The sequence below is a fragment of the Pieris brassicae genome, chromosome 4 (assembly GCF_905147105.1).
Source record: "Pieris brassicae chromosome 4, ilPieBrab1.1, whole genome shotgun sequence".
Classification (NCBI taxonomy): Eukaryota; Metazoa; Arthropoda; class Insecta; order Lepidoptera; family Pieridae; genus Pieris; species Pieris brassicae.
This window is the reverse complement of record NC_059668.1, coordinates 11,901,955-12,397,447: the sequence shown is the minus strand read 5'-3', so window position 1 is coordinate 12,397,447 and position 495,493 is coordinate 11,901,955. Positions and strand designations below refer to the sequence as shown.

The following is a 495,493-nucleotide window of genomic DNA, read 5'->3' as shown; positions in this document are numbered from 1 at the left end:
TACCTTTTCTCCTGTTACCCTAATATATAAAACAGAGAACCAATTATATGTAATCATAGTCCCTGCCTTTGGAGTCATTGTTTTTATGTTTCAGGTCACAAAGTGTAAATGTTTACGCTTGTGCTACAAGTACAGAGAAACCTTTGACGTTGAGGAACTTAATAAAACTGATCACAATAAGTAGTAAAATAAATAAATTTAGTGAGTATTAAAAACCTACCTCATCCTTACTGAATTGAATCTGATACTTATGTTTCACCGGCTAAATACTTAACTAATAAGCCAGTTGTGTGGATAATGGTACGAGCAGTTAAACTCTATCGTTTATTTTGAATATATTTAACAGTCTAATTAAGTTTATTAGGATAATCACTAAAAGTATAAAGGTTTCTTTGTAACTCGAGATTCTATAAGCAGCATTAGCAGATTTATGTATTCATAGATTACTACGCAATTAGAAATGAAATAAATTTATTCGAAAGCCGTGTTTTGAGATAGTTTTTGTTTTGATAAACTGAAAATTCGTACAATTTTTGATTATGAGTGCCTACGTGGAAATCGCGCTCATACAACACGAAACATTAACGACGAGTACGCCCTAACATTTGCATATACACGGTCCATTATTGGTTCAATCGTTTTAAATCTGGAAATTTTAAGTTGAATAATGGCTTCTCGGTCGGCCGGTAACCATTGTCGACAAAGGTGATAGTGGAAGCAGATCCAACTCAATCTACTTCTCATCTTGCTACGGGCCTTGGAGTCACAATAAAGCACTTGCGTAAAATTGGAAAGATAAAAAAGCTAGATAAGTGTGTGCTACACGAACAGCGAGAGTAACGTGTCGAAGCGTGCTGCATTACTGAATCGGTAAGGAAACGAGGTAACTGTAAATTGAACGAGAAATGGATCCTGGACGACAACCGTCGCGTTCGTCTCGGTGGATCCTCACAGCACCCAGTGCGCTAAATGAAGATTACGCAAAGATGATCGGTCACCATCATAATAGTCACGACTAGTGCCGGATAACTACTGTGCTTCTTTCCGAATGGCACTACAGTGACTATCGGCAAGAATTAATAACAATGATGGAGACAAGAACAACTGGTCAATTGTTCTTCCCCATTGACATTCAAACAGACCATCGCAAAGCTACAGGAGTTACAGTTGGAAGACAGCGTACTCACCGGACCTTGCCCAACATATTTTTAAGTTTCGTCCGACAGACTTCTCAGTAGTAATATAATTTTGATGGGAGTTTGTTTATAATCGTATACATAATTTGGCTCAGTGCTTTGCAGAAATAATTTCCTGCCTTTTCAGATGAGCTACCATTTCCTGGAGCTTACTTTACAAACTCCAAATTGTTACTGGTTTTCTTATCGGCTATCCTACAAACTTCTCCTTTATCACTGGCTGACGCTTTGTTACGGATGACAGGAAAAGACCCTAAGTATGTTTTTTCTATCTATTTATTATAAACAAACATTAATTATTGTTAGTTAATGGCATAGATTATTTAGAATGAGATGTAAATAATTTAATTTTCGCACATACCGAAAAATGCTGCGCAGAATAGAACAAGTCCGCGATATATTAGAAATCTTCACGTCCAACTCTTGGAAGTTTAGCACGATGAATAAATACTGCCTCTACTCATCTCTGTCACCGAGTGATCAAAAAACTTTCCCATTTAGTCCATCATTAATAAATTGGTCAGAGTATATTCCTATATACGTCGACGGTTTCTTAAAATCAAAAATCTCTGCGTAGATTAAAGTATATTTCTATAAATGTCATTATATGTATAAGCATAACATTTTGTTAACTATATTTCAAGTAACGTGTATTTATACAATTATTTAATATTAATTTAATTTAAACTGCAATTTACAGTAATAGAGCGTGAATTATGAAGCCCGTTTATCAAATCAATTTAGGATCTGTCTTTCGAGGGGCATCAACATTCTCTAACATCAAAGCTATTTCAATCAGAAACATGTTCGAGTTTATTTTGTTAGTTTGGGCTACACTCCGCATATTGTCTCATGCGTGAGCGTATTCAGAATTTGACACGGTTTTTAGACTTTGTTACGCACGATAGAATTGGGGATATTCTTCTTTTTTGTGCTTCCTGCACAGATACTTCTACGAAGAGTGTTCGAAGGCGTTATTCGCAGCTGCATTTGAGTTTCATAATCGGACATACTTTCATAATAGGAAATTCCACCCGTACCACCTTGACGTCCGTCGTTCCACAACTGAACTTTTTAAGACAGTTTTTGATGCGGACCATCTCTATTTGGCTATCCATCGAAGTATTTCCAAACCAATTGGACTAAGGGTCCTTGAAGGAAAGAGTGTACTTATTTTTAAAAGGCTGACAACGCACTTTCGGCAGTGTGAGTGTCTATGGGCGGCGGTATCATTTAATACCAAATGAGCCTCCTGCCCAGTCCCTCTATTAAAGAAGCAAAAAGTACTGGTCCTTTCTATTCTTCAATTTACCCAACGTGGTTGTTAAAGCTTAGAATTAGTAGTGTCGTATTGGTGGTAAGAATACTTGTTAAGATAGATGCAATAAATAAATAAATCTTAAACAAGTAAAATATGTAAAAAATGTCATTATTTGTAATTGCTGTAATTATACCAAAAAAAATTGTATGTATATTTTTTTGTCGCTAAAACTTGAGTTATCGAAATTTCTTGGATGAGCGCGTGCGCGGAGCTGTCTCCCCAAGCAGAAGCCTTAACAAAATAAACTCTAATGTCGAAGTGAAGTGGCTGATGCCAACAAAATTTTTTTATACGCCAGCAACACTAATGTTATGATCTTTCTTTATCCCCCGGTTCTGTTCTTGTTAAAATTCAGTTCATGCTAACCTATTATTGTTGTAATTCTCCTTTCTTTTCCCTCTTTTTCTGTCAAGTATCTTTGTAATTTTGTAATCTTTTATCTAACTCACTCCGTCATATGTATTAATACATAAGTAGAATGTTAAAATGTTTGTTTCATACAAACTGCAGTTTTATAACATTTTCTAAATGAGAACCATAAGATGTTAACTTTAACAGTCCAAAACTCTATGTTGACTTGGTCGTTTCGATTCTGAAAAAATATTTAAAATATACATTGTTTGATATCTACAAACGGACTTACAGAAGTTATGTAGAATTTTGAGCGAGCTTTTCGACGCTATAGCAAAATAGTGCCTAATGTCTGTATAAAAATCTTAATTTTGCAGTGTACAGTTTATGGTATTGTATAGCATTTATGTACATTTCGTAAAAATGTTACATATTAATTACATTTGGTATACGTCACGAGGTTTTACGCTTCAAGAACAACACACAATAGTTGCAAATAGTATAAAAAAAGTTAATTTTATATCTTGCATACTTAACAAAACAAGATATTTAAAATAATTGTGAGTATGTCGTGTACGTCCGTACGTAAAAACTCTATTTTTAACATTGGCAACAAATTGTCAACAAAATGTTGTCTTGTTTGTGTACTCTTTTGTATAAATCCTAGTCAGCTAATATTTAGCTTAACATCCTTACAAATTCTTTCCTCACACATTCATTATAATTCGGTAATTATACGTTTTTTTATCAAAATATATTTATTGTAAATAGGTGTATATGCTATAGTTAGTTTAGTTGATAATTATGCAATTTAGACATTTTCTTTTTTGTTGAAAAGGGAAAGTCAAGATTTGAAAATAAAACAAAATTTTGGAGAAGGTATTTGAAAAATACACGATAGTTTATGCATTTATATTAATAACAGCATTATTTTGATTATATTCAAGTAAAAGATATATTTAGTGCATTTTTCTTATAAAACAATAAACCACACTTTAAATATGTTATTTTATAATTCCAGAATAATTATTATACATTGATGATTATCAATTTATAATTAATCTTTACGAGTTTATTTTTAGCAGATTTTATAATTACGAAAATATAAATATTATTTTTATAACTAAAAATTCACAATGACATCACGTAAACCTGTATAATAAATATATTATACAGGTTTACTTTTTTTTGTAAAAGACATCTTATGTCATGGGAATATTATAACAATGAAAATATATATCACTGGACAAAAAATAATATTGTATAAATTTTGTATCTTTCGTCTAATCTACTTACTTTTATATCAAGAAGCAAAGTGTAAAGACAAACATTTTACATAGACTCGCTATTGAATTTAATTGTTTAATTTCATAGTGTGAGATGTGTCAATCAATAGCAGAGTCTTATGCCGGTAAAAGCATTTTTATCACTGGTTGTACAGGATTCTTGGGAAAAGTACGTATATCTATATATCTAAGTGGGAATTGGGAATTAACTCTTTGCCAACAATTTTATTTTACACATCCCAAAAAAATATATTTTTATTTTGATTAAATTATTCTCTGCAATGAAATATCATAGTTTTAAAATAACTCTAGACTAAATTTATAAAGAACGTTTCCAATGTGTGAAGTTCCTTTGATTAACGCAGGGAAATAATAGCTAGAATAGACAAGACTAGTCTTATCTAAAATGGCACAAATAAGTGTAAGATTTTTTTTAATTTCCTTTACATATTAATTGTGCGTTTTGTCTGTTTACATAGAATGGCTTGATGGCCTAATGTAGTAAGTATGCATATCAAATATTGATTATGGCCTTACTAAATAAGATTCACTCGTATTTCTTACCTTGGATCTTCACATGTATTCACTCCTTAGATAGCTTTAATTGTGTTAAATAGTGTCTTCTGTGTACCATAATTTAGCGTTCCTTTACGCTCTTTTGCAGTTAAGTATTATTTATGATATTATATATTTTATTTAAAGGTACTCTTAGAGAAGATACTCTACAGTTGTTCCGATCTTAAAAAAGTCTACATACTTCTTAGAGGGAAGCGGGGATTGACGATTCAAGAGCGTCTTAAGACTTTGCTGGAGCTGCCAGTAAGATATATTGTATGTGTTTCAATGTGAAAAACTAGTGGTGTTGAACTAACTAACTAACCAAATCATTTTTAGGTATTTTCAAGAGTTTATAGGGAGAAAGCGAAATTTTGTGACAAAATAGAACCGATAGTCGGTGACGTAAGTCAGGACGGTCTTGGAATCTCCCCAGAAGACAGAGTAACGCTTATTAATGAGGTATGTATATGTTGTAGTCGACGTAATTTATAACTGTTTACTCCCGCATCGGTCTAGTGGCTAGTAGTTTTTTTATTGAAAAGTTGGCAGTGTAAACTCCTGTGCCGCGATGTGTGCAGTATTATTACATTTATTATTTAAGGCTCATTTAATATACATTCTTAGGTATCATATGTATTTCATTCGGCTGCATCGATCAAGTTTACCGAGCCGCTACACGATTTGCTCAACGTCAACGTCAAGGGTACTGAGAGGGTATTATCTTTATGTAAATGTATGAAGAAGCTTGAGGTAAGTCAATTGTCATAAAACTCTAAATTGAAATCACGTACGCATACGCTAAGTAGCAGGGAAAATTGGTTAATCGGATTTGGTTACTCTTATAAAATTTAAAATATCTGCGTAAATTTTTCTTTAAAGTATCGTTCTTACACACTTTTCTAAATTGTAAAGAATGTGTAGGGTAGATGGAATAAACACAATTTTTAACAATGATTACAAAATAATATATCAAAAATTAAGCATATGGGTATCCAACAATTAGTCACAAAGCCCATGACGCACGTACTGGGATTTTCTGGTTGGGGGCGAATGTCGAGTGTAAATATATAAGTATAACTACATCATGCTACATCATCCAGTTGAATTACGGTTAAGTGTGCCCTTTTAAGTTATATCTTTATTAGGTACCTAAATGTACGAATTGTGGTGCATATTTACATATAACGAATAAACACATTTTATGTTATATCTATATAAAACACAAGAGAATGTCCATAAGCGCGTAATGTATGCTCAGTCACACCGCCTCACTCCATCTTCTTCAGTAGGACATTAAGAGAATCAGTCTTGTACTTAAGAATAAGGGGATTATAATAAATGTTCAGTTCATGTTCATGGCCTAGTGACTTCAGCATGTGAGGTCGGATGTTCGAGCCACGGCTTTGTAACAATGGATTTTCTATCTCTGTGCGCATTAAACATTCGCTCGATCGGTGAAGGAAAACATCGTGAGAAAACCAACTTGATTTAGACCCAAAAAGTCGATGGCGTGTGTCAGGCACAGGAAGCTGAACACCGACTTGCTTATTATATTGACAAATGATCATGAAACCTAAAAATATTTTTTGTGTATCGAATAGGAAATATAATTAATTTAACTAAAACATTGCCATTGGTCCACTTAGGTCCTCGTTCACGTTTCAACAGCGTATTCCAATACACATAAAATATTTATCGAAGAAAAAGTTTACCCATCACCAATCCCTCTGAGCATGGTTGATCATTTGATTAAAGAACAGCCAGATGAAGAGAGAACTAAAATAATAATAAGTAAGTCAAGGCTTAATAGTTTTCTAATCTCGTAGAAATATTTTCAACTGATATTCAGAAAGCAGGTAGCCTCAGGCCCACATCTCAGCTTAAGTTTAGTGTATATCCTTACTTATGTTTTTATACGTTTGTTCCTTTCAAGTAACGATTATATAGCTAGGGGCAGAAACATATCTATTCTTTAGGTCACCTATTTGGGGTGATCAGCCTTCTAAGTCTGACATGATATAGATAATTAGGCCTATATCTATAGGTTCACAATATTTAAATCTATATATATATATATATATATATATATAAAAGTCGTGACAGTTACACTGTTCATAAGTCGAGAACGGCTGAATCTAACAATTAGATGCATATTTGTTTGTTTTTTGAGTTTAAAAATTTGTATTTAAGATGTGTGTACAGGACAACGTCTGACGTGTCCGGGTTTACTATAAAAATAAGTGTTAAGATTTGTTAGAATTAACAATTTAAGTAACAAGAAGATAATTTTCAATTTTGAAGCGTAACTCTTATTAACTGTGCGAAGAGAATATCGTTCTAATTCGTTTTACCTTTATAGAATTTTCTTTTACAATTTTTAACTTTTGGAATTTAAAGTTTTAACAAATGCTCCGTTTTTTTTGAAATTTTGTATATTTCGTTAATTTTTCAGGAGATGAGCCAAACGCATATACATTCTCTAAGAAACTTGGAGAAGCTTTGTTGGCGGAAAAACATGGTCATGTTCCCGTTATTATCATAAGGCCTTCAATTGGTGTGTGTTTGTTTTATAAGGTTATTTAATGTGCATAATGGTTATTTTTATTTTTTATTTATTCATACTTCATTTCAAAAATAAAAGAAACACAAATAACACAATATATAAAAATTACAAGGGATGAAGGGCGGCCTCATCACTAATAAGCGATCTCTTCCAGGAAACCCTTGTAAGAGAAAATCTTAAAAAAAGAAAAATGATAAGTGTAGCAAGTGCAAAACCAAAGCTTTTCATTCATATCAGAGCTTCTTGAGTCTATGTTATGGTTTTAGTGCGGATAGGAAGGAAATTAGAAACACGTCTCAGAGCATAAGAAGCGGCGTGTAGTTTACGGCTGATTTCCTTTACGAGATGACCCCATGATAACGTTTGGTCGAAGAAGACCCCAAGGTTTTTAACAGTCATATTGAGAGTCAAGGCCACACCGTCAAGGTAAATGCCAGGGAGCTGGGCCCATTTGACCCTTGAAATAAAGAAAGGGCTTCCGATGATAATGACTTGACTCTTGGCATGATTAATGTTAAGACCAAAGTATTCACTTCAGTTGACTATATTATGAAGATCATCATTCATCGTCTGTATCGCAAGAGAAAGTTCATCCAGTGTAGACTGAACGTAAATTTGGAGGTCATCAGCATAAAGGTGATAATTAGCCGATAATAGAAGAGGCGAAAGTAAGCCACCCTGCGAAACACCAGTACTTACATTATTCCACTGAGAGTGGGTATCATTTATTTTTTGACTGTTATGATAGCTATCAAACCAGTCAACAGTGGATGGAGGGATCTTTATAGAGCGAAGCAACCCAAGCAGAGTTTAAGAATCCACAGTATTAAAAGCATTGCTAATGTCAAGCAGTGGGAACAGTGAGCTTAACCAAAAACCTTAACCAATGCAGTAGTCATGCTATTCCCTGGGTGGAAACCAGATTGGAGAGGGTCAAGAATGGAGCTTTTGTTCAGAAATACGCTAAGCTGCTAGTGTATAAGGCGCTCTAGAGCTTTAGATAGGAATGGGCTGGAAGTCAGAAAAGTTGATGGTATTGGGCCGTTTGCGAATAGGAATAACTTAAATATTCTTCCAAGAAGTAGGAAATTTACCAGTAGTAACTGAATAATTGAATAATGTTGTGTTTTTTTCTAGTTACTGCAAGTCTATCAGAACCGATCCCAGGGTGGATAGATAATTGGAATGGGGCAACTGGTTTGATTGGAACCATCACCAAAGGCATCCTAAGAGTTGTGCGTGGGAACGGAGGCAACGTTTTGGATCTTATACCAGTCGACTATGTCGTTAATCTCATAATTGTAGCGGCTACAAAGAAAATACTGTAAGTTGTAAATTTTACATACAAATTATAAACGTAAACAAAGAAATATTATTATTAATCATCCGTAATATTGGTGTTGCATTTTTCATATATTACATAGTCCATTAGTTCAAAGTAGCGATTGGAAATCACAATTTCACCATCTGTTCACCTATAAAGGAGTGGCTTGATCGCGCCATTTACTTACTTTTTCTAGCTAGCGCAACTTATTTCCAAAATCATTTAAATACTACGCCTCAGCTAGATTAAAAATCATGCAATATAACTAAACAAACACACCTTTTCTCCTGTTACCCTAATATATAAAACAGAGAAACAATTACATGTAATCATAGTCCCTGCCTTTGGAGTCATCGTTTTTATGTTTCAGGTCACAAAGTGTAAATGTTTACGCTTGTGCTACAAGTACAGAGAAGCCTTTGACGTTAAGGCACTTATCACATTTGGCCTTAATAAGGTGTAAAAGAAATAAATTTAGTGAGTATTTAAAACCTTCTAACAGGATGAGGAATGTATTGAGTATAATATATAACATGGCTATGATTTTCCCAAAATTTTGTTTTTCTCGTAATATATGCAATATTATGAGAAAAACAAAGTTTTGGCTTTGGAAGTGTGTTTGTCCCTTGATTAGATTTTTTATTTATAGGCAAGTAGGTTATCCAGGATCTGTACACGTGCTTTATATTTTATACCTTCATTGATTAAAAAAGTGTTGTTGTATTTTGTAAAAAAAAAACAAATTTTTCTATTCATTAGAAACTAAACTTAAAACTTCTGGCATAGAAAAAGTTACTGGACTTATGTAACTGAGTTACTGAACTAAATCTGATACTAATGTTTTACAGGCCATTTAGCCTAACTTAACTTAACTAATAAGCCAGTTGAGTAAAAAAAATAGTACGCGCAGTTAAAATATCGTTTATTTCAAATATTTTTAACTTATGTGACTTTTTGTGTTTGTACGTGAAAATCGCGTTGCGCAATCAACACGAAATATTAACGACGAGTAAGCCCTAAAATTTGCATAATCACGGTGCCAATAGTTTTAAATTTTGAAAAATAAAAAAGCTAGATAAGTGGGTGCCACACGAACTAAGCGATGAACTGTGAGACTAACGCGTCGAAGCACGCTTCTCAATCGGTAAGGAAACGAGGTAACTCTAAATCAAATTGTTACCGTCGATGAAAATTGGATCCTGTACGACAACAGTAAGCATTCTTCTCAGTGGTTCTGGTCGTTTTTTTATGTGGGAGAAAATTTAACAGCCGAGAGCCAGACTTCATCGCCTTCCGTTTGCCAGACTACACAGTAAAGAGATAAACAAAAAGTTTTCAAATGGCATAATTATACAATTATATGTATACACATAGTTTGGTTCAGTGCTTTGTGGAAATAAATAATTTCCTGCTTTTTCAGATGAACTACCATTTCCTGGAGCTTACTTTACAAACTCCAAATTGTTACTGGTTTTCTTATCGGCTATCCTACAAACTTCTCCTTTATCACTGGCTGACGCTTTGTTACGGATGACAGGAAAAGACCCTAAGTATGTTTTTTATATGTATTTATTATAAGCAAACATTTATAATTATTGTTAGTGAATTAGAATGAGATGTAAATAATTTAATTTTCGCAGATACCGAAAAATACTGCGCAGAATAGAACAAGTCCGCGATGTATTAGAAATCTTCACGTCCAACTCTTGGAAGTTCAGTACGATGAATAATTACTGCCTCTACTCATCTCTGTCACCGAGTGATCAAAAAACTTTCCCATTTAGTCCATCATTAATAAATTGGTCAGAGTATATTCCTATATACTTCGACGGAATGATAAAATATTTATTTAAGGAAAACCCAGTCACATCTGCGTAGATTAAAGTATATTTCTATATTTGTCAATATAATTATCATCAAGTAATAACATTTTTTTTACTATATTTCAAGCAACGTATATTTGTACAATTATTTAATATTAACTGTCGATTTACAGTAAAATATCGAGCGTGAATTAAGCAAACCGTTTGTCAAATGAAATTAGGATCTGTTCTTCGAAGGGCATCAGTATTCATGAACACCTGAGGTTTTTCAATCAGAAACATGCTCGAGTTTATTTTGTCATTTTGGGCTACGCGCATATTGTCTCATGTTGGAGCGTATTCAAAATTTTACACGGTTTTATACCTTGTTGCAACTTAGCAACATTGTTCTGAGAATACTCTTTACACTGCCACTCAGAAAATTATCGATCCGTATCGGAAGAAACTTATGTCTGATGAAAATTTTGTTACGTGGAGTCGGACTGAAATTTCAATTTAACTCCACCCCAAGAACACACAACTTCCGGTGTTTTCCGCTAAACACCCTTTGTAACAAACAAAGGATACTCCTTAAAGTCCCAGCCAGCATCGGAATACTGAGTAAAAAAAATAGTACGCGCGCATTGACATAGTTAATCAGTTTCGCGACCATTTGGAAGGAAAGGGTAGATTAGCTTCTAGGAGGTTTGGTTTGCTCATTAAGGTGATACGGTACTTCACTCCGGGCCACCGCTTGCAACTCTATAAAGCGCATATTAGCCTCACATGAAATACTGTTCTCACCTCTTGGTTTCCAGCTCTCCAGAATTATATTTCTGGTTTTCAGGGGCAGAAATAATGTTTGGCACCAGGCCCCCTTTAACAATGACGTCGCGCGTGCTAAATACTGTCTCCGAAATGATCTACAGATTTATATCTTTACAGAGTGAATTTTTGTGACATTTAATGTTTTATGTTACGGTTCATTGGTTTTGTATATTTTTTAGAATATGCCTAATTATTACCTTTCTCTTGTTTTTTAAAATAATTTTAATGTAAACATCGCTTTGGTGGTAATAATACAACATGTATACAAGATAGATGTTTGTTTGGTAATTAATAAATAAATTGTAAACACGTTTGTTAAAATTTGATTATTTTTAATTTCTGTAATACAACAAAAAAATATAAGTAGAAACCACGGAAACAGCGCGAGGTTTCTTACCTTAATATTGAATATGATTTTAATCTGAAGACGATAAGTTTTATTTAACACGAATTCGTACGAGATACAATGATAATTTCCATACACAAAATAATGGTCGTACGTGCAACATAAAGTAGATCGACTCATTTGGTATATATTATAGGTTATGTTTTTATAACAAATTTTGAACAATGCACAAAATTATTTGATGTCTAGTTCCTAGCTTGTTGCGCCGAGCGCCGCTTCGAGCTTTACACATTACACCTAGAAATGTAACATCACACATTCATATAATGCATCGTTTAATAATTAAGATATCTTAATTTAATCAAACGTGAACCTATTGAATTTATTACAAAGATACATTGCTGGCACACATTGGATATAGTAAACAGTTATACGACTAGGATACTATATCAATCTAAATTTGTCATGATTTGAACACAAGTGAACTTAGCGGTAGTATTTATGTCCCTGTCGTAGATATTTTAATCGTTTATTTATTTATTACAGATATACATACACTATCCTTACAGACTATACAAATACGATGATGTCGAGAAACATTAAATAGATAAAATATAATAAAATCTTGGTCTATTACCGTATGTAATAGACGCAACTAAAACCACCAGGCGAACCATTGCAGGGATGGAGAGGTCATATCCCTGCAAGTTCATCGTCCAAAATAACAGGACGGTGGACAGTAAATGACCTCCCGCGTGTTTGTGCCGTGCGCGGGGACCCGTACGGGGGGATGAAGGAGTCCTGGTGGTTGAGTGTAGCAGTGCGCCGGTTAACAGTTGTGCGCTGCACACAACACACCTCTTTGGTCCGGATTTCTCCTCACACGGGAGGCCATGGGTTAGCTACCATTGGTCAACCGGCTGCGGTATCCCATAAGAGGGCTACCAAGCGAGAGTCGGGGTGTGGGGGGGGGGCGTCGGCGCAGCGCGGGACTCGGGGTGAGTTTGCGTCATCGTCTCGTGATGCGAACAGCTCCGTACTTCCTCGCAGTGTGCGGACGCGTCTGTCTGCCCACCCCCCTGGCTCTATACCGAAGGAGTAGCTCTGGCGTCTACCTGCTGAGTAGGAAACGTATCCGACTGAGGACTCCGTGGCGGGTGGAGAGCTCTGACGGTGAAATATTTCCTTTTACCTCATGGATAAAGAGGCTCAACAAAAGAATGAAAACAAGGCTGCACCTGAAAATGCGCCAACTAACAAAAAACTAAGGGCTGCGTCTCAGGACGGGTCACGGTGCAAGTCACCAGTGGCACGACACTATGATGCCCCTGCAACTCGCACAGATGCACCTATTCGGGCAGCGTCTAAGCTTCCAAAGGAGAGGGAAGCGACTAGGGTTACGCCAAGCCGGGCTGCGCCCAGGACCGTACCCTCTCCGACTGGATCAATAACACCACCGCACAGGGACGCGACCACCGTTGCGGCCGGGTCCACTGCGCCGGTTGAACCAAAGAAGGCCACTCCGTACGATGCTACAGAACTGTCTGCGTCCGAAGGTGAGGCATCTGCGGTAAGACCGATGCGGAAGACCGAGGCTTCAACGGAGGATACGTTCAGTGCACCATCCTCATCTATGGACATGACGGCCCTGAAATCCGCAATTCAGGAGCCAACCATGACCACAGTTATGAGTTCATCAAAGAGGCGACGGCTCAAGAAAGCCAGAAGAGCGGCGGATCAGCAGAAGCTGGCAACCAATGCTCAGAGGCTACTTGAGGCCCCAAAATCCACCCCTGGAGCCTTAAAAGCATCTGGGGGAAGGAAAGGGGCACCGAAGTCACTAGGGTCTAATGCCGCGCTAAAGCAAGACGGCTGCCGGGGTGCCGGGGTAAAGCGCATCACTCAGATGCGCTGGCTCACTGAGCTGGCTGACCGGAGTCTGTGATGTCATCACTAACCCCATACCAGACACCAAGCTGGTGGTTCGGCCTCAATCGGCCATCCCGAAAAAGGTTCCCTGTCTCCTACACGTACCAGAGTACACTGGCACTACGGAGAATCTGATGAGACTGATCACGAGGCAGAACCGCCACCTTAACGTAAGATCGTGGACCCTGACACATGCACGCAGAACACAGGACCCAACTGGCGTGTCCCTCTTCTTTCGTGTGCCGGAGTCTGAGATAATAACGATAAAAGCCCAGGAAATGCGCATATACTACCTACTGGGGAACATATATATCCGACTTCTAGATAAAGAGGAGTCCTCAGTGGTAGCTCCCGCCCAACCTCAAACAACAGCCTGTACATCGGGGATGGCGACATCGGGGCCGATGCCTCCCACGTCTGAGACGGGGAAGACCGCGGCCAACCGAGCAGTCGAGACCCCCATGGAGAAGGCACAACTAACCTCGGATGATGAGTTATTTCAGGAGACAGGGGGAGTGAACTCAGCGACAGCTGTCTGCGCTCCTCCCCTACGCCGGACTGACTTTGTCCAACCAAACCTCCTGCACTGCCAAACAGCGTCGGCTTCCCTGCGCAGACTGCTGGAGACCAACCCCAAGACCATTGCTGTGATCCAAGAGCCGTGGATCAGGAATGGCAAGATATGTGGACTGGGTAACACCGGCGGTAAAACCTTACTGGACACCTCCGTAAGTAACCCAAGATCCTGCATTATAATACCCAAACATGTACCAGCAATACTAATAACCGTACTATGTTCAAGGGACCTTACAGCTGTTATGTTACCCAGGAACGAGTATCCAGATATCGTCCTGGCGTCGGCCTACTTACCGGGCGACGAGGACGTGCCCCCTCCGGAACTAAGCCTCCTGGCCGAATACTGTGAGAGGGAAAAACTGGAGCTCATCATCGCGGCAGACACCAATGCACATCACTTGCTATGGGGTAATGCCAAAACCAACGCACGAGGTGAGGAAATGCTTAATTTTATACTCAGCAATAACCTTATCCTAGCCAACAGCGGTTCAGAACCAACATTTGTTAACGCGCGCGCACAAACCATAATAGATCTAACAATGGTATCAGCAGGTATGTCAGATCACATACATGACTGGCACGTGTCCAACGAGTTATCCTGCTCAGATCATAGGTGGATCCGCTTCGCAATCAAAGGGGATCTACCAAAACCACAACCAAGAAGAATACCTCGGAGAACTGACTCAGTAAAATTTTCCAGACTGTTCAGCTCAGAAGTAGCCAAACTAACAATACCAACAACCATAGATGTACAGGACATAGACACACATGTTAACAAACTTACGTCCCTACTCGTGGCAAGCTATGAGCAGTCGTGTCCGCTTACCATACCAAGACAGGGTGGCAAACAGAACTGGTGGTGCCCCGAATTGGAGAGACACCGTCGGAAAGTCAGGAGGCTGTTCAACAGAGCAGGGAACACACGGCTGCCAACCGACTGGGACAAATATACAATCGCGAGAAGGCGATTCAAAAAACTACTACGTATTAGGAAGCAGGAGTGCTGGAGACACTTCTGCAATAGTATCGAAAATAACAACCAGGCTAACAGAGTGAAATCATGTCTGTCTAAAGTGACAAACCACTCGATCGGATCCCTTAAAAAACCTGACAACACATTTACAAAAACAGATGAAGAAACTTGTGAAACCCACAACTTGTGTGCCCTTGTGTGTGGCAACCCACTTTCCAGGCTGTATAATTGCTAATGAGTAGTCATGGCAACCTTACTCGGAAAGAGCCACGGTCAGCTCGGACTGGCAAGTAGCAGACAGAATAATCACGAATGAAAAGGTAGCATGGGCAATCAACTCGTTCCTACCATTTAAAGCGGCCGGCTTGGACGGCATTTTCCCTGGTCTACTGAGATGGAGTGGGAACTTAATAGTAGACTATCTTGTCTCAGTCTTCCGAGCCTGCATAGCACATCGCTATATACCTCTGAAATGGAGGGAAGTAAAAATAATATTTATCCCGAAACCAGGAAGAGACGACTATACCCGGGCAAAATCCTTCAGACCCATTAGTCTCACCTCATTCCTTCTTAAAACGCTGGAGAGGTTGGGGGACCTGGAGATACGCAGTCGGGTAACCTTATCAGAATTCCTTTATCCAAATCAACATGCCTACAGTTCCGGCAAATCAACTGAATCATCACTACACAGCGTTGTATCTCGCATTGGCAACTCCCTGAAACTAAAGCAGTCAACCTTAGGCGCATTTATTGACATTGAGGGTGCTTTTGACAAAACCAATTTCACAAGCATTGCCAGAGCACTCGAGACATGTGGAGTACCATCGACCCTTACAGAATGGATCAACAACATATTAAGACAGCGAGCTATACAATTTACCGTGAATACCACCACACGCGGTATTGTCAGTAGAGGTTGCCCACAGGGTGGTGTCCTCTCGCCGCTCCTGTGGAATCTAGTGGTAAATGAGCTCATCATAAAACTCAACGCTATCAATCTCTACACTGTGGGGTATGCGAATGACATAGCAATCCTCGTATCGGGGAACTTTGAAAGTACCTTATGTGACCTCATGAGGAAGGCTTTCAGATTGATTGAGAGATGGTGCAGTCAACATGAGCTATCTGTCAACCCATCAAAAACAGAACTGATCCTTTTTACTAACCGAAGAGTCCTTGGACCGCATAGACTACCAAAACTCTTCGACACAGAATTAAAACTAAAGGAAAACACGAAGTACTTAGGTGTGATTCTAGACAGTAAACTGCTCTGGAATAAACACCTGGAATACAAGCTAAGCAAGGCAACGATTGCGCTTTACCAATGCAAAAAGTTGCTTGGCGTGAAATGGGGTCTATCGCCTTAGATTTCCTTATGGCTATACACTGCCGTAATCAGGCCAATGCTAGCTTACGGAGCCCTGGTTTGGTGGCCGAGAACAGAGCTCCAAACGGCAGTAATCAAACTTGGACGCTTCCAAAGGCTTGCGTTGTCCGCTGCAAGCGGCTGCATGAAAACAACGCCTACTGCAGCTTTGGAGATAGCCCTACAAGTTTTGCCTCTGGACCTGCACATACAGCAGGAGGCGGCACTGGCTGCCATCAGGCTGAAGGTGCTAGATCTATGGGGCAAAAATCACTACAGCACACACACAGCGATTCTTAACAGGGTGATAGAGTACCAACCTCTATTAGCCGCTCCATGTGATAGGATCGCAAATCAGAACATACTTAACAGAAGATACCATGTGCAAATGAGAGAAGAGGAATGTGATAGATCACCCCTGAATGAGCTGCGCATATACACCGATGGCTCAAAAACAGGCTGTGGCTCTGGAGCTGGCATATTCTCTCTTGATCTCAACATCAACATACACCTGCCCTTGGGCACATACAGCTCGAAATCTTTCAGTGCGAATGTGTCGCTATAACTGAAGCAGCCAGAGCCGTGCAGCGGTTAGGAATTAATAACTTTTGTATTAAGTTCGTATCTGACAGTGCGTCTGTGCTGATGGCGTTGGTAAGCAAAAAGACCAACAGTAGACTGATACTGGAGTGTCACGATGCACTGGAGGCAATAACCCTGACAAACAGAGTTACCCTGCAGTGGATCAGGGGACATAGTGGATCACTTGGCAACGATGCTGCCGATGAGCTTGCGAGAAGATGAGATGAGGCCTGCAGGTCCGTATCCGCTCCTTCCCTTATCCTTCTCGCAGGTGCGAGCCTGGGTATGCCAGAGATCCACAGAGCTCCAACATCAACGTTGGTCACAAGGTGCGGGCTGCAGACAGTCCAAAATGGCTCTGCCAGCAGTCAACCGACAGCTTACCAAACAACTTCTAAACTTGAATAGAATAAATCTGAAAACAATGATAGGGACAATTATGGGCCATTGTCTCCTTAATAAACATCTTTATGTCCTAGGCACGACAGACAGTCCCCTGTGCAGAGGCTGTTTCAGCGCAGAGGAATCAGTCACCCACGTAGTCCTGGAATGCGAGGCTGTGACTAAGCAACGTGTAGAAATCCTCGGAACAGTGAGGTCGCTCCGTGAAGCCTGCGAGGTGCCCAGGAGACTTCTGTGCTTATGGAAGGAGTTAGGCTGGCTTAGTTAGCCAGGACTTTACGCACAATGGACCTATTGAGCGTCTAAGTGCGGAAACAGAGTCCACACATACATACATAGTGTCGGAGACAGCATTCAATAGTCGCAACGTCCTGAATAAGGCAGATTTGTGCAACAGACTGGTTCTTGCCCTTGGTATCGCAAATAACCTATGCCTTCGCCATCGCACATATCCCAAAGGTACCAAGAAACCCAGTTCTTGGAGCACACTTGGGTTGCACACTACACCCCTCAAGACTTTCACTATGTAGTAGGCCAACTGTAAGTCCCTCTGGTTTCCAATTTTTTGTACCCCACCATCCCTAAGACATATAATATTGGGTACATTAAATGATAGTAACCGTTGTCCAGGCATAGATTGAACAAATACGTAAGGGGTATCAGCAGGTATAGATCGGCAGTCCCTCATAATATATTCTGGTATGCCGAGCGCTTCGGCTTTAGACGGACAAGTGCGTATCTTATTTGCGCTAATGTTAGTTCAGATACGTGCACGTATAAGCCGCTCCCGGTACCCGCTGCTATCGCATCCTCCACATTCAGCCGCGCGGTACTTCCGTACTGAAGACTGAGTAAAAATAAATTCAGCCGCACAATTAGATATTCTGTATCACACGTATTCGGGAGTAAATACACCGCACAACATAAGAATAAACATTTATCATTTAAGTGAACTGACGCGCAAACGAACACTGATCGACGTTGATATCATTCGGTTCTTTCACACGTCGCAATCGCAGTTCACGCGTGGCCACTAGAAACACGCCACCTTGTTTTCTTCCATCCGTCCGGTCGCATCTTAGGATTTGATACCTCGCGGCAACAATTTCCGCATATTTAATAGAATCATTACATCCCGTTTCTGTTATGGCCACTATATCGACGATAAGTCCTTCAATATCCCCTGTGACTTTATTTTATGTGTGTTATCTTCTTTTTGTTTTGTATTTATACCAACAGTTTTGGAAGCACAACACGCACAGCGATATCTCAGGTAGGTCACTCTCATGATGATACTGCGATGTTCTGCCCCCTTTTTTCTTGAAGCTCGAGATATTGTGTTTTGAGTTCCTTTAACTACGTTTGTGTAGACAAACATACTTTCTGCATATGCTTAAGTGCCAAAGGCACTTGGTTATCCAATTGTTTTAGATCTTCAAATCTAAAATCCCGGAACTCCAACAATAAAATAAAATCGTATTCTGGTCGCTCAAATGCCTCGTCTACTGCTTTTGGTGGGGCCCCTCTTCTTTTGTTTACAGTTTTTGAATCCGAAGATATTTGAAGATATATCCTCCCTTTCTTCACCACAACCGAAGCAACTACGTCTAGAAATTATGAAATTTAAACTGAGACAACACAAAAACGCGTGCGTACTGAATGGATGACAGTTGCCAATTTAAATAGAACTAACATGCCAATATGCGGCGTTGCCGTTTTGACCATCGTCTTGTATAAACCGAATTTACAAAAGTGTGACCTCAGTTTGTTTGTATGGTAAAATTAGTTTCTTAGTTATGTTTTTTTTCGTACATTTACGTTAATATGCATATTGGCACCGAAATCCGTTAAATAAAATGTTATAACGTATAAAACACGTTGTAAATGTTTAAAGTTATCTAAATTATTTTTTATCAACGACTTTTACTTAGATTCAAAAATAAACAAAAATAGGTGATCATCTTATTTCTGTGGTTAAAAAAATGGTTGTCATGGTAACTTTTTAAAATTCATAAAAATATTTTTAGACATTTTCTTTCATGACAATTATTTTTTATTAATACTACTATTTTATTAGATTTACTTGATATTTCTTGATGTTTGTTAGGACTACTGAAACTTTGAAGGTGTCGAAACTTCAAAGTTGAAGGAAAAGAAAATATTCTTACAAAATTTTATTAAACATAAAACCGACGTATATAACATACTTTAATCTATTCTCTAATATCACAATTTGGTAAACTGAATTAAAATTAATTAGTTCAAGCCTGGAATCTTCTGTACATACACATAATAATTTTAAATATAATTCAAACATCTGTTACATATAAAGGCAATGAAACGTATTAATAAAGAGTGGCGGATAGTTTATTTCCAGTTCTTGAGAACTGGCAGTAAACGTAAGAGTAAAAGCATTTATAATGTATATTTTTTTGACGTTCATAAGTATACATTGTGTTACCTATATGTATAAATGATTTTGACTTTGACTTTAAAACGTTTCCATGAAAGTAATAAAGTTTTAACCAAATAAAGCTTATATTTAATAAAGCTTATGAAAAAGCACGCATGAATAGGTATAAAGGGTATATAAGAGTCTATTTACCATCATATCAATATTTCTAATATTATTCAGTTTATAATATTTGATAGGGAAGGATCTTTTATAATATTGATTGAGGATTTATAATATTGATTGAGAGGCGAATAAAAACCTAAAAGTAACATACGTAAGAGCTTTTACTTAGCGCGTACTCAGTAAACTCCTCTTTTCTTGGCGAATCCTTTAAGGTTTCTGTAGTTAGGCTATGGAATTCACTTCACCCCTATTCGCTTAGCTCCTTCTCCATCTTCGTTTACATTTCTTCTGTACAAACATAACCTGTCCTCATCGTATCCCTCACTTTCGTACTAACTACTAACAGGCGTTAGACTGATCTAAAATTGTCGTTATTCATGTGCACTTTTTATTTTTCATGTATCCTTATTTTTAGTCTAGTCTAATATGAATTATGTATTTTTGCGCTATTTACTTACCTTAACTAATTTAATACATTTTTTTTCACAGCTCCCTGTAAGAGATCGCGACAGAGTAAGGGCGACATTTGCCCACCTTTTCATTAAATTCTGTTCTTTTTGTATTATGTTAATGGAAGTGTTAATAAATAAATGCTCGGCTCAGAGAACTATAACTGAACAAAGCATAAGAAAAGTACAAGTAATGTTCAGAGTCAAGAATTAGCGGTAAGTATAAATCCCGTAGGACAAATTGGATTTGACATACGTGAGTAATACTTAGCGCTTAGACCTAATTATGAATGACCTTGAGTCCTTTTTATAAACTTCAGTTGAAGGTCAATTATGAAAACCTGGAAATATTTATTAACAATAAATGCTTTCCATTATTAACAAAATAGCTTAGATATTTTAGTTATAGATAAATATTACCTTATAATAAATTAATCTATATTGTACAAACATTAAATTGTTAGATTTTTCTGAAATTTATTGTCTACTTCATTGCCTTTTCTTCTGTGCTGGTTCAGCCAGGAATTGTTTGACACCTCTAAAGTAGATAGGGATATACTGTTTCCAGTCTATAAGATTCGCATCACAGGGATAGAGCTTTTTATCAGCAGAATTAAGACTAGAGTAGAGACCTCTCGTCTTGTCGTTAGTGATATTCCATGACTGTGAGCTGAAGAAACGAATAGTATCCAGGTATGATGCTAGTTTGGTTTGGATTTTGACGTACCTACAGAAAGAAAAAAAAGTATTAAGGTATGGATATATGTGTGTAATGTGTATATATATATACTGCATCAAATATATATATATATATATATATATATATCTATATATATATATATATATCTATATATATATATATATATAATATAATATATATATATATATAGATATATATATTTGATGCAGTTAAAACATGAGTTCCAGCGATCAATTTAATATTTTCTGAGAGTCGTTTACATTCTTATTAATTTCTACTATGCATTCTGCAATTTACATTATTTACTGGGTCAAAAACGGTACTATAAAATTAAATAGCTAAATCTAAAAAATACTAACTTATACACATACTATGCCTTATGTTTACATAAGTTGCCTTACCTTGCTGGTTTTCCAATAACGTAAAGGAATAAGTCAGCCAAATATGATGGAATTACTTGAAAGATGAGCGTCATGAGGAATAAAATCCATGATGATTTTGAAAATATCATTCCTGGTAGTGGCAGTTCATCTGCAAAAAAACAATTAATTAATAAACCTTTATACATGTACTCGTACTGTACGAGCCAAGGCTGTTCATTTTACTCAGTCAAGCTTTTTTAGTGTAATAAGTGTGGCGATTTCCTAAATCGTCGGAGTTACGCCCCGAGAGTATAGCTAGACGTAGGCTCTCTCTTCAACTGTTACTTTGCATTCATTCATTACATAGCAATTCATTAGTTGTGTATGTCTTACGCTTTCTTTACATAGACTTGCTTGATAGTTATATAGTTGCACAAAGGTGTAAAGACATTATTTTGATAGCTTTCACTCCATATAATCAGTGAATTTAATATTTTTTGCATTTCTATATGAAGTTCTAGGTAGTAATGTAGGCAACAATACTAGAAATTGTTTTGTGTGCATGTTTGCAATTATGAACGGGGAAACAGTCATGGCGTTAGACATACCGATGCGACTGCTTTATGGTTTGGGGTTAATTGGGGCTCACTTTGGAGATAAATATAGCTTATGTTACGTAATGTTATATGTCTAATGATTAATGAAATTTTAGAATGAGTTCAGTAGTTTTCAAGTTTATATTATAAACACAAAAATACCAATTATGTATTTACAATGTTCATGTAGATTAGCAGCAAATATAATGTAGTAAATGAGAAAAACTTACTATATCCATGTTTCACGCTCTCCGCAGTGTATAAAATAGATGTTTCCTTCAATGTGATTGGGTTACTTCCACTGCTGCAGCAATGGTAGATGGGTACATCCTTTGATCTGAAAGAAAACAATTATTTTAAATAAGGAAATCTGAAAGCGTAAACCATTTCGTGTTATATTCATATTACTTACGATACTTTTAATAATGCGTCAAATTGACAAATTTATAACTAAATTAACTTCGTCGAATTTAGTTATTTTAATCATTTGTTTAAGTGTTTCTGAAAAACTTACTTCTTGCAATTTGCACCACTGATGATGGTGAGGTTCACAACGTAGTCTATGGGTATGATTTCAAAGTTGTTAATTTTTTCACCGTAGAGGCATCGCACCCACCCTTTCGCGATGAGGGAGAGGACTGGAGTTGCGCCTTGCCAATTGTCAATCCAGCCTTCGACGGGTTCTTTTAAGGCAGCAGTTACTACAAAAAGTAATCACATACAAAATTATATTTCGAAATTTAAACTCCAATTCTTATATCAATTCAATTGATATGAAAGTTCTAATTTCAAAGTGACAATTTAGGTAATGAGACAATAATTTGCATAATTTTCAATTTTCTACATCATGAATTTTATAGAACTTTTACAATATTGTTCTTTAAATATTTATGTTTCTATTAAAATAGTTGTCTCCGTTTTTTATTACATTTATTTTAGATTAGGATACAAATAAACAAGATACAGATACTAGTTCAACTGGATTTAAATTTTGAGTTTTCGTATATCACTTACCTACTGACGGTCGAACGATTACGCACGGTATGTCGCCGTGGTTATCAACAACAAAGTTTTCAGCAAGTGCCTTTGTGAATGTGTATGTGTTTGGGCGACCATCTGGAATAACCATAACATTATATACAAGAAATATACATATGGCATCTTTCACATCTTTTACAAAATAGAAGAAATTAATTCTACATTAATATATTAGATTTTACATTTAACGACGCGCTGGTACTCTATAATTATTTATTAGCGCGATTCAACGTTTATACGCAACTTCGATGTTGATCTCGCATTGACATCGCTATATTGCGATCGCGCCCTACATCATACTTAAATTGGGATTGCAATAGCTTTTGAGCAGTTTTCACGCTGTTTTTCACAATTTTCTTAGACTATAAAATTAATTTTGTAAATTTTGTACATACGTAAAGGTACGAAAAACATTAAAAATTAAGATTTGGTGATAAGAAGCCTTACCTAAAATTTCGGAATTAAAACATTCGTTGGGGTCGTTGCTTTTAATCATGTCGTAAACTTCGTCCATAGGCTTAGGTGGAGGGTACATTTTCTCTTCCACGTGGTATCTCTGCAGAGATGTGTTTGAAAAAGCCGTTGACATGTAGACGAAGGACTGAAATTTATATATACTATTATAAAATTAAATTGAATAATTATATATGCTACTACATAATTAAATTCAAAGCTGTATTTGTACGTTTTGTGGAATGTAGAAAATATTCGATCTTTTAATTTCACTAGGATTTAGTTTTTTTCATAACTATAATAAATTATGTTCAACAGTTTAAACGTGATAACTTAATGTGCGAAAACTTACTTCCAATTGCTTCATTTTTTGCGCCAATTTCAGAACTTCCTGCGTGCCTTCTACGTTAACTTTCATAGCAACGGATAACGGTTCGTTAAATTTAATTGTTGCTGCTAAGTGGAAAACAACGGACACCTGAAAGATACAAAATAATATTAATAGTAATCTGGAATAATAATAATAATAAGCCTTTTTATTTCCTGTTTTACAATAGTTGGTAGTTGCTATATTACAGTAAACAAAAAAAAAGTATTCTGTAGTTAATACCTAAAATATTATTTTACTTCCTTAATAAAAACTGTCGATTTCTTTTCTCATTTAAAATGTCTCAAAATTGATAATTATATCAACAATATTTATTATCAAAATATGTTTGTTTTTCCCATTCTCTAGACGCTCAAATATTTCTATTATTAATTATTATACAAACTTTTGACTTTTATAGTAGCTTGTATATATGCTTAATCTTTACACAAACATTTTAGAAAACCAAATTAAATGAAACCCTTTCTTTCTTATTAGTTTTATCATTACCTCTTCAAACAGCATTTCTTGATCCTCAGGGCTAATTCCGAGTGAATCAGCTACAAGATCACCATATACAGGAACAATCTTTTTGAAGTCTTGGGGCCTCTCGTTTCTAAGTCGTGCAAATGGCTAAAAGGGTAATAGTATCTTAATAAGAATGCTTGTACGACTTTAAAACCTCATACACAAATTTGAGATACGCTTATTTTGCTAATTATAATTAAATAGAAACTCAATTTCACTATACTTTAAAATTCATCAATGATATAGACAGATGGAAGGAATAAAACAATAGGGATATGAATCCACTGTGTTCTTAAAAGGGTACCTTGTTTATTTTTAATCATATTATTAGGGTTGTGTCTATTTTGTTTTTAAATTATGAAATTACTGAAACAATACAATGATGAATTTCATGCGTTGACAATAGATATTTTGAAAAGCTCACCTCAGTTTCAAGCATGCTTTTTATTCTGTCTTGAGCAGAAACACCTCTCTTCTCCCGTATCAGCATGAACACTTTGCCAATATCATTGCAACTGTATAGAAGCTTCTCTATAAGGGCCTAAAACATTGATTATATGATGGATGTAAAGAAAGCTTGTTTTAGTTTTGTAAACTTTCTATCAAAAATTATGTTGAATCTCAAGTTAAAAAGTATTGCTGTCTGATTAAGTTCGCAGAACATATAATACGCTATTTAATATGTACTGAAAGTTTTAAATTAATTTCATTTGTAATTTAATTTAATATATTTTCTAAATAACTTTATAATGTACGTACCTTCCCAAGAAAGCCAGTCCCACCCGTAATGAAAACATTTTTTCCGGCATAGTACTTGGACACTGATGAGACGTTCTTCGATTTCATATTCTGTTTTACCATTTTGAACCTAGAACAAAAATTTAAATATAAAAATAGTATTCTTCAGGCGTCAGTTCAGGCCCTTTATTTGATGAGGCATTTGTGCACAGATGATAGACATTAATAAATGCTGTAGCTTAATAACTTATCAAACATTATGCTGGCACTGTTTTAACTAAAGTATCCTTTCGTCTCTTTCTGTGAATATTTATTTATTTTATTTTATTTTATTAACACTTCGTTACATTACAATTAAAAAATTGGACATAATTAAATCAAAAAGAGGGCAACTGGCGGCCTTATCTCTTCCAGGCAACCACTGTGAGTATAGAAAAAAAAGTATTAAATTACATAAGGAAGGCAAGAAGTGCAAAAATACATATTACAGATAGTTATAAAGAAGAAACTAAACAGGAACAAAAAATAAACTAAACTGATACTGGATGACATGAAAAACAAAAAGTAAAAAGTGCACATGAATCACGATAATCCAATTCAAGATCAGTCTCACGTCAGTTCGTAGTTAGTACGAAAGTTAGGGATACGATGTGGACGGGTAATGTTTGTACAGAAGAAATTTAAACGAAGATAGAGAAGGAGCTAAGCGAATAGGGAAGTGAATTCCATAGCCTAACTGCAGAGATGTTAAAGGAATCGCCAAGAAGAAGAGTTATGAGACGGGATTTCAAGGGTATAGTTTTCGGAAGAGCGTAAGCTATAGTTATGGGCTCCCAAAAATTTGAAATTTGTATATGTGATGAAAAGACACGAAAAGATCTTTCTTTAGCAACGGTTCAGTTACTTATTTACTTACTACTTATTTTTTCGAACAATAATTTTAAATTTTTAAAGGGATTTGATCCCGTTATTGTGATCGTGATCATCACGATCTGTGAACATGCACCACCAGACGGAGCAGCTAAATTTACGATATATCAAAAACGATAATGAAAAATCAAACTTTGGTTCGAAATGACCTGATTATTTTTTAATTATATTTATCTAATAGATAATTATACTGAATGAAACACGCATTGAGGACATGATCAGTAATTAGGCAATGTATGATCGATTGATTTTATTTTTATTTTGACAAAATAGATTTAAAATATGGACTTGATATTGATAATGGGCCAACGTCTCTAGGTTGCGCATTATCTTATTATGAATGAAGCAATATTGGACATTTATATTTAAATATTCTCAAAATATAGGTTAATATATATATATTAAATAAACAATATACCTTTTTTATTTTATGTAATATAAATATTTATTATGAATTAGTTTAATTCTACTTTGGTAAATGTGATAAAATTTCGCCGTAGGACAATTACAACTTAACTGTAAAAATAGGAAATAAATAAATAAATAAACATTATTATGAACTAAAAACATGAGTGTTTTTCCTTTAAATCTATTAAATACGGGAATGAATTGTTTTGTTGTTTGACGGTAATCTATTATAGCAAACCCTCATAGTTTATTAAATCACTTTCATATAAAAATGGAAGGAAATTTAAAAATTTAATGACAATTCAAGTCTCAGTGGCGCATAGCGCATAGTTCACTAAAATCGATGCACTAATAACAACGTAAAATTTACAAAGTAGTAAGAAATGTTTAAAAAAAATTCACTAAATCACAAATCCATTATTTCATTTTCTAACTGGAAGTCACTAAAAATATGAAAATGCAATTCTTACCGATGCCACTACAATTTCACAATAAATTGTTTTTTTGTATGCTGTTCCCTATCTCCGGGTGGTAACTGCATATGTTATGTCTTTGCAGTTACTTATAAAGACTTCATTTGATTTAATCTCTGTATTAATACTGATTTTAATTAATTACAAGATAAGCCGATTTTCTTATCAGCATCTTATATGAAATGCTCGTACAACATTAACGAAACCTAAACAGTACCCAAAATCGTTCAACACTTAGATAAACATAGATCAGAAAGGCCAGTATTCCATGTAGGACTACAGTTCTATGGTAAGGGTAATCACGTCTGTCAATAGAGTTTTCTTCGTGTGGTCGCAAATGACATTTGGTCCTACAGTAACGGGTTGTAGCGCCACTGAATTATTATTTATTGTTAGACCGGAAGCTAAAAATGGCCTGGCCCTTAATTAGTCCTTCAATCTGGAATTATTTCATAGTACAGTTGTATCGTTCTTTTGGTGAGTAATTGATTTTATTGCTATTTTCGGACAATAACACATTCTTAAATATACCTAGAAAGTACATACATTATTTCTGACTGATTCAAGTCTGATTTTATATTTTTTTTTGGGTATTGTAATCAAATGCTTCAAATTCGATTCGAATTCTAATTATATTGTAATTGGTGTGTATTCAAAATAGCGGCCTGGTAAGAAAGTCATCAGGCCAAAAAGAAGGTGGACTATTGGCAAATATGTCTCTAACATCTTCAAAAGGAAAGAAAGTGGGTTTCACTTCCACGTGGGTACAAAGTTCCCATTACTCCTAACATATAAGGTATGTTAAATGGAAATAAAAAGGCTTTATTTTTATTATAAATGTCAAAATCTCAATCTCCGAGGGTACTTAGAGGTTGGAGCGGTCCAATCAATTTACGAATGCTTTTCTGTAGCTTTTTACACTCCAGACTAAATAGGTTAAGGTTAAAGAGGTTTAGCATAAATACGCTTATTTTTAATATTTCCAATCCTTCTACTATTATCTATTAGTATCCATGCTTGACGGAATTACATCCAATGGGTTTTCCCCTATACCATCAACTATTGCAATCGTTATCAATAGTTACAAAAATCTTATTGATTTATTTTAATCTCTTTGCGTTTCCGGTGATATGTTTAAAATCGATTAAATTGTAATTAATATTTTTAAGTAATGCTAAATTTATCCGTACTAAATGATTTAGCTTTTACAATATTAAAATCTTTACATAGTACATCTACGCGCGGTTATACCCGCATTATCAGTCGACTTGTAATATATAGGTTGCCTTATTTTATACCGAACACATAGTCTCAATCGAAATCTGCAGTTACCGAAAGTACCGCATTCAAGTAAACTCTTTAACAGTCCTTACGGAATCTTCAGTCAACGGGTTTTAATGACACGCAAGGAAATAAAACAATTTTTAAAACGATTTTCTTTGCATAAACAAAACATATATATATATATATATATATATATATATATATATATATATATATATAATATATCTATCTACACGCTTTTATCGATTGCTAGAATAAAACATTAAATTAGATTCTTGGGCCTGGCTTGCTGGATAACTTATATTTGACTAAGTTAAAGTAAAGATGAATTGAATGGTGATTTTTTGAAGAATTCAACATTTCCTGAATATTATTACAACCGTAAATACTACCAATTGTTGATATTGTATTTTCGTTGATCTAGAAAAATATCAACGATCCGTTTCACCATGGCATAGGGAGGATAACTCACTGACACATAACGCGAAGGAGAAGGCCGACCTTTTTAGTTGCCTATATGCGCAACGTCTTAATCGACTTTAGACTCGAAAGTTAAAAAAAACACGTTTGTTGCTACTCTTCCCTTCGAAAACTCTCTCCTTCAAGACTCAGTCAGTACTGTACTCACATAGCGAATCAAGTTCGCGGTCATTTGGGACGAAAAAATAAATAGGCTAAACTTCGCAACTACAGCTGAGTTTCATTATGGGACATGTACACAGATTACAAACACCTCGACGGCCATTATTTTTTAAGGTACTTTTACCGCCCTTAACCACTATGTAGAACTAGCTACCCCTCACGTATTGACAAAACAAATCGACTATCCTTCAAGAAAAGAGCGTACCAATTCTGGAAGTTCAATTCGCAAGTGCATTGCCAGCCTTCTGGCAGTCTTTGTATCATTAGTCATTTAATATTAAATTAGCCTTCAGCCCGTTCGCCCTCTGTTTTATAAAAAATACCCTCTAGACAGAGGTACAAATTTAATCATTACCTACACTTGATCGAATTGCATCAGTAAGTTTAATATCTGCAATATAATTTGTGACCTACCACCGTGAATGTTCATTTATGGCGTGTTTATTAGTATCCTTATAAACTCGCCTTTAAGTAATGATTATGATGGACTCACAGATGACTGCCCAATCAGACCCAAAAATAGAGTTTACATAAAGTTTACACAATAGACTAACCTTCTATTGTTTAATTAATAGATCAAATTAAAAATATACAAGCCTAATCATTACGAATTAACTTATTTCCAAATAAAGATGTTATAACCGTTCATTGCCATATGATAAAAAATCTACGAGACACTGATAAAACAATATGATTACGGGAATTAGAATACGAAAATTATCAAGTGATTAGCAATAGATACCAATGGCTATGTCTCGTCACCTAGTGTGTTTGTATCGATGGGTTTTTTCTATAAGTGCATTTAACACACGATTTTACAGTAAACCCCAATCAGTGGCGAGACTTAGACGCAGAACAAGTAGTATTAACTTGTTTGTACAATGATAAATTTTGCTTCGTAACATACTATTGAATGTTCTACCATCTACCAATAAAATATGGCATATTTTTTATTATAACTTACATTAATCTTAAAATGTATATTTAAACAATAAATAGGTTCTGCTTCAATTAGTCAAGGTGAGGATCATCCATATGGTCTGTGTCGTATTACAATAGCGAGTTTAGTCACGTGTATTTTTATATTACACTGAACAGATTACGAAACAAACTGAAAACATTGGCTTGGGCCAGTTAATGTTAGTTTTATAGCAGAAAAAACTAAGAGTTCTATAGAACATGTCCATAATATTATACACATGAAATATTCATACTGGGCATGAAAAAATGCCCAGTATCAAACGAGAATGAGAACTTCAAAATACTGTTTGGGTTCGTTACAACAATCTTGACTGACTTTTAACTCGATTCTAACAATAAACGAAGCTGGGCTGCACCATTATGACGCGGAAACGAAACAGTTCATTACCTGGATACGACCGTCATCGCCAATTCCGAAGAAAATGAAGACGATTTTGGCCGCTGGTAAGATCATGGGTTGTTTTTTTGGGTTGAGTTCTGAAACTATGGAGCCATGTGATAGAGGATCAGGGGGACTTTATTCGTAGGCCAAATAACAAAGTTCGTAGGCATGACAAACCTACGTGACAAGTCCAGAGTTGCGATGGCTTCAAGAAGCTAGCTACGAATTGTTGTAACGTCCTCTGGGAAATTATCGTCTATAACCGTGTATTGGTGACAATGTCGAAAATTAAAATGACATTTAATGAAATATAACTGCGTAACTAACTTGATACTCAGTATCACCTTTTATTGAACAACCTGTACCTGCACAACGAAGGTGTCGAACATAAAATTACACATTCTTTAAAAATAAATAATTATAATACACTGAATATACAACTCAACATCAACATACACCTGCCCTTGGGCACATACAGCTCGAAATCTTTCAGTGCGAATGTGTCGCTATAACTGAAGCAGCCAGAGCCGTGCAGCGGTTAGGAATTAATAACTTTTGTATTAAGTTCGTATCCGACAGTGCGTCTGTGCTGATGGCGTTGGTAAGCAAAAATACCAACAGTAGACTGATACTGGAGTGTCACGATGCACTGGAGGCAATAACCCTGACAAACAGAGTTACCCTGCAGTGGATCAGGGGACATAGTGGATCACTTGGCAACGATGCTGCCGATGAGCTTGCGAGAAGAGGCTCGGAGATGAGGCCTGCAGGTCCGTATCCGCTCCTTCCCTTATCCTTCTCGCAGGTGCGAGCCTGGGTATGCCAGAGATCCACAGAGCTCCAACATCAACGTTGGTCACAAGGTGCGGGCTGCAGACAGTCCAAAATGGCTCTGCCAGCAGTCAACCGACAGCTTACCAAACAACTTCTAAACTTGAATAGAATAAATCTGAAAACAATGATAGGATAATTACGGGCCATTGTCTCCTTAATAAACATCTTTATGTCCTAGGCGCGACAGACAGCCCCCTGTGCAGAGGCTGTTTCAGCGCAGAGGAATCAGTCACCCACGTAGTCCTGAAATGCGAGGCTGTGACTAAGCAACGTGTAGAAATCCTCGGAACAGTGAGGTCGCTCCGTGAAGCCTGCGAGGTGCCCAGGAGACTTCTGTGCTTCTGGAAGGAGTTAGGCTGGTTTAGTTAGCCAGGACTTTACGCACAATGGACCTATTGAGCGTCTAAGTGCGGAAACAGAGTCCACACATACATACATACACATACACTGAATATAATGTCGCTGAAAACTTGTTCTGTTATTTTGGTAAGAAAAAAAACATAACATAATTGTTCTGGCCCTTGGTTCGCATAGATACTTGGCGTGACCATCTGTTCCATGTATATGAGACCACTTGGGTTCTCCACTAAAGACATTCAGTAATTAGCAGGTTAACTGTGACTTCTGTTTTGTATATAGCTGATTGTACCACGCCATTACTAAGAAATAGACCCTCAAGGTAATAACAGTACTGAAACGCACAGTTAGATAAGTGCTGCCGTGACCCATGCCTATTTGCTTCTGCAGTAAGTAAGTATGGTAGACTGCGTAAAAATCGCCTCCAAAGTCTAAAAATCGCGAGTTTAATAACGATTTTATCAATATCAGTTTACTGCTCTAGTGACTGAGGTACAGCGACAATTATTCCAAGAACTTTGTTCTATTGCCACCGTCCCTATTGTAAAGAAATTTATATGTACTTATCATTTTAATTCAGTAATAATCTAGAGGCGCTTATACCTTTTATGGGTCATGGCCTCAGTTTGCGTGTTTCTTTGTTATTATTTTTATTAGACAGTTTTCTGACTTCTTTCTACATGTGATACATTTTTTAGTTAAGGATGTAGATTTTCACACTAAGTTAATCTTTTGCGAACAGGTGTTATTTTAGCACAAATAAGAAACACACAGAGAGCCTATTTATTAACTAAAAAAGTTATTTATTTATTTATTATTACGTAAACTAGTAAAGACTTTAAAGAAGAAGACTTTAAATAGTAAAATTAGGTATGTAACTGTATCTGAAAATATATACAGAAAAAAATGTGTAGCTGAGAGCAGAAATTTCTAGAACGTTACGAGATTTTTATTACAACTTTTTGTCCAATAAGATTCTCACTCTTAGAGTGATAGAATCATAAACGATATTGTATGCATTTTATTAGGTATAGTTTAACGCTCAGACTAAGACAATTATTATATTGTCTTTATAGAAAATTTTCATATCTATTCACAAAAGCTTGTCAGATGGCACGCGTGGGTTGCGTGGCGGTGGCTTGCGGCTAATTCGCAATCAATTGATTTTATCTATCACGTCATTGTGATATCTTTAGATTATTATTATATTTCCTGTGATTCCCAAACGCCTTTAAGCATGTTAATGAAGCTAATTATCATTAAGATAGTTAAAATACACATATATAAAACATGCAATGATACTACCCATATTATATCTGATAGCAAGTCTGCCATAGAGTAAAAAAGACTACATACAATATAATTTAACATTTTATTTTATTTTAATATAATTTTTTTTCATAAAAATTAACACTGATTTTATGGACGTTATTTTATAACAAATAATAATAAATTGAGTTACAAAATTCCATTCTGTTTTTCTATTGCATTAAAAGTATTTTTATGATCCTCATCCGTCTAATATACACTTTATGTAGCCTACTAGACAGAATTTATCACACAACTTTCTAAATAAAGAAACATTTTTACCAAATAATATTGTAAAAAAAAAGTTCACCTTAACAGCTCAGATATTGATGAATCTTTTTCCAAATATAAAAGCTTTAATACGATTGGCGGGTCGTGAAATCTCGGAACTATTAAGTAAAAGTAATAAATTAAAAAAAAAATTAAAAAAATACTATTACGGCTAAGTGCCTGGTAATAGACGCACGGTATTACGGTTACATTGGTACATTGGAGAGTGGGGCCCCTAAATTCACGAGGCCCGTAGCATTTGCTACTCCTGCTACATGGCTAATCCGGCACTGATGGATCACCTTTATTTTATTTTTTTGTAGCCAAGCTTACATTTCAAGGATCGACATGCTCACTTAAATGTCATTGTTTGTGACGGCATCCATGCGTCAGGTTGTCTGTCTCCCTGGTTATGGGGGGGCCGTTGGTTGGCCATGCGTGAACTATTCGTGAACGAACTACTTGTGGTGACTGGTCGTACTTGAATTCGTGTATGCGGTGATGTTAGTTATTTCGACTACGTATTTGCGTGTTGGTCCCACGAGAATGTTAGTGCATACTCCTATTTCACCATTCCTGCTGATAGAGGACCAATTTTGTTTTTAATTTATTTTATTATTATTAATTACTTAAGATGTGGCACATATATACCTTGCTGGGCAGGAAACTATAAACTAAGATATTAAAAAAAATTCAAATTGTTGGCTCTATGCATTATGTTAACTTATTAAAATTACAGCCGGAACTTGATAAAAAAACGATAAAATAAAATTACCTAAATATAATTAAATGATTTTCACGCATAATCGATTATTTGTGATCGTCACATGAAAACTTAGTACATAGACGTGTTCACGTATCGGTAAAAACGCTGAAATTTTAAAATAATAATACAATTATTATTTTTGTGCAGATATCAAAGGCTAGTGTTAAACGATTACTACCGATGGTTTGGCGACCACTCTCAAGTCTGAAGTTCTGCGTTCAAAACTTGACTGTTCACCAATAGTTTTTCTGTAAAAATAGCTGATCTGCCTTAATAACGCCGTTAATATTGGACCTTTTGTGTAGCACTTACGTATAGGATTTTTAGAAAAATAAATCTTAAAGGAAATTAAAACACTTAGATTTCTTTTATTTCTATAGATAAACAATTTCATTAAAAGGAAAACTCTACTACTACTACGACACGTAACAATACTTTTGACGCGCATCACCTCTTTGTGGAACCAGCTGCTCGTTGAAGTATTTAAATTAAGCTCGACTAAAGGCCTAACTAACTAAAGAAAGAGCGTACCGAATATTAAAAGGCCCGCATCACACTTACAACCCTTCTGGCAGTGGCGCCTATGTCCCACATGACATCCACTACATCATTATTATCATCATATCATCCACAGGCTCCATCTCGTTTGCCTCTTGTTCTCTAAAAAAATATTTTGAATGGTCAGATTTTGGAAGCTTTATTCACACATAAAAACAATTTTAAGTCATACGACCAAAGCTCTGTGTGGTTTAGAAAAATATAAACTGTTTGTACTTATTCTGGCTTAGTTTCAGTATTTATGGCAAGACTAGCTAAGAGCACGGATTACTAATGCTCCGCATCAAAATAGTGTTGGGTTAATAAAAAAAATGGTGAGGTACTCAGATATGTATTGTGTGGCTGAATTTGCGAATTTTTACTTAGTCTACAGTAGGAAGACCACGCGGCTGTATGTGGAGGAGGCGATGGCAGCGGGTCCCGGGAGCGGCTCATACGTGCACGAATCTGGTCTGACAAAAGCGCAGGTAAGAGATGCGCTTGTCCGTCTAAAGCGAAAGCTCTCGGCAGGCCCAGATGGCATACCAGCATATATAATGAGGGCATATATTTGTTCAATATATGCCTGCACAACGGTTACTTTCCAGATTGCTGGAAAATCACAAGAGTGATTTTGCTCCAATTAAATATTGATAAATGTGTCATGGTGACGTTTAGTCGCGCCAAATTGCCTCATCATCGTGAGTACAACGTGTCAGGGTTCTCAAGCGGAAAACGTCAGTAAGAGACATAGGAGTGCAAGAATGGGATTTTTGCTTCGAAGGGCAAGCTTGTACAGTGCTCTGGTTAGAAGTATATGTAGAGTGTAAGTCGTCTGTGTGGACACCGCTGTACCGCTGTCTTATGTTGGAGCGCATACAGAATAAAATTGCACGACACCTCTATAGCAGATTGTATGGTGTGTATCCCTTAATTTACCCAACATTGTATTGTCTTTGGTTAACATAGCTTTTACAGATTGAAAGAAAACAATTTTTTAATCGGATTAAAGCTATTTGTATTATTATAAACTTATAATTATTTTACATAATTTTTAATTTTAAGATTTTCTTACCCAACATTGTTTGTCTTAGGGATATTGGTGTACAATGAATTGGAAACCAAACGGGACTTACAGTTGGCCTACTACGTACTGAAGGTCTTGAGGGCTGTAGTTTGTAACCCAAGTGTACTCCAAGAATTGGGTATCTTTGTACTTATGAGATATGTGTGACGGCGAAGGGCTACGCTATTTGCGATACCAAAGGCAAGAGGATCTGTTGCACATATCCCCGTTATCCAAGACGTTGCGCCTACTGAATGCTGTCTCCGTCAATTTCGCCATATTTATATGTTTCCACAGTGTTCACAGTGTTGTATATTAAGTGTTTAATATCAAATACTTTATAATATTTTTTAACGTATTAGCATAGTTAAATAGTGTATGTATTTCTGTAATAAATAAATATGTTTTTCTTTCTCGTTAAAGGTTGAGAGAGTTTATTTTGACTGTATCAGGCAATTAAAGCAAAACGGTTAATGAATTAGATTCAGAAATTTGAAGAGAAGTTCAAATGTGTGTCACTGGTTTTTAATTATTTTTACGACCCATGTTTTATTCACGTGAGAAAATGTAACTCTTATTAAATAAGCAATCATTCACATTTATTATTACTACAATAGTAATCATAAATATATTAAAATAATGAGCAGTGTTCGCCTAGTGGCTTTAGCGTGCGACTCTCATCCCTGAGGTCGTAGGTTCGATCCTCGACTCTGAACCAATGGATTTTCTTTCTATGTGCGCATTTAACATTAGCTCGAACGGTGAAGGAAAACATGGAGAGAAAACCGGCTTGCCATAGACCCAAAAAATTCGAAGGCGTGTGACAGGCACAGAAGGCTGATCGATTCGATTAACAAATGATCATGAAACAGATACAGAAGTCTGAGGCCAAGATTTAAAAAGGTTGTAGCGCCATTGATTTATTTATTTTATACTAACTTAATAATTAAAATAATAAAAAAAATTGGATCTTATTAACAGTTTAAGTCCTAAATCGTGCAATTAATAATTATATTTATTTTGTAATGGTGATAATGAACATTTCGTGCGTGATTCTTTTTATCTCACTATGGATTTGTTATAATCTGATAATATTAATAAAGCATTTACCGACCTTTGGCTATTATACCTATTAGATTTAAAGCTAATTATCGTGTATCTATATTAATAATGTTGCCCGCAACATCGTCTGCAGGAAAATATTTATTTATTTAAGTTAACCAAATCATAAATAAGAATATATCTACGGTATATGGTACAAACTCTTTTATCAGAAATGTACGTCAGTTTAGGTAAACATAAATGTTACAGAAAAAAACAATTCAAATACATATATTATACTAGATAATTTTAAAATACCAGAACTTTTTGTTAAGAATTAATTTTTGTGCAGAAAAAATTTAAAACAGTGGATTAGGTACGAGATAAGCACTTAACAATGCTTTCTTTAAAATTTATCAGCCAACTACCGAATATATCCAGCTCCGAATAGGTAATGTTTAATCCGTTATAATCGCGAAGTATTCGAAAGAGGTGGTTGGTACTAGGACTTCAAGGTTGGTTTTTGCAGACAGAATTGTCTTATCGGCCGTTAATGAACATGTCACCATTTCATTGGCATTGAACGCGGATAAAATAAGTCTACCGTTCACAGCAGTTTTTATCTCTATAATAAAGGTCATCAATCTCGGTCCAACAGTCAAATTATTTACAGCATTTGACTAGTGATAAACAGTACGGCAGGTCATCAGATCTGGAATTAGAATTTGCTAAGGAAATCTGAATCGAAGACATTTTTATCTGACCGTAGATGATCAAAGTGTGAAATGATTTAGGTGAGGACAAAGAAATCTTAGAAATTTTATAATTAGATAGATAGTGTTCCGCATAATAACCTAAAAGGCTCATGAAAAATGTAACCTCGCGCCGCGTCGTGCTTTGTTGATGGTTAATGCCCATAACCTATTAACCTATATTGATAAATTAAACAGTTATATAATTAAGATAAATGAAGGTGTACACTATATAAAATGGTGGTCATAATCAGAAACACGTTTTAGGAAATATAACTTCATCGTACAAATGTTCATATAAATATACACATTTAATAATTAATAATCATGTAATAATATAGCCACTCAAATAAAAAAAACTCATTAAATGCATATATCTTACTTTTAATTACAAAATGGGTCTGCAAATGTAAGTATAAGCGATATATAACATAACTATATTAACATAATCATAACTATAACTAATTTAAATTCTTTATATATCAATGCTTATACTTTCTGATTACTAGATATAAATGTCTTAGTAAAGACAAATTAGAAAATATTATGAATAAGCTCTGAAATTATCCGAGTCCTAGTAACTACTTTATATAACTACAATCTATGAAACTTTAATTTTTGTTATTGTTTATAATTATTCTACCAAAAACTATTATAAAATAAATACAATTCAACTTTCCACAGTATTTAAAATTAATCATTATTATTATTTTCTTATACATCATATTTTGAATTAGTTATTTACACAATTACATAAATAAAATAATATCAAAATTGTTTATAGTCTATCTTTGTGAATAATTTTTATTCGTTTAATTACTTTAAACAGTTTGAATTGTAATGATAATTGGGGACATTTGTGAAATGTTTAGTGTTTTTTTTTTATCTTGTCTTGGTCTATATAGTGTAGTTTAGGTGTAACACAACTATAAATCTCAAAGTCTTGAGAAACAGATTTACCAAAAATTTCGTAGTACGATCTCAGTACCCTGTATTTTTTATCTACATAAATAAATTACAACAACTACAATTCAACGAAAAGTCAAACATTACGTTTCCTTAATTATTCCACATCTAATTTGATAATCAATTATTTAAACATCAGTACCGCGGGCAAATTGTCATGTGTCAAACAAAAGTTTTATAGTTGACACATACTATATACATACAGACTATACAAAAGGAAATAAACAAATATCGTTTCTTAACATACATTATTGTAAAATACATTTATTTTTAAGAGAATAAAACACAAAGATTATTTAATATTTATAATATAAATTTCATTCATATTCTTTTAATTACATTTCTTTATTTAAGCTAATAGATAAAGCACCGGATATATAGAAAACTATCATGATAACTTTGCTCAAACGACTGATACTGTTGTTTTCATTAACTAATCAAATCTTATTATGAATGAAAGATAAAATATGTGCTGGTAAATTTCCTTTCTATTTTTTATCTGATATAAAAATGGAGGTAAATAAGTATTGACACGAAGGGCGTGAATAGGAAGTGGTCGCTCATGTTTTAAAATGTTTTTAAGCTACGACATCCATTGACTCTGCGTGTGCGTTATGACAAAAAGTTTTACAGTTTAGGTATTTTTTTTAGAATTCAGAGTAGTAATTAGATAAACAGGTGCAGAGAATCCGTCATAATTTGTTTATGGTAAATATACTAAGTATTGCTTATACAATAATTTAAATCTTCTAATTCTTAAGATGTTGTTTTTCTAGTGAAAATTACGTTTTAGGGGAATCAAATTGCTTCCTTTTGTTTTTGTATAGCACAGAGGGCATACGGGTAGGATGCTCACCTGATGTTAAGTGATATGATGATATAAGCCCATGAGAGCTCGCGAGTGCGTTGCCGGCTTTTTAAAAATTGGTACGTTATTTTCGTGAAGGACCCTAACTCGAATTGATTTGGAAATTTTTGAGTGGGCAGCTGGTTCCACATTGTGGTGGTGCCTAGAAAAACGCTCAGTTGTGAAACAACGTCCAATGATGAAACTCAGCTGCAAGTATTAATGCGAATAACTCCTCTGAACACTCTCCATGGTATGGTATGCGGTAGAAAATACAGAGCGCTTCCACATCTCTACGCAACGGCAACGCCAGAGGATCTAACCGCTAGGCGAGGGATTGATCGTAACAATTCGAACCGCTCTTCGTTGAATACGGTTAAGAGGAAGGAGCTGGTACTGGGGAGCCCCCGCCCGAGGTGCAAGCAGTACTCCATGTGGAGCCGAATTTGGGCTTTATATAGTTCGCCTGGAGTGAAGTACCGTCTTGCCTTCCTGAGTACACCAAGCTTTTTGGAGGCTAATTTAGACTTTCCCTCCAAATGACCGCGAAACTGAATGTCAACGCCAAGTATTCCGATGCTGGCTATGGCTTTAAGAAGCGTGTCTTCGAAAAGATGAGTGGCGATAAAGGGTATTTTTTTGTGGAAAACGTGTCTTCTTGGGGTTAAATTGGAGATATATACTTAACGTTGTTAATAGTTTTGAAAATATCTGAAAAATTATGTATTTTTAAAACTATTTTGTCAGACTCAGCCAAGTTCGAACGTATATTTTACGGCAATCACAAATATAATCTTAATTTTTGTCAGATAATTGATTTTAATTAATGAACGGAAGTGATAATAATAATCAACAGGCGAAAGTTCCTGATAGTATCATTTTACAGCTGGTTATCAGTAATGAATCTACATATAATATGATCAGTGTGAATTTTGGTGACATTTGAAGCCTAGGAGTAAAGTATTTTTTTTATAAAATAGTAGGTGTTCTCCTGCTAAGTGATACTGCCATCCTTGGATACGACGCAAAGAAACGAAATTCTAGCTGTATCACCTAGAAAGGCCGCCGTTCTACAACTGAGCGTTTCTTACGACAGTTTTTGCCGCGGAACACCACTAGGTGGAACCAGCTTCCGAACCGAACCAATTTGACTATTAGGTTTCTTCAGTGTACCAATTCTTAAGAGGCCGGCAACGCACTCGTGAACCCTATGGTATTGAGTGTCCAAAGCCGGTATCACTCAACATCAGGTCATTGCCCCCTAATCTATATTTAAAAAAATACTGCCCAAAGGACTATATAAGACCCTTATATAATATAATTTTAACAATAATTATTAAACTTAATAAAAAACTCTTTCGCTTAATTGTCTCGCAAAGTATGCTAATATTTTACAAACAAAACGAATGACGCTTTTAAAATGTGCAAATCAAGTTAGCATTTTTGGTGTTTTGTTTCTTTAAATAAATTTAATACAAAAAGGTTTTATCACTGCAGATTGAATATATATCATAAGAAATGATGATTTAGGACTGTATAAAATGGGGTTTTAAAAGAAAATCCCGCCTTGATTTTATATTATTTTTATGTAAAATAGAGCTTGAATTCATTAAAAACATAGGTAACTTAATATTTAAATGAATAAAACTGTGTTGCATTTAATACAATTCATCAGAAGACACCCAAAATAAGAATAAAATTAATTGGCGTTTAATAACCTACGATCAGCCGTATTTTAAATTTACTTAAAGCGCCATTTACATGGAGTTAATTGAACGTTTAAAGCGAAATTCTGAGGCCAAAGGCGATACGGTAATCGCATTCGAATTTACTCAAAAACAAAAACTTTGCGTTAACCAATCTTTCAGTGACCAGGCGCTCAGCACTTTAAGTATAGAAATTCTCTACATAATGGTTAAATATTTTTTTATAGTCAAAGGACATGTTTGAAAAAATTTAAATAAATATTAATTTCCTTTCAATAAAAACTCCCGAACGCCCCTGCAGAATATGGCGCTGTACTCCTTCCAATCGATATTGTTAACGTCACACGGGAACAACTTCTTATCGTGGTCATCCAGAGTGGAGATTAATGCCAGGGTCTTTTTCGATTTAATTAGCCAGGATGTTGACGTAAATGGCCTAATAATATCTTTTAGGACAGATGCACGAAAACCTTCTCTTAAGTGTCTGAAAAATAAAAGTTACACTTTTGATTTTGTATGTCTTATGTCTTTGTATGCTTATGAAGGGAGTTTCTGGTGAGACAATTCTTGCTTGCCAAACTATATCATAAAATCAAATATTGATTGATTTCGTGAACAAAGCATGTCGTTGATATTTCTATATCAGATCCCGGGACCAGATTTTCTTGTGTCTCGAAAATGACACTCTAATCTCTTTGCAACCTAGAAAAGGACATGAAAGCAAAAACAGAACAACAGGTGACGTGACAACACATTTGTTTGGGATTTTGTGATCAAACGACAACTTGCAACTCCTTTAATTTAACGAACCACCAATTTTACGTGTCGCTTGTAGTTTATTGTTTTGTGCCTATCTTTATATTTTTATGTTTTAAACACGGAGTGAAACTTAAATACTTTGTACTAAAAATAACAGTGCTAATCTTAATAGCGATATAATTTTAATAGTACATACGTAAAAATTTCGTTATTTAATGCAATATTTACTGTATTATATAGATTAAGAAGTTACACATATGCATATAAAAATTAAATTCGACATTTATATTACCTTTGTCCCACGTTACTTAATCTTGTCATTATAATTATACATATAAAGTTAGGATATAAATACATCCGTGGAATTAATTTTATCAACCTGACACACTTGCCATTGATATCTTCTTTATTTTTTTTACTGTATAAGAAAGTATTCGAACCATTCTATATAGTATTAATTCGACCATTAAGATTCTAAAAGTGCACAACCGGGATATGAACAGACGACTTCAGAGTAAAGAGGTGCTTTGTCGGGATTAACTAGGCGATAAATATGATTCTTATTAATATGTAATTTCATTTGTAATTTAAAATAGTAAAATATAGTATTAATAAACTATAACCTTAATTGATATTACCGCCGATTATTTTGCGACAAAACGTGTGTGTTGGACGTTTACAGTTTGCGGTTGTGGTCAGTTGTTTGGTTATTTCTTTAACTAGATATTTGCTTCTGCTTTACTCGTTCTTAAAATATTACTTCGAAAATGGCGGGTTACAAAAGTTCCTTTATATAACAGGGGACAAACTAACAGGAGACACACCTGTTAAGTGATACTGCCGCCCATTGACACTCACATTACCACACGGACACTTAGGAGTGTGACACACCTGACGGGTGGTGTAATCCGTCAAATCCTTTAATTACAAATGTGAAATATTTTTGTAATAATACATACAAGTTATTTCCATTAAAGAATTAATCTTCATGACAGTAAGATTTTATTGTTTGTATTGAATTGGCGCCAAAACTACTGGACCTACTTGAAAAATTCTTGTACCATTAGAACCCATGGGCATGTTTCGGCAGGTATGTTTATAAAGAAAATTTAGACTTTCCTGTATGTGACATACTGTAGAGTTGAAACTAGTCCTGAGTGCGTTCTTTAGACTTAATATAAAAAAATACCTAGGTTTTTTGCCTCTTAAGACCAGGCCGACATCAGCAAAGAAGCAAGGTACAGTTTGCAGAATAAACGTCATTGTATTTACTACGAATGTTGATTTTGATACCTTCATTTCTCGCATGCTCTTATTACCTGAAAAAGTTATGATTTATTGAATAATAATTACCCAGTGGTGCTACACACCTATATGGGTACCTCAAAATGCATCCATTTCTGGGATCATTTTTATTTCAAAGAGAAGTAACTGATCCGCCTACTGTCTGGCACGTCATTGATTTTTGTATTTAAGACATGCCGGTTTCCTCACGATGTTTTATTTTACTGCACGCGCATGCGCACTAACACTCGCTCGCTCTATATAGACAAAAAAAAAGCTTGGTCAGCACAGGGGATCGAACCTACGGCTTGACCACTAGGACAAAGCTGCTTATGATAACATAATATATTATCAATAAAATTGAATCTTGTCTTCACGAGTAATTTATATTTAAATAATTATAATAAAATATAATATTACACAAGGTAATCGAATTAACTTGTTTATTTTATACATATACTTGATAATGACGTTTTTGAACCGTAAAAATTATGCAATTTCAGAGACGCAATTATTTATAAAAAATAACAATTGATAATAATTATTAGTGTTAGTTAAGGTTTTTATATAAGTATCTCAGGGTTGCTTGAAAGAAGATGTTTTGACTTAGTTAGTTGTTTTTGGTACAAAGCTCCTGATTCTATAACATTCCCGATATTTCAAAAGTACATATATGTTATTCTTTTGACGACATTTCCCTATTATCTGTGGTTATTAAAATTTAATAGTTTTTAGTTGAAACCTTATCTCCATATAATCCAACGGATCTTATACTATCACAGTCTTACTATCGCATTACGTATCATTTCATCCTTAGAAATCCTCATTCCAACAGAAACGAACAGCTATTTCACGAACGGAACTAAATTTATGTTCATAGTAATTTTCATGTACATAAATACTTATATTTGTTGAAATGCATTATATATGATGTGGTGTACTTTACTAAATATATAACACCGCAGATGCACCGAAAATATGTTAAACGTCTGATTCTGTTAAAATTACATGCATTTATTAGTATTACTTATTATTCCGACATTTGTGTATACAATTCCAATTTAGTTGACTTAATATCTGTAGCTGATGTTGCAATTTTGGATTCGCGCGATATAAACACTCAGCATTGAAGTTTCACTCACTATTGGGAGTTGCTAACTACTGGCCAGTTAAGATTTTACGCCTTGTGGTCAAAGTATATTAATTATACTTACAGTAGCCCAATCGTTTGCTTTGTTCTAAATATAAATCAGAACCACATTTCCAAGTAATCGGATTTTCCGAACTGGAGTTTATATTATACACGGAGACATCATCCGTTCTGAAATATAAAGTTTTAAATCATGATAAGATCTTAAAGCTATACTCGAAGACTAACTTTACCTATTAAGTTATGATTTTAATATCAAAACCAATTCAAAACCTATAACAACCAAATTACAAGTATTCTTTTGTTTCTTTCTGTCAAATAGTGTTTACATTGTGATGAAAAAATACAGGCAATGGTTAATAGTGGGGACAGACTGATTTATTCATTATGGATAATGCGGAAAGTATTTAAATTTTTTAATTAAGATAGTATATCAATGTTTATATAATTATGCATAATATTTTAATGGTGAACGCATATATATATATATTTATATATTTTAAGATATATATTAAGATACTGGCATATGCTATATAGAAAAATTGTTTATCGAAAATAAATATTAATTTATTTTATAATTTATTAATTTTTTACATGCACGCATGTCTTCAAATAGTATCTAAAGCAGTAAATAATTTTAATGGAATTTTGTGGTTTAAGTTTACTACTACTGGCTATATTCACATATAACATATAGCGCTGTTTTCAGTACCATACAGCCCTAGAAATACCGAATTTGGTTACATACATTGCTCCCTTAGCCCCGGCTATGATAATTAAATTTGCGACGTAATCAACGGGAATAAGGTCGCAAACGACGTCCTCAGAGCTATAAAGGTACGGATTGAGACCCCTGGACACGTTACTGAAGACGGCTGTAGCTGCCACCCAACTGTCCACCCAGCCCGGAAGCGGCTCGTGGTACATTGGAGTAACTGGAACATATAACCATGTTTGGTGAAACACCGCTTATATATTAAGCGTGCCTTGCAAGCTCACTTTCTTCTGGTATAAGTTTAAAAATTGTGAAAAGAATTTAAAACAATTAGACATTTACAGATGCAACAACCAAACTTTTTGTTTCATCTACTGATAACAAAAATGGAAGAGTTACTAAGAATATTATAACTCGGTTAGCAAATTAATATTTTTAGGCCGAGGTAATGGTAACACTGACTAAGTAAATCTGGTGTGTTGTAATAAAGTAAAATACTACTTATATAGTAAAAATAATAATACATAATATAAGCTCAAAGAGATAACCTGTACGGATTATTAAAAAAAAGTTCTTACCAATTGATGGTCGTACTATAATAGTCTGTAAGTAATCTTTGTTTTGCCTCACTAGTTCTTCACATAACCCCTTAGATAGGGTATATGTATTAGTAACATCCGCTGAAAATAAAAAAAAACAGATTATAATTATTACATTTGGTCGTTCACAAAGCCTTCTTTACACTTTGTTCAATATAACGGGGTTATTAAAATAGTAAAAGACACGCGGCGATTATACTATATGCATATCAGAAATGCATTTTTTTCATGAAATATTGCAATTTTAAACTTTGCGCCTGATTTCACAATACGCCAGCCGTCTTATTGGAGATTCCTGCATAGAAGGCCATTATCAAAAGACATTAAGTACTGCGACTGACTTGGTCCGCTTGATACAGTGTATACACATATACAAACATTTCATTGTCTACTACTCGTAACGCGTCCAATTAAAAAAAAAAACAATTTTAGGTGAAAACTTACCGACATATTCATTAACTGTCGTATCATCTGTCCCATGGTCGCGTATCATTTGCCTGACTGCGGATAATTCTTTCGTAGGAATATAAAGCTTCTCATCAATTAATTGGATATGTGAATTTGAATAGGCGGTCGAAATATAGACGAATTTCTGAAATAATCATTTTATAATATTTTATTAAATATACTGCATTATTCTACATTTTGTAATCTAAAATATGCTATTATCCGAATATTGTGGATATATCTTGTCTATTCGAAACCTTTATTCAAATACATTCTTTGAGGGAAGACTTGCCGTATCGACGGAAAGAAAATTAAATGATGGACAGTTAAGAAAACCAGGAACATTTTGTAACGAATTTTTTGACAATTTTTCAATATTTTTACCAGGTATTCTGTATAAAGTGGAGGCAAATAAAACAAACCAAAAACAATAAAATCTACGCAGCTGATCTCGTGTGTGTCCAAGATGCTACCCATTCATTCCATTGTAATAACGAGCAAGCAAAACTTTTGACCTTCGTTTTCTATTTGGCTATTTGGCATTTTGTGCGACATGCATGTACATTAATTCACCTATCTTCCTAACTAGTAACCATCCCACTATGAAACTTCTAGTATATTTAAAATATAATTTTAGCCATTTTTTGGTAATAAAATTTTAAAAAAAATTGGTAGATTTTTTTGTGAAAACATACATGATTTTTTTTTACTTCTGGTTTTGGAGGTCGAATATTTTTACTGTTCAAAATTTATTTACTATTGAAAAAGGGAAAGTAAGACCTAGATATGAATTGTAAAGCGTGATATTTAAAAAAAGACTTGACATGAAAAATTAACATCCAAAAAAAAAAGAATGTTACGTATTTGCGTTCATACCCGCTACAGGTTTAAACCGAATATAAATATCAATGTAACAATACTCACTTCTAAATTTTTTAAACTCCGAGACAAATCTATCACTCGTTGTGTTCCCTCTACATTGATGTTCATCATATCTTGAAATTTGTCGATGAATCTGACGGTAGCAGCCGAGTGAAATACTAATGAAACCTAAAAAAATATAATTATTTCTCTGAGATTTGATAAAATTTTAAGGTCTGCCAACAGGTATTACTATAAACCCCTTGTAATATGAAATATCTATTATTGTGTAAATTGTAATTCTTATATAACTTAATAAAACTGTTAGCATTTTGTAAAGATGTTAATTTTACCTACGGTCAGAGCGGAATTTTCAATATGATAGTTTAATTACTGTATATACTATAAATGATCGATCGAATGCATTTTCTAACGTACCTTATCAGCCAAAACCTTTTTGTCTTCTGGCGTTAAACCTAGCTGTGATGTTGTAATATCTCCTTCAATGGGAATTACTTTTTTCAGATCACCAGGCCTTGTTTGTTTTATTTTATCGAAAAGCTAAATAAAAAACAATATGTTTATGAAAATGTTGAATTTTAATTAACTGCATAGATCGATAGGATTCTGTCTATATGATACCCATACTTTAAAAGGTTTGTTATCTCTCATGTTATCCCTGTATTAATTGGAATATATACCAAAATCTTTGTAAGCCCGTGTTGCTTGGGACAAACACGGAATAATAATCAGATATATTCTGCTTTTGTTATGCAGGTGATCAGACATTTTGCCTACCATTCTAAAACAATTGGTACGCTGGGGTCGACCCAATATATTTTATTGCATTTGTTTACTTAAATTATAATATTATAAGCAAATTAATCTAAAACACTAACCGGAACATCAAATATTTTTTGTAAACGTTTTCCTGTATCTGCGCCGTGCTTTGGTCTAATCAGGACAAACACATTTTCAATATCCTTGCAATTGGAAAGCAATCTTTCGATAAATACCTGAAATTTAATAAAAAATCTTTAAATCTTATTATTTGAAAAATTTGATTGAAGTGGTCCCATCAAAAATATTTTTGTTCTGTCTAATTTACCTACTTATTTCAAAAAAATTAAATAGTTACGCAGTTTGAGTTGTTCACCTTGTGAAAATAGACACTAATGACTGAACTAGCCTCAGCGTACAACTCTTATGCCTGAGCTAGTTTCAATAGGCTTCTTTTCTACGTGTGCATTCAATATTCTCTTCGACGAACGGTGAAGGAAAACATCGCGAGGAAACCGGTTTTCGTTAGACCCAAAAAAGGCGTGTTACAGGCAAATCAAGCTTAGCATCTTACTTGCCTATTAGATTAACAAATGATCATGATACAAATACAGTAATCTGAGGCCCAGACCTAAAAGGGTTGTAGCGCCACCGATTTGTTAATTTTATTTTTAAAGTAATGGACATACTTTGGTAAAGCCAATGCCATCGGACTTGATTTTTTTGTTAGGTAAATGTTAACTAATTTACAAAAAACACATATACGTGGATAACACTGAAAATGTTTAGAACTGGCCAGTTAGAAACATTGCTAATGAAAACATTTTTTTTTAATTTCAATTTTAGAACTTTTTGGTAATCTTATGTAGTATATTGCATTCATTTGTCATTTGTTTTTGTGAATTGGCGACAAATCTAAAACTGTGTCACACGTGTAAATTAACCTAAGACGAGAAATTTTCATAGTGGTAATTTTCGGTCAATAATTTATTATTGACCGAAAATTACTTACTTACTTGATTACTTCGAAAAACAATAAAAGTATTGGCAACTTTCTACATTAAGCCGTTTTTCATTTTCTAAACATTTTCAGTGTTACCTAGGTACATATTACATATGAACTTCAAACGTAGTATTCAAAATTTTCATGTACTATTTCTCAAATAAAGGGCGTAGACGCGAAAAACCGGCAAGAAACTCCCACTATGTTAAATTGAAAGGTTTTTTACCTTGAAGGAGCAACAATTATTACAGCGTGGTGTATGAAAACCGTTATCCTCTAATAGTAGTGGTCAAATGTGACCAAGGATCAAGGATCTACGCAACTATGTTACAATGTATTTTGTAATTGATTTGAATTATACTGTTACATTTATTACATACCCCGTACTGGGTATTTTATAACGAATTCTAAGCAGGGCTCTACAAAGCCGTGTTTCAATTGATATCATTTTTCTGATATTGCACTTTCACAAAATGATGATTCTAATTGTTATGTCAAAAGAAATTCCGATATAGTTTTTTTTATATCCCTTATGACCATGCCACAAACTTGCACCTGGACTATTGAAATTACAGGATAAGCTTGCAAGTCATGCAAAGGATAAATGTTGATATATTTTTGTGTAAAATACATTGAAAGTACGTCATCTACGCACTCCATTGAACTATATATATTTCTATTAAAACAGATATTTGGTCAAATGATTTACTTCATTAAAAAACGTTTAGTTAATGATTTATTGTCTTTTGTGATACCAGTCCCATGTTGCGTAAGCAAGTCTCAGAATATTTTACCAGATTAACTTGGAAATAATATCTAATACTGGACTTAAGATAAATAAAAAGGAGCCTATATTCCTACCTTTCCAACAAACCCTGTTGCTCCAGTGACGAAAACCGATTTACCTGCGTAGTAATCTGCCACCCGTTGGTACTTTGTCTCCAGTGAGCCGGAGCTGTAAAAGTACTTTATGCAATGAGTCGGAGTCGGAGCGACGGAGCAATGCTACGCCGTAGCGATATGGCTATCACCGAAATTAAAAAAAATATTTTAGGGTAAATTCAGTATTAATTATCAAATATTAATTACAGTAAATATTTCTTTTAACTCACTGCTAAAGTTTACGTATAGATTCAAAAAAATATAGGCGCGAAAATGTGTTTGCATTCCTCATTGAATCATTAATTTTGAAACTACGAACGGGCTTTGCCACTAATTGCGATCAGGATGGAAATAGCTAATTTGGTAGAAGGTCTACAGAGCAGCGAATTTAAAATAATGGCATACAGGTATAATATATCTAAGAATATTTTATTTCTTTTTTACATAAGGATTTTACATCATGACTTTATCAGTAATAAAAATGTATGCGTCCTCTCGTATCTCTCCATTTTAATATGTGTTACTTAAAATATTAGTTTCAATTTGTTTTAAATACTCGTAGTATGCAGTATTTACTATGACCCCTAATAGTTATATATAATAAAATACTACTTGACTAATCCAAGACTATCGTACATCAGTATTTTCTTTATTTGAAATGCTTACACAGATCTCAAGGACTATGTAAATTACGTAAATTATTCAAACATTTATAAAAAAATAATTGCAATTCACATACAAAGTAAAATCACAAAGCAAATTCTATATATATTCATTTTTTATTATGTGTTAGCTATTAACATATACTTTTGTACTTTAAAGGAATATTCTTAGGTATGTTATAACTTCTATAAGCTGATCAACAAATAAATAAATACATTACCCCGTACAGTGTCGTGATCCAAGTCTTGTACTGTTAACAACACAGCGGATAGAGCGAAACATTGTTGTCAGTCTCGCGATCTATCGACAAATGTCTATTAGGTTTTTTATTCAATAAATTATTCAATACGGGAAATTCCATTCTTAATTTATTCTAATTGATCTTAATTTAACAATATAATTAGGGCTTTTAATCACGGTTTTGCTCATGCTCGTTGCCTTAAAAACAAGCCCTGTAAAATTATATAGTACCCTATATTTAAGTTTTCGGTTAAAAGTACGCATTTACTGCCAGATTTCTAATCATTAAAAACCAAATATTACAAACAAAACTTACGTTTTAATCCTTTAAAACAAATTATTATTCGTTCCTGTGTAGACGATGGTATTTTGTTTTTTTTAATAGACGCCCTAAAACGGGAAAATGCTTTAAAATCTTCCACACGTACTGAAAAACAAGGGAACACAATTAGTCAGCTTTCAATAAATAAAAAATTGCGAAGACTTTGCGGTAAAAATGGCGTTAAATATAATATATAATATAGTATATGTTATATGTGTACGAGCCAAGGCTGTACATTTTGCTCACTCAGGCTTTCTTAGTTTATAAGCGTGATGATCCCTATGTACGTGCCAAGGTTCGTACATTCTTGCTCATTTACAAGCTTGACAAATTCCTATGTTTGTACGTGCCATGGCTGTACATATCGATCACTTATAAGCGTGACGATTTCCCAAATCGTCGGAGCTACGTCCCGAGAGTATAGCCCGACGCAGGCACTCTCTTCTACATTCATTCATATCGAACTAAATCATGGGAGTTACACCCCGAGAGCATAGCCAGACGTAGGCACTCTCTTTGACTGTTAAATTGTATTCATTCGGTATATAGCAATTAGCACGTCATTATTTCGCTCATATTCTATTGTAACACGCGAGTGGTAAATATAGAGTAAATCAATAAATCTCTATTATTTGAAGCATCCCGTTGACCCAGGAACCGTACAATATGTAAGTAGATAAACTAATATTTTTTATTGGTATATTTTAATTAAATTCCTTAATGCAGAAAACTCAACTAGTTTTAATTTAGTTATAACGTAATCATTGGGATAATTAATACACATTAACAATGATTTATTATATATAGCTTCTAATAGGAAAAGATAATGTTAATGATGTAAAAACAATTCAATGCCATTATAGTTAACATAGAATCTATTATATTACCTGCATTTCCGGCAGGTACAGATAGTAATTTGCTTAAGAAATCGTTGTTGACCTCTTAACGAATAGTTTATCAATAATATAATATTTCTACGCAAGTTTGACATATTAAGAATTAAAATAATAATTACATTTTTATTAATTACATTGATAACTATATAATAAATTCAAGAAAGGTAGATACATTGCTACTGAAAACTTTTTTGAATTTCAATTTTATCACTCTTTGGTAACCCAATGTAGTATATTGCATTAAATTGTCATTTGTTTTTTGAATTGGTGGCAAATCTAAAACTCTTGTTAGGCGGCAAAATCAATCTAACTAGGTAACTTCGGATCGTTAACCATTTAACTAACTATTTTTGTTTCCCATGGACATAAATCGGGAGGTTTTCAAGTGCGTAAAATATTGAATAAATTATAACATATAAGATGGACCAACCAAGCATAACTTTTTCATAATTAATTATAAATTTACATTTATTTACAGCATTTACGCAAATTTCAATTGAAACTGTGTTTGACTCGAAAAATAATATGAACTTACTCTTATATTTTTCCTCTGAAATGTCTTGTCACAGCGTAAATGTAATAACGTTACCATAAGTATGCTATGTATACTCATGCGCAGATGAGCATGATGAGTACGTCTGCATTCGAGGCGACACAAACACGTATAACAGATCGAGGTAAGAGTTAAGCTGTTAAATGATATAACTACTATATAATTATTTAGAACCACAATTATATATTACTAGTACTTATATTAATGACTTTTACAACACCATCTATTGAAGAAAGTAGTAAACGTATTAAAATAATAATAATTTTTAAAAAAAACTTTATTTATTTCCTTATTTCCTATTTTTACAGTAACTTAATACTAATGCAATAGAAAACTAAACTAAAAACATAATATAAACATAACAAGTAAAAATTAAAATCTACACCATTTCATATATATAAAAGTAATTTAATAAACGGAAACGAATTAAATCTATTTTTTTTTTACATCCGTCGATCTGTCAACTTTACCTGAAAGTTTTATGGTGGGTCTGTAATCGGGAGTATTATTTAATCTAGTCTTCACCTGAAACAGATCCAGTATGGCCATAGCAATACAAATATTGCGTGCTTAACTCATTTGTAATGATCTGGGCGTCACCCATGTATTGACTATTTAGTGGACTGCATGGATAAAGAAAGATTCGGATAATTAAAATAATAAAGAAAATTTCTATCACTGCATGTAAATAATTTGAATCTTATACACTTACGTACCCCGCACTGTTTCTATCAGATATTACACGGCATTATATTGTCACGTAAGAGGTTTGACAATTACAATGTAACACATTTAAATATTCTGTAGTTATACTACTTATATTATTTGCTTGATGTGTAAATGATACGCGTTTACTTCTGTTGAATCAGTTGCCCACGTGTAATTACTTCCAATACGAAATTTATTTCGAACATTCTTCAGTTTTAATTCTACGATATTAATTAGTTTTTCTAACTAATATTTCGTATTCACGTCAATCTCTTTGTAATTTTTTTCTCAACTTCCATCTTCAAATATGGTTCCACCAACGCTCGTGATTTTCATGTTTGTAAGTCTAATTTGTATGGCTACATCAACCGACGCGATTAAACAAATATATATAAAAATGTATACTTATATGTTTTATATATCTATTTTTTTACGAAATAAAATATTATTGCTTTAATACAGTACTTATTTTATTTCGTAATCATAACATGAATTCAAAATGTGCGTAAGTTTAATGGTCTACCTAAACACAATCAAACGCAACGTCATCATTGAGTTTATATTTTCTTCCTTTTGAACTTGTTAATATGAAAAAACTATCCGAGTATATCAGGTTACCTTTAGTTTAGTAATATTGAAAGTTATTAACAATAGGCTTGTGTATTAATATAATATATAAGCCTAGTATTGAATATACGTCATTCCACAACTGTGCGTTTTTTCAGGCAGTGCTCGCCGTGATCCCCACTATGAAGAACCAGCTGCCCAAAGTCATTTAATCATTTAGGTAACACAACGTCTGTCAAGAATTTCATATTAAATGATTATAATTTTACATTTACTGCCAGTTCTCAAATCAAGGGCGTAAAACAGAAGAGAACTCTCCGCCACACTTTTTAATCGCCAAGTTTTTTGTTTTACACAATGTTTGTAAGTCTAATTTGTATGGCTACATCAACCGACGCGATTAAACAAATATATATAAAAATGTATACTTATATGTTCATAACAATAAATCATTTATGATATATGATATTTGCGAAAACCACTATTATTATGTGTATAAAAGACATTACAATATCCTTTTTAACGTTAATAAAAACTATTAAATCAAATTACTTTATACAATTATGTTCCTAATAAAGAACAGATAACTCCGGATTTATATTAATTGTCTCACGCGTCGAGTCGTGAAGAATTAAAACTGAATAGGTTTCAAACATTTAATATGGTAAGGTTTATACAGATGGCTGACATGTCAGACAAGTTATGTCTTTTTGCATCTGTTCAAATTTCCTGTGGGATCATTAAATAATGAAAACTGCATGGTTGTATTGATGTAAAATATTGTCAGAGAGCGTATGAACAGGATATGTCCTGTTCTTACGTTAATGCTTGCTTTCAAGACAGACGACAACTACTCGTAGTTATACTCTGTTGTTTTTGTGGTAAACGGTGTTTAGTTTTGCTGATGTTGTAACTATCCATAAGAAGACTCATTATGATAATGTATACGAAATTTATATTAAACAAAGCACATATAGAAGCCCGCACGTATTTAACCCCTTCGTCGTTGACGTAGAAAACAGCAAAGGAGTGGAAATCCTTGCCCACTTCCGTCTTCTTTTTAATATGGGTCTAATCTAGTTTAATATGGGGTTACTTAAGCATCGATTGGTGGGTAGTGCCCTCCAAAAGGCCACATCTCACTTAACATCAGGTGGGATTGTGGATAAACGTCTGTCCAGTTCTGTGTTTTGTTAGTTGCCGTTTATATAACGTTTAATGTTCAAATATTCTTTTACGTAATACGTGGAATATGTTATTTGTTTGAATATATTTTTACTTTGTTGAAGAAAACGTGTATATTGTTGTAATTTAATAATAATAAATAACGTTTAATATGGTACATATATATGTACAACACAAATTATTTATTTGGATTGACATGCATGTACTATAAAAACCAACATTTAAACTTCTGATTTTGCCTATATAGACTTCAAGAGAATAACCAACCTTATTAAAAATCTAAATGAAATTCTTGTCATATATCCAGTTTAATATATGTCGGAGCAATGGCGCTGGTATTAGTTGCCATTTTTAGTATATTAACGCAAATTAACGACGTCAAAGTGTAATCAGTTTGTAACGGTTTATACTTGCAGATATAGAAGTTAACGACTATTTGATAGTTTATAGTACCTAATAGTAATTTTGTAGTCATTATTATTTCTGACAGAGCAATATCGTTAGTGTTATCTGCCATTGTCATTATAATTTAATAATATCAAAGTCAAATTAGTTCAAAATAGTTACGGTGCCACAAACTTTTCTTGGCCGGCGGCTAAAATTGGTACTACTGTCGCCATTTTGAAATGTCAGACTGACATTTTTTATTTTCTGTAATTTCTTGGTGAGTACAATAAATAATTTTACTATCTAACTAGTCTGGCCATAAATACAATTACATAAAAACTTTTCCTATTTTCTACTTTTTAATTATTTTGAATTTGGAACATGTATATTATTTTTATTTATTTTTTTCAAATTTTTTTCGTGTTCATAATCAAATTATAATATGGAATGGGGTATTGAAGAAAATAGGATTACAGTGATCGCCTTGCACAAAGTGGGTATGGAGCCGTCGGTCCTATTCCAGATATTTCAAAAGCTTGGTATCAACCATATGTTCGTATATCGTACTATCAACGGATACAACAATACTTCGCCTGTCGAAGACCAGAACAGATCGGGGCGACATCGTGCCGTTAGAACTACAAAGGCTGTTAGAATGCTGCTAAAGCCAAAATTCGTCGAAAAAATCTTACTACGAGAAATGAAGATTCCCGCTAGGACTAGTCGCGTTTTATTCTGAAGCTCTGTGTATCGTCAATGTACAGGACATGCCCTACATCAATCTTTACAATTTAAGACAGTGGATCGATCATAACGCCTTCTGTCGCGATACGTAGGTGAAAAGCACAGAAATATCCTCTTTGAAATGAAAAAAATTGATGAACACTACAATAAGCAAAATGATAAAGTGTACGCCCACAGTTCTAAAGAAGCTGCTCAAGTGGTCGGAAGGGAACAACGTGGTCATCATCCTGCGTCAGTGATGGTTTGATTGGGCGTGTCTTATTAATATCATGTCCTACTACAAAGGACACGGTGAGTCTCTTAAAAAATCTTAGGAGCAAGCTGTGGCGAAATATCCCTTGGAAATAGCGCTTAAATCTATAGATTCGTGGCCAAACAGATTAATGGCCTGTATAAAAGCCAAAGGTTTTTTCGAATAGTATATCTTGTTATTTTTGCTTAGGCTTTAATAAATATGTAGGTGTTCGAAATACATAATTACATTAATACATAATATATTTTTTCTCGGCCGATCGTCACATTCATTAGTTGAGTCATTGTTGAATCTCAATCGGGTTACGTGAAACATATTTTTATTTTGATATATAGTTTTCATTAATTATAATTGATAATAGTTACGTCCACTATTTAGAATTTTATAGTGAGTGTTTAGTGCGTTTTTGAGAACTATCGTGAGGCAAGGTATTAGCATCAGTCTAACCTCTCTTTGTTCCCAAACTAATAGAATTTCCCCAAATCCTTACGGCTGATAATATTGTGTGCCTTTCTTCCTGGTAAGAAGATATTGTAATGAGGTATGTACTCAGAACGTATTATTCTAGTATAAGATTGTGTATTGACGGTCACCGAACCGTTCTTTGTGGTACAGTAGGTATATACATTTTAATTATATGACATTACTTCTTAAATACGCATTAGCATTTATAACAGAACATATGGCTGGACTAGGTATGTATATATATATATATATATAGATGTACTTTTTTATTGAGTATAATCACCGAATATGTTCATTGACGTCAACTAATCAATTATGATAAACCTAAATTTCCGGGTATCATTTTATTTTTAGTATCCGTATTTATACATATTCAAATGAATTTTTTTATCAAAGTTATTAATTATGAAACTTACTTTACGTAATTAATGAATAATATTCAAACATCTAATTTAATAATGCAGTTATCATAATTATTTAATCTAAACTATCTAACTATGCAGATTGATGACATTAAATGCCTTGTTACACAGATTCTATGGTTTGATTCAGAGTTGAGGTCTAGGGCAATATCCAGAAAACATACTTAACGCGAACTGTGACTTCCAAATTTCGAACTCAAGAAATTAGGAACAACCCTGCCTAAGCCCCGCCTGTACCTCAATATATTTGTAAATAACGCCCACGTGACTAACTTTACACGTGTAATTGTTGAAGATTCATTGGGTCGCTAATTTTAAGTGGAATATCGATTTCTTCCACTTGACCCTGTCAAAATTAAACAAATGCATGATACATTTCTCGTTGCCCTTCTGATGCTTTGAAAAATTATTCAGAGTGTGTTGATCTGGTCTACGAGTGTTTTTGAGTGCAGAAGGCTTCCCACCCCAACAACCAAGCCCAGACATTTATAACATAAGGCTATTTCTAACTTAACTATTTAGCCAATAGTTAAGATCAATTTTAAGTAATTTAAATATATTATACATTTTTGCTCCGTGTCTTAGTTTGTAAACTGCGTAAACTTTATATCCTGGTCTCCCGGAAAACAATATTGACTTTGATTTTGATGGCATAGGCGACTCATCAACAAACACACGCGATATCTTCCCTTAAGAATTAGTTACAAAAGTAATGCAAAAATGAGCACATAGGTTAAGGAACAGACTAAACTTTGTAATTAAACAACCTTTGCTTATAGTGACATCCAAAATAAAAAAATCGGGTTTCATAAATTAATGAAAAATTAAAACTTCTTAAAATATAAATTTACTATACAGTATCATTTTAAGAAACCAATCATTAATTTAATAAACGTTAACTTCATAATGTGACGTGTTGTGGACACACAAAGTGACGCTGTCGCCGCTACATGATCCTGACACAAGCTTGACGTTTACAGTGTCATCTGTTGTCACTGTCACACATCTCATGTCGGGGATTGACACACCGATCTGAAAGAATACGAAGTTAAGGTTAAAAAAGTCAATATCGCACAATTCTCGTGATAATTATTTTTTATTAGGTCCACTTATTAAATGTAGTTATCAAAATTATGTCAATTTTATATTTATATTGACATTATTTTTCTATTTACAAGAGTATAGATTTGTCACATTATTTAAGGCACTACAGTTATGTATTATACTACTCATCAAATATAAGTTCATAGTACATTTATTATATTGTATTCTACTAAGGTATGTTCAGAGAACCCGTATTGTTATTTGCATCATTTGAAACGCTGTTGCAATATCCGATATATTGCTACAGAATTCGTCCTGTTCGCTGTTCTGAGAAACTTATTCACAGAACGGAACATATCGGCTAAATAATTCAGCCAACAGCTATACCTACCTACAACTAACACTAACATTGTATTTAACTTATACTAACACTTTACTTTAAATTAAATAATTATTCATTATCTATAAATATAAAAAAATATCATTGTATGGCTAAATTTACTAATGTAAATAGGTTTTGTTTTTTAGTAATTTCGAGTTTTAGACGAAATTTTAAATTTAATACATAATTCTCATACTTCATACTTCAGATCCTCACAGAATATAAAATTAGCCGCTAGAGCATATGTAGATTTGGCGACACCGGCTACAAATTGTCGACGTCACATAATTAAATGCGCTAACAGATTTATTCCGTTCTTTAAAGATATACATATAAAACTTCTCGACCTCAGGATCTCTAAGATCTGACTCTGAAGAAGAAGAAGACTGATCGAGTTTCCTCCATTTAAGTCGGACGAAGAGCATTTCATTTTTTCTACACAATAGCAATAAATAAATGTGTCATAGACAAAACCTTGCCCTTGTAATGCTGTAACCTTGGCTGGTGCAGTTAAAGGTAAACTTCTTTATCCTTAAGTTTAAGTCATATTTTTATGGCTACCTTAAACAATTATATGAATGGTAGTGTGTTCTGTGGCTTTCTTTAGGTCGAATTAGTTAAAGTCGTATTTTGTTAGGCGCTAATCTAAAAATGAGCATAAACATAATTAAATTAGAATTATTTACTATTTAGATTTATTTTAGTGTCTCAATTTTTAATTATTATTATGTATGACGGATCTTACTTTTGTATTAAGAACAAAGTTTATAAATGTGCCGATAATTAATTGTTTTTCTTGGTATGTGAACACATATGTGCGCCAGTTTCCCCGTTTTTATAAAGTTTTTGTATTTTATTAAGGCAAAACATTGAAATGTAAATATATAAACAATTATATAACATATAAACGTGTTTTAGAGTTGTGGAATAAGGGTAATACAGCGTAAAATGAAGACAATCTCAATGGAAAATGAATATTGTTTCCCTGGAATAATCAGGCTTTTAACTTAAACCTAACGTGTAGCAAACTCTGCGAGTGCTCGGCGACTGAATTAATTAAACTGAGATGCTTCAACTTTTTGCTCCAACTAATTTAAGGATTCCTTTAATCAGAAACTGCGTTATGTGGCTTGTTGTTTGCCTGATTTGAACATTATTATTATGTTACAGGATCAGTTTTAAAACCATTTTTTTTCGTTTACAACATTTTTAATGTTACCATTTATAATGGTAATACATCCATCTTTCTCGGTGCTCATTTCGCCCTTCTCAACTGTTGATTTTCCTGGTGCGAAGTCCGAATAATCTTGGCCAAGACTTGGCTTCAATAGTATATTTTTTTGGCAAAAAGCAATGCTTTATTGAAACACAAAACTCTTTTTATCCATTTTTTTAAACAAACAAAAGTACCTTCACTGAAGATACTGTTTCTCACAAACGGATTGTTTGAAACTTAAAGCAAACTCATTTTTTTAATACTAGTAGCGCCATCTATGTGTTTTCCTACGAACTTGTCGTCCACCTAATTATGTAAAATCATCTTAATGATTTTTGGATGCAACCAAAATTATCAAAATGATTTGATCTATTACCGTGGATCATTAGTAAATCGTTATTAATAAGATAAGAAAAAATAACGACAAAAAGTGATTTAAACACTCCGAAACGAGTTAAAAGCTATGGCGTCTCTAGAGATTGTAAATTTCTAATCCGTATAGACCATGCCGTACAAACTATCTCCACGTTACCTGCCTGCCCATACCCACTAATCGGACAAGACCTTTCCGTAGTTAGAAAAAAGTTTCGACGAAAACATATAAAAAAAAAAGTTAATCAGTCAATGACACCAATTCAATTAAAATATTAATCAGTTATTTTTGCGACGTTGGACTATTTTAGTTAAGTTTGCAAATACTAATTATATTAAAAAAATTGTTTGTAAAAATATATTTATGTAAACCTATATATTAGGTTATATAGGTATTTTTTTCGTAACAGAAAAGTAAATTTATTCACAAGAAAAACAAAATAATTGATGCTGAGCAGCATGCCGTACAACATAAATGGAGATGAGCAGGGTACGTAGCCGACGTTATACAGATGACAGATGGTCTAAATACAGTAAACGAATGGACTGGTCCAAAAGGAAAAAAGGAACATGGGCGAACCAATAAAGCGATAGGCCGACGGTATCGAACATAGCACGAAATAAATTACGGTAGAAAAAGATGGAGGAGGCCTTCACCCGAACAGGGGCCGTATCGTATATTTGTATAAATTATGTTAATATCTATTTTTGTTAAATGTATGTCAGGAAGATGTGAATAAAATCTTTAAAAAAAGTTTTATTTATATAACCATGCTTACCTGTACTTCTGCATTGTCGCCATTAATTTCAATATCATACGATTCGTTATATTTAATGTTAGTCTCATTTAAATCAGTACATTTACCACATAGCCAGGTCCTGTTTGAAAATATTTGCTTGTCTGTGGTTTCTGGAATTAAAATGCATGATGTGTGTGATACAATTTTCAAACCTGAGAGCGTGGGTTTAAATCCCGGCGAATTAATTGTTTCATATTCCCATTTCACACTTGCTAATAGTGTATCAATCCTAATCTACAGTATCTGGCACAGAAGGCGGAATAAGTTAAATACTTGTCTATAAAAAGAATGTATACAAATACAATGTCAGACATCCGTTAGTTTATTTTTATTTAATATTGTAAGAATATTTATATAATAGTTCAGTACATATCTAAATATAATGTCTGTCTAATATGTAGTTACACATTTCATTGGCTCACTCACTCGTGCCCTCAGGCGTATTGAAAACTAATACGTATAATTTAATTTAATTTAATTAACTATTAATTTTCTTATGGAAGAGCTGGCACCCGTGACACAGGTATTTTTTACTTAAAAGGGTTCCCAAATCTTACACAAAATGATTTTTTGTCAAATGAATAAACACATTATTATTTTTATTTATCTAAATGGTCCGTACCGGTTTTTTAATGGCCAACAAAGCTTACTACATAATTTTGAACTATGATTCTAAAATTAGTTTAGTCTATTAACGAAACGCATTTTAGAAGAGGTTATTACATTACAACGTAGATCCAAGTATTCAATTTTATTATTAACGTTAAAATAACAAAGTTATGAGTTAAACTTATACCCACATATGCTGTATTTATATTTTAAAAAATGTACTTATTCCCATTGTATTATTATAATTAACATACCAATAATTGCAGAGTCGTAAACTCGTTCATTTTCCAAAAGATCAATGGAGTCAAAATCACTGTCAGATTTTACATATTTAAAATTAATTATTAATAAATTAACTAAGATATAAGTTAAAAACATAATCAGTCACAAAGTGCGTGTCATATCAACAATTGATAACTTTAAACTGATTTATCGCAAGGTTAATTTTTGACTTGAGATGTATGTTACACTTCAATTGCCCTACTTATTAATACTTTAAGTTCAGAATATGTTCGATATTTACGTTTCGGTACTATTTACGAAAATTACCATCAGAGACTTATAATAACGGCAGTGTGTGGTTGCAGTGTTGGCTTAGTGGCTTCAGCGTGCGACTCTCATCCCTGAGGTCGTAGGTAAGGTCCCAGCTGTGCACCAATGGACTATCTTTCTATGTGCGCATTTAATATTCGCTCGAATGGTGAAGGAAAACATCGTGAGGAAGCCAACTTGCCTTAGACTCATAAAGTCGACGGCCTGTATCAGGCATAGGAGCATCACCTACTTGCCGAAAATAGAAATCGTAAAAAGGTTTATTTATTTTAAATATTTTCTCTCGTCTTTAAAAAGATTTAAACAAATCTCAAAACTTACTTTTATCTATTGACAGACAAAATAGCGGATGTTTTAATCAAGTATCTAGTATTATGTATTTATTAAGTTGAGAATACTTTGATTCATTCATTACTTATCATCAAGTGGGTAGTGCAACGTGTATTGGTGTGTCTTGTGATTTGTACTAAAATAAAATAGTATTTGGGTTTAAACTTTGTTACTTACAGTTCCATTGATGAATTAATGTTCCACTACACATTAATCGCAATTTTTCCTTAATAATATCCTTTATTTAACTAAAATTAACTTAAAGTTTGATAATCACTTCTTCAAGTACCTTCATTTGAACTATTAATTTTTCACTTGCACCTTATTATGGAGGATCTTAAAAAGTCTTTAAGGGATGTATCCGAAATGGTGTCTACCAGAATGGAGGAGTTCCAGCAGCGCCTTATTGCAGCTCAGAATAGGTCCCCATCGCTGGAACAAACTCCACTTGCTAGGGAGTTTGAAACATTTAAAAGTTCTGTTCTATTCTGCCTAGAGAATCTCCAGTCTCAGATGGCGATTCTGTTTAGAGTGCAGGATGAGCAAGAGATGCGTAGTAGGCGAAAGTGTCTGTTGCTGCATGGAGTAAATGAAGCGAAGGATGAAAGCCCGGCCTCCATTGCAAATATGATATCCATCCTTTTAAAGTGTCCAAATGTCACGGAGCAGTGCCTTACCCGTTGCCATCGAGTAGGATTAAGATCCAATGAAAAGCCTAGGCCTATATTATTAAAGTTTCGTGAACATGCCGATAAGTTAAGGATCTGGGCTGCCAAGACTAGCCTTAAAGGCACTGGTATAACCTTGTCTGAGTTCCTAACAAAAACAAGGCACTCACTATTTATGGAGGCGAGAAAGCGGTTTGGTGTCTCAAAATGTTGGACCCAGGATGGACGTGTACAAGTGATTGGGGCTGATGGGAAACTTCGCCGCATCTCTTCGTTGAAGGAACTTGGTTCAGTCCCGGGCAGCATCCCGTCATCGTCCGCAGCTGATGATGCAAAGCGAACAAGAGACATGACCCGTAATAAGAAGGTTCCAAGAAAGGGTCATTAACTTCAGTGTCGGTGTTCCATGGTTCCGGGGTTATAATCAACTTTGTTGTCAACTGGTTTGATGTCATTAATTTTAAGTGTTAAACAGTTCTTTTTTGTTTTCCTTTTGTTTTAAAATATTATTATTTAGTATCTCATAACCTTAACTTTTGTTTACTTAATGTTTTTAAAGACCTCACTGACAGATTATAACTAATAACTAGCAAGTGATGTGACACTGTCAAAAGTTGTGATTGTCAATTAATGATAGATTGTATCTATTTCCACAGTTCATAAAATTATTCTCTTATAATAAGCTTTTACAGTAATTTATCACTGCAAACTATATATAAATTCCCTTGTTAAATTGTTTTTTTTTTTTTTTTTTGGAAATAGTTACAATTAGTTTATTGAACCCCTTTAAGTTAATTTGTTTTTGTTTTCTTAAAGTGTGTGACTATATTTTCTGTTCACTAATATTAGCGATTGAGTGTGAACACAGGATCATTTTTGTACATAAATTAAAAATTTATATACTTAGTAGACTTATACATAAATATTATTGGCTAACACATGAATCACGATAGTGAAGCTCTTGAATTTGAATCGGTCTCTTCGTCGGATTTCGAATCATTCCATAGCGCTGAGATATCTCCCCCTCCCTTGCATAGTATCCTCACAGCTTTATTTAAAGACCAATCGCGACACTTGAATGTCATCCATATTAATGCTCAAAGCGTTCCTGCTCACCATTTGGACTTGTTGACAACATTTGTATCCAACGAAATTCACGCTATCCTTATATCAGAATCTTGGCTGTGTCCAACCCTGTCCTCCCTCAGCTATTCTATCCCCGGCTTCAACCTAATAAGAAATGATCGAGTTGGAATGCGTGGAGGTGGCGTCGCTATTTACCTACGATCGCACATCCCTTACACTATTATCAGTATGTCTCCTCAACCACCACCACCTAATGAATGCGAGCATCTTCTGGTCGAGGTCATGCTCAGTAAGACTAAAATTCTCCTTGGAGTGTTTTACTCTCCTTCTCTTTTAGTCGATTATTTCGCAGGCTTTGATAACACTCTTGAAAAATTTTCGCCTCTCTATAAAAACATAATAGTTATGGGTGATTTCAATACCTGCTTAATCAAAGACGACTGCCGATCGAAAAAGTTGCTCTCCATCACCGAATCTTATAATCTTCATAACCTGCCACTTAATGCCACACACAAAGTCCCAGGCTCCACTCCTTCCTTATTGGACCTTATATTTACCTCTTCTCCTGACCTAGTTACCAACCATGGCCAACTTCCTGCTGTTGCTTTTTCTCATCACGACCTCATTTATTTGTCTCTCAATCTTAAACCTCCTAAACTAAAACCCACCGTAGTCCTTAGGCGTAATTTTGCTGCGATCGACACCGAGCGTCTGCTTATAGATGCGGCCAGAATTGACTTTAGCACGATTTACGAGTGTCCCACCCTCAATGGTAAAGTTGATTTACTAAATGCCTCCATCACTAATCTTTATGATATACATGCTCCTTTGAGGCCCGTTAAACTCAAGCATTTACCTGCTCCTTGGCTCAACGATGAAATCAAATCTTTGATTAAACAAAAAAACCGTGCTAAGGCCAAGATGAGAACAGCCAAAACGGATAAGGAACATGTATTTTACAAAACCTTGCGCAACCGTTGCAACACGCGTTGTCGCGATGCGCAGAGACGACACATTCACGACTCAGTGTCTAATGGGGATCCCTCAAAAATATGGAAATTTTTAAAATCTCTGGGTATCGGTAAGCCACCACGTACTGCCATGACTCCCGATATCGACGTAAACAGCCTAAACGCCCATTTTACCTCTCACTCCACTTCAAGTAATATCGATCTGGACTTAACACTTGAGTATATATCATCTCTCCCTCGTCCTAGTTTTCCATCTTTCTCTTTCGATGAATTCTCTAGTCAGAAAGTTGAATCGAGTATTTCTTCTATTCATTCCAACGCTGTTGGTTCTGACCTGATTAGTCGTGCTATGATCATACCTATTCTCTCTCTTCTACTTCCTGTAATCACACATATTTTTAATTTTTCCATTTCTATAGGTGAATTTCCTTCTTGCTGGAAGGATGGACTTATCATCCCTATCCCCAAAAAGGCTAATCCTAGTACTTTTTCTGATTTTCGACCCATCTCGATTCTGCCATTTCTATCCAAGGTACTTGAACGCCTCATACATGAGCAATTAAATAATTTCCTAAACAAAAATTCCATACTGAATCCACTTCAGTCTGGGTTTCGACCTGGACATAGCACTACTACTGCTCTGGTCAGAGTAGCCGATGATATTCGCGAAGGCATGGACCACAAACAACTCACAATTCTCACACTGCTAGATTTCAGCAACGCTTTTAATACTATTAATTTTAAAATTCTAATGGGGTTGCTTAGATCTATTAATATTTCTTCTCATGCTGTTAACTGGTTCTCTAACTATCTTAATGGGCGCCGCCAGTGTATTAAGACAAGCGATTGCATATCTCAGTGGAGTTTGATTGAATCTGGCGTTCCGCAAGGTGGCGTACTTTCTCCTCTTCTTTTTGCTATATATATTAACTCCTTAACTTTCCGACTTTCAACTAATTTTCATTTATACGCTGACGATCTTCAAATCTACGTACAATCAAGTCTCGATGATCTCCCGCAAGCCATACAATCTACCAACAATGAGCTGGCAAAGATAGTTGACTGGAGTAAAAAATTTGGTCTTCTAATCAATCCCAAAAAGAGTAAGGTATTAATTATTGGCAGCCCCTATTTCACGACGAGAATTGATTGGGCCAGGATATCCCCTATCCATATCGATGGTGTAATTTTAAATTTTAGCCGTACAGTAAAAAATTTGGGGGTTTTATTTGATCAAAATTTATCCTGGGAGCAGCATGTTAAAGAAGTTAGCCGAAAATTATACGGTGCCTCCAGTATCCTTCGACGTCTTAGTAATTTTCTTCCCTTTAGTACCAAAACCTCACTGGCGCAATCTCTCCTCCTGCCTTTACTGGACTACGCCGATTCCTGCTCCTCCGATCTTAACGAGGAATTGCTAAATAGACTGGATCGTCTCCAAAATTTCTGTATCAGATTTATATTCGGTCTAAGAAAGTACGATCATATCTCTGCGTTCCGTAAGCGGCTAGGCTGGTTGCCAATTCGTCAGCGACGCGATGCTCATGTTCTTCATCTCCTATATTCCATCCTGTTCAACCCTAAAACTCCTTCCTATCTCAAAAATGATTTCAATTTTTTGGGAGCCCATAACTATAGCTTACGCTCTTCCGAAAATTATACCCTTGAAATCCCATCTCATAACTCCTCCTTTCTTGGCGATTCCTTTAAGGTCTCCGCAGTTAGGCTATGGAATTCACTTCCCGTCCCTATTCGCTTAGCTCCTTCTTTATCTTCCTTTAAATTTCTTCTGTACAAACATTACCTGTCCACATCGTATCCCGAACTTTCTTACTAACTACTAACTGACGTGAGACTTATCTTAAATTATCGTGATTTATGTGTCTTTTTACTCTTTAATGTATCTTTAATATTTTATTCCTGTTTAGTTTTGTTTAATAACTGTGTATTACATGTATTTTGCACTACTTGCCTATCTTATTTAATACATTTATTTTTTTTCTTTACTCACAGTGGTTGCCTGGAAGAGATCGCTCGTAAGCGATAAGGCCGCCAGTTGCCCTCCTTTTGATTTAATTATGTTAATTTTTATTTTGTAGTGTAACGAAGTGTAAATAAATAAAAAATAAATAAAAATTACAAAATGGACGTGATGTAGAATTTTATGAATGTTTTTATAACTGAATTTCTGAGAACAGTATTAAACTTATCTTAGAGAACCCGAACAGCTGAATAAATGTGCTTTGAATTGAGAGGACCAAGACTTTAGCGATTATATTTTTTGTTAACGTTGCTAAGAGGTAAGTTGACTGTTTAAATCTAGTTAGACATTTTTATTACAAGGATATAGATCTAGAACATTCATCTATGTCATTCTATTTTATACAGAACTGGGCAGATGTTTGGCCGCATGGTGGTGTTAAATAAGACACGGCGTAGTGTGGTAAAAATAATTTTAATTTATAGAAAGTATTTATACTATCAAACTCTCTTTTACTATTCGATTAAAAATCTCTATGTTCACTCAATAAATTATGCATAATGAGTCAAGCTGACTTATCAAAGGAAACGAGATAACTTTTTTACTTATGAATGATAACAATTATATGGCGTTTGTCACTTAAAATATTTAACTTTTATTTTTTATTGTAACAATAAAGTTTTGTTTGGTGTTTTTTTGATGATGTTTATTTATTAGCAGATTCACAACTACTACAATTCAAACAGTTACAGCCTATAATGTGTACACAAATATTATTTTTTTACTTTTAATTTATTTATTATTTCAATAAAGAGATTTACAACTTATAACTAATTTACTTACCAAATGTAGTTCTAGTTCTCTTTACGCCATTAAACACATCTTTACATATAGTTAAGTCGTTCACAATTAAGTTGATTGCTAACAATAAAATCATTTTAATCCAACTATCTATATCTATCAAAGAAAGCAATAAACTAAAATCAGTTGAGTAACACTTAGGGTTATACCTCATACACTTATAAAAACTTATGAAACACTATGTGTTCTACTGAGGAATTTATATGTCAGAGCTTTCATTGCCATACTTTAGGCTATCAGATTTAATTCAATTCAATGTCAACAGTTAAATTTGTTTAAATTTTTAACCCGCCGCTCTTACCAAGCTATTCTCTCTAAAATAAAGCTGTGAAATAAATCAGAATGTTGAATTTAGGTGGATACAATAGGTGCCTATTTTTTGGGTCCTATTATACACACGGATACACCTTACTTAGTAACTCAGAACAGTCAACTTTACCTGTAGCTTAATTCATTAAAAATACCACATCTGCTATATCACGACTAACTGAGAGTGGAAGAATGTGGAAATGCTTGCATCTTGTTATGTCGTTAGGTAGGAAGGTTTTAGCTTTATACTGGAGATCTTAAGTTATTTACAAAATTGACAGTAAACCTGCTCTCCTCTAATCTTTTTCAAGTATATTTTTAAATCACAGTTTATTTCCCCCGTACGCTTCACAAATAGGTCGCTCTCCGGTGAAGAGTAGAGAAACCCATTAAGGAGAGAGTAACGGAGGAATGGCAGCTTGTTGACGCTGGACAGTGCGAGCCGAACGCACAGCAAAAAGGTTATGTTACAATATACATCCCATCTATTATACCCGTTAATACGGTTTTATCAGATAAATATCAGTGCGACACGTTGATTTTAGAATGAAGAAACGAAAGAAACCCTTTATGACACATAATAAAAAAAATTAACAGTTAAAAGAGAAAGTGAACTAGTGGACACTAGGATTTCCAGTGCCGTGGACTACGAGTCTCTTTAATTTGACATATAATTGATATTAGGTATTTAACGTAATAGATTCTACATAACACTGTCAATTTTATAATTAAACTACTACTGCACAAGAAACCTTTCGGTTTGAGTATAGGATAGGTTTAGAAGATGTTGCTAAAGCTTTTTCGATCGATAGTCAAATTTTTATTTTTGAAAACGAGGTTAAAGATGAAACAGCCCATGAAAGAGAAAAATCGTTGGGCGAAGGATGTTTGTTTTGAGTAGCTTATGTGTGTTTGCGTGAAGCGATGTTGTTTGTGTTTGTTTCACACATTATTAATTTAGAAATGAAGAAAAACATCTGAGAGAGTTGCACGCAAATGCTAATGGGTAACGCTCAATACGAGCGTGATTTGCATAACAATGAATCAGTAAATAAATTGATACTTTTTATATATACTCGTATAAATACGCATCACTATAGACAACATGTTTGCTATATTTGTACGTTGTATAACACAATACTATCTGACGTCAGGCTAACACAAATAGTAATTTGCTGTGGCATTAAAATTAATATAAATAATTGTAATTAATGCGAAAATGTCGAATTAATTACAATTATAGGTCATTAGGATCATTTATACAGAGGTTAATAACGATTTACGGCTAATCAATGATTTATAACTTTGTTATAAGTTTGGGAATATTCTAAAAAAACTGGAAGGTTCTTATTTCGGAGGCCAAGACACTTTTTGGGTCGCTGAGCCAGCGGTGTGAGTGGAGTGCAGAGAGAGGAATGTGGATTTACAGAGCCAAGCTCTTACAGAGTCAAGCAATCCAAACTTGTCAAGAGGGCAGAGAAAGAAGAGTACGCCCACCAGAACCTGGTAAGATGAAATATTATTTCATATTAAAAAAAATATTGGTGTATTGCGTCTTGCGTCTTGCGTCTTTGGTATAATTTTTAGTTTGTATAAGTATATACATGGTATAAGTTTAGGCAACCTTCCTAGGTTGCCTAAACTATGGATCCGGTGTATCATAATCCAATAAGTTTGACTTTGCTTATCGTATATCTTATTCTACTAATAATATTAAAAAGTAAACATGTTGTTCTTATCACATGCCTAATTAATATATTAACATATATGTGTTAAACACATAGATATAATATATACATATTTGGCATTGTCTGTATGCTCGAAGTAATTCAATTCAAACTAATTACATCATTAATCGTAAATAAATATAATTACAACTCAATTTTCTAATGTCATTTATGCAGTGTCAGTTTGACCAGTTTGTTTACAACCATGATAGAAACAACATGTTAACAAATCAGTAAAAATGTTTAAGTATTTGTTTTTGCTATTTGTGTGCGTAGAGTGTGTGTTTCACATTAAATCTGGTGTGACCTTCAAACCTTACCGGGATGATAATGAGCAACCTGCTGATTTTTTTGGATACAGTGTTGTTTTGAACAAATCAGAGTAAGTTATAATCTTTGTTCAAGCAAGGATCTCGCAATCGTTTAGGACCTTTAACACATATTGGCTTAAATATGTGTGCCTGTTATAGACTGTTTGCCGATGTCACAAAGAAACCGGTTCAGCTATGAGTTGAACCATGACTGAAATATTTACTAAATAATTTCTCTCCTTACAAATTCATAATATGTTGTGTGTTATCTGTCAATGTGAACTGGTCTCTAAGATAGCTTTACGACCCCACATACAATTTTTATACCTTGGAATAATTTTATCCTTTGTAAACATAAATAAAATTCAAAATAAATGACTTTAATGAGTCATTCATAATAAAGGATATGATTCATTGTTTTGTCTAATCATTATATATTGAAATTGTTTACCACAGTTTCTCGTTTGTAAATTACAGCCTCGAACAATGTATGTATGACTCTTTTGTGTATTTTTTTTTATTTTGACATGCAGGAGTCATACTTTGCGGTATGTCTCCCATGAATACCTAAAGAGTTTCGATGATCGGACACACTATATGTGCTATAATTTGGTTATTAGTACAAGAATAGTGTAGTCAGTTCTTTTGTTGAAACACTGATCTTATCTGGCCGAGCTACGGTCGCCAAAAAAGGTGGAGCTAAGTTGTCAAGGCTCTTCGACCCACAGCGAATTGACATATAGAAAAAAAACACTGATCATTATTATTATCATACTCCAAACCGAATTACAACCTGAATTTTTTGTCTATTATAGTGCTAAGCAATAAATGTAAAATTAAAAGTTATAAAGTGTGAGTGAAGTAAAAGTGAGTACTCGGTTCGAAGTGCAGTGCGTGGTCATATTTCTACAGTTGTTTCATTATTTTATAGAAGTTACCAGCCTTCTGAGTATACTCACCCACAATTAATATTTCATAAGGAACTGAAACTAGACCCTTAAAGGTTAGCTAGCCCACGGAGGTGGATATAAAGTTTCAATGAATTAAAAATAAACTAAATAATCTGATTAAATGTCAGTTACTTACTATTATAAGATACATTTTTTTTTTCAGAATTTTTATTGGAGCACCCAAAGCGTACAGTATTCATAATCCTACTAATTCAACTGGTCTAGTATATAAGTGTAAATTGCAGCTTAATGTGAAAAATGCCACGTGTAAGTCTTTTGGACTAGCCAATGAGGGTGAGTGATTCATTATTAAATCTGATTATTGACGCCCCGCCGCGTGTGCCGCGATTATAAATATATTTGGTGTAGTGAATATATTAAAACCTTCGTATACAACTAAAAAACATTAAAAATACAATAATCACTACCGATCAATTGTTACACTTTTTTATTGTTATAATTAACTATTTATGTGGTTATTTTATCTGCGATCTCCTTAATATTTCATTGCCTACCGTTCTGCTGTCATGTCTATATAAATATAATACTAATAGCTTTATATGTTATGTCTTCTTAATAAAATCATTTATAGATCTGTACGATTTGAACGTAATTTTGTTGTTCTTACAATTTTATTGCACTCATATCGCAAGCTCGGTACAAAATCTTGACATTGAATCAGGATTGCTACCTCTATTGGGAGTTACAAAGTACCGGCCCAGGTGTCACTCAAAAGACATTCAAAAATAACAATTTTTCAACTTTCATGATAAAAAATTCTTTTAAAGAGCAAGTTGAATAATAAGACAAATACTTTATGATATCATCAGGTTGCATATAATATATATTAATCGATTTTTTACTTTATTGTTTGAACGGGTAGGCTAGAAATGTCAATATAATAATAATATAATATGACTTACACAGACCAAACCTTTACTTGCCATTTTGTTCAAAGATTTGTTCCATAATATTATTTTGCTTATAAATGTAACTTTACAATTAATCGCTATTATTGTCTATTTGAACAAGTATTTTAATATCTTTTCCAGACCCAGACCTTATTTTCAGAAGATTCTCGGTCTACTCCGATTTCTTTAAAAATGATATGTGGTTCGGATCGACAATTGCTGTGGTACCTGGTGGAAAGTTTTTGGTAAATCTTTATTAATACTCCTTCAAAGGTTTTTTTACTTCAGAAATCAAATACATATGACATACCTACGTCCTACTTACACACGAGAGTGTCGAGTTGAGCTCGTGTCGAGCTATAAGCTTCTTAAAATGGAACTCACTTGCGAGCCAATACTCTCAGTATTGACTCATTGGTATTTGTCTATACTAAACATCAGGGAACTCAAGTGACATAGAAAATCTAAAATAAACCCAGTATTCATTTCAATTCTGGCAAAGAACGTCGATTTTATTATATAATAATAATTTATTTGCAAGAATATGGTTCAAAAATGTTATGGTGGTACAATCTAAAGTTCGCATATTCTACACATAATGGCGTGTAAATTTGTGTTAAAGGAATTTTATGTAGAAATTACATACATTATGATTCATATATATATAGTAAATTCTTATATTATTTTATCACTATATCTTCATATTATTGAAATATTTTACTAGTAATAAATATAATAATGTTACATGCAAATAATTTAAAATTAGAACAAGTACACTTATGAACGTCAGAAAAGAAGTTAAATTAATTATAAATTTACATTTACTACCAGTTTGCAAGTCAAGGGCGTAGAGCGAGCAAGAAACATTCCGCCACTCTTTTTAATCGAAGCATTTTAAACTTTGATTGCTATATTATAAGCCAATTTCTTCCCATGTCTACTTCGACAGTTGTACATTTCCTTTGACTTAAAAATTGTTATGTTTTTCTGAACGAATAAGAACATTTCTAAAATAAACATGATATTTTGAGCTTTTTAAACAAAGATTAATATCTAATAAGATACATTTTGATACATTTCCATCAGCGGTAGATATGTTGGTTTCTCCGTTCATTACATCATAGTATAACTGAAGCAAAGTATAACAACATATTTTAGTGAAACTTTTTTAAACATATGTATTATATTTTAGATGTGTGCACCGAGATATTCGACTCCTTACAAAAACACTCACTTGTTAATGAACGGTGGTTGTTACGTACAAGGACAGAAAAGAGGCAATACCCTTCTGCCTTTAAAAGAAATGAGTAAGTAAGATGTTTTATTACCTTTTTAATTCTACAGTGTTAACATGACATGGGTATATGACGTTTGTTCAACATAAATATAGAATACAAGCAATGCGGTTTCACTCTCGTAGATACCAATCTCGTGGCAGTGGAAAGTCTACTAAGTCGGACTATAGATATTTTTTTATTATCATAAAAGTTTCTTTTCTGCAAAACCCGTCAACTTTTAGTCAATACCAACACCAACCAACCAGCTGTGATACTTTTGACATTCAACACCTTTTGTATTCAGTCACCGTGACCACGCACGCTGTAAAGCACGCGAAACGTCGGAAAAATTATTTTTAAAACTATGTAAATAATTATAAGTTTATAATAATACAAATAGCTTTAATCCGGTTACAAAAAAATGTTTTCTTTCAATCATAAAAGTTTTATTTTACTTAGTTTTTGATTTCTTCTTTTCAGATTATTAGATTCATACTTACATTCATAATCCAATAAGTATACAGTTTTTACTTTCCAACGAATATATATCTAAATCATTTTTAAATTCGTAACATCATTTACGTAGAATGTCCGACATTAGTTAATGTAAAAATGCTCTAAAAAAAGTCATTAAAGATTTTTTTCAATCAATCCTGGGGAATTTTAGCTTAATTATTATTAATTGTTGACTAAAAAATAATAATTCAAAATGCAAAACTTTATTCTATAACATTAGCGAATGGATTTGTAGAATTTCGGTATCTTAGAACTTCCCTATACACATTTGTCGTAGTTCTGTTTAGCGGCAGCCAAATAATTTCATGTATTGGAGTTCCGACTTGGGGTAGGCCAACATACAATTGGGCCCATGAGCCATGCGTAAAACATTATTTTTGTAGATATTGATACGTTCTATAGTACTATACATTTTTTTCACACCTTGGGTTAAATTATTGCATTTTTGTTATGGATTCCTATTTTTGAAAATATAGTATATATGTCAGTCAGTTAAAATTCAGCTATTAAATTCAGAATAATTTTGTGTGAAAATATTAAATACATAAATTTAAAAACACAAATGTTTCCTGTTTTTAATATAAGTATAGACCGTATAGTAGCTGTGCTCTACGGTTCAACCAGCATTACTTCGATCTTTTAAATATTATAAAAAAAGATTTCAAGACTATTTACTAGTTATTGGAGTCTCTATCTCTGTAGTTAGTTAATTATCTAAATAGGAAACTTTTGTGGTTAATGTATAAAAATTATGTGAAATTAAAATGGAATGCTTAGATGGTTTGGCCATGTAGAACGCATGATTGAGAAACGGCTACAAGTGGAGTTCGGGAAAATGACGTGATTATAGAAATAATTACATTAACAAACATTAAATCATCCTGGGATGTTCCCCGCCTCGGGCAATGCTTTTTTATAGAAAATATTTTAAACTATTCGCTTAGTTTGTGATATGTAAATACGAATATTGGATTAAGACGAGGCTTTAGAAAGCATAGTGATTGAGTGAGAAAAAGGATTTGAAGGCGTGATCAACGACTAAGAGTAGAAAGAAGTAGTAAGGTAATCCAAAAGATTTGACAATAGCACTCTAAACACTACCAGACAGTTCGCCTTCACAAAAATAGTCTGTTTAAATAATGAAACTATACAAGATTCTTATGCAATTCGATGCGGCAAGAGTGCTGAAGGCTTGTGTGACTGAAAAGTTTTACCGTAATTAGTGTGGCGCTTTCAAAAGCCTTTGGAGGTAGTCACCTCAACGTTATTAAGAACGTAATTTATAAAGACAAAAATATTAAGCAAACGTACTTCCCGCATTTGTATTTTATAGGCGTTAACCTTACTAATAGAACGAAGACACATACATATTTACTTATTCATTTCGTAATTTTAAATCTAACATAAATTATATATAACAAAAAAGCCATAGTAAAGATGGAATACATAATACTGCAAGGCCCAGTTGAACTAGAAAATTAAACACTCCAATGATGACTTAATTCATTATAATTCACTTCACTGATTTTAAGAAAACTGTATAACTTCAAACTTGAACAAAGGAAATGCCCGTGCGCATGTGTCACATTCAAATGAATAACTATTGCACATGCGCACTTGTAGCAAGCTTCTTAAGGATATATTTCATAAAAATGTTTAGAATTTAATTAAATAAATATTAAAAGCTAACAATATTGACAAAATTCAATACATTTAACTAAGTAATACCTAGTATTGTCTTTGGTAAACATAGCATAGACATTGAAAGAAAACAATTTTTAACCGGATTAAAGCTATTTGTATTATTATAAACTTATAATTATTAAGTCGATACCAACTCCGGGGAAATAAATACATATAACACAACTTTCTCTACAGCTGTGATACTTTTTGACATTCAACACCTTTTGTCTTCAGTAACCGTGACCAACCACGCTGTAAAGCAAGCGAAACGTTGGAAAAATTTAAATTGAAAATAATGTAAATAATTATAAGTTAATAATAATACAAATAGCTTTAGTCCGGTTAAAATTTTTTTTTCTTTCAATAAGTAATACCTAATTCGGTTGTGTTGTGTCATGGTGTGAAAGAGAGTGCATACCCGTCAGGGTGTGTATGTGGTGGTGCTTTATGAGGCAGGTGATTTAGCGCTATGGATATTCTTTATACTCTTTTTGAGATTCCGCGGTTGCCTAATTAGTGGTCTTTGTATGTCCAGGCTGCACATTTTGAAATTGATTTTTTAGATAGTTGGTGTTGATGTGAGGAACGTGAAACGCAGCTCGATTACCGACTGGTAATAGACAGACGGACAGATAATAATCTGTTATTCTATAATTATTTTAGACAGACAAGCCTTTATGACTGACGGGTCCAGACAGGAGTTCGGAGAGTACGGCACTCACCTCAATTTCTACGCGTATGGTCAAGCAGGCATGTCCATCAAGGTAACCGAGAATAATACTGTCATTATTGGAGCACCCGGACTATTACAGTGGACAGGTTTGTATGAAGAAATCTTAAATATCTATGGTAATACACACGTTACAGAAATTTGAGGCCCAGACCCTAAAAGGTGGGCGACTGATTTTTTTTTAATATAATTTCTTTGATAGAAAATTTAGTTTAGACTACCTCTGAGTAAAATTGACTGTCGATGTAATTAATCGAAGAGAAATATATATTTTTAGCTTCTATAATATTTCATGCGAAGGGATTTCTTCTTAACATATTTTTTGTTTCACACTCAGCGTAAGTGTAACTTGCATAAAAATAAAAAATATATTGTTCAGCGATTGCAACGCAAAGTTTAAAATTGCACGCCTACATATTAACGCAATATTGTACTCATAGTGAGTGTACTATAAATATATTTATCAATTTTAGGAGGAATAATAGAATACAAGTTTTATCCGGACACTGTGCCAACCAGTAGTTTATTCTTCAGTAAACAACCCGTGACAAATCCATACTACACAAAGGAACTTGGACCAGATGATTACCTAGGTAAGACTAAAATCTTAACCATTTATTTATTACAGTTCTTCATATTAAATGCTATATCTACGGTGTATGTTACAAGCTATCTATTCTAAAATACATGAACTATAATAAACATAAAAAAGAAATAGGGATGTTGTCGTCGGTCAGACCGTTAGGACTGACTTTGCGAGACGCAATATGCAAGCAGACTACATCTATAATAAATTAAATAGGTTGCTTAACATCTACCCTCTTACCGTCTACAATCTAAAAATACGACTAAAGGACTGGCTCATGAACATACCCTACGCAGAGATGGAGCTTCTTCTGAGGCCTAGTATGTAGTACAGACTTTATTCATTCACTCACTGACTCACTCACTCACTCACTCACTCACACACTCACTTATGCACTCCAGTGTGTTGATAACAGTTAAAAATCAATAACAAAAAAAGAAAAAAAAAGTTAATAGAAGATGTAACTAAATTATATATAAATTAAATATTTTAAGGAATGTATAACTAAGTTTGTTATGAAAGAGCTGGAAACCCTGACACAGGTATATTTTTTTCTTAAAAGGGTTCCCAAATCTTACACATTGTAATGAAATTGAACTTAAAATGAATAAACATATTTGATTATTATTATAAATGTTAACAACATAAATGTTAAAAACTAAAAATATTACACATGCAATTTTAGATTTTTTTGTTTATAACAACAAATAGCGGATTAGGTATCAGATAGGCACTGAACAATATTTTTTCTTATTATTATTTTCTATTTCGAATAGATTAGATTCAATTGCCTTTAGCTGGCATAACATTAACGTAAAAGTACAATATTACTTGTAGGTAGGATAAAATATTAACAAATTCTAATATATATAATATATATACAGTAATATAATCACTATATCTTGATGGTTATACTAATAATAATATTAAAACAATAACCGGAGCCACATGTAATTAAAAGCCATTTCTACTCTCTGGTACTCTGCTATTACTAATAGCGATAGAAAATCCCGAATTCAATGTTGTGTGTTTGTACCGCGCCATTGTGTGACGTCATCAACATCCGAAATATTGATAAAACTACATAAAAACTGGACATAAAATTGTCACTATAGGAAGTTACATAGTACCGGCGCAGGTTCTTAGGTTTAATAAACGAAGAAATTATATTTACAATTATGTATTACCTTACAGGGTACAGTGTGGAATCTGGTGTTTTCGAAGCGAATGGGAAAACTTTGTACATTGCAGGTGCACCACGATCTAAATCAGGATTTGGACAAGTAATATTTTAAATTAAAAATGGTTATATTAAAATATTTAAACACATCAAGGCACGCTTTGATATGAATAATAAATCTGAGATCGTTTTCATTTTCGTTTACAGAACTTAAGTTAGAATTTATACCAAAATCGATTTTAAATATTACACGATTTTGAAGATCAAAGATAAGCCATAAACTTCTATTTCGTATTTTTCTTCCAAACGGTGCATGCAATGAGATAAAAAGAGACAGATGACGAGTACTCCAGTCTCCCAGCCAACCTTTGACTATGTGTAATTTGAATTTTCAATATACAGGTACTGATATTCGAGCCGTCTTTTAAAGAGCTAGATCCAATAGAGATCAAAGCGAAACTCGTTGGAGATCAACTGGGCTCGTACTTCGGAGCAACATTATGCTGCACAGATATCAATGGTGACGGGGTCACTGACCTTCTTGTCGGTGCACCAAACTATGTACATAAGAACGACACCATCACATATGACCAGGGCGCTGTTTTTGTTTACTTGACTCAACAACGGGTAATTTATTATTAACTAAAATTACTCGCGGTCTAAAAAAAATTTTTCTTGAGGTCTGCCTTTCTTATTATTTTTATATACCAGGAAATCGGACAGGACGCTAACGTGATCTTAAGTGATATCGCCGCTCTTGGATACACTGAATGCCAAGCTCGCGAGTGCGTGCGTGCCGGCCTATAATGAATACACTATTCATTATGTATGGCTTTATAAATCCAAAATGTTCTCAGTTAGGATAAAAACATGAATCGTTACTCGCTGATATATAAAACACATTAACTTACAATATGTTCATTTCATTTCTTATGTAAATTTGCCTTCTTCCTTAACACTTTATTGTACACGTATAATTTCAGATATACATAATATCAGTCCCTAGAAAACTAATGGTAACTCCAGTTTCAGGATAGCTTTACATTAAAAGCTGTCGGATTTGTCCGTGGTTCAAGTGAAAGTGGAGCACATTTTGGCCTTACAATTGCTGACCTTGGAGATGTAGACGGAGATGGCTATTCAGGTACTCGGCGAAAAGCGACGCTTTGTTACCATAAATAGGTTTATATTTTAGATCAATGACAATACTTTTTTTACTCTTAAATTCGCTTTAAAAAAATATTATAACTGTCATTGATGCTTCAGTAGCATTATTCAGCTTGATATGAGGCAAGAAAACTAATGTTAAAAGAACTTCAATTCTAATAACAAAAAAATATTTTATTTACATGAGAAACTTAATATATACGAACGAGATACAAGTCGTCATCAGCCTTCCGAATTTTAGTCTACTAGGCTAATTTTGATATTTAATGCCCTTTTGGACTGGTTAAAGACGCTAATATTATGAATTTTAGACGGTGATTAAATAATTGCACACCCTCATACTTAATAGAATTCTTCACATAATTTTTACGCCGCTTCGGCAAGTTGAGCAAACTCGCTCGACGAGTATTGCGCGTAGTGGGGTGTTTGATTTTTTTAAACGATAAGCTACTTTCAATTAAGATGCACGTTCTATAAACATATTATAGTTGCTTAATCGTCGTAATTTTGGTTTCTTGGTAGATTTAATTAGTCTGATTCAATATGATAACCAATTTTTATTGTATTATATTTCAGAATGTAATACATAATTAAATTTAGATATTATTTAATGACCTGGATAAGTTATTAGTAAGTACAAAGATCATAGTTTAAGTTACAAAGATCACATTTACGTCCCTTTAGGTGGATATCTTGCAGGGATATAGTGTCTATTTGACTATCCATGCTTATTTATAGGACTGTATATAGGGGTCGGAGCTTTCTGCGTCGAACCAAAACAAATATCATATTACCTCCATGATATACAACAGAAACGAAACATTGAAGATTTTATGCTACACAAGTGAGTTTTTTGTTGATTTTTTAATAACTTGCAGACGTGGCCATTGGCGCTCCGTGGGAAGACAATGGATCCGGTGCTGTGTACATTTATAGAGGAAGTAAAACTGGTTTAAATAGTAAATATATACAAAGAATCCAGGTTGCAGGCGCAAAAACCTTTGGAGGTTCGATTTCTAAGGGTGTAGATATTGATAATAATAATTGTAACGGTAAGATGTTAAATAAATTTTTATTATTATTATAGCCTCCTTATTACTATGAGCAGAGTTGGCCTAGTGGCTTCAGCGCGCGACTCTCATCCGTGAGGTCGTAGGTTCGAACCCCGGCTATGCACCAATGGATTTTCTTACTATGTGCGCATTTAACATTAGCTCGAACGGTGAAGGAAAACATCGTAAGGAAACCGGTTTGCCTTAGACCCAAAAAGTCGACGTGTATTAGGCACAGAAGGCTAATCATCTACTTGCCTATTCGATTAACAAATGATCATGAAACAGATACAAGCAAATCTGGGGCCCAGACCTGAAATGGTTGTAACGCCATTGTTGCTTCTTTCTTTCTTTATTTCTATAATAAATAATATATTTTAACGAGTATATAGTATGATTAATTGTTACATAATATGCATGCATTATAAATTAAAATATTACGATTTATAATCCTTAAATTTAATTTCCAATCATAATTAATAATTTTAATGTGTATGAATTTTAAATGATTAATGAATTAATAAGAACCAAAATCATTAATCATTATGGACCCCTCTAAAGGCCTTCTTCATTTTGCTCCAAATTTGTCTGTCATTTGCGTTGGTGATCCTGTTTTCAAAAGCTTAGTCTTCTATTTGTTGGTCGTAGGTAGTTTACTCTTTTAAAATCAAATAATATTTTATCTGATAGGAAACATTTTGCATTTTAAGTGGATATATAGAGAATTTGTAGTGGAGATGGAGGGTTGTAATCAGTAGTTCTTTTTCAGATTTAGCAGTAGGAGCATACAAATCCAATACAGCATATGTGTTCAGATGTATACCAACCGTGCATGTTGAAGTTAGTATAATTGTGCCAGACGCGATGAATCTTCAGCCAAATGCGACAAACTTCACGGCGCAGTTTTGCATTAAATCCACTGAAAAGATCATGTGGTCCCATGTCAAATTAGGTGAGATGAGAGAATACTGATTTGATTATACTATTAAAGGTGGCAGCTATCTGTGATATAGGTACATACTTTATAAATTGTTTCGTCTATAATACAAAAAAACAACATATGTGTGAACGTACACGCGTTCGAATCTTTTTATTTTTTTATTTTTCGCTTTATTCTCCGTTTGTGTAAAAAAAGGACACTGACGATAGAAAAAAGGTCACCCAATCCCAAAAAAATGTTTTCCAGATAATTTAAGAACTGGACAATTTTTATTTTAAAATGTTGACTATCCTAACTTCAGGGTGTGAAAAAGAAGTATGACTTCATATATTGAAAGAAGATGATATCGCATGCTCAGTGTATTTGAACAGTGTTAGTGCATTGCCGTTCTATTCCGAATTTTCACTTTTAACGTAAAATGATTAATAGATCTGAAAGCAACCGTGGAGGTAGACAGTGAAGGAAACCGCGCTATGCTTGACGGTGATCCTGTGTATAGCGTGTCTATTAAGCCTGGAAACGAGATGTGTGAAGAACAAATTGTGAAAGTACACGTAAGTTGATAATACTCCTGCTGACTCCTTAACTATACGGTTTCTGGTCGATGCGAATTTTGGAGAGGACCTGAAATTACCAATGCCTTTAATAGTTCCCTGGGCGAGAAATTCTATACGATCAGGCACGTCAGTTTACGGGCCAACTGCAAACTGACCAATGTTCTTACAACATTTGAAATTGCGTTCTAAAACTTTATTATTTGATTACGTATTATTCTATCCCACACGGGACTTCAATCCGAGACCTCATAACTTATAGTTGGACAATGTGTTGGACGTTATGTGAAAATTATATATCTGGTATAAAAATACTCCAGCAGTCTTGGCTTAGTGGCTTCAGCGCGCGACTCTCATCTCTGAGGTCGTAGGTTCGATCCCCGGCTGTGCACCGATGGATTTTCTTTCTATGTTCGCATTTAACATTAGCTCGAACGGTGAAGGAAAACTCAAAAAAGTCAACGACGTGTGTCAGGCCCAGAAGGCTAATCACTTACTTGCCTTTTCGATATACAAATGATCATGAAACATATAAAGAAATCTGAGGCCCAGACCTAAAAAGGTTGTATCACCTCATTGATTTATTTATTGTTTTTAAAAAAATACCAGCCTTTTCTCTTTGTAAAGGATATATTTTTAAAACAAGGTTTTGTTTATCAAATTTCTAAATTAAAATTGTATAAAATTTGTTGGCAGCCGACGGCCGATCTATCAAATCCCATTTCAATGAAATTCAATTTGGCGCCTAGCGAAACCTTTCAAGGTAAGGATAGAATTTTCATTTCTAATATTTTTAAGTTTTCCTGGAGATTTTTAATTAAAAACGGTTATAACAATTACTTTTATTAAAATGTAAGGCACGTTTATACACAATATAATTCTTGTAAAGTTTATTTCCAAGTCGTAACCATCTTGTATTTTATAATGGATGTATCAATTTGCAATAATTAGGCACAGTCCTGGTTTCGATTCCCGGAAAAACAATAATAATTTCGACATGGTCATATTGCTGTCAATAGATCAGTCACATTACGGGCTTTCAAACAATAATTCTAACAAGAAGAGTAGTTTTTAAAATATTGAATTCACAAATTTATCTAAAACAGATTACTTGACGATATATAATTTACTATGAAATCTTGTTCGCTATGAAGATAATTACGCCATTTATTTTGAATGCCATGTCACGTGTTATGTTATAAAAACATTAATCATAATGAATGTAAAACTCGATCAGTACATGTGGTTCACAGACAGTAAAAGCTTTCCCTCACACGCTGCCCGCCTGTCAGACGATTCGATATTAAGCACTTCATTTGATATCCAATTAACTAGGGACTGTGGAGACGACCTCATTTGTAGGCCTTTGTTACATATGACTCTAGAATCATTGGACAGGTAAGTTTTGTGTGAAGTTACCATTACATACAATTTCCTTCACATTTGAAGTTCCTATTAAAAAGACTTCTCTTTATCTAAATCTTCTTACATAAAGCATTTAATTAGCTATTTAATAAAAATGTATTAATAGTTTCTTTTCTTCTACTATCTTGATATATAACTTATCCTACTGAAAGTTAGTTAAATACAATTATTAAACTACATTTTGATAATCACTTTTGACAAAAAAATAATTTTATTTATAACACACAGTAACACAATGTACACTTATGAACGTCAAAAACAGAAATGTTTATAAAAAGCTTCTAATTTTACATTCACTGCCAGTTCTCAAATCAATGGCGTAAAACGGAAGAGAAGAACTGGCAATAAACTCTCCGCCACTATTTTTAATCACCAAGTTTTGGTTTAGTCTAGTTTGAGCGGGCCTGATATTACGCAAAGAGACACGGTTTGAAAGAAGTAAATATTATCTTATGTACTCTTCCTTTATGATTCCAGTCCTTACATACCGGGCACAAACCATCGTTTAGGCTTAAAAATTAACATCATGAACAAGGAGGAAGCCTCTTATGGTGCATCAATACACTTAACCGTTCCATCATCGCCAAAACGGCTGCCAAGCGTTTGCTCTCTCGACAACTATAATGTTACGTGTAGATTGCCCTCCCCCTTTTATAGGGGGGAGTCGGTTGAATGGGAAATAGAAGTGGAATACACTCAGACAGAAGATAATAATAAGGTATGCTTTTTGAAACTTGAACAATTTTCTTTTCTGATAAATTTAGTACGACGCTTTTGTAATATATGAAATAATAAGGAACATTTCATAAATACTGTATATATTATTATTTTAAGGACTGTTGACCATAAAGTTGTGTGTTTGTTGACCACAAAGGGTATTAAATTTTTCGCATTTGTTATATTATTTAATGACTTTTTTATTAATGTCAAAGTTAAAGTCAAAATCATTTATTCATATAGATAACACAATGTATACTTATGAACGTCAAAAAAAAGAAATGTACATTAAATGCTTCTAACTTTATATGTACTGCCAGTTCTCAAATCATGCAATGCAATATGCAATCATATTGAAAACACCGAGTTGTTTTTACCAATCATTACGTTAATTATTGGCTCATAAAACTTAAAACAGTTTCAGTTTTGAAAATACTTGTACTGCAATGTGTATATTTTCTCGCTAACAGCACTAAAAAGAAATAAAGTTATCGCTAAACAATATTTAATTTATTTTGTTTGCAGGAAATACCAATAGAAGTTGAGTTGCACGTACCCTTTTACCGAGGCACTGACATGGAAAAAGTTGTGAAGCAACTAACGATATTTGTAACTCCAAAAGCAAGTTTTTCTATCAGCGGGTAGGTCTTTGTGTTTACCTTTTACCGTGGTACTGTGAATATTTTTAAAGTACATACAAAATGTCTCGTAGTAGTGTCTTTTTAGTTCAAATGTCAGTGTCAAATGGCAAATAGTCTTCTGCATTTGCTTGCCTGATTGTTTTTCTTCTTCTGTGTATACCAATGAAAAATAGTTTTTATTGAAAAACACGGGATTTATGTCGTAAACGTATTGAAAAAAACTTAACACTTGATTTTACGGAACTGATTAGTTATTTTTGTGGGTGATTTTTTTTGTATGACAAAATTAGTTTACGTTATTATATTTCCGTGCATTGTAACTTACAATTAATAGTTAGTATATTCAATTACGTCGACGTCCGTAGTTTCACAACTAAGGGTTCTTTAAAGCATTTTTTGTCACGCATCACCACTATGTGGAAACCATTGAAGTGAGCCGGAAGGCCGGTAACGCACTCGCGAGCCCTCTGAGATTCACTTTACCACAGATGAGTATTTGGGGCCTGTTCTATAAAATACGAAACTTATTTTAAATTTCTTTTTAGGAAACCGTTGCCAAATGCGACGATCTCTGTATCAAGAGATAAGTTTAATGACCGTGACAGAATTCACTTCGTTCACAATTTTGAGGTATTCAATAACTTACATCAATTTATACCAAAAACATTTTTTCAGCCCACTAGCATTTTAATATAACCGACTAGCCACTTTAACAATAGCAGCACTTCAATTGATTTGCAAACACTTAACAAACGTTACATGAAAGTTTGTAAAAGCCCTTTAAAAAGCGCTATAACTTTAAAAATGATTTTTTGGTATCAATATCAAAAAGTGGCTACTAAAAAACTTAAATTACTAAGTATCCAGAAGAAGATATATTTTTTATTTGATTAAAGATTTAATAGAATGTAAAAAAAAAATTGATTACCATAAATACCATTTTTATTTATAAAAAACTTAGGGTAATTGATATTTTAAAGATTTTCTTTTTGTCAAATTATATATAAGGGATGAAAAAAGACAGAGTATTAATAATGGGGAATTTGTATGTTGCCTGTACAAGATCGCTTGTATTCTATACAATATTATCGATAAGAATATAGCTTTTTCCATAGGTTATAAATTTGGGCCCATCTGATTGTTTCAATTTGTCTGCGCAGCTTCTCATACCGGACAAGGTAAATAAAACAGCTATTAAAAAAATTATTTTCTAGAAACAGAATCCTCCATTGTATTACTAACATAAGCAATATATATGGAGTATAATTTTTTATCGAAAAGTAAGGTTTATAAACAAGTTCGGTGTGAAATCTTACCCTTATTAATATGTAAAATTAATTGGAGTAACTCATAATATCTTAACGCATTTCTTGGTAAAAAACACACACATGAATTATTTCGAACTAGCAATTAAGACATCCGCTTTCATCTAAATATAGTAAATGAGGTTTTATGTAATTGCAACCATTTTTATTCTATTAACGTGTTCTGTGTCTTTTGTACTCCAAATAAAAATAAGCCATAACTAAAGTTATTTACATACAACAATATGTACTTCACGCCTTTTAAAATATTAGTAGAGATCGGTGCAAAGTATCCCGTTAATAATCATCTAGCAACCAACTTTAACATATTAAGTTAAATGTTAAGGGAAATTTCTAACATTTAAAACCAATAATAGTACCTCCGAGCTTTGCTAATAGTACAATTATCGAGAATCGAACCTCTATTAGTTAAAACTTGGTAAATCGTTTGGGATTTAATGAGGCAATTAAACCTTTTTATAAACACTACTTAATGTAAAGAAGAAAAGTAGTATTTGGGTTCAATTTCTGGCGTTCAATTATAAAGTACGCTCTTTGGATAACTTTTGTCTATCTAAATTCAACACTTTTACAGGTGAACATATCCAATAAGATAAAAGGATGCTCTGAGGGGCCCGTGATCGAGTGCTCGTGGTCCATTCCCGCCAAAGTTTCTCTACCCGTCCTTGTACCCTTGTACATTGACTTGGACAGATTTGGTTAGTTCATGAAACTTTTATTGAGTAAGAATTTTAAAGGAAATTATTAAACATTGTCAAATACTGCCCATAACAATACTGCAAATATCTTCTAGTTTAATTATTCTTTTTTTGAGAAGACATTGAACTTGAGTATGACCTACTCTAATGCATGGAAATGAGAGCCAAATCATTATAATTGAAGCAGTGTTACCAAAACCCTGAAAAAGTAGGTATGGTACAAACAGAAAGAAGCTAATGTCAGCTATAGCCAGGCATATAACTAACAAAGGATTGGTTAAGTCGTAAGCCTCTGACGTGACCGTTAAATTAAAATTTGATCGTACCTACTAATTATAGTGATTGGCCAAAGCCCTCACAACCCACCAGAAGTGTAGAACTAGTCAGAAACTTTATTATTTCGAGTCCCAGGCTTCACCCGTAACCCTTTACGTACACGGCCTTGTGGGCAAGGTTTCGTACCAAGACCTAAGAAATAATGATTATTCTTTATAATCTAAAAATATTCTGGATAAAGATTTACATAAGCTAATACTGTTGTTTTAGGTAATTTTTTAGAAGAGAATCCTATTTATAATATAACGACAAGTCTTATGCTAGTGGATGAGATAAATAGGTGAGTTTAATACTGAATTATATCCTTAATAAGTTTAAATCGCTCTAATTGCACTCTTTTAATTAAAGTACTCTTTCCTCTCTTTCTGTATAACTACGTTTACGCTGCGATGAAAAGAGCCAGGTACGTACTTTAAATACGTTAGTGCAAATTGAGTTATTATGAATAAGGGAATTTGTACTCAACATGATTGTAATTAGCATGCGATTATTCGTAGCTATATGAATAATATCGTCATCTAGGGCATTGAAATTTAAGACATTATATTTTTGAAGTTAAACTTCTTTATCGGCGTTGTCAAAAAAAAATACCGTCACATTTTTCGGTTACGCGTCATAGTTTTTCGTTACGCGTCACATTTTACCGTTACGCGCCATATTTTTCATTGCAAAAAAGAAGAATTTTAGAATTTTTCCGTCCCTATCACGATATTTCGAAGAGTTTCGAAGCCATTCATAACAAAAATATATAATAATGACAGTAATCATTCTATTCTTCTGAAATTCTGTAATAATCTTAGTTACTACTAAGATTATTATATAATATATAACTAGATAATTATAAGATAAAATTAGATAATTGTATTATTTGTATTCATCTCTATGATAGTAAAAGCCTTTTGTTTAACTTTATTTAACCAATTTCTGTAAAGTTACATATAGAAGATCATTTTTCAAAAAAAAAATCATAAAGTAATTTCACTTCTTAGGTGTGTACACGTACACATTTTTTATATAGAAAGCTGATTAATTAATTAAAGGTCAGGTTAGATATTAATATTAATCTAAATTACCTTAGGAAAACGAAAAAACTAAGGAAAATGATTCACATTTAAATCAAGACAGATATTTATATTTGTTTTTATTACAGAATGTTAAATATAACGACAACTCTATCATTGGAGCCTTCACAGCCCATGTGGCCTGTGATAGTAGGTTGTATTGCAGGGATACTGCTGCTAGCTGTTATAGTATTCGTTATGTATAAGGTGAGACTATTTTTTTAAAATAAGTTCTAGATAAAGAGAAGTGTAACATTTAAATTATCCTTCAAGATAAATTAAATCTTTTCAATGTTAGAAACAAAGCTTTGTCTCTTTGATACACCAAGACACAATTTGATAGAATGAGACGAAACAAATGAGAAAAAAAGCAGTGTATTTGGACTGTATTTTTGTAATTAAGGGATTATTTTGGTATTAACAAATTCATCTTAGGGACCTTCAATAAAAGAGCGTATGAATTCTTAAAAGGTCGGCAACGCACTCGCGCCACCTCTGGCTTTGAATGTCCAAGGGCTGCAGTATCTATTAATTTTTTTATTGAAGTTCACCACATCATACATATATCTATAGTATATAGTACAAGCTTATAAAATATTCATGAATCGTGGAAACAATTACAAAAAATAGCATACAATAAAAATACATAAAATAGAATTAAAATATTAGTAACTTGTTATTGTTAAGTAAAAAAATAGGACTGGCAAAACAGCGGGTTAGATTAGAGATAGGCTAATGATGAAATGAGCCTTCTGCCCGTTTGCCCCCTAGAAAAGCGTAAAGTTATATCTCTTAAATAAAAATCCTATATTGAATCGTGTTTATTGATAAAAATGATTCGATCTCTTCCAACAGCTATAGATAACATAATTTCAAGACAGTTTTCAGAATGTTATGTTCAATTTAAGAGAAAAGGGTGACAAATAATTTTGACAAACCACTTACCGTTTAGATAGTTATTTCTGTATATCGGAGTTCGGATTATTTAAGGAGAAAACACAATTTGATTTTGCCAATTCGTTTTTTTCCACCTTGTAGCGACATCTAGAATCTGCGATTACAAATCACTGAGATGATGTCATACCCTGAAACATATGACGTCTTCTCAAAGTTAGTCCGTCCGCTAAGGATATATTAATATTTCGACCTTAGCCATTGAGGTCTTCGGGTCGGAAGTTAGATTAGTTGGATTTTAAATAGTTTTAAATAGTTACAAAACATTCTTTGTAAGCCGAACAAAAAAAAATAGAAATTTTGTTATTTTTCAGTATGGATTCTTTTCCCGCCAACGTCGCGAAGACTTAAAACGACTTCAAGAGCAATGTCAATCAGAAGCAAGCACTTCTATGCCCGATATCAACTTCGCTGCAGAAGAATCCACCGCGGAGCTATTGTCAGACTCAGAATAGCAAAATTAAGCCATAGATTAGAAACTAGTACAGTACCACCAAAGATAATACTGTAAAATGACCTTTGGTACCTCCGCAACTCTATTTAAAAATAGGCACTACGGTATATTTTGTCAATTTTCAAGAGTCATATTAATCCTTGATAATTATTACGCCTTCAAGTTGTAAACTAATACGAGATACGTGAGAAAATATTCTCACGTATCTCGTATGCATAACATTATATTTAATAAATATAATGTTATGCAATAGTCACGCTACATTGCTAATTGTTTTAATAAAATATAGTATTCGTCAGAATATTCAAGTTATTTAAAAGCTTTTCTATCGTTTTCATCTTATAACTTTCCAATTTTAGCTCTTTATGTATTTATTCGTCACTGTTAAGCTATACTAAGTGAAGCTGATATATATACTTCATACATAGGAACCTCTAGAACAGTGCTTCCCTAGGTAGGGCAATTTGATTCGTTAACATTTTCCTAGTAATTTCTTCCTTAAACCTATAATTTAAGTTACTTCAGTGAATAATTATTTTTCTAAATATTAAAAATTATGTATATTATATACTAAAATATTGGCTGGGAAACACTGCTCTAGAAGAAATAATCATCTCGATTTAAGAGTGTTTCATAAGACTGTACGATAATTCTAAGTGAAATCAATTTATGTCACGTTTCTTTTGAATATTTGGCAATAATATTATAAACTCAAATCTTTATTGCATTCCTTATGTTCATCATTTTACACGTTTATAATTTATTACAATAAAGACCTTTGTTAGGCACAGCAATGTTGTGAGAGAGCATGTTTTATTATAGTTAATTATATTCTTATTCAGTTTTATATGTATAAGATGTTGTATATTATTTGTAACATTGATATAAAAATATCAAATTTATGTGCATTTTTACACGTAAGCTGTATAATGATTTAAATAATATTGCAGTTAACATATTTTTACGTCTGTTTTATTGGTTGTTTGTCATATCAGCTATGCCAACCATTTATTTAAATCTTGCACAGATTTGGGATATGATAGCTAATGTTATTTTATAAAGTAGACATAGACCACTTAGAAATTATAAGTTTATTTTTAATCTCTTTAAACAATTTTTTTCTAGTCCAACTTTTATAGCATTTATTAAACATGAATTAATTTGAGCGAATTTTACAAATTTTATGTAGCGAAGACAAAATATTGTTTAAACGAGTGAAGTTTGTATAGATCATTACTAAGTTTACTTTTAAACTCCATGTATTACTTATATTATCAAAACAAATAATAAAAAAAATGATCACACATTTAGTTAGTTGTTTTATTCGTAGGTTCGAAGCCTGGGTGTACACAAACCAGCTTCCATTTTTAAGTAGCCTAAAAAGCGAGGACTGTGAGATGTGTGTACAAATTTATATGTAATAAATGTCAGGAGAAAATGTTTAGTAGATGTTTTAGAAATCTGCACCCATTCATATATTTAGAGAAATAAATAATTACTCTAATAATTATATAAGTACGGGATGCCTATACCAATAGGTATACCCCATAAGGTAACAGACGGACCCCTACGTTTAGCATCAGAGGTTCAACGTGGTGAAATTTACTTAAAGCTATAAGCTATTCACACCTATATAAAATTACTTTCGTGAGCTGTTGCTGTATCGCGCACCTTTAGCTATAAAAAATTGAAGAAATGTTCAATTGAAATCTGAACAAGTACCTACGTTTAAGGAACTTCCTCTATCATACGACTTAAGGAACATACATGATAGAGGAAAAACATCGGAAACCTGCAGACCTAAAAGCATGTGAAATAACCTGTGACAGAGGTTATTTCACCAGCGCAATCAGTCAATCCCTTCCTAGTGGGAGTGCCATGCTGTTGCCTCCTGGCTTCAGCCAAACGGGCAGGCACGACCGAGCGCAGAAAACCGGCGTAAAATGATACAAAAGGTTCGCCTTCTTGTACTCGCGTTTCGTGCGGTGAAAAAGATTCCCGGAGAGAGGAAACCGGCTTGCCTTAGACCCAAAAAGTCGACGTGTATTAGGCACAGAAGGCTAATCACCTACTTGACTATTCGATTAACAAATGATCATGAAACAGATACAGAAATCTGAGGGCCATACCTAAAAAGGTTGTAGCGCCATTGAATTTTTATATTTTTTATAAAGATATTATCCATATTTCGTATTTACGTATTTAATAATAGATTGTGACTGATTTGGTGAGAATGATCATGCGTAAATAGTATCTACCTAAATACATCTCTTTTTTTTCTAAAAAATATTTCACAGTTAACGTTTGTAATAGATTTATTATATTATTGTTTATGGTTGAATTCAATTGAATGTTGATTTTTCATTTTATTTTGATATTTTTATAAAGTTAATTTTTAAATAATTAATTATTACTTATGGATAAAATGGATAAAAGACCAAGATCACAGGCCGGTGAATATTGACCAAGCGATGATCCACGCAGTCTGTTTTAAGTCCCATATTATTATTGTATGCACGAATAAATTCGTATTTTTCTAAGATTCAATCATTATACGATTCAACGTTAAACCTTAATAGTTAGGAAGACGGACCATTTTTCCAAATTAAAACTTCTAATACAAGCACTTCGTAGTGAATTTAATGCGATAGTACCTCAATTAAATATTGAGCAAATGAAGCATAATCCTCAATTCACTCCTTCGCAACCTACCGCAACCATACAGGGTAAGCTACTGGAAATTAAAAGTACTACAGTTGAGGAGAAATTAGATCATCCAAAGTTAAAATTGCCTCCAATTAAATTACCACAATTTAATGGCGACCCAAATAATTGGACTTCATTCTACGAAGCCTATAACCATTTAGTGCACAACAATAGGTCAATTTCAAATTTCGAAAAGGTGTTCTATTTTTGTGGGCAACTAACAAGGACAACTTAGTGTGATCGCCAGCGTAAACCCAACGGCAAATAATTATGATTTAATTTATTCTACCTTAATTGACAGATATCTAGCTTGAATCTACCTTAAGACATACGGGCTTTTATTATTTGGATAATATTTTTAATTTTAAAACATTAACAAGTTCTTCTACTTTCTCATTCTTCTTCTTCTAGCTTTTGAAAAACTAGAAATACCTAATTAATTGTATGATTTGTTTTTATTTTTAGCAGTTAAGAAATTAGACGACGAAACAATTATTTTATTTGAGAATTCTTTTGGAAAAGAGAAAATACCTTGTTATACGCAATAAATTATTATTTTAAGGAAACAATGTAAAGTTTTGGGACGAACAAATTCTACTAGTATAAAACCGGCTAATATTAAGTATTCCAAAGTATTCAAAAATATTTTGTAACATCTAATTCTGATCAAACTAATTCAAAATGTCCTTTATATAATAGTAAAAATCATGATCACTTATACAGTTGACCTGATATTTAAAATTAACTAAATTATTGCGTGAAACATAAAAACCACAAATTGTAATTCTGTTATAACGTTTTATAAAACGTGCAATTCTAATACGCACAATACATTGCTGCATTTTTCATAAAATCCCAGTTTATTTGAAAAACAGGTTCGAACGAGTTATTGCGTTGCCCTATAGACAACGGCTTTCAAAATCATTTTATAACAACTGAGTTTTGTAAAAAGTTACTATTAAATTAGAAAACGTTTTCCGAACCTATGTTTGTGAACAGGTTTGGTGGCTGTTCGAATGGTATAAAAGGGCGAACCAATACAGTTATATTAGTTTCTCGTTTTGGCAAAAATATTAAGTATTCCATTAATTCTTTAATCGTGAAACGTATAACTGATTATTTACCCACTTCTAAGATTGAGAGACCGATGTTGGAACATTTGTTTACCGCTCGCCGATGATATGTTGATTGGTACGCAGCTGTTTTCGAAACTACTCAAGCAGGGTCGTATCTAGGGACCGTATGGTATGCCTGATGCTATTCAAACGACATTTGGTTTTATTTTAATAGGTGAAGCGCCTTTTTTATCTTCAAAGTTGAATATAAAAAGTTTGTCGGCTTTATACTCTAACTCGGGTCGGGTTCTAAAGAGATATTAGAAATATTTTGCGGCAATTCTGGGAGCTTGAAGAGCCACCATCTGTCTTTCGCTTCCGTTAGTGAGGAAGAGGAAGAGTGTCACGCTTATATAAAATTATAACGTGTCGTATCTCACTCCCATTCGAGAAAAGACCTCTTAATTTCAGTTCATCTCTGGCTAAATGGCGGTTTATGTCACTCGGACGTAAATACATATCATCAGTATACAGTCATCGCCTACTTATCGCGAGGCATATGACAAAATATTCATTGAATATCTGGAAAAGGATTATATTTCTCCTGTAGTAGATCGCTGCAACAATGTAGGATATATTATTTTACATCACGGCGTAATTCGTGAGTCACCTATGAGCAACAAAGTCAGAATGGTGCTCGATTCTACTGGGATACCGGTAGTAAATGTAAATTTACAATTAATTTGACTTCTTTTTGACGTTGATAAGTGTACTTGTTTACCTATACGAATAAAGTTATTTTGAGTTTGAGTTCCAGCGAGAAGACATAGAATTCTTTTGAGTCGTAACATATGCGTCGCATAATGTGGCCTCCATACAACTGTACCGTATTCTAGAATACCACTGGCCATTTTCTGGCATTTTTTACTTAGTAAAGTCAGTTCTAACCCGTAATTTATATATTTTTATAACGTAGTCTTATTTTATTCGTTTCTTTTAACGTTCGAATAAAGTTTCGATCAAACCATGGAGGATACCGATTTTTACTAGATTTGCTTAAAGAGACATAATTTTACAATGATGTACAGAGTATTCGAAAATTTTATTGCAATTTTTTTAACATGGAATAGTTGACGGGTGGAGGAAAGTAAACTACACAGAACGGCGGTTCCACTCGAACCCAGATGTCTTCAATATCGGATTCCCAACTAATAATTCTTTTGGATTCAATTTTCTTTAAGATCGCAATAATGGTACCACCTCCATCTTTTTTGTGAGAGTTTAAGGTCTCCGACTGGTCCCGCCTGCAAACCACATACTGTTCATCAAACAGCTCTGAACTACTGATTGAGTCTTTTAACTATGATTCAGTTAAAAATATAATATCACAATTGGTACAAACCAATTGAGTTTAAGAAGATTTAAGGATCCCGTGCTTGGAGTGGGTGACACAACCGTTGTTGGTAAGTGCTTGTCCTTAGTCTGATCGATTATTCGATTCCTTTTTTTATGTTACTCGACAGCCGCGACACGCGACAGCCGAACCCGCGCATAGTAATTTACCGAGGGAAGGGAGCATCCTGGATAGAGCTTCCGGATACCCAGGCCCACACACTCGTCATACATTCAGGCGGTTGTAATGCTCCTATAAACAAATATCTTGCTGAAGTAAACGACGCTTTGAGGACATGCACAACTGATCCATTTTATGACAATCTCCATGTCTTCAAGTCTAAGATACTACAGCCATTGTTCCGTCAATACACAATTTAATTTAAATTGTGTATTGTATTTCTGAATCTGTTTTTTATTCTCTTTTATCATTGTAATATTTTTTCCTTTAAACGTTGTGCACACTTGTTATTACGTACATGCATGTACTGTGGTTTTTTTTTATGTTGTGTATGCTAAGTATCTGTATGTGTTTCGTTAGTGAGCCTTACAATATTTTATTTTTATTTATTTATTTTATCAATGTATTCCTACAGCTACTCATTAAACAATATTCAAACAATTACATTTTACACAAAAACCAAAAACGGAAAACACATTCAAACATACACATAAAACACAGTTTTACCTATTTATACAAAAAATATAACAAAGTACACATGCATACTAAATTTTAAATTATAAGTTCTAGGATTCATTGATCCTTATAATAAATATTTAATATAAAGGAAGAATAACAAAGCCATTATTAAGTATGTAGTAACTAAAAGTATGACATTATAAAAACAATTCTAATACATATATCGTATTTAAAAAATACCGATAAATTTTGTAAATTTTTATTTTTTTGGTAATAGCTTTATTAGGGAGCTTTATTTCCGTAGGCGGCTTTATATATTATGTGTAATTGTCCCTTTTTTCATTCGTTATGTTACACCTTTTAATATATTTAAGGACAAATAGGTTAAAAGTAAACAAGCAAAGTCAAGTAGCTTTGAAGCTATTTCCACTTGCTTAGGAGTAATTTATTTGGAAGCAATCAAGACGTGTAATTTCCGAGTCGGAGTCAGTTTAAGTAAATAGCGGGTGAGATTGTCGAAATTCCAATAATAGTATCTTTAACGATCTTCTAAAGACAAATATCTATGTATACGTATAACAAAGAACAAAATTTATTTCACTAAAATTATAACTTTAGTGAAACTGTTGTTTAATATTTTCTTACATATATTTTCAAAGTGACAGACTAAGAGTACCATTATGAACTATCTCGCTATTCCGTGTACATTTAACAGATTTTTTAGCATCTAAACGAGTCCACGGAACTCCTAAACGGCATCGCAGCCCATGGACACCTATTTAAGTGGGTACCAGCCTTTGAGAAAGGATTATGCGCTACAATTCCATGATTGAAATTAACAATTTAAAATGAAAACAAAAATACTGTTTTCAATATAATTTCACGCAGTTACTGAGTTGTAAAGTCAATTCGTTAAAACCTTCGTATTTCGTAAGCAATTTTTCAATTTCTACTCGATACGTTTATTCTACTTTTGGGGACAATTGAAGTGATTTTTAAAGATTTAAAAGGAATTGAAAGAATCCAAATAAATCTTTGTAAGTATCCAAATAAATTTAAGGTAGGTTTATCGCAATATAAATCTGGGGTTTGAATTCACTTTTTAACCTGCCTTGAGAATCCTGCTACGAACTTTTGGATTTAAAAACCATGGCAGTTAAACAACGTAACGAATGATGAAATTGAAAGTAATATTATTTTTATTTGTCTATATTGCTTTCTATTGAGTCTACGTTTTACGAGACGAAAAATACGAGAAAAGAATGGATTTTGGTCTTAAATGTAACATAAACCATCTCATAAACAATCAACTTGAAGCTCCGCGTTTAGTAGAATTCATGCAAGTAAGTCTCCCTAAACAATAATTAATTATGTCTTATCTTCAAGTTACTAAATAAAATACTACGTATTTTTATCGGCTAAATGTTGTTTCTTGAAATTGATAGATTTATTGGAAATAAAAATATCCTTAAGAAAATGATAGTTTACTTGCAAGAGTTTTAACCAAACTTATAATACACTAAATAATTCACTGGCATATTATAAAAAAAAAATTACGTATTAAAATAGATACAGGATATAGAATGGGATAAAATCTTAAGGATATAAAAATATCATCCACAAAAAATCATAAAAGAATATTATGATATTTTAGAAATACGCCATCTTTAGACGTTGTAACGAAATACATTTTGGTGATTATTTAGGAGCGCTGTGATTTGAAATGTAATAAATAACACAAGTGTTAGATGTCGCTATAGAAAAAACTACACAGAATGTTTAAATTAAAAGCACCGAGGTGTCGCTATAGAAAAGACTACCCAGAATGTTTAAATTTAAAGTATCGATTATAAGATATAAAATTTGATATTGCGGGCTACTCGATTGCGAGGAAGCTCCACGATGTACTTAATGCGGCGCCCGATACGTAAGTTCATGCCATTTTCATACATGTATATCTTATTTTACGTGTGTGATCTTTGTGAGCATAAATTTAATACTGTATTGTTTCATTGCTTTATAATTTTAATTTTGTTTTATATTATATCCAAATGATTTTGTCATTGTTATTTGACAGTTAATCTGTTTTTGAGTCAGTGGCTTTACATAGTATAAAGATATAATGTTAAAAAATTATTATGACTCGCGTGAAAAAAAAAGATAAATTGTAATGCCAAATGAATGCTATGTAATGAAATTCTATGCTTATGGTGCCTCACTATTCTCTTGAGGCATAATTCCGTCGATTGAAGTCATCGTTACGCTTATAAAACACCGAATGAGAAAAATGTGCAGCTGTTGCCCGTACAAATCATCAATTGCTCTTCAAATTTATCAGGCGCAAAACTTTATAAAAAAATAATTTATTGATAAATTGTTATGTCTGTCCATGAGCTGTTCTTTAATTAGGTTTACAGCCCAGCTTTTAGGAGCCTATTATATACGTTTCATTCTACATCATTTCTCCGCATATTTAAGTTGTTTTCCGTTATTTAAATATACTCGTTACATGTATGTAATGTATATTTTCAGTAGCTATTGCTTATCTTTAACTTAGTCTAAATATAAAAGACTCATTGCGTCATGAACCGTTGTATGAAAGTTCAATAAGTTGTATTAACAGTGATGAAAATAGCCTTGCTTGCGTTCTTCAAGAGCAAGTACAGTGCAGTCACGTGCAGACCGCCAATAAATCTGCATCGCAAATTAGTTTGTGTTTATATGTGAAAAATCATAGTTTTAAATTTATTCCTCCTAGTGTTTTATGGGAAATGGACCAAGATGGTGTTTTTAGTGTGGTAAACGTGGAAGCAATATTGTTGGTATATTTTATATGTTACTGATTGGGTGAGTTTGAATTTAAAGTTAAATTAATGAATAAAATTCGAATATAATAAAAGTATAAATCAATTTAATTACCTATTAAATTCTATACATATTTTTGTTTTTATTTTTAAAATTGGAAAAAAAATATTTTTCCAGCTTTTGACGAAGAAAAACAAGTTTTTATAAGCGGTAATATTCTTTAGATTGGACAACAACTTTCTTTTATTTATTATCATTAAATTTTTCTACTTAAATATAACTTACTGTTAATGTAAAAATACTTCGACAGCTTATCTAATATATATCAATATCTATATATTAAATAAGATAAGGTTTAGTAGCAATTGAATACATAAAAAAAACTACAAGTAAAAAGTCAGTTTGCGCAATAGAACTATTATTAGGTGACAAAAGAATATTTTGTATTGTATCGTTACGTATCTAATACTGAAATTGTATTATTCATGCCTTGTTAATCTTCAACGATGTTATGTAGGAGGGGTTTAAATATAGCCAGTTTCAATTATAATAAATTTATGCAATTTGTATATACTTTTTTCCGAATTCTTTCCCAAGAAACGTTCTAAATCATTGTAACATTCCATTCATGTGTGTCGTTCAATTACAGTGCGTTGAAGTACTTTCTGTCACGCATCACTACTTATTTGTACCAATCGTATGTATAGGTTTCTAAACATATCATTTAGAATCTATTCTGGAACTAATATCGTCCCATTAAAACATGGACTTTAGCTGATTGTTACCTATGGTTTGTTAGCTACAAGGGGTGTTCAATAATTCACGATACATTGTCCTTGGATATAAAAAATACAGACGTGCCTAGACATAATATATAATAATAAAAGCAAAAACTTGATTTAGTTTTAAAAAAGGCGTTTGCGTCGTGTAAACGTGTTCTACATTTAAAAAAAAAATGTATAAAATTGAAGTTTGCGCTGTAATTAAATATCTCTGCCTTAAAAATTTAGTATGGAGCTGGTAGATCAAGACTTAAGACCAATATTAACTCCAAATACTACGGTTGTGCGTTGGTAAGTTGAGGCGAGGGAGAACTTCTATTATTGACGACCCTCGCATGGGTCGCCCTACAACGGTAGTTCAAATGATTACAATAGTTGAAAAGATTGTCTTTGCGGATTCGTCGTGTCACTGATTGCTTCATATCACGAGAAATAAATACTTTTATGATAGTAAGTGTCCATAATATTGCACACCATCATTTGGGTATGTAATAAGTGTCAGCGCGTCAGAATTCGGAAGAATTTCACAAATCTGTTTGGGTTTGTCCAATATTTACTGCGTCGAATACTCGTTAAAGTTTTTTTGTTTCATGAAAATAACCAAGAAGATTGGAGATAGCTGTTATTCAAAAAGCTGGCTTCGAATTAATGTTTGATCAATTCATCGTCACCGCTTCATAGCTTCTCGTAATTTCTACCTATTTCCGCAGGTTATGGAACATTACAGGGTCTATAAAGTGGAAGATGTTGATGCAATAGTCGCCGCGATACACGATTTTTTATGGGATCAGAAAGATTTAAAACAAAGGGATTTATTGCTTTATAAAGAAGCAAAAATGATATACTAATTGTACAAACATGGACTACCTTTTATTAGGTCAAAACATATAATAAACATTGAATAAAAGATAATTGTGTCACAAAAAACTGAATACACTGCAATCTGCAAGCATTTGCTTGCCCTGCCACCGACAGCAAAACGAGTATGTGGGGTTCGACCAACACCAGAGTCTGCTTTTCGGATAGTACCTACAAGGCCGCGTTACGTAGGCTTCAGGCTTGCTCTTAAATCTCCCGGAACCTCAACAGCAAAGCTATTACGCTGAAAAATCTACGGGGCTGCTTACACTGCAAAATAGCTCTCAGTGTCAATATTCTCAAATTTTTAACTTCCTCAACGGAAAGGTAAAAAATAAATTAGATAAGGATAAGAAACACCCTCAGCTCTCCTCTCCTTCCGGTAATATACGAAAGCTCGGACTCTAACTAAACACTAAAGTACGAACACCCTAGTACGAGTATATGGGCCTGAGAATGCTTGATTGCGAAGAAACAGTTCTTTCAACGTCTTCTGTGGTTGATCACCCTTCTGAGCCACAGAAATAAAATTTAATTGTTGCATTGACGGAATTCAACTCATGATCTGAGGGATCAGGTCTTGACTTGGTTTTCTCTTTTATGCATGTAAAAAGAGTGGTTACCATAGTAACAAATCGGTAATATTTTTGTTCAATAATTTATAACCAGGACCATACACTTCAAGGATAGAGTTTTCCTGGCAGTTTTCACGTATCTACCATTGTTATAATAAAAACATTGAAATTTTTAGATGTATTTCCATGATTATAACTTTTATACACTTGGATGTTGGATGATGCATTTTGTAAGGAAGCTTATTCCTGTAGGACGTAGTTCGTTTTTTATTTACAATATTATTTTCACAACTGACAAGTATACAGTATTTATAATTTTCATTTTAAGTACAAAGTAATAATAAAGATTATTAAAAAGAAAATCAAAACAAATATAAAAAGTTTGTATTTTCTTTTCACAGCTTGCAAATGAAACATTTGTTTTGTTTAAAGCAAGATTTGATAATTAGCACAATAGTCGGGTAGTTGAGCGTTCCTCTAACATAGCAGGAGGCCTATGTCACAGTGACTTCTGCCACTCTCTGCTTTTCTCATGTGGAAGTATAAATTCAGTGTCGTCTTCCTATCCCGTGGATATATCCTCTACTGCGTGTATCTCAGTGGTACGATATCCTATATACCTAGGTAACACAGACAATGTTTGTGACTGATGACAGCACAGAAAATAAAAATAAAACGGCTTAATCTAGAAAATTGCCAATATATCCGTTCCTCTCTATGTATAGACGATGCAACGATGTATCGTTGCATTTGATGGAACCACTGCTTTTCTCAGTGTTTCTTAGGGTCCTAAGGAAGAATGGCCCACTGAGGCATTTTCGTACGCTTTCACCGCATCTTCAGGGCTCGTAAAGCGAATACCTCAAACTTTATCTTTAGTTCTTGGGAATAAATGAAAGTCGAAGGGCGCCAGGTCACGACTGTATGGCGGATGACTCCTGTCCACAACAGTCCGTTTTGCGGAGTGCGCTGAAGTATTGTCGTAGTGAAGGAGGATCCTGCTTCGAGGGCGCTGCTGTCGAATTTGTTCCAAGACAACAGGCAAACAGGCATTGACATACCAGTTTGCAATAACTGTCCTTCCATCTTCTGGCACTACTGTCGCGACCGATGACCTTTCCGAACAAAGAATGAGGCAATCATGATTTTTCCTTTCCTTATCTTAGTTGGCCGATAGGCGAAAGGAAACACCCACTGAGCTGATTGTCTTTTAGTTTCGGGTTCATAGCAATATATCCAGCTTTTATCAGATGTGATGATGTCAAGTTACCGCCGTTGAACCTATCTAACATTTGGCGACACCAGTCCGTGCGAACATGTTTCTGGTCGTCGGTTAAAGTATTGGGAATCCATCTGGTACAAAGGCTCCTGACGCCTAAATATTCATGTAATATTTTTTGAACTTGACCAATACCAATGCCTAGGCTTGTCCGTACCTGCTATAGGTCACTCTCTTATCTTCCTCTATCATGCGTCGCACAGCAGTTATGTTATTTTCAGTAGTCACTGTCAAAGGACGTCCCTCACGCGGAACATCATTGAGATTCCTACGTCCACGCTGAAACTCGTTTAACCAATTGTAAATAGTGGCACGAGATGGGGCTTCATTTAGAAATGCTAATCGCAGCCTATCATAGCTTTGTTGTTGAGTAAGCCCCCAACGAAAGTCATAATACATCATTGACCCAAAATTTTCTCGCGTTGAGTTCATTTTCACGTATAAAAAGAGTTTTAAATTTGCCGCCAATTCACAAAAACAAATGACAGATGAATGCAATATACTACATTAGATTACCAAAGAGTTCTAAAATTGATATTGAAAAAAGTTTTAATTGGAAATGTTTTGAATTTATTACTGTGCAAAATTTTAACATAATGCGATATTTTACCGCGATAAGGTGTTAGTTGCAGTTCAGGTTTATAACAATGACTGCTATTTAGGTAAATATTATTTAGTTTACTTCGCCAGATGGTATAAAAATAGTCATTCACATTTTATTTATTTATTTAATTATTAAAGAAATACATACATTATCCTTTCAGTCTATGCCAATACGATAATCTCGAGAGAAATAAAATATAATAAGGTATATACTATTAAAGTATATAATTTAATATACACAATATCCCTACTGTGAATTCACCCTGCGAACATATAAATATGTCGATATTGTCGGAGACAGCATTCATTAGGCGCAATGTCTTTGATAACGGGGATCTGTGCAACAGACTGGTTCTGGCCCTTGGTATCGCAAATAACCTAGGCCTTCGCCGTCTCACACTTCCCATAGATACAAAGGAACCCAGTTCTTGGAGCACACTTGGGTTGAACACTAAGACTTTCATTACATAGTAAATAGTAGTAGATTGTTTTACTTCATCATTAGATTTAATAACCTCTAAGCACGTGTAGTTTTTGTTTTTGTGTTTATGTTTGTCCACAATTATGATTTAAATTCGTATATTGCAACGTAGAGAACGATCTAAAATCATTTTCATCGGTTCAGGAGTTATTGAGTTCGGGTATATATGTATGTTTGTATGGGTTTATATAATATAGGTAAATAATGTTAACAGGTATTTGAAGTCGTTTAAATATGTCCACATTGCTGAAACAACAGTGTGGGGCTGATAAATTTTACTACTACTACTTACTAACTGAATTTTTCACTTATTTTAACTGTATTTTCTTATAATATAAGGAATTTGATTAAAGACAATGTGTAATTTTGTTTATTCTTCATTCATGTGAATTTTCGTTCTTTTAACAAACGCTCATACGGCACTGATGCAAGTTATTCTGGCTTCAAGCGTTGTAAAGCTCATGCACTTATTGTTAGAGACAATTTATTATACATAGACAGGGATCATTAATTATTATACTATTTTTAAATTAATTTATTACATTAATAGATATGTAATAACCCGGCATTCACATCATACGTATTTATTATTACTAGACTTGCTTTATCTGTTAGGTCACTTTTGTAACGACTTAGACTTGACTTAAAAATATCGAAATGAAACCATAACCATAATGATTTGGCCGAGACTTAGATACCATTCAACACGACATAATTTAACGTTCGAGGCTTATACAATTCGTAAAACTAATAAACCGCGTCATATGTTCGATAATGACAAAAGCCTTTCTTAGGTAGACATCATGCGGCAGAAAACTACAAAAATAGCCTGCATTGGTGAAACGTTTTATCATCGGATGTCAAGGCAGAACACAAAATACTATCCGTATCACCACGACGACCGTCGTTCCACAACTGAGCATTTTTAAGGAAGTTCTTACCACGCACAACCATGTGGAACCAGCTGCCAACTGAAGTATTTTTTAACCAATTCTACTTAGGGTCTTTCAAATTAAGAGCGTACCGATTCCTAAAAGTCCGGCAATTCCCTTGCCTTCTGGCAATGTAAGTGTCCATGGGGGTATCATATAACATCATAGATATCGCTAAGTATCGACTCGAAATTTAACCCTAAGAGAGTTTATTGAATGATATTTATATTGCTCTGGACTTAAATTCTAACGTTACAACGTAACAATGGTCATCTAATTATACAGAGTTATTTTTACAATATTGGCAGTGGATCTGCGAGTGATATACGGACCGGACAGTATTAGCGAGTTATTACAACATTATTCTGGGATATACTCCAATAAAAATTTGTCGAGTCATGTTGAATGCAAATCTTTTATATATTTATAACAATTTCATACATTCAATAGAGGTTTGTTTATTATGCTATTCCCGTATAACATTAGGAAAGGCGAAGAAAAACATCGAGAGAAACTTGCCTTACATCCAAAAAGTCGACGTGTGTCAGGCAAGGATGCCGATCACCTACTTGCCTATTAGATTGACAAATGATCATGTAACATATTATCATACAGTAGTAGTAATAACGTACTTGTCATACTGTAATTCGAGGGCTAGATGTTAAAAGGTTGGAAAGCCACTGATTTATAACTAATCCCATATGAAAACTAGGTTTATTTTCTCCTTATCAAAAATCAAAGTCAAAAATCATTTATTCATATAGGTAACACAATGTACACTTATGAACGTCAATAAAAAAGAAATATACGTTAAATGCTTCTAATTTTACATATACTGCCAGTTCTTAGTTAATCGCCAAGTTTCTTTTTGTATTACACAACGTTTATAAGGAGTTGCAACCATAACACCATGTTCCACATGACATCAGCAGGAGGCATGGTGAAATAGGAGCACGCACTTACATTCTCGTGGGAACAACACGCAAATACATACTAATATAAGTATAAAGTAACTACTAAAACTTGGTATTTTTATATTTCAACAGTTTTTTAAAAGTACAATAGAAATTGCTGATTTAAAATGAATATATAAAATTATGATTAATATTAGCCAAAAATAATTATTTCCATTGAAAACTATTTCACACAGGCATCATCATTTTTTAAAACAATGATATAAATAATGTTTCTTTCTTAATAAACTAAAGCCAGAATATTTTTTCCAATTTATGAATTAATTTGCATACGATTAAAATGCATGAAGATGTGTTTTTAATTTGAAACTTACACGTTTTTTATAATGGTAGCCGATAACGTCATTTACAACATATAGATGTAGGAGTTATATGTAAGTGCTGTGTTTCTAGAAAAGCAAAAATGAATAGAGATAGATCTACAAGTAGGTGCACTCTATAAACATGCATCGGGAGTGGTATTATTATTCACTGTAGGTCCCGTTGATGCGTAGTAAGATTGCGCATGTCGCAATCAATTCTTTCAAGTACCCCGTCCAATGTACTTAAATCAGTTACGTCTTATAGTACGCCAAGAGGGAAACCGTATGCAATATAATTTAATATGTATTACTCAATGGTACATACAAAAAAACGGTGAATGCTGTTAACTCGACATGCGCGCGCAAGTACGGCTTCTTTGACACAAAAACACAAAAACCCTCGCATTTATTGGCTTACGTCGAACGGACACGACCGGAAAAATACGGTGAAAATTTCCGGAATCACTCGACGATTGTCTAAAATTAAACTCAGTAAAGGCGGCCTTATTAAAGGCTAGTCCAGTCCTCTGGACTATAAATTATCTTCACCTGTAATGGAGAAAGGTGATCGCGTTTCAGAATATTTATTCGCGAAGATGGGCCCAGGGGACCGGGGGCCGAAGACCACAGACCCCAGATCTGCTGCTGCTGCAGTGGAATATACCGGGGTCAGGAAGTGGTTTATAGATAATACACTTCTGGTTGTGACCTTGGCTGGCGTATTGAGCGGCATTGCAATAGGTTTGTGGTTAATTTAATTTATATTGTAATTTGTAACGTAGATCGTAAACGCACAGGAATGTTTAACATAATATGTTTGATGTCATCATGATTTTTTAATTGAAAATCCTTTTTTACTTTTTAATATAAAGCAAGTAATAGCTAATTTCAAAACTCTATTGTCCATTTACAATGCAGCCTAATTATAGTTCTTATTTTCGTATGAACTTATAGTTTTTATTTCAAAACATAGCCCATAACAGTGATTAATACAATATCCATCAACCCAAAGAAAGCCAATAAAAATAGATGAATGTTGAAACTAATTGGTCAGAGTGGTCAAGGGAAGCAGTTGAGCTGAGATGTACATACACAATTTTTATAATTAAGGGCATAGTTATTTGTTACACGAAGCAATTGATACATCGTTATTAGAACTATCAAACAGGTTTCGATAAAGATAATTTTAAATTTCTACAAGTTGAAATTTAAAATATATTTGTCGCAGGTTTTGGTCTCCGACCTTATCACCTGGGTGCCGATGCTCTCATGATAATTTCATATCCTGGAGAATTGTTCATGAGGCTCTTAAAACTCATGATTCTACCTCTAGTGATAGCCAGTCTCATAGCTGGTTCGGCTAGTCTCAATGCGAAGATGAGTGGTAAAATCGCTTTAAGAACCTTATCCTACTTTGTCTTAACATCAATGTTCAATGCTTTTCTGGGAGTGGTTTTGGCGGTGTTGATTCACCCAGGTGAATCTTATTTGAAAAATTATTCTGCGACTCCAGTTCAGAAGAGCGACCATAGTATATTAGACAGTCTTCTGGATATCGGTCGGTGAGTGGAAGTTTTACCTTAAATATTTCTATATCCCGCTCTAGTAGTGTTTAATCTAGATACACAAGATGCTAATGAAATGGTGGACCCGTACGTTCAGTGTGAAGTCCAGAACGGCAAGATTTAGTATAAAAAATGTCAAAATTTCCATATGCAACTTGACTAAACGGTGTGTATTATGAGTGGGGGAAAAGAGGCTTCAAAAAGTAAATAATCTGTGATATTTTCAGAAACATCTTCCCAGATAACATAGTACAGGCTGCATTTCAACAAGCACATACCGTTTATGTTCAGTCGTCGACAATGGTATCAAGTAATGGTACACAGAATGGCACACAACCAGCCTTGGTTAGAGTAGTTCAATATAGGTAAGTAGTGATATCCTTATAGACAGCTAAATGCTTTTGACTACAGTGAATGTAAGGCATATTGTTAATAATTTCATTTGAACGAGTCTTCGTAGAGTAAATATATTTGTGTTCTATATCTTATAATAATTTATTAGTATTTATACAAAACAATAACTATTCAAAATTAGAGAAAAATTACATATATGTTTATTTTCAGGTCGGGAACAAATACATTAGGTTTAGTATTTTTCTGCTTAGTATTTGGCAGTTTATTAGGCACACTCGGAGCAAAAGGGCAAGTTGTTGTGGATTTCTTCCAGGCGATATTTGAAGTGATCATGAAAATGGTGACAGGTGTAATGTGGTTCACACCTGTGGGTGTGAGCAGCGTTATTGCTGGAAAGATTCTTGGTGTCGATAATGTTGGTAAGTTCGACTTGTACTATATTTTTTACATAGCCTAATTAGGTGATCTGCATACAGCTTTACTTCTTGAAGGCGGTACAGCCATTTTTTTAGGTTTTGCGATATTTTACGGCCGTATTACTTTAGTTACAGAAACGAAAATTATTTCGTTTGCAATATAAACTTTTTATTTTATTTGTAGAAACTGGTGTATGTGATTTTAAATTTTATATCAATGTATTTTAAAGGCCAGTCTGATAACAGGTTAACCTTATGTTAATTCTCGCCCATGAACACTGACATTTTATAATACAATTTGATATTCAAAAGAACCACTTTTTTAATGCGACAGCAGGTACAAGTAATCTTAATTATAGTTTTTACTACAAGTCCCGGACGGATTTTAAAAATAGAATACGAAACTCCGGGATAACATTATTTGATGTCTTGCTTTACAAAAATACATACCCTTTATTCTTTTTAATATTTGGATAGATATTAACACGAGTAGTAAACTGTATATTACGCAAATGTTACCAACACTAATTGAATATCTAGTTTTATTAATACCAAGGAAAACCTTGCTTTTCCGACATCCGACCAAGTTCACCGTCTTCAGATTCTACGAGTACAATAATATTGACACAATTTATTTTGATTTACAGCGCAAGTGATGTCGCAACTAGCCTGGTTCATAACCACCGTTACAATTGGCGTATTCTTTTATCAGCTCATAGTGATGCAATTACTTTACTTTCTTTTTCTAAGAAGAAACCCATACAAGTTCTATTGGGGATTATCTCATGCTATGCTGACGGCTTCGGCCACCGCATCCACGTAAGTACATTACCTTATTATAAGCTTACAGAACATTGGTTTCGTCTAAGTTTATAAGCAGGTTTTGGAAACTGAATGCTATTTTTTTTAATCAATTTAAATTAGCCGTCTTGCCGTAGTGACTTGAGCGTGCAACTCCCTGAGGTCGTAGGCTCGAACCCCGGCCGTGCACCAATGGAAATTATTTCTATGTGCGCTCATTCGCTCGAACGGTGAAGGAAAGCATCGTGAAAAACCAGAATTAGACTCAAATACGGTCGATGGCAGCGTCAGGCATAAGAGGCTGATCACCTATTTGCCTTTAAGTTTAACAAATGATCATAAAACATATACATGTAGCGCCACTGTTTTTTTTTGAATGAATAACGGAAAACTATGATTAATAGTGAATAATTCAAAATAAATTTAAGAAAAACAAAACTTCTTTAACATAATGAATTAATATAATGGAAAGACCTAATTAAAATATTAGTAAATAAATTACATAACTTGATGCTTTACTGCAAATGAGGTCTGTGGGAGATGAATTGAGACAGTCTCAGAAGTATCATTATAGTCGTTTGTTTCCCGTTTATTTATTAAGATTTATCAAGGCCTGTTCACAGTAGCAATAAAATTAAAAGAGTACTAATTATTATCATTAAATACTCCAGCTTTAAATATATAATGCCTTATTGTGCCCAAAAGAAAAATATTGAGACATATTCGATTTCAGTGCAGCAGCATTGCCAATAACATTCCGTGCGATGGAAGGGCCGCTACATATCGACTCCCGTATTACCCGTTTCGTTCTGCCTATAGGCTGTAACATAAATATGGACGGCACAGCTCTGTTTCTAGCAGTTGCCAGTGTCTTTATATGCCAGATGAATAATATGCATATGGGATTTGCTCAACTGGCAACCATATTGTAAGTATGACTATTATTTTTATAATTATACAGTCAAACCCGTAAACGACGACATTGTTTAGAACAACATACCGGTTATTTTGACCAAAATCGAAGGTCCCGTCTGAATTCTATTGTAGGTACGTGAAACAACGTCATTGGCTGTTACAACCATCGGTTTTTACGCCCAAATATTAGTAGTCCCTTCGATGTCGTTATAACAGACTTTGGCTGTATTATTGAGTTCAAATCAAGGCTATGCATTATTCATTTAAAAAGGAATTAAAATAATGTTGTAGTTTTATAATAAAATTATAATATGTATTACCTACACTTATAATATTATGAGCCATAAAATCTCAACACCTCATTGCTCATTTCCAGCTTAACATCAACGGCGACTTCATTATCATCAGCGTCAGTACCGTCGGCAGCAATGGTACTGCTCCTCGTAGTGCTGGCTGCAGTGGATGCACCAACACAAGATGTTTCGTTATTATTCGCAGTCGACTGGCTGGTGTAAGATACACTTACGATGATTTTTTATTCAGTTTTTTCACCTAAAAGATATAGGATTTTTGTTTCTTTTAGTTTTTTGTCATATTAATGCTAACAAATTGTTAAATGCATTGATACATACATTATCCTCATATGTTAAGTTATGTTTACCTACGAGGTCTCAATCTTTGACGCGTACAAAAATTAAAATTTGTTTTAAAACGTCTCGTTTCATGTTTGATTTTAATGATAAATATTAATAACGCTTAGTGGTAAAGTGTACAATTACCAACCTCGTGGCATGCTTTCTACTTAGAAATTAGGACGACGTAGGACTGCCTATTCCACCAATTGATCTTTATATGATCGAAAATGGTGTCTCGGTGTAATATAAAGCTAAAGTACCCTTGACTCCATGATCTGGGTTTCCCGTAAGATGAAGCAAAACTATGTTTTCCTTATAGCACAGATGATGATGGTTTTGTAGCTTTGAAATGCTTTATTCTTGATCAAGTGATTGTAGTGAATATATGGTAAAATATTTCAGTGACAGGATACGGACTACAAACAATATGTTAGGAGATTGCTACACAGCGGCTATTGTGGAACACCTATCAAAACATGAGTTGATGGCTTGTGACGCTGCATCTATGGTGAGGGATTCTTTTATTTATCTGGCTTTAATCACGCAAAACAAGTTCCTATGAGTGATAACGCAGTCACTTTTAGGTAGTAGTGAATTTGTTACCAATAACGAGCAAGTAGAAGTCTCGGTTTTACACTTAAATTCAAATAATTATTTAATTTATTATAGGCACAAGAGTAATACTATACTCTACCCTATAGCAAATGCTTTATCCCTAAAACCAAGTGAAGAGGTATTGTTACGATTATTATAACAGGCGCAAATAATACCTTACAATTACTATTTTGAATCAAGTATTTTTTATTTATATATTCTGAAACGTGTATGCATAAAATTATATAAGAACGACATTACAAATTTACACATCAATTATATTAGAACATAAATGAACTATGCGAATTGTTAACTTTATCACACGTATTAACCTCCTTTAATAATTAATGTATAATATGTGCTTGTTTCAGGAACCAGTAGCTACGAATGGCACTTTGCCAACCACAACAACAGACTTAGATATCGTTTCATCGAAGAAGTCCTTAGAGTCCGATGATATTGTTATAGACATGCATTTAGATAATAATAAGAGTTAGTTATTGTTATGTAATCAGTTATTATGTATCTAAATCATCGCAATGTAATTTCGAGCTTGGAACGGGGGAAACTAGACTTAATCACTGGAATGAGGATCAAATGATGACAACTATAGTAGAGGCGATTGTTCACAAAATTTAAACCATTTAATTTTACTTCGTTATAGAGCATATACAATTTCTTTCGTTACCATCCGTTTAAATGAAAATCGTTAATCAACACATGCATTTTGTAGGTGGTCCAATTCCTTGTTTATAAGAATCCTGTGAATTTTTACTTAGTTTTACATTTAAAAGCTATTGCAGTTACAGTAGGATTAAATTATAGATGTAGTTATGTCAACGTTAAAACTGTAGGTGTTTCGTTATATTTGTGCAAATACGTTCAAAATATTACCTTTATTTCGTTATTTTATGCATTTAAAGACACTACTGTTGAATTACCCAAAATGTAATGTTTTTGTCTAACAGTGTTTCCCTTTTTTGTGCTATGCACCACCTTAACCAACCTAAGATTCTTTTGAATATTTAACTACATAATTCATACTCATAAAAATTAAATAGTTCAGTTAAGAAATTTTAATGATTGTTTTATGAAGAAATCACTAGGAAATTGTTAAAGAAACAATAAGTACATTTTCAAAACATAATGAAAACTGTAATTCAAATTCCAAATTTGAATTTTAGCTTCAGTCTCAGGTCTCCGTTGAGTTATATCCAGCCACCCTCTTAACAATCAAATTGCCCCTCTTTAGGTCGTGGGCCCCACGTTGGCAAACACTGGTCTAACAATTCCTTCAGATATAATGATTTGTCCTCGGAATATGAAGTTGGTTATATGAATATCATGTAACAATGATCTTTCTAATTACATAGGCGTAATATTTTGAGCGTAATTTGGGCATTCGTGCTCGAATACACAAAAGTCGTAAATACTTAAAGGTATTTTTGAAGAGCTCCTTAATCAGACAGACGTTTGTGTATTTGAACTTAAATGTAGGGTAAACAGATATTAATCTGCTCAAGCCCTTATTTAATTCGGGGCCTATTAAATTATGAAGTATTATCATATAGACTTTATACTTTGTGATAATGTAGGTATTGTAGTATAGCCCCAACTGTGATATGTATGTTCAATTTATATTAGGAATAAAGAGCTTTAATCGTGGTTTGTTGTCCTTTACAACCCAGCCTTACTAATCATATATAATATATTCCGGTAAAAACGCGACACTGATACTGATACTGGCGAATAATATATATATTTTTTAATACATGTGTCTACTAAGACATCGTTTAACATTACGGTTTAGCCTTACTTAAGACAAATAAGTAATTTAAGTCTATCCTAATTAAGACAGTGTCACACCACTTACATCCTCTATTAAAGGGACTCTGGTTACACAAATGATTTGCTGGATGAAATTTTTGTATTATTTGAATAGCTAGACCTCGAAATCTGGGATAGTCTTTTTATTTTAGTTAAGACTGGGATACATAACACCGTATAAATATTTAAATCCGGTCGATGTCATTATAAAGGAAGTATAAAATGAAAATCAAACATTAAATCTTACAATTTTATTTTTCTCCACGTCAACTCCTACAGTCATTGAAACTTATTTCGCATAATATTTACATTACTTATCTTATTCGTAATATTTAAACTTACAATTTAGATTTAAATATTGCAAATAAAATCTAAATTTAAGACGAAAATCACAGTATAATTTATCTAATTACATTTTTAATTTAAAGGTATACATTTTTTTTTCAAAAAGTCTAACTAGTTGGACATATGTGATTTACAAACTGTTTGAATAAGCTAACTATTAAATTGCGATATCTTATGTAAAGCTGTTTTTTATCTAATACGTATAACATGGCAGTCTTTATTTAAACTATACAATGCACATACAATCTAATATATACAATTAAAGTTAACACCCGAAGAGATATTACATTATAAGAGATATTTACATTTACCGCAAAATCGGTAATAAGCGCTTAACATCACTTTGAGCACATCTAATAAAATACAGTACATGCACAAAATGTGACTACGATTAACCAATCCGATCACATCGGTCAATAAATACACTAATACAATACTTATAAGGCAAACAGTCGAGGATTATTTACAAAGTTCACTGGTCTTTGATTATAGTCTCATAGTGGAATGATTAGGTTTTCTATTTCCTGGGACGGGAGGTAATCCGGGCCCCACTAAAGGTGACATCGACGGTGACCTCGTTGCTAGAGGGGACAAGGAAGGCGAAAACGAAGGAGACATGGCTGCAGCAGCTGAAAAGCCTCCTGGGATGTCGTGGCTTATGGGCGAACGAGGTAACAAATGTTGAGGCTGCCTACAAGATAACGAAGGCGCCGGGCAGCTTCTAGGCGCAACGGTAGTCAATAAAGGCGGGGGCACACTTTTGCCTCCAGACATTGATGTTCCTTTACTTTTAGCACTAGATGCTCCACTATTTCCACTTTGTAAAGAAACAGCGTCATCTTTTAACCTAGCTATTTCTGAGAACACGTGAGCTAGAGGCTGATATTGTGGACCCCAGTCCAATAAATAATCCCAATTGTAACTACCAGTCAACTCTTCTTCTGAATGTACTATAGAACTTAAACTTCCGGTCATTGAGGGCCCAGCCGTGGGTACTGCAGTATTTTCACCAGGAGCACTGGGAAATGCTCCTAAAGCCATTGCTCGATCCACGGCAGCACTTGCTTCATCCGCGTTGCTGCCTCTATCGCTGGCGGTTACTTCGTTTAATTTGGCGTAAATCAAATTCGTGATATCGTTCTCATGAGGCCCGTCCTCGTCAAAAATATTGTGCATTGGATCTATCGGCCCATGATGCAACATTGTTTCTTTATTTGCAACATTTTCAGAGCATCTACGTGATGATGTCGATGCACCTCCACCTGTGCCAGTATCAACAATACCGAGTCTAGCTAAATATTCTTGTGTGTTATGAACAGATACGTCCGATAAGTTATCATCGTCTACCCCATTCGTTTGCCTGTCACGTTGAAGTGGGCCTTCATTGATCATCCTTATTTCTTCATCTTCTCCGTCCTCTCCGTCTTCAGCAGATCCTCGTCCACTAGAACCCGATTGCTCGGAGCCCGACAGCTCTGAAGTGGTCGCAGCTCCAGAATTTGAACTAGCAGTATGAGCACCATACGGTGGGATCTCATCATATTTAGGAGGTGCAAATTGGTTCGCTGAATTAACAGCACCAGTATTGCGTATCGTTATGGAATCAAATGCACTGGGGTCTACATAACTATTTGTTGCTCCGACTCCCTCCGAACTTAATCCTGGTTTATTTTCTTTTTTGTGTCTTTTATTTTTCATATGTAAAAATAGAAATGCCGCGGCGAAGATGATAATAATAAATATAAAAGCTATCAGAAGCCCTAAAGCCCAATCTGACAATCCACTATTTTGAGCTAATGCTGGATCATTCAAGATATTAGTGCCATCTGATATGATTGCGGCAGGGTCTAACAATATTTCAACTGCAGTTTTATTGGTAAGAGATCCCTGTCGGCCTGAACTTGCAGTTATTACTAGGCTTATTGATTTATCTCCGCCAAATAAAGTTTGTATTGAATCCACTTTTTTCTTAAGAATAATCATACCCGTAGTCCTGTTTATCTTGAAGTAAGAGTGAGACGTAGATAGCTGGTAAACTATTCGACCGTCTATTCCTTTGTCTCTATCTGTTGCAGTAGTTTGACCTATAATGTACCCTGCCGGTAGAGATCCTGATTTTGGAACACCGAAATTATACGTTTTCTGAGTAAACTGAGGGTAAAATTCATCTCTACTTTCTATATCAATTCTGACTTTTACTGTGGAGCTTCTGCCACCTATATCTGAAGCTTTAATGGAAAACTCATATTTGTTTTTAAGTTCGTAATCAAAGACGGCATTAGTGTTTACTAAGCCACTTATTGAATCAATTTGGAACATTTTCCAAGCATCGTCATTTTTGTTGTAGTTAGAAGAAACAGGTCCAATAGAATAGTTCAATGTGCCAAATTTTCCTTTGTCCATATCTGTGGCCGTAGCAGTAAAAACAGACGTTCCAACTCTTTCATTTTCAGCGATACCCTCGAAATACTCATTAACCGGGAAAGCAGGTGTATTGTCGTTAACATCGAGGATCCCAATTTTAATATACGCAGCATTGCACAAACAGGGTACTCCTTGATCACAGGCAACGACCACCAAGTTATAATTAGTTTTCCCCGTATCATAGTCTAGAGTTTTATTGACGGTTAAAACGCCTGTCATTGAATGCACGTAAAATGACTTGTCATCATTTCCTGAAGTAATATTAAATATTATATCTGAATTTGCAGTTCCATATAAATCTGCATCCGTCACAGAAAATTGCGTTAGACTATGCCCTATTTTAACATCCTCACTTACTGTAAGATCGAATGTATTAATAGCAAATATGGGAGCATTATCATTTGCATCCGTCAGTGTCACAAATACAACTACAGACGTTTTATTTTGTTTATATGAAAGCATTTTTCCTTGCTCGACGGCAGCTAAACCTAGCACGTATGATTCTTGTCGTTCTCTATCAAGCCTTTTTACAAGTATTAATGCACCTTCAATTGTAATATCAAACATGTCGCCATCATTTCCGGTAATAATTTTGAAGTCAAGACTATATTTCTTTAAAATATCATTTATTCCACCGATTTGCAACAAGGATGTACCCTCTTCGGTATCTTCATTTACCGTTATTCTGAAAAAATACAAATATATTTGATAAATAAGTAAAAATAATTGTAATGAGGGGACTTTATTTTTACTTTACTTAAGTGCTTATGCACAAGTTGGTGACTTTACTTCCTCAAAAAGGGATTATCCAAATCACACTCAGTGTCGGAGCCTAGAGAATTAATGGAATGTAATGTAATATAAGAATTTAATTTACCTATAGGTGTCTTGACCAATAAAGGGTTTAATTTCTGATGAAGCACCACTGCTGACTCTGACCGATGTTATTGCCGATTTGTTAGGTTTTCCATGATCTGTGGCTACAACCGCCAGTTGTATATCTCGATGGTCATTTGGAAGGGAGCTGTAGTTGACAAACATTTCTCCAGTGACAGCGTCTATATAATATCCATCCTTTGATTCCAGAAATTGATATGAAATATTGCTATTTTCACCACTGTCTTTATCCGTAGCTTTTACAATAGCAATTTCGATAGGGCCTGACCCTTCTGAAATGAAATTGAAATATAATAAAATAACGTTTCCAAATACTAACAACTTTTCTCTGAATAAACTAAAAATTTACTGTTATTTTAAAGGAAATAAAGTTTATTATTTACCCGGTAAAACACTGCTGTATGAGACTTCTTCAAAAATTGGAGCATTGTCGTTTATATCCGTAACTTTGACAGTTAATGTTGTTGTAGCGACATGTTCGTTGTCCGATGCACTAACGTTAACGATATAAACTATATGACTTTCAAAATCGAGTGCTTTATTTAAAACCACTTTGCCACTGTATCTGTCAATTGAGAAGATATTTTCATCCTGAACTAAAGCATACTTCAGTGCAGGATAGGTGTCCACATCATTCGCAGTAACAGATGTTAGAATTGAGCCGACTTCTGCTCCTGTAAAAAATGAAAGAATAAATAAGATCGATCCGTACACTGAGTATCAATACACAAAATAAAATAAACAAAGTAAAACTTGTCCGAGAAACAATGAAACGAAATAAGATGAAAAGATTCATATACCGTTCCTTTCCAGTTCTACTTAAATATTCATGGCGAGGGCCAGATATTTATTTTTACTCTTTAGTCGATCATATTATGCATCAGTACATCATGTAGATATATAAATATGTAGATTACTGAATAAAAAATTCAAAAGGCAGTAGTTTTAATTATTTTGTGTTTATATTTAATATATACCTTCAGAAACAGATATGACGTTTGGTGGCGGAAATGTCGGCTGATTATCATTGACATCGACGACGTTTATCCTTAAAGTGGCTGTCCCGGTCATTTGTGGGTTTCCTTCATCGGTCGCTATAACGGTTAGCTTGTAAGATTCTCGTATTTCTCGGTCGAGAACAATATTTGTTTTAACGGAACCCGAAAACGCAGGTTCGATGATAAACGCGTTGTCATGGTTACCATCCACTATGTGATATAATATTCTCGCGTTAGCATCCCTGTCTTCATCCTTTGCAGCTAATTGAACGACGAATTCACCTTTCGTATTGCCTTCAAATACATTGGCAATGTATTGTTGTTGTGTAAACCGTGGGGAGTGATCGTTTTGGTCTATAAGATTTACCATAACTTCACAATAAGCGTACAGGGGCGACGATCCTTCAGTTCTTGCAACGATTACGAGTCTCCGTCTCGGTCCTGGGTAAGTTTCATAATCTAAGCTATCTGAAGTATTTACTCTTAGAACGCCACTGTTACTATCTATTTCAAAAGCATATTGGTCGTTTCCATTTCCGATTTCATATATAACTCTTTGTCTTCGCCCGTCACTTCGCAGTGCGGTGACTTGTAGGACCTCACGTCCATAGGGTACATTTTCTTCTATGGTAATGTTGTATGTTGAGTTTTGAAAATTTAATGTTGAAGTTTGGTCAGAAAAGTCACCTATATGAAGTTCTATGAGACCTTCTGAACTTTGTGGTGGATTTCCTTTATCCTTGGCTAAGACCTTTAGATGTATTAGTTTACCGTTTTCGCTTGCTAAACTTTGAGTTGCAGTTAGAACCCCAGTTGTGGGGTTAATTCGGAATTTGTGGTTTGAACTATCGAGAAGTTCAAAAATAATTTCAGCATTCGTCCCAATATCATTATCTGTTGCGAAAACTCTAAGCAAACTCTGTCCCGGCGGTATTAGTGTTGCGATTTGTTCTTTGAATGGATATTTTGTGAATATAGGTTTGTTGTCGTTAACGTCGTTGACGGTTACTTCTACAGAAACCCGGGTCGATCGCGCGATATAACGACCTTGATCTGTTGCTACGGCTTCAAAATGATAGACGTTAATTTTTTCCCGATCGAAATATCTGAAACAGAAACAGTAATTATAATCAATTATAAAAATCATTTAAAAATATTTTATTAAATCAATTAAAGCGTGAAAACTTTTTGCTTACCCAGTCGTATAGATAACGCCACTTTTATTATCGATACGAAACAACCCTTGACTTTCATTTGCGAGGGAATAAACTATTCGTTTATTGTATCCTAAATCGGCGTCAGTGGCTCTCACTTTAATGATAGAAGTGTCGGGGGATGCATCTTCTGCGATGGCGGCTGAGTAATGACCCGTATCGAAAACAGGATCATTGTCATTTTGGTCTTCCACCATTACCGTTATATTGCATGCGCCTTGTAGTGCTATAGGGGATCCATGATCATATGCTGTTATTGTCAATTCATATCTGGACTGTGTTTCACGATCTAGTGCTTTAGCTGTGAGTTTTCCTGTAGTGGGATCAATACTAAACTTGTTTCCATTATTTCCTGAAGTGATGCTGTATGTTATAATTCCATTAGCACCGATGTCTTTATCGGTGGCAGATACTGTGTGTATAATTTCAGGATCATTGTTCTCGGGTACTGTCAAAGTATAGCAGGATCCAGGTTTGAATGTTGGAGCATTGTCATTATCGTCTAAAATGCTTATATTTACTGTCGCTACATCAAAATTACTTGGAGATTGGAAGCTTTCCGAATCAGTGACATAAACTGGAAAAATATATTGTCCAGTTTCTTCTCGGTCAACTTTAGACTTGATAGTGATTGTTCCTGTCCGCTCATCGATGACGAACTTATCATCTGCTACGCTTGAGGGTATCATGTAGCTTAGCGTACCTGAAATAAATATACATTAGTTATTTTCCATAAAACGAGATTATTGGAAAAAATAGATCAACATAGCTCAGCTTAGATCAATATTCTGCATGCATTCAAAGTGGCACGTCAGAGTATTGCCCCAAAAGTGAAAAGAAATATTGCATATTAAAATCAGTCTTATCAGCTACTTGTAATTACTTTATGTATCTGTAAGCTTTAAATCTTGAGTGGATAAGTAAATTACCTGAAGTCCCTCTTGATGATTTGGCCGTAACTCTTGTTACGAAACTACCAGCACGGATATCTTCACTAATGTTCGCCTTGTACAGTGTTTCAGTAAACCGAGGTGGGGTGTTGGTTGATTCCAGCAAGTGTAAAGTTAATGTCATATGACTTTGTCTGGGAAATGGCATCCCATGATCGGAAGCTGTCAAATTGAGCTTATATTGCCCCGTCCTTATTTTCGAATATTCAGAAGTAAACTTTTTCGATAATGTTAACTTTCCTGTATCATAATCCATAGAGAAGTAAGAATGCTCGTTTCCATTATTTATATAATAGGATACTCTTCCATTATCTCCCGAGTCAGCGTCAATGGCTAAGGCTTGATACAGAACGCCGGTCAAAGCATTCAAAGTGGCAGATACTTTACGAGCAGAAACAAAAGTAGGAGTGTTATCATTTGCATCCACCACAGCTATGTGTACTGTGGCAGACGTAGAAATTCGTTCACTTGCAGTCACTGCTTGATCAACTGCTTCTACTACAAGCCAGTATTCTTTTAACACTTCAAAGTCTAGCAAAGCTGTCAGCGTTAAAGCGCCAGTGAGAGGATCTAGATTAAACATGTTTCTAGTAGAAGGCACAGTGGAAACTATGTGATAGTTCAGTTCACCATTGACACCTGCATCTATGTCCTTTGCAGTGAAGTTGTATACGTTTATACCAACTGCTGTAGTTTCTGGTACTTCTATATTGACAGGATCCTCCGGCCACTGCGGACCGTTATCGTTAACGTCGATGATTTCAATTCTGACGGTGACGGCACTGCTTTGGGGGTTGTTAGTAGCCGAAGTATCCAACGCTCTAACTTCAAGTCGATATTCATCTTGGACCTCTCTGTCTAACTGACGTGCCACCACCAAAGAGCCAGTTCGTCTATCGATTTCAAAGGTTCCAGGTACATGGTCAGACGTTAAAGACATCAAAAGATATGATATCTGTCGTTCTTCATCACCATTAACCAGATTTTCGTTTGTATCGCTGTCGCAACATGTAACAGTTCCAACAATATGCCCAATTTTGGAATCTTCTCGCACCTTAAAACGAAGACAACGATTTTAATTACAAACAGCTTTGTAAAATAATTATCTTAACTTTTATTCACTGTATCTACTTACATTAAAGTAACATCCTTTGCAAGCATAAAAAATATTAATTTTATTATTGTGAATTATTTAAAAATTACGGTTTGATAATATTAAAAGAATACGTACTTTATAGGATAAGCTGGAACTGGTAAAAGTAGGTCTATTATCGTTTAAATCTAGAACTTCTACTTTTAATTGCCTAACAGTTTGTCGTGGAGGTTGACCCGCATCAGTTGCAGCTACGGTCAATCGATATATTGACCTCTCTTCATGATCTAACACTGAAAATAAAATATAATACACATTAAAACTTACTTCCAGTGCTGACAAACATACGTTTCTGTTGTTAACCAGTAATTTATATATTTTTTAAATTAAAAGTAAGTTTATGTAATATTCAATTACCTGTGCTTGTTTTAATAACTCCTGTAGAAGAATCAATGACAAATATACCAAAGCCATCTGTATCACGATCATTCAGTATTGAGTATATGATAGATGCATTGGGGCCATTGTCTCTATCAATCGCTTTTACTTTCGCTACTTCAGCTCCAGGCTGTTGTTCCTCCCTTACGCTCACTACATCCTCTCTAGGATCAACTATTTCAGGAGAATTATCGTTGACATCAGTCACTTTTATTATAACTGGAACCCTGGTTGAGCGGGGCAACGAACCTTGATCTTTGGCTTCAGCAAAAAGGGAATAAGTATGTTTAAATTCCCTATCGAGCATTTCTTTGGTTGTTATAATTCCTGGAAAGCAACATACAATATAATTTCGAATCTTAAATACCACAAACAGGTTTCACGTATACGCATTTAATACTGGACAGTATCCCCTGTCTTGTAATAAAACATGAAATAGAAAAGCGAGACTTATATATTTTAATAATTTTAATGGCAGGTCACGGCGCTTGGGTATGCGAGGATGTTTATAACTCAAAGTGAACGCAGGTAATTCATCAACACTACGAGTGTTGAAGTTATTAAATAATGTTCTATGCAATTCTACGAAGCAGGTATTGTTTATCAACTTTTATATTGCCTTTTAGTTACGCGATTATAACACAAACTATAAATAAATATTTTGAAGTAACCAACAAAGGAAATCCCATTCGCAAATATTATACAAACACTTTGTTTAATAATTGGCAGAAAGGATTGATTGAATTCGGCGTCACCTCTTTGAATCGCCGACAAATAAAACGAGCAAGTCACGAACGATTATGGACATAAGAGGCAGTATCCGAAAAAGTATGTGAGGAAATCTGGATTCCCTATCAGCTCGGTAGTATACAGTTGTCATCGTCAATGATTTACGGTTTTACTTTGCATTTAAGATGCTAACTAGCTAAGGGGTGTCGATAAGTCGAATTGAGATAAAACGGTTATTCATCAGTCACTTATACTAACATTTCCTTTTTTTGCATAAAATCGTGAGCGATCTCATCGATTTAGTAACCATTCTTGAACATGTATAGCGATATCTTGCAACTGAAGCTAAATGTATTACCAAGATTTCAATAAAAATAATGAAATTTAGACTCCAAAGTCTTCTGGCATTCGAGCTTCCAACTAATGTTATTAAACTCTAATAAAAGAATTTTCTATATTGGTAAAACTACAAAATTATATTACGAGATGGTTGAAAAATCAGTTACACTTAAGATCGGATGATTTTATAAAAAAAAATTTGTCGAAAATTCTCTCGTCAATCACACAAGGAATGTCATTAAAAATATCATATTCTCGGGCGAGCAAACAAAGGTAAAACTGCTCCCTATTCCTTTAAATTGTTCGGGTATTAATGTGGTTTTGTTGACACAAACTATTTGGTCAGTCGATGAGTCTTAAGTCACAACATACTTTGGGTCTTAGTTTTCAAAGGGGCCGGCTGCGCAAACAATTGTGAGTGGCAGCTAGGACTTGGAGCTTGGCAAATATCAGGACGGCGCAGTTTGTATTAATCTGTATTGTTTTATGTACGCTATTAGCTTTACCCGCTGTTTATTTTTTGCACATACAATGTTGAGACAGGAAATCATTCAAAACTTATGACTATTATGCATAAATAAAAACGAGGGCTTATGAAGACTGACTCTTTATCATTATTAAACACCTGTACACTGTAGAAACACGATAATTGTTTCAATAAACAAAATACACACAACGGTTACTCTATCATTAACTATTTACAATTAGAACCGTATTGTTAAATTAAAATTTATAGAGCCTGTGATTTTGCTAAAGGCTCTCACGATTAGAAATTAAATTCCACTCACCAGTAACAGGGTTAACGACGAAGCTCGTATTAGTCGGAAATAGGCTGTATCTAACGGCCGCGTTATCTCCCAAGTCAGCATCAGTGGCCGCAATCTTCCCAACAAACGCTCCAGCCTTGCGGTTCTCCTCAACTTGGAATTCATAGTTGGCTTGTGAGAAAACTGGATCATTATCATTAGCATCTAATACGTTGACGATGAGGCTGACGGTCGCAGACAGCGGCGGAATCCCATTATCCGAGGCTATTATTGTCATGTTGTGTTGTGGGATCGATTCTCGATCGAGTTCTTTAGCGAGTTGCACCCATCCAGTACTGGACTGCACTTTGAAGTATGTGTTGTTGTGTATCCGGTAGGTTATTCGTGCATTGTTGCCTGTGTCTTTGTCTATCGCTTGGATTTCAAGAATCTGGAAATTATACCACAATGTAATGTATAAAAGAACACTCTACTCTATCTTACCATAGATTAGCTACTAGTTTAATGTTCATTTAATAATTTATCTTACTATCGAAGAAGTGTCAGTAAGACAATGAGTGAATAATTAACTTCTTACATAGTTTTACATTTACGTATATATTGGCGCAGATCCTGACTGGCCACGGGCTGGCTTTTGGACACTATTTACACAGACTCAAACTGAAGACGAGCCCCGTGTGTGACTGTGACGACAGAACCGACCAAACGGTGGTTCATTTACTTGTTGACTGTGCAACACTCGGAAGGGCCAGGTGGGATCTGGAGCTCGAGACTGGCATGAGGATAAGGATGTTGCTTAGGCACAGATCGCAGCTGGAAAAATTCTGCGGCAAGTTTGTCAAGCATGTCACTGACATTAATAGCACGAGAGGTAACGCGGGTGGCGCCGGTCAGCGGGCTCCGACTCGCCCATAAATATCATGACGATATTTCCGGAGTAGTTGTCGCCCGGTCCCGGCGTGAGACGCCAACCCTCTTAGTTAATAATGTCCCTTTTTAAGAAAGGGGAGACTTCGACACTCTCCTGCTACCTAGCTACTCTGTCACATATCTGACTGACTGCGTGCCCGATAGGCTAGTACGTAGGGGTCCTTAATTAAAAAAATATATATATGTATATATATTTAAGTAGCCTTACCTTTGTATTAATTGCGTCGGATTCTAACACGTTAGCGCTATATGTATCATGTTCGAATACAGGTGGGTTGTCGTTAACATCTTGTACATCCACCACCAGAGTGAGATTGTCTGCAAGCTGCGGTGAACCACTATCTTTGGCTGATATCACTAGAGTATGTCGGACAAGGTTTTCGTAGTCCAGCGGCCTAAAAATAAATATCCATAATGAAATTATACTATACAGTATTTTGAGTATTTAAATAACAAAAAAGCCAAGCAGAAAGCTTTTGAGATAATTTTAATCACATTACATCATTACTGCATTATCACATTAACAGGTTATACGTTTAATTAAGAACCTAATATTTTATTGACTACTGATAACAAATAACTGACTCTTATAATCAGACGATCATAGCTCTCTTTTGCCGAACAAATTCGACTTAGAGTTTATGGGCGGTATCATTTAGCATCACGTCAGATTCCCAAGCCGTTTGTCCAATTTTATAAAGAAACTGGCTTTGCGAAAGCAATATATCGATTTCCTTACCGCAATAAAGTAACCAGTCCATGTTGTGAATTCACTGCGAAAGTATTCATGGGTCCAGTAGCTGAAAGAAGAGTGTAGGTGACCAGCCCGTTCTTTCCCTCATCCTCGTCTATAGCTCTCGCAGCATAAACCACGGATCCAACCGCCGCTGATTCCGCCACAGATACCTTAACCGATGATGTACCGAAACCTGGTACGTTGTCGTTTACATCCTCTAAAGTGACTTGAACCTGAAATTTTGGTTTACTTCTAAACGCCAATTTTGTAATATTTTGACAGCTATACAATTTTCATCGGAAAACGATGCTTTTTTTTTGCTATGCACCACGTTATCTTTTCAAAAAAATTTATCCCCCAGCCCCTTGTAACATAAATCACTTTTAATATAGAAAAATTGAATTTTCCACTTAAGCAACAGGGAGAAAGTTGTTAAATTATTGGTTTATAGAACGCAGTAATTAATTTCTCAATAAAACTATCTCAACTAAACTCACCACCTTCCAGTAACTCCAACGGTTTTCACGCTACGACATTATTAAATAAAAAATGTAAAATAATTTTTCTATTCCCTTACCTGCGTCTGATCATAGCTGGCCGTATTTCCGTTCGCAGCTCTAACGTTAAGCAGATACGTTGCTACAGCCTCCCGGTCCAGCTGACCAGAAGTCCTTATGGTTCCCGTGTGAGGCTCTATTGTGAACTGGTGTCCTGGATCGCCTGATACTATGCTGTACCGCATCAGTTTACCTACAAAAACGTGAATTTATAGAAGTTTCTCTATTATATACCAATTGTATAAGTTTTTAAAGAAAACATTATTGCAACATAACTAGACCAAATCAGTCATGGAGACAATTATATTTAGGAGCATCTTATAGGTTTAAAATAATGTAATGCATAATTAATATGTGTGTACTTAAATAACGGATATTGTTTCAACCGTTGTATTAAATAATGTACAAAAGAGGCCGTAAAATAATTATCCTTCAGTAAAGTCTCTGTGAAACAGTACCGATATAAAATAATTCATCTGCGCTTTCATCTGGCTATTAATATCTCAACTATGATTAAACATACAGTCACCAAGAACAAACAATAAGAATTGCTTTTGAAGTGAAACTTCTTTATCGGCGTTGGAAAAAAATTTACGTCACATTTTCGGTTACGGTTCACATTTTTCCGTTACGCGCCATAATTTTCTTGTCCCTACCACGGTTGATTCGTAAAGATTCGAAGCCATTAATAATAAAAATATATAATAACGATAACAATGATAGTAAAAATTCTATTATAATTAATGAAATTCTGTTCTGTTGTGTCCTAAATTAATAATCTAAGTAGTAATATGGTAAAATGAAATAATTGTATTATTTCTATTCATATCCATGATAATAAAAGCCTTTTGTTAAACTTTATCTAATTTAACTTTATTTAACCAATTTCTGTAAAGTTGCATATAGTAGATCATTTTTCAAAAATAAGGTCATAAAGATTCTTTTTCATAAATGTGCCTTAGCTGAAAACACATCATGAACCCAGTGATGACAAAAGACTACATTAATAAACAGCTTATATGAATTAGGTTAAAAAGTTGTTGAAATTGACGTTTTTTTGTCCCATAAGATTCTGAGATTTTCTTGAGAAAAAATATACGTAAAATAAGCCTTACAGAAAAAATAAATTGGGTCAAGAATGTTAAAGATACCAAAGGTTACAATAAAGAATGAGTCAATTTTAAACTGTTTTCATACGAAGATCATTTATTTGTCATAATAATTTGTATGTATTTTTGCAATAAATTATGTTTGTTGAATTATCAATAAAGTTCCCTTAATATTTTTTACGTCAATAGCCACAATAAACTCTCGTCTGTGTGTAGTCAGTTCAACTCAATTTCCCTGGATTATAATATGCGGTAAAATTCACCAGCCGCTATTTACGGTGACCATAAATATTTATGTGTCCGTATCATTTTACTTTCGACATCTAATGGTATTTAATATAAGTTGAAGCTATGATGTCGGTGCATCGTTTGTATTTATATCATACCAAAAACTGGTATACTTTGATCAAATCTATATGTTTTTAACTTGCGTGACAGACAGATAATATTTATAACTACTTGCTAAATTTACAATTTAATAAGAACTCTATTATTTACTTATATTTTTTACTAGACTTTCAGTAAAAAATATAAGTAAATAATACACCTTATTTGAGAGAGCAGTAGTGGCTCCAGCGTTCAACTCACATCCCTGAGGACCAGACCTAAAAAGGTTGTAGTACCACAGAATTATTTTATCACATCCTAATACTGAGTTGTTTCACTCATTAAGTCGATATCCCTAAATAAATAAGGATCTGATAATGTTAATAATGTAATTAAATCAGTACCTAAATCAAGTCAAAACCGAAAAAACCGCTTTCTATCTATCAAAATTTAATTGGCACTTTTCACAGTAAGCGATTCAGTCGTATTTCTTTTTCTGTTCGTTTTTGCGGCCGAGTTTTTTCGCCGTACGTTTTGGGCAGGACAGTTGACGCAACAAGATTGATATACGGGCTTGACGATGTATCGGATACTCTTTGTTTCTGTAACTGGTCCGAGTCCGTCGGCACCCCGCTTATTCGTTGAGTCTGATGCTTTTATTTTGCAAGTTTTAGACTTAAATGTTTGTTTTTGAATTGCCAATTTCCCGGTATTTTGGGCTCCTTTGTGAGACATTCGCTTCGAGAGATTCCCTTATAATAATTATTCAATTTACAAGTACTTGAAGTATTTCTACAGTTAAGTTGTAATTGTTATATTACAAGGTGAAGTTTGTATATTTGAATATTTCGTATCTCTAAAATCTTTAGTTAATTGAACAATGAGCAAATGTTTTTAAAAATCTTGCCAACCACGATTTCTGTTAGGTTTGAAATCGTGAAAATATAATGCCTTTATCCTAATGAAATTTTACTACGATATAAATATATTCTTATACACTAATTATAGAATGAATTAGTAAATCAATCATGTAATCTGTCACATTTGCAACAGATAAAGAGATTTGCATTATCTAATCGACGATGACAGTCTAAAAACAGGGTTAGTTGCAAAATAGTTTATGGAAATGAGCCAGGTGTGTACCACTTTGTCTGGCTGATCAATCATTCATTAGCTAAGTACAAGGCCCGTGATTTACTCCGAAACATACTTGGAATGCCCTTCTAAATTGAAATCATTAATGGAACCGCGATTATCTTACTCACGAGCCACCATTTGACTTCAATTAAGAGTTGTAAAGATTTCCTATGCGAATTGTTCGATTCTCGATTTGAGTTTAATGAATTAATTATCTGTGAGTTCGATTATCTCTAAAGGGCGCAGGCGCTGAGAAAGGTCTGCCTTATTCTTATCTGCATATCAAAAAAGCAAGTTATCTATAATTTAAACTAGCTGATTGTCACGACCTCGTCTGTATATAAAATTAAAATCATCAACAAAGTTCTTATCATTTCCACAAAAAAGCATGAACTCCTTTCTTTCCTTATTTTAGACGGATTTTTTATTTATTTCTCTCCTGAGGGATTCGCAAGGTAAACAAGTTGTTCTCATCTAATTCCCCCGATGTCGTTAAGGCATCGCTATCATTAGTGGGAATTTTCGCACGTGATTGCACTTCGCACACAACACTTAACTAAACATTTTAACACATAAATCGTGTAAACAATTTCAGTTGCAAGCCGTCCAAATAACGTGGAGCAAAAACTTGGAAATAATTGAAGTGAAAAAGAGGCATAGAAAGTTGCCCGCAAAAACTGTCGTTTCGGGGCTGGGTTGGACGACCTCGCCTGCATTTATTCGTATCCTTGGACTTCTCTGGATTGAATTTCAAATTTCCAATCGTGTCGTCTTGCAAGAAAGCGTAAACCAAATCTTAATTTTCAAAATGTTCTCGACATAGTATTAGTGTCAATATCCGTAAAGAAACGCTAATAAAAACATGATGAATATTAATTTAAATCAACAAAATAAATTATAAACACTACAATTGCAACCGCTTTAAAAATAACTATACTATTTCCCAGAAGCAATGATATATTATCTCCAAAATTGTATTGTAAACATTAATACTAAAACGTCAACGTAAATATAAAAAAGCCAAGAAGTCGGAAATCTATCATAAAAACTTTTAATAGTCCCTTTCCCTGCTTAATTATGATATATCTCAAGAATGCAATATAAATAAAATTATAGAGTACCTTTACGCAATGTTCAACCACTTAATAAGTTGCGTGTGGTCCGGTGTAATTGAATTGATAATGCTGCCGTAGTGGTTTTATCATCTCTAGCTCGTATTATAATAGTGATAATACCTATATTATATTACTTTGTAATACTCGGCTTTCACAATAACATAACGTACGTTATTTATAAAGTTTATACAGAATCTTTGAGTAAGTTTAAATAATTTATACCTCAGTTCCAATGGTAGCAGAATATGTCAAACATCTACCGCGTGCAAAGATTCATATAAAAATTAGTAAGTATAGTGTTATTGTAGGTATAGAGAAGAGACGCTACAACTCTTGGTCTATCTGTATCTGTTACCAATGTTACAGGTCAACTAAATATTAACCAATAACCAGCCAAGACCTCATGTTTCACCACGGAGGTTTTCAGTGATTAAACAATTAATAATCTGTCATTTGCAATAGCTTGTAATATTTGTAATTTTGAAAACAAAACGAATGTTTGACACTTATTAACTTCAGCTTCAATAAATTAAATAAAAAACGTGTAAAACAAATTAGTTTACCGACACAGCCTCAAAACTCGATTCGGACTCATTAAATTATATTTTTTAATTAATGGACGTTCCTCTCCGGGCAACTGTGCTATAAATCTGATGGGGCGTGCGTTTAACATTGAACTGTTATGCTCTTTCTAATTAAAGTGAGCTCGTCCAAATTGAACCGACTCGGGTACGAGAGGAAGCGTGCATAGCAAAGATTTATAGTATCCGTACATAGTAGACTTTTTGAATCTTTTTTTTCTAAATTGAAATTAATTTGTATTCATAAATAAATAAATTATTTTTTCGGTAAATTTGTCGAATCACGGCTCCACTTTCAACAGCAGCAATGGTGTGCCATGCAAAGCGATGAAGCATGCTCTTTAACCCCATAGAAATTAATGAAAACATCATAATTTGTGAAATGAATAAAATAAGGTAGGTACAAATGTTTGGCTTTAACCTAAGCTGATTACAAACGCCACTAAAACCTAACCTAACCTAATATAATTAACTGGGGACTGAGACAATATGATTTCCCAGTGGATATATATACTGATAATACATGCATCATGGTAGTGTTATCAGTTTTTTAATTTTGTTTAAAGCCATGCGCCTGATTCATATTACTTGGGCTACTACATACTAGTGGTAAAGAACGATAGATAAGTTAGAGCTGTTTTAAGGTGGGGCCGTGGTTTGACAAATTTACCCTATTTTTCTTTAAATAGAAGCGACTCCAAAATCTGTTAAAAAGTTTCAATAGCAAAGCAAAAAGACAAATCAGGCACCAAACTTTGTTGCTGTGAAAAAGGTTTGTGGAGTATATTACATGATATGTACCTACTAACAACGCAGTGTGATTATATCTGAAGCTATGTAGAGTGAATTTAAAAGCACCCGTAGTAAGCGCACTTCCCTAAAAATATTTAAATATTTTTGAAGTGAAACTTCTTTATCGGCGTTGGAAAAATACCGACACATTTTTCGGTTACGCGTAATATTTATCCGTTTCGCGCCATCAAAAAATTGTATTGTTTGTATTCATGTCTATGATAATAAAAGCCTTTTGTTAAACTTTATCTAATTTAACTTTATTCACCAATTTCTGTAAAGTTGCTTATAGTAGATTATTTTTCAAAAAATAAGGTCATAAAGTTTAACTTCTAACGTATGTACACAAGTACACGCACACATTTTTTTAATGAAACGATTTAGACAGTTTCTATTCGAGCAAAAGTCGCTTTAAATTTCCTCTTTGCATTACTTAAGCCATACACCATCAATACAATATAGGATAATTTTTAAACGGTATCTTCTCAATCTACAGATGTGATTTGCAACCTTCCACCGCTGGGTTAATTGCCACTAAATTTATTAATATTGACCTAAACGTATGTCCGTTTGTTAGTGCCGCTTATAATAATTGGCAGACTTACCTTAACTCTTTAACTCTAAAAATCATCCAAATATGAACGGAGATTTTGATAAATGTCGTGTTTTCGATATTTTGAGATGTTACTAATTGAACTAAGTTCCATAGAGTAAGGTAAATAAAACAATTAAATCATACGGTACAGTACTAAACGGCCAATCTGCACGTACTAAATATGTGTAATCGTTAATTACTTTACTCAGGGTTTAAAATGATTTATTATAAGGGGAATTGAGGGCTTCTTGTAAGCTATTAACATATTATTACTAAGATTTTGATAACAAATACTAATATTTATAAAAAATCAGCCACGTAGCCACTTCCAGCTCGCTTTACTTTATCATCCCGACGCATAAAAATGTAACAATTAAAATAAACAGTTAATTCAGTTAAAGATTTGGAACACGAGATCTCAATGAGAAAGGGCTGGGCGGGTCCTATATACACCGACACACGCAAACTATGAATTTTAAATGCCGCTATCCGAACAACAATGAACGCGGTATTCTCATAGACAACGCTCGTAGTCTAACGGTTCCGTTCGCAATTCAGTGATTTACAGAGCTGCGACTTGCAACAGAATAAACGTGGATCCGACGAAACTCGCCTTTTGTTACACCGCAATGTAACGTTTTTTAGTCGAACATCACCTTTTTAATAGAACATTATTAAAACACTACATGGCCATGCATCGTGGCCGACTTGTTTCTTTGAGGTTTTTGCAATTTTTGGAAAAGCCTGTATTTGACGCATTTCCATTATGTCTTAGTCAGGCAGATACGATGAAAGATTCGCGTATAGTTTCAACTGCACGTTCTTAGAGTTAGCCGCAAGTTTAGCTACTGTTTAGTTATTCTTTCAATTTGTATAAAGGTATTTCAATCGTAAGTTATTATGCAATGGTGAGGGTCGAGAAAAGTTGATAAGGCGCATTCGTTACTATGCACAGTTAGATTCTAATTTGTTAGGTACGTGACCACAATAGATGTATCAATTTCGCCACAACTGTAATTGTAAATTGAGAAAAGGTTATAGGAACTTTTCCGGAATAAAATGACTAAAATACAAGCCAATATTAAGCACGTGAAGAGATTTTACTTAACACGAAAAAATCATGCCTTCCTTTGTATTAAGTACTAAATATATTGTCATAGCAAATCAACTATAAAACTATTAATTCTAGTAGAAATTGTATGAAAGTCTCTATCTATGCGATAGAATTCAATCAATATCTAGTTTTGAACTTTCTTACGTTCTTATTCTGTGTTATTAAAACCGTATAATATGTAAAAAAATTGAATCCCTGGAAGATTGCATTGATCTGGTTAGCGCTGCGCCTTCTGAAGTTGTCGTGTCATTTTCACAGGTGTATGGATATACACCTGTGAAAATGTCTATAACATATTTTCATAATTGGCCTCATTTTAAGATGTGTGGTGTTTGAGAGCAAAAATAATATAAATTAAAACCGTCCTATACACCTACAATGCCTTATCACAGATGCGATGCCGGCCTTGCCCTATTACACTTCTATGTAAATATAAATGTACTTGTATAAATATTAGTGAAACATAACGCATCGCCGCGAGATAGCCGGCATTGTTTATTGACATGGTATGATTTAGAAACTATGGCTCGGATTTAAGCTTATTAAACACTGGTTCTAGATGCACTTTGAAATAGAATTAAAAACATCATATGTACGTCTATTAATATATGTTGCAGCTATTGTTCCGTCCCCAATAATAGTTTCAAAGAAGTAATATAATTGGGAAAAAAGTTGTTTCGCATTTTTGAAGAAAATTCACAATATTTTTTAATATAGTTTATTTACATTTAACTAAAGTATGTAGGTACCATTTTGTTCGATAACTTTTTGCCATCTTGTAGGTAGGGACATGATTATATATTGTATTTAGAATTGTAATTGTAATGTTTCCCTATAAATGTTGCGTACACTTGCACATGTATTGTGTTTTTTAAGTCTGTATGTGGTATAATTAAAGGTATCAATGTATTTGTGAATAAAAATTTCTTAGAGCTTTTAAAAATTTTGAGATCCGAGAAAAAAAAGAGCAGTATATTTAAACAAAATCCTAACCGTTATGTTACTTATGCAGAGATTAGAAAGTCTAAGGAGTGTATGGAACCTGGAGATGGCTGCTCATCACAAAGTCGTGATCGTCGCCAGACAATGGTCGATTACATATTTTGTGCATAGATAGTGTTAGGGAAGATGGTATGGGCGAGAGCGGAAACACCTCTAAATAATAAAAAAATATTTTAATTAAAAAGTAGTGCCTTCATGGAGCGTATGTAAATTAATTTCCAGAATCGGTAGAGGTTTCAGTCGCGAAATCGTTTTTAGGCTAACGAACAAAGTCGTATTTAGAAATATAAAAATAAAACGTGTTTAGATTGCGACTTAGAAAACGGAAAACATATTTTAATATTTTATTTTAATAGACAAAATATAAAATTTTAGAAACGAATATCTAGGAATACAGTAACACTAGACGCCAATGCCTTTATTTTAAAACAAAACAAAGCTCGCACGATTTCTATAAATTTGTTTAATAAAATGAAGCTATAATGGCCCCATTCCCGGTAGTTTCGAGTTTTACATAAATATTTAATCTATCTCTAAGTGACTTCTTTTGTATGTAATCCCAAACGGCTGTTTACTGAACTGCTCTCTCGAGAATGTATTCCGGTTTATTTATAAAGAGTTTTAAGTAATTATAACATTTTCAATCGATGTTTCTTGCTTTATTACTTATTTATATATGTATTGTATAATATGTAATAATAATCTTATTATTAGGAATTAATTGTTTAGAAAAAGTGAGGTAATTATATGATTTATTTAACCACACTTCGTTGCAAGTATACATAAATATAGTACAATTAAAATAGTTAAATAAAAAGCAGGTTACGGCTTTATCGCTTTCGAACGATCTCTTCCAGGCAAATACTTTGACTGAGTTATAGTTAAGTATTTCTAATTTTTTTTGTAGAATTTGTTGGCTCTGGAGAATGTAGTGAAATGATTTATTAGTTTAATAAAAAGGCACAGACTTTTATACATTCTAACCTAAAACAATGATTGATCGGGATTCGAACCCACCGAAATACATAAAATAAGTTATATCAATAACTTCATTAATCGAAGATAGGTGTAATCAAATCAATCAAAAAGGCAAACTGATAATAATCATACAAATATGATTGCTTAAATAACCAAGATATTTTGAACAATGTCTTACCTCTGTCGCCGCCTGTCGCTTTGAGATTTCCAACAATCGTCCCACTCCTCGCATCTTCCCTTACGCGGAAATTGTATCTTGGTTTATCAAAGAGCGCCGCACCAACTCCAGCTGGCATCACATTCACGTGAACAACGGCACCTTGTGGAGCCGTCAAGCCACCGCCGTCTGTCGCCGATATTTCCAGATCAAACCTTCCATTCGCCTGAATAAGCGCTGGTTTTATCACAAATATCTCTCCAGTGCTCCGGTCTATTCGAAAGACATCATTGTCGTTCCCACCAACGATTCTATATGTGATTGTACCAAATCTGCCCGAATCAGCGTCACTCGCCGAAACAGCAACAATTGGCTCGCTGGTTGATACCCTTCCCTCTTTAAGAGAAACGTTGTAATCTTTCACGGTAAAAGCTGGTACGTTGTCGTTGATATCTAGCAGTTGAATCTTCACCATAGCCGTCGTGGAGAGGCCCCCTGCGAATATATAAATAATTGGTCTCTTGATTGTCTGTATATTGTTGTAATAGGATGTTTAATTGACAGCCGCTTGATTTATTCTGATGTCAACACGTTTTCGCTACAAGTTTCGTGATAATAAAATGATTGGTCGTCATGTACATGTAGTTTTTGTTTTGATAACTTTAACATTGTAGCGCATGCGTTGTATATCAAACAAATCGTAGATAAATCAAAGTATAAAGCCTTTATATTTTTTAATTATGGCTATACTAGTGGCTGAGAATGAGAATTTGGAATGATACAATTTTAAAGTTAAGTCCGATATATTAATTTTACTCAACGATAGTTATTTCAACAACACTGACTGAAAGTTTTAGACACAGTATTTCTATGTAAACTAACTAAAATGATTAATTTACATACAAAATACGTAAAACGTTATTATAAAAGATAGCAACTAAACAATTCATAACAAAATAAAAAATCTTGTGTGAATTTAGAACTAATCCGCGAAACACCAAAATTCTTTAACGACGCGTTGATATAAAAACGCGCAATAATAGTTCTGCCCCCTCGGCGCATAAATCAAGGAGGTTTGCAGGGACAAGAGCCGACGGACACTTTCGGAATTTATTCTCCTGCCATTTTGTTGGTGCTTTATTTTAAACCTTATACGCATACGTATAGCTGTCACAGGTGAACTTATTGCTTCCAATTGATAATGAATGGGTAGGGAGGATCTTTGTTCTCCTTAGCGCTATGCTACATTACGGTTAATTGTATTTTTCGTCGCTGATAACGATACTTGATGACCTTATGTTTCTAGGCTTTATTGGGATTGCATTGATACGCAGCTTACAATTACATTTTATATTACACTGTGAACTTTACTCGCATCAAGTACTTATAAGTATTTTCACTTTTAACTTTATATGTAATTATTATTAAGCCTTTATTGCTGACACCCAGTATAATATATATAAACATTTGTTTTAGTATACATCAGATGTACCGGTTTTGGTGATCAGCGTGTCCTGTGACTGATAGGCCTTTTCCAGCTTTCATTATTTTCTAATGCTAATTTCTTGACCAAGTAATATTTCTAGTCCAATAGTAAAATAATTATATCCAGCACTTTTTAAGCTTGGTAACAACATTTATTTATTTTGTATGAAATAAAGATTCCTTACCCTCTAGGATATATAATATAATATCATATACCCTATAGGATAATTAATCATATATTATTCGATATAAATGTCAACAAACCTCTATCGGTAGCGATAACAGGAAACTCAAAGTCAGCATTCGCTTCATGGTCCAAAGGGGCAGCAATGCAAAGGTCTCCAGAATCAGGCTTCACGACAAATTGGGGTCTAGCCAGACCTTCCCCTAGTGTATAGTTGACGACAGCATTTACACCACAATCAGGATCTATCGCTGACATCTGAAAATAAAAGGTTTAGAATATAAATAAAGTTATCTTTACACACCAAAAAGTATAACATGTATACACTACGTTGTGTATCAGACGTATTTAAAAATAAACGTAATATATTCAATCATAAGTTCGATTCTAGGTTAATAACTACTTCAATTACAAGGCAGATCACCTTGCTTTACAAATGGATCCACCCATGCCTGCTTACAGAAGTAAAGTCGTCGTTTCGTTTTGTTGACAAATATAAAAAAAAATATAACTGACAACAAAATGCACTAGAAAATGTAAAATAATTTTTTGACGTGGAATTCATAACCATTTTCTGGTTTCTGGAGTCGGTTAAAATGAAAATTATTACAGTTTTTCATAATATATAAAGCTCTATATGTACAATAACGGCTTATATGTGTTTTTAAGATGACTAAAACTAATAAAAATCGATCAAATACACAATTTCGATAAGGGCAATTCCGTGCTCATTCCTCATTCATTCTCCATTTCTAATTCAACATAATCAGAATCTAGAAAGCCAATTTGTCGGAGGGTACCATCCCATAGTACCGCGAACACATTACAAATAATTGTCTAGCGTCTTGGAGATAAGAATCGTAATTAATTAGTATTTAATTCTCCTTAATCCACGGACTGTGAGGTCCGGTCAGTGGTATGGCATCCTGCAGTGTTGCTTTTGCGATGAACACTTTAATAATTTATATTATACGAAGATCAAGAACTTCCTTATCTACCTTCAAAGAATGTTAAAGAGATGACTAACAAACGATGTCTTCTAGGCAGTAGCAAAGTCTTGGATATGTGGAAATTAAATAAAGAGAGACTTGAGTGTGGTCCTGAACCACTTACTGATACATTGCGTAAAATTTCCGATTAACATAAGTCAATTTGATGGTGGAAGATAAGGATATTCAGGTGCTGGCAATTCATATTCAGACTTAATCTCTAGTTAAACTTAAGTTATTGTTTAATATAACTAAGGATTTATAATAAAATTTAATTACTACAAAAATAAGTTTAACCCCGTTCGTGGTTATTAGACTGAACCGAAGGACTTCGACGACATTTTGAAAAATTGGCAACTATTCATAATAATTTTCATAATAGCGCTGCAGATATGAGACTCACAAACAGGTGCTTTTAAATTAATCGGCATTTTCAAAGCTTGCCGCCTTTAAACAGTCTCGATAACAGTCACGTTATCTCAATCAAAATAATATCACATTTCTAAATGTATTTCGATTGTATCTAAAATAAAACCAATTGACATTGGAGGTGTTAAGTGGCCAAAAAAGACGACTGCTACGCTACAACGCCGATAATTAGCACGAAATCATCCGTTTCCCCTTCGATAGCTCGCGAGAAATGTGTCAAAACATTCAGAAGAAATTGTCGCTTGCTGCTCAAGGAATTTGGTGTATAATTGCATGAAATAATTTGTCAAGCTCGTATTACCGATCGTGGTTTGCATGTGACAACGTCCCTTGATTAATTGCGTCCGTGTGTAAAAAGATAAATGGTTTTACAATTGTGTTTGGTCGATAATCGCCTTTGTTGTAAGGTAATAGGGAAACTGTTAGCTGATATCGAGATGTAATGTTAATATTAGTAATTTCACACGTTCCTGTTGTCTTTATGCGAGTGAATTATTTCCCAGTTTTGCTGTTGATTAGAATTATTGCTTACGCCTGCAATTTTACTTGGGCGTAAAGAAACGTGAACTCCACTAAACCCTATATATCACACGTTGATAGTTAAACACACAAAATTTGTCTCAATTTTATCTGTTTACAAAATTGGGTTGAATAAAATCGTTTTAGCTCTGAAGTTTAAACAATTGTTTCAATAAAACACATAATACAACCGTTGAATATTCAGTAAACGCAACAATGTCATAAAATCATGCCAAAAGCGTACTTAAGTTGTTTATATTTAAATTTTCAATCGTTGACACTCGTTATTACCGGCTACCTCTGTAAAAGATAAGAACAGCCACAATGAGATTTATTGCATACTCTCTTTAGTTTAAAACGTTTTTATAAAGGTGTTTCGCGATCGCTCCACGCGTCTCAATTAGGGCCTTTAATGGGGCCGCTAATATTTTCGCCTGAGACACTCAGAGATTAAAATCTACGCTTAGACTGTGCGGGGTTTATTGACTTCTGCCTTACCTATTTCTGTAGTTCCATGTTTAAAAAAAAAACGCGTTTGAAAAAAGTATTCTTTATTTAAAATTCACAAATGGACGAATGTTTAGATTTAAAGTCTAGACATTATTATTTTTTAAATAAATAATTTTGTTTAACATATTAAAATAAGATTCAATTTTGTGTTATCTGTATTAATGTCACTTATATTGTGCAACAGAAAATCACAATTTTTAATTTAATATAGATATATAGTTCCTACCAAATAACATAAAGTTGTTTTTCTTTTGTTAAAATAGCTTTTACGCATTAAGAAAAACACTTTTTGAACGGATTAAAGCTATGTATTATTTTTAAAACTTATAGTTATTTACATAATTCCGACGTATCGCGTACTTTTCAGTGTGCGTGGTCACGGTAATTTAGAATTATATAAATAACTATAAGTTTTAAAAATAATACATAGCTTTAATCCGTTCAAAAAGTGTTTTTCTTAACATAAAGTTGTTCTGAAATACCCTTTATGAATTGTCTTTAAAATCTTACTTTTGCGACTTGGATTTATGAAACATAAGTTGTTGTTCCAGCTTATTTTAAAGTCAGACTTGATGACGAAAAAAGGCCGAGGGACACAAGAGAAATTGGTAATCGTATCCAATCAACAGACCGATATATATTAAGCCTTGACATCGAGCGCAAATAACGTACTCCGGAAAAAATAATTGCTAAATGAATAATGTATAACACAATTGTTGCATTGTCCGCTAGTACGCGTCAAATTTCAAGTTATTTAAATTGTGACTACATTCGCATCTAAATACAAATGCCTTGTTTACTCAATGCAAAACGTATAATTTGTAACAAAAATAATAAAGATTCTTACCCACTTCGGTCGTCCGTAAAGGACATTGTAATTCAAGCTGATTGGCACACAATAATGGAATCAAACATAAGCCATTTAAAAATTGCCCGCGTTAAAAGGAAAAAGGTTGCGTCGACAGTGGTTTAAGGAGCAAATAAAATTCGCCGAGGACAATACCAGGGCCCGATACAGAAGGATTTGTATGGCCATTAGTTGCTACAGTTCAAATGTTTAGATATGCGACTCTCATACTTATTGCTCTATTCTTGTGGTTGTTTATGGCATGTTTGTATTTAAATAATTACAAAATGAAAAAGGGAAATGTGACCTGCATTCCGTTGGTATCATCGCTTTTAAAATTGTCTTAAATTGATGCTACTGTACTGCGACATTAGGCGGAGAAAGGTTTTTGGGAACTAATTTATTTTTCTTTTCAATCAACTTTAATTTAGTTTTTATAATTATATTAAAATTTAAATAAATAACAGAATAAAAACAAAAAACGAAAACAGGTGGGGCACCTGTGCCATAAAAATAATAAAGCTACTAATAATAATTAAAATCATGAAATAAATTGCGATAATATAGAACAAACCAGATCGTGAAGGTGTCGTCAATATAAATGAGCAAACTATTATGAGCTATTGTTAAAAAACATGTCGTTAAAAGGAGCAATTCTAGTCAATTGAGTTATCACAACTAATGAGGAACTGAGCAATCAGCACCAACTATGCGGCAGTACTAGTTTCTTAATGATCCTGCTTTGTCCATAAGAAAAGTTACATGTCACTTAATTTGAAGAACTGCTCACAGTAACAATGTGTAAAAACTGAGCTAGTACTGACTACGTTTTCTACATCAGCTTCGACTGTAGACGTCTAGTATGTTGGAGCGGAATCGAAAAGTGGTTAGTTGGGTATGACCGTCAGCAAAACAATTGACGAAATAGAATGTTAAGAATATTTCTTGTAACATATAGTTTGTTGGATTACATAATGTACTAAATTATAGGTGGATTATAAAACTATTATACAAAAATTTAAACGATAAAATTTTGGTGCACTGTTAAACGCTATTCTAATTTAAAATTCTAGGTATTAATGGAAATCTAGTTAAGAGTAATTGTAGGTAGGATACCACTATTATTTTTAATCGCGTCGTCAGTACATAAAGTATTAAAATTCTCCTATCTTGATATGTATTGGAATTTATAAATGCGATAGGCCTCGCCTTAACAGCGAGAATGTAAACTAGACTTAAATGTAACGTGTCGCTTTTTATAAGTGATCTAGGCAGTGGTATTTTAATGGGGACCCAGTTATTTCAACTTCCAAAATAGTCTTCGCGTTTTTGCCATTGAGTAAGGATCTCTTGTTAGTAGAGATTTTAACAAGACAGACGACAAGTGGACAAGAACGTGTGAGAATATAATTGCTCGATTACAATTTCTATAATAATTGTTTATCTTTAAGACTTCCTGTTTGAAGGGTGACACCTGCGTCAATGTTTTGTTACTTCAAATCAGTATAGTGATCCAGATTCCAATATTCAGCTTACTTTTTAGCGAATATTTATTTATATATGATGATGTCGCAGACTTGAGATCGTGTGGTAAAAATCTCGAGTTACCGACGTAGTTTTAGAATCGAATTCCGGGAAGTTCTAGTATAGATTAATGGTGGTTGAATGGTTAAATTGATATGTTAATGAAAAGCTGTAGGGCTTTATTTAGATGTTTTTGATTCGTTGATTTTTTTATTTATATGCACCACGCAAAATGTGTCTAGAACCGTTTATTCTAATGCGTAAGTCAACACAAATAAAAACACAAAACAGTTTATATAAAATACTTAATTAAGTTTTACTTTTAAGAGAAGTTCTTCAATAACAAAAAGAGTAGCTCAAGTGGTTGGAAATATTTTTAATTGACTCTACATGGGTCTGACCTTAAAGGTCTTCGACATTCATTGTACGTGGCTTATTTATTTTAGTTGCCAATATGCGATATTTAACTTTGTTTCCAATACAAGACTTGTGGTACGACGGTTTTTTTTAAACAAAAGTAAAAAATAAAACAATAAATCAGTTGCGCTACAACCTTTTTAGGTCTGTGCCTCAAATTTTTTTATCTGCTACATGATCATTTGTCAAATAGATAAGCCTCCTGTGTTTTTAGGAAAGCCGGTTATCGCGTGAATTTTCCTTCACCGTTCGAGCGAATGTTAAATGCGAACATAGAAGTCCATTAGTAATCGAACTTACCACCACAGAAATGAGAGTCGCACGCTGAAGCCTGCTGCCACTACGGCCAACACTGCTCCAATTAAACAAAACAAGTGTATAGGTAAACTTACATTTATTTTTACGAATTCTTCTCACGTGAACTGCAGAGATATGAATACTAGCAATCTTCGTACATTACTCATATTTCAATATAAACTTATAATTATAAGTTACATTTATGGTCACTTTATAATTTTATTTTAATGGAGGCCATGTCGATATGTTTTTTCTTATTTGAAGTTAACAGCAAGTTTAAAAGGAAATATATTTATTTTATATACATAATACATTTGTAAAAAAAGCTTATTAGAGCTTTTAGTACCATTGTATTATAACTAAAAATAAATAAGTAATAGCAGCAAAGCTCATGTTTATCAGTCCAGTCACGTTAGTGGATAAACAAATAAACTACACAAGTCATAAATTTGTAACTTGAATATAAAGTACCAACAAAATAACTTGGGCAGTGGGTTTTTGTTTGTGTTTTTTTGATTTAAATTTATCAATAATTATCACTACAGATGGTTAACATACGCATATTTTTTTAAATAAGTGAAAGAAATAGGGGTTTTATCTCAAGTTAAGGACAATGTATGAATAATTTGATAAAGTTACATTATAACACGTTGATAATTTCCAATTATTACAGCAATGTATTTTTCTAAAGTTACGGACCGATTATAATTATGTTACCCACTTAAAGTTTTTTTTATAATGAGCTTACGATGTCCAGCACCATGAGTGTACAGCTTGACTCGGGGACTGTGGGGCTGGGTTAGCCCTATTCTGATGGGTAGCGAGGCCCTACTAACTAAAAACACCTCCGCCCTTTAGATATGCCCTTGGGGTTCGCCATTCAACCAAAGGGAACCACTAAAATGTTACAATGCTACATTACCCCGTAGAACATAAATTACATGTAAAGCCGCGTCAGTCAGCATATTTTGACATTTCCATTATTATAGTAAGTAGGCAGGCGGTATCCAAATTCCAATACATTAGCATACTTTGCCGTTTAGCAGTTTCTTGCTGTGTTTATGCAAATTCGTTATTTCATTATCGATAATTCAATCCAGGATTTGTAGGTAGTGTCATAATTATGGCTAATAGTTTGAATAACATTGAGTAATATATTAAATTCGAACCCACCCTGTAGGATTTGTGGTTATGATGAAAACAATTAGTTATGAAAGTGTGATTGTTGGGGAACCTTTAGATGTACAGTTTATTTATTATTATATGTTGAAGAAGTGTTTGTACATACAATACATACATGTGTGTACTACTACGTAGGGTGGGAAACCTTGAGCGCATGGGACAAGGAGGCTTTTCTGAGCCGAGATAGTAAGTCGGAATAGGTACAGCTGGATCGACCGAGTATAGGAGGACCTGCTGCAGCTGAAAGCCAACAATTAGTGGCACAGAGCGCTGGAACATTCATTTCGGAGGCCAAGACTTTTTGGGTGGCAGAGCCAGCGAAGTGAGCGAAAGCGTGTAAATACATATGGACAAAGCTTACACAAGGATAAAAGATCGCAACGCAATTATACAAGCTATATACGAAAATCTACAGTAATCATATATAAATAAGTATAATAATAATATCTCTATATAAATAAGAAGTGAATCATATTTGAAATAAAAAAGCATTCGACATTTTTTATATTATCACAACAGGTTTCGGCTATCGGGTTTCAGAATGGTGGTGATGTGTATAATGTGCGCTTGCACATCGAATATAAATGGATTTGACGCTTCTGACGTGAAGCCTTATCTTATATTTGAACAAGTTAATGCCCGGACGTCGGCTGCGTGGAATTAGAATAAAGTTTGTATCTATTTAATATTTCATTTATTTTATGTACACTTCATTTCAGTAATATAGAAATACCATAGCATCAGTAGCGTTTTTAGGTAACCATTTTATAGGTCTGGGCCTCAGATTTCTATATCTGTTTATGATCATTTGTCAATCTAATATGGAATTAGATGATCGGCCTCCTGTGCCTGACACACGCCATTGATTTTTTGGGTATAAGGCCTCCCAGTTTCCTTCACCGTTCGAGAGAATGTTAAATGCGCACATAGAAAGACAATCCATTGGCCGGGGATCGAACCTAGGACCTTAGGGATGAGAGTCGCACACTGAAGCCACTAGGCCAAAACTAATACCTAGTTAAAAAAATATAATCTGCTTAGTCAATAATTGAAATACTGTTAAATTGGCGTGTATAATAAAAATGAGTTTATTCATTTTAATTTATTTAATTAGCATTCCAGCATTGTAAATTAGGTTTTGTAAACTAGATTTTGATTTAATATTTTATGAGGTAACATGATATTCTGTACGTTTTGCGTAATAATTTATTGTTAACGACCATTAAGTGTTGTTGAATGTCTTAATTTTTATTTATTTGCATGTTAATTATAGTATACTACAATTGTTTGTTGGCTGTGGCTTTAGTGTCCCCGGCTTGACTTTCTTTCTATGTGTGCATTTAGCATTCGATCGCACGTTTAAAGAAGACATCGTGTGGAAACCGGCTTGCCAACCCAAAAAGTCGACGGCCTGCGTCAGGCATAGAAGGCTGATCACCTACTTGTCTATTTGACAAATGATCATGAAACAGATACAGAAATCTGGCAGATTTTCACTGTTTCCTTCAGGGAGACATGTTCTTTATATGTCTGACACATTGAGTTTAACGATGTCGCTGGCTCGGATAAAAGGAGCCTTTCCTTTTATCCGACTTACACTTTATTAAGATACTTAAAGTTTAATAAGTTAGAATATAAATGACGTACGTATTTTCTTAATTCAATTTGTATTTACTAAGCTTCAAAAACCTTATTTTGTAATCAGAAGCCCCATTAGCTTCCATAATTGAAGTCTGAGTTGCCCATTACTTCTAAAGCTTGAGTGCGGACGTTATCGGCCTGATTAAAAATTAAACACGCGCAATATGCAAATGCATTTCTCATTAACATTTTGACACTACGTGGGTACATACAATCGATATTATCAAGGCCACAACCTATTCTAAAAGCAGTACCCTGCCCACGCCGCTTCTAATTTTCATAACCAGTTCGTTTTTCACTTGTCAACTTAAAAGTCGGCAGCCGAGTTTTTTGCGCGCCAGTTTTTTTAAACTCAGATTGACGATGACAAGATATAGATGAAATGTGAGATTCGAGCGAATCCTTTTTGGAGGTATAAATATGGTATTGTCTCTGGCTAGAGTGGCCGCGAATTTCTGGTATAAATTGACAGGTGCTGCGCCGGTGTTCAATGTACTTTATATTCTTTAACTAACTTTAATATTGTTATTTAATATTAATATTTTATATATATTTTTTTCATTTTAATTTCATACAGCGTACTTTTAAATTGCATTTGTACATATAAAGAAACGTGGAATAATAGCTGTATATCTAGAATATTACCTATAACATACTAGTTGCATAATATTAATAATCTGTATTGATAAGTTTGACACTAATTCAATAATCTTACCTGTTTAGATAACGCAGTTAGGAAATCAAATGATAGTTGTGAGAGGGAAAGCTGTTAAATACGCCTACGGCAATAATTTGATAATTGAATGATGATTGATAATATTGTACTATATATAAGTTATTAATATAAATAGTTCATGTAACACATGTTTATTTTTGAGTATAGTCATTTTCATGAAGGTCGTAAAGGTTTGCTCGTGAGAAACTAGATGGCTCTTTATCGCAGTCACAATTTATTTAATAAAAAATGGTGTCAAAGGATACTTGGGAGATAAACTAATCGTGTGTTTTCAAATTAAAACCACTATAGTTATTGGTATATCATAGGCACAAATGCCCCATTTTATGCCTACATTACACAGATACTAGACGTCTTTTTGATAGTGAATTCACACTTATAAAGAGCATTACCAAGCCATAAACTAAACCTGATACTAATTGTAATCAAGTTGAATATTGCAGACACGAGATCCATTAACGGCATCTCATTATTCTGTGGCGAGTATAAATCTCTGTAATGCTTCTATCTTATAAATCTCTTGCTGCTTAATTAGAATGCTTACTTTGTCCTTGTCTAAGAACCTGTACTGTATGGATGCGGTTACTGATGTTATTATTTTGTTTATTAGTTCGTATTCTTATTATATATATAACAATACATATAAGAACCTTCTATTAGTTACACTCAAAGAAGGTCCTTATATGGATCAAAGTCAATGAATACATGGTAGTAAAAACTAGCCAAGAACTTTAGAATCGTCCATTGTTCCGAAAAGTAATTTCTATCCATGTGTAGTTATATTTTATTCAAATATTAAATATATTAAAGAATTAAAAATGTTTTTTTTTTAAATTTGTGCTTATTTAAAAGGTCACTGTGTGCCTCTCACTCTGAGGTCGTGCGTTCAAATCACGTCTATGCACCAATGATTTTTTTAAAGAGCCACTGTTCATTTTTTTCTCAATATATAACATATATAGCCTGAAGTATAGTCGTGAAAATATACAATTAGGTTTTTAATTTTAAAAATTTATCAAATACAGCAATAAATATATTGGGTAGTATTATTATAATTTAAGAAAGAAAATAAAGTGGAGCGTAAGGGGTAATGCAGGTAGCATTACTTAATTTCGTAAACTGTGGCATAGTAGAAAACAGAAACAGCAAAAAACTGTTTCAAATTGCTTTGATAGCATATCCAATGTTGGTTTTTGAATGTAATTACAATGATACATTGCAGTGAGAGACGACCACACATAGATCTCATATTTAAACTCAATTCATTTGAGTCAAAATACTTGATACATGTACTTTTAAGTATAAAGAACTTACTAATCTTGATTACCACATCATACATAATACTATATCTACGGTATATGTTACAAAATGTATAACAATTTATGTAAATGTTACAAACAAATAAAAAATACAATAAACATACCAGTAAATATTGTTAAGCAGAAAAACATTACCTAATAAATATAATTATTTACGTTTATATAATTAATGTAATTATAATATAATAAATATAAAGTTTTGAATAGTACTAGCATGCCAGAAAGGCAATGGAAATAATAGTACCAACAATAAGAAGAGTACTTAAAGTAAAAAGCGTTATACATAAAATTATAGTTATACATTATGCCCTAAAACAGAAGTGGCAATGGGCGGGGCAAGATGCACATATGAAAGGCGGATATTAAAGACAACTCTATGGGAAGGACCAAGGGGAAGATGGAGAAGTGGGAGCTCTAAAAAAGGTGGGTATAACATATAGAAGCGTTAGCAGGAACATAATTGAAGAAGAAAGCCATGGGTTTCGATAAATGGTAAAGAAGAAAGTTAGAATATCGAGTAACTAAAATATTTATATAATAAATCTAACCTGTATATTCAACATTTGTAACGATTGATAATGAATTATATGTATTTTTTAAACATATTATTGTTTTTTATGTAAGTATGACGTCATGAAACGTAAATGCAGGTATATTCCTACCTTGCCTTGTGCTTTCTATTAAAGCATTAAATAAAAATAAATTATGTTATTATACATATAGTTACGGAGTTATTGAAGTCGGATGTCTGTTAACGGGACATGCGTGTCTCACAATGTCGTAACGACAGTATTGTGCAATGTATGCGCCATGTTAATTAAGCTAGGTCTGTGTAAAGTACACAAAACTTGTACCAACACTTGATTTAACAAACGTATTTAATTCAAATTAATATTCAATTTTATTATATAATACTCTGTAATTAATGTATGAATTTCTATTAGGCACTGAAACTGTATAACTACTATTTAATGTTAAGCTTAAGTGTTTGTTTTTTGGATCTTTATTATACCTATCTTTGTGTCTCCTTTATTTGTGTCAAGGCACCATTTATTGAGTAACGAAATGATCTTATATTAACGCGACGACCAATCTTCATTCACAGCTAGTTAAAAACTACATTTTTACCATCAATATTACTTCTTCAAGCACTCGTACTATCGCCTAAAACATGCTTAGCCAACATGCGAGCCGCAATAACATAGTATTGAAAGTAAAGTACTTTTCATCTTACGACTGGAGAAGACCGCTCATACTCCAACAATCTCAACCGTAAGTCGGTCTTGTCTCAATAATTTTTATTTTATAGACAAGTCATGAGCCTTGTGTGTCTGACTCATGTCATTGATATTTGGGTTTGAGGCATGTTGGTTTCCTCATAATCTTTGCCTTCACTGTAGAGGCGAGCGCATATAAAACGAAGTTTCCACTCCTGTGATTTGAACATACGGACTCTGGGTCGCACGCTTAAGCCCAACATTGCCAGGGAGAAGACCGCTGAAGACATAATCATCGCATACCTATCATGCTTTTCGATCATCACCTTCAAGTGTATCTAAAGGCTTTCAGGTATTCCATAAGTATGTACAAAAACGATAAGCTGGAAAAGCGAAGTCATCGTTAACGATATGCGCAAATAGCATTCCTTAATCTCGAAGGCTTACGCGGAAATTGCTCCGTCCCACATAATGACTGATGGTGTTAAAATGGCCGCACTAACGGAGAGATGATCTGATGAACTAATCTAGATATTCTTAGTTATAAATTAGCTGGACTGACGGCTATTTGATGATTCGTATGGGACGTAAACAAATGGATCCTACGGTAAATGAGGGTGGCGATTTGCGGCTTTCTACGGGTTACTTTAAATTATTATATTCACTGATTTAAATCATTAGATTTCTTAGTTATTTTAAGGCTTAAAATGTAAAATAATGGTTAAGAAATTGTTAAATGGAAGTGTGTAAAGTTAATTTACGTTCGACTAGATTCCCGGTCTTGTAAGTGACAGGTAACACTTGCTTTAAGGTAATGCGTAGGATCGGAACTGAGGGCTGGTAAAATAGTGTTGATATACATAAATTATATTTTGTATTCTTCGTCTGTGTAAGAAAGATGTGACGAACGTCGTGATGCTGCTGATTTCTATAGATTAATAAATTGCACCTAATAAGACAAAAGTAAAAAAAACGAATAAACCGTAGATACTATATATGTATGTAGTGCTATTTAAATTGCACAAAGTGTAAGACGCTTAAACACATTCATCACAAACAGTGTTATAGAATTTAACACTCGACACCTGAGAGTATTGCACAAGAGTAGAGACTCATACTGTCTCCTTTATAAACGTACTAAGTGTAAATCACTTATATTTAGTCTCTTTTACTTTTAAAATGGCAGAAGAGTGTGGATCTATTCAATAGATGTTTATATAGAGATCACTCATCTTCACACCTACTTCTATATATAAATAAATAATAGAACATAGTTTGTAAAATTTCCCGAAAAGGCTTGTCCGATGTGAGTGAGTCAAGTGAGTGATGTGAAAACCCCTAAGTTGAGAGTGGTCCATCCTTTATTTTATTCTTTAAGATTTGGCAATAAAAAATTGCCTACCCTATTATTAGCAATATTAGTTTATATGAAATTAGAAATTTAGAATCAAATTAACATCTTTTCTGTTGACGTTCGTTCGTTACTCGGTTACCTATATGAATAAAGTTCTTTTGAGTTTGAGTTAGAGGCAAACGGGTAGCACTTGAGGTTAAGTGATACCGCCCATGGACACTCACACTGCCTCATTCTCATGTGAGTTGCCGGCCTTTTTACTGTCAGCTAGTTGGTACACCAAGTTTTGATTTCAAAAAGCAATATAAATGAACTATTATTAAATAAACTTATAATAACGATTTATTCATCTATGTAAACATATTTATCACCTCGTATCTAGTTAGATGCAATGTTTTCCGTCGTTGAAATTTATATCCAAAGCCCTGTTATCCAATTTCGATTGCAGAATCGCGAGATTAGTTTCAAATCGTAACTGTTTTAAGACTTCATTAATTAAATGAAAGAGGTATTGCTAACTGCGATTAACGAGGCAAAGCTACAGTTATCGCGGTGTGATAATGATGGGACTTTGAAAATATTACGTGTCCATTATTGATATTTTTCGTCTACTACTAATAATGGAATTACTGTATCGTTTATTAAAAACTAAACATAATAATCAAATATACAGTATTAACAATTTCCTAACCTACGTAATAATAATAATTAATAAAAATAAAATCAAAACAAATTTTAAAAGTTTGGTCCCGGTGGCAGTGTACTTTTAAAGCTGGCAGCATTTCCTCTATTAATTCCTTTCTTTCAATTTTTTATTTCTTCTAATAATTACATTACCTTGAATACTACTTTTATAACTGTTTAATCGGATCGCTTTCGTAGTAATTCAATATCGTAAATTACTGATCTTTAAAACTGGTCACTATTTTGTGTACAATGCGATATATGATATAATGAGTTTATCACAAATGCGTAAGAACACAGATTATTATCATTAGATTTCTTAAAGAAAAATATCTTAGCAAAGCAAAATAATATTAACACTTTCCTTTCATTGCAGGCGTCACCAAAAAAGACCAAATATTGTTTTCTCTAACAAAGACACAAATAGTATTAATTATTAAAATGTTATGTTATTGTGCGATTCTGCGATAAGTAACATCTAACAAGAGATTGTAACGTGGAGCCCATATCCCTAGGCTCAATAACGGATTGCGATACGCGTTAGGGTTGCCGCAGACATGTGTACTTTAACAATAAGCAAAATTAACTAATTAAAAAAATGTGTGCGTGTACTAGGGTACACATATACTATACTATATGCAACTTTATAGAAATTGGTGAAATAAAGTTAAATTAGATACAATTTAACAAAAGGCTTTTATTATCATAGACATGAAGCCAAATAATATATTTCATTTTACCTTATTACTACTAAGATTATTACTGGATTTCATTAATTGTAATATAATTATTACTATCATTATCGTTGTCATATATTGTTGTTATTAATGGCTTCGAATGTCTTCAAATCATACCGTGGTAGGGACAAGAAAAAATAGGGCGTGTAACCAAAAAATGAGACGATAATTGTTTTTTCAACGCCGATAAAGAAGTTTCACTTCAAAAATAACATTAATTTTTATCATATATGTTAAGTACCTATTGTTATGTAAAGTTAACTGAAGTTAATTTAAATAGTGCACTATAGTTAACGAATAAACAAATCAGTGGTGCTACAACCTTTTTAGGTTTGGGCCTCAGATGCCTGTATCAGTTTCATGATCAAATTGGTGAAAAAGGTGATCAGCCTATGCCTGAACAAACGAATAAATAGTTATGTATAGATAGGTTTTTGTTAAAACGTGTCTGCGAAGTCATTAAGTTGTACAGCAGTGGGTCAGTAGATATCAGTTATTGAATAGTTAATGTATAAGGTCGCGAGAGTATTGTTACTAGAAAATCTAGAAACACGAATAAATCAAATAGTTTCTCTTGAACAGGACTGTAACAGATTTATTGGAGTCGAGATTATTGATAACCAGTTAATATCGTAGAAGCCTATTTATTTATATAACTTTTTATATATAGTGAGTCCTTTTTGGGCTAAGGGTTACCGGATGGTGAAGTTAAGGTATCGCTGGATCGATAGAGAAGGGGCTTCTGCAGTTGAAAGCCATCAATTGACGGTAGGTGTTACAGGACAGGGCGATAGAAGTTTCTCCTTTCGGAAGACACTTTTTGGGTTGTAGCAGACAGTGAGTTTGTGTGTGTATGTAAGTATGGCAGTAGTATGTAGTAGTATGAGAGTAGTAACATTTATTTTTTTACACAAATTTACATTCATTTCTTTATACAGCTTGTATTTAAAATCACGTTTATTTATATACTAAATTAATAAGACTGATATTTCGGGGAAATTAAAGTAAACTTTTTCCCAACCTCGCATTGTAACATCTAGAAAACGAGATCCCTTTCTAATCATTGAATTTAATACAATTTCTAAGAAATTCTACCCATTTTTCATTATTATTGAATACTGTAGATTACGATCTTAGCATTTAGAAAGCCAGCCTACAAGCGAGAGTCGTCCCAATAATTTCCATTTTACGCAAATCGGAAATATGCAGTGACGTAACATGGATTGGCATCTGTGTATGAACGTAATACGTGCATTTTCTAATAAAACACAAGAACCCCAAGTGTACTGCTCACCTCACTGATGATAAAAATAAGTTTGGTTAATTTAAAATTACTTAAGTTAGGCTAGATCGTAATGTTAAATTGTGTCTTTCACTTGACACAACTTGATTCAGTGACAATTTATTTTAAAAAATGCAACGTACTATCCTAAAAATACTAACCTTAAATAACTAAATTATATTTATAGTGTGCTATTATTATTCCTCATGATTAATTTTTAATATTGAGGTTTTACTCCAAACCAACCATTTAAAACTTAAATTACTTTTCGGAATTCACAATATATTCTATAAATTTTTTTTTACCGTCATCAAAATGTCAAGGATACAAAGTATTGTTCAAACGTAGTTTATACTTCAAGTCATCTAGTACACATAATTCTGTATAACTGTAGGTGGCAACGTGAAGACTAGGCCGTTCTATTAGCTATGATTAATGCCCTTTGCCTATTGGGATGTTTAATTGAATTTCAAAGATTAAGTGCCGACCAATTATGAATTAAATTTAATCTAGCTAAATGTTCCACGGTAAATAAACGCGAAACTGAATTTGTTCGGATTGCGTAAATTGATGTATATAATTGTTAATATCCGATAGATTGTACGGTGATGAAATGTATTAAGCCAAATAGAAACATTTATACATCTTTACAAAAGATACACACTTAAAATTTCATACAAATTTTTGTTTCTTTTCTAGGAACTCTTGTAAAGTATAGGCCTCCTCTAACTGGCTCCATCTCTCTCAATCTAGATCATTTTTCTTCTTATTTTCTCCACCAAATTCTTTAATATCAAGTTCAAAGTAGTTTTAAAACGCATATATAGCAACTTTGGTCCGACTATACTGGAGAAATCAGTGTTGTACATAATAAGAACAATGGAAAATAGAACATTCGAGAAGCACCTTAATCAACGTGTTCCCAGGCAGATTTGTAGCCAACGTCGGGAATAGAGACAGAACAGTTGTGCCAATTTAAGCTGCACAGACGCCCTTCAACTATCAACTTGGGCACACAGATCACGTTAACGTCGTTTGGTTAGACGACAAAAATGGTCTCAGTGCATCATTAGACGCCGAAACATCACACGACAGATACGTCTTATTCAAGAAACATAAACAAGACACAACTGAAAAGATGCAAAGCCAACGATGAACGCATTACCATATATTTATGGCTTGATGTAGAGCTCTGTCAGTCTGTGGAATGCTAAGTCTTCAATGGTACTGTATAATTCAAGCATATTTAAAAATTTACTGTTTCAGTCTGCGGTTACAAATGTATCGCGTTGTTTATTTTTTAATCTGACGTTCCTTATTTAAATTGATAGTCTATAATCTATGCTCATGACGTTAGAACCTTTTAAGTGAAAAGACTCACGTTCAGAGCGACATCATTTAACAAAAAAGATCACGGAAAATTGTCTCATTGCACCCCACAGATGCTAATGAGCTCAGGAGTAAATTTGATCCCTACGTTCATAGTAATAAGGATCATATTATAGAGCAATTTTAGCCAATACTAACTATCTGAGCTCAAAATCGTAATGACCGCACAAAGTGGATAGAAGGCAAATGAATGGCAAGCATTATAGGGTAACAATTACATCTGCATAATGCGGGACAAAAGCACAGATAGAATAGCTTTCATGAATTTCAGTGACCATCCCGCTGTATCATTTGAGACTTTCCAACAAAAATAAAAATAAATTCAAGTTCAATATTTGACGACTTTTTTTTAACTAATATATAATACAACTATTATTTTTATTGTCAATATCTTATTATACACAAGCAAAATAAAACAAATAATTCATTATAACAATGCATCTAAAAAACCTACCCCACAATGTTCGTTAAACAAAACGGACATTTACATAATAAAATCAAAAAGTTGGTGAACCTATACGTTGAATGGAAGACAAGTAACGTATTCTCTTGGTCTACAGCGAAATAATGAGATCCAATTAATTTATAGTACAATGAATATAAGACTACGCAGGTCTGACCCCTCATATCAGTTCGATCGAGCCTTCAAAAGTATAATCGTTAACTGTGTTATGCAAAGTAGGTAGGGTATAGTAAAACCGTAGGCTGCGGGAAAATGAAATTTTAGATTATAAATTTACGAAATATCACAGTTTTTGTATTAAACTTACGTTACGAACTGAAATGCCTTTTCATTTAACGTTACTTTGACTAGTGAACACTGTGATCATATATTTTGTTAGTATTTTTAGCTTAACATGTAATTTTATGTGTGTTAATTATTGCAATTCTTGTACTTTACCGTCAGTTGGTGTTATTTTAACACTAGAAGGAATAAATGACTTGTAAGCGATAAGGCCGCTCGTTGCCTAATGATTTATGTATCCTGTTTTTTTAAATAATAAATAAACATAAGTGTTAGGTTTGAAAGACAATTTTTTAAACACACTAGTGAATGGACTATAACTGTTTTTCTTAGCAAACTCCAAGGATTTTATTTATTCAGCGTAATACAATATATATCTTATTATACTGATGAAGAATAATTCTGACCCGTCAGGTTCTATCTTGTCTAAATATTATATTTACTTTACTGAAGAAATATTATGCTGTATTGTTCTAGGAAAACCTAACAATACCAACTATCAGGTTTTTAGTCTGTGCAAAGGTTGAATGAGGGTATCATTAGAGACTTACAAGAGTTTAATTTTTTTTTAAATAAACTTAATATTAAAGAACTTATAAAGCATTTGAAGTTTTTAATATATACTAGTTCCGATCATACGCTTATCAACTTCTATAATACAAAAACAGTGGATCTAAAACCTTTTTAAGTGTGTGTATCATTTTTCAATTTAATAGCCAAGTTGATGATCAGCCTCCTATGCACACGCTGTCGACTTTTTGGGTCTAAGGAACGCCGGCTTCCTCGCGATGTTTTAACCGTTCGAGCGAATGTTAAATAGACTGAAAGTCCATTAATGCACAGCCGGGAATGGAACCCATCACAGCGTTGAGTATGGCAGTGTGAGGCCAACACTGCTAAATACTTAATAACAAACCCTCGCATTTACCAACCAAGACAAACATCACTGAACTTCGAGTGCATCTTATCTGGCATCATTCTATTAGCGCATCTCAACTGTTCAATTGCTCCACATCAATTAACAATTTAATACCCATTCATTTTACTTATCAATCTTTTACTGTTATTCGATTAAGGTTAACCACCTATACACGCTATCCATAATGTTAGGTTAATAACATTTTAATAGATAAATTTGTAATAATATGCATATGTTTTATTCAATAATTCTGTCTGAGAGAGTTGTCTCTATGGCGTATTTTTTATGAGGAAAATGGCATTCGTATGATAACAATAAAATACAGATATATTTGTGCATAGACTGGGTAAGAACGCGCCACCATTTCCTATTTCGCTTAACCATACAATTAGTGGACTGCAAGGCACACGCCGTAGGTTTTTTAAGGAAAAAGACTTTCGTATGATATTACCCATACAACGGTATATTAGTTGTGCACCTCGTGGTTCTGGGTTAGAACACATCGTGTATTTCGCTTAACCATTAGACAGTCCATAAATATTAAATCTCTCTCTTCTAGCAGTAATAGCGGGAAGGCTTGTATATATAAGTGTTGTGAATTTACCTGGGTCATTGTAATGGACTGCATGTTACGGAATATTACGGCTGTATTTACGCTGTTTCTTTTTCTTTGAGAACAGTGTTGGACTAGACATGTTCTCGGACAGATACTGCAATCTGAGACACAGACCTGAAAGGTTGTAGCGCTATTTCCCTCATATATCAAAGTTTTTGAATAATCCTTTAAAATACAATTATAAAACCACAGAGAGAAAACGCCACATGACTCATACTATACGTGATTATACACAAAGCCCACCGCCCACACCGAAGATACATTTGCCTCTTTTATACTCCAATTATATTATTTTCCCTGTAAATTAGCTTAATTGTGTATATCACATATTATTTTAGCGGAAGCTCCATAGAATAAACAATCTCAGGCAGACGCGACGCTCGCCTACTATGTAATTTAGTGCCTAACAACCCCTTTACTCGGAGAGTTAAATTGAAACCGACCGTCTTGTGGCTCATAACTCCGTTACATTGCTGACTACCTGTCATCACTGTTATTACCGCCTTACTTCTTTTCAAGGGTTGTCAAATAGAGAATTAATAAAATAGAATTGAATTTTATTCAGAAATTTTAAATTTTATGTTGTATGTATGTCATTTATATTATCGGTGTCAAATGTTTTCACCAAAAGGAACGACCAAAGTAGTCTCGTTTTGAATCATTTTTAATAAACAAAGTTTCATTTATACTTATAATATTTTCGTAATTTAAATTCTAGCATGGTGACAATTTTCATAGTTCTACTCGATATGTATATTTTTTACTTAGTTGAAAGCCCTTACTTAGTTTAAACAATTCCTAATCTTGCAGCGAAAACTGTTACCTTTACCTATAACATTAAAGCGTATAATGGTTTAACAGTTACATAATAACTAAGATATTGTCAAAGGGGTGTGCTTACTAGTTGATGGAATGTTTAAGATAACGTGATCAATGCTACAAGGTGAAAATTAGTTCTATAATTATATTTTGATCTTTGATGAGATTTGTTGCTTATAATAGTGTGTTGAAGACCACCTAAGTTATTTATTGAATCATAAATCGTAATATTGACAATTGATTAAAATATATAACTTTTATTTCGTTAGGAAACAATATCTTAAACTTCTGTTTAGTGTAACAATTTGTATTTAATCTGCTTAAAGCAGCTTATAAAAATAAAACTGTATCACGTATCTTAACACACCACGGTTACTTCAAAAGGGCGGTGTTAAAGAAATCTGTGGCTACAACCTTTTTCGGTCTGGGCCTGAGATTTCTGTATTTGTTACTTTAAAAGGCAAGTAGGTGATTAGCCTACGACTTTTTTGGGTCTAAGGCAAGCTGGTTTCCTCACGATGTTTTCCTTCACCGTACGCGTGAGATTTAACACTCATGTTTTCTTTCACGCGTACGGTGAAGGCGCACATAGAAAGAAAGTCCATCAGTACACAGCCGAGGATCGAACCTACGACCTCAGAGATGGGAATCGCACGCTGAAGCCACTAGGCCAACACTGCATGAGGGTAATATTACGTGTTTTTAATTGGGCAGAAGTAGCTTAGTGGTTGGGCGTTCTAGCCCTCAATATGTACGTTCAAACACTGTCTGCATATGAAAGGATAATTCAATGCACAATAAATACTTGCCGAAAATCGATGTGTTTTAAGACAGACTGATTGTTATATTTCAAATACTTTATATCTGAGTGTGGGAAATTAATTTCTTATTTGTTAAATATGACAATATGTCAAATAAAGAGATACTACTGATACATCCAAAGACAATGCGGTTTTTATGTATTTAGTAAAAATACAAAAAAATAATTCAAGGCCCCATAAAGTTAGTAGATAGTTATTATACCTTATATCAAACTGTGAATAATATCCATTTAATCCCATGAAAAATGTGTAAAACAAATTAATAACATGCATTAAGCACAAAGAACAACTTGCAAGTAACAGCTTGCGTTTTAACATTGGCAATTTTTCATAGACTTTTAAAAGGTACTTATGTCAAAGCAGAAGGCTTTGATGAATGCTAATAAGTGCTTTGGAGATACAATATCTGTAGGCATCGTTTACTAATTTGTTTCGCGTAAATCGGCGTTTGAAATAGGATCATTTATTTAGTCGTGTTTTTAATAGCTGAGATATCTATGAAATTGTATTCGATTAATGTGTTTAATTGGCGCAGATAGTTCAACGGAACCGTGACTAGCTGATAGTTTAGCAAAGCTATTTTTAACCTAAGCCTATATATTACGTTCCAACATAAAAAATACAGTATTTACAATATTGTTAACCTACATAGTAATTTTAACGAAATTTGGATAAATACGTGAGTGACAAGGAAAGACGAATACTTTTGCGTTATGTTTTTCAGACTTTTTTTTAAATATTTTGTGTTATGTGAAGTTATGAAAGAATTTCAGTTATTGAACGGAGCTAAAGTTAGAACGGAGGAGAGGAAAGAACGGAGTTAAAGCTATGTATTATTATTAAAAACTTATAGTTATTTACATAATTCTAAATTTCACCGTGACCACGCACGCTGAAAAGCACGCGAAACGTCGGAAAAAAATTTAGAATTATGTAAATAACTATTAGTTTTTAATTTCAGTTATATTAACTAAAATGTTCCTCAAATTATGGTTTATTTTTTACTAAACCTTCTTAATTATTTTACCAATATTTACTTTCTATATTTATCGCTTTGCACTACTTTCCACACTAAACGAACTATTTTTCATGCTGGCAGCATTTCGTCGCTGTATTGAGATACTTATTTGTGGAACGAGGAAAGCGTCAAATAAAATAAATACTTCTCTTTAATATTATAAAGAGAAGTATTAGTACAGTCTGTCATGAAATAATTGAACAATAATTACACTTTCTAGAAGCCTATTCCAGTCAGTTTGGGAGAAAGTTTGAAGAATTGGTATTGTGTTGAATGATTCTCAGTTTGAAACAACTTTCCTGAAATGTGTGTTCTCAATTAAAGAAAAGTGTCAAATCCTAGGACATTATGTTGTGTCAGTAGGGATTTTATGTTTCAATAAGATTTTTATGTGTATTTATCGACTTGCCGCTGCCGATATACTGCTTTCAGACTCTCATTATAAGATTTGTTCCTCAGTGCTCTGACGATTTTTGTGCGACAAAATAATGTGTATAGGAAACTTTTAAACGTATTGGGATAATAAATGGACACAGTTATGCGTAAATTTTACTTAAGTATCAGTTCTTTATTCATCCAACAAAATAAGAAAGAAAGGAAAAAGATCACTGATGCACTAACTTTCTCCTTTCAATGAAAATGGACAGGCACAGGACGACGATAGGCGGACACAATGGCCTGGGCCACGGCACCAGATCGAGTGGCCAAATGTAACCGACAGACGAAATTTAAAATAAAACGGGAAGGATGGCTGGAAACAGCAACCAAGAGAAGTAAATTCTCCGTAAACATCTAGTCTTTCAGGGCGAATAAAACGTGTTGGGACAATGTTTATTTTATTAATGAGTCAAATATGCTTCATATGAATGTCGTTTGGTTTCTTTTCATTCAAAAACATAAACCGGTCAAGGTAGATGTTAAAATGTGAGAATGTGATTGATCGGCGGTATCAGAGAGATAAGATGTACTTACGTTAGACTCGGCACTTCACAGCCGTTATCGACACTTTTAATTATGGAATCAACATTAAAACTTTACGTTCCTATTTTCGTCAATCTGAGTGTAATTATTGTTTGGTCATTATGATGGCAGTAATTATTTATTTCCAACACACAAATAATAAAGTTTTTCCAATATGCTTAACCTACATAGTAATAATGAAATCTTAAATTTTTTGAAAAAGATGTTCCCTGTGGCAGTGTACCGTACGTAAAGGCAGCATTTCGGTTCTCTGTATTGCGATACTTATCACTGGGTCACTGGTACTATCTACATTTTTGTAGTCGTTACGTGCTGAATAGAACAGAAACATTTCGTCAAAGTTCTTTCAATTTCATAGCTTTCAGCCATATACTTCTTAGGCACGGAAAATAATAAGCGAAGACGAAAAACAATCAAATTACAATATATTGTAAGCTCTTACAAATGTAAAAATATTTCTACGAATTCCAATAATCATTAATCTTTACATCGGTGCGAGAATTATTACGCTGACTGTACAAAAGTTTCATTTAAACACAATGTCAGTGTCGACATTCATACCAAGTAATTGCTATGCAAGATTTAAAAATACATAAACCTATTTAAAGGATTATAAACTCAAATGCTTGAGGTGTAAGGATCTTGTTCGTTTGAAGCCTATTTGTTCAGGTAAGGTGAAGTCGCGTTTCATTTGTCACCGCTTTTGTGTGGGACCATAAAATTAATAATATTTAAATGCACACCCTACTTTGTATTAAAGTTTCCGACAGAACCAATAAGGCTTATTCGATATTTTATATAGGAATTATTTTATTTTAATATTTTAGTGTTTTACTATTAGAAAACAATATATAAGAAAATTAATTTAAAATAGCCTGTTTTCGAGTACTACATAATAAGGATTACATTAAGTCGATGTCATTTATAACACGACTTGCGGAGTGCACTTTTACACCATGAAACAAACACAGCCAAATTTAGTATTACTTAGTTAAACATATTTTATAATCTTTATTGTTTCTCCCTTTTGTAAATGTTTGTACCTTTTTGTAAATATTATGTATTCCATATTTGGCTATATTTTTAGTATAATTGTTTGTTTTTATATATAATTTTTGTTAGCTGAAGGATTACGAAATAAATAAGCAAAACGATAAGTAAAATGTTATATTACTTCAGTAATGCGATATAATGTAACAATAAATATTTTGATTAAATAAAACAGTTTTCACTCCATTGTTCTCATTTTACGACTCGCATTTATGTTAAACAATCTTTTTACACTATTTCTTTATTCCGATCGTGCTATATTAATATTATAATAAAAGAATATAAGCAATCATTTTGCCTAATCATAAGTAAGAAATAGTGACCTTATATATGATCATCCGTCGCTCCACAACTGAGCGTTTCTTAAGAAAGATATTGCCGCGAACCACCACTAAGTTGTACCAGCTGTCCACTGATGTACTAATTCACATGATGATGTACTGATCTCCGAACTAATTCAACTTAGGGCCCTTCAAGAAAAGAGCGTTCCAATTCTTAAAAGGCCAGCAACGCGGGCCCTCTGGCATGTGAGTGTTCATGAGCGGCGGCATCAAGACATAAAAAATTTAGGCAGATGAAGGCGTACAAAAGAAATCTGGAAACAGTTATTGTTATTAATTATATAAATATGATAAGTTCGGCCTCAGTGTCCCTACGTAAGCCTAAAGGACCATTCAGTCCATTCGGCAGTGACCTGAGAATTACTAAGATAATTTTAAATAAAAATAATTAATTTTATAGTTGACTATTAATTTCTTGACTTTTAAATTTTTACGACTTTAATCTGAGAATGTATTCCGACATTTACATCATGTGTTCTCCAACAAAAATAAAAAACTTATTTCGACTACCTGAAATTAGTTAAACTTCGATCTACTTAGTTTTACAATGGACTTTGAACACAGAAACCATGATAAAGTCTCAGTACAAAATTTCATGAATCCAGCGAAACAATGCGTACTTTTATATAATATTCATAGGCAATAAATCACCGAGACATGCGTATCCAACATTTAGTAATTGAAACCTGAGTGTCGAAAAAACAGCGTGAAAGCGACAAAACATGCCGTGTTACATTTAAAAGACTATAACTCACGTGAGAACGGTGAGATTAAAAAGGATGGCTGCAAATCTATATTTACCTTGTAAATGTTTTTACGAGCCTGCTAGGCTACTGGGGGATACGATCTGGTGGTGGCGGGAGCGGTTTTAATAAGGCGATTGAGAAGTTTAAGAAGGTAAAAAAATTAAGATTATTAGGTATTAGGCACTAAAATAATTTCTTTTTTAATATATTCAAATAAATCTAAATTTTTCAACGTTTTATACGACTACTTTATAGAGATTTATAAAATTTCCTCAGACACGGCTTTATTTTATTAAGTTTTCGTATCTTTGGTTGTAAACGTTTTTGACTGTTTATTATTTAGGTTTCTGTGTAAAAGTACATATAACTTTCCCTTTCACTAACACTCATTTTTGAATAGCGATATTAGTACTGTATTTTGTTTATATGGCTAAAGAACTTTTGCCGGATCAGCAAGTAGTAGTATAGAATTGAATAACGACAATAGCGCAAGAAGACACATTTTTATTATTTGCTTTCCACGGCCCCGGAGATATCGCCTGGATCGTCGTTTTAGGCGTCCCTATTGATGAGAATCTTCTAAAATATTAGGGCCTATTGCTTGACCCTAAATCGTCGTTCAAGGACCATTTTGTAGAACCGACACTGAAACTGGAGGTGACAGCCTTTACAACTGGCCAATTCAATTTAATAGCAGTCTATGTGGTATTCCGATACGAAATATAGTTCTTATGTCCTCGTGGTTAACTACCACCATAAAACCATGTGATGTTTATTTATTCCATAAGTATAGGTCCGTTGTAATTAAAAAGATTATTTTATAGTACAGGGGCCAAACTGGCAGGAGGCTCACCTGATGTTAAGTCATACCGTCACTTATAAACACTCACATTGCCAGCCCTTTAAGAATTGGTACGCTCTTTTCTTGAAGAACCCTAAGTCGAATTGGTCCAAAAATACATCAGTATACTGAGCTTGGCCTCCTTTCTAAATGCACGCACCTATTTATGTAGCATCACTTCGTCACAGACCACTGATGAACAAACTGTAGCCACAGCTAACACTATTAAGCCACTAATATTTACACACGCTCGCCCGTCGCCGTGCGCTCAGGTTTATTTGCAACACGAACTTGAAAGCTTTATACAAACAGAGAACTTACATATAAATCTACCTGTCAGGCTGTACGAAGATAGCTCAAAAACTGCCAATACTCGCTTTAAAGAGTGTATAATGATGTGATACAAACAATTTTAGGTTTTATTTTCACGGTAGCTTTTAGCTGACGAAAAATAGAGGATGGAGACATCGTGTGACCTGATCAGGTTTGAAAGTTGCGTAATATGGTTTCATTTGTATTGATAACCTTAAACTAGAACTTTTAATAAATTAAAATAAGATAAATTGTTAAGAAAAATATAGATGGACATATAAAAAATTAAATTAAATAAATATATACACTGTTATATATCGGTATCCTTTTATGGGGAAATTCGGTAGCTGTAAATAAAGCTTTAATTATTTAAAAAAATTAGGGTTATTATGGGCGTAGGACCCCTTGTAAGCTGTAAACCATTTTTTTACGAACTCGGTACTTTGACAGTGCCAAGTTTATATATTCTTGAAGCAGATGACTGTAAAAAGACATCCAAATTGTTCTAAAAAGGTACACTGCTACATGGACCAAAGTTTTTTTTTCTCTTGTAATTATTACAAAGCCCAAATCTGTTATAACGATATCGAAGGGACTACTCATAGTCGTAACAACCGATGATGTTATTAAGTACCTATTACATCGAATTCAGCCGGGACCTTTGATTTTGGTCAATATAACTATGTTGTTCTAAATTGATATCGGCGACGGTTTTACTGTAAAGAAAATTGTAAATAATGTTTATTTATGTGTTTGAAATAAATATTACTTTTATTTGATTAAAAGAAATCACTGGCGCTACAACCTTTCTAGGTATCAGATTTCTCCATCTGTTTTCTAGGCTAGTAGCTGATCCTGTGCTACGCTGACGACTTTTTGGATCTAAGGCAAGGTTTCCGCACGGTGTTTTCCTCCAGCGAATATTAAATGCGAGCAGGAAAGATCATTAATGCACAGCTGGTGATTGAACCTACGACCTCAGGGAGATAGATCTACTTTAAACTGCCTTTATGGAAGTGATATCAAGAAAATTTAACAACTTTTGTATGCTTAAGACCCCATAAAACTCCAGCATTTCATAAAACATCATCAATACAATTCATATATTACATATGTGATAGCAATTAGCACTTGGATGTATAGATTTGTATGGCCAAGGTTCGTGGAATGCAAAAAGACATTTGCATGTTAACTTTGTCCTCCGGGAGCGGTCGCAAAGTGATCAATTAGCATTTCTCTGTTAGAAAGACTTTTACGACGCACGACTTTATTGCGGCCGTATCGTAGTCGTATTTCGTACCGTTTTATTGCATGTTCATTCTACTTGAAAATGGCTGAGTGAAATGTTACGTTATATTTTGTATAATTTAGAAAATATATGAAATATTTGTTGAAAATGAAAGTTACAAGCTAGGTTTTGAAACAATCAAAGTAAATTAAGGAAATATAAACTTTTAATATATAAACTGCAACACTTTACAACAACAAGTTACGCTGTCTCACTTAAAACGATGACTAAAAACCTTTGAAACATTGGACTTGTCACAAAAAACTCACGTTTAACAAGAACAATTTGATATACAATTTAATATATAAAAATGTCTCATAGTATAAAAGTCCCCGTCGTACGCGATTCAAAAGCCGCGGACTTTTTTTTTTCAGTCCGTGACCGAGGTTAACCGTCACATGTTTACGTCAGGACCCATTTTACGTAAACACAGACGAATACATTATGTTAATACTCTTTCGTTTTTACATTGTCCACAGATACACATAAATATTTCAATGTTTCCTTTTTGTGGAATATTTGTTTATGCGGGATTAGCAGTGGATTTACATCTGTATATTTTATCCTACTTTTTATAAAACTTTAACTAAATTGACGTTAAAAAAACAAATAACGTCTTTAGTGAACATATTTTAATGTGGTATTAAATATATAAAATAAAGTCTATCTAAAATGATTCAAGCTGTATAAATTAACATAAAATATTATCAAAACGGTCACAGATTAGTAGAATCAACGATGACGCATGTAGTTGATGTCTACATGACAATTAACGCACTAAAAACTTGACGATTAGACAAGCGCGCAATGTCATAGGAACTAATGCGACGCCATCTTGACTAGAAAAGTGTAGCGGGATCATGAAATTATGAATGTTTAATTTTTTACAATTAATATATAATTGTATAGCTTCCATTTTTGAATAAACTAAAAAAGTTTTGAATAATATTGTTGAAAATGATATCTGAGTATTAAAGTCTAAATCTTAAAATTTGCAATGTTTTTGCGAACTTAACTCAAACAGCACATTTAAACAACGCGGCGGCTGAGAAATTGTCTCTATATGCGCAATTAACACAAAGCTATTCGGTGAAAGAGACGCACAATCAGAAATTGATATGATTTAAACTCAGGAATCAATAAACCCGACGCAGAAATCTGTCTCATTAGTAGGTTATGGAACATTAACTCATAAATACGTTAATTTTATATCTCGTTCTCATTAACTCAACAAAAGAAATCCCAAGGGCGAGGTGGATCTGGATGTTCAAGGCGTCATATGTTTTGAATTTGTTGCGAATAGGTGACTTTACATACCTACAATACAAATAAATAAATTATTGTTCAATTGAAATAATATATTTTGTTCTTCGGTTCGTTTTAACTGAAAACTGTTGTTAAAGGCTTTATAAAAAGGCTTGGTTTGTCAAAAATACAAGGTCCATAACCATAAAGGCAGTATATAATCTGTCTATCTTGCCAACTTGTATTGTTAGCTAATTAGAGTCCAAATCGCTTAGAGATAAGTTTATCATGTCCTCGTCAAAGACGCCGATGTATTAATTCAAACCTTATCTTCCGACGTCAAATTCTAAATAGATTGGATAAAGGTAATTTAAAAATATATCGCGTCAATTAATTAATTGTTTTTGTACTTAAAAAGGAGACGTTTTTGTAATTTAAGCAAGGAATGCATTCATAAATAGTTGTTATAGATATGCAAAAAAGACAACTAAGTCATGAAATTACTTACATTTATGAGACTCGATTTTTTTTAAACCTTGTTACCTGTAACAGAAAATAAATATTAATTACTAGAAATAGACTCCCTATATTATATCAAATCTGGTACACCTTTAAGTGCACGGCCCAGTTCAGTTTTTATTTATAATTGACTTGTATGCATAAATAAATATGTTTTATGCATACTAGAAAAAACTAGTTATACATAACACGGGTTGAAATAGTCATTTTTAAAATATGTACATGAACAGTTATAGGAACGATTTCTATCTTGACGAGTTGTAAAGATATAAAATTTCTCAAGATATTACATGTACGCGCAGAGCTAAGTAACAATGTTTCTGTTATCATTCATCAAGTCACGACATATTCGAAAAGAGGAAAATTTTGTACTTAGCAATTTAATATAAGCATTGTAGTGATACAAAACATGCAAATAATTGTTTAAACATTGGAAACATAAAATCAAAAGCCAATTGAGAAAGCTTTCGATATTTAAAAGTTGTTTCACCATTAGAGGTCACAATTTTTGTGTTAGATGGAGGATTCATGATACAAAGGTTATAAAAAAAATCAATGGCGCTACAACCTCTTTAAGGTCTGGGCCTCCGATTTCTGTATCTGTTTCATGATCATTTGTGCATGCCTGACGCACGCCATCGACTTTTTGGGTCTAAGGCAAGCCAGTTTTCTCACGATGATTTCCTTCACCGTTCGAGCTATTGTTAAATGCGCACATAGAAAGAAAATCCATTGGTGCACATCCGGGGATCGAACCAACGACCTCAGGGACGAAAATCGCACGCTGAAGCCACTAGGCCAACACTGGTCACTACTAAGGATATAAGGCGGAAATAAATTTAATGGTATTCAACTCAAAGTCAATTCAATTTAATAAATTCAAATAACGTTAAATAAAACTCCGGTTAAGTATACAATATACTATCATATGCTTTCTATATTGTTTGTTATGGAAACAGGAATGTGTTCACACGATCGAAAGGTTAAAGTTGATTCCAACGAGTATTGAACGCTGGACCTTGGCCATTTCACGCCAATAAGGTAGCCGAGTAAACAAACTACTATATTTATGAGCGTAATGTTTGAAACTAGTTTGAAAAGATCCTTTTTGGATTTATAGGACTTGTTTTTTATTAAGGATTCGTTTACGGTTTATTTTCATGCATTTTTTATAATAAAGTCGTATAATTCAAAGATATATGGATAAATAACATGTACTTCTACTTCTGAAAAGTATAAATACTTGAAATATTGTTAATAATGTGAATTTTTTTATACATAGTAAGTATAGACAAACAACATTATAAATAATACGAAAATTAAGATACGATTATTTAATTATAATTTACTATTATAATCAAAACAAAATTCAAATTATATATTTAAACAAGTAACTGTTTCTATCAATTATATTTATTGTAAGGGCGGTATCCTATCAGAGTATCTCACATATTCAAAGGAAAGCTATGATAGGCCCAAGTGTCCTTGTATTCCTCGATTTATAAAATTTGCTTTATTTTATCAATAAATCTAATGCATTCAGCAGTACAATCATACACCTAAAATTATGTATTTTTCTAAAACTCCACTCACTACAGTCTTTAAACAATCTTGAGAAAGTTTTTACTGCGAACCTTATTATAATTGCACGTCGCCATTTGTTTTGTAACTTTGGCTTCTAAACTCCCGTGTCATCAATGTGTTATCAGGTGTTATCAAAACATTTACAATACACATTTCATAAAATTCTACGCAGAAGCACCCTTTCAGAGCAACAGAATTAATTAAGATATCTTTGCCTGTCATAAATAGTTATCGTTTTATTTTGTTCTAACAAATCCAAACGAAATTTATGAATAGCAATTGAAAAAGCCGTATGGTTTTACAGTAGAGTTACGCCAATTATTACTTGAGAGCTGTGCGCTGAGACGCGGTCGAGGCTTGCGGCTTGGTACAAAAATAAGGATTTTGCGGTTAAAAATAATCAAATATTATACATAACGTAAAAACTATGATGACTGTTAAGAAGCTGTCTTTATAGTACTAATTTTTTTTTCATGGAATGAGTGAGTGTATTTCTAAATAATTCTAACCCGCTCAATTATATGTAAACAAATTAGGGGTGAGAATCTAAAACAAAAGATAAAGCCTAGAAAACTGTGGCGCTAAAACCTTCTAGGTGTGAACCTCGGATTTCTGTATGGTATTCGTAATCATTTGTTTTTTTCTAATAGGCAAATAGGATTAAACTTTCGCATCTGACAAGCTTTTTGCATCGACTTTTCGGTCTAAGGCATGCCGGTTTCCTAACTCAAGGATGAGAGCCACACGAGTCATCAGGACACTGCTCCAGTTACGCAGGATGTAACGAAGAAGTAAAATTCGCTTATAACTTACCCCAACGTTACAGGGTGTTATACAAACAGATGATATTTATGGCCACGTACAAGGTAAAATATATCCCGAGCTCGCCATCGCCGCTGACATTTATACAGCTGATTTAAAATAGATCTAGTGCTGGCCATCCATCCACATTGAGTATCTTGTATTTATAATTAGACTCTAAACAAGACAATAATATGGTAAGGTAACGAAGCTAATCAGTAATGATTATGAAGGGCTTATATATTTGTATATATAATATACATAGTTTACGGCATATAGAACCAGCAAATGCAGAACTGGAACTTTCTTATGGATTGAAGCATCTAAAGAAATGGGCACATCAATGCAATTAATTACCATATAATAATAGTTTGGAGTAGAATTGGAAGGTAAAATTAAAAGGCCGGCAATGCAGTCGCGAGCCTTATAGCATTAAAACTTATGGAGGATACTGTTGCACACAGTTTATATGTTAAAAGGAAGAGACTGGCTGCCCACAACACAGGGAATCCTAGTGTGGGGGCCAGTCCACTTTACTTTACCTAAATATCCTGTATATTGTGTATAATAAAGTTTTTCTTTCTTTCTTTCTTTAAATATTATAAATTGTGTATTAGAATAAATTCTAGAGTTTTTAGTTCCATATTTAAATTTTTGACATCATTGCAGCACAAGTTTGTTTTCTCAATCCACCTTACAAATGTGGACCAGAGATTAGGAGAGTGTTAGCATGGAAACTATTATATACGATGTTAACAAAATGGTGTCTATTGTATTCTATAAATGATTAATTTGATAAGGTAATATTATTTGGAACTACTATGTAAAATTCTAACTTTAAACATGTAAGGCAAATTTGCACGTCATTATGTGTGTATAAGTTCAGATTGTACCATCATCATCTTTTTAAAAAAGGCCGCAGATTTATGTATCTGTTTCATGTTTATATGTCAAATAGGCAAGTAGGTGTTCAGCCTCCTGTGCCTGACACACTCTGTGGACTTTTTGGGTCTAAGGCACGATGTTTTTCTTTACCGTTCGAGCGAATGATAAAGTCCATTGGCGCACAGCTGGGGATCAATCTTATGCCCTTAGGGATGAGAATCCCACTTGTGTACCATATTCACGCAGATAAATTATTGTTATAACCATATTCTGCATAAAAACATCATAACCACTGTAGATACTATTTGAAACATACTGTACATCTATTCATGTCACGATTCATAATAAATTCCACAATATTGTCGCCCGTTGTCGTCTATTAATGCATGAAAGATTGAGTGGCCTTTACGAAATAATGTTGTATTCTGAAATCAGTCGATTCACCAATGCACTAAGGCGACCTCTTTCTTCAATAATCAAATGAACTGAGGTAGGGTTACATATATGGCGATTTACTGTAATTATTATATCAAATATAACTACCAATTTTGAGTTTTATCTTTCATTGTTTATGTTTTGTGTGTGTTTAATATTCATAAGTATTTATTAATATTAAAAATACATTTTGATTAACTTTTTCCTTGTTTGAATTATATTTCAGTTGCTATGGAAACGTGATCTACGTTACATTATTAAAAATTATACGGCTTGGCAGATTGAGAAAATTATTAATTCATTTCAAGACATGTTTTATAGAAATACACAAAGTTCACAATACCTTATCCAAACCTATCACAATTAGTCATATAATTTAATGTTTGTTAAAAGCAATAACATTACATCAAGATTAGCACGGTGGTCTTAAATGGAGCCATTACAAAAGGTGACACTAAAATATCTTAATTAATTTTAATAAATTCGACAAGACTTCATTTTGATCGGATTAAGATCTGTCGTTAGTGATCGATGTCATGATATTTTGCACAATTAATTGTAGATGTCGTATTTAATTTTGACGTAATCTTAGAAGTACTTTAAAAATAAAAACATTTCTTCATAGACTTATTTACATTTTTTATTGTACATTAATCATTTAGTTCAATTATAATAAATTGATTGTCAAAGTTTAATTTGATATTTGCACAATTCTCTCCAAAATAAGATTTATATTTTACGCATAAATAAAGTTTTGTCTAAGTAGCTTTGTTTAAGTTTTTTTTCCCATAGTGGCTGCCTGTGTGGGTGGGCTTAGATCCCTCGAAAGCGATAAAGGCCGCCAATTTCCTACTTTTTATTTATTTATTTTAATTGAACTGTATTGCAACGAAGTGTTAATAAATAAAGTCTGTAAAATATCAATGATAGTCAAAGTCAAAATTCATTTATTCATATAGGTAACACAATGTAAACTTATAAACGTCAAAAAAATATATACATTAAATTCTTCCAATTTTACATTTACTGCCAGTTCTCAAATCAAGGGCGTAGAACGGAAGAGAAGAATTGGCAATAAACTCTCCGCCACTCTTTTTAATCGCTAAGTTTTTAGTCATACAAATTGTTTGAACTGGAGCAAATCAGCGAATTGGTAGTAAATGTAAATTTAGAATCAATTTAACTTCTTTTCCGACGTTCATAAGTGTACTTGTTATATGAATTCAGTTCTTTTGAGTTTGAGTTTGTATACTATTAAACCTTAAAGTCACACAAATGAGAATCTCAAGTGTGTCCAGAGTCCAGAAGAATTTGATTTTTGAGGTCAATTCAAAGAAAATAAACTCAAATTCTCAGGTGCCCAATGTTCAAAGTACATATATTCAAACTCGCTGACGCTACCACCACCAAAATGATACCGAAATACCGCGATCGTGTTCAGCAAATGCCGTCTCGACCAATCGCGATGTGTTAATATTATTTACTGTTGTTCCCTTTCGTAATTGCGCCCGACCGTTGTACTGATTTTAAATTATCGTCTAATACGCACGCTTTACAGTTAATGTTGAAATGCGGAATCAATCGACAGTTACTTGCTACTTTTTATGAACATCTTGAATATTTCAGATTTGATTATTCTAACAATAAATACATGACGAAGTTTAAGGCAATATAAACACATTAGTGACTACGATATACAATAATAATTTTCTACACACGGGCGTCTTTGAAGGTAAGATGAAAATACGAAGCTGAAGAAATGACTCCCATATATAAAAAACCTACTTAATTTTAACAAGTTCGCCATAAGTCTAGTCTCTGATCCTGAGACTAACCGAGTACAAAGAAATATTAGAGAAAATATAAGCGAAACACACGTGTATTGTTTATTCCCTGAATCTTCAAAGGAGGGATATCTGGTCGGAATATGAAAAGCGCCATTTCTTTTCGGATATATTAATTACAAAAGCTTGCTCCGTAAACTGGTGCAAAAGGAAAAACATAATACAAGTGTGATTAATACGCAAACATAACAAACACGAAGAGAGAAAAAATATAGCTTTTTCAAACTCCCACCACGTGATTATTTATTAGAAAATAGTAATTAAATTTTCGGCCAAGATTTGGACTAAGTTGAACTTACTAGCTACTAGATCTATAAGGTATTTAAGGCTAACAATACAAATACATTTTTAGTTATTTAAATCAATAAGATATCGATCAGGTCGTATGGACATATAAACATTCATACAAATTATTAATAGCATAAGATGGCACACTATAGATACATTGGACACGAAAAGGGCTGTACCTATTTATTCTTTATGATAAGAACATATTTTTAAAGTTCAGACTATTGTAGATTTTAATTACGATTATATTATAGGTTGCAACTTTGTTTAAATGCCTCAAGACAAAACGTATATAAGTAATTCACCCAGACTAGTTGACAACCAAATCTTCTAAAATGTAATTTCTGACTAATTCAAGTCCATTGCTGCATTAAATGAAGATTAAACTTTCTATACCATTCTAATAAAAGCGTTGTAGACGTTATACGTTGCCATTATAGGCACAGCGTCATTTAGTACGGCGTTTTTAGTACCGCCAGCCCAAACCGCGGCTCCCCGAAGTCGAATAAATAAAAATATGTAATAATCATTATAAATATATCACCTACATGGTTTCATTCCTCTTTTGATTTTCAATGGCTCAAATTATTTAGAAAAAGTGTAAAGCAATAATGCTTTATAGTTGGTTCGAAAGTAGCATTTTGTTAAAGAGAATCAGCAAAGAAACACATGCAGAATTTGCCACATGATTACTACCTCCCATGGTCTCTCACACAGCGCGTAAACGGCTCGCCCTCGTGTTCAAACGAATTATTGAACAAGTTACGAATCACTATCTACACGCTAGAATTTTTTTTCGAAACAGAAAGTTCAAAGCTTATCGCCAAGACGGGTTAAGTTATTAGAGGCTTTTCCTAAAGTTGCACAGTTTACACAATGAGCATGACATTTGCAAATATACCGGACATTACTCATCGGACATATTGTCCGCGGCCAGTTACAGCTGTAAGATTTTAGATTATATCCTTAACGGTATGGCCTAGCCACATGAAACTCCGGTGGGCGAAGGCAGTTCATCCACGTAACACTTGAGCGGTGCGTGTCAGTGTGCGACAGTTAAGAACATGTAACATATCTCTGACAATGTTAAAACATTTTAAACAAACAAAGCAAAAATAAATTGACAATTGATATATCATATAGTAATGACGATATTTATTTATTAAAATTCACTACATATATAATGCTATATCTACAGTAGTTTCAAGCTATCTTTTCTAAAATATATGAGAATTATAGCAAACATAAATGTTACAAAAAAATTAAATAAAATTAAAATTTTAAATCTTACTTTTTTATTTTCAGCGTAATATGTATTAGATAGGCCCTCAACAAAGTTTGAGACCGGAATTGGTGTAATGAGCCACGTAAAACAAAACAAGACTTCGAGTCTAGTAGGGATAGCTTCTGTCAGGCTTATCTCAGGAAATATTTGATTTCATATGATTCAATTCAAACTAAAGTGTGTGTTTATATCAACCTACATACACCACGAGATTTTTTAGTGGGACTTTTAAATTAAACTTAACTTAGGGATACTATGCTTTCCGGATCCTGCTCCATCTGAGATAGGTCCTAGATGGTCCCGAAAAAATCTAGACAAAGATGCGCTTTTCGAGGTATCGTTGGTAGAAGCTTGGAATCGCAAACCTTCAAATATTACAATTGATTCTGAGGTGGAATGGTTTAGGAACTCACTCACTCGTATCAGTGACGTTGCTATGCCCCGGATCGGTCCCATCTCACCTAAGCAAAGCGTCTATTGGTGGTCATCCGAACTAGCCCAACTACGAGCGGAGTGTGTTAAGGCACGTCGCCGGTACACGCGTTTTAGAAGAAGACATCTCAGTTACCGTGATCAGGACGAAGAGGCAAGTTTATATTCTTCTTATCAAGCAGCAAAAAGGGCTCTTCGGATGGAAATAGCTGAAGCAAAGGATAGGGCATGGAAGGAGCTCCTGAACTCCTTGGATCGTGATATGTGGGGGCGACCATATAATATTGTCATGAGTAAACTCCGTCCCTGGAGGCCGCCGCTAACATCCACAATGGAGCCAACGTTTCTTGAGATGGTTGTTACATGGCTGTTTCCTTGTGATTCTATTCCTTTTATTAATGTCGACTTTGATCGTTCAGAGGATATTCCTGAGGTGTCAGAGGGTGAGTTAGGGGCAGGTATTTTTAAAATTCAAAACAAAAGAACCGCTCCTGGTCCTGATAGATTGCATGGAACGGTTTTAGCGCAATCTCTTAATAATGGTTTATCTAACAGATTTCGAGATCTCCTTTCTGATCTTTTGAGGAACGGCATATTCCCTAGTAGCTGGAAAGTCGGTCAATTGCTTCTTCTTAGGAAGTTCGGGAAACCGGTAGATTCACCTTCGGCGTATCGACCTATTGTTTTACTTCCTGAGGTGGGAAAACTGTTTGAGCGAATAATTGTCTCGCGCCTCGAGAAGCATTTTCTGATCGTTGGTCCAGATCTGTCTGATTCTCAATTCGGTTTTCGGCGTGCTCGCTCTACAATTGACGCCTTAGCTAGGTTAAGGGACTTGTGCGAAGAAACTGTCTCTGGTGGTGGGGTTGTGTTGGCGGTTTCGCTAGATATTGCAAATGCATTCAATACTATTCCCTGGAGAGCGATTATGGACGGTCTCTTTTATCATGGTGTGCCTGTTTACTTACGACATGTAGTAGGAGCTTATCTCTCTGAACGATCGATCATATATCCAAGTCGGGAAGGTTGGAGATGTTATCAGGTTCGATGTGGAGTTCCCCAAGGGTCGGTTCTTGGGCCCCTTTTGTGGAACATTGGATTTGATGCAGTCCTTCGAGGTAGACTGATGCCAGGAGTAGGCTTAATATGTTATGCTGACGATACCCTTGTGACGGCCAAGGGATGTAATTATCAAGAGGCGAGTTTGTTAGCTGCTGCTGGAGTAGAACAAGTAGTGACTCGTATAAGGCGACTTGGTCTTCGAGTGGCTTTACAAAAATCTGAAGTCATTTGTTTTGCTAGGAGGTCTCCACCTAGAGGCGCTGAAATAATTGTAGATGGCGTTCATATGGCAGTAAAGTCGACTTTGAAATACCTCGGGTTGGTTCTCGGTGCCCGTTGGACTTTCAAAGCTCATTTTGCAGCCCTGGCACCCAAGCTTGAGTCAACTGCAATGGCTTTGGGTCGTATAATGCCAAATATCGGTGGGCCAGGCGAGGGCTGTAGGCTTCTTTATGCTGGTGTAGTACGTGCGAAAGCTCTTTATGGTTGTCCGATATGGGCGGATAAGTTGACATTTTACAACAAAGGTATACTGAGGCGGTCACAGCGTAAAGTTGCCATTAGAATTGCGAGGGCATACCGTACAGTATCCTGTGATGCAGCATGTGTCATAGCCGCCACTCCACCTTGGCACTTGGTAGCTCTGGCTTTGGGAGACATTTTTTGGAGAAGAGCTGAAGCCAGGAGTGGTGGTTTTGACCCACCTCTGGAGGTAGTCAAGGTGTGGAAGGAGGAGTATCGCCGCTTAATTTTGCAAGAATGGAGCTTGTCATCATTGTGACTGTTTAGATGATACGGTGAGGCATACAGTGGAGGAGTGTCCGGCTTGGGACTACTTTCGCTCGGTGCTTGCTGATAGCATTGATGGCAATCTGTCGCTTCCACTAATTATTCAAAGAATGGTAGAAGCTGACAATGACGGTTCTTGGAATGCCTTCAAGGCTTTTTGTGAGGCCGTCATGAGTCAGAAAGAGAATGCGGAGCGTCAGCGTGAAAATGATTCAGATGCTCCGCCAGTAAGGAAACGACGACCGGGGCAGCGACGCCGTGTTTTCGCACGTCTGCCCTAAGTTAAGATTTGGAAGATTTGTGTGTGAGAGGAGTCATGTGGCATTGTGGCATTCGCGTTTGGCGGGGGTAAGGATAGGGCTCAGCTGTTACCTGCCGTCGCCCTTTGGCGAGCTGAAGTCATCCGTCAGGTTTTAGTGGGTAGGGTTTATTAAGTCTGAGTCCCACATAATCCCTGCTGGTGTAAAATACCGTAGGGATATGCGTAAAAGCATTTCCTGACGAAATAAAAAAAAGGGATACTATGCTTAACAATATTAATACGATGCAAAATCTTACCTGGATATAATCCTAAGCTCATACCGTAATATCTTCAGAATCTTTAATGTTAAATTATATAATCGCTAGTGAATAGTGGGCTTACACTATGTGCGGGCCTTGGTTTGTGAAAATTTATTTCAAATATCATAACTCATACGCGCAATAGTGATTGTTATAGCCAATATATAAAGATCATTTTCGCTGTATTAAACATTGAAGACGCGAAATATTTTATCATTTGCAAGAATATATGGAAATTGTTCGACGGAAATTCACCATTTCATCTTGGTCATAAGATTTTGGAATGATAGCCAAAATATTAGAAACTTTTCATTTGATAACAAAAACTTATTTAAAGAAAACACTTTTTCAACGGATTGAAGTTATGTATTATTATAAACTTATAATTATTTTACATAATTAAAAAAAAATACCGACGTTTCGCGTGCTTTAGAGCGTACGTCACGGTGACTGAAGACAAAAGGTGTTGAATGTCAAAAGTATCACAGCTGTAGAGAAAGTTGTGTTATCTGTATTTATTTCCCCGGAGTTGATAACTTTTATTTAAATGAGTAAAAGTTATTTTAATAAAAGACAATACTATGAACAAAAACTTATCACCAAATAAAATATAAATGTCAATATGCGGCATATATATTACTTTGCGAGAGTTAAATAACACTCGATTCTTTTTACACCAAACGAGTGTAAAAAGAATCGAGGATTTAGGATGTGCCTAAAATAGTTTATAAACTAAAAAATTTCAAAATCATATTTAAAATATTTTTCTTTGAATTAAGTTGTATATTAAATAAAATCGTATTATAAAACAACATCGGTACTATTTCGATACATAAGGGACATATCAGATTGGTAGTTCCCGTTATGAGAGGTCAAAGTATCAAAAGAAAAAAGTAACACCGTTTGAAGCATTAATCGATCATGTTCAATCACAATGATTTGAATAACAATATTTTTAATAGGTTGCATTCTTTGTACCGGTGATGGGTGGATTACTTTTATGTTACTATATAAAAATAATATATAAAAACTGTCATATAAACTAACAAATACGTGTTTATAATTTATAATAATAATAAAGGATTGAAAGCCTGCTGAAGTCTTTGTTAAACCCGCTCAAAATAACATAAGTCGTCTAAGCGACTGCAAATAACGCCTCAGCAATTATCTTCTTCTGTCTGGAAGGGACCTCTTTAATATAACGACGACATATTATAGTACCTTATATTTATTGAAGTCGGGGAATTAAACCCAATTGCTCACATATCCAATCCCTTACTGTCTGGTTTCACTTATTAAATCCTTTTGGGGTGAAACATTCCAAGTTATCTCTTAAGTTTAAGGTTCGGTATTGATATATTCCCCATAGAATAGTTTTAAGTAAAGAAAATAGATACAGACGAAGATAGATGTCCGCTCTCTTAGGACTGTGGCATCAAAAGTCATACTTGTGTGAATGCTACATACTGTGTAATGCTACTACTACATACAATAAATTATTTGGAATAAAATAAAATATGTATGACTCTTTTAGGAATTCGAAATTACAAAGCTTAATAATAAATCAATAATTTGTCGTTAGTCAAGACAACTTGTAAGTACTTGAGTTTTAATGTACTAAAACTAGATTTTGATAATTAAAAAGTGGACCTAAGTATTTCCTGTAAATAAGCCGATAGAAATTTATTACGCAGTCCAACAAGTACCTGTTAACACAACCTTAATGGGTGCTTAATGTAGCTCTAAATAAGGTAACATTAATAGGTTTAATTTGATTTTCATACTTATTATAAAACTAGACTATATCGTGCAACTAATCTGCTGACTAGTTTGACCTATCATCAGTGAGGAGGACAATATTTTTTCAAACACAGTTATAATATCTCGAAATGTGATTTAGAATTGATTATTATGGGAGACAATAAACGTTATTAATATTTTTATTGAAGTGCGAAAAACATTTATCGTCACATGTTTCCGTTACGCGCCATTTTTTTCTTATCCCTTCCACGGTTGATTCGAAGAGATTTGAAGCCATTAATAGCAAAAATATATAATAACGATAACAATGATAGTAATAATTCTATTACAATTAATGAAATTCTGTAATAATCTTAGTAGCAATAAGGTAATATGAAATAATTGTATTATTTGTAATCTTGTCTATGTCTAAGCCTTATGTTAAACTTTATCTTCTTTAACTTTGTTTAAATAAATTTCTGTGAAGTTGCAAATTGTACTTAGATCATTTTTATATAAGGTCATAAAGAAGTTTCCCTTCTTACGTGTGTACACTAGTACACGAAGACATTTTTTATTTATTTTTAAATAATCCTTCACACAAGGCAAAATGTTGTCGTGATTTTATTAATACATGTGTTGGCCTTGTGGCTTCGATTGCCTGCTGTGGACTTTCTGTCTTTCGCTCGAACGGTGAAGAAAAATATCGTGAGGAAATCGGGAGACTTTAGACCAAAAATTTAACGGCTTATAACAGGTATAAGAGGCTGATCACCTACTTGTCTATTAGATTTACAAATAATCATGAAACAAATTAATAACCCTAAATTTTCGATTTCTATTGTATTTAAATCTATTTTATAGTAAAAATATGAACAAATCATTTTATAGCAATTATATACAGAATTGAAGACTATTATGAATTGTGTTTTCAAATAGAGGCTTAGTATTCACCGTAGGAGGCTGAAGATGTAAAGAAAAAAAGTTCAAAGTTTTTATCAATTAAATCTTTCAATTAAAATTTGATCGACATGTTAAAAACGTTACATAAATAAGGCTTTTATTATAAATGCCACACATTATAAAAAAAACCATACAAATATATCAACGAGAAACAAAACAATTCACGATTTTTGACTCAGTAATTTAGTCTAATACATAGGAAATATAAAGTTTACATTCGTCAATTTCAGCTTGCCGAAAACGTCAAAATATTAACAAAATACGAAAAACCTTGAATTCAAACGAAACATATCGAGTTTGTAACGTTAATAATAGTTTAAGCTTAACCGAAATGATCCATAATCATATGGGATAGAAAATTGTTTTCAAATTGACGCCGCACGAGTAAAAAAATTGATGATCTTTCGCATTACGCGAGCTCTGATGAGAGGAAAAACTCGCCAGACGAAATTTCGTGTAGATATTATAGTTTCTTTGATTACGGCTCTGAATCTTGAGTTGTAAGTGGACGCACCTGCCATCGAGGTAAAATGCGGCGAAAACTGATTTGAGGTGTGGGAATAAATTTTATTATCAATCGAAGACCGAATACTGTCAAAGATTTGACGCTTATACGGCAAAATCTGTCACAAATGGGTTGATAGGTGTGTTATATATTATTTTGTTTACTTCTATAAAATAAAAAAATAAATCAATGGCACTACAACCATTTTTTTAGGTCTGGGCATCAGATTTCTGTATCTGTTTCATGATCATTTTTTTTAAATCGAATAGGCAAGTAGGTGATCGGCCTTCTGTGCCTGACGCACGCCGTCGACTTTTTGGGTCGAAGGCAAACCGGTTTCCTCACGATGTTTTCCTTCACCGTTCGAGCTAATGTTAAATGCGCACATAGGAAGAAAATCCATTGGTGCACAGCTGGGCATCGAACCTACGACCTCAGGGATGAGAGTCGCACGCTGAAGCTACTAGGCCAACAGAGCTCACTGTTTATTTCTATAGTAAAATAATTACACTTAAAAAACAGCTGTATATATTTTTTGATTGGTTTTTTTTTTTGATACAGTAATTATTTTCTATATCTATCTCCTTTGAATATTTAAGATCGAAATATAGAGTCAATGCCCGTAAACTGGACCGTAAAATATATAGCTTAATGGGTGATTGAAACCAACGTTTTCATCCGTTATAAACACCTGAATCCACTATAGTCCTAGTAAATTGATATTTTATGAATTTTGGAAGGGCAACGCGAGTATATTGACAATAATAGTATATTATATACACAAATATAAATAGTAGAATGATTTTAGAAGCTTTAACTAATACAATAACGAAGTACTGCTTAATCAGAAAAACTTTTGCATTTATTTCATCGTAATAACACGTTCGGCATTCTTAAGTGGAACTTGGTGTTAAAATATGATTAATAATGAAACGTTCGATCGATCATATTCAGATCTTACATTGCGAATTATTTGTTAACAAAAACTAAAAGATATATTTTTTGGTCGGAATAAGTTTTCAACGTAAAGCAACAAAACAGTTGTTAAGACTAAGGCCTAGTTGTTAGGCGGTTCTCGAATTTAAAGTTATGGGTTCTAATTCCCACTATAGGTCCTCGTCAGTCAAATAATCATTGACGTGTGTCAAGCTAAGAGGACTATTTTATAAATAAAAATTATCAATAAAAAATTTTCATCCGACAAGGACACTGAACAGAGATTTGTATGTATATAATTATAAAACACTATCATACATTAAAAGCTTTTATATTTGATAATTTATCACACTTTATAACTGAACGTTTAAGCATCCCTCAATATCAAGAACATATTGCTTCATACAAATAAATGAACCCAGGTAAAAATATGCTACCACTTTTAGTAGTTACAAAATTAAACAGAAGTTCTGTTACTTCTTTATTTTATTAATTAATTTTCGACAGCTTCATAAGCGAACTTTTAATAATACTGTTCGAAGATTAATGGTTTTCGTGGCATAGATAATTCTAGAGTTAGGAATTATTCAAATTTTATCCGAGAATGTACACTGGAGTTCTGTAACCAAATTACACAAACTTCTATAAAAATATATTTACTTGCATTTTTTACTCTAAAATGGAGCGAACAAAAAGATTTAGAGCCACTTAAATGAAAAACGACGATAACAACGACGACACGAAATGCTATATATGCTATATAAGAAAACCCCAGTTATCCTTTTTTAAAATAATGCATATCGAACTTCGCATCTATTAACGAGAAAAGTATCAACAATTATGAAACAGCGATAAACTTGTACGTCCCACGGATTGATAAATGGATGCCCGAAAATTGCATGTCAAGAGGTAACCGCGCTGTCTTGTGTGAGGTTACATTTTAATACAGCGCGTCAACAGAAGGCAGGAGGGGGCCGTTTAGCCATTAACCGAGGGCGATTTTGAACCGTAATCAATTCTTTTTAGAAATATTAAAACTGTAGCCGCACTTGATATGTACTTTGGGGATGATAAATATGTTAAACCAATTTAATCTATCCACAATTTTTTTTGTAATGCAGTTTTGCAAATGTCTTTTTTTTATGTAGTAGCAGGCAAACGGGCAAGAGGCTCACCTGATGTGAAGCGATACCGTCGCCCATGGACACTCACATTGCCAGAAGGCTCGCAAGTGCGTTGCCGGCCTTTCAAGAATTGGTCGCTCTTTTCTTGAAGGACCCTAAGTCGAATTGGTTCGGAAATACTTCAGTGGGCAGCTGGTTCCACATAGTGGTGGTGCGCGGTAAAAACTGCCTTAGAAAACGCTCAGTTGTGGAACGACGGACGTCGAGGTGATACGGATGGTATTTTGTATTTTGCCTTGACGTCCGGTAATGAAACTCAGCTGCGGGTATTAGACCGAACAACTCTTCTGAACACTCCCCATGGTAAATGCGGTAGAAGATGCAGAGGGACCCAACATCTCAACGCAACGCCAAGGGCTCAAGCCGCATGGAAAGTGATTGGTCGTCGACGATTCGAATCGCTCTTCGTTGAATACGGTCAAGTGGAAGGAGCTGGTACTGAGGAGCTCCCGCCCAGAGGTGAGAACAGCATTCCATGTGGGGCCGAATTTGCGCTTTATAGAGTTGCAAGCGGTGGCCCGGAGTGAAGTACCGTCTCGCCTTGCTGAGCACACCAAGCTTTTTGGAGGCTAATTTAGCCTTCCCTTCCAAATGACCGCGAAACTGGACGTTATTCGATATGTCAACGCCCAATATTCCGATGTTAGCTGAGGCTTTAAGGAGAGTGCCTTCAAAGAGGGGAGTAGCGACTAAGGGAGTTTTTTTAGCGGAAAACGCGCAGACATTTGTCTTCTTGGGGCTAAATTGAACTAGATTTAATCTACCTCAGCCCGAGACTCCCCGTAAAAGAGTTCCGACTTCAGACACAAGTTTGTTCCGGCACTCATCAACAACAGCCCGAGAAATACCTGCCCGGCCTGTGTAAAAAGTATCCCCAGTGCTGTCGTCCGCATAGCAATGAAGGTTGCTAAGTTGCAACATATCATTAATATGCAGAATAAACAGGGTCGGGGATAGGACACCGCCTTGTGGGACACCAGCACTGACGGGTTTAAGGTGGGAGCATGCTCCGTCGATGACGACCTTAATGATCCGATCAGCGAGAAAGCTGGAAATCCAGTTGCATAATTTCTCGGGGAGCCCATAGGCTGGAAGCTTCGAGAGCAGTGCTCTGTGCCACAACCGATCGAAGGCTTTCGCTATGTCCAAACTTACCGCCAGTGCCTCCCCCTTGGACTCAATTGCCTCTGCCCACCTATGTGTGAGGTATACGAGGAGGTCACCAGCTGAGCCACCACGACGAAAGCCGTACTGAGAATCGCTAATCAGCTGGCTGCCCTCTAGATACCTCAAGAGCTGGCCGTTAATAATGGTTTCCATTATTTTGGAGAACAAGGAGGTTATTGCGATTGGGCGATAGTTGGACGGATCAGAGCGATCGCCTTTTTTAAGGATCGGATGTATCAATGCTGTCTTCCAGCACTTCGGAACAGTGTTGAGGGAGTACAGGTACCGAAAAAGGCGCGTTAGGACCGGAGCCAACTCAGGAGCACAAGTACGCAGCACAATTGGGGGGATGCCATCAGGCCCGCTCGACTTATGGATGTCCAGGGAAAATAAATGTTTACGGATAGCACGTTGCCGGAATGTAACTTCAGGCATCGTAGTATCACACCGCAATAATGTCGGTGGCTCCTTACCCTGATCATCCAAAGTTGAGTTCGACACAAAGAGACAGCCTAGAAGATCGGCCTTCTCTTTTAGAGGGCTGAAAGAAATTCCCTTCGACAGCTTTGGCAAGAGACCAGAAGGCTCGAGTTCCCGAAGGAAGGTGGGCCAATTTCTCACCAAACCTGGCAATATGCTCGGACTTTGCCTTAGCGATTTCCCGTTTGAAGGACCTAGAGGCTGAATTGTATGCTGTTTTACGTTCGCCGATAGCCGCATCACAGGATGTCGCCGCTTCTGCCCAGGCTTTAAAGCATTCACGCTTACGGCGCAAAGCCTCTTTGCACGAACGCCTAAACCAAGGCTGGGACTTGCCACCGACCGGCACCGCAGAGAATGGAATAAAAAGTTCCATGCCCTGCAGGACCACATCAGCGACAGCACATGTCTTATCAAAGTAAAGAATTGTCGTATTGAATGCAAATTTAAATTGTTAATGAAAATAATGTTTTTAGCATCTAAGAATTAAATATAACGATTTAAACTATTGAAGTTAGATACGAGCTTTCGTAGTACTATAAAATCATATGGCAAGTACATTATAAGCATTTTTTGCATTATTTTTAATTCATCTGATGACTTCAAACAGGAAATTAAAAATTCATGCAAATTTTGACGTCTGACATAAGGCACACGTCAAAACCTCATATCACAAGTACAATCTAAATGTATTGTATAAGGAAACATCTGGAATAACCTCGTATTTCAATAAATACATTTTTGTTTTTGCAGATAAAGTAAAACATAGATTATAATATATCTACTCTTTATAAGTGGTTACTGTTTAATACTGGTAGGCATAAGCTACCTACCTCTGTTCTACACTTGGTTTGAAAAATATGAAGGACAAAATGTGTAGTTTTGATATATAGACTTGATATTTGACTTATTTTACGTTACAACGTACGATTCTCATCCCAGGGGTTCCTCAGCATCCCCATCATCGCAGCAATGGAATTTCTGTGTATGTGTTCATTTAATACTCGCCACTACGGCGAAGGAAAATAACGTGAGGAAACCGGCACACCTTAGACCCAAAAAGAAAACGGTGTGTGTCAAGGCACAGAAGGTTGATCACCTACTTGCCTATTAGAAATGAGCACGACGGATAAAGATATCTGAGGCCCAGACCTAAAAGGTTGCATCATTGGTATGTATATACATATAAATTTAGTAAATATCAATTTTATTATGTTTCTTCATACGATTGTTAAGGCAGCATTGTATAAAGTATTAATGGAAAGTCATCTGCCTCTACCATGAGTCGTTTAATGCGTTCTGACGCGTATGTTCTCGCATCTGAGATGGGAATTAATTAAAAACGGTATTTGGAAATGCGGAGATGGTTTGGGTTGAATTGAATTATTTATTTTACAATATACATGAGTACAAACGTTGTGAATTGACAGACGCAACCTTTTTTACTAAATACAACAGTTAATAATACAGTGTGGTGGACTGTCTTATTTAATAAAATTTTATTTATTTTCCGTAAGAAATGTCGTAATCACTTGTATTACCTAAAGACACCACTTTTTAACTCTACATATTATTAACCGCTTTCCCTACTTCGCAGTCACGAGCGTTGAAATCCCTTTCACTTAATTACAAGGAAGTATTTACTTGATACAAATTACATACAATTAATTATATCTAATGAAAACTTGATAAATTATAGTGACGTTTTGGCGCGAAAAGTTGGCTCATAATTTGCTAACAGGTAATTTGTTACGAAGCTTGGTGTTGACAGTGGACATCCGTAGAAGCTTTCGAAATAGATAGATATCTCTCTAAATTAATATTTAAGTTTTGTATAACAAATTGCTAAGGATTGCGTGACACATCAAAGTGTTTCAACAAAGCTATAATCTATGCTAGCAGCTATACGTTTCACGTAATCGTACCTAATACACAGATAAAGCGAACATCGAATTCGCTAATCTGCAAAGCGCGAATAAAACTGGATTGTACATTGATTCGTATCGACTATCGGCGGTACCTACTCCGATAACAAGGTACGGATACGTCAACCACACCTGCTTGAAGGTTCTTTATTGCCTCTTCCATTTAATTGTGGGATACCAGTTGAGGGATTAATGTACGTACGATAATGGTTTTTTCATCGTATCTAATTAAATCGCTGTTCTTTTGTTTTTGGCAGAGTTAACGTGATGTGCTTTTGTTTGGACCTTTTTATGTCAGAAGAAATGTTCCGGTTATGTGTTATATATCAAAAATTGTTGTAGGCATTTTTTTAAATGCTTCCAAGCTGATAGGTATTCATGTGCCACTACTCTCTCGATTAAAACAAATGAAAATAGCTATTATTGTGACGCCCCTAAAAATTGAATTTGAGCCCAGTATAATGACAACATTATTGTTGTTTTTGTACTTTCTCAGTTTCACATTTTTAATAAGTCAAATGCTTCCTACAAAAATGATATACAAAACAATTAATTAGGTAATTAGTCACATACACCACTCGAAGTGTACACACCAAAATTTACTATTATTATATTATAGAGGGAAGGCCGTTCTGATAATTCTTGGTTAATATACCTAGATATTTTTTTTATATTGTAATGTAACGAAGTGTTAATAAATAAATAAAAATTAAATAGACATACCTGTAGTTACATTTTAATGAAAAATTCAATTAACTCAAAAATTAATTTAACGTTACTTATTGTATTGTAGAGCAGTGTTAGTTCCGAGGTCGTAGGTTCAAGGTCACAGGAGGCTGATCCCCTACTTGCCTACTTAAACAAGTAGCCATGAAACAGATACAGAAATCTGAGGCCCGGACCTGAAGAAAAAAGGTTGTAGCGCCACTGATTTTTTGACTGAAGTAGTATAATGAAGTTGTCATGTTTGTACATGGGTAAAGAGAGTCTAAAGTCTTACATTGTGAGCAATTTTTGAAAAAAGGCTGTAGCGTCACAGGTTTATATTTTTTATATTTATATTTTTTATTTTTTTATTTAATATAACAGCTTAGATTTCAATATTATAAGTAGCAAGTAATAAAATGTATAATACTTTATTTTGACCAAATATAAACAACATACGGAAAAGCACTTGATATGCAAATGACAGCATTATTGTACATTTAGATAGTACGACTTAGATTTACAACCATTTCAACTGGCTCAAAGATACATAATTATCAGAACATTGAACTATTTCCAACAATTATTATGCAACAGAAATATTTTTGTCGGAATCAAAAACTGTAAGAAAACACACAATAAGCCCTATAAATACAGCCATATAATTAATACTATTAAGAAATAGTGTTTAGTATTAACTAGAACGGAATCGAATTTAAATTGTAGTAGTCAATAATTTATGTATTTATCAGGAAACAAACAGAAACATCGGTTCACAAACAGAAGTATTGCACATACCCTGTTTCAAATAAAATGAATAAATATATACAAACGTGACAGCAGCCGGGAAAGATCAGTAAATAATACAATATTCAGAAAATAATAAAATGACAATTATTAAAATAATTATAGCAATGAAAAAAGATGACAAGACTGAAGAAAAATATAACAATTGTTTGTTAAATGAAGCAGTAGAGAAGTATGATAACAGTCAACATAGTGTTTAGAAAATCATTTACGGAACAGGACAATTATCAAGTAAAATATATAGAATATTTCTATAGAAAATAAATAACTGTAACAATTTTATTTTCTAGAAAACGAATGAACGTCGCGACGGGAAGTTCCGGGCAAAAAGTGGACCAATAACACAAGCTATTATGACCTTTAATTCTATTCGTTTAATGTTCCAAGTAATTTATAGATTTTATCAAACTCATTCCAAGTCTAGACATACTTTACCAAATGAAAAAAAACGTGTCAAAGTCATATTATCGTGCCATTCCTACTACGAGCTTATATAGAAAGTGATTAACGCTTTCCATGTAATTGGTTAACACAAATAATATATTTTAAATAAATATAATATTCACGCTTATTTATTACCAATTAATAATTTTGATAAATATGACTGCGGATTGAATACGGTTAACCACCGATAAAAGAAAATTCGTAGATATAACTTATTTTTAATAAATTAATATACGCTGATTAGTATACAATCGTCCATAATATTAGTAAAGCCAGTATACAATTACAGTACCAGTATGTTTAATTATATTTTATTACAAAACCTCTATCGACTCAATATATTGAAACATGTCAATCAACAGTGGTTTACGTTGTCGAGTATTATTCTCTGTAAAATTAGTACCAGTATAACAGTTATGATTACGTATTGCAATATTATATTTATTGTAAGAAAACAAAATTATTACTATGTAGAATAACACTGATACGGAGACCTGAGTATGTTTTTATTAATAATTTATAAATATTTATTGTATTCTAAAAGTTTGTAAAATGTTCGCCCAGTGGTTGGATTCACTAACCGGTAACTATATATATATATATATATATATATATATCGGTTATATATATATTAGGTTAGGTTAGTGAATCATTTGTAAGGCACAGAACTATCGCCTATATATCACCACAAATGTGTCTGCACGACGCATGGAGTTACGAAACTTTACGATATTGTTAGTTTGTTTTTAATAAAACATGTTAAATGTTTTAGGTCTAGTACTGTTGCAAAGTTTAAGAGAAATTTATTCTCTGGAACCAATTTATTAATCGTAGTAAATACTAATTAACTTTAGTCTTAGTTAACATAGTTGGTAACAAATATAAATTAGATTGAGTTATTTATAAATGTATAGAACGGTTGCCAATAACCCTGTGTTTTGTTTCTATAAACTACGAATAACGAATCAAGATAATTTGTTATACAACACGTTTGCAACACGACATTTAAAAATACTTTCAATATATTATTTTAAAGAACTTTAAATGTAATGCGTAATTTAAATATAACTATTCTTTAAAATACAAGTTTTACTGAATTTAAATTAAATATATTAGAAATTATAATTTTAGATTAACCCTTTTCTTTTTGTCTATCTATATTGTGTAAGGTATTATAAATGCTATTAGAAAATACTCAACTTACTAAATTTAATGGCCTTTCAGGCAGACAAAGCTACTCATATCTACAACATTAAAGAGCGTTAAATTAAACCCAGTTAGTAAACTGAAGGCAATCAAGATACCGAAATCTAACACTTTTAGCAGTAACGAAATAAGTTTTAAGCTAACCTATAAAGATAAATTACTGTAGTACTGAGAATATTTTTTTTGTGAAAGTAACTTTTAATTTTCAATTCTATTTTGACAAAATATTAAAAGTTCATTAGTTGGTCAACTGGTTTATTTTTTCGTTGGTTGTAGTGTAGTTTGTTTATTGTTTATGAAATTTTATATCTTGTCAAAACTACGCGTTATAGTATATTATCGATAATTTTGATAGTACATTTGCCTATCTAATGTATTTTTTACATAATTTTATGATAAAAACAATCTAATACAATACAAAGTGGAGTTTCATCGTGCAAGATTAGAAATATATAGGCGTGAAATTAACAATAAGATCGACTGAATTCGACTATTCACAGTTGATCGATCTATGCAAATTACTTTTAGTAATTCAAGTGCCTAATGTTTTACTTGTAATTTTAATATTTTAAAATTTAATTTCGGTACACGCTAAGTTTAAAATTGTCCGGTGATATTTGTAGTTTTCAAAGAAAAGTTCGGTTTTGAATCATTTACAAATGGCGTTAAGCATATTGATATAAACTTAAATTAAATTTTTATATTGTTTATCTATTATATTATTAAGAATGACGTACATATTCTTCAATATTATCAATATATATATTCTAGTTTCGACACAGAAGTATATAAACAATATTTTTGGTATGATAAGGTTATAATGTCACTTTGTTTTCTATTATACAGTCAAAATCTGTTATAACGACATTGAAGTAGTGGACTACTTGAAGTTGGACGTAAAAATCGATAGTCGTAACAGCCGATGACGTTGTAATTAATATTGACCTTTTCAATCGCAATTAAAAGTGACTTAGCACAATGTAACTTTTTAAGGCTATAAATAAATAAAGGTGATATTAATACGATAGGTACAAGCAACGTAATGTACTTAACGGTGATTCAAGATTTGTAATACATTTCACGAAAACCTTACGAAATCACTAAGCTTATTCAAAGATTCTTGTGTTGGGATTTGCCTAATGCAATAGAATATTATGGCACTATTAATAACTGTTATCACTCGAATAGTTACACTAAGTCGTGAATAATTATAAATTTAATATTATCAATGGATAATTATAATTATACTGAGATGATTATGAAATAATTGTAATGTGCATTTACATATAATAAAATAGCATATATTGCATATATATATTCTAAATCCTATAGAAAGCTAGTGAGCTTATACCACGCCCTAATGCAATGAAGTTAACCTAAATCGTTAATCAATAGATCAGGAGTGGACGCAGTCATCCGGTCCTTTACGAATGGAAATTTATCAATTTTAGACTGATTTATACGAACTAAGATATCAAATGGATTTCTATTATTACCTGTTTGTTAACATTGTAGATCTGTTTTGATATTGTTGTAAATTGATTGTGTTATCAGGTGCTTTGGATATATTAATGAGCTAGAAACGAGGTCAATTTATAATTGTTATTTGATGCAAGATAGCGAGTTGGAAGGAAAGAAACCGTGTTAACTACGACAATTTCCAGGATCAGTGTTTAGGAACATCAGCCTGTCAAGTCAAAATATATTTAGAAGAGAACGTCCGAGAAGAGTCATTTTTAGCCAAATATGTCAGTTTTTAACCATGTTTGCGTGTTTAGAATTTAATTTTGATCCGAACGAAATTTGTAATGTAATTACTAGAAGCAGAAACTTAAAATAATTTTAAATACAAATCATTCGTTAATTATTTTAAAGGTAATTTTTTTTACAACTCGTTATATTTCGTGAGCTCTTGCATTAATCAAACTGTGTTCCTTAGCATATTTATAACGAACGTATTTCGCATTTCCTAAATTTTATTTACATAGTTTATCCGATCAATACACCTGTCGTATCAAATTGCGCCTTATTCAACGCGCTTTACAAGGAATAACACTTAGCGTGCTTATCTATGGAGAAAGAATGGATTTATGTGCGATGTTGGAAGGAAATCTCAACAAATTGATATCCTGGCACTCGGTTTGACCTACTTTCATAGCTTTCCTAGATTCTCAATGGACAACGTAAATGTTTTAGGCGTCGTGCATGTAAAAAGTTCAAACAAATTATATTTTAAAATATCGAATTAATATAAAACTTTTAAAATAATTTCTTCTCGGTTAATTTTCAATTAGACACGTATATAATTTTTATATTATTTCTTGATTATATCTTTTTTATCAAAGCACAAACCACATAACTTTACGGGGATAACTAACTAACCTAACCTAACCTAACCCTGTCACAAATACGTATATTTTTAGGAAAAAATACTCTTTAAACTCGCAACATTTTGCTTAATTTTTTTAAGAATTCTTCACTTAGCAAAAAATAATCCAGCAACTAATAATACGGATATATAGAAATTCTCACGATAACGTTTCGATTGATGTTAAATAGCGATTATAATTGATTATAAATATTATCTGAGTAATGCACTAGGTTTCCTGTCTATTGAATTTGCATTATCTAGAATATTTTTATATTGATAAAGATTTATCAATACATTTATATCTAGGTATATAGACACCATTAAGGTATCAACTATAATATACAAATAACGATGTTATTGGTGATTGGGAAAACTGAAAGAGCTTGAGGTAAAAAAAATCTTATTATAATGTAATAAGAATCACACAAATCTACTAGTCCTTTGACTGTCTTTACCAAGAAGTTTAACATTAAGTAAGGACTTGCTTTAATTAAGTGTGGATATATTCCATTGGTAATCCATCACTTCTCAGCTTTTGACATACTAAGAATTAAAACCTCTAAGTATGTTAAGGGCGGTGTTGGTAAGACTTCAGCGTGCGACTCACAACCCTGACGTCACAGGTTCTATCCCCAGCACCAATGCGCTTTTAAAATTCGCTCGAACGGTAAAGGAAAATATTGTGAGGAAACCCGATTGTTTTGGACCCAATAAGTCCACCGCATGTCAGGCACAAGAGGCTGATCGTCTACTTGCCTATTAGGTAAAACTTGCTGAGTTTCTTGCCCATTCTTCTCGGAACAAGTCTTACTGGTAGTCTTGCGAACGGATAGCGTAGTCTTCTAGCTCTTTTACGAATTTTCTAAACGTTTTTGACATGTATAAGCATGCGCCAAGAAGCATCTAAACTGAATAAACATATTTTTATTGATCAGGAAACAGATACAAAAATCTGAGGCCCAAACCTAAGCCAGCAAAAGGGTTGTAGCGCCACTGACTTATTAATTATTAAGTCCTTAATGAATTTCTCATATTTGTAGAAGGGTAAAGAGAGTCAAGCGTGAGATTGTAAGCAATTTTTCCTGCGAAAATATCTAATATAAGCCATCAATTGAAATAAATGAATAATTATTTCACTAGAAGTGTACAAGTAGTAAAATGTAATGAATTCATTAAATTAATGACTTGTTAAAGTAAATATGTATACTTATATATACTGTGAAGCCCAGCCCACCGTAAAATCTAGTTATGTATAATTATACACTACATAATGTACATTGGCTAGTCTTCGATTGCGTGTGACCGGCGTGAAGAGCTGATAACATCTAAATTACCTAGGTATTTGTGAATGGACTAGATACTCCTTCGCAATATAATTCGTATTATTAGCCGTCATTATTTTTATGGCTTCATTTTATACCAACTATTTACTTTATTCGATTTTATGACGTTAAATTGGCGAGGGATTCTCAGGCGTACTGTGTACAAAAGTTGTGGATTTTTGCATAAAAAGAACGGCTAGATATATCTTATAAAGAAGTTGTAGCAAACACTAGTAATATTTTAAAAATATAACTCGTAAGTTTAATAAATTTAAGTTAATATTTAATAAGTCAGGTGTAGGTATATGATATATAACTTTAATAATTACATGAATGTACGAAATTGTTACGACAGCTATTCCAGACATGTTCTAATTGTGTATTTTATTATTTATATTTTTAACAATGCTTGTGTCGACTACTGACTATGCAACAAAGAAAAATTCACGTCAAATCTATCCTCTTTAGAATCGCAAAATGTAATATAATCAGAAAATGGGTGAAAACACAAACGATCAAGCATTCCCAAGCTTAAAAAATAGAAATCCTTTACCACTTGCCAAGGCAATAGATTAAAGACAACCGTGCCCACGCGCAGCCCACGAGTCAGTGAGGTAATGGAACTATCACATGAAACGCAAATTTATTATTCGCTCAAATGCGTTTGACAATTGATTAGGCTACCTGCAGTGATATTATAATTACAACCTCAGGTAATTATGGTTGATTAATTAATTTATTTTAAAATTTTACACCACAAAGTGCTCGAAAATGTGTATGGTATGGTTAACACAATAGCGATAAAAAATAATAATAATATAAAATATCTATAAATTACCTTTTATTACACTTGTACCACAAAGAACGGTTCCGTTGATACACAATTTTATTTTAAAACAATAAGTCCTGAATACATACCTCGTTTCGATATATCCTTCACAAGATAGTCACACAATTGTCAGTCGTAAGGATATGGAGAAATTATATTAGTTTTAGAACAATAAGAAAGGTTAGACTGATAAACTACTAATACCTTGTCTTATATTAGTCACAAAACGCACAAAACACTCACTACAAAATTATAAAATTGAAGACGTAACTGCTAACAAATTTGATTAGAAAAAAATAATAAAAATAACGCGTCCAACACAATCCCAGTGAAAGAATGCAGTGAGTCAATCAAAAAATGTGACGATCGGCCGAGTTAAAATATTATAGATCGCCCATCAAAATTTATGAAACTAAAATTATGTGTTTCGAACAACACTGCATGCAAAATAATTTAAATGAAGTATATGTATTATATTAATCCGATAATAAATAATATACAATAACTGCAGCTTAACTTAAGTTAGTTATATTAAACCGTTCTTGAATACTCTTTTCTTACATAACCGCCCTCAATGCTACAGACAAGAGGTATTTTATCCATCTCATTAAATAACTTTATTGTGACTTACATAATGTTACTTGTAACACGCATTGAATGAAATGATAGCATCTATCTTGACTTTCCGTAACCTACAGGTTATTGAGAGGACACTTAAAGCGGTGAAAGTGAAATTACAGTTCCCACATTCAAATTTATAAGTGAATTAAATTATGTATACTGAGTATTTTAAACAACGCTGTCTTGGTATTTTCGATGTTTTTTCAATCTTCGTTTACAAAGGCGTTACCTTCGTTAGGATGAAAACAAAACAATTAATAAAGAATAATGGAGAAATGTTTTCGTTATTTATTTATTTAAAATCATAGTTACTAATTGTTTCAAAATTTTGGTTTATATTCACACACAAACAGGTAACGTAAGTGAAGGGAAACAAACGGCCTTAACAAATGATCTCTTCCAGGCAACACATATATGAAACAATGTAGTATGGCAACGTATAATACAATTACTAAACTAAAAAGTTATTTAAAGTTGCTTGAAAAGGTCAAGTTATAACTAAAAAAATAATCTAAGAATTTTTTTTCATTGACTGCTCAAAGACATCATTTAACATTATGATCTAGCCTAACTTACTAATAAGTAATTTAAGTCTAACCTAATTTATTAAAAACGATAGTTAAGTAAATAAAAAATAACACTCCTTACAGTCTCTATCATAGGAAAGACATTCTGAGTGTATTTATATCAAAAATGCCTTTAACACGACCGTTAAATAAAATAGGAAGTTCACATACGAGTATATAAAATCATGTAACTATTATAATCCGTTATACGTAATGCTTTAGAAAGCTCAAGGAAGCGCGTGCAATATTAACACAGCTCATCTAATTTACTAGACACAGGCGGACGGTAAATCATAGCGAGAAAGTGAGCGTTTATGAAATCTTAACTCGGAATAACCAAGGGTTAAGTGTGGTGTTGATAAAGGCTGAATTATTGCTTATTCCGTGTAAGAAGCTGGCTTGGATTTGTGAGCGCTAATTTGTATCAGCATAGGTAAAAGTTCATAACGATTTATAATTTAAACGACTCTCAACTGTAAGGGTAGTGAGGTGACTCGTAAAGTGAAGAAATATATGATAAGCTGGCATGTCTTACACCAAGAGATATGGGATATTCTAAGATTAAACAAACGGCATCATTATGGGGTTATATCATTAAAAATATTGATATAGAAATGTCTAGTGTAATTTTCACGTCAAAATCTAATATGAAACGTTAATACAGACGATATATTAAGCAATCATTTTGCAGTCATTTTCATAAATAAAAAATGGGCGAGGCGTAAATATACAATAATCACAAAAACATCAACAGAATAAAATTCCTAAATCATTGTGCTAAGCGATATTTATTTCATTTATACGCGTAATAAATATTAAAAATTATAATAATCTGTCAGCGATCGTAATAATATACGTAAATATAAAAATTCTAATTTGGTATCTGCCTACCGATTGGCTGGCGGGCCGTAAAATTTATATGAATTCATTTTTTGGTAGAAACAACGATAAGGTTGTTATAAAGGTCTTATTATTAAATTTTATTGTTAAAAGTTTTATTGTAAGATTATCTGTTAATAAAGGGCGATGTGAATTATTTTATTTAAAAAAAGGCTATTTGGAAGTAAATGATAAATTTATCGATAGATATCTACATAATATCGACCATTGAATAGTTGTTAATTTATAGATCTAGCAACTGAAAAATTAAATGAACTATATAACGGCTTTAAACTAATTTGACTTTGATGTTATTAAATTATAATGACAATGACAGTTGACAGTAAGGCCATTGCTCTGACATTAATAATAATTACTAAAGTTATTATTATTACAGACTATTAATTTTGGCAAATGAAATAAATCATTTAATGGTTTTTAAATAATTTGACTTTATAATTACAATGGTAGGTGATACTAGCGTCATTGCTCCGACATATATCTAAAAATAATTTACGTCTTAATGTTACTAGTAAATGATTAAAATTAGCTAAATATAACTATTTATGTAAAGTTTTAGAACTATCTCGATATATCGTCGTATTAGCCGGTATTGAAGTAAATTCAAATACATTATAGTGCATAATAGGTAGGAATGCACAATGTGTGAATACAATTACTATTAATATTTGCACACAACATCCCATTGTGCGAACATTTATTCCACTCCTAATAGCATAACCAATTTACGATCAAAAAATATTTGCAAACTTCACAGTTCATTATGATAATCAATTCTGATGAATGGTGCAAGGCATGAGCGAGCCGAGTTAGATTGTAATGTTTTTTTGTGAGAATAGATAAATTTCTATATAAAGAGAAAAAATGTGTTACGATTTCTATAATATGGATATAGAAACTTTTACACAAAATCACTTATATCACCATCATCATAAATAACTATAAAACCCCTTGGCCTTAGATTTCTGAAGTATATTGCGCCAATCTATTTAGTGCTTCTTGCATCCAACTTCGAACCCCTATTGTTTATATTGACACCTCGATCAAGAACATTTACGCATAATTAATATCTTAACAGCACAGCACACGAATATCAACAGTAACACGACGAAACAAGATAAGAATACAAAAAAACATAAAAGTAATTTTATGTCTGTTAAAGAATTTTTTAATATACAACATATTTATGTCAGTTACCTATTGTCTTATAAAATAAGTTTTTTGACTGTCTCTGACAAAGATATAATACAGTAATTTGTTACGACAAAATGCAAATTTAGAAACGCTTAGAATATGTAACTTGCCCCACCCACATCTACGTGCGCTCACCACCATATGCTATTGTTGCCAATAAAATGGCAAATTATGCAACTCCACGAACTTATACACTACTGAATATGTATTTTTAGTGCTTTGCATTCATATATTTATGCATTAAAACATGTGTCGCCTTCTTTAAACATTAGCGCCGCAAATTTCATGACCATTATTAATAATAAAGACAAATTTTAGCGTTTTTGAGGTCCAATGTTATAAATATTTTGTCCATTGAAGATATTATGATGTTTCTATTGTTGAATTATATATAATTATACAGGTATTAGATATATTTTATCTTTATATATATTTCAACAATGTGCAAACACACACAGTGTCTTTGTAACTAAACGCCTACCTAAAAGCTCTGATTCATTTTTATGTATTCTTTTTTATTATTATCTCTTTAACTACTTACATGTGTTTAAATTACTTTGCTTTGTTCCATTCGTTTTGTCTTTAGTAATATGTGTTTTGTAGTTTTTTTTAATTGTGCTGTATTTCTGTATTAAGTACATTATAAATAAACAACAATAAATAAACGGCTAGGCCGATTTTGTGTGGTCAAGTGGATTCGAGAATGCTTTAGATTTTAATTAGAATTATTTTGTATGGATAGGACAACGTCTGCTAAATCAGCTAGTATACCTATAAAGTATTGAAACAAAACAAAATATTTTTTATCGTAAACATTAATTTTCTTTGATTTAATACAAACGTATTGCATTTATATGCGCAACTTGTCCATCCTTGTTTACGTAGTGACAGAGTCAATGGTCTTAATGGAATTTTTACCATTCAGGGGTCAATCATTGATAGGCCAGTACAGAGTTTGACAAATCGTTTGCTGTTGGAATTCGCGCGTATTTACGTCTATTTGATTAGTAATAAATACACACACTCTCAGATATACATACACGCACACACACACATTTTTAATACATCATTTGTATTAAAAACTATATACTTACTTACTACTTATGGACGTCTGTGAAAAAAATATGCTTCTACATTTACATTTACTGTTCAATTCAATTAATGGCGGCCAACGGACAAAAAGAAATGGCAAAATCTCCGCCACTCTTTTAAATCGTCAAGGTTTTTATACAAACTTTTTATTCATAGAATTATTATGTAATATTATATGGATTTGTGGTAGTGCTTACTTACGATATAAACGCTGTAATGTACTGTATAAAGCCTTGCTTACCTGAAAAAAAAAATAATAATTTAAAAGAAGCTTTTAAAAATACTGAAAGAAATGGAAAACACATTTAGTATTAGTAAAATAATAATGGGTAATTTCTAACAATTTCCGGGTAGACTATTTCTTTGCATCAAAACCTTTAACAATCCTTAAAAAGATAATTTTACGAAGGTAAATTGTAAACGTTTTGAATTGTTTCTTTTCCGCGTTTAGCCTTTTTCTTATACCACAAAGCCTTATTCATCTGCAAATCAAATGGCCGACCACGCACGCTGTAAAATAAAAGCCGGATGCAACTAATGTCACTTGCGTCCCATTCAACACTTTGTTTCCAACTTTATAGGAACTTTGTAATAGGAAGATAATTGTTTTATATTTTCTTGTCATTAGGAGCTTCCTGCTTTCATAGGAGCCAAATACGCAAATTAGCTTCTAATACTGACTGGAATTTAAGGCCTATATTGACTTGATGTCGCCAGACTCAATCAATATACTTCACGTCTTCTGTCAGTGACAATAAAGCGCGCCGAACGCAGTTTTAAAATATTAAATTTAAAAAATATCCTGTATTCAATTTGATTTGCTTTCCCTTGAAATTCCTTTAAATACATATAGTCTGTGCACTTTTGTAGTTTCTATGAACTATCGGAAATGTGTGGCGTGCATTCTGCGGTGTCAATGTCATGTTTGTCAAGTATACCAATAAACACACTCAAAAAGTTTTTTTTTATATTAAATAATATACCACAATAGAGCATCATATAGCAAGCCCAAGGTGTGTAATACTATGTTATCAACACAAACGTACACGTGCTCGTTACTCGTACTGTTCGCAAACTATCGCCCGCGTCACGATCCGACTATAATGCCAATAATATCCATATTTCCCGCCCAATAAGGGTATAATACGAATGGATGCGCGTACTTCAATATGGCCATGAAATTGCAAGATTGTGTTTGCTGGTTAAGAAATATCATTATTTTGCGTATAAATTGTAAATAATGATATAAAAATGGATTAATGTATGAAAACGACACACGTTGCCAGAGGATTCGTAAGTGCGTTGCCGGCCTTTTAAGAATTGGAACGCTCGTTTCTTAAATTACTCTAGGTTGAATTAGTTAGGAAATACATTGGTGGGCAGCTGGTTCCTCATAGTGGTGATGCGCGGATAAAACTGAGTACACACTCATTTTTAATGACTCATAACTAAAAAGCTAAGCTCTATCCTGAAAATATCAATACAGCAGATATATAATAGCTGTCTATTTAACTATAAAGAGGTCCAAAACACATACATATGCTAATAAGAGGTGGCAAAACAGCGCGTGGTCTAAGCGTTCCCTTTTTATGTGTAATTTTTCCATTTTAACATCTAAAACGCCGTTTTGGTGGCGTCCGTGTTAAAACTTTGTTCCAGCGAGCGATTATCATACAATAGCTACTTGCGATGCGGCCCTGGTGACAGATAGGTACGCGTTTCCTTTAAAACTGGTGGCCATTTTGTTACGATCGCGCTCGCGAAATGGAGGATACACCAAATATAGAAAATTGGAGATGTTTAAGTTGTAAGTTATTAGTTGTATCAATAAAAAAGTATAAAAAAATTCATTCATCGTAATCCATAAGTATTTTGATAACAAGAAAAGCCTTAGTTGACAGGTAACAATTTAATATTGGTAATTAATGAAAATTACAACATCATATACCGCCATCTATTGTCGCAAAGTTGTAATATTACGCTTCTTTTACAAAATTGATTTATTATATTCTGTTTTTCATTAGGTTCTATTTATATATGAAAACTACATTGAAATTTCGTGCTTTTTAATAAATACCTCGCATTATAAGTAAACGTTAGTTTACTAACAAAATTACAATATCTAATACCGTCATCTGAAGTATAATAAAGCCGTAAGGAAGTTCAGTATCTGTGGAATATTTTGTATTCTAAGCGTAGATTCATATAACCACCTGTCGTATCGGAGCACGAAATCAATATAAAAGTAAGAATTATTAAGATTTCATAGAAAAATAACCCTTATAAACATTCAGTAGGTTCCCAAATAAGTGAGATATGTTTTCCACGATGGATATATTTAATAAATAAGACTTAGTGTAGCCTACCCATTCATAACATAAAATTTCTGAACCAACTTAGTAAAGGCAATTTTGAAAAATCTAACTGACTCAAGTATTTACCAACATTATTTTCTTAGATATCTATATAATACACATCTCCCACAGCAATGCGTAGATGATTTTAATAAATCTTGACCTATGCTAAGTTTGTCCAAGTTGTTATACAGCTGATCAAAATGTCTTTTAATTCCCGATAAATTAGTGGTCCACCACAAACAAACACTTATTATTCATTCACACTTCATCTTCCGTTATTTTAAAAGTCGGTTTATAACCTCGTAACATTGAATCCAATATTTACGTATTTTTCATTAGGTCATTAAGAATAATATATATGGAACATATAAATAACCTAAATTTATACTGTGTAACACGCCGTGATACAATAATTTTCTATAACAATTCAGTGAATCGTTTAGATTATAATTCCAGAAACCAACATCAAACCTTTCCAGTGTTGACTACAAAAAATATTTTACATTATATTCGACATTTTAACGATATTATAATCGTAGTATAATGGTCGCCGTGGTTCTAAAGAACGAATTTCAATGACTTTTTATAGTTTTTCTGCATCCGGAATTATTGTGAGGTTTGTGGTAACACGGTCCAATTGTAATCTAATCGGCATAGCTTTAAAAATGGTTGAGAAAAGTTGTTAGTGATTTTACTGCTAAAAGAGTTAACCAATCAATCTTGGATCAACTCAGAGTTCATACGAGACTTAACAATGTTGTCGAAGAGTTTTTACTTTGGTCATATCGCCCGAGAATTCGATGATAACCAGGACAAGCTGGTTTTCGCCAGCAAGGTGGAAGGCAAAAGGCCGCGAGATAGATCGCCAACCCGCTTGTCTGACAAAGTCAGAATTTTCACGCTAAGCTATAGACAGAACAAAGTGGAGACAACTATCAGGGTAGCAGGAACATTACAGTGACACGAGCTTCAGCTACGAAGAATACGACTGAGAAGAAAAGGTTAGTGTTAAATATAACTTAAAACGGGGTTTTAATTAAAACCAGAGTGTAATCTACATTCAATCTCCATTTTTATCCCAAGAGCAATGATATACTTCGAAAGGAATATATAAATTAGTACGAGTATTCTGATATTAGACTGGAAGAGTTTATCTACTAAACTCAAAGTAATGAAAAGTAAAATCGAGTTAAATATTCGATACGTGCTCACATTATTCGTTCATAAATACGAGACCGTATACCTATCCGAGTCGTGATCTGTGTCAAGATTCGAGCCGATGAAAACTGTGGAAATAGTATTTTTCTAATTATTTTATTTTTTGAAAATATTCCCTATAAATTTCATTACGTTTGATTACAATTTACTAATTAGTATTATAAATTGTGGATAAATTTCAATTCAAAAATCAAATCAAAATTATCTATAAATACAATTCAAAGTGTTAATTGAAAAAATGTTATTTTAAATAAAGAGATCTTATGAGAAAGAATAATGTAAAATTTATAGTTGCAATATTTGTAAATATGTGAGCACCATTTATATAATAATATAGTTATATGCTGCATTTTCTTTTTATAACACCATGCGCCTATTTTATTTAAGTATAGTAATTTATTTTTATCTTGTTAAATGGTCTTTACATATTGTATTACATATTACATACTTACATATTAATTTGACTTCGACTGAAAATAATTTTTCCCTACCCAAACGGTCAAGTCGTCAAAGAAACAAAAATACAACGTAATTCAGAGAATATTATCCTTCAACATGATTATATAAAAATATATACGTAACAAGCAAACATCGTTCAAAGACTTATAAGAAAACTGTAAACAGCATCCTTTAGTCGAACGCTACCTTACCGTATTACCTTGAAAATCGAGATAAATAGAGGAAATATGAAGTTTCTATAACCCATGGTCATATATTATGAGCGAGGCATGCGCTCACGACTTTTTGCTTATGCTGAAACTAATATACGTGGATTTGTACCCATTTCGTGAATATTCACATTATTTACCGATACCAGAGAATATCTTCAATACCTTATCGAAAAATAACATTTTGAAACGAATCTAAAACCCAAGGTAAGTAGACGTAATTACACGTCAAATTATTAATCTGTCATAGTATCAAGTAATTACAATTATTTAACTGCTAACAGTATTATTCAGCCATACAATTGTTAGGTCATTTCATAACAGTATAGTTCAATCATATTTTTTTAAATACCTTTCTCGCTGATCAGTTACCGTATAAACTCGTAAAGTAGTTTTTACGCTGAAAAGACGACAAGGAACACGGTAAAACCTAATTATGACCAAACTACATGAGAAATGTGTTAGTGGTATTACTTTAAGTCGTAAATATTATACTAATGTCTACTCTGCTAACAGTATACTTATGTATAGGTAATCGTTTCTGTAATATAAGTGATTGAATTTAAATTTAACATTTTTCAAGTACATATTATATGTGGTAATCATATTTTATAATTGTTACATTAGACATTATGTTGTTATAGTTATATATTGCCCTAATAAATGTGAATACACAATTTTGTATCTAATGCGGTGACTAATCATAAATCAAGAGAAAGTCCTATGTGATTTTCTCCCATGAGTGATAGTTGCGAATTAAAGTTATGTCCACTCTAATAAAGTGCGAAACTGTTATTGTACCCGGTTCGAACATACGACATCCTAATTGGGGTTTGCTCTTCCACGCACCACCCCTCTGTGGAACCGGCTGACCACCAAGTATATCCGAAAAAAATCGACTTAGACATTATTATGGCTGTGTCTAGTGGCTAGTTCGCTTAACATCCTCTTCCTCCAAGGTGAGTCCGTTTGCCCTCTGTTTAATGATAAAAACTGCACTGTGATAATTATTTTTTTATTTCATACAATGTAAAATCACATAAATATATTTCCTTGCTTCCTCAATCTGTTATTATACCTCAAATTGTCTCAAAACCTTCCCAACCAAAAACAGATAATGCCATTCCTCAAAAAGCCCGAAGTATAATTTGTTTTTTACATAACTGCGTTGGTTTCCGCCATGACACAGATTCAAAAAGTCCTAAAAGCATTCTTACATTCTTAAAGCACGTCATTTATTGTAACGTAAATTCAGTTGCTCTGTGTACTTCGGTGTTGAGCCCAGTTAATGATAGTCTGTGTTGCGGTTAAACCATTATTAATTCCATCTCGCTCACTCATACATAAGACTGAATATAACAAAGCGAGACAATGTATCTCATCTGATCCAATGTATACGTGATCTCCATTATGGTGCGGTGAGACCGAAAATAATTCAACAAATTACAATTCCATTGAAAAGTTTATTTTAAGCGGAGTTATTTAAAGTTTATAATTCTCTGTCTTTTCTTCTGTGTTCTGTTACATGTTTCTACATAATTCTTGCATTACATAAAATGGGAAATTGGGCTTTAATCCAACAAATTAATTAATAAGCTACTATTGTGTTCTGTTTTAGCGAGTATCATACAAGAAATGGCGAAACTGTACTGGGATTTATTAAAAAATATTTTCAATTTATAATGCATGCACCATACAAAATGAAAACGTATTCATGGTGTTGCTAAAATATGTGTTAGTAATTTCACTGAACAAGATTTGTTTGTGAAACATTAAGCTCTAAATAGATATTGACCTGTTGCAAATGTGGTATCGGCAGGGAAAGCTCTGACATCTGAATTCTTTAGTGAAATCAATATTGTATCATAATTTTACTGTTCCTCAACTTAATTAGTTTGTTTATTGTTTCCTTTGTTACCTATCAATAGGATTTAAATATTTTTTTGTACCAATCCATCTCATTAAGTAATTTATAACAAATGTTAAGTTAGATCAGAGTGCATTGTGACCATAAAAGAAAACTTGGCTGGCTTGTCATAAAATATTTCCGGCACAACTCTGTTTTAAATACATTTTGGAAAAACCACCTAGAGTTAATCATACAAATTCCATGGGAATGCTTCCAGAATACAAATTGAATATTTTATTGAATCACGTATTAAATGTCTACTTTAATATACGAGTATTAACTTCTAATGAGTTTTTTTATCCACATCTGTAAAACCCAGAAGAATAAAGACTGGCATAATATGCTATTTAAGAAATTATAGAGCGTGACTTCGGGTATAAATAAGGTCTTTCTAAGTCTTATTGTATAATCATTTTTCAAATTGGTTTAACTATGACAGATATGTTTAAAACTTGCAGATTGCAATCTAAGTTCCATAAGATTTAGATTTTAGTAGAAGTTAATTTAATATATATACCGTATTTCATCTCGCTTTTTCAATTTAGGACTGGTACCTAATTGTTATTCAGATAATTGATGTGTATGGTGTATATTTGTAGAATTTGTGATGTCATATTTCTTGGTATGCGTACTGACATATTGTTTTAGAACTTATAAATAAATAAATGTTATTATTGATAAATAACCCGTTTTTATTCATAAGATATTTTTATTCAATAGAGATAAATCGCGAATTTTTAAATATTTGTTTATGTTGTGATTTTTACTTTTGAAAATAGATAAAAAAACATATATTATGCAATATGGTGGTTAAAATAATCACAAATAGGCACACCTCTTAACAGGAATACGTCGAATTACCAATAACCTGTATAAGTAACACAATGCGAGGAAATACCAACATAAAGTGTTCTTTGCCACGAGGACCAATCTTTTCAAACGTATTTTTATTTATGTATAACATAGTTTAAGTTTATATTTGAAGTTATAATTTATGTAGTCTAAATATATTATTTTTTCTAACTTCACATATTGTACTAAACTTATTAAAAATCTCCCAAAATTGATCGCAACTTAAGCGTAAAAGTGCGGCATTTTATACGTGCATAAATTATATCCTACATTAATCTAGCAATCTTGACATACATATGAAAACCGTAAGACGGTCAAAGGTCTCATCTCCGTTTAATGAAATCCAGCCTCTTCAAGATCGACATCGATGCAACATCTCATATAATTAACTCCCGATCACGCCCGTTAATTAATTGTGTTTCAGAATGCAATTCAGCTGAGAAATTGATTAAATTCTGTACTTTGATAATGTGATGCAAACTGTGTAATTTTGATTAGATTTCAATTAACTACTATTTTTTTCAAAATAATTTGCAACTGACTGTTGTTTGATTTTGTAATCAAAAAATAATATTAATAATTTTGCCAATGCAATGCATCGAATATATTTTTATGAGTCTGGTAGAGTTACCAATAAGATCATTTGTATAGGTTACTGAAAAAATACTTTCTTAACTATACCTAGTACGTTTATATATAGTAATAATACATAAAAACAATTTTATAAACAAATAAAATAAAATAGAAGGATATGTTCTCTGTATTTGAACACCTCTTGTTGAATTTATATTTTCAATATATGTGATTATGGCCGAAACCTGTGAATTACTTAAATTACATCCAATAAATATTACCAGATACCAGTTTAAATACCTAACTAATCATACGCGATTTAAATAACGAAATTATCACCAACAAGTTGAGGGTGGAGTTACTATAATTACATCGGCAGGTGACCAATCAGATGTCTTGTACTCGGTTCCGGCAGCCAATTAGAGCGAGGCCGATTGACGGCTTTTTGCGCTTCCGTGATGGCCGCGAAGGAAATTTTGTGAAAAGTTTAACTTTAGAACTTTCTTATATGTAAAAAAGAATTTCAAATTCTTCTTAAATTTGTAATTTAACCTTATTATTAATGCATTACAATACATTTACATCCGTTTTTATAGTTTTAGTATATATTTATTACACATTTTTATGTATCAGTTATAATTTAGCCAATATATTTAGCTCGATCGGTTGGTTTGAGAACTAATAGAATGGTTTATTTAGGGCAAAACCTTATTTCGGCATATTCTTTGCCTCGACTTTGCTATTCTGGCTTCTGCAGTTAAGTTACTAAATTAACTATAATGTTAATAAAATATACATATGGTTTTTAAAAAACAAAATAAAAAACGTTCGATGTATTCTTGTTTATACTGTCACACGAAATTGTAAGACAAAGCCACATTTTCACACCGGTGAAGCCAAGGCGGGAACGATTCATAGGCATCATTTACCAATTAAGGCACATTCTATAATAGAAACACCTACTTGTGTAGAATTAGAATGGAAAAAAACTCTATAAAAATCACGCTTTAAGAACGAAAATCCCTTAACGCGTTATTACAACGGACAAGGTCCCAGGCTTTTCAAGGAATTAAGTTTCAGTGGTTTCATTGAAAATAAAATAAAAGTTGAGCTATATTAGTGAACTGTATTGTGTTGGAATAGAGTTGAAATTAGCGTAAATTTTTATTGTAACTCGAAGATCACTAGTATCAGTGTCGAAGCTCAGTGCAACTTCCTTGATGGATATACATACCGACAGCCGCTAGTCCTATATTATAACTCTGATTACTATTACTCGTAAGCGGAAAAATATAGCTTTATGGGCTGTATTTGTACGACGTTACGGGTTAATTTTCAACGCCAAAACCTCGTGAGGGTGTTCACACTACACATAAATTAAATTATTTAATAATAGATCAAACATCTCTGTTTTTTAATGTAACAAGTGAGGCAACAAGGGGCAATCGGGCTTCAGCCCAATGTTACCCGCTTTCAATGGACACTCACTTTGCCAGATGGATCACTCTGAGTCGGAGACGGTAGTTTAAGAACCAGTACGCTCGTTTCGTTTTGAAGGACCCTTAGTTGAATTGATTCAGAAACACTTTAGTTGGGCAGCTGGTCCACATACTGTGGTAGTAGGTGCCACATGCACGACCACTGCATCAAGAAACGCTTAATAATTGTGGTAAGATGCACGTCGTGTACATAACATGACTGTAACTACTTTATCTTAGGCTGAATTTAAGCGAGTGCTTTCTATATTTCTGGTCAGATAGAATCTCTTACCATCAGCTATGGGAGCTATGCAATGAGGTACCAATTGGCAATACGGTTCAGTGGGATCCAAATCAAATGGAAGCAAGCCCTCGACTGGAATCCCCAAGGCAAAAGAAACCGTGGCCGCTGAAAACAGACCTGGTAAGTTGGAAAGACGTGGAGTAAAATTAAGAGAACGAGAGTGAAATTTTAACACTGGATGCCTTTTGCCCGCTGGGATATAGGACTTTAAATCAAGTGTTTTGTATTTTAAATAAGTCCACTTTGTTCCTCGTACTTCTCTGTTTTTACTTATATCGTTTCTCTACTCGTATATGCCGTTAAACTTACGTATGCATATACTATCTTTAACCCCAACTGTACACGCAAAATTATGAAGTAGTGATAATAGTATAATGTAACCAATTTCAACCTTATACGTTTATATTAAGATAGAATTTAGTAAGAATTTCATAGAGGTTAAAACAACAGGCGACAGGCTGTTTATGATATAAAGTAACGGAGCCGTATGTCTATTTGCTTTATGTAATAGCTACACTGTAGGTCGGTGGAATAACAATGAAGGACGCATAAAATGTTAAACTAGAAAGATCTTGAAGGAAAAAGCAAAGATATGGCAACGGGAAGTCATAAGGTAACACGCAAATTTCTGTCTGAGAACAGGACTAAACGTTCAAGGTAAGCTAGGTTCGTGTATACGATGAAGGTGAAGGAAGTTTTGGATACGCCCAGACACAGAGGTCGAAACCGAAATCTTACCTTAGCATTAGAGGAAACTAAGGAAACAAACTTGTACGTACTAAGACGGTTACATTAAAAAAATTGTCTTTCGATACGTTGGCAACGTATCTTTAGTTTTTTTTTATAAGAAATTCGCAGAGATCCAGAAAGTTTAGAAAAACTCATCGTGACTGGAAGAGTGGAGGGCAGCAGCCCTCGAGGATGATACCCTGCTAGCTGGACCGATCAAGTAAAGGCCTTTGCAGTTCTTACCATAACCCAGGTGAAGAAGCTTGCCATAAGAGAGAGTGGAGGAAGTTGTGCTGTACCACTAAAACAACCTTCAGAAATGAAGAGTGTGACTCAAGAAGAAACCAAAATTTTGTATCTAGTTTTTAAGGCAAGGTACCTTTATATTGTGGGAAGTATGTAGGCCATAAGTATTGAATTTTAAACATCTTAACTATTGTTATTATTATATCATTGTGATAATTGCTGATTGTTCCACTTTCTTTGCAAATAAAATAATTATTATTAATATTAAAAATTGTATAACACTTATTTTCAGCATATAGAAACCTGCATGAATTTCTGTATATGACCTAAACTGTTAAACATACCTTAAGGTAATATAGACGCTATTGCAAACTACGAGGATCTAAATTAAAACATCATTGGTTAGGCGTTTAAGCTGTTTTCGATTTAGCCTTCCTTTTCGGCATCTCTATACTCCACTAAATAAATTAACTATGCAAAATATAATAAATGAGGCCGGCCATACATTGCGTGTGATGTAGTTCAATCAGATATCTAGCAACTCACATTAAGACTTTATTTCTTTCCATCAGATAAAATCGAGAATATTAATTTTATTTCTCGGAAAAATGTTGCGTTTTTATAAAGCTCTCTTAGTGTATAGATAATTCAGTGGCTGAGCACGCAAGAACAATGCATTATTTGTATAACCGGCGTTTTTAAATGTTGTTCCAGAAATTAAAAAATATTACACAAAGTTTTAGTATCGAGCGATGATTTGATGATGATTCTTGATTAAAAACAGTATTTCACATCGTATGGCTATGTAAAATTTAATCACGAAGTTATGAGGTTTATAAGTAAACTGTATTACAGGAGAATGCAGTCACTACAAGGCATGGGAAATTTAGCATAACATTGAACAGAGCGTCACAAATGTCGCGCGGGTCTCAATTCACGGGACAAATTTTCATAAGATGTGGAAATTTCATTCATGTAACATTATAATACTGTTGAGATCTATTTTTGTTAATTTTACTCTTATCATTACGTAGAGAGACTGAAGCGTGAGCTGAAAAATACTCTGAGGAGGCAGAGATATAGATCTGGTATACCTAAATACGAAAGTCAAACCAAAATCTAACAATGTACTTAATAATAAAAAGAAAATACGCGGAAGAGTGCCTGTCTCCATTACAGAACAGTTGCATATGAGAGAAAGAGAGGCGGGAACTATTCGTTACGAAAAGACTCGGAACAAGACTTCCCGTCTCTCACATAAGCTGTCTGTCATATACGATACATTAAGACAAGTAAGTAAGCCATAAGGACGCTGCGAGACCCGTACAGCTTAAATGAGTAAAACGTACGTGCTACCCCTCGATTAGGGAAATAAACTTAGCAGCTAACTTTTCAGATATAGAAATCTGTGAAGTATATTTATTTAAATGTAAAGGTGTGTCTATACGTCCATCGAGTACAAAACCAGTAAACGCTATACCAAGAGCGTAATAAAAGTCGTTTTCAATTTACAGTGTATATTAGTTATTTGTTCATGAAAATTAAATTCCGACATGATTTATCATATATTGATTTTATTAGCTAATTTCATATAAACGCCAGAATAAATTATAGCTAGTCTTTTCGAGCGGTAATTTGTTACTTTGTGTGTAAATATTAATTTAAATTTTCATAAAATAATCTTGTTTTATTACAGTACTTAAGATTTAGCATCTTAGATCATGTTTATTTATTATATTATATTAACTATTTTTCTTTTCGGCTCTTCCAAGTAGAATCCATTTTCAGAGCTGATTAAAATATTATACCTCTCAAAAGATCTTCGTAAAAACTTTATTAGAATTAAGTTTCTTATTTATATAGTATAACATAAATAAAATAGAAAAATAAATGCTGTGTGATGGTGCAAAAGTGAGTGTGTGCTCATGATGCAGATGATTTTTCCCTACGGATATTCTTTATACGACTTTTACGCATAATATTTGGCGACAGCTCAAACGACTCGAGGTTTAAATATTGATCGTTCTATGTTCGGGTTGCGGAATAGAAAATTGAGTTATTTTTATATTTATAACAAGATCTTTTATAATACTTGGAAAAAATTAAATCAACTATTAATTAAAGTCACCGACTAATATAATAATAATCTTAAATTAATTCGGTACCTTCTCAGATTTTTATCAGGTTCTATATAGGGCAGGAACACATAAACTTATTAGTGTATAGCAAATCAATTTTGGTGTAACATTATATTTTAAGCTTCGTATTAATATTAACTCATTCTAATACTTTTTATCACTAGCAATTTAATACAACCGGAAGCGAAAAATATTGACCCATGCAATTACATATACTACGCTTCAATTTACAAAGCTTATAAAAAGATATAATCTAAATATGTTTTATCGTTACATCATAGATAGATACGAATAACTATAATTTTTAATCTAAAAGGTTTCGACTGTGTTGTTTTTGTAATAGTGAGGAGTCAAATTTTACGGTCTACTAAGAAATATGGTCAGCAGAAATATAAATAGTAGAAAAAGTTTAAAAAGAAGATGGAATAGGGGAGGAAGAACATATAACCTTTGTATATGTTCAATAGTTTGTTTATGACATAGGTAGATATCTGAGTTGCCTATTCGTATAAAATGTTATGGTTGAGTTATGGTGATAGTAGTTTCAAATTATAATTAGTTGTGTATGCAAGTAATTAAGACCCAGGTGCGATCTCAAACTCGAGACTGGCATGAGGGTGTGGGCTATCAGACATGTTGCTTAAGCAATAGAGCAGCTCTAAAAATAGCACAAGAGGTAACGCGTGTAAGCGGGCCTGGGTAACTACTCTGAAAATTTCGTCATGATATTTATGGGCGAGTCGGAGCCTGGCGGCCGGTGGGAGACGCCAAGCCGTTAAGTAAATACAGTTCCTTTTTAGGAAAGCGAAGATTTTGACACTCCCCTGCTGCCTAGCTTCAGCCTTCACCCTCACTCAATGCCAGATCACCTATTTGTCTAAGGGGAAGAATATCAATGGAACGGACATTTTTATTTGTGTCTATTAGAACATTGAGCCTGGAATACTAAACCTCCACATTGGCGGGTTGCGTTTTATGTATTCACGCCCTATCTTCCCAAATAAATTTCAAGGCCAAATCATTTCTGTAAATTAATCACATCACACTGCTATTTGCGAAATTAATTTATTTTGACGTGTGTATCTTTCATAGCGTCAATTGTCAATGAAAGGTCCATAGAACCTCTTTAAACATCTTAGTCTGTGCTCATACATTAATTGATGGCAACTAGCACCAACTGCTGGCTAAATCGATAAACATTTGTCACCTGAACTAAGGAAGACCAGTTTGTTAACATATGTCATGAGTCAGCATTTATGAACCGGCAAACATGGCATTGTTAAATATAATAGCCGAAATGCGGTCATATATATGTTGATATTGAACTGTATGACATGTATGTACAGTTTCAATGTGTGGTAAAAAGGTGTAAAATGTACAATTCTTGTGACAAAAGCGACTCTGAGTGAAACCGACGTTGCTAGCCCTTAAGTCTAGCTTACAGGTCTCACATCAGTAGTGCCATCTATTGCATGATTATTTTTTTATAAATAATAATAAAGTAATATTAATAGAATAGAGCAGTGTTGGCCTAGTGGCTTCAGCATGCGACTCTCATCCCTGAGGTCGTAGGTTTGATCCCTGGCTGTGCACCAATGGATTTTATTTCTATGTGCGCATAACATTAGCTCGAATGGTGAAGGAAAACATCGCGAGGAAACCGGCTTGTCTTAGACCCAAAAAGTCGACAGCGTGCGTCAGGCACAGAAGGCTGATCACTTACTTGCCTATTCGATTAACAAATGATCATGAAACAGATACAGAATCTGAAGCCCAGACCTAAAAAGTTTGTAGCGCCATTGTTTTTTTTAAATAATAAATAGGATATTGATATTTACCACCTCACCATATAAAATGTGAGGAACTTTTTGAAGAGGCCGAATAACTCTGATTTTCTTTAAGTATTATTAATTTGTTGTTTCAAATGTTAAATTTCAGTTTTCTTTGGTATAAAAAAATTTAAATAAATTTTTCCATTAATGTACTTACTTGTTTTCTGTTACATATACATTGTTTATCTATGTAATCTGTTTTGGCTTTCTGTATTGCCTAAGTGTTTTGTTTTATCATATGTATGTAAGCTGTATGATTCCTTATATTTAAATTTTTAAAAAAAAGTTTATTTGTTTCTACACAATATTGCATTTTACAGGATGATATACTACCGGTATTGACCATCTTCGTGAAAGGCTGGTGCGTATATTAGACTATAGAACTCTCTTAACGGCACTGTGTATACACAAATATTCAAGGCAATGTTATCATACTTTTACGACTAAATAAATAAGAGGCCGGCCTCTGACCTGAGTTTTGTCAAATATATTGTAAGTATTGATGACTAAAATAGAATGTCTTGATAATAAATGAAATAAGTCAAACGACGACAAAACAATAATATTAAGTGACACCGCGTGAAACCGGAAATGCTCTCAATTCTAATGAAATTAGTAGTAACTGAAAAATTTTAACGGAAATAGACATGTCAAAATAAACGATAAATCAACTTCGCTGACGCCTCTTAATAATTCTTATGGGAAAATATATTCGACTTCGTATTCATATCAAGCAAGAACGTCCTTTTTAGTTTTAAACTTTACGCATTAAATCGTGAAAAAATATTTAAAGAACTGCACAGTACTATGCATAAACTAAAAATTTTTTAGATTTAATTATTTTATAGTTACACAAAGCAATGCAAAAGGTTCAAAATAAATAATCATTTTTGCATGTCATCGCATACGTACATACATTATTCTTATCTCGAATCCCGCTACAATGATGGACAGACACACAGACTGACATGGATCAAAATTATTCACGAATACATTTGCCTATTCAACATCACTTTTGGATCATTACATGCAAATCATCGCTCTAACATTTCGTGTTATGTATTTAAAAACGAGTCTTTAAAAGGAAAATAAGACATATCATACAAAAAGTTATATTACTTTAGTATAATTTCAGAATTCTAATAGCATTCGCTCACAAGTTGATACTACAACTTACCACAGACATAAAAAGCTTTGCACTTGGAAAGAAAAGTTACACGAACGAGACTCGCGCAAAAGTGACATTTTCGCCTTTTGTCTATTTATGTAATTTTAAATTACTGAGTATAGTTATAAACATAATAATTCATTTCCTCAATAAAGCAATTATATTTTATGTCACTTAATCAAGTGTTTGAACCCATATTAACATAAATTGAGACGCGTCTACAAAACTGAGTTTTTGAACGATGTATTACAATGTTTGGGATATCAACGCAACGAATATTAAAATACCTACATAAATATTGGCTAATAATTAAACGTCAAATAGGTTTTTTGTTACGGCCCGTTTTTCTGTTGGTTCCTCTCCATCATGGGGGTTGGTCATCAATTAGGTGAAGCGTGTCCTTGTCCTGTGCCATATGCAGCAACCCTTCGGCAATCGCAATACCTGTCCATTCCCTAACGTTTCCTTCTCCCAACATACATAATTAATTCAAAGAGGTGGTGGCGGTAATAGCGTAGCACGTGGCCCAGATACGCAACTTTTTGTTGTTTACGGCGTCGCCAAGCAATAAGTCAAACCTTTGACATTTGCTTCGTAGAGTGAAACAGTAGTAATAAATAAACGCGAAAAGAAGCATCCTACGTCATCGTAGGTTGTCTACGCGCTTCCTTAGTCAATGTTACAAGTTCATCGACCGTATGGAATGCACCCCGCACCACAGTAACATAATTAGCGTTCTCATCTCAACACATTGCAATACATCACATCTATTGAACTAACAGCGGTGTGTATTAGTCATCCCGTTCTTACTAAAGCGGCAGTGTACTACGTATAACTGAAAACAAGTATTTAGTGACAGGACTTTAATTTGATATTATATCGCTACTAATTATAGGTTTTCATTAAGATGGTGGACGTCTGATAGGAGAGTGGCGTATCAATTGTGATTGACTTAACACTTTTTAGTGTAATTCAATCAAGATGAATTATAAAAAAATTGTTTGTTCTTTTAGAAGGACAACAATTAGTATGTTGACAGACACATTAGAACATACGCAACAGATGTTTCTAGATCGTATTAATTCCAAGCATACGACCATCCTATACGTCATTTAATGAACCAATTAGGTAATTGCCTAATACAGTTATATATATATATATATATATAATATATACCCTTAGAACTTCGCTATTATAAATGTCATCATATATGTTATGATATAAGCGAACGTGCCACACATGTTGTCTACGAAAAATATGTTTTACTACACTAGATATTAATAGCTAATCAAACATTTTAATTCCCTGACATAAATTTACAAATTATATATATAATTATAATACCAAGTTGGAAGTTAGATTTAATATAAGATTAGCAAATTACATCGCGTCTCAAATAACGATATTGTATAAATAATAATTATTATTTTATAGTTATTGGCGATTTGTTTAAAAACGATTAAGATTAAAGATATGAACATATTTTCGTGATTTATTCAAGTCAATAGTAGACTCTAAGGCGGCGTTAGGTAACTCTGTAAATAACATCGAAAGCTGTTTTCGCCTAATAGCTTAAACGTTCTTCAGCGCTGTGATCGAGCTTTCAAATATCGGCATTGTATTTTTTGCTTTATATGTGTAATCACTCGTTCGGTTTCACCATCGTAAGGCATGTCGTAGACACACAAATAAACGACATGTTTCTGACACAGAAATAATAATATAACGTGTTCGAAGCAATACAAGCAGTCCGAGGCCAAGACCCAGGGTTCTACTGTTATGAAGAATTAATAATAAAATTGTAACCAACAGATGTAAACACATCTTTAAACACTATTCAAAATAATAGATTTTAGAATTAGAATAGTTACACGAAAACTACGTACATTGTCTGAATAAGATTTTGATTTCAGCCTAGAAACACTTACCCTGTAATGTTTTATTCTCAAAGCTTACACACACATATACACATATATATATATATATATATATAGATAGTTTGATCGTTTGGGATAAGTACACAACAATAACTATCCAGGTCACCTTAGAAGTAAAATTAATAAAGATGTGGAAAATTTAAAGAGATGATTAACGAGAACAGAGAAACAATTATAAACCTACAATTTTAAGTGACCACTGTATCAAATTTGTTAAATATAAATTCAGTAGTTTAGGTTTATAAACGTTATCTGTCATGTTTCGGAGTTACATTTTTTATATCCATAAATCACCGATCATGATTAAAATAAAACTCGAATCATTGGTATTTTTTCGCTCGGCTGCAGATTTAAAACTGACTGAAGGTAATTTATTACACCTCAGATTGTATACGCTTATAATAAATTGTACTTTGTATGAATTATAATATTGTTATCTTTAAATAAATCGAGATAAATTGGGATATACTGCTTTAATAGATAAACTGAGGACGGCTTTTTCTTAAAAGGGAAACGTAATAATAAATAATACGATTAATAGAAAAATATATATTTAAATTTACTATTATTTAGACGTTTACAGTAAAATTATACAAGATGTCAATTTTTGCATCTTATATGCATAAGAAGCATTCTTCGAAATAACTCCATGCAAGCAAATGTTAATTGTCGACATAGACATATAGTATTATTGCACAGTCAAACGAACGACCCTAAAGTCCCTTGCCTAGTCACATATCACTCGTAAAAGAAAAATACTGTTACTATATAATAAAGTTTACTATTATAACATCACGCCAATGTTATCAAAACCGTCGCAATCTTAAAGATCCTTAGTGTGTTGCCGTATTGCAAGACACAGACAGAAACACAAAATGCATTCCCATGAGACCAAAAAACCAATCAAACCTCTATAAAAATTTAATATTTATCATGTAATAGATTTACTGAATAAAAAAAATAATGAGATTTAATTGATCCGTTACCACATTAATCTCCCAAGCGGTCTACCAAGCTAAAGGCATAAAATGGTTTGACAAATTTTTACTATAGATTATAAATACAAGTAATATGACTCAGTGACCTGAAGTAGCTGTTCGGAAATCACAAATACTAATCCCTATTCGGAGTCTAATAACTGTACAGACCATTAATCTTAAGGCACAGTGTCCATAGCATCACTTATGGGTCTGTCAGACCCACTGAATTAATGAATTCACTTACTAATGACTATTTTATACTTATCTCTTTCGTGAGTCTGTAATCTTAGTCTATTTATAAAATAAATTAATAATTCAAAAGTCACCTGTCTCTACTATATACGTCGGTTCGACAAAATAGTAAATAATTTAAAACGGCTTCTACCAATAAAACCTTCCGACTAGTACCCACTCAATTTAAGATTACACATATAAATATTTGACACAGACGTAATTAATATTCGCTAACTGTACTATTGTATGTTCAACTCGTGCATAATACTATGATCAACTCGTGGTACAGCTTTTGATTTATATATAAGTTAATCAGACAATAGTTGGAGATCATCATCGACCAGCCGGCGTTTCAAGAAAATTCACAACCTTGATCCTTGTCCTAGTCTTTGTTGTTTAAACTATTGTTACGAAGATGGGTCGACTGCATGTTTCTAGATTTTTCCACTAGTTAGAGAACTTTTCAGCAGGCTGTAATATGATTTCTGACCGTTTCAGGAGAGGGTCAATCACATATTAGAAAATTGTAATTTTCATAATGTTACCCTAGTTTTCAGGAAGCTGAAACCTTTTTTCAGTCGGTTTCAGAACATGTGTATTCGAGTGGTGCAGTTTTCAGGAGACCCGTTTTCAGGCGTTTTCCCTTTGATGAAGGAATATTCTAGACCAAACTTTCTAGGTGTGAGACAAGGACGAAATGACACGAGAGAGAGAGAGAAGATCAGAACTTTCTCGAAACTAGACTGAGCACTCTAGAACGCCGTACGACAAGGACGGAGCAACGTGCGAAAGAGACAAAGAGTGCGGACGTTCTAGAATTGTGCAATCGCTACTCAGTAGCAAGCCCGCCCGCGTTTGAATGCGATAACAAGAGTGAAACACCGAAGCGATAAAGTGCGAATAAAGTGAATACAAGTGATAAAGTACAGATAAAGTATGAAGTGTGCATAAGTGAAGTAATTAGTGACTGTGCTTTTGTGTGTTATTAGTGCATCTATGCAATTAGTTCGTGCCCATTAATTCCTCATTGATTTACCAAGAAATAAACCCTTGAATAAATATACGGCATTTTCTATCCGATCCCCTAGCTTGTAACACTATCTAGACCAGTTTTTTCCAACGCGGGACCCACACCCACAAGGGAACAATTTGGTTCTTAAAGGCTATTATTCCTAAACTTATTAAAATCATTTGGATTTTGAATTTTAGCTTTACATTATACGTTTTAAAAATTTACTTACTGTGTTTCGTAAACAACTTCCTAATGATTTCTTCGTAAAACCTATCAGCGAAATTTATTACATTAATTTTTTTTATAATAAAAATTATTTATGTTACATAAGAATTTCAGACAGACTGCAAGGTGGGGCTTACCGCATACGACGATGGGAAACACTGTCATAGACTATTTACATTCTAGAATTTACTTAGATAAAACATATATTTTATTGATAGATTCATGAAAGGATCTAACAATATATATACAGTGTTAACTTATGACTAGGTCAACAATAGTCTACACATGCAAGCAATCCCAATTTGTAAACAAAAAAAACGAATTTCTTAGAAAGTTAGTATTCATGATGACTCGCCGACAGTCGAGTTTACTGCAGGCTAGGTTAATAAAGCCACAAAAACGTACACAACCGTTTTGACTAATTTTAGCAACATAAAAAGTACTTTACTCAATTATTATCGTTATTGAGAGACCCTCTCGTATAGAGTAATGCTATGGAGTAAAAGCTAAACCAACCAAAGCCTATTGTTTTCGACGCTTTACGGAATTCGTCGTTAAATCGACGGACGTTACATAGAGTATACACTATTATAATTGATAAAAAGAGGATTTAGCGCTTTCGATAAAAGAAACAGCCTGCGATGCATAGACTTCCCATAAAAAAGCTTTTGCGACAAAAACTATAAGTCCATACAATATACTACTTTAAATCAAATATAGCAAATTGCTTTTTTAAACCATTATCACGTTTCTTTAAGCAAATAAAACATTATTGTTCAAATTGAATGGTCAATGACACAAAACAATGCCTGCGCATAATTTTATTGAAGGTAATAAGTAGGTAGGTTATATTGATTTAAATATGTGTATTTTTAAATGTGACATTTGACATTTTAACGTAAAAAAATATTGAAAAGCGTGAGTTCAATAGTTCGTGAGCAAAATAGTTCGAAATATATATATACATATCCGGAATTTCTTTCCACGTGTGTAAGGCTGCTTCAAAATTGTAGGGTTATTTTCCAAGAAAATATAATAAGATAACTACTACATAAGATTAGCTTTTTTTTTCAATAAATTGTGAAGTCAAGTATCGCTACAACCTCCAGGTTTAGATTCTGTATATATTATGTGATCATTTATTTTTCTTAAAGGTACCTAAGGTCAGGCCTTCTGTCAGATACATGTCGTTGATTTTTGGTCTACGTCATGCCGGTTTTATCAGTCTGGACCTTTCGATCGAGTATTAATACGCATATAGGAAACAATTCATTCGTATTCCGTGATTCAAACGCACCTGTTTTGTATGGATAACGAACTTTCACGTACAACATTATAGTTTTTTTTATAACATTATAACTTTTTCCCATATTGTGTTATCGCACTGATAAAGACAGAATCATGTTATTTGAAACTGCAATTAGACTAAGTTAGGATTTCATATTAATAATTAATTTCATTAAGCCAGAGAAAAATTCTCCACTTTCACAGCGTAGTAAAACTGAAAACATTAACCAAATACAGCGATCACTTGTCAGTGAAATAACAATAATTTCGCCCTAATAAGTAAAAATGCAGCCGCGGGGCACTGACTCGTCAGATGACGCGCGCGCATAATTGTCTCGCATTGTTTGCGGCTCGTTACAATGTGCGTGATTTGTTACACGGCACGTTACAGCATTATTGCCTAGTGGAAATAGCATTACTGAGTCACAATTGAGAATGCGATTTATCATTGCACCCGCAGATACAATTTTTACTATGTGACAGTTTTTATAGACTCATCAACAACATCTTTCTATGGGACACGGAGAGAATTACGCTTTCGAATTGAACTCGTCCTATTTATTTGTGAAATGCTGTAAATGCTTTTCTTTTATAAGACTGATAAAATTTGCTCATTTGAAGGAAACTATGATAGATCAAAAATCGGCAAATAAATCTTATAGTAGTGCAGATTGAATATACTGCTTGCTGCAGTACAGAGTTGTGCAGACAGAATATACTACTTGCACCGTTGATACTTAACATTGTTAATGAAAGGCATGTTAAATAAGTATAAATATCAGAAAATCAATTTCAACTCAGATATACTACTAGGTATAATTTTGTTAATATAAAACCAGAAAACTTACCACGTAAATAACGATTTCATTGTTGACCTACTCAGTACTTTGGTACTATGTAATTTCAGGTTGACATTAGCGTAACAGACATTGAAACATAGTTATTTCATTATCGAAATTGATTTTGCAGGATCTTTATTGTGATAACGGAAAAGCATAATGTTTACAGTATTGTTTTAGTAACCGGACCGATGTGAAATAATACTGAATCTAATAAACTGTTCAGTTGACGAAAACTTGATAAAACCAGTAATTGGCTCGTAAAATCTATTAAGATTAGGATAGTAATAAATTAAAATTTCGATTGATTTTATGATAGGTAATTCTGGATAACGTCCTATTTTGTAAAAAAAAATATTCAAAATATAAACTCATACTAAAATGTCGTAAAACTTTGCGTCCTACTAAATATTTATAAAAAGCAATTCGTTACTCAAAATATGGTTTTAGGATTTGTAAAAATGTTACGCAATAATGCCGTTACGGAGGCAAACAGACAGAAGGCTCATCTGATGTTAAGTGATGCCGCTCATGGACATTTACATTACCAAACGGCTAGCAAGTGTGTTTCTGGCCATTCAAGAATTGGTACGCTCTTTTCTTGAAGGACCCTTAGTCGGATTGGTTCGGAAATACTTCAGTGAGCAGCTGGTTCCATAAGTGGTGCACGGCCTGCCAAAACTGCCTTATCTATATATATATATATATATATATATATATATTTTGAGTTGGGTTATTGAGGTTATTGAGGATAGTGTATATATGTATATATATACACTATCCTCAATAACCCCGAGAATATTATACTCTGGAAATAAGCCAACGGAAAAATGCCTTTCATACAGGCATTATTACGAATCGGGTATGATTCTGTACCATGTTTATTTTAAAAGACCACACAGAGTAAACTTTATATAAGTGAAGATAGATATTTACGTAAATGAGATATTAATAATCCTGAATGGTTAGTTAATAGCTTTAACTGTCCAAGATCTCTGCTTTACGACCACATTTCATTGCTATGTATTAATTTAATTATAAATTTCATTTCCTTTGATATTATTAATACGGAAATGTCATGTCTGGTTTCAAAGCTTTAAGTTAATATTTTTTCAAGGAAGATAGCGACGACACCGATTTATATAATAATAATAATTTTATTCTAATCCAATGTTTTTTTAACTTAGTTTTTATTGTATTACAGAGCGTGTTGTCCTAGTAATCTGAGCGTGCGACACTTATACCTGATATCGTATATTCGAACCCCGACTATGTAATGGACTGTTCTAAGTGCGCATTTGTTCCTTCGAATCTTCGATTCGAATTAAATTTATTTCCCTTTGCCGTACTAGCGAGAGTCAGGCGCCGAAGGCTTATAACGTACTTGCCTATTAGAAAAAACAATTGATCATAAACAGATACAGATCTCTGGGGCCCAGATCAAGGGTTGTAGCGCCAACGGATTTTTTTATACTATTGGTTTAAGTTTAAAAATCGTTTATATTCCACAAATAAAGCTAATATAGAATAAAGTAAACCCTAACTCAAAGAAGTTAGTGAATTTAGTTAAAGTAACGTATTTTCCGCCAAATTGAGCTTACACTGTTGTTGTTGCTTGTTATTGGACTGTCAAAATTTTAAGAAATACACATTTCGTTGATCTTATAGCATTATACCGCGTCCGTTGGTATGGGCTAGATGAACAGAATCGTGAGAAACGACCAAACAGTTTTTTCAGTATGATCCTTGTTCCTCCTCGAATGGCCAAAATATGCCGATATCTAGATAAAACCTCTGATAAACTACCTAGGAAGTCCCTCCCACAGAAATTTTCCTTTAATTTTTATAATTTAATTTTTTGAAACTTACTGTGTATGTTATATTTGCATATAAGTGGTTGTCACCTTAAATCTTGTATTTATCTTTCTTGTACCTATGTGTATCAGTGTGGTGAGCGTTGGCAAGCTTTTATAAATATATAAACAAATAGTCTGAGCATAAACAACTATAAATCACTTAAATTTAATATTTCGTCTAAAAGGCATATTAAAATTACCTATAAAAATAACCATTATCGAAGTGTGGGTACAAACCCACTTTCCACTCATTTGCTATACAGCAAGCATGCTTTATGACGTAATAAAGAAGATCGTAAAGCCTCATCGTGTGTACAAACTTTGATAATCATCGCCGCGTCCGAGCTGGAATTGGTGCGTTGAACGAAAGGCTTTTATGCATGAACTTTTATATAACTTACGTACGAAGGCTTCGTAAAAGTCCCATACCTGAAAATAATAATATAAGTTAGTAGATTTAAAAAGTTAAGATAATAACGGTATAATAAATAAGATCTTATAAAACTGGCAAATTCATTTTCCTTGGTAACTTGCAAAAGTAAATCAAAATTTAGTGAACTGGGACTTTAACAGTCATTACTACTTATGAACTAGTCTAGTTTCCTAGGCCTTCATTATTTTGTTTTAAGATTATAGGTGATATATCTCGATGAATATAGCAACTGATACACTGTGTACTTTACAAATAAAAAAAATAAATAATTCACTGGCCTCAGATTTCTGTATCTTTTTCATGAGTTTGTTAATCTAATAGACGAGTAGGTGATCCGCCTTCTGTGCCTGATGTGCCTTAATCGTTCTCGAGTGAATGTTAAATGTGCACATATAAATAGTTTCCATCGGTGCACAGCCGGGGATGGAACCTACGACCTCATGGATGAAGCCACTAGGCCAACACTGCTCTTTATGGCAAATAGTTAGATGTCATTTTTTTTTAATTTTAATCACGCGCTTAACGCCTTGTGTTCACCAGCCTTAACGACTGAACGGTTCATTGGAAACTGGTATCCGATAAAGATATGTGAATGGTTCCAAGTTCTATTACGGGAATGTAGGACAAAAAAATGTACAAACGATTTCCTCGAATTCTGTGTATTATAAGATATAATCATCGCAATTAACCCTTGCATTTAAAATTATAATATATTATGAAAAGATTTTTTTTTTAAATGTGGCGCTACTGCCCTTGGTTTTGATCTCATATATCTGTATCGTGATCGATTGTTGTAATAGGCAAGTAGGCGTTCAGCCTGTGTCTGGCATATGCCAAATTTTTGAGTTTAAGGAATGCTGGTTCCGTTGCGAATTTTCCTTCACCGTACGAGTGTGAATAGTGGGCTTAAACTTAGACAAATGAATGAACCTAACGATTTGTCAAATAAGAATCTATGAAACAAAAGAAAATTGTTTCTAAATTCAATGAATTATTACTATGTGCTAATGGCCTGTATACGCATTTGTAAACTTAGTTATTTACATGTAATAAAATTAATTAGAAAATAGTAACTTTCATTTTCAATTGTACTATTATTATAGCATAAGGATTTTTTTTTTAATTCAGATATATATCATCTTAAGACCGCCAAGTTTTAACGGTTAAATTTAATGTCAATCGCCTAATAAGGTGCTATTTTACCTATCATTTAACTTGAGCTAAAAATATAAATTAAGATATAATTTGTGGCAATTAAAATACAAGAAAATGTAGCCACGTCCGGAGTATAACGAATCGCTAATAGATGTATGTGGTTTGATGTGTCGGCTTTGTTAAGGTAGAGCTATTTTTTTAAAAAAGGGCTCGTCTTGGATCGATTTTCAAATGTGTTTAATTTTTAAAAAACTAGGGAATGTAACGTGTTATGGAGTTATATGTCTGTTGCATTTTGCATGAAGACTATTTGAAAATCGAATTTCTTAAAGTATATTACAAATACTATTTTTTTTATAACGAGATTTTGGTAGTAAAAACCAGGCGGTCTTCAGATCATAAACAGCATACACATTTCTTTCATTAAAACCGATAATTAAAAAAAATATGTTCTTAAAGGAGGAAAGCATTTGATCTGGGGTCCGCAGAACTTTCTGTTTCGGTCTAGTTCTTAAATATAAACAAAATAGTATGGTTAGTATCGTACATAAACTAATAGTTTCCCCTTAACCGGAACAAAATATTTCGAAAGTTATAAAAGAAATCAATCGCCAGTTTCACCGTTAGCCTTTGATTGCCGACCAATTTGTCTGTAGTTATGTTTCCCATGAAAGAATAAAATATTACCACAGTTTCCTAACCATTTATAGTTTTGAAAGAAGGATATAGTACTCTAAGCGAGAAAAATACATGAAAATCTAATGTTTGTGCAGATCTTTTCACATATCAATTAAGGAAAATTGTACTATATGAAAATAGTTGGTAATAGGAAAATGATAAAATTCAAAATCATTTATTCATATAGGTAACACAATGTACACTTCTGAACGTCAAAAACAGAACTGTATATAAAATGCTTCTAATTCTACATTTACTGCCAGTTCTAAATAATTAAATAAGTAAAAATAATAAATAAATAACTACCTAAAATATTAATATATAGCGAGAATATCAAATGTTATATATTTTATAGACTCTCAGTTACGTGCTCAGTCAGTCACTCTATGTTACGTGCGCAGTTAAAAAATCATTCAAATTTGTTTATTCACACGAATAATTTTCGATAATTTTCAGTTACGGCTATTAAACGATGTCAAAGACAATATAAATTGATTTTATGGTATACGATTGTTAAATATTTAATTATTTTATAGATTAAAGAAAACCGCCCATTACCAGAAACAACAGAGACGCAATTAAATCATGTTTACCAATGAAAAAATAACGAAGCATAAACTTCGTTAATTTTTCATTCATTTCATACAATGGTATTTAGAGGGAAATTTATTTTTAAGTCTGTTTATGTCTATTGCGATTGTGACTTGATTTTGAATCAACAATTGTAATCATGCTGAATACATCTTATATAGTATAGTTTGACCGTGATAAATACGCACATTTTAATCTGTTAAGAATTATTTAATTATTAGTCCTCTTTATTCCCCATTAGTGAGACAGATGAGGGAGTGTTGTTTTAGTGTTATCATCGTGCGACTCTCATCCCTGAGGTCGTAGGTTTGAACCCCGGCTCTGCACCAATGGACTTTCTATGTACGCATTTAACACTCGCTCGTACGGTGAAGGAAAACATCGTGAAGAAACCGGAACACCTTAGACCCGACATGTGGAACTAAGGCTGATCACCTAATCGTTTATTAGAAAAGCAAATGATCACGAAACAAAAATCAGAGGTTTAGACCTTGGCGTTGACATATCTTCTTTTGACGACCTTTAGTTTCACGGTCATTTGGATGAAAAAGCCAAATTAGACTCCAAAAAAGCTTGCTCAGCAAGGTAAGACGGTACTTTACTCCGGGCCACCACTTGAAACTGTATAAAGCGCCCCACATGGAGTACTTTTCGAACCTCTGGGCGGGGGCTATCCAACTCCTTCCACTTGACCGTATTCAACGAAGAGCGGTTCGAATCGTCGACGACCAATCCCCCGAGCGGCTTGATCCTCTAGCCTTGCGTAGAGATATCTCTCTGCATCTTCTACCGCATTTACCATGGAGAGTATTCGGAGGAGTTGTTTGGACGTCCAGGCAGGATACCAAATTTCACCCGTATCACCTCGATGTCCGCCGTTCCACAACTGAGCGATTTTCTATGCTATAGCTTTTGTCGCGCACCACTTAGTAGTCAGCTTCAGTCAGCTGAGCTATAAAAAAAGACCAAAGAAACCAGCTGTATCATGTGGTCTCCTTAGACAAATTATTAGAAGTCTATTCTTTCCGGTAAATTATCATGGCGAAAATATAACTTTTCCTACTTTACCCCTACTTTGCACCTACTTTAGTTTAGTCCAGCGTCAGCAATTCCCTCTTACTCTCACAGCTTTAACGTTATGTCGACTCTAGAGCAACAGATGTGTCATAGGGAGTAGTATACTGTGGTTTAAAAATGTACTATGAGTTACATTTATTTCCATTCTTGCTAATAATAATGACTTTTTATATACTTTTTTATATGTTGTAAAAATAGTGTCGCAAATAACAACAAATAATCACCAAAGTCATAAATGTGTTATAAGTAAAAAACCGGGTGACAGCAAAGCATGACTAATTATTTTGAGTAAATTACATCAAATCACGCAACATAAGAATTAAAGTAAATACTAAAATTATCTGAATCCGACAAACAAAGAACCGCTAATAATGTATACGTATTATTTATATATTAAAAATGATTACATAATTGCAGTCACGATTTTTATACGAATTTAGATTATAAAAACTATAATTGCTGTGCAAGGTGTGTTTTGAAATCTACACATTCTATGGCAGCAAAATTTCAGTACCGAAACGGTTAATGTTACTCAGGAGTGAAATTAGGATCTCCAGACTATAGTTTACTGTACCAACTAGGCTACGAAAGCGGGGTGACGTCTTATAGGCAAGTGAAGGTGTTGTGAGAAAATCATATGCTATAAAAATCGTTTTTTTTTTTCAGATATTGTTTTAGGGATAATTCATTATGAGTAAGTACAGTTGAATCGACAGATAATTTTCTCCCTTTTTGTGTTCATGTATTTTGCACGTTCGTTAACATAATTAGCATATCTACCAACAGCCAGAATATCTTATAATATAAACTGTATGAAGGAATCGAATTTTCGTGACAGTTATAAACCTGCCAGGGCAAATGTGTTAAAACATTATTGATTGCACAGCTAAATACACGATTATTTAAAAAGAACAAAGTAAACTATTTCCAATCTAGAACAAAGCTAAACCCGCATTTTAAACATTAATACATGCTTCAAAAGTTACACAGTCAGGGTCTCACCTAATTGGTCTATTCGTCATTATATTTTTTTGGTCCATCATTATCCAAAGCCCACTTCGGCGTAATGATATGGAGCTAAATTATAAGGCATGGCTCAGAGCCACTATTAAAGTGCCTAACTATTGCTATAACATTTCTGCCCTTAAAAAGCTTAAGTTCTGAGAATATTTTGTTTTATTTTTGTCCTTGAAATTCAATTTAACTCACGGAAAGTAGGTACTTTAAGGTAGGTAAACAGACACGCTGTTCACAACCACTGTGAATCCTTTGTAAGAGTTATATAAAAATATATTAATTTATTTAAATTAAAAAGTCATTCGTGTCCTGTACCTTAATGGATTAGCAAACTAAGCTCGTTAATAAAAAACTAAACCATGAATGATTATCATTTTTTCTATGTAATAACATTAATTATTACTATATTAATTACATTTAATAATTCTATCTATATTCATAAATTCTTGTTATTAATAATAAGGAGAAAAAGCAAACTGGCCAAATTACGAAGTATGTGAGATAGATGTATGAAATTAATATGCAAAACAGTAAAAACTCTATTCATCAGTCTTCTAAGAATGGTTTAAACAGGAAAAACAGGAGATTAATCGAATTACAGGAACTAGTTTTGGTATTGTGCCTCTTATTACCCCGGGGTCAACCACCTCATCTATCATATTTATCAGGCAGATGTCTGTTATTTATCAACGTTCAAAATTCTTAGAAAATAAACTTGATATCAAGGGTCCTGCAGCGTTAATATGTTGTGATTCACACTTAATTATTAGAGTAATTTATCTAGACAAAGTAATGGATGACGAAAATATTGACGATAAATAACCGGTTTTCGATCGAAGAGATTTTAGTATAAAATATAACACAGCATTTTACTAAATGAGCTATAAGGATCCAACTAATTTTACTTTACAATTAAAAACAACATACACTGCAACTAATCAACGTTTATAGCACGTTTATGAACGACTGTAAGGTTTTGAAGGACATTTTATTAGGTATGTTTTGAAGTTGCAAGTTAGTTTTTATTATTTCAATATATAATACCTTCAAAGCAATAATTCAATCCAATGTAATTCGTAAAAACATGACCACCGAAAAACGTAATCAAAGTGGTCTAGACTCGAAACGGTTGCATCATTATTCCAAATTCAAATCATCCACAGACAAAAATGATATCTCCATAAACCAAAGAAGGTTGAGTTTCATTAGAATGGAATGAATCATTTTCATTGGCGGAGCTTTTTATCTTTTTATTCTCGGGATAGTGGTTTGATGGTTCCGTAATTTCGGCCGCGGGTAGCGGGGAGTAATTATAGGTCATCCCGTGTCATTGTTGGTATTCTCAGCTCCTATCCAAAAATTGAATAAAAAATCCATGAAAATTGTAAGTTATTCCGATTCCAAGATTGTCTCTCGAACAAAATTATAGGTGCATCCGAAATTTTGGGCCTAATTATGTGTCGGATTATCCGATTCGTGGTTAACGTGAATAACAAAATTAGCTCGATTATACTGAAAATTATACATTTGTACTGTGAACGGAAATGATAAGAATGTTTTTGAAGATGTATTGATAGATATAAATAATTGTCGATCATTTTCAAACTCTATAAAGTTACCACAGGACAGATTATTACAGATGAACCATAAAGCTATTAATAACATTCGGTGTCTTCAAAGTAAGTTTTATTTATACTAACATATAACTATATAACTAAGAAATAATTATTTTTAGCATAAAAACGTAAGTAATAAAATATGGCACAGCAAACAGTGGCGCCGACATTGAACAGCACAAAATCATTAAATTGTTTTTTTATGAAATTAAGAGTATGTAATAAAGAATTTAATACTCATGAATACGCTCTCATGAGTTTTTATTGCTCACTGCTTCCTGCAGAAAATATTGAAAAACTTCTGGTGACTTTTTTATCCAAAGGAAGCTATAGTCCAACTATATTTATGCTTATTAGAAGCAATATATGATTTATACGCGTCCCTCTGATCTGTCCGAAATAGGAGTTAGAAACGAATGAAAGTCGAATAACAAGAGACTGTCTTATTTTATTTAGTACCTCTGCCGAGCTATAGCTCTACATTATAATGTCTGATAATATTTTCGTCTTTGTTCTTCATTACTGAAGATTGTGTCTGTCTTGAAAAGCCCTTACTTACTACCTCCACACCACTGTATCCTTAGCTTGTCTTAGGGATGTTAGGACCCATAATTGTCTTTATTTTGCAATCACTTCCTACCATTACCAACTTGTCGGGACTATTCCGTTCTCTCTTGGCATTATGGCCAAAGTAGCTAAGCACCCGTTTGCACCGGTTTGCCTGCCATATAGTAGTAGTAGACTAAAAGTTCTGGAACATAATTAGTTTAGGGATTTATTTTTTTCTTTAATTATTTTCAGTCAATATTTTAGTAGTTATAACCGCTTCAGAGATTTTAATTTAAGTATTTAAATAAAGAATCCCATTGTAGCCATATTTATTATCGTCAAAATTGTATGTACTGAGCGGATTATCATTTCTTTTTTCAAAATTCTAAAAGTTAAATATTTACTATAAAACATCTTATACACAAGGTGCGCACACGCATAGATAATTCAAATAACGTTTACTACAAGGTATTTCACGTGATGTTATGTGATTTTACAACTTCTGCTGACGTTTAGGGCTTATAAAATTGTTATCGTTTTTTATTACGTGAAGATTCATACCTGTAAATAAAATGAATTGTTTACGACATTAGCTGCTTAAACAAAGGTTTTATGTAATGTAAATTTATATATAAATATAAATCTTATCTTTTATAAATATATATATTAATAATGTGTAATGTTCCGTGCCCTCATGGGACACATTTATGAGTCTTTTTTAAAATTTTAAAAAATCGGTGATCTTCCTTTCTCACACTCATATCTAATAAATGTTTTATTTAAGCAAGTTTTAAACGTAATAATACAACTGATTATAAATTATCTTTGTATGTTCTAAATTTTATACATTTTTATAAATTTTACGAATATTTAAATGATCCTAATCTTTGGAATTGATTTGATCCAATTCAAACAATTTGTATGACTCATAACTTAGCGATTAAAAAGAGTGGCGGAGATTTTCTTGCCAGTTCTTCTTGCCCGATCTACGCCCTTGATTTACAAACTGGTAGTAAATGTAAATTAATTTAATTTCTTTTCTGACGTTCATAAGTGTTCTTGTTTACCTATATGAATAAAGTTATTATGAGTTTGATTTAAAAAGTGTTTCAATCAATAATGATTGCACAAAGTATTTAATTTTTTTTATCAACAGACTATTAAATATGTAGGACTTATTCTAATATTAAGTAATTGTTTGGTCTATTTTTGTTTTCTGAGACAAACCAACACTCGAATTCTATTTGTTTTCGAAACTGTGATTTCGAAATAAATTTCGTTAAACGGAATTTCCATCCTAATTTTGAGTAAATGCGGCGACCGCTAGTCCGCTACTATGTTAGATCGCTCCATTAAGGTAGTTTATCTAAATTCCCAACCGTTCGTGGACGTGACCACGGAGGCTCTGCCGCCATATTAGGCTCTATCCGACCATTTAGTTAGTGACAATTAAAGCAGTGGCGAGCGTTCACGAGTTCTATTAGCATTCGTGTTTAAACTGCTTTATGTTCATGTAATTTTATACTTTGCAACACGATATGTGTTAGGTAACAAAACGTTAATGGGCCCTGATTAAAATCTCGATAATGTTTTGTACCTTTTAATTATGTGGATTAGTGAAAATGTCGCATGTGTCAAGCGTGGCACTCTACTGAAGTAGCAGACCGATTAGCTTTTAAATCAGATGTTGCGCTAACGACGCTTTTAATGTTTTAATCTTGTGTATGTTTTAAGGATTATGTCCATTTAAAACAAATTTTCGTAAAAATTCTAAACGGCTATTTCTGAAACAGTTTAAGTGATTTTTTGGCATTAACCATTTTTATTAAGCATTAATGAATGTATAAATTCGTATTAGTAAGGATACATAGTCATACAATAAAAACCTATGCATAAAGCGTACTGAGTTTTAATTATTATACATGGGGAATCGATTCTAGGCTAAACAATATATGAAACTTAGACAAAGAATTAAAAACAAAGGCTAAAATAAATAATGCAGTACTAAACTTACAATGAGTATACATATTGCATTTCGTCACAAAACCCTTGTGACACTCATTATAGTATTGACAATTTTTAAATATTTATTTAGAACTAAACGCATGAGCCTAATCGTGCAACGTGAATCGTTTCGCTAACTAGCAGTGTATCTTACAATAGCAGCCCAATATGGCGATTGGAACTGCTGGGGAATGCCACAACTATACAAGCAGCCGGGACCCTATTCGGGAAGCCATGTCGGAATTAAACGTATTGGCCGTGTTTTGTTTTGTGAGTTATCCAGACCATAATTTAATATTATATGGACAAAGCTTTCTTTAGGCGCATTTGTTAAAGCCTACGCACAATTAACATGATATAACTGAATCACAACACATTGTTACAATTTAAGTATAATTCTTACAATTTAAGGTGATGGTCTTGTATTTCAAATGATAGTCACTTTTTTTACTTTCTCGACTCTGAATCTTACTCTAAGAGCTATTAGAGGAGAAATATCTCTGGTTTTAGGGCAAAGAAAATACTGAGGGCACTACAACTTTTGGTCTTGGCCTCAGATTTCTGTGTCAGTTTTCTAACCATTCTTTAAATAATAGACACTGAAGAACTGACCGTCGACTTTTCGTTTCTAATGGCATGCCTGTTTCTTCTCAATGATTTCCTTCAGGGTACGAGCGGGTACTTAAGGTGCTCTCATATAGACATGCAGTGTTGGCCTAGTGGCTTCAGCGTGAGACTCTCATCCCTGAGGTCGTTGGTTCGATACCCGGCTGTGCACCAACAGACTTTCTTTTAAGTGCGCATTTAACATTTGAAAACATCGTCAACTTTCTTTTGACTTGCCTTAGACCCAAAAAGTCGACGGCGTGCGTCAGACACAGAAAGCTGTTGATCTACGGTATTTATTACATTAACCAATGATCATGAAATAGATACAGAAATCTAAGGCCCAGATCTAAAAAGGTTGTAGCGCCATTGATTTATTTTTTTACATATAAAGAAAAGTCCATTGCACAGCCTGGATTTAAACCTACGACAGGGATGACAGATTTATGATTACTATATAAAATAGTTAAACGTATATAATGTAATAGTTTTACTACTCCCTAACAATAATCAATACAAAAATGGATTATAATAATGCCTGAACCAAGAAACAAATTACTTTTAAGAATATATTTAAACCAAGTCGGTCTTTACGACTACAAATAAACGTCACTTTGCACTAAAGGAGACTCGGCTTTACACTCAAATCATAAGAACTATATTCCTATAAACTGTTTTTGTTAGTGCGTGCCTTTGAAAATCTTTGTTGACATTTTTGAGTTTATGTTGTTCTATTGTAAGAAATTGTGTTTAATATTTATTACTTCAGGCGAAGTCGGGAGCTATATATAATCTGTACGCCAATTTTAAACCAGGCTTTCAATATTATACTCTGAGAATTTAGTTTACACACATATTTTACTTTGTATACAATTCCGATTCTAACTTGTAACCGATTCTCAGGGAAATATATGTTTAATTCGAGCCAGCCTTGAAATCGAGATTGCATTTAATAAATTCTGTACGTTCGTTCTTGATCAGCCACGTAAAAAAATTCCAAATTATTTATTTCAAAACCTTGCTAGTGTTATGTAACCTAACATTAGTTAAGTGACATATGTATATCTTAGTTAATAATTAGAGCAAACGTTAGCAATTATCGCTTGAAGCTAAAATGAAATTAGTTTAGTAAATTATGTACCCACACGCATAAATTGAAAAAAAATAATGTAACATTCTCGTTTCGGATAATCTCCAATAGATCGACTACACTTATATTCTGTAAAGCTAACAGAAGTATTACTTAGATGTAAGAACCTTTCAATAAGTCAAGTTAGTTTTTTGTTAGTCCTAACGTATCTACCCTCAAATTTTGTCAATGTTAAAAACTCATATTTTAAACGATTAATGCCAATTGACAGTTGCCAGTAAATGTTGAAATTAAATGAAATTCTATTTTTAAAGCTGGGTTAGAGTTTTATTTAACATATATTTGAACATATAACACAACACAACAACCGCCACCGAACATAACTCTAGGATTATATTTTATTACTCTGTATGCTAAACCAAATATAACATTTTTTTTTTAATGTAATAGGTGGCAAACGGGCAGGACGCTCATGTGATGCTAAGTGACACTCGCCACCCATGGACGTTCACATTGCCAGCTCGCAAGTGCGTTGCCGGCCCTTATAAAGAACCTATGTCGAATTGGTTCGGAAATACTCTTGAGGGCAGCTGGATCCAATAGTGGGAGTGTAATCAACTTTTAAAATTTAATTTAATTAAATTATGGTACAAAGAATTGCAATACACTTTACGACTTAAGAACAGTTAAAATAATATCGCAATAAAATGTTCTTTCGACTTTTATGAGAATTCATTATACTTCATTTAGTAGCTCCTTTTATAACTTACGATAACGAAATTATCAATTTTGCCGCAGTATTTGTATTTTATGCATCACGTATTATTTATTAATTTTATAACAGTGTAAACTCGTCTTTTCTATCTTATACGATTCTGGCATACAATCTCAGTAGTTATTTAAAAATAGTTATGTAGTGACCCTAAACATGACACGATTACACAATCACTAGTCCCTGCTTTTGTAGGTCCCATTTGAGTGGCGAGGTGGCACATATGATTGAATTAAATTATTGGAATGATAACCGCTACCAATTTACTAAATATTGTCAAGATCACAAAAGCTTAAAAATATAAAGTAATAAATGGTTGACTATACTATTACTTGAAAATTTTAATATTAAATATAATATCCCAATGCCCAATAAACACTTATAATATAATTTCTATTACGAATAACGGTAAAATTATTTACATTTTAACTTTATAAGTTCTAGGTTCGTAAAATGTGAGATTTCTACGCCACCCGATTCCTTAATAATTAACAATATTATTGGTATGTTTACTTTGTAAAACTGTCCTTATAAAAGTTTTATAGGGTCACCGACATTAATAAAAATTAATGACAAAATATACGTGTTTTCTGAAATTTTATTGACATATAAACCGATTTAATGTTTCAGCCAATATGGTTCATACAAAACAGGTTTTGTTTGAACTTTTAAAGATATTTAATGAGTCATAATCTTTGGATGTTCTGTTCAAAACCGCACGTCTGCTACCGGCGTGGCAAATCTCAATATTTAAAACGTATTAAGATGAATAAAAATGCAACGCGATGGAAAAAGGAAAAGAGGAAGATAGCAAGAGATGGGCAGACGATAGGCCTATGTGTCACAGGACACGCTGATTACTAAAAACGGGTCTTATGTTCTATTAGACTAAGTTAGGTTATGTAACTTAAATAAGTGTTAGTATATTATACTGGATGTGAGCAATAAAGACTTAATAATAATAAAAAATGATGAATATAAACAAGGGTTTAACATTCTTCCAATAAACTAAATCGTTACGACGTCAGACGAGTCGAAAGATCGAGTAACTATGCAATTTTATCGTGAAAGATTTAATTAAATTAATTTGATGTAGAAACGGAAAAAAATGTTTATTGGACACTAACTATTTGCTTTTTAAATCAATGCAAACCCTATCCACTTCGGTAATAATCCATTCTGGGACTAAAATATTTAAATCAAACATTCAGCCGAAACTCACACAATAAGTAAAAAGCAACGAAGAGTGTATAAAGTTCACGACTCCGGTATATACATTGAAATGTACGTATAAAGTACATTCAAAGATAAACAAGTGATATAAGTAGATTTTTTTTAATAAATTAAGTTTAAAATAGTGTAGTCAAAACATAACTAGACCTTGTTGTTCTGTCCACTAGGACGTCGAACAAATGTAAAACTTTTATCCTAAGACCAATAACATATAAAATATTTTTTTTATCCTAATAAAATTCATAGTGGTTGCCCGTAAGAGATCGCTCGAACGTGATAAGGCTGCCCTCCTTTTCATGTAATTATTTCAATTGTATTATGTTTCTGTAACGAAGTGTAAATAAATAAATAAAATCTAGCTAGCCGAGTTTGTTTAAGTTAGCTTTAGTCCAAAACTTCTCCCACTATTGCATAGTGTTTAACACAAAATGTTTCAGATCGTCGAAAAATAATAAAAGTGACGTTACAGCCTTTTAAGGTCTAGGGCTCACATTTCTGTATCTGTTTCAAGATCATTTGTCAATTTAATAGGCAAGCAGGTGATCAGCCTTCTGTGTCTGACGTCTAGTTTTTTGGTTTAAGGCAAGCCGGTTTCTTCACGATGTTTTCCTTCACCGTTCGACGGAATGTTTAGTGCACTCATAGAAAGAAAGTCCGCTTATGCTCAGGGATGAGAGTCGCACGCTGAAGCCACTAGGCCAACACTGCTCTGACGATGTTGAGGTAGAGGACGCTGATGGTCTACTTGATATAAAAATAGCCATTAACACATGCAGAAATGTGTCCAGTATTTAATGTAATATTTAAATGATATTAATGACTACAAGTCTCCGAGTTAATTAGTGAGACTTATGATTTAATTGACGGCATAGGCTTTGCAGATTTACATCGTTGATTGAATTAATAATTACATATAGCAAGATAAAGAAAAGATCATTCATTTGTTTAATTTAAATGTTGATTATATGAAATACACTTCTATAATTTATATGAAAAAAAATTTGTTTCAACCTACATAAATTGGTAGCCACAGCGGGGATGATACATGGTCTAAGGCCTAAGAAATGCACCGTTGCTACATGGGCTAACTGTGGTTATGGCCTCAAAAGAATTATAATTCATATACTATTCTTAAACTTGGTAGTTATATTAAACGATTCCTTTCGTGCGGGCATTAAAATACCTTCATCTACTAAAATTCTCGCGGCAAGGAAATAATTCACGCATTTTACATAATCATGAATGACTTTATTCCCCGTATGCATACATCTCATTAAAACCATAAAAATACTTCATCACACCTCATTACAGAACAATAAACGGAATTCGCGAGCATCACTACCCTGGAATAAGTAAGTTTATTGCTCGACTCGCTGAATTTATCGTCGGCCGGATCGAAAAAGGCGCGCGGTGAAAAAACTCCGGTGAAAGCGGGGACAAGAAAATATGATACTACCAAATATGTGGCAAAAAACTCGAATTGCGCACTTGTGTATATTGTGGATTCCGTCCCAATTATCTGGTTTTGGAGGCCCGCGACCAATAACCCTTGTCTACTCGGATGTCAAAACGTTTAAGGTGGTAATTAGGTATATTATTTTATAAATGGCTCGCTTACTCAGTCGCATAATTTGAAATTCGAAGGATATTTCTTCATATTTTTACTGGTGCTAAATTAAAACATTATGTACGTTTTCAAGAACATATGTCATAAACTGTTTTATGTAATTCAAGAGTGGATTAAATATGTGTTAAACAGTTCTACTGATTAAGGAACCAGTTTAACTATCACCGATAATGTTAGAAAATAAATTTGTTATCAAATCATTTTGTCAAAGTTCATTATATCTTTCTTACATATTGTATAATACAGGGATAAAATGTAGTAATTTCTCGGGCCGTCGCTATCTATGTAGTTTATGTAAAGCATATGAAGCTGTTCTGATTACTAGCAAAGCATTTTTGTGTGATAAAGTTATGAAGATATTTATTATTACAAATAAGGTATAATTTCCCTAAAACTACAATCACCTCTCGTTCGATATCTTCGCGAATAAATGTTACTTATCCAGAGCTTGATACATTCGGTAGTGGGAGGATCATTGTATAATGCCTATCTCGTACCTAATCCGCATTGTAAAGCAAAAAATTACCAGTCAAAATATAAATTTATGGTTACCATAATTGTCATGTATTTTAGAATACATACTATAGAAAATGCATTATATTATATATGATGTGGTGGACTTTTATAAATAAATAAAACTACAATCTAAAGCTTCTTGACCTGACCACCAAAACACCTCATTAGACTAATTAGCAAATGTTCTAACAAAAAAGTTAGGGTTGTCGATGCCGTGTTCCCTCTATCAGATACTCGCTAATGAAACAACTTGCCTTTATTAACCCTAATGTATTCAGTGATGTGCTAGACGATTAGCTGGTAAATGTCAACGGTTTACCCAACCCTGACGAATACTGTAATTGTAACGTTGCTTCTGTCACGAAGTGTTTAAATTGTTAATGATTTGTAGCTGGGAGCATAAAGCATGTCATATGACATTTATAATACTAACTATCATTATGACGGTGAGCAGTGTTGGCGTAGTGGCTACAACGTGCGACTGTCATTCCTGAGGTCGTAGATTTGATCCCGGCTGTTGACCAATGGACTTTCTTCCTATGTGCACATTTAACATTCACTCGAACGGTGAAGGAAAACATCGTGAGGAAACCGGTTTGTTTTAAACCCAAAAAAGTCGAAGGCGTGTGTCAGGCCAAGGAGGTTGATCACCTACTTAGAATGGAAAAGGAAATGTGAGGCATAGACATTGAAAAGTTGTAGCGCCACAGACTTATCATTGCCGTTAAAAAAAACAGTTTCTACACTAATAATTAACACAATGCTTTTCCTAAAACTTAATTAATTAAACTATAAATAGTTGTTATGTTGATAAGGTCTTATAGAGAAGGTAAGGCTTTTCATGCTTATAAACTTCGGGTTGAATATGTGAATGCTATAGTGCTATATTTAAATATAACGAAATTAAGTGTATAAAAACAACTTATATTAATAGGTATTTCTAGTGAGTTTTAATATCGGAAGCATTGTATCCCAAATACAAATGTTCAACGTGTATCAAATTTGCTTTCAAACTTGAATTAAAGTCTTAATTACTTTTATTAATATGACTTTATTCACTCCAACCGCAACATATTAAATTATTTGAATTGAAACAATATAAGTTAAAATTCTCGATTACATAATTCAAGCCAAATATTGGTGCGAACATCTGATAAATGGTATCCTTAGCGGCTATCGAGTACCTTGGGGTAGAAAAGTGAATTAGTTTTTCTGTTTTATTTATAAACATTTAAGACAGAAGGTAAAGTTTTGTCTTAAATTCTACGATTATAATTATGAAAAATTATTGCATGAGGCATTCAAATATTTTCTATTGGAATGTCAAAGCTTCCATAGGTAGGCATGGGTACATGCTTGGCGTCTCTTGAAACTAGATATCAGTGTTTAACGTTTATATAAAAGTGTCCCCAGTGTTTCGCTGAAAGCATATATACACACACAATTTAATAATAATAGTTTTAGAATATAATTTTTTTAACACTGAATTTATGAATATTCTACATTCCTACGTTTCCAAATTGTGCTTTTTCTTTTTTATGACACCTTTTCAAAATAATTAATAGCCGTTCTAACAAAATTGATAAACTCAATTCATTTCGCGTTCCAATGAGGCTCTCTAAATTTGTTAAGCGATTGTACTTCCAGCATTCCTTAGGAAAGGGCAGCTTATCGCGGCTTATTTCGAAATAAAGTTCTCTTGCAATTTATGGAAATATTTTAATTCAGTTCACTTGAGATTTAGCTGTTAACATTGTCAGTACTGGCGTTCTTAGGATCCATTGGAGTGAATTCTTAAATGAGAGCAAATCACAGCATATTATAAATATGATGTGTTCATGACCGCTTGATAAAAATAATGATAAGCTTTTAAAGTTCAATTTACGCTGAATTCGAAATTTCCTTTTGTAATTAAATTGAAGCTTAGACCCTTAACTACTTGACACTGGTAGAGTATTTGACAACTTACTCAATCCACAAAAGGAAGTCTATGTGATGAGAGCTTTACCATATAAAGACTTCAGCGATCAAGCTCAATCCTCAATTACAAGCAATAGCGTAAAATCTTGAAACATTTATACTAAATCTCGAAACATCGACATATCGAAAGAATTGCTTAAAAAATTCGGGAGGCAAGTAGCCGCATCAGTCAGTGTCAAGGTAACGACTTGGGGCCATTGTGGTGTCTTCGAGACATCCCGAATTAAAACCCCCAAACTGACTCGCCTTGTTTCTAAAAACTACGCCACTGTCTCTTTAGCAAGTCGATAAACTTTTGTGACACAATCCGAGTTGCTCACGCACTCCACTTTGTATTTTGCTACCTTAGAATACGATTGGATATCGAGTGTAGATGTGTGGAGTTACATCGTATTGATTTAATCCTCATGTGTATTTATGTACCGAATACGAAGTTTCGTCTGTCCCGGGGCCTATTTATTGCCGTTTCGCGAAGTATTCGCCCGTATAAATTAATAATTTATCGACCTCGGAATACGGATCAGGTTCTTAATTGTAACTAGGCTAATATTTTATCGATCGTTGGTCTCATGTGGGCCACCGGGAAACGGGTGCTGTTCATTTAATGATAATTAAGAAATGACAAAGCATATAGAAATTCGTTAGTTAATAGATATTCTTACACATTACTTGCTCTTTGTATATTATGTGTTTTAGAATATGTGTATAATGTTAATTAATTATTAAACACAGAAGTGTATTGATATTTCCTCGTATATGCAACTTGTTAACCTACATAGAAGGGGACTTGTACGAAATACAGATAACCTGAGTACAATTGAATCCTTGTGTCGTTAAATAATTTAATGTTATGTAAATTAAAGATCTTAGATAGCGCAGTAATTTATACATATTAACACATTACGTAAGCACTAAAAGGTTTTTGTGAATTAATATAATATACTACCGATCGAAATAAATACGATAATGAAATGGTCTACATATAACACCTTTGTCACTCCTAGCTTGTTCGATGTACTATTAAGAGTACAGGCCTCATGCCTGACTAGTCACATGACAAGGACAAAGCTGTGTTAAAAATGCAATACAGTGGGAAAATACTGTATTGTAGGACGCAAAGACTAGTAGTAGCAAGAAGTGGCCGAAATTCACACGAAATTAAGTCTGAGTACAAAGCGAAGGGCACTCAAAAACAAAGTGTTCAATTAACCCGAGGTACAGTGAGATAAATCACAAACGGTAGCGAGTTCGGTGCCCGGCCGATAGCCCCGGGTCACGAGATGCTATCGAGGACATTCCCTTACGTTAATTGTAAGTTTTAATTGACGCCATTTTGATTCCAGTCAATTGTGTCCGCGAATTTTCGTTTTTGCCTGAGAGTGTTTTGTTTTTTCTATGCTGTGAAAATACACGGACTGCTACTTCGATCGTATAGTTATCGCAGACTTTTCATATGTAAAAGAATGATGATACGGTTAGATAATTTTATTTTTTGGGTAGCTTATATATAAAAATAGAAATCTATATAATCAGAAAGAAAACATGTTACGATCGGCCTACTCAAGTAAAATATAATATAAATATTGTAATGTGGTGCGTGCGTGTATGACAGATAGAGTATGTGTGTTTATATACTTAATATTTAAATTTTGAATATTTCACTCCAGTGGAAGGCTTTTGTTTGATTAAAAACATCAACATGAGAAAATGAAACATCGTATTGGACACAAATTCTATTTATCCTTACGAGGAAAGATTTTACGTGTAACTTTTTTATAAAATATTAGACTACCTATTACGTTAATTTTTTTAGAGCCTTAAAATCGGAAAACAGATTGCGCTTTGTACAATTTTAAATCTATGTCAACCGCATAATAAATGTAATGCAATTTTCATATAAATAAAATTAGCCTTATTTAGTCATGATATGAAGTATTATAGTTAAGAGCATTTAAATATATTATTAAATATACTATAAATAAATAGCATCCCAATAGATGGCACTAGTGGTGTACCAACTAACTAAAAACTCGTTTGGCCCCATTATAATTTTATACAACGGTAGCAAGAATTTTTCGTAATACCTATGACTCAAAGGTTAATGTATTAAAATTAGGCTATTTGAACAATTTGATGATGTTTTCAATGGATATATAAATTTATTGCGCCTTGATCACGATAAAATATATGGAAATCGTACTGATGCCGTTTATAAAAATAATTCGTGATTAATTCAATAGTTTAAGAGGATATAACCAATTAAATTTTTTACAACATTGATTTGATTTTTGATTTAAAATACATGTATCTATCCGATTCACTTATTTGCATTGGCACTTTATTCCAGACCAAGCGATCGTAAATTTTTAGACTGCAAGATGAGACAGTATTAGTAGTTTGTAATTGGTTTCTATTTTTTTAAGTTTAGAGTTAAGAGTTAAATGATATTAATTACATACGAGGAAATTGCTAGTAAACTAACTAACTTCATATTCATACGTTGTCAACAGAAATCATAAGAAAATCGTCAATTCAATTCTTCCATGTTATACAATTGAATAAAAAAAAACAGAACACAAGAACAGAGTGTCTTCCCTTTAATAGAGACTGTAAGTAGAATTATTGAACACTTTCTTATGTTAAATACCTTTATGAGTAAATTAGTTTGGAACTTAAATTACTTATTAGGCTTACGATAGGCTAGATTGTAATGTTTCACTATGTCTCAGTAACGACATGTATTTAAAAAAATACAATTGGGCCCGCTGACCGAGTATGTCTGTTAACGGAATAAACAAATACAAAAGAGACTTTTGTACAATTTTTAACAATTTGCTTTGATTCCTGAAGGTTAAGCTTAGTACTTTTATGAAAAAAGAATCGCATAAATTCTTGGCAAAACACACGAAATGTACGCGGCCGAAACTGCTGTCAAGTAATAGATATTATAAAGTAGTTTTCAATATATATCTGTAGCTGTGAAAAAATGCATGTTCTAGTCACGGGCTGGTTCAATGACACCAGTCTCGCCACATATTAATAACGATTGCTTCGACTGATCTTAATTACAATTTTGGAATATTAATCACGTTGCATAGAATTAATTTCAAATAGTCTGCGGAACTTAAAAAGCTTTTCAAGTTTTTATCATGTTTCGGAGCCAAAACATACATTTCAGATATGTTTTATTACTAACCAAAGATTTCAATAATATTCTGATTGTGGCAACTCTTGATTTAGGTTTTTTCTCAGTTCAAAAAAACAACCAATTGAGCTTGAATTCACGCAAACTTAAGTTTGCGAAACTATTTACATATATTAGTCCGTCTCTTATAGTCGCATTATAGTAGTAGACAATTTTTAAATAATTGATTAATAAAATATTAGGAGCCAATTTATATCAAACCTTTTTTGTTTAAATCTATTTAAACCATGACTCGTTAGTTCTCAACACTGTAATAACAAAGCCTCTCACTTTATGCTAATGTATTGAATATTGATACTTCATCATTATCGTAGTACTCACCACGAACAGTACTGAATGCAACAAAGCGATATCATCCTAATAATATGTAATAACTATAAAATTATTCCAATACAAAACCACTTGGCGAAAGGCAGACGGTATCACGAACGCCCTGAATCTTATTGCTATTCGGTTCCGCGTCCAAATATCGACTCTAACTGTCAATAATAGAATCGAATTTCAAACGTGACGCATAAAAAGTTTTAGACTTTAAGTACACCGTGAAAATGACTCCTACACACGTTGTTTTAAACATGATAATTGAATGCCAAATGTGCAATGAAGTATCATGTTTCTCTCTCACTTGGTCAGGTGTCGCTAGCGGGCGTCGCTTTATTTTGTACACTTTTGTTCTTCGGAGTGTGAACTCGATAAAAACCAAAAGGAAGCGAGAGGGGCACAGAATAAGGGTGTATTTGTAAAACAAAAAGTTCTGAATAGGAAAGCGTGAGTGTTTTCGGATTCGTATGACCGCATTGTGTTGGTTTAGGCTTTAATATTCATGCAGATCGAGATTGTCTGAGACCTAAGGTGTCCGGTTACAACGCTCTCGGATTTCACAAGTGTATTGATTTTTCAATATAGCTTTATATCACTGATTTCGTCACCGCATGAATTTCGTGCATATTCATATTTTTAATGCATAATCATTAATGGTTCCCATACATCAACGTCCTTCTATTTTGGTACAACATATCCTTCACGATCCTATTAAACAATTGCAAGACCATTCAACAAGTGATTTTAAAAGCAAACAGACTGAAGAATCTAAACTCTAATCCACTGAGATTTTATCTAATGAATATAAATATTAAATAATGGGATTAATTAAAATGCATGCGCCGACTATTGGGCCGGAACTGTGATTATTCGTGAAGTACATAATATCATCGATCATTAGCTATCGGTGTGAGCGTTATCTGATGGTGTCATGATAACTTCGTGTTAAATACAATACGTTGTGACAGTTTCCACTTTAGGCTAAGTACTGAACGCAAATAAACGAAGGGTCCATCAAGTTTTACTGTTCTCGTAAAAGGTTATTATTTCACTTTACTTTTACATTAGGTCGATAAAAGAATTAGTTAGCCGCACTTTACCTGGAAAATGTATGTGAGTGTCATAATGCATTCTCATGTGCATATAATGTCAATATTAAACAATCTTTTCATGCAATAAAAAGTCTGTTTTTTAATATAAATTTTGGTGAAATTAGTTGTTCAAGTTAACTTATAAGGATTCCAATTTACGAAATGTCAATAATAATGTAGCTGTAGCAAAGACACGTTCGAAAACATCTAGAGAAATATAAAAACCTTTTCTGCTATCTCTACATCTAGCATACAAGTTTTAATCCAAATCTCGTGTAAGTATTTCAACACAGGCTAACTCGTCAAGCGGGCATTCCTCGTCACCTATCCCTGTCTCTCTAATTACTATCAGCGATGGCGGGAAAGAGAAACGATGTAGGTGCTAGAGAATGGACCGGATAAAATTTTTCAATTTATATTAGATGCACGCAGCCGTTACGAGATTTTGTTTTTAAAGATTGAAATACCTTGAGACTATTTCGGGCCAGTTGTTTTACCTGCAACAAAGAAAAGGAATTAGTTACGATGTCTACAGATGATTGAATTTATGAAAGTATTGAGTATTTCGAATCGAAGTACTTGAACTCCGATGACCGAATGTACATTTAAAATTTTCTCAACGTATTTAAAACATATATTTATTCCATGTTGGCTCGATCCTATTTGTTGTCATGGTAACGCAGATTTTTCCATGTTAATCTATGGTAATGTTCCAATATATATATCCATGTCGAATACATAACAACAGTATTATATAATGTATCATATTAAGTATATTCATAATCACTTTCATACTATCACACAACACAGCTGAAATAGCTATTACGTATTTACTATTATGTAGAATACATATACTTTGGATATATGTTTAGTATAGTTTTTTGTTTTTTAGGATTACATTAATTATATAGAAGTTAGTCATATGAGAAGGATATGAGTATAAAACTCAATTGCTCAAACTTTTCTGACAACAATGATGCACGTGAAGAATAATTGAAGAACAGAGGCAAAACCTATAATATCATCATCACATAATCACGATTAAAGAACAATTACAAAATGACTGGTCATTTTGATACCAAGATAGTCCATACAATAGTAGAGACATTGAGAATTAATTCGCGATCGTGTAATATGACATTCTTTTACGATACACCGCACTTAAAAAATCATTAATACCACGTCGGGTGATAGAAAAAAAGACCCTACAATGATGTAATAAAGACGATTTTCCCAGAATGATATAAACTACAATATAAATTACCCAGGATCTAAGCCCATCCAGGTTTTTGTTGGCGAGCTAATGAAATTTATACGATGCGATGGTATCGCTGGTCGTAAACGTGTCGTACGATACGAATGACTAACTAACGATAATCACGCGGATATTAATTAAAGTGCAAAATCAATCTTGATTATAGAACATTTCATTATTTTGCACTATTCAATTAATTAGTTCGAGCTAATTTTTGCGTTTATCAATAATTTAGAGACAATAAGAGAACAATCAGAATCATTATTTAATGATGTATATTTGGTAGATTAAGTTATTTATTAAACTTTTGTATCTTAATCGCGTGGGTAAAAGAAGACCACATTTCTCTGAAGGCATCGCAGAAAAAACGTTCAAAGCGTGCTTTGTAGTGTACCTTGCGGTGCAATTTACACTTTGTTCAACCGTCATAAGGTCTAAATTCGCTTACGAGGACGTCAATCAAAGTTAATAGAGCCTTGTAAGAATGCGCTGTGTATTCGGAGAGCGCGTTTTTCAATTATTTCAAATCGCGCGAAATGCAAGAGCAACGTCGTGTGTCGCTCAGTCAGCGTGAATGGCGAATTTTTGGCAACTTTTTTTGTGTTGTAAATATTTTTCATGCTCAAAATAATTCATACTTCGAAAATGGGACATCATAAACCACTCAATACAGGGTTTAAAGCCTTGCGTAAGAACACCAATAAAACATCAATCCTTTAATAAATATTTTTGCTAAATGTATTTCTAGTCGTGGTTTCGTAGAAATCGATAACAAACATATAACATTATAAATCCTTAAAACGCATGTTAAATATAATCTATTAAACAAATTCGCTGTTCACATTCAAATTACGAATATCGGGAAACGATTATCAATATTTCGTAATCGAATACATTTTTAAATAATTTATCTGATAAAATCGCTTTATGTTAATATACCTACAAAATTATATGATATCGTTTGCATACATTAATTAAAAATAAAAACAAAAAGGTTCGTAATTTTGGGAAATGACAAAATACAAAGTCGACGAACAGCTACTGATCGAATTAAAATTATATTTTGAAAACCGGTTCTCTATTAGCTTTCAAATTGTTAAGATAATGCCTGATAACGCTTTTAAGCTAAAGATACTTTACTTAAATTCCACTTATGTTTTACATTATTGGTCTCATTAATTCTTTTAGATTCAGACCTACATCGTTTTAAGTATAATTTTAAAATTTAATTATTTTGTTTGTTTGATAAGGATGCCATCGTTTTGTTAGTTTGCAATACATTGAATTATATTTTTTCTACATTTTTATCGGATTAAAGCAGTTCTGTTCATTTCAATAGCACAATTTACTTACCTAAATTAGTTTTATAGAAATCGATATTTATATTTTTTATTGTAATTTTTTCCGACACTACTAAATTTTATTTCAATGACACTTGTCAGCAGTTAAAAAGAATTTGTTCCGATACGGGTCGATTTGACCGGCAACGGTCAAAAAGACCCGACAACTTTACAAGAATGTCATGATTTAAATAATTATATGCATGACAAAAGACGTGCTGTTCAAATAGTTGAGAATATACTGACAATGTCGTCATACACAAATAAAAATTCTACTGTATATAAATTATATGTCTTTAATGATGTTGTTGTATTCTCGTTTTTTCTTAACTCTAATGTCTCAGCCTACCTGTATAGCCTTACTTTCTGCAACGTTATAAATTTTCCCTCTAACTTGTCCAAACAGTTGTCCTATAACTTAAGTCGTTACTGATTATGAATTTACTTAAAAATCTAAGCTAATGTTCAAGTCACATGCAAATTCAAATATAATATTTAATTATATTTTTAAAACGATTATTTATTAAATTTTTTGTCTTTTAGTAAAAGATTACTGCTACAAATGATTTCTATAAGGAAACGGTAATTTTAATTACTTTAAAAATATATAAAATAATTCGGTGGCGTATATATAAAATAAACCTTTTAGGTCTGGGCCTCAAATGTTTGTATCTGCTTCATGGTCGAACCTACGCCCTTAGTACCAACACTGCTCCTTAATTACTCTAAAAGTGGATTCAAATCAGTTTTGGAAGGTGCAAAATCTTTCAAAGTAACTAACAAAAGGATTATTTAGAATTTTCTATAATAATAGGATAGAAATAATCTAGGAATGCCCACTTTAATTTACTATGTAATAAAAATATTTTCCAACTTGAAGCCGTCTTTATCAACGTCCCGTGTCATGTCCTGCGCGTGCATACGTGCGTGGTGTACCGATGTGCTGAATTACGTGGTGCCATGGACTTTATTCATTTAATTTGCGAACAAATACCAATGAGGAAATTCATTCCGAGATCTTGTTACTATACTTTAAAATAATACTACATTAAGTTGACTGATATGAGTTTACACACATATTGGCTTAAGTTTAAGTTAAGTAACAAAAGCTTTAAAAAATAATGAAAAATACAGTATTTATGATTACATCTTATCCAAATGTCAGCAATTATCAAAAAATATCTAAATAAAACTGGAACAATTTCGATTTCACTATAATGTTAACAAAATAGTAAATATTACAAAACTCAAGCAAAATAATACTTAAAAGCAATAAAGTTGTTTATTATTTTATAAGAGCCCGAGGCGATCATGTAACATAGTAGCTGTAGTTCCACTTATGTCATGTTAAGAACGTTGATGCAGTGCGCCGTAGAAAAGAATTCAACGCGCGCGCGGCATCACAAAAACAATATAGAGGACTCAAAACATTGAACATTTAATATGTGATATCAATTTGGTTTCCACAAATTGACTATTAAAATAATAATATACTATTTTTCAAGATCTCTGTTATCTCTTTTACAGCCTAGTTGGGTGATAATAAACTAACTTCATTCTTTTTTATAATGATTTTACGTACAGAAAGTATACTAATATTATTTATACATATAAAGTCCTGTATCGTTGCAAAATATAGAAGGTTTGCTAGTAAAAAATATAAAGCACATTCTTAAGTAGTTGTCACATATGACTCTGTTACAGTGGACGTAAATGTAAAATGTGTTTGTGGGCGTCCGAATAACAAGGTTTTGTCGTCTAAACGACACCATTGTAGCTATTCCATATCAGATGCGATCTGGCTGAGACGCCTCACACGGCTAGATAAAAGATAGAATAAAATTTTATTGCATTAAAACCGTTTGTACCATCTGGGAGTAGAATTATATTAAAAAAAGGAAAAAGATATATTTATAAATATATTTTTAATATATGGTCAACTTGAGGATATGCTCGAACAAAATGACAGCATGACTTTAGAAAGACCGGCGGAAATGATATGTATTGAAATGTCAATAAAATTGTATTGGATCTTCAGAGTATTTCTAGCAACTAGAAAAATCTTATCAGACTTGCCGAACTTCTGTTTTTAATCCCGATGTATTAGTTCATTCGCTTATTAATACATTTGCTCAATTGAACTGTTATATTACTGAACATCACGTTAGAGAAATAACTATGATTACTAACTAACTATTCAAATTAATGGAAGAACATTAGTGTAGCTGCTGCTAAAATCATATCTAACACTATATATTATTTACACAATATATATTATTCCTTTGGCCTAAGACAAAACATTGTCTATAAATTCGAGAATAACTGTGTTAAACTTTGGGACGTTTTAAATCTTAACAGTCTTTTGTTTCAAAATAACAGTACATTTACGGGATAATCTTCGCACATCGATATATGAAGGTGTGTAGGAAATATTTAAATCCAAGCACGATAGACACGAGGAACAGTTGTACAGCAATCGTAAGTTTCAACTCACTAATATTTCCTGACATTGTAAATTTTATGTTCCAGGTGATTTGTATTTTAGAACACGTTTAAATCTGTTATATATGTCTGTCATTTTCTTTTGTAGTTTTGCTTTCGGGATACGTATTAAATTTCTAGCCAAAACATATGGACAGATAGAACCTTTTGTTTTGCATAAAATGGAAGAGTTATATGAATAATATTATAATTGCTAATATACAACGCATAGGTAATAAATAAAGTAAGTGTTCTTTCGTGTCGCTGTAAGGTTCCTGCTACCTAGTAATACCTCTGCACTTTTTTCGGTCTTTAGCTTCTCTTAGCATAACTATTATACGGAAACCCATGAGAATCATCTTGGTCGCACCAGCTTTTGCCTCCCGCCTTGCCAATGACAACCAGCTTGTCCAGGATTAACTGGTTCGCAACGAGTAATTTGAACAAAATAATTATGAACTCTTCTGTAGCATATTGTTGAGTCTTGTACGAACTCTAAGCTTCTATCTAAGTATCAGTAATTATCAGAAGTAATTAGGTAATCAAGCAAGCATTCTCAAACAAATATCGGCAGAGATAATGGTATTTAAAACAATAACAAACAATGCTGGGAAGTTATAGTACTTATCATTGTGACATAGCATTGTGTACGTGTAGCGTGTTCACTACTTACAACCATAATTCAATATGTAGAAAGATTTATACTACATGTTCCAGGCACTAATATTATATTGATTTAGATATTTAAACAGATTCTTTTTATCTGATTACTGATAAAAAAATCTACATACCAAAACAGTGGTTCCGAAAAGGTGGCTATTGGTATGCGGACGCCTTTTTTTATTTTTGTTAACAACGGTAATATAGTATTAAGCTATCTCGTAATATCGCTTTGCATAATTTTTGCAAATTGAAAACTTAACATAATCTACACGCCAAGTTACGCTCTTTAAAGGGTTCTTCTATGTTTTAAAAAGTTATTCTTAAAAACCAAAATTGAAAGACATTTAAATTTATGCAATTGAAGGTATATTTTTTAAAGTTTTTAGTTAATTGAATTTAGTTACAAATGTAATGCTTTATCTAGCCAATGCCTAATATAATATGCGTTCAATGCGAGAATAGTTAATGAAAGAAAAAATGTTTTTTTTTTTTAAATTTAAGACTAATTTATTTCATACCTCTAAAGATACTGCCAAACACCGTATATACTTGCCGCAGCCCTCAACAAAAGCGACGAATTTTGAAACTTGTTTAGCATAATATTACCCAGTAAATAATGTTAAGAAGCATTTATCGATCCATTTACCGGCTTCGGGTTTTTTAATTAAACCAAAGTGATCACGCAAAATATAACATAGGGTCTGCCGCCTTTATGAATATTGTATTTGTGTAATAATCATATGTCTTAATGATTTTTTGTTTGTTACAATTAAAGCAGTCATAATCGTACATTAACTTTTCGGAATGTAAAAGGTTTAACGTTTTTGGAGAAATAAATAAAGGTTTTTCTATAGCGAAATTAATCTAAATCGAATCACATTTAATTGTATTTTTTATTGCAAATTTAATATAATTTGATGATAATTATAAAAGTTGTGTGTATAAAATTCCTAGGGTCATATAAACTATATTTTCTAAGCACTAATGACTATTAATGGAAATTTTAATGATCTAAGTACGCCCGGCAATAATTATTTAACATCTGCACGCGCAAAAACAAAGTCATCAAAATATTTCACGCATAAAAGCACACCATTAAATTTCAATCATCACCAGAGATAATAAATAGATTATTTACAAGCGAGGGTAGTGTGAAATTATATTCTTTGTCTGCTAAGTCATACTTTACTAAGAAAAGCAATAAATTCTGAAACCTAACACATACAAGCTGTATGTTAATGTGCCTGCTTTTGTCCGGTTAGTGTTTGCTGTAAAATTGTCATTGGAAGTATGGATGTAACCTTTAAGTTCTTAACTATGAGTAAGGTATTAATATGTTCATAAGTTGTACGAGAAATTTAAAACAGAAGACAAATTATAGATTGTATTTTTTACCAATGTAATATGTCCTAATATATTGAAACAGAAAACAAATGTAATGTATTGTACGTAAACAAATTCACGTGTATGGATTCAAATTCATCATAACGTTCAGATTCAGTTACACAACTGGGTTAACTTCACATGTAATGCGTTCGAATTTCTGTACATATTGATATCTTCTACGTAATATCCGCAGCGTACACATTTTTTTTTAAGTTTTCATACGGTTCAAATAGAATAAAGTATAAGAATTGGATCAGTTATTATTGTATCTATCATATTTAATGTTTGTTATGTGAATCTGCAATACACACAGTTTCTTCACAATATTTTATAAACTGTTTCTGTGTAGTAATTCATTTCACACAGATATACCACGTAAGGCCTCAATTACTTTATATAATGGCTAACTAATTACGTACCTCCCTCGGCAGTATCAAAGGAAAAACTATAAAAACCGTCACCCTTTCTAGGCGCAATGAGGCAAGTTCTATTCCAGGATTGAGTTTTCCCAGGTTGACATATTAATGTTAGGCACGTGACAAGCTTTGTAGGAGCTAATTCTTATACTGTAAAGTGTGGAAGTCGAGTTTATTTGCTACGCTTTTTCAATGCATGCCTTATGTCATTCTAACCAACACCATTCCAGGAGGCATAAGCAGATGGAATTTGCGTCTGTTTCATTTTTAAAAATTCCTAATAATCATGTACATTAGATTTCGGCCACTTGTTGCTAATCCTAAGGACCAAGGGGAAGAGGGCGCCCCAAAAACGATGAATACTAGAAATATAAGCGGTAGCAAGAAGCGAATGGAGAAAAAAAAGCCATTCACACAGTCAGTTGGAAAAATCTCGAGGAGGCCTTTACCCGGGAAGGCTCCGATCGACGGTACTGAGGTAGCTAAGATATAATATAATATACAAGTATAAAATATATATGATAACAAGATGAATACAATAAAGGATAAACGGGATTTACTATTATTATTATTAATTACAAAATTAGTCAGTGATCAGTTTGGCTTCGAACTGATGAACCTCCGAGTTGCAAATCTTATGCTTAAACACTATTCTATTGCGGATCCAAGCATATGAGCAAACAGTAAATTTATGTAGACATAAGGATGAAATATATCTTTTGAATTAAACAAGATTTAGTTGAATGATTGTCAAAATTTTGAAATTTTTAGTTTATAGAAATCTGAATTGATGGCTTCTCCTGTTTATAAGTATTGTAGGATTGCCAATTAGTATGGCAATAAAACTTTGCCATTACGGGAGGTCCTTGAAACATACGGGTTGCAGTTGTGTCGAACACGCAAACAGATTTATTAGTCAATAAAAATTATTATAATTACATTTCATTTGTTACGCCAGCAGCTTAGTTAGCTCAATAATTTTTGTTTGTATTTTTCAATATACGCATTCATATCACTCATTCCGTGTTTGAAGTTGTTTGAGTTACGTGCAAGAGTCACTTGAGAGTATCTCCTCTATCTAACCTAACCACGAATCATGTCAACTATTCAAAACATACGTAAGTGATAATTAAACAGATACACGTTTAAATCTATTAAAGTTCATTTGAAAAAAGTTATGCATAATAACCTTTTAAATGCAAGAAGCTGTCTTGTAAATATATATATTTTTTACGATCTAGCTTAACTTAAGACTAATAAGTAAATAGGTCTAACCTTTTTGTTACTAACTTTTAATATATTTAACATAAGAAAGTATCCAATACTACTTACAGTTTCTGCTATGGAGGAGATACTCTGTTCTTGTGTTCTATATTTTAAGAGAAACTCTAATTCTAATGGCTTTGTCCTTTTCAATCTTTTGGTGTCTGGAGTTGAACAGCCTCGACATTTTTGTATATATGATTTTAATTAAATATGATGTAAGTAGCTTTTATCTGTATGTTCCAAATCATGATTTAAAATTATTACATGAGGCACCGAAATTTCTTGGTATTGTATTAAGTCGAGTCGTGAATACATTGATTTACGATTAACGGTCACGCGAATGACTGACCACTGATGAGGTAAATGTATAATTATACATACATTAATTCATTTTTAATTTTTAAATTAAGCAAAGATTATCGTTAAATTTAATGAGGTATTGTTAAAAATATTTGTCGACGAATTCTTTTAGTTATTAAATAATAAATTACAGAAATACATTAAAAAAGTGTCACAAATATGAAAATCAACTAGTTTTAGCCCTGCGTGCAATTGCGATATTAATTTGTATGATAGATATGTTATGATACTAAAAACTTTTTTAATTCGAAATAATATTTACGAGGTGTCAGACTGACAGCGTTTGTGTGATTATTTTACGATCTTTACTTTATTTACTACTCACATAAAGAAAAATTCATGGGTTTTCTTATGTCAGTTTTTACATTAAAATCTGACCTAATTCATACGATATTATAAAAGAGAAACAGTTAATAAAACATATAGAAATTTAATGTAAAACGTTAAACTCATACTATTGATTTATAAGAAATTGGTATAAAGTAACGATAAAAAAATCACCATCAACAATTCATTTAATTATTACAGCGGCTTAAGGCTTTTCTCATTCATGAGGACTTATTTTTTTTATTTGACAGATAAAGAAAATATTCAGCTGTGAAGAAAATGCCAAATTCAAATAAAGAACACCATTAAATCCTTTTGCATTATAACCTATGAATTCTGAATATATACTTAGACCATAGAGAAACACAATAATTCATAATTATGTACAAAGTTGTAAATTGATTAGCAACAAATCTTCTAAGCCTCCAGTTGTAAGGCCGTGCGAGTCAATCGCATTAATATCTGTTATAATACTTAATCTTAAAGAGAGAAGCATTTTGTAATTGTCATACACGTATACGACTATGTTGAATAGTACTTGTACTGGAATTATATGCCAATAATCTAAGTATAAGTTTAATCTGTATTCTTGTTTGACGGCTTAGTTAAGGCTAAGTTTGATACTAATGTTACTAAACTTTAAATAATATTATGCTACATTGTTTATTTGATATGAGCAGTGTTAAGCTTAGCGTGCGACTGTCATCCCTGATGTCGTAGGTTCGATCCCCGGCTGTGTACTTATGGACTTCTTTTCTATGTGCGCATTTAAGATTCACTCAAGCAGTAAGACGAGAGCAAACCGGCTTGCCTTAGATGCAAAAAAATTACGGCGTGTGTCAGGCACAGGAGGGTGATCAACTACTTGCCTTTTAGATTGACAAATGAACATAAAACAGATACAGAAATCTTAGGCCTACAAAGGTTGTAGCGCTACTGATTTATTTTTATTAAAGAAAACAAACTCAACATTTTATAGAACATGTACTGTCGGTAAATTAAAGACACAAAAAACTATTCCGTCGTTTTTGTATCGGTCGCTACTATTAAAACAGATTATAATTCTTCTCATTATAGTAACCCTACAGACCCACGGGATCAAAAGGGTTGTTGGAAAATTGGATGACAATAGTAAAACATAAAATAGGTTGAAAAATGTTAGAAGAGGCCTTCTGTCGTATAGGCGCATCTTTGAGTTTGTAGTAATTGTTTATTTATCTTTAATATTGTAAATAAGATGTGGAAGATTAAGCCTTAAAAAACCCTGTTAAAAACTCTACAAAGCCCCTACAAATAACTATGTTATAGTAATTCTATTTGTTGATTTGGTAAGTTCTCGATCAGTTCTAACAAAACACATGGTGCCTATGATTACTAAACAATAAAAATGTATTTCCTCAAATATCCGCAAATCACTGTAGCCCACCCTTCCATTCTCGGAAGAGAATACAAAAGCCCGTTAAACTTCAGTTAAGACAATTTGCGGTATACGAAACACACCGACAGACCGACTTAATTATACATGTGGAGCATTGTAGCTGCTTTAAAGAGATGCACAGAGACAGACAAATGAAGGCTTTAGCCCCATTTAAGATTGAGATGTTGGAACCTTCAGGGTGAATTAACAATTACCGTTTTGAGTGCTAATTAGAGTAAATTGTAAAGATTTGGATTGAAAAAGTGTCAGAAATGAGAATAACTAAAACTTTTAATAAGTTTTTTGATTGTTTTAAACCATATATTTAATAGTTAAAAATACTATAAAACAATAAAAACATCAATGTTTCATGATCGCTTTACAATCTAATAGGCCACCTACTTGCTACTACCAGGTTTTTAGGTTTAAGGCAAGACTACTTCCTCGCGACATTTTCCTTCACCGTTCGAGCGAATTTTAAATATGCAGATAGAAAGCAAGTCCATTGGTGCACAGCCAGGGATCGAATCTACGACCTCAGGAATAAGAGTCGCACGCTGAAGTCACTACCAACACTGCCATACAAAATACTATTGAAAGGTTCAAAATTGCGCTTTTTAAATGTGATTATTCCAAAAGGAAAAGAACGCATGATGAAGGAGATTAAATATATGAATATGTTTATCACCGTTACATTCATAAACACTAAAATTCTATACAATACACCAATATAAATTCAAACGATCTCCAAATGTATTTGTAGAAATTGAATCGACGGTAAGAGTAATGCAACTCCACTTTTGATGGTCGAAGTTAAAATGAAAAAATTAATAACGCATAATATTTGCTTTTGTATGGCCCAAACAATGGAATACGTTCCGTGGATTATATATTAGAGATAAATGGAATAAATAAAGAAGCGGTTAACAAGTATAATAAACAAGGAAATCATGGATGGGGGTTGGGGAGGCCTTGTCATTGACCTGGACCAAATCCAGGAAATACAAGAGAAGACAAACTAAAGGTACCCTTAACCGACGAGCATCGAAGTAAATATCATGGATTGTACGTGCAGGACCGTAGCATGTGGAGATTTGTGATCTCTGCCTACCTCTTTAGGAAAAAGGCGTGAAGAATTACCATTTCTTTATTTGTAGTATTTGAAATTGATATCCTACTTTATTTTGCTGCAAAAATCTTTCACTTTGGTAATCGCCGTACCTTAACACTTGCGACTCTTTCACCGCAGTGTAGGCCTTATTGACCGCAGCCTTCATTCGAAATAATACCGACTGCACAATTGCACTCACACCACAAATGGCGTCCGAAATTGTTTTTCTACACAATACAATGTTGCCTTAATATCCATCTTATCGTAAAATAATCCAGTTTTAGATGTTTGAAAATTAATTAAATTAGCAAGTGTAACACTCACTTTCAAAATTGATATGTTTTCGTGCTCCGTACTGCTATACATATTACTAAAGGTACGTTTTTTACGTACTTTACGTGCCTATTACTATTTTATTTTTATTTGCGTTACACGTACTTTTATTTAAAAAGATATTGTTATTCGTAACCTAGACGGTAACCAATTGCTATGTGTGCAAGCAGTCGCTCGGAATAAAAACATTTCGAGGAGACCGCCATGGCCGAAAGCCATTCCCACCATCTGGTGGGCAAATATCATCAAATTGTCTAAAAATATTATTGAACAAAAATTTTTAACCAAGGATAGTTTTATATAACTAGCATCTTATACACAGCAATTCTCCCTTAGGTTGTGATTACACTTCTATCGCGAAAGCAACAAGAACTAAATGACGCTCATGATGAAAAATGGAATTGGTTGGATCATATAATTATCAATAAAAAGACACTGTGCTCCTGGATGATGAGAGGATTCGCGAATGCCCTCGCTCTTTTCGGAGTCGAATTGGTACGGAAATACTTCAGCGGTCAGCTGGACACAGTGTTGCGCGGCATAAGCTGATTTAAAAAACTCTCTATGAAAAACAGTGCTTATTACAGCAGGATTGGAGTTGTTCTGTAACTTGTATATAATAAATAAAATTATTACTCCATGTACAAAAGTACCATGTTTCCTTGTTTTACGTCTGAGGTCGTTACATAGATTTGCCAGTCACAAGAACATTTATATAATTATTGTAAACTCTATTGGAGCGAAGGTTGTAGATATCCTAATTATTGAGACGTGAGGTATTTTTAGTCGTGGCTTACGTCACGAAGTGCAACAATGAAGGAACGAAGCCGTCGCATATCTAAAAACACAATAAAGTCATTAAAGAGTTTACACTCAGTCGCTTGTCGAACAACTTTGTGTGCAATTAAAATGAAATAGTGTTGGGACAACATTGCCGACTAAATCCGATATAATATACAATATACATAATGCATGTAGTGGTACTATGCATTTTGTGTTGTCCGCTAACAGCTTTGTAGAGTAGATGTAATTTTTGTCTATCACCTAACAAGCCTACCAATTATCAGAATTTTACCAGATAAATAATCAAGACGACAGTTCAATTGAATGCCTTCACAAAATTTCTGTAATTATGATTGGATATCATCAGACATATTTAAAATCAATATTTAATATATTTGTCTTAAATATAAATATAATTTCCCGCATTTTCGATAGAACGTCATTGATTGTCAATGTTAACTTTAGATGGCTCTCTCGCTCGCGCAGGCTCTCTCTCTCACACACTCTATTCGCCCTTGTTTAAATAAAAGCTCAAATAATTAGCTTAATTAGTTTTACTTTAAAAGCGTACGATTACCAAATTCCCACTTTGTAGCCATAATTTATATTATTGTCTTACAGCTATAATGAAAAACGTCTAGCAAAATGTTGCTAGGATAAAATCTAGTACGAAGCGATAATTATTGCCTTCAAATGAATAAAAGGAAAAAGGTTCTCGATGTAATCGGGTTAAGCGTATTACAAATGTGCGTATCGTTTTTAATATTCAATAGCAATTACTATTGGAATTTTTAATTTAGTACTGTACATGTTAGTCTGCTCAACTGATAAGCTAAACCAATTATGTAAAAATCATTATCGATTTAACGAGTGCACTCCTACGTTATTTGTTAGAATGAACATAGTTAAGCTCAGCATCTAAGTAAGAATGCGGTAAAACAAAAACCAGTCACTTTCGCTTCATACTTAGTGACAACTTGCATTAGTTTCCCTTATTAATTCATTCGAAATTCAAATAAATTAGATCTGTAGGCCAGATCGACACAGTAGCCAACCAGCCGTTATATTACAGAATATTAACACTAGATCGCGAGATATTGAAATGGGGCCACGATATCTTGTGCAACGATAAATCAAGAGGCGTCCGCATTCTGTCACTCGACATATCGACTAATAATGAAGGCGGGGAAAACATCGATATTCCAGTCGGTACTTGCGCAACCCTATTAAATTGGATATAATTTAGTGTTAGTTATGTCATGTCATTATAAGGCAATCCCGTCGATCAGACTTGTAGTTCAAGCTTGGAAAATGCTAATATGATTTAGATATGCCTATCTTGATTAAATTGACGCTAATCGCGGAATTATAGTTGCGCGATTATGATAAAACTTCAAACGGACTTTAACAGTTGCGTTTTTATGGCGGCTTTTACGACATTTTAACTTTGATTTATACACCACCACACCACCATCACATAGGGTTATATTTTTGCGACCGTTTTCGGTTCTGACTTGAGATAGATAAATATTACATTTAGTCTTTATGATTTTACTGATTAAAATATTTTTAGTATTATTTATGGGTTATGATTTTTTTTAATAATATGCTATTTGTGTATTTATATAGCTGCTTAATGTTAATATTGTGTCAATGTATATTTTCCTAGTGGAAGTAAGAGTAGGATAAAAAGAGGATTTAAATTTATTTATTTTATACAGCCTGAAGTTTTTAAAGTTTACTAATTGAAGCGCTACCCCATACTTCTATCAAATATAATAAATGTAATTTTATTAAGGAATTGTTTATTGTCATTGATTTTCATTGTAAGTAACATTATGTTGATTTAATTTTCTACTATACTCGTGAATAGCTGAAACTAAGTAATGTTCATTAACAGTCTTAGTGTTCTATGATGTTTTGACACTATGTTCGTATGTCCGAGATGCCGTACTTGCACTTATATTCACTACACTAGGTTTTTTAACTGAAAAGGTTTAGCTCTCTTTAGACGTCTTATACCTGTTACTTTATAATATACAAGAAAATTATGAAATATGCATATTTTTTTTAAATTCGGTGTAACATTTTCAAATATGTCCTTACCTCGTAATCATGTTCATGTCTATTCAATAATTCATATCTTAAACGTGCAATGACTACAATTTAACACCTCGGCTAAGCAAACAAACAGTGTTTGTTATTTCAAACACGTATAATCGGAGCTTTTTTGTGCTTGGAACGAATAGACACCATTTTTGGACAGCCTTAGTTCTAGATACTAAGTAGGCTTTAATAATAGGGGAATTTAAATGCCCATACGATTTTAGATCAAACGTCTTAAACAAAGATACAATTATTACGCTTCGAAAGCTCTTTGACCACGATTGCTGAAAAGCACTCCAAACGTTGAGTAAACAATGTAATAAAATCCCATTTATATCCGTTAACAAAGTTTTATTTAAGTACACTAATGTGTTTGGCAAAAGCTGATTGTTAATATTATTGTAAGTGTAACCATGTCGTTTTAAATAAACCACTATTTTTACTTTTATAGAACAGGTGGTACTTGGGATGTCTTTAACTTACTTGAAAATAGTCAGTGGAACAGAACTATACATTATATGTATTTTTATATACAATACTGTCATTCCCAAACACTTGTCATAAAAAAATACTCGAGACTGATGAAATAATATGTTAAAAATAAATTCATTGTTTATTTTCAAATCGTGATATTTACAGTAATAAAAATAACCATGCAAATTTATTATTGGACGTTTATGACCGCTAATTTAATGATTTTATAATGCTTTATAAGGAAGAATGGCTAATTAATCAAATGTGTTTTGTTATGCGATTTTTATGGATTCTTTTTAATTGGAATAATTCTTACTCAAATAGACATCCCACTTATCTAACTCAAAATGTTTACAGAAGGCTATTGTTCAATATATCATTCAAAATTTTAAATTTGGAATGAATTTTTAAAAATAAAAATACTTGCTGCTACTGCAGAACGTAAATTATTTAAAGCTGAAATATATAATTATTTTTAATGAATAATTAATCAATTCTAAAAGATTAATAATGTAATTATCTTAGATTAGCAACAGTAGACAAAACCATATAACTTTGCATATAAATATGGTTCTCCATACATAATGAATGGCTTATAAATAAACTAATGACTAATTTCGATTTCCTATATAAAGCATGGATTAATTAACAGTTAACTGACGGTTATAGGGCTGCAGATTTTCTAATTATTCCTTAAGGCAATACGGTTGCTGGCCTATTATTATAAACATCGGCACCGATTAATCGGTATCCAGTAACCGATACTGAAATATGAATCTATTTGATATTATATCTATGTTAATTACATTTTACGAGTAATTTTGATGTGATCTAATGCAATTTGATTTATATGTAAGTAATCAATCTTTTGGAGATTTCAATAGAAATATAACAGGCCAGAATAAAAGTTCCAAAGCCACTAAAATTGCATAAATTTCAAAAAATACTAGTGATCACTAACGTTTTTTGTAGTCTAAAAACTGCCTTGTAGTACCGTGTAGGCTACCTTCAAGATTTTATTCCACTAAGTTTTATTTTTCCTGATACATTTCGCTCCGAAAGCATCTTTAACAGTAAAATTGTATGCGATAGTACACATTATCTATAATAATTCGTTATGAAGCCGAAAATAAATAACATGTTTAATATGAAATTTGTTAATATAGAATTTATTTTGACAGAGACTCGCGTGCTTGCGTTTTCACGACTCGAATTTTGTATCAAATAAATAATGGTTTAGTGCAAGAACTGTATTTATGAGGTTATGATTTAATGCAACGATTCGGACTTATGTGAAAGCTGTTTATTTAAGTACGTATAATATGGATACAAAATGTCTCGATATACAACGTTGGTCCTGAGGCACACAAGAATTTGGAAAACGTTTCGAAGTTAAACAAATTTTTAAGTCGTTAGTTAATAAGAAAAGTTAGTATATGTTTTCACATGCGCTCATAATAATTAAAATTAGTTATCAATTTCTGGCCATTAAAAAATCCCAGCCAGCTGATCTACATTTTACAAAATTGTATATGAAATAAAACCTCAGTCAAGTCAACTTAAAAAGCAATTAACCAAAAACATGTTTACATACCATAAAAAATTCAAAATCAACATAAAAGCCCACCAACACTTTTATCAGAATCGCAAAAAGAATTTAAATAAAATAGTTAATAATTGTAAAGAAGCAAGTTTACGGTAATCACCTTTGCGGGGACATATTAACGCGAATTCTTAAGCAATATGACTCCTTTAATAGTCAATTAAGAATCGAGTATTTAAGGTACAATGCTGTCGGCGGAATTGAAGGGAGCTTTAATCGAATCTTTATCGATTCATGTCGGTCAATCGATTCTGATTCTAATTTTCAATATTCAGCTATTAATTTGAATATTTTAATTCGGTGAGCGAAAATAACATGGGAATGTCTTTTTTTTACAGAACAGGGAGCAAACTAGCAGCAAGCTCATCTGATGTTAAGTGATACTGCCGCCATGGACACTCTTAATGGCAGAGGGCTCGCGTTGCCGGCCTTTTAAGAATTGTTACGCGCTTTTCTTAAAGGAGTCGACGTGGAATTGGTTCGGAAACACTTCAGTGGGCAGCTGGTTCCTCATAGTGGTGGTGCGCAGTAAAAGCTAATTTTTAAAAACGCTCATTTGTGGAAAAATCTCATCGCAGTTTGCTTACATATTTTTATATAATGCAAACATATATTTTATAGATATATGTGACAATAAATAAAGATTTTCAGGTGGTAAATATATTAAGATATTAAACAGTGTTGGCCTAGTGGCTTCAGCGTGCGACCCTCATCCCTGAGGTCGTAGGTTCGACGCCGGCTGTGCTCGAATGACTTTCTTTCTGTGTGCGTATTTATCATTCGCTCGAATGCTGAAGGAAAAGATCGTCAGGAATCCGACTTGCTTAAGACCCAAAAAGTCGACAGCGTGCGTCAGGCACATAAGGCCGATCCCTTACTAACCTATTAGATTAACAAATGATTATGAAACAGATACAGAAATCTGAGACCTAAAAGGTTGTAGCGCCATTGATTTATTTTAAATATATTAAGAAACAGTATTTAGTATTATCTTTTGTTAAAATATCTTTTACACATTAAGAAAAACACTTTTTGAACGGATTAAAGCTATGTATTATTAAGAAAAACTTATAATTATTAAAAATTTAGAATTATGTAAGTTTTTATTAATAATACATAGCTTTAATCCGTTCAAAAAGTGTTTTTCTTAACAGTATTTAGTTAGAGATTATTTTAATTTGCTTACCAAGAGTTATGTATGAAAAACCGACTCCGACTACGTTTTATTGCACCAAAAGAGTATTGTTTAATTTACAAAATTATACTTGAACCTAACTAATAATAAATAATCTCTATTTCTTCTCTCACATATACATACAAGGTTAAACTGTTTTAAACTCATGTAATGTAATACGTACGTTTTGCAATCTAATGAATTCTTATTTTTTACTTTCCATATTTTCTCTGTGTCTATTCGAACTCTACAGCCTTTCTTTATTACTTGACTTTCAATAAAACTAAAATACCTAGTCGTAATTATGTCATTTTGTTTTAATAGGCCCATTAAAATTAATGCCGCCAGTCTTCACTTTGACAAATTAAAATTATTATGATCAATTTAGTCTCATTAAGTAATTTACAAGTTTTAACACCTTATTTGTACATTTTATGGGAAATTTAAGAAATTGACACTCTTGACACCTACGTAGAATCATTATGTGTCTATGTAGATGATCTCAGCTCTAATTTTTTTCTTTACAGGCAATTTACAGTAATACCTACAAGTTATGAAATCTTTTCTGCGTAATTTTAAACCAGGTTTAGTATATCTTAATTTCCAACTAAGCGACGAAGGCTATATATAGTGCATTGATAATATTCTTACACTAATAAATTACACATAGTTCTTTTCTATTATATGAAAGAGATACTACGTTTTCTAAATTGAATACATTTTATGATATATGTATATAACAAGGCAAAAAAGTCCTTCAGTGGAGCCTGAGGACCCGTCGGCGAAGCGTTGGACGGCCTCTCACTAAGTGGACAGATGACCTGGTGAGGCTGGAGGGAAGGCGTTGGATGTAGAGCGTGGAGAACCGGTCGTCATGGAAATTTAGGCGAGAGGCGTATGTCCAGTATTGACCGAGTATTTGGTATGCTATACCAATACTTAATTATATATAATTTATACTGTACAACAGTAAAATGTTAAAAACACAAGTAGTACTTTACAGTAATAAAATATTTTTTTTTTTAATTAAACATCTCTAGCGGTTGGAATATTGTAGCTACTTACTACTTGATAAATTCATTTCGCAGCGGCTTTCTATAAACTTTTCATAAATAATATCCTTACAAGAAATTAACTGCAATCTGTCAACGTGATCATTGAGACTGAATGGAGAATATAGACAATTTAAAAAATGAATTCTCTACAAGCTACACAACTCTTGAATATGGAGTTTGCTAGAAAAGGAACCGACTACACTTCTTGTGGTAGTAATTAATTCAGCATTGTGTCATGAGACCCTTGATTGAGGTCTTTAAGAACATAATATTTTTCATTCCTGCAGTTAGCCCTATACACGACGGCTGGATACATTAAACAATTGAAATAATCTCCAGATAAGACGTAAATCGTATTTATTTGCTAAAGTTGGAAGACAGTTTTTTAGTAGAATCAGTGTCCTCGATTAAACTCATATAATTTCACACATACGAAATCTATGAAATGTAAACGTTGATACATACAACAATCTACGCGTATCAAGGTAGTTACGCGCACCACCACTATGTGAGCTACCCTCTCAAATATTTCCAAACCGATTCGACTTAGGATCCTTAAGGAAAAGAGCATACCACTTCTTAAAAGGCTTGCAAGGCAGCCGCGAGTCCTTTGACATTGTGTCTATGGGCTGGGCTGGCTGGGTTTGCCCCCTATTCTATGAAAAAAAACTATAGTTGTTTAAGTGTTTATACATACACAAGTGTTTATACAGTGTATAATATATTCATTGAACTAATCCCCGGATATCCAGAGTCGAGCCCCAGTCCTAAATATGACTCTCGTTTGTCAAAAACGTTTATTGTCATATAGGATACTGGTTTGCGTTATGTGTCTACCCCAAGTACGTACATATTAATGAATACATTAGCACAAAAGCTCTGGGTTTGAATATTGCCATAGCTTTTTTGGTCGAGAACCTTACCTCACGATCTCCCTCTATAGAAAACATTTTCAAAAACTCAACGCTTTGCTCTGGCTATTTATATACAAAGTTAGCGATGTGCTTAACAAATCACAAGATTTCGTCGAATTAAATATGAAATCAACAAATTATTAGCTACATACATACATAAATCTAACCTTTTCACGTATGGAAGCATCATGAAGCGAATTTTTATTCTTACTCCCCGTTGTTAACAGGAATGCGACTTACCTGTAAACAAAAATACATGGAATTAAATAAAAAAATCATGAACACAGCATACGGAAGATATTATTTAGTTATATATTTTTATTGTGCCTGACGCATGCCGTCGACTTTTTGGGTCTAAGGCAAGTCGGTTTCATCGCGATGTTTTCCTGTACAGCCGGTGATCGAACCCACGACCTCAGGGATGAGAGGCACTAACCTAACCTAACCCAATACTATGGAGGTATTTACATACAAATAGTAATTTTAATTGAGATGTGTTAAGTGAGGATACCATTAGCCTAAAAATAATATATAGCGATGACCACAGAACTGGTGCTATCCTCGCTCAAGTAATAATAGCATGACAGCGAAAAAAGCTGCCAGCATTGAAGGAATAATAGGGACCAAACTTTTCAAATTTGGTCGTTATAATTACGAACTTCAGTTCCATAACAAATACTTGTTTAACAATCTTTATATCTCGTTATGAAATAATGCAAATTAAATTTTTGGTAAGCATGTGAAATGTCTAGTTCTAGACATCAAATTCCGAAGGCGATGGCAGACAAAGAGAACACGAAGCCAGATCAACGTGCGTGATAAATGTTGGAGATAGACTCTACTGAGAACTGTTCTGTGTGGCCCGAGAGAAGGGAGAAAGCTGTTACAAATCTCTACCATCGTTTTGCCTACGTAAATGGCAACACATTTTTACTGTATATTACCTAGACTATGTTTACATATGCGTGTGACTAGAAGGCACAAATTAATCTTACATTTTTGGGCCCGTTTTTTCGTAATTGTGTCGTTATGAAGATTCATCAACACTGTAGGTTTAACATGAAAATAATTAATTTATAACAATTTACGCCTAACCAACCAAATTCCAAAACATAATGTCATGTAACAACTTTCAATTCGGATGTTGACAATATAAACAATATGTAGTAACTATAATATCCGTTAAGTTCGCTTCATCTTATCCGCTGCACCAAACAACGAAAGATTTTTATTAAAAATATTTTTACAAGCACACGACATCCTTGTTCCTTTTTGTGTTAAATTCGTATATTCCACGTTGAATCGTACGTGTTTACGTGTTTCATACGTGGGATGCTTATTTGATTTCTTGAAAACCCTCGTAACCTACGAGCGAGATTTTGTCTTCTTGAATAATAATAACCTCATTAGAAAAAATTATAAGTGCTCGTACGATACTAAATTTTAAGTTTTGCCGTATTTTAAGGTTTCTTAATGATTAGATTGATACGCAGCCGTTTCTTCTATAGGTTGTTCTATGACTTGTAGTACGTCTGAGGCATTAGACCTATGTGGGGTAATTATTTAATAATAATAATAAATCGTTTATATGCCAAGATAGTGGTACAATTAAATTGATCAACTATAAATATCCGCACAACCAGCCATATATAAATAATATGCATGCAAATGTCATATCAATTTTTACAATGTCTTATAATAACAACATAAAATAATGTCGTTGTAAGTTACGTTATTTACAATTGGTGACAAATCTATGGTTAAAATACTCGCCTACGCTACAAAGGCACCTTGCTATTAAAGAATCAAAGGCAAGGTCGCAAGGCAATTAAAAATTTATTTGTGACAAAAGGGTTGTGACAAAATTCATACATCGCTAGTCTAATAATAAAAGTCCCTGTATTGTGGGTAACTAGATAACAATTGTTCGTGGTACAAACACAGTTTAAAACAGTTTTTTAAGTAATATTAGTGTTACAACTATGACTTATATGAGTGTGTGAATGTTAACATAAATAATACTTTTAATGTAGTTTTAAGTGGTGAGTGGAAATTGTAATGTACAAATTCTAAATTATTTTATAGACTGCGTTTTCGATCTGTCAGCATTAAAAACAATCCCTTCATAAATTTGATAAATGTATAAAAAATCGATTCTCAAGTGTTAATTGTTTCCTCCAACGCAACATAAAAAACGCATTCGTATGTCTGTTGGTCTTTCCATTTACACATTTAGAGACTCCGGGATAATAGCTCAGTTTTGGGAGTCGTGTGAGGTTTAGTTTTAAAACGTTTGTTTTCTCCAAGGCCTAATTGCGTAGGCCAGATTTAATTGTAGTAATGGTTTGCTCTAGTTTCGAGTGTAATTGTCGGCCTGACAAAGGCTGTGGACTTTTCATAGTACGTGAGATATTTACTGTAACGTTTGTATATTTTATAATAAAATCGTATTAAAACCGCATAAACATAGAAAATTTAAATAAACGTAAAAAGTTTGGTCCCTGTAGCAGTTTATCTTTGACACTAGCAGCATTTCATCGCTGTATTGGGATACTTATTCATCAGAGGAAAGCACCAGCTCTGGAATCACCAGTACTATCTTCCAGGCGCCCACTTAAATAATTAATTAGCGCCTGTGCATTTAAATACCAAATTCGTACATTTGAGCCATCTATCATTTTCCGCTCTGCGGCCGCGACAGCTCTTATGATTGTCAGAGGGAGGTGACGGGACTAGAATTTTTATTTTATTAAAGGTGTGTTTTGTAATATTAAAAGTGAATATTATACATGACATTTTATAAGTTTCGTATCAAAATTTATTTTTTACCTTAGAATGAATTTGTTCTCTGTAGATGGATCGAAGCTAGAATGCGGTTGATGCGTGTTCGGTAGCCAGTGGTGTTTGCCGGACAATTCGCACCTCACGCTCTAAACGAACCGGTCGATACCACTATTATTGTCTTATTTTTAATTTGTTTGACTTTGACCTTCAACTTTCTTTGATATATTTAGTAGAAAAGACTGCTGTGATGTGAACGTATAGGAATACCTTAAATGCGATTATAACTCACGACGTTTTTCATAACGGTGACGAATAAATCAGTGGCACTACAACCTTTTATTTGTCAATACAAATGATCATGAAACAGATACAGTAATCTGTTAGATTGCTAATAGGCGCACAGCAGAGGATTGAACCTTCGACTTCAGGGATGAGAGTTGCACGCTGAAGGCAGTAGGCCAAAACTGCTCTTCTTTCAATGCAACACGACTCTTGAATTATAGTAAGAAAATGTTTGTTTTGTTTGAGCAGGTAATAGATCTCTTTGATTGTTTCTTTATTTTTCCGAATTCTGGTAAGGACTGTTATATGTATTACTGCCATAGTAGATTTCACTCTATAAAGAACTTAAAAGAAAAAGGCTTAACACTTTATACCAACATCACTCATTCAGGCGATATTCTCAACTATAATTAACATATCAAAATAAGAAGGAATTTATAACGTAAGATAGTTTTTGTCTAAGCTGATGAGAAAATAATGACCATCAGTTCTAGTACCGGTTGCTGTTTTAAAGATTAATTATTATTATATTAAGCTTATAATATTTTAGTGTAACCGCCTACCAGGCAACAATTCAATGTGTGCGGGAAATCTAATGTATGCGATACGGTTTAGATATTTATCATCAATAATATTTATTTTTTCAACTCAGAATTCAAGCAATTATTCGATGATCTGAAATCTATTACAGAAACACAAAAATGGTCAATTTCAAAGGACTGGAAAACATTTGCGCATGCGTCAGTGCGCGGTGAGGGGGCGACGCGAGAGTTGGATTCCGTGCGAGCCTCGTCGGCTGCTTTCGACGCCATCTGGACGATAGGGATGTGATGTGTCGGTATCAAAATGATTTTTCGTACAACTTGGAAAGTACTATTCTGGTTCTTTTTTTACTGCGTTTAAACAAAAATAATTGGACATAGTATTGTCTTTTGTTAACATAGCTTTTACACATTGAAAGAAAACACTTTTTAACCGGATTGAATATATTTGTAGTTTATAATAAACTTATAATTATTTTACATAACCGTAACCACGCACGCTGGAAAGCACGCGAAACGTCGGAAAATTTTAAATTTAAAATTAAGTAAATTCTAGTTTTAAGTAGATAGGTACTAGCTATATCCTATTTATTTTCAACACGCAAACATACAGTATTTACAATGTTCTTAGTACAATAGTCGTAGTAATAGATATAAAACTAATCTAATAAGGTTGGCCCCTGTGGCAGTGTACCTTTAGCAGGTAAGATAATTTACTAAAAGATGGCGAAATGGTTAGTTGTAGCTTTTATTGTAGTGATAAATTACCAAACAATAAAAATAAATCTGTGGCGAAAAACCTTTATACGTCTGGACCTCAGATTTCTGTATCTGTTTCATAATTATTTGTAAATCTAATAGGCAAGTAGGAGATCAGCCTGTCTCTGATCAATAATTAAACCCTCTACAAATACAGTTTACTTGCTTTTTACTACAGTTACTAACCACCAATTATAAAAGTTATTCCAGCCAGTTAAGGTACTTTGGAAATTCTAACTAAAACATTTATTTTATAATAAAACCCCTCATCGCTTTGACATCCCTATCGTCTCCCGTCTCGCTCGCTCAGGACTACCTTATTTAAATAGACTGAATGCACTTGATCATTTCTTTTGTTGTATTTTGATCTCTATCCCACTGAAATAGGGTGCAATGAAGAAACGTAAGTGTATTGTCAGGTTATCCTGCGCCCTCTGGGGGAATTCACTCGAGGCAGATTAATTTCGACCGGAAATCTTGGAACTATTGAAACTGACCTTGAGTATTGTATTGACTGATAGCTGAACCATAGTCTCGTGTTCTATATACTAGATTGTGTTCTAATTTTGAATTTTATAATAAGCTTTAGTAGTAAGCCTACGTATGCATTATCCTAATTCAGTTATATATTGTTTGAGATTTTGTTTCATGGATTCCCCATACCATAGACAGATTGATATTTAAAAACGATCCGTATTGTAAGTACGCAATTATTTGTATGCTGACCTTACTATTGACCTTGGTTTTCGGTGTTCAAGGACAATTACGAAATTACGAGTAAGAAATAATTCACTATATATTATATCCACAGCTTTTTTAAAGATTATATTTCAAATATTAAATAAAAAATATATCCAAAACGGTTAACACTATATAGAAGAACAATATGTAAAAACTAAAATACCATACGAATATTTTTTTTGTTTAGATGTGTGTGGGAATGTGTGAGGGTGTGGGTGTGCGTTTTATATGATCTTAAAGGTCCATTCGATTTCCTTATCTGTTCGAGTCTCATCAAGTCATAGTCTTTATTATATAGATTTTAAAATTCGTGTATATTATTTCATAGTTTATAAATAGGGAATATATATAACGAGTTTTATAATCGGGTACATTTAAGTTTGATATTTTCAGCAATTCGGGGTATTATGAGTGTTCCCATTTCCCGCTTACTCTCGCGGCTTAATAGTTTTCTCTACTCTTAGGCTGGGCGACCTTTTTTGTGAAGTGCATTACTTAGAAAAGATTATTGGGTAGCAATAGGTTTTCAGTTAATTTTATAAAAGTAACTTAATTGTATTTATTTTTATAATGTTTAAAGAACTTTATTTTTCATTACACAATTATATTTTATATACATGATAAACTTAATATTATGTATATACGAGCGAGATACAAGTCCCAATTTTAGTCCACTCTGACATGCATTTTTAATGCCCCCTTGAATCTGTCAAACACGCTAATATTGCGAATTTTAGATGGCAACTGATTAAACAGTTGCACACCGCACGTCAAACATACCGTTTTTCGCCATACGTAATTATAATTTATATATTTTGACGTGAATTTATTGAAAGGTATAGAAGTAGAAAGGTATAAAACTTAAGACTATAAAAGCAAAAGCCACTTAACGCAAACGGTAGCGGTAGAGCGAAATAGGCGTAATTTGCAAATGCCGATATCTCACGCACAAATGAGCGTACATCATTCAACCGCATGCTCATCAATTTGCAGCCTAAGACATCATTATTGAAGATTTTAAGTACAAAGGCTTCCAAGGGTGATAGCACTTTTAGTTAAACTGTTAACGTACTTCACGATAAAACTAAAATAATTTAAAAAATTAAATATATGATATGGGAATTTAATTGTTTTATTGTGATGCATGCATGAATACATTCAAAGTTTTGGCAAGCAAAAATTAGGCTCAAACAGTTGATGAAAGAAACGATTCATTCTTATTCTGGTTAAATCAAGTTCTTTTGTCATTCAATAAAAGATAACAGAATCTTTATATTAAATAAAATAAAATACGCCTTAGGGACTAGAAAACTCACGACTAAGCTAAATTATAGTTAAATTATTTAATCCCAAAAGCAAAGGCGACAATACGGTTAACGACACCAATACTTATCGAGTTAAGTTCCACTTTCCGCTAACTCTAGTTATTTGCATAACAAACTAACAAGAAATCTATAAAATTACCTAACACTATTTACTTGGGATGTACTTCACGATTCTATATAGTTGTTGAATTTAGCAGATTGGTGTAAAGATAATGAATAGTAACCAACGTTAATCTAATGGTTAAAGCGACTTTACTCTGAGGCTAAATTCCGGCTGCACACATGAGTTTTTCCCTTGCACCAGTTTATCAGACGGTGAATAAAAAACCTCGTGAGCAAATCATTACGCCATAAATGTGTTCTAAATGGAACTTCTAGTTGATTCAATATTCAAATAACAATGTGTAGGATAGGCAACACTAGTTTGACAATAAAATCGATAATTTACTATAGATAAACCACTAATGCAGTAAATATTATTTACTTTATACGATATTATAGTAGTCTGTGATGTGCTCGCCACTATAGATGATTCATTATCCTATGTAGATTACAAAAAAGCTCGCCAGCCCATGTTAATGTGAGAAAATTCTTGATTACAATCAAACATACGTAATAAGTTATCAACGATGGATAAAAACCTTAATCATTTACAGTATCTATAAATTGTCTATGATTAATAGAACACCATATTTAACGTCAAGATATGGAAGTGGAAGTGGGAGTGGAAGCCTCATCAATCGGGGTCCATTTAGCTCGTAGATAGCAACTTGCATAAAACATTAGTACACAGTTCTATTTATTGACTGTCCGCCAGTTTTTGCTTCGATACAAAAATGGACACTTTACGATCGTTGACTCAGGCCCAACTTCACTAACTAAAGCACAACTGCAAATTCTTTTATTCTTAATTACTTTGAGTACTAGTACTCGTAAATTTTGACATGATATTATTTATTTTTTCTATTTATCAATTTTTCATTTTATTGATTATTTTTACTATTAAGGTTAAATACTATAAATACTGTATATTTGTGTGCAGTGCTCTTATACATTTCCATAGAAATATAATAAATTATCGTACTTTAATTTAATTATGAACGTCAATATAAACTTATTCATCTATATTTACATTTACTATAGTTCCCGAATTAGAGTGGGTGAGAAGAGATCGCAAGAAACTCCACCACTCTTTTTAATCACCTACGCCACCTCGTAACGAAAACCGACACCTATTGGTGAGGAATTTTTAGGTTTATTGGGAACTGACAGCCAAATACGACGGAATACTTTATTTAAAATTATATATAGTAAACATTCCATATATTTTTAATTAATTAGGCTTAAATTATAAATAGTAAACATTCCATATATTTTTAATTATTGGCCATAATTGATTTATATTTGGTTATCTAAGTATTATGTTTTTATTTTTTATTTCAAGGCATTTATTTATTTACATGGTAGTAAAATCGTTCTGACAGTTCTATTACTTTTTCTCTTCTATCTATATCGTTTAACGGTTCTTGTAAACGGTTGTTTACAAGGTAAACATAAATGATGAAACGGACAGTTAAAAAATCCGTGAAGTTGATGTTTTTTTTTTATAGATAAACTCCCCTGCCATATTGTCCAGGGACTTTTTATACCACATTTTTTTCCAACAATAAAAACAATATACATTTAATTAATTCTACTAGTTAGCGAATGGCAGGCGTCGCGAAATACGCCCCGGCTGCATCGGTAATATTTTTATTTACAATATTCATGGGCGAGCCGGGGCGCAATTCCTCGCGAGACCCGCTCTTTCGGTTTTGTTTGCCTCCTTTAAATATTTAATATTTTTTTCGCAGAACCGTTCCAGGCACGGTCTGTGCTTTATTAACATGTCTTGTAGGCCGCCATGGTATACAGTCATCTGCATTTGTTGCTCCAGGTCGTGCCTGGACGATGCGAATATAGGGCAGTGTAAAAGCACATGTTCTACTGTTTGCTCTTCATCACTGCAGGCACATGTTGGGCTTGTCCTAGTTTTAAACCTATACAGGTAATATGCAAAGGCTCCGTGCCCTGTAAGAATTTGCGCCACCTGGGGAGTGAAACGCTTCTCTTTTATTAATTTGTACGCTGTTCTTACATTGCCGATAAATAATTTTGTTGTTCCAGCTCTTTCACCCCCCAGGTAGCGCTCGTTCCATACCTCTAGAGTCCTCTGCCTTATTAGATGTTTTATATATGACAGGGGGCAGGCGGCGTATTCTGGTTTTGATCTGAGTTTTTCCGCCGCTTCTTTTGCTAATGTGTCCGCCCTCTCGTTCCCTGGCGTACCAACGTGCGCCTTTACCCAGAAGAGGCTTACATGAGTTCCTTTTTTGCGGCACTCTTCCAGGCTCCGGCGGATCTCGGCTACCTGGGGATCGAGAGATCGTCCACTCACAATAGCATCTAGTGCTGACCTAGAGTCACTGTATATTTTAGCGTCACGCTTATTTTTATTTATGTGGCTAGTCGCGTATCTTAGTGCTGTCAATTCGGCTTGAAACACTGTGCAGCAGGGCGCCATCTTTATCTTCTTGCTATTTAGTTCCATACCATATTTCCATTCCGTCCAAGCGGCGCCCACTCCCATACTTGTTTTGCTGCCGTCCGTATAGATTTGTGCGCCGCCGTGTCTTTCGATTTCTTCCGGATTTGTGAGCATCTTGTAATTAAGTTTCATTTGTTTCGCCGGGTGTGGGAGATCTACGAATTGCACTCTCTTCTTTAATTTTTCACCCTCCTTCAGTATTTCCGCGCTGACCCCCCTTTTTATCTCGTATAAGGCAGCGGCTTCCTGAATACGGAGGTCTAGAGGAAGTATCCCGGTCAGTAGGGTTGCTGCGTGTAACGAAGTCATCCTGTAAGTTTTTGAAATTTTTTGGGCAAAGCCCCTTTGCAGATGACTTAGTTTTTTCCGCACACAGATTTTATTTGTCGCGGGTGCCCACACCGCGGCCGCATACATTACGATTGGTTCAATAACGGCAGTGTACGCGGTCGCGATAACCTGCTGGTTTAGTCCCCATTCGATCTTCGCGGCTTTAGCCAGCTGCTTATATATCTGAATGGCTTTCCGGCATACCCTCTCCACATGTCTGTTGAATGTGAGTCTAGCATCCAAATCAACTCCGAGAATTCGGATGTGGTTATCCATCTGTATCGGTACATTATTCATGTCGGGAAAGGCTCGTCGAAGCTGCTGCGCTTTGGACCGCCGTTGTCTGTGCCGATTTCCGTCGTCCTGGAGGTGTGGTTGGTACAGTTTTCTCTTTCTTCTTAGCTCTGTGGAATTTCATTCGCTTTTGTTTACAGCTTAGAAGTTGTTCTTGTAGCCTTCGGTAAAATCCATTATTTTTATTTATTTATTTTTATAAAATGAAATGTGCACGGTAATATTTTTGTTTCTATTCCGAAATTGCACAACAATAAATGCTCCTTTAAGTACGTAACAGTACAAAGTCGCGCAGGTTACGTACACACTTTTCTTCACATCTAGTCCCAATACGGATTCCAAGGATTTTATAGTGGAATTCTTTCTTCCTTGACACTTGCACTATAATAGTTCACGCACTTTTAGTTCCTTTGATATTTACGAGAATGAGGTAGAAAATTTGTTAAAAAAATTTAAAACATAAATTTTCGGTTTATTTCTAGTTCCGAGGAAGAAAATATTATTTCCTGTGATTTATATTTCACTACTTATGTCTGTTATTTACTTTTTATTCGGTATCTTCTATAATTACTATTTTTAATTGATTAGTTAATGAGGACTGGATGTTGACGTTGCGCCTACCCGCAACATTCTCCGAAGTTGATGTTTAAGTTATAATGGGTTTTGCTGTTTAAATTTTTTGGTAATGATTATTGTATGCAATGATAAGGCTGATGACCAATTTTGTTTTTGTAAATAACAATATTATGTATTTATTAACACAAGTTTGCAAGTACAGAAATGCAGTGTAATTAAATTATTTATATAAAAAGAAGGGGGAACTCAAAATAACTTTATTCATATAGGTAAATAGGATCTATTCCAGCCTGTAAGTTTTTTTTTAAAAAGATAATTTGAAGAAGTAAAAACTAGATATGACATATAGTTACTTAAACATAACTAACAAAGCAAAGTATTAAAAAGATGAAAAAGATATGTAGACAGTGTAAAGAACAATAATAAAAGAGACACGGGAATGACAAGTATTTCAGAATTGAAATTAAAAAATAATAGTAATTATTATTAGGAATTATTACTTTATGTTAGTTAAATATATAATGGACTAGATACTTGGCTATGTTTGACAATTACCCATTTGTGTCGGAAGTTCCAGATTTGAACCCATAAAAGCCTTTAATTGACTTAAGACGACTTATTTTCATTGAGAGTTAAAAAAAAGCAAATACTAAAATGACGTAAAAAATCGTATAATTAAGTAAATAGTATCAGGCGTGGCGCAGACGCACCAAAGTTAACAATCCTATGAACTAAAAATAACCCTTCAAAAGGCCAACCACATCTCCCAAATATTGTATTACAGACCCGAAATGAATCAATCATCACACCCAAGTAGTTTTTAAATTTAAAATAAAATAAGTGTTAATATATTTTTCGTGTTCCTTATAATTAATGGTTGTCGTCAAATGTTGGGCGCATTGTTTTTATTGTCCGTTGTTAAAAAATAAAAATAAACTGTCAAACAATTTATTAAATCGAGTTTTGTGTTGTTTTATTTGTGAATAAGATGGATTCGACCTTCTCAAAGTTATCTTAATTTGGTAATAAATACTTAATCAGCTGCAAAGTTTTTGACAACAAAAGGACGAGGTATTTTCAAACGAGCGGTTTTATTCAAGATTTTCGAGAAAACAATTGATGGGGACTGGTCGTACTTGAATTCGTGTAATTATTTTTGACTATGTATTTGCGTGTTGTTCCCACGAGAATGTAAGTGCGTGCTCCTATTTCACCATGCCTCCTACTGATGTCATGTGGAACATGGTGCGATGAATGCAGCTCCTTACAAACGTTGTGTAATACTAAAAAACTTGGCAATTAAAAAGAGTAACGGAGAGTTTATTGTCACTTCTTCTCTTGAGAAGTGGCAGTAAACGTAATATTAGAAGCATTTAATGTATATTTCTTTTTTATTGACGTTCATAAGAGTATATTGTGTTACCTATCTTAATAAATATTTTTTGACTTTGACTTTGATGATCATCTAGACAGATTCCAGTATCTCTTTGGCCATGAAACTAACCGTCATTAAAAATAAACATCTGTTTACGAAGTATTTGTGAATCCATGGGACGCATTTATGTGTCTAAATAGATCAACAGAACATAAAGTGCTTTGCCGACCCTAGGTACACCTACTAGTACACTCTGGGACGGCTTTCTCCAGAAACTAAATTCATATAACCCAATAACATCTTGAACCAGCATCCGCCGTCCTAGTATCTTAATTACTAGCTCTTCTCTGTACTAATATTTACAGCCAATAGAAGCTCAATTGCAAGCTTTTTAAATATACTTTGAAAAGAATAAGTTATCGAAAGACTAATTAAAAATTAGATTTTTCCAAAGTAAAAGTCGTGTGAAGCAAACCCACGCACACCGCACTAACTCATTGGCTGACAATTGTATCGGCTATTTGTTATTGAATACATTTCCGCTTTTACCCGACAACACTATTTATTTGTATACTTGTTATACGTAATGAACGAGGCCTCGGTTAAAATTATGGTATAGTAGTTGATGTCTGCGACGTCGTCTGCTAAATGGATAAAAGTCCAAGTTCTTTTCTGTTAAAAACAAGGTTTGATATTACCATCTTACGATAATGTGGCAACAATTAACCAAAAAAATGGGTAAAAGATTATTTTTAATGTATTTAATAAACTTAGTCTTCTAAAAATGATATTAAATTAGAATTAGTTATAAGATAGTGGGCATTTGGAGACCAAATAGAGAGGGCCGTGCCGGGCCATCTTCGGCGAGTTGGAAGTTAGTTTGGTTTTACACATGAAACAAAAATTAACAAGTTGCAAGCAATTCAATATTATACCTACAATCAAGACGATACTGAAATTATAATTTAAATAAATGCGAAACACATCTATTTAAAAATACATACATATCCTTACAGACTATACCCATACAACGCTGTCTCAAAATATAATAATGAAGTATATATGATTAAATACACAAATAGTTAATACTGTTTCCATGTTCGACAAGCCAAAGAATCAAACGTGACCCGCTTATATACTTATAAATCAATATAGGATTTTATATCAGACCAATAATTAGAAAATAGAAAACAGAAGATCATCGTTTTTCAAACAAACATTGTGAGTGGGAATTGAATCCAAGATAGAAGCCTCAGAGACCGGTAGTATTCTATCGATAATACAATGTTGCTATGTAAATAATAATTATATTTTTATATGCACCAACAAACAAGTAGTGCAAGACATGGACAAAAACTTAAAAGTCTATCTATAATACCAGATCTGATACATAATTCATCATTCGCGTCCAACAAAATTCCCTATAAAATTAACAACATCATAAATATTGAAAATTTAGAATAACGACTATAACAGTGCCCAGAGATTTATAGTAATGTACCGATGCAGGCTACAACTAGCCAACATATTTAACGTTTAAAGCACTTCTTCAATTTTATTCCACAATATCGCTGGCAGACATAATTTACGCATAAGAACCTCTAAGTCGTCTGTACATTCGCACGCAAACCAGACGCGGACCCAACAATAAGTGTCATAACATTGATATTACTTATACACCGTTACCAGCTATATTTAGATTATTTAATCTCTGTTACTATCCGTAAATGTCACCGATGAAATATGGAAACCCGATTTGTTACACGCGTATTGATAGGCCCGCCCGGTTTTCTCTGTTAGACCATAAAATATAGACTGCATGCCAACGTGGTTTGTAATTTTGAGTATTTTTTTTAATGGCAATTATTTTGATATAATAGACAACTTCGGGAATAATAATAGCCGTTTCTTATGCTTAACTTGTCGGTTTGATTCCGATTAATTGTTTCAGATTTGGCCAAGACAAATTTCTCATAAAATATGCTTATAATTAAATTTATAAATATGTTTTTACCGTGTTAGTGTAGATGCAATCCCCGGAATGGATGGATGGACACAAATGAATTTACTTTCTATGTGCGCAATTGACACTCGCTGATACAACGAAGGAATAAATCTGAGAGCTAAATAGTCGACGGTGTTTGTCATGGATAAAAAGCTGATCATCTACTTGCCTATAGAAAAAAACAAACGAACTCAATACATATACAAATATCTAACGTCAAGATCTAAAAGGTTGAAGCTGTTTTTGTATAACACGGGGTTTCACACCAAAGCCCTAAACATAATGCACTTAAATATAATTTAACCATACCAATCTTAGTAAATTGGCTGGCGCTTTGTCGACAGCCCATTAATTACACTATATACCGTAAAAACGCTAGGTATAAAGTAGCAAGGAACTAACACTTAGCTAATTAGACAGGATTTATTGAGCCGTTCCGATACGAAGGTCGAAGGGTACAACTGTAGTGGAAATCGAGCCATCTCCGATGCCGGAAAGACTTATTTTTAGCACTAAATCTACGATCTAACCCAACCAGATAGCTAAATAACTTCAGCAAATGGTGTCCATGATTTTAGTTAATATGTGCGCGAGTTTATGAATTATGGGATTATCTTTTTCATATAAAAGAATTTTATACACAGAAATGTTTATACATAATTGATTCGTACATTAACAGTTATACAAAACGAATAAAGTAAGAAAAATTACAAAAAGACAAGAACAGTTAATGATAAATTTTAACAATTAATACTAAAATCTATTCACTGGACTCTCTAAAATATTTTAAAAAGATTTTCATACTTTAAATAATTTGAACAACAAAACAATTAAAGAAAACACTTTTTTAACGGATTGAACCTATATTAGAACGTATTATTAGAAACTTATAATTATTTTACTAAAACTCAAAATGATAGACACCCAAAGGATAGTTACGTACGCGCATATTTCCAGATAGCATCTCTTTCAAATTTACTATAATGACTGTTTCACACGAGCGTGTCTTTATGAGTGCTGCTTTATAACAAAGCACAGCTAATTAATGTGTTTCTCCGTTACGTAACAAAACACTCCATTATCGTTTTGACATCTGTATAAGGTGAGACATAAAGTTAACTAAACATCTCAGCTTAATCCTAAATCATTCCTTTAAATGCGGATACAGTAGGTTCTTTGACTATGGCGTACACAGACTAACGTAGCATTTTATAACATAATTTATAAGTTCTATACGTTTCATTCGTTTAATTTATGAAAGATTCACGATAATAACAAATTGTAACTGCTAAAGAAATGTACATAATCTGTCTTTTTCATCGAAGTGGTTCAAATTTCGAATGTGTTTAAAACTAAGTGCATTTTGAAGTCAGTTTAAGGAGTTTATAAGTGAGTGCATTATTTTGAAATAAATCTTCTAACTTCTAAAAAACATCTGTCACCAATCTAGATTCTCTTTCCCCAGAAGAAAATTCTACATATCCACAAGAGCCAATTAAGAAAAACAATAAAACCGAACACACATTTGCACCGACTTGATAAGTCCTGCATCGCGCCTGCTGAGAGGCATTAAACTGCCACAGTTTATACAACTTAGGTTGAACGTCAACGAAATGTGCGAATTACTAACGCCTATTATTAAATTATATTTAAATAGAGGCAATCAGTTTGTATTCTGTAAAAGCATTTTTTCTAGCATACTGCACTTGACTGATAGATATTGCATTGGTGTTGGTCAAAGTTTTTGTCGCGCCATTGTCACTGTTTTGTCACAATTTATTTGACCCATGAAATATCTACTATAATGGTTTCATTAAATAAAATACCTGTCAAGGTATACCTACATAAACCCAGCAAGCTTAACCGAGCAAAAATACAAAAAAACCGGTTAAAGGCATCTCTAAGCAATGGCAAAAAATCAAGACTGAGTTACCACTGTCCGAGTACATAAACTATGTAACTGATCCAAACCATAAAATGCGAAGTATTCCTTTTAAATCCTCCCGGTCTATAAAACCGTTGGCAATAATTAAAACACTTGAATAGGTCAGTAAATAATGGGTACATTGTGGCCAGCTTCCGTGTATTGTACTTGTAGTGTTAGAACAATGAACAGTTTTGTAGTGCTATGTCATTGTGTAGTATGTTACGTAAGGATGCAGGATAAGATGATATTTTGCTTAGCGAAATTATACATTTAATATAGCAAAATAGAAAAATTGGTAGCCCGTGTGTCACAGGCATTCCTGGAGCGGTGGTTGTGTCTCGTTTGCAAGACACATTTTGGGTTGCCGCAGTGAGCATGAGTTATGATCGTAAAGTTCGTAATGAAGGCACTATTTGGTTGATCCTGAAAATACCTTGCGGAGCTTAATACCAAAGAAGCGACACAAAGTCCATATTTTTATAAGAAACTAGCGGACTTGCCAGACGTTGTCTTGTCGTAACTATATTATTATATTATACGAATATTTATTTCGAATTGGTATAATTAACTAAAAAGGTTTATTTATATACGCGCCAGAAAAAAACAAAGATCATTGGACATTCAAAAAACGTCTACTTTTCAATGGTTATTATACTCACAATGCTCCAAAATTGTACCAATTGTACATTATAGTCTTTGACGAATTTTTGGCAGATGACAGCTTAATTACGTGGAAAATGTTAATCTTAAAAAATAAGTGAAATAGCATTGTAATTGATAAAAAGAAGACTACTTCCAAAACGTTCGAGCTTAGTAATAATAAAAAATTGCTCTCGGAGTGGAGTCCAATAAGAACGGGCATTCCATAGGTTTGATTATTTTGACCGAATATCGAAAGAAAAGTTCTTACTTTAAGGACATAGGCAAATAATATATTTTGTTATTAAGATAATATTTTTATACACAATTTTTGGAGACTAGACATATGTAGGTACGTTATTTTTGATGTATCTATACTAATTGTAATACAAATATAAAATATGATACAAAATGTCCCGTATGAGCCAACATAGACAGTTTTAAAATGATACAGGCCTATATAAAACAATTTACTTTATTATTTACCTGCAACGTTTCTTAGTTTCTGCTGGTAATACCTACTTTTAAGCTTAAATTAAAGCGACCGTTTCATTTTTTTTTAAATATCTAAGTTCAAATACAAATTTTGTAAATTTAAGTTCCATTTTAAAAATCGAATGATCGATGCTTCCTTTAGAATGCCTTTCTATTGATTCATTGAAGGAGCAACATTGTTGTGTGAATTAATTAGTTCGGCGCTTACTTCAAACTGGTTGAAGAGTCGCCGATGGGCATCAGGCACTTGTCAGCCATTCTCCGATCAGATCACAGATATAAAGATACAGATTTACCGACACAATGAGCTAAATTTAATAAAATTGTTATTTGAGATAAAATTCAATTTTCATCTCTTATTCAGGAAAAATAAATCTGTCCAAATTTCACCGTTTTTACCGTAAAAGTCTCTCTTTTCATCAGTGTCAATATAATTTGATAGAAATAAACATTTATGTTTAATATAAAAGTCTTGTAGTGCAGGAAACGCGGCTATCGTATTGTTACAATATTTATTATATAATAATATAAGAGTTAAGAGCCTTCAACTTAAATTTTGTACCCATTGGAGTCTTGGGCTGTGGAGTTCAAGTGCACAAGCGCTTATTAAAGATTTAGGTAGGTGCCTGGTAGATAGTATGGGTAACCCCAGAGCTGGAGCTCAATATATAAATATCGCAATACAGCGAGCAAAAGATGGCAGCGTTAAAGGTACACTGTGGAACTCTTAATTTGTTTTTATTTTTATTTTTAAATATTACATTGTAGGTTAAGAAAATTGTAAAATACAAATTATAGGTAGGTATGTAGCATGATTAAATGATTCAAGTTTTTTTTTTACTTTAAATTTGAATGTCAAGTTAATCTAATCTAGATACGGTTAATTGTAATATCTAATGAAGAATGTTCACGGTTTAAGATGAATATATAATGCATACAATCATAACGTTCCATGTCTGTAATATCTGTGGTACGAATTCTTCATAATTCATCAGATGAGTCTCTTAAAAAGTTTGAGAAGTGCATTGCAATTTCCCTTGTCACATCATTTCTAATATTATTTACTTTGTTTTTGCAATACACACAATCAAATTAATATAAATAAATTATTAAAAGGATTTGAAGAAAGATCGTTTAGGTTGACAGTGATAATCGCTGAGGCTTACTAGGTGCGTTTCACAGTGAAAAATGCATTCAGGTTACGTGTCCACGAAACGGGACATATAATATTGATAATATAATAATAATAATAGTCTTTTAATTAAGATACTTTTAAATTTAAACACGTTTCAATTTCCATCTTCTTTAAGGTATCTGTGTGTCCTTTTTTGGCGAAGGCGTCCACCAAATCCCTTCATTCTTCTCCATATTGTGTCACTCTCAGCAATGCAGTTTCTTTAATTTGGTCTAGTTAAAGGTGAAGGTGCAGGTGGACAGACCAAATTGATAATTTAAATTATAGACCATTCTATAAGTAAAAACCTTTGCTCTTAAATGCAAGTGAACTTTGTAAGCTGTAGGACATATATTTACGATACAACGCCCGATAAGATGGCATCTATAGTCCGTACAGTCTATTTAAGCGTTAAGTGCGGGTTAACTTTATCGAAAACTGATATAAATACAGTTAACTCTCTCTTCCTTTAGTTATACCATGAATAATAAATTGATTTCGATTCTAATGAGAGGCTTAATAAAATAAAGAATATATTATAATAATAAGAGTAGTGTTGGCCTAGTGGCTTCAGAGGCCCAGATCTAAAAAGATTGTAGCACCATTGTTTTTTTTTAAATATTATAATATATATATACAAGTAAAACAAAAACAACCTAGATTCTGTATCTGTTTCGCGATAATTAGAATTAGGTAGACCTTGTTGTACATATCTGGACCAAATTTAGTAGGTACTAGAGAAGGGACAAGCTAAAAGTAGCCATAACCGACGACCATGAAAGTGAAATGTCATGAAAGTGGATGAAGCGTGACAGGATCTGTGGTCTCTGCCTATCCCTTCGGGAAAAAGGCGAGGTAATTAAGCAGGTATTTAAACTGTTTTTCTGTAGTATTTACAAAAAAAAATGTATTTTCACTTGTATTACTATGGATTTGTATTAATATTGAAGATATATTTTTAATATACACATAATATAAGTAAAAAAAATAATTTAAATTAAACCCACGATTTCATACGAAAAATTTAATTATATTAAAGTTTCACTACATGAATTTCTTTTCCCACAATGATACAAAAATAAGAATTAATTACCCATTCTCTATGCGATTGTACAAAGTCGCCGCCCGTGGGAACTGTCGGTTTATGATGAACTTTTCCGCGCAATTATACCGTTTTTGTTAATGACTATTAATTGAATTTGATGAATATTATAATTTTGTTTTCGCACGGTCCACGTTCCAAAATTATACACACTGCAATATCTGACATTACATAGAGTACACAAAAATGCGATGGATGAAAATACGAAGATTTTTTGGAGAGCCAGAGCGGCTACTAAAAAAACTATAAAAGAAAATAAATCAAGTAAAAGTGGTTTCACGATGTCTACCATAAATTAACAGATGCGCCACGGAAGGGAACAACGATTAGTATGTGTGATTGCAACTTTCTCTTCAGCTGCTCGACTAATTATGGTGAAATTTAATTACGATGACAGCGTAATATGGACAATTTTCATTGCAACTATGTTTATAATCAAAATTTCACTACTTTTAAATAATTTTTAGAAATAATTTCGATTTAAATGAATACATCAGAATACGTGTCAAGTTTGGTGTATAAGATTTTTTTTAAATTAGACTAATTATAATTAAGATATAAAATAAAGCTTGGGAACTTAGTACATAAATAAAATATTTAAACACAAACTTGTTCGGGCAGACACTAAAAGAAATCTTATATCTTCATAATCTCATTATAATAACATCTCAATAACCTCGGAGTCCAAGTAACCCACTCTTGCAGTAATAACCTCTGGATGTATTGGATTTCTATTGCGCATACGCACATAAAGATACGATTTAATTATACTGATATCGAGAGAAATTTCTAGATTTCAAGAGATAAATAGCATTAAATTATGTAATAGATAATGATATTTTACTATTCCATGATTAGATTAGATCGTTTGTTACATTTTGTAATAGAAATTAGAGGTGTTGAATTATAATTATGTCTCGTTGAAATATATGTTTAAACTTCTTGGAATACTTTTATTTATTTATAAGTTCTAAATTGTGATGTAATTTGATGTAATGTTCTAAATTGTAAAGTGTGATCATATGTTCTTAAATAATTTTATGCTTACAAGTAAAAATGATATCACAAATTATTCACACACACAAACACATCAATTATATTAGACCATAAGCAAACTAACAAGAGAAAAAAAACAAAGAACCACATAAAAAAAACAAAAGAGGTTCAGATTTAAATACAACTTTTGCTTAGTTAATAAACAAATTGAATAATTCCAGGAGTTCAACTCTCGGCAAAATTATGTGTAGGTATTTGTCTTGAAGACACATAATCATTTTCCTTTATTATTATTTTTTTAAAGTAGACAATTATTTTATAAATAGCTCCGAGTATCGGGCAGGAGGCTCCCCTGTTATTTAGTAAAACCTCCCATGGACAATCGTCACCAGCCTTTTAAGAATGGGTGCGCTGTTTTCGTGAATATCTTATATTCTTTATCGCACAGAGTAGATACGGCGCCACAGACACTATATAACATAGAAAAGCTCATTAGAGTAATGTATATTTTCATATAATGGCAGACCTTACACTATATTTTCTGAATGACGAACACTGTTCCCATATTTTAAATTTAAACTCAGTTACAATAAACCATCAAACGTTTTAGCGATAGCATAATAAATGGTCTTATCTACCTGCTACCAATATTACACTGTACCCCAAAAATTTAACCCTTTAATCGGGTATTTGTGTTTTACATTCGTCATAAACGACGTTCTTTTCACCCGAAGAGCCCTTTGTCACACCGACAGTGAAGCGCTAATGAAAGGGTATGTTTTTGGGTAGATTGAACTTTTATTCTACATTATATTTTTTAAAACTTTCGTAAAAAATGTTTATAAAAATTTCCTCAGAGCTACTTTTGTGGTACTCAACACCTCAGCCAAAATGTTAAAAATTTTAATCATTAACGCGCGAGCTGCAGTTAATAGATATTATATCTTATAGGGTATCAAGGGCCACCAGGGAAAGGAAAGAACCTAACCTCTGACGAGGTTAAAGTTGGTGGGTAGTTTGAGAAGGCCTATACTCCATAATAAGTCCTTGGAAATAAACTTGTCAGTTCTCATATAGATTTTATATATAGTGAAAGACGTAACAAAAAAGATTTTTGATAAGCCTGTCTTTATTATTTTTACACAATGAACTATGATAATATATTTTAATTTAATTAACTTTATTAGGTTCTCAGGGTCATCTAGATTTAATTAATATTTTACACATGATTTCTAAGATTTCTGATTTCTAATTTAACCTCTGTAGAATTGTTTAAAAACCGGACTACTCTTTTTCCGCTGACTGTACATTCCTAGGCAGGGGTGTGTTGGAACGGTTTTAACAAAAACCAGTCAGGTAACAAAGAGCCATCAACCATGACTAAAGTACATCAATGGATTTTTTTATTTTTCGCGAAATTGGGTAAAGATGAGTATACATTTGTGTAATTTATATGTATTTTACCTGCTTATAACCTAAAAACATTATCAGATGCCATAGCAACAGTGTAATAATAATACGTACAGAACTTTTTTACAATTTGTGTATTTTAATGTTATACGGAAAAATGGACTAGAATATTGATTGAATAATGCATTGCTGGATTCTATTACTAGCAAGACAATAATTGGTTCGGATTTCTTATTTGAACGGATGAACGCCAAAAAATCCGTGATACTTAGCAACGTCCCAAGCACCTTTTGGATTATCCTTCACATTTTCAGACTAGCGCTTAAATGTTTGCGCTCTAAAAAAATTTTTCAGTTTTACCAAACAGCTTTTTAGAACGTAGAACCTCAATTATAGCAGCGATATAATAATCGTCTATGCTTATTTAAATAGAAAGCCTAAAGAAATAACATCCTTGCAGTCAAAACACCATCCGTCACACGTCCCAAGAAAATAGCCTACAAACTTGACGATTTTATAATAATACCAAAAGGTTCAGCAGGGAACAAAAAAATGCTTGGCCGCCTTTATTACACCTCTGGATAGTTCCATCGGATAGTGATCTAAATTAAACTTTATTTCAAGTGAATAGAGTTCAATTCAACGTGAATTCAACTGCAAGTCTAAGACAGTAATCTTTGAGCTTCATCAATTATCTTCAGTAGAAATAATTACTTTTATAGAGCAGGTCTGGTTTAATAGCAGAGGTCTCTCGTAGGCATCAATTTTGGACGATTGTTTCTCAGAATTCGAATGTCCCAATGGATTTCAGCGTTTATTACCTTGTTAATAGTGTAGATAATAGTTATAATCTAACTTTTGGCAAGTATAAAGGTAGCTTCCGCAGTTTCTCATCAATGTTATGAAAATTTTTTTGTCTCGTTCAGAAACAAAGCTGCAATGAGCATTTCCAATGTATCAATGTACCAATATATATATAAAATTTTCGTGTCAACGTTTTTGTAACCGAAGTCCTCCAAGACGGTTTGTCTTGTTTTTGTGAACTAAAATATTTTTTACACCCATAAGAGAAAAGGGTGGCGTTCTCATATTTTTTTTACACCATTTTTTATGATTTAAATGAGATGAAAATGTATGTGTAACAACACCCTTAATTTCCACTCTTCTATCTGGTGAGATCTAATTTTTAATAGCGACACTTATGCCGCAAAACAACGTTTGTCAGGTGCGCTAGAATCTCTAAAACAATTGTCTTTATTTCTTATATTCATATCAAATCAACAGACGAAGTAAGAGATTCGATTGCATATGTCATAAAACATAAGTTTAACTATAAGATTTAAAATCATTACCAATATAACAATGGTAATGACAATACAGTGTATCAATTAAAAGCAATTCCGTTATTACGACCAGTGTATTTATGAGTTTACGACTCGCGGTGCGTTTGAAAGCTCACCTATTAACGGCCATAAAGCTCTGTTTACAATATTTACGGCAATACTAATTGTATGGTATTACTTTCTTTAATTCTGGATTAATTACTTCAATTCTGTTTGGGTTTCATAAGGGATTTGAAAAGAGACATTATTTTGTCTAGATAATACTCGAATCGAGACATATAGGCATATTCTTATGTCTATTATGTAGTACGTCTTGATGTAATTCAATTTTAGTTCCTTTCAAATATAGGAAATATTAAAAGGGATAAGATTTGAAGCTGTTAAGCTTTTAAGCGGGTTGGGAAGGCCTTGTCGGACATCCTGGACCAAAACCAGGAGGTACTAGAGAAGGGACAAGGAAGACAAGACAAGCATGCATGGTGAATCTTATGAAAGTGGATGAAGAGTGAGGTCAGGACTGTAGCAAGTGGAGGCCCGTGGTCTCTGCCCCCCTTCGGGAAATATAAAAATGATCAAATTTTTTTTTCTAAGGTGAAATCAAAGAGCATTGCAACAGCGTCATTGAAACGTATTATTACTAGGATGCCCAATTGTCAAAAGATGCGTCCAGTAAAAACTTTTGGCGCCACTATACCTGGATACAATAGAGGCTCTCAAAGTTGTTGTAGTTCATTTTAAGTCTAAGCTTAAGATAAAATGTTTGTCAGTCATACATTAATTGCCAATATATCTGAGCAAAATAAGAGAAACCATACTTTCCGTTTACATTGTCTAGTTAACCTCCATACTCCATCTAATCAGATTTATCTAGATTTCTAGATTAAATATTCTCAAAAACGATTACTTTGATCGCTTATATTCGCATCGCATCTCGCATTCAAACTCAAAAACTAATCATCTGTGTTATGCCTGTGCCTATGTGCATTTACCAAACACCTTCAGTATATATACGATGTACATATTGCTTATGGTGATTTTTGGATACATTCGGTGTGAACATTTATAAAAGTATTAGGTAAGTTATTGCAAAATTGTGCTCTCTCTCTAAACATTCGATGGGGTAGTATTAGATTACAGTATAATACATATATAATGGTCATATATAATACATGTTTTTGTCTGGAAGAAATTGAAACAAAAACGAAATTTACATCCATTTTATTAATTCAATCTTATTTTTCCATTATTTTGTGTCATTGTTATGTAAATAACGTGTTAATATTATTATTATGTTTGGTAACTGTTTACATTAGCTCAGGATAGATTTATGATCCAGGTACAGATTTACACACGAGCCAAAGCCAGTAGGCAGTTATTTTATGCGTAACTATCTTTTAGTAATGTGTAGGTTATTTTGGCATATTTAATATCACTGCTTTTTGAAGGATAATATAAGGATTTCGAGAGGTCTACACAATTTGATAAATTTGCGTTACTCTTTTGGAATTATTCTGGTATTGGACAGAATGATAGGCTTATACTCTTAATTTTAATTTTTATGATCTGTTATTTCTATATTTTATGAGTTATTGATCCTTGTTGTGTGCGTTATCATTATAATTATGTTACACAGTTTGAGAAACGTAGTGTAGCTACAACCTTTCTACCTGTCTGTATCCAAATTGTACCCGAAATAATTGCTATTATTACCAGGTAATGGAACGCTTCAAAAGTCCATTTCAAGTATTTCTTTATTCAGTTGATTTAGATTATCACTATTATAAAACGTCTGCAAGGAAAACTTACGTCTTTTTTTCCCGCCAAAATTCGTGATATACTAGTAGAATTTATTACCTGAAACAAAAAGAATATATTATAACTAGAATTATGACTTAGTATGTTTTTTAAGGTTTAAACTTCACGGTGTATAAAAAAAAATTGGATTTAATATATTGTATGAAATAATAGTTTTGTACATATAGAGTATAGACACATTTTCGAGTTACATTAGACACTTTTGACACATAAAGACGTAAAGTAGGTTACGTAGAAGATATCTCGGCCAAGTATTCGTTATGATACAGATTTTCTACACAAATTGAGCCATTGAACCGCGAAAGTGTCAAAAGTAACATTATAAATTAACCATCATGCTAACGAACTTTGCTCTTAATGCACAGACTACACTTAGTAAGTCAAATTTGACAAGACGTCGTTTTATTTAAACGCCATCTGAAGGTATAATTTTATCCATAAAATTCAAACATTCCGAACCCAATAAAATTATATATAACCCATAAAATTAATAAGGAGAATAAAAAAATTACTCAACACGTCCAAACAACTATATTACAATATTGTCAATTTCATATGTTTTGTGGTACAAATATTGTCATAAATATCTAAAGCACGTTAAACTTTGGTGCGTTTTATATCTATATACTGTTCTTCGGTTATAGTCTGTGCTCAAGTTTTTTATTAAGTTATTTATCGTTCAGGTTAAAGAGATACAAAGTAAATGATTAATGAATCAATTCGGTATTGAATACAAACTGACAACGTATAAGACGATACATTTACCTTCATTGTGTAGAGTATTTGTTTCAACATCAAACAATTTTAAAATAACGCAACGTTTTGTATTGGGATACGTTATTTTAACTTTATATTAATCGTAAGGAATAGGTCTAATCGAATCTGTTTCAAGTTTATTCTATGCATTTCTATTTGGGAAATACGTTAGAAATAAAAACTCATCTTTTTAAAACTATTGCCATAATATAAACTCCTTCTTAATAATATTAATCTATTAAATGTTCCTTTAATATAAGTTAACCTATCTTTATATTAAGTTATTAGGATAGGTTAGGTTTTATGTATTTTTTATATAGTTAAGGATATTTTTAAGGTGTAAGACTTTAAATTTTTCATGGAAAAAGAACTTTAAACAATTAGTCACGGTTTCATGTGCAACGACCACACCTAATAAATTCCTTGTGAGCCTGCCAATAAGCGTCGAATTATATTAAGGCATATTTATTACGTAGATATAATGACCTCGGCTGTCCATCAACCACCTCTTACTTACCAATTAATAATAGGCTCTAATAACACCTGTTACTACAAGTAGTTAATAGAGAAGTTAATGATGTGAATTGGAATGCCAGAATTCAATAGAATTATGAGTTAAAGTGGCGCTAGAACGCTTTAGTCCTCAGACATGTTTCGTTGTTGGGTTTAAAATAGTTTTCTTTGCCGTTGAAATAAACATTAATTATTTTTATAAATAATATATTTCTTATATTCCTTCCACATTTGATTTGAAAAATCCTTTAATTTTCTTCCCAATAATTTAATTTTTAAATACAACTGGATTACATTTTTTTTCTATAGACATATCACGACACAGGATACAGCTTTGCCGGTTTAAAAGATCTATTTGTTTTAGCTAAAACCACATTTTAATCTTACTCCCACAGTTTGAAAAATGAACTTCCTTTCGTAACATAAAGTTTATTCAGTGTTAGTAGCTAGAATAAACACAGAAAAACAACTTGTCTTATCACTTAGCGTCGCATAGACAACAGATGTGAGCTACAGATTATGATATAAAAAAGGTGAGTTAAAAGTAATCTATGACAAATATATCCTAATGCTTTAAAAAATACATAATGGTTTCCGAACTTCATTCGAAATTTAAAAGGGTTATATGTGTATGACCTTTTATTAAAAAAGTTTAAAAGGTCGTCCGAAAAATTAATAATTTATGTAAAAACATATTCTTAGACTTCATTGTTGTGATTTATACCTATATGGTTCGACCTTGTTATTATAGACTAACTGGTGACCGCAGCTTTGCTGACGTGGAAGTTATATGTAGATAAATGATTTTAAACCACTCTCAAAACGCTCAATGTATGTCTACCAAAAAAATTTTTATTCAAAATTCATACTTATAGCTTTAGTTAGTAAGTAACTCCTAACGCGAATCCTTATACGATAAATTTAACTTAGAGACATTTATCCAAAAAACACAAAGTTACTGCTTCACCATAAATAGAAGACTAAGCCTCAAGACTTGTAATAAAGCCATTACAGTCAATATTTTTTATCTACTTGTCACAAAGTAATAAAAACATAGTAATGCAATAAAGGTCTATACAGAATAATTACTCTATGATAATGAACGCGATGCACTCATTAAAGTTCCATCTGTGGACTTTTTATTGTAAATTAAAACCTGAATTGTAGTCTGTGAAACCAATACTTTGAATACATTTATCAACTTTGTCTGCAGGTTGTCGTTACATTACAAATACTGTGAAGTTAACATAGATTATATTCATATATTTCATAAGGATATTGTCAGAGAGAAGATTGATATATACAATAATTCCGTTCTCGAACGTATATTTGTTGAAACAAAAATGTTTTTTTGAATATATACTCGAAACGTCGATTTAAAAAATCGCATTTGTTTCGTGAAAATAACTTTAACTTCAATATTTGTATAATATTTAAAGGTTTGGAATTTTTTGAGTCTGTTTCAGCTATGTCTATAAAACATGTGGAAACAGATAGTCCGTTTGCTTGCTTACTTGCTGACCACGACGCACAGACATGAGCTGCCGATTAAAGAGAGATTAAAAAAGAAGAAATAATTGTTTGGTAACTAAACTACGGAATGTATAATTTTTCAGTCGTATTCAAAATGGCGGACAAAAGTTCTTAAGCCAACAGTTTCCTCGCATTTGTACATGCTAAGGGTTAATAGTAAACGTTAAGCGGACATTTTATTACAAACTATAACCTTTCCTCTTCAGAGCATTGTTGCCTTTCACCCAACATATGATTTAGCGTCTCGCTAGGTTCCTAAGGTTGGGCTTAGCATAAGACCTGACATCCGCTATGCTCTTGAAAGCTAAGAATAAATACCATTAGAGGGAATTTATAGAATTGTTTAAAGTTGCGAAAACATTTCCGCTAATTTACTTAGTAAGTTTTCAACATGGCAGTTTTGGTAAAACCATTTTGGTTATACAGAAACTCCATGGCATGTGTTACTTTTTAACTGTTATTTTATGAAGCATGATAATTTTTTTCAGGGACCAATCTTTTTGATATGTAGGTTTAGAAAATTGTAAATACTGTATATTTGATTGTTATGATTACTAATAAATGTTACCATAACAATAATTACCTCGGAGATTTTATTGATTGAGTTGAAAAGAAATGTTATCCATGAATATGTTTTCATAGTGGATAACTTGCCTAATGTTATAATAACGTCCGTGAAAGTACATAACCTCGGCACCGGTGTTTACTCCCTTATCTAAAACGCATGTTCTTTGTACCGTAGTAGTCTCGGCTACTGTGTACACATTACTAAATTATGACTAGAGACATACGGTCATAAACGTATTATTATGTATCACGTGACAATAGTATATTGAGGCTTAAAGCACATTGCTACAAGAGGAAGCGATGCTAAAAAAACTTTTTATATAGAACAGGGAGCAAACGAGCGGACGGCTCATCTGATGTTAAGTGATACCGCCGCCCAGGGACACTATCAATACCAAAGGGGTCGCGAGTGCGTTGCCAGCCTTTTGCTAATTGGTACGCTTTTAAATAATTCCTTTTATAAATACAGGTAATCCCTTGGGGTTGCGTAGAGATGTGGGGTCTCTCTTCATCTTTTCCACCTTTTCCATAAAGATTATTCAGAGGAGTTGTTCGGACTATAACCTGCAGAGTTTTATCATCAGACGTCAAGCAGAATACAAAATACCATCCGTATCACCTCGATGTCCGATCCAAAACAGAACGGCAGTTTTTGGCGCGTAATACCACTATTTACTAGTTGCCCACTCAAGTATTTCCGAATCAATTCGACTTAAGTCCATCAAAAAATTCATAAAAAGCCGGCAACGCACTCACTAGCACTTTGGCATTGATAGTGGCGATATCACTTAACATCGGGCACTTAACTTGAAAGAGAGGAATTACACTGATTAAGTTTTCTTAGAAATAAGAAAGAGTTATTGAAATAAAATACTTAATATTAAAATATACTGATTTCATAAACCAAGCTTTAATTAATAAAAAGTTGTTGCTTTTTATTAACTTAAATAATATTGCAAATGACAATTTGAACGCCCATTGCATATTAAATACTTATTAAGATCTCCAAATTAATATGTTTATAATATACTGTTCCATTTAAATTACCCATAATTACAACCTACATAGATACTAAGACAAAAATTTAATTTAAATTTCGTCATACTTGGTATTTGTGCCAAAAGCTGTTAAAATCGATTGAAGACTAATTTAAACTCAATTACTCAAAAAATACACGCAATTTTGCTCTTTAAATCTAAAGTTGTAAGAAGTATATTGGACTAAAATGTTATTAAGCTGTGATTTCTTGCCGTTCAAAGTGTAATTGGCCAAAACTTGTCTTAAAATTATCTATGACCAATAATTTTAAACTGAATGTGAGCTTTTATTTTCTGTCTCCTTGTTTTAAGTTGCCTCTTTAGAGTTTTTAGTAAGTATTTTAAGGTATACTTATAATCTAGGTAGACAAAATCTTATACACATTTTCATGAAACGTCCCATCACAATGTTCCGTTGTAAACCCTTTTTGAGTCTAACAAAGCCTCTTCTAACGCATCCGATAGCACTTTATTTATAGAACGGTGTTAATAAGTTTTTTGAAATATGATGTGGATATCTTCTATAGACTAGCCGTTTATAGAATTAAATCTGAAATGAAATCACAAGTATTGTAAATTTAACGCAAGTGCCCCTATTACAGTTACTTTAATCATGATGTAGTTATTGATAAAAACGTTATTTAAGATCCCGAAAAATATAGAAGAATACGAGAATTTTCGTCTTTGTTCAGATTGTGTAAAACCGCTGCCATTAGGTACACGGTAGTCTGTGTCCATTTTAAATAAACAAACCCTATAGCCAAATGTACGTTTTCCATCCTTAATTCCATTCAAAATTAAAACATAGCTTCATGTCAGTTATAATCATAAATTATGGCACATTTGGATTTGTCTTTACGATCGTGTATCGGATTATAACGTGTTTTATATAACAATTTAAAAACCATTTAAGCTTTAATCATGCGGAATAGTGGAAATGTGATTTGCTTTTGTTTTTTTAATATTCGCGTGATTCGTTGGAAGTAAGAAAATCGTGTTCACGTGACTCAACCGCTTAGAACTCCGTTGCTGTTTTATAAATCTTTTCCCTTTCGCGCAATCACGACATCTAGCGTCATCGATTGTAACACGGTAATGCATTTTAATTAAGAGTAGCAACGTGGGCGCATGATTGAGCGCAACAAATACGAATTGACAGCTCCGGTTTAGTGGGTTTGGGAAATAGGGTGCTTATGTATTTTAATAAAATCTCTTCCTATAACAATATATGTTTTTTTAATACAATATTAACTGTGGAAACTAATTTTAATGTTGGTACAGAATTATACCGATCTTTTTAATCACCTGAAGTTTATGTAATACTTGTTTTTGGAGATAGTTGTATTCATTAAATTATTCAATATAGTGCAAAATGTGGAAAAATAGTACACTATTTATTATAAATTGTTAGTAAATTTCAAACAAAAAACCTATTCATGACATATTAACGTAGAACACCTGTCAGTACGGTGAATAAAAATGTCGCGAGTATCAGACACAGATGGCTGATCATCAGAAAACCTTGCTCTCATGCCCATTGGGAACGCGAGGTAATGTTTTCATTGTTTATATTGAGAAATTATTTACTTGAAAGTACATACTTAAAACATCCCACGGCAATCCGTGTGTAACAACTAGTTTACACTAACAAAAAGACAGTAAGACAAAGCCCTGGTAGACAGTAAAAGGTATATTTATGATTTTAGCTTATCTCCCGACGTCATCGCCATCCTTGCGCAGGAGTCGAGAAAAATAGATGATCCTGATTTAAATGTTTGCACTTCACATTACGTTTGTGTATTGAATAAATATATTTAGTATATAATAATAGTAATATATACATTTCTTCCCATATACTTATGGGATTTTTCCTCTATTTTTTTATATATGATAGGGGGCCAAACGAGCTTTCGGAACACCCATAAGGGGTCCATCATTCATCGCAGCCCAAGGACACCCATTTTATAGCAACCGTACCTGGCAACGTACCTAACGTTGCCCATTAGTTAAACTTGTTAGAGCAATTATATTCCAGTAAAGTATTGTCAATATGTGAAAATAAAAAATTACAAGTATGCAGGACACGTTCTTGATAATGCATAAACTTCCCACAAACGATAATTCAAATTATATTATATCTAGCCAAACGCAATCGCATAGATTAGAAAATCATTCAAAATGAAATCCGTAAGCTGTGGGTCAAAATGTTATCAGTAGAATGAAAATGCAACGGCGTGCATCAGTGAAAAATCTGCATAACTTTCCATTTCGCGAGGTAGATTTACATAAACAAATGCCTCCTCCATTCTATTCGTGTGTCGAGCGAATTAGCATATTGAGCGTAGGCAAAGTTGGGCGGTTCTGATGCTGAGCGAATAAGAAGTACATGATTTGTACTTATATCTGCTGATAGAATGCATATATTTTTACGGCGATATAAGCCTGCTTGGAAGCAAGCGGACGGCTGATGCGAGAAAATTTGACAATTTACTTTTTTTGTGTCTAGATATCTCTGGTTTTATTTCAAAGATAAAAGAAATTGATGATTCTGTAATGTATCTAATAAGGAATCACAGCTGACACTTTATTTATTAAAATAAATATAGATTTGAATAAGAGTTTTGATCTTTACATTTCTTCTTTAAATTAAAATAAACAGAAATATACACAGAGATTAAAAGAATACATACTTAAAAGGACAAAACAAAATAGCTAGGTTTGTTAAATGATTTATGCGGTCTTTCTTACTTGTATACGAATCTGTAGGTATGAATTCGGAAAAAATAAACTCTTAATGTTGTTCGAATGATTTTCTAATTGTACTTCTTTTATAAAGATTTTTCTAAGGAACCTAAGAATAGTCCAATTAATACTCGGTCTTACAACTTACACAACATATTGATATATTTTACAACAATCTTCCTACTTAAAGTAACTTTATGTATCGCGCTCCAAATGAGGCTTAAGATTCTATTTGGTTTTAGGCATTTTTTATTTTGTAGTTTTTTTCTTGCTAGTTTTATATTCTAGCATAATTGATGTGTATGTGTGTAAAATTTGTGATATCATACTTTCTTATATATTTTAAAGCAGAAATGTTGTTTTAGGACTTATAAATAAATAATGGAAGTTGTCCGACTTGCTGGACCATTCGCCATGTTATGAATAACAAAAAATAAACAATGCCTACAAGCTTTCTTGACAGCGAGTCTCATGACAATGTTTAAGACACTTGTGACAATCTTTATAGTATCTGCCTGGAATTAGAGGAAAAGTACTAAAGTATTTTATCAAAAGATATCTAGAAATGTGTTTGTTTAGCGTGGTAATTAAATAAAATTTTCCGAAATAATCCTACTCTTAGCTGGGCAAAATCTAAACGTCTCAATTGCACTAACGAACCAAGATCACTGAACAACGATCACAATTGGCTGTATATTACAGAAATGGCGATCGTAAATACCCCTAATCAACGTGACCCTGCGCATGCGCACTTCATTAACTAAATGAATTTCTGTGACAATTATCGTAAAGCCAACAGAGATTTAGGTTAGAATTGCTCGGTTTTTGTTTCCTTTTACAGTTAATGGGCTACCGTTTTCATTTAAAACGGAACTATAATAGTAACTTTGGCTTTGTAAAAGGCTTTATCTTTAGTAGACTTTAAGCTAGTGGGTTCTATACTTTTTTTAAATATATTAAAAATTGTTGACGAGTACAATTGGACAATTTATAATAACCACCAGATGTGTAAGCAATACAATGAGGTGCCAATTGACAGGTCTTTAAAACGCTGAAAGTGGAAATGTGTGGAACATACGGAGGGATACAAGTCACATTTTCAAGCAAGCCCTCGACTGGAATCCTCAAAACAAAAAGAAACGTGGCCGCCCAAAACAGACTTGGCAACAAAGCATCATTGCAGAGGCGAAGGAAGCTGGTATGACTTGGAGTGTAATCAAGAGTGCCGCCCACGAACTATCAGTTTTCTACGCTGGATGCCCTCTGCCACTTACTGGACTTAAAGTAAGTAAGTTTTAAATTGAAAATAAGTTACATCAAAACAGTTACAAAAAGAAATTATAATACAAAACCACGCAGAGACATACTAGTGAGGCAATTACTTGCCAGATATAATTTACAATCTGACCCATAAATACTGTTCATTTGCGAATAATTTTATGGCTGAGCACATTTCAATGGAATTAAACGACACTAAAATAATCATTATACAGTATTATTTACCTAGCAAGATTAATAGTCAATTTAAATTACGAAATCACACTCGAATGGGTGTGGCTTAGTCTTTTAACCCTTCTTTCACTTTTTCGATTTATTATTGCTATTTAATATTAAATCATTAAATAGTTTGTAGTTTTGGCTAATAAAACTCAATAGAGATTTTCAAGTATAGAATGTTACTCATGTACCGTGGGTACCACGAATCGTTTATAAAATTCCTCGATTCTCCATTATTCAAGATAATTTAAAAATATACCCTATGAATACCAATTTTATAAAGAGGAAATATTTGATTGTAACTATTGATCCATAGCGCTAAATCACCTGCATCATGAGCACACCCTCATACCCTCACTTTTACACCACACGACACAGCCGAATTAGGTATCACTTAGTTAAATCTATTTAATATTTTTTATTGATTTCTCCCTTTCGTAAATGTACCTCCTTGTATATACTATGTATTCCATCATTGGCTATATCTTTAGTATAGTTATTTTTTGTTGTATATAATTTTTGTACGCTGTAGGAATACGAGAAGTACATAAGAAAGTAACGAATGAACTCAAAGTGGACTAAAAAAGTTCTTTGAGTGAATGAATGCCACATTTTTCCTGAACAATATACGCTATATTTTTATTCATATTTTTCTAAGTGGCCCAAGAATTAGTATGATTGGTTGCAGTACCTTTGTCGTTCATATGTTTATGTTTTAACCCTAGCTAAGTTAGAATTAGGCCATAGAGTCCATCTTATACTGCGTTACTTGACTTTGACAATTACGCTACGCTTGTTTAGCCGAGATCGTAAGTAAAAGTATAATCGTTCAATGGCCAGTTGAACGGTCAGAGATGAAAGATAACAATCGGGGCTCGGTGTAACCCAGTTTATTGTGTCAGAGGTTTCATCTATAGTAAAATGAAGTTATGACTTTTTATTACGGTTTTACTTTAGTCACTGAAAATAATTTTTGCATTGATTTTTAGGTCGCGTATTGTTCATCCGTTTCTAAATAAACTTAAGTGTTTTATAGTATATAATGAATGTCAATTTATGGATTATTAAAAGAATGCAACATAAAGAACTATTTATACACTTACACTATTACAAGAAAAAACATAGCAACGGATAATTTTCAACATAGCTTTAAGCAAAAAGACTTGTGATACAATTTACGTTTTACTATACTCAAACTTTCTCTAGGAACTTTCCTATTCCTCTGATGACAGCCATTCCAGCTACTGAATGCATTTCATTTGAAACGATTGTCAATTGTTTGCAATAATCTAGACAAATTGTTGAACGATTTTATGTCTTGATAGAGATTTCTCGGAATGGCATAGTGTGTCGTTTAATAATGTGTAGCGGTACTGCAGTTATAAACGAATTAAACGAATAATTTCAAATAAAAGTTTGGTTTTGTTTGGCTCTTAAGGCAATTAAGTATAATTGAAGGCGCAAAACCATTTTGATGACTATTCTTATAACTGGCAAGATAAAGCGTAAATATTTTTTAGTTGGGATTCGTATTGCTACTATTTTATTTAATAAATACTTTAAATATTGGATAAATTTGTCGAATCACGACACGACTCCACCTTAAAACAGCTTCATTTTTTTTTCTATCGATCTGTACGACTTGCATGTACCCCAAGTAATATTAAGTAGACGCATGGCTTTGGATCCCATAGAATTAAAATACTGATACATGCATGATGTTAATGATATTGTCTCAGTTCCCAGACCCATTTATATTAGGTTAGGTTTTTTGTTCTAAGTGAGGAGTTGTGTTTAGGAAGAGATTATAAAAATAAAATCTTAGGTTAAAGCCAAAAAAAATACTATCTTTCATTAATTTCACAAACTCTTATGTTTTAATTAGTTCCTATAGGGTTACGCACGCACCGCCAAAATATTTTGAAAAGTTTTAGAGCTGTTTTAAGATAGAGTCGTGATTCGCCAAATTTGCCAAATATTGAATACGATTAGTACTTGTATCTAAAAGTGAATCTTTGATAAAACCTTATCAACTTTCACACTGATCACAATGTTGCAATAGGAACTATGAAAACAGAAATCGTTTGCAAGCATTTGACCTGTGGGTCAGATAGTGATCAGTTACGGGTGCTTATCGTAAAATTAATTCCATCAAGCCACCTGATGCTTCTGTTCAATAGATTTTCTATGAGGCAATACAGCCACCTCTTTTTAAAGTATCGAATTGCTCACGATTACTATGCATTGAGAATCGACGTCAAAATATGATGTGTTGCTGACGAATAAGGTAGGTTTGCGTTTGTTTTAATACATATTATATATCATAGAACAGGGGGCAAAAGACTAAGAGGATCACCTGATGTTAAGTGATACAGCCGCCATCAGACACTCGCAAAGCCAGAGAGCTTGCGAGGGCGTTGCCGGCCTTTTAAGACCTTGGTACGATCTTTTCTTGATAAATGAATGTGGTTCAGAAATACTTTATTTAGTGCGCAGTTGGTTACAAATAGTGGTGGTGCGCAGCAAAAATTACCTTAATAAACGTTGTTGGAAACGTTTCGTATTCTGCTTGGACGTCCGATGATTAAACTCATCAACAGATCAAAAATATAGGGAAATAAACATGTATTGATATGTTCATTTTCGTTACTTATAACTTAGCAGATATAATGAAAATGTATTAGGAAGCGTTCAAGTTCAAGTTACGTAACATAACGAATTTTAGGGGGGGGGTCCTCTTGTAAATCATTACGATGCGGGGCGGGGATTGAATTACGCGTTATTGAAAATATTATTTTCGACTTTCCAGTACTTTACACAAATTATGGTAAGTTTTAGGTATAAAGAGTATATATAGTATAAAGAATCTCCAAAAATTGCGTGACGTAATACTTGAACGCTCCCTTATTATAAATTATATAATGGACAGTAATAGATAATAATTTCACCCGTTTCCAAATAACAACTAGTATAGGAAATTCATCTCGCTATAACACCTCGGCCTGACTCAATCCCGATGTATGTTCCACATTCCATCACTCGCTCTATCATTTTTTAGAAAGCTCCACCTATACAAGGAGTTACCAACCATATTGCATTTACACAGAGTTGAATATCTAATAACAGCTAAGGATTGTAATTAAGCTCCAATTCTGGCCGGCTGATATTGTTTTTTATGAGAATAGTGGATCTTAAAGATTCGGCGTTGTTTTAATGATTATACAAAGCTTCAAGTTTCTAATTTTACTTAGTTTTAGTATTAGCCTATAAAAAACTTATGTAGTCTGGGAAAACCTCACCATTAAATGTTTTCCTGGTTTTATTTAGAGAGCGGAATTTGGCTTTGGCGACCTGGAGGTCGAGAGTTCGAGAGTATAGTGCATGTACATAGCAGTCTTGGCTCAGTGGCTTTAGTTTGCGACTCTCGTCCCTTAGGTCGTAGGTTCGATCCCCGGCTGAGCATCAATAGACTTTTTATGTACGCTTTAATATTCGCTCGAACTGTGAAGGAAAACATCGTGAGGAAACCGGCTTGCCTTAGACCCAAAAAGTCGTCCCGAAAGCCGTATTTATAGCGTATGTACACATCGTCGTACGATATGAATCGTCACGTATGTTGTGAATTGCCCGATATAATAAATATATTGTGAAAGTCATAATTTATGAATAGATAAAGTAATTTAAACTGTGAAATTTACAGCTTTCATAAAAAATTACCAACAGGAAATAGTCACCATTACAGACTATTTTTGATCAGACTTCCGGTTGGTGATAACATTAATCAAAAGCACCGCAATTTTATCTTGCAATTAATTTAAGGCATTAATTAATTGGCCTGTACACTTTAATTACTAATAGAAACTTTAGGCTATTAAACTCATAAATTAACTAAATGATATCTATATTAAACATAACTTTACTTTATAACTTGTATGGGCATGGATTAACAAATTACTTTATGAATTAATCTTATATTTTTAATTCGGTAACTGTAAAAATGGAATGCTTTGAGCATATTTTTAATCTACACCTTGTGTACTATTTATGTAATTTTCACATTCCGTATTCCATGTTCTTTCGAGGATATTTGAATTAAGTTTAAGATTTAAGACAATTGAGAATAAGATGTGAAACAAATACGACCAAAGAGTTTCGTTTGATGGTTATTGCTCATCAGTATCTGTAGTCGTATCAATACATATCTCCTATATCGTATCTAAAAACTTAATATTAGAAAAATATAGCTTCTTTTATCAGCTAACATTTTTTCTCAACATATGAGATAATAGTGTTTTATCTGATTTTCCATCAAATCAAACAGTTTCTATATAACAAGAAATAATAAAATATTCGAAGTGGTAGCTTAGCACGAAGGTGTGAAAACTTTAAACTAACTAAAACAAAGTTGACTAATACACCAACGTACAGAATTTTGACAAATTGGTTAAGCGACCGAAATGACTAATTTGGAAAAATAATTTATGTATCGGTTACATTCATGTAATAATATTTCTTTTATGACTAGCCATTTGTAAGATGTTAGTTGATTAAAGCAGTCAATTTAATAATAACCGCCAGTTTAAGTGGAATCAATCGGTATAGCATGGTATAGCTATGTATGAATCTACAATCGTACAATTAACAATTCTGCTCATACGTTAAGTGTTTTTTTTTTTATAAAACAGCGGGCAAGCGGGCAGGAGGCTCACCTGATGTTAAGTGATACCGCCGCCCATGGACACTCTCAATTCCAGAGAGCTCGCGAGTGCGTTGCCGGCCTTTTAAGAATTGGTACGCTCTTTTCTTCAAGGACCCTAAGTCGAATTGGTTAGGAAATACTTCAGTGGGCAGCTGGTTCCACATAGCGGTGGTGCGCGGCAATAATTGCCTTGAAAATCGCTCAGTCGTGGAACGGTGGACGTCGAGGTGATACGGGATTATTCACTTCTATCACTTCCTTCAAAATCTATTGTATATATCTTATTTTTAGACGGTTTAAATCTCAGACAACACCATTAGCAGAGTCTAAATCAGGTCTGATAGAATGCGGGAGCGATTACACGGCCTTATAGCAACTACCCGATGTATGCATGATGGTTTTAGTGGGTATTGCCCACTAATTCTCTGAATATCATAGAATCTGATGTGGTCGAGTGTAAGCAGGGAATGGACTATTACGTTTCCACCTCGGACATAGAGAAAAGGATCTACATTATAGTTATTTTCATGAATCAATAATTTACATACGCCAAAATGAAAAACTAAACATATTAACTACTAACATATTATGAATAACTAAAAGTAAAACTAAACATAGCCCAAGTGCAAATTTAAACAATTTATCTCCGCCATAATATTCATTTTGAAGCAATCAAAAAACCAGATTCCGTAACCGTACTCGTAAAACGTTTGAAGCCACCAAAACCAGATAAAAATTTAAACACCGCCATCTTGCCATAAACAATTAATGGTATTTTTTTAATAACACCGATTAACGAGAAATGAGTTCTTTTACTTTGGTAAGATTGGGTTCCGCTTAAACTTCAGCGGTAGATTTGTAAATGACAAAAAAAAATTGTGTATAGTTATAATTTTAATCTTTACACTAATGGCACATGAAACCCTATGTCAGATAGATATTATCATTATTTTATATAATAAAATAAATATTTTAATTAAATTGTATCTTAAAAATGTGGATAGATAACAAAACCTATTATGTTCATAGCTTATTAGATAACTTTACTCTGTGGCGCATAAACAAAAGTGTGTGATTGCCTCTGGTGTTGCTAGACTAGAACAGCGTGTTTTAGTTTATGGTTTGACCAAGACCGTAGTTGTTTAGATTGATGATACAGGTTTCAATGCACTATTTTTTCCAAGACTAGTGTATTTTATTTCGCTTACTTTACATACAGGAGCCTATGTTTATTTATAAGCAAATACAAATTCCGCAAACTTCAGACGCATACTGATTCAAATTGCATTATAGAATACACAAACCGAAGTCCATTTTTTCATTTCAATGAGAGAAGACATTGCTTCTGTAGTCTGTTGCCATATTGAAAAAAACTAGTCTGCGAGCGATGGTTTGCCTCCTGTTGGGATATCTCGCTTCAAATGCTTTTTTTTGTACCGTTCAGCCATTTAAAGACGTTGCGTAATGTTTATTTATGGCAGGTAAAGCTTAACGTCTATTAACAACAATCGGGTTTGAGCCATTTAACAGATATCAATGTGAATTTTATGAGTCTTTAAACATGTTTTTACAATATTGATCAATCGAGGATCAGAAAAAATATTTTACTAATTTTACGAATCCGGACTTGTCTTGTTTTTTTATTGCTTTTGATTTGATGCGCAAAAAGTTCCTTATTGAAATAGACATCGATTATTGGGAAGATTAATGATTTTTTAGCTAGCAACATTATCCGTAATTTCTATTGACAGGAGTAGTCTTTAATTTCTTATTTGGGTCACTTAGGAGGCCGATGATCCCGCGTTAATCCTTTTATTTTTTAAATCGTCGGCTCACTTATTTGCATATTATCGAGGCTACGATCAAAGGGGCGAGGATTTAGTGAAATATTTGCCGATGAAACGTTAAAGTATATCGACCGTATAGATTTTGATCAAGGAATCCGTGACACGCCAACAATTCCTGTGTTTAGACGAAAAACAGGATTATTTCTGTACAAGGTATATAATTAATTAACGGAATCTAACAGCCCGCACTTACATCAACCTGTTACACTCGTAAATAATAATCGACTATTCGAGTCATAAATTAAGAATTCAATTTTATTTTGAGTGATGATGAACTATTTGGTCATCTGGATATTTAAGTGGAACTAGTTTCAGAAATCAGAGAAATTACGTTCAATACGGGCTGAGCATTATAATATTCTTCTGGGTTCGATTATATAAAACATTATCGACTGTAGTACAATCCGCCTCGTTCCGCTATTTTGGTATAAACTATAACTAAGAGAGCTTAAAGTTGAGTTTTATCAATTTTCAACTTTCCAAATTCCTAGATAATAAAAAGCCACATTTTTTATAAACCATACCTTGCGAACACCAATTTTCAAATCATATTTATGTGAAGTGCTCGAATTGGATTTTTTTTGTTTCTTTATCTGTGGTATGATTGTTGGTTGCGTTGCGATATTTATGATTTAATTGCAGTTGCTTTTTCGTCGAGTGCATTGAACCAGACATATCACGCTGTCAATTTTTAATTACATAGAGTGATGACAGATCACTGATAGCGAGAAAAAAAAATAGTTTTTAAGTACGGTAAGTTAATAATTTAATAAGGTTACCGAATTCAGTTAATGTTACTAATGTCTTCAACACCAACTTAACTGACGGCCGTCGAACAATCCTTTAAAAAACTTTTCAGAGAAAATAACGCTGTCAAGATATATTACTTCTGTTCAAACGCATACAGAAATATGTCTGCCTAGTTTTCGAAGTGATTTTAGGATGCACCGTTTATATTTTTAAGTTAAAATCTATATAGGAAAGATGTAACTTATTCAATGAAATAACGTAATTGACATCTTCCAGTGATCAATACTTTAGAGTCACACTGAGCACCGCGTTTAACTCTGAATCCTAGGGATCAGGTCAGACACTCTCCTTCTCTCACTGAGTTGAACTGAAGAGATAAATAACACTTTGTTAATAACAAACCTCCATTGCATGAGCTATCACACGCTGTTATTTCACGCAATTAAAGGCAGTATTTTTGTCATTTTAATTAACCATCCATGTATAATCATGTATCCTGTAGAACACGAATGTTCTGAATTTAGTTCTCACTAAACCATTGGAGCGTATAGTCAAACTCAGCGTTGATTAAATTACCCAACGGATTTAATTTCGTACCTCCATTTCTTATATATCGTGTGAAATTTATTATTTATTTTGGTTTATTTAAAGAAAAGATTTTTAAGCGCTTTTAACAAGCTGAAGTTTTGATGTATGTGCGATCGTCTTGATCTCTTGACGTAGAACATCTTCATACACATTTACAGTGGAGTGTTCAGAGGAGTTGTTCGGATTAAAACCTGCAGCTGAGTTTCATCATCGGACGTCGAGGCAGAATACGAAATTCCACCCGTATCACCACGACGTCCGTCGTTCCACAACTGAGCGTTTTTTCGAATTACGGTCCTCTAAGAAAAGAGCGTACCAATTCTTAAAACGCAACGCACTCGCGAGCTCTCGAGCATTGAGACTGTCCATGGGCGGTATCATAACAATATTTTTTTTATATTCTTTTGACCATCTCTTTAACCATCAACTTAAACTATTATATACTTTTGGCGGTACAATAAATTAATTTAATGCTTATCAAAACACACTTTCCTTTAAAACGATTAAATTTAACATCTCGAACAAGAATCACAGTATTTTATATTTCTCGCTATTCGTCTATCACATTTCCAGAAAGCTATGCCAGTTTCAAATACATGAGATCGTAAATTCGTGCAAATATGAGGAAACTATAATAAGTGTCAGGATATAGCCGTATCTCGTATGGGTTTATTACTTATAAACCGCCATTTCAATCCCTAACCTTTACGTCTACGCTTTATGTCGCTGTAATTTAATTCGTGTTTGTGGAAATACTGTTTTTATGCCCATAAACGTCACTTTCAAATAAGGAATCATAATAATATAAATAAATATGGACAGGCAATTGATATGAGGAAATTTTATGACACGCAATTTATTAATTATAATAATTATATTTCAATAGAAAGCCTGGCAATGAAGCCTTTGTTAAAATATAAAAAAAATCAGTGGCGCTACAACCTTTTTAGCTATGGCCTAAGATCTCTGTATCTGTTTCATGATCATTTGTAAATCTAATAGGCAAGTAGGTGATCAGATACGTACCTAGCACACGCCTTCGACTATTTGGGTCTAAAGCAACGCCCCCTTACGATGTTTTCCTACGTCGTCCGATCGAATGTTACATGTGCACATACAAAGAAAGTCCATTGGTGCACAACCGGGATCGAACCTACAACCTCAGGCATGAGAGTCGAATACTGAAACCACTAAGCCAACACTGCTACTACTACTTATAAGTTCTCTATTTCGACAATTCAATCAAAAAGTTTGAGCGTAGGTTGACAGTTGAATGTCAGCTTACGTAGTATGAAAAACGGCAACAGATACTGAAATATCTTCCACTAATGGACTACTCCACTTAAATGTTACAAGTCACATAATTTAAATCGAAAGCACAGCGACGCATAATTCACTGGATATTATATTAGTACGATATTCCCTTTATCAAGAATAGAACCGGCGACTCGTTAGTTATGCGCGAGGGCTATCGTGTTTCGATAATGTCTGCCTTGTCTGCTTCACGATGTGGATTTTGGATTTTTATTTATTGATCGCTGGTCTGTGCAATGGGGTGTGTCGATACGTATACCCACATGTACATTGCCAATGTTTGATGTTTGCAAATAACTTTATGTAACGTTTATTTGTTAAACGTTATTATGATACATTTTACACAAATCAGAATGTTTAAAGCATATTTATTAATGGTATATATATGGTCTTAGTCTTAGTCTAAGTTTTAATTTGTGTGACGTCCTGGTTGACAGAAAAACTGTGTCCAATGTATATCTCAACCACAGTATTGTAAACTTCTTTTTCTAATTATGTATACAATAAATAAATAACTAGGTGCCCCCGCGAACTGTTTAGCCTTAATATGATTTTTTTATTTATTACCTACATAATTCCATATAGGAACATTTTGCTATGCTACAACATAGACAAGTATAATAAAATCATAAAAACTGGTTTTTAGGTTAGACCCTGCAATCTTTCATAATTTTCAAGGTCCAGCCGTCTTCCGAGTTTGACTTAGCAATATTTAGCAATTCATTTTTATTTTTATACAGACTGCGTGTATTAAAAATTCACCGTATAAAATATGTTCTCTTTTATTGATTGAATGTGTCTCTATATATCATTGTAATACGTGTGTAGACTGGACCAGAATGAAACGGCAAACAATTTAAATGCGATATCAAGAAACCCGCCATCTCATTGCCACTTTCATGTTGTAAAACCATTAAGCTGACATAAAAAAATACAAGAAATTCAACCGCGAAAATAGCTTCAGATCTGGGGCTACCACAATCCTCATTAACAGAACACCGACTGTACATCGTAATCTATCATTACAACCGAGTGCGGCCAGCCCTGTAATTTTCATCTGATCGGCTATCTCATTCACACTCGACGATTTTCCAGAGGCGAAATGAGACAACACGAACGAGTCAGTGCAGCCGAATTGACCGTGCATTTGGAATTATATTTTATCATGAGATGGTTAAATTTTCATTCCAAAGGTTATAGCAGTTATGGTAACTTGTTTTTAATCGCACGCTGCAAAAGTGTTTCGATTTTCTGATAAAATTTCGAACTGTACATTGTTATGTAATTACTACACATGTAGTGTATGTGCGTGGATACTCTATAATTTTTTAAACGCAGTTTTCTTATTTACAGGAGTAGGTATTAATGATGTTTTTAGATTATTATTAATTAACTATTATATGAATAATTTAACTTTATATTTAAAAATTGGTATAAGGGAAGCATGTTTGGTAGATTAATAAGTTGACGATCGACTGCCCGAAAGAATATTTTTGCAAGGAATTAAAAAAACTCATTTATTTAAATATACACTCGCCGTAAAATCTTTATTACCATATTAATCATAATACGAGCCATAAGATTTATCAAAGAGAAAATATAAATCTCTTAATCGAAATTTCAATTAATAATCATTCGTAGACAATAATTAAAATCGACAATTTAACAAGAAAGATAGTATCATACACTGTCAAAATGCGTTTAAGAAGTAAACGTATATTAAAAACTTTAAACGCGATTGAACACGCCTGTCATCTGTCTTCAATATAGCTTCATGTGGAATCCAGCCAATGACCTTAGTATAAAGCCTAGCCGGTAAAAATAACAGAGACATCCAAGGTATATTCGACCCTATGACCCATTTAATAAACACCATTATCGCGGTACAGCCGATAATAGATTCGCATTAAAGTTGATGCGATTAATATCCAATCATATTTCTCGATTAATTTCGCTACACCTAGTCTTAATATCCGTTTTAAAGTAACAAAAATATGAAAATTAAAATGTAACGTATTAATTGAATTTCTATAACGGTCGAGCAATTAATTTGAGAGTACGGTGTGATTTATAAGTGCCTTTTTTATAGTTCGAATAAAATTCGTTTTAATTAATTCGGCTGGGAATTTTTTAATGTTTTTCTATCGAGTAATACACTATACATACACTATGAATATTGACCATGATGTCTTAAGTAATATTTCTAAGTGTATTTTACATAGGGAAATCGCGGATACATCGATAGCCTTTTATTAACGACGAACACACTTTGTTTCACTAAACGTATTCTAATACAAAAATTAAAGTGAAAATATTCAACAAAATAAATCATTCCATAATTTAAACTAAATTTATAATTATAAAAATTTATAATGAGAATACAAAAATTTTCGCCGTAGGCAATATCGATTAAGGTTTTAGAAATAAAAATGCTGCCAGTTGCGTAGAAACATGATAAACAACTTTATGGGTCATTTTCCCGCCATCACGGTGACAGTCACGCGTTCCTATTACCACGTGCTAATTTTAATTTCTAAGATTGCTATTTATATAATTGCTATTATTATTTTGTTACCGCCAAGTCACAGAATACTATAAACCTGAAGTATAGAATAGTAGAGTATCATGTATTCTCTATGGTGTCTTATAAAACTAATTACAAAATATTGGTTTATGTGGAAATAAAGATAATTTTCATTGACTTCAAAATACACTATGAGATAAATATGGTTATGGATACTCTATGGTTCATCTTCACCAAATTTCGCTATCCTAAGGTACGAGCAAAAAACCCCTTCAAAGAATCTCATAATCAACGAAGAACGGTGTCCTTTGATGAGGTAAAAACAGCGAATATAATTATTATTTTACCGTAAGATCTCATGGCTATTGTATTTATTTGTAGAGAACTTCTGTAAAACGCCTGCTTTTATGTTATTGATTCTAAAACCTAGGATCCGCTACGTAAATTTAAGATGCTAATTAAGATAACTAAATGTAAAAAAATCTGATCTAAGTGAAAGTTTAGTAATAATGTATACATATGAATTTAATTTATAATAAATAAGTGTTTAAAACCTACGCCTTTATATTTCAAGTTAACTTATTGTCCTTAATGATGGACTTAGGACACGAACCATAATAGAACAATTAATTCGTATCGGTTTTCAAAGAAAGATATATGACCCAAAAAACTGTTATGATATAATTTAAAAGAAAATAGAATAAAATATGTAAATAAAGAGCTAATAGTATCATAAAAATTCAATTAATTACAGACGGGTCCTACGATGATAAAAAACTTGCAGTGACTTGTGGGAATGCATCGGGTAATGCAATATTTTTGCCGAGCACATTAGCCGTCTACGTTTAATGTAACTGACATGAGCATACAATACCCCCTATCATAGTTTCAAATAAAACGTTGCTCTATCATATTTAATTGAGTTGAAAATAAGATTGTTGGTCCAGATATTGAAGCAGAGTTACAGATACCGGCAAACATCTTGAACACATGTCCTTGCCTGCGCAGAAGCGATTTTAGGTATCACTGGGAGTGACGTGTCGATCGCGTGATTGGTAAATCAGTTGACGTTTCTGTGTATGATGTGTACGATGCGCAAATTTTTCCCCACTCCCTTGTTTAATACTCAAGAAGTTTCCCGGTATCTGTACTCTTGAGTTCATATCCTGATTTCGGACTAATATCATATCGAAATTGTTACCAACCTACGTATATATGTGCAATTGGCACTGGCTCGTGCAGTGAGTAAACTGGTATGCCAACCTCTTTCGTGAATTAACCAAGAATTTAAAATAAATTCCTGGTTAATTCTCATAAAACGTAAATGAAATGCCGGTTTCTACATGATGTTTTGTTTCACCCTTCATAAAGTTCATTGGTGTACAGAGATGAGAGTCACCCACTACAGTCAGCCCAACACTACTGTATATATATAGTAATGTCAGTCAAGTGGATTTAACCTAAATCTGGTGAGAAAGTCGTCATTAACTTCCATCTGTCACACCTGCACTTAGTGAATTTGAAAAGCCTTAAATTGAGGCGTTAATCTTCGATTGTGGCAGTAACATTTTCTACGTGTTTCAATTTGCTAACTTTTTTGACTGATAAATTAAATTGAAAATAATTCTGAAATCTGTCAGATATCCGACAATTTAAACATGACAACTTCCTTTTAATTATTTTACTATTACTACTTATAATATTATTACATATACATGCTTGTTCTGATTCATCAAGAACTAGATTCATTTTTTTTGAAAATTATTTTGAACACATATTCACAATCATCTTGAAGCTTCTCCGCATGCATGGTCAGGTCATGCTCGATATAACTCATGCTAAGGCAGTATAGCGAAGTGTGTCTACGATGTATTTTATCTTTAATAACAATTTCACAAAGTTTATGATGATTTAAAATTTGTACGGATAGTAACTATAAATATAGTAAGAAACAAATGAATACAAGTTACAAACTGCCAGAGTGAATAATTACACTGAAGTATTCATATTAAGTACTAATTACCAACGTGACATACCACGAATTTCACTGATACGTAGAATACCTCAGAATTAAACACTTAAATTAATTGCAATCGGTGTTAATAAATTAAGATATTAGCAAACATATTTTATGTGTTAATATTGTATGTACACAAGTGAATATTAATCACACTGACAACTCATAATCCTAACCTGCCCCATTTACTAGTCTCAACCAATTTGTTTTGACAAAACATCTGAATAAGATTATATATTATGATGACAGATCGGGAAAGATTTTACAAGACCTTAGGAACTAGAAATATCATATTATTTATTACAGAGACGTTATATATAAAATAATCCCGTGGCCACAAAGGTAATAATACTAAGTTTTAATCTTTCCTTATATAGTACATAATACTTCACAATTGTAATCGATCAGACACGCAGGAGTTCATCTACAAGGTATTTCACTCGTAATAAAATTGCGATTTTAATTGCAACAAGCATTGGTATTAAAATAGCGAAAAGTGAATGCGTCATTGTTTAATGTGCCTCGACAGAGTCATTATAGGAATGACAGAATTTCTGTGGTTGTATTCTCGATTTTAATATTAATTATTTACTTTGCAGACAGAGGAAGTAAAAAATATGAATAAACTTAAAAACACATATATTGTACAAAGAGTTTTAGTATTGAGATGACGTCACGAAAGGCAATGGAGGGAGATAAATGTATTTGTTTCTGTTTTCAAACTTATGGGTTTCAATTATATGGAAGACTGTTCAGTAGTACCAATATACTGAACTGTATGGTTTTAAAACATTTAGTTGAATAATTCATAATGACCAATTTTGATACTTAATTAGTTTCATTTATAGCCAACAGATGACGCACTTATAAAGAAAATAGTATTCAATGAACTGACTCGGCCAGTATTATGTTCAAGTTTCTATTCGTTTTTTATACAACAGCCATGAATTATACAGTAATGTTCTTGTGGACATTTTTATCTACAACGCTATTAAAACATGACAAATATTCACAGCCTATTGTCTTTGTTTTTGCTACTCAAAGTTGACATGTTAAATTAGAATTTGTTAAAAAAAAGACAATACCGTTTTATTCAAATCGGCTTAAAATATTTACATTTATGGTATAATTTTATTATAATGAAATTTTTAGAATTTTTAATTAACAGGTGCAGCATGTCAATACAATTCTAAATGCCATTGGTGCTTGGTTGGTGAAGTGACAACCACCCAGATAATCGCATATAATTCTTCTGTACTACCTTTAGTTCTGTTATACCCTTAGGATGTTTTGCAAACCATTGCCTCTCTAGTACGCTAGATAATGAAAGGGAAGGCTTATGAATATACCAAGCGAGAGCGAGATGTAGTCGGTCCTTAACAAAAATACACATATGTTTCATTATTTCTAAATAAAATCATTATTTAGAGAGTATTTAAAATTCACGTATTTGCAGTTTGCAGCTTCAACTTCAAATTTTGGCAGCATTTTATTCGACCACAATAAATGTTATATTTTAGCCCATTAAAATATACAATTAAGTTATGGAACATTCCAAATATTAAAATATAGTTTGATTGGACATTTACCTTATGAATGTATTTGATCCTAATGTTAAATTTACATAGACAACTTAAAATATCAATTGTCAAAAACCAGAATTACAAAAATAGTTCCGAATACCGTGAAATTAAAAGTCATCAGTAATTTATTCAACAGTGACATTTTACTCACTAGCAAAAAATCTTGAAATATCCTCATTAATGGATACTTAGCGAACATACGGGAATAAAAACGAATTTTAATTATTGTACTTGATCTTCGCTGAAGGCCATTGGGCACTTACTGGTTTAAACATCTACAATTTACCACACACGAGTATTGCTACTATCTTACTCTTTATTTCTTATCTGTATATCTTGGTATTTAAGGAGAATTCTAGCGTAAACAGCAGTAACTTGGTTAAATCTCAAAAGCGCTTTTTTACTAATTGTATGATTTATAAAATTCTGAGATTGTCCAACTTATTCGCAATCCAGTGTATCCTGACTTCTAAGGACACACTTTTTCAAGCGTGTACATCAACTATTTGTCAGTTTGTCACATTTCTGAGCCTGTTTCATGAGTATTTTATTCATGATAAAACCAAGGTCCATGCTATGTATCCCACTAAGCCACGGAAGTAATGAAACAAACTTTTTTCATGTTATAAAATACGTAGTTGAAAAATATTTTTGCGTATGCAACCCATGTATTATTTCCTGCTGTTTTTAAGTCATTTATTATCAATAATTTATTGCATCATACAGTCTCTTAAAATAATATATAGATAAACCAGAAATCGGGCAATTTAACTAATAAACCACGACGTGAAATGAGTAATTATAAAATAGTTGGCCGTAACAAAAGATATACTCTAGTTATATCATTAATTAATTTGTGCTCTATACACGCGATCCATTTCATGCATAACGTAATGGACAGTAATCTTGAGAGAAAACGAAATCGAAATTATAATCGTGCACTTTCATTTACATAATACTATACCTGTAGAATACTAATTTTTCGCTCGATTCACAATTAGTAATTTATACAGTAATAATTAAAATTAATAAAAACAAATTTAAAATGTTCCTGTGGTTGTGTACCTTTAACGCTGGCAGCATTTCCTCACTGTATTGCGATACTTATTCTTTGAGCGAGGAAGCCTTTGTAATTCTAATATTATTTGACTCTCAAAAATTAATTTAAAAGTAATTTCCAATCTAAATGAATGTCGTAATTTACAAAAACGTGGTATGAAATAAATTCATGTATAAGGCTTATGGTTAATAAAAACGTGTATGACTTTACTTAAAGATTTTTATTCAGCTTTAGAATTTGACCACATACCTTTATTTGTTTAGGAAATTAGGAGTTCATATCTTTGTGGCACTATAATTGTCGAATTTATGCGTGTAGGGCTAATGACAGATAATATATGAATTAAAAATCAGTTATCTCTTTAAGTACATATAAAATAAAAATTTTATAACTCCCAAGCTTTTGTCGCTCGTTAATTAATCTTTATTTTATCTGTATGCAAATATGCAGACTAATAATAAACATGTTCAAGGGATATGTATCCTAGTGTATATAATAGTTTTAAGTGTCAATTTCTTTGAATCTTTTTGTAATTAAAAGTATTTTTAAATAATGTGCAATACGTATATGTATGTCTGTAAATATTAAGTAGCTTATTAGATAATTTTAATGTTTTGATTCCCTGTATCAAATAAAAAATACTAGCCATAAAAGTAAATTACGACTTTGACAATTGACAGCTCCGATATGGATAGCAGTTGAACACTTTAAAAAAATGTCTGGCATCCGAATACCTTTTGGATTCGTTAGCTAAAAATTAGCACATTCCAATTTTGAAATTATCACCGGTTCTGTGCAGTTCGGGACCATAAATTTATTCAGTTACATCATTAACAATCGCGTGACTATGAACCATAAGGGAACGTGTCCCCCGGGTGTTTACGACTATTTAAGCTTCGCTAGACCAATTTATTGAAGAGCCTTCACTCACGTAGAGACTATAGATTCATTAAATGGCATGAGATAAGAGCCAATTTTCATATTATAAACTTATTCTGAGCAATTATAGAAATAAAAATGCTTTGTTGCGAGGTGTAAAGTTGCGAGTTTATCAAATGATATTGAAATATCTAACATTAGACACCATTGAAATATCCTATGTTCTTTTATTTCGACGATGTATCATCTATTAAGCAAAAAATGAGCTTGGTTTCGGGCATTAATAATCTTAAATAAAAAATGTCGAAACTCAAAAACGCCGTAGACAATCCTACTCGCGCAATGACGCGGTAACCATAGCAACGCAAAGAATTCAATATGGCGGTTGTACGTTATCAGGTTACTGAAGATTGAGCCAGTACCGCTACTGATTTTAAAGGCTTCTAATGTGGGCGCTTGTGAAGAGCGTTGGTAATTCTTGCTTCTTTGACGTCAATCGACACGAGGGATAGGCGTAATAATGGCAACTTGATATCTTGTCCTTTATTTCCTACGATGCTGTGTTTTTATCGATAAAGATATTTAGTTTTTATAACCGTATTTGTCCGTTAATTATGTTCCAAAATACATATTAACATTTGACTTAATTAAATATGTCTCATTTTTATTATGAGACGACATTATCATTATATTACTAGGTCTTAGAGTCCACAATATGTGTGGTATTGAAATATTCCAAGTACCAACTGTAGTGTGCTGCCAAGCTCGCCACTGATTTTTCATTGTATACTTTATATAGAGGACATTATAATTGAATGAGAATATAACTTTAATATAATAAACCGTTTGTCCATTCAAATGACATTACCATAAGCGTAACGATTAAAATTCACTCATTATCCGTATTAGGGGACAATTCACAATCTTGCAAGGGGTAATTAAGATTTTCGAATTTGTTAAAAAATATTCATATGCCTTTTTTAAGTATAAATGTCAAATATTGTTATTATAAACTAAATTGCTGTTTGTAACTAATTCGACCTTTAAATTATATGCATTTTTTATATTTAAAGAAATGATTTTGAAATTTCTATGTTAAATACTATTATTTCTATTTTTGTTAAATTACTAGCTAATTTTGTAAGCGGTCCAGTAGTTTTTGAGATTATATTACACGATATAAACGTTTAGCTTATGCACTACACTACTTGTTACCTACAGAATTACATCGTAATGAATGGCATAGCTGTCCAATCTGACTTCGTTTGTTGATTTTCCCATGTTCGGATAAATGTTGGTGCATCCTCCTCATTCCAATCGGAAGGCTTCAGATGTTAATTCATTGGATAGCATCAAAGCAAGCTCACATTCGCAACAATTGTATAACATTAAGGTTCGATTCCGCAGAAGGCACACGTACGGCCTATCTTGATCGCTTTGTGATATCAGAATCTAATCTCTACATTGTAACTTATAATTTACAACGTTCAAATGGACTATTATAACCCTATTGAGAAATGTAATGAACTCTTAAACGGTAATGCAAAACTGTTAACTTACATGAGTTTAAGACTTTTAGGTGTAAATAATAAAGCCAGTTTGACAATTGTTTAAAACCAAATAATAATCCAAGAGTTACTACCTGTTATGCCCGCGCCTATCTATCTGATCCGGACAAGCTCATTTTGCGTTCTTAACGTAGTTAGGACTAGTATAACCATGATGCAATCTATAGATTAATAGATAAGGTGACAGAACAAGATCGACTTGCATTCCTATTTTTTCTCAAGGAAAAAGAATAGTTAAAGGAACGAGAACGTATGTTTTCACAGAAGTAACTAACCCTTCTGACTGCGGAAACATCTAAGAACTATTAGTACATATTAGGGTTTGAGATACATAATCTACTAATAATATAGGCCAGAACGCCGTTCGCAGTAATCTAATGAAACCATACAAATACAAATCACGTACAATTCAAAAGTATGTAGGAGCAATGACCCAATGACAAAAAAGGGAATATACATATTTGCGGAATTTATTATCAAGGTCTGAGAATTTAAAGACCGAACAGAAAACACTCTTTAAAATCTATTTTTTTTTATAGAACCGAATCAATAACACTGGAAGATAAAACGGAATAAAGATAGAACAGATATTAATCTGTAATAATTGTCTAACCTTTCGGGAAAACAAAACAAAGTTATTAACCTCGCGTTGTCGTAAATTATAAGATCAAATAATAACACACTATTTATATAGCAATAAAATAGCACTAGGAAATTGCTTAATACTTGACTGTCGTTCTAATACAAGTCCGGCCGCCAAAAGCTTATTGGCTGAAGCGCCCGGGGCTCCGTACACTGTTTAAATTTCAATTTAGATCGCAATTTGCGATGCGCTCCAACCTGCGCCGAAACTCGCATCACTTCGCGAGATAGATTTATATCCCTCACTTATGACTATGTTTCATATATTAAAACGAATTATCCGTAAGTTATTACCTGGCGGATCCGACCGATAAGCTTTAATGAAAATCGGAAGGTTTTTTAACAAATTCACGTCCCGGGCGGTTGGAGATAAAAGAAATTGATCTGTCTCACTGACTAATTGTCGAGGCTTGTTTATCGGAACCGCTCGCGAACAATGTTTAAAGATTGTTGATAATTCTGCTTCAACTAACCAAAGGTACGTGGAAAATATTATATTCACACACCGTTAAATTGTAATAAAGCAATATTGGCTTACCGTTTACTTTAAAATATCGAATCAGTTCATTTCTATTTAAATATTATATTAAGGAATTATATTTGTTCAGAATTTCGTTCGTTCGTTTCTAAATTCGTTCAATGCCCCTGAGGCAATTTATAAACAATTACTTAAACTCTAGGAAGCTCACAAACAATTACTACATGTGCCTCGAAAACTTGCCTGACATTTCCCTGACATTTTCAGCGACAAGCAGACATAATCGCTCGACACGATACTAACTTTCACATCTGAAGATACATAATGAACCATATCGTATATGTAGGCTAATGTCAGAGTTTCCAAAACTTTTAAAGTAAATAGCGTGTAATAAAACCTACAATTTCGAAATGACTCTATCCGTCTGATACAGTTATGATTAATACGTAGTCCAAAGCCTTTAATGTAACATCGGAAGCTGTAATCACCGACACGTAGAGAAAGTCCCTCTACATTTTATTTCTTCTAAATTATAGCTACATATTCCACTTTAATGTTAGTAAAGCATTCATATTGTACTTACGCGTTGGATTTGAAGAATGCACTTAGTAGAGTAATTTATCAATTTTGTTTGAAAACTTGTTAGAATTTTTATAATTGTATTTTTGTAAACGTAAAATTGTGTTGTTATTTGACATTGCAATTTAACGTAAAACTATTTTTTTATTTTTTTTTATTATTTTTGACTATAATTTACCTTTAAAATACAGCTGCCAACTGCTTCATTCTCCGGCACGGTGACATTGTAGAAAGACTGGTCGAAGATCGGCTCATTGTCATTCACATCCAGAACAGTTACTAGGAGAGTCGCGGTGGAGGATAAGGGGGGACTACCACGATCACTCGCCACCACCGTCAAACTAGGCATGGGGTTTGTCTCGCAATCAACACGAGACCGAGTAGTAACGAGACCAGAACGCTCATCAATGGAAAACCAATCAGATTGAGCAGTGGGAAGCAAAGAGTAACGAATATCCGAATTTTCATCTTCGTCAACATCACTCGCAGATACTTGAATGACCGGAGTACCAGGAGTTGCAGCTTCAGGTACACTAGTTCTGTAAACGCTCTCCAAAAATGCTGGAGGGTTATCATTTACATCAGTCACCCGTAGATTGATTATACGCGAAGCGTGTAACGGGGGCGAGCCTTTATCAGTTGCAACTACATTCAGTGTGTACGACGACTGCGATTCTCGATCTAACGGTAAAGCAACTACCACTAAGTATATGATATTATCATGCGTTCGCAAATCGAAATGTCCATCGCCACCGCTTAATGTTACGTTAACATTTGAATATTCCGTCTTAGAATCTGGGTCGTGAACAGATATTCGGGCAACAAACTCATCCAGCTGCGCCGCCTCTGAAATTTTTGGTGTAGCATCGTCACTCAAAAATATTACGTCTATTGTCGGCTGATTATCATTCACATCTGTAACACGTATGGATACAAATGCGGTCGTTTCTAAAGGCTGCGCGCCTTTATCTCTAGCAACAACAACTAATTCATGCAACTCTTTGGTCTCGAAGTCTAAAGCTTTATTTACAGTAATTTCTCCTGTATCTGGATCTATTCTAAACATATTTTCTTTGTCGCTTTGTCTGCGGTTGATAGAATACTCAATGAGTCCGTTTTCAGCCGCGTCAGAGTCTATTGCAAATACTTTTAACACAGCTGTTCCTACTGTAGCGTTTTCGGGGATCATAGCCGAATAAGCACTTTCAGCGAATACTGGGGGATTGTCATTTACATCTAGAATTGTAATATTTACAGTCATCGTCCCTCTTAATGGTGGAGTACCCCCATCTAAAGCTTCTATAACTAATTTATAGTGATCTGTAGTTTCTCTATCAAGAAAACCGTTGATTTGCAGATCCAAATACAAAACACCATCACGTTCTCTATGCGATGATAGTCTGAACGCGTTATCTGTATTACCAGAAACTATATTATACCGTTGGGTATTAAAAATACCTAGGTCCTGATCCTTAGCAGGATTAAGTTTTCTTTTCACGTCTCTGGGTGTGTTTTCAGAGAACTCAACGTTCATGATAGCGGTTGGGAATGTAGGCGCGTTATCGTTTTCATCGGAGACGCGGACGACTACGCGGATATTATCACCGCTCGCGGGGATAGCGACTAGAGCGTAATGGTCCCTATTCTCTCTATCTAATGGCACTCGTGTCCGTATTTCACCAGTGTGGGGGTCTATTTTAAGGTCGTCATTTACTGCACTACCCGGGACGGGGACTATCGTGTATGGTGGGGCGGCATCGGGAAGCTCATCACCCAGATGGCCAACTAGAGTACCGGCGCGAGCGTTCTCTCTGACGGTGAATTCGCGAACATGTTCAGCGGCCGCCGAAGCGACCAACAGATAGACAAGTGCGCGCAACATCGCGCGACTTTTGCTCTCACCGCTCACACATCGTCACGAGCACCTGCAAAAAATTAAACAAATAAATTGAGATGTTTTGATAAAGCTTATTTATTTGAAAACAAAATAGAGCATGGCCATGGTGTTGCCTTTTATTGACGTCCGTTTTGTATTCCAAAAAGTTAAACTAGAGTAATTACAATAAAATAGACCTTTATTTACAGACAGGTATTACATTTGCTTAATCTTAAATATCGATGTTCCTGTCTGTACGCCTACAGTTGGCTAAGTCCAATTGGCGATTATGTTCCGGGCAACTCAGTGTTTTTTGGAGTAAAATATAGAATTTCCAAGGTCCGGCCTTTTAAACCAGATTAGCGCGTTATAAACCTAGTTTAATTTATAGTCTTAAGTAGCGCATAAAAGTAAAGTGAAGGGTACTTCATTATAATTTAAAGCTTTCACAGTCCACTCCAGTTTACTTGGTATATAATTAAACTAAACCCGGTAATATTTGCTTCTTGTTTTAGTTTGCGTTTTGAATCATACACTTCGATAAATCTGGTAAATAAAAGATGTTATAGTAATAAGTGATGAACCTCATTAGCAATTGACCAGATAATTAAATACAAATCACACGAAATTAGAATTCTTCACATCTCTATGAAAATCGCCGGCTGCAATTAGTGAATCCGCTTAGACCGGTTTAATAATGGAAAATGCGGGACTGATGTGGAATGGCTGAATTAAAACAGACTAAAATAATATTTAAATGTAAAATATGTGTAAGCAGGGTCAGTGCCTGTGGCTACTGCGGTGCGACTCCCATCGTAGATTCAATCCCTGGCTGTGAACTAATGGGCTTTATTTCTATGTTCGCTTTAACATGGGCTCGAACGGTGTAGGAAAACATCGTGAGGAAACGGGCTTGCCTTAGACCCAAAAAGTCGATGGCGCGTGTCAGGCACAGGAGGTGCTGATCGCCTATATATATATATATATATATGTATAGTATAAATGTATTCAAAATTGCTTTAATCAAATAATTAATATAACACAACATAGTTTAAGTATCCAAGGCCGCATAACAACATTTAAACAATTTGTACGTATTGAAATTATCTCCTAATCTACGGCGATAAAACCCATTCTCAGAGTCTTGGCATTTGCGGCTACTTCGAATAAGCAAATTCAACAGTAAAATAGGATTAATTAATTTTTATGTTATTTGCTGGAGCAATAACCAATCCAAAAGCCATTCAAACCATTTCAAAAGCCTTTCAAATCGTTAAATTCCACGTAGAGTATTCCTAAATATTCAGACTCAATCTTCAATACAGTAAAAATATTGTTTTACATATGTAAGCCTATAGTTCGTTTGGCTACAGATTTCTGGATTTATTTTAATTTATTGTGAAATTATCTAACTGTATTTTTATTAAAATACAAAGGTATGTATGTATACTATTTAATGTTATCTTTCCCAAAACTGTTTTAACTATACTTAGTAGTAGTTATTTTGTGAAAAGACTCACCACCGAAACTTAAAGTGAATATTTTTTATCTTGTTTTCAATGCTTCAGCTAACCCTCAAACGTATTCTATTGTACTAAATGTAAATTGTATGCTACTGTAATTATCGTGGATGTTAAATCTTGTTAACAATTATTTCATTTTTTTTACAATTTTTAATTTCCACCGAGCAATCTAAATGAATCTAATTAACGGCTAAAATATGTTCTTTTATATTATAGTTCTGACAACAAAAACGCGGAAGATAAATCTATAGATAAGTGAATAGTATTATTATTATATTAGTATGTATTATATTTTGTGTAACACTTCAATTTAATGCAGACATTACATGGTATTTTCTCATACAGTTTGTATGCGATCACCGCAGTCTTTTATGTAAAAAAAATTATAATTAATGCCTTATCATTAAAACTACAACTTAACAATAGGCTACACAAACATATCTTTATGTCCGTCTGTTCGGGCCGTTTTATATTTAAAGTCTTTTGTTAAAACTCAGGTAGCTTCGTGAAATGCGCAAACGCACACGTAACGAGTGGAGTTATTAGAATTTTAGAAACGATTGTTTCAGTAAATATTTATTTTAACTATATTGCAACATAGTTCCAGTTGGTTTACGCATCGAGAATTTGCATACTCTATAGTGTTAAGTAAAAGAATATTCCCATTATTAAAAGTAGTCAGTCATAAATCCTAGAAATTGCGGTGAGGTGCTCACCTAGAGGTGAGTATCTAATATAATTTTTCTTGGAGCGTTCGATTTTAATTAAGTCTTGTTATTGTTTTTCAAAGCCAAATCCTTAAATTATTTGAATTAGGCCTATTAAAAAGGCACTTTTGAAAGTCAAAATTACAAGATTAAAATATTTAAACAAATGAGACTAGTGGTCCTTCCAAAAGATTCATATGGAGAAGAATTGGTAAGAAACTCCATACTTACTATTTTAAACTAGTTTTTACATTATTTTGTATGTATTTATTATATAAAGACCATGTACCTATTTAAATAATCTTCTATACTTAAATAAAATAGGCGCATGGTGTTATAAAAATACAATTCAGCATATAACTATATTATTATATAAATAGTGCATCATACTTTTGCCGTGAAGATGCGATTGATGCGAGATCCAAGTAGCTGCATTGCCAGCAGCGCCGCAAAATGGACGGCGAAATGGCCAAGTCTCAATTTGAATCGCTGCCCCGGTAGATAAAGTAAGCATTCAGTATTGTCTTTTGTTACCATAGCTTTTACACATCTCTCAACTCGACCGTCATCTTTTAGTCGATACCAACTCCGGGGAAATAAATACAGATAGCACAACTTTCTCTACAGCTGTGATACTTTTGCAAGCATTTGCTTCGAGAAAGCATAATTTAGAAATGTCAAACTATTGATTGATTAATAGTACATATAATTTCTGTCCTTTTTTCTTTAAAAAATCTACTTTTTTTAAAGATATTTCTCCAAACTCCAGTTTCATAATATTGTTTCATTAAAGAACGCGGTCACTTTTTCACATTTCGCCCAAAAATGCAATAACAAGTCTTAATATTCACATATCTTGAATACGCGTTATTCTAGATAATAAAATACATTTTTTATTGCAAGCGGTCTGTATCAGAGGCAGGCATTTAAACAGAATTAATGTACTCGCGATTTCTACACGTATGAATAAAAAATGTTATCCAAGTTAAGTGTATTATCAGAATATTTTAAGGAAATTTCAAAAGGGTGAGTAGGTATTATTTTTATTATTACTTTTCTCTTTTTTTAAACTAATATAGAGGGCAGATTCTGTATTATGTTTCTTAAATATATATATACTTAATAGAACGCTATATATATATATATCTCTCTCTCTCTGAGTAGCGTAGGCTTCAATTATTTTCGAAATACTCCGACCCAATTCGGCTAAGGGGCAAGAAAAGAGCATATCAATTATTAAAAGGCAATCTGAGGGTCGATAGGCAGTTTGCATATAATAAATGTCTAGTCATGCGAAACCGGGCGGACGCTAGTATGGTGTAAAGATTTCTTAATGCTTAATATCGTAAAAGATTTTAATTCGGTTTTGGATAGCTAAGTATAATTACAATCATATTACTAATGACTTAAAAATTCATATTTTTATATTCCTACGTACATTATTATTACGTCATTTTTTATCATATCATGTTTCTCATTATGTTGGACCATTCCATTAAATTTGCTGTTCCATTTGTTGTATTTTTAATGTGTTAGTAAAATTATAAATAAATATAAATCACTCCTCACTGGTTCCACTTGTCGAAAGCCCAAAATAAAATACATCTCATTAAATGTTATAAATATTGCACGAAATATTTTAGGATAAGCCGCCGAATTTACCAGTAGTAGTCTTAATTTATATTTAAAATGACAAGCGTAAACTCAGTTTTTAACACATTTATGTTATTCAGATAAAAACATTTTGTTTTATCCTAATACTTTTATTGCGACTTTATTTGGAACTGTAATTTTTGGTCGCGATTCTAAACATCGTTTAGCTGAATATTATAACATCTACATTTAGAACAGTAATGGCCGAGTGTCTTCAGTCTGTGACTCTCATCCCTGAGGTCCTAGGTTCGATTCCCGGCTGTCAGGTACAGGAGACTGATCACCTAATTGCCTATTAGATTAAAAAATGTTCATGAAACAGATTCAGAAATCTGAGGCTCAGACCTTATGAAGTTGATTTAATGATTTTATTTATTTACATATAGAGTAAAAATATATTTAGTATAGAATCTATAATATTGTAATTGCATATAATTTTCAAAGCAATGTTGTCAAGTTATGCCTTGCGGGCCAAACTTTTCTTATAATTATTAACACATACGAAAAATTATAAGTGTAGCAAATTATCCAACGATCTAAAAACCGAGATATAATATCTTAGTAAAAATGTATCAAATTGCAGAAGTAAGCGTCGGCGATGGCCAAAAAGCCGCCGCGCTGAATTAGCTTCAAAAATGCACAAGCTGCGATCCCAACGTTCTCCATTCCTTCCCAAAGCATCAACTATACACGAATAAGTTATTGTGCGATTTCTGAACGATAATTTGACTGTCGTAGCCTACCATTTAATCAATGTTAAATGAACGCTTTTAAATTCTAGCTAAACTTAAATTAAATTTATGGTTTTCGAATTTTTCTATTCGTTTTAAAAACCCGACTCAAAAAATTCTATGGCATTTTGAAATGTCTAGGATATAAAAAACAAATACTTAGATACATCATTAACGTTTTAAAAGCTTTTGTTATTATGTCTGTTTTCTACGATTGTGTGTACTACTAACAACGTGGAAATGTTGAATTCGATTAATAATGGTTTTGGCTTGGAATGTTGGGCAAAGACGGAAGCAATAATGCGTATGCCTCGGTTGGGTTTAACCATATTTAAAACATGTAGTTTAGATTTGAAAATCGAATCATAATGTGGAATATAAGTTTACCATAAAAACGTATTCACAAAGAGTCTTAAATAAAAGTATAGTCAACGGATAGACTCGAATAGCCTACTTTGCATTCAATATGATTGTTATCAATCGACGCTTTGTACTCGTACAAACCAACGCCTGAAGCCATTTCTTCAACACATAAAATAACTTTACAATTTTTTCAATAACACACAAAGCACGTTTTTAAGTATTCGATAAACTACTTTGGTGAAATCAAAATGGCGCGTAGGTGTTTATTTTCGTTAAATTCGTGTTATTTCTTTATTAAATGGTGTAAATTTTGTTTCTTTACTCTGCTGTAATTTACGAGAAAGAAATACAATCTTTCGGCGATTTTTCGCCGATAAAGTGGATATATTGTACAGTCTTGATGATTATTTTGTACCTTTCGAAGAGTAATGGTGACAGATTACAAGAAATACGTAATTAATGATTGAAGAGTGATCATTTCACTGGCATTACTTTTTATAACTTGTCAATATAAACATTGTATTTTACCTAATAATATGCATAATCTGTATATACTATAGATAGAGAAGAAAAATGTTAGCGAAAATATAAATATTTATCCGCCGGCACTAATATTGGTAAAAACTTTTGACGTTTCCTTAAGTATCGAATACTGTATTACAATTATTATTATTTCTCTTTTTCTCTATACTCCATGTTTACTATGTCTCTGGTATGCGATACCTGAATAATATTGTTCGACAACTGATTAAGAGATAAATGCACCTTAATTTTATTAAATAAAATATACTTTAATAAAATTTGTTACGGTATTTTTTAGTATATCAGAGATGTGTAAATTTCAACAATTAGTATCATGCTGAAAGACCGTTAATTTGACAACATAATTTTTTATAATGACATTTATTTATTTCTTGATTGACAGTTAATAGTATATTTTATGTAAAGATAACCACAAAAAGTAATTTTGACTTTAGCTAGTAGTTTTAGTCATTAAACAGTAAAAGTTTATTATATACTCTATAGACAGGAATAGCGGAATTTGGAGGAGGCCTTTGCCAAAAAAGGCCACACTTCTATAAATAATTTATATTATATACACTCCACAACTTTTTGTTTGTCCATGCGTATTTTTTCATAATATCAAATGTCAACTCAACCTATAATGAATCGCATTGCATAATTACAATCGCTATTAATGTAGTAACAAGAAATCTAACATCCGATTGTGTTCTAATGATTTCCATGTATATCGTATACCGTTTGTAAAAACTAGACTCTTGCTTCGACGTCGGAGATAATTAAAAATGTCAATTACAGTTAAGTTGTCAAGTCTAGCGACCACGGTACAGTTTTGTTGTCGTCTATCCTGTGTACTTATTTAAATAGTTATTGAAATTTGTGTTTCGGCATTATTCTTGATGCAAAAATTTACTTTATTTATTAAGAAGTTACATGCAAAATTATGGAAAATGTCTGCTACGCTTGCTTTGACTAACTTGATCAACTTCTGTAGTACATTTTATCACCGTTATTCATCACCTGATTATAATGACTGATGCTCTTATTATCGTAACCACGAAAATATAAATTGTTAACTTAGTTAAAAGATAATAGATCTCTTTTGAATAATAAAATTTTCTATTTGATGAGAAAATAAGGTTTTTACCTATTAAAGTTACCTATTCCTTCCTCTGCAAGAAAGGAAACTACAAAATAGCATTTGATTATCTTAATTTAATTTCACATTGAGTTTAACTAATTAGTAGAGTAATTCAAGATTAGAAATATGCTATCTTTGTCTATAAAGGCTAATGGGAAGTGCTAAATAGACAATGGCAGGTGCAAATACCAGTGAGTTCTAGTACATAGATTTGTAGTACGATCGGACGAGTTTATTTTTTTCAATTAAAACTGTGCTCCGTATTTGTGTCTTTTCTGTAGGAAAACGATAGATCCGATTTAGATAGGGTAGGGTAGAGAATTGTAAATATCTAGTTGGAAAGGGGTAATTATAGGATTAGGAATATGACTACCTATGCTATATACTATGAATATGTATATCTTCAGAACACGTAACTTTTTCCTATTTTATATTCGAAATGCAATTTCTTAAGAACTTGAAAGCCAATACTTTTAACCTTTGATTGTTTTTTATTTTTAAAATCCCGTGGGCGCTTTAGTTACTTTTCGTTGATTAGAGATTTAATCGTTTTTCGTTAAAGCCTCAATAAAGGCACGAACATTTTAAGTATTTAATTTTACTTGTAGAGACAATGAAATTAATTCCTTTTCGATTTTTAGTACGAAGATTGATATTAAAAACAGATTATAAAATCGATTTTATATACTGGTTTATATTCTCTTCACGTTTCTCTAGGTTATTTTATTTTCTACGCTATCTACGTATATGTCCGTTAAAGTTGCATACGGCGTATTTTTTTTGTATAACAAAATTTTAATAAACTTGGCTCAAATGAAGGTCCCGAAAGTCATCTTTTTACTACTCAGAATAAGTATCCGACTTTTTATCTAAACCAGTCCACGCGACAAATAACCTACACAGCCTGCGACGTCAATGTTATAAGTGTTCGAAATTTATAAAATTTTCAATTAACTTCTATTTTATACATGTTTTTGTTTGATTGGTGTTTACTGGACTTGACCAACAAGTAACTTTTCCTTCAAAATCGCGGAGTATTTGATAAACGTCGCCTAAAATATCTACGCAGGCTTACGGTCTTAAAGCGAGTCCACCATAGCAACTTAGTCAAAACTCGAACCTACCTCCAGAATCCTTAGCACAACACAACATCAACCATAATCAATTTCGTTTCTATTTTACTTTAAACAAGAGATTGCACACACTAAACACTTCACTGCAATCCGATGTAAACACAATTTACAAGAATCTAAATAACATTTGACTTTCGGCACCAGTTTTCACTAAAACGTGTTTTTTGTGACAGCGCGCGTACACTAACACGAACGCGACGAAACTTCAGAAGGCACTGTCGAGAGCCGGCCGTGTGCGCCAACAACTCCTTCGAGAGAAACGCGCTTGCATCAATACAAAGAGCTGAATAATCGTTTCAAGGAAAATGCAAGGGTTGCTCAGCACATTCTTTCCTCTTAACAAACCGCATAATTTTGTTCTCTCCAATGTGGGAAAATATTCAAGCATAATTTTAAATTTTACGAAAAACTTAACAAAACTATATTTGGATATTATATATCAATTCATGTAAAATAATAACTCTATATTACAAATATACTTTATTAATTTAAAATTTTAAAGACAGTCATTCGTTTTACGCTTTCTTGGCTTTTATTTCGCTGCGGAACATAGTGCTTAAAGCGCTTTATTGGTCTCTGACGAGCGGCCGACGCGTTCTGCCTCCCCCTCTCTCATAACAGGTTGCTCGCATACCGTTTTGAGCGCCAATTTCGTGCCTCCCTGGATAGGGACGCCGACTTGATCCGTGGATAACGTTATGATAACACCACTAAAATATTTTTACTCTGTACACAGCCATAAGTCTTTAGTCTCTATTTTAAACAACCATTCATATCTACCAATGCCTTTGATACGGTTACATTTTTTATTTTCTTAATTAAAATTTAAAACCCCAAAATTTATTTTGTAACCAAACGGGTCACGAATTTTGCTTCTCTAGGATCTGCTCAACTTCCGGAAAATAATAAGCGGTTGCTTGAGATGATACATTATAAACCCTTTAGGTTGAACTTATTTTTATTTTCATATTAGTTGTGTCATATAATTTGCAGCATGATTAGTATAAGTCATTAAAAATATTTCATTAGTTTTCTTTTAGATATGTTATGTAATTATAAAATCAAATGACTTCAAAAGTAAATTAATGTTATCGCAAACAGAATTATACTTTTTTAACCACTCTTTCATCTCTTACTGTATAAATAGGTGTACGCTATAATAAAAAGAGGTCGATTATTACAACGATCAATCCTGTACCGGCTGTGTATATGTAATTCAATTGATCTTAAACTGTTTCATAGTTTAGATCTGATGTTTAGTTTCGAAAGATATAAAAAAGGTTTATCAAAATGTTGTGTGTCTTAATAAACAACTAAATCTGCCCTCTAACCGTCTGCCGTCCTAAAATATATAGATTTATAGATAACTATGTTAAAAACTATAATAAAAAAATCAATTTAAACCCGTACATTGTAGTTTTTGAGCCAAAAAATCAGAGAGAAGCTATCGAAAGTTTTTCAAACGTTTTACACCGCTTATGCGACTGATCTTAGCGATGCTTTGCTCTTTATTCGATATTTATGTTGCCAATGGCTAGCGTTATTGAAATAATTTTTGAATCGGCTCATCAGTTTCTGAGTTTATCCATTACAAACACACAAATCTGTACTCGTTGTAGTTTAATAGTACGCAAGAAAGATAATAATGCCTCACGTGGTTCTCTTTATTTATTTATTAATAATGACTCTTACAGCTAAACATATCTATTATCTATATTATAAAAGATACATTGATAAACAAAATATAAGATAAAAAAACTGAAATTAAACAAACTATAGCTTAATAATTAAAAGAGCAAAACTGTTACTACTGCTGAATAAAGACAAAGAGTTCCCGCTTCTTAAAATATTTCTTTGGTAAGGTGAAAAATGTCTAATCTTCATAAATATGCGAATTACACAGATAATTCGTATTCGTACGAGGCACATAGAAAAATTTACTTTTAACTATTTAAATATTGAGCGACTCCAAAATTTGTGATATACATATTATATATCATATATACAGATACGTACGTCTGCAATCTAAATTTAAAATGAAATATCGCAAAACTACTGCTTCCGTTAAATGCAGTTAATAAGAATATTAAAAGCCTTTATTTCTGTAATTTTTATACTAGTACATAAAAAATGTAAAATACTAAAAAAATAATACTAAAATAAAAAATAAATACTAATAATTAATCGGCAAGCCAGTTGATTTTTGTTATACAGCTTGTCCTTGGAGATAGGCCTCCTCTAAAGGATTCCACTCTTCTCTGATTCTAGCTTTACGCATCCACATAGGGTCAGCTACTTCGCACAACATCTTCCCATCTTTTAATTTGTCTTCCTCGTTTTCTTTTGTCATAGCGAGGAAGCCATTCCGTCATAACGTGCCCTGTCCATTTCAATCTTTTACTAGAAGTAACAGCATTTTTAAACTTTGTCATGTGCTTTATTTCTTCTAATTTTACCCTATCATTGCATTAAATGCAATTATGAATAAAAAAATAAAATGTGAGAGATAGAGTCAGCAAAACTATTTGATAAAAAAATGTGTTTCCCATTTCCGTATCTGCACGAAAGTAAAATATAAAAACTAAGGTATGCTTAATATGTATATAGGTACTTAGCATTTAACTTTAAAACATGTTACCGATGGCAATAACAAATGTTTGCGTTATTAATAACGCGCAGATTTAGATGAAAACATTTTAGTTGTATTTAAATTAAAACTTTATATTATTAGGTAACTTTATTTTAAATTCTCTTCAATCGTTACCTCGTATCTAAGCTTCGTGGTCAGTAAGTATAAGTTTTTTATTACAGTGCACTTTTGAGTTTTGATGAATCTTTCCCTGGAACGGTCCATGTGGTTGGTGAACGGCCACTTGTTCTTTGGCCTTTTGTGGCATACCAACTACGATCAGTTTCTTTAAGTTATCATCGCCTCTGCACATTGTATGGCCGAAGTATGAGTGAATATGTTAGACAGACGTGTCATTTCATTTCAAAAGCTTCAATCCTTTGCTTTTTTTAGTGCCAGAATAGTCCAAGTTTCTACTACATACAGAAAAGAAGATAGGAAATACTAGAGCTATTATCAATCTGACTTTGGTTTTGATACAAATTGTTGCAAAAAGCTCTCATCTTGATCCATGCAGATGCGCCTTTTTATTTATTGTCTTGTACAAACGTTGATAATAAAAAAATTACAATACAATCAATGAAAATTTAAAGAAACACGTCTAATTGTACATCTAAACCATTCTCAATTTCAATTGAACCTTAAATCGGCCCAAATCCATAGGAGGTGTTAAATTTCAAACACTCGCTTAGGAGACACACAAAGATTATCGGTATTAAAACCATACAAATAACCAAAATAGTAAATAATCAAAAGGAATCATAAATTACTATTTTAATGAAACAAACTACGTTGCTACGTTCAAGAAACGAATTGGTGAGTAGTTTTTAAAACATTTGATGACCTCTATTACTTAATATTTTTATTGATTTAATTGAAGTAAATTTTGTAGGCTTTACCTAAGTAATGTGGGAATTCACCCGTATGGTAACAGTAGCTAATTTTGTTTAGCTGTTTATATCAATTCATTAAATATTTCTGAAACAAATTAACCGAACTTAATGTAATTATTATTTTTTATTTAATGAGAATAAGATATGAACTTTAAGTTATATTCCTACCCTATCAAATTTCACAACACAAGCCAATCAAGGCATGCATTACTTTTACAAAACACTCAAATAATAATCTCAACTTTATGGAGTGTATCTGATGGTTACTCCGCAATAAATTTAGCAATTTTATTGTCTACGCTTAATGTTGAACAAATTGCATATTCCCTAATGTCAACATTAAATTAATGCACGTGTATATGCTTATAAAAGGACGTGTACGCATGTTTGCAAACCCCAAACGTATACTTTGAAAAGTATAACGCCGACCTTGCTCCGTCCTCATCTTGAGAGAGGCGTTTGAACTGCGTCTATTTTATTTGCCATCTTTAAAAACTCTACCAATACATTCATAGATTATAGAAACTTCTCTATAATCTACCTGAGTAAAGTATCTATATAAGAGACTCTTATTAGACTTTTATTTAAGGAATGCGAAATATTCGAGATTACGGATATTTTACATATAAAATAAATTTAACAGTGCCCGATAGAATAACTTTTTTAATATGGATTGTATCACATATGTAATAAGAATAAATAAACTAAAACATTTAGTCAAATTAAATTAGAACGGAAAATATTTATGACAAACGAAAGTAGCCGAGTATCCGGCAAACTGTCGCCAAACTAACATTATCTCGTATCAAATTCTTATCATGGCTAACAAAGCTTCAACAGGTACAATTAGGTGCTATCAGGAATCAGCAAACCTACCATTACGGCCCTTTCTAATACAACTCCAGCAGGCCAAGGTAACATTAATAGCTTCAGTGTTTTAAAAGGCATTTTCCTGTAGCAAAATACTTATAATGCCTCAATTATGGCTAATAGACTTATGGGTGCTGTATTAGATCATAGATTTAGGTAACGCGCCATCTAGTTAATATTTTCCAAACTACTTTCTCAATAAAGTGCCTTGTAAATGCCCTCAATGTTTCGTCTTGGTAGATCTTCTCTTATATTAAGCTATTATATCTGTATAGTATTTTATTGATAATTCAGTTGCAAATCCAATATAAGTGGTGTTTGGCAGTATGAGCAGTGTTGGCCTAATGGCTTCAGCGTGCGACTCTCATCCCTGAGGTCGTAGCTTCGATCCCTATACATCAATTGACTTTCTTTTTATGTGCGCATTTAACATTCGCTGGAATGGTGAAGGAAAGCATCGTGAGGAAACCGGCTTGTCTGAGGCAAAAGTCAGGGAGGCGTGCGTCAGGCACAGAAGACTAATCACCTACTTGCCTATTAGAATAACAATTGATCATGAAACAGCTACAGACATCTGAGGCCTAAACCAAAAAAGGTTGTAGCGTCATTGATTAATTTTTATTTTATAAGTAGTGTTTGGAGGTACTTCATTCCCGCAACTGTTGCAGTGATATTTAATATAAGATAGGTACTAGGTTACTAGGTACTAGATAGAGTTAAGGTCTACCAAACATGATCTGGTTAAGCGTGCGATTCTTAACGCTGAACGCTGAAACCCCGGTTGCGTAAAATTTGTCTTTTACTGTATTGTATTTGCTTTTTACACATCTTACTCATGCATTTCACCATATGAAACCATCCCTAAGAAATTCCCTTGTCATACATCCAAAATACGTAACGATAAAAAAAACAAAGGAATAGACGTAGAAACGTGAGTCCGTTACATAGTTTTAGTGGGATCATCATTATTACTATTATTCGATACAACAATGTTGCATATTTGTTACCTATGGTAACCTGCTGTGTTTAATAATATTTAGCATAATTAAAATATATAAAAACCGTAAAACAACATAAAATTAAAATAAATAACTATCGCCTACAAGCTTTTCAGTGCTGGGCTTCAGATTTCTGTATCTGTTTCGAGATCATTGATTATTCTCAATTGTCAATCTTCTATCACTCTTCTTTTCCTTCATAGTACGAGCGAGTGTTAAATGTGCACATACACAGAGTCCGTTGGTGTACAATCGGGATTCGACGACCACAGGGATATGAAATTAAACTATTAGTATTACAAAAAGTCATTATAACGACTTTTAGTCCATAATTTATTACGCTTCTGCGTGATTAACATACTTTTTATTGTTGTATAATTAATTCTTGTTTCTATGGTGAAAGAAAGCATCATGAGGAAAACGTTTACTATCAAAACATTTTTGACAATCATACTCATGGCAAGTTTATGAAAATGAATACTGGACATTGAAGACTATGATTTCCCCAAATGTACATCTTAGTTTACGAGTTGATTTAGGTAATAAACTGTTACTTACTTTACCCTACCTATACTAAATTACCGTTCAATTAATTTTGTGTAAAATTTAAACATTTGAAAACACTATTTCCAATAAAATCAATATAGCAACGTACATAATTTTCTAGGTTAAGTAATGTAATTACCATATGATCCAATCATTCCATACTTTAAATTTAGTAATGTATAGTTTTATCATATTAAAATAGTCCATGTTATTTAAATTAAAAAAATATTATTCATAATTACCTTTTATTTCAACATTTACAAAATTGAAATCACTGGTTTGAAATATTGTTCTAAAACATTTTTACATGGTCATTACACACTTTAATATATCCATTATCAAAAGAATTGAATTAATATGTCAATTGTATTATTCCAAACTCTTTCTAACATATCTTTTAAATGATTAATTTATTATTATCTTATAATACAATCATTACGATGAAACAAATCAATCCGGTTATCACAGTAAAATATTTAATATTACTTAAAAGTGGTTAGATTTTCAATAGTTGATAACCTGTCCATATGTAACAATGAACAATTATTAGTGTACAAGTAGGGTGATTCTTTCAGCTCCATAGACATGTTTATATCTAGGTAGAATAAGTAGAAATATATAGATATAGAGTATGATAATGATGTTTATAACGAATTATAAAAATCTTGTACCTGATGCTGGCTAATGCACAAACCGTAACAGAGCCAAAAAAGAAGAAAAACAAAGTAGAAATTATATATTTCTACATTCAACACAAGTAGAAAAGTAATTAGAAATGGGCAGAGACTATTGTTACTACAATATTTACATATCTTTTAAATATTTATTAGCTAAAATTAAAAGGTATGTTGGGCCAATAGGTAGCCTTATCTTTCTTATTCATAAAGTCTGTTAATAAAGACATCTCTAATGCACATATTTTTTGCCATTTCTCCCCATAGAGCTCTTTTAATTTGTCTTCTGTCATAATATTATCTTCTTCTACTTGTTGTTCAGTTGTATCTTGTTGATTCCTTAACCTTTCGCGTTCTAGCCTAGCATCCTCTTTAAACTTTGCATTTGCTCTTACAAACTCAATAAACTCTTCACTGACTATGAATTCATCATTCCCATCCTCCATACAATCATCATCATCATCTTCAACATTCTCCTCATAACACTCTGCACCATCTGTGTTATTATGTTGTGCTTGGTCCTGTTGAGTTTCACTCTCATTTTCCTGGTCATTTTCTTTTGGAACTTCCGATGTTTTTAGGTAATTCTTTTTAATAACATCATGTAATAATCTATTTTCGTACTCTAGCGTTTTTGCTCTGGCTTTCCAAAAGGCAAGTTCATGTTTCATTTGCCAGTTTGATGCCATTGTGAAATTCTGAGCCCATGTAGACATTGCGATGGAAAATGGATTATTTTTGGTTTCTTTACGACACCTTTTGAAACTATGTTTGCGTTTTCGTTTTGCTTTCTTGGTACGTACTTTTTCGGTTTCAATTTTGTTGGGTTGAGGGTGAGATTTATTTTTATTTACCTTTGTTGTGTTCATTTTAATAAAATCTCTACAATGAAGGCTGCCTGCTGCCAAGTCCTAAATTGCCATATGCCAATTGTCAAACCGATGAGAAATGATATTGCTGCACTAAAAAGGCATTTTACAACTATAAAATAATTTCTGATCGTCTCCGCAATTATAAAGATGATAATTGAAATTTCTAGTGTCACTGTGTTGGTAACCAAACAACTCCAAATCCGCTAGACCAATTTTATCAAATTTATGTCACAGTAGGTCGTAATTTTTTGAAACCCTCTGTAACACGCTATATTTTGTGATAACAATGATTCTATATTGTCTTTGTATATATAAAAAGTAAATCCTTCTTTACATTTGCATTCGGTGGTCACATTCAAAATAAAAATATTTTTTTCGAAATTATTTATATATAATTATTACGACACTTAGTGCTAATAAGCTCAAGCCTGATAAGGAGGGACTTATGGGAGATTGTATGCAGATATAAAATACTCCAAAAAGATGCCGATGCGCCTATCCTTAATATCGGCGATTCCTATTAATATCGTCATCGGAGTTAATGCGGACTAAACATTTATAATAAAAAAATTCAAGTTAATCATTGAATATCATGAAAACGAATGACGAAAGGAAAGCTCCCTGTCGGCTTAGTCTGAAATAACAGTTCATGTCGATATATTTTCATTCAAATTCAGTTTTCGACTACATACACAACTGTTATGGCATATTGTCTAAGCCCATGAAGCCTATGAAAAGTAACCCTTTTAAACGGTATAGTAGTGCTCATTGAATATCATGCAAACCATGATCATATACACAATTTCACAAGTATTGTGGCCAACCTAGCATATAGATATAGTTTTACCAACTAAATTATTAACCAACATGCTGTTACAGTTTGCCGAAAAGCTAAGAATTTCAGAATCGTAAAAGAGTCCATGGATCTTCTACCTTCGCCTGAGTTCTTAGAAGTGAAGATTTTCGATGAATTTGAGGCAAGGAAACACGAAGAAAAACCATAGTGAGCAGCAGCTTTCAAAGAAGAGTTTCGTAAAATATTGAACAAACTGTAATAAGAAAGCACACACATCAGGAATTTTCTGAAAAAATAAAAAGAACAGTAAAGGTAAACTAAACAAAAACGCGACTCACCAAAATTTACTTAAATTTAATGCCATCGCTCAATCATGCAGTAGTAAAAAGCTACTGAGGTGCTTAGACGTGGATGTTCATCACACATGTATGGTGACGCAGCTATGTATTCTTTAATTACGCCTGAAAATAGTCTACTTAATTTAGCTTTAGGTAACATGAAAGAAAGAAATAAAGTATCAGGCATATTAAATAACAACACAAAAGTCTATTTTGAATATACAGAGTTTATATATACCAGAATACATTGAAGTTATGGTAAGCTAAGACTTTAGAGCTGCATAATTATGAGAAGAAACAGTAAGAAGTAAAAAAAATTATAGACATAGGTGATCATAGACTGGCGATTGACAAAAATTTTAATCTTGACAGTGATGACAATTGAAACTAAACCGTCAGAACTCTGCACTATACTTTTAGATAAAAATCCGAAATCAGAATTGAGTCAAATTTTAAACTAATCGTAATCAGTATTTGTAATAATATCACTGCAAAACAAATTAACCTTAATCAACAAATTATGATAATTTTTTATTGTTTAATTTTTCAAGGAGCTCTATGACAACAGTCATGCTAAAATAATGATTTACAATTTATAGTCCCAAAAATTTACAGCAAATTAAATACAAAATATAAGTTACTCATAAAAGCAAAATGAGGTGTTGCAGAACCTGTTTAGGCGAAGGAAAAGAAATGAAACATATTCGTACCATGATTTATATAGCAGGGAACGACGTTCGTCTTTCTGATATTTTATTAAATTTTTATAATTATAAGGTATGTTTATAATATTTTTAAAAAATAATAACTAGATAACCGTTTTTACTTTATATTAAAATATCTGATATTTTTCAGGTTGAAAAAATGTTGCCTGAATATATTTGTATTAATTGTGTATACCAACTAACTATCACATATTCTTTTAAAATATTAATTGAATCAAGTACAAAAAAGTTGATGGAAAAAATGACTTACATGGAGTCGGAAAGTGATAATAATGATTATTTTGCATCAGGTGAAAAGGAATTTAGTGAACAAGACATAAAACCAAAAATTAAAATGAATAATTTAGAAATTGAACCATCATTTGACCTTTTTTGTGTTGAATGCAAAGCAGAATTCAGTTCTTCTAAGTCACTATATGAACATTGTATGAACACACATCCTATCAAAAACACAGTTGGTAGAGCTTGTGAGTATTGCTGTGAAAAATTTGAAGACTTTCGATCATTGATCATGCATAGAAAGCTCCATCTGCGACCTTTCATCTGTGAAAATTGTTGGGTTGGGTTCTACAGACAAGATGACATAATCGGTCATCACTGTCAGCCTAGTCCCAATAAGTCTAAAGAAAACACAGACAAAAAGCTTTTACGACAGTGTGATCAGTGTGGTAAGTCATATCCTCCCGGCTACATAAGAATACATATGTTAACTCATGGTAGTAATCGGGCCTACAGTTGTAAATACTGTCCCAAAAAATTTAAAGTACCAGGTAGTCTCAATTCTCATATACTTTGGAATCATAAAAGAACAAGAAATCATAGATGTGAAGTGTGCAATGCTACTTTTATAACATCTAGTTCTAGAAGTTCACATATAAGAAAAAATCACTTGAAAGAAACAAAGTACTCTTGTGAAACTTGTGGAAAGCGTTTCTTCTCTAAGTCAGAACTGCAGAGACATTCACTGACTCACACTGGAGTTAAGAATTTCCACTGCCATTTGTGTGATAAGTCTTATCAAACTCGCTACGGACTAAATGTTCATTTGAAATCGCATCCACAGCCTGTACTATTGAGTCTCTAGCTATAAATAAGTACAAAGTATTTTATTAATGATCTCATTATTATCTTGTATTTATTGAAATAAAATTTAGCCACAAAACTATGTCTAAATGTTCCAATTTATTCAAAATATTTTGGTAGAGGTATAATGCATACTCATTTAAATATAAATTCATTTTAATAGAATTTAATTAAAAAACTTAAATTAAACAATAGATTTATTCAAAAGAAATAATGTTAAAATATACTTTGAACTACAACAGTAATTATAATAGTCATGGCAAATGCTAATCACAATTGTAATTAGTACAATTTGCTGATTTGAGTACCAAAGAAAAACCAAGCTTGGCATTGCAGAATGTTTTTGATCAGAATAATTAGCATTTATGAAAATACAATTACCTTAATTAAATCTATACACTATTGTGCAATTATTCATTATAAAATTTAGAAAAACAGCCTCAAAATTGACATAAATTTAAATACTAATAGGTACAACTAAGAAACTATACTAGAAGGCACAAATTAAATTTACAGATAGCTGCATATACTAATACAAAATGGGAATTTTTTAATGGTGAGAAAAAGGTGAAATGTGCTCAGGAAACATTTATATTATTTACTGTATGTATAAAATAGGATCAAAATTTTGAAATTGTTTTAATTTCTAATAATAGTATGTAACTAATAACAATATGGTATATTTTTCCTAAAAGTAATAGGTTTACTAAGGAAAAAACTTTGGGATTGTTATAAATACCAACTAGGGTCCACCCATGGGTGTCGCTGTTAATGAGTGATTAGAGTCAATAAAAATCAATTTTACACATTTTGAAAATTTCAATGAAAGATTAAATTATGAATACTGTTTAAAATTGAATGAACTGAATAAAATTTAACTGCATATAAAAATGTCTCGTCATATCTACATTAGGCAAGCAAGGCCCATACTGTCTCAGTCACAACAGATATCTGTAGTCCATTATATTCGAGTGTAACCTGAAAGAAAATATTTACTTTTAATTCCAGATCCTCTGATATAAAAATATTGTACATCTCTTTATTTAACTTATTTAGAAATGACAAAAGTCTTGTAAGATAAATACAATTAATAGAAATTATAATGTATAACTGTAGATCCTTACTTTTAAAAATAACTCGGTATAATTGCTCAGTTCTTATCTTATCTGTTTGATGTGACAGAAAGAGATGAAAAAGTACTTTCCTGAAGAGTTGCAATTACACTGTTATATTTTTATGAATAAGGGGGTATGTATCTGTGTATAACATTTAAATAGAAAATTTTAAAATAATATTAGTAACTGTCAATAGATGGCGTTTTAATGTAATTGACATAATTTGAAGCAAATCGAACTTTACACTTGCCTAAATAATTCTAATAAAAATAATAAATAATGATGAAACTAGCTGTCAAAGTAAGAATTTATTAAGTAAATAGGATCGATTGGCTTTAATGAATGTAACCGAGCAGACTAAATCAACAATAATTGATATCATAATACAAATTGTTTATCTATTAAATATTTAATTCTCTACCAGTTGATACAAATACTATAAACGTCAAATAGCTGTCCTAATCACTTTGCAAATAAACAATTTAACTACCCAAGGTTTATAGTACCTCTATTAATAAAGTTGTAATATCATTAATATAAAAAGCCAAGCCAATATAATATTTTTATTTATTTATTATTATTCGACTCGATATCTATAGTATGCCTAAAAATTGAAATCTAATCCTATCTGATACATAACTTCCTCCATATCTCGGTCCATTTTACCATTTGCCTGATTGCGAGCGTTCTCTCTACCGGGCTCTTCGTCGCCCAAGTCTTCTGACTCCGATTCCTCGTTACGATCGTTGGGGTTGTTCGCGGCGGTGGGTATTCCGAGGATAATTCTGATTTGGTCGGTGAGATGAGGCGCTGACATTAGCTGGTGGTAGATTCCTTCGGCGGTGCTAAGGATTTTATCAATGTCGAGGCACATCGACAGGTCGTTGACGTGCTGCAAGTAAATTTAAATAAATATTCTTCATTTTAGTTAAATTGGTGATCATTTTTTAGGGCCAAGTCTCCGTATGTCAAAAACTATGGGATTTGACACACGGGAGTATGACTTAGCGCTAAGTTAGATTCGTATTTAAGACGCCAACTTTGTGTCTGCTTTTTCATAATTTTCATCTTAGTCAGCTAAAGCGAACATGTACATAAATGAGGCCTATATATAATTTATTCTTAATACAATTAAAAAATATAGAAACAAAAAAAACCGACTAAGTATCTACTACATTACAGATTAAATTTTAATTCTTACCTTCAATATTTCGTTAAAACCATAATCTTTACTGATGAGCACATCCTTTTCGGCGTCGAGTATGGCAACACAGATTAACAGGTGGAAGTTTGCACAGGGCAACCCCGTCCACAACACCTCCCACAGCCTGACATAAATGTATATATATATATACGGTATATATGCAAAAACAAGATTATAATTATAACAAACCCCGTACCGCCCTGTATCAGCAGGGCGCGAACAAAAATACCACCAGAAAGGGGCATACGCCCCGAACAGGACAAAACATCCCCCTCGCGAGGGAGGGTGTAGCATAAACCAACACACGGAATTATAACAAATATTCATTATGTAAACAGAAATAAAAAACATTTTATCAACACTTCCTTGCGTGCATTGCTTATTATTAGTTTATTTTTATTAATAGTAAATTAAAAGGCTGATTGCTACATGGTTATCACTTATAAGCAAGCTCTTCCAGGCAACCCATGCTAAAAGAGCATATGGGCATTATATAGAAATGACGTGACCTACAATAATCTCAGGTAAGATAGAAGAGTAAGAGATAGAGAGGTGCTTTCGTAAGAGATAATTAAAACATGAAAGGGAGGGAGCTAGCTGAATGGAATAAGGAAGCGTATTCCACAGCTCTATATAGGAGATTCAAAAGACATTTCCGAAAAAATCTTAGTAAATTCCAGAAAATATCACCTAATAATTTACCTCATGATATCACTAAAAGAGAATTCTCGTTTAAACCAAACGAGCAGCCATCGGAAACAAAAGTACATATTCCCGGAGTCCTTGGAAGCCAAATGCTTGGCTAGGTCCGGAACTGCGAACGTCAGCAACTGCTGCAAATTCAGGAGTTGCTGCTTCATGCCGGCTTGGTCCATGTCGAAGTTTGATGCCTAGAAATTACAAACTCATTTGAACAAATTTAAAAACAAATCAATGGCCTTACAACCTTTTTAGGTCTGAGCCTCAGATTTATGTATCTGTTTCATTTGTCAGTCGAATAGGCAGAAGTGGATTGTTCATGGTATTTGCTGTGAACACCAGAGTCGGAATATGTTTAAGGAATAAAATGTTATGACATTATCTGGTCAATATATTCTTGAAGGCTTGTTGTGTGTACAAAAAAATACTAAAACAGAACTAATTTAAGCGTACGGGTCGTACGGCTCCAGAAGATAAACCATTCCTTATATAGAAATTGTATTCGTTATTAAAATAAACTCCCAAGCGCAATTAGAGAATTATCATTGAATAAATTCAAACAAATTAATCAATAAAACTTTTTTCGCCTATGTTCGTCAAATATTTAAATGATACTAATTCTTTGGATTGATCCTTGACTTGCGAACTGGTAGTAAATGTAAATTTAATATCAATTTGAGTTTGACATGATCAGCCTTCTGAGCCTGACACACGCCGTCGACTTTTTAGGTCTAAGGCAAGCCGTTGTTCTTCACCGTTCGAGCAAATGTAGCCCCTATATGTTACATATATTGAATATCTGTTTTTAATTCCAAACACTGTTTTCATCAATAAATACTCACAATCTTCTCCATAAACCCAGCGAAGCACCAAAAACTGTCGACCTCATTTCCCAAAAGCAGCAAAAGAGGCGCCAACACATCACTCATTCCCTGAACGTACCCCAAATCAAAGTTGTACATCACATATGTCATCAAAATATCTTGTAATAGGAGAACATTCGGATTATTATCTCCAGCGAAAAACGGATGCGACCTGTCCGTCCTATTGACGTCCTTCTCGACCAAACTTTTCCGCTCCCTGTATTCGCTGAAGCGCGACTCTTGCCTCTCCGTTATCGAGCGCCATTGGAGCTTCATCGAGAAGTATTCTTCCGTTTTCCTCTTTTGTATTTTACGGATTTCCGAATGCGTCGAGCGCCAGGGGTAATAGTCGAGTAGATATTTCCATACCGCCGGGCGGATTGAATGTGCTACGCCCTGTGAATGGGAATAATGAATGATAAAAGCAAATTCGTTAGATTATTGCTGAAGAAAACTTTAAAATGAATGGTAACCTTCAGCTGAAAACAATACGTCCCACGACATACCGCTTTTTATAAGAGTTAAAAGACACTTCTTACCGCGCACCACCACGATGGAACCAGCTGCCGTTCCAGGTATTTCTGAACCGTTACGAGTTAATGGGAAGATATGCAACACCAAGACGACTTTCAGTAACGACAAACGCGACTAAAGATGAAGACGACTGAGGGGCCTTCAAGAGAAGAGCCTGGTGTTGCCGGTGTCCATCGGCGGGGGTAAGCACTCAATTCTAAGTGATCCGCCTCTTATTTGCTACATTAAGAAGTCAGGTGCTTGTTTCACTCACGTTAATTCGATCATAAATCGATGTTATAATTTAGCTTTTAAGAATTGGACTGTCCAGTGTAGACATAGACGAGACAGAGCGTTTAACCTAACTGGGGAAAGCTTCAAAATTGGTTTAGAGTTTGACTGTTCCATTTATATTATTAATGTAAATCTACATTAATCTGAATACGGTTAATACTAAAAAGTACCCATTTAGACAAAACTAAACATAACAGTAAGAAATTCTCCTATAAGCGAAAATATTTAACTTACACACAAGTTGAGGTTATTTTCAAATTTGCCAAATACAAAGACTTTGAAACATACTTAACGTACAAAAAAACTTTAACGTAGCTAACACACAAAAAAGTTCTAACTGTCATTTCTATTTCTTTCCTCAGAACAGGGGGGAAAATAGACAGAAAATAATGATACCGCCCGCCCATGGACACTCAATACTAGAGGGCTTGCGATTGTGATGCCGGCCTATAAAGAATTGGTACACTCTTTTCTTAAAAAGCCCCGAAGTCGAAGTAGTTCGAAAATACTTCAGTGAGCGTCAAAAACTACCATAAAAACGTTCAGTCGTGGAAAAACTTTTCTCTGATCATCCGCTTATCATAATAGCGATCACAAAGCGTTATCAAAGTGCTTACACCTCGAAATATTAACTGTTTAACTCCTTCAACCTCGAGTATTCGTCCTTCTGTATCCTGAAGCCCCTCCCATTTCTCCGTTGATAATGGTGTGCCTCTAGGATAACATAAAACATAATTAATTTTAACTTAATTACACGTAACTAAAAGATTAGATTTAAAAAACTTTATACGCGTTAATTTAAATAAGAAACATTTGCAATACAGTGCTAAGAAATAGATTTTTGCTTTTATTTTTGAAGCACAAGACATCCTTTTAAAAAAATTAGCTAACATGAGTATTATTGTATTGTACATTTTACATTTGTGTTTAATATTTCGCTGTTAAGAAAATAAAGCCTAAAATGAATAATAAATTTACCTTGGTATACAAGGCCGCGGTGGTAAAGTTGGTTTAACAGTGATTACTTCATATTCGTCCGACTTCGTTATCGACGTCGTATCTTCCAAAGCACTCATACTTTTCGTCAACAAATCGGCCACCTCCTCGGACACATCCCGCTTGCCATTCAAGCCTTCATTCCCGTAATATACTAAAACACTCCACACTACTTAATTCAATACGCACAGGATATTATAGCTTATCTTTTGTTTAGTATTATTTTGGACTACCTTCATAAAATAAAGTTGTTTTGAATATTTGACGGTAGTACGGAATTAATTTGAGTTTAAAAAAAAAGTATTCATGAGTAAAGCACTTTAGTATGTACGAATACGAGCTAGTAAATATATACAAATCCAATAGTATGCAAAGTAAATGGCATGTTTTTTTTAATTCATGAAAAAACTACTAACCTATATCAGTAAGTTTCGAGAAAGCCTCCATAGTAGTTTCATATGGGCGCTGTTTAAAATTGGACACCAAACTCCATACAACGTCTGTTGTATTTTCCGTAAAAATATCCAACTCAGTGAACGACTTATTTAAAGCCTGGGAGTCTATGTTAGACTCGACCACAACGTAAGTGTTTCTGTCATGTCTAGTTTTCGCCGTTTTTACGTGATTCTTTAAGTAAGCCACAAATATTTCTGCATTTCCATGTTGAAAATAGAATGTGTTCTGCCAAACTCCAGACTTTGTCGAGAACTGCATTTGTTGGTTATTACGCGTGACCTTAAAAGTTTTAAGCTCGGCTAGAGGTATTCTGACGATTCTAGCGCGAGCCGCTGCATAGTCAGAGGTCATGTTGCCGCTCAGTGTACGCTGCCGTCGACCTAGTAATCAATAACATCTTGGCTTCGAGAAAAGTTGAGATTGAGGAAATTAAACACGTCATTGAATATTATTATTAAAAACTTATAATTATTTACATAATTCTAAATTTTTTATTTTTTCCGACGTTTCGCGTGCTTTTCAGCGTGCGTGGTCACGGTGGCCGTGTTCACACAATCCGTTCAAAAAGTGTTTTTCTTAATGTGTAAAAGCTATTTTAACAAAAGACAATACTATGTTTTATTGTTTTTAAAGCTGTAGTTAAGTAAAAACAGAAACACTTCATATTGATACCTCATCTGGTTTTTTTAGTTTGTTAATTCCTATAAATATTTATTCAAGTTATAAACCAATAGGTTTTTTTTGGAATTAAAATTATCACATTATTATTTGTTTACAAATTTACTATTCTACACACACATTAAAAGAATGAATTTATATTTTAATTTGGTAAAGTATTTTATTTTAAATTATATAAAATATATTGTAGCTGATGTGTAAATTAAACATTATTTACTCATAAATACATTAATTTACAATAATACATACATTTGAAAAAGAAATAATATTATAAAGGAAATAAACTTTATAATAACCTAATTGAACTATAATTTTATCACCTTTAAGAGAATGTTATCAAGTCCTACATTGTGTATATTTAATTCCTTCCTAAGTGTTACAAACAACCACAGAACCCTGACCTTTGATTTAAGAGTCAAACCAAAACTAAACCCAGGTAGGTTTTCGAGAATTATAATAAATTTTCTTTGATCTCGAAGTCATAATCAAGGAAAGTAGTTTAAAAATCTTCCTTGAGTGATTCAGTATATTCATCCAATATACTCATATTCAGGTTAGATAATAATTATATTTAAATTTAAATTTGTTTTACCAATAGTATTTACAACAGCCCATTCTTGGTCTTGTGTATCCGAATCAATTGTAATGAGGTCATTTGGTCTCCATTCAATACATTTGGTACCATCAGAATTTTGTACTACACAAAGCATCCCAATAGAATTGAGATCTGATATGGGACGACCAATGCATGCTTTTAATAATACTCCATCTTGCGTAAATAGCTCCTGAAAAATATTCAATGATTACAATAATTTATAAGCATTTGCTTTCTTCAAAGGTCAGTGGCTGATGTGAAAGGCACTGAAAGTTGATCTCTGAGAAATGCTTAAAAACCAAGGACTAGATTAAGAGATAAAGGCAATCAGAACAAATAAACAACTATTTGCTTTTATTATAAGAGTTACGTCAATTGTTATAAGGTAAAGTTTCAAGATATGTTTATTATTGTTTATGTACAAAACTGATATTGCGATTATCAAGAAGATGACGAAACACAGTGTATTTCGTTATTGTATGATAAATTCTGTATGGCAATTGCAACAAGTTTGAAGGTCGAGTTCTTAGAAATAATTAGAAACAAAGTAGGTATTGAAACTTACTTTGTACTGATCGGGCAAGTCTTCTGTAGAACTACACGACATCTTATTTATTTCGTGATGTATACGAATTGAAATTCACATTAATTATATTAATATTTTATAATGAATCACACCATGTTTAATAAACTCCAATACGCAGAAAAATAATAAACAACAAACACAGACAACAAAAAGTAAGTACCGAAGGAAATAACTTAGACAAGTAGACAAAATAGAAAAGTGTCATGGGATTTTTTAAAATTCTAATAACATTTTGTTGATAACATTTAGGCAAAAGATAACAAATCAATTAGAATATGGCAAGAAAGTGATCCTTCTCATAAAAAAATAGAGATGAATTATGTGGATTCTATTTTTCATTAAATCTAAAAACAGTAAATATATACTCTGTATACATAACTAAATCCGCCGACGGTTGCCTAATAACTTATATAACCTGCTTTTCTTATATATATGTTATTGTAAAAGGTAAATAAATAAAGTGTAAATAAATAAATCTATTCTCTATCATATTGTAAAGTAATGTAAATTTTAGGTAGTGACGGCAACTTGAGGTGTTTCCCCCCAAATTTAGGGGGAATGAAGATGTATTGGGGGTTTTTAGTGTACCTTACATTATCCAAAGTTCTTTTTTCTTAAACATTCTATACAATTTATATTAAGCCTAGAAAAAAAAACAAAGTAAACTCAATATAAAGCTCCAAGCTTGGCTATAACTGAAATACCAAAATGCTTTAATACCCTAAGATCGACATTTTATCCTACTTTAATATTATTTTGATGCATATTTTAAATTATCTCTCAAACTGAGTGTATAACTTTAGAGGGTTTTATTCAATATATAGGGTTATTTTAAGTTGGTCCTAGGGATAACATTCTGTAGGAGTTGCCATCACTGGGGGTCGAGCCGTGTTGCTACCGAAAACTATTCTACATACACTACATTCATACAAATTTAGTTTTCGACTCTACATAGACTACGGTTAAGGTATTTTGACTAAACCCTTGGGACCTATGATCTTCGGTGTTGTACTTTCAACTTTGTATTTCATAATTTCATCTGTGGAAACTGGAAATACAGTCCCGTTTGTTTTTCTGAAATAATAGGTGTAGTGTGTATTGTGTTTATATTTATAATAAAATATAAATGTAATTAATAAATCTAGTGGTTGAGGGAAAAGAGTTATTGTTGTAATTTACCAAATACATCCAATAAATTTAAGTGTACATTATTATCTGATCGTTGCACAAGCGTATCAGACTTATTAAATATTATATACATATACTGTATATCCTTGCGTTCCTTCACGATCGATTTTATATTCCATCGAAATGACATATCTTAATGTGAGTATATTGTGTAAGCTGAATATTCTAAGTTAATTCTCTAAGGTATTGTGACTTGACTATCCTGTATTCAGATATAGCTGAATTTTATTATTTTCGACTAGGTGAGCAACAGCAGTACGGACAGTAGTTCTGGGTCAAGTTCTGATTCCAGCAGCAGTGCTTCAAGTTCTACTAGCTCAGGTTCAGGCTCTAGTAGTTCGGACTCAGAATCATCTGCTTCAGATGTCCAAACAACTACAGCAGCTTCAAAGTCTCCAAAAGTTACACCTACTGAAGAACCGAAAAAGAAAGACGAGCTCAAACAGAGAAGATCATCTAAATCCAAAATCATATCTTCAAGTGATGATGACATTCCTAAAATTCCTAGTCCTAAACCCGTTGCTAGAAGAGGTATGGCCAAAACAAAAAATGCAGCAAGTGTTCTAGCAGCAAAGAAACCATCAGCAAAGTCTGGAGGTGCTAAATCCCGAGCAGTAACTAAAGTTACCAAAATAGTAAAAAATGATAATGCATCAAAAAAAAAGAGTATATTTTCTCCTGATAACAGTTCTGAATCAGACTCGGAGAGTAAAGGTAGTAAAACTTCGAAATTAAGTCCAAAAACATCCCCAAAACCAAAAAAGACAAGAAAGTCAAGCGATGATAAGGACACCTCACCGCCTTCAATTCAAAATGATGATTCAAATTCGAAGGATACTTCCAAAAGAAGAGGAAGTAGATCAAGTGGGCCCCCTAAAAAGTTAGAAGATAAAATTGTGTCATCTTGTTCATCCAGTCAATCGTCAGTGGAATCTGTGTCTTCAGATAGTGAAAGTGAGCCAACTGCAAAGAAAGGTCTATCTAAAACCAAGTCTAATAAAGTAAGTCTTATGACATCTTTATTATATTAAAGTAATTAATATGCAGAAAAATAATTAGGTAACTTAGGAAATTCTTTCAGATCTATATAATATATATATATATATATATATATATTTATAGATATTATTTCTAACAATTACATTGTTAGATATAGTTAGAAGGATAACTTAATACTTTATTACATTTGTGAACATTATTAATTTTAAGTCTAGAAGGTATATGTCAGATTCAATAGTATCTTATTGGCTCAGCATCCAAAAATTACATATATACTCACATTTTTAAATTATAGTCATAAGTTATGTGATATTAATATTTATGTAACTTTTTTTGGTATATTTGAAGTTTATGGTTAATTATATAGAAGTCTCTATAGGATTTATAACTTTTTATTATTTGTTTTTTTTTGTAGAAGTTGTCCAGGTTGTCCAATACATACAGTATTGTAACGTAGTTCAGTGGCATTAGTAATATAACTGTAAAGATAGAATCATTAGAATCATAGAAATAAACAATTAAATGAATATGTGAAAGATATAACCAAAAATTAATGATCATTGTTTTTTCAGGAGATTCAAAAAAGTGGTGACTCGGGTGACTCAGTGCCTGAAATGGTGCCTAGAAAGTTGACGCGTTCTATTGCAGCACGGGCTTCACGCATGGTCACTACTAAACCAAATGATTCTGATTCGGAAGCTGAAGAAAAAATTAATGGCAAGAGGTAATAGTAAAATCTTGTGTCACAGTGTTTTTGTGGCTGCATTATTTCTAAAAGCTACAACTACAATCATAAAATTTTATACATATACTTGATAGCTAATTAACAAAGTTAAACCTGAGGGCCAGGGTTAGTCATTCACTAGTTTAAGAATATAAATATCTACTTGTTTTCCTTAGATAGGTCAATGTTAGCCTTGTAGCTTTGTAGAGTGCCTATCCATTTACATTTGCGTCGCTTGATCTGCTGTCTATTTGGGGTTTTTGTTAAAAATCTTCTCGAGCCAGTAGAATGCCCAGAATACGATGAGTAATATCCTCTTCTGTAACTCCAGTTTCAGACACGACGCTTTCGAGGTAAACAAATTTTTGGAAGCTGTGTACGTCCTCTATGGGGCGTGGTTCTCAACTCCTAAACGCATTTATTATCGTTTTTCGGGTGTTGATTTTCACGATCGATGAATATACTGTAACGTTGATGTTTAAAAAAAAAATTAAGATATGGAAGTGCATTATCTGACGTAGTTCACTCCTTTTCCAGTAAAGATAAAGAGGATAAAAGGCTAGCAAAAGCTCGTGCAGCACTAGTGAAATCACCAGCCGTTCTACCGAGATCCACCTCACCCTCGGAGAGAAGATGTCCAGTCAGAGGATGTGATTCTACAGGACATTTCGGTAATACATCTTTGTAATCAACAAATTACAGTTTTAGTTCTCATTTCAACTTGATAGTAAATATTTCATTTAAACTAAATTCATGGAAGTTATTTAATAGATAAACACAAAACGCACACAATTTACAGTATAAGTTATGTCAGGTTATATATAAGCAGAAATATGTAAAACTTGTTGACTAAATAAAATAAATTTAGTTTCCGGTCACAGTTGAGTTCTAGAATATTTATCAAGTTGGCGATAGTTATATTATTATTATACTGTATTCACTTTTCAGGTGGAAAGTCAGAGAAGCACTTCACCTACGACGCTTGCCCCACTTATCACAACGTGACAGGCGCGTGGTGCGTGGCGGCCGCGGAGGAGAGAGTCGCCGCAGCTTCTGCCAGGAAGAAGGCCGTCAGCGCCATGATGCAGAGGCCCAGGGCGATGCCCACCATCGAGCAAAGGGCTTACCAGCTCAAGGTCAAGGTGAGCTCTCCCTGGGATGTTACATAAACATTTTGTATACGCTATTTGCGTGGTTTTAGGATCTTAATATAAGTTTGTTCGCTTATAACAAAAAAATTTCAAGGATATGCGATCAAAATGGAAAGGCAGTCACGAGCTCAAGTCGCTGTCGAACGAGGACATCGGAGAGGAGAGAGAACCGGTTTTAGACGGTTTTGTGCCTGACTACGATTTGAGATTGTTCAGAGATGCGCAGGCGCTCGCCGCCGTGCAGATCGAGGAGGAACTGGAAGACATCGCCAGCGATAAGGGAACGAGGTAACCGCTTTGAGAGATAGATAGATGGCGCTGCATACAAAAAGTTTTTTTTACAGTAGTTCTCAGGAGGTTATTAAATCAATTTGGCGGCAGATACGTGGTGATGGGCAAGTACATGATGGAGGTGTGGTACCAGTCTCCGTACCCGGGCGAAGCGGCCCGGGTGCCCCGTCTCTTCGTGTGCGAGTTCTGCCTCAAGCACCACACGTGCGCCACGGGGGCCCGGCGCCATCGCATCAAGTGCGTCTGGCGGCACCCGCCAGGGGACGAGGTACGGCCGCGGTTACTACTTATGTGAACCTATGTGTCGCTAATTGCTACTCCTACCTCTTACGTGTTAGGATCCTATTCAGACCTACGAGATGGCAGCACTTTTATAGTTCTTGTCAAATTTCTATCTATTTTTATTAAAATAATTTTGATTTAGTTAGATTTTCTCTTTTTTTAACTCACGAGATTAGATAACAGGACGTGACTGGGAGTTACTGCGTAGACAATTTCCTGAATAGATTTCCTTAGCTTTGCGCGACGATTACCCGAGTTCATCGATTGGTTAAAGTCACCCAGTGATCAGAAACACCAAGTGTTGGCAAGTGGTGGGTTCGGTGTACTATTTTTTGTATGCATCTTCCAGGGATATCAATCGTTTTAAATAAATATATATATATTTATGTATTTTTTCTTATAGATGTCTTAGTGTTATGGCTTTTTAATTTAATTAATGAGAAATTTTAACTTTGTTGCACGTAAGTTGTATGTTATAGTGAAAATCATGATTCCGGCTCGAAGGACTCGCTTATAAACTCTGCACGTGCTTTAAACACTAAACATTTTGTTAGTTAATGAATAAATTTGGTTACAATAAGTTTTCCCGAGTCATCTTTTAATTCCTTAAAAAATATGCCGTTAATAAATAAACGACCCGAACCAGGTGTACAGAAAGGACACCCTGAGCGTGTGGCAAGTGGACGGGCGCAAGAACAAGCAGTATTGCCAACAGCTCTGTCTCCTTGCCAAGTTTTTCCTCGACCACAAGACGCTGTATTACGACGTGGAACCGTTTCTCTTCTACGTGATGACCAGCGCCGACGAAGAGGGGTGCCATATCGTTGGCTATTTCAGTAAGGTGAGTCTTATCGTTCTCGCTATATATGACATTTATCTCCTTCATTGGAAAGGTGAAGGAGTATAAAATGAGGTTCCACAGGGTGTTAACTGCTGACACGGCGACGTCAGCGCGTGTTGTAATAAGTTACGAAATGGTCACGTAAAAACTTTGTGATAAAACAAATAATAGATAATTTAAAAAAATAATAATTTAATACAGTCAAAGTCAAAAATCATTTGTTCATAAAGGTAACACTATGTACACTTATGAACGTAAAAAAAAAGAAATATAAATTAAATACTTCTAATTGTACATTTACTGACAACTCTAAATATATCTTACTTTGTTCTAATAAATACACCATATAAAGTATGATTTTGAATGTGAGAATACCGGAAAAAAATTAAGACGTGACGGGCACGGATAGTTGATCGCCTACTTGCGTTTTCAATAATACCTAGGCAAAATAAACCGTTTTCCGTTTATAGAGACGAGACTTCTTTCAAATTTGCTTGCGAATACATAATCTACACGTCGGCTATAACTTAAACCAATATAAGTATCAAATAAGTATAGACAGTGTTAATGGTAATGCTTTGCTCAAATTCTACTCTAATTTCATTTAATCATGATCATTTAGAACGAAGTCGTAATTACGCCGAGAATAATGATCATCCCACTGGTCCACTATCCAACATCTTTTGAATAAATTTATGGTTCGTGAATGCAATAGGATTTTTTACTTTTCAGCAAATTAAATGCTAAAAGCGAAAAACGCATTCGAAGCTACGTTAATTTTTACTAATTTTTAAATCGTACTTAGCGTACAACGCTAGTACTCTACCATTGAAGCGTCAGCTGTGGGTTCGTCGACCGCCAAGCCACGCCCTCGGGGGGAAATGTCTAGATTTGGTCGCGATTTTGCGTATGTTGATGTAGGGCTTGTGGGGATTTTGTTTTCGTCTACCGAGTCCTTTGAGGGTTTAGAAAATTTGCAATTTTCATGCTTAAGAGATCCGAATTGTAATTTTATACGGGCTTGTTTGGTTTTCTTATTGCACGTACCGGATATGCGAATATTTTATATGCAATAGTATAGTTTGGTACAAGATATGTTAAATTGTCAATGTTACAAAAAAAAAAAAATGTATTATTTTTTAATTTCCCTAAAGCTCTATGAAGATATAGCATAAGATCTATGATACTAGAACACTTGATGAAGTACTTTTGTTTTAGTACCATTATTTCTCAATTTATTCGAAATAATAAAGCCATCGCCCAACTAACGGGATTATTATTATAAACATTGGCAATTTGTTTGAGTAATAGGGCGGTTTCACCTCCAGACATTTCACCTTTGGTAGGTTTTATGACGGCGATCTTTAATAATTTAGTCTGTGATTGTAAAAGGAGGCATTTTCTGAAGCTTATTAATTCATATTTATTACTAAAGTATATTGCATAACAAGATAATTCCATGTTTATTGGTAATAAGGACCCACTAAACATCATATACAATTTCTTATTTGCCTTTGGTCTTTATAAAATATGTAAGTGACTCTGTTCTAATTGTGAGGGAAAACTATTGTTCAGGTCGTAGTGAGTCATAGTGCCTTGGGGTAGGTCAGTATAAGAATAATACATAAAGGCACCTCTCAACATTTTGCCTGTTACGGATAAGAACACGATTTCATGTTTTATATTACATAAGGTTTTTAGTTAGCGGATATGTGCCCAATGAGAATTTTTTTTATAAATTCATGTTTATTTAAAAAACCTAATTAAATATGACGAAATCTTTATAACACTTTTAATGTTGCATTTGGAGTTGTAGCATTATTTCACACTCAAAATAGTCGAGAATGCCCAAAATAAACCGAATCAATAGATCTGTCTAGCCGTTATGCTATAGAGTTATCGTGAAACAACGAGAGCATTCACATTGAGATTGTGGAGAGAACCTAAAGATTTGAGCTTTAAATACACGATTGTATGTAACCAACCACGATCTAGTCTAACAAGAATATATATAGTTCCTGATAGACATAAAACGACCGATATTTTACTTGTTTAAGCTACCGCGGAATCAAATTTCATCGCAATTATAAAAAAAAACATCTACTTACTCAAAAAATCTCACGTAATATAGTTTTTAATCCGCCCAAAAATATTTATTTATCTTTATATTTGTATACTTCGTAACAATTACTCTTATTTTAAATTTTTTTTCTTCTTCTTTAATTTTAATTATTATTATTTGTTTCTACTGAGTATTAGATTCTTATTTGTTTCTTTACGAGGGGCAAACTAGCTGCTGTGGTCTCTGGCAGAATAACCAGCGCTGTGGAATAACTCTGCTCCTCAGCATAATGCTGAGCCATGGCCAATTACAACCACAGCACACACATTACACAATTAAACCTTTTTCTTTAAAAAAATTGTTATCTCTCTATTATTGTTCTTTTTTTATTTATTCTTATTTTTTTTTATTATTGTTACTTTATATATTTTTGTGTGTGTTTTTTGTTAGTAATAAATGTTATGTCTATGTCGTATGTGTTAAATTGAGTAATCTAATGTGTAAAAGTGAGGGTATGTACCTTCAAGTACATACCCTCACTTTTACGCCATCACACAGCACACTTAAATTAGGTATTACTTAGATGTATTGAATAATTTTTATTGTTTTTCCCTTATGTAAATGTTTAAAGCTGTTTGTAAATTTTATGTATTCCATCTTCGACTATATTCTTAGTCTATTAGTTTGTTAGCTGTAAGATTAGGAAAAAATAAATATACGTTATTTAAAGAATATAAATCAAAATTAATAAGAAACACTTATGCATTTCTTTTGTAAGTTACGTCACTTGGCTGTAACTCGAAACAACTATTGTTTCGCCAGGAAACGAACCTTGAAACACTGTGTGTTACTTACAAACACAAATAGCGATTTGATACACACAACTTATGCTTTTTGTGTAAATCACCTGACGCGACAAAAGCTCTTTAAAAAAACATTAGACGGTCGTCCAAAAAGTCGTCAAAGCCACGAGTACTATCGAGTCGGGATCAAAGTGAAGTGTAAACAATTTTTGAACTCATGAGGCACCCTTCAGCCGATATTAACAGAATGAAGGGGTTTTTTGTGTAATATTAAAGTCGGGTTGTTTGGAAATTGCGTGCTTTGAAATCACCTGCAGGGCCTAACTCAATTTGTGGGGAAGTCTTTAGAGAATCAAGTGTGGTAAAAATACTAAATTAGCTGTTTCTGTTAGAATTTGTAATGCGTATTTTAATTTGTAACCTGAAATCAATCAGGCCTTTGCAATCGTCTTTTTGCAACTTTTTACCAATACTTATAAATTAGTTGTGAGCCAATACGTCTTATTTTTTAATTAAAGCCGCTTGTTCGCTCTAGTTATGAACCCATGGATAAATGAGTTCGAATTGTATTAATTTTGTTACCTTTGTTCGTTAATTCTGCTTTTAATTAAACTAAAATCGCACCGACGCGAATCCAATTTAGACTTCGTTAATAATAAAACTACATTACACACTGATCCATTGAAACTACATCTATCGAGTATACAATTAAAGCTACCCCTATTTCTATTATTCACGACATAATTAATAGAATTCAAACGCTATTTGCTTAGGAGTAAGGTAGAATTTAAGTTCTTTCGCGCCCGCCACTCATTTACGCGAAGTGTCTACGGTGTAGTGTCGTAGCGCTACGCTTACAACGTAAACGTAGACGGTCTACGACTGCCGTAGCGGTACTTGTAGAAATATGAACTGGCTAGACATTTTAACGATTTTTTTAATTAATATTATTTTTTATCGTTTTTCTAGCAGTTAGATACTAACTGGCATAAGTAAATACATAACTTATTTTGTATTTGTACTCTATATACCTGTTAAACTGTAAAAAGCTGTACATGGAAGATACTTTAAACAATACGGTTTTTATGAGTGTCTTTGTACGTATATATTACAAAAAACATTACTAAATGCAATTGAATATTATTCCATATTTGTACTGTGTCAAATAGGTTTCGGTACCTAGTCGTCCTATAGTCGATTTCGTATAGGATATGCAGCACCGTTGCCAAAATTCCCCATTAGTTATTGAAATGTGTACAAGAGCGTCTTTAGCGTCTCCTTTCAAGACTTAAAATTGCCAAAACAAAGAACACTCAGACTAAACATTAAAAATCAATAAATCTTATGTGTTTTATATATATATATATTTGTAGACAGACGAACGGCGAGACAGCGTCTGTCCGGGTCAACGACCCCGCATCCCCGGATGTTATGTTGAAACTTTGATATGTTTGCTAACTTACCGGCTAAATTAATGAACGATTAGGCTAATGTGAGGTTTTATATGATTGGTGCGATCATCCCTAACTATAGTTGTGTTAAGTAATTAAATCGTTAAATTATTAATTATTTAACTAGTTATTCGTGGAAATATTTTAAATGACATAATTATACTTCAATGAGGGTAGGAGGAGTAATCCTAGCCTATAATCACCTGATGCTAAATTAGGAAATGTATAGCGCTTTGTGTTATAAGAGAATGTTAAAGAGAAGAGAATATAATTTAATTTTAATAAAGCTTTATTGGAGTTATTTGCCTTGAAACATTGGAAACAGGTGGACCGTAATTTACATATTGCTTTTCAAGTGATATGTATTTTATTGTTGTTTCTAAAAAGAAATCTTTTTTGAATTTAAAATTAAATGAAAAGAAATTAAATTAGGGTAAAGTTAAAAAAAATGACTTAGTACGTGGTTTATATCGAGCATGATGACGGATTAATTGTAATATCTGCTTTTAAGTACTTTTGGAAAGCGAAGGTTTTTCGTATGTATTGTATTTTTTGGTTATACATTTGTTGAGTACAAGACAATACAAAAATTATTCAACCCCTTGAATTAATACAACTATGCAAACTTAGCTCATATCCCAAACCGCACCTAAGCAGGGGTACACCCCACATCGCGGATGTAAACACAGGCCGTCTAGACTCTAGACGAATGCGTAACGCAATAAATCCAGACGTCTGCTCGTCTGGTTCGTTGGTATGGTACAATAAAAAAGGTCTCTCTTATGACAAACAGGGATTTGGGGTTTGATTGGTAAGGCGACAAGAAGAGGAAGAGGTGTTCTTTATTCGCAAGCCAAGTGATAAATAATCATCCTACTAATAAGACTATGCTTGAAAAGTAACGTAGGCTTGCTTTTACCTTTAAGACAATATTTATTATTTTCTATTCAATTAATAAAATTTAATTGGTTTTTTTACAATCCCTATTCTATTACAAACGATAACTTTGTGCACCTTGCCAGCATGTTATTCTGTACTTAGTGTTCCATGTCGCTCCCGTCATTATAGCAGCCGCGCCCGTCCCGCGGGCACGATCGAAATTGGAAAGTTCTTTTGCACATTCTTGGGGTCGTCTAGACCGCTTAAGATTGGGGAGGGCTAAGCCTTTGAACTCTGATTTTGAATTATTTCTAGACTACTTTAAATTTAGTGTATACGCTGTTCCGATAGTTAATTTTGAATGCAATTTTTAGTTAAATTTGGAAATTATTATATTAAATCAGTAAAGGCGTACGAGAATTATAAAAGTAATATGTTTTATAGGCAATAATCCTAATAAACACTATTTACATCACACACAATATCACCAAACAGGTAAAAAAGTTAGTTGTCTTCTACAACTAATTAATGTTGGACGTAATATGGAAGATAAACATTGTACAATGTTTGTCCGAACATTTTTATCATGGCGTATTATCAAAACCACTGTTTTGTTCAGTTGTAATATAGTGTAGGGGAACTTGTTGTGTTATTTTTATAAGAGGACAAATAGACCACCTGGGACAAAATAGTCGGTGTTTACGTTTTGATATATTAATTTTGAATGTTATAGATATAAATTATAACAAATTCATTTTTAACAGGAAAAGAACTCGTTTCTCAACTACAACGTATCGTGTATCCTCACCTTGCCGCCTTACCAAAGGCAAGGCTACGGAAGGCTTCTAATAGATTTCAGTAAGTATACCTATCGATTAGATAAATAAAGACAGTGGCGCTGCAACCCTTGATCTTGGAGTATCTGTCCAAAGAACTCGTTGTTCGACCAACACCGACAGCCGCACGTTTAGGCCACTAGGCCTTTGCCAACCTTATTTATAACAAGATTTCGATTATTGATATACTGTTGAAAGCAAATTATCGTTGTATAAGGAATATATGTAGGTACATATCGCTTCTGAACCAACTGCAGAAAAGTAATCACATTTGATTGCCATCCAAAAGAAAATGTCTACCTTTAACAAGTTAGAGATGTTTCTTCGTCTCCTTTTGTCCGCGGAGGAATCTAAGTATTATTCCAAAGATTGTTTAGTTAGAACTTATACATGTTTACGTTTAGCCGCCTATTATGTATACTTAGTACCTAATGTTCGTCGTATATATGGTGTAATCCATTTTAGGATATATTTTTAATTTAAAATTGTAAACATATAATATATAAATATGTGGCGCGTATAAATTAATCAGTGGCGCTACAAGTTTTTTAGGTCTTGGGTCTAAGGCTTGCTCACGATGTTTTTCTTCATCGTTCGAGCGAATGTTAAATGCGCACATAGAAAGAAAGTCCATTAGTGAACGGTCGGAGTCATATGCTGAAGCCACTTGGCCAACACTACTGTTAAATAAATGCATAAATTAAAAGTGCTACAGCTACGAGTTTCGTAGAGGCTTGAAGTCGTTGCAAAAATCTATACAAAATTGCCCAGTAATTTAGGTCACCCTCGCATGTGATGAACTTCTCGACGCTTGATGATTTTATATTGCTATTGAAAAAAATCATTAATGGGTTGCCTCCGGTTTGTATTACTTACTATTCATTTGGACAGGCGCTCGTGAAATATATCAGATATATATTTATATATATAGAAACTGTCATTAAATTTATATAATGTATATTGACTATGTGCTATGAAATTATGTTACAAAAACTGGAAGCGTTTGAGATCTGGGTTTGTAGACGTATGCTTAAAATATCCTGGACAGAATGCAGAAGAACAAAGAAGTGCTTATGACAGTTAAGAAAATAAATCTTGAATATTTCCGACACATCTGGTCATCACCTGGAGACCTGGCACTGTTGAAAAATCTTAGTCAATGGTTTGATGAATACACCAAGACTTTGTTCAAAAGCGTTATAATTAATGTAGCCGTTATGATCTCCAACCTTCGAAAGGAGATGACAGTATACGAAGAAGAATAATCTACTGAGCAAGATAAAACTTCAACAGTATTCTGCCTAATATTGGAATATTTTTTTACAAATTCGGGTCAACAAAAGACACTAAGTCTCCATTAACCATCACTTCAATTGCGATGAACAACTAAAATTTGTATCAACGCCATCTACATATATGCATAAGTAAATACCGATTCGAAATTATTACGATTGCACCTGAACGGTCAACATCGTAAGGCGAGGGGCATGTTTTGGGCCGCGGGGGTTCGTCGCGACGGGACGTTAACCCCGATCGATGCACTGCAGTATGGATCGGCTGTCTACTGTCTAGACGGCACAGGACCTCACGAATAATTGTAGATGCGAGGAATTTTGATGGCCAGCGTTACGTCTGAAATCGCGGTATGTAATTAACAGACAGCGAATTTTGTGCTTAATAACAATTTTTCGATTCTGTATACACAGCCGGGATTTAGTGAGGCTATGACCATGATTGAGCAGTGTTGCTCTAGTGGCCTACAGCGCGCGACTCTCATCTCTGAGGTCGTAGGTTCGATCCCCGGCTGTGCACCAATGGATTTTCTTTCTATGCATTTAAAATTAGCTCGAACGATGAAGGAAAACGTCGTGAGGAAACCTAGTCTAGGCTAGTCGACGACGTGCGTTAGGCACAGAAGGCTGATCACCTACTTGCCTATTCGATTAACAAATGATCATAAACAGATACAGAATCTGAGGCCCAGACCTAAAAAGGTTGTAGCGCCATTGATAATAATAATGACCACAATCAACAAGTAGACATATATAGATACTTTGATGATCATGATCTCAACGTAGAGGACCTCATGGGAACACGTCAATTTTGCAAATACAGTATAGGAATCAGCATAAAAATTGTAATTTTAATTAAAAACATTAATTTATTATGAAATTTACCAAACTGTATCTATATCACGTGATAATTATAAACGATATACGTTAAAATGTTTTTGGTAATGAGTGAAAGGGCACTGTTACAATGTGAAAGTATTTAGCGTGCTGGCTTCTGTTGAAATTTTTGCTTTCCAATGTCATTGCGTGCGGAACACGACGTATAACTTAAATAACTATTCAATCGGCTTTCACTTATTTTTACTACAGGCTCAGGCGTTAGTTTATTCAATAAGGACAGAAGTATGTACTTCGTTTAGACCTGGAGAAACTGGGTATCAATGGCATTGACGAAAAATTGTGGCTGTCCCAGTGATTAATGCGAAATATTCCTGCTCAATTGTGACTTTTGTAATTCTTGTTATTATATTTACTTATTGCATCGCAATTCATAGATTTGAGATTGAGATTAGCTTTTTATATTTTTTTTGTATTATTTCAGATTAAGGTTGGTGATTCTATATTTGTTTTGTATAAGATTTGGTTATGCATTTCTTGCACTTTTACATTTTTTTTAGCTTTTTTCTTGCTGGGAAGAGATCGCTTGTTAGCGATAAGGCCGCCCGTTGTATCCCTTATAATTTTTATGTAAATAAATAGATATTAACCATGAAATCATGAGTTAGGTCTGGACCTATAATTTATTTCATAGAGACTAAGAATGTCATAGTGGAGCATTATATTTATTGAAAAATCTTACTTATTACAACTAAAAAATATATAATTGTCATTTGATTTAAACGTAAAATTTGTCTTACTAGGTTATCTTCTAACAAAGGAAGAAGGGAAAGTCGGATCTCCAGAAACACCGCTATCGGACCTCGGTCTCATATCCTACAGGTCTTACTGGAAGGAGGCGATCCTCAAACGATTATGTTCAGCTCCAGGACCGACTCTGGGTATACGAGACCTCAGCAAGGACTTGGCTATATCCTCATCTGACATAGTCTCGACTCTGCAAGAACGAGGTCTAATGAAATATTGGAAAGGCAAGCATATTGTCTTGAAGAAGCAGGTTGGTTTTCTTACGTTCATTTAGTGATTAACACATTACTGAATTAATAATTATATTTATATGTTGACGCCAATTGACGCAAATAATGAGAAATATTCAGAATATGACAAAATAATACAATTTTTATGAGGCAATTATTATTGCTTTATTTATTCACAAAACATCGAAACGAGAAATATTTAAAGTATATGTAAGAAATATACAAATCTGGTTAAGATACTCATATACGGAAGTATTTCCGAAACGAACTGGTTCGAAAATGATATTTACGTTCAATAAACGAGCGTACTAATTCTTAATCCCTGCAGCTCACTCGCAAGCCGACTGGCAATGATAGTGTTCATGGGTGGCGGTATCAATGTTCCTTCTGCCCGTTTGCCCCTTGTTAATTAAAAAAAAGAAAAACTTATTACACACGCCTTTACATAGTATAAACATCATCGCCTTCTAAAAATTTAGAGCCTTCTTTTTGTTCAGTTTTGTTTATTTTATATTGATTCGCAGGATGTTTTGGAGGAAGCAACTCGACGTGCAGGCCGCGTTCGCTCAGTAGAGCCTTCATGCCTTCGTTGGTGGGGTGGGCCGACACCTCGTTAACCTGAAGTTTAAATATAAATGCATCAATTCAGTGAAATGTTATACAAATTATATTCTTTATTTATTCAGAGATATATTCACTAGCGATATATTTGTTTGTTTTTGTATATAAAGAATGACTTTTTTGCCTTTTTTCGGGTTGAGTTAGTTTATTTAACTCCAAAAATGCAATATCTTTAATAATGTCTCATAATCTATGTGCCCCATGGCCCATTCAAAATTATAAATGACTATTATTTGATCTCGTTTTTATCATTAGTATTTAAAATTTATATTTAATTTCTAAATGTGTATTTTCTATACAAAAAAAATATCTATATTCAGATAAACGTACGAATCGTAGCATTAAGAGTATCGCCCATTTACAAATCGTAAAAACATTCATTATATATTTGAATGTAAATTAATAACCGGACTAAAACACTTAATCTGTAAGAACTAGGTTCATCTTTTCGTTGCATAGATCTTTGGTATATTATATTATCATACATACGAAAATACTGACACTCAGCTAGTTTGATTCTCGAGAAAAGTTTACAACATAATTATGGACAAAAATTATTTAGTTTTATATAAAACGACGGAATAGACTTTATAAACTCAGTTTTATAATTGTGATAGCGATTATTGTATCGATTCCTAAGACCAAAATACAATCGTTTTTAAGGCATCTTAGGGCTTAGAACAAAACTACTCTTCGACAACCGTGGCCCACTAATGTCAAACAAATTTTTATGATAACGGTCACGTGACAAAGGTGACCAAATGTCATTGCTATTTGGGGTCGCGTCTGTCGAAAAGTGATTTAATCTCAAGCCCCTAAAGTATTTAAATTATGAGAATTTTGATGTTAGTTTTTAAGGTATATATTGTGTGTGTATATAATTTGTGTCTATGTAATAAACGTATATTAAAAAAAATTATACTCAATTCAATATTAAAACAAGCATAATGCACAACAATGCCCTATTTCTTAAGAGATCTCTTAGAGACACTATTTACATTTAATATGAAAAATCTATACAAGATTTAAATAAGAATAATTATTACAATACACGTAAAATACGTATCCACTCTAAGTATAAACAATACGTGAACACATTTGGCATTTATCCTGACGTATGGAACCTACCACTGGTAACACTGAAAATGTTTAGAAAATGAAAAACAGCTTAATGTTAAAAGTTGCCAATACTTTTCTTGTTTTTCGAAGTAATCTCCGTTCCTCTCTACACATCGTCGCATTCGATGGAACCACTGGGAAAAGCAGTGGGCCCATTCATCTTTAGGGGTCTCTTCTATGGCATTTTCGTACGCTTACACATTTCGCATCTTCAGGGCTCGTAAAGCGAATACCTGGAATTGTATCTTTAGTTCTTGAGAATAAATGAAAGTGACAGAGCGCCATGTCAGGACTGTACGGCGGATGACTCATTATCTCGACACCTGCCATATTTAAATATTCAAAAGTCCATTTTGCGGAGTGCGCTGAAGCATTGTCGTGGAGAAGGAGGATGCTGCTTCGAGGGTGCTGCTGTCGATTTTTTTCCAAGATAACAGGCAAACAGCCTTGCCTCGCCTTGACTTGAAGTTCTCAAGTCAAGGCGAGGCAGTGGATGTTAATTTAGAAAAAAGATTTCTTTTTACCTTCATAGGTGTATTTATTAGGTAATGTATATATTTTGGTTCCAAGTGTATGTTTCTTAAACGCAATGAAAAACAAAGTTACGTTGTTAATATATAAACTAATATTCTTATTGGTATAAGTTGTTTTGTACGCATCATTATGGGCACAGTAAGTATTAATTGCACCGTTGCATTTCACTGGTCTATTTATTGAGAAAACAGATAAATATGTAGTATTTCTATGAAATACACGCAATCGCGTGACGTAAATAGAACAGTACAAGAAAACTGATTAAAATGTCCTCGTTAGAAGCGGAATGGTATTTTGATACGCTTTTCTTAGCTTCACCTAAAACTTTTTATACAAGGTTACTCATGGCCATAAACAATAGTCGACAGAAGTTGCTAGAAATATTTGTAAGGCATTGTAGTATGCGTGTAGCGTAAATTAATTTTATTAACTTTTTGCAATCAAATTCCGTATTACCGTAATTTTTTGATGTTTTTAATGGCCTCATTTCAATAACTTAAAAATCCTAAAAAGATATTGCACCTCGTGATCGTTTCTATAGAATTTTGAAACTCAAATTTGGTAGGAAATGCTGTCAATATTATTAGCCTGTTTTGACTAAAGTACCTACTCAATGGTCTGTAAAATTGTTTATGCTTTACTGAAAAAAAATATTTTAAATTTAAGTATAAGATTGAAAAAAGGGCAGTTTATTTTATTCCAATCGTTATAATCTCATCGCTAGGATGGTCTCCAATATACCGTATGTAAGATCTCTACGGCAATATTTTTTTTTAATTGTAGGTCAATTTTCATGTTTTATTTCCTATCGGTCACAGCAATGTTGTGTGAAAAAAAAGTTTACTTAAAGTGGTTCAAATCGGTGTTTCAATTCGGTATTCAGAATCAACCTATATATACTACTAACTAACCTAATAATAAATAATTATTATTCTTCACATTACTTACATTGATTTTAACTCGCTGTTTCGAGCTTACTGTATTTTTCGGTATTTTTGCTCCCGACTGCTGAAAAAGACTAGTAGAGCTTCTTAAAGTACGTTGGAGGCTAACCTGACCTTAATGACACTGGTGACCATGGTCTCTCGTCCAGAAGGCTCGAAAATGCAATGCCGGATTTTAGTAAGGTCATAAAGTAAATCTGAATTCGTGTTTATATATAATAAAAAAAAAATTAAAGGGTTTGGTTGTGAGAAGACTTACTTATATTAAAAATGTTCATGGAACATAAAACAAATCGTATTGCATTATGGCTGTCACAGTATATCTATGCAACCTATGGCAGAATTCTTGCGAAAAAATCGGTCCTAGCATTATAATTTGATATTTTGTTAAAATGTGATTGAATGCCACAATACAGTTTCAACTAAATGGCTTCGGTATTCTATAAGAATGAAATGAATGAATCAAAGTCTCTTCTAAAGAGACAAACAGGTTCAAACATAATCTTGCCGCGCTCCACAACTATGTGGAAGTAACTGCCCACTGAAGTATTTCCTTTTATGAATCGTACGATCTTTTCTTGAAGGACACTAAGTCGAATTGGCTCGGAAATACTCTACGTCCGATGATGAAACTCAACTGCAGGTATTAAACCGAACACTCTCCATGGTAAATGCGGTAGATGTCTGACAATTTATAGTCAAAGTCACTCTACTATGAAACTTTTGGAATAGAAATTGTTGTTGAAACTAGTAATACAGTACAATTTAACGCAACGCCAATTGTCGGCCATTATGTGATTTTTGAATTTTGTTTTAATCATATTCGAAGAACTGCACGTATTAAATAGGATCATCTTTACACAGGTTTTAAAATATCACAATAGATGGCGTTGCAGTACCAGTTATCCGATGATAGAAAATGATGCGGATGTTGATATAAGGGGGCGCTTGATACGATTTCCACGTGTCCAAATTTTCAGCATAATGGGCTCGTCAAGGCAAAAGCTGACGTCATGTTACTTTAACGTAATGCCTCGTAATCGCAATGCCGAGGTCGACACACTGTGACCGATAAGCGATACAAAATGTTATTTTTCATAGCTTAAGACTTATCAAAATCATGATTATTGCAAATCTTTGCCACCTGACCGAAATGTTCTTTAAAAGATTTAGTACAATGAGTTGCATATGTCCCACACTAGTCCCTAGTCCTATCCCTGTACTATAAATACTGGTTTAGTGATAACCGTTACAGTAAGTGTATTTTATGGCTTCACCAATCACTTTTCGTAACACTAATATTGTTAAGTTCTCTATAATCAAACTATATTTAAAAACTTCTTCTTAGTTTGTTTAAAATCTCTTTAAATAAAACTGTTAAGATTTCTAGAAGAGTTACACTATATAAATTATATTTTCCTCGACCATATTAGTTGTTAAGTGGAACCATCCGAACGAAAAGTAGTTTTGGGATTCGGTTTCATCTATAAGGCTGACAACTTAGTCGCAAGCCTTCTGGCAGTGCAGTGTTCATGGGTGGGCGGTATCACTTAACAACAGAGGAGCCCGTCTGTCTCCCTGTTCTAATTAAAAATCGAAGTGAAAAATTAAAAGATACTTTGTTAAATTTAGCTACAGTACGACAACAGCGGAACAGCAATGGAAACCGATGCTAAAAGTGCCAGAGAAAGAAAAATACGTATAAAAAATACAATTCTATAAATATAAGAACAACTTCTAAGTTAAAGAACAATAAATTCTTAAGATAAATGCTAGTCTAAACAAATGAATAAAAATAAGTTCGGGTTAATAAAACTTAGGTCGTGAGGTTGGGCGGAGACAATGGCTCTCAAGGGCGGATTGGTGACCTCACAGGACGAAGGTTGAGAGTAAGGGCGGTTGTTGCACTAGGCCCTAGGTGACATTAGACAGTATAAGTAACGTTTGCTTGACATTATTCGTTTATTTCGACTGTGATCGTCCATTCGATTGGTGGGATGTTTGAACAGACTTCTTTAACGGTGGTTTTAGTGGATAGTGATAAAGTGCTGATGGATTTTTGTGTCGTGAGTGACAATGGGAGTTAACCCAAATATTTGTGGTAATTATTTAAGTATGTTCTTTGTTCTTCTAGAACATCATTTATTTTCAATTTTGCTTCGTATAGCACTCATGCATTATATTAAAATTTAAATTATAGTTTTTTATAAGTCTAATAGGATACATAGATAAAACTCGTTTTGGATATTTAGCCCTTAACATAACAAATCCATCTACCTACAGATAGATGATGTCTAAATTGTGATGCTAATACATTGAAGAATATTTCCTGTATATATCAGTTTAAAAAAGTTAATTAGAAAAACCAACCAAGCATTGCAAAATCAATTTAAGTGTAAAAAGTAGATGCAACGGGGAAATTACAGTTTTTGTAATAAATTTCAACCATTTCATTTCCGGTATCAGGGGTTGAGTATATAAAAAAATGCTGTTATTTGTGGTAAATTTATTTATATGCCTCATACACTGACTATTTTCTCAACAGGCAACTAGCTAAAGCTGTCTATCATCAGCAATTAGAGTGTTTTTTTATGAAACATTCAATATTTCTATGAACAGCTCAGAGTATAACCATGTCATTTTAAAATCAAATATAAAGTACAGAACTGCTTCGGAACTCTAGAAAAACATCAAACCTCACCGCAATGTTTAAAGTGTCCAAATAAAACACATTTTACGAATTATTTTAATTAGTTCCCCATACTTCAAAAAATATTTAGAAATGTTATTTTCAGAAACCTAAGTATCAGCAGTGCTCATCTATCATACAATTTCGAAGCCGCGGACACATTACGAGTGTGTGTGGGTGAACGAAGCTTTAGATATGTTACGATCGAAATGTTAATGTACTCTAAAAGAAGGCGTAACTTAGAAAAGCAATGATTTTGCCAATAGCAGACTACAGTTCAAAGTCGGCAATCTGTTTGATGATCAATTAAGCGAACAATCTCCATTGGTGATTCACTGACGTAAATAGATCGCGCAGAGGCAATACCCAACGGCCGTGGAGACTCGAGACATCGGTTTGCTCTCTTTGCCTTAAAGAGTCCTTTGTCTGTGGGTTTTGAGTAAAAAATATAATATGTATAGAATGACAAATAAAATGGTTATGTAGTTCGAAATTAATTTAGAAGAATTTTCGCAAATGGTGCCCTTTAACTTTTTAATATTGTAGTATAAATATTAAATAGTAAGTAATTTATAATTTTACATTCAATATTATGTGTATGATATAAATACATTTAATTACTTAAATTGTAAAGAAGATACAGCTGAGATAAGATAATTTTGTAAAAACAGGCCACCTCTGTAGACATATCAGGAAACACAAACATTGCCTGAACACTTTGGCCCGTACCTGGAAAGTAATAATTTTAAATTTGATAACTAAGCGCGTTTTGTTCTGATAAAATTAGCCTAATTATGCACACCGCTGAAAAATACTAACATAGAAACGTCTTTCTATGCTAAATTCTCCTACTTTTAAACACTTAACAAATGTAAAAATTATGTGAATTATTACAGGTGTTGAGAAATTAAAAAATTTACATCAAATCGTCATAAATCCTTAAATGAATTTGTATATGCATATATAAATTCTAAACACAAGTACGCAATTTTTCCCAAAGTCGTGTTAAGCTTATATGTAATATCAGTAAACAAGATTAAATATTATATAAAATTAAATTAATGTAATCATTCTCTAAAATAAACGTGACTTGATAATATTAATATGTTTCATGATGTTTTGTAAGATTGATAAGAAATATACTAGTGTCATCGTAAATTGTAATTGCAATTTGCCTTTAACAAGACTCAAAACCAGAAAGCTAACCTTCACATAAGAAGAGTATGTAGTTGATCATACAACATAGTGGCGATAAAATTATAAGCATTACACATTCTCTTATATCTCTGGTTCCAAACTACCAATTAGACATCGGATATAGTGGAGTTAATTATAATATTATTTAGTTATTAGTTTTAGTTATCTATATGTACTTATAAAATACTAGCTGACCAGGCAAACGTCGTTTTGCCATGTATATTTTTTCCAGGAAACATTTTATTTATTGTGTTTCAATAAAAATAACCTATATACTATAATAAAAAATAGGGGTTGTTCGTAGAGGGGTGACAATTAAGCGTTGTATGTATCTTTGTATGCTGTATCATAAAAAATATTTTTTTGGGGACACCCATCACTTAGAGGTTTGAAAGATTGATAGTAGCCGATTCTCAGACTTACTGAATATGCATAAGAAAATTATAAGCATCGGTCGAGCCGTTTCGGTGGAGTATGGGAACAAACTTTGTGACATGATAATTTTATACATATATATATATATATATATATATATATAGATAAGGTTTTCATGCCTTCTTGCCTTTATATATCGGAAATATATAAAAGGAACTTAAGATCAAACGGCGATCTAGAAGCAAGAACCCAAACAATGTCTTGATGATGATGTTGATAACGACATAATGCAAATGTTCTAAACAGATGATGCAGTTCTGTAGACGCATTTGTAACTGTAAAAACAATGTAAACAAAGACAGCCATTACATTGGTTAGTAAATTCCTAAATTTTCCATTAAATTCTAATAATAAGGCAAACAAGTTAATAAGGAAATACACTCGGAAGTGTTGATTTATAAGAGTGAATCACTAGTTTGTCTTTGTAACAAGTTAAGGTAGAATTCTGCCTGTATTGCTAGGCAAAATAATAAACGGTGCAAAGCCTGACCACCAACTGGGCTCAATTATGGCGCCCCAATGGACATTCATCAGATTAGCGTATTTCGAACAGTAACTTGTCCAAATAAAAAGCAAGTCGTCGGTGCAAAATAGGCATAAAACAAGGTTTTTATGTAACTATTATTTCTGTGTTATTCAAGAACATATACAATAACGAATAATCCTTGAAAACTGTAAAATCATAGAACTATTTATTTTTCGTAATATATGGATAACCGGGAACCTGTTAATTTATTCCTATTTAAGTGCGTCGCTCTCACCACATGCTAGAGAGAACTTTGTACATATTATTAGAATTTTAATGCGCGTGTGGTTTGAAGACAGACAACGTGCGAATTATGATAATACTCTAGATCGTAGATAAAGCGAGCTATTGCCCATTCATCCTTGGTAAACTTTTAAAATTTGCTCAATTGCTATGGCTGATTTTTCAAATTGATATGAAGTAAGATATATACAGGTGGGACCAGTATAGTGCCCTTAAGAGGTGAGCGGGATTCGAAATCCTCCGCTGAACTAATAAAAGTCATACAAGGAAAAAAGTTCGCCAAAAGGGAACAATACTTTTCAGGGAAAAATAACCATTACGCCAACGACCGCTAGGCCTCCTAAATGACGTATTAATTTTTGATTCATAAGTTAGGACTTTAAATGAAACGTTATTGTGCCGTATAACTCTGTACCACCTATAACATTAACTCATCCACAGTGCAGGGCTGTCAATGAAGCGAGTGCGGTACTGGTGCGGCGGGCGGCGACAGATTCGCGATTGGGCTTCCGCGGGCGGGGTCGGTGACCTACGGGCGGCGCGGCGTGTCGGCGCGGAGGCGGTGCGGGCGCGCCAATGTCAGGGCCGGTGCAGCGGTCAGCTGACGTCTGGCGACGCGCGGGGGACGCTCGCTCGGCTCCGAGGTGCAGTCGAGTCCCGCACTCCGTCGGAGGTGCACGGCCCTCAGACGCGCCGCGCTATTTTTAGACAGGAGCGTTGACGCCGCGCGCTACTCCGGCGCCGGGGCTGTCTTCACGAGTCAGGTACCTGAAGTAGCGCGCGGCGTCCGCGCTCGTCTCCGCATCTCCTGGATCCGCAGCAGCACCGAGGCCGCCGCACGCCCATTGTACTTCATCAGGTGCTCTGGTGATAATAGTTCCAGGCGCTTGTTGGAGTACACTTACCGTGTTGGCGGTTTTCTTCAGAGCACGTGGCCGGCGCGTGGCAGGTCGAGGTGAGCTCGCGGTGGTGTGGTGAGTCACCTTATCGCCGGTTGATGACCCGCACCCCCTCCTAGCCGCACCCTGCTAATTTTTACCGAGATGTCCAGATCACATTTGCATTGGTCGTCGAACTCCCCATCTAGAAAAGACAAAGGCAGCCTAAACTGGTTTTGGCATATTTCGTCGGCGACCGCCGCCCGACGCCGTTTTCCTGTATGATTCTTATGGGCATGTCGTCGTGTGCGCGATGTGATTAATTTTCAGACAACGGCAAGACCTTAAAAAGTGAAATTGAAGGTGACAAAATCATTCTAGTTTAGAAAATGTACATTTAGCTAATTATTTTTCTTATCATTCAATGTGTCAAAGACCGATGTGGATGTATTTATTGATTAAATAGATGAAATATAAACCCAAAGTAAATTGAGCTGCAGAAAAACAATTAAATGCCATGTCTGCAAGTTTCAAACGACGTCGTCAATAAATACATCTTGAACTTAATTTTTTATAAGTAGAATTGAAATGGTGTCGTTAATCATGTTTTTCTTGCTTGTTTCTGTTTTTATTTATTTTACGTAGGTACATTATACAACTATATTATCTTAATAAAGATAATAAAATGTTAGCAAAGAAAGAGAACTAAAAGCCTCGGTTGACTCACTGGAATGCGTCTAATTGTTGAACTGATAAAAACAATTCTTTGGGTTAAATTTCAACTTAAATTGAAATAACAAGCCGAAACCTACAACAATATTTGAAAGTCTTTAAAGCATAAATCCAAGTTTTATGACTACTTTTGTCGGTATGTTCAATGCAGCTAGATAACTAATAATAATTTTCGTAATACTGAGTCAATCTGAGTCATTGGGTGAACGGTCTAGACCTTTGTTATTTTGATTTCTACTTGTGGGCTGTCGCCGCCATACCGAGAAGTTTGGATCGTGAATAATATTTCTTAGAAACCCAAACAAAAAGTAGCTCACAAGCGAGCCGAACAGATAGTAATTTTGAAAGTAACATTTGTGATTTAATTCGGCGGAATAATAATATATTTTTCATAGAAAAATAATAACCATAATTACCGCAAAAATATATATTATATGTCATTACGACTACATAAAAAACCGCAATAATAATGTCAGCGTAAGATTTTATTAGCAACCCATGAGGCTAGACTTATTAATTTGACATTTAACAATTCAAAGGATAATTTAAGATAGCCGTAAGTCAACTCATATTCACCTCTTTCGACTTGGCAAACAACTTTTGTTGCTATGCAATAAAACTAATTAATTCTTTCATATGAATAATTCGAATTGAGCTTCTTATGAGAAAACATGCCGAAAAAATCTATTAAATGAGAAATATTTAATTGTCCATTAACCTCTCTGTTCACAGTATTCAATTATTTATAATCTACGAACGAATTATTTACTTGTCAAATTATTATACAAAAATGTGTCTGTTTCTTAACTTGTCAATGTCGATTGTATAGGGATACTGACCATAAATAATAAGTATACCGTACGTACAATAGCTTTGATTGAACACCATGTAAAAATAGTGAATAACTGATAAATTAATAATTGCAGAAAAATTTAGGAATATTTTTTTATCATACTTGAACGTGGCCTTGAATGAGTGTTCTTTGAACCATTCCTCGTAAATAAATTTAGTAGAAAATCTGCAACTCTGTATTAATTTCTAGTCAAATGTTAAGATAGAAAGTTAGATTTTGATGAAATAGTATGACAGTATAAAGGTCATATGCATTTCACACGACAAAGGAGTCTTGACTCTTTAAAATTTCGTTTCTTTTTAACTTAAAACGTGTTTAACAGAATATATATTATTTTGTATCATGTGTTGACTTACAAAAATAAATTGGGCTTGCAGACAATTTACGTGCCTTAATAACCTTATTAATAATAATTAACAAGTACCACAATTTTTTATTCGGTACTTCGAAAATCACGTGAAATTAGTTACAGTAACTAGTTTGGTTAAATATGGTTTCCCTGAGAATCGTTAAAATGCTTAGGGAATTATCTTCATATTATTAGAAGCCAGACAAACCATAGGGACAAAACCACCCTCAGGTATATATAAATGCCGCCTTATTTGCACGGGCGTCATTTTTACACAGCTCCATTTTATGGCAGAAGTTACTCTCGATTACTATAAGTAAACAAGTATTTTCAATTATTCACACAGTTATGTGTAAATCCCCGAGTATTTGGAAAATTTCTCGTATGGATTAATCAAGTTCCTACAACATGAAACACCCGTAAGAAAGAAAAATAATAAAAATGTAATTGATACATATAAATAAAAATAATTTTTGCTATTTCACATTGATAACCGTGTCTCCAATTTTCAAAATGGTTGAACTTGAATTTTAAAAACGTAAATTATTAGATTTAATGCGACCTCTTTCTATTAATAGTGATCCACGATTCCTTATTATCAATATTTAAAAAATATAACTAACCTATCAAGCTATTGAATTTAACTTTAACTGTTTCGCAATCAAAATAAGCATAGACAACATAGAGCCTTAACGACCATAAATTCGGGGATAATTTGACGCCCACCCTATCTGCGTGTCTGACCTTCTCTCCCACAAGGACTTGAGGAAGGTCGGGTGCTAGACATAGGGCGGTCCCCTCGCGAGGGTGCCGAGGATTATAACCTCGAAATGCCCTTAGGAACGAGTTCGAGAATCGCGAATCGCGCTACATGGGTATTTAAATTTATAATCCAAAAGTAACTATTTAAAGATAATAAATATTTAGGATAAAACTATAAGGAATCATTAAACAAGAATATTAAATATTCCTAGCTTGTAAAATAAACAATCCAACAAACCAAATACAAAATGATATTAACAGCATTGTATTTATATAAAGAAGTTTATTTAAAATGTTTGATAGTTCTTGGGATATTGATCTGTGTTCATGATATTAGCAGCAAAATAACTTGATAACATTAAAATGAATAAACTATAAATTGAACCTTAAACAAAATTGTACATAATCTGTATAGATTTTCGTTTCCTTTACTTGGCACGTATTTATTAAAAACTTTATTTGAAACCAAACTATTATTTTAATGTTTGTTTTTAAAACACAACAACTTCTTTAACGGATATCAATGCCATCGAGTGCTTGAAGCTGCTTAACGAGAGTGAACTTTTAGTTACCTATTCGCGTTAATCAAAGAGATAACATCATAAACTGAAAACAGTCTCGCGAACACGTATCGCATACTAAGGGTGAGTTTCAGCTACGAAACTTAGGACGAACTGTCTCCCGTATGTCAAAATCCAATACATTTTTCACTAGTACTAATACTAAGTATCTTTTCTGAATTTCACCCCTTTTTCTATGGCTATACGATTGTCACTGCTTTAGTCCTTGCAAGGTTCCATTATTCGTTTTAATTAGTCCCTTATGTAGTCATCAAGCCAGTCCGTCCAGTCATTTACAAATAAGTTGTCTTTTATGAATACAAATTTTGACACTACGTAAATTATAAAACAAAAGTAAGCCAACGAAGGCCAATAAAACGACACATCTACCTGAAAAGCGGATCAGGTCGTCGGTCCATTCACCCTCGACCTTGCCCGACCGAGACGTCTGGACTCCTTATTATTCCACAAAGGAAAATTGCTTAAGAAAATATGGCGGGAAAATTATTTGGCGTATTACAAGATACCCTGAGCGCGAGTGCGTACGTTAGTCTACTGCAATGCTCAAAATGTATTTAATATTAGGGGGAAGAAGATCATATGTAAATGACACAGAAATTTAGCAACTTTCCTTATATTTGCGTCTTCGTTGATGATACTGTTGAATTTCTGCTTTCTACGTAGACCTACTAAATAAAATTTAAAAATTTATATTAAATTCCCGTAACCATTTTGAAATTAAACATATGTTTAATTTATGATATTAGTATATTAGTTAATATGCCAATTATTCTTGCAGATGATTTTTTTAGCTTTCCTCAAAAAGAGGATTATTATTATTTAACTGTGTATGTATCGGTTTATCGTAACACGTTTTGTCATTTGCATTTAGGTGTGTTTTTGAAGACGTCTTGAACAAAGTGGTATGTCAACTTCTATTATCATGACTTTTGTTTTTCAATGTTATGTATCTTAATTTTACAGGCCGAATTGGTATTAATTTTCCGAATACATAGAACTCTTTATTTGTCTTGTGATTATTTGTATTTTTAAAAACTAGATGGTTATAAAATGTAAAGTAACATTACTTTTTAACGAGAGGTCTAACGGAATTTCATAAGATATATATTAAAAATCTTTTCTTTTTCTCGCAATTAAAGGACTTTAAGCGGGAATTCAAGGATCGGGCGCCATAGCTGTTGCTACAAATCTGAACCTAAGTTCGTTTTTGCTTAATGTTATTAAGTTTTTGCTCATCGATAATTTAGTTGATATTCATGGCCGTGAAAAAATGATACCAGCTTTTTTTATCAAATTATACGTTAGTAACGTTAACGTTTAGATACGATCTTGATAGAATTTTGATTTGTTTTCGAAAGACTAAAGGTCTATCAAAAATAATTGAAACAAGCACACAATTTATAGCTACATACTATATTAAATATCATAATCTCTATGAGATTACATTAATACTAAATATTAATGAATCTTCAGACCATTGGCAAATGTTTGGTAAAAAATGAAAAAGCCTTTTTATTTCTTTTTAGATCATACCATTTACATTAGAAACTAAAAATATGAATTTATTAAATGATCTTGAATTCCCTACGTCCCTAAATTTTTCGAAAGTCTTTGGAAAAACAACTGATATACGACCAATCACCAACGGTCTAAAAAGCCTCTGTTACAAATAACGGTACATTTATGTTGTATTACAAACAAACATTTATTCCCTTTATATTATTGTAGATAAATGCTATTTATATTAGCGGGCGTCGAGCGATGCGACCTTGTGTCCGAGACAGCCCAACTATAAATGACTACAATATAAACCGGCATGCTAACGATACATACTCAAATCGATTTACATTGCTCACTTTGTATATATTAAATGTTTCAGGCTTGGTGTTTGAAGAGTAAAGTATAAAGTGCATTGCGTAGAAGCGTTTATTCGCGCCTCGTGGTGGGGAAGCGCGCGCGACGGTTCGCTCGCCAATTTTGCACAGTGATAAGTTCAACGACTCGACACTGGCAGTGCGAACCGAGTTTGATATGGCGTTTATATACACGACTCTTGTATATATAAACACTCTAATCCAGTATGCACATTGTTTTTTTTAATATTTTTTTTAAACAAAACAATATAAATTAGACGTTATTTAGAGAAAAAAATATTTTTTGTTTTAGATTATTAATATTCATAATATTTGTATCCTTAATTTTAATTTGTTATTGTAAAGTCAAATAAAAGCATAAATATTAAATCTTAAAACTTTTCAAAACGCCATTTTGAAAACATCACAAAAAAAACCAGTGACGCAAAAAGTTTTGGTCTTGGCCTCATTTATTTTTATTCCTGACCTGTTCTGTGCCTGGCACATGGTGTATTTTTTTTGGATCTGTTTTACTTTACATTGGGTGCACAACCAGGATTCGACATTACAAACAAATGTTGAATAACATGTATAAATAAGATATCTCATTTAGGCCGTCATGTTCTTTATCCAACCATGTCTCTGTTCCAGGCACCATTAATCATCGTTACACGGCTGCTGCACAAAATGTCGCCTCCATTATTCGCTGCTGATTGTTCACGCCCACAAGAATTGTCGTCTTTCAAATGAACATTTATTGGTAATATATCAATGGCCTAGGCTTAGTGGTTACAGTTGCATTACAATTAGTATGTCCCGAACTAATTACAATTTCGGACACAATAAATTCTTTATTACTTGAGGAGTGCTGTCGTCAATTGATTACATTTTATATCATCAAATCAATTAATATAATTATCAAAATTTAAATCCGCGCAATCTAGTAAGATTCAACAGTACAATACAGTTGCAATACACAACACTAAATTGCGTTTAAAATATTCAATACAAACGACTCATACAAACTTTTAAATGTATAAGCAGACACAAATATTCTACGAAGACTACAGAAGTATGAGAGCATAAAAAAATGTATACACTTAGCTGGCTCTTGGAGATGGAGATGCGCTCTGCTATTGCCCTAACATCATCAAAATGGGACGCCGGGTCACAGCTTACCAGGTAATTATAAGTATATGAAACTACAACCATATTTGCTGTCTAAACTTATTTGTTCGTTATTCTTTGCTTTAATAATAATGAATTGTTAGAGCTAAAGCACTTTGAATTATATTATCTTTATTTACATTTCCAAGTTTCCAACCCGACACTACTCGGTTAATTGTAAACTAGACAAAAAATTTGCGAATAACACAAGTACGTCACTTCTATTGTCAGACTACCATTAGATAGGCAGAAACGATCTAGCCTAGGTCGTTGAACTTGTGGCATTGGTAGATTTCCTAGATATTTTGTACAGAGATTGGCTATTAAATTCAAAGGTCTTGATTCCTGAAGGTCGAGGTGGTTATATTATTAATATGTTTCGCTTGTGGTCTGACCGGAGACACAATCGTTTTACTAAGTGAACGATGTTTTGTTTTCTGACAGCTGAACGCATAGAATTTCCATACAGTTTTACTACATGTAAGCAATGGAATTCATCCTACCATTTAGTTCTAAAACATCAACAACAAATAAAGTATATTTTCTATTATGTTGCCTAGCTGGAGAATTACTATTTTTTACACAGAAGATAAAAAAATATCAACAAGACACAAAGCGTTTTTATTACGTTGATTTCACCTTAAAGTACGTCATAAATTAATATATTTATTTATTTATCTCGTAATGTTGATTGATTAATAACGATGATTGCGCGATATTTGTGATGTGAGCAAATATTTTTTTTCTTAAATACGCCGTAATATTTTAACTTACATATTTAACATACTACCACTGAAACGTCGGGAGAGTTTTATAATGTATGTTATAAATAATTCAAATTAAATGAAATAAAACTGACAAAGAAAAGCATTTACATCAAAAAATATGTACAGATTAATATTTATCCATCCAATTTGAATAAAGGACTGACATTATTTTGTAAAATAATACTGTAATAATAACACTGCCGCAGTCTTTAGGACAACAAAACGTAATATAAAACCTGCTTGAAAAGGGACGTTTAAAAAGTAAAAAGGAATTAAATGAGCAAAAGATATTTGCAAATACGAGTTTAGAATACCAGTATGGAAGCAGATATCAAGTTCAATGCTCCAAATATCTATATTTAATCGCGTGGTGCGTCACTCTAACACGATGTTTATAAAATGCTAATAAATCGAAAGCATTTACCATTATTTTGATTTAAAAAACTAAAATTAACTAATTATTACTATCGTTAAAGTATTTTACATGAGTGTTTCTTTGGGTTCTTCTACAAAAACTTCATCTTACCGAACCAGTACTGAGGGTTGACCAACTTAGTTCTAATCTAATCATTATAAATAAATGCTATGTAACTATTATTTAAGATATTTATTTTGAATATTATATAATAAATAAATCTTTACAAATAACATGTGATTTTATAATTAATGTTTTGGTTTTATTTGCAAATTGTCACTAAAGCAACAAGGACAAAACATTGGAGAATTATTTTTGGGGTTAGTGTGGATTAGATAAAAAGAGTAAAGCTAAAAAAATAAAAATGTAATAAATATTACTTACACTGAATTTATATTACCCTTAATAATTGTTATTCTGTGTATAGAATTATTATTGTAGATTTTATAAGATTAAGTGCTTTATTTTATTATTGATGTGTGTCGGCAGTAGACAATAAATTTTAGCGGTGACAATTGACATTGAATGTATAATTTACGTCGTACGTTACTCGTAGTAGCTGATTGTTTTTTGTCTTAACCACAGAGATTCTATTGTCGTATATACTCTACTTAAAGAAATTGTTTCTAGTCATATACTTGTCTGTCGTTTATATGGAAAAGTTTTCAACTCAACACCTACTAGCTACATTTTGTATATAGGGACCATTTTATTCGTTAACTGTTAGTTGTCATATCTGTTTGTAAGTGTTTATTGTTGCCGATATAAATAATGGATATTTTGATTTATGTTTATGACTACCAAAGATATATGTAAATAGATATTAAATCTTATTTTTTTAATGTATTGTTTTATTTAACTCCTAAGGACGTCAGGACACATCATCCTTTGCCAAAATAATGAAATGTATTGAAAACAATGAAGGCTCACAATGAGCATTGTGTCTTAAATTGGAGCGATTGAGTTCTGCATTAGGTACACCATTACTCATGAACAGATAAGAACCAAGTTATACAATATTTAATAGAAATATGAATCATGTTGGTCAAGTGGATTGACCGGACATCAATGGCTTTTCGTTATAAACACTCGTTCGTACGGTGAAGGTGAGCATCTTAAGGGAACCAGGCAGGCATATAAGGCCGAACACCTACTTGCCTATTTAGAAATAAAATATTACTAAACAGATTTACGGCTAACACTTACATAGTAGTATGCTGTCTTTTTTGAATTATGGTATGTTGAAGCTATTCTTCGACTAAAGATTCTCCAGCATAATGGTATAGAAAAATATTCATTCATCGGATCTACTTGCAACATATAAATTATGATTTAGAGCTGTCATTAATAAATAATTCTCAATCAATGATCTAGATTAATGTCCCAGATTCAATGCAAATAATTTTCACCCTACCGCTGTCGCCTGATGACGTCAAGTCAGCGCGTGTAACCTACTTCAGCAAGATTGGAGTTGAGTCTGATAACCAGCCTAGACCAAAATAGCATTTGCGCACGACGATATTACAGCAATTACTAAAAAATAGAGCAACTTTGATTTTTGAAATTGTCTTTTAAACGTGTAGAAATTGGCTTGTAAGCTAATTGACTATATATAACGAAAACAAATATCTGACAGGTATGGATTGTGCTAACCTATACTCTACAGGTATTACGCACATCCAAAAAGAGTATACTATATAGCAAATGTTTAGTTAACCTAACCTAACCAAACATCCTTTCACGTCATACATACAAAATATAAGGTACCTAACCAAGAACCCCCAGTTACCTAAAAGGATACCACATCTAGAAGCTACAAAGAAATGCTTTACAAAACCTAAGGAATATAGACAACATGTCCCCTGATTGTTTGAATAACTGTTGAGATCAGGCCTGTGGACCGTACAATAAAATAAAAAATTATTTGTGCGACGCTTATTACATTATGTGTAATCATAATAAGTGGACAAAATAAAAATCAAACATAACAACTTACAGTTAGTCTTTTCTGTTTCTTATTTATCTGAATAGAAGAACAGTGTTGGCCTATTGGCTTCAACGAATGACTCTCATCTCTGAGGTCGAAGCCCAGCGATCCGTGGCTATGCACCAATAGACTTTCTTTGTCTGTGCGCATTTAACACTCGCTCGTACGTAGAATGAGAACATCGTGATAAAACCAGCTTGGCCAAAAAGTGTGTGTATCAGACACAGGAGGCTGATTAGGTACTTGCCTATTAGATTTTCAAATGATCATGAAACATCTGACATGAGAAATCTGAGGACCAGACCTAAAAGAAGTTACCTACCTACCTTATTTTTTATTTACCTGAATATAAAGTATAATTCTAATCATCTAATCATCAATAAAAAAATATACACAGTAACGACTGAATGCCAGATATGCCTTCATTCCGAATTCGTCTCTATCTAGTTTCTATAACGAATGAGGTCCGCCCAATAAGTCTATCCGTTCAACGAATCTAGTCTAAATCACTAGTTGACTGCTAATAAGAATGACTACCGGCACTTTGATGTGGTTCAGGATAATAGACCATTCTCTTATGGACGTGTGCTGAATTTGTCGGCGTGTTGCCATTTAAAACGTGAATTTTAGTACTGTAAGTAATTAAGTAAGTGTATGTTACCTTTATTAATAATATAGATTAGATCTTTACCTAAAAAGTGAATATTTTTTGTGATAATGGTTAATTAATCTTAAATGAATATTATCAATCCTTTCCTCGCTTATACAAGATTATTCTTGGCTTTAACACAGCGAAACTATTTCCTTTATTGTATTTAAAACATTCAAGATTTCATACAATTAATACATGATATTAAAAAGGAAAAATAATAATCAATGGAATGGCGCTACAACCTTTTTTAGGTCTAGATTTATGTTTCTATTTCATGATCATTTGTTAATGGAATAGGCAAGTAGGTTTTAGATTAGCCTTCTGTGATTACGCACGCCGTCGACTTTTTGGGTCTAAGGCAAGCCGGTTTCCTCACGATGTTTTCCTTCCCCGTTCGAGCTAATGTTAAATGCGCACATAGATATTTTTTATCCATTCCTATTGGTGCACAGCCGGGGATCGAATCTACGCCCTCAGGGGTGAGAGTTGGACGCTGGAGCCACTAGACCGTGGACCGTAGAAGTACCGATTTAAAAAGGTATCAAACCAGGTTGATTTATATATAAGTGATATAGGAAAAATCGAATAACATTTCAATATCATGATTTAAAAGTACTAATATATAATTCTAAACGTCATATCAAGTTAATTAAGTGTATTCCCAATTGCTTCGGTAACTTTTGAGAAATAGGGTTCGGACTCCCATTTTTTTGTTTAATACATATATATTGTATCATTATTATTATTATTTTCAAATGATTTAAGTCGATTTAATTTGTTTTAGCTCTATCTTTTGTAATAACAATTTCCTCCGTACACTGAAATTTAATGTGGGTGAGGAAATAATCAATAAAACTACACTGCAACGCAATATCTTAGCGCATGCCGAATGGAAGAGATCATTTTTAGGGTGTATTCTAGAAATGTAGCAATCTCGTTTTTGCTTATCAAACATATGAATCAAGGAGTTCATGATCTCTACGTGGCGGACATCAATGTGACAACTGGAACGAGAATTTATAGTAGGATTAAAACAATTTAAAATTTCGTTATTGAGCTACCAATTACTTTTTTGTGATAAAATTAATATGAATTAATTTAATATTTCTACCATAGCCGGAATGGGTGATTATAAAACGTTACTATCCTTATATAAATCATCCGTTAAGGGTCATTAAATTTCGTTAGTCAATAAAACATGAATCATGTTTCATTTAAGCTCACTTTAGATATTTATTAATCTAACATTATACAACTTATTTAACAACTCTCAGTGATAATATAAGTTATGCTGTAATCTTGTATCCTAACTATAACTTTTGTATCCTTATTTGTAGGTACCAGGCAAACGGTACAGAGGCAGACCTTACGCTCCGTGGGATGATGACATCAAAAAAATCAACCTCAATGGATGCAAATAGCTCGAGATAGAGAAAGATGGCAAGCCTTGGAGGAGGCCCTTACCGGAGAGGGTTCCTGATACATACTAACTGTTACAAATATTTACTAACACATAGGATAACCAGATATTAGTGGATCGGGAAATAATTTAAGGCTTAAAATAAATAAATAATTTCTAGGTATTGTCCAGGACTTTTTATCAGTGTTCTGCCGTACCTTGGCATAGAGTTCCCACAATTTCTAGAAGTATTTGTTTGTTCGGTTACAATAATATATTTAAAAACGTATGTTTTGCTTTAATACAATTTATATACTGTAGCTTATATGTAAGGAAAAGCTACTTGATTGTCAACTTAATTAAACTTTATATGTTGAATTTGGTATTTATTGGCTACTTATAAAAATCCTCGTTAATTAGGAAATTGGGTTGCGGAAATGTTTTTAATGCAAATTTTCGAAGATATCTATTACGTCTATTTTATGCAAATTGTATCGACTGATGTGACCGGATGACCGTCCGGTTGAAGGATATAGATTATTATTCATGTTTCGGAGCTTGTGATAAGCTCTTGAGACAGGTTGACATAATCTGTGTCTACATTAAGCTGTGTGAAATCTGTAACACGTAGTCTATTTTGTTGAAGAATATTTATATTATTGTATTCATTCAGTCTATCGCAAGCGAATAGAAAAGATATAAATAAACAAAGTACAATTTAAAAAAAATATTACGATGTGCTTTCTTGGCGGTCCAGGCGGTCTTTTTCTTGCAATCACTAATGCGTTACCTACATGAAGAAAAGATATGAGAAGTTGTGACGAATTCCAAGAAGTGCATGATTATAAAGGTGGAAATAAAAATAAATCTAATAATAATTAAAGAGTGTTCATGATTATTATTGTAAATAACTTCTTAATAACACGGTAGGCTCTAGCTCAAGGCAAAATTAAAGAATGACCCCACATGTCCCACAGGACGGGTCGCTGGCGCCTTGTACACAGAGCAAGGACTTCTTTGAAACAATCGACCGTCTATATCAGCGTCACAGTCAATAATGTTAATTAATCCATTGAATGAAGATATAAATAGGTTCGCCCATAGACCATAAGGAATATGAACCTAAAACATACACGCGTCGAATTGTGCTGTTCTTGAATGCGGTTAAAAAAACTCTTATTGCCGATTAAAGTTAGTCGTTATTGTAAAATAATTTTATGTTTTAAGTTATGGTTGTCACACTTGACAAATAACATCCAGGTTTCTTGTTAGAAATGTCGTAAATAACGGCAACGCACTCGCGAGCCTTCGGCATTGTGTCTGGGCGGCGGTGTCAATTACACTTAATAAAAATGCTGTTATGTTTCCAAATTATTCATATCCTTTATTGCAAATGGTTCCTATAAGCCATTTACAAAAACTTCAAGCACAAAAGTTTTTGAAAAGTACTATGATATGTTATTTGTAACGTGAACATGAGACATTTAAGCGTTTAACTGTAACTTACAAAACCGTGTTTTACGTTACGTTACGCGCCTATAAGCGTTTAACTTGGTAAAAGTATATTTTCTTAAGGAACTTACAATAGAATTCCAACATAGTTCGCCACTCAGTGATAAGTTTTTTATTATTAAAATTCCAGACTTTGAAAAAGGAACAAAGGTTTGAGCCAATTACGTCATGGTCCAATAAACTCATTGCTTGAGTGCTTGTACCTTATGTTTTTCATAAGAAATCCATTTCTTTTTACACTTCATTAACTGGACAAAGGCACCTATTATCTATGTTCTTATTATGCAAACAAGAAAGACGAATAAAAAAATAACAGTGGTAAGTGAAAAAATAGAACATAAGAACAACGTGTCTCTCATAGAGACTGTGAGTAGTGTTATTGGACACGCTTCTTATGTTAATATCCTTTTTAGTAAATTAGATTAGATTTAAATTATTTATTAGTCTTAAGTTAGGCTAGATCATAATGTCCTATGATGTATCTGTGAAGAATGGTTAAAAAATATCTAAGTAACACAATTACTAGCGTCAATAAAAAGATAATGCTTCTAAATTCTTCTAAACACATTTAGTGCCATTTCTCAAATCATGGCTGAAGAAGGGACGAGAAGAACATTTTTCACTCATTTTAATGTTTGGAGATGCTACCATTACGACATCCTTTAAACTTTGATGCAATTTATACAAATAATAATAAAAGGTATGAATATAAATGGTGCACTCCTTAATATTAAAAAAAATTGTATACTTGGAATTAAGACGTACGAACTGTAACTATTGAAATCTGGATCGAAATCGCTATCAATTGCGTGGTAAGCTCAGTGGTACAGCCTTGTGGGAACATGATTCGTTATTTAAAACTGACTGCTCCCACGAACTTCGTTTCGCCTAATATGATTTCTACTTAGCATACCTTTTTAGTAGCTGCATACCAACATGCGGAACTTTTTGCTATGCTACTCCATACAAATTGATAGCTTTTCTGGAATAAGAACCTAAGATCTAAACAAATGTTTTTGTATATATCTCCAAATTTTCTTATTTATAAAAACCTTCCTTAGAGTTCAAGAAATAAATTTTAAACATACTTGAAATAGTTTGTCTTCGAGTTTTGTTTATATATATAGATATTATATAGCTATAATATAATGGCTACAAATATCTACTGTTATGATAATTAAACCTTAAGAACCATCCAATATATCTTATTTAAAAATATATCTCACGAACATAAAATAAATTCCAAAAGCAAAGTTAAACTCTAACTTACAAAGATGAGCAACATGGAATACAGGCAATAAAATTCAAACATTCGCTTGCAATAACATTCTTCGTGACTCGTCATGTCAGGATTGTGACGCGTGAGTCATTTCCGTTCGCTCCTACTGACGTCACGGGGTGCATGTTCCGTTATTTTAATATTAAAGCATTCAAAGAAAAATATTTAGTGAATATATAATATGTCCAAAGATTTTTCTATACCAGTCATAGACTACCATAGAAACTGACAGAAAAATAGGGCAGCTCGTAGAAATTGACATCAATGATTTGAATATAGATTATAGAATCATTCTTGATTAGCACAAAAATACGTTTTCCTATATTTTGATTTTATATAAATAAAAGTGTTATTTATATAAAATTATAAAGTACTTCAAAGTTGTATTTGTCGAAATATTACAGAAGTATGCAAACAACTTGGGTTATTGTGACAGACGTATTGTTTGCCAATTATTGCGTAAAACAGGTTTTTTATTTATTAATATTGCAACAATTTTTATAAATAAAGTCAATAAAATGTATCAAAATTGTGTTGGACATGGAAAATGAGTTTGGACACACAGCATTAAACCTAAATGAAACAGAAGACACAGAAATGAAACCGTTATTGATATTTCGTATACTAAAAATAACGTGTCCTCATGTGATTTGGTAAGGTATACCCATATATAGAACATAGCTTTATAAACTATTGTACATTATAATACATCAATCCTACATCTAACATAAATTATATAAAATAAAAAACAATTATACTAAAGATATAGCTAAATATGGAATACATAATATATACAAAAAGGTTCAAACATTTACGAAATTATCAATGACATTCGGGGAGCCTATTTTCTGGTCTGCCCATTGTCAAGTGCCGGAAGATACAGAAGCGATCCAATAAATCCTCGTTACGGTCGAAGAATCATCGATCTCATCGCGTGCGCAGTCAGTTAATTAATGAGAAAAACGCGTCACGGAGCGCCAATCGCGCGTTTTTTTACGTTCAAATACCGCCCGGAACAGCACGCGCGATTGTAGCTTTTTCTTGAATTCATAACGATATTGAGATCAATGTCCGCCGGGGATAAATACGTGGTCAATTTGGGTGAAACCATAGCAAAGTACTAGTTTGTTGCTGTTGTATTGTGTTTGGGTATGCAAAAATTCATATAAGCTGTACTTTGTACTAGTGATCGAAAAACGGCGAAGATGTTCTGAAACTATTGAAAATAGACAAGTGTAAATGTATTGTACATTATTTTCACAAACGTAATCGTTTTTTTAATACCGTATCCATGCCTATACAAAAAGATAAATTGTGATCAGTGTTTTTAATTCTATAATAGTTTTGATATTTGATTTGGAAATTATGTTAAATAATACTAATTAAAGTTATAAATTAATGTACATTCTTAAGATGGCTTTTCTTTAATAGCAGTGTTGGCCTAGTGGCTTCAGGCTTCACGTTCATAGGTCCGGTCCTGGGCTGGGCACCGATGGACTTTCTTTCTACAGCCGGAATTAGAATTCGCTCGAACGGTGAAGGAAAACATTGTAAGGCTTGCCTTAGACCCAAAAGTCGACGGCGTGTATCAGTCACAGGAGGCTGATCACTTACTTGCCTATTAGTTTGACCAATGATCATGAAAAATATACAGAAATCTGTGGGTCAGACCTAAAAAGATTGTAGCGCTACTGATTTATTTTTAAATACTTTAGATAATTTTATTAATTATCCTTATCCTAGTGGTCAAACGACCACCTTGGTATATTGGAATTATAATAATTTTACATTGTATTAAAATCTGCACTCATATGTTGGTGGCATGTAAAAAACTAAAATTATTGTTCTCCGTAATCGCCTTTACGTTCATGTCCTAACTCCTACATTAATTGATAAGTATAATCATAAAGAATAAACCTAATTACTATCTAATTCTGTGGAAACGCGTATTTGAATAAATTATAGAACTGTGAATTCCAGTGTCCTTAATACAATTGGCATTATCTGTGGGGTCACGATTTGCAAGGTCGGGGTTGACGGCCGGTGTCGGTGACTCCGCAAGGTGCCCGGAGCCCTAGCACGTAATTAATAACGATTTATCTTCGGTATAACTTAAGCCCTATCTTTTGCAAATATAAGAGCGATAAATCGAGCTTAGTAACTAATTGACATTTATTAATTAACGAAATATTTAATAGATAATTAATAACCACATAATATTATCTAACACACCGACCAGGCATAAGTTATTCAAAAGTTTTAAAGTTGTGGTGATAAACTATTGTTAATCTAATAATGTGATGCGTGAATTCGTGGTATTTAAACCTAACTGGTATATCTGTAAAATGATTAGTACACTTAAGAGATCTCAGGGCATCACTATGCTTTATAAATCCCTATAAAGTTGGTTTAAATAGACTTAAGTACAAAGGCAAAACATGGCTGACAACACATAGCTTATTACCAAAGTTTTTTAACATTCTTTCTTATTTGCATCTTTTATCGTTTAAATTAATTCTTTAAATTTCTCATTTTCTGTAGTTACTTTATTAATCAGCTAAAAAAAACTAATGGTTTGGATCTTAAGCAAAAGGACGGTTATCAGTTACGTGATACACGCGAGCATTTAGAAGAGCATCCACGCGAGGCCTTAGAAAAACTAAATGAGGTTATATGGAAACGGGAGAAAAGAAAAACTTAACAAATGGCATATTACTCGAGTACAACAAATTATAATTACAATCCCGGTCATTAATCATTAAGCGATGCAAAATAAATTAATTTTAAGAGAGGAATACTTTAAGCACTTTTGAATAGTAAATTTTTAGTTGCTTCTACATCAGAAAGTGCTTTCTAAAGAGAGACGCCGATAAAAAGCTCGGTTTTCAGTACTTATATTCGCCAAAGTGCTTCTTGCTTTATTGGATTTTTTTGAGAATTCATATGAAAAACTAAGGTAATTTATATAGAAATCCTGCGACTTACAATATGTATTATAATTTGTTACCAGTCGCCACAAGTATCTCCCATTCACGAGTACGACGCATATTGTAGGGAGAGTGATAACCCGACGCATGGACGCCACCACAAGCAAACACAAGTGAGTTCATTCCTTGAACTGGGAAGTTGGTCAGATAAATCAAAACTAATTTATAATCCACGGATCACGATTTGGTGATCCACCTTAGATTAGTTAATGTTACACGATCGCCGACTCCAACAATTTTACATCAAACAATATAAATATAATATATATATTGATGACCTGGAGCATGTCATATCCAAGTACTACATAATTTTAAAAAATCATTTACGTTATAAATGATTTTTTTGCTAAAGCAAGCAGGTTTATTTTGTCATGTTGTTCAAATTTATTTATTCACACTAGGGATTTTATTTAAAAAAACGAATGCAATTGCCTTGGAAAGAATTACTCGTTTTATGCTGCCAACCATAGTTGGCGCAAATATTTTGTCTTCAATACGAGTCTTATAGTTATAGAAGCTATGCTTTTAGGAGAATATTTATTATTCCACACACATATGTGTTTTCATAGATGTGAAGACTTGCAAAAGTTAAAATGTGCAATTAGTGCAAAAGTTATTTCAAACAATGATTGCCTTTCGTGAGGATAACCTACAAATCGCTCCAATGTCTCGCTTCTGTACTAATAATATCAACTTAATATCAGCTGCATTACTCCCCAGAAAAATACCATAAGACATAATACTATAAGAATAACTAAAATAAATGACTATTACTCATTATATTTTTCACTGCGTTTCGAGAAACTTTTTATATGTTGACCACAAGTGAGGTTGAAGTTTTCAATCTAAAGTGATACCTAAGTATATATGTTTTATTTTAAAAAGAACGTATAATTATCCAGTAATCGACGTTTACGAATGGACGTTTCAGCAAACAACTTTACTTAAACTAGCTTTCATAAGGAAAGCCTCAAATTATGTATTCGATTTGGGCTAGGTCAGGGTACTGGAGGAGGCTCGCTTGGCCGCACATGCGCAAATATAAGTACGATGTATTGAATGCCATAACATAGTCCATAATCGCCTTTCACGGACAAACATAAATTATCTGCTGTATACATTTATATCCATGTAATATATGGGCCTGAGGTCCTAACACAATTTTTTTATATATGTATTAGCAAAATAGCAAAAAGCTTGCAGAGCGTATTAATTTATTTTTTAGTTAGGTTTTAAAGGGCCCTAGTAACCCAATTGCCAATGTTACTGGTGGTGGACTCGGTGGATCGCCGTAGGTCCAGGCTTTTCTCATATGTGGTTTAAACCTGTAGATTTGAGCCAATAGTATATTTCATTACGAGTGTGGAAAGCCTGTCATTGCTAAGAGTTCCAAAAAGTCGGAACAAGATGTAACAAATTAGTAGATTTATTTTAGAAATATTTGTATGAATTTTTTTCAGCAAAAACTTCGTGGTTGGTTTTTCTTTTTAATAGACATTATCCTGACAATTGGGAAAGAGAACGCAAGATTGCGGAAAGGGTAAAAAGAAAGCTCGAGTGTGTAATAGGCCACATCTCGAACGCTTTACGTCCCTGCAATACGCCATTTTTGAGCAACTGTATTAAAAAATATATATTCTCATTTCTTTTATTTTGTACGCTCTTAGGTACCACCGTTTACAAATAACAGAAATAGGCTGTTACTTAAAATATTTTAATATTAAAAAAATTGGTAAGGTCACAGAAGATAAAAGAAAACTAAGTTATGGCTACGAATCCACCAAACATAATCTTTTATTGCATTAAATCAAAGTCAGTTAATATATGTATAAGTATTAAACATAATTGTTATTAGTGTGGCAATCAATATTAAGAACAAATTGCTTTCTCGCAAGAATACGTTTGGCGAGTAGCTTTGTAATTTGTATCTCTGGAAGCAATGAGCGACATTAGAGCAGACAATTTACATCTCTAATGAATGACTGTGACTTGGCCGAATAACAGTCGTCAATTGTCAAGTTTCTAATACGAAGATAACATGACAATAGATTAAATTTTATTATTTACATATTTTTACATTTTTCAATTTACACCTTAATGAATTTGTATATTAATTATAAATGAATTTAATTTACAAATAATGAATTTCTTTGTAATAATTGCTACTTTATTTAATTGGTAAGTGGTTATTGAATATGAAATAATTTAATTTTTTAAATTTCTTGCTAACAAACTGTTATTAGTTTACAGTTTACACATCAAATAAACCATGATTTCGATTTATTAATATTTACGCAAAGTTGGCCCGCTACGGTTTGTAAAGAATGGAAAAAGATGAACCCTCGACATAAATGTACAATGCCACATAAAAATGATGCCTGGTCTGTTCATGGCATATGGCCAACAAAACTGGGAACAATTGGTCCTGCCAACTGTAATAGAACTTGGTTATTTGACCCTGAAAAGATTAGACCGATTGAGGATAAACTACTGGAAGAATGGACTAACATTTTTAATGGTATGTATAATTAATATACATAATTGTATTATTACTTCATTATATCGAATTTGTTAAAATTTTCAATTGAATTACGTGTTATAGGAACTTCAAACTATGCACTCTGGGCTCATGAATGGACCAAACATGGTACCTGTGCAGCCCAAATGGAACCATTAAATTCTGAATTGAAGTATTTTTCCATAGGCCTTGATTGGTTGGAAAAATACTCTATGGCTAGTATTTTAAGTGGCGCTAGTATAATACCTTCCAACACTGATGATTACCATATAACAGATATAAACAATGCTGTTAAGAAAACCCTTAATATTGATCCAGCTATTGAATGCAGAAAAATGGATGGAGAAAGTTATATGTCAGAAATTCGTATATGCTTCACCAAAGAATTAAAGTTATGTGATTGCGATGGAGTTTTGGCTCGTAGAGACATTGGTACTGATTCTATCATAACCAATTGTGATGGAAATAAAAACATAATTTATCCTCACTATAAGGAAAACAGTTTATATATCCAACTATATAAGTTGGTTACATGGCTTCAATGGTTTACCCTGTAATTTAAACTTAATTAACATTGTTTTGGATAGCATAATATTAAGAGTTTTACAAAATGATCTAGTTAAATTTTGTTTATATTATGTAATTTTTTTGTAAAGATTTGCCTCATTTTTCACATTATTTGTTAAGATTTATGTTATGTATCATTGTGTACAATATTTAAAATAAATTGTTATTATTATTTAATGTTACAAAGTTTCTCTATGTCAATGAATTTTAATATCTACTGTACTGTACAATATCTATATAGACATCTTTTTATATTGTAAAATTATCTTAATGAATATTTCCTCTATGAAATTGAAATTTGGTTCCTTTGTACTTAAATGTTTTTAATTATTTACCTAATTGTATTAGAATAATCTTATAGTAATAGTATAAATATGAAAGCTGTTTCAGTTTTACAAACCTGATGTGACAAATTATGCAATAGAATATATGGTTTATGAATACTGCTTGAGGGACAAAATAATTATAGGCTAAAACTTAGATTAAAAGTGAACAAAGAGAGAACTTGTCATTTCTTATGCTTGAATTTAGCGCATAAATAAAAAGTTAAATGTATGTGTTTACTATTTATTTCATACCAACTAGCTTTGAAGTTCAAAGCTTAAAAAACTTTCCTATTAATGGTTGATATCTTACACTACTGATGAGTGTTTTATATTGATAGATTTAAATTCTGAGTTGTGTATGGTACTTCTGTATGTACAGTAGTAAGTATTACTGACTTTTCTATTGTGAAGCCTCGGGTTCAAATGCCAGATGGGGCCAAACATACAATAAACATTTAAATTATTACCATTGTCATTACTGTTAGGATAGTGGTGTTTATACTACCCTGTGCCTCAAACTTAAAGCATCTTGTCTATAGAGATAAATCTTATAACATATTTTTAGTTAACCTTTTACACATGTAATAACTTTATTGTACAATATTAATTTCAGTTACTTCTTGTTATCTAGCGTGAGTCCATGAGCAGCTATAAAACTTATTTCTAAGTACCAAGTTGTTTGCCCACATTCATGAAAAAAATTGGTTCTTTAAAAATGATGCACCACTTGTGGTAAATATTAAAAACAAATCTTATTTACTAAGAATATAACCTATGTTTACTTAAGATATAGGTCAAAGTCTCTATATGATACATATAATATCCTTCTTTTAGCTTATCACTCATATTTTCTGAGAACTTGGTCCATTAGTTTGTCAGTAAGGTGGTGCACAGGATCAAAGTGCGTTGCCTCCACATTTTATTTATAAAGGTTGAAAATTTCATCATAATATAGATTCTTGCAAAACAAGAAACTGTGATGAAAACTATTTGATTACCTATTTGCTTATTTTTATTTTTTATAGAAGAATAATAAACATTTAATTTACAGAAGTTTATTTGTTTAATGATTGATCTAGTGATTAAAAATATTATAAATAAAAATGTTAGTCCAAGATAATGTATATTAATTTGGCAACTATACTGTCCATAATAAATGATTACATATGCTGAAACATACATTATATCCTGACCTCAAGTTTACCGTTTTTCTTACATTTTGTGGAGAACTGTTGCATATCTAGCATAATTATTATAATTCAATAAACAAAACGATAATTTGAGATTTTATTTCAGAAATGTGAGTAACATTTTCGTTCCCATAATTTTTTTAATAATCATGTAACACCAATACATATTTTAATATGAATAGTTTGTACAAATAAATATGACCACCATAAACACTTTCCATGTGGAATTTAGTTCTGACCTTTAGATACTATTATGACCGCTGATGGCACCAAACCTGAAAAGAACAAACACATTAAAAAATCTAAAACACTTAAGCTTCAATGGCTTATCAATATTAAACCTTTCAATAAATCATTTATACTTTTTAAATAAATTATTTTTTATATATTATTCCCTTAAAATAATAATACATTTGAACTGTGTTTTAAGTATTGTGTAATTGTATGGCAATTATTATAACTAGGTAAACAAAATTATGGAAATTAAGTAAATAAATGTATACCTAATAAATCCAATGGTTTTTCATAGTCATCTGAAGTAAATATCTTCTTTGGGAATGTGGTCATGAATTTAAAGTGATCCTCTTCTGAATATTCTGGTTTATTCATTTGTAAAAACACCCTGCAATAAATAAAGCAGTATGTAGCAAACAATATAAAATGCAAGTGTGCAACTATAATTCATCTATTATGCATGTAATATATTTTATTATGGCATGTTGAATTCTGTTAGAAAATAATTGATTGGTTTAAGAGACCTGCTTATATATCTCACCTAACAGCAGCCAACTGTTCCTTGGCCCCAAATGTTTGTGACAGAGACTGGCCATCAGGTAGTCGCAGCTGTATCCTGGCCTGCTCATAGGCCACCTTGGGGCCTAGAGTAGGAATAACTTGTGGAGGAGCTGGCACTGGCGCAGGTGCTGTTTGTCCAGATGCAGCTAGCCTGCAATTTTTTATGTCATTTAATGTAGTTTGATAGGTCTTCTTGTAACTGTCTATTATAAGGTGGAGTTTCACATTTTGTGTTTAATAAAATAGATGCTTTAAAGACATAGATGAAAGTGATAATGCTTAGATAGGTAAGGATTTGGCTTAGATGATGTATGTAATATACCTTTAAATTGAAAATGACAAATATACATTTTTAAATAAGTAAAAATCAAACATAATAATTAATTCAAGTTTAAACAAGGCAACTAATTTTTGAAACTATTCTTTCCGTATCACCTTATTTCCAACTGTTATATTAACTCTTTGTTTAAAATTTTAAGGACAAATATCTCTTAACAACTACACAGTCCTACAAAATGGTTCATATTAAGATTAATGCCAAGTTATCATTTGTTCATACAGCTTTAATGTTTAAATTGATTATAAGAGTAAACATAAATCCTAAATTTGCAAATACAAGTATATTATTTACTATTTTTTTATTTGTGTTTTGAAAATATTTTCCTAAAATCTTGTTACAACAATACTGACTTCCTTGCTTGCTTATCAGCTTCTATTTGTGCTCTGACTCTTTCTCTGGCCTTCTGGTCCTCCATTTTTTCTCGCCTCCTCTGTTCTACCAACTTTTGCATCTCTTGCTCTTGAAGCCTTAATTTAGCTTCTTGAAGATCTTTTCCAGATTTAATTCTTAACCTTTCTCGTTCTAAAGCTTCAGCCTGTAAATTTGTAAAATTATATTATAGCTAAAATAAAATACGCTTAGTACATTTATAGTAAGAAGTACAATTTTGCATCATGTGCACTTTATACAGAAGACATATTCTATTTGGGAGTTTCAGAATATGTATTTAATCAAATTTATATTATTCAAAAGGCGCTAAATAAAAAATATTAAATTCTATATTAAGGATCTTACCTTTTCTCTCTCCTCTCTTTCTTTTCGCTTTTGCTTCATTCTGTCTTCTAATAGTGCTAATTGAGCTTTTTTTTCCTCTTCAGTCAATGGCTTTTTTTCTTCCGTAGATTCAGAGAAATTGCTATGATTCGTTTTAGCTGCATGAAACTCCATTTCATCTTGATTTTTGAATAACTTTCCACAATCTTCGCATTTGAAAGACTTTGCTTCAACTTCAGCATCAGCAGTTGAAGTCGTCTCGGAAGAACTGGCAGGAACAGTTTCGGCAGCGGTGGAAGGGGTAGGAATTGTAATTTCAGCAGATGCCGCCGCACCACCCACTGTATGCCCAGGACCGGCATCCATCTCCTCCGCATGAGCTAAAAGCCATTCCATAGCCGGTTCCACTCCTTTGTAATTTGTAACGGCCAGCGCCTTTTCACTATAAACAAACATACAACAACCAATTAAATAACCTAACATTTTCTGAAAACAATACATATCAAACTAACTTACGCTTTTTCCTTGGGGAACCCCATTTCCATTAGAGTTTGTATTTCAGCCATTGTCGAAAAAGTAATCTTTACTATTTAGTATATATATAATACTTAATAATTTTAAAAGTTAAAGTAATTATCACTTTTCATCCCTCAAAATATCTTTCTCGTAACAGCCAAGTGTCAAAAGCAGTGTCAACTAGTGGTTTGTCATATTATGTGAATACGAGTTATGACTGACAAGTGTCAACTACCCTTAAAAAGGTCAGAGATATGACACGCCCCTACTACTTCTATAAATATTACTATTCATATTAATTATGAGTGATGACAATACATTTTAAATTCCGTTGCTAACACTACTACCGTGTTATTGTTTTTTTTGTAAATCTATAAAGATGGCATCGCAAAAACGGCATAGCAGGCGAAAAAGTATACAAAACAGCGACCCTGGAAAGATTTTGGATTTAGTTATGAGTCTTACCGATGATGGTGCTGCGCAACTGGAAGTAAAAATAAATACCTACGTTAGTGTTTTATTTAAATAGCATTTTTCCATTATTGAAAAGTATTGTAGCATAAGTAAAGTATAATTGTATATATGTCCGTTTTCGTCCCTTAAAAAAAACCGTTTGAAAATCATTCTGCGTAAGTCATTATCAATTATCAGTTACGCGATGAATGCGAGGCCGATGCAGTTCTGCAAGTGGTGGTTCACAACGCTGGTATGGAGGCCTCACTTGATGCTGTGGATACTATTGCTTTAGCTAGAAAAAATAAGATATGTGTAAGTACATGTAAACGGCCTAATTTACTCGGTCGGTTTGCCACAAGGTGATAACATTTTAGTGCATTGTTCTATGATTTTAACCGGGGAGAAAAGATTTGAACAATTCGATATAATATGTTTATGAATAAAAATATATTAAAAACGTAGGTAGCGTTTTAATTTTAATTAGGACAAAATTCTTATGAGTGATGACTGTTTTCCCTTGAAATCATAACTTTTTGGTTTAGTCATTTTAAAGGTTGTTAGATATCGTTACGTCTTGAAATATTAGTATAAATAGTAACATAATTTCGTTAGAACATAATATTAATATCACAAAGAAATTGCATGCAATGAATTTGTAGATGACCACAAAAATGGCGGATGTATTGAAATCAGTGGTCGAACAAAACGATATTCTAACGAACTTTGGAGCTGATTTTCAAACAATCGTTTCACCAGTAAGTAAATTAACACTCAGTTCTGTTATTAATTAGTAGTTTTATTTTTATTCAAGTTTTTAATGGTTTTAGGAACAGTTACGTTTGTCAGTCATGAACGCTAGGTTTGTTAGGAGCAAACGCGTCGTTTACCTGTTGTATTTAGAAGGTACTAGAATATCAATAAGATTCAGTTTTTCAACAACTAGATACTATCTGTTGAAAATTAAAATGAAAGTAAAACGTTACTATCGCCTAAACTTTAAAAGAATATGAAAGGCTTCCGCATCGTGTCTTTATTTATTTATAAGTAATCCTAGTAAAATATACAAAACCGTAAAGATAAGTCAATTTAGTAGGTACATGAATAGATAAAAAAATAAAAACTGAAATTAAACCTTAAATTAACTACAACATAATACTTTAAAGAAAATAGACATTTTTACTACTCCTAAATAAAGTCCTCCGAGGAAATATTTCCCTCTTTGGTAAGGTGGAAAATGTCAACATCTTCATAAATTTTACACCCACACATTGGGTGAATTATGCAGATAATTCGTGTTCGTGCAAGGCACATCGAACACTTGTTAATATCTTGACGCATATATTCCTAAAGTAATCAATAATTTTACGTATTCTCGCTTTTCAGTATGTCACGAAAGACAATATTAAAAAACGCGTGATTATGTTTCCCGTAGCAGACAAAACATTCTCGGTCATCGTTTGCGTGATTGCGCCAAAGATTTTGGAAGAGCACGTTACCATTCTGATACACGAGTGTTTTTTGTAAGTACTTAAAAAAAATGTCTTTATAGATATTATACAATTGTATACGCTATAGAGTATTCACAAATAGGCAGCTCTTTGACACCGTAATGTTTTGGTCCTATACCAAAATTTTAATAACAGTGACAATTTTTGATGCTTCACTACAATAAAAACCCATAAATCATTTGATATTCATGGATCAAATGATCTCAGTCTGATTTTAAAGTTTCTATTATTAGGTTCGTGTGGCCAGTACTAAAAAAGGCCATAGCTCTTGAATATGAATGCACTTTGAAGCAAAAATGCCAGCAGTTACTGCGGGTCGCTAGACGATTGTTTACACAAGTAAGTTTGCATGCTGATTCCTACTAAAAATACAAACCACCTTTTAAAAATATATGATTACTTTTCTAATGAAATATGTTTTTTCTGAGTTTTAAATAAAGTCCGCGTAAATATATTCTAGTATTTAGAGCATCTATGCATTAAACATAAACGTGACGTATATAATTATTTACGTAACTTCTTATAGTCCCATCTCCTTTTGACGGTTAGCGATCATTATGGTTTTGGTGCATAAGCTGTTCTTTGTTCTTCTGGATACGGTCCAGCATGGTTATATTTTATATGCGGTATTTCCAATATATTTTAGGCATACGTCTAAAAACCCAGAAACGCTTCCTGTTTTTTAGCTGTCAGCGTCCAAGATTCTACGAGCAGCACAGAGTAGACTTCGCGCAATGCGCGCTCAAAGTTCAATTTAGGTGTTTTAACAGTACATATTTGCAGTTTCGAAAAGGCTTTCAGCGCTTGTTCAATATTTAACAACGGATTAAGATGCTATGGTCATCCTTTTCATCAATCACTGTGCATATATATCGTATTTTCGAGACGCCTTCCAAAGCCTGATTGTTGGGGAGTATAAGTTGCGTGAAAATCTCCGATGTTCGGCTTGTTGTCATGTATTTTTTACGTATGTATCTATCTAATAATATATTAATTTATATTCGAGGTGGCTTCGTTGGAAACATTACTCCAAATAGCAATGGATCAAGCGAAACAGTTGACGAAAGCAGAGCATTGTTGTGTACTGTTGGTTGACGTTGAGCGAATGGAGCTAGTGAAGAGATTTACAGGAACTACGAATTCCGTAAGTTTTGAATTTATTAACGGGTTTTGCGCTACATCCGCTAACAGGTCGACTTCGTGACTATCCCAAGTGTAACGTAAGGTTACCTACCTTATTTTATACATTTAAATAGACGTTTCAACGGCTGAAACGCGTAGAATAAATTCATATATTAGTAGTGTGCAGAAAATATTTAAAGAATTTTCTTACCAGGATGATAAAGAAATGTCTGAGCGCCGTTTTCCAATGGACGTTGGCATAACTGGTCAAGTGATAAGTACAGGCACTTTGATAAACTGCAAAGTCGCTAAAAACCACCCTGCGTATTATTCTGAAATAGATTGTAACTCGGGAGTCGAATGCAAGTATGTATGATTTTGGTAGCTTAAACTTTGCAGCAATGGAATCTGTAACTCAATTGCACGTGATATTGTTAACTTTTAACGCCTGTTTAAAATCTGAAGCAAAAATTATTTTGTTTAATGTTGCTATAGCAATTATTATACAAATCGAATCAGTTAAACTATTCGTTAATCGACTTAGTTTTCATTGTGACGGTAAAAAGTTTAAAATGCTTTATGATTTTCTAGATCCATTCTATGTTTCCCAATCCGTGAGCAAACCGGTATTATTGGCGTTGGGCAATTAATCAATAAAATTGGCGATCCGTATTTCGATGCAATGGACGAGGAAATGGCTCTCGCATTTAGCATTTATTGTGGAGTCTGCATCATGCACTCTGTGGTCTATCAGAAGATTCAAGAGGCGCATATAAGGAATGCACTAGCTAACGAGCTGGTTATGTACCATATGAAAGTACGAAACGTGTCTAATAGTTGGATTGTCTTAATCTTAAATGTTCCGATTTATTTGGTGTTTTTTTGAAAACGCAGTTAACCGGTATAATGAGGTGGAATGCATTACTTTTGTAAACCAAATCAATGATACGTGTAATATGTACGAAATCTTTTTTTATTATTATTTTTAATAAACGCGACGTCTTAAAGGTCGGCGACTCTGAAGTATCCCGTCTATTAGAATGCTCTGGTTTTCACAACCATCCGCACCTGAACAGTCTCCATTTTAACATTCGTGCGCTGCCTCTACGGGAGCTACCTTGCTATGTGCTGAAGATGTTCGATGATCTGGGTTTTGATAAAAAGTATGTTACTTAGCTATCTTAAGACGAACTTGAAGGTTTCACAGGACAGTATATAAAACCTCATCGAATAAATCTGCATCAAAATCCCTAATGCTTTGTTATTTTTTATAAAATACGGTCATTGAAATTAAATGCAGTTTCTGCAGCCTATGCACGTACCTTTATTTTGGCTATACAAACATACAAAAATATGTATTTTTCCTTTCTTAAATTAATATCAATTTCCTATTTCTTCACTGCTTGTTGTACTTAGTCTAAATATATTGTATATGTAAATGTTCCTTGTATCTAATAATTGACAGGTTTAATATAAAGAAGCACAAGCTTGCCCGCTTCATACTTCACGTGAAAAAGGGCTATAGAGATGTACCATACCACAGCTGGCTTCACGCATTTAATGTGGCGCAGTGGGCCTATGCTGCGTTGACTAATTACAAACTTATCCAGCAAGGATACTTGAGGTAAAATTTGTATAGTTCTGTAGTCATTCGTAGGTAGAATTTAATTTATAATTTATAAATTTGTCATTTTAGTGATTTGCAAGCACTCATGTACGTGATAGCAGGATTGGTGCACGATATGGATCACCGAGGAACAACAAATAGCTTTCAAATTCAGGGCCGTAAGTATTTGAATATTTATTTCATAACAGCTTACAGGTAACATAAGTTATATACAACAAAAAAAATTATACAAACACTTAACTATAGCCAAAGATGAAATAAATAATATATGCAAAAAGGTGCAAACATTTACGAAAGGAAAAAGTCTCTACCAATTATTAAATACATTAAACTTAAGTAATACCTAATTCGGCTGTGTTTTATTATGAGAAAACACCCCCAGTGTGTATGCACGGATAGAGAATTCGAAACCCAAGAATCAATTTTGATGTGTTCCGATGATATATAAGGGAAGAAAGTCCCTTGAAATCCTCTAGACTAAGATTCCCGGTTGTTTCCGTGCATCTCTCAAATAATTAAAGATATTTTTATGCAGTTTTATCACAGTTTGTTGGTATCATGGAAGCAAGCAATATAAGCATGATAATTTTTCAACAACCTATAACCTACCTTTTATAATAATACGCTCGTGAAGTAAATAAATATTTCAGAGACGACTCTAGCAGCGCTGTACTCGAGCGAAGGTAGCGTAATGGAGCGACATCACCTCGCACAAGCGATGTGTGTTCTCAACACGGAGGGATGCGATATTTTGGAGACGCTTCCAAGACGGGACTACGACAGAGCCATAATGACATTACGGGATTATGTTCTGGCGACGGATTTGGCTAACTATTTCAAGTAAACGATTTGAACCTTCAATGTATATATATGTCTCTGATCACGAAGGCTGCAGCTATTCTTGTGTGTTAGATTAATTGATAAACCCTTTTGTTAAACCTGGTCCATGTCATAGTGCTCGCGAGTGCGTTGCCAGCCTCATACATAATTATTTTTTAAAATTGGTTATGTTGTTAAGCCACTAGTTCCAGAGTAATACTTAATGAAATGAAGAAAAAAAAGTAAATAACTTTAGTGAATAAATGAAAAGACGCTCAGCAAATAATAATTACAGCGGTTCGCATCTCCACGCCGGTTCTCCTTCCCCGAAGAGTAACGACATATGATTATTTTAAGCATATTTTGTAGGAATCTCAACGAATTTCGTGCAATATCGTATGACTTCCAAAAGGGTAATCGCGGCCATACCACAGCTCTGCAGTCGTTGCTAATGAACGCAGCCGATCTCAGTGACCAACTCAAAGACTGGGGATGTTTGAAGAAGACCGCTGTTAGTTTTTATTGCTCATCCTTCTCATATATTAATCCAGCCATAAAAAAATATTGTACAAATGATAATACATATTTTGATTAAAATAATGTAATATAATTAAAATTTATACCTACATATGTATTATAGTCTCAGAAAGAAAAAAAAATCTATTCGAAATGGCCACGTTTAGATTTTATCGAGGCCTTTAATCTGTTTGGCTACGAATCTATTTCAAGGGAAATTTCGTCTGGAAAGTCCATGGTATATTTAAAAAAAGTGTATTGTTGAGAAATTTCACAAAATGATCCATGACTGTATCTTGATACACTTTGGCTGAAGTTTTCACTGGTTTTTGGTTCACAAAATATTAAAATGAATCCTTGATGAAACACGAACACGCACAATTAAAAAGAGTGGATGGTGTTCACTCCCTTTAATTGTAAATATTGATAAGTGTACATCTAGTACTTTTCCCATAGTCTCTTTGTATACAGTAATGGGAATTGTAAAAGTAGATGGTGATGATGATGACGATGAAGGTGGTAATGATGATTCCGGAAATATAAATAAAGATCATTCCAATGAAGATAGTATTCGTTTTTAAGGTTTTGATAATCCATGTTCCTTATGGTGAAAAGGCATGACACTAAACTCTTTCGAGTAAAAATTTACACACTTGAGTGATAAATAAATCAGACTCATTCGTTTTTTAACCATTTCTGAAGTATCACTCCTGATAATCAATTACTTCTTATCTATTGTTATAAGATTAGAGTTAATTCAATCTCGAATTAACACATTTAATAGCCGTGGATCTGTAAAGTATTACAATCAACTGTTCATAAGATAATTAAGACTTCTTTATTCCGTAATTTCAAGTAGACGTAGTCTAGTATCAGCTAAATTTGTGCCATTTCGTGACTTAAAGAGAAAATTAATAATTTGTATTAACAAACTAGTTTAAGTAATAATAATAATTAAACCTTATTTATTCCTTGAAAATGTCATTATTTTTGTTTAATTCCAAGTTAACTCCTTAAGTTTGAGTAATACAAATATTAAATCGAATAGGCAATTTATAAATTTAATATATTGTTTCTTTGCAAATTTATCTGGTGACGGAGAATGGCTGGGCCATTTACGCTTGAACATATATTAACTAATGTTAGAATGTTTCATTCACACAGTCAAAATTCACCAATAGCGTTACAATAACAACAACATTATATTTGTTTGAACAAATTCTCAACCCAAAGCAATAAAGCCGCACAAAAATGAGCATTCAATGTCATTATGAAACAATCTATTACGCAACTATTATGATTATGTACTGAAAGCAGCGGTTTCGTAGGCGGCAGTACTCAGCGAATTCTTTAAGCAAGGCGAATTAGAGAAGAGTAGAGGTGATCTGCCTCCGAATATCATGGACAGGGAGAAGTGCTTCATACCAGACCTTGAGATTCAGTTCTTGACTACAACATGTGTGCCTTTATTTGAGTGAGTAGTCACGGCTTAAATGATACTTGGTAAGTTATGAATTGATTTAATTCACTGTAATTTTTTTTATTCAGTAACAAAATACCTTGACCTTGTTCGATCACTTATTGTATGAATATTCTTGTGTGCAGAATAGTTGGCCGAATAATCCCAAAGGCAAGCCCTTGCTTAAAAATTATCGAGAACCACATTGAGAGGTGGGATGCAGCTATACCTATTTTTGCAGAGGTAACATCTTTTTCTGTTAAAACCTAAACAGTAGTTTCACTTTTCAGATATGAGTTTCTACTTACATTACTATCTAGTAAGAAGCAAACCAGCTTTATTATACAAAATGGTTTGATTTTCATTGAATTATTTAAGCGTAAGTAAGCACAAATAAGCGTAAACCTTACTTTAATACAATGAAATTTGTGGTTTCTAATTGTTTGAGCCTGATAAGATTTGGAAGGCAACAGTGAGTGCTTTAAAACTTGTAATAAATTGATTCAATTACTGACTTTAATTATTATTTAAAACATGATTTGATGAAGTTTTCAAACTAGTAATTATAAATTCAACTTTACGTTTACGTTTATGTAATCAAAGAATATTTTTTTAAGGTTCCCATAACAGCTGGCCTCTCAGTCCTCCTGAGTCCTGAATTAGACAACTTGATAGAACAGAACCTCAAGGAGAAAGAAAAACAGAAGTTGGAAGCTGAGCAGGAAGAAGATTAATATATATATTTATTTTGATAGTTGTTTGTCTCAATTTTATTGTTTGGAATTAAATTATTACATTACGTATTTATATTTCTGTCTCGCACGATCGCGCGTTAATCGCAATAAGGAAAAATATGTCTTTTTAAGGTGCCGATTGAGATTTTTATTTACACACCAGAAGGCGCTAACAGGCTCAGTATTGTCAGTTCCATTCGAGTGTTACGTAATTGCGAAAATTTTACGTCAGGCGCATTAAAAAAAAAAGTAAATCGAGGTTTCCTTGTGTGTCTTACGTAAATCAAACCTCAAGGTAGTACATACAATATTATTCCTAGTAATAAATCTAATTATTACATTCAAAAAAATAAATAAAACAAGTTAATTTAAAATAATAGTTTAATAAATGTAACAAAATGTATAGTTTGGATATTATCACAAATGTTAGTCTTCAAGAATAGAGAAAATCTATCACAGCATATGTCGGTTACTTAGATAAAGGAATGATTTTTTACTACCATGAAAGTTAACCAGTCAGACCATTTTCTGTGGGCTGAATTAATTCGTCAATAAATGCCTTGACCATGTTCTCAAGCTCCATTTTCTTCGCCTCTTGAGCGCTGAAAGCATAAACTCTTAAATCAACAGTCCTCACTGTAAAACTTTTAACATAAGTAAAAAAGTAATAAAACACAAGGCCTAATGGCTTCTGCGTGCGACCCTCATCCCCGAGGTCGTAGGTTCGAACCTCGGCTGTGCACCGACGACTGTCTATGCGCATTTAACACTCGTACAGTGATGGAAAATATCGTGAATGTGGCGTGCTCGAATTCAAAAATCGACATGTATTATTTATGAATAAAAATCAATCTGAGGCCAAGACCGTAATAGGGTTATTATTATATACTAAAAGTTGAAAACTCACCAAACAGTATCGGCCTGGCAGACAAGTTCCGTGTAGTATTTGAGCTTCGGTTCGGTCCCACTCGTGCGCACCGTCACGCTGAGGCCGTTCGAGCAGCGGAACGTTATCATTTCCCCGCTAGTGTACTTCTGGTCCAGGCCAGTCCCAGAGATTTCTGAAAAAAAAAAATATTCACAAGGGTCGTTTAGTACTAACGAGTAGTAGAAAATTTATCATTGACCGACTTCAAAACGAGAAGGTTAAACAATTAGTCATTTTTAAATGAAGGTCTCGAATTTTCGACTTACTCGCTTCGCCTTCCGTGTCGCTTTCTTCGGGGATCTTGACTCCGGCCGTGAAGTCATTTACGAACACCACTTCGCACGGACCCACCGCTTTTGGGTACTGAAAAAGAAAGTAATATGTCTTAAATTTGTAATTACAAAAAGATATACTTTTCCTTACGCGCATCTTATACACGAGTCTAACGACTTTTGTCATAGTTGTATATATATATATTTATAAATTAAAATGCGTGCGTACAAAGTACACATGTCAGAAGTGAAACTTTGTAAATTAATTATTACTAAGGTAAAAGCCCCAATAGATGATCATGTACCAGTATATGATCACTCCACGTATTTGTATATCTATATTCACACTCTATACGTGCTAATGACGTTATGCGACAGAAATTCTAATATAACTACTAAACGAATACATCAACCAATAGCGTGTATTTATCTCTCTTGATATCCCTTTCTCACACTCTTCCAATCGGTCTCAATTGCTCTCTTCTCTTTCTTCGTCAAGTCGCGTTTTGTCCGTAAGCACTTTACCCTCGTGTGCCTAAAGAAGTTTCACTTCAAAAACATTTTGGATTTTATTTTAATAAAACCACACTAAGGCAAGGTTTTTATAAACTCGTTCGTTAACGTTAAAAAATCAACCAGACATATTTCCGAGTCCGTTACAGCTTCTCCTACTTCAATCATTATTTATTATTTATTTATTAAGACTTTGTTACACTACAGACAATAAAAAATTGAACATAATTAAATCAAAAGGAGGGCAACTGGTGGCCTTATCGCTTTCTAGCGATCTCTTCCAGGCAACTACTGTGAGTAATGAAAAAAATAAAAATGAATTAAATTACATAAGATAGGCAAGTAGTGCAAAAATACATGTTATTAAGATAAAAACTAAACAGGAACAACAAAAAAAACAAACTAATCTAAAAAGATGATACATTAAAAATAGAAAGTAAAAATTAAAATTTTTATTTATTATTTTTTCATTATTTTAATAAAGAGAATAACTCACAACTCCTTTTCCGTGAAAATTCCTTATCCGAAGAAATATCTTCTGTACGACGGTCGGTTCGTTGAGAAGAAAATACCCGTTGTACGAGACGTGATAGCCGAAGTCACGGTACAACACTTGTAGCTGATTCTGAAGACTCGACCTTCGAGAATAGAGATGAGAAGCCAGCGATGCCACCTTGAGTAGAAACGAGGCAGTTATACAAATTGAATCAATCATATTGAGAATAGAACCCAGTAGATGGTGAGACCACACCGGCTTATATCCAACCCTATAACACTTAATATGTATTACATGCAAAATCATAATTGTAATCGATGAAAGTGTACCTGAACGGCGGCCGAAACCCCATCTTTATCTGGAACACTAGGACTACACATGTACCCAATGGCCTCTTCGAACGCGAATATTGGGACTTTGCCTTCCTTCTTCAAGAGTAACGTCGCGTTGCCTGTGATTTTATATAACAAAACATTAAGTTTCAAATGTTAAAACTGGTAATTTTTCGAACGAAACAGTATGGACTAGTATGAAATAAAAAAATCGAATTTATAAGGCTAGGTCAGGTTACTTTTGAACACAACACTATGAATTTAAATTATTTTTGCATGATTAATAAACAACAATATACATAATGAAAATGTCTGACCCATCCATTTAAATCCAGTAAGGGTCTCGACAAAAAGGCCTTTGCCTCTTGAAACGGCCGCCAACATCTTTGAACTGACAAAACTGGCCAACAGATACACCGGTTCACTGGCACCGGAATCGAAAGACTCAGTTCGGATTAAATGCTGTTTTAATATCCACCATCCCAGAAGTGAGCCCATTTCATTACCAGAGAAAACTTTCCATGATTTTGTTCTAAAAGGATATATTATTATACATTTAAGACAATTGTTTGGAAATTTAATACTGTTTCATATTTGCTGAAAGAGATTTTTGCCCAAAAATACTGGATTAATAGAATGAAATAAGTTTGGCCCTCACTCAAGGTTATATTCAGCCACGGCCAGTCTATCTGCATCGGGATCGTTCACTAGTACGAGTTGAACCCCATTTTGTTCCGCTAAAGCTTTGCTCATCTCAAGACATTCTTTTTCTTCAGGATTTGGGAAGACCACAGTCGGAAAGTCAGGGTTGGGATCTTGTTGGTCTTTTACACTTATAGGGACCTGAACATGTCACAAATATAGGTTAATAAAGTTTTTCAAAACTGAATAAAAGCGAGGTCTTGTAAGGTCACTTATGAAGTGGACGAGAAGACACAGATAACTATACAACACAATTTTTTTTACTGAAAATCCAATATTTTACGCAGTGGGATTCTTTCTAAATTTATATAAGAAAACATAGTCCACCTTTAGATTGGCAGCATCAAAAGCCTTCAAGATAAACTCATAGCCAACTCCATGCATTGCGCTATATACAGTAGATATTTTAGCATGTTTGTTCTGTTCCAGTACATCATTATGAAGACTACTTTGAATATACTCCATGTACTTAGTGGTCACTTCCTCCTGACAGTTTCTGACCATTTCATTATTTTTCAGCTCATCAATATTCCAATGATCATCTGGGATCCTAGAAATAACTGGTAAGAGTTAAAATTGGCAAACAAAATTTATAATACACTCCTTATATGGATGTGAACCTCAAATAAGGACAAGCTAGTTTTTAAAAGGTAATTTTTATTACAGCCAAAACCGTTTACGACAACATAGTTTAGAACAACATACCAGTTATATTGATCAAAATCAAAGGTTGAACTCTATTGTATTAGGTACTTAATAACAATGTCATTGGCTGTTACATCTAACAGTTTTTGAGATACCCATAGATGTAATTATAACAGATTTTGACTGTAGTTATATTTTATGAAAAAATGTGACTTCCAATAAGAGGAAATACAAAAAATACATCTCAAGTGTTGAGATATTATTATAAATTAGGAAAATGTGTATTACAAGGTGAGTGCAAGCAGTGTATGCATAAAATGAACTACTCACTCTAAACAATTTAAAATTTCATACAAAATACTGTCATCATGTGGTGAAATCACTTGAGACCCATTGCCCCAGTAAACTTTGTACCCATTGTCCTCTTTTGGATTATGGGACGCTGTCACCATAACTCCAGCAGCAGCACCATAGAGAATGGTTGCAAAAGAAACCAGAGGTGTGGGGCAAACTAATGAAAATAGATGCACTGGTATTGACGACGAGATAAATACTTTTGCTGTTAATTCTGCAAACCTAAAATATATTTTATTTATAATATATTATTTTTTAATATCCAATGTCTAAAGTTCACTTCTGAGATCCCTTATCATATGTTATTCTCACATGCTTAGTTAAGTAAGATAATAATTTTGTCATAAATCAAAAATACCTTTTGCTATTATATCTGCCATCAAATCCAACCACAATACCATTGATTAGTTGACGTTGAGTACATACTTTTTTAACATAAGAACAAAGCCCCTGAAATTGACACAGAAAAGGTTTAGTGTACTATTGACTTTTCATGAGTTGCAGGATAAAAAGTCAATATAAACTCGTGATAGAGCATGATAAGCTTAAACCACTGCCTAACATAGCTCATCATTGTATTTGTTTTAAATATTTAAATGCAATAATTGTGAACTACCAACATAGCTTACGTCTAAATACAATATTTTATTTTATTCAATTTATACATCACTCTTAACTTTAATACTTAAATAACAGAATTAAAAATTTACATATTGCATGTACTTTTAAATGGTTTTCATTAAACTTGTGTTTTGAGATGCTACTGTACTGTATAGAAAATAATATTCATATGCTTCACCTGTGCTGTTTGTAACACAACTACATCATTCATGCACATGTAACCAGCACCCATTCTTCCACGGAGTCCAGCTGTGCCAAATTTCTGTCTACTTAACATTGTTTTTTTTAATTTATCCCATCTACAATGCTCTATGTCCTCAAGAACTTCGCGGTGTGTAGTCGAATTCTAAAATAATGAAATAGAGGTTCTATATAAAATCTGTCTCAAAAGTTTAAAAATTAGCATCACTTAGGTATCCATATAAAACATCACAAACCTTGTCGAGCTTAAGCCAGCGGTGTAAAGCATTATTTAAATTAGAATCACCACTATTAATTGAAATCATTTTGAAACTTCAATATTTACTTAGAGTTAGAATAATTAATTTTAAAGTAACAGGCACAAGTCCACGATCACTCAAAACATAAGTAGCAAAATTAAAATAATCTCGCAATACGGGGGGCAGATTACTCTTGGGTAATCGATAGTAAAACCTTGAACTATAAGATAAGAGTTTTCTTGAGATACTTGTTACTTTGAAATAATAACAATTGTTAATGAATAAACAGTGGATTTATCATTTAGTTCACAATTGACAATTCCCAACTGTGAACTGAGGGCCGGCAAGAGCTAAGGAATTAGATTGGTTTGTTGGCTGCCTCTGCCACTGTCAACATCAAGAATTTATTGCCAATGTCTTTTACATTGACAATATAAATCCCAACGTCTCTGTAAATTTCATAATCTTTTAAACTATATTTTCTTGCGTGCTCATAATGTTTTCCCGAATTTCGAAACCGTTTGCGTTAGCCACTAAGCCATACTATAAAATACTTGATTTTTGTTATACCGTAGTTATTATAGGCCTACTATCAAAATATCATTTTCCAATATTATCGCATGTATCAAACCGGTTAAAAATTTATTAAAAATTGAGTATCTAATCTACGTCAATCAGTATAAACGAACTGAAACGCCGGATATCAATTTTGAACTTGTTGTCTACTGTTTCGAAAATTTCATAAGTTATTAACGTAACCTGTCCGCCACGGTCACACTGATTAGGAAGTTGATTTTCCAATCAGTGGCCAATCATTTAATTGTAATTGCAACACCGGAAACGACCACTCCAAGCCCCTGGGGTTGCCCCTGCACGTCCGTCCGACCATGCTTTTAATTCATCGGTACATGCTCTTTTTGTTACGGCTTAAATAACCTTTATGTGGGTTTCATGTAAATAGGACTTTACTTTACAAATACCAAATAGTCATAATTAATATCGGTAATAAAATTGAGCAATAACAATGTTTCAGAGCCACTCGTCACGGTCACCTATTGGTCTCTGACCACTTGGGTAATCAAACTCTAACTTTGTTTATTAATTTAGAATCACATAAATGATGTTTATGAACATCAGTAAAGCACTCACAACCTTACAAGGACACTTAAATTAAGAGCCCGTCATGATCTGAGAGTATTGAAAAAGTTACATTTATTATATCCATTGCATATAATAAATCTTACTTTTGTGACTATGTGTTTTTATGAGTATGAGTAGAAAAATATTATTTTATAAATATTTCTTGATCTCGTAGAAGTACTAAATTATTATTATAAAAATTACGGGATATGGGAAAGTATTTACAGAATAAACAACGAGCTAGCTGACTACGGTTGCCGAAAAGCACTCGAAACGCATAGAAACGAAGTATTAAAGAAAGTTTTGTATACTTAATAGTTTTTTTGAGCAATAAAATGCAATTTTTTTTCAGTTGTACTACAAAAATACCTAGAATTATATTGTTTTCTTAGCGCAGCAATTAAGCGTAGTTCAATAAAGGCGGAGGCAGGTTTTTTAGGTTTGCATTCGTGAGTTTCGCAATCGTAATAAAAAAAACATTTAAATAAACAGTTTCTAATTAGGTCATTGGATACGAATTTTAAGGTACAACTTGCAACCCACATAAGATACTCTGAAGTGAGAAGAGAAATCACTTTAACGTTTTCGTACAGAAACTTTAAGATAATAGTGAATAAATATGGCAATTCCAGAGACAGAAGATTCGAAAATTTAGTCAACGGATTGTCTAATCGTTGTCATCTAGGATCGTATTTGAAAACACAAAAGCAAGATGGCCGCCATTCACGGCAAAAATATTGTCGAATTGGAAGTGAGTTTGGAGTACCTGGCTGTACTGAAAAAATATGAATGTGTATAGCTTTAAACTTTATTAGATTTGGGATATAGAAAAATTTATAAAAATGGGATATTTTCAATCTGTTTGTTACACTAACGTCCTGGCCAAACCGTAAGAGATCAAAATGGGTTGTCCTAAAAAAGTTTTAGAGAATTTTGTTTTTTAAAACTGGCACTGCGTGCACTACAAAGCTCCCGATTTCATCAACTTGTAAGTGTCATAGGGACATGAATATATATGGAATAGACAATAGAGATGTGGAACAATTTATTTTTATCCATTTGCGGCGATAAAATGTGGCAGGGTGTATGTCCGGGAGAAATGAAAATTTCAAATAAGATCTTACTGGACAAAAATAACAGATTCAACATGAGAATTTTGATTGATTCTGTTGTTAGTTTTACTGTATCCAGCCTCTTAGCGTACATTTATTCTTGATATAATAAATTCGCTGAGAGCAGAGGATTGGCAAGTATGGAATACTGTCATTCGTTGGAGATATGGTTTATTTTCCAGAATCCCAGGTAATATGACTCCAAACACTTACGCCCCCAAACATGCGGCTCGCGCATAACCCTGTACACCGCGTATCTTCGACATAAATATAAAGTTGAGAACGAAAAGTTTAACCATTCACATGTATTGCATTAATACTTTTTGTTTTTTTCACATGTATTGCAATAATATTTATAGAGCAGGCGGCAAATTAGCAGGAGGATCACCTGATGTTAAGTGATACCACCGCCATGGACACTCTCCGAAGGAATCCGAAGGGTAGAAGATGCAGAGTAAATAGATAGAGAAGATACACCCATCTCCTACCGCCTATGTAGTGCTGCTGCACCGGAGGTTTTAAGCGTATCAGTTATGCAGTTGAGGCCCTGGTAGTAAGCAAGAGCGACCCTGGACCCCTCTTTAACGCTCGCAACGCGTTTGCTCATTTGAATAGCAGAGATTCTGTCGAGTCTAGTCCCACATTCTGTAATTTAAAAAAGAAGTTATCTTGAATTTTTATTTGAAATAGAATTACTTAATATTAAGATGATGTTTTTTTCTAGAATCCTCTTTAGAAATAATTCGAGTCTACTTTTTTTAGGTTTACATACGATGGCAATGGTAGCATGTCTGTATGGATTTTATTGTTTCTTCTGTTATTGAACCTGGAATATCTGCAAGCTTGGAATCAAGTAACCTACGGCCGTTTTGGCTAATCCTGAAGTCCCTGTAACAGAACAAACCCTTGAGACTAGTAAATCTCTCATTGATACTTGAAGTCTACTTGACTTTTATAAATAAAATCAAATCTGGCAGGAGCACTATTGCGGTGCCGGTCAGTTACAAGACTGAGCGCATCGTTTGTTAACAAATTGATTGGCGAATTATAATAATATAAATCAAAATAACAATATTTTATTAAGAAAATCAAAATAAATTAATATAGTGAAATATGGGAGCTGAAAATATCATGTTAGCCTCAGTGGAATTTGAAGTATTTGGTGAAGTCCAAGGTAAGTATTTTTTTTCAAATATTTTTATTTTATTTTAACAGGCACACTAACGAAACACATACATAGTGATGTATTAATACTTTAATGTCTTTTAAAGAATAATATTTGTTATTACAAACTGTTTGAATCGTCAGTTTATTTGTCTGAAGTTCGTTTATACTGAAATTGTTTGTTTATTGTAACACATAACAGTGTAGCTAAATATCTACACTTTAAAAATAATAATCGAGATGACTTATTTTCTTTCCGTTTTTTGGGAAATTTAAAAATTCATATTTTTGCCCCAGATTATATTCGGTTAATTTTATTATGTAGTTTACAAGTAGTTGAACATTTCTTCGTGCCTGACATGTCGTTCATTTTTTGTCATTTTTGTAAGAGTTTCCTTCACCGTACGAACAACTGATAATTGGGCTTATGGAACTACAAATTCATTGATGGAACGAACGCACAACCTAGAGATTGAGGGTCGCACTAGACGCCACTAGAACAACACTTGGCGTGTTTTATTAGTGTGTTTTGTTTTAGGCAAGTAGGTGAATATTTTGGGTCTAAGATATGCCGGATGCTTTACGATGATTTCCTTCACAGTTCGAGCGTATTTTATCTACACAAATAGGCAGAAAGTCCATTGTTTACAGTTGGGAATGAACGTACGACCTCAGAAGTGAGATTCGCAGTCTGAAGCCACTATTCACATCACAGCTTAATAAACATAATGATTTATTGCGAATTCGGTTTGGTACATTATATCGAATCTATAAATAGTTGGGAGAGATTTGCAGTAAGTTAGGTCTGCAATTGGGTTAAAAGCTTCGATAGCGCAATAAAGCAATGGAATGTTAAACCTTATTCTATATATTACATACGATATTACTACTATTAGGCATCTATTTTATTTGTAGACTATATTATGAATTAACCCCTAAACTCCGGTATATTGCGTATTGTCAAATTTATAAATTTTGTACATCATCGTCGATATTGCATGTACAAGCCTCAGACGTTGAACGCTGAAAATGCTCGTGAAAACTAAAACCTATCAGTAAATTTTTAAATAATCATATATGTATTAGAATTTAAAACATATAATACGTCTAGAATGGCATTTTATCGTTAAATTGCCACACGTATCTTCCCCCAATCTCTGTAAATAAAGCCTGTTTATATATGTGTCTCTAAATTTTATTAAGATGATCTTTAATCTGCAGGGTGTTTTTTTACCAAGTACTGCAAGGAGATGGCTGAGGGTTTGGGTATTGGGGGTTGGGTGAAAAATACGAGAAAGGGTACAATCGTTGGCAGGATACAAGGGACCAAGGAGAACTTGGATAAAATGTAATACTATTTAAGTATAGACTATTTTTTTTGTTTCAGTCTATTAAAATTAATATGCAAATAAAATCGCAGGCTAAATTTTGAGCTTTCTCAAGGCCATTGTATATTATGTTAGTTATTATTGATAATTAATAAAACATAATTTAAAAATCGTGTAAATTTTGGCGTTATTTAAAAACAAAACATAATTTTATATGTTTTATATAATGACTAGTATTTTATCATTGTAAAAACTGCCTAAAAATAATTCTGAAAAAGAGTTCTTATCCTGTTCCTAAAATTAACTACGTTAGGAACTGCTTAAGTACAGTATATTAAAATGTTATGGTAATCATTGATTAAAATTCCTGTTTACACTACATTAGGCTGTTTAAATTCGAAAAGTAGTATGACTATATGGCTGCATTGCAAAGTTAAAAAACTTAAACTCGGTAATATCGTCATACAAAGGAAAAAAAAGTGTTACGCAGTATTTAATACATTCATATAAAGAATAATAAAAAGGCTTTGCTTATACCTATTGCTTTTTTAAATATTCATTATGATCAATATCGTCAATAGGGCTATGCATTATTGCTTTTCATGACATTAATGTGCCATCGTGTGTCACTCTTATCACTTTCAGGCAATAAAGAGACAGAGATCTTGTCATTATAACTATATAATCTAAGGTCCATCGAAAGAAAGCTTAACTTTGTCTGCGTAATCGTTCTGTGTAACTAATTATATTCGTTGCTTGGGCTCCTGCCAAGCAGTTCCGTGTTGATCCAATTACTTCCTTGTCAACAGATCAATGCCAGCTATTGCAGTACATTGTTATTATTATAACAATGTCTGTTTGTTATTGCGTGTTTATTAAGGGCTGAAGTTATATTTCATAAGATTATGATGATAAAAATACATCTATATATTTTATGTTGCACCTGTATCGTTAATAAGCTTTTTTATAGACAAGTAGGCGATTAGCCTTCTATTTACTTGTAAAGATGAGGATATAAACGTGCCGGTTTACTTGCGATGTTTGCCTTCACTAAGAGTAAGTGTAAAATGCGCCAGCAATGTCCCCGTCAGTCGAACGCACGACGTCAGGGTTGAGAGTCGCACGCCCAAGCATTATCTAGGTCTAGATCTATTTATATATATATATGTTGTACTACTAGTAGATTCAAGATTAAATTAAGATATGTACCTGTACGATAATAATATAAGTAAATATATTGTTTTGTTTTTTTTAAGTCTTTATCATACTTTCTTAGTGAAATCTTTTATTGATTTGTAACTTTTGTTTAAATAAACTTCTTTTTCCAGGATCGAGTGGCTTAGTACAAAAGGCTCTCCGGAAAGCAAAATAGAAAAATGTGTGCTTTCTAACTTCGAAAACGTGGCACGTCTGGCATTTAACAATTTTAGTATACGTTTCTAAAATATTTTTTTATTTTATTATACAGTGCCGCTACAGAACTCGCTACAGCTGTGTCCTCTGTTCAAATCTCACTGAGAGTCGTCGACCAACCTTACAAATTTAATATACACTTGTCAAAATAAGGGAAACTCAAATGTCCGTAGCTCAATACAATCAATTAGTGTTAAATATAATATTTTATTTACTTTTATATTAATCTATGACAAATATTATGATGCTGAGAATAGAAGATTAGACATTACTAGATAAGGTATCGTTAGATAAATATGGAATTATGTAAACGTATACTTTAGTAGTAATGTTTGTATCGCAGCATGCATTTATTTATTAAAAACAAATTTGTATACACGCAATTTGTGACAGATGCGATTAAATACATCGAATACTGTTGAGTTCATAGTTGATAACACATAATGGATCTACTTAGGTGTACTGTCTTTTGTCCAAAGGAATTCGACTACAATTAATTGTATGACGTCGTTATTGTACTAACGGTCATTGGCGTATATTTTAGCGTGTGAATATACGTTAGTTCAATAAAAGGTCAATCATCTTATCTGTTTATCCATAAGTTCTATTTGTATCGGTAAGCGCTACGGTAAAATGTTTTAAAAATGTTTGGCTTAACACGAAACGTTTATACAGAACAAGTATGTTCTAGACATATAACAGAATGTAAAAAGTCGTGAAAAATAAACACATTACTAAGAAATCGTTTATTTGTAGTTAAAAACATTGTATGTACATAAGCCTATTGCTAAATATATAATACAAATGGAATGATCTCGAAGTCTGACTTAGATTTGATCACCTGAAGCGTAGCATTAAGTATATAAAAATACGACAAAATAAGGCAGCACTCTCACATAGTTCGTTGATGGAAATATATAATACAAAAATATATATTTTAAGGCACTTTTTATAGTGTAAATAATCTGCGCATGGATGCTATAATAGTCACAGCAGTGAAAAGTAAGCGTTACGACGATTTTTGTCAATACAAATATCTGTAAATTTTCGACTCATTTAATATATCCAATTCGCCCAACATTACCGCTATTTTTTCCATATTTAGTGACACCATTTTTGTGATAACTATATAGTTTTAGTTTCACTACTAAATTTAAATGCATTGATAGTGGAATACAGTAAAATAAGGATTACATCATACCTTTTTAAATAATTTATAAAGAGTAATGTCATAATAATTTAGCCAAAGTTATCCTCTGAACTTATACCGATTACAAGTAATATGTTTAAGTTTTTGTATATAAAGTAATTTGTATACTATACTTAGGATTGAATAATTGATAATGGAGAAAAACACGAGTACAATCTTCAATTAAATAGGAATCCTTTAATCTCATTAAACAGCATATGAAACTAATGCCGACGTTATAAAAAATAATATAATAAGGCTTTAGAGTATTTCATTGATCTCGTTAAATCTATAGTCTCTCTGGCTTTTAATTATAGTACTTAATCACGGTACACTATATCGGAACTATGTTCGTAATAAAATATGGGTATAGAATAAAAAAATGTCATTCTGGCAATATTCCAACAACCATTGCACAACCATGGTTGCCTATACTTTTTCTTCTGGTGTTTGTAAAGGCACACTGGCTTCTTCCATTTTTTTCGTTAAATCTAACGCTTTATGTCGTTTTGTTCTTTCCTTGTGGAAGAAGAGTCGGAGGTAGTGACAGGGGAAGATGACGCATTCGCCAGCTGGTTCCTCTGCGTCAATATAAACTCCTCTTACAAGAATTGAATTTGAACAATTTAAGAGAATCAGCAACGCCAGACTTACGATGTGACAAGACCAGTTGCTTAGGAGAGGCGAATCTGAAAAAAAAAACTCGTTAAAACAGGAATCTAGAAGGTTTCATTATAAAATAACATTTAGTTGGTATTTTACTGTTTACACATTTCATGTAATTTCGCTGTAACCGTGGCGTTCAAAAAAATAATAGAATAATTAAATTGACATTTGCGAAAAATATTGTTTTTATACTCCTCTCAGTGAGTTATTATTAATAATATGAGAAAATTCAAGAACTAATTAACTATTTTCAATAACAATGTTACTATTACCGTAATTACATCGACTTAAAATCTGTATTGTATAAACGAACCTGGCAAAAAATAAATGTCCAACAATCCCCAAACCCCTCGCCATACATTAACCGTGGAAGCGAAGGAAAGTAAGTGATAAACATCAGCAATCAACAGCCTTGGGGCTCCCTGAAGTCTTGCGACAACCCATCGCATCGGCGCCTGCAGCGAAAACGTGACTACTACCATAGAGTAACCTACTATCTGTGGACAAAAAATATAATATTAATAAAGGGTACTATTCATTTTAAATAATTTATTTATTGCGGGAAATGACACACGTTTCGCGCGTAATCGTAAAATTTATATTGCTAGCATAATATAGAATTTACTAGAAGACATGTTTGCATTATATTGATCTTATCATATATTGACATCACTGTGAGAACAGTGCTCTAAATAAAATATTTTTATCATAGGTTTTATTAACTTAAGTCTTAATTTTTAGTCAATATTATAAAGTAATATTTTTCTATTATCTTTATTATAGCTTAGGCTAGAAGGGCCATCTGTTTTTAACCAAGATATTAATGTTTCTAATGAAACTATAAGAAAGATATTGAGAGAGATAATAAGAAACATAATATACGCTTGGTGTAAAGCAAAATATGTGAGTCAAGTTTTGTTCGACCGCCTTTAAGAGACAAAGAAATGAAATAAAAATAGAACATAAGGAAAATTTGAAAAAAATCGACGACTGTACCGATTTTTGACAAATTTTCATCAGACTATATTTTTTTCTTTTTTACATTAACAGTACTACCAGTAGTAAAAATTTAAATCGTTAGGCTTTTGTTTTCTAGACTGTTTCGGTACATACGTTCGTTTTTGAACAAATAAAGATGTATATGTTTAGATCGACAATATATTTATGCGTTTACAAACCTTAGCGTAACATCACAATATAAATAAAAATCGACATGTGAGATAAACAAAACAGTAAAATGATGGCGCCTATAATAATACCTCAACAAACATAGTTATCTCTTCTAGAGTCGGATGAACCATAAGCCAAGCAATTCACTTAACACTTTATTATTATATTTGTTTATACGTTTATTTGTTGTGCGATGGAAACACCCCGAACGGAGATATCATATCATAGGGAAGTGCCCCAGTTTGTTACTAAATTTCCTTTGTAAATTTTCCACTAATTACGTCATTTTTTACGCTTAAACTGCATGTATATGACAGTACTTTAGATCAAAAAAGTGTGATCGATTAAAATAATTTGGTTTTATTACATTGGACATTTATTAAATAGAAATATATAATTGTAAAATTTAGTAATAATACAAATTTTCATAGTTGTAAGTAATGTTTCTGATATAACCAATGAAATAAAAGGCTTTTTAATTTTATTTTATAAGGAGGAAATTTATAGATTATGTAAAGTTTTAGTCAGTTAGGAAAGCGATTTCTTATATAGAACCATTATTTAGTTTTACTCTTAGAAAAATATGTGTGATTTTCGTTTGTATGATTTTCGTTGTGATATATTGTTTTTGTGTCGCTGATAAAGGTTGTGGAGTCACACACAACTATTAATAACATGCTTATTAAAGATCCAGTAGCAGAAATAGGAGAATTATCCAATTGTGTACACGGAAATGAGAAAATAAGGTAATATGAGCGGTTATAGCCAGTTTACAGTACAATGATATTTCTACCCACGTGGAATTCAATGTCACTGCTAAGGACTTATGTCATTGTCAATTCACACTTTGCTTAATTTTACCATAAAACCCTAAGTTCCGTTCGAGTCCCGAACAAAACAAAACAAGTAAAAAAAAAATCGTATCGCAATTTCCATTCGTAAATATGACTGATATGTGCGTTATAGTTTGCACTTATTTATTAACTATTTGGAGTGATATCGGTTCTGTAATAAAAAAAAAATAATACCTTACTTTTCGATGTCTCCCGTTTTGAGTCGTAGTTTGCGGTAAATCTTGACTCCAAATACTACCCTAAGATATATATGTTAATGGTTGAGGACACAATAAATATGATTTTATCTTCCGACAACGTACCTGTTATCAAGGCAACATGATGCTGTCGTATTGATGGTATTGATGTGACGTCGAACGTAAATAAATATGTAGTTCTAAAACTCTTAACTCATATTTAATAATTTTAGACGTAATAAGCATCTTACTCCCTAAAATCATTATAATACATTTTTAATTAAGGTATGTAGGTACTTATTTTTATAACTTCTTTAGTGACCGTAATTTTAAATAATTTACATTATTTAGATCCTAACAAGTGTTAACAACAGTTCTCACAGTAACGGAATAATTAGCAAGGATTTTTATTTGTTTTATAGATAACGGAGTTTAAAAAATAAACTATGGACACCTGAACAACAAAATGGACTGGAAGTCGAACTAGCAGCAGAACGTGACAGTGATAGAGAGATACTTCGCTTTATGCAATGTTCATGATGGAGACTGATATTTTGTTTGTTATAATTAGACCATTTAAATCCGAAGTTGGTTAAAGCCGTACGTAATAGAGCGAGGGCAAGGAGAGGAAACGCCAATTGCGATCTAAGTGGTCACTGACTCAATGGCGAGCATCTGACCCATATGCGGAAAAAAAGATCTTCTAAGACTTAGGAAAATAGGTAACCTAAGTTATATTGAAAATAGGACTTGTTATTCTGAGCAGTGTAGGCCTAGCGGCTTCGAGAGTGACTCTCGTCCCTGAGCCTGAGACCCAGGCCTTAAAAAGCTGTAGCACCACTACGTAGTTTTGGACATATTCGAAGCTGTTTAATACAGTTACTGATACCATAAAGAAATAAGTTTTATCTGTAACGAGTGTGTGTTGACAAGTTATGAAATTTGAACATATAATCATCAAACATTCCTAATCGAGTCTCGTAAGCAGGTTTTTTATCAAATGGCACGATATTTGCTGAGAATAGATTTTTTAACTTACTTCAAACAATATCAGTTTGTCTTGTAATATTTATTTTAGTACATGTGCGACGAGACATATCAAGAAAATATTTTAGGTATATTCCATCTTAGTGACTCAATAGCTTTTAACCGATATGGGAATCCACCCATTTTGTGATGGGACGTAAAGGAATCTCAATATTTCGCGAGCAAACATTAAACCAAATGAACGTTGGCATATACAGTGTAGGTTACACTTACACTATATAACGTAAAAATGAGTTATATTTGTTTTGGTTTAAACCCAAACATTTATTTACTTTTTAAAACGCAACTGACATTCTCTATTACGAAGAAATATTTTCATATTTATAAATCAACAACAACATACTTAAGTGTAATCTTATACTTTTGTTAATAATAAACTGAATTATTTAAATAATGGTTGAACTATGAATTGCTGTAAAAACTGAAATGATAAACAAATTTATTTTATAACAGTATTTAATCTTAATTTTTTTTTGGCTAAGGTGGAACACGAGTAACAAGGTCATATATAAATATTTTAACAAAATCCAATATCCATCTGGATATATCATGTTCTATTAAAAAAAAATATATTGAATTCACTGTATTGCGAAAAATTTCCGCGTCTTTATTAATAATTGTATGGTATTGTAGTCAAATTGAGTATTGTGTAGCGAATTGACTCTAAGTGTGAAGTATGAGGTTTTTATTGGCGTTCAGCTGTATATATTTTATTGATATGACAAGTTATATTAGTGAAAATCCGTTTCCTGAGGGTAAATCATAACAAATATATACTATTATTAATATAATTTAAAGCTACATGACGACAAAAATGAGAGTGTAAAAGAATTGCAGTAAGATGTTTATAGTAAATTCGGCAAAAATTTTAAAAAATTGTGTAGATTTAAAAGCTATAAAATCTACTTGCATTTACGTGTGGATCACGTTTAGATAATATTTTATATTTGTAATCTTATCATACAATCTGCTAAGAAAATACCCGCATTTTTATCCGTAACTCACTGTAAATCGACTGATTGTATTAAAAATTAATATTTATATAGACTTTGATTTTTATTTAAACGTTTGATAGGGTTTTATTTCAATAAACGTTTTTTTTTTTGTTAACTGATACCGCCGCCCATAGACACTCGCACTGCCAGAAAGCACGCAAGCGCCAAGGCCTTTTAAGACTCGGTGCGCTCTTTTCTAGATGGATCCTAAGTCGAATTGGGTCGAAATACTTCAGTGTGCGGCAGAAATTGTCTTAACAAACGCTCAGTTGTAAAACTACGGACTTCAAGGTGATGCGGATAGTATTTTGTATTCTGCCTTGAAGTCCGATGATGAAACTCAGCTGCAAGTATTAAACTGAACAACTCTTCTGAATACTCACCATGGTAAATACGGTAGAAGATGCAAAATTACCAATATACATTATACAATATATTTAAAAAAACACTATTTGTTATATAGGCGATTTCTGATCATTTGAATTAATCTTCTTTGATATTTGATCTTAATCTTATACTTACAAGTGATGTCCAGCAAGATTTTACAGGATCATCTGGATAGAGGTAAATGTCAATCAAAGCCCACAGACCTCGCCACACGAACACCACCAGTGACCCGACCACAGTCACAGAAAACACACAGTCCAGTATGTACAGAGCCGTTTCCTTACTACTCTGTAACAAAAAAATATATAGATTTATAAATACTAAAACTATTTTATTATACATTTACCTTTACCCTTAAAATTAATTAATTAATTAATTAATGCGTGTTAATATTAGGTTGGGGAAAAAGTCTTTTCGCATTATAGTATGTATGAACTTGTCAGAAAACCTCCTTGGCTATAGTATTTGTATCCGGCTAGTTTTGGTTTCATTAAAAGTTTGAATTTTAAAGAACATAATTCTAAATTTAAATTACGAAAATGTGTGATTTTTATTTATTTTTTGTACTGTCAAGATGAGTGAATCCAATGAAGATATTCGATACTTTTTAAAATTTTACTTAAAAAAAAAGGTAAAAATGTAACGTAATCCGCGAAAATTATTTGTGATATTTATCGACGTGTCTGTAAAAGTAGCACAAATTTGATTTAAGCTTTTTCAATTCGGAAAATTTGATGTCAAAGATGCACGTCGCTCTGGTCGCCCTATTACGGATAAAGTGGATGCCATTTTTGAAAATGTGGAACAAGATTGGCATATCAGTAGTTACGACGTCGCTGAAGAATTAACTACAAAACAGTTTTGACGCACTTAAAAAAACTAGTTACACAAAAAAGCTCGATATTAGGGTACCTCACGAGCTCACTGAAAGAAACCTAATGAACCGTGTACTCATTAGTGATTCTATATAACGACGTATTGAAACCGAACCATTTTTGAAGTAGCTGTTAACTGGTCATAAAAAGTGGATTACGTACGACAAGAACTTGCGAAAAAGGTCATGGTCAAAGGCCGTTCATGCTTCACAGACATTGGCGAAACCCGGATTAACTCGCAACAAGGTGGTGCTGTGTGTGTGGTGGGATTGGATTAATTATACGCTGTTACCGCCAGACAGGACCATCGATTCTGAACTCTACTGCGAACAACTGTTGAGATTAAAGCAAGAAGTTGAAAGCAGCCGGAATTAATCAACAGAAGAGGTGTGGTTTTTCATCATGATAACGCTAGACCATACACATCTTTAGCTACACAGCAAATATTAAGAGGGCTTGGCTGGGAAGTGTTAATGCGTCCGCCGTATAGTCCTGACCTTACACCATCAGATTTCAACCGGTTTCAGTCTCTTCAGAATTTTTTAGGCAATGTCAGGTTAACATCACAAGAGGACTGCCAAAACCAATTGTCGCAGTATTTTGATCAGATGCCCAAAATTTATATAGCAATAGGATCATGTCTCTACCTCCAAGATGGCAAAAAGTTATCGAACAAAATAGTACCTACATACTTTAGTTACATGTAAATAAACTATATAAAAAATGTTGTGAATTTTGTTAAAAAATGCGAAGAAACTTTTTCCCCAACCTATTATATAAAATGTGGAGAGGCCTAACCTGCATAACAATAATTAATTATAATTAATATCCTTTTGCCTTCAAGAAACATAACAAATATAATATATATTGCCTTTCTTATAATAATGTATATATCGATTGATACAATAGAAGCATTATTGCAAATATAAATTAATTCAATACACGACTTTTATTCAAGATAGATTATCTTAGGCAGTAACTATTTATAAATAATGCGATTTGTTGTATCTTATAAAATTTAATATGAGATAAGGATTATTTCTTGTTACACTCGAGTACCAGATAATAAAATACTTGAATACCGAATACGGTAACTCATAAGAATGAGTTATACTTAAAGGTTTAGTTTCGTATTAATTGATACAATATTATCTGCTAATGTTTGTTATATATCTTATTCTATTTAAATCTAAAGGCCTAATAAGCAAAATGTAAGTTATGTTTTAAGAAATGTATTCGTAATAGGATAGGAGGAGCAGTGTTGGCCTAGTGGTTTCAGCGTACGTTCTTGCCTTAGACCCAAAAAAGTCGACGACGTGTGTGAGGCACAGAAGGCTGATCACCTACTTGCCTAATTGATTAACAAATGATCATGAAAAAGATACAGAAATCTGAGGCCCATACCTAAAAAGGTTGTAGCGCCATTGATTTTTTTTTTTTTTCGTAAAATTCAGAATTCAAAGAAGTCGTTTTTTCCTATTTTATATTGTCCTGGCTTATGAGCATATGATGATAAAATCTAACTTAGAAGAAATCATATCTATTACAACGACCATTTCAAACAATACATAATAACTTACTAAACAACGTACACGATGAATTTTTAATTACTTATTTTATTGAAGGTGATATATGTCATGAATTTATGATCTTTGTACTTCATACAAAGGAAAATAATATCTTCATTCATATCACCTCGTTACTTACATAATTAATTAAAAGTACCTAATAATTCACGTTTCGTAATGTTAGCCTAACTATATTTTAATTTGCATCGACACGACATTGCCAAAGGAGCTTGTAGTTATGCTACTATTGATTCAAAAGTGGCTTAGTAATAGCTTTTTTATTATCTTAGTGATGGTGATTTTAGATATGTTATAATAAATATAACATAAGAATGAATTTGAAATCATACAACCATATCAGATTTTCAATTTGATCCCCAGTGACAACCATATTATTGTTATTGAAAAAAAAAGACTTTCCGATTGAACAATATTACTGTTGTACTACCATATGGTATTCTATTAATGACATATTTTCGAGGAACAAGAGACGGTGATCGGCTCCTTAGTCCTAGCACTCTTGTACTATGAAACGTGAAAATTATTTTTATATGTAGTTATATGAAAGTCGAAAAGTCAGTCGCTTAAATAAAGCCTAAACAATTATATGAACGATAAAAACATTCCACGGTTATTTCACGTGCTTCGACGCGATACATAATTATAATTTATATTACTTAAGCTGATTTCATTGTTATTAGTCGTATTGTTGATAGTAGAAGAATCTTACTAGTGATGAGTTGATTATTATACGAGTACTACTCGATATACAGTAATTTAAGCAATGGGCATATCTAATGTTACAAAAAAAGAAATTAAAGTATGCTAAAATCGTTTCATTTGATTTGGTACGTTTTGGTCCCGACATTTACGTATTTGTTTATGGTACAAAAATAAGCTTCGATTTTTATCCAGACCCATACATCACAACAATATAGTTTATGTAAAGGTACTAGCGAGTATCTTTTCAAAACAGTTCTTCATCACTTTAATTTATAATGTACGTTGACGATGATTATCACAATAAAAAGTACATCGATAAACCCTTGTGTTTTCGTGAAGAAATACTCTTACTTGTCGTTCTATATTCCTTATATTTCATAACCATGTTTTAAATCCATATCATTAAAATATTTATTATTTTCAGATTATTATATTGCGTAATAACAACTAAAGTATATCTAAGTATAAGTAGTTCAAACTACTTAGCCACTAGTCCTAATCTTGTCACAAATATCTCAAAATCTTGTGCAAAGTTAAGAAAATTATTGATTTCCGGTATCAGACGCGGAATAGAATGGTGCTGATGGAAATGAGTACGCGAACGCGTCAACAATAGATGATCTCTAAACTAGGATGATTTGTTTGAAGTATATGTATATGCTATTATAGCCCTGAAGTTTTACTCACATGCTAATAGATAATTTACAACTGTATGTAGGCTGGTAAATGAAACCAACCAGTTAAATATATGTAATAAGGCTAAATAGGCTAAGGAGGCGAGATTTGTCCTTTGATTTAAGATAATTTTACAATCTTAGTAAACCGGATCAATTTATTTAAACAGTTGATTCCATAATTTTTATTCATTGATTTGATTTTCAGATTTTAAACAATTCATCACCTGGCTTTGGTAAATATTTTAGACAATGTTGTAATGGTATTTCTTTTAAATTTGCTATTTCCATTTTTAATATGTTTCCTTAAAAATTCCTTACAGTAAAGTAGTTACTAATTTTCAAGTTTCAAAAAGATAAAGTAATTTGGTTTTTTGTAAAATAAAAAATAATCCATAACTTTTTATCGAATTTTAACTAAACAAATTACCGCAAAATTTATTAATTAAAATGTAGGCATTGATTAAAAATGTATAATATTTTTTATTCCTATAAAAAAAGGATTACGCAAGTGCTACGCGTCACAATGGCGCTACGAATATGCTACGGAGCGCGCTTTTTCATTTGCTTCTATTTCATTACGCAATGTACTGGTTGCTTAAATTCTACAAAAAATATTTCATACCGTTCTGTAAAATGTTGGTGCATCAAAGTAACCCTCGTCTGCATCAATTGACACACTGTACGGAGCTGACTCCAAATTTCGTAACCCTTTCAGACATATTAGGGCTATTGTTGAAACAATAGTTGTAAGTGTCGTAGAAAACGCATCCTCTTCGTAAATGTCCATAATACTCCAGACACCTCTACATGCCGCTACGTTGATTAATCCACCGATATAATTATACAATCTAGTCACAAAAAAGAACTTAACCTTTCCAATTTTAGGTGTTAATTCTTTGCAACAGTATTCTTGAAAAACGCACAGTAGTAGTCCGAAAATGAGTCCCATCGATGTTGTCACTAGCGCACTTAACAGTGGATCGTCGGGGTAGATGTACATATCTAACAAATTCCATGTCGCCAGCCAGTATATAATGATCAAGGGCCCAGCAATCAAAGTTGTAAAAATAATATCTATATATTCTATTAAGCCGGTGTAATGCTCAAAATCGAGCGCGGAGTTAATAAGTAGAATGCTGTCACGCATATCGCCCGCACGACTGATCGTTTTCAGTATATGATATCTCCTTATCCGATTATTTGACGATGATTTCCTTAGATAATCGATGTATCGAGTAGTTTAACATCAAAGTGCGGCGAGCGGGTCGTCTCCACATACCGTTATATTTACAACTGATTGTCTCTTTCAACTGTTGCTTAAATATAGAAGCAATAAAAAAATGTTTGCAAAGAAAGCCTTGCTTACTACAAGGATTAGGTTTGCGTCACAGTACCTACACGATGAAAGTCGTGTCACGATGTTTGCTTTAGAGCTAATTATTGTCCATCGAATCACAAATTACATAAGCAAGAAAAATAACACTTGGAATGTAAATTTTAGAACATGGAAAGTTAAATATTTAAAAATAATAGTAAAAAGAAAGGTAACTGATTGGTAAGTAAATGTTCGTATGAAATTAAAGGCCCCATTTTATACCAAATAGCCAAAGTATTGAAACTAAACTCAACTAATATTTTTTTTAAATATAATTGTAACGCGAATGTAAGCAATTCATTTAACAAACATCATCGTATAAATCTACAAATAAAAGTCTACTTTAAAACTAAAATTTCGACATTGCATCTCCTTGGAAAAGAAATTAATCGGAATTTAAACTTAACGATTTGTCTCAAACAACCACGTCCGTTCACTCTTACCACAATACTATAATGATCAATCGATTGTCAAGTCAAGACGAAAATAACTTGGTTATCTATAATGACGTTCCATACATACCTAACTATTATTTGGTATAGGAAAGTCACCGTCTACTTGCTTAGTTTATAAGGTTTATGTCGTGAACTCGGGTTCAATTTCTAACAAAACAAAAATGTACTCTAATAGGACCACTATAAATTAATGTAATCAGTGAAATAGACTATATAAATATGCCTGCCCTATGTTCCCATTAAAGAGTTTATTATCCTGTGTGTAGTAAATTTTGCCAAATTCCAAATTTTGGTTTAAATTTATAGATGCTGAAATTCCGTAGGTTTTTTATTGAAAAACATTTAGAAATTGCCATGTTTTGGGATTTGCGACTATACAGAGGAGATATTATAGTGTGCGCAAGTGTGCTCTGTTCTTATTTGACACGACCGCAAAATCACGAGAGCGTGCGTTAAATACGCCTTCAGCGACGTGAACATCACGAACTTGCAAACTTACTTAACTTTGCTTTAGAAATTGAAATTATGTTTTATTACCCCATCCGGGAAGTGAACCTCAAGATTTACAGTTAAACATACAAGCCATTAGACCATACAAACAGTTTTAGTAATCGTGTAAGTAAATAAGCCCATTTACCATATATACGAATAAAAAATCTAATAATAACAATTAACAAAAATTTAGTGATATTTAGTTCCTAGTTAAATTTTTAAGAAATATTTTTTTTATTAATAAAAAATCAATAGCACTTCAACTTTTTTAGATCTGGGCATCAGTTTTCTTATCGGTTTCATGATTATTTGTTAATCTAAGAGGCAAGTAGGTGATCAGCGTTCTGTGCCTGACACACGCCGTCGACTTTTTGGGTCTAAACAAGCCGGTTTCCTCACGATGTTTTCCTTCACCTTTCGAGCGAATGTTAAATGCGCACATAGACAGTCCATTGGTCAGTAGCAGTAGTTGGTTGGTAGCAGGGGATCGAACCTACAACCTCAGGGATGAGAGTGGCACGCTGAAGCCACTTGGCCTACACTGTTATCTTTATTTATATCCGTTTCTAAAAAACACAAACATAAGCGTTACAGAATCAATATTTTCTTATTAGTTCAATCTTTTTTTGGTTGTATATACTCATATATTTGTAAAATAAATTATATAGTATAATAATGAATGAATATTCTAAAAAATTTACGACTTCATTCATGATAATTAAGCGTCAACTTGTCTGATTGAATAGTCAAAGTAACCAGTATATTTTTTATGTAATAGCAGGCAAACGGGCAAGAGGCTCACCTGATGTGAAGCGATACCGCCGCCCATGGACACCCACATTGTCAGAAGGCTCGCAAGTGCGTTGCCGGCCTTTCAAGAATTGGTACGCTCTTTTCTTGAAGGACCCTAAGTCGAATTGGTTCGGAAATACTTCAGTGGGCAGCTGGTTCCACATAGTGGTGGTGCGCGGCAAAAACTGCCTTAGAAAACGCTCAGTTGTGGAACGACGGACGTCGAGGTGATACGGATGGTATTTTGTATTTTGCCTTGACGTCCGATAATGAAACTCAGCTGCGGGTATTAGACCGAACAACTCTTCTGAACACTCCCCATGGTAAATGCGGTAGAAGATGCAGAGGGACCCAACATCTCTACGCAACGCCAAGGGATCAAGCCGCACGGAAAGTGATTGGTCGTCGACGATTCGAACCGCTCTTCGTTGAATACGGTCTAGTGGAAGGAGCTGGTACTGGGGAGCTCCCGCCCAGAGGTGAGAACAGTATTCCATGTGGGGCCGAATTTGCGCTTTATAGAGTTGCAAGCGGCGGCCCGGAGTGAAGTACCGTCTCGCCTTGCTGAGCACACCAAGCTTTTTGGAGGCTAATTTAGCCTTCCCTTCCAAATGACCGCGAAACTGGACGTTATTCGATATGTCAACGCCCAATATTCCGATGTTAGCTGAGGCTTTAAGGAAAGTGCCTTCAAAGAGGGGAGTAGCGACAAAGGGAGTTTTTTTAGCGGAAAACGCGCATACTTGTGTCTTCTTGGGGTGAAATTGGACTAGATTTAGTCTACCCCAGTCCGAGACTCCACGTAAAAGAGTTTCGACTTCAGACACAAGTTTCTTCCGGCACTCATCAACAACAGCCCGAGAAATACCTGCCCGGCCCGTGTAAAAAGTATCCCCAGTGCTGTCGTCCGCATAGAAATGAAGGTTGCTAAGTTGCAACATATCATTAATATGCAGAATAAACAGGGTCGGAGATAGGACACAGCCTTGTTGGACACCAGCATTGACGGGTTTAAGGTCGGAGCATGCTCCGTCGATGACGACCTTAATGCTCCGATCAGCGAGAAAGCTGGAAATCCAGTTGCATAATTTCTCGGGGAGCCCATAGGCTGGAAGCTTCGAGAGCAGTGCTCTATGCCACATCCGATCGAAGGCTTTCGCTATGTCCAAACTTACCGCCAGCGCCTCCCCCTTGGACTCAATTGCCTCTGCCCACCTATGTGTAAGGTATACAAGGAGGTCACCAGCTGAGCGACCACGACGAAAGCCGTACTGAGAATCGCTAATCAGCTGGCTGCCCTCTAGATACCTCAAGAGCTGGCCGTTAATAGTGGTTTCCATTATTTTGGAGAACAAGGAGGTTATTGCGATTGTGCGATAGTTGGACGGATCAGAGCAATCGCCTTTTTTAGGGATCGGATGTATCAAAGCTGTCTTCCAGCACTTCGGAACAGTGTTGAGGGAGTACAGGTACCGGAAAAGGCGCGTTAGGACCGGAGCCAACTCAGGAGCACAAGTACGCAGCACAATTGGGGGGATGCCATCAGGCCCGCTCGACTTATGAATGTCCAGGGAAAATAAATGTTTACGGATATCACGTTGCCGGAATGTAACTTCAGGCATCGTAGTATCACACCACAATAATGTCGGTAGTTCCTTCCCCTGATCATCCAAAGTTGAGTTCGACGCAAAGAGACAGCCTAGAAGATCGGCCTTCTCTTTTGCAGTATGGGCCAGTGAGTCATCCTCCCTATGCAGTGGTGGAATAGAGGGCTGACAGAAATTCCCTTGGACAGCTTTGGCAAGAGACCAGAAGGCTCGAGTTCCCGAAGGAAGGTGGGCCAATTTCTCACCAAACCTGGCAATATGCTCTGACTTTGCCTTAGCGATTTCCCGTTTGAAGGACCTAGAGGCTGAATTGTATGCTTTTTTACGTTCGCCGATAGCCGCATCACAGGATGTCGCCGCTTCTGCCCAGGATTTAAAGCATTCACGCTTACGGCGCAAAGCCTCTTTGCACGAACGACTAAACCAAGGCTGGGACTTGCCACCGACCAGCACCGCAGAGAATGGAATAAAAAGTTCCATGCCCTGCAGGACCACATCAGCGACAGAGTCAGCGACGGCATCCGGAGTACTCAACGAAAAGCAAATGGGCCCCCAAGGGTAGGACGCAAAAAAAGACCGCATCCCGTCCCAATCTGCTGACTTATAGTGCCACACACGGCGACAGCCCGCAAAGCTAGGCCGTAAAGGGCGCGTGAGCGGCACAATGCTCCGTACCACACAATGATCTGATGAACCTAATGGCGGGTCAACAGAGACTTGGTAGGTCTCCGGATGTGAAGTCAGCAGAAGGTCCAACAAAGAAGGTTTATGACCATCCACATCTGGTATTCGCGTAATCGCAGGGACCATTTGCGTCAAGTCGTAGGCTAAAGCAAAGCCGTGAAAGGATCTTCCCGCGTGATCGGTGGTTTCAGAGCCGAGCCAATCGGGATGGTGGGCGTTAAAATCGCCAAGTATCACGATTTCAGCGGTAGGAATCCTTTCGAGCAGGGAATCTATAGCCATTTGGATGTGCTCAATGAGTCGGTCAGTTTCGGTATTTCCGCTATGGGACCTATACAGGCATGCGTAGAATCGCGGATGGTCATCGCAGTCTACGCGCAGCCAGAGGTTAGATAGGTCCCTTCCTTCAAGCGTCCCGAGGCGACGAGAACAGATATCCTCTCGGACGTACGCGCAAACTCCAGCCCGCGGCACAAATGAATGTTCTAATTTGTACCCCGGGTAGGAGAGGTAAGAAGTATCAGCCGAGGAGGAAATCTGAGTCTCGGTAAGAAAGAGCAAGGCTGGCTTCGCAGTCTCTAAATGATAGTGGACAGCGTGGATGTTGGAGTTGAGCCCCCTAATATTTGTGAAGTCCACGGCGAGTATGGATGGGAGTGCCTTTGTTGGATTGCTCCGTTTGCCCCGAGACCGATAATTTTTTTTTTAAAGAGCGCAGAATTTCTCCCCCCCAGAATACGAAGGGCAGCCTCTGCGTCCACCACCACTCAGTTTCCCGGTGGTGGACGCCCAGAGGGGGATTCTCCACCGCAAGCGCGTGTGGTACCCCCCTGGGGTAGATTCTGATTCTTCTGCAGCTTCATATTTCTTGTAGAAGGGGGGGGATGGGCTCCGGGAATCTTTCTCACCGCACGAAACGCGATTACAAGAAGGCGAACCTTTTGTATCACTGTACACCGGTTTTCTGAAAGACAGTGGTACTGCCCCGGTCGTGCCTGCCCGTTTGGCTGAAGCCAGGAGGCAACAGCATGGCACTCCCACTAGGAAGGGATTGACTGATTGCGCTGGTGAAATAACCTCTGTCATAGGTTATTTCACCAGTGGGCGATGGGGTCGTCACGTCCCGACGCCAAAAATAATTGATTAACATCTTAAGTACTAAAGCGTACTTAAGATGTAAATCACGACCTTAAACTATAGCTTATCATCATCAATCCATCACACTTGTGTCGAAGACTACGAAAACTTGTTCTTCTATGTAACGCTTCAAATGATAAAAAATACATCTTCTCTACAGATAGACCGTAGGAATATTTTCTTTATACTACTTAATTAAATCAAGCTATCAAGTCCGCATTTTATTTATAGTGGTAGCGGGCTTACTCATAATCTATTAATCCAATGTACATAAAGATAATACTATAAATAAAAAGGACCTACCAAATAGATACCTAATTTTATATTTAACAGTTTCAGATCAATGTGAGCTCTGGCGGTCGTGATCACTGTTCTATTTCCATAAGGACCCAAGGTCAACGGTGGCATATAGTCTAGCACATCAAGCAAAATCTGGCCAAAAGAAGTCTTTAATAACGGAGTTAAGAGTGCAATGAGGATACGATGTCATAAATTATAATTACTCGTAAATACAAAACCTGCTTAATATAATGTAATGTGGCATTTAGCTTCTACACGAATAATGGCCGCACTAATATAATTATAAAGTCCATAAGTTTTATAAAAATAACTACTTCAATTCTATTGGTCGTCTATTTTGACGTTCCTTCTATGCGTGACCAGCTTTCGTTAATTTTTTGGACTCTAGTCTGAGATCCATGAGATGTTGTACTTGTGACAATATAACAAGAATATAAGAGAATAAAACAAAAGAATGAATACGGCGCCTTTGATTGTAATTGGTTAAAGGGGAAGACGGATGGTGTCGCGTGTCCGTGTTTGGACTAGAACAGCTATTGACCAATCACAAATGAAACGTGCCATCGTTATTACTTTACATTTTCACCCCTAGGATAATTCATTCTGATAAAACCAAGAGAATGACATCAATACTGTAGTTAATTTTTATATAGCAAAACAACGATTGCCGAGTGTAGCTTTTCATTTAAAAGATTTCACTTTTTTTAATTTAGTAGTAACGTGTTATAAAAATTATTGTTGTTATGCAGTATAACGATCAAAAGTATTAAGATTTTATATAAAGCAGATTTTATATATACCGTTTCCTTTTCCTTTAATTTTTTTTTCGTTTTGGTTTACACATGTGCAGGAAGTAAGTCATTGACTAGAAGTTATCCATTGTTATCAGTAACATATATCCTACATGCATATAAAGTCTCCAATAGGATAATTTACTGAACGGATAACGCGCTCGGTCAGAGAATCTTTAAAGCATAGTAAAATACTTCTTAATTATCTAAAACTTTATGAATATATGATGAAGCACCGATTTTATAATATAGTGCCCAAATTAAAACATGTTTTACATTTTTACTGAGTAAATAATATGCGTTTTTACAAATTTTCTATAACTGGGTAATAATAATAATTATAATACTTTTATTATTAATTAATTGTCTCGTGACTAATTCGTTATTTCACCATACAAATTATTAAAGCAACTTATAAACTTTAGATTTTTTCAATATTATAAATATTTATTAGATTTTTTAGAACAGGGGGCCAACGGGCCGGAGGCTCCACCGCCCATGGACACTCTTAATACTAGAGGGCTCGCAAGTGCCTAAAAAACTAGCATCAACCACTTATTACAATAACTAGAATCTATGACACAATACGTGAGGTGGCTATTTGAAGGTTTACCATAACAATAACTCATATACTAACCGTTCTAAACATAGTAGGAACATTGAAAAAATCCTTAGGCGCATCCACAACAACAGCGAACGGAGCAGCTATTATATTCCTCAGAGTCCGTAAAGCTGCCAGAGATAACGTCGCTGCTGCTGTGGTGGACATGACAGTCTGTGCACTATCTCCCGTGCATTCATTGAGGAGGTTCCATACTCCACGCCACGCGCCAACACACCCCACTGCAGCCACACAAGTATATAGCCTCGAGAGAACATAATACGTAAACCGACCCTTATAAGGGCGAATATGCTTGCTCAATTGCGTCTGGAATACGCACAAAAAGAAGTTCAAGCCCAAACCAAACACGAGGGCTACTATCGCGCTGTTCACTGGTTCTTGAGGCAGGACGTAGAGGTCCATCAGCGACCAGGTGGCCTTCCAGTAAGTCACAACCGCGGGGGCTACTATAGTACTTCCAAACACCTCATCTGCGAATTCTAGAAGCGCGCTATGGGCCCGCGACCCAGTCGCGAGCGTGTCGGCTAACCCGGCCGTACTCCCACGCATCTTTGGTTACGAGTGCACACAACCACGGGTCCCGAACGACTACGGCTCATTTATGTACAACGGTATCGGCCCTAGTATGACGTATTGTTGAGATCTATCCCACCCACAACTCTTTTCTTCTTTTTAGTGATAACGAGTGATAAAGCAGCTTAATTTTACTCCCCAAGCGATTAATGATAACCTTGAGATCGTTGGTTCTAACCGGCTTTTGTAACGTAGCCTGTAATGTCGTCTGCGCTTGCTTTTACAGGTGTTTGGTGAAGATATTTTGTGGTCAGCTTTAAATACTTGTGTGAGACTGGAGGAGAAATTGTTTTTGTTCACATAGTTAATTATTTCTAATCAATATATACCAGGACGATATGTTCAATTAGGTTATTTTGTGTAGTCCCTTGATATTAGGTGACCGAAGAACTTGCAAATGTGCGGTGATATTATACACTCATATTATATCGTTCTTAAATTTTAATAAAGTCCAAGTCGAAACTCATTTATTCATATAGGTAACATAATGTACACCATGAACATCAAAAAAAAAAATTAATGCTTCTAATTTTATATTTACTGCCATTTCTCAAATCAAGGGCGTAGAACGGAAGAGAAGAACTGGCAATAAACTATGCGCCACTCTTTTTAATCGCCAAGTTTTTTTTATTACAACCAACAATAAACACCGAACGACTTGATTACATGATTGAATAAATTTTAATGTTGATTATATATGTACAAAACATTATTGTTGCCGGAGATTAACTTTTACTAAATTTATTCAAAAGATAATGTTTTTATTACGACTTAATAACTCGTTATAAATATAAAAACGATAGTTGTAACGTTATTTAGCTCTGAATAAGTAGTACAAACTTATAAAAGAAATAAATAGATTGATTTCAGGGTAAATACTAAAATGATGTAATCTTTGTCAGATTATGTTTCTGATCATTACTACTGCAATAATGAATTCAATTACCTTCTGAAATCTTGTAGTAAATATGTAAGTTGGTTGTTTTCCATCTGTGACTACGAAGTACGGAGACGCTAAGAGGTTGCGTGCGGAGCGAAGAACTAAGATTAACACGATGCATACTATCAAATACGTCCCGATCAACACTGGTCTGTGAAATAAAAAAATACTTGTGAACGCAAAATTCTTTAAAATAACCCCTTCTCATAATAATATTAAGGGTTGGTAATTTGTTATTATTGAAATGGGAAACTGTATATAATAATATTTGTTTACACATAGTAGAATCGTGTAGAGTGATAGCGTCAGAAAGTAAACAAGTAAATTTAAAAGCATAAAAAAACATTTTGAGAGCTGAGATAAAAAGGGGCTTTTTTTAATTTTTTAAAATCAATGAAATTATATAGAAATAATCGACTTTATACGCATTCGCATAGGTTAGAGATGTGTGAGAAAATCGTAGTACAGCTTCTACGAGAGTTAACCATATCTATTCGGTAACAGTAGAATATGTCTAGGACTGATAAATATTGGTTCTTCTAAATCAATGTGTAACAGATAATACTATAAAAACAGCTTTGCTTAGAACATTTTTTTTTATAAAATAGGGGGCAAACGGGTAGGAGGCTCACCTGATGTTAAGTGATATTAAGAGAACATGAACTGTTCATTTTTAGACAGTTGTGTTAGAGCCACAAGTATGCTACGGAACGCGTAACCTTGCTACGGAGGGGTTACCGATATGGTATAGTATTTAGACACCACAAAGCTTTGTATCACTACTATACGAGTTTACGATAGCTAATTTATTAAGTTTAACTTAAAAGTAGGCCGAGAGAAAATAAGAAGATTAAATTAATCATGGAATATTTGGAAAACAAAGGCAAATGTTATCATAATGAATTAATTAACTTAAAACTAGTTCAGTATTATTACTATTATATAAAGTACATTTAACTAAGGCATAATTCAAATTTAATACAATTTTTAATGTCAGACAAAACCAGGACTGGATGTTTATAACGAAAACGTATATAGCTATTAGACGTTTTTATTTCACACTAAGCCCTGATTTACTATTTAATCATATATTATAAATTACTACTAAACTATTATTAAAAACCATTAAATAATAAAAGGGCAGATAATTTAGTTACTTTCACAGCTTAATGACAAATGGCTTATTATTAATGGGGTCATGCTGCCCATGTCGAAACTATTTTTATACTGCAGATTTTAAATTATAGATTGTACGAATGGGCTATTCGTGCAATCTATAATTTAAAATGTAGGCGATCTCTGAGAGATAATTTCAAGGAATTTAATATACTTACCTTTCCCTCGCAATATATTTATGAAAATATTATGTATGTATACAAAATAGTCATAAGTTTACTAGAATAGAACATACCGGCAATGTTAATACTCGGCACAAACGCAGGCTGCAATTTCCCCGTACTAGACTATCTAAAGTTAGTAATTCCTTTTTGGGAAAAAGGAAACTCCACTCTAATAAAATCCCAGAGGCTCTTTTATCTCTGCCTTTTAATAAATTTAAGAAATGTATTAAAGAAAAGTTGTGTAGAAAGGCTTACTACAAAGTTAACGATTATCTAGATGATAAAAGGGCCTGTGACTAGTGCTAGACAGGCTACTTCTAATTAATTTGCGATATTTGTTTTAAAATAAGTGTTGTTTGTTGATTTACTATTTTAAAAGAGTACCGAGTGTTTTTTACGCCGGCTTTTTATCTCGGCCTACATCCTCTGTCTTCTTTGCCGATGAATAGGGATGTCTAACTATTTAAATTTAATGACGTGGAATAAGTGATACTTGTATCTTATGGGCCATAATAAACATATTTTTTTTTTTATTTATAATCGGGGGCCACCATCTGGGAGTACTGGATCATAGATCACACTGAATGCGTTACATATAAAATTAATTTACAGACAATCAATGAGTTGGTGCTTATTCTTTCAACGTATCAGTATCCCAAAACAACCAGCAAATCTGCCAGCATTAAGAGTACTGAGTCATAAGGAACAAACTTTTTTAATTTAGTTGTGTGTTTTATTTCTTTATTATTATTATTATGTGTAGCTTAGTGTTCTTGATTAGTGTATATATGTATGTATATTTATATAGTTTCATTATAAATAGATTTGGCAACACAATTGTAGGTATAATATAAAGTTTTTACCTATGAGGATCCTGATCATTGGGTAGAATAGCAGCGACCATAGTATCCATAAGGCCCCAACCACCTCTCCAGTGCATAACGTTGGACATAATGAATATGTATGTATAGAAACGAGATAATACTCGTTCTCTTAGCCACCGGCCTGCTTTTCCTTCACCCCATGCGTCAACGGATCGGGAAAATAGGCGAGTTCTGAAATATCAAATACACGATTTAAATCGATAAGGTTCAAAATTCATAAAATAATAATCATTACATAACACAAGGTTTATTTAAATTTTTTTTAAATTGAATTTGTGACGTCTTGACAATTAAGAACTTGCTGATTACTGTCAATAACAGTAACGCTGTAACACTGCGTTGGTATTTTTTATGTATTCTGATTTAATCGTACGTAACATGTACATTCACTCGAAATTAAAACATATTTTATATCGTCAGTAACTGAATACCGTTATAGACTCAAATATCACAATTTAAAGAAATACGAAAATATTTAAGTTCTTAATTTTTTAATCCTGGATATATTCTTAAAATATAATTATGGTGTGTATATGATATGTTGTAATAGTATTAATAAAATATGACGGTCCTCTGTCATCTTATAATGAAACATATAATAATTATCTTGAAAATAGGAATAATATAAGCTTTGTGTTGTACAATTTGTCCAAAACAAGATATAAACATACGAGTATAAAAAAAAGTGCTAGTGAGAAGGTATGATTCATCTCAAAGAGATTGTATTATCATTTATATGCGACATTATATTACAACGAAATAAAAATAAACTCTTACTTTGCAATAGAAAAACAGCAGTGTATTAAAATTCCGAGAATGAAGTTTTGAGCGTACGGAAACATCTTGGCGTGCAGTTCCATGATGCCCCATGAACTACGCCATACCCCTACAACTAAAGGGGCCACCACAACACTTGCGAACACTGCATCACCTTAAAAAAATATGAGATGTATGTATAGTTTTATTGCATATTGTTAATTTATTATTTATTGATTTTATTTCAATTTTGTTCAGACTTAGAATAATTAAACATCCAGTGGGCCACAGCCCCTTGTAGGTTTTATGATCTGAGTGATAAGGGTTCAGACCTATCTGTCCAACGCTGTGTTGGATACTTTCCCCTCACTCTTTATTTAACATTCAACCACTGATTAAATTCCTCTTAGATATTGTATTTTATGTATATTCAAAATGTTTAAGTTTTTATAACACTTAAAACATTTGAATGCGCAGGCTTAGTGTAGTAATTTACTATCTTTCTACTTAATAACAATAAAATAATTCAATAGATTTATCAGGATTTGTTTGTTTGACGTCAGTATTATTAACCATATTTGCTAAGACAGAGTCTAGATAGTCAAAGTTTATTATAGTAAAGAATAAAGATAAAGCACATTGCCTAAAAAATATATTACGTGTGTAAATAGTGTCCATTTTAAATATGTATATATATAACCCATAAATTACTATACATTAGTATAATGGACTGAAAATTAGTGCTCAGCTCAGCTAGCGCTTGGGGTATTTTAATGGAACTAAGGCTTTTGCATCATAATATTATTTAGTTTCTTATTGTTTATTCGTGTAATGTATTTTTTGCCTGTAATATGTTTTGTGTGACAAAAAGGTTGATTTTTTTAATTTATCGCAATATTTCAACCTTAATGGTTGAAACACACATAAATTAAATATGAAAAATAATTTAGTAATAAGTTTGGGTAACTTTATATGTATTTCACCATTGCCCTTTAGTGACTGACCTTGTGTCTGATACGAAATGTATGCTTTCCATATCTTATTAAAAACCTTTATACTAAACACATTACACTATACACTTAATAATTGTAGCGTCATCCGCTACTCGTCGCGAATAGTCGACATCAAGTCATGGCTTAAATATCGGACACAATACATCTGTGAATATTCAAGTTTTAAAATCTATATAAAGACTTCCTAGAATATTGTATTCATGCATATTAGAAAGAGAGCGTCTTCGTTTATTTTGAGACTGATCAACTACTTGCGCAAGAAAAAGTACCAAGAAACAGAAATCTGAGGCTTATATAAGATCTTTAAAAAATACATGGACATCACCTCGACTAACATAGTTGCGACGTATGAGAGATATCTTTTAAAATCCTCGAGAGTGACTTTGACCTTCGTTGTAACGCTTATACTATAAAATAAATAATTTAAAAAGAAGAAATACAAAATACATCTATCTTTACACTACAAAGACTCAATATTAAAATCTGAAGTACCTGTTAATATCATCATAATTCTGGAGAAGGTGTGACACAACACTAGCGCCCTAGTTTTAAACAAGAAAAAGCTAATGGGTCACGATCAAAAACATTATATAGGTTATGAAACACGTAATAAATAGTATTTATACAATATAAAACCGTCTGCGTATATTGGCTTAAAAACTATTATAAGTGGAATATTGAGGCATTGATAGTAAAAGTATAGATTTAACTTTCGGTGTTTTCAAGAAATAAAAGCCGGACAAACAAATTAGTACCTTATAATTGATTACGGGTAAATTGGTACATACCTGCTCCAAAACCCAGTTCCTGGCAATCACATTCTGTGGCGTCATTGTCCTCTTCAATGTACTCCGATTTCTCGGTCTTCTCGATAGTAACTGTTTTTTCAACTTTAATAAGCGGTTCATTCGGCAATAGATTATCAGCGCCATTCGGTGGCATCTAAAAATTATATAGTAAAATATACTATTTATCATATAGCTTCTACTTTTTTCTTAACATGATATCCTTTTACTAAAACAATCATGCCTATTATAAATATTGACTGTTTCACAGTTTTAAGGCATGGCTAAACATTTTTTATCAGGCGTTTTCGTAATTTGTAAATAAGACGCTTTTTTTATGCCTGTGCATTCCGGAAATTAACAAATTACAGTGTAATACAGTAATTAAAAATGTAAGGCTATATTTTATATAAATTCAGACATGATGCACGCCCTAGCATTATTTATGACAACTTATCATATTCTAATAAGTTGGTGGAGGACTACCGGTGTCGGGAAGTCACGGTGTAAATATTGTGACCTCACTAAATCGGGCTGTAATAGCGAAGGTTCTATACCAATAATTATTATTCGCCACATCGAGTGCAGAATATAGTGATTATTCAAGTTTAAAAATAGTGTTTCGTGGTTGACGACCTGAAATATTTTTCTTCAAAGTAAAACCAAAAGTGTGTGAATGTTAATATTAACAGTGCTTTATAATAATCAACACTTCCCTCTGCATATATACCATAAAAAATATGAGTGCAAGAACACGGTCGCACTGTGGCTACTGGACTGAGGATACAGAAATAATGATAACCATAATAAAATAGTATAGTACAAAGTTGCCACTATATTTTATATTAAATGTAAAGTATTAATTTATAGTATAATAGTGTAAAGTTTATTAGATTAACAAGTAAGTAAGTGTAAGTGAAAGGAAAATTTGAAATGCATTTTAAAAACAATCTCGCAGACTGTTCATATCTCTCTCTCATTACAGAAACATGTACCACTAATAAAACTAAGGCCCAAGTGGTGACTACCTAACAAAATTTATTATTTCAATTATAAATCGGATTCTAGAGGTGGAAGACTATCCATTTACAATATGTCCATAATGAATATCATGGACGAGGCTGAACATAGTATCATACACAAAATTAAGCAGACATATTGTACAGGTGATTCGAAAACATGTAATTCAATAATTGACCACGTGTGTTCAAATTTAAAAAGTGTTCGTTTTCATATGGCATTTATTGAGACTGGAATGTCCGACCATAGGCATATTTTATATTGATTTAAATAATTCAAAGCCCCACAGTTAATATGCTCTGAATGATTATTCATAAATATAGCAACATAATATAAAATACTACAAGAGTAAAATAACATCAAACCAATGGATTAAATACGCTAAAAACTGAAAAAATGTGGAGTCTAATAAATAAATATCTAATAATAAGCTAATATCAAGTTGAACAAAGTTTGCACACCTTTAAAACTCAGAAAAGACACCAAAAAGTTAACTCAAACAACCAATATTTGTACAGCTTATAACAAATACTTAAACGCATAACTATCTAATTAGATATTAAAATAAGACATTATTATTGATATTATAATTAATCAATCAATATAATAAAAACACTATACACAAATTGTTGTACTGGAATGGATGCAATCAACACTAAAATCATAAAATGTAGTCAATTATGTCTCTAAATATCTCTCGATTTGCTTTAATAAACTACTACATAAAGTTAAATTTCCAGATTATCTTAAGAAACCTAAGTTACTCCTATTTATAAATCAGGCCCTGAAACCAACCCCGGCATAAACATACCAATGTCTATTTTACCTTCAATAACAAATTGCAATAGTATTATAATATTAAGTTTCGTATGTTAAAAAAACATTTTTAATGAGTAATAAAGTAAAATAAAATTGTCGTTCGTCATTTCGATTGGTCGATTTCAACTTTGACACACGAACCGGAAATGGTAGGTGGGATTCCGGCGTAATGCCGAAAGGATGAGGATTTTTTTTACCGCTATCGGATCCGCACTAAGTACCGCATTTTATTTACAGTAATTATTTAAGGATCCAGTGCTTGTATTGGGACACACCATCGTTGACGGTAAGTGCTAATCTTAGTCTGATTGTTTATTGGATTTCTTTTTTTATTATACTGACACGCGACAGCCGAACCAGCGCATAGTGTTTTACCAAGGGAAGGGAGCATCCTGGATATAGCTTGCAGATACCCAGGCCCACACGCCACGCGTATTGTGCAACACTTACTAACATCACCTATGACTTAAACAAAATCAAGGACTGTGACTGGTCAAAATATGAGGTAATTAGTGGTTGCTTTATCTCATCTTGTCTTAATTATAGTTCTGTTATGTCGCTATGATACTTATATTTTAAATTATTCTATTCTGAATATAATAAAAATATGGCAATATCTTAATAGTTTCTCACATTATATATATATTGCAATTTTTAAAGTTCAGTTTCCTCGTAGTTTCCTAGATGATTTATTTATTTCGAAACAAAACAGATACATCTATACAATAAAAAAAGTAATTAATTTAAGCAATTAAAAATAAGACATAAAATAAACACATTGGATGTATCCACAAAATTTTCACTAATAAAAAATGTGATACAGAGTAAAGCAAAACAAAACATTACAGTAACAATATTTTCGGTTTTTATTTTAATATTTGATAAGCGTTGGTATGTTTAAATATAGAATGCTATGCTTATTGTGCTACCTAAATGTTGTGGATATTTAGTAATTAAGAAGATGTATCACAACTAAAACCATTCATTATACCATGTTACTCATTTGTATATTATATTACGACCAGTAAACTTCTATAACGCTAAAAATTATAGATCTTAAGTTTTTTTATGAGCAGTGGTGAAATGAGCAGTCCGGTCTTAATAAGGGACTATCCTAACTTATCCAATCTCGGAACATTACGGGTCTAGTTGGCATTTGAGGAATTCAATTTCTCTTTTCTTGAAGGTCCATAAGTCGTATTGGTTTCGTACTGAAGTTGAACAACGAATAACGACGGCTTATATTTAACTTTAAATTATATGCAATAGGCAATTTAGACCTAAGTTATAGGCTTTTTCTTCTCAGAGATTTTTTTATTATAGCGACATATCCCTAAAGTAATCTTTGCATGGAAAAGATTACTTTAGGGATATGTCCGCATTTAAATTGCTCATAAAAGCAAAATTAATAAAAGCAATAAAATTTTAACGTGTTTTATTTTATCTTCTTTTGTGTGTAATAAAATCCATAATGTAGCCACGGATGTACGTTGTTTTAACTTAGATGTAGACGCGAAAACGAGTACTGGACGAAGCATCAATCGATTTTGTAAACTATGAAATGTCAAGGTTGTATGAGCATTTTCTATTGTTTCTAATATGCACGGTCCTTAGTATATTTTGAAAGAATGTCTTTTAAAATATCGCTAATACGTACTATTCAGAACAAATTACAGCCATCTTGAATATTAATACTTATATTCTAGAAACAATATCCCACGATTAGCGCAGACTCACACTATTCAGACAATATCTATTGTATAGAATCACAATCGCAGCACGGTGAGTTTGCACTGCGCCTGCGGTGCTATTTTATTTTAAATTTTAATTATTCCAAACAAAGTAGTATCTGAGTCCGTAATCAGTACTGTTGTTGTTACACAATTTCGATGTTGTCGCTGCTTTTTAAATTAAGAGCTAGCTGATTTTATTTTAACATCATTAGGTATATTCAAAGATTTAATGGGCTAATTTAAAAAAAAAAACTACAAATTTACGACGAAGTATTAGAATACGTAAACGAATATGTGTATGTAGGGCATCTAATAACCATCAACCCCCAATAGTACATCCATAAAGAAATAGAGAAAAGAATATCCAACACTTGGAGACTGTTCTTTCTGGTGAGATAAGAAAAGACAAGGAAATGCCAATGAAAGAAAAGAGAAAAGTTTACAATACGTGTATTTTTCCTGGGTAAGACAGGACAACTGGGAAATAGAATAAAACATTGTCAAATCAATATAGAAATAAGTATTACACAGGAGTAAAAAGGAAAGATGAAATAAATAAAGCGATATTAAAATAAAAATAAAATTTAAAGACACCTAGACCACATATCGACAACTAAAGTGGAGATGGACTGGTCATATGTTTAGAGAAAAGAAGCAAAATGGAACTGAATAGTAACGAAGTAGGAAAAGAGAGACAAGTAGATGCAACGAGAGGATGATTTAAAAAAGATAGCGGGTCCAAGGTCTATTCGCATAGTATGTTATGTATGTTCAACAGCATAATGGTTAAGTCATAATATCTTCTTCAACTGGTTTGGTTCATACATTACTTTGTATGGTTTAAGGAAAATGAATCTTGTTATTAAATCGATAAACATCTCAAGGAAAATAGTTTTGTTCCATCGACGTTAAATTATAGATCGTGAAAGTCAGGGATTATATTTTGATGGAAAATTACCTAATTTACTTGGATTCTAAAAAAGTTATTCGGTCAGTGTTATTTATTTGGTAACCACATTTTATTGATCAAATCTATCAGCATTGTGCGTCTATAAAATAATTATTAAGAATAAAATCCAAGACTTCCGGGTTTAGCAGTAACGTCATACGTTTAGCACTAAGCTAAAATATCTTCCTACTAGACTACTACAGAATGATATGACTCATAATTTATGTAACCTCTATTTAAAATTCCTTTTAAGACAAATTTATGTGTGGCGGAATATATATTTATATTTTAGATTGAACACCATAGCCTTTTTTACCATATTCTTACAAATAAATTATTATTTTTACGGAAGCAGTACCCTTTTTTTAGAAAATTTATAAATTACAAGAAGTGGCTTCTTACATGTTGAAATATTTCTATATAATAGCAGGTACAGTTTCTATATAATTCTCGCCTTGTTCAATTGGTCTTGCCTTTTCATTAGAAAAAACTACTGAGACATATCAATATCAATAAACTCTAGCAGTTTCGATTTTCAACCAAAAACTATTTTCTGAAACCAATTCCTTACGTCTTTATAAGTTACGCATATCACTGCCGGATATCAAACATGTATTGAGTTTACAATTTATTTTATTAATAATTCTAACTATTGTTGAACTAACTTATGCCTGGGTTTTACATAAAGAATATAACAGATACTTAGTTTTGTTTTATTTTCCTCGCGAGCTCTTTTTGCGCTGTGTCACATATTTGTTCATCTCTTGAGACCACTATTTAGCATATTTCTCAAGTAAATCCTTATTATAAACGTATTGTTAATGTGTAATAAAAACATTTGTTATTTAATATAATAATAGTCCCCTAGACTCAATTCAATAGTGTTATAATTTCGCCATAGATTACATTTTGTAATAACGCTGGTCGTTGTTAAGTTATACAATTGATCACTTAGATATCATAATTATTACTTTTGAGATGACATTATAGACTAATAAACCATCATTAATTATCATAGTTAATAGATATAAAGGTAATCGAAAGAACTTGACTTGATGGTCTCTGACTTAGAAATTTTTCCTGTATTAAGAAAACTTATGATAAATCTTTAATAGCAATGGGCCTAGCAATGTGCAGTCTTATAATTGCTTTATTAGAAATATTTTGATGAAGTATATGTTATCATAATAGAAGCACGCGACTTGATGATTACAGAAATCTGATGTTGCCAAAAGTATTACCACTCACTCATATTATAGTTATTATAAATAATTATTGAATGTTGTGTGTATTATTTACAAACCCGTTGTTAATGAGAAAAATAATTTAATGTAGTACTAGTTCCGAAGATGCCTCGATAACCGAGTCTAATACAATTTTGTTATTTAAGGTTTAAATTTAAATATATAATAAAATTCGATGTAAATATCTAATAGGCTTTTGGTTTGTTTAACTTATACATGACTTATACCTGTGAATATAAGTATATTCTATTAAATTTTCTTACATGAAATTAATATTACGAAATCTATTCCGTATAAATTTCTATCTAAACCTAAAACTTATAATTTCATTTGAGATTACGTTATACATTCATAAACTTTGTGTCAGTCCACAATTCGGATTTGTACCGGCTACTTAATAACCGATTAAGTCAATGAAATAAATTTTGTCTAACTGATAAAATATAAAAAATAACTTACCTGGTTTATATCTAATAAAAACTTTGAATATCCAATTCTAATTGTTTACTAAAATCTGTGATTCCTAATGGATAAGCATAAATCGAAAAGTTGAACGCGGATTATTCAAAAGCAACCTTGCGTAGTGCTAGGAAGCCTTCAAGTCACTGAAGGGCGCGCGTTTCGAGATTTTATTAAATGTTACCCCTAGCAAGCAGCAAGGTACAGCGTGTAAATGATATTTACAATTTAATCCGTGTACATGAAATGCCATTTATCACCTTCCTATACAAAATTAAATTATCCTAGATCATACCTACTATATTTGAATAGGCTTAAAGGATAAAGTTACAAGCATTTATTTCTGACATAATTCAGGTAACCACGTGAAAATATTAAGATAAAAAAGTTTAAGACTGTGTTATTGTAGCAATATATTTTATACTTTTTGTAAAGTATTATAGTAAAGGATGCCTAGACCTAAAAGGGTTTTAGCGCCACTTGATGATTGTTTTAAAAATAAAATATATTTTTTGTTTCTCGCTTTGCAATTCACTACACAATGGCAGTGCTCGGTCCTCGAAAAAGCTTACGAAGGGATACAGGTCCAACTCCAACGCGGATGTCTATCGCGGATCTATTACAAACTATGGATATATATAACTATAATTGGTGAATTGGGATGTAGGTTTAATGGAAAATATCTGGGCTATTAGGACTGTGGTGATCTGTGGCGTCTTTCTAATTATGATTATATAATGACTAAGGTCATAATAACAAAAATAACATAATCCTCTCTAATCACGCGAAAAACAATACTTTAACTCTATAATGAAATAATATAGTATCTTGTTTGAATAGCTTCTTGATTGTCACTAATTATAATGGTTCATTGGTCGTGACCTGGTGTCGAGGTTGTGCATGTTCTATTCGTGCAGTGACGTTTTCAGCTCCCGTTATGGTGTAGTTTGTATTGTTTGTACACAGAACTCAAATTCAACAATATGATTTTAACAAGAGAAGAATATGCTTTACATAATGTTTTAAGGTTATAACAATAGACTTTTAAACACAAATTAATAAAAATATTCAATTATTGTGATAAGTATGATAAGTTCATGTTTAAAGTAAACAGGAAACTTTATGGTATTTAATAAAGAAAGTGGCTTTCAGATTAATGTAATTACGGCTTAAGACATATATACTCGTATAACAATAAAACTTATATTGTTGAAAGTACACACCTTTGTTATTACTCATATTATAAGACGTAGATATAAATGAAGAACTATCTTCAAATAATTGAGTTTTAAACTGCCAACTCGAGATTGTCTAAATCTAAATAGATTAGAAAAATAAATTCCAAAAATTCGGGTTAAACACATCTTTATAACTTTTAAATGGAGCAGTGTTGGTCTAGTGGCTTCAGCGTGCGACTCTCATACCTAAGGTCGTAGGTTCGATTCCCGGCAGTGCACGAATGGACTTTCATTTAACATTCACTCGAACGGTTAAGGAAAACTTGTCTATTAGATTAACAAATGATCATGAAACAGATTCAGAAATCAGAGGCCCAGACCTAAAAAGGCTGTAGCGCCATTGATTTATTTTATAACATTAAATGGGTCTAAAGCCTAATGCCGAGCAAAACTAAACGATTATAAAATTAAACAGTTATTTAAGACTACAGAATTACTCTATGCTTAGTACATCCTCCAATAATATGCCTCCAAAATAATTGCCAAGTGCCCAATGCACTTAGAAATTATTTTGGATATTTAAATATTATTAACTCGATAAGACTTTTCGTTTAAAGAATCGTTGGTTAATGTATACTTTTAACAATTATTAGTAGGCCTCTGTTATGTTCGTTACCGGATATTTAAAATTATTCTATTAAATTAGCCTTTAACTTGAGATGAAACTAAGAATTGATTAATATTTACGTAAGGAAGGAAATGCACGACATTTTACAGTAAGACCATATCTGGTGATTCTTAGATATGAAATTATTTAATGTTTCATGAACGAGTTGATTGACGCTTAAAACTTAACGTACTGTTAATTATGACTCCGAAATATCTGTAAACGAGAGCCCTTTGTTTTTAAAGGTCGCATAATTTACCTAATAAGTTCTGCCTATATAACGTTACGCAATTGAATACAATATTGATTTAAGTGTTAGTAGTGTAAAACAGGTTACATCTGCTTTTGGCCTTATCCACCATAAATAAATCTGTTTATTTGATTGTAATCTGTGGTTACTATTTCTACAGTATTTCTTGTCCTTGTTTAAGGAGATATCGGGCATAACTTACCTTAGCTTTATACAATCCAAACAAAACAATAGTTTTAAAACAACAAAAGATTTGACAGTTCACGTTACCTCTCCCGAAGAAAAAGCCGTCTAATGCAAGTCTTATTACATAATTAGATATCATATAATTAATACCAGCTACAAACTTTTAATATAACGCGTGTAGATTATGATAATTACACACTTAATCTTAAATAATGCGCCGTTTGTCACATTATAATTTAAGATTAAACTACCTTATTGCAGCATAATTTGCTCATCATAAAGTTGAAGTCCGAGTTTAAAGTTTAAACAAAAATGTTTTTATTATATTAAACAAAATTTATAATCAAGACAGACCGGACCAAGACGATAATGTCCTCTTTGTTGAAAATTATTAAGAGGCTGAAAAGATTTTTCGTAGGCAAAGTTTAATTAAAAATAGACCTAGCACCTAGCACTCCAAAAGTTATGCAGGTAGGCGATCGGCCTTCGGTGCCTCACATTAAATTTTTGGTTTTCTCAAATATGCTGGTTTCCTTATGATTCTCTCACCACACCACTTCATTGCGTCCATAGATCAATTGAAGCCCAGCTGGAGCAAATATCTGCCCCGGATTTTTTTTCTCTCTTGCCCTCAAGCGCATACTAAAATAAAACGAACAATATTTTCTGCCCACAGAAGCATTCTCGTGCCATATAAAATTTATTTGTCACTAGCACTGGTACGTAGCCTACATCCGACCTGTATACGAGGTGGGAAAGGCCTTTCATCCTAGTGCCGATTTGGGTCTTGTTTTATTTCACACATATGCAGAATTCATAAAGTACAATTGTCTATGAAACACATGTAGGCATAACTCTTTCAGTCATTTTTTCATTTATATATTACGATGTATTCACTGTACTATAACAACGGCAACTAGGCATTATCGCAACAAAATGTAAGGATTGATAATTAAAACGGAATCGGGAATGATATGTTGCAACTTAGCAACCTTCATTGTTATGCGGACGACATCACTGGGGATACTTTTTACACGGGCCGGGCAGGTATTTCTCGGGCTGTTGTTGATGAGTGCCGGAACAAACTTGTGTCTGAAGTCGAAACTCTTTTACGTGGTGTCTCGGACTGGGGTAGACTAAATCTAGTCCAATTTAACCCCAAGAAGACACAAGTATGCGCGTTTTCCGCTAAAAAAACTCCCTTTGTCGCTACTCCCCTCTTTGAAGGCACTCTCCTTAAAGCCTCAGCTAATATCGGAATATTGGGCGTTGACATATCGAATAACGTCCAGTTTCGCGGTCATTTGGAAGGGAAGGCTAAATAAGTCTCCAAAAAGCTTGGTGTGCTCAGCAAGGCGAGACGGTACTTCACTCCGGGCCGCCGCTTGCAACTCTATAAAGCGCAAATTCGGCCCCACATGGAATACTGTTCTCACCTCTGGGCGGGAGCTCCCCAGTACCAGCTCCTTCCACTAGACCGTATTCAACGAAGAGCGGTTCGAATCGTCGACAACCAATCGCTTTCCGTGCGGCTTGATCCCTTGGCGTTGCGTAGAGATGTTGGGTCCTTCTGCATCTTCTTCCACATTTACCATGGGGAGTGTTCAGAAGAGTTGTTCGGTCTAATACCCGCAGCTGAGTTTCATTATCGGACGTCAAGGCAAAATACAAAATACCATCCGTATCACCTCGACGTCCGTCGTTCCACAACTGAGCGTTTTCTAAGGCAGTTTTTGCCGCGCACCACCACTATGTGGAACCAGCTGCCCACTGAAGTATTTCCGAACCAATTCGACTTAGGGTCCTTCAAGAAAAGAGCGTACCAATTCTTGAAAGGCCGGCAACGCACTTGCGAGCCTTCTGGCAATGTGAGTGTCCATGGGCGGCGGTATCGCTTCACATCAGGTGAGCCTCTTGCCCGTTTGCCTGCTATTACATAAAAAAAAAACTGTCTCTTTATGTTCATAACGATTATTGCTTGAAACAAGGAAAATACCAAAAGCAATAATAACGTATAATCATACAACAATTACAGTAAAATTGTCACAGCTATCGACTTGTTACGCTGCACTGCTAATGCTGTTTTAACCTATAGTAAAAAGAGTAGTTTTTTTTAATAATTATGTATTTTTCAAAAAACTTGTGGCTTACAAAACACATGAAAGATTGCTTTAAATGTCAACTTCTTATCATCCTTAAAGAATAAATTACATTAAATTATGTAAAGTAGACTTCGTAGCAAAGTTGATAAATGAAAAAAAAAACTACTACAACAATTATATAATTGTTTCGGGTAGAAAGGTTCTTTATTTATGTATAATTTATATAGTTTAAATTAATTTTTTTATGTGTGAAAAATAAACAATTTTTGCCAAGGTTCAAACTCATTAGTAAATAAATTAATGGCCGCTCCATTAATTTATGTAACGATAATAGGGAGAATGTCTTTCCCGCTATTTTAAGCGAGTACTGCACACCTGCATATAACTTCTTTAATCGATTTAAATACAAACTTACCATATCATAACAACGCTGTCTGCTGCTGTCAAACACAAAAAGCACCAAGTTAGTTGATGTTATTTTTTTAAATTAATATAAAGTAAATTTTCAATGGTTGAACTTTAATATTTTTTTAACCTAAGCAACTGTTTACAACGCTTTTATTGTAGTAGTATATATCAGTATTTATTATTACAATATTCTTCGGGAAGGTTTTATCTCAACCGCCACTCACTTAACAAATAATGTTGTACAAATAAAATACAGATGAAATGCTACATAAATTAAAAGTCAACTAGAGAATATGTGCTAGATTTGTTTGTTAAATTATGTTTTTTTATGCAAGTTTACAATACTCTTACGCAGCAGCATGTATTGGCTTCAAAAACTTAAAGCCGAGGAATAACAATGATTTGCGCCAGTTAGTCATCGCCTATTACAACAAGGCGGATAGTTGATATCTAGTTTGTATTTGTTTACAAAAATAAACATTGTAATACGCTAACCTACAACTGAGATAACCTTGAAGGATATCAGAAAAAGTAAGTAAAGAATTAACAAAAAATCTCATTCAATTGCCGCAATAATCTAAAGCCTAATAAAAAAGAATCCTTTGTTTACGTACAAGTTTTCTTGTGAGTTTAACTTTTTCTACTCTTAAGAAATTTTAAATTGGGTTTGTTAGAAAAAGTTTCAGATTACTTATTGCAAGTAATTCTTAGAATTTAAATATAATATGTTTTATCGCCATTAAACTGTAAATCTAAAAAATTACAAGATCTAGTAAGGTCTACGTCGATAATTAAATATTCTGTATTACAGCGGAGAGTGTTTTCAAATAATTCGTTCATTTTCTTGAGTCTACATTTAAATGGCTACTACAGCCTAATTACCACTTTTACGCCAATTTTCCCTAGGCCAAGATTATGTACTACTAGTGTGATTTTAATTTTAAAAAATTGATTGTTATGAAAGAGTATTACTTAATGTAATCTTAAACTGTTGTTAATATATTTTATATTCTATCTCAATTATAAGTTTTAATAATCTTGAAAAAAATGCGATTTTAATTGTATATCTCGTAGAAATGTACATCGCGACCATTGCGACCACGATGACACTCATTTAGTCATGCATATATTATTATTTATGTTTTAAATAATTTACGATAGTGTATGTGTAGTGTAGTGTGAACCCAATTTCTGTACTTTTTGGGACACTCATTTGGGCCGTTGTGCGTAAATTCCTGCCTGATTAAGACGGCCAAAACATAAGATGGATCTAGAAAATCAAATAAAATTTGGAATGTAGATACCTCAGTAATTTTCAGTGTTACCATCGCAATGGAAGTTACTCTTTAAGTTTAATGGATCGGTTGCCGCGGTAAATATACGTTTAGATGCAAAAAGTATACTTTTTTGTTAGACATATGGTATTGTATGTAGATAATGATGTCTGATATAAATTTTACCATTAAGTTATGCATGTTATATATATGTTTTGTTAAATTTCAGAAATTCACTGTCCAATTCAGAAGTTGAGAACTTTTAATTCATATCTGCCAGATGTAAACTAGCTGATAGATTATAATAGTTTTTGTGAATATTTTCACAACCAAAACCAAATATATTCAAGAAACTCTCGATAACACAAGTAGTAGAGGCCAAGGAAGTAGGGGGTCAGAGCGTTAAAGATTTGGGAGACATATCTGCAGAAATTAGCGTAGAATAGAGATACATATCTATATAGAATATGGTATTATTTTCTCATTTTACAAATCTGCGTGGAAGTCAAGTGGGAAGTAGGAACATTGTGAGTTTGTTATTTATAATAGTAAATCAATTCAAGGTAAATAAAAACTACATCAAACTCATAAGCCCAGTTTGTACAACAAATGTAAAATTTGTTGATGTAGCTTAAATGTGTAAAGGCTAAGTCCTGGTTTTTTTATACTTCAAGAACTGACAAATAATTGTTAAAATATGCTAAGCTAATTGTACATCTTTGAAAACCTTTTGAACGATGTCTTTAATGTTTATGTTCACATGAAATTATAGTGAGTGAAATGTTTTTTTAATCAATTAAGTAAATTACTCAATGCCTTCTTTCTATAAAATAAAGATTTGTAATTAACGAACTATTTATATTTACAAGGTCGGTTTCTACTTTCGATCAGTAATTAATTAAATTTAATATTTCTGTTCTTAGAAATAGAATTATCCCAAAGGCAAGCCCTTGCGAGGTGGGACGCAGCTATATCTATTTTAGCTGAGGTAATATCTTTTTCAACCTAAACAGTGGTTTCACTTTTCAGAGATGAATTTCTACTAACATTACTTACTAGTGAGAAGCAAACCAGCCTTTAAACATATTATACAAAATACTTGTAATTTTCATCGACTTATTTAAGAATTTAATTGTCCCACAAATAAGCGTAAACCTTACTTTGATACAATGCAATTTGTGGTTTCTATCTGTTTGAGCCTGATAACATAAGAAGGCAACTACGAGTGATTTAAAACTTGTAATAAATTTATTCAATTACTGACTTTAATTATTATTTAAACCATGATTTGATGAAGTTTTCAAACTAGTATCTATAAATTCAACTTTACGTGATGCGATTAAACAATATTATTTTTAGGGTCACCATAACAGCTGGCCTCTCACTTCTCCTGAGTCCTTAATTAGACAACTTGATAGAACAGAACCTCAAGGAGAAAGAAAAACAGAAGTTTGAAGCTGAGCAGGAAGGAGATTAATATATCTTTATATTGATAGTTACTGTTTGTCTCAATTATATTGTTTGGAATTAAATGATTCCATTACGTATTTAAAATCTTATCTTCCACGATTTCTTCGTTAATCAAAATCATGTATCCAACCTGAGAAACGGATTAAAATTGAGTATCTAATCTACATCAATCAGTTGTTGTCTTCTTTTTCTAAAATTTCATAGGTTATTAACGTAACATGCCCGCCAGGGTTACACTGATTAGGAAATTGATTTTCCAATCGGTGGCCAATCATTTCATCGTAGTTGCAACACTGGAAACGACCACTCCTCGCCCCTGGGGTTGACCCTGCTCGTCCGTCCGACCATGCTTTTAACTCATGATTTAAATTTAGGTCCTTACATATGAAATTGGCGTTTTGTCGTACTGGCCACTTTGACCTCAAATACCTCCTCTTTGGTTAGGAATTTCAAATTTGTACAGCTATTTACTCATGTATTTGTGCCTCGATGACCGTCATTCATTTGTTTTTTTCTTCTATTTTTTTCTGTTTGCGTCACTCATTTTACAAAATGGAAAACTTGATACTTTAAGTAGCATTATTTACGAGTACGAGTTCCGCTGCGGAAATGACTCGAAGGATGAATAATGTGTATGGCGGTCATGTTGCAAAAGAAAACACAGTTCGTTTTTGGTTCCAACGTTTTTGTCCTGGAAATTTCGACCTGCAGGACAAGCCCCGTGGACGGCCTGAGACCCAAGTTGATAATGAAGTATTGAAGGCTATTGTGGAAGCGGATCCATCGCAAACCAGGTCCGAGTTAGCTGCAGGCTGCGGTGTTAGTGATAAAACTGTTTTAATTCACCTGAAGCAAATTGGGATTAAAAAGCTTGAAAGGTGGGTACCTCACGAATTGACTGAAGGAAACCGGCAAACGCGCGTCGACTGCTGCGTTACATTACTGAACCAGCACAATAATGAAGGTATTTTAAACCAAATCATTACCTGTGAAGAAAAATGGATTCTTTACGATAATCGGAAGTGCTCAGCGCAATTGTTGGATCCTGGCCAGCCAGCCAAATCCTGCCCCAGGCGAAAATTACCCCAAAAAAGTTACTTGTAAGCGTTTGGTGGACTAGTGCCGGTATTGTTCATTGCAGTTTTCTCAAATCTCGCCAGACTATTACGGCTGATGTCTTTTGTCAGCAATTGCAAACCATGATGGACAAGCTAGCGGCTAAACAACCTAGGCTGGTCAATCGCTCCACGCCTCTGCTACTTCACGACAACGCTAGACCACACACTGCACAACAGACGGCTACCAAATTAGAAGAGCTTCAATTGGAATGTCTAAGACATCCTCCGCACTCCCCGGCTCCCCGGACCTTGCTCCAACAGATTATAATTTTTATTCGAAATTTGGACAACTTCTTGCAAGGGAAATAATTTAACTCTGATGGGGCAGTCCAAATCGCCTTCACAGATTTGATTGATTCCCGACTGTTTTTTTTTAGTAAAGGGATATGAACTACCATAGGTAGATGGCAAAAGTGCATAGAAAACAATGGTTCATACTTTGATTAATTAAATATATTTTATTTAAAAATATTCGATTTTTTGTTCCTGCCATACAAAACGCCAAGGACCAAATAATAAGTTTACAAATACTAAATTGGTAAGAAAATAAAGTTGATCAATAAACAACCCTTATCCGAGCTACTGGTTATAGTGAACAATTGAGACCACTCAGGTAATCAAACTCTAATTTCGTTGATTAATTTATAATCACATAAATAATGCTTATGAACATCAGATAGTCCGTGAAGTGAGTGAAAAAAAATCCACCTCTATAAAAAAATTATTGTCTTTAGGTATAAGTTCAGTAAGTTTTAGGTTTATATACTATAATATGGTATAATAATGTCTGTTAAATAATCCCCTATTTATTGTTTCTTCTGGTATTGAACCTGGAATCTCTGCGCAACCGTGCCACTTATCAAGTAACCTACGGCCATATTTTCTTATCCTGAATTCTTATAATCCTGAATTGCGACACCGGTCAGTTACAAGACTGAGCGCATCATTTGTAAACAAATTGATTGCGAATTTTATAATTCGTAATTTTATCTAAACAAAACTAATTTTATATACTATTATTAATATAAATCGAAACAGCATTATTTTAATTAAAAAAAAATTAAATCATATAATTTAGTGAAATACGGGAGCACAAACAACCATGTTAGCCTCTGTGGAATTTGAAGTATTTGGTGGAGTTTTTCTAGCTAAGTTAAGTATTTAATTGTCGAATGATGTACTTTAATATCGTTTAAAGAATATTTTTTTTACTATAAAGGACTTTTGAATCGTCAGTTTATTATTTATCATAGTGACGGAAGTTAGTTTATACTGTTTTTTTTTTTGATAATCAGTGTTGCTATGTTGTTGTAGGCTGAATCTGTTAATAATAAGGAATACGTGGGTAACACTGAAAATGTTTAGAACTGGCCAGTTAGAAACATTGCGAATGAAAACTTTTGTATTTCAATTTTAGAACTCTTTGGTAACGTAAAGTAGTAGTGTATATTGCATTCATTTGTCATTTGTTTTTGTGAATTGGCGGCAAATTTAAAACTCTTGTTACACGTGAAAATTAACCTAAGGCGAGAAAATTTTCGGTCATTGATTTATTATGACTTTCGTTGTGGGCTTACTCAACAACAAAGTTATGATAAGCTGCGTTTTGCATTTCTTAATGAAGCCCCCCTCTCGTGCCAATATTTACAATTGGTTTAACGAGTTTAAGCGTGGACGTAGCAATCTCAATGATGATCCGCGTGAGGGACGTCCTGTAACAGCGACTACTTAAGATAACATCAGTGCTGTGCGACGCATGATAGAGGAAGATAAGAGAGGGACCTATCAGCAGATACGAGCAAGCCTAAAATATTACATGAACATTTAGGCGTCAGGAACTTTAAACCAGATGGATTCCCCATACTTTAACCGACGACCAGAAACACCTTCACATGGACTGGTGTCGCCAAATGTTAGATAAGTTCAACGGCGGTGACTCAAATGCTGTATTTGTCATTGTTACAGGTGATAAAAGCTGTATGTATTGCTACGAACCTAAAACCAAAACACAATCAGCTCAGTGGGTGTTTCCTGTAGAGGATTGGCGAACTAAGGTAAACAAGGAAGGAACTACGGAAAAAGATGATTGCCTCATTCTTTGGTCGGAAAAGTAATTTCGCGACAGTTATGCTAGAGGATGGAAGGACAGTTACTGCAGACTGGTATGTCAATGCCTGTATCAGATTAGACCTGCATTGTGGCTTATTTTATTATATACACAAGTAGTTCAACATTCTTCCGTGCCTAAGACGTCATTAATTTTTGGGTCAAAATAGGAAATTTAATTCTTGGGACAAGAAAATTTCGTCGAGATTTGTTTTTCTTCACCATGCAAGTTATAATTGGGCATATAGAAATAAAAATCTATTACTACACAGTCGTGATTTGAACGCACGACCTTCAAGATTCGAGTCGCACACGAAGCTACTAGACTAACACCAAAAAAAAAACAAGAGCGGTTCTTGGTCTGGGCTTCTGATTTCGGGTTCAATCGTTTTTTTCTAATAGGCAAGTAGGTGATTGACCTTCAGTGCCTAACGCACGACCTCAACATTTTGGGTCTAAGACATGCCTGTTTCCTCATGATGTTTTTCTTTGATGGAGCGCGTGTCAAAGATTAAATTGAAGTGTCTGTAAGATAGTTTATCAATCCAATTAATAACTTAAATATATTGCTTTGTTTTTTAAAGTATTTTTAACTAAGAATATTAGTAAAATCTTGTATTGATTTGTAAATTTTGTTTAAATAAACTTAGTGGTTTAGTACAAATTCAAAAGGCTCTCCGGAAAGCAATATAGAAAAATGTGTGCTTTCTAACTTCGAAAACGTGGCATAATTTTAGTATACGTTTCTAAAATATTTTTATTTTATTATACCCTTGCAATAACGGCCGGCTACAGAACTCGCTAAAGCTGTATTCTTTGTCCAAATCTCTCATATAGTTTAAAGATACGTCAAATGGTGTCTGTGGATGGCCCACATACTTTTCAAACTTAATTGACGCTTGTCAAAATAAGCGAACAAAATTAAATTGTCCGTAGCTCAATTTTTATTTAAGGCTACTAATATTTTATTTACTTTTATTAATCTACGACAAATATTATAATGCTGAAAATAGAAGATTAGACATTACAAGATAAAGTATCGTTAGATAAATATATGTAAACGTGCATTTCCAGTAATAACATCTTTCTGGCCGTTAGTTAATCGGCGCCGTTTGCTTAAACGGCTAGGTTGTTAGTTGAACTGCTAATTAAGCTAGTTGGCTGCGACAGATCTACTATATTATGTACTCTCTTTTGTCCAAAGGAACTCGACTACAATTAGTTTCATGATGCATTATACGAGTGGTATATGCATAATATTGTTGTACTAACGGTTATTGGCGGTTATATTAGTGTGCGTAGTTGTCTCTTATTATATATAAGTTCTATTAGTATTACCCTAGCAATATATATCTAAACCAATAATATAAAGAGTAAGGTTAATTTTTTGTTCCGTTATAACGAAGAACTTGACACGAAATTTACTGTCATTAGAATGATATATTATCTCTGAGTAACTATTAGGACTTTTGACACTATTTATTTCCAAAAGTATGTAAAAAAATGATTAGGCGTCCGAAGTCGGGACTGGCTATATTTATTACATGGCAACCTCTTTAAATACTTACTTTTAACGATACCTAATCGCCAACTGTCACCTGACATATATTTAAAAGTATTTAGAGTTCAAAACCTATAGTTGAAAATTGATTTTTAAGCGTAAAACTGTATTTTTAAAAATGTTTGGTGACATCCTTAGCTTAACACTAAAAGTTTGACACCTAAAACAGGACAATTGTGGGTTAAAAAATACCAATAGAAATATAACGGGATGTAAATATATTACTCAGAAATCGTTTATTTGTAGTTAAAAATATCGTATGTACATAAACTTATTGCTAAATATGTATCATACAAATGGAATGATCTCGAAGTCTGACTTAGATTTGATCACCTGAAGCGTAACATTAAGTATATAAAAATACGATGAAATAAGGCAGCACTCTCACATTGTTCGTTGATCTAAATATATATATATTAAAACCATGTTTTATAGTGTAAAAAGCATGTTGTTGATTCTTACGACAAATTTTATATTGAATATCTGTAAATTTTCCGACTCGTTTATTTATAATATATCGATCTAATTCACCCTATATTGCCGCTATTCTTTATGAAATTATTACAAATAGGATTGCTTTTATCATTGCATAAATATATAAATTGGCCTATTAATTGGTATTGGCAATACATATTTGGCCACGATTTTCTTGTTTACTATAAAATTATAGTTGGTAACTAAATAAATGCATGGATAGCTAACTACAATAAAATAATTAAGTCCGTTGTGCGTATCGACGTTATAAAAAATAATATGATTGGGTTTTTAGAGTCTCTCAGGCTTTAAATTATAGTACTTACACACAGAATACGGTACAGACTAATACTATTTTCATACTCGTAATATTCCAAAAAACATTACCGCAACGACCACATACATGGCCTATAGTTTTTCTTCTGGTGTTTGTAAAGGCATACTAGCTTCTTCCATTTTTTTCGTTAAGTCTAACGCTTTATGTCGTTTTGGTCTTTTCTTGTGGATGAAGAGTCGGAGGTAATGGCAGGGGAAGATGATGCATTCACCAGCCGGTTCCTCTGCGTCAATATAAACTCCTCTTACAAGAATTGAATTAGAACAATTTAACAGCATCAGCAACATTAGACTTACGATGTGGCAAGACCAGTTGCTTAAGTGAGGCGAATCTGAAATGATAAAACTGGTTAAAATAGGAGTCCTTATAAAATAACAATTACGTAGTTTAATAAATAAATTTACATGAAATATAGTTTTAATACACCTCTTACTGAGCTATTTTTAATAATATAAGAAAAATCACGATTTAGAGTACTATTTTAAATAACAATTCTACTATTACTGTAATTACACCGCGTTAAAATCTGTATTATATAAACGAACCTGGCAAAAAATAAATATCCAACAATCCCCAAACCCCTCGCCATACATTAATCGTGGAAGCGAAGGAAACTAAATGATAAACATCAGCGATCAACAGCCTTGGGGCTCCCTGAAGTCTTGCGAGAAGCCAACGCATCGGCACCTGCAGCGAAAACATCACTACTACCATAGAGTAACCTACTATCTGTGGACAAAAAAATAATATTAAGTAAGGGAAAGAATTCGAATAGATCCGTTCCGAAAGTAAAAGATTTTATCTCGGGAGATGAAGATAGCACCTAGAATCCTGTCGCGTAGACAAGATGACTTAGACATATGGATCACCATTGCGCAATTCGGAAAAGAACATGGGCACTTCAATAACCTTCATATTTGTACCTTATATCTGTGTGCCGAAAATGCCGGTAACACACACTCAATTCAGTTAAATAACTTTACCCAGAGGTTAAACGAAGTTGTACTTGAAAATTATTAAGCGGACACTATGCAATTTTTTTGAAATTGTCACCAGAATTATATCAAAAAAGGAAATGCATTGTAGGCTATCAATTTCAGTTGAAAATAAATTAAGTTTGACAACACTATTCTTGACCACTGGAGATTCCTACACAAGCTTGCAGTATCTTTTTAGAATTTCTAAGCAAAGTATAAGTATTCCTGAATAACTAAAACCGGAAATCTTGTATGTTTCAATTAAGCGTAAACAATTCTCGTCCGTCCACTCCATGACAACACACATTTAGGCTCCAGTAAACAGAAACAAACTGAGCGGGTAAGTAAGGGGTGCGGGGCTTGAGGCGCGGGCGGAAGGATGACGAAGGCGAACTGCGCGCGGGCGGCGCAGGAGCGGCGCACGAACAAAAATACACGCGCGCAGCTCGCAATCGGCTAGCGAGCTGCTTATTCGTGGCATATTCGACAAATGTGGACGCACCCTTAGACCTAACGTAGAATACGCCTCGCAAGTATGGAACCCACAATATGCCGTTTATAGCAATCGTATAGAACTCACACAAATAAAAATTTATCAGACATCTCCAATATAAAGCTAATACTTTCCTGACTGACTAGATGTACCCATTTCCACATTCTTCCTCTCTCAGCTAGGCGTGAGATAGCAGATGTTATATTTAATAAACTTAGCTACAGGTAAAGTTGACTGTCCTGAGCTACTAAGTAAGGTATGTCTCCGTGTGTATAATAGGACGCAAAAAAATATGCACCTATTGTACACACCTTAAGTTAACATCAATTACAGAGGGGACAGCTTTATGGTTAGGGCGGCGAGTAAGTGTAACAGTTTAACTTGTGACAGTGGAATAAATAGTGAATCATTATATTTTTTATAAGTGCATAAGTTATATTAAACGAATAAAAAAAAGAAATAAAAGAATGCTTAAAAATATTTAAAAAACTCTGGTATCTTTTATTAGTAATGGCTTTGTTATTCTTCCTTTCTATTAAATATTTATTATAATGATCAGTGAATCTTAGAACTTAGAAATTATAATCTAGAATTTAGTATGAATTTGTACTTCGTTATATTTTTGTATAAATAGGTAAAACTGTGCTTTATGTTTATGTTTGAATGTGTATTCCGTTTTTGGCTTTTGTGTATAATGTAATTGTTTGAATATTTTTTAATGAGTAGCTATAGGAATACTTTAATAAAATATAAAAAATAAAAAAATGTAACAGTATTTATGGCCAGACTAGTTATTTTATCACTACGTAGATAAGTAGGCTTTAGTAAAATATTGCGAAAATATTTCCGCGTTTTCCGCATTTCAATAATAATTATATCGTATTGTAGTCAAATTGAGTATTGTGTAGTGAATTGTCTCTAAGTGAAGCATGAGATTTTAATTGGCGTTTAGCTGTATATATTCTAACGTCAGATTAGATACACAGGTATTTTTTTAACTTAAAAGGGTTCCCAAATCTTATACATTCTATATCTTATACATAGGTACCTATAATGACTAAACAAGTTTTATTTAAATTATTTATAATATAATTTAAATAATTATTCCTGAGGGTTAATCACAACTACGTGACAACAAAAAATAGATAATTTTTTAAATAGAAATATGGTATAAATGGGTGATTTCAAAATTATGCAATATACTTGTACATGCATCTACATGTGGATAGATTATATTAGGTCCTTACATATGAAATTGGCGTATTTCGTACTGGCCACTTTAATCACGATGTTCTCCTCTTTGGTAAGGAATTACAAATTCAAATTTGTATAGCTATTTACTCATGTATTTGTGCTTCGATGACCGTCATTCATTTGTTTTTTTCTTCTGTTTTTTTCTCTTTGCGTCACTCTTTTTACAAAATGGAAAACTTAAAGTATCGCATTATTTACGAGTACGAGTTCGATCCATCGCAAACCACGTCCGAGTTAGCTGCAGGCTGCGGTGTTAGTGATAAAACTGGTTTAATTCACTTGAAGCAAATTGGGAAGATTAAAAAGCTTTAAAGGTGGGTACCTCACGAATTGACTGAAGCAAACCAGCAAACGCGCGTCGACTGCTGCGTTACATTACTGAACCGGCACAATAATGAAGGTATTTTAAACCGAATCATTACCTGTGATGAAAAATGGTTTTTTTACGATAATCGGAAGTGCTCAGCGCAATGGTTGGATCCTGGCCAGCCAGCCAAATCCTGCCCCAAGCGAAAATTAACCCCAAAAAAGTTACTTGTAAGCGTTTGGTGGATTAGTGCCGGTATTGTTCATTGCAGTTTTCTCAAATCTGGCCAGACTATTACGGCTGATGTCTATTGTCAGCAATTGCAAACCATGATGGACAAGCTAGCGGCTAAACAACCTAGGCTGGTCAATCGCTCCACGACACTGCTACTTCACGACAACGCTAGACCACACACTGCACAACAGACGGCTACCAAATTACAAGAGCTTCAATTGGAATGTCTAAGACATCCTCCGTACTCCCCGGACCTTGCTCCAACAGATTACTATTTTTTTCGACAACTTCTTGCAAGGAAAAAAAATTAACTCTGATGGGGCAGTCCAAATCGCCTTCACAGATTTGATTGATTCCCGACTGTTTTTTTTAGTAAAGGGATATGAACTACCATAGGTAGATGGCAAAAGTGCATAGAAAACAATGGTTCATACTTTGATTAATTAAATATATTATATTTAAAAATATTCGACTTTTTGTTCCTCCCCTACAAAACGCCAATTTCATATGTAAGGACCTAATATAATTAAATTGTAATAACGAACATGTTAAATTCATAATCTTATAATAATATCTGTTAAGAAAACTGGTTTTTATCCGCATATACAAACGCGCTACAAATCGACATTAATTAGTCGATATTAATATAGACGTTGAGTTTATTTAAACGTTTGGTTAAGGTTTTGATTTGTGGTCAGATATTAAACTAAATGAATGCACGAATTACCTAAATATATTTAATGTAAAAAAACACAATTTGCTATATTTCTCACATGTGTAACAGACATTTAGTTATAAACTGACTTTGTCGAATGTTTCAAGTATTAAAAACAATTAGCCGATTATTATTGCTCCAGTTAATCATATACTTACAAGTGACGTCCAGCAAGATTTGACAAAATCGTCTGGATAAAGGTAAATGTCAATCAAAGCCCACAGACCTCGCCACACAAATAGCACTAGTGACCCGACCACAGTCACAGAAAACACACAGTCCAGTATGTATAGAGCTGTTTCCGAACTACTCTGTAACAAAAAATCGATTAAAAATATTGTTTTTATATTTAATTCTCTGATAATTTATAAATACTTAATTCCTTTGGAACTTAATTTATATATATATATAAGTGAATTTAATGAGTTTAATTAATATCCTTTTGTCTTCAAGTACCATAACAGATAGTATATCTATTAACTTTTATTTGTTGTAATGTACATATGCATTGATACAATAAAATCTTTATTATTATTAATAATATATAAAATAATAATGCTTTTAAATACCAATATAATAATTATATTTAAGAAAGAGTAAAAATAGGACAACAATACGACTTATTCAAGATAGATTATCTTAAGCAGTATCTGTTTTAAAATAATGTTGTTATCGTTTTATATGAGTTAAGAGTTATATACAATGTAGAAGAAGGGCCGTATATTATAATAAAAACTTATTTTCAGGGAGAAGAAAACTTATTTATTACAACGACTAATTTCAAATAATATATGGTATTTCGTATGATAATCCAACTTACTATAAGCAACGTACACGATGAACTAATTAATTATTATATAATTGAAGGTGATAAACGTCATGTATATTGAATAATGAACTCTGTAAGACTTCAGAATAAATACAAAGGAAAAAATATCTTCATTCATTTAACCTCGTTACAGAATCATAATAAATTAAACGTATCTAATATGTCATGGTTCATACGTGTGCCTAACGACGTATATATTTTAATTTGCATAAGCCACGACATTGACAAAGAAGCTTGTAGTTTTGCTACTATTGATTAAAAACTGGCTTAGTAATAGCATTTTTTGTATTATCTTAGTGATGGTGATTTTAGATATCTTATAATAAATATAACGTAGGAAAGAATTTGAAGTTCTGTTGTACTATGAAACCATGAATGCTCCTAAGTGTGAAAATTATATTTGAATGCTTGATACAATAAAATATATCTGAAAGAAGGAATAGTCAGTTGACATTTTTGAAAAAGGATGTGTTTTTTATGGCAGTCGCAACTATTGTTTTAACAATAGCCCTAATATGTCTGAAGAGGTTACGAATTTTGGAGGCAGCTCCCTATAGGGGGTCAATAGATGCAGACGAGGGATGCACCAACCTTTTACAGAAGGTATTATGAAACAATATTTTTTGTAGAATGTAAGCAAATAAAATAGCTCTCTCCGTAGCATCGTAGCGCCACGATGACTCGTAACACATGCGCAATCCTTTTTTCATTCATAGAAATAAAAAAATAGCACATTAAACCTATTTTTTTAAAACAATTATTTATTTGTGCTTTGATAAAACGGTACGAATCATTTTTATTGTATCAGGAAAAATCCTTTTAGGTTTTTGTAACTTAAAAATAATCAACTACTTTACATGGTGCAATTTTTAAAACCATATGAAAGGATAGTCTGAAATTCAGTCTGAAAATGAATCTGAAGTTAAACATCCTGAGTGATGATGACAAATTATACAAATCTAGTTCTTTGCGTTCTTATCTGAAAACTTAATTAGTAAACCTTCGGATAAGTAGAATGCTGTCACGCATATCGACCGTACAACTGAACGTTTTCAGTATATCATATCTTCTTATCCCACGATGAATTATTCATATAATCAATGTATCGACTCCGTCGTCTCCATATATTTACAACTGATTTTCACTTTCAACCATTGCGCAGTTGCCTTAATGTTGAAGCAATAAAAAATTGTTTGCAAATAAAGCCTTGCTAGTTAGCAAGGATGCAGTTGCAGGGATAACGCAACACAATGCACGTTGTTTTCTTTAGAGCTAAATATGATCCATCGAGTCACAAATAAGATTAGTAAGAAAATAACAATTATTTAATTTAAAAACATAGACAGTGATTTTTTTAAAAAACAATAGAAAAGAAAGGTAGTTATAAAGCATTCGCATGAAATTGAATTATATACCTACTAACCAAAGTATTGAAACTAAACTCGACTACTCAATTGTATACGAATTACGCTTAACTCTCAAGTTTAACCGTTTAGAAGGAATATAGTCTTATTATATATTTTTTTATTATATCTTTTAAACGCAAATGTTAGCGTACAAAACAAATCTACAGATAATAGAACATCGTTGGTCGTTTAATAAGCGCAGACGACATTGTATTTTATTTATTCATTTGGGAAACAAACAGATACATCTCAGAAGTCAGAAAAGAAATATAAACATAAAATTAAAGCATTGGATATATCCACAAAAAGTTTCACTGATAAAAAAAAGGATATAAAGCAAAACAAAACGTGACATGACAGCAGAACAAAATATTTAAGTAGACAATACAATAATAAAGTTTATAGATCGGTAGAACGACAGATATACTAGTAGCCAAAATAAGAAGAAAGATACAAGGTTTACTACTCGAATAGTTGTTTTAACCTATTCTTAAATGAAGCAGTAGAGGAGTGCGAAAAAAGATCAATATTAGTAGTAGAATCAAAAGTAGAACACATCCTGTGAAGAGGCTCACGGAACCCAATGTTGGTTCTGGGAGTCGGAAGGTTAAAGGTTCTGTGCGAGCGTAGAGATCTGGCAGGAATATTGAATCTTATGAGTTCGAGAAGATTTGAACAAGTTAATTCATGTACGCATATTTTTCTTATAATGACACAATCTATCAAACTACGCCTAGTACTCAAAGAAAGCAAATTATATTTTTTTTAAAGTTCGTTGTATTTAGCCCTACCACCGTTCATGCGACAATTTAAAATACGTAAAAATTTCTTTTGTATAGCCTCAAGTTGAGTGACATATAAAGCGTAGTAGGGATTCCAGATTGGACTAGCGTATTCCAACTGAGACTGCACAAGCGTCTTATAGAGGTGAATATATGTGGTTTTGTCTTTGAAAGGTTTGGTGACACGCGTTATGAAACCCAACATACGGTAGGCTTTATTAATAATCAAGCCTATGTGTTTATCTAGGGATAATTTGGAGTCAAGAAGGACCCCAAGATCCCTTACAGAGCCCACACGTTCGAGGGAATGGTTTCCAAGGGTGAAGTTGGCCCTGATTGTTTTATGTATTTTCCTTGTAAACACGATATGCTGACATTTACTGTATTTTAAGAATAATTTGTTTATTTTGCAGTAGTCATCTAGCCTATCGAGATCTTCCTGAATAAGTTCCACATCAGAAAGGGCAACTACCGTTTTATATAACTTTAAGTCGTCTGCGTATAACAAGTACTTGCAGTGTAAAAAACATTTAGATATGTCGTTGATAAATAAAGAAAAGAGCAACGGCCCAAGTATTGAGCCTTGGGGGACACCGGATGTCACTACTATTTGAGAAGAAGTAAATCCATTTATTACCACTGATTGAACACGACACAGATAGATATGCCGTAAACCATCTTAAAAGATTGCCCTTAATACCATTAAAAGACAGCTTTTGTAAAAGCATCATATGGTCAACCTTATCAAAACCTTCTGAAAGTCCGTGTAGATTTTGTCTATCTAATGTTTATTATCTAAACCGCTAAAAATATAATTAGTAAAAACAAGGAGGTTAGAGAGAGTAGATTTACCAGCTGCGAATCCGTGCTGTTGGTCTATAATAACGTGCTGGAATAAATTCGTCGGTGAACTAATCTTTCCAAGATCTTAGGGATTGCAGAAAGTATTGAAATCGGTCGGTAATTTTCGACATCACTCCTTTCACCAGTCTTAAAGATAGGCGTTATATAAGATAATTTCCAGCAATCAGGAAAAGTGCCACTGGACATACACTTATTGAATATAATCTGTAAACGGACACACAATGAACGATGTGTATGCTTTAGAAAAACTGATCTAATTTAATCTGGACCAGGACCTTTACTCGGATCAAGCAAATATAGTTCCTTGCTGATCTCGTCTACATCGAAATACAAGTTTGCACAAGGATCTGAGAGTCACTGGAAAGGCTCTCTTCAACTGTGCACACAGCGTCTCCATTCGAGTGAGTTTGAAGTTCAAATACTGACTGAAAATAATTTGAAAATAACTCAACTATTTGTTTGGGATCGTCGGATTAAATGCTGCCATACTTCATTAGTTTAGGGTAACCTAAATTACTTTGTTTTAGAGTGGACGTGTATTTCCAAAAATGTTTGATAATAGATTTAAGCGATAGTTCAATCCTTTCTATATAGCGATTATAACAAAGTTTCATAAGATTTTTAACACGTGCTCTTAATAAAGAAAAACTCTTGATAGTCGAGTAAGCCTTTGTAGGTCTTCCAGCGACACCAGAGTTTCTTCTTACGATTAAGAGCTCTAATCAGCCCTCTGCTAAACCAAACTGGATACTTACGGGATTTAGGTTTAGAGAATGGCACGCAAGCAGCAATAATTGCATTTATTTTTGAGTAGAAGACGGTAACAGCATCCTCAGAATGGGACGTGGCTTAATGTCAATGTAATGTCACCCAATCGACCTTATCGATAGCATTATTTATTAAGTCATAATCTGCATTAAAGAAATTTATTTTATTGAAAGTAGCTGATGTCATGACAGTGAACCTATTAACAGTACTAAGAATATCTAAAGGCGGGTGATGAGGAACAGAACCAAGTAAAGGATCATCAGAGAAATCAACACGCCCGGGAAGTGTTGTTAGGACTAGGTTTATATACTTACAAGAGATTGGGGGACAAATAGTTTTCGTTCGTAAAGTTATTACTTTCTAAACAATATGTACCAGTATCTTTGTATAATTAGGTTATTTTGAGTAGGCATTTGATGAGGTTACATTTTAATGTTTATTATGGAAGTTGTATGTTTCTTATTTACCTATTACTAAATATTGTTAAAAGATATAATTTTAAATACCACTTAATACCACGTTGTAAACATAAAATAAGACACTCGTAACAAAATCTGAAAAAGTAATATTTTATAAAATATAGACATTATGTAAAACTGAAGATCATAAATTAAATTACCTTCTGAAATCTGGTAGTAAATATGTAAGTTGGTTGTTTTCCATCAGTGACTACGAGGTAAGGAGGCCCTAGGAGGTTGCGTGCGGAGCGAAGAACTAAGATTAACACGATGCATACTATTAAATACGTCGCTATCAAAACTGGCCTGTGAAACAAAAATTAAATTGGTTAAAAATAACTAATTATTGATTAATATCTCATTATAATATTTGGGGCTACGGCCATCACAATTATGCTACGGAACGCGTAACCATGCTACGTTGGGGTTACGGATATGGGATAGTATTTATACACCACAAAGCTTTGCATTACTACGTAACAAGTCTACGTTAACTATTTTGTTTATTAAGTGTAGCAGTAAAGTATTAAATTAATCATGAAATAATTGGATAATAAATGCTTATATATATATATATATATATATATATATATATATATATATATATATATTATTATCCAATTAATTTATATTTATTAATTATTATAATTATTAATTATTATTTATTATTTTTGACATAATTAATTTATATATATATATATAAAAATTAATTATGTCAAATACTATTGACACGATTATAAAATTATTATATCTTTTAGCTAGCTCAGTATTAGTTAGTACATTTCGTTTAGTATTATTTAAGCAAAATCAAAATTTAATACAGTTTCAAAATGTCAGATAAAACGATGACTGGGAGATTACATCGAATGCTGTCTGAGATATATTGTAACGAAAATATTATAAAAGAGGTTTTAATATTTTTAATGATGTGCAAAGATACTCAAAGATTGCTGAAACGTGCCTCATGTAGAAATATTCATTATCTACATATTCTCTAACAAACTATAAATATTCACCGTTTTTCATTCCCACTAAGACCAAATATATTGCTACGAAGACGGGTCGACTCGACAATGTTTCCAGTACTTAGATAACTTTTCAGCAGGCTGAAATATGATTTCTGACCGTTTCAGGTCAGGCTCAATCACATATTAGAAAATCGTAATTTGCATAATGTTAGTTTTCCACATAGTTCAGCCTGCTGAAATATGATTTCTGACCGTTTCAGGACAGGGTCAATCAAATATTAGAAAATTGTAATTTGCATAATGTCAGTTTTCAGGAAGCTTAAACATTTATTCAGAACATGACTAGTCGAGTGGTGAAGTTTTCAGGAGACCCGTATTCAGGCGTTTTCAGACCTAGTTATACTACTCCCTTTGATAGAGGTATATTCTAGACCGAATTTTCTAGGTGTGGGTCAAGGACGAAATGATACGTGAGAGAGAGGGAAGATCGGAACCTTCTCGAAGCTAGGCTGAGCACCTGAGGTCGAAGGCTGAGCACTCTAGAACGCCGTACGACAAGGACGGAGCAAAGCGAAAGAAACAAAGAGTACGGATGTTCTAGAATTGTGCAATCGCTACTCAGTAGCAATTGAGTTCTCGAATATTGTAGAAGATTATACCGAGGGATATATAAGCGAGTCGAAGCGCGACCAGTTAGTTTAGTTTCGAATGTGATATCAAGAGATAAACACCGAAGCCATAAAGTGCTGTGTGAAGTGGGCATAATTAAGTAATTAGTGACTCTTTTTGTGTGTAATTAGTGCATTTCTACGAATAATTTGGGCTCATAAATTCCTCATTAATTTATCAAAAAATAAACCCTTGATGAAATCTACGGCATTTTATATCCGATCCCCTAGCTCGTAACAATATTTATAGTAATTTGTATAGAAATAACCCAGATAAAAATCTAATAGAAATTATTATGACCAACCATCCTAACCATAACACTAATTTCGAGATTAGACCGTCCGTCTGACCATAGACTACTTTCACCTTAACAACAACAGAACTAAAAGAAGAAACGTCCATCCATGCAAAAGATATATTCCAAGAAAAGAAGAAGAAATAAATCATTTTATCAATAACTAGTCCGGATATAAATACAGTTACATAAAAACTTTTCAATAACTATGTGGGTATGGAGCCGTCGGTCATATTCCAGACACTTCAGATGCTTGGTATCAGCCATATGTTCGTATATCGTACTATCAACAAATACAACAACCCTTGGTCTGTCGAAGAACATAAAAGATCGGAGCGGCCTCGTGCTGTTAGAACTAAAAAGGCTTTAAATGCTGTTAAAGCCAGAATTCGTCGAATAAATAAGGAAGAAAAAATCTAATCGAGAGAAATGAAGAATCTCGCTAGCACTCTATCGCGTATTATAAAACAAAACGTGAAGCTCGGTGCTTATCATTAATATAAAGGACATGCCCTAAATCAATATTTAAAGAGAATGGATCGATCCATACGCCTTCTCTCGCGATTTAAATTTAATAAAAATTTTACGATTGAAGAACACTACAATAAGCAAAACGATAAAGTGTACACTCACAGTTCTAAAGAAGCTGCTCAAGTGGTCGAATAGGTACAACGTGGTCATCATCCTGCGTCGGTGATGGTTTGGTAGGGCGAAAGGATTGAAAACTTCAGCCAAAGTGGATCATGTTGTGAAACCTCTCAGCAATATATATTTTTTAAATATACCGTGGATTTTCCAGGAGGATTTTGCACCTGGCCACAAGGCACGAACTACCCAAGTCTGGCTTGAAACCAAGCTTCCGGATATATATAAATAAAGTCATGTATAAAAGCCAAAAGTGGCCATTTCTAATACATTTTTTTTGCTGAGACTTTAAATTTTAATAAATATGTTGGTTAAAAAAATGCATTTTCATTTGTAACAAAACTGAAGTCTGGACTGGGTACATCACAGGAAATAATATAGACATCGATCGATCATAAAAACATAAACATTGATCTATGAAGTATAAAACGTGGTATAGATATAGAAAAGCTTCAACACAAGCAATAACGCAAAACAAAACAAAATAAAAATAAGAGCAAGATACTGGGAGAACGAACCACAGAACTTATAAACATAAACAAAAAACAAGGATAAAAATTAAAAAATGAAGTAACATAATACTATACCATATACTAAAGAACCTCCATAAATATAGAAGTAGAAAAAAGCATTTAAAGAGCTAAAAACACACAAATCATGGATAAACAAACTGGAAAGTACCAACAGAAAAGGAACCAGAACAAGACATGATGTTATTAAACAAGCTACAAAGTTTTATCAAGATTTATAAAGTCGAAATGCCCAGGACCAAGTACCGCCAATCAAAAGCATTATCAATGTGATAGAAAAAAATAGTTGAAACAATTCCATAGAGAGAAGTTTACAAACATATAAGAAAGTCAAAAAATTACAAGTGCCTGGACCTAATGGCTTAATATTTAGATATTAAACCATTTGAATTTAGCTGTTCAACTGGGTATTAACGACAGAAGAAGTACCATCACAATGGTACATGTCCGATATCGTGCTAAAAGGCCTATTAGCACGTATGCTGCTGTTTTCTTATATAATGTTAATGCGGATAACACAACTCATTGATAATTCACAACCAATTGAAAAAAAAAATCTTAAAAGGCTGGCAATGCAAGCATCCCGGCAATATTGTGTCCCTGGGAGGTGGTATGACTTAACATCGGTTGAGCCTCCTATTAAATTTAAAAGCATGTTTTCGAGGTTCTGTACAGATGATCACATACAAGCCCTAGAACAGATCATAGAAAATTAACGTGATTTCAAATTACAACTACAATCAAGCTTTTGATACTATTAACCAGCAGGCTATGGTTGGTGGACTCAGTTTTCGCACTTCGACTTGCACTCAGTCCATCAGACCATCAGGCAATTTAGAACGCTCTTAATTTAGCGAGAATATACTTCATACAAAATATATCAATAACACGTAATAAATACGTCAATAACAAAAATGAAAGTATGGTAAGACTCGAAAAAAGGGAAGATCGAATAGAAAATTGCAATAGAGATGACAAGGTGATCCTCTATTACATAAACTTTTCGTGGTCGCTTTCGAAATGATACAATTTAGGAATATTGTATGGTCACAAAAAGGTTTTAAAATTAACAGTCGCCATCTTAGTCATCTTAGGTTTGTAGATCACAATTTTGGCAGAAACTCCTGGAAGAATTAGAAACATTAGTCCCTAGACAAGGCGAGTTCTATAGATCTAAAAATGAATACAACGAAGACAAAGATACCAACAGCTGAAAGTCGAATATTAATGATAGAGGAAATAAAATAGAATATACCTATTTAAGATTACAAATATCCTTGAGTAAAAATAATAATGAGGAAAAAGTGACAATAAGAGTTTGATACCCTCATCTCAAAAGCTTGGAATAGGTACTGATCATTAAAAAAGCGTTTTAAAAGGAAACTACTGCTTACATCTAAAAAATACTGTTATCGGCACTAGCATCAAGGCTAACTCAAACGTTCACGTAAAAAGTGTAGTCAAAGGTCACTAGTAAGTACCCAGAGAGCAATGAAGCGGAGCATCCTTTAAAAAAAGATCCACAAAATTCAAATTGACCAGATTAGGGCGAAAACAATGGTCACCTACGCGCCAATCCACGCCTTTCAGCGAAAATGGAAATGGGCGGTCCATATTGCAAGGAGCACAGAAAAAAATATGAACGGCTCAAACCACCTGCTGCAGGGGACCTCCTCGAAAAAGAAAAGTGGGAAGATCACAAAAGCGATGGGTTGAAGAGATAGTTAAGGTTTCTGGGTAGAAATGGGTGGAGGAAGCTAATAAATGATCCAAATGGAAAGTTCAGGAGGAGGCCTTTTGCCCAAGGGTTCCATAATCCATACATGTATTTTTTAACAGTATGGAAATAAAGTAGCTTTATTGTAATTATTATTGACACAAATAATTTAATATTATAAACGAACGATTATTATTTGAAACCATTAAACAGTAAAACCTGGGAAAGCAGTCGTGGGTATCCTTGAGTATTGGATCATAGTGCAGAATGCGTTACATGTACAAAGAATTTACAGAAAAAACCGATGGCCCTAAATGGTGCTTTCTTCCTTCAAAGTATAAGTTTCCAAAATAGGAAAATCTGCCAGCATTAAGTTTAGATCACTAACTACTTTTTAAATTTAATTTTTATTTACCTATGAGGATCCTGATCATTGGGTAGAATAGCAGCGACCATAGTATCCATAAGGCCCCAACCACCTCTCCAGTGCATAACGTTGGACATAATGAATATGTATGTATAGAAACGAGATAATACTCGTTCTCTTAGCCACCGGCCTGCTTTTCCTTGACCCCATGCGTCAACAGATCGGGAAAATAGGCGAGTTCTGAAATATCAAATATTCGATTTAAATCGTTTAGGTAAATTAATATGTCACTCAACATGTATTTCATTTATTTTAAATGCACATTATAATAGACATAACTTCCGTCTCCATCATATTATAATAAAGCATAAAATCATGTTGCACGATTTATCCGAAGTAATACGTGGACTTAAACAAAAGAAAACGCTGATGAGAAAGGATGATTTGTTAGTGAAGTTTTCTTATGAAGCTCACAATTATTGTATTAAAGATGCTCTTTGATATGGGTCTTATATAGCTACAGCGAAATAAACAATTAATTCTTACTTTGCAATAGAAAAACAGCAGTGTATTATAATTCCAAGAACGAAGTTTTGGGCGTACGGAAACATCTTGGCATGTAGTTCCATGATGCCCAATGAACTACGCCATACTCCTACAACTAAAGGGGCCACAACAACACTTGCAAACACTGCATCACCTTTAAAGAAATTTCATGTGTTACATTTACGAAATATAAAAACAAAATATATGCATTTTTTGCATATTGTTAATTTATTATATTTCGCTTTTGATTAAATTTTGTTCAGACGTACAATAATTAAATTAAAAAACCCCTTTTGGGTTTTATGATCAGAATAAGTCATAAGACGTATGTGTCCAACGTTGTGTTGGATATTTTCCTCTCACTCTTTATTTTACACTTAATCACTAATCAAGTTCCTCTTAATGTACCTTATATAAATATGTATTATCTTATATATATATATTAAAATATTGCTTTTTTATAACACTTGGAACATTTTTTTTAAATTAATTTATAACACTCTACTCCCCTGCCATATTGTCCAGTCCACTTTTTATACCACATTTTTTCCAAAATAAAAACAATATACATTTAATTAATTCTACTAATTCGCGAGTGGCAGGCTACGCGTCGCGAAATACGCCCCGGCTGCATCTGTTATATTTTTATTTACAATATTCATGGGCGAGCCGGGGCGCAATTCCCCGCGAGACCCGCTCTTTCGGTTTTGTTTGCCTCCTTTAAATATTTAATAATTTTTTCGCAGAACCGCTCCAGGCACGGTCTGTGCTTTATTAACATGTCCTATAGGCAGTCACGGTCTACGGTCATCTGCATTTGTTGCTCGAGGTCGTGCCTGGACGATGCGAATATAGGGCAGTGTAGAAGCACATGTTCCACTGTTTGTTCTTCATTACTGCAGGCACATGTTGGGCTTGTCCTAATTTTAAACCTATGAAGGTAATGTGCAAAGGCTCCGTGCCCTGTAAGAATTTGCGCCACCTGGGGAGTGAAACGCTTCTCTTTTATTAACTTATACGCTGTTCTTACATTGCCGATAAATAATTTTGTAGTTCCAGCTGTTTCAACCCCCAGGTAGCGCTCGTTGCATACTTCTAGAGTCCTCTGCCTTATATGATGTTTTCGGCGGCGTATTCTGGTTTTGATCTGAGTTTTTCCGCCGCTTCTTTTGCTAACGTGTCCGCCCTCTCGTTCCCTGGCGTACCAACGTGCGCCTTTACCCAGAAGAGGCATACATGAGTTCCTCTTTTGCGGCACTCTTCCAGGCTCCGGCGGATCTCGGCTACCTGGGGATCGAGAGATCGTCAATAGCATCTAGTGCTGACCTAGAGTCACTGTATATTTTAGCGTCACGCTTATTTTTATTTATGTGGCTAGTCGCGTATCGTAGGGCCGTCAATTTGGCTTGAAATACTGTGCAGTGGGGCGCCATCTTCATCTTCTTGCCATTTCGTTCCATTCCATCTTTCCATTCCGTCCAAGCGGCGCCCACTCCTATACTTGTTTTGCTGCCGTCCGTATAGATTTGTGTGCCGCCGTGTCTTTCGAATTCTTCCGGATTTGTGAGCATCTTGTAATTATGTTTCATTTGTTTCGCAGGGTGTGGGAGATCTACGAATTGCACTCTCTTCTCAAATTTTTCGCCCTCCTTCAGTATTTCCGAGCTGACTCCCCTTTTTATCTCGTATAAGGCAGCGGCTTCCTGAATACGGAGGTCTAGAGGAAGTATCCCGGCCAGTAGGGATGCTGCGTGTAACGAAGTCGTCCTGTAAGTTTTTAAATTTTTTTGGGCAAAGCCCCTTTGCAGATGACTTAGCTTTTTCCGCACACAGATTTTATTTGTCGCGGGTGCCCACACCGCGGCCGCATACATTACGATTGGTTCAATAGCGGCAGTGTACGTGGTCGCGATAACTTGCTGGTTTAGTCCCCATTCGATCTTCGCGGCTTTAGCCAGCTGCTTATATATCTGAATGGCTTTCCGGCATACCCTCTCCACATGTGTTGAATGTGAGTCTAGCATCCAGATCAACTCCGAGAATTCGGATGTGGTTATCCATCTGTATCGGTACATTATTCATAATTAGTCGTGGGGTGTCATACTTAAGTTTGCGCGTCACCCACATGGCCTTGGTCTTGTGTGGTGCAAATTTTAGTTTGTTTAGGATACCCCATCTATGTATCCGGTTCAATGTTAGGTTGAGTTTCTGCTGGATCTCACTACCGGTCTCTCCTTCCGCTATCAAAACGATGTCATCCGCAAAAGCCTGGACGTACTCACCACCTTTTCGCAAGTGTAGGAGCGGGTCCAATATTAGATTCCACATTGTTGGTCCCTCATTGAACCCTGAACGCAGCCTTTGTTAGTTACTTTTTCAACCGTGTGTCCAGCGTAGGTTAATTTTATTTGTCTTTCATGTAAGTAACTATCCATTACTTTCCTTAGTTTTAATGGGCATTGTTCTTCTGCCAGGACTCTAATTTGCGGCCACCAAGCGCTGTCAAAGGCGCACTCTATATCGAGTGATACGATGGTTAGTATCTTATTTTGTTTCAGCTTTGCGCGTATATGAGTGACTGCGTCATATAGGGCATCCTCAGTGCTCCACTGGGGCATGAACCCGTATTTTCGAGGTTTTCGGGACTAGATGCCACTTTACTTTACCGAGCGATTAGCATCTTTTCGTATACTTTTCCTAGAAAAGGTAGTAAGCCTATGGGTCTATAAGACTTCGGGTTTGTATAATCGGTCTTACCCGGTTTGCGCAATACAATTATTGTAGCAATTTTCCACAATTTGGGGAAGTACCCTAGCTCCAGGCATTTGTTTAGGACGGTGAGGAATAAGTTAGGCGCCGCGTTTATCTCATGCCAACTTATGTCCGCCGTTATGCCATCTTCTCCGGGGGCTTTTCTAGGGTTGAAACTGAGAGCGGCCGTTTCAAGTTCAGTCATTGTGAAAGGGGTATCATAGACTAAGTTATGTCCCTCTTTGTTTACTGTGTTTGCTCTTTTTCTTATCAATTTGTGGTCTTCAGTTTCATCCTCACTTGTGTCTTCCGGGAAGAAAGTTCTTGCCAAGGTCTCCACTGACTCCCTTTCGCTAACGTATCTACCATCCCTGCAAAGTGGTATATCCTGGACTCTGATCTCTGTCCCTCTTATCTATATATACCTTCCCACATCGTCTCTCTTTCCTGTTTCTCGCAGAACTTCTGCCAACTCTCAGTTTGGGCTTGTTTGATCCGGTTTTCATACTCTTGTTTTGATGCAAGGTATTCACCTACGACTTCTTGCCTTCTTCGTGCTGTGGACGTGCACATCTTATCCTTCTCTTTCTAGTCTCAACCTATTTCTTGAGCAGTTGCAGTTCTTCGGTCCACCAAGCCATTTTTGGTTTCTTCCCGGTTTTAATTTTTGGAATTGCTGTTTCACTTGATTTGATTACTACATCTGTGAACTTTTCTACTATTTGTTCCAATTCTTCAATTTTGTTTATCTTCCTTACGACGTCTTCTGTTAATTGAGAATTTTCTATATTTACTAACATTTCTTCCTCAAATTTTACCCAATCAGCTTTTTTACTATTGTAAATTTTTGTTTAACTCTTTCTCTGGATTCCTTGACGCATTTTTGCATTAATTTTGAATAATATGACATTGTGATCCGATGAAACCATTCCTATGTCTACTTCCCAATCTTCGATCTTTCCTAATAGGTCGCTGGTACACACTGTTACGTTTAAGTGGCTGACTATTCTGGTTCCTCTCCTTATAACCTCAAATGTTGGTTGCTGCCCATCATTCAGTATGTGCAGGCCAAGCTCAGTTACCAGACTTCCGAAGGCTTGTCCTCTATCGTCTATTTTCGGGCTTCCGCACCACGGACTTTTGGCGTTTGCATCACCGCCTAGAACTATTCTACTCTTGAGCTCATTCACCGTCGTTTCCAGGTGCTTTAGATAGGGTTCTATATCGGCTGGGTCTGGTTCCATGTAGTATGAGATCACTGCAATGCCAGTTTGTGCCGTGGTCTTCAGTTTGATAGGCACTATATTAGTTGTTGTTAGTGTGGGGTATTGGGTAATACCAATATCTTCGTCAAAAATCAACACTGCTGCCTTTATTACTTTACCCACCGGAGGATTCTGGCACTGCACACCCTGTAGTCATTCACCCTACCCGAGCTCCAATGTATGGCTCCTGTACTAGAGCGACTGTAATTTTCCTCAATTGTGCCTCGTAAATAAGTTTTCCTTTGCAGGTTAATATGCACTATTTTTATCGCTTTTACCGTTGGCTGGCCCTTAGCAATAAGCTACTCTGCTTCTGGCAAGGCTATCCCACCTCTTCCTTACTGGACATTGCACGTCGAAGGCTCCGTGGTCTTGTCTCTCAAACCCCCCCCCTTTGCAGTTTATACAGGTGGGGTTTTCAGCTGCTTTATATTAGGGACACTTCTCCCGCAAGTCAAAATATCTCAGCTAATGAGATATTTAAAAAAAAACTTTATTTATAAATTATACAAAAGTATTTAAAATTAACTAGAGCTTAATGCTAGGTAGTGACGTGAATGAATCTCTGTCGCGAGTCTCCTGCTTATATATTGAGGATGCGACGTCTGCGGGGTAAGATGCCGGTGGTCACTGGTGTCATTTACAGAATGTGCTGATGTTCCATTATACTTAATGACTTATTGTTGCATTCCAAGTAGACATAGGACTCGAGGTTGTTTATCTTTATGAGAGGTATCAGGATTCTCAAGAATAAGATCCTTATTGTTTCTTTTAAAAAGAACTCTTGTGACTTGGGTGGCTTCACTCTCCCCTTCCAAATTCGAAGTCCTGGGTTTCCAAACCTTGGATCTGAGAATTTTAACAAAAATTATAACAGCAATTATTATCGTTATAATACTAATCCAACCATATTGAATTATTTCGTGTTGTCTGTGTTCACTGAAAGAATCTATGGTTCTTAATTGTTTCAATTTAGATTTTATCTTTGTAGCGTCATACGTAATGTCTATTTCTGATGCAGTTTCTATAATTGGAGTATCAATATTTGCAATTATTATTTTATCCTTTGAACATTTTAATACCAAAGACATTAAGTTCACAATTTTCTCCATATAAAATGTTCGATCCTCTTGTCCATATAGTTTCTTGGTAATTATTACAATTTGCACGTACTTCTGTGGTTTTATTAAAAAACATGTAGATAGCTTTTGGTGAAATCTGAAATACTTCCTGAACTGGACATCTTATTGGAACAGCTTGACACTTGTCACTTTCCTTCTTGTTTAATATTTCCGATTCACAGGTGTTCATCTTTATTAGACTTCCTTTGCATATTAGAAAATCTAAATTACGACAGTCTTCTACTTCGTAGATTTCTTCCTCATTATATGCTAAAGTAACCTTTTGCATTATAGGATAGGTACAGGAAGGATAATTTTGGATAATAGGTACAATTTTTCTCGACTTATAAATTTGAACTTTAACTAACGGTATATTAATAACAATATATATTATCTGATTTAAAATTCGACTATTTACTGTAATGAAAGATTCTATATCATTTATATTGTTAGACAACATTACTTCTTTTGGTATATTCTTTATAGTATCTTGTAAAATATGAGATTGTAAAATGCTATAATGAAACATATTATGTTCTGCAAACGTAATCGCAGTACTAAGTCTCTCGGATACATCTTGTAAAGTTTGAGCCTGTAATAATAAAGAAATTGCTACTTTTTGTTGTATTTTTGAATTAAATACTCCTTGAAATTGTTGATTAATTTGCTGCTGGATCAAGGTAATATTAGCAATTTGTTTATTATACTCAGATAGTTGCTTATTGTATGCTACTCGTAATGTTTCTAAATCTTTTTGAATATTATCTAAATCATTTTGATCTAGATTACCTGTAATGGATTTGATTACAGATCCCAATCCATTAATTAACCCTCGCTTAACACGATTATTACTTTGTATATTTAAATGTTTACAAATTTCTTTGACATGTTCTAAAATAATATTAATCCTCTGATATATATGTTTAACTTCCTCAGATTTAAATCTAGTGAGAGCATTTTTCATAGAATTTTCAATACTATCTAAGTTATATCTTATAGGTTTAATATCTAATTTATGAATAATTGCCCACCGTCCTTCTAGTAATCGAGTTGGTTTGGATTCTATTAAAATTACATTTTACGAAGGAGTTAACTTTCTAAACTTGAATGCTGTGACGAAGAAGATGAGTCTGGAACAATATTTAGTTCTTCAACATGATATGATCGACCATTATTTAATTTATACTTATTGTGAGGTTCTATATCAATTATTGTAAACGGACCTAAAAATCTAGGTTTAGTTTTATGTCGATCTGCCATACTATTTTTTAAATAAGCTATATCACCTATTTTATACACCTTAGGGTTTTTGATTTTTTTATTAATTCTTTCATTTCTAACCTTTTTTCCTTGTTGTAACAACTCATGGACATTTTTATTTAATTTTTTTGAAAAATCTCGCTGTTGAGCTGTATAATTCTGTATAATTACTTTAAGATTATCGAAACTACGTAATTTTGCCTTTCTTCCAAAATGAACTTTAAATGGCGTCATATTTATAGAACTATGCACTGTATTATTATAAGAGTGCGTTATTAAATATTTTTTTTGGTTTTTATCTAGATCTGATTCCCTTTGTAATCGATATAATTCTTGTATCGTATTATGTAGTCTCTCTACATCCGAGTTGGATTTATGATGTTGAGCTGTGGTTGTGTGATCTATAGTGTTATATGTTTTAAAAAGTTCTTGTATAATAATACTACAAAATGATTGTTCACCATCATGAATTATTTTATTAGGTGTACCTATTAATGCAAAAATTTCGGTTATCGTATCGTAAACTCTACTCTTTTCAGAAGGCTTAATTATAGCGTACTTTGAAAATTTATCTATTACGGTGAGGTATCATTGTCCTTCTAAAGACATGAAATCAATGTGCCATATATCCATAGGCTCATATGGAGTCTCGGTATCTAAAGATAAAGACATTAGGATGTCTGTTATATTTTTCTTTTTTACATGTTTCACAATTTAAAATAAATTTCTTTATTTGTTTACGCATATTTTCTCAATAATACTTATCTCGTAGTTGTTTATACACACTTTCTATACCAGCACGCCTATTTTCAAACAAGTGATATTCTTTAATCAATATTAATTGTTCCTCCCTATTATCTATTTCAATTAAATTTCTTGTATACCTAACTGGCTTAAATTTACTGTGATCAAAATATTTTCTATAAACTTCTGTTACTTTCTGATATAATTCTTCATTAGGTATAATAAAAGCATATTTATCTTTACTTAAATATTCTAACATAAATTCCTTAATAATTTGTTCTTCATTACTTGGTGGAATGTAAAAATACCACATACCTCTTTCATAATTCGCCTTTTTATATGGAGCAGCTTCAAACACTACACGTCTTAATCGTTTAGGTGGATAACTGTTAATAATCAGTATGCCCCCTCACTGTTCTCTTGACACGAGTGTATTGTGTTACCTGATGACTTATTGTCCTTATCTGACATCCAAGAATTAGTATCTGTATTTACTGGTGTATTATTTAATGACCTATTGTCGTTGTCATACTGTACAGCTAATGAGTCTTCACTTGTGTGATGTAATTGTATCCTACTTAAAGCATCAGCTACATAATTTTCTTTACCTTTAACATGCTCTATTTTATAATCATAATCTTGTAATTTCAATTTCCAACGAGTTAATCTTTGATTTGGTTCTTTTAATTTTGATAACCAAATTAAGGCTTTATGATCTGTTCTTAATATGAATTTCCTACCGTAAATGTAAGGTCTAAAATGTGTTACCGCCCATAAAATGCCTAATAATTCTTTTTCCGTTGTATTATATTTTTGTTTAGTTTCACTAAGCGTTCGCGATGCATAGGCTATCGGATGACTATCCTGACTTAATACAGCTCCTAATGCCATATCTGAGGCGTCTGTAGTTACTACAAAAGTTTAATTAAAATCTGGAAAAGCGAGAATAGGCGTATTACTCAATAAATGTTTACAATTTTCAAAGGCTTCTATATATTTTTTGTCTGTAATATCTATAACAACATTTTTCTTAGTAACCTCCGTAAGGCTTTTTATAATTTTACTTAAATTAGGAACAAATTTTCTGTAATATCCTATTAATCCTAAAAATCCTCTAACTTGTTTTAATGTTTTTGGTATCGGAAAATTTTGAATAACTTCAATTTTAGATTGGTTTGGTTTTAAACCATCTTTATTTAAAACATGACCTAAGAATTCAATTTCTTCCTTCATAAAAACACACTTGTTTTGATTTAACTTTAAATTAACTTTTCGCAAAGCTTCGAAAACTTGTTGTAATCTATTAATATGGTCCTGTTTATTTTTTGAATAAATTATAATGTCATCTAAATATACTAAACAAATATTGTGCGAAATCTCATTTTTTAATGCATTATTCATCATTCGCTGAAATGTTGCAGGTGCATTCTTTAAACCAAATGGCATTCTAAGAAACTCATAATGACCGATAGGTGTACTAAACGCAGTTTTTTCAATTGAACTATTTTCCATTAATATCTGGTGGTATCCTGAAGTCAAATCTAATGTTGTAAAATAATTATTGCCTTGTAATTTTGAAAATAATTCTTCTATATTTGGTAAAGGAAATTTATCAGACTTAGTTCCTTCATTTAATCGTCTATAATCTATTACCATTCTCCATTTCCTAATACCTGATTGATCAATTTTTTTTGGAATTAAATGAACAGGAGATGACCATGGAGATTCAGATGGTCGAATTATATTTTTGTCTAACATTTTATGAACCTGTCTATCAACTTCTTGTTGCTGAGTTTGTGGTAACCTAAATGGTCGTTGGTAAATAGGCTCTTCGTTTATTAAATTAATCTTATGACGTATTGAAGTTGTCGCGCTATTTGTTACGTCTTCAGTAAACAAATCTCTATACGTTTTACATAAGTCTTTAATGTTTAATGAGTTCTCATCAGACATATGAAAAATCAATATTTCATTTTCTGGTAAAATTAATTTTCTTTCCCTTAAATCAATTAATGCTTCAATCTACTCTAACATATCAGTGCCCATTAAAATATCATATTTATCACTAAAGTCAAAAATATAAAATTTCATACTACCCTTATCTTCATTACCAAAATATTTTTTCCAAAAAGATGTTTCTATTAAACCATCATGATGTGTTACACCATGGGAAGTCCGTACCGTGAACTTTTCTAATTTATAATATTCATTAAAATTTTCCGCAGCTTTTTTTGTAATAAATGAACGTTGACTACCTGTATCTATCAAAATTTTTAACTTCGGATTATTTGTTTCAAAATAAGGTAAATATGATTTAACATGATTAAATTCTATGACCCTTTTATCGACTTTTCTTTCGACTGAAAATTTTCCTCATTATAAGCTATATCTTGTGACGATTCGTCTATAAATTTCTCATCACTATACTGCTTGTATTCGTGAGGATATTCAAAATATTCACCGTCACCTATATTTTCATCACGGAAGTACACTTCTTCCGCTACCATGCCTTTCCCTAAATTAATTTGATCTGGTCTAATGTGAGGTGCAGTACGCATTGACACATCAGTTGTTTCATTCTGTAACCGATTTTGTTGATACCTTTGAGGAGAATTTTTTTGTTGTTGACCCTTGAAATATTCATGTTTGGGTCTAGCAAATACATTATTTGGATTCGGTGTCCAAGTATAATGTGGTCTACGTTTGTATTCTTTGATTAATTGACCTCTGTGTCGGTGGATAAATATGTCTACTGTTGTTTTGTGGTACGTTATACGAACGTGGATACTGATTACTAGGACCTACCGTATTATATACCGGATAATTTGGTCTTACATAGTTTTGTTGTATAATTTTCGGTGGAGGTAAAATTTGCGAAAATTTTTGTTTTATATTGTCAAATCTACCTTCAGCCTCTAAATGCAATACCCCGAGTATTACTGTTTCCGAAAAACTACAATTTGTAACATAATTTTGATCGTGGTATGGCAGATTATTGCGTAACGTATTTTGCGCTACATTGATATATGGTATCATCATGTCCTCTACCCTACTCCTATCTTTATAAGTATCCATTAACTTACTTTTAATAAAAAATAATTTTTGTTTTAATTCAAAAATTAAATTTCTTTCTTTTTAAATTTATAATTTCTATCAATAATGTGTTAAATTCACGATTATCTCCACATTCACTTTTTAAAATTTCTTCTATATTTCCCCATTTAAATTCATGGTCCATCATACTCACACATTGGGACGCTTTGCCCTCTAATTTACTAATTAATAACATAGTATTTTCTGGGGACTCACCTCCCACAAGCATTAGCCATTGTTTTGCACTATTTAAATAATTATATAGTGTATTAGCATCTCCATTATATGATGGGACGTAAACTAATAAAGTTTTGGGATCCATTTTTAATTCCCTTTTTATATTTGATCCTAAACTATCTAATGAACTTTGTACACTACGGAACAAGCTAGAATTTCCCTCACTACCAGAAGGAGGGTGATTCACACCACTATCCTTAACACTTACTCTATTATATACAAAAGTCGGAGGTTTGAGAAAGAAAGGAATTTTGACGGGATTTAAAATGCAAAGGTACTCACACAGAAGACCTTGTAGCAGCTCCCGGAACATGTCCTTCTTCACTTTTCCTCTTGATATTTTGACTTATTTATTTCTGTGATTCCCAGCGTTTTGTTTTTGAGAAAACTTCGTAACTTCTTGGCCGTTGAAATAAACTGGATCGATGATCGCGTTTTTATAACAAAATTAATATGCGGCGAGAAATTACGTTGCTGGGCCCCACGTTGGGCGCCAGTCAAAATATCTCAGCTAGTGAGATATTTAAAAAAAACTTTATTTAAAAATTACACTTTTTATTTATAAATTATACAAAAGTATTTAAAATTAACTAGAGCTTAATGCTAGGTAGTGACGTAAATGAATCTCTGTCGCGAGTCTCCTGCTTATATATTGAGGATGCGACGTCTGCGGGGTAAGATGCCGGTGGTCACTGGTGTCATTTACAGAAAGTGCTGATGTTCCATTATACTTAATGACTTATTGTTGTATTCCAAGGTGTCATTACTCGAAGTTGTTTATCTTATGAGAGGTATCAGGATTCTCAAGAATAAGATCCTTATTGTTTCTTTTAAAAAGAACTCTTGTGACTTGGGTGGCTTCACTCGCATGTGGGTTCCTCCGCAGTGGGCACAGGCACAGACCAGATCGTCCTCTTCCTTGCAGTGCTTGCGCCCATGGCCATAGCCCAGACATTTCATACACTGCACCAGGGGGGACCGACCGCCAACCCACACTCTTTGTAGGTCCACATGCACTTTTCCAGCGCTAGTCAAATATTGCCATAATTTTGGTGAGACTTGAAGGATGACATGACCCTCATGTGGGTTCCTCGCTCTCCGACGGTATTTTTCGGTCATCCTCCAGTCTTCTTCTCGTATGTGTTCTACTATTTTCCTGTTTTGTGTTCGTATTGCCTGCTTTATGTCCTCTTCTGTATTGTAATTCAGCAAATTCTTTAGGACGATTAGTGGGTCTTTGTTTTCTACTTCTTTTACTTCCAGGTACTCATTTTGACTCTGTAAGTTTTGCTTGAGTCTCTCCTTTTCTTCTACATCCAATTATTACTTTTCCATTTTTGATCTTTCTAATCCACTCGAATGCCTCCCTCTTTAACATTTGCGGCTTCCCTAATTCTATTTATTACTTGGTCTCCCGTTTCCTTTTCATTTCGTGGTGCTATTATCATGGAGTGCAGCTCTACACGTCTGTTCTCCATGTTAACACCACGTTTTGCGTTGGGTGGCCTTTCTCTTCTTTCTCCTCCGCTCGTTACCACCTTAGCATAGGTTCGTCTCTCCTCCAACGCTTGTCTCACCACTGTTGCCTGTTCTTCTATTTTTTCTTCTAGTCTCTTTTCCCTTCCATTTTGTTCACTAATATTTTCTTGAAGTAGCTTGGTAATTTCTTCTAACTTTTTAGTCTCCTTCTCTAGTCTTATCAGCTGCTCCTGCATCTCGTTTGATTGAACACCTGTCGTGTGTTATCTATTTTATCATTGTCTTTGCCTGCTTCTTCCTCGTTCTCTTTGTCTTTCTTTTTCTCGTTTCCCCCCCTTGACTGGGCCTCTGCTTCTTAGACTAGCTCACACAGTCGTTTTATAGCAGTTGTCACAGCTATTTTAATTTCGCCCTTTAAAGTACGAGCAGCGTCCAGTTGAAGGAGGGCACTTTGTTGAACGGCTGTTGCCTCAGCAGTTTTGCTTCTATATGTTTTTGCATTTGTGTAGGTTCTGGCCTTCTTTTCCTCATGTGTTACCCCCTCCCACTGATCAATGCTCTGCCTGACACCGGCGGCCACTACGGATGTCTGCGCACTAACCTTATCTTGTTTATTAGCGTCCAAGGTGGTCGCGGGGTGTGGTTTTGTCGGTGTGCGCAACCCAAACATGTTTTCAATCTTGCTACAGTCGTGCAGGTCTTATATTAATGTTAATAATATACAGTTCCGTCCAATAAGACGGGTTTATATAGTCAATCAAATTATAATCAGTATATAAAAATATTTAAGAGGTCTTAAAATCTAATGTCTATTTCCAAAAGGGGTGATGTTAGACAGTCAATAATTTAAATTAACACTAGAGCCTCCTCCCAATAAGGTAGTGGCCGTGTCCCTGTCAAAAATAAAGTTACAATTATATAAAACTTAAACCAAATCACAATTAAATTTGCTAAAAAGGTCTAATATAACACAGTCATAAGTTATTATATATATGTCGGAAAAGGCTCGTCGAAGCTGCTGCGCTTTGGACCGCCGTTGTCTGTGCCGATTCCCGTCGTCCTGGAGGTGTGGTTGGTACAGTTTACTCTTTCTTCTTAGCTCTGTGGAAGTACATTCGCCTTTGTTTGTTCGGTAAAATCCATTATTTTTATAAAATGAAATGTGCACGGTAAAATACTTTTGTTTCTAGTTTCCGAAATTGTACGACAATAAATGCTCCTTCAAGTACATAACAGTACAAAGTCGCGCAGGTCACGTACACACTTTTCTTCACATCGAGTCCAAATTCCAAGGATTTTATAGTGAAATTCTTTCTTCTATGACACTTGCACTATAATAGTAAGTTCACGAACTTTTAGTTCCTTTGATATTTACGAAAATGAGGTAGAAAATTTGTTAAAAATTTTTTAAACATAAATTTTCGGTTTATTTCCAGTTCCGAGGAAGAAAATATTATTTCCTGTGATTTATATTTCACTACTTATGTTTGTTATTTACTTTTTATTCCGTATCTTCTATAAATACTATTTTAATTAATTAATTAATGAGGACTGGATGTTGACGTTGCGCCTACCCACAACGAATCCACACTGGGAACATTGGAATGAGCAGGCTTAGTCATTTCTTGTCTTCCTACTTAATACAAATAAAATAATTCACTAGATGTATCACGATTTGATTATTTGGCGTTAGAATTATTAACTATAATTTTCGCATTCACATGAAATAAATGTGTTACTTCAAATGCTGATAAACAATTTAGTAATTAGTTTGAATAATATTACCTGTATTTCACCAGTCACCTTGAGTGACTGACCTTGTGATTGATACGGAAAGCATACATTTCGTATGTTTTTTATATTCATTCGGGTCGGCCAGACAATGGTTAGGACTAAGACAGGACAAGGAACATTCCTTTAGGTTGGAGGAAGTGGAAGAGGAACAAACGGCAATTTCTTTAAATATATTATCCCTAATTTAAAATCTCCATAACTTTATTATAATAATTTACTTCGATACATTTAAAACCGGTATACGAGTCATCAATTGTAATGTCGCGACTTCAAGGTCATTACTAAAATATGAGATACAAAACTACTTTTACTCGTCAACTAATTGCGTATTAAAAAAACACAACAAAATATTAGAAGAGGCATTTACAAGAAAATTCTAATTCAATTTCGGTTTTACACAGAAATAACAATCGGAACCCTTATAAACCTTATAATTGAATATGCTGAAATTGGTACATACCTGCTCGCAATCCCACTTTCTGGCAATCACATTTTGTGACGTCATTATCCTCTTCAATGTGCTCTGATTTCTCGGGCTTCTGGATAGTAACAGGCTTTTCAACTTTTATAAGCGGTTCGTTCGGCAATATCTGCGCCATTCGGTGACATCTAAAATTATTTAGAATAATATACTAATTATAAGTCACGTCTATTTCGTACTTTCTTTTCAACATCAATATCCTTTTATTGAAACAAATACGCCTATTATAAAGTCGTACAGTTTTAAGGCATCGCTAAAAAAAATTAGCGTTTTCGTAATTTGTATATAAGAAATAATTTTTGTCTGTGCTTACCGGAAATTAACCAATTCCAATGGAATATCCAAAAGATTTAACTACTGTTTACAATAAATTTTACATTATCATCATGCAGACACCAGTACTATTTATGCAGTCTTGGCCACGCTTACTAAATATTATCTATTACCTAAACAAAATCGGACTAGAACTAGTCAAAATCAATATATATATATATATATATTGATTGATTACCTCATATATATATATGAGGTAATTAGGTGCTTTCTAATTATCTTGTCTTAATTACAAAATTATTATGTCTTTGTGTGTTACTATTTTAAATTTTCCAATTCTGAAGATAATAAAAAATATGGCAATATTTTAAAACTGTTTGTCACATTTAATTTCTGATTCTTCAATTTCAATCTTTTGAAAAAATAATATTTTAGATTTGATAAGGTTGGTTGTTATGTTTAACTTTAGCACGCTACTAACTTTTTCGAAAAAAATATTTTCAGAGTCAAACACATCATACCGTAGAGATTTGGAATGCCGTAAGGCCACAGGTGTCTGTCTTTCTTTTGAGGTGGTATGTTCTTTTCTCGAAGGTACGTAAGTCGATATATTCGTAATATATATATAATATATAATATAATATTCGTAAGTCGGATAAATTTTGAGGAAGCCTTTGTCGATATACAAGTTGTAATAAATACATAACCGTTTATCGATAGACATCACTTATAGATAGGAACTAAATATTATACTTCTTTAGGCATATTTACTTTTCTTTACTTTAGATTTAGCATGTATGTGAAACAGCATTATGGTTGATTAAGTCATAATATCTTCTTCAAATGGTTTGCTTCATACATAACATTGTATGGTTTAAGGAAAATGAATCTAGTTTTCAAATTCGATAAACATCTCAAGGATTATAGTGCTGCATCGATGTTAAATTATAGTTCGTGAAAGTCATGGCTTAAATTTTGATGGAAAATTACCTAATTTACTTAGATTCTATAGAATATATATTTATTTGGTAACCCCATTTTATAATTCAAATCAATCAGCTTTCTGCGTCTATAAAACAACTATTAAGAATCAAATCCAAGACTTCCGGATTTTTGGGTATGAACATAAATTACTAAACGATGAAAGCAGCCTTGCGATTCTGTAACTCACTTTTCAAACTCTCACCCTCAAATCACTCGCGAAGGAGTCATTTTACGATTTGGCATTCTGTAAAAAAATAACCGCACCAAAAGCGCCGCTCGAGTGGAATTTGGAACGTAATTGGTTCGTAGTTCAACTTCAAAACTCAAAACATTACGCCCAAAAATTTTAGGCATTTGGTATTCTGATAATGATTTGACATCTCATGTGATTTAAATTCAGCAGTGTAGTAATTCTTTTTGTCTAATTAAAAGTTGCTCTTTGCTTGGTGATTTCGTGATTTAGTCGCAATTGAGTTAGTTATTTTTAGCAATTCAAACCACTATTTCAAGAAACAAACGATCTAAACACTAAACACTTAAAAAAGATATGTATATAAATGGCGAAGAAACTGTACGCACGAAACGACCAATTAGTTACATTCGCTTTTTTATTAGAATTCACTTATTTTTAAAAGAAGAAATTAATTGGTATTGACAAAACCTTGAATATTTGCTGCTATATAAATGAACGTAGTGTCGTATAAATAGATGAACAACGGCATACATTCTGATTATTTATAGCAATAAATTTATCATTTTTATCACAGAACAACTTCTCGATGTGTTTTTGATGATTTTCCAGCAGAGAGAAGACTAAAACAAACGAGAATAGGTTTCTACCTGGACAATATTATCAAGAATGTCCTCGAGAAGTGTCATAGTAAAATATTAGTATTTTTATAATAATTGTTTCATCTGTGTTCGGGTATACCAACTTCGGGGCAATAAAACAACTTTCTATGCAGCTGTGATACTTTTGACATTTAACACCTTTCGTCTTCAGTCACCGTGACCCACATTGACGCACACTGAAAAGTACGCGAAACGTCGGAAAAAAATAAAAATAATAAATAGCTAATTAATCTTTAATTCAAAAAGTGTTTTTCTTAATGTGTAAAAGCTATTTTAACAAAAAACAATACAATGGTTATCTGTTTAAACTATAAATAGTGTTAGGTCGCATCTGTATTGGCACAATAATATTGCGTAGCAATTTAATTATTGTATAGTTAAGGAAAATCATAAAAACTTGCATAAAACACATAAACGATGTAAATTATCATATTTAGTTTGATTGGGATTAACGTAAGCGTAGTATCTTAGTGTAAGTTTAAACAAAATACTATATGGCATACTTTTGTGTGTCTAAGTAAAATATCTTAAAATACATATTCGATCATAAACAAGCAAATGATTATTTAAAGTTTTATGGTAGACCTAATTATTTAAACATGGCTTAGTTATTTCACACGCAGTATTCGATGAAGTACCATAAATAAACCTGAATAAATATTTCATATTTGACATTGGTTAACCTCCAATGTGTAAAAAAGTGAAAAAGTATACCTTAAAATGAACCAGAACAAAACTAAAATAATGACAAACTGCGCGGTTACTCCAAACACCTTATATACCTTAACGGAAAGCCTCTGGAATATCTAAAAAACTACATATACCTGGGTAAACAATTAACATTAAAAAAATAAGTTTTTATTTTTTTTAAGGTTAATTATGTAGAGCTGAAGTAGAGCTGCGATGACATGAGCTGGAAAAAGTTTTGGTCCATGAAGGAAATCTTAAAAGGGAAATTTCCCCTATACCTAAAGAAAATTGTCTGGGACACTTGCACCATACTCATTCTTACATACGGCTGCCAAACCAAACTAGTACAATGCCAGGAAGGAATAGAGAGAATAGAAAAAATTAAGTAAGATTTTGAAAATTTAATACATCTATTAAAAATATTTACTTTAATCCTTAGATATTAAAGAAATCATTTTAAATAATTTAATTCCTTAGACTATTTGCTGAGAGAAACCGTTTTAGCTGACAATGATAATCTTTTTGATAAGCTAAGATATTTATAAAATTGTATCAATATATCCAGGTAATAAAGTTAGGTATCCCTTGTCTCGTGCTGGATATAATTAATATTTTTAAGTCGTATGTCAACATATAACATTTAACAAACACTACAGCTTGTCAGTTGTCGAGTTACGGTAAATATAAACTCTTAAATGGACAAAACGAAACAAAACGCGTAACCTAATGTGTAATATCAATAAAGAAACTTATTACTTACCTCAAAGTAGCCCATTGGCCAGTTCGAGATGGGTTGTATCGTAAACAATTTGTTACAAAAGAATCATTTTCACAATATTCATAGTGGGTTATTGGCAAGGCAATTTATACACTACATTAAATAAGTGTTTTAGCTATTTTGAGAGAAAACAAGGGATGTTTTCCCCCATAATATGTTTGATGTGGTTATTTCCCTTCAATAATCAATCTAGTTTTTATCAAATAAAATAGTAAATATTTTAGTACATATTAGCTTTGACAATTAACACCTTTTATAAATGAATTGTACCAATTGTCATGCTATTCATAGACAACAACTTGGTAATTCATCTACAAACTCCCTGCAATTACCAAGACGTCAAATGAAATTAACAGAAAATCATGAGATTCCAAAAATGAGGTGAGTGAAGAGCTCCACTGTTCCAGTGAAATAACTTCTTTCGAAAAAGCGGCTTGTATGTACATACATTAATATATATAACAGCGGGCACGGAAATTCTCGCCTTGATCTTGACAGGTTACTACCAATAAACCAATTCCTTAAGGTATTAAGACTTACGCTTATGACTCCTGGATATCAAACAGGTATTAAGTTTACGGTAGTATCAAACATTTACAATTTCTTTTATTAATAATCTAACAAAATACAAATAATTGTAACAATCGTTGAGTTAACTTATTTGGATATACTGGATTTGACTTAATTTTGGAGTTTGAATATGTAAATAAGTTATTTAATAATGGCAGGCAACACTTGTCATATGTAAAGAAAAAGTTCTAGTTTAGGATATTGGAATACCTGTTTAAATTTTATATTATAAAAGATTGTTTTCTGATATTTGTTAGCACTTCTCTAAATTATTGTGAATTAAAGAAAGTGTTTTAAAATAGCCCCTCATCTCTAGAGATCTCTAGAGATGAGGGGCTATTTTAAAAGCTCTAGAGCTCAGTCCCCTCAAAATTGGAAACCTCCAACACTAGAATATAACTTATAGTTTTGTTTTTATTTTATTTGCGAGGTCTCCTAAGAAATATTCGTTAGACTATTTAGCATATTTCTCAAGTAAACAATTATTTTTAAGATTACATTCTGTAATAACGATCGTCGTTGTTAAGTAATATAATTGATCACTTAGATATCGTAATTATGTCTTTTGACATGACATTATAAACTAATAAACCATAACTAATTATTGTAGTTATAAGAAGGTAATCGAAAAAACCTGCCTTGATGGTCTCTTACTTAGACATATTATTGTATCAGTGTTTTCTCAGCTAAGCGAGCGAGCCTCAACCTTAAGGTCCTGCGTTCGACATCTCTGTCGCTTAGATTTTACTATGTAAGTAATAAATACTTGATCACACGGCGAAAGAAAAATTATTGAGGAAACCCGCAGATTTAAGACTAAAATCGGCAGCGTGTGAATTGAAACTAACAAAATATACAGAAATGTGATGTCACTAAAAGTACTACCACTATTGTAAATGTGTATATTATACAAGTTATTATCAAAAATAATTTAATATATTGCAGTATAGATATTAAGTATTTTTTTGATTTGATAAAGAGAACGGACATACATCTTGTGATATCATGTCTTTGTAATATTTGTAAACCTGTTTCAAGAGATGAATTGATAAAATTAAAATTGAGTCAAATACAAGTTTTTTTTAAGTTCAATAAATATAATATAATATAAGACGTAAATATGTATTAACTAGTTTTAAGCTTATTAAACTCACACTTGTGCTAATCTGTGCATAGAAGAACATTATATTAATAATTTATACATGATTAAGTTTTGATTATGAAATCTATCACATCTAAATTTAAATCTAGCCATACCTAAAACGTTTAATTTGTTTTGAGAATACGTTATATACGTACTTAAAAACTTTATGTCGGTCCGCAACTCGGTTTTATGCCGGCTATTTATTTATTCATTCGGTTTATCATAAATGAAATTTGCCTAACAAGTCAAAAAATAACTTACCTAACAAAAACTAAAAAAATCCAATTCCATTAAATCACAGATTTTTTAATCTGTGAATACTTAATGGATAAGCATAAATATTTGGACTTTAAATCGAAAAGTCAAACGCGGAATATTCAAAAGCAACCTTGCGTAGTGCTAGGAAGCCTCCGAGTCACTGAACCGCGCGCGCTTCGACATTTCATTAAATAAATGTTACCTCTAACAAATAGTAAGGTATAGCGTATCAAAATAAAATGCAATTTATCACCATCATATATCGTGCCAGTGCCTTTGCATAATTCGATTTACAGGTTTAGATCCAAATTAAATTATCCTAGATGATATTATGTACTGTATTTGAATTGGGCTTAAAGGCTAAAGGATTTATTTCTGACATCATTAAAGTACCCACGCGTAAATATTAAGATAAAAAGTTTAAGATAGTTTTATTGTAACTGTATTTATACTTTTTGTAACGTATTATAGTAAAGGATATAGACCCCTAGACCTAAAAGGGTTTTAGCGCCACATGAATGATTGTTATATACATAAAATATTTTTTTTGTTTCTCGCAATTCACTACCCAAAGGCAGTGCTCGGCTCGTGCAAGGAGCACGAAAAGGCTTCTGTGGGAATACAGATACAAAAAATTATATAATTTAAAAAAAGTTGTGATATGTAGTAGAGTACTATATATATAGCCGTTACGTGAGTACAGCCTTAGTATAGGCGCGGCTAAGATAAATTGCAATATATGGATAATTGATACGTAGCTATTTCAGTTCTTTTGCTTTCACCCTGGCAGCAGCATGTATTACCTTATTCTTGAGTACCTGAAAATAAGGTAATACATACCACTGCCAGGTTGAAATCATAAGAACTGAAATATAGCTAAGTATGGGTGCGCAACAGCCGTATCTTCATGCGATTTTTCAAATTCACGCTGAATCAAACTTCCTCCATGTAAAGATCATAGACATATTAAGTCGCTTATCATAAACACGCTTAAGTTGTTATATAAATATAAACAGTAGGGCACCCCACACAATGTCAACAAAATCGATTGTATGTACGAAAAATGGAATATTTCTAGTATGTTTAATTAATGTTTGTATTACCAAAATGCTAGAGGTGGAGAGAACAAAAACGCATTCTTTCTACACTCAATTGGTTTGTACCAATTATGATAATTTTAACTGAATCATGGTCAAAAGACTCGATCAGTAGTTCAGAGCTGTTTGATGAACGGTATGTGGTTTGCAGGCGGAACCGGTCTGAGACCTTTAACTATCACAAAAAAGATGGAGGTGGTAGCTTTATTGCGATCCCAAAGAAATTTAAATCCAAAAGAATTATTAGTTGGAAATCCGATATTGAAGACATCTGGGTTCGAGTGGCACTGCCGTTCTGTGTAGTTTACTTTCCTCCACCCGTCAACTATTCTTTGTAAAAAAAAATACGACAAATTGCTATAAAGTTTTCCAATACTCTGTACATCATTGTGTTGTCGGTGACTTCATTTTAAAAGGTATACGCTGGAGCAACTCTTGTGGTGAATTTTATGTCCCTCCTTCATGTCAACCATTTATCGATTTCATGGATGCTAATGAACTAAATCAACACAATGCTATACTTAATAATTGTATCAGAATTCTCGACCTTGTACTTACTAATATGCTATCGTGTAAGTTGAGCCATTTGTGTGGTGTTTTGAGCGTTATAGATAATCTACATCCTCCCTTGGATATGGAAAGCTACCTAGTCAGTAATCCTGAATTTCTTTTAAACATAGTCACGATTAAGCGTAATTTCCGTAAAGCTAACTATGACAATATCTTAATTGAGTTAACAAAGTGCGTTTGGGAGATGCTTTTCGCTAGGATTGATGACGTCAACTCGATGGTAAATGTTTTTTATTTTAAGATACGACATATAATCGATAATTACGTCTCTTTAAGCAAATTATTTGATCGAAACTTTATTCGAACTTTAAAAGAGAAGAATAAACTAAGACTAAAATAAGTTATTAAAAATATAAAAATGCAAGGGAAGGGTCAGAACTAACTTTACAAAGTAAAAGATGCAAAAACTTGCCATTGATTACTATAAGCGGTATATTTCACGATATAGAAAACAAAATCGAATAGAAAACAAGACACAAATCCTCAATATTTTTGGTCATATGAAAAAACAAACGTAGCGGCACTAGTTCTTACCCTTTGGCTATGTCTGATGGATGTACTTCTACAACTGACGGATACCGGAACTTTAAAACAGCTTACGCTCCTAGTAGTCCTACGCTTAGCTAACAAGTAACTTCAAGTATTGCTTGGTGCTTCAATCAGATCTGAAAGATATAACTTAATGGTGTATATCCAATTGATTTGAATTGCAATTGATAATAAACTGAATGACCTAAAATGTCATTTCGTTCATTTTTCTAGAAAAAGGGATATTATAATTTACAACTTTCTTATAGGTCACATGATAGTTCGGGAGGATAGAGTGACTTCGGGACTCTTGACTTAGGGATACTTTTTGACAATAAACTAACGTTCTCAGAAAACCATAACATTATAATAAAGAAAGTTTCTAGAGTGCTTGGTTTTGTCCTGAGAAATACAAAATGATTCCGAAACATGAAAATGAAAATTCTATAATACATAATAGTCTCGTGCGGAGCATTGTAGAATACGGTACAGTTGTTGTTACATTATGCGACGCATATGTAACGACTCGAGAGATTACAAAAGTGGTTACTGTGGTATCTGCTTTTATCCAGTGGCATCTCGAAAAAAATGCCACTATACGAAACCAGACCACCGCAATTTAAGATGTTGGACAATCGCAGAAAATTAATTGATATATCGTCTGCATTTAAGACATTTAATAATCAGATTGATTGCCCGAACCGAAATTGCTATCTGAATTTAAATTTCGTGTACCCTGGCATCCCATTAATCCTTTTGTCCCTCCTTTCTGTAGAACGCGTTTTGGTCAAAGCTCACCGATATCCAAATGAGGCATTCTGATAAACGAGCTAGGTCTGGATATACATAGTTAAAGCTTAAGACAACAACAATAAACCTTACATTGCTGAAAGTTTATAGACCTAAGAGATTAAACACTAAATCAAAACTAAGGGATTGATAATAATAAGCTATTATTTAAGATTACAGAATTACTCCTTGCTATGCTTAGTGAATTCTCCAATAATATGCCTCCAAAATCATTACCAACTTTAGCTTGAGCATTAGTAACTCGACAAGACTTTTCGTTCAAAGAATCGTTGGTTCATTCATACTATTTACAATTATTAGTAGGCCTCTGCGATGTAAATCTTAGTAATATAAAATTGTGATAACAATACTGAAATTAAGAATTGAGTCAAAAGGGCTTACTTATGAATCTCTCATATGACGTATAACTATAACTACAGCAATGTACGAAATTTTACATTAAAACATGTCTTTGGTGACTCATAGATAACAAATGATTTAATGTTTCATGAATAAGTTTATAGCCGTTAAGAAATTAACGGACTGTTAATTATGGCTCCGAAATATCCGTAAACGAATTCAGAGAACTTCTTTTTTCTAAAGGTCGCATAATTTACCTAATAAGTTCTGTTGTGGTTGTATAAACCTTACGTAATTGAATACAATATATATTTAAGTGTTAGCAGTGTAAAACTGGTTACACCTGTTTTGGCTTAATCCGCTATAAATAAATCTGTTGGTTAGATATCATATACTTCCTACCAGCTACATTATTTTTATATAATGCGTATAGATTATGATAATAACACAATCTTAAATAAAGCGCTGAATGTCACATTATAATTTAAGATTAAATTCAACTTTGTGATAAGCAAATTATGCTACAATAAGGTAGTTAAAATACAATTTATCTAAACTTTAAGATAAATTTTATCGTACATCGCAAACATAATCGGTACTCTCAATGTAATTTTTTAAAGATTTAAAAATATTCTAACTTTGATCAAAGATCTACCCTCTTTGTTAAGAGAATAATAAGGGCTAAAAAGATTTATCAAAATACGTTCAACAGTATTATTCAGGTCAAGAAGTTGATCAGCAGATCGGTGCCTCACATATCGATTTTTGGGTATCATGTATACTGGTTTCCTTATATTTTCCTTCACCGCACCAGTTGATTGCATCCATAGAATAATCAATTGGAGCACAGCCTGAAGGCAAAACATTATAACGAATCGCCTATATCCCCTGTATGTGAGGTGGGAAAGGCTTTGGCTCTTATAATTGTTTTATTTCACACATATGCAGAATTCATAAAATACAATTGTTTATGTAGGTGTAACTCTTTCAGTCATTCTTTCATTTATCTATTACGATGAATTTACTTTACTACAAAAACGGCAACTATATCCTATACCTACAAAATATAAGGATTGATAATTAATACGGAACCGGGAACTGTCTCTTAATATTCAGAACGATTATTGCTTGAAACAAGGAAAATACCAAAAGCAATAATAACGTATAATCATACAACAATTACAGTAAAATTGTCACAGCTATCGACTTGTTACGCTGTACTGCTAATGCTGTTTTCAACCTATCGTAAAAAAAGAATATTTGTTAAAAATAATTACGTATTTTTCAAAAAAGAGTGGCTTACCAAACATTTGAGCGATTGCCTTAAATGTGAACTTGTTATCATCTATCAAAAAATAATTAAAGTACACTATGTAACATAGACGTAGTAGAAATTTTGACTTTTTTAAACTTAAACAACTGTTTACAACGCTTTTACTAGAGATGTATATTTTAGTTTTTATTAATATTCGCTGGAAAGGTTTAATCTCAACCGCAACTCACTTAAAAAATAATGTAGTACATAAATAAAATGCAGACCAAGTAAAAAAACTACAGAAATTATAAGTTGATAGTTGAGTTTTTTTATACACGTTTAAGATTATCTATCGCAGCAGCTCGAGTGTTGTCTTCTATTTATTGATTGACTTCATAAAACCTGATCCGAGAAAAAGCAATGAGTTGTGCCAGTAAATCATCGCCGTACCAAATACAACAAGGCTAGCTGATATCTAGTTTGTGTTTGTTTACAAAAATAAACATTCTAATACGCTAACCTACAACTGAGAAAACCTTGAAAGATATCAGAAAAAGTAAGTACAGAATTAGCAAAAAATCTCATTCCATTGCTGCAATAATCTAAAGCCTTACCAAATAAAAAATAATCCTTTGTTTACGTAAAAGTTTTCTTGTGAGTTTTGCTTTTTCTACTCTTAAGAATTTTAAATTAGGTTTGCTAGAAAAAGTTTCCAAAAACTTTTTGCAAGTAATTCTTAGAATTTAAATATAATAAGTTTTATCGCCATGAAACTGGAAATCAAAAATATTACAGGATCTGGTAAGGCTAACATCGAGAATTAAATATTTATTTATTTCCACATCATTATTCTACCTTAACAGTTAAAACTAATTCGATAGAACGTCAAAATAGTACCTACACCGATTATCCTACATAAAAAGCATTTTTTTTATATAATTTAATATAGCAAGCAACTCTTGTGAACTCAGCCAGTGTACAAACAAATAGGTCTACCTCAGTAGAAATTTTGTTAATTACTCATATTGCTCGCGTGAGTGGCACTTTGCTAACCAAGTTCGATATCAATAATTAATTACAGCGAAGAATGTATTTCAAATAATTCGTTCAATTCTCGAGTCTACCTTTAAATGGCTACTAAATATAATTCAGCCTATTATTACTTTTACAACAATCTTCCCTAGGCCAAGAGGATGTACTACTAGTGCGTATTTTAATTTTAAATTATTGATTTAGTATTATGTAAATTAAGTTGATCTTGTCACATCGCGACCATTTCGAACACGATGACATTCGTGTTCTGCGTGACACGACTTTATAGAGATTTGATACATTTTGAGTCGAACCTTATGTAAATGTATTTTAATAAGTTAAGTAAATTAATAAATCTGTAATATAACCTTGAATTATGGCAACAACCTTTTTATTAGTTTAGTTATAACTTTTATAGTCCGTCTTTTTTCTTTTACTTGATAAACTCATACATTATTTTAATTATTTATGTTTTAAATAATTTAAAGTGATATGACAGTTAATTAGTGTGACAGAAAGATACGATAGAGTACTGTATTAAAAATAATGCAATGGTGTTCTCCAATACCTAGCACATCTTTAAGCGTGTAGCATTTCTAAATTTGTTTTATATTTTTTATTTTATGATCAAATAGATGATTTGCCTATAATTAGAAAAGCCGAATGAATTTTTGCAAATTTATTTAGATATTCTCTATATTTTGAGATGGCGACGAGGCAAGATTAGTGGTGAATAAAACAATTTATTATTTTTAGCATTTCATTAACAGTCCTATAATATATTACGTTATGTAGACAATATGAAGTTACATCATAGATTAGATATTTAACTTATATA

At 33.3% G+C, this 495,493-nt stretch overlaps 17 protein-coding genes across 25 annotated transcripts; 8 read left to right on the top strand and 9 right to left on the bottom strand.

Moving 5' to 3' along the window:
* The first annotated feature begins 4,184 nt into the window (after positions 1–4,184).
* On the top strand, positions 4,185–11,412 carry LOC123708718 (fatty acyl-CoA reductase 1-like). Its single transcript, XM_045659565.1, has 10 exons — positions 4,185–4,323; positions 4,857–4,973; positions 5,049–5,171; positions 5,337–5,462; positions 6,359–6,503; positions 7,165–7,266; positions 8,413–8,599; positions 8,970–9,076; positions 10,020–10,149; positions 10,240–11,412. Exons 1-10 carry the CDS (start codon positions 4,249–4,251, stop codon positions 10,475–10,477), a joined length of 1,350 nt encoding a protein of 449 aa, XP_045515521.1. The 5' UTR covers positions 4,185–4,248; the 3' UTR covers positions 10,478–11,412.
* An 8,470-nt stretch (positions 11,413–19,882) lies between these two features.
* Positions 19,883–27,105, bottom strand: LOC123709047 (putative fatty acyl-CoA reductase CG5065). Its single transcript, XM_045660135.1, has 11 exons — positions 27,021–27,105; positions 25,234–25,342; positions 24,899–25,015; positions 24,457–24,579; positions 23,932–24,057; positions 23,574–23,727; positions 23,103–23,204; positions 22,603–22,789; positions 22,319–22,425; positions 21,532–21,661; positions 19,883–21,157 (listed from the first exon to the last, which is right to left on the bottom strand). Exons 2-11 carry the CDS (start codon positions 25,333–25,335, stop codon positions 20,920–20,922), a joined length of 1,386 nt encoding a protein of 461 aa, XP_045516091.1. The 5' UTR covers positions 25,336–25,342; positions 27,021–27,105; the 3' UTR covers positions 19,883–20,919.
* Positions 27,106–40,723: 13,618 nt separating this feature from the next.
* On the bottom strand, positions 40,724–52,017 carry LOC123708535 (putative fatty acyl-CoA reductase CG5065). The gene is made up of 13 exons (XM_045659296.1): positions 51,899–52,017; positions 50,462–50,572; positions 50,126–50,205; positions 49,222–49,315; positions 47,477–47,593; positions 47,016–47,138; positions 46,641–46,766; positions 45,714–45,861; positions 45,249–45,350; positions 44,704–44,890; positions 44,020–44,126; positions 42,711–42,840; positions 40,724–41,246 (listed from the first exon to the last, which is right to left on the bottom strand). The coding sequence occupies exons 3-13, from the start codon at positions 50,185–50,187 to the stop codon at positions 41,024–41,026; spliced, it is 1,419 nt and encodes a 472-aa protein (XP_045515252.1). The 5' UTR covers positions 50,188–50,205; positions 50,462–50,572; positions 51,899–52,017; the 3' UTR covers positions 40,724–41,023.
* Positions 52,018–69,727: 17,710 nt separating this feature from the next.
* Positions 69,728–89,211, top strand: LOC123708086 (integrin alpha-PS3-like). 3 transcript variants are annotated; one of them, XM_045658584.1, is made up of 22 exons: positions 69,728–69,937; positions 70,980–71,110; positions 71,869–71,972; positions 72,920–73,034; positions 75,867–76,022; positions 76,407–76,526; positions 77,714–77,802; positions 78,102–78,326; positions 78,732–78,843; positions 79,745–79,918; positions 80,688–80,870; positions 81,288–81,412; positions 82,109–82,175; positions 82,666–82,810; positions 83,315–83,555; positions 84,080–84,195; positions 84,741–84,825; positions 85,311–85,373; positions 86,095–86,218; positions 86,765–86,834; positions 87,705–87,822; positions 88,884–89,211. In XM_045658584.1, exons 1-22 carry the CDS (start codon positions 69,795–69,797, stop codon positions 89,022–89,024), a joined length of 2,847 nt encoding a protein of 948 aa, XP_045514540.1. In that variant the 5' UTR covers positions 69,728–69,794; the 3' UTR covers positions 89,025–89,211. The 3 variants fall into 3 exon arrangements, with proteins under 3 accessions (XP_045514540.1, XP_045514539.1, XP_045514541.1); XM_045658583.1 differs by having other exon boundaries at positions 78,726–78,843; XM_045658585.1 differs by lacking the exon at positions 69,728–69,937 and adding an exon at positions 70,380–70,869 and having other exon boundaries at positions 78,726–78,843.
* An 8,227-nt stretch (positions 89,212–97,438) lies between these two features.
* On the top strand, positions 97,439–111,352 carry LOC123707979 (excitatory amino acid transporter). 3 transcript variants are annotated; one of them, XM_045658368.1, is made up of 10 exons: positions 97,439–97,663; positions 104,987–105,148; positions 105,636–105,969; positions 106,200–106,337; positions 106,537–106,745; positions 107,390–107,561; positions 108,277–108,471; positions 108,835–108,969; positions 109,496–109,601; positions 110,059–111,352. In XM_045658368.1, the coding sequence occupies exons 2-10, from the start codon at positions 105,004–105,006 to the stop codon at positions 110,182–110,184; spliced, it is 1,560 nt and encodes a 519-aa protein (XP_045514324.1). In that variant the 5' UTR covers positions 97,439–97,663; positions 104,987–105,003; the 3' UTR covers positions 110,185–111,352. The 3 variants fall into 3 exon arrangements, with proteins under 3 accessions (XP_045514324.1, XP_045514325.1, XP_045514323.1); XM_045658369.1 differs by lacking the exon at positions 97,439–97,663 and adding an exon at positions 98,671–99,588; XM_045658367.1 differs by lacking the exon at positions 97,439–97,663 and having other exon boundaries at positions 104,216–105,148.
* Positions 111,353–111,923: 571 nt separating this feature from the next.
* On the bottom strand, positions 111,924–324,099 carry LOC123707978 (protein dachsous). Of its 2 annotated transcripts, XM_045658365.1 has the most exons (16): positions 323,946–324,099; positions 314,484–316,230; positions 134,588–134,765; positions 132,860–133,333; positions 123,952–124,124; positions 123,378–123,607; positions 122,847–123,033; positions 121,730–122,138; positions 119,853–120,200; positions 119,574–119,728; positions 118,322–119,396; positions 117,375–118,095; positions 116,158–117,284; positions 115,564–115,854; positions 115,161–115,452; positions 111,924–114,968 (listed from the first exon to the last, which is right to left on the bottom strand). In XM_045658365.1, exons 2-16 carry the CDS (start codon positions 316,185–316,187, stop codon positions 112,346–112,348), a joined length of 9,987 nt encoding a protein of 3,328 aa, XP_045514321.1. In that variant the 5' UTR covers positions 316,188–316,230; positions 323,946–324,099; the 3' UTR covers positions 111,924–112,345. The 2 variants fall into 2 exon arrangements, with proteins under 2 accessions (XP_045514321.1, XP_045514322.1); XM_045658366.1 differs by lacking the exons at positions 111,924–114,968; positions 115,161–115,452; positions 115,564–115,854; positions 116,158–117,284 and having other exon boundaries at positions 117,371–118,095.
* A 6,059-nt stretch (positions 324,100–330,158) lies between these two features.
* LOC123708945 (RNA polymerase II subunit 5-mediating protein homolog) lies at positions 330,159–331,655 on the bottom strand. Its single transcript, XM_045659984.1, has one exon. The coding sequence runs from the start codon at positions 331,431–331,433 to the stop codon at positions 330,717–330,719; it is 717 nt and encodes a 238-aa protein (XP_045515940.1). The 5' UTR covers positions 331,434–331,655; the 3' UTR covers positions 330,159–330,716.
* A 1,314-nt stretch (positions 331,656–332,969) lies between these two features.
* LOC123708293 (gastrula zinc finger protein XlCGF17.1-like) lies at positions 332,970–334,495 on the top strand. The gene is made up of 2 exons (XM_045658954.1): positions 332,970–333,347; positions 333,426–334,495. The coding sequence occupies exons 1-2, from the start codon at positions 333,225–333,227 to the stop codon at positions 334,377–334,379; spliced, it is 1,077 nt and encodes a 358-aa protein (XP_045514910.1). The 5' UTR covers positions 332,970–333,224; the 3' UTR covers positions 334,380–334,495.
* An 81-nt stretch (positions 334,496–334,576) lies between these two features.
* On the bottom strand, positions 334,577–342,522 carry LOC123708212 (TBC1 domain family member 15). 3 transcript variants are annotated; one of them, XM_045658795.1, is made up of 10 exons: positions 342,357–342,522; positions 341,789–341,981; positions 340,479–340,898; positions 340,045–340,231; positions 339,684–339,780; positions 338,239–338,655; positions 337,400–337,587; positions 336,695–336,821; positions 336,134–336,385; positions 334,577–335,356 (listed from the first exon to the last, which is right to left on the bottom strand). In XM_045658795.1, the coding sequence occupies exons 1-10, from the start codon at positions 342,396–342,398 to the stop codon at positions 335,288–335,290; spliced, it is 1,992 nt and encodes a 663-aa protein (XP_045514751.1). In that variant the 5' UTR covers positions 342,399–342,522; the 3' UTR covers positions 334,577–335,287. The 3 variants fall into 3 exon arrangements, with proteins under 3 accessions (XP_045514751.1, XP_045514753.1, XP_045514752.1); XM_045658797.1 differs by having other exon boundaries at positions 336,160–336,385; positions 342,357–342,521; XM_045658796.1 differs by having other exon boundaries at positions 340,045–340,216; positions 342,357–342,521.
* Positions 342,523–343,298: 776 nt separating this feature from the next.
* On the top strand, positions 343,299–358,578 carry LOC123708529 (histone acetyltransferase KAT7-like). The gene is made up of 11 exons (XM_045659289.1): positions 343,299–343,703; positions 343,808–344,566; positions 345,137–345,288; positions 345,826–345,959; positions 346,237–346,430; positions 346,534–346,727; positions 346,821–346,998; positions 347,659–347,853; positions 353,813–353,906; positions 356,817–357,070; positions 357,575–358,578. Exons 1-11 carry the CDS (start codon positions 343,689–343,691, stop codon positions 357,665–357,667), a joined length of 2,262 nt encoding a protein of 753 aa, XP_045515245.1. The 5' UTR covers positions 343,299–343,688; the 3' UTR covers positions 357,668–358,578.
* A 27,053-nt stretch (positions 358,579–385,631) lies between these two features.
* On the top strand, positions 385,632–387,171 carry LOC123708448 (ribonuclease Oy). Its single transcript, XM_045659158.1, has 3 exons — positions 385,632–385,709; positions 385,775–386,049; positions 386,134–387,171. The coding sequence occupies exons 1-3, from the start codon at positions 385,672–385,674 to the stop codon at positions 386,604–386,606; spliced, it is 786 nt and encodes a 261-aa protein (XP_045515114.1). The 5' UTR covers positions 385,632–385,671; the 3' UTR covers positions 386,607–387,171.
* A 1,045-nt stretch (positions 387,172–388,216) lies between these two features.
* LOC123708447 (UBX domain-containing protein 1-B) lies at positions 388,217–390,670 on the bottom strand. The gene is made up of 6 exons (XM_045659157.1): positions 390,498–390,670; positions 390,003–390,423; positions 389,618–389,802; positions 388,908–389,078; positions 388,636–388,754; positions 388,217–388,407 (listed from the first exon to the last, which is right to left on the bottom strand). Exons 1-6 carry the CDS (start codon positions 390,545–390,547, stop codon positions 388,361–388,363), a joined length of 993 nt encoding a protein of 330 aa, XP_045515113.1. The 5' UTR covers positions 390,548–390,670; the 3' UTR covers positions 388,217–388,360.
* An 86-nt stretch (positions 390,671–390,756) lies between these two features.
* On the top strand, positions 390,757–398,813 carry LOC123708446 (cGMP-dependent 3',5'-cyclic phosphodiesterase-like). The gene is made up of 16 exons (XM_045659156.1): positions 390,757–391,005; positions 391,149–391,265; positions 391,613–391,708; positions 392,337–392,473; positions 392,695–392,800; positions 393,468–393,605; positions 393,798–393,949; positions 394,175–394,400; positions 394,592–394,746; positions 395,049–395,207; positions 395,280–395,368; positions 395,861–396,050; positions 396,399–396,540; positions 397,874–398,019; positions 398,151–398,247; positions 398,622–398,813. The coding sequence occupies exons 1-16, from the start codon at positions 390,877–390,879 to the stop codon at positions 398,736–398,738; spliced, it is 2,196 nt and encodes a 731-aa protein (XP_045515112.1). The 5' UTR covers positions 390,757–390,876; the 3' UTR covers positions 398,739–398,813.
* A 292-nt stretch (positions 398,814–399,105) lies between these two features.
* Positions 399,106–404,390, bottom strand: LOC123708730 (phosphoglucomutase-2). Its single transcript, XM_045659583.1, has 12 exons — positions 404,039–404,390; positions 403,780–403,947; positions 403,339–403,430; positions 402,957–403,202; positions 402,309–402,531; positions 401,938–402,122; positions 401,597–401,811; positions 401,277–401,398; positions 400,948–401,124; positions 399,933–400,029; positions 399,646–399,799; positions 399,106–399,340 (listed from the first exon to the last, which is right to left on the bottom strand). The coding sequence occupies exons 1-12, from the start codon at positions 404,105–404,107 to the stop codon at positions 399,247–399,249; spliced, it is 1,842 nt and encodes a 613-aa protein (XP_045515539.1). The 5' UTR covers positions 404,108–404,390; the 3' UTR covers positions 399,106–399,246.
* Positions 404,391–407,261: 2,871 nt separating this feature from the next.
* On the top strand, positions 407,262–410,781 carry LOC123708427 (acylphosphatase-2). The gene is made up of 3 exons (XM_045659124.1): positions 407,262–407,467; positions 408,679–408,805; positions 410,114–410,781. Exons 1-3 carry the CDS (start codon positions 407,407–407,409, stop codon positions 410,226–410,228), a joined length of 303 nt encoding a protein of 100 aa, XP_045515080.1. The 5' UTR covers positions 407,262–407,406; the 3' UTR covers positions 410,229–410,781.
* Positions 410,782–410,958: 177 nt separating this feature from the next.
* On the bottom strand, positions 410,959–446,114 carry LOC123708426. Its single transcript, XM_045659123.1, has 8 exons — positions 446,094–446,114; positions 435,075–435,228; positions 433,295–433,448; positions 432,497–432,688; positions 430,300–430,444; positions 416,818–416,970; positions 412,367–412,550; positions 410,959–412,076 (listed from the first exon to the last, which is right to left on the bottom strand). The coding sequence occupies exons 1-8, from the start codon at positions 446,094–446,096 to the stop codon at positions 411,817–411,819; spliced, it is 1,245 nt and encodes a 414-aa protein (XP_045515079.1). The 5' UTR covers positions 446,097–446,114; the 3' UTR covers positions 410,959–411,816.
* A 7,714-nt stretch (positions 446,115–453,828) lies between these two features.
* Positions 453,829–489,173, bottom strand: LOC123708927. 2 transcript variants are annotated; one of them, XM_045659946.1, is made up of 9 exons: positions 489,028–489,173; positions 483,455–483,603; positions 469,251–469,404; positions 468,753–468,944; positions 463,675–463,819; positions 458,565–458,717; positions 454,972–455,155; positions 454,723–454,757; positions 453,829–454,649 (listed from the first exon to the last, which is right to left on the bottom strand). In XM_045659946.1, the coding sequence occupies exons 2-9, from the start codon at positions 483,591–483,593 to the stop codon at positions 454,560–454,562; spliced, it is 1,092 nt and encodes a 363-aa protein (XP_045515902.1). In that variant the 5' UTR covers positions 483,594–483,603; positions 489,028–489,173; the 3' UTR covers positions 453,829–454,559. The 2 variants fall into 2 exon arrangements, with proteins under 2 accessions (XP_045515902.1, XP_045515901.1); XM_045659945.1 differs by having other exon boundaries at positions 453,829–454,757.
* Positions 489,174–495,493: the final 6,320 nt, after the last annotated feature.

Bases quoted from the DNA above. Each gene is read 5' to 3' on its own strand.
- LOC123707978 (XM_045658365.1), bottom strand. From the start codon at position 316,187: ATGTTGCGCGCACTTGTCTATCTGTTGGTCGCTTCGGCGGCCGCTGAA. The intron at 134,766-314,483 runs GTAAATTATAGT...TTTTATTTTCAG, and splicing joins TTGGCAGCTGTATTTTAAAG to ATGTCAGCGATAGATCCTGA. The intron at 119,397-119,573 runs GTACGTATTCTT...CTTCGTTTTAAG, and splicing joins GTTCCAGCTTATCCTATAAA to GTGCGAGAAGATTCCAAAAT.
- LOC123708535 (XM_045659296.1), bottom strand. From the start codon at position 50,187: ATGTTTCGCTCTATCCGCTGTGTTGTTAACAGTACAAGACTTGGATCA. The intron at 46,767-47,015 runs GTACGTTAGAAA...ATATTTTTTTAG, and splicing joins AAAAGGTTTTGGCTGATAAG to GTTTCATTAGTATTTCACTC. The intron at 42,841-44,019 runs GTAAGTATAATT...TAACTTTTTCAG, and splicing joins AAGCAAACGATTGGGCTACT to GTAATAAGAGCATGCGAGAA.
- LOC123708426 (XM_045659123.1), bottom strand. The intron at 432,689-433,294 runs GTAAGAGTTTAT...TTGATATTTCAG, and splicing joins TGCTGTTTTTCTATTGCAAA to AACTCGCCTATTTTCCCGAT. The intron at 412,551-416,817 runs GTAAGTATAAGA...TTTTGTCCACAG, and splicing joins AATCTTGCTGGACATCACTT to ATAGTAGGTTACTCTATGGT.
- LOC123707979 (XM_045658367.1), top strand. From the start codon at position 104,962: ATGGAGAAAGGTGATCGCGTTTCAGAATATTTATTCGCGAAGATGGGC. The intron at 107,562-108,276 runs GTAAGTACATTA...ATTCGATTTCAG, and splicing joins GCTTCGGCCACCGCATCCAC to TGCAGCAGCATTGCCAATAA. The intron at 108,472-108,834 runs GTAAGTATGACT...GCTCATTTCCAG, and splicing joins GCTCAACTGGCAACCATATT to CTTAACATCAACGGCGACTT.
- LOC123708448 (XM_045659158.1), top strand. From the start codon at position 385,672: ATGAATTTCTTTGTAATAATTGCTACTTTATTTAATTG. The intron at 385,710-385,774 runs GTAAGTGGTTAT...AACTGTTATTAG, and splicing joins ATTGCTACTTTATTTAATTG to TTTACAGTTTACACATCAAA. The intron at 386,050-386,133 runs GTATGTATAATT...TACGTGTTATAG, and splicing joins ATGGACTAACATTTTTAATG to GAACTTCAAACTATGCACTC.
- LOC123708730 (XM_045659583.1), bottom strand. From the start codon at position 404,107: ATGATTTCAATTAATAGTGGTGATTCTAATTTAAATAATGCTTTACAC. The intron at 403,431-403,779 runs GTGAAGCATATG...TGTCAATTTCAG, and splicing joins TTGTGTTACAAACAGCACAG to GGGCTTTGTTCTTATGTTAA. The intron at 402,123-402,308 runs GTGGACTATGTT...TGACATGTTCAG, and splicing joins TTGATGCTGCCAATCTAAAG to GTCCCTATAAGTGTAAAAGA.
- LOC123709047 (XM_045660135.1), bottom strand. From the start codon at position 25,335: ATGGTAAAACAGAATATGAAATCGAAGAACGTCTCATCAGTGTCCAAG. The intron at 24,580-24,898 runs GTGAGCTTTTCA...TTACCCTTTTAG, and splicing joins AAAGCATGCTTGAAACTGAG to CCATTTGCACGACTTAGAAA. The intron at 21,158-21,531 runs GTAAGGCAACTT...TTCTTTCTGTAG, and splicing joins GTTATTGGAAAACCAGCAAG to GTACGTCAAAATCCAAACCA.
- LOC123708427 (XM_045659124.1), top strand. From the start codon at position 407,407: ATGGGAGCTGAAAATATCATGTTAGCCTCAGTGGAATTTGAAGTATTT. The intron at 407,468-408,678 runs GTAAGTATTTTT...TTTAATCTGCAG, and splicing joins AGTATTTGGTGAAGTCCAAG to GGTGTTTTTTTACCAAGTAC. The intron at 408,806-410,113 runs GTAATACTATTT...TTCTTTTTCCAG, and splicing joins AAGGAGAACTTGGATAAAAT to GATCGAGTGGCTTAGTACAA.
- LOC123708529 (XM_045659289.1), top strand. The intron at 345,289-345,825 runs GTAATAGTAAAA...CTCCTTTTCCAG, and splicing joins GAAAAAATTAATGGCAAGAG to TAAAGATAAAGAGGATAAAA. The intron at 346,431-346,533 runs GTGAGCTCTCCC...AAAAATTTCAAG, and splicing joins CTTACCAGCTCAAGGTCAAG to GATATGCGATCAAAATGGAA.
- LOC123708945 (XM_045659984.1), bottom strand. From the start codon at position 331,433: ATGAACACAACAAAGGTAAATAAAAATAAATCTCACCCTCAACCCAAC.
- LOC123708212 (XM_045658795.1), bottom strand. From the start codon at position 342,398: ATGTCGTGTAGTTCTACAGAAGACTTGCCCGATCAGTACAAA. The intron at 341,982-342,356 runs GTAAGTTTCAAT...AATATTTTTCAG, and splicing joins ACTTGCCCGATCAGTACAAA to GAGCTATTTACGCAAGATGG. The intron at 338,656-339,683 runs GTAAGCACTTTG...TCCCATTCACAG, and splicing joins AACAGTTAATATTTCGAGGT to GGCGTAGCACATTCAATCCG.
- LOC123708927 (XM_045659945.1), bottom strand. From the start codon at position 483,593: ATGGCGCAGATATTGCCGAACGAACCGCTTATAAAAGTTGAAAAGCCT. The intron at 469,405-483,454 runs GTATGTACCAAT...ATTTCTTTAAAG, and splicing joins GAAAGTGGGATTGCGAGCAG to GTGATGCAGTGTTTGCAAGT. The intron at 458,718-463,674 runs GTAATTTAATTT...TTTTTGTTACAG, and splicing joins TTACTACCAGATTTCAGAAG to AGTAGTTCGGAAACAGCTCT.
- LOC123708086 (XM_045658583.1), top strand. From the start codon at position 69,795: ATGTTTAAGTATTTGTTTTTGCTATTTGTGTGCGTAGAGTGTGTGTTT. The intron at 83,556-84,079 runs GTATGCTTTTTG...TTTTGTTTGCAG, and splicing joins AGACAGAAGATAATAATAAG to GAAATACCAATAGAAGTTGA. The intron at 86,835-87,704 runs GTGAGTTTAATA...TTTTTATTACAG, and splicing joins CTAGTGGATGAGATAAATAG to AATGTTAAATATAACGACAA.
- LOC123708446 (XM_045659156.1), top strand. From the start codon at position 390,877: ATGGCATCGCAAAAACGGCATAGCAGGCGAAAAAGTATACAAAACAGC. The intron at 392,801-393,467 runs GTAAGTTTGCAT...TTTATATTCGAG, and splicing joins CTAGACGATTGTTTACACAA to GTGGCTTCGTTGGAAACATT. The intron at 395,208-395,279 runs GTAAAATTTGTA...TTGTCATTTTAG, and splicing joins ATCCAGCAAGGATACTTGAG to TGATTTGCAAGCACTCATGT.
- LOC123708293 (XM_045658954.1), top strand. From the start codon at position 333,225: ATGAGGTGTTGCAGAACCTGTTTAGGCGAAGGAAAAGAAATGAAACAT. The intron at 333,348-333,425 runs GTATGTTTATAA...GATATTTTTCAG, and splicing joins TAAATTTTTATAATTATAAG to GTTGAAAAAATGTTGCCTGA.
- LOC123708447 (XM_045659157.1), bottom strand. From the start codon at position 390,547: ATGGCTGAAATACAAACTCTAATGGAAATGGGGTTCCCCAAGGAAAAA. The intron at 390,424-390,497 runs GTAAGTTAGTTT...GTTTGTTTATAG, and splicing joins GGGTTCCCCAAGGAAAAAGC to TGAAAAGGCGCTGGCCGTTA. The intron at 389,079-389,617 runs GTCAGTATTGTT...AAAAAATTGCAG, and splicing joins GCTGATAAGCAAGCAAGGAA to GCTAGCTGCATCTGGACAAA.
- LOC123708718 (XM_045659565.1), top strand. From the start codon at position 4,249: ATGTGTCAATCAATAGCAGAGTCTTATGCCGGTAAAAGCATTTTTATC. The intron at 4,974-5,048 runs GTAAGATATATT...AATCATTTTTAG, and splicing joins AGACTTTGCTGGAGCTGCCA to GTATTTTCAAGAGTTTATAG. The intron at 6,504-7,164 runs GTAAGTCAAGGC...TTAATTTTTCAG, and splicing joins GAGAACTAAAATAATAATAA to GAGATGAGCCAAACGCATAT.